Source organism: Nycticebus coucang, chromosome 1 (genome assembly GCF_027406575.1).
Source record: "Nycticebus coucang isolate mNycCou1 chromosome 1, mNycCou1.pri, whole genome shotgun sequence".
Classification (NCBI taxonomy): Eukaryota; Metazoa; Chordata; class Mammalia; order Primates; family Lorisidae; genus Nycticebus; species Nycticebus coucang.
In genome coordinates, this window is record NC_069780.1 from 135,011,054 (window position 1) to 135,587,769 (window position 576,716).

Genomic DNA, 576,716 nt, shown 5'->3' on the forward strand with positions numbered 1-576,716 from the left:
GGTTTGGCTCACCCTAACCTATAACAGATGGGCACTGGCTTTGAGTTCTCATAAAGTCACCCCCTGGAGACTTGTTAAGTAATTTATCCTCAACTTTGGAAGAGCAAAGCAATGAGGTGATTAAGAAAAATGGAAAGCCACATGATAATGTGCCATTGATGGAGTTGGGTTGTCTTTCACCATGGTGTATGGTGAATGTAGTGGTGAACTGACTGGGAAGGAGGGGGGAGGCTTGGGACTGGTAGGGGGACCTCCTGGAGCAGACAGCTCCTGACTTCGTCCCAGCAGCTGCAGCAGAGAAAGCGAGAAAACCTCCATTCTCTACTCAGGGAATGCCCCTAACTTTAAGACACACTGAACACGCTAATTTTAAGGCCTCCCAATATTATTTCATCCAGCTGTGGGGCCTGACTTTTTGCTGGAGAGGAGAGCCAGAGAGAGAGGGCAGGCAGAGCTGGAAAAATAAACCTGACTGCCTTTCAGTACCTGTTCTTGAGTGGGGGTGTGGAAGGAGTATCAAAGTCACGTGGGTGATCTATCATAGACCACCACCTCCTGCTGGCTTTGCATGACCTTCTTTCCTGTTTCCCACTTCCAGCAGCTGGAGAGAGAAAGCCCTTCAAGCTCCAAGCATGAAGCCCTCTCTCCCTTTTTTAATAAGCTCACTCCTCAAATACGAATCCATTAAAACAACTACAGGGAGGTGGGGCTAGTCAGGAGCTGTGGCTGCAAACAACAGAAACTATTTCTAGTTAATTTAAACAAAAAGGAAAGTATTAGAAAGAGATTGGATAACTTGCAAAACTGGTGAGAACGCCAAATGGAGAGCTAGACTTAAGCAATGGGTGGGTGCCACGGGAGTCTGGGTACTGGAAATAGAGCCAAGTTCATGTCACAGAAGGGTCTGGATGTCACTGCCGCTGCCTCTGAAATCCCCGCCATAAGCAACCCTTAGTTCTGGTCCTGTCATAATTAATCCTTAAGTGCCCATTTCTTGAACAAATACAGATTTGTTCTCAATTGTTAAGGTGTGTCTGGTGTGGCAAATGCCCCAGCACCACTCACCTGAGGCTAATTAATTTTGGCATTTCTTCTCACCCGACCAAAGAACCCCATGAGCTAAGATGGTCCTTGTATTATAAGTATGATAAATATGGTCCTGATTTAAAACGGAGATGACAATCCAACAGAAGAAGTGACAAAAAAAGTTCCCTGAAAGCTTCATATGTGGCCAAGTGCAAGATGAAGGTGGGCATCTCTCCTTCCCCACCATCCATTCTGCCTACTGCCACCATCACCACCAAACCTCCCAAAGGTGCGTCGCCTCATTTAGAAACACACCTGGGACTGATGAATGAACATGATTTGGTCATTCGTTACCTCCTTATATTTAGCAAAGACTCCTACATTTATGTAGCATTATGACCAACAGCTGGGTGTTTGATTCAGGTGTTCCATTTGCATGTCCTATGGCCAGACCCAATTTCTCTGAGTCCTTTCCTAACCTTTTTTAAGAAAACAGACTGGCAGAAAACCTTAGCATTTTAACCCTTAATATGCTTTGCAGAACCCGTCCTTTGAGACACTCATGAACACTCATAGCAGAGATCTTCCCCCAGGGCAAAGAAATCAGGATTCTTGTCTGGACTGCTCTGCTGCCTTTGCAGACTGGGTGACCTGAGTGGCTCAGGGAGGCAGGGCCGGGAAGCAGAAGAAACTGGACCTTAGGTGACTCATTCTTGAGATGTGTGATCCCTGTCTACCCTATATCCATGGATCTCTTGCTAGTTTTTATTTTTAATGCTCCAGCCCTTGAAATCATTAAAAAACAAAACAACAACAAAAAAGACCTTGTAGTTATATGATCCTGACTTCTGATTGGAAGAATAGGGGTACAGATCTTTCAGGAGGCCGGCTCCTTTTCTTTTTCTGTTTACACACTAATTATTACTAGATTTTATATGTGGGGGGTTAGTTTCTACGAATAAAATAAATAAAATAAAATAAATTTTATGTATTGAAAATAAAATAAATATTCTAATAAAAATAGTAGTGGGGGGTTAGTTTCTACTAATGTGGCAGACCACATATTCTGAAAAACCCACCTACCGCGAAACCCCTAGAAATGCAGGGAAGAATACAACAAACAAGAAAGTCAGAGAAAGCCCAGGGCACCAAAAATGAAAAGGTGGGGAGAACCCAGAGTAAGAGGCAGGTGTTGAGGCCAGGCTGTCCCGAGGGTATTGTGTAATTTTGGTGCCCTTGGGTTTTAAGGACTATTCTGGGGATGAGGGTCTGTGCCAGGTGGGGAGGTAGAACCGAAACTCCCGTCAAAACCTGGGAATTCTACAGTCAAAGCATAGATTGAAGAGGAAAATGGTACACTGGTAAAGAGAGATGACGAGGAAACATGAATGACTGTATTTGGGCTTTTTTTTTTTTGGCAGTTTTTGGCCAGGGCTGGGTTTAAACCCACCACCTCTGGCACATGGGGCCAGCACTCTACTCCTTTGAGCCACAGGTGCCGCCCTATATTTGGGCTTTGAGCGGTGAAAAAAGGATGTCCTGGAAAATTTGCAGCCTTGTGCTTATCATTCCATGAGTGTGAGTTTGAACTTACATCACCTGTGTGGTTGAGACCACCCTAAGCAGAGAAGAGTTGGGACATTTGGCTAGAACCAAAGCAAATCTTCTTCAAATAATAGAATCACCCCCAGGCCTTAGAACAGTGACTTTCAACCTGTGTGCCATGAGGGATCTTAGGAGCAGCATGAAAATTTTTAAAAGATCATTAATTAAATTATTTTCAAGAAGTTCAATGTATAGTAAGTATATCCTTTTTTTTTACTCTTTTTTTTTTTTGATCAACATAATTTAAGTGTGTTGCAGAAGTTTAACTACAGGTTCAAGTGTGCCGTGAGATAAAAATGGTTGAAAAACGTTGCCTTACCTTACAAGATTCCCACCAAAAATCAGGCACACAGAATTAGTGAAAACAAGAGACACAGATTATCCTTTGGTCTGACCCCCACCCTCCCATACATCTCATATCCTCCCTGGAGTACCCTTGGTGTTTGGTAAATCATCATTTTCTTATAATTCTTTGAGAAAAACAGCTATGAAGTTCCCCTTTATAAGATGCTTCAAACTAGTCCTAGCAAAAATGAAATAATGACAATTATGTCATCCAGTTTACAGCGGGACTGCTAAATCCGACAGATCTCATTTGAATTCTTACCACTCATGACGTTGGGTAGGTCACACAACCGTCTAAGCCTCAGAGTTCTCATGTGTGAAATGAGCATCATAACAGCATCCACCTTATGTGAGCATGAGTCTTAAATAAGATGATGCATGACTCTGTTTAACACAATTCCTAACATACAGTAAGTAAAAACAATATCTATAAAACTTTAAACTTTTGCTTATTATTGTGCTTTTATTCATTTCTGTAATTTTTATCTGAGGTTAGACAGCTAGTATTACAAAGTCTACACCCCAAGTCCACTGACTTGCTACTATGGGATGAATGTCTATAACCTAATCCCCAGTGTGAAACAGGTAGGGCCTCTTGAGAGATGGTTAAGTCATAAGGGCAGAACCCTCACGAATAGAACAAATGTCCTTTTTATAAGAGGCCTGAAGGAGCTTGTTCACTCCTTCTGCTAGGCGAGGACAGATAAGAAGTGCCATCTCTGAGAAATGGGTCCTCATCAGACACCAAAACTTCTGGTGCCTTGATCTTGGACTTCCCAGTCTCCAGAACTGTGAACAATAAAACAATATTTTCTTGTAGCACCCTGAATGCACTAAGAAACCGCTTTACATGGAATGTCCAGTATCAAACTTTCTTTGCTCAAGCTCCATCTGGATAACCATGTCTTCTATGTGACTTGCACTATATAGTCTATAAAGCCCTTTTACGTAATTATCTCCTTTTGCTCCATTATTTCATTAGGAGAATGGGATGGATTGAGCCCATTCTGCTATTGAGAAAACTAAGGTTTAGAGAGGCCGAGGGCCCAACCCTGTTGGTAAATGATTAAGCAAGAATTCCCCTGGTCTTTTAAGTCTTGGTCCCATGACATTTTGAATATGGCAGCCTCTTCATTCATAAACAAGCTATCTTTACTGAGCTCCTTCTGAGAGCAAGGGCCAGGGGCTGGGGACACTGCGCTGCTCAGGATGCCTGCAGGGCTGTGGGAGAGTCATGTAAGAACTGCTGGTGGGATAAGGACTAAAGCTAGAAGGAAGTCCTGTGGGAGGACATAGGAGAAACACCTCGCTGGGGGATTAGGAGAGTCATAAAAGGCTTCTTAAGGCCCCCAGTTCTCACTGTGGCTTCTGACAACTGCACCCAGAATGCATCCTCCAGACCTTTCTCCAAAAGTAGCCCAGACCCCCATAAACTCTTCACCCACCCCCAACAACTTCCAACCCTGCTCATTTCAACCCAGGCACACACATTCTTGTGTTCTTATTACCTTAAGACACAAACGACTCTCCCGAAAGGTGTTTTCGTGCACCAGGATGAGTTGCTGCCTGAATCCGTGGATGCTGAGAGGGCAGGGGGCAATTTTGAAGGGAAGGAAGGATTCAGAGAGGCAGGAAGGCGCCACTTGGCCCCCCGTTCTTCCTCTCGCTCCTGTAGCAGACTCTTTAAGCAGTGTAAGGACCATGGGGTCAGTTGGTAATCTGCTCTCTGATTACAGAAAAAGATATTGACAAGCTTTCAAAATAGAATTTGTCTCGAGTGTCTTATTTCTTCCCTTTCAGGATCCTGATGTCCCAGCACCCAGTCCTACCCAGTATACATCAAGTGCAGCTGTTTTGGAAAGTGGCCCATCCTGGGGAAGTAGAGAGGCCAAGGGCTGGGAAATAGGAGAGTCAAAGAGAAGACTAGAGGGCTCATCCCTCTCCTCACCCACCAAGCTGCCCTCAAGTCCAGCTCCTCTCAGGACCTACCTTCAAGAGAATGAGGGAGGGAGAAGGGAGGGAAAGTCTCATGACTGTATAATTTGTAAGCAAATATTTCTAATAAAGACCTTGAGTCCATTTCAGTGCTCAGATTTAAATCATCTCTTAAAACTGAATTTAGGCAATAAAGTTAGCATAGCACCAAGCCTCCCAGTTTTTCATCAGGCAATGTCTTACAGGGTTTCAGAGTTTTAAGTTACAGGATGTTTTCAGCGCTGCTTGGAGTTGAAACCCAATTTCATTTTATAGCTTGAGAAACATTTCGTGTAGTAACTGCTCTTCAGAGAAGTCTGTGGAGTGAGTGAATGCTACAAACAGCAGGTGCAATGGGCAAGAGAAGAGGGACGTGAAGTCTCTGTAGACCCTTCTGGAACATCCAGAGTGGGGGGAGAGGGACTAAAAGAACAGACCCTGGGAGACTGAGGGGTCACCTGAAGACAGAGACAGTCTTCTAAGGAAAGCCCGTGGGACCTGAGACAAAACCTGGGGCCAATTCTCTGCACAGCATTGAGCTCCTTGCTGAGTCTTGCTCTTAGTGGAGCGTTAAATTCAGTGCCGCAGAACAGGGTGAGCAGGAAGCAATAAGGAGAGAATTTTCTCAGCACGTGCGGTGGCTCAAACCTGTAATCCTAGCACTTGGGAGGCTGAGTGGGGAATCACCTGAGTTGTTTCAGACCAGCCTGAGCAAGAATTACCCGGTGATGTGGTGCACACCTGTCATCCCACCTACTCGGGAGGTTGAGGCAGGAAGACGGCTTAAGCCCAGGGGTGGTGGTTGCTGTGAGCTATGATGATGCCACTGCACTCTAGCCTGCGCAAAAGAGTGAGACTCTGTCTCTACGAAGAAGGTTTTTCTCTTAAATTCTGGAAAATAAAGGGGCTCAGGCAGGCCTGCTGTGAGATCTCTCCAACGGGGTGTGACACAGAATGGGAAGTAAGATGACACGCAGTGCCCTGAGTGTGCCTGTGGTGCCCAAGGTGGGATGTGGCAGAGGAAAATAGCTGTGTCCAGCAGGAGATAGCAGAAGAGTGAAAACACCCAGGGACCCAGGCCAAAATATCGCAGGAGCACAGGACCAAGCCCTTCATGAACAAGGGAGAGCAAGAGGCGGTGGGGTTGGGGTCGTTACTGTTCAAGTGTCCTTAGACTGGGGAGGCCTAGGGGGACACCAGTCACACAGGTGGCTCCAAGCTCCTGCACCAAATGCCCTTTTCCATTCTTCTCCCTCCCCTGGAAAAGAGCTCTCACTCAAGCTGACCTCACTTATCAGCATCTCACACACACAAAGCTTCTGAACACACAGATCATAAATTTATTCCAACCACAAAGAGGGCGTCATATTAACAATGCCCTTAAGACTTGGGCAGATCCCATCCATGCAGGGCTCTGCGGCGTGTTTAAACCCAGTGTTACACACGGCCCATTGGGTCAACATAGCAAGCTGGTGAGGTCCGCACCCAGTGAGGAAGCCTGATATAAAATCAAATGTGAGTACAGCCAGGTACGCTGAAATATCCCTCTACCCGGGGGTCTCAAGCTCCCACTAGCAACCACCAGCTGCTGAGCAGAGCCAGGTCTCACACCTCCTGTGAGCCAGACTGATGTGGTTATTTGAGATCTTATCAGTTCTGGGAGGGGAAGAAGTTAAATTCATGTAGCCTTCTGGACAAGATCAAGTGTTTTGCCTTCTACCTGGAGATTCGATTCTTCTTGACAGGGGGATGAACTCATGAGCTGATGTAAGGAACCAGTTCTTACAGAGTCCGGAGTGTTTTGAATTGCGTTTGCGAGGTTTGTTTTAAGATGTGTCTACCTGCCACGGTGACACATGCCAGCACGTCTGTGCTGAGGCAGCCCCTTTTAAGAACCTTCCCCTAAAAAAGGGCCTGGAACCTAGGTAGTTAACCTTTGGCCTGACGTTTGAAGACACGTCTCACCATGTGCCTGCCTCCAGCCACTGTCTCCTGACCGTGTAATGGGGATGACAAGAAACCACTGGGCAGAATAGCATCCTTTACCTTCAATAACCTCTTACCCCCCTGGGCCTAAATCTCCCCTTTCTGAAGCTTGTGTACAAGGGGTATATTCTACAATCTCTAACATCCCTTCCTCACACGTTCATTCTATAATCCAATGGGGCTGGGCCCTCACTGTGGGACTTGTTGGAAAACGTCCCTTTGGGCAAAGAATGAAATGCCTGAAAATCTCAAGAAGTCCAGAGATTCATTTGCCCCTCTGTGGTGGTCTCAAGAATTTCTCCTCTCCTGCAGTCACATTTAGTACATGTCTTTGTGTGTCTACGGGCCATTGTCAGGGACTCGTTTTGTGGTTTTTGAGCTCTGCTCGTGCGTTTGGTTCACAGGCTTTGCTGCCTGTCTCACCTGCACCAGTCACCACTAATTAAATGCAAATATGTCACGTGTGTTTTTAAGTGGTGACCATTTTACATATGGCATCCCCTCTTCCTCCCCGCAACCTATGAGGTAGTTACTATTCATATCCCCTTTTTATAGGTCAGAACAAAAGAGGCTGAGAGAATGTGAAGGAAATGCTGGCGCAGGGATCCAGCGTCAAGACAGTCTGACTCCAGAGACCAACACCTTGACCATGACGTTATTCTGGCTCTCGGGAAGTCAAATGTGAGTCAAACATGGTCCCTACCTTCATGCTTTAGAAGGGGAGACAGATTGGAAAATAAGCACAGTGAAATACAGGTGTTATCCTAGAGGAATGAGTTCTTAAAATAGTGTGGAAAAAAATAGCATAGGCAGCAGGGACCTCTAGAAAGCCTGTCTGGTGGGGAGAGATGGGGTCAGGAGACCGCCAGTGAGAAAGAAAACTGAGCTTCTGAGCTAAGATACAGATTTCAATGTTGCTCGGACTTTCTCTAATAGAGCCATAATATAAAGTCCGAACCACTGTCTGATGGCAGACTCATGGCCTTTTTAGCACAGGTGAGCCCTCGTTGGTCAGGGAGATACCGGCTTCTCTCCAAGAACCTGGAAACAAAGAATTTATAAATCCTTGCCTTTGGTGAGTTAAAGTATCAGATATAAGAACTCAAATGAAAATACACAATATCCACGTGTCTCTGACTCCTGTAGGGCAAGATGTATCTGAAAGTGTTAACATGGGCTAAATAAGGGACACTCAGACCAGGAGGATTGGCCGGCCATCTTTGATGATCTCAGACTGCAGGCCAGTGCTGCCCCATCCAGCAGTCTTTAGGAGAGGGCAGGCCCTTTTAGGCCAAAGCTAGAATCCCAAGGCATTTGCACATTCTCTGCTGTCACTTCCTGATGACACTGTAGGATAAGCTCCCCTGTTTCTGATCCCATAACTTTGCTTCCTTAGGGGATGGTGTTTGGACCAGCCAATTTGTGTACCTCAAATTTGACAATATTTCTCACAGTATAAAATAATAAATTATTATTATCCATCAGCCAGGTGAGAAAACTGAGGCACAGGGACTATGAATTCTCCAGAATTCTTTTTGTAATGCTTCCTAAACTGTCGTCATCAAACTCATCACCACAGCCAGGCCCCTGTTAGATTTCACAGGGCATTAAATATGCAATGTCCAACTTCAAAACAAAAGTTCAGTTTAAAATCAAAAGTTCAGTTTATTATGTCTCAGACAAGAAGCAGTACAATTAATCAACGTATATGTCTAAACCATCAACACAGTTTTGTCATCTTCAACAGTAGCATGACAACGGTTTATGACAGCAGAGAAGAGACCTAGAAAGTGAGTAGTGATGAAATAGTAAAAGGCATTTTCCACAGCTTGTTGAGAATTGAATCCTTTTTTTGCAAGAAGGGGTCCAAAGCCTGGAAGAAGTTGTAGTCAGCTGGAGTGATGTCTGGTGAATGCTGTGGATGACAGAGTTTCCAAGTCCAGCTTGTGCAGTTTGAATGAGCTGTTTGTGCGATGTTGAGCATTGTCTTACGGGAGGATTGGCCTGTCTCTATGGACCAATCATGGCTGCTTAATCACAAGCATCCTCATCAGTTTGTCCAATTCATTGCAGTTACATCCACTGTAATTGATTGACCAGGTTCCATGAGGCTGCAGCGGATAAGACCCGTGTTGGACCACCATACAGACACCATTAGCTTTTTTTGATGAGTATCCAGGTTTCGACTGGGTTTCCACACTTTGTCTTTATCCAGTCATTGTGCTAAATGCTTATGGTCGGCACAAAGAATTATTCATTATTCGTCACACATAACAATACAGGATAGAAATGGTTCACCTTTTTATGTCGTGACAGCAAAGAAAGGCAAGCTTCTAAACAATGTCTTTTCTCTGCTCATTTAATTCATGCAGAATCCAGCTACCCAGCTCCTTCACTTTGCCAATTTGTTTCAAATGGTCCTATATTTTTGGATTAATAATAGCAAACCTTGCTGCTAATTCACACATAGGTTGAGATGGATTCGCTTCCACTACAGCTTTCATCTCAACATTATCCTCCTTGGTTTCAGGTCACCCACATGGTTCATTTTCAAGATAAAATCAGTGGAATGGAACTTCACAAACCATTGACATACTGTGTATTCCTTAGCCATGTCCTTTCCAAATACTTCATTGATATTTTGAACTGTCTGTGCTATATTGGTTCCACGATGGAACTCATATTAAAAAATAACATGCTTTTTTTTTTTTTGAGAAGAAATCTCATTCGGTCGCCCTGGGTTGAGTTCCATGGCATCAGCCTAACTCACAGCAACCTCAAACTCCTGGGCTCAAGTGATCTTCCTGCCTCAGCCTCCTGGGTAGCTAGGACTATATAAGCACCTGCCACAATGCTTGGCTTGTTTTTTTGTTTGTAGTAGAGATAGGGTCTCACTTTTGATCAGGCTGGTCTCAATCTCCTGAGCTCAAGTGAAAGAAAAAAAACATTTTTAACTTATCTGTGATTGTACAAAAATTGCTCTAAAAAAGGTTTTTTAATGCACATTCTCTCCATAATTTGGTAATGCCACTCTTTTTTTTGTTGTTGTTAAATCCTAGAATGCCACTCTTCTTAATTTTGTCCTTTATTTCATGAAAAACAGTATCTCACTGTGGTCCTTTTTTTTGCATTTCCCACATCAGTGAGACTGGGCCATCTTTTCACATGCTTATCAGCTACCGCACTTTTTAATCCACCCTTGTATTTCTTATCTAACTTCCATTTTCAATAATTTATTAACATCATAATCATTGTCATCTGTATTTCCTCATAAAGGGCACATTCCCTCCAATGATTATAGGTTATTTTACATTTGTCACATCTCTATCTAACAAATTTTTGAAAAGGTAAGTACAAGCCAAAACATGCATTTGAGAGAATGAGTGTGTCCATTCCCCGTAAAACCCAAACAAGAATTAGCAAAGTGAAATGTCAGTGATATCAACTGTCAAACTTAGTAATTGGACATTCCATACTTAATAATCTAATACAAACAATTTTGTTTAAAAATATATTTTAAAACTCATGGGCTCACGTACTATCCCATGATTTATTAGTGTAGTTAGAAATAAGAGAAAAGAGGCCTTCTGCATTTGTTTGTTGTTCAGTAAATGAAGGTGAAAATTCTTTATTGTTCCAGAAACCATCTCTTCCTGTTCAAGTCCAGAAACTGAGCTATCTCCTTGTGTCCTTGATGCCAAATGCACTGTTTCTGGCTAATTTCATATCCGCCACCACAAGAAAACGGTAGCAGTGCTGTTATTACTGACAATGTCATGACCCTCTGCCCCCTGTTTGTATGGAAAGGATAGATCTGCTGGTCTCTGCATTCTCCAGTGCTGCTGATTTAAAGTCAGTTACCTCTTTATTCGTGACACGGCATCATCCACTGAGCTGTTTGTAAATTTTCAGGGATACTCTCAACCTATATCTTCTAAACTAACTAGGTGGCACGCTACTTAAAGAGCTTTTCCTTCTCACTCATTCACCTGCTTCTGTATTTGTTTATTTCAGTATGGAATCGAGATTTTTATGTACTCGCTCAGTTGTAATGTACTTCAATCACTTATTTCGATGCTTGAATTGTCCCAGAATTAAGAAACATGGATTTTAAAAATGTCTGACTCTAAATATACAAGACTTGCCCAGAGTATGCAAGAAATTGTGAACCATAATTCGTTTTCTTATCATGTTAAATTTGTTATTTTACAGGATAATTGCAGAACACATTACAAGAATGTGTTCTCTTGAATTCTTTAGGCCCTAACCACGGCCTTCCTAGAATCTGACCTCTTTCAATGTCGACTACACTATTGCCTTCCACATCCCCCCATCGGTAGAGAGTGTGGGTGAGGGGCCTTGGGCAGCTAGAAGACTGGTTCACTCAAACAAAATGTCCATCCTTTATCTTGTACGGATAAAGATGTGTTAGGGAGGACATGAAATCAACACCTCTCTCCCCATCAAGAGAGGATATTAACTGAAAAGCATTATGAAGGCCTTGCAGGCCTATTGAAACAAGAATGACCACCCCTGGAGGATTACCTAACACACGGCACATGGCACTCTTCCAGGGGTGGTCATTCTTATTTGATGTTGTTAGGATTACCTAACTCATCCCTGTAGCTGGCAGGATGACTGCTCTGGGTGCCAGCGCAACCCACTGCTACCCTTGCCACCTCCAAGTGAAATTCTTTTAGACTATGTAGATACCTTGTTTCATTTTTTTTTCTAAATTGTATTAAGAAATAAGTGTAGCTTAATCGTACCCCATTTATTTTCTAGGTTAATGCACGTGAAAAGGTGATAACTTTTCTTCGGAACTTACAAGTACAATCTGCAAATACGTGATTTTGAGAATAATTTAAGACATTGACTTCAAGATACAACTATATTCTAATGTCACTGTTTTAAGAAATGGGTAAGACCAAAATAACCCACAGGCCACGAGGTTGGTTTTTACTTTTTCCTTCTTTTTTTGTTTAAACAAATGTGTACCACAATATTTCAACAAGTAAGGCAAATGCCACAAATAGCTACAGTTTGCAACTGTTTGCACCATACCAATCTGGAACCTAGGGGAATTACAAGCGGTAGACATTCTAATTAAACTATCAGGTAACATCAGGACAAGTTGGTTTGCAGCATCAAAATTGTCCATTTAGACTCAACTCTGCTGGTGCCTTTCTTCCCCAGTGACCAACAGATTGCTAGCTATAATGAAGAAGAAAGGTTAAACAGAGAAAAATCATGCATAAGTTTAGAAGTTTACCACAGTAGGAGGTGGAGCAAGATAGCAGCTGAGTAACAGCTTCCCTGCAACTGGGCACAGTGAGTCTGGGGAGATAAGACTCCAGGCATCTCTTGCTGGTGCGATCTGCCTATAATCATCCCTTTGAGGATACAGGGAGTCAGCAAGGGACTTCTGGACCCCAAGAGGAGGAAAAAAACAGTGGAAAACTGGCAAGTGGTTGCGTGTGTTTGATCGACCTAATCCCGCCAGCAGCCATAAGTACAGCAGCAGTGAGACTGCAAACCGGAAAGGCCTGACCTGTGAGCTGTTTCGGTGTTTTTGGACTTGGCACTCAGTTGAACTGCCTTGGGGAGAGCTTGAGCAGGGGTGTGGAGAACTTGGGGTATTTTCTAGGGCCCCTGACTGAGCCACTGAGCCAGACGGAGCTAATAGTGTTCGGCTGTGGGCCGCAGGGAGCCATTATGGGAGAACTGCCCCGCCAAGCTCCGCCCTCAGGGTCACAGAGCAAGGATCGGGCAGGAGCTAGTAACCTAATGAATGAGCAGCCTAAAGGCGCGGACTGAGATGCCTTACAGCCTTAACCCTCAGGGTAGAGTGAGACCGGTTTGGGCACACTGGAGCCTCAGGCTATTGCCCTGGGTAGAGTACTCTGGCATCACAGCTCATAGCAACCTCAAACTCCTGGGCTTGGCGCTGCCCGGAACTCCATAAGAGCTGCACCATGAACCCCAACCCGCGATCCACGCCCACTGGGCCTCCGCATGCCCTGACCAGGAACTGCAGGAGCCAAGCAACCATGCGTCCTCCCTCCTGTACCCTCCCTGCTTCCACACTGGCCCACTCGTCTGGCCAGGGACTCTGGTAGCCGTGTGCCCTCGGAGCCCTCCCTGCCTCTGCGCAGAGCCCTTCTCCTGGCCAGAGACTGCTAGAGCCTTCAGCCCTCTGTGGCAAACTCACTGGGTGCCAGGCACTCCCACAACCATGCACACTACCTCCTGCCCTGTTGCTGAATCCGGGTGTGTCACATCCAGTGCTTCCACAATCAGAACTCCCTGGCTTGGGCAGCCTAGAGGAACTACACAGGGTCACTCCCTACGAAGATCCAGCAATAATAGAGTGATCCTGCTGGGGTCTAATCTTGGAGAGACACCTCCCCAATTCTGAGGACGGCCAGAGGCAATGGTGAAAAACAATCATGAGGTGAAATCAACAGAAAAACTCTGGCAATATGAATAATCAGAGTACATCAACTCCCCCAAGGATCAATGGGGCAGACACAGCACAAGATTCCATGCACAAACAAATAGCTGAGATGTCAGAAATCGAATTCAGAATCAGGATAGCAAATAAGATCGAATTAGAATTCCAAGCAGTAACCCAAAAGATATCTCAAGAATTCAATGAATTCAAAGACCAAATGACCAAAGATTTTGACACGTTGAAACAAGAAGTTGCAGGCCTCAAAGATCTGAGAAACACAGTAGAATCCCTCAGTAACAGAATGGAGCAAGCAGAAGAAAGGATTTCTGACATTGAAGACAAAGCTTTCGAACGCTTCCAAACTCTCAAATAGGAAGAGAAATGGAGGGCAAAAACAGATCACTCTCTCAGAGAGCTCTGCGATAATTGGAAGAAAACCAATATTCGTCTCATAGGGATCCCCGGAGGCGACGAAGTGGCTTCACAAGACACAGAGTCTCTTCTCCATGAGATTATGAAGGAGAACTTTCAGACGTGCTAAGAGACTCTGAAATTCAGATAGCAGACAGTTTCAGAACTCCAGCACGACTCAACCCAAATAAGACATCCCCAAACACATCATAATCAATTTCACTAAAGTTAATATGAAGGAGAAAATTCTGAAAGCAGCCAGACGAAAGAAAACCATCACCTACAAGGGCAAGAATATTAGAATAACTGCAAATATCTCTGCTGAAATCTTTCAAGCTGGAAGAGGATGGTCATCAACTTTTAATCTCCTAAAACAAAATAACTTTCAAGCCAGGATCCTGTACCCAGCTAAACCGAGTTTCATTTCTAAACGGAGAAATTAAATACTGCAATGACATTCACATGTTGAAGAAATTTGCCATACCTAAACCAGTTCTCCAGGATATTCTCAGACCTATCCTCCATAAAGACCAGCATAATCCTCCACCACAAAAGTAAACCCACCCAGAAATTTTTGATCAAATTCCAACTTCCACAGTCGCAAAAGGATTAAAAATGTCCACTGGACTCTCCAAAGGCTTATCAATATTCTCAATTAATGTGAATGGTTGAAATTGTCCTCCAAAGAGGCACAGGTTGGCTGACTGGATACAAAAACTCAAGCCAGATATCTGCTGCATACAAGAATCGCATCTTACATTAAAAGACAAATATAGACTCAAGGTGAAGGGATGGTCATCTATATTCCAGGCAAATGGAAAGCAGAAAAAAGCAGGCGTTGCGATCCTGTTCGCAGACGCAATAGGCTTTAAACCAACCGAAATAAGGAAGAATAAGGATGGACACTTCAAATTTGTTAAAGGTAATACTCAATGAGATTTCAATTATTAATATTTATGCACCCAACCAGAACGCACCTCAATTTATAAGAGAAACTCTAACAGACATGAGCAACTTAATCTCCTCCAGTTCCATAGTAGTTGGAGATTTTAACACCCCTTTAGCAGTGCTGGATAAATCCTCCAAAAAGAAGCTAAGCAAAGTAATTTTATATTTAAACTTAACCATTCAACATCTGGACTTAACAGACGTCTACAGAACATTTCATCCCAACAAAACTGAATACACATTTGTCTTATCAGCCCACAGAACATACTCCAAAATCAACCACATCCTAGGCCACAAATCTAACCTTAGCAAATTTTTAAAAATATAAATTATTCCTTGCATCTTCTCGGACCATCATGGAATAAAAGTTGAACTCAATAATAATAGGAACCTGCATACCCATACAAAAACTTGGAAGCTAAACAACCTTATGCTGAAGGATAGATGGGTTATAGACAAGATTAAGAAGGAAGTCATCAAATTTTTGGAACAAAACAACAATTGAGACATGAATTACCAGAACCTCTGGGATACTGCAAAGGCAGTCCTAAGAGGGGAATTTATACCACTGCAAGCCTTCCTCATGAAAATGGAAAGAGAGGAAGTTAATAACTTAATGGGACATCTCAAGCAACTGGAGAAGGAAGAACACTCCAACCCCAAACCCAGCAGAAGAAAAGAAATAACCAAAATCAGAGCAGAATTAAATGAAATTGAAAACAAAAGAATTATACAACAGATCGATAAACCCAAAAGTTGGTTTTTTGAAAAGATCAATAAAATAGATAAACCTTTGGCCAACCTAACCAGGAAAAAAAGAGTAAAATCTCTAATTTCATCAATCAGAAAGGGTAATGATGAAATAACAACAGACCCTCAGAAATTCAAAACATCCTTAACAAATACTACAAGAAACTCTATTCTCAGAAATATGAAAATCTGAAAGAAATCGACCAGTACCTGGAAGTACGCCACCTACCAAGACTTAGCCAGAATGAAGTGGAAATGTTGAACAGGCCTATATCAAGTTCTGAAATAGCATCAGCTAAAAAAATCTCCCTAAAAAGAAAAGCCCAGGACCAGATGGCTTTAATCAGAATTCTATCAAACCTTTAAAGAAGAACTAGTACCTATATTACTAAACCTCTTCCAAAATATAGAAAAAGAAGGAATATTACCCAACACATTCTACGAAGCAAACATCACCTTGATCCACAAACCAGGGAAAGACCCAACAAGAAAAGAAAATTATAGACCAATATCATTACTGAATATTGATACTCAATAAGATCCTAACAAACAGAATCCAACAACACATCAAAAAAATTATACACCATGACCAAGTGGGATTTATCCCAGGGTCTCAAGCCTGGTTCAATATACATAAATCTATAAATGTAATTCAGCACATAAACAAACTAAAAAATAAGGACCACATGATTCTTTTAATTGATGCAGAAAAAGCTTTTGATAACATCCAGCATCCCTTCATGATCAGAACACTTAAGAAAATTGGTATGGAAGGGACATTTCTTAAACTAATAGAGGCCATCTACAGCAAACCCACAGCCAATATCGTATTGAATGGAGTTAAATCGAAATCATTTCCACTTAGATCAGGAAACAGGCATGGTTGCCCATTGTCTCCACTGCTCTTTAACATTGTAATGGAAGTTTTAGTCATTGCAATTATGGAAGAAAAGGCAATCAAGGGTATCCACATAGGGTCAGAAGAGATCAAACTTTCACTCTTTGCAGATGATATGATCATATATCTGGAAAACACAAGGGATTCTACTACAAAACTTTTAGAAGTGATCAAGGAATACAGCAATGTCTCAGGCTACAAAATCAACATAAATCTGTAGCCTTTATATATACCAACAATAACCAAGCCGAAACAACAGTCAAGCACTCGATTCCTTTCACAATAGTGCCAAAGAAGATGAAATATTTGGGAGTATACCTAACAAAGGACATGAAAGATCTCTATAAAGAGAACTATGAAACTTTAAGGAAAGAAATAGCTGAAGATGTTAACAAATGGAAAAACATACCATGCTCATGGCTGGATCAACATTGTTAAAATGTCTATACTACCCAAAGCAATATATACTTTTAATGCAATTCCTATTAAAGCTCCATTGTCATGTCATAGTTTAAGGATCTTGAAAAAATAATACCTGGTTTTATATGGAATCAGAAAAAACCTTGAATAGCCAAAACATTACTCAGCAATAAAAACACAGCAGGAGGAGTTATGCACCAGACTGTGAGACTGTGCTATAAATCAATAGTGATCAAAACAGCATGGTATTCGCACAAAAACAGAGAAGTAGATGTCTGGAACAGAATAGAGAACCAAGAGATAAATCCAGCTACTTACCGTTATTTGATCTTTGACAAGCCAATTAAAAACATTCAATGGGGAAAGGATTCCCTATTTAACAAATGGTACTGGGTAAACTGGTTGGCAACCTGTAGAAGATTGAAACTGGACCCACAGCTTTCACCATTAACTAAGATAGACTCTCACTGGATTAAAGATTTAAACTTAAGACATGAAACTATAAAAATACTTGAAGAAAGTGTAGGGAAAACTCTTGAAGGAATCGGACTGGGTGAATATTTTCTGAGGCGGACTCCCCAGGCAATTGAAGCAGTATCAAAAATACATTACTGGGACCTGATCAAACTAAAAAGCTTCTGCACAGTCAAGAACATAGTAAGTAAAGCAAGCAGACAGCCCTCAGAATGGGAGAAAATATTTGCAGGTTATACCTCCAATAAAGGTCTATTAACCAGAATCCACAGAGAACTATTAGCAAGAAAAGAACACGTGATCCAATCTCAGGGTGGGCAAGGGACTTGAAAAGAAACTTCTCTAAAGAAGACAGACGCACGATCTACAAACACATGAAAAAAAGTTCATCATCCTTAATCATCAGAGAAATGCAAATCAAAACTACTTTGAGATATTACCTAACCCCAGTAAGAGTAGCCCACATAACAAAATCCCAAAACCAGAGATGTTGGCATGGATGTGGAGAAAAGGGCACACTTCTACACTGCTGGTGGGAATGCACACTAATACATTCCTTCTAGAAGGATGTTTGGAGAATACTTAGAGACCTAAAAATAGACCTGCCATTCAATCCTATAATTTCTTTACAAGGTTTATACCCAGAAGACCAAAAATCACAATATAACAAAGACATCTGTACCAGAATGTTTATTGCAGCCCAATTCATAATTGCTAAGTCATGGAAGAAGCCCAAGTGCCCATCGACCCACGAATGGACTAGCAAATTGTGGTACATGTATACCATGGAATATTATGCAGCCTTAAAGAAAGATGGAGACTTTACCTCTTTCATGTTCACATGGATGGAGCTGGAACATATTTTTCTTAGCAAAGTATCTCAGGAATGAAAGAAAAAGTATCCAATGTACTCAGCCCTACTATGAAGCTAAATTATAGCTTTCACATGAATGCTATAACCCAACTATAGCACAAGACTATGAGGAAAGGGCCAAGGAAGGGGAAGGGAGGGAGGACATTAGGTTGGAGAGAGGGTAACGGGTGGGGACACACCTATGGTGCATCTTAAAATGGGTACAGGCGAAACTTACTACAGGCAGAATACAAATGTCTCCATACAATAACTAAGAAAATGCCATGAAGGCTACGTTGAACAGTTTGATGAGAATATTTCAGATTGTATATGAAACCAGCACATTGTACCCCTTGATTGCACTAATGTACACGGCTATGATTTAACAATAAAAAGGAAAAAAAACCCTGTCCATTTAAGTTCCTTTTGTCTTGCCTATCAGAGACCCCACATTGTCTCCAGCCTCTTCATTGTGTTTTGTGGGAGAACCATCACAGAGGGGGATCTTTTTAGATCTCTGACAATGGTAGTATGCTGCTTTATCTTCCAAATCCTCCATGTCGAGCCAAAAGCATGTACTGTCTTAAGGTTGTCTTTCTGGGTATGAAGCTTTATCATCACTTTATTGCAATGATCTTTGACATAAAATCTTCTGTAAGCTAGATAAGCAATTGCAGCTGTTCCAGCAGTGATGGTAACTGCTGGGACCCATTCAACTTGGATGCTGGACGTGGAAATCGGACTCACGGCGTTGTCACTTACAAGGCACGTGCACAGAATACTGAGCACAGCCCATCTCTGAGGACAGTGGGAGCCAAGGTGCGAGAGGCTAATAGCCTGATTCTTATCAAAACTTTCCTTCTCTAGTGTTAGCATCCATTGATAATTTATAAATCTATCATTTCTTCTATACTAATTAGGTGGCAATCTAGTTAAAGACCTTCCCCTTCTCACCAATTTACTTGCTTATTTATTTATTTATATCAGTATGGAATCAGGATTTTTATTTTATTTGCTTGGCTATAATGTACTTCAATCACTTCTTTTGATGCTTAAACCATTCCAGAGTTAAGAAACATGGAGTTAAGGGGATTGGTGGGATTACACCAGCAGTGCATCTTACAAGGGTATATGTGAAACTTGGTAAACGGTCTGTGAAGCTAGTGAATGATGCCCCATGATTATATCAATGTACACAGCTATGATTTAATAAAAAAAAAAAAAAAAGAAAGAAAGAAAGAAACATGGAGTTTAGTAACATTTCTGACTCCAAGAAGCTATGTGGCCTGAGGCAAGTCACGTTTATTTGCGAGTCCCAGTTTCTCATTTTGCATAACAAGGGAGCTATGCTAGAACATCTTTAATTTCTTTTCATAGGCATATTTCTAAAGAACCATATATAACATAATTTTCCCTCTCTTTTTAAAGACCTTTTAAAAATAGCTGTTTTTGTTTTGAACGTATTTTCTTCTACTCAACTTGCATTTAAAACATCATTTGAACAAGCCATAATAGCTATTGGTCGAAAGCGGTAGTTAATTACTCAAAATCAACACATGATTAGTTTTTTCCTTTATTGTTTGACACAAGGAAAAGGGGTAGAGTGTGATCTTTTGTATCAAAAATGATGGAATAATCTGAAGTCCCCTGACCCTCAGCAGGTAATATTTGCTGCCTCCTCTGACAATGACAGCTCTTCTCAGATGGGCCATGCATGGTTCTTAGAACCAATGGCCAGAGAGGAAGCCAATCTCATCTACCTCGTAATCTTCCCTGACTTCCCCCACAATTTCCCCACCCACTGAGATGCTCAAGACCTAAAATCCTAAGGTTGTCTCTTTCCCTTACATAATTTTACCACTTGGATGATTGATTATATTAACGAGAATTGGCAGGGTTATCTGGAGAGGAAGAAGTTACATGTGAGTTCCATTTTGTGTTCCCCATTGATTCTATCATGGGCAAGCAGAACTACATGGTTAGGGCTTATATATATCATGTGGGGGTGCAAACATCCTCATACACATAGTTTGGAAGAAACATTTAATAATGCCAATGTTTCATAAGTGTTTTTCTTAAAAAAAAAAAAAATTAGATACTCCAGAATGTACATTGCTATTTAATTGAGCTATAACTTCACTCTGTCTTTGCAATGCTGAGGAAGCTAATTCAACGTTGTTGAATTAGGGCTAAGGCCAAGGGGACAAAGAGAACAAAAATGAGGAGCATGTCTATGATCTGTTTAAAAACATTTCATTTGGTCATTTACTATCACAGATTTCTTGCAGTTTTCCATTCTCGTTGTTCTAGCTCACAGCCAAGTCAATAACAGAGCAGACCAAATGGAAAAGGTTTATCTTTTGTTTGCTTTAAATATTTCTATCAGCTTCCTGGTGCAATAATAATCTCATTGTCAAAATAGCTCTCACCACATCTTTCCAGAGGTTATGATTTAGGTGGGGAGGGGATTATTTACAGAACCATAAAAATATACCCAGGCAAAATTAAGCCCAGTACAAATTTTTCTTCAAATCCAGATTCCCTGTTGTTTGAAAAATACAGACTTTTTGTATTTGCTAACATCTCTAGACATTCCTTTTTATCAGAAATTTCACAGAAAGAGTCCGTGTTGAACTAAATCAGCTGTATACAAGAGTTTAGACTGACCCGACTACAAATCAGAAACCAAATCATATCTTAAAAGGTTAAGAAAAGGGCAAGCACAGATTTTATTCTATTCACTTGGTGTTTTCCTGCAACAGATCCTCCAGCTTTGCCAGCCGTCTGCAGAGGACTTTCTGAATGGAGAAGTTTCTAGCATCTAATGCCTCTAAGGAAATGAGTTATTCTTGTCACCAATCAGAGACAGTTGCCATTCATGCCGGAGAAGAAAGCGGATCTACTGCAGGGCATGAAATTAAATTTTCCAGGTAGTAGCGAGTAATTGATACCGTGGGGTGACCTTTGCCCGAGGCAGGCAATTTCAATCCGCAGAGAGCAGAGAGAGGGCCAGATACCCCCACTGACCTCCACAAGCTGAGCCTGAAAAATAACATGCCCAGGCCACTTCTATGTCTTTCTCATAAATGAACCTCATTTTCCTTATCTTTGTTCTCTCTGGCTTTGTTCTGATTCAAATGCCCCTGAAGATCTCATACATTTTTTATGAAATTATTAATTCATCCATCTGAGACACTAAGTGGCAATCAGATTTATCAACTTTCTTTGTAGTTCAGATTTCAGTTTTTTATTTTGTTTTTAGGCATACAACATTATTTTTTCTGGATCTTACTTTTAAAAAAAAATTGTTATCAGAATGGTTTTTGGAAAATAGAAAAAGGTAAGCCCAGATATGCAACATCCCTTTTTTCTCACTAGTGCTCATTTATAGAGTCAAATTAATAGATTTATTCTGGATTGAGGCAGAGTAGCTATCACTAAGAATGAGTTTCAGGATGGGTTTTGAATTTATTTAAATAACAGGTTAGGATAGGAAAGGCAACCCATAGGAAAGAAATTGTGTGCCTGTCTTTTGGAAGAATCATTAAATCATTTTGGAAATCCATTTCATAACCTACCACTTGAAATTCTTGACACTGAGAATGCAATAACTTCCAATTTAGGATTATTTGGTTAAAAGCTCTAGCTCTTGCTAAATGCCTTAAGTAAGGAAAATGGACCAAAAATTCTAATATAGCAATTTGGGGCATAAATGACGTAACTACAAAGAGCAGACCAAAAGATCACCATTCTAAGCCAATGTAGATTTTAATCAGTTTCTCCATTCCAACTTTAATGAAAGCGTTTGACTTAGAAAAATGACCATGAGGAAACCTGACTGCCAGTAAAGCAAAAGAGGAAAATTCATTAGAAAAAAATGTACCCTGACTGCTATGAAGATTCATAGCATCTGCCAGGAACGGGTACAGAAAATGTGGTGAACTAGTATTAACATATAGTAGTATTTCTCTTTCTAGGTATAGAGAAACGTGTGTGTGTCATTATTTTTCTCCTCAGATGCCGACGTAAGTGAAAATAACAGACCATTCCTTTTTTTAATTTAAAATCTAACAATAACCTCTAAATAGCAGGCTGTAGTTTATCGTTAACTTTTTCTGCCTTGTCTGGGCAGGCTAATTTCTATAGCTATGAGTCAGTCACCTGGTATTTATTGAATCTGTACTTGCCCAGGCACTAGGATTGTTGAAGAAGTATCAAACATTTTCTGCTCTCAGAGAGCTTGTAGTCTTATTGGGGGTGGGGGAATAATGGGAAAAGCCAAAGATAAGGCGATCTCGAGTCTGAGAAGTTGGGTCGCACATCCTGATGCTGTCAAAGTTGAGCTAAGGGACGATAACTCTGCAAGGGTCTGTGAGGACAGGAGACTGGAAGATGGACAGCGTTTGGATAGGTGCAGGGGCTCTAAGAGTTACTCCAGTGGAACCGACGGTTGAACAAGCTAAGGCAGGAGCCGGGGAGCCAAGCCCCGGCAGAGCACAGAGAGAGTTCCCATCAGGTATTAGGGCACAGTTTGGCTGAGCTGGACCTTGAACCCCAGACAAAGGCACTTGCATCAGATCTGACACATCTAACTTTATTCAGTGTTATTGTGTGTACGCCTTGTGCATTACACTCTTTCTCTACTATACTATCTCTTCTCTACAGGGAGGGTATAATTTTCAGACAACAGCCTGGTGGTTTTATGCCAATTGCATTGTGTAAAGGACACTGGTGGCGGTGAGGATAAGGCCTTTGTCCTCTTCAGGGCGAGAGGGCCTGTCGGGGCTGGGATAGATGCAACAATGATGGACACAAAGGAGAACTCAACCACCCTCATTCAGCAAAAATTATTGAACACCTTCTATGGGTCAGTTCCGGAGATAAAAAGAAGCAGTATGACTTGACAGAGGAGGGGGAAATTCATGCTCAGTTTCCATCCAGCTGATAAGAACCTCATGTCAGGACTCCAGGAAGTGCAGATGGAGGCTCTATTACTCTGTCGGGAGCCGGCATGACCGGGGTGGCAGGTGTGGGCAGATGTGGTAAGAAAGGTTTCACCCAGAAGGTCACATTGAGCTGGGTTTTGAAGGATTAGTTAAGTTCTGCCAGGCAGAAGGGAAAGCAAACATAAAAGCAAAGGATCAAAATTAATTAAAAACTTAGGCCAGCAAATGAAAGACAGAAATTTAAAAGCTGAATTAAAGAGCTACCACCATTTTCTTTAATTCTATGCATCCCATCTCTAGGTTTCCTAAAGCGGAAGAAAATAAAAGGGATCAGATATTTTGGCAAACACAAAAACATTTATAGAGATAAAGAGGAAGAATATTTGGAATTGTCCTGAGATATTTAGAATGGATTGTAGCAGGGGCTTCCTAAAAAGAAGCCCGGGCAAGGTTAAATTCTCTGTTAGGAAGGAAAATTACAGGAAGGTGCAGGTGAGTGAAAGGAAGTAAAGGCAGGATGAGAACAGGAAGGAAAGACAGGTGCTTGTACGGCGGCCCTGAACATGGGGTCACAATAAGCCACAAAGTGACACAGCCAGGTGCTTGCCAGGTACAGGATGTCTCCAGAGGAGAAAGAAAACCACATCTCAGAACAATGCATCAGAGGGAGGAATAGAGGAAAAGCAAGCTGTCTCCGGCTCCTCACCTCATTCTCATTTATCAAAATGTACCCCCAGAAGTTAATCCCCGTGTACTTCTGGGTTGGGTCTCATGGCTGCTTTTGGCAGCAGACCTCTTTGGGAAAGCAGATTCTGTAAGCTCCAGAGTGGCATTTTATGGGATCAGAAGTGGAGGAAGAACTGAAGTCAACACAGAGGAATCACGAGGTGCTACAGGGAGTCTCTCCTGTCCTTCAGCTGCTGGTCCAGGGGCTGGAGCGGCCAGGAGGATCCCAGGAGGTCCGTTAGATGTGTCCTTCACTGGTTGTGTTATGCATATCACCACACTTATGTCTCATAGTTGTGATCAGCCCTTCTCTCAGGCCAAGAAATCTACCATTGCTTCTTTGATTTCACCATTCTCTATCTTGATTGCATCCAATTATTTAGATCTTCTAACAAAGGCAAGAAAGAGCAGAATCCATGTTGGTTAATGCCGTCACTGCCAAGTTCACCGGCAAAACTGGTTTAGCAAGATGGAGATGAATAAGGACAGTTGACATTAAATTGAAGGACAGGAGAAGCAGGTTCCAGATGATGTTTGCTTAAGCTTGGTTTTCAGAAACCTCTTTTTGCTTTTTGATGAAGTGGGTGGGGGTACTGTGCTGAGTATGCCCATGTCTCTGAAACTTGATCCTCTTCTTGGGAATTGACCAAAAAGAAGAGACACATAGGCCGCAGGAAACACAAGTGTTACCCTCGTGTTACTACAGTCCATGTCACTGGGAAACCACACGCAACACTGCCCTGAGATGTACAGACCTGGAATAACAACTGTTTCTATCGCAGCCTGATCTGATAAATTCATAAATTTGAAAACAATTTTGGGATCAACACTTGAAAACAAAAGAGATTTAGAAAAAAACAAAACAAAACAATGTTTTGAGTTTATATACACAATGATCTAGGTGATAACCAGCCCATAAAAGCAATCACAAGGCTCTCCTGGAAGATTGCTCTTAAACTTGAAAATGATGCTATTATCAGCCACTGACGGGAAGCTTCAGGTGCGTTTGAACTGGTTCTGCTGGCTGACTCCCGAATAACCTCCGTTCTGCTGGCTGTATGATTCAACCAGGGTCGGTGGGTGCTGGGCTTTTGTATTAACTGAGCCCATCTGCTCATTCAGGCTAATCCTGACAGTGCCTCAGCAAGAATGAAAAGGAAAAGATCAGCTATACCTGAAGCTACAAATGAGAAAAAAGGCTGGGTGGGTGGAAGAAGAGGAAACATTACTTCCCGTTTTTGTCTGTTTGAGGCCCTTGTGTTTTAAGCTGGCTAACTAATTAGAAGAGAGAATTCTGAATGCACCTTTTCCCCAGGCTTGTGGTCAAGCAACCCATTTTCTTTTCTTTTCTTTCTTTCTTTCTTTTTTTTTGTCTAAACGTATTTGGTATCATGTAAACATTTAATAGTTAGAACTTTTTCCAAAATCCAATTATTTTCACAGCACCTTTATGATTTTTGCTTTGTCTCGGGATCACTTTTAAATTAGACTTACTTGGAAGAAAAAAAAATAGCTACTTTAGCCTTGTCTAAGTAAGGATATTGTGAAATTACAATCTTGATGTGCTATATGTGTACACAGGCACACACATGGGGCACTTTTTAATTGTAGCACTGAAACAAGAAAATGGAAAGAAAAACAGTATCCCAGACCTTTTACACATGGACATCTAAACTGGTTTGTTTGTTTTTAAAAAGGAAACAGTTGCCACCTGTCATGAATCCTTAATGTTTTTGTGTACTAAGAAGCACTTTCTACATAAAGCTATATCTACATTCGTATTTATTTTCCTTTTATAAAAAGTTCTTCTAGGAAGTGGAAGACATTATTCTTAGTAAAGCATCACAAGAATGGAGAAGCATGAATCCTATGTACTCAATCTTGATATGAGGGCAATTAATGACAATTAAGGTTATGGGGGGGAGCAGAAAGAGGGATGGAGGGAGGGGGTGGGGCCTTAGTGTGCGTCACACTTTATGGGGGCAAGACATGATTGCAAGAGGGACTTTACCTAGCAATTGCAATCAGTGTAACTGGCTTATTGTACCCTCAATGAATCCCCAAAAATAAAAAAATAAAAAAAAAGTTCTTCTAGTAAGACTATACTATAAATAGCCAGCCATAAAAGTTATTCCTGTATCATATAAAATCACCCCATGTTCTCTAGTTTGTAACAAAGGGTTCAATTGCATTTGGCTGGTTAATTTGGAAGAAGTTGGGGAGAGATCTTTGATGGGTGACCTCAGTCTAATGGTTTGTGTTGCTGAATTCCCAACCTTTCTGCTCCTCATGTCTTAGAAAGCCAGCCAGTGAGCAGGGCACACTGGGATATTGTGCAGATAAATCAGAACAACCTGGGTAGATGAGGTACAACTAGAACTCGCATATCCCTCCCCTTTCCTCCATCAGGAAGTTGGCCCTGTTTTACTGCCTTGAGACACTGATCTCCAGAAACTCTAGATTCATATCAGGTGGGTAGACAAACTCCTAAACATCAGAGAGTTCATGAAACTAAACTATGGTTTAGTCTCAGGGTAGAAAACAAGAGGAGTTCCATTTTAAGAATGTGGGGTAAGAAGCTATTTGGAGCTATACCCCAGCAAAATAACTATAACCAGTAAAAGGTACTTTTTGAAAGGAACCACTAAAGTCTCTGGAAACTGTCCTAAGACGATGCGTGTCATGGAGCTATAAGCGTCCCTTTTCTCTCAGCTCCAAGTTAAGAGATATAGAATCTCATTGAAAGGGGATGGCCACCAGCATTTCTCCATCCTTTTCAGCTCCAACTTGCAGAGACCAAATTCCCAAGTGCAGCCAAGAGGTCACTCCCTTCCTCCCCATAAGCCCCATTCATAAGGCAGAGGTTCTATTTCACACAGGGCAGTTCAAGAATACTGGAGCTGTGATTGTCCATAGAATGGAGATTCCATGCTAGAAGGGGCATGGCAAGAACATTAGACGTTGCTGCCTCTGCCCAGCACTCTGTTCACAAGGCAAGGGTGTCACCCTCATCCCAGCTCTAGAGTAGTGGCTCAGAGATTTTACCCCCAAGAAAGGGGAGACCACAACAACAGAGAGCACTGATGTTCTCTCCAAAGAAATGGACTTTATTTGAAGCAGAGTATGGGGAAATTCAAGCATAAGGGCACTTTCAAAAACCATGTAGATCTTAGTGGAAATCAATGAAGAGGCAGCTTGTAGCTCCGTGAGAGCAACAAGTTAGAATGCAGGCCAGCAAGTTTACCAGAGTGCCAGGGAAAGAGCTATGAAAAGCCTCCTTAGGGTTAGAACAAACCTCAAAATTGCCCCTGCCAAGGGGACTGATTTAATAGGATCAGCCTGTGGAATAATTTATGCCTTAGGCAGTATTAAAAACAATAGCACAATTGGCCGGGAATTAGAGGAAGCTATCCACTGGTGAGATACCAAGTGAAATAAACACCTTAACAGATAGATTAGGAAAAAAGACAGTAAAAGAGAGCCTTGCTTATGTAACTGTGATCCCAGAGTGACCTCAGGCAGGACCAAGATTCCACCCTCTGAAATGTCATCCTAAGCTTCACATTAAGTGGGAAATAGACTTCACTAAAATGGACCCGCCAAGTAAACAGGCAAACAACATTAAAAAGGAGATCAGTGTCCAGAGTGATCAATGACAATGTTCTACCCAAAGATGTCAAATTTTCTTTTTTTTTAATTTTATTTATTTTTTTATTTTTATTTATTTATTTATTTTTTTTTTTTTGTGGTTTTTGGCCGGGGCTGGGTTTGAACCCACCACCTCCGGCATATGGGACTGGCGCCCTACTCCTTGAGCCCCAGGTGCCGCCCAGATGTCAAATTTTCAACAATAAATTATGAGACACAGAAAGAAACAAGAAAGAGTGACCCAACACAAGGAACAAAGCAAACAACAGAAACTGCTTGTGGGAGGGCACAAATGTTGCATTTAATAGACAAAGACTTCAATGCCCTATAGGAAACCATACTTTAGAAAGTAAAGGAAAGCAGGTGGATAATGTCTTATCAAATAGACAATATTAATGGTGGGGTACAAATTACTTTAAAAGCTGTAAATTATTTGGAAATCTTTGGCAAGGAAAATTTGTCTTTTCTTCTCCATTTATTTATTTACCCATTTATTCATATCAACATGGGCTTATGAATATTTATTGGATATTTGGGTTATCATCCAATACCACTTTATTTCATTGCTCAAATTTTTCCTGCTTTGGCCACTGGGAGCTATTTCAGTTGGTTCCTGGGTCCCTTTGATATGTCCCCAGGAGTGTAGGGCTAGTGAGTTTTGCTTCTTTTTCTCTTGTTGGTGCTGGTTTTGTAAGCCCTGCTTTACTTGCTGGTACTTTACAGTTACAGGCTCATCTTGTATATTTGCTGCCCCGTCCTAAAATCATCCCTTTTCCCAAGGACCCCCTGGATCCTTTTATTGGGGACTATGCTTAGAAGCTAAGATCTAGGCATTAGATTTGCTCAAGGATTTCTTTTTAGAGTAATAAAAATGGTCAGAAATCAATTCTGGTGCTGGTTTGTGTAACTCTACAAATATACTAAAAAATTGAAATCGTATCCTTTAAATAGGTAACCAGGTATGTAAAGCTCAATAATGCTCTTATTTTTAAAAAAGGAGAAAATAAAATTAGTCTTGAGAGAGTACTCTATTTCACAAAACAAAAGGGAAAACTTTGTTTAGGCAAAAACTGTACACACTGACAAATCTCAAGCATGTACCCCTGAGGTGGCATCAGGAAGGGATGCATCTGAAATAGTCATTCACACTAGGGATTACTGCCTACAAATAAGAAAGTCTTAAAACTTGTGAGCACTTTTTAGAGAAAATTAAGCCATCCAAAAATCATTTAAATTATATCTGTCGTAAAGCCTGGGGAATAGTACATGTGGCATTATTTAATTAGAGCTCTGGAACAATTGGCTGGAAAGAACAACAGATCAAAACCTCTACATTCCTGGAAATACTTGGGAGTCTAAACTAGTTTATTCGTCTTTAAAGGGAAACATTGCAATAGTTTCTAGTCAACTGCCGTTAACTTTTAGTGCTTTCTGGCTGGCAAGAAGTCCCTTCCACCCACTCTACTAAAACAAAGACCTATGGCCATCTTGGACCTCTAAAGCTGTCAGAAAGCGTAAGGCTTAACAGGTGTGAGCATTGCTCCTTTCTTTTTCTTTCTTTTTTTTTTTTTTTAAAAAAGGAGACATTTATTGAATGCAGTTGTGCCAGGTGTGCTGTGGCAAAAGCTTTCTCTGTATTATCTCTGAGTCCTGTGAGCTCTATGCAGAAGGCACCACTCTGGTCCATTGTACTGATAAAAACACTATGTTTAGAGAAGCTCAGGTCATACAGTCAGGACCTGGCAGGGTAGAGATTTGAACTCGTGTGTCAACAACTTGGAACAGATTTTGCTGTAACTCGGAGTGAATTTGTACTGTTTTGATTGACTGTGTTGGCAACCCCTGAATGCCATGCCCTAGTGGTTGGGGGGTAGGAAAGCTAAGGGGTTCCCATTTGTCTCCCAGGGTTTTCTCTTAGTTTTTTCTGAAGGCATTTTTTGCAGTCTCTTCAGACAGTGGTTCTGTATGTGTATCCATTCGAATCTTTCTTTTATTTATAAAACTGTTCTCTTTTGAAAATTTCGGTGAACTGGAAGTAGAAGGTGATTTTGCATTTCTTAGTCTTCTTTTCTTCTTCTTTTTTTTTTTTTTATTGTTGGGGATTCATTGAAGGTACAATAAGCCAGGTTACACTGATTGCAATTGTTAGGTAAAGTCCCTCTTGCAATCATGTCTTGCCCCCATAAAGTGTGACACACACCAAGGCCCCACCCCTCTCCCTCCGTCCCTCTTTCTGCTTCCCCCCCCATAACCATAATCGTCATTAAATTGTCCTCATATCAAAATTGAGTACATAGGATTCATGCTTCTCCATTCTTGTGATGCTTTACTAAGAATAATGTCTTCCACGTCCATCCAGGTTAATACGAAGGATGTAAAGTCTCCATTTTTTTTAATGGCTGAATAGTATTCCATGGTATACATGTACCACAGCTTGTTAATCCATTCCTGGGTTGGTGGGCATTTAGGCTGTTTCCACATTTTGGCGATTGTAAATTGAGCTGCAATAAACAGTCTAGTACAAGTGTCCTTATGATAAAAGGATTTCTTTCCTTCTGCGTAGATGCCCAGTAATGGGATTGCAGGATCAAATGGGAGGTCTAGCTTGAGTGCTTTGAGGTTTCTCCATACTTCCTTCCAGAAAGGTTGTACTAGTTTGCAGTCCCACCAGCAGTGTGAAAGTGTACCCTTCTCTCCACATCCACGCCAGCATCTGCGGTTTTGAGATTTTGTGATGTGGGCCATTCTCACTGGGGTTAGATGATATCTCAGGGTTGTTTTGATTTGCATTTCTCTAATATATAGAGATGATGAACATTTTTTCATGTGTTTGTTGCCCATTCGTCTGTTGTCTTTAGAGAAAGTTCTATTCATGTCTCTTGCTCATTGATATAAGGGATTGTCGGCTTTTTTCATGTGGATTAATTTGAGTTCTCTATAGATCCTAGTTATCAAGCTTTTGTCTGATTGAAAATATGCAAATATCCTTTCCCATTGTGTAGGTTGTCTCTTTGCTTTGGTTATTGTCTCCTTAGCTGTACAGAAGCTTTTCAGTTTAATGAAGTCCCATTTGTTTATTTTTGTTGTTGTTGCAATTGCCATGGCAGTCTTCTTCATGAAGTCTTTCCCCAGGCCAATATCTTCCAGTGTTTTTCCTATGCTTTCTTGGAGGATTTTTATTGTTTCATGCCTTAAATTTAAGTCCTTTATCCATCTTGAATCAATTTTTGTGAGTGGGGAAAGGTGTGGGTCCAGTTTCAGTCTTTTACATGTAGACATCCAGTTCTCCCAACACCATTTATTGAATAGGGAGTCTTTCCCCCAAGGTATGTTCTTGTTTGGTTTATCAAAGATTAGGTGGTTGTAAAATGTTAGTTTCATTTCTTGGTTTTCAATTCGATTCCAAGTGTCTATGTCTCTGTTTTTGTGCCAGTACCATGCTGTCTTGAGCACTATGGCTTTGTAGTACAGACTAAAATCTGGTATGCTGATGCCCCCAGCTTTATTTTTGTTACAGAGAACTGCCTTAGCTATACGGGGTTTTTTCCGGTTCCATACAAAACACAGAATCATTTTTTCCAAATCTTGAAAGTATGATGTCGGTATTTTGATAGGAATGGCATTGAATAGGTAGATTGCTTTGGGAAGTATAGACATTTTAACAATGTTGATTCTTCCCATCCATGAGCATGGTATGTTCTTCCATTTGTTAATATCCTCTGCTATTTCCTTTCTGAGGATTTCATAGTTTTCTTTATAGAGGTCCTTCACCTCCTTCATTAGGTATATTCCTAGGTATTTCATTTTCTTTGAAACTATGGTGAAGGGAGTTGTGTCCTTAATTAGCTTCTCATCTTGACTGTTATTGGTGTACACAAAGGCTACTGACTTGTGGACATTGATTTTATATCCTGAAACATTACTGTATTTTTTGATGACTTCTAGGAGTCTTGTGGTTGAGTCCTTAGGGTTCTCTAAGTATAAGATCATGTCATCAGCAAAGAGGGAGAGTTTGACTTCCTCTGCTCCCATTTGGATTCCCTTTATTTCCTTGTCTTGCCTAATTGTATTGGCTAGAACTTCCAGCACTACGTTGAATAGTAAAGGTGACAGAGGACAACCTTGTCTGGTTCCAGTTCTAAGGGGAAAAGCTTTCAGTTTTACTCCATTCAGTAAAATATTGGCTGTGGGTTTGTCATAGATAGCTTCAATCAGTTTTAGAAATGTGCCACCTATGCCTGTACTCTTCAGTGTTCTAATTAGAAAAGGATGCTGGATTTTATCAAATGCTTTTTCTGCATCTATTGAGAGGATCATGTGATCTTTATTTTTACCTCTGTTAATATGGTGGATAACGTTTATAGACGTGCGTATGTTAAACCAGCCTTGCATCCCTGGGATGAAGCCTACTTGATCATGATGAATGACTTTTTTGATGATAAGCTGTAATCTATTGGCTAGCATTTTGTTGAGAATTTTTGCGTCTATGTTCATGAGTGAGATTGGTGTGAAATTCTCCTTTTTGTTTGGGTCTTTTCCTGGTTTTGGTATCAGGGTGATGTTTGCTTCATAGAATGTGTTGGGGAAGATTCCTTCTTCCTCAATTTTTTGGAATAATTTCTGCAGTACAGGAATAAGCTCTTCCTTGAAGGTTTGATAGAATTCTGGAGTGAAGCCATCTGGACCAGGGCATTTTTTGGTTGGAAGATTTTTTATTGTTTCTTTGATCTCAGTGCTTGAAATTGGTCTGTTCAGGAGCTCTATTTCTTCCTGGCTGAGGCTAGGGAGAGGGTGTGATTCCAAATATTGATCCATTTCTTTCACATTGTCAAATTTCTGGGCATAGAGTTTCTGGTAGTATTCAGAGATGATCTCTTGTATCTCTGTGGGATCAGTTGTTATTTCCCCTTTATCGTTTCTGATTGAGGTTACTAGAGATTTTACTTTTCTATTCCTTGTTAGTGTGGCCAATGGTTTATCTATTTTATTTATTTTTTCAAAAAACCAACTCCTTGTTTCATTAATTTTCTGAATGATTCTTTTGTTTTCAATTTCATTGATCTCTGATTTGATTTTGGATATTTCTTTTCTTCTACTGAGTTTAGGCTTAGATTGTTCTTCTTTTTCCAATTCCATAAGATTTCCATTGCTCCTTTCTTGAATGCACTCAGAAGCTCAAGGCCCCCTGACTGCAGGCAAGTGTGAGAAACTATTTATTGGTGTGGAAAAGTGCAGGAGAAAGAAAACATGATGAGAATGCAGATCCAGGTAGTGTGTAGCCCCCTGTGGTATTTATTCTTTTCATTTTTATTTTATTTTTTTCAGTTTTTGGCTGGTGCTGGGATTGAACCCACCACCTCCAGTATATGGGGCTGGTGTCCTACTCCTTGAGCCACAGGCACCGCCCCCCTCTGGTATTTATTACCACAGTTATAAATGCCCTACTGGCCTTCATTCTTGTCCTCACTTTATACTTTGTTCAAGAGACAAAGCATATCCTCGACTGTATGAGCACGTGTGCAGATACAAGCACAAATACGTATAAAGAATTAGCTAAGGACATTTGCACATACATAGGTGTATGTGTGGTGTGCAGCGGGACTAATACGATGATTAAGGGCCTTGCTTACAGTTAGACTTAGATACAAAATCTGGCTCAAACTTACCAGCATGGGACCATGAGTATTCTGTGTCTGTGCCTTAGTTTCCTCATCTACATATGGGGAAGAACATAATGCCTCCTTCTGTAATAATTATAACCATTGAATGAGATGATCAATAAAGTAACATACAGCAAACACACAGTGTTAGCATTATGTGTGTCTACTTATTATTGATCAGTGATAGAATTTGCAGCATCCAATTTCAAGGGTGCACACTATGCCCAGAGAAAAATACTTCCAACTGATAGGATGTCTTAAATATTTCTCAATCTCTGAAATATTTCTCAATCTCTACTTTGGAAAGTATTTTTTTTTTAAAGATTTACTTTACTTTATCCTCAACAATACTTGGAAATAAAAGGATTAAATAGAAACTAAAAATCACCATTATTCTACGAGTAGTAAAAATTCACATTTTTATGTTTTCCTTCTAATATTTTTTCTGTGCCTTTTAACCTGCTTCAAACCACACTGTTTATACACTTTGTATGTCCTCTTTATACTAAGTATTATAGCACTATCTGTGTTTTCAACATTATTGGTAGACTGCTCATCAAATATTACAGGCTGACCACATGTGTTTATATACTCTGCCTTCTAAAACCCATTTAAAGTGAGAGCAAAGGAATTTAAAACATATACAATTACAGGAACAAAGAGAATAAGAGACAGACAAAAGCAAATAAGACACTGCAAAAAAAATGTGGACGTTAACACAAAAGAAGTGTAATGATTTTTTAAGGCAGAGGAGGCTACAGCCCTAGGGTCTGCAGTGCAGATCTACCAAGAAAGACTATTTTATCCTACAGAACTCAGGCAGCCTAGGACTTGATGGCTACAGGTATCGCTGAAGGGAAGTCAGATGAAGACCCGAAAATGGGGGAGCTGAGTGAAGTCTCAACATGGAACTTCTGGATTCTCAACTCCCCAATTTCTAATCTGGACTCAGGGATATAAGAGACAAAACAAGTGAAGGAGAAAGATGCATGGATATAAATTCAGGAGAAATAAATGAAATTCTGGGTATGAATTGGAAGACCCCTCCTAACCCTCTTTTTCCTCTGCTTCAAAACTGCCAACAACCAGGTGTGTACCTCTAAGGAGAAGAGTAGAAGTTTATTCTGTGCAAAAGAACCCTCCATGTACCTGGAGAAAAGAACTTCAGATACTGATATTTGAGGGTCCCCCAACCAAAAAGCCAGCTTGCCACCACATCATTTCAATTAAAGAATGACACATCCGGGCTACACACCCAGAGCTTCTGCCAAGTTTTTTGGTGACTTGCTGTTTTTGACATGAAGATATTTTAACCTTTTTTGCAAGTCAATCTCCAATATTATGTTGGTTTTGATTGCTTTAAAATTCAGCAATCCAGATATTTGGAAAGTATTACTGTGTTTCTTTGTATTCAACATGTATGAGTTGCGTCTCTAAATTTGGCCACCCTTCCCACAATAGACATTCAGTTACTGAGGACCCCTTCCTTCTTCCGTTGACTGGAGATGTCACCTTTATCAAATACTAAATTCCTGAATGTGTAGGGGTCTGTTTCTGGACTATCTCTTGTGGCTCATCGATCTATAGCTGTAGTTTTGTGTCAATGCCGCACTGATTTAACAGCTGTAGCTCCATGATATACGTTTAATCCATTACAAGATAAATATTCCCACACCTTTCATGAGTTTAAAGGAAGAGAGACATTAGGTTTAGAAGACTGAGATCATTTTCTTCCACAGTTCACAGCACACCATTATTGTTCTGTGCAGATCACTCTTGTTGTATTTCTCCACCTTCCCAGACTTATTCTCCTGTCCGCCTCCCCTATAAGCAACAATTTTAACGTATTTGTTATCTATACTTTTACTTATATGTGCCCTTATAATGATATATTCATGCATTTCATATGCTTATTTTTATTTCCTATTATAGAAAATTTAAAAATATACAAAGAAAACAGAATAGCATAATGAATACCCATGTGATGATCACTCAGCTTTAAATAGTATCAACAGTCTGCCATTTGAATGCCATTTCTTCCTCCACTTACTCTCCACCCGAATTGGATTATTATTTTTTGAGTTTTTTGGGTTTTGAGGTAAAATTGATGTACATATAACACACCAACTTCAGCCACACATTTTTGACAAGTCTATACCTTCGTAGAACTCACACCCTCATTATCTTCCACAGAAGTAAAAAATGTTCATACTCTTATTATCTCTTCCCAGTTCATACGCCCAGCCCCTGTCCCCGTCAGAGAAAACCACTGGGGATTGTTTTCTTTTGTTCTGTTTTTCACTTTAATTTTTTTGTTTTAGTGCTCGTTCTGGAATTTCACAGAAATGAAATCTCACAGCACATACTCTTCTTTGCCCGCTTTCCCTCGCTAATGTCTGTGAGATTCGTCCATCTATAATAGTGGTTTATTCTTTCATAGATGTAAAGTATTCCATTTGTGCAATATACTGCAATTTGTTTATCCATTCTTTAGTTCCTAGAACATCTGGGTTGCTTCCAGGCTATTGTGAACAGAGTTGCTGTGTTCATTCTTGCCCAAGCTTTTTGTGGACACGTTTTCATTTCTCTTGGATAAAAACCTAGGAGTAGAATTACTGGGCCAAGGGTAGGCGGGTGCATGTTTAACTTTACAGAAACATTCCAACCTTTTTAAAAGTGATTGTGCCATTTTATATTCTCACTCAATCGTGGTGTATCTAAGTAATTTACACCTGAAGTAGATAATTTTTAGTGATTTTCTCTTCTCTATAACAAAATTATTTTCAGTAATATTCATGTAATAATCAGTACTAATTCTTTTCTTGATGCATTCTTTTGGTTAAATAGCCAGTTCATTAAAAAAGAAAACAAAGTTTAATTTTTTATTTTTTGTTCCTGTTTAGTCAGATACTTCATGCAGGAAATAAAATGTTCACTTATCTAAACAAAAATAGTATACCTCGCAATGTTCACTCTATTTCTGTGTTTTAAATTTCAAAACAGAATGACAGAATCAAGGAGCTAAAGTTTTGTTACTTTGTACAATGACCTTTTTTGGTTTTTTTCAATCTACTGTTTAGCTATCTATCAATCTACTGTTTAAATACACACATATGTAGTACACAGCAGACAAAACTTACGCTCTGAAGGCAGCTGAAAATACTCCGAACCTCAAGAGGCTCACTCTGGCTGAGTCTTAACGATGTAGGCACTGACCACATGACCGGGAGTAATATGCAGGGATTATCAAAGGACAGCTAAGCCAATGCGCTAACCTGGGGTACACATGCACGTTATTAAAACTGAAGAGTAACCCCAACAATAATTGTTTAACACTTAGACCAACACAAAGACATTTAGGGGGGAGAGGTAGGGGGGAGAACATTAATCACTAATGTTGTTTAGAATTGCTGGGATGTGCTGATAATAAACAGCAAACTGACAAACAGATTTGTTATTGTTTTTAAATGCTTTGTAGACAGTGCACCAACCCCCAGCCATGTGTGAAAGGGTCACATGTGTCACATCCTTGTCAACATTTGGCGTTGTCCGTCTTTTAAATTATAGACATTCTATAGGGTGTGTGGTGTGTCACTGTGACCTTCACTTGCATTTCCCCCTGGTTAACGACATTAAACACTCTTCTATGTACTTACTGGTCACGCCCATCATATTCTCGTCTTCTGAGAGTTTGGCTGTGACGGAGGCCTCGTGTAAGTGGAATCACGTAACCTTTGTCCTTCTGTGACTGGCTTAGTTCATTTCCTATGCCGTCCCCTGTTGTGTTGGCACAAATGCAGGCTTGCTTTCTTTTTAAGGCTAAATAACATTCCATTGTATGTAGCACCACTGTCTTCATTCATTCATCCGTCTGTGGACACTGGGGTTGTTTGTGTTTTGACTGTCATGAATACTGCTGCAAGAACATAGGAGTGCAGATACATGTTTCTCTTTGAGATGGTGGTTTCAGTCATTTGGATATGTACCCAGAAGTGGGATTGCTGGATCATATGGTACCACTATTTGAGTTTCTGATGCCAAGCATCCTTGCATTCCTAGTATTAACAGCATTTGATCAAAACATTACTTTTCATACATGACTAGATTTGCCTTTTATTTTGAAGTTTTTGTGTCTATAGTCATAAGTTAGACAGGCCTGTGTCTCTTTCCCCGTGTTGTCTCTATCTGTCCTTGAAACCTAAATGATATTAGGTTTATAAAATAAGATAGAACAAGGAAAATATAAGATAAGACTTTAGTGTCTTGTAGTGTCAGAAAGCAAGAAAGTGCCAGAAAAAGGACAGGAGCATTGTCAAAAAGAGCACAGGAACCCAGCTGAAAGAGCTCCCAGTGGTCAGAGCCAGGACAATTTGTGCATCAAAATACGTGTAGTGTTGGATTATAACCCATAGAATAAAAATAAATGCCTGTGAGTCCAGGCTGGTATTAGTTCATTAATTAATGGAAGAAAAGGGACAGCTTTTTCTCACTTAAGAATTCTAATAAGTATTAGAAGGGAATGATGGAAATAAAATATCACCAATAGAATGCCACAGTAATAATTGCTGCAGCAAGATAGACCAATGAAACTTTAAGGAAAAACAGGGTATGTGCATAACCTCAAAGCATCTTCTCCCAAATCCTTAGTATTGCAAAGGGAAAAATAGTACTTTCACATCTGAAAACACCACCTTTATTGTTGCTGTTGATCAAGGTCAACAGCACCAGTAAGAAGATATATCAACACCATGTCCCCCTTAAGGTAGGACACTGAGAAGCACACGTCACTTTTATATATTCCAGACAAAAATGTACAAGCTCTATCTAAGCATAAGAAAACATCAGACAAACCTCAAAGAAGGATAACATGCAAAATAACTGACCAGTAAATCTTCAAAAGTGTCAAGGTCATGAAAGACAAGAAACTGTCACAGCTTGGAGGAGACAAAGGGGACATGACAATCAAACACAATGTAAAATCCTGGAACAAAAGAAAGATTACCAGTGGGAAACCGGGTATAATCTAAATAAAATATGTAGATTAGTTAGTCCTATTGCACCAATGTTAGCGTCTTTGTTTTTATAATTGTACTATGATTATGGAAGATTTTAACATTTGAGAAGGCTACATGAAGGGTACACAGCAATTCTCCATTCTGTGTCTCAAATTATTTCAAAATAAAAATTCAATTGAAAATTGCAAAATGAAAAAGAAATTCATGAGTAAAGGACACATCATTTGTTTAAACTAGGAAACATTTTTCTTTTTGTACTTTTTAAGTATTTTCTGGAACTTGCACAAAGCAGCAACTAAGTTTTGTTTCTTTTTCTTTTTCTTTTTTTTTTAAGTGTGATGGAAATCAACCGTGTAGCTTTCTGGACTGGGAGTCCTGAAAGGATAGTGCTTGCCTTCCCTTTTTAATACTTACTGCTTTAATATCAAATTCTTTCACACTTACTGGCTCATGCAAGTTTTCTATTTATTATTATACTAACTGTGGCATATTACATTTTCAAATGTATTTCACAAAGTTCAAATTTAGTATTGTTTACCTTAAAGAAAAGAATGGTGTTTTCTGTAGTAATTTCTCCCCTTTCATTCTGTACTTGGTTTGCCTGCATATTTTTCCTTGATTATTCAATCTAGAAGTCTAACTATGAATATATTTAAGATATAACCGTGGTCATGGCTAACCTCTACTTCTCATTTGCATGTGTGTGGGTGGACACATGCACAATTGGGCTCATTTCTGCATTTATCTTTATTATTTCTTTCCTTCTTGTTTCTTTCACCGTTCTATTATCCTTTCTCCAACTTGGGAATTTCTTTAGCTAATTTTCCCTTTTAATCATTCTTATTTCCTGATAAATACATTAAAAGCTATGTCTCGAAGATCTGCTTCCTTTGTGACCTTTTAAACTCTTTACAAGTAGAATTATTAGAAGACAATTTAAAAAATATGGAAATTCAACAAATTTTGAGATAGGAAGGGAGGGGGGAGAAAAAAATATCCCTTCCCCCACTATTCATTAGGGTTTTTGCTGCCCTGATATGACCAGGACATCAGTACCCTGAGCTGTAAACCCTATTTCTATGGCCATAGGGTAGGTAAGAATTTTTTTAATGTTGAAAAAATTGGAGGGTACAAGTGATTTTTGTTCCATGGATGAATTGCATTACACTGAAGGCAGAGCTTTCATTGTACCCGTCACCAGAATAGTGATTATGTCCCTACAGGTGGATTTCTGTCCCTCACTCCCCTCTCACCCTCCCTGCTTCTTTCCTGCTTTTTCTCTCCTGTCCATTACTCCTCCTTATGACCATCTATAGACACCTCATTTAACTCCCTCTTGTAAGTAAGAATATGTAGTATTTGTTTTTCCATTCCTGAGACATATCACTTAGTATCAAGGTCTCTAATTTCATCCGAATTGTTGCAAAATGCATTATTTCATACCTTTTTGTGTCTAGAATACACACACACAGATACACACAGTACATTTTCTTTATCCACTCATTAGTTGATGGACATTTAGGTTGGATCCATTTTCTTTGCAATTGTGAAGGCCACATAGGAAAGCAGAACTTTGTTTCCCCAGCCTGTCCGGTCTCAACTCCCGCGGATTGCTCTGTTGTCCTGTCTGCAACCACTATCACTTCCCCCAGCCTTTCATGCTCCCCACACACAAAAAATACAGACACACACACAGACATATAGATGCAGGCTTCAGTCCTCACAAGGGTTCCTCACTGGTTTTTATGTTTGTTTGTTTTTCTAGTTTAAAGCTTTCTTCTTACTTTAATAGTTTCTCCAGGGTTGACATTGCAGCCAGGGGGCCATGGCAATCCCCCATCTTGACAGGAGCCAGAGATGTTTTTCGTTTTCAATATTTTTAGCTATTCTTTACTCTTCATACCTGCAGATCATTTTAAAAATAATTTTGTCAGTTTCTTCCAAAAAAATTCCACTGGGATGTTAATCACACTTGCCTTGCAACTATAAGTTAATGTGTGAATAACTGACAAAATTTTGACAGGTGATATCACCCTTCACTCATGTGAAGGCATGTGATTTGGGATATTCAATTATTATTTTATATCTCTTAATAAAGTTTTACCATTTTATTTATATAGGTCTCATGCATTTTACACTAAGGCTTTCTAGTTATTAATTTTGTGTCTTTTACTGTTATTGTTGGGGGATGATTTTCCATTTTATTTTGTAACTGGTTATTGCTGACCTACAGAAAAGTTTCTTGACATCTGTAGACATGTTTGCTATTCAATGGCTCTACCGTCCTTTCCCTTAAATTCTAATAATAAAAGAAAATGAATTTTAAAATATTCTTTCAAAACCAAATAAAAATTCTTATAATTCACTTTCATTGCATAGTAAAGAGAAGAAAGATATATTTGTACTAATTTGGAACTTTGTGATTTTCTTTGAGAGGATACAGATATTATATTTAATACCTTTTTCTCATCACAAATGTAATATATGGTGGGAACTTTAGAGGGAAATTTCAAAAGTTAATTATAATTGATAGAGAAGGGTCAGAGTACCAAGGTTTATATTTTTGTGTAAACACATGTACACAGACACAAAGACACACACATAAGTAAGTTTTAGTCTCCACAGCATTTCTCACTTTATTCCCCCTAGTGTTATGCTTTCTTCTTACTTCAATTGTTTCTCCAGGGTTGATATTGCAGGAGGTAGCCAGGGGGCCATGGCAATCCACCATCTTGACAGGAGCCAGAAAAGTTCTTCATTTTCAACATTTTTAGCTATCCTTTATTCTTCATACCTGCAGATCATTTAAAAATAATTTTGTCAGTTTCTTCCAAAAAAAATTTCACTGGGATATTAGTCACACTTGTCTTGTATCTATAAGTCAATTTGTGAATAACCGACAACACTTTGACAGGCGATATCACCATTTAGCCATCTAGTATGTGATTTGGGATATTCAATTATTATTTTATATCTCTCAATAAAGTTTTATCATTTTATTTATATAGGTCTCATACATTTCTTATAAAGGCCTTCTTGTTGTTTTGGGTCTTTTACTGCTACTGTGTGGGGTATGATTTTCTATTTTATTCCGTAACTAGATATTACCGGTTGGCAGAAAAGTTTATTGACATCTGTAGACATGTTTACTATTCCACATTTCTACCATTCTCTCCTATAAATTCTAATAATAAGGGGAAATGGATTTTAAAATAGTCTCTCAAAAACAAGTAAAAATTATTATAATTCACTTTCTTTTCATAGTAAGGAGAAGTAAACTACATTTGTATTAATTTGGAACTTTGCAATTTTCTTTGAGAGCATACAGTCATGATACTTAATACATTTTTCTCATCACAAATATAATATAGGGTGGAAACTGCAGAGGGAAATTTAAGAAGTTGATTAGACAGAGGATCATAGTACCAATGTTTACATTTTTTTGTAAACACCCGCGCACACACCCCTTAACATGTTAAGAGACTAGCTTATGTCTGGAGAGTTCTTACGACTAAGTTTCACACACAAGCACATATGTCCAGTAGACTTATAAACAGCCAAAATGTGAAATTTGTGTTTGTCTCTTGGGGCAGTTTGAAAGACGAGACTTGAGCTTGAATCTTAAGGGCTATCTTTTAGGGCCAAAAAAGCAGGATGTGATGAACCTTAGTGAGAAAGGACCTGAGTGATGCTGAGTCCAGAATCATGTCCGTCACCCAAATCTGTCCCTGTCCCTGGCCCAGCACCGTGGGTGCATCTTTAGTCCGTATGAAGAGGCAGAGCTATATATTTTCCAACGTCTCAATAGGATGTGGGCACCAGAAATGCTGCTCAGAAGGCAACAATCCCAGGGGAGCGTGGTGTTCTCCCTTGCCTGCCACATATGACTGCACAGGACACCAGTGTCCTCTGGAGACTCTGTAGGAACACGTGTGGGACACACTTCAGGGACCCCAAGTGACATGTAGGACAATACTGGAGGAACTTGGATATTCTAGGTGAGCCGTAGGGGGAAAATGCCATTGAAATTTTTAGTATTAGTGTTAGGCCTGAGCAGTCTTGGGTAATTTACGTGTATTTTTTTACCCTGGAATTTGGATCATACTTTACATTTTGATGCATTAATCCCTACTTTTGAATATTCTGTAAATACATAAGAACGATGACATAACACTTTCCTATTTCAAATACTTAGACCACTTCACTGGTTGTCCAAAGAATTTTGAAACCACTTCAATTTGTAATAAAAGGTACTCCAAAATATTATTGATAAAAGTTTGACCATGGGGCCCTTTTAAGTAAAAATTGAAGTCAAGATCTCTAATTTCTATTTCATATCTTGTGGATTTTAAACTATTTTAAAATGGGAATAGCCCCAATTTTACTGTCTTACCAAAAAGAGGGACTCGGATCTGAGGAAGCTCACTTTAATCTGCAACTGATGATGGAGGAGGAAGTTCCAGTTTCAGCCATCAAATGTGTTTGCCCTCAACCTGTGAGGCTGACAACAACTTCAGTTTGAAAATGATAAGGTCTTCACGATAAGTACTATAGCTAGACTTCAAATAGTTGGTTCCCTCCAGTACAAACACACATTTCTATCTGTACACAACTATAGATAATAAACTCACATGAGTATATGTGTATATACCATTATATAGAGAGGAGGGAGGGAGAGAAAGAGAGAGAGAGACAGAGACGGGAATACTGTGAAGCAGAAATAAAACTCTGGATTATCCACCATTTAACCCAGGAACCAAACCTTTGTTTCAGCACAGATTTATGTGCAGTTGATCCTCCTTATTCGCAGCGTCTGTATTTACAAAGTCATCTACTAGCTAAAATGTATTTGTTCCCTAAAATCAATACTGAAAGCCCTTTCACGGTCATTTGCAGCCCTGAGAAGAGCAGCAGGAAAGTTTCTGTCACTAGTCTCCAGTGAGGCTCCCACTCCCCACAGGGGCTCAAACAAGGTGATGCTCATTCTCGTTTCAGGTCTTACATGGAGAGGACCAGAGCATAGAGACCAGGGCGCAGCACAGAGCAGCACAGTAAGCTTGGGCCCTGGGGGCACATGCATGGTGCCACACCTATTAGAGCGGGCCTCAGGTAAGTCACTTTCTTCTGAACCTCATTTTCTCTTTTGTAAGATAAAGAAAGTAGAATCTATGTACTCAGCCCTACTATGAAACTAATTTTTGGCTTTCATATGAAAGCTATGAAACTAATTTACAGCTTTCTTTATTTTATTTTATTTTATTTTTTATTGTTGGGGATTCATTGAGGGTACAATAAGCCAGGTTACACTGATTGCATTTGTTGGGTAAAGTCCCTCTTGCAATCATGTCTTGCCCCCAGAAGGTGTGGCACACACCAAGGCCCCACCCCTCTCCCTCCTTCCCTCTCTCTGCTTTTCCTTCCCTCCCCCCACCCCATGGCCTTATGAAAGCTATAACCCAATTATAACCTAAGAATATGGGGAAAGGGGAAAGGGAGGGGAGCTGAGGGGGAGGACTGACTGAGGTGAAGGGGAGGAGCAGGGTTTTGGGATGATTCAAGCATATTGCATTTATTGTACACTTTATTTCTATTATTATTACATTGTAATATATAATGAAATAATCATACAACTCACCATAATGCAGAATCACTGGGAGCTCTGAGCTTGCTTTCCTACAACTAGATGGTCCTAGCGCTAGCATCACGGCCTCAGCTCCACCTTGGATCAGGCATTTGAGTCTCAGAAGGAGCCACGACCTAGATCCCTGGCACGTGCTCCTGCGAGACTCTAATGCTGCAGGCTTAGCGTGGCAGGCTGGTACTGATCCAGTTCCTACCAGGATGTACACCAGTCCCAGCCTGCCCCTCGGGATTGGGGACTACAGACTTAAGGGATATGTCCAGAAATAGAATTACTGGGTTAGTCAATAATACCAACTCATCTCCCAGTGGTGTGAACCAGCGCACACAGTCCAGAACACATAAGAAACACCTTTGCCTGCCCTCCTTCACCATTGGGATCGTCAGGCTTCTCACCTATTGGCCAGTGTAGCAGGTGTAAAATGGGGTCTCCTTTGGGTTTTAATTTGCATTTCCCGCCTACTGATAAAGTTGTATATACACATTTTTATGTATATATTAGTGGTGTGTGTCTACTTTCTCAAAAGATGTCTCTTTCTGTCATTTACCCACATTTTCTCTTGGGTTATTTATTTTTCACTTGCGGATTTCATACCTTAATCCATTATCTATTCTTGATATCAGTTAATTGGTTTATGGGTTGGAAATCACTTTTCCAAGTTTGATGTTTATTCTTTTTCTGGTCCAGCACTTGAATAGCTATTCCCACCCTGCCTCTTCTGTGTAATTACAGCACAGAGATGGCAACACAGGCCGAGACGTCCCCCTCCCAGGCACTGTCCAGCGGCAAACTTGAAGACAGCCCTCTGGAGGTCAACACAGTCTCTCTGCTCAAGAGGGAAGAAAAACCTACTTGACCCAAGTTACAAGAATAACAACAGAAAAATATATTTCACATCAAAAAATCCCATTAAATCAGATTACCTACCCCCCAGGAGTCCAGCTGCCTTTAATGCCCCCAGACCATCCTGTGTGACCGGCCTGCCTCAGCTCCCCGGACCGGCTTCTTGTTCAGTGTCAACCCCACTGCTCTTTTTCGTCTTTGTGACCCACCCCATCGAGTCATCTCCTTAGGACTTTTCTGATGAGGAATAAATTGGTGAATTTAGCTCTTTCTACTTTTTAAAAAGTTTCTTATCATTATTATACCCAGAAGTTTGTCACCAGTAAGCTTCCCAGTCCTGAGGGGGAAAAAAACAACATTCTTTTTCACACTTATGTAATCCTCATTTCCAGTAATTCTTCATATGTATGTGTTAAAAAAAAAAAAAAAAAAAAGATTATTTTAGCACCTACTCGAGTTAAGGGTTTCCTAAAATTTATGTGCAAGCTGCCCTAAAAGAGAGTTAAAAGGAGCTGGGAATTTGGGAGACCAGAGGGATGGATTCCTCAAAAAAAACAAACAGAAAGCCCTGTGTTTATTATATGCCTCTTACCTTTCACATGTGACTTGCTGAGGCAAGTGGGACGCCTGGGGTGAGACCAGCCCCATGTGGGGTTCCCCGGTACTCCCATCTGCAGAGTGTCACCTTAGCCGGACAGAGTCTGTCAGGATTTCCAGGCTTCGTGAGTTTAAAAACAGCTTACCAGGTAGTGTAACAGCTGCTGAGAAAGGGGAGAAGGGGCTCAAAGAACCGGTTAGGACAGAAGACCCACCACGCGGGAGGCTGCGCCTCTTCTGCTGTGCTGGGAGGTGGTGCTCCTAGAGGCACAGCTCTTGTTTTCCAGAAGAACAGACGATCCCTAATCTCTGACATCCAAACTCTCACTTACGCTCTGATGTGTTGAAACAATAACTATGGGAGTGTGGGGGTGGGTGGGGTCGAGGACAGGAAAGGGGTTTCCCAGCTTTGTGAGAGAAGTGAAAAGGAGGTGGCAGCTTTCGCAGACCCATCCCAGCCCTTTTCTTCCTGCCAGAGCGCAAGTGCCAGCTGAGGCCCGACACCTCGTTTTATTGTGTGAAGACAGGAAAGAGATCTCTCAATTATCTTCAAATTAACTGCCTCTTGCCATTAGCTACTCCCTGAGGACCAATCAGAGCTGTGTGTTTGAAAAAGCTGGGCGTCGGCCTACCACTTCATGCACTCTCTGGGACCCTTCCCACCTACCCCCTCCACACACACGCCCAGCCAAAATCATCTGTGGCTGCCATTTCTCATGACAAACTTTAATGCTTTAATTAGGAGGCATCTGTGTGTCCACTCTTCCCAAACACCATATGGTGCTCAGCATGAAATATGTTTCATTTTCATGAAGGCAAAGCCTTAGGAAAGGCCAGTGTTTTGAATATCAATTGTTGTTCCCACATCGGGTGAAGAATAAATTCACTGCGCTTCAAAAGAGACCACGGGGTTGAAAAGAATGAAGGGCATTTGTTCTCTACCTGGCAAAACTCAGAAGAAAAGCTGCCCTGTTGTCAGAGCAGAATTTTACATTTAAGACTCAGAAATTCAGAACCCTTTAGAAGTGTATTCCAAAAATCCTCTAAACATTCTAAAGATTTAAGATAAGAGATGCCCTGTATTAATGTCTCAGATTTTAAACAGAATAGTAAAATAGCTAGCTCTTTCAAGAAGAATCTTTAGAAAATCTGGAAAGTGGTCTTGGAATGTTGAAAAGGCACTCACTGAAGACTTTCTGCTTAGCCTTGCTCAGGAGAGTGGCTTTTCAATGGCATACTTTATGTAGAAAATTAACTACTTTGCTTCTTTGTCAGCGATAGACTGACTTAGGAAATATCGCCTGATGGGAGACAGCCTTTGGGTTTGTTTTCTTTTCAAATATTGTGTCCTTGAAAAAACAAATCTAAGTTTCCCAAAGTTCACATTTCTCTGAAAAATCAAGGGCTTAAGGGAGGCCAAATTTCGGGATCTTTTCTCCACCGAGGAGCAAGGAGATAGCAGCCGAATTCCAACATGGGCCTTTTCCTGCTTTTATGCAAATCACTCAACATGCAAATGATTAAATAATTAAACCATTATGGTGTTTAAATAAGCCATTTCTATTTTCTCCATTGCTCAGGTCAGCTACCACTCTTGTTGGAGGCAATAAGGATGGGTTAGGGACAGTCCCTATGGAGGGTAAGGGATTGGACCAGAAAGAGCTGTAATTAGTCATTTTTTTAATATAAATAAAGCAGTTGATGTTATGAAGTGAACACCAGCCCCCCTGTTCCCAAATGAGGGGACTGGTTTCTTTCTTTCTTGTCACTGGGGCCCCTGTTCTTCACTCCAGCCCGGGTGTCAGTCACCTCAGTTTTCTTGTAGAGATTCGACTACATAATTATGGGCTACCACGTGTGACTTTTGAGACACAACTTTAATTATCCAAACTCTAGCACACAACAGACTCTGAATTGAGTGAACAAAAGCCTATTAGAAGGTGATCCCCTGTGGTCACATTGTAATTATTGTCCGGGGCCATGGTGGCTATGGAATTATCTCTGTAATATCTCACTAACCTTCTACGCTAGAGTCACGTGAATGATGATTTGTGCCATAATCTCATTTCCTTTAATGGTGTGACACTGAAAATAAAGGGGCGGAGGGGGGGAGTTGCCTGGCTTTGGCCTGAAACTCAATTCAGAAGGCCACCGCAGATGTGCAAACACAGCACACCCAGCAATTACTGCTATCAGAGCCTCCATCCATACAGCCAGCAAGCAAGGAGCCAGGAACACAGGGGCGTTACCACTCACAAAGTTGGCAAATGAGGCTCTGAGCAAGAGCAGCTGAAGGCCCCTGTAAGAGAGATAAACAGGAACCAACCAGTGGGGTGGCTTGGCATATCTTTTCCAAAGAAGATTTTCATAAAAGGTTATTCCACGGCAACAGAAAGTCTTCAAATAAAGGACCCCAATGTGATGCTCAAGTGCCTTTTGTTTGCTCTAACTCAGATTGCTTCCTCCCCCTAAGCTGCCCAGGTTTCATCCTTTGGACTCCTTGAATAGTACAAAATGAATGAAAAGTACATCTCATTACAGATGTCTCACTTCTTTACAAGAAGAAGAAGAAGCCTCCTGATTGTCTTCTATTCAGAACCCTCAGGTCACTTTGAGCAAATAACCTTTAATGTAACACAGAGAAAAAGCACTAGGTTCGAAAGCTACTGCCATATTAGTTTCTTATTTAATATAACCGCTTTAATAGCTTTCTTGGGATTTTATTGGCTGGGCAGGTAATAATGATTTAATCACAGCAGAGCCTCCTACATCACAAAAATAGGAAAACTCATTTGTCATCATAGACAAATCATCCATTGTCATCAAGGACAAATCATATCATATAATCACAAATTCTTTTTTCTTTCTTGCAATTTTAAAATTTTTCTATTAATGTTTTTGGAAGACATGCTTTACCTACCCCCACCCCAAGCCAGCTTCTCCTCATGATTTATCTGGGTCTGTTGTCACTTCCCAATCAGTACACAGAGGCGTTCAAGGACCTGTGCAATGTGGACCCAGTGTATGAGTCTTGTTTATTTTCCCCTGCTCATTCCCACATCCATAGAAGCTACCCATGCTAATGTCTTCAAAATGTTCATTATTTCCCACGTGGCTTTGTTCGTTCACTGTGTTTCCTCGGACTGGAACGTCCTTATTTATTTCCCAGCCCAGCCCTGATTACGACATTCTATGTCTCCTTCCTGGACCAGCCCGGTACTACCTACTCTGCTTATTTTCCCAGGAGTCATGGTTCTTACTTTCCTCGAACCTGAACTGGGTTTTCTTCAGCACATTCCCAACAGTTCTCATGTCTCTGTTCTACCACATATTACAATCACCTATGTGCTTCTCTGAGTGTCATCTCCTAAAGTCAGTAAACAGAAATGCCCCATCACTTATGCATTCATTGCACCATCCAATCATTCAATCCTTATCTGACCATTATTAGTCTAAGAACATTTATTGAGTACTCATGAAATGTGAGGGATAGTTTCAGGCATTGAGGAATAAGACAGATTCCTCACAGTCTCTACCATCAAGGAACTCAGAGTTCAGTGGAGAGAAACACCCTTACCATCAGCATTTCCTCCAAGCCAACCCAGCACAGTGCCAGAGATGTGGCTGTTTTTCATATTTGTTGAATTTATTCAGAAGTCAAATGATTGAGCCCAACCCTCCCCAAACCCATTTTGAGTATGAATGGCTTTACCTAAATGTGCTGTGTAATCTGTGACAGTTCCTAACCTGAACACTTTAAGAGCTACATACCTCCCTTCTTATAATTCAAAAGGAAAACAACCCAACACAAGCTCTTCATGCATTAAACCCTCAGAGGTGCTTTCTGAAAGCACTTTAGGTAACATGTGGGAGGTGTCAAGCGTGGGAGACACAAAGCTATAATAGCTGCTCCTTGAGAACGCTGTGGTCCCTTCTTTCTTTGGGCTGGCATTTGAGTATCTATTAAGTGCCAAGCAACCCAAGGCAGAAAGTGTTACAGAGTTTCGTTCTCCAGTGTGAGCACCACTGGTACGAAGTTGGGGAAGGCTTCCCAGAACAAGGGTTTTTTGATCTGAGTCTTAATGATCACAGTTTGTCTAAGTGTCCACATGGCAAAAATAAGTTCCCAGGCTGATAACACCAATTCGTCCCTTGCTATCTTTCATTCATCTTTACCCCCACCCTCTACGAGGTAAGGTTCATTCATATCTTTCAACTAAAATCAATAGGTACTTTGATAATGTGGGGTTTTTTACACAATTCTTCCCACTGAAATTCAAAGCCCTAAATTCTACAATATGGAATTTGGTGAATAGTAATGTTACCAGCGTTGATTTACTGGTTTTGACAAATGTATCATACTTACTCATACTTAAGGGAAAATTGGGTAAAAGGTACACGAGATACTCTATTATCTTTACAATTTTTTTGCAAATCTAAAATTATCCTGAAGTAAAAATGTTTTTAAGCAATAAATAAGCACATGTATCTCCCCTAAGGAGTCCAGAAAGAATAGGAATACTATTTGGAAGCAGAAAACAAATGTTTCACCCTTGCCCATCTCAATCTCAATCTCTACTTACGAGTTTGTACATACTTTTCTCAAGCTGATCTGATGAAACAAAGAATGGACCCACTCCCCTCCTCTGTAACCTCTTGAGTTCTCAAACCCTACAGCTGCAATTATAGGTCAAAGTCTTCTGGACTGGATTGGAGGCAGCAGCCTAAGTGACATTTTGCCTCGAGCGTTAATGGTGACACAGGCCATCCCTGGGGTTCTGACCACAGCTCTGTCATTAGCCAGCTACCATTGTTTTGTTAATCTAATGAATGGTTCCATAGGAAATAAAAGAGTAAAGGCTTATTAAAGGTGAAGGCTTCATCCATTAAAATGTTCTTTGTACTTAATGAAGGTCAGTGGAAGACTGATTGTAGGAAGAAATCTTGCTTTATGCTCACCCATATGTCTTAATTAATCACCTTGTCAAGCAAATCCTCACACTGGATTTGTGTTTGCCCTTTTTCTTTAAAAGTTGTTGGAGAGGGGATTATGGAAACAACCTCAGTATGCTCTGTCAGCAGAGACCTCTGTATGACATACAGCACCCTCCAAAATACTTATTTGAGTTTTTCTTCTAAAATAAAGTATTTTCAAACGAATGTTTTCCTTTGAATCTCTAATCTCACTAAAATCTTTTAGATTTGCACTGTGGTAGCCACTAGTTATATACCGTTATTGATAGACGGTAGTGTAAATGTGGCTAGTGTTGCTTGAGATGTGTTGTAAATGTAAAGCTTCCATGCTAGATTTCAAAGACTCAGTACAAAAAAAAAAAAAATAGGTAAAATATCTCATTGATAACTTCATGTTGATTACACGTTAAAATTATATGTTTAATGTGTTGGGTTAAATAAAATGCATTATTAAATTTTATGGTACCTGCTTCTTGTCAGTTAATGCTGACTTGGAGGCTCCAGAGAAATATGTTTAGTGACTGCCTCCTGCACCTGCCTTCCCCACAAACCTATTTTAGACCGACTTCCGGCCAATGAGGACATGATGAAAGTATATTCCCTTTATCCTCCATGATATAATAATTTAATCTTATTAGGCCTAACTGCTCCATTTTACTTACACACACACACACAAAAATACATGCAATTGGGAATCTTCCTGTCACTCAGCTTTCCAAGGAAGGAACTGGCGGCCTCAGGCAACGGAGTTGTAGGCAAGATACCATCTTTGTTCTGCGGGCAATTTGTCCCTTTCCCTGCTTATCCTTTCTTTCCTCCTGCCTTCACTGTTATTCACCACCTACTTGGACAGCTTCTTCCTCTGTCTTCCCAGAGCATCTTTATCATCTAAAAACACAGAGGCTCTGCAGCTTGCCTGGGAATTTCTGAAGGACAAAGCTCCTATCTTAGTAAATGCCCTGTCTTGCTCCTACCAAGGAACTAGGCACATGTGAGCTATGTATCAAAAGGAATAATAATAACAGCATCATTTGTTGGACACTAGCAACGTGTCTGATATTTTTTTCTTGATACTTTTCCTGTACTGTCTCCTGGATCCCACTCAGAAACCCTGTGGAGTAACGTAAGAAACTGAGGCACAGAGAGGCTATAAAACTGACCAGTTCTTACACAGGTAGTGAATAAAGAAGCTATATTTTAATCCAGACAATCTCCCTACACAATCAGTGTGCTGTGGGGGTGGGCAGAGGGACAGGGATGTGACCAAGCTGGGTATACTGTGCTCAGTCTGAGGCGACATTATAAACAGGGTGACCCTGGCTCTGGACTCTCCTTCCAACAAGAGCACTGGTCCTTGGAAACAAAAAGCCACATTCCAGCCTTTCCATCTGTTACTCTGATTCTGGAAAGATGGTTGGATGAGCACTAATTTATTTTAATTTAGGTAACAATCTGTCCCACACATCTACACACCAGGAAACACACGTTGCTGGCACAATGTGTGAAACTGCTGAACACGGCGGCCTGTGCTCTGTGGTGAGAACAGGCTGAGGCCCCCGCTCATACTGGTACCCAGAGTGCTAATTGGCTGGGTCAGCCAGGCAAGCTGACTGCACAGAATCATGCCATTGTTCTCAGAAAGCATTATGACTCGGGCTGTTACTGACAGCAATGAGTTGATTCTTCTACAATCCACGTGATGAGCTCAAAATGAACATTTGGGAAAAGCCAATGATTACAGGCACATGGCATTATAGAAACCCTCACCCTTTCCTACCGTAAAGGGTTATGGGGGAAGGGTGTATAGTGCTGGAGAAAGGAGGAGAGATGGAGGGAGGGTCAGTGTGAGGGGCTGCCTAGGAGCATCTGGGTGAAATGGTAAAACGCCCACTGAGGGTCACAGGTGACAGTGATTCTCATTCCAACTCAGATGTTAATTAGCTTTCTGATCTTAAACAAATCACCATACCTTAGGGTCTCAGTTTATTCATTATTAAACAAATGAGGTGATTTGTGTCCCTGGAGTTCATTAAACAAAATACATTGGCACACTAGATAGTATTGTAAACATATTTCCATTTTTTTAAAAAAGGGCAAGTGCCTAAATTGAATTCACCTCTGCCCACTTTCTTGCATATAAATGGTACATGGTGCAAGTTACTACCAGGGAACTCACTGGAAGTACAGAACAAGCAGGTGTACACACTTAGACTTCAGCCAACCGACATATGGCATGGACAGAAAAGCTAGTTCAGCTTTTCAATCTGTGGAAAGGATTTTCGGGTTGCTTTTGAGGAAGTAACTGTCTCCTAAATGATTCCAGATCTCTGAGAACTTGGTTTGTCATTCTTAGCACCAGCTTTTGAAAATTTCTTCCTCCATTAGCAATAACATTTTACATTGTGCACCGTTTATAAGACATGTTCTTTGCGTAGCTGAATCCTATTAACCACAGAACACAAAAAGACCTTGTCTGCCACAAGATCTAAAATAAGCACCCAATGCAGCTGTCCTAGACATTTTTTAAATTGCATGGAAGTGGCATTTATACATTATTTCTTTCCTGTGTACATAAAACTTCATTATGTACTTTCTAGAGAGCATACATTGCTAGTCTTATGGGAGTAAAGATGAGTTTCCAGACTGCGCAATGTACATACAGCACTTCATCTGACCTGTCTGGGATGGGCAGTTCTTCCAGAAAAGCATTGCTATTCAGTGATGTTAGCATCTGTCTAATTTTGGACATGGCTGTCTAATTTTAAATATAATCGTAGCACTTTAGGCATCAACCATGACTAATTGTATGTTTTGGGGAGTACTTAGCGCGTGGTTGGTGCTCAATAAGTGTTAAATAATTGAAAATGTTAACAATAATCATACTTGTAAGCACATGGTGCAGGGACTGTTCCTAAATATGTTTCGGTGGCCAGCTCAGGGAGGTATTGGCAGGTAAACAACTCAGAATGATAATAACACCAAATGGTACTCTCATATTCTCCAGAAATAAAAGGAGAATTTAGTGTTACTCAAGCTGATTTTAGAGTCTGTAGTAGGCAGATAGTGGCCTCCCAAAGATGTCTGTATCTGAATCCCCAGAACCTCTAAGGCAGAGGAGAATTAAGGTTGGTAATCAGCTGGCTTTGCTATAGGGAGGTTATCCTGGACTATGCAGGTGGGATTAAAGCAATTGCCAGCACCCTTAGAAATGGGAGATGGGATAAAAGAGTTGGAGCCAAAGAGATCTGAGGATGCTCCACTGCTGGCTCTGAAGATGGCGGAGGGACGGTGCACCAAGGAATGCAGGTGGTTTCAAGAAGCTGCAAAATGATTCTAAGAGCCTCCAGAAGGAATGCAGTCCTGCTAACATCTTGATTTGAGGACTTCCTACCTCCAGAACTATAGGATAAGTTTGTGGGTAGAATTATGATGGAGCTTTATTCACTTCTAAGATTTTGTAAGTACAAATTAATACACACCCAGGCCTGAGAGCCAGGTACCATATATGGTAGCGCCTTTCTTCTCTTCCATCTCAAATCACATATTTTTTTTTTTACAGAAGCTTTTTTTCTTTTCAGGTTAATACGAGGGTACAAACGATTAGGTTGCATTGTTTGCATTTGCTAGGGAAGATCTAAGTTGTAGTTGAGCTCTCATCTAGGAGGTGTGCCACATTGGTAAGAGCCATCACACCTCCCTGTCTTGTGCCTATATTGGTAAGAGCCATCACACCTCCCTGTCTTGTGCCTATACTGGTAAGAGCCATCACACCTCCCTGTCTTGTGCCTATACTGGTAAGAGCCATCACACCTCCCTGTCTTGTGCCTATATTGGTAAGAGCCATCACACCTCCCTGTCTTGTGCCTATATTGGTAAGAGCCATCACACCTCCCTGTCTTGTGCCTATATTGGTAAGAGCCATCACACCTCCCTGTCTTGTGCCTATATTGGTAAGAGCCATCACACCTCCCTGTCTTGTGCCTATATTGGTAAGAGCCATCACACCTCCCTGTCTTGTGCCTATATTGGTAAGAGCCATCACACCTCCCTGTCTTGTGCCTATATTGGTAAGAGCCATCACACCTCCCTGTCTTGTGCCTATATTGGTAAGAGCCATCACACCTCCCACCCCCCAAGTTTGGGTTTTTTAAGTTGCTAATTTTGTGATAATTTGTTATAGCAGCAATACAAAATTAACATAAGTTCTTATTAGCATAGCCATGTGGGCGGACCATTGGTGATATGGTGGTTTGTATGTGCTCAGGTATAACCTGGGGTATTACTTGGCATTACCTCTAAAAGATAATGGAAAAAATCGGAACACAGAATCTCTGGGTTTACTAAGACAATCATTATGCAGAAGCATGTGTACAAATGATAAAAGTTTAGGAAGGAATATGAACAGTTGTTTGTAATAGTCAGTAAAGTTGTAAATTTGTTTTCCTTTTTTTTAAAATTCCCTTTAATGCCATCCTAATAGTTTTAACAAACCCATTTTTTAAAAACTAACATATTTTTTACAAAACAAGGCATACCTATACCTATGCAGACAGGTACACATTCTTTCTGAGAGCTATGAGATAATATGTAGTTCTTAAAGAATGTTCTCCCCAAACCTTCAGTTTCTACCTGTACTTTCTTCTAAAATTAACCTGGCCCAAGAACGAAAACATGCCTGCTCCAGTCAGTGTACAAGAAAGGGACACTTACTCACCCGACTCCGGTAACAGCAATGGTAGGACTTTTCAGGGCCCCCAAAAAAGGAGCCACATTCTTTGGGTACCAGAAACTCCTAAGGTTGCAGTGTCCCCCAGATGCAGAGGAGTCACTGGGCTCAAGTCTGGATGCTCTGAATGCACGTCTGGGTGGAACAGGTTGATGAAGTGACAAGTGAGTGTTTTTATCACCTCTCTTCTTCCTTCTGCTAGCTGTTGTGTCACTCCCAAGGCACCAAACCAAAGAGAGCAGAGAAATACTGACTCCTGAGAACAAGGTTCTTCCCACTTATCTAAATAAAAGTTATACTGTTTAGATAATCTCCAGGTCTTCCTGGAATGTGTTACTCCCTGGAAAGAAAAGGATAAATGGTCAAAATAGTATAGACTTCTAATGTTTATTCTTTCAAATGTAACTGAAGTATTTTCTGGGGTTTCTATAATTTTTCAAACACACTAGGAAAAAACTCTTGAATAAAATTTGTAAATAGTCTTTTTTTCATCTGATATACATTACTAAGATATCTAAAATCTATTTGATCAGATTATGGTATGAGCTCTCTATCCCAACTATGGTCAGGTCTATTTTATCCAATAAAATGTTAAAATTTTTCCATGGCCTGTTTTCAAAACATTAATTATAAGCTAGCTGCCAAATAATTAACTTTTATTGGTATATACTTTTCCTTTAAATACAAGGGAGAATGCCTAATGAAATTAATAATGAAGTTATTTTAATTTTTTACATGATTCTACCTTGTCTCCTAAGTCAAAGACCAGAGTTTAGTAAACACACAAGCACACATGCTTACCAAAAAAAACTTCGCTAATTACCAATAAATTTTACTATTTACTTTGTGTATAACTTATTATCTTACCTACACATCACCTTTCATTATTATAATTTAGAACACCATATTCCTTTATCATTCTGTGTTTACAGCATTATAAAGATGAACTAATTATCTTTATTTGTCATTTTAATCTTTACCTGACTTGTCTTACAAGATGCATTTGATAATTTATTTCTCTTTAGGTCTTATTTCTCAAAACATATATTAACATGTTTATTTCAATTGTGGCTCAGTGGGTAGGGCGCCGGCCCCATATACCGAGGGTGGCGGGTTCAAACCCGGCCCCGGCCAAACTGCAACCAAAAAATAGCCGGGCGTTGTGGCGGGCGCCTGTAGTCCCAGCTACTCAGGAGGCTGAGGCAAGAGAATCGCTTAAGCCCAGGAGTTGGAGGTTGCTGTGAGCTGTGTGAGGCCACGGCACTCTACCGAGGGCCATAAAGTGAGACTCTGTCTCTACAAAAAAAAAAAAAAAATTGAAGTCATAGTATTTTCTGACAGGAAGTAGTTCTAATTTGGCTGATTGGTTTGAAAATTAATCTAGGCTTTGCCAATTAAGGTTTATGGCTGGGCGGCACCTGTGGCTCAGTCGGTAGGGCGCCGGCCCCATATACCGAGGGCGGCGGGTTCAAACCCGGCCCCGGCCAAACTGCAACCAAAAAATAGCCGGGCGTTGTGGCGGGCGCCTGTAGTCCCAGCTACTCGGGAGGCTGAGGCAAGAGAATCGCTTAAGCCCAGGAGTTGGAGGTTGCTGTGAGCTGTGTGAGGCCACGGCACTCTACCCCGAGGGCCATAAAGTGAGACTCTGTCTCTACAAAAAAAAAAAAAAAAAGGTTTATTGCCAATATTTCTCACAATTAAATGAGTTATATCTACAACTTCTGAAAAAAATATGTATTTAAACGATATTATAAGAAAAGAGCATTCAGCAAAAAATATTGGCAAAGGTACAGTAAAATGATCTATATATTCCTATCTTTAAAAAATATATATCAGGTTAAAAAAATATCTATACATGAAAGAGAAAAAGTTTAACTGATAATCATCTAATAAGTTTTAGTACATTTTTGTTATGCAGTACTTCCCAGAAATTGAGAAAGAAAATGACCATAATGTCCAAATTATTTTGCAAGCCAATTTGATTTAAACAGAATTGAACGTGTGGCTAACAAAAGAATCAGTTAAATTGTCCTTAAATATAAGTTTTCATAATAGATCATTATCTGATGTTTTTTTTTTTATCTCAGAGGAAGTTCAAAGAATTAAGTGAAATTCTGTAACATTCTCCATTATCTCCTTATTTGTATGAAGACAACATCTGAATGCTTCCAGCTACAAAATTGAAAAACAGGAATAGAATTGACGTTGACCCCTATCTCAACCTAGAAATAAGGCATGGAACACATGAAACTCTTTAAATGCACATACAAAAAAACACTGCTTCATTGATTTAATTAGAAGACACAAATGCTTAAAATATTTTTTCTTTGTGCTTAATAATTATTTGTAAAATATTTTCTATGTTGAGGTTGTTTTGATAAATGGATTACTTAATGGTAAGTATGATAATAAATGAATCCAGAAGACATTTCGGACTCTTAGAGCAGCCCTATCATCATTGACAGAGCAGCCCTCGACTACCCACTATGGCCATCTGGCACTGGGAATAAAATGATGGGGGACTGAATTCTTAATTTTACTTAGGGTTTTAGTTAATTTAAATTGAAATATCCGCAGGTGTTCATGGCTACCATATTGGAGCGTGCAGACTTAGAACCTTATGAATACAGAGAATGAATCAGATTTCCACTTCATACTTCTTGTATGTATACAAGAAAAGTATGGTAGGGTAATCAATAAAAGACTTCAAATACTTTGCTATATTACTACATAAAAATATATTACATTTAGACAAAGTTCCATGTAGGTAACAGGATGGAAATATAGCTCCAAGGGGGAGGGGAAGATATAAAATTCCAGCTATTATAGTAGATTTTGCTCATCTATATTTTTCTAACCAGACCATAGTGGATATTAAACACTTATAATATTTAGAATTTTTGGATACATTCAAAAGAAGAATGTAGTAGTATATTTTTATGCCAGTATTTACAATATGTAAAGAATTACATCCTTGATACTGTCCCCAATTCAGTAAGAGACAGTTTTCTTCACATTTGAATATTTCTTAATTTGGGGGATCTCTTACAGGGATGGTGGGTCACAGTTTAATTGGCAGCATTTATTCTTTCTTAGATATATATAATGTAATTAAATTAATATGATGCATAATATCTTGCCATCATGGAGTCTTTGATTCTATGTGCTACTTAAAGTTAAGATAAAAAAGTGTAAGTGTCAACTTTAAAATGTATAGGACTACATAGTTTTTCAAAATTCTGCAACTATATGACCAAAATTGTTTGTAGATTTTCTGCCAAAGTTCAGTGTCTTAATTGCAGCTTCTTTGCATGCATGGAGCAGAGAGGATTGGGAGTTAAAAAGGGGCTAGGGATTAGAGGGTGAGGGTGAGAATCAGAGTGCTCAATCCAGGCTGGTCTCAGGAACAGGAAAATTTCTTCTTCCAGGTGAACCAGAGTGGAAATGGTGCAGAATTGAGAAAATAAGTCACTCCAGGGACATAGAGCACATAAAAACTAAAGAGATGGGATGGGAAGGTCTGACGCAGCTGACCACTGCAGCCAGCACTGAACCAAGTGAACTGCTTTATTTATATAGTACCTAAACAAGGTTGTTCATATTAACAATGTTGCAAATCAGTAAGGAAAGCTAGTGAGAATGTTTTCATCTTATAAGGTTGAGGGGAAGTAACATCCTGGATAGGTAAAAAGAGTTTTATCATACACAATATTCTTAAGACATGAATCTTTGTACATGGGGTAAAGATTAACTTTAGGGAAAGAAGGCTATGTGCTTTTAGGCAAAAGATAGGGAATTATTCAGAAGCGATGGGACTTCTGGCAGAGGGAGCAAGGAGAAAGAACTATTGCTTTAAGAAGGGAGGAGAAGCAGTTTGAGGGTCATTCCTTGAACATACCTTCTGGGCTGTGGGGGTCTGGCGCCTCACGTCCTCACTCCACACTTATAAGCCATATAGTTTCTCCTCTCTGGTTTTCTCTCCTATCTGTCTCTTAGGGATAAAGCTGTCTCCATTCACCAATCCAGATGCTGCGAGTAGGCAGGCAGCCACATACCCATCAGCAGACACGGCAGTTATAATAGGGCATGCTGACATAATTCTTATAGGCACCACACTGTTGGTTTCAAATATATTAACTCATGTAATCATCAGCACAGCTTTAGGAAGGAGGTATTAACAACCACATTTTACAGATGGGGAAACTAAGGCACAAAGTGCTTCAGTAAATTGTCCAAGGTCACCCATTTGATAAATGCAAGGCCTTGGTTCAAACACATTGAGCTAAACTGCCTCAGCAATTTTATCGCTTTGGATTTTTGAATTTGTTTTAATCTTTTATTTTAAAAAAAGGATAAAGGTACAGTTTTCTTATGGAGGAGAGAAGTGACTTCTCCCCTGTAGAGGTAGAGAAGTGATTTTCTGATGTCCCTATGCAGGCCACAAAATGATGGGTTTGGAAAATGCTCAAAATATATTACTTTTAGACAAAGTTGCTCAGTAGGTGTTGTTCATGGGATGAGAAAATAAATTCTCTAGGCTGAGATCAGAATATAAAAGTATGAGTTTTCTTTATAGTAGAGAAAGAGAGGGAAGAAAGTGGGAAGAAGAGATGAGAGAGAAGGAAGCAGAGAGCAGGGAGAGAGAGGAAAGATGGGGACGGGGGAGAAAAGGAGCAGAGAATGGCGTGGCATCCCAAAGAAAGGAAGAATGCTAGCCAATTTCATCTCTTTGTACTTCAACTTGGTTATGGCAGCAGCACTAAGTATGGAATGTTTCTGTGTTAGGAAATGACAACTAATAGGAAAGTGGTAGCAACCAATATGTATCACGTGTCTAAAACCCATTGGCTATTTTGGGAATTAGAAGGCAAGAAGAGAGAAACCATAGTGTTTTTAATACTTTGTTATTGCATGCATTTGTGTATAATATGGTAATATACACACTGTAATGGAAAGAAGTAAGTATTAAAATCCCATCTTTACTTACTCGAAAAAAGAAACTGTAGTTCAGAGGCATAACTTGTCCAAGGTCCCAGAGCTTATGAGGTAGCAGAGGCAGAGTCCTGACTCAGGGCTGACACCTGGACCCGTGGACTTTCCTCCATATTCCCCTGCCAGATTAGTGTCAAAACAAATAAGGTGACGTGAGAGGTAGAGAATAATTCAGTCAATCATGAAACAAACCAAAACAAGAGTCAACTTCCTCAACGCAAAGTGGTTTTTCTAAATTCACTTCCAGATGCGTGTTTGATTAGTCTGATTAAATGTATTGACTCTCTTTTCCTTTTGTCCTTTACAAATATTAATCGAGCTGTCTTTTAACTCTCTGTTGTGTGTTTTGAAGTTTCTACTGAAACAAGGAAGAGCTCTGGGCAATTCTTTGCTTAAGATACAACTACATGATAATGTTTATTTTTGCCCCATCCTTCCTTGTAGTTAATTCTTTTGCTGTCGATTTCAAATGAATTCTTAGAGCCTCACAGAATAAGAAGAATTTTAACTCTAAATTCTAAAGGCAAGATCAAATCTTTTTAAAATGTCTCATTTAATGTTGGTATCCTGCAGGGGGTTAACAAACGGCAAGTAGATCCAGTTAGGCCATTATGTTGCTAAGAAACACTCCCTTCTGTCTCTGCATCTATCGAGACAAAAATCAAACCCATCTTGCCATGTTCAAACCAGTATTCATAACCGATAGAGCGTATCCTCCTTGAATGAAATAAGCACAAAGCTCAGGGTACTCCAAAAGCATTTCTTAATTTACTTACACATTTTTCTTATTTGTTCGATTTTGCATTCACTCAGCTTGTGATACACCTGCTCAGCTGCAATTGAGAAGGAGAGGTCGCACCAGTAAAGGCAGGACAGGCATTTGGACACTGGGTTTAAATGTAATATCATTTGTGAGGAGGCGGCAGAGAAGAGGTGGCTTCTGGCCAGCCGGGCTCTCTCTGAACCAACTGCTTCAAAGCAATTGCCCCAAAGCAGGGAAAGAGCTTGTGTGCACCAGGGCTTACCATGGGCCAGATGCTGTGCCCACCTTCACTCATGCCACCTCACCCTTTAAGGAAGGGCTTGGTAAGCCACATGTTGCAAATGAGGAAAATGAAGTTAAGATAAGGAAGTAAACTGAGCTGGTTAAATAGCTAGCAAGCAGCTGGGCTATATAGGTCAGCACCAATCTGAACAACTCCAAAAACCACATTCCTCTGTTTTACCATGAACTCCCCAAAACAGGCTGCCCAGGCAGGCAACTGAGAATTATTAATCTGAACTACTTAGGGGAACCTGCTTATGGTGTGTTAAATCGTATTTCATTAGCAGAGCTCATTCCTGGTCTCCCCATAAGGCCATCAGCATTGTGTGACACCCCCCCCCCATGCAGACCCTTTTGCCAATATGATAATATTCTAGGGCCTTACCCTGCACAGAAGAGGAAGGAGACTGACAGGCTTGAGAGAACAAGGTTCTACAGAAGACCAAGAAGATTCAAGTCAAAGTCACAGGAGGGAAATGAACCTGAGAAAGGGCAGGTAACCTCCTTCCTCTGAGATAATGAAGGAGTGGAAAGAATGAATTTAATGTTGGACTCTCGGAAGTGGAGAGTTCTTAGAAGGGAATCCCATTCTAGAGATAATATATGTGAAAACCTTTCACAAAGATCCTCCACAGACTCTTTGGGGAACTGCCAAGAGTCATAAAAGAAAATCTGGCTCAAGAGATGAAAGTAACGTTCTGTAGTAATGAGAACACATGCCCCGCTGAGCTCCTGTACTACCAAAACATTCATTCTGAGGCAATGTTCATGTGGAGGACACTGAAGAACCACCCAGATCTCCCTGAAATGGGAACCTGTTGCCCCAGCTGCTGGCAGTCTGTCAGTACACCAGCTTTCAGCTGCCAGCCTTTCCGGGAGCTGTCGTGCCCAAGGTCACACCCCGCCTGGGCAGCCCTTGTGTAGTGACTGAGCCATCACGGAGCCATCTGGCTCATCTGCGGAAGGGCTATTGTAGCTTAAAAGCTCTCTAGGAGGTTGGCGAAGCTCTCACTGGAACTTCATCACCTCAATTTCTTCCTCTACCCAGTCCTGCTTCAGCCCCCTCCCTTCCTTGGGTGTGGAACCCAAGGACCCTCCTTAATAAATATTCTGCCCACTACATACTAGCTTAGAGCCTGCTTCTGCAGCAATCCAACCTGCAAGCAGCACTTCTTAGGAACAAGGAGCCAGGCGCAAAACAGAAAACTGGTGTCCCCTTTGCCATGGCCTAAGCCTATTAAAACGATCATAAGACGGTACAAAATTGCTTGTTCTGGAGCGTAAGTAACTGCTTAAGCAGATCTGTCAGTTAGCTGAGTTATTACCGAGATAGCCTCTCCTAGTGCAATATTTTTATTTTCAAAGAGCTCACGATGATTTATTCTTATTCATAAAACTTTGTGGGGCCAGGCAATTTCACCTTTATGCATATTCACTCAACAAAAGACTTACTAAACACCTACCAGGCACTGTACTTGGGGTTAGGGATACAGAAATGAACAGTCCCCACCCTGGAGGTACAACCCTAAGAACTCATGGAGAGTGCTGCAATGGCGGCGTGGACACCACCTGTTATGAGTCCATGTGACAGCATAATTGGTGTTTCAAGATGGCAGAAGGACAAGTGGCCACGTGGAAACTGCCGCCTTCACTGCAGGCGTTTGACCATAGCAGTGAGGAAAGTAGACCCCGGCGCTGGACTGTGTGGGTTTGAATCCTGCCTTATTTATCACTTTCTACTTCTCACTAGGTGGGCTACTTCACCTCTCCAAGTCATGATTTCCTTTTCTGTAAGATGGTGGTTAAGACTGAGCGGTTTAAACTACGAACGTGTGTTGCTCACAGTTCTGGAGGGAAGTTTAAAATGAAGGTGCCCTGGTGGGGGGAGCAAAAGGAGGGGCAGCGAGCTCTCTGGGGTCTTTTCTTATCAAGCACCTAATCCCACCAGCGGGGCACCGCCCTGATGGCTTCATCTAAACCTGATCATCTCCCAAAGCCCCCATCTCCAAATACGACCGCCTTAGGGCATCAACATATAAATTTGGAGTGGAGGTGGGCACCATTCCGTCCATAGCAGCAGTACAAATAGTGTTTCCTCCTAAGATTGTTGTGAGACTGAAGCGAGCCAGAATATGTAAGGTACCTAGCCCAGTGGCTGCCCTATGTTAAATGTGCTGTTGTAAGCTCTAGCTGCTATCATTATTAAAGTCACACAAGCGGAATCAAAAACTGGGTAAGGTCAAGTGTTTCATAGGCCTCCCCTTGCTGGAGGTCATACTGTTTCTCAAAGGAAGGGGAAAAATGAGCTTATTCTTGGGAATTAGGAACAGGCCTATTTTCATGCAAATCCCAGCTTGACCAGCCCTTTAGCAATCACTTATCACTAAGGTGGAAATCTTGAACCTCTCTCCTGCCTTCACTTTCGTACCTTCTCTCTGCTTTCTCGTCTTTCATTTGTGATCAAATGCCTGACAATCTCCAAAACATGTCCACTTAGGGGATTACTCTTGCTAAAGAGTGTTTAGCTTTTAATCCCACAGGGCAGAAGCAGTTTGAAATATAAGACATCATAGAAAAAGAAGAATTCAGCAGGGTTAATCTAGAGGTGAGAGGTGAAAAGGGGCGAAATGCAATCCAAAGAAAACCCATCTCAGTGAAAATATGAGTTAGTTTTAAGAGAGGCAGGCAATGGTTAAAATTTTTCAGCCTATCAGTAGCTCTGGAATTGTGTACAAAAATAACACATTCTTTTCAGCTTTCACATCTTTTTTACCTGTGCTGGGCTTCAGTATATTTTCCACGTGAGGCGGGCTGTTAGATTCTGCGTGCAGATGTAGCCTTAAAGTCCTTGGCTAAGCAAACAAAAGGACATTTAAAAATCCTTTAGGCCGGAAAAAATGGGTCCTTCATCCCTTTTCGGAATTCTTCAGTCTTTTTCCTCATTTGTTTAATTTCGGCTGCGGAATTCACTCACAATTGTTGACAACTCGACTATTTTGGTTGTTGCCAGTATATACATTTCCATTGTTGTTAGACTGGAAAGTTGACAGCCCAAATCCTAAAATCCCTGGGTGTCCCTTTTAAATCTATTTCCTGCTTTGTCCTCCTCCTTTAAGAAGAATGGAAAATGAGGTTGTGATTAGAATACTGATGATGACCAAGTGTGAACCTGCACTGTCAATGCAGACAAGAGGGGACAGCTGTGCTCATACATTTGTTCTTAAATAACAGCTTTATGGAGGTAGTATTCAGATATCAAAATTCATGATTTCAAGGTATATAATTCAGTGGAGTTTAGCATATTTATAGTTGTGCAGGCATCGCCACTATCTCCACGCGGAACATTTTCATCACACCGCAATGAAACCCTGTACCTATTGGTAGTCATCTCCTCTCCCTCCCTGCTCCCTGCCCTGGCAACCATTCATCTATTTTTGTATGGATTGGCTAGGCTAGATATTTCATTATACAGGAATCACATATAAAGTGGCCTGCTGTTTTCACCTAACATAATACTCTCAAGGTCTCCTACATTCTTGGTGAGGTATGAGTAGGCTCAATATTTACAAGAAAATGTGTGTCAATCAGAACTTAAAATGTGTGTACTCTGACTCAGAAACTTTACATCCAGGAATTAATCTGCCAGAAATATTCACACATACATAAAGATAGTGCTCCAAGCACATGAATTGCAGCATTGACAAAGATTGGAAAATATCTACAGTCCATCAGTTAGAGGGCCTGGTTGACTAGTTACAGTTTCACCCTACAGTGGAGTGCTGTGTGGTAATTCACAGAGTGAGTCAGTACTGCATGGAATGGTGTGGAATGGTCTGCAGAATCTATTGATAAGTGAATATGGGGGAACATAGCAAGGTGCAGAATAGTATATAAATTTGACCTCCCTCTGTGTAAAAAAAGGTGTATGTACATATGTGGGTATGTATATATATATATATATATACGTACATATATACATGGATGGGTATCCATCTTTTGGTATAGTTTAAATGTTACCTGAAAAAATGCAATGGAGATAATGTTGATTAAGCATCAGTGAGGGCCTATTAGGGTCTGGGGACTACACAGGGAATCCCACAGCCTCTACCCTGCAGGGTTTTGGGGTCAGTCACAGGACTGTCACCCTAGGTAGAGAAGATCTATTTCAGTGAGGCATAAAGACTTGGGATTTGAAGCTCAATGATTCGGGAGAACACACACACTTTGATGTCAGAGACCAACTGGAAAGGTAACTACAGAGACGCTCGCCTCCCCTCCCCGTGCCCTGGCTGCTGAGTGCTGCTGACCTCATCTGTGCCTTTTGGGAGCCATTCTGAGTCTGCATGTCCAGCACTGACTTTCCAGATGACCTTCAGCATTCAGTCTGAGATGCAGACCATTATCTGAAGGCATCCTTGACCTCTGGGGGAAGAGCTGCCATCTCCTGTCCTGGTTCCTCAGCTTCTCTCTGCATCTACCTAAACACTGACCCCAAGTGGGAGAGAAGACACGGTCAAATTCTCTGCCCTGACACTGTGGTTCTCTGTACTCTGTCACTTTCGATTTTGATTCCAACCAGAGTTCATTTCCTTCCAGTAGAAAATCAAAGCTGAAGTGAAATGCAGACTGCGTAACTTTTATTTTTAAAGGGATGTTTAATTATGAAGGTATGATTAATATTTCAAGATGACTTATAATGGCTTCATTTATTTTTTTTCAGCTAGTGAGAGGTGAGAAATCCTGTCTCCGTAGCCAAAATCTGGTATAGTTCCTCCCCAGCTATACAAAAGCCTCTCTGTTGTTATCTGGAATAAAAATGGCAATGTACCTCGTGTGTTATGATAAAATTCACCTGTGTTTACCTGATACCTTTTAAAATATCTCTCCAAATTGCTTCAGTAACCTCTGGCATCAAAGACTGGTGGGAATATGTGGAGTTCTTCTTCCTGTTGGAGTAACATCTATTAAGAAGATAGCAATTAAAAGCAAATCATAGTTTTTAAACCTTAAGGGAAGCTATTGCAGCATTGCTGAGACTATTCAGTTATTGGAGTGTTAGCTAATACCTACACATACTGTTTTTTAGAAATGAAACTGTGAACTCCAGTGAGCCTTAAAACTATACCTCTCTTTAAAAAAAAAGTCACTCTGTAAGTAGCAATTCCATTCACAGAAGTGTATGAAATGTCATCCTGTCTCTGCATTGCTATAGCTCTCGGCCTTGCCAGTATTGCCGAGCACACACAGGATGTTTGGACGGTGGTAATTTGCTCCTGCAGCATCCTTGCCCTCCAGATGTGCTGAGAATGGAAGCAGCCTCCAACGCTGCAATGCCAGCTGCAGCTTGGAACAGAGAGATCAACAGAACCCATTGTCCATTCCTCAGTCACACACGTGACCTTGAGAGCTATGTGTAATGAAAGGAAATCCACTAAAGCTAACTGCATGGATGTCTTAAGATTAATATCCCTTTCAGAGATCCCCTGAAACATAACTCAGATCCAAATCCTCTTCTTTCCCACAGCAATTGCCCTAGAAAACAGTGGACTTCCCTCTGGCTGCACATTCTAGAGCAGGGGTCCTCAAACTATGGCCCGCGGGCCACATGCGGCCCGCCCAGGACATTGATCCGGTCCTCAGGGTGTTTTTGCCACCGCTGCCTGTCCTGCTACAGTGCGCATGTGTGGAATGTGTGGGGCACTCTCCAACTCCCTCCTTCTCTCTGTCTCTTGACTCCTCCTCTCAGTCTCGGGACTAACTGACGCACACTTGCATCACTTGTTATGACTAGCAGTGACAAATATGGAATCAGACATTGACCATCTCATTAGCCAAAAGCAGGCCCATAGTTCCCATTGAAACACTGGTAAGTTTGTTGATTTAACTTTAGTTGTTCTTCATTTTAAATATTGTATTTGTTCCCTTTTTTTTTAATTCAAAATAATATATGTGCAATTTGCATAGGAATTTGTTCCTAGTTTTTCTTTTTTTTAAACTATAATCCGGCCCTCCAACAGTCTGAGGAACAGTGAACTGGCCCCCTGTTTAAAAAGTTTGAGGACCCCTGTTCTAGAGTCACCTGGGGCAGGGAAAACATACCTGAGTCAAGGCCCCATCCCAGAGCCTTTAAGTTAATTAGTCTGTGTTGTGCCTGGACTTAATACTTTTTAATACCCCCCTAGCTGTTTCTAAAGTATCACCAGAGCTGAAAGCCACCAGAGGCCAGCACAAACATTACTCATTTCTTACCTGAATTATGGCAAATGTCTCCTAAACACCCTTCATCTTTGGAGCCTGAAGCTAATCATCTTAATGTATTACAATAATTGGTTTATTTCTTCTAGTAATCCATGTTTGATACAGAACAATAAGGAAATATAAGTGGGATAAATAAAAAAAATACTATCTACAAATAAGGACATAAGATTTTGTTGTTTTTCCTCCCAGGTTCTATAGGCATATAAAATATGTATTTGCAGATATGAGATTCTGCTATGATAGTTCTCCATAACTTCCATTTTCCTTTAGCAATATATAGTGAGCGTCAGTAAATATAGATCTGTATCCTTCTTAATGTCTGCATAGCATTTGAGTGGGTGGCTGTGCCCTTGTGTTTTTAACCTAGCCTTTATTTTAGGGTTGGGCAATTGACATTGTTTCCTTGTGGGTTTTTTGTTGTTGTTATTGTTATTTCAGGTTTTCTGTTTGCTTTTGTTTTGTTTTGCCTTGCTTTGCTATTATAAACAACATCGGAATGAACTATTTGGAAAAAAACATGTGCGTGAGTTGACCTATTGCCTTAGGATAGATTCCTAAAAATCAATTTGCTGAGTCAGTGTATCCATTCATTTTAAAGAATTCTGGAACATGTTGCATATATAGACCACAAGTATACGGGTAGTGCTTAAAAGAACCTGCAGCCTTTAGGTAACTTGCAGCCTTCTAGCTCCTTTTGGACTGAATCCAAATTTTGCAGAACAAATCCTTTTATTAAAAGGGGTGGAGCAGAGAAAGATGAAGATTTTCTCGCCTCCTTTGGTGCTTAAAAAAGAACAATTTTGAAATTAGAAAGCTCAGGTTCCCCACTCCTGCACACTGGTATTATAATTTTTTAAAAAGAAAAATCTTTGTTCTATCTGGTAGATGAAAATGGTATCTGCCTGTTTAAATTTGTTTAGATTACCCTGATTTTTAATATTTTTCATATGGTTTTTATTGATATTTGAATATCTCCTTTTGAAATGTCTTATGTTCTTTGTCCATTTTCTAGACATTTTCTAGACAGTATTCTTCTTTTTCCTATTTATGTATACAAGGTTCTTAAATATCCTCTAATTTGTCCTATTTATTGAAAAGGCTTTTTTTTTTTTTTTCCAACTTTTGTCTTTGTACCTTTAAGTAGAGATTTTATGGTAGACTTTCAAATTTTTACAAATTCAAATCTATCAATCTTTTTCTGTGTGGTTTTAATTTCTGATGTTTTACATTGAATGTTTTTCCCCAAGTTAAAATTACATGTCTACCTTTTTTTCTAGTACTTTTATGGTTTCATTTTTTTATATAATTAAATCTTTGTGGCTAATTAACTTTTAGAGTACAAATATGATCATGCCACTCTCTTCCTTAAATCCTCCCTGTCTTCTCTACCTATGTGATTAAGTTCAAGTTTCTTCATGTTCCTCACACTATCTGGTTACCCTTTCATCTTGGCTCATGGGGTCCCCACCCCTGGAATACACTATACAAGTCAACTACTCCTCTTTTGAGAGCCTATCACTTCAAGCTTCAGGAGAATAGAGACCAAGGCTGCTTTGATAATTCCAGCACCCAACACAGTGTCTGGAAGAAAACACACACCCAGTATTTGTTGAAAAAATAAATAAAACATTATCTGCCTAGGAGCCCTCTTCCCATGCCTCTGGGCAAAATCTGCTCTTCTACTAGTGAGTTCCTCGAGCACGTCATTCTGACCAGAGTTACAGAGTACTGTGTTGTTATATTTTACTGTTAGTCATTGGACCCATGTCTGTCTATTAATCAGACTCAACTCACATTTGAGTTCTGCTTCTCAGTCCCAGCGAGACGGGCAGCAGATCCTCAGTACGTGCTGTCAAATTAAGATGAATGAATTCTAATGGAGTTTCCCTGGCTTGCAGTTCTGCCTTGGGTGTGCCCTGGCATGTCCTGGTATTTAGAAGTAAAGACCCTGACGGTCTCCAGAAAGACAATTAAATTATTAGGTGATAATGTACATGCCCGGGTAAAACTGACAGTCATTAATACGAGGTCAAAATAGTGCACTGTGGAAATAGTGTCTGACCCATGTTCTGTGGGTGGAACATGGTAGTAATAGCTTCTGGAGCCCCCTCCAGGGCACTATCATATTGTTATAATTCAAAGCATTATTTCTGGCCACAGACCCCTTTCCCTGGGTAAATCAAAAACTAAACAAAACAAACAACAAAACAAACAAACAAACAAAAACCCACTGGAATCGATGGGGAGTAATAGTAAGCTAGCCAGCTAACTTTCCTCCAGGAATGTTGTACCTAGAATTAATATGCTTCCTTTAACAGATAATGAGAATTGAGTTACTTATTTTGTTATTCTTGATTGCTTTTAGCTTAGGAGTTTTAGGATTTTTATATGAGATTTTCCCCTTGACATTTTTTCCCTTTTTAAAATATTTTTAACAGATTTATTTATACGTCTTATTTTCATTACAAGTCACCTCAAATCCCCCTAGCCAGTGGAGTGTCTATTATAAATAATAATAAAAACATTTCCTCTGCCTTAATTCTCCCTGCCCACAGAGCTCAATGCATGAATAACAAGACTGAGGCTTTGACTAAGAAATAGGATTGAAGCCCTTTGAAAAAGCTGTATTACAAATAGGTTACACTTAATAGCTTGGGACAGAACTGGAGTTTTCTTTGCATGACATCACTGATTATAATCTCTGACATTTAACTGACCTTGGGCATGTCACTTGACTACTTCAAGGTTCAGTTTGCTTATCCACAAAGGGACGATGTGGGTGGGTCTATATGATCTCGAAGTTTCCTTCCCACCCCAGAACTGTATCTAATCATCTTGCCAGGAAGATAGAAACAAAGAGACCACCCAGGCATCACAGGCCAGGAATCTCTCTTTCTGCCTGGCCCTGTAACCCTACCTTCTGTCAGTCACTCTGCCACAGATAAGGGGTAGGGAGTCAATGCCTGGCCCAGCCACACAAGCACCAGGCCTGCTGAGGACCCCGAGTGCTGCCATTCACTCCAGCTCCCCCCACAGAAAAGCTAGACTAGGAGCCAACCTAGGGTCTCTTAACTGGACTGTGGTTTAATACATCACGCTTTCACTTGTACACCCAAGAGCCTACTAACAGTGGGTTAATTTAGTGCCCCTTCAATGGAAAGCCTTTGCTTTTTTTTCTACTGTCATATATAGGGCTTTAAAGCAGAAGTGTTCAGGACCTGGGAGCCTGTTTACCCTCACCTTACTTAAGGGGCTCTGCAGACCCAGGCTAGACGCTGCCAAAGACAATTTTCTCTACCTAAGGGACAAAGCATACATACCCTCTTCACAAGTTCCTGGTTACCCCACACCCACCAAAGAGCCTGCAGCGAGTGTGCTGCAGGACTGGGACCTTGCATCTCCTGGCTCTCCTCAGCAAGCAGGCACATGCTTCTCCTTCCACTGAGGTCCAAGCCTGGACAAGGAGATGGGCCTGCTTCTCTCCCTTCCACATCTGGCCAAGAAAAGCAGCCAAGGTGAGGAAAGAATGGGAGTAAGCATGTTGTGGTTGGTCAGCTCATCTTACACCTTCTGAATAAGTAGTGATTTGTGCCACAGGGCTCATATCCTCCACCCCAGGCCCTCACATAGCTCCAGCAGCCAACCTACCCCACCAGGCCATACTCAGGATGTAGCCTACCAGGTTCATCAGCAGACAAAGCAGTTAGCTTCATGGTTAAGAGCACAGCTGTGGTCCTGGACTATCCTGTTACGTGAACTTGAACAAACTGTTTAACCTCTTCCTACCTCAGTTTCCTCATGAGAGAAAAGTTGCTGTTGTAATAATTAAATGAGCACACACAGTGTAGGGAACAGTTCCTGGCACAGAATGAGCCCTGTAAAGGTTAACCACTTTATTGTACATCAAATAAGATCATCACAGCACCACTGCCACCTCCGTCCTCTTAGGCAAAGCTTACAGATTGATTCATGTTGATGTTTATGTTCAACACTTAATTTTTGTTCTTCTTCTAAGACTTCCCTTGGTGGTATACATTTTGATGGTATCTGCTGTAACAAGAATGCTGGCAGGTAGCAGGGTTAAGGAGGTGAGTAGAGAGGAAGGGAGAGATAACACCCATCAACTACTTATGAAATATCTCTGAAAGAACACATAAATCTTGACGAATGGTTCATTTTTATCAACAAAACATATAATACTGTCTCTTTGCATCAAGGTTGACTTAAATCACCAAGGCTTGAGAGTGAACTCATAATCCAAAAATAATAACCAACTACTGAGTTGTGTGTGTGCCCTTGTTTTTGTATAACTCTAGCCCAAATCGTGCAAAATCTGCAAATGTTTGCAAATTGAATAATATCAATATGCAAAACTGATTTTTTTTTCCCTAGAGAAAACATAATCTCCTAAAACAGGTCCATTGATGATGTTGATTCAATCGTTTTTTTTTTTTTAATCAAGAAATTTGGGTAAATTTAAGTGACTCATAAGGGTTGATAACTACTACATATAACCCCCTTATGCTTAACTGGGTCTTGAACTGTGAATGCATGAACTTGAATTTGTAAGCCTATTTCTGCATAGGTAACCATGTTTAGGAACATTTTGAAGGAAGGACAAATAAAATCCCACATTAATTAGAAGCCTTTTATAAGAGGCTGTTGCTTAGCTGATTAACTACTGTAGTCTTCATCATATTCAGTCTAAGAGATTTAGATCATTCACACAGGCACCTAGCACTTTCCACATCCCAGAGGTGCACCATAAAATGGGTATACATAGGTATGGAGCACTAGAAATGTGGTATGTGCTCCCGAACACTTGAAATTTTAATTTGATTTAATTTGAAGTAGTTTAAAGCTTTTTTTTTTTTTTTTTTTTTGTGGTTTTTGGCCGGGGCTGGGTTTGAACCCACCACCTCCGGCATAAGGGACCAGTGCCCTACTCCTTGAGCCACAGGCACCGCCCTAATTTGAAGTAGTTTAAATTCAAATAGCACATGTGGCTAGTGGCTACCATTTTACCCAGGGCATACATGAATGCATTTCCATTCAAATCTCCATGATGATATAAAGGGCTGCAACTAATCCTTAATGATATAAAAGACAAAAATTGCACATAACTGCAGGTTGATATATTCTCTTCACAAATCTTTATCGGATTTTTTTTATCAGATTTTTTTTTAAGGACAGTGAGCGCACCACCCAAAATATGTTTGAGTTAGCCTTCATCCTTTTTCATTTTCAAGGTCACAAAACTGTTGAAGCTCTGGCGAGATAAGCACAGGAGAGAATTTTTTCTTTGTTTTCAATTTCCTACATTTGTCAGATGTTAGACTGACTTCCAATGACTGATTTCTAGATCAAAGCATCCAAAAATGAATATGCAAATACATTGTCAACGATTTCAACTCAGGAAGAAGCTGCTACAGGATCTCATTACTCTGAATGACACGGAAGAATCGTGTACACATTGCCCATTTCCTCTCTTTTTTCTGCTGTAAAAACTGCGAATCCCATTAGCAGATTCCCTTCGGTCCCCTGAACAATCTGTGAGTGACTCATGCTTTTGAACATCTTTGCTGCTGAACTACTTTGAAGGGCAGAAGATGGGATGGTGTTGAGGATGGGCTGAAGATAAGAGGAATAACTAATACGTGCCTCGTTTGCAACTTTTCATTTCAGTAGTTTAAAAACCAATTAAGGAAAGGAAAGAGGATCCTGACTAGATAGAATTCAATGCCTCCCTTTTAATGGATTCAGAAGAGGAGGAAACATAAAGGTAATTCATCATTGCATTACAGCCATCACTGGAGTTGTCTGTATTTCAAAGAGCATTTCTTTCACCAAAAGGACATAGACCTCTGTGTGCTGAAATGAGAGTCAAAAAATACAGCGATGATGAAAAGTAGAGAATTGGAAGCAGCAACTCTCTAGATGAGAGCTAAAAATGTCTGCATCCCGTAGGTCTTCACATCTCGTGAGTCCAGACACCTGTCACAAAACTATGTGGCTGTGGGTGGCCCTATCTGTAGGATTTCCAGGCCCATCCGACCTTAGATAAACTTTGGTGCTTTCAAAGAGCCAGCTTAGGTGCTGGACCAAATACCGAAAAATGGCTTCTGGCTAATGGATGAGCCAGGGTCCTTTGATGTTACAAGTGTGGTTGGAGCTTAATGCAGCTGGATCAGAAGGAACTTTGTATCATCAACGAGAGTGACAAACCACCCCTCGTCAAACCATCAACAAGGAGATGGTTCGGAAGCTAAGGTTATGATTCATTAATAGAGATGCCAGGTAGAGGCTGGCACTGGGCCCTCAGTGACACAGACACAGAAAGCATCTCATAAGCATGTGTTTTAGGATAATCCTGTAAAATAACAGCAACCATTTATTTATTCAGCACTGAGTATGCTTTCCACGTGTTATTTCTAATCCTCACTACAACCACTTTGGAGGGGTTCAAATTTTTTTCTTATTTCCCAAAGAGCTGAGGATCAGAGAGATTAAAAACCCCACCCAAGATCACACAAGTGACAGAGCCAAGGTTAAAACTCTGGCAATTCTGCCCCTGTACTTTCTCTGTTTCACTCTTCTGGTGGGTTGTAGAGAGATAGATGCCTCAGCTCTGTTTTCTGGTATAACATCATATCCAAAGGGTCAGAGGAAGATTTCAAGAATATAGTCCAGCTTCCCTGCCTTCTAGCCTTTACAGAAAGAGATCATAACTAAAGGTCAAAGGTAAGAGCCCTTATCAGAGTTTCTGATGACTATCCACAAAAATTACAAATGTGTATATTTTTCCTTAGCAATTCTACTTTCAGAAATTTAACCAACAGATATCCTTGTATACCTATATGCTAAAGGATGAATATACAAGGTTATTCCTTGGAGCATTTGTGATAGTAAAAAATAAGAAATAATCCAGATTTTTATCAGTAGGGGATGGTTGCAACAAACGGCAGGATATCTGCATGATGGAATATTATACAACCCTAAAAAGGATGATGGCACTTCCTGTAAAATGAGATCAAAAGATCTTAAATGTATAGTTAAAAAAAAGAGGAAGGTATTAAATGATTTTATAATATGGTAACTTTTTGGTTAAAAGCAAGAAGATTAAAGGAATCTCATATTTCCTTATAGAACATAAAGAGACTATGGAAAAAACTAAGAACTGTGGTTATCTGTGGGTCTGGGGGAAAAGAACATGGCAGACGTGAGAAGGGTGGTATGGAGAGTTTTATCCTTCTGGGGATTTCACACTTGTAAATGCAATAGTATTCAAGAGATAAATCAAAACTAAAAATGGCTTGTCTTATGGTAAAAGACACATTGTCTCAGGTGATATTTATAGGAGGGCTGTGCTTTTCTCCTCTAATGAAGAATGCCAGACTCTCAAGAAAATGGTCTGGGTCCAAATGCTGACTTTTCTACTCCTTCGTTGTGTTAAATTTTCTGAACCTCAGCTTTCTCACTCAAAATTTAAAAGGGAGGAAATAAAATCATTGTGTTGAGGGTTGACCAAGATAATGTGTACAATGCATGACTAACCTTCGAATGTCCCAGATACCTGGTGGTTATCATCTCAATGCAGGGAACTCGAAGGCTTGGGGAGACGAGGCCTGCTAATCATCAGGAGCCAGAGCTCCTGAGAATGCGCTTTCGGCTTGGACTTCTACTAAGTAGCTTTGCCAGAATGGACTCGCAACCCTTGGAAGGCCTCCTCCATCCCCCATCCCAGTGACAGAGCCAGCTTTACCATCCGACATCCAGATGAGCTCATCTTTACTCATGGCCATTGTTTTCACCTTATCAGGTAAGTGAGTATGGTAGTCAAGCAAATCCATGTCTAGTTCTAAGTCCCCAGAGACCAGATTTTTGCCTGTATACAGGCATCTCCAACCTATGATGGTTCATCTTCCAGGAGATAAAGGCATAGTTGGCTATTGATCCAATCGATGTTATAGAACTGCAAATTGACGCCTGGTGGCTCTGATGTCCCAATCATGAGATAGCAAATAGTAAAGAACTTCTTCAAGATTACATTTAGATTTTTGAATATAAAATTCCCAGGACCAGCCGCCTGTTTTAGTGGTCACCTCTGGCATGCACTGCCACCCAAGGATTTGGCCCCAGTTCCTTTGGGGGGGCTATGCTCTTGCAACTTGGCTCCCCTAGCTTTTTGCAATGGCTTTTCTCCCCAGTAGTAACCATTCCAAGAGGACATATTTCCTGCTTCATTAGCACAGATGATTTAACACTGTGATTCAATCACAGATGACTGAGCAGTTAAACTTTACTCAGAATTCTCTATGTTCACAAACTGAAATCCAGATAATTCCCTTCTTCCCCTGCTATGTAGAAAGAGTCTGCACTTTCTGACAGCTGAAGTTCCCATCCTCTCCTTCCTTCCTTGCCTTTTCCCTTTTCCTTCCTACTATTCAGAGAAATTTCCCATGCCCTAATGATTTGAACAAAACAAAGACCTCAGACCTGGTTACTCCAAGTAACTGAGCCCCAGATCCAAACCTATTTCTTGTCTCTCAACAAATGAGCAAGAACTGAACCATTTCTCCTTCCAAGCCCTCTCCTTTCCCTCTTTTGCTGTGTCTCTCAAACCCTGAAATCTTGAGGACTTCCTTGCTCATCAGCTGTGCAATCGGGCCTTGCACCCCCAGCTGTGCAGCACGCCCTCAGTTCTTGGGCCAACCACTCCCTGGAAACTCAGAGATTCATCTTCTGTAGGCACTCAAGCACGGATGTGAGAAGAACATTTAAGAGGACAAGCTGATCGTGGAAGCAGTTACTTTTCAGCTCTGGTGACAAATTGGGACATCACTCAGTTCTAAACAATAGTCTCCAATTTATACACCTTAGACAAAAAAAATTAAGTTTTTACAACTTAATTATGTTAAGCAATTACATATTGCTTTACAATTGCTAACATTTTTGAATGAGTACTAAGCACCAAGCACTATTGGAAGTGCTGCTCTCAGGCCAAGTCTCCCAGCAGAGCCTGACACAGGGATTCCTATGCAAGTGAGGGAGTGATTTCATTGAAGAGAAATCAAGAAAGGAGAGAAGCAGGGCAGGGCCAGGAAAGGAGCCAGGCTTAGTGTGGCTTCAGAAGCCTAGCCTCAGACTGACTCCGTGGGAGCTCTGGGCAGTCAATGGTACCACGGTGTTTATTCCTCACCAAAGCAAAAGTGCAGGCTCTTATAACCCTGAATGGGTAAGTCGTTGGCTATGTGCCACCTCCAGGAGGGTGGGATTAGTAGAGCATATAGCAAGTGTCCCCAGCAAGACAGCACCTGCCAGCTAAGGGCAAGCCCCTTGGGAAAGGCGCAGACAAGAGCATTTAGGATCCCAGCCCTGCAGCAGATGGGGTGGGGGATAGGTGCCCTGCAAAAGGGATCTGCGTGCAGTACCCACAGCATCTATTGCAATACTCTGCTATGTTAAATTATTCATTGCCATGTTGTTCAGGGTAGGTTACTACTACTCTAATTCCTACTTACAGAAGAGGAAACCAACACAGGGAGAGTAGGTGAATTGATGACAGACTTACAGAACCGTGATCTAAACCAGTCCAACCCTGACACCTGTGCCTTGTCTCCCGGTGAACCTGCTCTTGCCATTGGAAGATTTGAAACAGCATAAAGGGGACAGTTCTTTCCCTTACGTCTTTGCTGAATCATTTTAGTGAATGACCACGTCCACCCAGACAAAATGACTACTGCATCTCATGAGCAGATATGAAGTATTGTTCATCACTGCAACAGGAAGATTGGCCAAGACCAACACTTTTGAAAATAGAAGAATCAAGACTTGATACCAATGTTATTACACCAAAAACCATAATTGAAAGTGTACAAAATACATGTTGGCTACTCCATTTCTAATGTTAAAGCTCAATCTCTTTTATTAAATCTATGTTTCTCATGCTTTTCATGAATATCTTATTTTTAAAGCTCACATAAAACTTGAAGACAGTAGGAAATAAACTCCTCATATTTGGGTTATAATAAAATTTCAGAGCTATGACTTAGAGCAGACGTTCATGCCCCCCTTGCCATCTCCCTAATCATGTTTGGCCATTTTCTTTCTCCTGATATCTTCAATTTAACATGAAAGATGACACAGATTTACAACTTCCAGGGCTCTGGTTGTGGAAATGGTATGGAACAGAATTTGATGTCTAAGAAAATGTTTTAAGAACAGAGAGATTAATGAACTTCTATGAAGGATACAGAACATGTTTCTGTCGTTCAAACTAATGACATCTCCTTAAAAAAGCATTAGCATGTGGACCAGTGCCAAGGTGAGATTAATAATGCCATAATACTACCTGAAAAAAAAAAAACAACACAAAATCTAAGAAGCAAACACATTTTATTCATTACTCATGCTTAGTCACAGAGCTACTCCCTCCCGAAGAAATTTTTAGAAAACAAAAGAACTCTTGAAATAAAGCCCGAAAGCCTTCTATTCCAGACAGCTTTGTACTCTGTCTGTTTAGCATTATTCTTTGAGATATAGACAACCTCTCTGGGACCCCAGACCATGTGTTTCCGGTGGTGTCCTGGCTGAGCTCAGCAAAGTGTAGGACTTGTCTAGGTGTTAGGCAGTAAGATCTACTGTGACAGGGTGGACTTCCCCTTAAGGGACCTATTAGTAGATCAGAATCCCTAGCAAACCTTCCTGCGAGGGGTTCCGGAGGAGCCAGAGAAGGTTAACCCAGAGTCAGGGGGCTACGAGGGACCAGCTGAAGCTTCCCATAGGTCCCTTACCTTAGATAAGCAAAAGCTAGGAAGGGAAGGAGAGAAATAAGGTCTGTGTTCTGACTCTCAGAAGGAAAGGAGGAAGTTGGCTAATTAAATTTGGGCATCCAGGTGAAGGAAAAGACTCCTTGATTTGCCGAACCCAGATGGAGATAAATTTGTTGGAAAATTGGAATACTGAGATTGTAATTTAACCTTCAATTCTTTTTGAATGACTGAAAGTGGAGAGATTGGTCTTGGGAAACAGCAGACACCACCTCTGCATCTGAGGATGCCGGGGCTATGTGAGGGTCACCAGGCTGTCTGCTTTAGTAAAAGGAGAGCCTTGCTTGGACCCCATCCAAGGCAGTCTCGTTGCCAGATCACCCAGAGGACGTCAATCTAAAGTGGTCCTTCTGTCCCAGAGCTTTCCATCCCACACTCTGCTCGCCCCAGACCTGCAGCATCAATCACCTCTCTCTCTTACCTCTTTAATCTTTCCCTCTCCACTGGCTCCTTCCACTTGGCCTCCACACACGCTCAGTCCCCAGATCCCCAAAAGACAACAAACCCCTCCCGTGACCTTGTCTCCCTCTCCAGTGACTGTCCCATTTTCTTCCTGTCACCACTCAACACTCGCTTCTTCCACTTCCTCACCCCTGTTCATTCCTTGACTCCCTGCAGCCTGGATCCTGCCCCACTTTTTGGAAAGCGCACACAGTGGCTTCTCCCTCCTCCCTCTCGGCTTTTGTAACAGTTGTTACCTCTGTAAACCTCTAACTACCAAAAGTCTCCCCTTCATCCTAGTTCTGGATGCAGCATCCAACCACCTCTCCACAGCGTCATCTCCCAGACCACTCTTTGTTGGCTCCTCCTCCACTAACCAGCTACACGTCGACACTCCCCAAGATTCGGTTGCTTACATCCTTCTCCCTCACTTCGTGTGTTCTGGCTGATGATGTCATCTACTTTCCAGTCTCCACCATTTCTATATGACACATTCAGATACAAATGCCCACCACCAGCCTCTCTGCTGAAGCTGGGCTTGCAATGCAAGCTACTACATTACATGTAGGCACTTCAGATTCAGTAGGTACAAAATCAAGGTCTTGATCTTCCTTGTTAAATCTTCCCTCCCCCTGAAGCCCCTTTCTCTTCTACCGGCATCAGTTCTCAGGCTCCGTTCCCTAGTTTCCCCTTTAACTTGTTCCCCTCTCTCTTCTACCACATACAATTTAATTTAAAAATCATAATGATATTCAATGCACTTGCCTTTCTTGTCTGAAGCCTACTCTGTTCTTCCACTGGCCAAGGTTGGGCTTCCAGAGGACCTCTTTTCCTCTTAAAGAATTGAACAAATCTGTGGGCCACCGGTCGTCATTACTTCCTCTAACCCGTCTCACACTGAGACGGGAGTCCTTGGGTCATTAAATTGATGAGCATTTTCCATACTCAAAAACACTTGGTGACTCCTGTCATTTACAGCATTGGTCCCCAACCCCATAGCCATGGTCCCTGGCCTGTTAGGGACTGGGTCACACAACAGGCTAGCAAGCAAAGCTTCATCCATATTTACAGCTTCTCCCCATCTCTTGCATCAACCCCTGAGCTCCGCCTCTCATCAGATCACCGGCAGCATGAGATTCTCAGAGGTGCTGGAACCCTACTGTAAATTGCACAGGCAAGGGATCTAGGTGGCGTGCTCCTTATGAGAACCTAATGCCTGGTGATCTGAGGTGGAGCTGAGGCAGTGATGCTAGCACCGGGAAGCAGCAACAAATACAGATTATGATTAGCAAAGAGCTTTGACTGCAGAGACCATACTCGATTGCTTGCGGACTCATCAAACCTGTATCAGGGAGCAGCAAGTGACAATTAAGCTACATCTAGTGACAGGCTTTATAGTGGCCAGTGAGTTGATGTAATGTGCTTAAATCATCTCCAAACCCCTCCTCCCTCCCCTGCTCCAGTCCATGGAAAAATTGTCTTCCATGAAATGAGTCCTGGTGCCAAAAAGATTGGGGATGGTTGATGCACAAAATAAGCTCAACCTTTTCAGCCTGAGAACCCAGGTCTTCCGGAAACCAATGCCCAGCTTTGCTTCCTATCACCCTCCCTTCCCCAACACATGCACCCTGGTATTCCTCAGCTTGCTGAATATATTCTGCATTTTTTCTGACTTTTTAGTATTTTCTCTCTGTGAAAACACTTCCTGTAGTTGTTGCCTGCTGAAATTCTACCCATACTACTAGGCTTTGCTTAAGTACTACTTCCTCCACGAAGTCACTCCAGATAGAACCCTTCCCCCACACAAAAAATTACCCTCTCCTTAACTTTTGACTTCTATTATGACAGTGCTCCTCAAACAGCTAGAGAATAACAGAGCAGCATCCCTGGAAGTTTGTTAGAAATCTAAGTTCAGGGTTGGGCCCAATCCTGACCCAGGATCAGGGGAGACAGAGTACAGAATTTGTGTTTTAACAAGTTTTCCAGATGACTCTGAGACAGGAGGATTTAAGCACAACTTCATTCACGCCTTCATCCTAGTGCCAACCTTATATGTTTGAATGTCTTTCCACCTAGACTGTGAACTTCTCGAGGGCAGGACTTGTCATGTTGCTAGGCCATGTTGAATCCCACCTAGGAGCTCAGTGGAAGCTTGTTGAGTGGCTGCCAGTGGTATCTTACTATGGGCCTGGGGTACTCCTTAAGCACTGTGGTTCTGCAAAGAATTTGCTACACATTGGTAAAACAATCAACCCTCCAGTTGCGGTTTATGTATTTTCTTAGTCTGTCTTTGTTTATTAATTTCAGGGGTGAGAAAAGAAGAAAATGTTTTATTTAAAATAAGTGCTCAGGAAGAGTTTTTTGACCAACCATGGCTCACCTTGGCTTCCCACTGAGTGCTGAGGAAGTAAGTGAGTGTTATCAGACATTTACTACCTACTAGGCACTATGCTGTTTTGTTTAATCTTCAGAACGACCTATGAAGTACATACCATGATTATCTTCATTTTGAGGATGAGTTCATTGAAAGTCAGAAAAGCTAGGACCTTGCCCATGACTATACAAACAGAAGTAGAAGTTTGAGGCTATAGGTCCTGCTTTGTACTATCACACTAAATCCCCTCCGTGGTTTCACGCTTACTAACTAGGTCTGGACTTTTTGTGGAAGCCTGAGGATTCTCTGCTGGGTCTCATGAGACCATTCAATTTCCCAGCCCCAGTTGTTAAGTCAGGTTTTACTGCATCTCTAAGAGCCCTAGCTTTCCATCCTCTCTTCTCAAGCACTGAAAACTCCCTGACTGCAATAGCATTTTCTTGCCAGTTTTCAGTAGACTCAAGTTCAAGTCCATTATCACCTGGGCAGAGCCTCCCTTCTGTGGTAGTGAGAGGCAGTGAGACAGTAGTGAGAGGAGATGCTCCCAAAACCTCTTAAAATGTGCTTGGAGTCACGATCCCTATGAGTCAAGGAGCCTCTGAGTTGGAGGAGGCCTCAAGGTCATTGGTTTTCATGGCTCTGTACCCAGTGCTGGTTGGGTTATGTTAATCAGCCTTTTAAGGGCCACCATTTTGGCATGGGAATGGTTATTATTCACAATTGTCCCCCAGATAGAAGGAGACAGATTTCTGGAAGGCTCTTCCTGGGAGAGCACATGCCCAAAGCTCTTAGGACACACCCCTGTCTGTATCTCTGGGCCAGGTTTTATAGCCTTGGACAGGAGAGCTGAATAACAAAACAAGGCACACTCAGTCCTCTGGGGGCTCTTCTCAGGCACAGGGCTCCAGGGAATAGACACGTGATTGGAACTGGGAGCTCAGAATGCTGGCTGGGGCCCCAAACAGTCCCAGGTTACCTTTTATTGTGGGAGGTGAAGTTGTAAAGGGGTTGAGGACAGGGAGACTTATCATGCTTTGGCACATTCTCCTACCAGTACCTAGAAAGAAAAACTCTACCTGCTGAACAGGCCAGCACGTGAGCACCTTTACCACAGTGTTTAAAGAGAAATTTAAAGCAATATCTTCTGCTTTCACTCTTCATTCATTCATTCACCTGGCCACTGTTCATTTAGCACCTCCTGAGCATCAGGTGTTGCTCTAGGGGCTGAATTACTGAGATGACACAAAGCCTTCCAGGCACTCTCAGTCTGGCAGGGCACCTGATACACACATGCAATGGTTCCCTGGTCCCTTGGAGTCATTCCATGCCCGCAGCCCGTGACTCACAATCCCCAAAAGTAGGAAGGAAATGTTTTCACAGCCCCAGGCCCAAGAGGCTTCGGGCCACTCTCCTGCACAGGCAGGCTCAGGCACAGGACCCAATGCCTGGCCCCTCTTCTCCTGCAGGGGTCCCCCTCATGTCCTCTCCAGCAGACACAGCCTCACCCACTCCGGTTTCTTGGCTCTTTCTGAATTCCTCTCTGAATCTTAGCCAAGAGGATTCTTTGCTTTTCCCTAGCTCTACTGAGAGCCTGGCTCTAACTCTATGAGAACCTCTCATTCTTTCTAGAAAACTGAAGAGAAAAACACTGTCTCCTTGACAGATGTGGTTCTCCGTTCCAGATCCTAGTCTTAACCACAAGCTTAAGAGACTATATAAGTCAAAAGTGATGAGGGCCAGTCACATTTTTATTCTGACTCTCTCCCCTACAGACTTTAAGAACCAGAGGAACAAAAAGGGTTCCATCTACCTGCACCTTATGTTGTCACCTCCCATACGTGGAGAAACCACAGTGAGAGGAGCAGAGGGGACTAGGGGTGGGCAGCCAAACTAGGGGGAAACGGACCCAGGCAACAGAAAGCCCAGGACTCCCTATGTACAGAAGGCAGGTGAGTAAGGTGAGCAAGAACTGACAGAGGGCCTGTAAACTGGGCAGATGGAGTGAGAAGCGGCTGTGAGGAGGGCGCCCCTCCTGGCCTCCTCCAGCACTGCAGGCACCTGGTGCTCCTCAGTGCCTGAGGCTTAGACAGTCCTCCTCGAGCCCAGCCTTCCTGTGGTGCCCAGAGCCTGCAGCAGTGTTCCCTCCCCCTTCCAGGGGCATGGTGGTGTTCCAGGCTGAGTAGGAGACTATGGACCCCAATTTGACGGTCCATGGGAGTAGCAGCCATGCATAGGACCAGAGGTGTAAGCCATGTCCAGGCAGACCAGTTCTGGTCCTTACTCTGGGGAGGGGAATCGCTTAGAACTCTCTGATGTGACTGGGAGGTGGTGGGGGGAAGAAACCAGTGCCAAGAGCTGTGGGACCTTGGGGTGAGGAATAAGATTTCAGTAGAAATGAGTAATTACATCTCAGAAATGAGGGGAGGAGCAGGAAGGTGGAAGCCAACACTGCTGCATAGCAGCTGACCACACGGAAAGCTTTGTGCTCTCTCTCCTTAGTTTTAGCTTGTTATAATCTGCCCCAATTTTGATACTTTTTTCCCCTTTGAATAAGAAGTTCAGCAGAACTATTTTAAACTACATCTTCTTGTTGTAAATATAGACGACATCCAATTATTTCCTCCTTCCTCACAACATGACATCACCCAGTTCATTGTGCCGGTCTTCCAGTATAATCTTCCATCCCCAGATTCATTCTCCTCCTCTTATACACACCTAACTCGGAGTTAGTGGCTGGGGATCTGACCCTATGTCCAGGATCCCTGGGCCCATTCCTCTAGCTTTCAGCTGGTTGGCGATATGGGAGTGACCAGCAGGACTCCGGAAGGCAAATGTCCTCCCCTTAGGCTATCTTCAGAATCTTAGCGGAGCCTGGCCTTGGCTTCTTACTAGGACCCTGTCTGATACACCCATACGCTGTGACAAAATTCTCCCACCCCAGCAGCAATGCCACCAAATGGTTTATGTAGGTTTTTGTTAGATATTTGGTAGGGAGTTAAATGCTTATATTTGTAAACAAGGAGATTCTGCCTGGATTTCAAGGGTGGTACATTTATTGGTTATTGAAAGAAAAACCCTGAAAATATAATGTTAAGAAGGAAGGTACAGAAAGCCTACTGTATACAAATAATAATACTTCATAATTTCTGTCATATTTTTCATGAAGGCTCATGGTCTGGGTAGGTCATGCTAGGTTCTTAGGCTGCCAAGACATCTAAGGAATTTACAGTTTAGTAGGGGAGGAAGAAGTGTAAAGAAAGAGTTGTAATAGAGTGTGGCAAGAGCCCTGTCAGAGACATGCGTGGGTCTGAGACACAGGCCAAAGAGAACAGCTAAGTAGAGAATTAGGGAGGGCTTCCTGGAGGAGGTGATCTCCAAGGCCCGTCTCGGTGGTGAGTGGGATTTAGGAGGGAGATGTACAGAGGGGAGATTTTCAGACAAGAGCCTTCCAAGCAGGGCTGTAATGGGTTACCATATGCTTTCACGCTCAGCATCTGGGTACTAACTTTAGGATTCAAAATCTTCCCCAGAGAGCCGCACGCTGGAATTGTGCATGTTGGAATCACGTGAGGGAATTTTATAATATATTGATGCTTGAGGACCCCTAGATTTACTTTGAAGCAATAACGTTAACCTTCGGGGACAGGTATTTGCATAGACTCTTCCCAAGGCTCTGGGATGGGAGGGACCCCAGCAATGTGTTCCCAAAGTCACGCTTTCCCAGCATTTGGAAGAGTAAGGTACTAACTTGTTCTTCTTAACAAAGGCCCTCATACCACATGTTTTTCAGGGCCCACAAATTCGGATCTGCCCCTGGGCCTCAGTCCTACCCCAGCCCAATTCAGTAAGAATCTCTGGGGAGGAGGTGGCCTGGGCATCTGCATGTCTGGAAAGCTGCCCCACTGAGTTTAATGTGTGCCCACAGTTAAAAAACATTGCACATTTTAAGAGCTGGATGAGATCTCAGAGCCCTCGTAAAATTCTCTCACTTTAAAGCTGAAGTAACCAGAGCCCAGAAAGCAAAAGGGGTGGGTTGACGGTCCTACCGCTCACCACTGAGGAGCCAGGTTTCAAACCTAGTTCCCCGGGCTCCGAGTCCATGCCCCTCCTGCTCGGACAGCTGCCTGTTTCCGGGAACGAGTGCCAGGTACCAAAACAGATTTGCCAGGGCTTGCAATATCTACTTCCCTTCAAAAGCTGGGTCTCACAGCCCTGACTCTGTGAGCAGCCCATGGGGCTTTGCTGGACCAAGGAGCCCAGCCAACTGCGGGGCAAGAGGACCCTCCAAGGCTGGAATCGCCAGAGGGTGCCTCTGGCAAATTCAGTTGGAAGCCCCCCAGGTCAGAGAAAAAGGCACAAAATTAGAGCTGTTCTAGCCAGAGTATCCCAGAGGAGGCCTTTCCAGAGCTGGTTTTTACCACACTCGTAGTCTATGTAATTATCACCTGGGCTGCTCCTCCCCTTTTCAGACAACCCTGTATTGTGAGAAGCCAGAGAAACCCACTGAAATACGCCCAGGGGCCCCCTGAGTCACGAGAACGTTTTACCCTAGGTCTATAAGGCCATTCATTTCATAATAGTGTACTTCCCAATGTATTCATAATTAGCCTTTAAAGACTTCAAAATGCCTTTTAAAACAGTACTCTTGTATTAAATAAAAATCACTAGGGAAAATGAAAATGATGAGGTGATGTGGGGAAACTAGAATAACACCATTTTGCCTGTGAACTAAAGTAGCCCCTGGGCGTTTTAGACCCAGAGAGCCAGAACTCCAGGCCTGTGCGGTAGAAGAGGTGGCAAATAGGGCTAGTACCCTTACAAGCAGGCTGTGTTTAAAAATCCTATCTGTTCATGCAGGAGGTAGAGAAACTTTTGAGTCACAAATGAAGGAGCTAAGGAAATGTTGCCCCAAGATATGACTCTGGTATAAAGAATATTTTGAATTACAGGCCATTCGTGATCAGGAAGCATTGAAGGAGGCCTTTCCTCTATCTCTATAAAACCTGAGTAACCTGACGGGGAATCAGAATGGGCTGCTGACTTCCTTATTACATGCTAATAGACCTGGCCCCAAGGTCATGTGAAGCACTATCCCTGTAACTCAAGTTAATCTCTAAATCAATCTGTTTCCACTCATCTGCACACACCTCCCATAGCAACCACTAGCTGCACTTACACTTTCCACATTCTCCCCCCACCTCCCTTCCAAAAGGCATCGATAAAGGTCTCTGACCATCACTGAGACTTTGGGTAATAGTTCTTGGGGTTCCCCCTATGCACCTGGTATTTGGAAATAAACCTTTCTCTTATTACTCTACCATAATTATGAGTTGATCTTTCAGCCAACCAACCAAGGAAAAAGGGCAGAGAGGTGGCGTGAGGAGCAGGAATGAATACACCAAGACGCAAAATGAAAAGGGTCTCCCTCCTGCTTCTGAGATGGGGGGAGGAAAATGGCAGGATGTGGGGCAAAATCTCTTGGATGCTAATTTACTCTTTAAAAGATATAATTCTGGGGCAGCGCCTATGGCTCAAAGGAGTAGGGCCCCGGCCCCATATGCTGGAGGCATCAGGTTCAAACCCATCCCCAGCCAAAAACTGCAAAAAACAAGATATAATTGTTATTATTACTACGATGTTGACAAGCCATGGACATGAGTACCTGTGCACTTACACACCTGGGATTTCTGCTTCTGCCTCCCCACCACCACCACCACCACCACATCCAGATGCCTGGTCCTGGCAGGCCTGTGAGTGGTTTGAGCCAGTGCCAGGTTGCTCGAGCCAGGCACAGTCTGCACATCATGGATCCAACTTTATATCTCTCGGTCCCATAGCTTTAGACTCGTGTCCAGGAGAACAGATGCTTGCTCTGTACACGCAGAAAGAGGAAGAGAATGTGCTTCCCTCAAGAGCCGTGTTATAGAGATCTTCTACTCAATGAAAAGTCCACATTTAAGAAGAGAATCTTGGCCACCGACTATTATCTAGCCTCCTACCACAGATGACTGATTTGATACGTATTTATTGAATTATGGAGCCAAATGTTGGAATGCAAACAGGATAGATTTGGGAAGAAATCTGGTAACCTGAGCTTTGGAAAATTATGGTCAGCTGCACTCCTTGGTGCAAGACTAAATCAGTCTCGAGGGTGTCTAAATGACCTGTTTACTTTGTTACACCCTAACTGACAACATGCAAGTCCACACTTCAGGCTAGGAGCTACCATAAGAAGATTAAGACACAGTTTCTGTTCTTAAGAAACATCCACCTAGACAGGGGGAAAAATATACTTATGGGTAACAACCAGGGAAACCCCACAAACAGCGTCTACTCAGACAAACCTCCCTAGGACAGGTAAGCTCAGACAATATGAAGATGCCTACTCTTCCTTTCAGTGATTGAAAAAGGAAGGGAATGAAATGAATTTGGGGAAGCATTACCTTCATAAATTTTTTCTCACTTTTAAGTTAGTCATCGTGATGTCTTCACTGCCATCATATTTCAAAAATTATTCACAACAATCTCTTATTTCTCTTTCTCCTACAATAACTAAGGTCAATTAATGTAAACTGTGTCACATAGAATCAATGTTTGCATTTTTAGTTCCTGTATAAAGAAAACACAATTTGGCAAAAAATGTTTTAAGTAAAGGATTTCAGCCATTCAATATAAAACATTCAGATTTTAAAAGTGCACGTCTTTTGAATAATGACTAAGATTACTGTGTGCCAAGCACTCTAACAAGTATTATTTCTTTTAATCTTCTGCACACTCTGCCACACACACACACACACACACACACACACACTTTATGGATGAGGAAAGAGAGGCATGGAGAAATCAGGTAATCTACCTTTGTCAGAGGCAAGCTTTGAACTAAGGCTGTCTGATCCCCCCAAAGGATCAGATTAACTTTTACACTGATGGCAGTGATGTAGATACATCAGCTTGAGGAGTACAGCCCAGCTCCCTCTGAGCACTCCCAGGTGCTGCCTCAGTTGCCCCAAGCCCCTCACCTGAGGTCAGGTCCTTCCCATGGGTGTATGAAGGACAACTCTGATGTGCACTGCTTAACCCAGACTGACCAAGACTTTGTCAGGTCCGATCAGAGATGCCTTTTCCTCCTCTCATTCCTGCTCCCTCTCCTGTCCTTTCACAGCTGTCAATTCCCGAGGAACATCTTGCAAACACCATGTTTGCACTGAAAGAATCCAAACTGCATGCTCCTTCCCCAAGACTTGAGCGTAAGTTGTACATACTCAAAAGTCTATGTGTATATACATGGTATCTGGTCTCTCAGGTCATTAACTTCCCCATCAAATCTCCACACAAGCGTTCAGCTCAATTTATCTAGCTCTTTAAAGAGGGCAACAGAGATTAAGGTTCAAGAACATTCTTTTGGGGTCAAACTTGGTTTGAAATCAAGCTCTGTTCTCATTTCTGAAGGTCTAATGTACTAATTTGCATAAAGATCTTCAACAATGTCAGCCCTTAGTAAGCCTTCAATAATTGCTGGGTACTTTAACCTCTATCCAAAGTACCCAAGACTACAATCCAGACCAAATATACGTTCACGAACTATTTCTCCCTCTCACAGTGGGATAATCTCTACCAGCTTCTCCCTCTCCACTTTCTGCTAATCTACAAGGAATAATCAACACTGCCACCCAACAAAATCTTAGGTCAAACTTCCATTGTCTTTCCCTTGGACTATTGCAATAGCTCCCATACTGCATAGAGCATACTCTTGGATTTGACACTGTGTTTCCAATTCGTTCTCCACTTGCCCCGAGAATGATGTTTCTTAAATGCAGATGTGCTTTCTACTTGAAAACCTTGAATAACTTTCATTTCTTGCAAAGAAAATGATTATGTAAGATATAAGCTACTGAACATGGTCCCTGCCTTCTTTCTGACTGTTCTCTTGTCCTAAACTTCAAAAATTACAAAAACTACTCACAGTTTTCTAAACTTGCCATGCTGTATGCTGTTTTATGGCTCCTTGTATTTGAATACTAATCTTTCTGCCTTCACTCTCCACCCTGAATCCCCACTACTTCTGGGAAAATCACATTCATTCTTCAAATTCCTTCCTATAAACCAAATATTTTTGTTCCCCACAAATTCATGTGTTGAAGACCTAAATCCCAATGTGATGGTGTTTGGAGGTAGGGCCTTATGAAAATAATTAGATTTAGATGAGGTCATGAGAGTGGGGCCCCCATGATGAAATTAGTGCCCTTATAAAAAGAGGTAATATATCTATTTATCCATCTCTCGCTCTCTCTCTGCCAGCAGATGGTCATCTGTGAACCAAGAATAGGGCACCAGACATTGAATATGCCAGCACCTCAATTTTAGACTTTCCACCCTCCAGAACTATGAGAAATAAATATTTGTTGTTTAATTCATCTAGGCTATGTTATTTTGTTATAGCAGTCCATAGTAAGTCACGCCTCGTAAGAAATACCTTCTCAATGCTTTTCATCCTTCAATTATTCATTTTTTCATTATACTTCAACTGAGCACCAAGCAGGTAGCTGAGTTTTGCTACATTCTAGGAATATAAAATCTATCTCTGTTCTCAGGATGCATTTAGACTACATAGACAAACAAATAAGACTACAGTTACAATAGGGTGCCATCAGAGCACAGAGGAGGCACACCCAAGCCAGGCTAATGATTCAGAGAAGGCTTCTCACAGGGGGCAATGTTGATGCTTGAATACAGGCACCTATAGTCCCAGCTACTTGGGAGGCTGAGGCAAGAGAATTACTTAAGCCTAAGAGTTTGAGGTTGCTGTGAGGTGTGACACCACAGCACTCTACCCAGGGCAACAGCTTGAAGCTCTGTCTCAAAAAACAAAAAACAAACAAAAAACTCTATGACCTTATATATGATCTCACTGTCATTTCCTCTCTAGTTGTACTGCAATTTAATTATTCATCTCTCTTCATGCTAGATAGAACATTTAATGGCAAGAACGTTGTTTTATTCATCTCTGTATTCCCAAAGAATACTAATATCTAATATATAATGTTTGATAAATAAATGAACGATGGTGAATGGGTGGATGGAAGCTCAATAAACACTTTAAATTTCTTATTATCTGAACGTCATTGGAACTTAGGAAAGGATACCTTAAGAAAACTCACTTAAAATTTACATAATAAAAATTAACTTGAACTTTATGTTGAAATGAAACTAAAATTATTAAAATTAGTTCTTTTATTTTACAATAACTCAGGTCATATATATATATAATAAAGCACTTAAAAAAATTGTTGGGGTGAAAAGTTTTCAAAATAATTATCTGATAGCATCAATGAAGATGTAATTTTAGGGTACTATTGTGCCATAAATAAGATGATTTGAAGAAAATATTTCAGGGTTTGTCACTTTTTCACTAAGGCCTCTCTTCACAGTTTGATGTGTAACTCATTGCATTTAAGTATGCATTTGGCTAATTTCCCCATAACTGACCAAACTCTCTCACGTCTTTGTCAATGATCATGTGTGTTTGAACAGTCGCCCAACATCACTTTCATCAATGTCATAAAATCTTGCATCTTTTGCAAGATATGACGTTTCACTCTGCCTTTTGTTTAAAACTAATTTTATATTCTTTTAGGTATTTTCAACAATAGGCAATAAATAGTCCAGCAATGATATTAACCCAATGGACATAAATAGATACAGCAATTGGTTGGTAAATTTTTAACAAGTTCTCAGAAAAAACAAAAAGCTCTGATTATAGTGTTGGCTAAATGCCATAGTATAAATATTCCATTGTGGTTGATTGTAGGCTACTAATGTGATGTTACTGAATTGGGAATTAGAAAGAGATGTACACATTGACTCTGAGAGCCCCTGTGAGCCAGCATCAGCATGCCACTGGATAGATGTTAGTGTTCAGCAGGAAATATTGTTTAAGTGGTCATTAATTTTCTAACTGGTTAGTTTTTGATGAATATGTCTATCTATGATGACTTTTATTTTCTTAAACATTGTGACCTACAGGATTCAAAAATTAGGGAACCCATATACATCATTTAAGTCTCCCTAGAGTTGCCTTAAAGAAGTAAATAAAACCACAATAAGATTCCATGATATCTCTAGAGGTAGACTCTAGATTCATTGATGTTTCCTGTGCTTGATGAATTCTCTTGTTCCCGAAGATAATACTCCTCCCAGACCCACCACTATGCCTATAGTCAGGGACTAAAATATCAAGACTCTCATATTTCCTTAGTAATATTCTTTCTAGAAACATCAGGAGACCTCAAACAATTTAACTTCATTTGGCAGATGAAGTTTTGTTCCTCTACCTTCTTAAAAGTACAAGAAATCCCTTACAAATTGCTATGGACTAAATTGTTTTCCTCCCTCCCTCAACAAATTCATATGTTGTAGCTCTAATCCTTAATGTGACTATATTGAGTTAGGGCCTTTTAAGAGGCAATTACGATTAAATGAGTCTAACAGATAAGACCTAATCCAACAGAACTGGTGTCCTTAGAAAAGGAAGAGACACCAGTGTGCTGTACACGCAGAGAAAAGGCCACGTGAAGACGCAGCAAAGAAGCTGGCCTGGGAGAGGGGCCTCAGGAAAAATCCACTCTACCAGTACTTTGGCCTTGGACTTCTAGGCTCTGTAACCATAAGAAAATAAATTTCTGTTGCTTAAGTCACTCAATCTGTGGCATTTTGTTCTGGCAGCATGAACAGTCTAATACACAAATCAATCACTGGAATTGCCTTGACCATCTCCTAGTTCTTCATGGTAAATGCACAAACTAATAACGGCCCTGGAAGATGCATGAATATGTGTGGATACATATGTATTTCTGTATTACTCTAACCTTGTAATTTGTCGTACAGATTTCTTGTTTAAAGATGGTTGAGAAGTTTGATATTGGAGAGTCGACAGATAATTATAACTTCATCTGCCAAATGAAGTATAACTGTCAGTTTCATTGAAAAATATTTGTTCACTTCGGGAATTGCCATCATGGGAATATAAAACACTCTTGCCCATACTGTTTTAGATTCAGTATAATCAAAGAGCATGGAGGCTATTAAAAAGAACTTGGAAAGTTTGTTGAAGTGACCCTGTCAGACAACCCATTTTCTACTTGTCTTTGTCTGCTCCTTGAGGCAGGGTGATACGGCAAACCAGCTAAATTGTATAGTATCTTTCCCAATGAAATGGGCAGAGTATGAGCAGAACTTTATTTTAAATACAAAGTTTTATTTTTCTCAGGCAGACACTAATCTGAGTAATCTCAGACCTGAGCAACACAGTTCCATTTCCAAACCCCCCGCAGCACTTCCACAAGGTCGCCAGGAAATCCACATCACTTGTTACCACCTGCAAACACACACAGGCAGTCCACTGATGGAAAGAACTGTGAATACAGTTTGGCTCTTAGACCTTAATTATACCTCTGCTGTTAACAAAAGCTAGTTAATTTATACTCTGCATTAGATAACAGACTCCCTCTGGCTTTCAAAGCACCTTGGCTTCACACCTCCACTGTACCTCACCCCCTCCTTGTTCCATAGCCCCTCTGCACAGAGAGCAGGAACAGGGATCCAAAGTGCTTGGCCTCTCTGCCCTTGGTGCTGACTCAAGAGTCGTTAGCACTCCTCAAAACTAACAAAACTACTCTGAAGGCTGTGAACAGTCAATACCACCAAAGAGCAAATACAGATGTCAGATAAAAAGTTGAAAGTACGTTATGTAGCATTGGTGATTAAAAGAATGGCATATCAAAAAATGATATTTGCCACTTATCAAATAGACACATTTGAATAAAATTATAGCCATTGAAGATAAATAACCTTGGGTTCAACAGCTCTGTCATTTATTAACTGATATTACTGAAGAACAATTTGGTAATATGCATCAAAAAGTTTTTAAGTGTGAACGTGCCTCAGCTTTCAGCCAAGATGAAGTGAAGGTACTAGGTTTACTCTCCTGCCTAAAATTACTAAAAGGAGAAAGAAAAAGAAAAAAAAAATTAAATAATGAGTGTCCAGATACTAGACCACAGCAATGAAAGATAACTGCCCCTTAAAAGATAGGAAACAAATGAGGTGAGCCTTTTAATTGCCTAGCATTTTGCCTTCGGAGTTGCAGGCCATGATGCAGGAAAGAGGAACCCAAGTGGAGCCCAGAGCTCTCCCAGAATTGAGGAGATAAAGCTAACAGTATTAGGAAATCACAGCAGCTAGAGTGCTCAGAACTAAGTACTGCAGAAGGTCTTCCCTGAACACTCAGCTGAGAAGTGATCAGCAAATGCATGTGAGGAAAACTACCAAAGGCTGCGGAAAGAACCCCCTAATAGGATTAGAGGTCTAAATGCCTGCCACTGCACAGGGCTGGCAATAGGGCATGTGCCCACAAGAAAGATTAGAAAACTTCACAATTTGATACACAGAAGGATTTTGCCTCAGAAATGGAAAATAAAAAGATCTAGACTAATAATGTTCTAGTCTTGTCTAACAAATCTCAAAAACAAGACCAAAAAGGACCAGATTGCTTCCAACTAACTTAACCACATCCTAGACCGCAATTTATGAATGTTGATAGGAATACAAAAACATTCCCTACTCAGCAAGGTAAAAATTACAGTATCTAGAATACCATAAAAAGTTAACAGTCATGCAAAAAAAAAAAAAAGCAAGAAAATATGACCCATGATGAAGAGGATAAGTAATCCATCAAAACTGGCATAGATGTTAGAATTATCACAAAAAGTGATGAAAACAGTTATTATAACTGTATGTCATATGTTTGAATGACATGTAGAGACAGAGAATATTTTTTGAAAATCCAGATCATACTTTTAAAAACAAAACTAGAATTTTTTTTGTGTCTTAGATTTAAATCTTTCATCCATCACGAGTCAATTTTTGTTAGTAGTGAGAGGTGCACAATATAGGGGTGTATGGTACACCTTCTGAGTGAACGGCTCAACTAGAATTTGGGCTTTACCCAGCAGGTGCAAACAATGTAACCTAATTGTACCCTTATATTACTCTGAAATAAAAATACAATGAAATCTACAATATCTGAAATGGAAAAAATTCCAGGTGGTATTAGGATAGATTTGATATTGCACAAAAGAAAATTAGTGAATTTGAAGATATAGCAGAAAAACTACTGAAAAAAAATAATTTTTGAAAGAATTAACAAAGCATCAATAAGCTGTGTGACAACTTCAAGTAACCTAATATATGTATAATCAGAGTGTAAAAATGCATAGAAAAAAATGTTTGAAGAAGTAATAGCTAAAATTACTAAATTTAATGAATACTATAACCCCCCAATTCTAATAAGCCCAACAAACCCTAAGCACAAGAATCAGATAAGCACAAATAACCAAAACAATGATAAAGAGAGAAAACGTCAATCCAGTAAGAATAAAAGGACACATTTCATACGGAACAACAAAATAAGGATAACACCAGACTTGTTGCAAGAAAACAGGACAGTGGAGTTCTGTCTTTCAAGTACTGAAAGAAAACACCTGCCAACTTAGAATTCTATAACCAGGGATAATATCTTTGAAAAGACAAATTAAAACAAATAGTTTTTCAGACATACAAAAGCCAAAATGATTCACCACCATCAAACCCCAAAAATATTAAGGGATGTTAGTCTGGTAGAAGGACAATGATACCAGATAAGGATCTTCACAAATCATATGGGTACCTATATGGGTAAATAGATACAATGTTTTTATTAATAATTAAGCATCTTTAAGTGATAATTCACTGTTTAAAATAATAACAATGAAATATTATGTTTATACTAAAATTTTATAAACATTTTATGTTTATATAACAAACATAAAAGTAAAGCATATGCCAATAATATCACAAAGGTTGAAAGAGAAGAACTGGACATACATTATTGACATTCTTATACTATATGTGAAGTCATACATCACTTGAAAGTAGAGTGTGGCAAATTAAAGACGTAGGCTGTACATCTTAAAGCAGTCACTTAAAAACAAATAGTTTTAACCACCAAGCCAACAAAAGGGATAAAGTAAAGTTGAAAATAATAAATTAATGCAAAGTAAGACATAATAATGAAGAAAGGGGGAAACAAAGATTGGACAAATGGAAAACAATATCATTATGATAGATTTTTAAAATAATCAATCACTTGATTATTATAAATAATCACTTTAAATAAGTGGCCTAAATCCTCCAATTAAAAGGCAGAGATTGTCAGTTTATATTAAAAAAAAAGCAAACAAAAAAATCCCCAGCTCTGCATTGCCTATAGGAAACACACTTCAAATACAAAAGCACAAATAGGTTAAGAGGGAAAAGAAAGAGACCTGTTCTACCAACACCAATTAAAAGAAAGCTATCATGGATACATTATATGTAAAAAGTAGATTTCAGAGTAAAAACCATTGTTAAGCCTCAATAAAGACATTGCCTTATTACCTAGAGGTTCAGGAAGAGAAATTAACAATCCTCCAAAATTTATGCAACTAATAATGGAACTTTAAACTACATGAAATAAAAACTTATAAAACCACAGAAGAACTAAACGAGTCCCAGAATTATAGTCAGATATTTTAATATCCCATTTTCAATAACTGATGGAGTAAGTGCACCAGAAATTAGTAAGAATACAGAATATTTGAACATTACTGTCAACCAACATGACAATGACATTTATGGAACACTTCATCTAATAGCACCTCAACGGGTTGTACATAGAACATTTATTAATAATAAATAACATTTCTTTTTTTTTTCCTGTAGGCAAATTAATAGAAGAAAAGCACCATAACTCGGCGCCTGTGGCTTAAGTGTCTAAGGCGTCAGCCACATACACCTGAGCTGGTGAGTTCGAATCCAGCCGGGGCCCACCAAACAACATGACGGTTGCAACCAAAAAATAACCGGGCATTGCGGCAGGTGCCTGTGGTCCCAGCTACTTGAGAGGCAGAGGCAGGAGACTCCTTCAGCCCAGGAGTTGGAGGTTGCTGTGAGCTGTGATGCCACAGCACTCCACCCAGGGCAACAGCTTGAGGCTCTGTCTCAAAAAAAAAAAAAAAAAGAAAGAAGGAAGGAAAAAAGTAGAAGGAAGGCAAATTCACTCCCTCTTTTGAAGTTTCTTCTGACTTGAACATTACAACTCCACGTACTCCAGTCTTCAGGTTCTAAGACTTGTACCATGGACCTCCCCCCCTACCCATCCTAGTTTTTCAGCCCTTCAGCCTAGACTGAGAAGTATAAGCTCCCTGGCTCCCAGGCCTTTGAACTTGGACTGAGCTATACCACCAGCTTACCTGGGTCTCTGGGCTTGTAGATGGCCTAGAGCAGGGGTTCTCAACCTTCCTAATGCCGCAACCCTTTAATACAGTTCCTGTGGGTCACAACCTATAGGTTGAGAACCGCTGGCCTAGAGGGAACTTCTCAGCTTCCATAATTGCATGAGCCAATTCTCATAATAAATCTCCTTTCATATGTCTATACGTATGTATTCTATTGGTTCTGTTTCTCTGGAGAACCCTAATATATGATATTAATGAGCTAAAAAATAATTTGATTATCTCAATAAATACATTAAAAGCATTTGATAAAATCCAACATCCATTCCTAATAAAAACTCTCAGCAAAGCAGAAATGAAAGGAAACTTCCTCACCCTAATAAATATGATAAACATCATATTTAATAACTTAAGAAAGAAATGGAGCTCCTAGCCAGAGCAATAAATCAAATTAAAAAAAAGTAAAAAAAGAAGGGGTAAAGCTATATTTATTCACAGATGATGTAGAATACCAATGGAATCTATAAAAGAACTACTAGAACCAGTGAGTGTCCTTACCAAGTTTGAGAAGTATAAGTTCAATATACAAAAGAGTGTTTGTATTTCCATATATTAACACTGAAAACATGTGTATTGAAATTTTAAAACTTCATCATTTACAATAGCATCAAAAATATGAAATATTTAGAAATAAGTCCAACAGAAGATAGGAGTGACCTAGACACCAAAAACTACAAAGCATCGCTCAGGTACATTTAAAAAGACCTAAGTAAATGGAGAGCTTTATCATGCTCAAGAGTCGTTGAGGCATGTCACAACTCCCCAAATTGGTCTGTAGATTCAGCACAATCCCAATCAAAATCCCAGCCCTATTTTTTTCTAAAAATTAAAAAACTGATTCTCAAATTTTCATAGAAACACAAAGGACTTAAAATAAACAACTTTGAAAAGAACAAAGTTAGAGGATTAATGCAACTTGAATTTAAGACTTATTAACTTATTATAAAGTTACACTAATAACGCAAAGTGGTAATCTAGGGGGCAGAAGAGAGAGTTTGGAAATAGACACTCACATAGCAGACAAAGGTGGGAAAAAGTGAAAAAAGATTGCATTTTCAGTAAACATACCAGAACAATCAGATATACATACACAAAAAACTAAACCTCTAAGCACATACAAAAATTTACTCAAAATATCCAAAAATTAACTCAAAATGGATCCCAGGGGGAGCCAAAGTTATTATGGTACGGGCAGGTAACTTCTCAGTTATTAATTTGCCTGCAGTGATTTGCTTGGGTCAGGAGGGCTGGGAGATGCTGTTCTGAAGTATGCTGGCTCTCTAAAAGATGGGAATCTACAAAGGCATGGGAGGGAGGGGAGGCATCAAGTTCACTTCTGAGCAGGCCATATGGAGGCCATGGGAGGTGGCGGCACTTGAGATCCCCGTCTTCACCTACGAAGAAGGTAAGAAAATGTATTAATTTCTCAGAAACACCTTTTGATCCTACAAGTTGGTGAGACAGACTTTTGGGTTCCCAGGGTACCATAGGAAAAAACTTTGGAAGACAATAAATATTATCAGTCATTATCTTTGGATGGTGGTGGAGTTCCAGATCAGTTTTATTTTCTTCTTTATAATTTCCATATTGTATGAATGTTTTATAATAAACATATTTTAACTTTTGTAGTCATAAAAAGCCATGTTTAATTTATTTTTAAAAATCTGTAAAGCAAAATCAGAATTAAAAACCTTTATAGTATGATCGTGTTATTTTGAAATACAAAGTCATCATAAATGTACAGAAAAGGAGGATGGGAGGAAATGCACCAAAATACAATACGTACTAATAGAAGGAGGGTTGGAGTGTTAGAATTATGAGTGATTTTTTTTCCATTTTCTGTTCTGATTTTTTTTTCTCATTTTGCTCCAATGAATGTCATTTTTATAATCAGAAAGATTATAAAGTTATTGTAAATATTATTTTTTAAATCTTGTAAATAGAAATGAAGGCTTAGGCCAGCATGGTGGCTCACACCCGTAATCCTAGCACTCTGGGAAGCCAAGGTGTGCGGATTGCTTGAGCTCAGAAGTTCAAGACCAGCCTGAACAAGAACAAGATCCCATCTCTACTAAAAATAGGAAAACTAGCTGGGCATAGTGGTGCACTCCTGTAGTTCCTGCTACTCAGGAGGCTGAGCAAGAGGATCAAGGAAGCCCAGAAATTTGAGGTTGCTTTGAGCTATGATGACACCACAGCACTCTACCCAGGATAATGGAGTGAGACTGTCGAAAGAAAGGGAAGGGAAGGGAAGGGAAAGAGAGGGGAGGGGAGGGGAGGAGAGGGGAGGGGAAAACAGGCTTGATGAACATATACATTTATGTAAATCTATTTGGCTCTCTGGGGTCTCACTTCATTTATCTTATAAAATGAGAAGATTAGATACATTTTAAAGCCGTTTTTAATGTAAGATTTATTTTCACTTAAAATTTTCAGAGATTATATATGGAAAATGTTGGCATTCTTATGTTAAAAATAAAAATGCTTTTATAAAAACTTAAAAATACTACTAGAGAGGTTTTATTTCTCCAAAAACTTTCCCCTTCCTCGGCTTCTCTGCTGCGGTAGGCATTTCACCCTAGATTTTCTTCTTTGAAACTGAGTCCCTTATTAGTTCAAATGAAATTAATTCCAACGTTCCTGATTGCTAGGCCTTCATGTTTATTTATAAGCTCCTTATTGAAGCCCATAACTCGTACTTGCTCAAAAACTAATGCAGCCTTTTCCATGCCTACTGCCCATAAATTATCCAAATACCAAGTTTCCAGCTTGATTTTTTTTCCTTCCCCCATCCTTAACTCATCATATTAATCACTCCAAGATTTTCCTTCATTGAGGATGTTGATGAATGGGAAGTAAATTAGCTGTCAATTGCATATTCACCAAAACATGTAAAATTATTCCAAATTTCTTAAAAAGTAGCTGTCCATGACTGCTTACTAGAAACACCAGGAGTCTGATTTCTTTTGAGTTACAATAGCAGATGTGCTAGACTTTTCCTGGAAAGCCTAACCCTCAAGTCATCACATTGGTGCACATGAACTGGGTTTTATTAGTTGCCATTATTATTTACGGTTTGCTGAGGAACAGTGATGCATAGCTCTTTGTGGGTTCACGTCATAGCTCACTCACCGTGGCAGTCCTGGGCCCAAGATATATTTTTCCTCAACACATATCTACTCCTTTAAGGCACCGGTTCACAAACTCAAAACTGAAAAAAACAAATCTGGAACGACTCCTTGGATAAGTTGTGATGCACTCTTGTCCCTCTTCTAGCTGATAATCTCTTTTGTGAGGAGAGCCACACGTTTATTACCTTTTCAATGCAGGTACCCTAAAGGCTATGAATGTGTCCCGTGCATTCACCTGGGGGACACTGTGGAATCCTGATGACGCATGTGAGCTTTAGAGTCACATGGATCTGAATTAAATTCTGGCTCTGCCACTTTTTGGCTATCATCTTCAGAAAGTTACTCAACTTTTCCAGGTTTTTCTTGCTCAACTGTAAAATAGAAATATTACTATCTATTCCTTGGGTTGTTATTAATCAGGATCAAAAGATATACTGTAGACCCCTTAGGAGAGTGCTTAGAGCACAAATAATACCCAATAAAATTTCACAAGTACGATTAAGATAATAAAGACAGGGGCTGCTACAGAGAGATGACCTCACTTCCAGGCAGCTGCTTCAATATTTTGTGTCCACTGGGTTACTTTTTCCCTAGGCAGGCCATGTTCATCACTTTTGTTTGGACAAAGATCTCCTAAGTTCCTTCGTGTTGTGTTCTGACCACCTGCTTAGTGTTCCTCTATGTTGACACCTTTCTGGACACACATTGTGGTGGTGACATAAAGGCAGGATGACCAAACTTCACACAATAAGTTCTAAAAGCAACTCTTTCCCTTCCAAACTTTTTACAGCTCAGATGTTTAAAGAAAAGGAGAAAAAAATAGTCTATGTTGCCTGTGTTGATAGCAGGAAAAAAGTCTGAACACGTTCATGTCTGAGAAGAAAACCACAGCGATGAGACCTTGCACTTTTCTTTCTAGAATGTTTCACAAAAATGATTTCACTTTATTTTTATAGAAAACCAGGAAGAAAGGCTCAAGTATACATATTTTAAACATGTTTTATCAACTAGGAGGCTAATGCAAAAAGATGGTGAAAGAATGAGTTTTCTGTTGTAGCTGTCCAGCTGTTCAGAAACCAATAGTTCATGGTACCATGAATCACCTCCACATTCCATATCCTTTGCTCCTTTGGGGCAACCAGAGGCTTCCATTTGCAGTTTACTGGAGCGACTCTAATCATCATCATCATGATACAATAATAATAATAATAATAATGGCTAACATTAATTTAGACACTGTTCTGAGTTTTTCATTCGATACTTCAACAACCCTATGAGATAAGTACAATAATTATTCTCATTGTTGATTAAGAGGAAGATATGGTATTTGTCAGAGGGCACGCCCTGGACAGCAGGATAGTACAGTGGTCAAGAGCCTGGGATTGACAGCGAGAACCCCAACGAGCAGCTCTCTGGACCCTCTGCTTCTCATTTTATTTTTCCATCTTTCCATCCACACTTCCCTGCCACCATGAACTCTGAGCATAGGACTGTTTGTCCAAAGACAACTGTTTCTAAGTCCACAACTTGACTAATTTGCTTTAAATGAAAGAAACTTTAAAAGGAAGGAAAGTATGGGACATGGGCCCAACTCCAGTTTCCTTTCCCTAACTTCTTATCCATAATCAAGGGAGTCAGAGAACAGGGAGGAAGGAACATGAATAAGGCTAAAGACAACTGGAATCATAAAAGAAACAATGTTGGGGGACTGACTATTCAATCCAATATAAACTGCTCATTGAATACCATCCCCCATAAACCAGACTTCATAGCACATCAAATACTAAAATTTCCTCCATCCCTGTTATCAAATGGGCATGTCAGCTATCTTAGAGTTAAACTCTCTTGCCATCCCATTACTAACCAGCAGTCAGCCTTCAATAAATGCATGCCAAGGCAGAGAGAATGGAGAGAATGGCCATTAAGAGTCACAGGCTGGGAGCTGATTCAAATCATGCATCATTATCAAAAGCAAAGCCTGACATATATTTGTTAGAAGAGACTACTCCAAGAAGGGCTCCTTTAAGCCTCTTAAGGCAGAAAACATCACATTTTTACTTGCGAAAATCAACATAAAGGATTTGCTTTGGAATGAGCCTCCACCTAATGATGAACTGGGTAATACTGGGAGCCAAGGCAGAAAGAACCTGGGCAGCTTCTTTGTAGACCCACCAGGGAGCTTGCTAGGACCCCAAATCATTTTCAAGCAGAAGGAAAAAATAGGCTGGTGGGAGAAGGTCCAAGTCAGTGAAAATTACATTCACCACTAAGGCGGCGGCTCTTCACCCAGATCTTCCCCAGAGTATACATCAGGTAGGATGTAAAGGAGGGGAAAGCCAGGAATAGTAGCTCACTTCTGTAATCCCAGTGACTCAGGAGGCTGAGGCAGGTGTTCAAGACCAGGCTGGGCAACATAGTAAGATCCTATTTCTTTAAAAAATATATATATTATATATATTTAATATATAATAATATATTAATATTATATGTTTAATATTTAATGTATATAATTATATATTTAATATATATTTAATATATTTAATATATGTATATATCATAAACATGGGCATGGGAAGGATAAAATGATGCCAATGGCTTGATTTCAAAATTTGGGTTTCCTGGGGGAGTCATCATGCATGAGCTCCTGCTCTGTCAAACAGATGGGCTATTTACATGGCTCCTCTCCCCGGAGGATTCTCAATCATGTGAAGACTGAGGGAGAACACTCAACTAAGTACAAAAATTCATTAACACCCAAATAAAGTTGCTGTGTAACAGATATACCCCACCCCTACAGACACAGAGTATTTTGTTCTATAAGAGTCCTGCACCCCAATGCTGTTAGGGAAGCCAGGCACTCTGAGAGGCTGAGAACGGCTTCCCGAGGTGGTCAATGTCACAGCTGGTGCAGTGGCCGGGCAGAAGGAAGACCAGGGGCTAGGCCTAGAGCAGAGGATGGGGCCCATAGTGTTGTTCATTGCTATGCTCATGGACCATTAGGTCTTCTCTGGGTATTTATTTATTTTTTCAAAACATACTAAGATCCTAATATATAAATGGAAAAATTATAAAAGAAAATATAAGTTGATAAAATGTCAGTGTCAGAATTTCAAATTAAAACCACAGAAAAATAGCATTTTCACTTCCAAAATTAGCAAAGATAGAATTTATAATGTAATACTCATTTCTTTTTTTAACAGTTGATTTTACTTCTTAGGAAACATAGTTTATGGTTAACAATGCATAAGAAAATTTTGTCTAGGTATACAGAAAGTTTTTTCACTTTATTTCAAAATATTGAAAATATTTTTAAAATATTCAAATACTCAAAATATTCAAAATATTTTTGTCATCAACTAAATATTGTTCATTGTGCCCATTAAGAAGGTTTTTACCCCTCCCCTTCTGCTGCTTCTTGATTTTCAATGACTTTTACTTCTCCATGCCCATGGGTGCCCATTGATTAGTTCCAAATTATTAGAGAGTACACGCAGTGTTAGTTTTTCCATTCTTGAGCTACTTTACTTAGGATAATGGACTCCAGTTCCACCCACATTGCCGCAAAAGATATTAATTTGTTTCTTTGTAATGCTGAGTAATACTCCACATTTTGTTTATCCACTCATGAATCGACAGACACCATTTCTTGTAAGAATGCATTAAAAGGAAACTGTGCATGTGATGAGGAAGAGGAGAAGGGCGGGGATGTTCAGGAAGATGGAGGTGCTAGACACCTGGGGCCTATTTTGTGCTCAATAAAGACTTGAATAAATAAATGAGAAGCCCAGGACATTTTGTCTTCATTTTACCTTGGACTTAGCCTGTCTCTCCCATGCTTGTGATGATTTTTTTCCCTGCAGGATGGCAAAGACCACGCAACTCTCCAACAGACAGCTATTTCATCAGGTCCTATTTGCTCTAGAAGAGTTCCTTTATCATTCCAATAAATGGCCGCAGGGAAAATGACTGAGACTTCCTTCACAGGGGTGCTGGTAGGAAATGTGATGAGTTTTTCCGTGTACTTGGAATTCAAAGTGTGATTCACGTTCTTTGATAGTAATCTGTCAGGAGAATATTCAATGGTATAAACTGTTCTTTCCAGGAAGGTTTGGCTAGTGGTATGATGGTTAAAAATAAAACCACTTGGTTCTTACTGTCAACACAGAGGTGAGCCACAGGAATGAGAGTGGGTTATTATTTGTTCATCTTGGGCAGGTCATGCACTGGTGTTGGCTTGACTCCCTCAAAGCAATCCTCAGAACACGGTTTGAGATGAAGGCGAGGAAACAGTTACACAAGAATCCCAGGATTCTACAATCATTTGGGCCAACTTGCTCTTATTGTAGATGAGAACACTGAGGCCCAGAGAGGTCAAACAAATGCCCATAAATTAAGCAGCCAAACTGTAACACTGACAAACTAATTCTCAGTCCTCGGCTTTTTCCTCTTAAATACGGAGGGCCATACTATTTCATAGAACATGGCGTTCTAAAAGGTTCTCCAGAAAAGGGGAGCGGAAGGAGAGTTCATGGTGAGAGTGACTGTGAACAGAGCATGTCTGTACTCTATCCATCCAAGTCCCACTCAGCCTCACTGCCACGTGGAGACTCACAAGGGAAGTCTCAGAGAAGACGGGCAGCAAGGAACGCTTCTGACCTTGTTTAACGCAGTGCTGCCAAGTTCATACGATCACAGAATCTCTATTACATTCCATGGCATTTGATAGAATGTGCATTCTTCAGAACACACTCTCAGAGATGCTGCACTATTACCTGTACAAGTCTTTCCTTGCCTGAAACCAACCTCAAACAGATGATGACAATTACTGCAGGACCAAAGATACAAATAAACATCTCAGAAATAAACATCTATTGCTCCCCTAGGGAATCTCCTCATCTACAACCCTGGGAGGGACCAGCACACTTCCCCTCGAACCCCCATTTATCTCTAGGCCCCAAATGCTTCAGAGATACTGCAAACCTGTCTCTTTATTGTCCCCCTGAAATCTCAATTTGACCAGCCATCTCCGGTGATCCCCATATGCTCCACTCACCAGCCTGGGTGTTATGTCTGCTTCCATAATCCCTGCCCAGAAAGGGGGACCAGCTTAGTAAATTACTATTTGATTGTTTTAAAAAATGCTTCCTTTTCAAATAGTCAGAACAAGTTTTTGGATTGTTCTCTTTGTGGAAATTTCCCCTAACTTTATGAACAATTAAATAACTTTCCAAGCTCATTTCATCGGCTATCATGAGAAAGATGTTAAAACTTCCAAAATGCTGTCTGCCAATAGTAGAGCCTCAAAGGGCTCTCTCTAGGTAACCCATTTCAGAGTGTAAAGGTACCTGCTAAAATACTGGTTCTCCTAGACCTTACCTCTCAATGCTTCTTTAAGATTTCTGAAAGCATTTTAACTCTTTGTCTTATTAAGAAACACTGGATCAGGTATGGCTCATTCATTATCATCAGCATAATTACTGCCCACTTTGGAAAATCCCCTGATAGCTCCTTGTCAGGCTAGCATCAGGGTCATGATAGCGGTTCCTGGTCTTGCCTGGTTTGACAGTCCCTGAACCACTCTGAAAGGGATACTTACCCAGGCCTGAGCAGGATCACAGATGGAGACATGGCATTTGAGGGCTTCTTCCTTGCCTCAGGGAAGCACACCCAGGGTGTGGCTTATACACCTGCAAAGAATGCTGGGAAGTTAGGGCAGGTGCTGCTTGCACACCTGAAAGGGCTTAGGACCTCCTGTCAAGGAAACTGAACGGGAAAATTAGGAAGAAGCTTCTGGGAGGTAGAAAGGAGATAGGGGTAAAGGGGAGCAAGTGATTTCTGTCCCAAGCACATTCTCTAAAAGTGGTATGCTCTCATAAAGATTTTAAGGTATATTCAGACATGCAGTTTATAAGATGTGAACCTTCATGAAATACAAGATTAAATCACCAGTGGACAGACCCTGGGAGAGAAACTGAACAATGCAGGGCCTTTGTCACATGCTCTCTCTCACCCACTCACCAGAGTGCAGAGTCCCCCGACTCCAGCCCACCGCAGGCAGACAAGTTCCCCAACTCCCAGTGAAGCTTCTGTTTGGAAAACCCCAAGGATATTTTCTTTGCTTTTTGACCATTCAGAACGGACGTGTTGTCTATTTTGAGTTAAAAAGGCACTTGATGTGTCTATAGTAGCAGGAGGAAGTCTTCTACTGCTAAAGCTTCAGCTCCACATCTAAGTTAAACTAAACTACGTGAGACCCAGACAGAATCCGGGGGCAGAACAGGCCCCTGAGCACCTGAGAAACAAGAAAGAGGATAATAGATTACAGTGAAAAGGACAAAGGAATAGAATGATTCATGAGGAAAAATTAAAGCAATTGAAAGACAGTTTGGGGCGGCGCCTGTGGCTCAACGTGTAGGGCGCCGGTCCCATATGCCGGAGGTGGCGGGTTCAAGCCCAGGCCCGGCCAAAAAAAAAAAAAAAAAAGAAAGACAGTTTGACCAAGGCATGACTAATATTAAGACAAAGGTTAAAAAGTTCATAAATATTTGTGTTTTTTTTTATTAAATCATAGCTGTGTACATTGATATGATCATGGGGGTTCATAAATATTTGAATCAAGAAAAATTTTCAGACACACATACACAAAATTTCGGACACACACACAGACTCCCCAGAGATAGGGTTAATTGTCTTTCCTCTAAGGGCTTTAAAATGCACTGGTGGAAGATTTACTGCATACCTGGAAAGGTCTATAGGCTCCTCTCAGGAGGACTGAACCACAGTCTTTACAATGAAGTTTAGCTTGAGGAAGACAAAGGGGACCTAGTGGTGAGAGGAGAGTGATTTCAGGCCCAAGCGCTCTCCCAAAGTGTCATGGGCAGGGCACACAGCCACAGCAAGGTGTGCAGCATGAAAATCATCTCTCATGACTATGACTTGGTGCTTTGGGCGCCACAAGGCATGGAAAAAGTCACAAGAGGAAAGACCTGGAGATAAATTGTTGTCCCTGCCGTGTTCCTTGAGATAATGATGAATTGGCTTCCATGTTACTGGCCATCTGCAGCCTGAAGGTTTGGTGTGGACTTGATTGCTTCCCTTGTAATTTAAAAAACAGGATAAAAAGGCTTCTGGTAACTGCCTGCCTTCGGTTTCTGCCCTTTTTAGAATAGTGACTGACAGCCATTCTTGCTCATAGTTTTATATTCCTTGGAAAATTACGTGGCATTGCAAGTCATTCCCTCAAAGTACACGAACTCTCCCCACTCAAGGGGGGTTTAGTAAAAGAAGACGAGGCATGCAAGATTCCCCAAATCAGAAGACAAGTTCTTCTCATGAGTGTCCTAAGGACACTGGTGGAAAACCTGATGGGCAGTTTGAGAAGAGGGGCGATCCAAAAAGCCAGGAAGTGCACTTTTGAGCCAAACCAGGGTATGAAGCAAAGCAACTTAGCTCCCAACTCTTTGTTCTATTACTCATCTTTCTGAGGAAACACACATTAAATAATAAGATTTTTTTATTTCAAAAGTAATATATATTCATAGTGCAGTAAGTTAGGAAACACATTTTAGTTGTGCTAGATTGACTACAGTTCTCAACTTCACCACCTCCTATATCCGTACCTTTTGCCATATGACTTTGCAGACCCTTCCCTAGAGGTGAAGTCTACTTCCCTCCTCACTGGTCTAGGCTTGACCATGTGGGCAGAAATGACAGCGATGCCAACTTCAAATCCAAACCTTAAGAGAGAGGAAGGGTTCCCACTTACCCCTGTGCACTTGTGTCATCACCACAGGAAGAGCTTTCCCTGGATAGCCCACTGGTCCGCGGCAGATGGGATACGTAGAGTGGACCTGGGCCCTGCCTGCAGTCTGCAGGTGCCTGGCTGAGCTGCCTACAGGGTAGACAGGGTGACCCATGGCACAAGATTATGAGTGAGAAAAAAATGACTTGTTTTAAGGCACTAAGCATTGGAGTGGTTTGTTACACAGCACTGTTGTGGCAAAAGTTAACTGCTGCAAATATAAAGAGGAAAATGAAAAACACTCATAACACCACTATTCAGAGATAACCACCATTTGGTGTGTGATTTTTTTTCTATATGCGTACGTGTATTTGTGCTATGTATGTGATAATTTTTATAAAGCAATATATATATATATACACATTATTTATACTGCTCTGAAACTTGGTGGGTTTTTTTTCCCTCTTAAAACAAAAACTTTCCCAAATCAAAAATTGTCTTATGACATATTTTAACATATTTAATGATCATATAGTGTTTTACACAATTGATATAGCATTGTTTATAAATTTTAGTTACTGAATTTGAGTAGTAGCTGAATAATTTTCTTTTTTTGGATATATTTAAAGTGTATAATCTAAATGTTTTGACACACATATACATTTGTGAAATCACCACAATTGTCTTCGTAAACGTTACAAACATATTTAGACCAAAATGTAAATCCTCCTTCAGCCCTCGCCCCACCACCCACAAGTCCCTCCCTCCCCTGAGATAACAACTGTGCAAAGTTTGGTTTGTCTCCTTCCAGATGTTTTTTTTTTTTTTTTTTCCAGATGTTTTTTAGTGCATTAATATGCCTACCACATATACAAAGATTACTATCCTCATGTATGGGATTTTAAAAGTTAATGGTATTATCATCATCTTATGATCTGTAATTTTTCTTTTCACCAAACAGCTCATTTTGGAGTGTGTTCCGTGTCAGTCATCCAGATTTGCCTCATTACATTAAAGTGCTGAGTAACATACCGCAATGGGGATGTGCAAATACTTAGAGTATTTAAGTACTCTGTCATTAGCAGACATGCGAGATACACCCGACTGTTGGGGATGCTCAGTAAATATCCATCTTCGACAAGTATTTCCCCAGAATCAGTACCTTGAAGTAAAATGAACAATTTTAATTAATACTGTCAAAATGCTCTCCAAAAAGCTGGTGCCAATTTATTGTCTACCACAGCATATGAGAGGACCCATCCTCACCATCACCAACCAAGGCCTCTGTAGTTGTTTCTAACTGAATTTTGCAGCTAATCTCAGAACTTTAGCATCCTGTTCTTTAAAATGATAATGCCTGCCTTATTGTGTAGTTAAAGGAAAGAACGTACCACTATCATTCACTATCATTGGTAGTAGCATTGCTTTCATTTTTCTCATCCCTATCTGCTAGGATTTCTCCATGAGAACCTTCTGTTTCATCCATGGCAGCCCATCCTCTTTTCCTAAGCGTGGCTCATCTATCTCCCTAGACTTCCTCCCCTTCCTACTTCTCAAAACCCAAATTCACACTATCTTTCAAGGTTCTTCCTTCCTCACGTGACTCAACAGCCATGCTTTTGAACTCCCACACACCTCCTTGCTATGCCATTTTTTACTTCATCTAGAATTACCAGCCATTTAATAATAATGTTAAAATAGGTTTTTATTATTTCTCAAGTCTGTATGAGGCTCTGGATGAAATGCTTTTATATACATTATCTCACTTGTCATCCCTACACTATTACAATTCTCCTTTCACAAAAGGAGATCCAAGGGCTCAAAAAGTTTAAATAATCTGCTCTAGGCCACACATAAGTGGCAGAGCAGGGATTCATATCTCCACAGTCTTGCTGCAAATCCTGTGCCATCTCCCACTCCCACATATGGAACTTACCCTTCAATGGGGATTATGTTCTGAATGCTTATTTCACACACACTCCATTCATATGCTGAAGCCAATTCCCGATACAATAGTAATAATAGGTGGAGCCTTTAGGAGGTGATATGGTCATGAGGGTGGAGCCCTCATGAGTGGGATTAATGCCCTCATCTTATATGGCCATTTATAGGCCCAAAGGAGCTTAATTGTTCTTTCCACCATGTGAAGATATAGCAAGAAGATGCTGTCTATGAGGAACAGGCCTTCACCAAACACCGAATCTGCTGGTGCCTTGATCTTAGACTTCCCAGCTTTCAGAAGGGTGAGCAATAAATTTGTTGTTTATAAGCCACCGGTCATGGCATTTTATTATAGCAGCCCAAATGGATGAAGCCAATAGGACTGGAAATTCCTGAAGGCAGAGAGGCAGAATCCTGTCTTTCTTTGCACCCTCATCATCTCACAACACAATGTCCCACGTATGGTGGATATTCAATTCTTGTATTGATTGGCTGAGTCACTTCCTTTCCAGGCCCACATTCTAGGCATGAATAATCAATTGTTCCTGTGTGACATACCGTCATCTATATCACAGGAAGCGATCTAAGACTTTGTTGAGTACACACTATGTATGCCTCCCACCCTGATGCAAGAGCTAGTTGAGCTACACAAGAAATAAATTACGCAGCCCCTTTGCTTAAGGAACCGTCCTATATTTGAGAGATAAAACATAAACAAAAAATTGTTACAAATCAAAATGTCCAAAACACCTTCCTAGAAGAGACATATGGCGTGCAACAAGTGTTGGGAAGAAAAATTCTCCATAAAGTGGAGGGCCATGAAGTGGACTTGAAGAGGGGGTGAAATGGCAGGACATGGGAGAAGGGCACTGCCAAAGTGAGGAGTAGCCTGAACAAGGACAGAGGTCCAAACTCCCAACTCCTCCTTCTTTCCCAGGCTTCAGGGCTTCCCAGCTTGTCTCCCTCTATAAAGTGGGAGTAATAATACAGTACATCACTCATACTTAACAAAATAATAAAAATGATCTAATTAAGTTATAAAGCTGTAACTATAGAGCACTTTGAACTTCATTACAGAAGGGAAGTGACTATAGACAGGAAAGTGATTATTAGTGTGTATGTAGGATAACCCCTTTTGAAACCACAGCAAATATCCTCTCATAACTAATTTCAGCTCTAGAAATCAGTGACCTTAAAGATTCCTGCTGAGAGTACCTTTTCTATTGCTAGGTTTCAGACAAGGACATTAGACTGGAAATAAAAATTCCACCCTGAAAATGGGAATAGTCAAGATATTAAGTAAAACATTCCATATATAGGAAACAAAACAAACAAGCCAGGTGATAAAGGTGATTATAAACGAGTGATTCAATTGTAAGCCTGAAACCTGGCCAGTCTGGCCTTGGGCTGAAATGACCAAATCTTAGACTTATGCCCATTAGAACATGTTTGCACAAAACGGTTAAGCAATGCTGACTGTTTGTGTCCAAAAGAACAGTCCGCACAGTAAGTGCATTGTTCCCAGCATAACATTAAGACATGTCTTCCAACATTGGAGCATTTTTGCCCAGAAAAAACATTCTGAAAAGGAATACATTGCCAATTACCTAAATGATATACTTAGGTGATATCTCCCTCTTGTGGGAGAGGGTGGGGTGGTGCTCCATGTTGCCCAGGAGGCAGGACTAGGGTCAATTTATAGATGTTATTAGAGGGTGGCAGATTTCAGCTTAACCTAGAAAAAGAATCTGTAACGCTTAGAGCTACTGGAGAGTAACACAGAACTTCAGCTTGAGACAGTGAGTGCTCCAGAATTGGAGGTATTCAAATACCAGAAGACAGACTAGAGAAGGGATTCCTGAAACAGGGGAAATAGATGATGGCTTGGGGTTGCCTGTCTAAACCAACATGTTACTTTATAATCTAAGGTGGTTCTGCTAACATAAACCTAGACTCAAGAAAGGGATAAAAATGTTTTTCAGCTGTAAATTATTCAGTTGAGCATTGAATACAACCCTGGCTTCAAATATCTCGAATGAGGATCAGCAGAGTTTGGAGCTTGGAGATCTTTAGGAAAACAAGTATGCCATGATCTGACAGGAAACATGGCTGACACAGGTCTGGATTATCTGTTTCCAGAATCCTCTTCATCCTGGTTTTGCCATGGCCCACAGAGCTCAAGGTATGTCCTCAATGAAGACACATAAGAAAGCCATAATGATAAAAATAGGAAGGATAAATACAATAAAAATCTGAACAACAAAATGACCATGTATCCTTACCTAGTTTAATACTGTTCTAATTATATTAATTCATGGAAACTTATTTTGAAGACAAGTGGAACCAAAATGTAGAAGCAATTCTTTTTCTATCTCACTGCTTTGTTCATTTTTTTAAATTGCTGTATGGATCAGAGGATCAGTGTTATTTGTTTTAGGTGCCATGTTTCCAGCACCTTCTCTCTGCCCTTTTTAGGGTACATGCTCCTGAAGTCCATAGTAGTAGCCCTGGTGATGGACAGATTGGACCCCATCATGTCTCATCTCTGTAACTTACCAGCTGGGTAACCCCCTTATTCTCATCAAGCTTCCTCATGTAGATCACTATCTACTTCAACTATCTGCCTCTCACGTTGATGGTGAGGATGAAGGGCAGCATGTCTGTGCCGGCTCTCACACGGTGGCACAGAGGGAGCCCTCACTTCATGGGACGTCTCACCAGAGGGCACCCTGGAATTCCTGTGTCATGTGTTTCCAAATGTGGAATTTTTCACAGGGCATCACGTTGATGACCAGAGAGGCCATTCCAGTCTGTAACTGCAGGTCACTTGCCAACATTCAGGCTTTCGGGATACCAGCCCAGTCTGGGCAGGCAGGGCCCACCAGAAACCTGTAGTCTGATTGATTCAACACCTGAGACATGTCAGAGCAGAGGCCAGACTCCTTGGTATTTACTGCTAAAGCTGTCAGACATGCTTGGTGAGCAGGAATGACGGCTTCCCTCTTTCCACGGCTGGATTCAGGAGCCCGTGGGAAGTCAGCATCAAATGAGATTCCATGCAATCTAGTTGAGATGCTTGGAAGGGGTAGGGTACTCTTAAAAGTTATGTGTTAATTTGAGTAAATTTGGATTTATCTCATGTCCCTTATAAGTTGAATGGAATTGGAATCACAGCACACTTCAAAGAACCCTGATAATCTTCAGGTGTTGGGAATTATTTAAAAGGAAAAGACAATGTTCCCAGCTAAGTCTTTTTTCAAATAACAGTGACATAGTAGAAATCCACAGCTCCAGATTGGTGCTTGAATCAAGGAGGCTTCTCTTTAGGACAAGTACTCAGGATGCTGAGGCTAGAGGATGACTTGAGCCCACGAATTTGATGTTGCTATGAACTATAACCACAGCACTCTACCCAGGGTGACAGAGTAAGACTCTGTCTAAAGAAAGAAAAAAGCTTTTCTTTACCTAACACCTGGAAGTATATTAGGAGGATCAACCATCCTAGTTTGCCAAGGACTGAGGGGGTTTCCCAAAATATACAATTTTCAGTTTTCAAACCAGCAATCACTAGCAATCTAGATACCGTGCTTCCTAACCCTTTAACTGATGGCCCTGTCTTCCCCACCTCTCCTCCTTTCCTTACCAATCTAAAGCAGTCGTCCTTAAGCCTGGCTGCATGTTTGGACCATGCAGGGAGCTTTCAAAACTGGTAAGGCCCAGGCCACACCTTCAGGTCCATAACATCACAGCCCCGTGGGCTGGGGGACCCAGGCAGCAGGCCACAGGACATGGTATCACTGCTCTAAGTTAATTGCACCAAGTTAACAATTGATGGAGGAGAGACGGGGCTAATGCCCAGTGCTACTTAAAGGAAATTCTTTTATAAACCAAAACACTTCATGATAAAAATAATCTTATACTAATTGGTTAATAAATTTGTCTTTTTTACTCAATGTCTTCTCAAAACAAAGCCCAGCTGTCAATGCTCGTGTACAGGCACTGATCATTTTTAGCTTATATTTTGGAAAATAACTGACATTAATAGATTTTACAATCAAATCAGATTGAACAACAGCAACACAAACTGAACTTGGATGTGACCACAAAGCTCTTGTCATTGAGAATGCCAGCAATCTTTACAGCTCTTCGAATCTTTTTCTTAACCTGATCCAGTGTTTGTTTTTCAAGGCTCAGAGGACCAAGGCAGTGTGGGCATCAAAGGCTGACTGACAAGGGTTCAAAGCTTTCCTTTGCTCTCTACAGGAAGTTCAAATCACTTTACCATCCTGAACCTCAGTATGCTGATCTAAAAAATGGAGCTATGCCAATGTCTTCTTCAGCGTGCTGGGCCTAATAAGAGAAAGAATGTACCGAGTTATTCCCAATGCCTGGTGATCAATCAGCAAGTGGCAGTACCCTCCCTCACCCATCTAGAAAGAAAATGAAGTAGGTGCATACCTACCTGGTAAATGATTGTTGACTGTGGAAAAATCAGTATTTGTGGGGAAAAATGGCTTTGGAAATGGGGGTTCCCCTTCTGAGACAACAGAATCTTTCATCCAGAGCAAGAGGCAATTGAAATCCTTCCCAGACCATTTATATATGTTTCCTCCTGCTTTCCAGAATATACTTGATTATAATTTGAGCCACAGGCTTTGGTCAGCACCTCCCTGAGCTACTGCTTTTGATGTGGACTTAATCTCGGTTGCCCGGGAACAAAGCTTCTATCACCAGCATAGACAAGAAGGAGAGGAGCATATGCTCTGGGCACGGGATCAGCCCAGAGTTTAACTCCATCTGTACCAGAGAAGTGGAGGAGGAGGAAGAGGAGCATCGGGTGGGGCTTAATGCACCAAATAACCAAGTGAAGCGTCAGTACTTGGCTTGTAGGGGAAGCCTTAAAGAAAGAAGGATGGATGCCATCTGCTCTAAGGTGGAAACTAAGCTGCAGCTGTGTGGCCCCCTGAGCGCTCGCTCACTCCCTGAGTCTCTACCCGTCGGAGGGTGTCCGAGTGAGTCCTCCCTTCTCATTTCTCTGATTCTAACAGAAGGGAAGACCTCTGCCCCACAGCTTCTCATCTATTCACAGGTCCATACATTGAGTTTCTACAGCCTGGTGGCCTCCTACACAAGGATAAAGGCTGTTTCTCTAGTCCCCAGATACTATCACCTTGCAGGACGGTGTGTGCACACCACTGGCTCATTTCACTTCAATCTCCTTCATTCCAGGAAGGGTAAGGGGATCAGATGTTCTAATGAAGGCGATGTTCGCCTATTCACTGTCTACAGGATTAATGCTCATTTAGTTTCTTGGGAAAGCAGATATTCCTATGTAGACCAGTATTTCTGGGCTGCATCCAGGTCTACTAACTGAATCTCAGGGATATATGGCCAGGGAATCTCCTATTGAGAATAGATTCCAAGCTCAGAGCCCGTTGCTCAGTGGTTAGGGCTCTGGCTACATACACCGAAGCAGGTGGGTTCGAACCCAATACAGGCCTGCTAAACAACAATGAAAACTGCAACAAAAAAATAGCTGGGCATTGTGGTAGGCACTTGTAGTCCCAGCTACTTGGGAGGCAAAGGCAACAGAATCACTTAAGCCCAAGAGTTAGAGGTTGCTGTGAGCTGTGATGCCATGGCACTCTACCAAGGGCAACATAGTGAGACTCTGTCTCAAAATAATAATAATAATAAAGAGAGAATAGATTCCACACTGCCTTTTGTGCTGAACATCACTGATTAAGTCCAATAGCTAGTTTTCTCTCCCTTGTCACCATTTTTCCAGCTTCTTGTGACTAAGGAAAGCCAGGGGACTTAATGCTGGTCTGTGAGACATCAACAGAGCTCTGGTAGTTTGGGGAAAGTTTTGCTGTGCTGACAACAGGGCCTGGTATCTCCCTGTCCCCTTCCCATTTCTTTGTGCCTCAAAAACAGACTTGATCTCTACTTCTACAGCAGCACCATATGATCTGGAGGTGTCAAAGCATGCTGGAAAAGCCAAGAGCATTACAAAACCTCAGCCTCTGACCAGAGGCAGGAGATAGCTCTTTCCAAACTTAGTACATTGTACAAAAAATGAGCCCCTATTTGTTTAAGCAACAATCAGGGAAGCTTTCGGTTACAGCTGAATACATTTCTAACCGATAGACCTTTTCTTCTTTCCTTTTCTTTTTTCCTTCATTCTTGCAGCAGGGTTGGGCAGAATTCAAGCCAGGGATCAAAGGAGCAGAAGGGACCCGAGGCCTTGTTAGCTGCTTCTGGTAGAGGGGCCATGGCTGCCACTCTGGTCAGTTGCAGGTGCCTGTGGTGTGAGCTGCCCCACCCTGGGAAGGTGTCTTTTGCAGACCTGGCCAGGCCCCTTCGTGCCACATGCTAGTTCCTCATGAGGGTCCTTCCCAGTCCCTCTTGTGGGTCCTTTTGTGTTCTATACCCTCTCTACCTTTCCACTTTTTTCCTAAATGGGAGGTTTCTTAGGGAATCCTATTGCTTTAAATTTTAAGAAAAAAGAAATAGAGCAATTGAGTATCAGTAGAAGCAGCATTAACAGTCCAACAATATCACTCCTAGGTGACTTTGTTCTTGAACTATTTTTGAAGGCAGGTGGAACTACGGCCTTAACCCCCTGAGGGAGCAGCCTGCCAACATAGACATCCTTTGGCTTGTTTTTCCTATAAGAAAATTCTCTGATGAGGGTAGAGTTTAGGCAGACCCAAGCTGACCCACTGGGAATGTGGATATTCAGGGGCAAAGAGACATAGCGCTTATTGGAGAGTTTGACTAGAAATCAGAAACTTGGTGGTCCCTGGTGAGTTTTTGCAGCCTTGATGTCACTTTTTGTAGGCAACCCTGTGCCTGCTTTAATTGTGTGTGGTGTGGGGTGTGGTGGGGAGGCAGAGTGACATGGAGAAGGGGTAGTTCCCCGACTCATGCCCGATCAACTGACTTTGGTGCACTCAGCTGAAACCATCAACTAACTTCGTTGCACTCAGCTGAAAGCCAGGGACAACGATGCCTGTCTCTCTCTCTAGCTGATAAGCTCCAGCTGCCTGCAGTCTCCAGCAGACTTATCTCAAGCCATGAGCTGACCTGCCTTTTGGCTTTTCCTTCCCACCCCTGCAAAAACCAGCTTTCTGTGAAAGGCCAACTTTTCACAACTGAAATGCTTTTTCCAGACGGATGAAATCAACTCATTTTTTTCAGAATACACTTGTTTCTTCTGATATCAGCTTTTGAACTTAGTTTTCAGCTATACATCATATTTCAAACATTTCGGGGTCTAGAGAAATCAGAAACTAATAATTTTCAGCTCTGGGGAATGTGCTTTGTGTACTGTGATTCCTGTTTGTTCAGATGGGGCCTTTTCATATAATCGTGATCTTGAAAGGCAAGACTTTTAACAGTTAGTCCTAAATTCCCCCTAACATCAGGCAAAACCTTTTTGCTCCCCAGAGATGGAAAATGTGGGCGGGCACTTTAAAGACACCGTTTTTTGGACTTTTATGATAATATGTGTTTCCATAACAGTATGGATAGATACACAGGACTGAACGTGGAAAGAATTTTAATTCCTAGAAGAACAGAAGGTGGAATCACAAATCTGGAAGCAGATTTACTACCTTTTAATTTTGTATTTGTCTGATAGTTTTGGTTGGCTGAATCTGTTTCCTCTGAACAACAGGGATAGCTAACAACAGTTAATATTTTTAGGACTCGCTGTGTCACTAGCGTTGCTAAGGCCTTCATGTGTGTGCTGTGCGGGGCGCACTGTTAAAACCCTCTCCTCCCATTTTACAGATGAGAAAGTCAAGGCAAGGAGTGGCTAAATGGATTACCTGAGGCCATATGGACCAAAACTGCCTCCCTGATATGTACCTCAACCCCTGCGTTCACTGTCCAGTCCTCTGTCAGGGCTGTTGACATATGTGTGGGGAAGGACACCCCCACCGCCATCTCCACCCCACTTCCATGACTGATGTCATTGTTGCTGACTTCCACCGCCTGCCTGAGAGATGGCACCTAAACTCTCTCCTAAGGCCGTTAGAATTGTCTTTTCACACCATGCTGTTTCCAGTGCCAGAGGTCTGGACAAAACATCTGGGACATGGTGCCAGTTCTCCTGAGTCTCCTGCGTCCTAGAATCCAAGGGTGAGGAGGCCCAAATCAGAAGAACTTCTGTACGCAGTATTTACACTAACGTGGCCGTGCTGTCTCCAGGCTTCATTCTTCTTTTAATGGTGATGATACAGCAGAGTAGTAGAAACAGCAGCACCAGGTACCCCTGACAAGTGATATACAGCAGCCATACGCTGTGCTGATTCAATCACTGCCTGTCTTAGTTCATTTTCCGATGCTGACTATAACAGAATACCTGAAGCCAGGTAATTTATAAAGAAAAGGGATTTATTTCTTGCCATTAAGGAGGCTGAGAAGTCCAAGGTCTAAGGGCCTCATCTGGTGAGAGCCTTCCTGTTGGTGAAGACTCTCCTAGAGTCTGGAGGTGGTACAGGGCGTCACACGGCCAGGGGGCCCCCCTCCTCTTCTTATACACAGAAAGCAGCTAGTCCCCTCCTATGGTAACCTGCTAAACCAATAACTCATGAATGGATTGATCCGCAAATGAGGCAGAGCTCTCATAGCCCAATCACCTCCTAAAGGCCCCACCTGTCAGTACTGCCACATTGAGGAGTACGTCTGAACGTGGTTTGGGAGGAAACAAGCATTAAAATTGTAGCAGCGCCTAAGTCAGTCATTGCAAACACCCTAGAGGTTGATGTTACTATGTCCATCTCAGAACTGAGAAATCAGAGGCTCACGGAGATTTTACCCAATTTTAAGGCTAAGTTGTTGAGGCAAAAATTGAACCAGGCATATGAGATTCCAAATCCATTCTGTTATCTTTTTCTCTTTGAAACTAGCAATGGCAGGAAGCCTTTTCCTGCCTCCCTGCCCAATGCCGATCACCAGGCTGTGCTTCTCATTTCTCCATCATGTGTTTGAAATACTTCTGTTTATATGGAAGTTTCCTTTTGACCCACTTATTGCCTAAGTTCTCAGAGTGAACTGAGAAAACATGATGGCAGTACTCCTGAGTGACACCCGGGGCCCCAGGATTGGACTGTGTTCTTATCCAAAGACACAGGACTCTCTCACAGACAGCGCTTGCCTCTCCCCTCTGCCTGCAGCTGAAATGAAAAGCAAAAATGTTACTGCATCTTCCCAGGACTGTCAAAAGTTATCTCACCTTATCCTTCAAAGGAGCAAGTTTTATTTTAAAAAGTGGAGACGCTGATGCTGAAGGTGTTTGAGTGATGTGCCTGCGCTACAGCGGAGGCGCCTGGCAGAATCAGGCTTCGCAATGCCCTTTGACGTCAAGCCCAACAGAAATGCAACCAAGCTGGGCAGGGCTAATGGGGCCCCTGCTGCCTGTCCCAATAATTTGTGCCCTGTTAGACCCTTTCCCTTCCACTGCTCACCATTCAGACAACATTGTGCAGTGGAAGCAGTGCAGGCTTCAGGGCCTGACCTCAGTTTCTCCTTAGTGACATTTGAGCCTCAATGTCTTTATTTGCAAAAGGATGGTCATAGTAGCCCTCCACAGTAGGTTTTTTGGAGTTGTTTGTTTGGTTTTGGTTTTGGATTTTTGGTGGAAGTGGTGGAAGTGGTGGTGGATTAAATGAAAGAATAGTGAGCAACGTTGCACAGGGCCCAATGCCCAGCAGGTGCTCATCTGGTCCACATCTCTCCGGAATCATCTCTCTCCTCCTGCAATTACAATCCCCACCCATGGAAGCAATCAAACAAGAGCCTGCAGTTTCTTTCTCCTTTCGTGTCATTCATATTAGCATTTTTAAAACTGTAATATCTCAACATGTAAGTTGAAAGATGAGTTTCCAGCAATAAAATGGGAAAATGGTGCAGAATGGATAAAAAGAAGGGGGTCCTAGAGACCAGCTGCTTTAGCTCCTTCCTACTCGGACCTCACCACTGCCCAGCTGGGTTAAGCAAATGACTTCTAAGGCTCAAGCTCCTTCTCTATAAAAGGAAGACCACAGTACCCGCTCTACGAGGTGCTGTGAAGACAAAAAGAGGGGCTCAGGTCACACCACTCAGTAGATGGCCCAGAATACAGTAAATACTGTATTCACTGTATGACCAGTGAATTTCAGTGGTCATTATTACTATTACTACTTAGGGAAACTGAAATTTATAGATAATTTAATTTTAAAAAATTAGTCCTCATTCAAACTTGCCCCTACAATCATGTTACTTGTCCTTTCATTCTGGAACACTTCCCTGAGAGAATGAGAAAGGAGCAGAGCCATAACTACCAGCCAAAAAGTGCCCCGAATCCTAACCAGGCCCGTGGGAGTGTCACGCACATGAATGGCGCGTGACGTCTGCTGTCCTAACCTGAGTAATAGCGAACACTAAGTGTTGATGAGATGCCAGGCGTTATTCTAAGTGCTTCGCACATATTAACTAACTTCATCCTTATCCCCACTCCATGAGGTAAGTGCTATGATTACCGCCATATATAAATGAGGAAAGTGGGCACGGAGATGCTTTCTGGCTGGCCCAAGACTGCACAGTTAGTGTCCCAGTTAGGATCTGAGCCCAGGCAGGCTGGCTCCAAAGTCTATCTTCTACACTCGCCTGCCTAGAAACAAAGGGTAGAAAACCACTGATTTTAACACTGTGTCCTTCATTCCTTCATTAAAGAACTTAAATTCCAACAACTGACTGCCTAATTGAGCTTTAGAGCACAGTGGCATATAAAACCAAGGTCATTCACACTTTCTGTACTCCATTTGGAATTTCATTTCTGTGCTTATTTCATCAGATAAATCCCAAATAAAGCATAAACTTTTGATCCAGCCCTCCCTGGCAGCTGGGTCTTGGGGAAGAGCAGTGCAGCCCCTTCCCTCCCCCACTGTGGCAGGCAGGACTCCAGGACCCCAGTGAGCCACACCCACATCTAATCCCCTCTTCTTTGGGGTGGGCAGAACCTGTGATGGGCTTCCAGCCAAAAAGAGAGTAGCAGAAGGTGATGGATGCCACTGCCGTGATCATATTGCAGGGCGAGAGCTCCTGCTGGCTTGACAAAGTGAGCTGCCAGGTTGTGAGAGGGTCTGAGGGCCACAGGAGGCTTGTGGATGCTGACAGTAGCCCCCAGGTGACAGCCAGTGACAGAGGGGCCCTCAGGCCTACAGCTAAAAGGAAGTGAAGTCTTCTGACAATTAGGTGAGTTTGGAAGAGGATTGAAACTCCGGAAAGTAACACAGGCCTCTGACACTCTGACAGCAGCCTAGTGAGACCCTGAGTTCAGGACCTGGTTAAGTGGCACCCCAACTTCGGACCTATGAACCCTATGAGAACCCAAACTTCTGACCTATGAACCCTATGAGATAATAAGCATGCCCTGTTGTAGGCTGTTCCGTTTGTGATCACTGGGTATGTAACAACAGAAAACAAATACCCTCTTTCCCTGAAAATAAGACAGTGTCTTATTTTAAAGTGTGCTCCCAAAGATGTGCTAGGTCTTATCTTTCCTGTAAGTAGGTCTTATTTTCGGAGGATGTCTTATTTTTGGGAAAACAGGTTATGCAGAGCTTTGTCCTCTCATAGGTGAGTAAATGGGACTAGATAATACCAGAGGGATTAAGAAACCTACCTAATGTCACTCCTTAGCTTTGTACAAGGGAGTGTTGTCTAGGCGGTCCATTAAAATATAACAGAAGTATTGGCAGATTTCCTAAGATCACAAATGTATCAAGAGAGGGGCATTTCTCCTGCTTGAGTTAATTTTCTTAAGTGGGCATTGTTCCTTTTTTGTGAGTTTGTAGACTCGAAAAGCACAGAGCATCTCCAAAGTCTATCTCCTTTTGCCTGGCTTCAGGAAGGGCCCCATCTAAATCAAATTTAATAAAGAGGTGTCTCCTCTTCCTTGAACATCTCCCTTGACATTCCAGTGACGTAAACCCTTCAACCTCAAAAATTCTTTCTGTCCACTCAGAGTTCTCCTTCCTAAGCCAGGCTTCCTGTGGGCTACTCTCAGAGGGGATGGAAAGAAAACTGTCTGCATCTCAAGCACAGCAACACTTCATATATTTGAAGGCAGATAAATCCCTCTTAATGCTTGTCTTCCGGAAGCCAAAATTCCCTCGCTCCTACTCCATCTCTCCAGCTCCCCGATGGCTCTAGCAATGGCTTCCTGCTACCTGCTTCTTCCCTTCACTAGAGTGCATGAAATCCACCCACATGGAGTAACAATTCTCTGTCAGGATGAGGGATCAAAGGTCCTATTCTCCCATAAGATAGGTAAAGAGAGCCCCCATGGATTATATAGGGGTAAAAAAGATCAGGAACAAGAATCAGGGAAGTATTAAGAAACCAGGAGCTAGTGAAAATTCTTCTTAGGGAATTAAGCAGGTGCTGGCAGATGCAAGTGGGAATTATTCCAGAAAGAAAATTTATCATGGACATTATAAAGAGAAATAGGAGTTGAGAAAGAAGAGGATGATCTAATTAATTTTGATCAGTGGCTCTCAAAGTGCAGTGCCAGGACCTCCAATATCAGCATCTCAGTTTATTATTTATTTCCTGGGGCTGCCATAACAAATTATTAGTGGCTTAAAACAACAGAAATGCATTCTCTCACAATCCTGGAGGCTAGAAGTCCAAAATCAAAGTGTCAGCAATGGCATCCTCTCTCTGAAGACATGAGGGAAGGATCTGTCCCATGCCTTGGTCTTAGTTTTGGTGTTGCCAGAAATCACTGGCACCCTTGATTTGCAGACATCTCATTTCCATTTCTACCTCTATTATCACAAAGCTTTCTCTCCTGTGCCTCTGTCTGGGTCTCTGCAGATAAACAGAATTGGCTTAAGAACCCACCTGTTGTACTCATTTGCCACCTGGAAGAAAAACTCGGACCCCACTTCAGGTGTAAATCAGATGGTGATTTATTACACCTGCGCAGGCAGGTTGCTGCCCCAAATGGCACAAATGGCCCCAAAGAGAAAAGCAGGCTGTCTTTTATACCATTTTTGTGCTGTGTTGGCAGGCAAGCTGGAAAACACAGAAGCAGGACGTGGCTGGTTAGCTCAGGGACGGGGTTACAGTCAGGGGGACTACAACATGGCGGGGTTACAGTGAGTTGGCTCAGGGGGTTCCATGGTGGCAATTGGCACCAGGACAAACTTGGCTCGGGAAATTTTGCTTGAGTAAACTTTCCTCCATTGTTTAGCCATTGCTAGGGGATTGGGGTAAGTTCTACCATTGTTTTACCTGTGGCTAGGAGTTTTTTGGGAACTCCGGGAACCTCCTTGTTCTGAAACCTGTTCTCAGAATTAACCCAAGGCGGGGGGTTGAGACGTGTGGGGACTCAGGCTAAGATAGTTAAGGGCCTTTAGATGGTATCCAACCCAGTACATCCAGCACCTGGTTGGGCCTCACCTAAGACTTATACAAGGGGAAGCTCAGGAGGAGCTTTAGGGGTCCTTTTGCTGGGTATGACACACCCTATTCCAGAAGGGCCTCGTCTTAACTAATTATGCCTGCAACAATCCTATTCTCAAGTAAGTTTTCATTATAAGGTCCCAGGAAGGACGTGAAGTTGGAGAGTGCTACAGTCTGAATATTTGCATCACCTCAAAATTTATACACTGAAATCAAAGATGCCAAGGTGATGGCATTAAAAGATGGGGGCTTTGGAAAGTTGTGAGGGTGAAGCCCTTGTGAATGGGATTAGTGCCCTTATAAAAGAGATCTCTCTGAGATCTCCCTTCTTCCATGTGGGATTACAGTAAAAAGGTCTATGAGGAAGGAGGCCATCACCACACAACAGATCTGCTGGTGGGTGACTTGATCTGAGACTCCCAGGCCTCCAAGATTGTGAGACAAAAATTTCTGTTGCCTACATATCATTCAGTCTATCCTATTTCGTTATGGTAGCCCAAAGGGATTAAACAGGAGGAGATGGTATCCAACCCAGTACATCCAGCACCTGGTTGAGCCTCACCTAAGACTTACACAAGGGGAAGCTCAGGAGGAAGCCCAGCCAGCCATTTGTAACAATCCCTCCAGGCGATTCTGATGCTGGAGGTTTTGAGAACCATTGATATGGATGCAACTGAGGCATTTTCCAAAATGTACCAAAATGATCCTGACTCAAGAGTTTAGAAATTCCTAGAAATAGGGGCAAATACCCAGCAGTATGCAAGGTTTCATAGAGTAAACCTCTGGGCCACTTCATCTGAGATCAGGCCCGTGGGTATACTTTGGTGGGAAAACCTGTTATTTTACTGTGAGTTCATTTAGAGCCACCTTTCTTAACCTTTTTTACAGCATGCTTGAACCTATAGTTAAAATTCCATGCCACACTTAAATTATGTTGATCAAAAAAAAAAAAAAAAGAGAGTAAAAGAAAGAATATACTGCCTGTGCTTTGAACTTCCTTTGAAAATAATTCAATTAATAATCTTTATAACTTTTTGCAGCACACCAGATGAAAATCACTGATTCAGAGGGTGCCACCTGACATTTACAGAGCAGGGGCCGACTATGACTGTCTCCTGTCACTATGTCCTGAGGACTTTTTGAGAAAAGTTCGGGGTAGCCCAAGATTCTGATTGTAGAGTACAGTTCATCAAGTTCCTAAGTCCCTGCTGAGGGAACTCATCCTGAGCCCGGCACAGTACCAAAAGTCCTGACGACAGTAGCTCCAGAACCCAAACAAAGCCCCAGAAACCAGTCTGAGGTCCAGAAGTGGCAAAGTCAGAGATCAAGGCAGCAAGGAGGAAAATCCACCGATGCTCAGCCCACAGGAAGAAGAGAAGCCAGCCTCAAAGGAAACATTTCCAGCTTCCCCTTCAATGAATAAACACACCTGCCTGGGATGCTAGATGAAGCTCCTGAATTTTACTATCGTCAGCAGAACTTCCTGGCCGTCTGGGAAGCCTCATGCTGTATGTATCCTTCAGACTTGCTGAGTTTTTATTACAGAGTGCGGCCAGGAGATTTGGACTGTCTCTTGGGGTGCAGTAAATGAAGGGACATGAAAAGGAAAGGAAGATAGCATTCAAAAACAGCCCTTGCACGGTGTGTAATGGAAAATAATCACACCGCAAATAAATGTCAATGTGTCCTTTGGGGACTCTGCGCTGTTGCCTTGAGCCTGGGGCTCTGTTCCTCTGGAAGGAATTATGCAGTGATGGTGGCTCCTGCACAGGCTGCAGGCTCAGGTTTCCTAGACAATATCCTGACTTTGGACGCATGTGTCTCAGCAAGATATATGTCCACTGGCTTGGGAGAGTAAATAGCTATTTGGTGGCTTGTTAGAAGAGTGAATATATTAAGCAAGACAGCATTTTTTATTTTTAAAATCCAGGCTCTTTTGACTCAAATGCATGCCTGGAGGGATAATACTGCCCTCTGCCTTGATTTGTATGTAACCTTATTTCTCCTCAAAGCTCCTCAGGAGAGAAATTAAGTCATTTAGATAGTCAAGTAGTGCTCAGATTCTGTGTTTATTCTCTAATGTTTTTTGAGATTTGGGGAATTTGCAAACCTTCTGGGCTCTGTATCTAAATAGTACAGATGCCACCAGTTAGCTGCCACACGTGCAGGCACATGTGGGGGGACGTGTTGGGACCCTGCAGCAGTTAGAAGTAGGAGATGAGACAAGATATCATGGCTTGGAGACCTGTCACCCCCACCCCACCCCCGTGTGCCATTCTGGGTCCAACTTGCTTGCCCCTGTCCACAAAGGAAGCTTCCACATACCCACCCCTTCCCCAGCACCAACCTACTCGCCCTTCCTCATTCCCACTCCCTGCCAAACCCCAAGCTACCCGAGGAGGGGGTAAGCTTTGTACTCTGCCTTCCCCATAGCCACTGCTCCTGAGCAACATTTAAAGTGAACAGAGACACAATTTCCCTTTCCAGCAGGTGGCTTTCCAGAGTGCAAGAGAGACCCCTCTCCCCCTCATCCACCCTTGACCCTCACAGGAGGGAAAGAGACCTGGTATTACTCCTTGAGCCAAAGAAGGGAGAAATGTCTACTGGAAAGTAAATGAGCCCTTCTGATGAAAGGCTCGGGTGGCTGCACGCTGGTATGCCAAGTGTTTACACCTAGTCCCGCCAACTCTAGGGTGAATCCTTCAGCAGCTGTATGTTAAAATACAGGAGGTGTTTATCCTATGAAAAATCCTAAATCCAAGAGTCCAGAAATACCTGTAGGGCATATTCAGAGATTACCTATCAATGACCCATGTCAAAGCCAAGCAGAACTGAAAAAAGTTCCCTAAAATAGAGCTTAATGCTTGCTGTTCCCTTTAATCTCAGCAGAATATTCAGCCCAGCTGGGGGTGGAGGGCGGCAGTGGTAGATAGTTTGGAAATGCTGCCATATTAGAGGGTGTCTATTTTCTAATCAGCTTCCTTAATGAGCAGCTGTATTTAAACGCCATTAAATTATGGTATAATATAACAAGTATTATGCACACGGAATGTGAAGCTCCTGACATCTTTCTGGTAGCGCTGTCAAATGCCCTCATAATACTGTCAACAGTACAAAAAGCAGGACCGTTCATATAATCTTAAAGATAGAGAATTCCCCCCCAGCTATGCTACACAGCTTGATTGATCTTTTTAATTAGAAAACTTGAAATATAATGCATAATATCTCTAAGAAGGCCCCCACCTGAGGCAATATTATGTTTTTTTTTAAAGATCCTTTTGAGCCTCATACCATTTTTTTTTTTTTTTTGCTTCTCTTGCAATAATTATTTAACATCTCTTTGTTTCTGTCCTTTTGCAAACTTTTTTTTTTAGTGCTTTTTTTATGGGCTTGTCTCTCTTTCTCGAATTTCCTGTCACGGAGTAGGAGGATACATTTTTATTTTATAATAAGGTTGCTTAAATCGCTTCCTCAGTCTCTCCCTGGAGAACAGAGTTTCAATAAAAGCATTTCGTGGGCTCTTAGAATGTCTTTCCTTTGTTGCTCACTGCTGGGGAGATGAGGAGCAATTGTCATAGATGGGCCTGGCCAGGAAGGAACATACAAACTGGGGGCTGAGGGTGCTCGGCACTTCTCAATTGCAGCCACCTCTCTCCTTCCCTCCCTCCCCCTCCCTGAAGCAGGCAGGAAAGCTAAGTGGCTGTCCCTGTCTTCCCACACTCTCTCCTGGCCCCTGTCTCTGCTCCCAGGGCCCATCGGTGTGCAGGGGGGTTAGTGTTAAGAGTAACTGCTTTGATCCCTCTTGAAAATATTTATGGCTAAACACTTGAAATCGCTCTGGGAAGCCCTATAAATTTCCTTGTGACCCCTACCTTTTCCTATCTTGAAATTCAAGATGAATCAATCCTAGAGTGAAAAAAGGGAAAAAGAATTTCCAGGGTGAAATTTGATAGCAATTTCTTATCTTATTGGCAACTCTCAGAGGCCACTTTGTTTGGGTGACTGATCACTGGCTGAGAAAACACAGTTCCTGCAGGGAGGTTCAAAGCCTCCCCAACAGAACTGGAGATGGCTCAAAGACACACCAGCCTGTTTCAGAGATAGTGACACCTTGTTCTGTAGGATGACAGTATGCAAGCCCAGCAGGAAAAGGGGTCACCCTCTCCAAAACCACTCTGTGGCAAGATGTGAACTTTTAGAAACCCAGAAGCACCAGGCCCACGGGGGCTTCGAGATCTCCTTTGCCCTGTGAATGAATTTTAGGCAACTCCCTCTCCTCTGACCTAAGCTGGGTATTAAATGTCACATGGGGCAAAGAATCCAATGTGGCATTCGGACAGGACTTAGCATCAGAGGCTTCCAAAGCTCAAGGTACCCCTAAGACTTCTTGCCCAGCCTGGTGCAGAGTGAGTTGTAGGGTCAGTTGTAGAGTGACATTGGCTGTAGGGTCACACAGATCTCCGTCTGGCTTTTGGTTCTGCCTCTAATCAATTGAGTGAGGCTGGAAAGTTTATTCAACTGAGCCTCCTTTTCTTCATCTGAAAAAGAGAAGTACTCGTGTCTACTTCATAAGGTAGCCGTGAGAATTAAGTCAGACAGCATGCATAAGTCTCCCTGTACACTACCAGGCACAACTTAAGCCCTGATGAAAAGCTAGTTGTCATTGTCATTGGTATGACGGTTTCCTGGCCACCTCTGGACTTCAGCAATTTCTGTCTTCACAGGTGGAAGGAGTCAGTGTTTACTGCAGAGCCCACTTCTGGTGCCTGACCCAGGCCCAGGAATGGTCCAAATGCCTTGTTAGGAAATTGAACCCACCTTGATATGTAAAGTGCTAATGTCTCCCATCAATGTTTCTTGAAAGAATTTATATTACAGACAGAATTTATATTTCTGAGACGTTCCTGACATCTGAGTAACACATGTTGAATGCATGAATATCATTTTTGACTGGAATCAAGTAATGCACAGTTAGTCCCACAGCATTCCCAGCCCTCATCGTGCAGCTCAGACACGAGACCTGAGTGGTGAATGGCTCACATAAAGCCCTGGAAGCAGAAATTTCACGACAAGGTGAAAGTCGGACAGTGCTCTCAAAATTTCTGAGACACCCTGCTATCTTCAAGCCCAGACAGGTGGGACTTCCTTGGCTCCATTCCTTGTGTCTTCTCACACAGCCTGCTGAATTTCTTCTTACCTTCAAGAGCTTCCCTTGAAGTTCATTTTTGCCTGACTGCCTATAAAAACTTCTGTGTGCGTTGTGTCTTGGAGCAATGGACCTGCACCCCCCAAGGAGGAGCCCAAACATTATCTCCTCTCCTCCATACTCACCTCCAGGCTGTTCCTCTGCAGCTAGAAGGCCCAGGGCCCCACACTGCTGGGCAACTTAGAGGATCTGGAACCTTCTCTAAATGCCAGCTGCCACGGCCACCAGCTGCCACCGCCACCAGACACTATGCCTGGGGGTTTCCACCTGCTCCCCAGTCCATTCTTGACCAGCTCACTCACTTATTCCCCTCCATATCTGCAAGTGGTGACAATGTCCACCTCTTGCAACCTCACTGCAGTCCTAGGAGGAAATTTCTAAAGGGTGAACAGACAGGAAAGCCAGTTTAGTCTCCTGAAGTGAGACATAGATGCTGCCCACTGCATAGGAAAGAATCCTGTCTTAAGGACTATGTGTGTGTGTGTGTTGGGGGGGGGGGTGTCCAGCTGCAAAGTGAGAATGGAAACCATCTCGAGGGGCTCAGCTCTTTTCCCCCCTCAGCTTAAACCCTCAGCCTGCTACGCTCTGATTGGTTGTAAATTAATTGAAGTCAATAAATTCCAGGAGATCGTTTCCCCTAATTTCCCATCCCCACCCATGACCAGAAATAAAATCTCTCTCTGGGAACCGGTCCCATTTTGAATGGCATGTGGTTTCTGACACCCTTGCAGTGGAATAACATTGAAAGGCTTCCCTTCATAATCTGAGGACCTTGAGCCTATAATTAAATCACTTATGATCAAAGAACATTCTCATATTACCACTGAAATATATAATCTTTATTTTTCTAGACAGAGCAATCATCGGTTACCACCAAAGTAAGGCCCTTAAGCAATTGGGACAATCATTTCCAACTTAGAATTTGGCTTTGGCTTCCTTTAGCTCACGTAAAGGCCCTGCCCAGGGTGTGCTCTGTGCTGTGAAACATGCTAACTCATGGCCGCCAGGGATTTCTGTACAAAATCAGTATTCTGTTAGGAAGAAATAGGGAGGACAGGATGGATATTGGGTAGCCAACCAACAATTCTACCTTTTATGGGGTAACCAGAGTACTGATGTTATCCTCACTAATCCTCATTGCATCCCCATAAATTGAAGGAAAATGTAGGTGGCTGTTAATTCCATACAGAAATATATTACATAGAAATGACCCACCATAAATTCCAAGGTGAGAACATAACAGAGACCAGAATACTGCCTTCTGCCCCACCCCCTTCCTGCCTTTCCTGAATAAGCCGTATTTAAAAAAAATTGTTTTTTGTTGCTTAAATTTTGAATGAAATTAAGGGTACATACTTTGGGTTACTTTGTTTGCATTTGTTAGGAAAAGTCCAAGTTGTATTTGAGTCCTTCAGCCAGGAAGTGTGCCATGTACCCCTCCATTGTATCCATTAAGTAGGAACTAACTGAGCCCCTTCCCCTATTCCCCTCACCCCTCTTCTTAAAGTTAATTGTGTTTTTCCTCTTGAGTGGGTCTATAGTTATTCACCCACTAGATTCCACTCAATTAGTATTGAGTATATGGGATGCTGTTTTTTCATTCTTGAGATACTTTACTAAGGAGAATGTTCTTCAACTTCAAGCAGGTAAATACAAAAGATGTAAAGTCTTCATTCTTTTTATGACTGAATAGTATTCCAGGGGATACATATACCACAGTTTATTAATTCACCTTTCATGGTGAATGGCCAACAAATCCGTGAGAAAATGCTTGCCATCCCTAAGCATCAGAGAAATGCAAATCAAAACCACTTTGAGCTATCACCTAACCTCAGTGAGAATAGTCTACATCACAAATCCCAAAGCTGCAGATGCTGGGGAGAGTATGGAGAAAAGGGAACACTTGCACACTGTTGGTGGGATTGCAAACGAATATAGCCTTTTCGGAAAGAAGTATGGAGAATTCTCAAAGAGCTAAAAGAGCTTCCATTTGATCCTGCAATCCCATTCCTAGGTATCTACCCAGAAGAAAAAGAATCATTTTACCCTAAAGACATTTGCACTAGATTGTTTTCAGCAGCTCAATTCACATTCACAAGGATGTGAACAAGCCCTTTTTGAATGTAAAACTTCGGTGTCCACTGTCCGACCTAACCTTCCAGCTCTTTTGCCTACACCTCCTCCATCTCACGTTAGAGGAGACCTGACTCCAGTAAAAAGGCACGCGTCAGTTCTCTGTGCTCCCTTGACATGCAGTTGCTTCTTCAGAGACGTAAGAGATGAAGTTGAAAGGACTGCAGGTAAAAAGGGAAAGTAGGTTGTGTAACAAAGACAGGCTGGTCCCAGCACTGTGTGGGCTGAAGAGTCACAGGACAGGGATGTAAAAGGTCATTGTATATTTCTTCCTTGCCTGTCACTCCTATCAGTTGCAAACTTCAAATCCCCTTTTGTCTCTCTCCACTCAAGATCGGCTGATCTGTGACTGAGAATAAGGAAAAACCCAACTTAATTGCCCTAAACCAAAAAAAAAGGTCAATTGACTCATCTAAATGAAAATGTAAGGAGACCAGTAACCAGGTGTGGTTCATCCTGGCTTAATGCCTGTGATTCTCTTGGCTCTGGATAGGTATGGAAATTCCATGTATAGGTTTCTTTCTTTTTTTTTTTTTTTTTTGCAATTTTTGGCCAGGGCTGTGTTTGAACCCGCCACCTCTGGTATATGGGACCAGCACCCTACTTCTTGAGTCACAGGAGCTGCCCTATAGATTTTGTTTTTAAGCTATCCTCAGTATAGCTTAAAACTCTGGGAGTTCTAGACCTTCTACCTTATGTATGACAACTTCCATTCTAATATTCCAGCTGAGTGTCCTGAGATTCATCCTGAGTGGGACTTCTTTGGTCACATAGGGTCTTTCCCAACAGATGACTATGACCAGGGAAATAGAATGCTTATTATGACCAGGGAAATAGAATGCTGATTGTCCTAATTAAGTTAATTAAGTAGGTAGAACAGCTGGACAATGGACTATTAGCTTGATCCATAAGAAATTGCTGATAATCAATGATTTTTGACCTTGAATAGAGTAATTTCATATGGTTCAGCCTAAGGGGATCCATAAGATGCGTATGGGAAAGGACACAAGCCAAATAAAAACCCAGGTGGTCAAAAAAGCAGAAGGAAACCAGTGTGTCCAATGTGTCAGCATCATGGGGCTGGGAGTTCTTTCCTGGCTGGCTTCACTGTGTTCTAGCTGTGCGAACTAGGATAAGTTTTTCAATCTCTCTGTGATTGGCTTCCACGTTTACAACAGCACCTGCTTCACAGGGTTGTTGTAAAGACACAATGAGTTCATGTACACAAATTTTAGAACAGTACCTGGCTCTTGGAATATATAAGCCATTATTATTGTTGTTGTTGTTTGGTTGTCATTGCTGGGAAAAGGCCATGGCCTCCATTTGTCATCACCATGGTGCTTCACTCATACTTAGGTGATATTTGAGCTTATAACTACTATCAGTAGATGTGCTCCCTGATTGCTAATGCTCTGGGGGTTGTTAAAAATTGGAGCCACCTTGCAATTACATCTCATCATAAAAGGCCGTGTGCCTTTGTGTGCTTGCTTACCCACAGGCTCCGCGGTCACCACACTCTCAAAGCCAACTAGAGCCAGTGAATTACTCAAAAACATAAAATTAAAGAAATTTTTGGCATAATTGTTTTCCATGAAGCAGAGGGTAGCCAGAGAGACTCCGGCTGAAGATGATGGGTTTCACATGCTTCTCAATCCCAAGGGAAATGCCAAGTTTGCTTGTTCTCCTCAATGATCTTAAAGAACATTTTCTTTGTTTTCGCGGGCATGTGTGTGTGTACATGCACGTGTGTTTAAGATCCTGGGCCTCCAGATTACCAGCAGCATCCTAGGAAAGTCATCTCTTCCATCCCTCCACCTCTAGGCAGAAGTGTATCATAAGCCTCCAGCTAGATGGACAGAAATACTTCCTCAAGGGAACAGCTCAATCCCTGCGAGAAGCTCACCCTCTACTAAATCCTGTGCTCTGCCTTCAGACAATGGAAGAACTTTTCTGAAAGACAAGTGACTCAAGCCAACCCCTCCCTAGGCACACTCCTGCTGGCAATCTGAGCAGCATGAGTTAAGGCAAGCAGATTTCTTCTTCCATAAAATGAGCTGTTTAGACTGAATGACTTTTATGATCATGTTCAGCTCCAAACCATTTAGGATGTGGACTTGGGGGCTCTGGTCATGTCCCTCCTATTCAGTTCCATTCTAAACTCCTCCAAAAGGCATTAGTTAACACATTTTCCAGGGACAGACATGGCACTAGGCTCCCAGAATACAAAACACATCAGACCATACCCTATTTTGTACACACCAGAGACTCTCCATCGGAAATGCTCTCACAACACAATAAAAGGGAATGATTTGGGCCAGATATTGTGATTTATGAGGATAATAAAGCCATAGTGTGGGCACCACCTGTAATTCAGTCTTTTCTGTAGTGCCAGTTGTCATCACGACAAAATACTAGTCAACATTTAACGTCTGGAAACTCTGTACCATGCAACTCTACTAAGTTCTTTGGCTTGTGTTGTCTCATCGAATTCTGCAGTAACCCTTTGGTTATGATGTTGAAGCACCATCCTGTGTGTGAGAACACTGAGGGTCAAAGAAGTTAAGTACCATGCCCAGTGTCATATATGATGAGACCGGATTAGAACCTGAAACAGAGTGTCTGCTTCCACAGTGACTCCTCTTAATTTTTAAAGTGCCCATGCAGGCACACACAGACCCCTAGATTTCTCTGGGCCCATCACAGCACCCAACATGCAGCTGTGCTCCTACTAGAACCTCACTTGCCTTTTCCCATCTTTCCATCATTAGAGCAGGAGCCTACGAGATCAGCTAAATTCCTCTTTTGACTTCCAACAGCTGCCCTACCCATTTCTGGCTTTCCCCCCACCTTCTTATTCTTGTCATAATATCATCCGTGACTACTGTGTAGCAAACAAAAACAAACACTATTAGTTTTGGAAGCTGTCACAGGTATGAAATGAATTCAGAAAATTTGGCTCCCAGCCTGCTGAAACTTGAGGAATCAAGCAAGCACATGTTGTTGGTCAAGTTTGGGGATTTTTCTAAAGATGTGTGGCTCCCTTAGCTTTCGTTCCACATTCTTTAGGTGCTTGGCTGGATGTTCGATGTACAGAATTAAATTTAAATTCCAGCCCTGATAACATCCCAGTGTTGTTAAATGCACCAAGGTACTTGGTAATTCATCTTACTCAAAATTTTCACAGCTCAGTAAGCATGCATTCATTATCATAGAAATCACTTTAATGTTTAACAAACATATCTGGCAGATTCTCAGCATTTCCATTTTCCATTTTCACCTAACCTGTCACGAAACATGCTATGTGTATACAAATAAACAATTCACGTAGGGGTGACTTTTTCGTATGTATAAGAAAAGACAGTTTTTGGGGAGACAAGATGGCGGACTGAAGCCAGCTTTCAACAAAGGCTCCCGTCCAGAAGGAGAGTTAAGGGACAGGAATTTAGTAAGTATCCTGGTGGACTTGAGCCTCACCAAGAGAGAAGGCTGAAGAACGCACATCAACACCGCTGAGGCAAGTTGTGATCACAAGGACGCAAACAAAAGGTACAAAATCCACCACCAAGCGGACGGGAGTCCCCCTCCCCCATGAGACCGGCTCTGGAGCCCCACAATTGAACAAGCGGGCAGAAATTAAAGCCCCTCCCACTACACTCCACGGGAGAGACCTTCTAAAAACTGGACCTACCTCCCCTACTGGGGTGCCGTGGCGTTCTCCTGCCGGACATAGGGCTGAATAAAACTTTGGGAATCCTTTGCCGGCAACCCTGAATCCCTGGCGCTCCCCTCCCGCCCACTGAGGTCTGGAGGCCTGTCCCCCAGGACTTCGGATCCTTGAGTGATTTCTCGAGGGGAGTGGACAGTCCCCGAGTTGCGACTGGTCAGCATTGACTCTGGGGCGCGCCGAGTGAGGAGAGGGCACCGGGCTGAGGGGGAGTCACGCCTCGCGGCACTTCCCTGCAGTGCAGTGCACCAACCCTCCCCGGGCATAGGGGACCCAAGACTGAATCAGACTCTGGCCTCCCCGCTGAGAGCTGAGAACTCCCTACTCTCACTCGGGGTCTGAGGGCCTATCCCCCAGGAGTTCGGCTCCTTGGGTGATTTCTCGAGGGGAGTGCACAGTGCCTGAGCTGCGTCAGGTCAGTGCTGACTCTGGGACACGTGAGCGAGGAGAGGGCACTCTACTGAGGGGAAATCAAGCCTTGGCGACACTTCCCTGCGGTGCAGTGCACCAACCCTCCCTGGGCATACGGGGCCCAAGACTGAATTAGACTCTAGCTTCCCCGCTGAGAGCTGAGAGCCCCTACTCTCACTCGGGGTCTGAGGGCCTATCCCCCAGGAGTTCGGCTCCTTGGGTGATTTCTCAAGGGGAGTGCACAGTGCCTGAGCTGCGTCAGGTCAGCGCTGACTCTGAGACACGTGAGCGAGGAGAGGGCACTCCGCTGAGGGGAAATCAAGCCTTGGCGGCACTTCCCTGCGGTGCAGTGCAGGAGCCCTCCCCGGACCGTAGTATTGCGTGAAACTGAATGAAACTCTAGCTTCCCCCCGCCCCACTCCCAATCCGGGTCTGGGGGCCCATCCCCCAAGAGTTCTGATTCTTGGGGGATCTCTTAAGGGGTGTGGACCCAGCACAAACTGCGGCCGCTCAGTGCTGACTCTGGGGCGCGGGACAGAGGAGAAAAGGGTCGCCTGAGTGCCCACACCAGAGCAGCAGTTCCCTGGAGGTAGATCAACAGCCGTTTTTTCTTTAACGGCAGAACGCTCACTTCTGGATATTCTGAGGCCACACCCCCTGTCTCCCTGGGCAACCAGAGGAGGCCACCGGTGACACGGCTCACAAACCCAGAAGCCTCCAGGGCGGGGCCGACCCAGAGAGGTGTTCAGACGCAATTCTCCAGCAGCAAAGACGTTTGAACTCAAAACAGCCCGTCTCCTGTAGGCGACGACAGGAACAGAGACAGAACCTCACAAAGTTGTCTATTCTGTTCTGTTCTGTTAGCAGCATGCATCAGGGACGGGGCTAAGCCTGAGTGAACACCTCCTTCCCATCACCTGCATCAAACACTCAAAGATGTCAGGCCCCATCTCCTCCTGCTAGATAGCGGCAGTCTGCGGGGGCCTGGCAGACTTCCTCGCGATTCAGGCAGGTGCAAACCCCTGGAGTGTCTGTTCACTGCAGGCAACTGGGTTAGCCATCTGCAGAGATACCAGTGACTGGGTCCGACGGAGGGGCAAAGTGGGGAAGGAGACGTCAACCTTCCCAGACTGCTCTGTTTGCGGGGTGGCTCCTCCTGACTCCACGCTGCACTGGGGTGAGCTGTCTCAGAGGAGTCACCAGGCCCCTGTGATCCAGTTCCCAGAGACCTCTTGAACCCTTCCACCTGAGACAAGTGCCGATTGAGACAGTTGATTCGGACCTTTTGAACTGGGCTAATAGACTGAGGACTTTTCAGGTGGTGCCCTGGGTGTGCGATTGTAGGAAGGTTTGATTCTCCTTTTCCAACTGGGGCCAGAGGTGGGCAGGCGGGGTGACTTAATTGCTGATTTTTCCACACAGCTGAGACTTCAAGCCAGAGTAGAAGTTGCAATAGGATCGAACAGAAACCAGCTGAAAACAAGACAGAACCACTTTGCTCCACCACACCAGACAGGGCCCCAGTTTCTCAGGCCACAACACTGTACGGGCCCTCGATAAAACCCCAGGGGAAAAACCAAAGGGAGTAAACCATGGGGCGGAATCAGCGGAAAAACTCTGGTAACATGAATAACCAGAATAGATCAACCCCCCCAAGAAAAGATACGGCAGATGTGATTGAAGATCCCATTCATAAACAACTGGCTGAGATGTCAGAAGTCGAATTCAGAATTTGGTTTGCAGACAAGATTAATAAAATGGAATTAGGAATTCGAGGAGAAATTCAAAAACTGTCTCAAGAATTTAACGAATTTAAAGACAAAACCACCAAAGACTTAGACACACTGAAACAAGAACTTACAGCCCTCAAAGATATGAAAAATACAGTAGAATCCCTCAGTAACAGAATGGAGCAAGCAGAAGAAAGGATTTCTGACATTGAAGATAAAGTCTTCGAACGCTCCCAATCTCTCAAAGAGGAAGAGAAATGGAGAGCAAAAACGGATCACTCACTCAGAGAGCTCTCAGATAATTCGAAAAAAAATAACATAAGGGTTATAGGAATTTCGGAGACTGATGAAGTTGCAGCCAAGGGCACAGAGGCCCTTCTACATGAAATTATGAAAGAAAATTTTCCAGACATGCCTAGAGAATCTGAAATTCAGATAGCAGACAGCTTCAGAACCCCAGTACGATTCAACCCCAATAAGCCATCTCCCAGACATATCATAATTAGCTTCACTAAAGTTAACATGAAAGAGAAGATTCTCAAAGCAGCCCGGCGAAAGAAAACTATAACGTACAAAGGTAAGAATATTAGAATAACTGCAGATCTCTCTGCTGAAACTTTTCAAGCAAGAAGAGGCTGGTCATCAACTTTTAATCTCCTAAAGCAAAAAAACTTTCAACCCAGGATCTTGTATCCAGCTAAACTGAGTTTCATCTATGATGGAGAAATTAAATACTTCAATGACATTCATATGTTGAAAAAATTTGCCATAAGTAAACCAGCTCTTCAGGATGTTCTCAGACCTATCCTCCACAATGACCAACCCAATCCTATACCACAAAAGTAAACTCACTCAGAAACTTCGGATCAAACTCCAACTTCCACACTGGCGAAAGGATTAAAAATGTCCACTGGACCTTTGAAAAACTCGATACCCAAAATTCCACCAGACTTATCCTTACTCTCCATCAATGTGAATGGCTTAAACTGTCCTCTAAAGAGGCATAGGTTAGCTGACTGGATACAAAAACTTAAGCCAGATATTTGTTGCATACAAGAGTCACATCTCAACTTAAAAGACAAATACAGACTCAGGGTGAAAGGATGGTCATCCATATTTCAGGCAAATGGTAATCATAAAAAAGCAGGTGTTGCAATTTTATTTGCAGATACAGTAGGCTTTAAACCATCAAAAGTAAGGAAGGACAAGAATGGTCACTTCATATTTGTTAAGGGTAATACTCAATATGACGAGATCTCAATTATTAATATCTATGCACCCAACCAGAATGCACCTCAATTTATAAGAGAAACTCTAACAGACATGAGTAACTTGATTTCCTCCAGCTCCATAATCGTTGGAGATTTCAACACTCCCTTGGCAGTGTTGGATCGATCCTCCAGAAAGAAGCTGAGCAAAGAAATCTTAGATTTAAACCTAACCATCCAATATTTAGATTTAGCAGACATCTACAGAACATTTCATCCCAACAAAACTGAATACACATACTTCTCATCAGCCCACGGAACTTACTCCAAAATTGATCACATTTTAGGTCACAAGTCTAACCTCAGTAAATTTAAAGGAATAGAAATTATTCCATGCATCTTCTCGGACCATCATGGAATAAAACTTGAATTGAGTAACAACAGGAATCTGCATACCCATACAAAAACATGGAAGTTAAATAACCTTATGCTGAATGATAGCTGGGTCAGAGATGAGATTAAGAAAGAAATCACCAATTTTTTGGAACAAAATGACAATGAAGACACAAGCTATCAGAACCTCTGGGACACTGCAAAGGCAGTTCTAAGAGGGAAATTTATAGCACTGCAAGCCTTCCTCAAGAGAACGGAAAGAGAGGAAGTTAACAACTTAATGGGACATCTCACGCAACTGGAAAAGGAAGAACATTCCAACCCCAAACCCAGTAGAAGAAAAGAAATAACCAAAATTAGAGCAGAATTAAATGAAATTGAAAACAAAAGAATAATACAACAGATCAATAAATCAAAAAGCTGGTTTTTTGAAAAGGTCAATAAAATAGATAAACCTCTGGCCAACCTAATCAGGAAAAAAAGAGTAAAATCTCTAATATCATCAATCAGAAACAACAAAGACAAAATAACCACAGACTCATCAGAAATCCAAAAAATCCTTAATGAATATTACAAGAAACTTTATTCTCAGAAATATGAAAATCTGAAGGAAATAGACCAATACTTGGAAGCACGCCACCTTCCAAGACTTAACCAGAATCAAGTGGAAATGTTGAACAGACCCATATCAAGTTCAGAAATAGCATCAACTATACAAAACCTCCCTAAAAAGAAAAGCCCGGGACCAGATGGTTTCACGTCAGAATTCTACCAAACCTTTAAAGAGGAATTAGTACCTATATTACTCAACCTGTTCCAAAATGTAGAAAAAGAAGGAAGACTACCCAACACGTTCTATGAAGCAAATATCACCCTGATCCCCAAACCAGGAAAAGACCCAACAAGAAAAGAAAATTATAGACCAATATCACTAATGAATATAGATGCAAAAATATTCAACAAGATCCTAACAAACAGAATCCAACAACACATCAAACAAATTATACATCATGACCAAGTTGGTTTTATCCCAGGGTCTCAAGGCTGGTTCAATATACGTAAATCTATAAATGTAATTCAGCACATAAACAAATTAAAAAACAAAGACCATATGATTCTCTCAATTGATGCAGAAAAAGCTTTTGATAATATCCAGCATCCCTTCATGATCAGAACACTCAAGAAAATTGGTCTAGAAGGGACTTTTCTTAAACTGATAGAGGCTATCTACAGCAAACCCACAGCCAATATCATATTGAATGGAGTTAAATTGGAATCATTTCCACTCAGATCAGGAACCAGACAAGGCTGCCCATTGTCTCCATTGCTTTTCAACATTGTAATGGAAGTTTTAGCCACCGCAATTAGGGAAGAAAAGGCGATCAAGGGTATCCATATAGGGTCAGAAGAGATCAAACTCTCGCTCTTCGCAGATGATATGATTGTGTATCTGGAAAACACTAGGGACTCTACTACAAAACTCCTAGAAGTGATCAAGGAATACAGCAGCGTCTCAGGTTACAAAATCAACATTCATAAATCGGTAGCCTTTATATACACCAACAACAGTCAAATTGAAAAAGCAGTTAAGGACTCTATCCCATTCACAGTAGTGCCAAAGAAGATGAAATATTTGGGAATTTACCTAACAAAAGACGTGAAAGATCTCTATAAAGAGAACTATGAAACTCTAAGAAAAGAAATAGCTGAAAATGTTAACAAATGGAAAAACATACCATGCTCATGGCTAGGAAGAATCAACATTATCAAAATGTCCATACTACCCAAAGCAATATATAATTTCAACGCACTCCCTATTAAAGCTCCACTGTCATATTTTAAAGATCTTGAAAAAACATTAATTCGTTTTATATGGAATCAGAAAAAACCTCGAATAGCCAAGACATTACTCAGAAATAAAAACAAAACAGGAGGAATCACACTACCAGACCTCAGACTTTACTACAAATCGATAGTGATCAAAACAGCATGGTATTGGCACAAAAACAGAGAAGTAGATATGTGGAATAGAATAGAGAACCAAGAGATGAATCCAGCTACTTACCGCTATTTGATTTTTGACAAGCCAATTAAAAACATTCAGTGGGGAAAAGATTCCCTATTTAACAAATGGTGCTGGGTGAACTGGCTGGCAACCTGCAGAAGACTGAAATTGGACCCACACCTTTCACCATTAACTAAGATAGACTCTCATTGGATTAAAGATTTAAACTTAAGACATGAAACTATAAAAATACTAGAGGAGAATGCAGGGAAAACCCTTGAAGAAATTGGTCTGGGTGAGTATTTCATGAGGAGAACCCCCCGGGCAATTGAAGCAGCTTCAAAAATACACTACTGGGACTTGATCAAACTAAAAAGCTTCTGCACAGCTAAGAACACAGTAAGCAGAGCAAGCAGACAGCCCTCAGAATGGGAGAAGATATTTGCAGGGTATAACTCTGACAAAGGTTTAATAACCAGAATCCACAGAGAACTCAAACGCATCAGCAAGAAAAAAACAAGGGATCCCATCGCAGGCTGGGCAAGGGATTTGAAGAGAAACTTCTCTGAAGAAGACAGGCGCACGGCCTTCAGACATATGAAAAAATGCTCATCATCTTTAATCATCAGAGAAATGCAAATCAAAACTACTTTGAGATATCATCTAACTCCAATGAGACTAGCCTATATCACAAAATCTCAAGACCAGAGATGTTGGCGTGGATGCGGAGAAAAGGGAACACTTCTGCACTGCTGGTGGGAATGCAAATTAATACATTCCTTTTGGAAAGATATATGGAGAACACTCAGAGATCTAAAAATAGATCTGCCATTCAATCCTGTAATTCCTCTGCTGGGCATATACCCAGAAGACCAAAAATCACAACATAACAAAGATATTTGTACCAGAATGTTCATTGCAGCCCAATTCATAATTGCTAAGTCATGGAAAAAGCCCAAGTGCCCATCGATCCACGAATGGATTAATAAATTGTGGTATATGTATACCATGGAATACTATGCAGCCTTAAAGAAAGATGGAGACTTTACCTCTTTCATGTTTACATGGATGGAGCTGGAACATATTCTTCTTAGTAAAGTATCCCAAGAATGGAAGAAAAAATACCCAATGTACACAGCCCTACTATGAAACTAATTTGGGACTCTCACATGAAAGCTATAACCCAGCTACAACTTAACAATAGGGGGAAGTGGGAAAGGGGGGGGTGGGTAGAGGGAGGGGAATCGGTGGGATCACACCTGTGGTGCATATTACAGGGGTATTTGCGAAACTTGGTAAATGTAGAATATAAATGTTTTGGCACAGTAACTGAGATAACGCCGGAAAGGCTATGTTAACCACTGTGATAAAAATGTGTCAAATGGTTTATGAAGTGAGTGTATGATGCCCCATAATCATATCATTGTATACAGTTATGATTTAATAAAAAAATTAAAAAAAAAAAAAAAAAAAAAAGAAAAGACAGTCAAGTTTCAGACTCTCTTAGGAAAGCAGTTTCTCATTCTATTCCCCCAGCTTGGTGGACTCTCCTTTCATTTAAGATTATTTAAGATTCACACCCTTCGGCTCAGTGCCTATAGCTCAGCAGCCAGGGCACCAGCCACATGCACCAGGGCTGGCGGGTTTGAACCCAGCCTGGGCCTGCCAAACAACAATGACAACTGCAACAACAACAAAATAGCTGGGCATTGTTACGGGTGCTTGTAGTCCCAGATACTTGGGAGGCTGAGGCAAGAGAATCGCTTAAGCCCAAGAGTTTGAGGTTGCTGTGAGCTGTGACGCCATGGTACTCTACCAAGGGTGACATAGTGAGACTCTATCTCAAAAAAAAAAAAGAGAGATTCACACCCTTCATGAAGGTCTCCCTGAGTGATAACATATCTTCTCATTCCCCTGAGATGTGTGTATACAATTTGTGCAACACTCTCTTTCTGGTGTTTATTGTCCATGGTTGGTCTTTCCCCCGGGTCTCTGGGTCACGTGAGTGTGGTGCCTTCCAATAGACTGAAGGGATTTGCTACAATTTCTTCTCTTTTGTTTCTCCTACACTCTTTTGTGTTTCTCACAGTGCTGTGTCCTCTGTTAACATTCCACAAATGGGTGTCAGCAGTTGGTACCAGAATATTATGTTTCCTTGGAAGTCTACCAAAACCCAACAGACATGGCAAGGAAGGAATCCTAAGGAATCCCAAGGACCTGTTGTCAGAGGGTAGCCTAAGGAATGGGAAAAGCCCACTTCTTCCTTTCAGGTTGCCTACAATTGGCTTGGAGGGTTAATATTTCGCAGATGAAGTCATAACAATGTAAATTGGTATGGGAGATCCTTGGTTTTCCAATGTACAATTTCAGTGAGTTTTCCCAAGGATTGTGATAGAAGATACAAACTCGCAACCAGCCAAATCCTCCAAGCATACCTGTACAGCTCATCCTACATATTGTTGGCTCACAGAGTGTTTAAAATGTATTGGTTGTCAAAAAATTTGTAAAAATAGGGCATGTCTCTAATGTCCATATGTCTGGCTTCTCATGAAAACTCTCAGAGTGTAACCTATGGTGTACACCTCAAAGCTGGACTTTGCTTCCTTTTGTCAAGTCCTGTGAAATTTTATTTCTTTGTAAGAAATGGCCCTCAAAAAGAAAGTCAACCAGCTTCATAAGTAACTTAAATCTTATTTTTATAGAGTCATTAAGCGTCTGAAGAAGTACTTAAATTTTTCTACCATGCTTTATTGCATCGCATGGAGGATACTATTATGTTGTAATAATATTTGTGACTGGGGGGATTTGCTAAGGGTTTAGAATGTATCTCTGGTGAATTTCAGGGGTCCACTGTGTATAATAAGCTATTAACTGTGTGGTAGAGATCAAAGTGCTGCCTTAAGGAATCAGGGGAGGGACTAAAGTGGGCTACACTGATTGGCTAATAAAGACACAAGCAAACTGCGTTAAAATGATAGAGTAATTTTTCAAGATCAAAGCAACATTGTAATTACCCAAAATCCAGATATCTTATAAATTCCCTTTCCTAGAACACTTCGGGGAAACACCAAAGGACACCAGAATATACAAAACAGATCATATATCGAGATGCACAAATTTTTTTCCTAATTAAAGCTCATTCAGAGACTATTTACTTTTGACTTATTTGAAAGTCGACTAAGGTAGGTATTGGTCTCTTTGTCTAAAATTAAGCAGGAATGACTAGTTTAAGGAGAAATAATAGAGGCAGGCCTACTGATAGCAGCAAGAAGTTATACCAAGGCTCAGCGCCTGTAGCTCAGTGGTTAGGGTGCCAGCCCCATACACTGGGGCTGGAGGGTCTGAACCCAGCCCGGGCCTGCTAAACAACAAGGACAACTACTACAAAAAAATAGCCGGGTGTTATGGCGGGCCCTGTAGTCCCAGCTACTTAGGAGGCTGAGGCAAGAGAATCTATTAAGCTCAGGAGTTTGAGTTGCTGTGAGCTGTGATGCCACAGCACTCTACCAAGGGTGACAAAGTGAGACTCTGTCTCAAAAAAAGAAGTTATACCAAGAGAATGACAACAAGGAAGGATACAAAAAAACATTCTATCAATCAGAAGCAAGGATTCCAAAGCTGTTGCTACCCAGAGCCATCTAGTGACGGAACCTTGGTAACACTCAGGCAAGTCTTGGACCAGTGCAATGATGATGGTTTTTAACAGTCACCCAACTTATCAAGAAAAGGGTAACTTGTGTTAAGGGTCACTGTTTTGGAAGTCAGAGCAATAGGTTATACATTGTAGAAAAAGATTTTCATTTAAATTATTAAAATTCATATATATTCACTTCTAAATGATATAAATTATCTTTCAGTTGTCTGAAAATCTCACTGTGGGGTACTTAACTTCCCTAACAATGCTGGAGAGAAGTGGCTATATTATATCTACACAGATGAAATGTATATATATTCAGCTTGTAAAGCATCAGAAAACAATTACTGTTCAGAGAGATAACCATTCTTTTTTAATTATAATCCATTTGAGTCAAACTGTAAATATTGCCATACTTGAACACAGAATGAAATAAACATGCTCAAGGATATTTATTGGCCAACACTAACTCCATAAGTCAATTTGATTCCAATACGAATTGTCTCCAAAGTACTCCCAACCCCTTTCCTCCAATACACAACACAACACAGGCAGGACTGGACATTACAAGACAGAAAACAGAACAACCAAAGTAAAATGCTCATAAACTACAAGCATATGGAACACTCGAGCTTGTTTTAACCAGTGTGGTCCAACTGACCCGTGATACTGAGATGTACCAGTGCCAGTAAATGGACACTAAGTATTTTCCAAGAAAGAAGTATCAAGTAACAGCCTCAAAATCAGGCCTTTCTAAATTACTCTTGGTTCAATAGTCTGTCATCTAAAAGGTTATGCATTATATGGTGTTTGATACCCCAACAGGAAGTAACACGGATTTACTTTGCAGCCAGTTCTTCTCACGTCACTTTGATTAGAGAGAATGCTTACCCAACTCAAATGGAAAAAGTGTTTGGCCTTGGTGAGTGCCTTCTCTCAGGGGGTCTTGGTTAGGTTGGGCAACATTATCTGGCCCAGACGTGGGATGGATAGCAAGGAAAAGAACACTGCTCTGGAGGCCATGTGAAAAAAGAGGACCTGAGCATATTTTCTGCAGCTATGAGTCCACTCTTAGGCCCAGTGTCTACAGGAAAACTCGTTTTTGGAGAGCATCTGTGGAGCAAAATTTAAACATAAAGAAAAAACAAAGAAAGTTTCTGAAGTTGAAAACTAAAGCATCTTTTTTCATTATCCAGCCTGATTCTAAAACCATAAGTCAGCATCTTTGTTGTCATCATCATGACCTAACTTTTTCAGTTGCCTCGTCTCAGAGCTGCCAGGTATTAAATGAACCCTAGGTGAGTTTACACACCACTTTGTGGTTTCCCCTTAGTCACCTGCCAATCTTCCCAAATATGTCTACCATGATCCTTTTTATTTTCCCATAAAGTTGACTAGTTTCTCTCAAACTAAAATCTTTCAATATCACCTTCTGTTGGTTCCTCGTTCCCAGATCTTCCTTATAAATTTCCATCCCTTCAATTAGTTGGCCTGCAGAGATTAAGCCAAATGCTCGGGCTGGCCAGCAGGACAAAATGTTCCATGAGGAAAGAGGTGACAAAACAGTTTGATCTCCCTTTCTGCATGCCATCTGTGCCATCCCTAGTCGCCACTGTGGTTTAGAGAAAGTGGAAGACCTAATACATTTTCCTTTTCAGTCAAACAATGAGAATCAGCTTCCTCCGCTTCTCTCAGTGGGTGCATTACCCACTTATTTATTTTTGCCTGGTTGATGGTTTCCTCTAGAAACTGAAAATTGTCAGAATCAAAATCAAATCACTAATGTTGGGGAAGAAAGAAAAAACAAGACAAATAGATCCTGGAAAGGCCATGGCAAGAAGGTTCTTATGCTTATATGCCTGGTAGCAACTATCACAAAAGACCACAAAGACCATGAAGGCCATCTCAATCTTAAGTGAAAATATTTCTGTAAGGATGTGTGCCCAACAGCTGCCTGTACAACCTCAGACTAGCATCACCCTTGACATTGACCTTTGTAGTCAAGGATAATTATCTAAAAACAATACACAATTCTCCTCATTTTTTTCCTTTAAAAATCTTGGTCTTCCTTTACCTCCCTGAATACACACATAGTTTACTGTGTGTATTTATACCTCACATGTTCCCAATGCAGTGCTCTCTCCCAAATATTAAGTAAGTAGAGCGTCTTTCTGTTATTTAGGTTGACAGAACGAAGCTGTTGAGTGATTTGGATACATGAGTAGCAACAATACTTAGTCCTTTTATTTTTTTCTCCTTCTCTTCCTCATCCACTATCTTTTATCATATCTCTACTTTCCCAGAAACCGTAAATAGCCATCAGCTTCTCATGGCCATTGCCAGAGTGGCCCACTCTGTGAAGAACTCCTTCCTGCTCGTAGGAACCACGCCGAGCTAGCTAACTTTCCCACCTCCTCAGACTTATCACCAAAACCTTCAAAGCCGGTTGTGTCCCAGCCCACACAGTGAGTTGTGGGGGGAAGGAAGAAAGTTGGATCAGCTGGAGTTTGCAAGAACAAAGTGGTTGATGTGGAAACGGGGGGGAGGGGGGGGCGGGAGGCAGCTTTTATCCAAAAAGGATTTGCTCCATAAAATTTGGATTCAGTCAAAAAGCCACACTCAAGGACCCAGAAGGCCACATGGGACCCCAAGGCCTCAGGTTCCCCACCCGGAGCGGTGGGAACCAGAAGAGGGCATGAGTCACACAGAGCAACATAAAGCCCGGGGCCAATCCAAAGTAGGAGCCACCTGGGAACAAGTCCGGACAGGAGAGGCACGAGAGTGAGGTGAAGCCCAGGGCAGGAGCCAGGGAGGGCTGAAGGCACAGGGGCAGAGAGCTCAAGGCGAGCAGAGGAGCAGCATGGAAAGCATGCAGACGCTGGGCCGGGGTGTATAGTGTGATAACCACGGCCTGGGTCTGACTTCCCCAGCTTAGCCTCCCAGCCGTCTTCTGGGTCTGCTCATTCCAGAAGCATATGTCGGGCCACATGCTGAAAGCCACTGGGGGTGGTTTCTGGTAGTTTATTTCTTCTCTGATCGGAGGCATTGTTTTCATTAAGGACAATTGAGTGCAACTGAGTTCAATTTTGTACATAGACTATTCCTCTGCTAACTAGTTAGGTGGCAGACTTGGATCCGGGTCCAGTTTTGCTAGGTAATAGGAAGTTGAATGTATTGGGTTGGTTTTGACCCCCCAAAAGGCAATGTGTTATGGTTCAGCCTAATATCACATGATTTTGGACAGGTTACATTACTTTTCTGAGCCTCAGTTTTCTTCCCGGTAAAATGGAGATGATAAACCTACGATTCAGTGGTGATTAAATGAAGTCATGTATTTTAAGATGCTTCATGTAATGTCTTACACCTGGTAAATGCTCAATAAATATTAGATATTATTGTCCCTAATTTGTAGGACTAATAAGCATTTTAGAACCACATTTGGCAGTTAAACACCATGAATGCTTCCTGAGCAGATAGCTTTAGACATACATGACATACTTGGTGTTCGTAGTACAAGACCGTAAGCTGTTTTCTCTACCTCTAAGCACCATGGCGCAGCTGCTTAAAACCATGCCTGGGCTTTAGAGTCAGTGGGATGTTGGCTCGATCCTGGCTTCAGCACTGAATGACCTTGAGCAACTTATTCAACCTCTCTGAGTCTTAGCTACTCATCCATAAACTGGGGGATAATAACAGCCCCGTGAGAATACTTCCTGTGACGTGTGACCACCATGAACCGCACATGGAGTGTGTGCTTGGTGAACAGTGGTCCTTCTGTGCTGATCAGATCTCGGTTCTGACCAGCCTTGTCCACAAAGGCCAGCCGCGGTGTGAAGCCACAACAGCGCCGTGTGGGAAGGAGAACGTTGAGCACTCTCTGCCAAGCCGCTTCCATTTGCTCATCTCCCACCTCCCTGCCAGGACTTGCCCTGCCCGGAGGCCCTGGATTTACCACGCTGCCTGCCATTGGCTAGTGTTGTTGGGCGGCTGATTGATTCATGTCAGGTAAATCTGGGAGGCCATTCGGCATGGCCTTGGAACAACTCTTACTTGGCTTGTGGTTTTTCAGTTTCAGGATGGAAAAGAATTCTTGGCAGCAAGAAACTTTCTCATTCAAAATAAAACAGCTTGTTCTTAAAAAAAAAAAAGGCTCCTGACATAAAAGGGACATAAAATGGCTCTTATGAAGCAAAATATTAATTGGTTTCAGAAGAAGAGTCACACAGAAGCAGAGAGAGGACGTTTTCTTCTATGGGCAGATGGCGCTCAGAACTTTGTGCAAGGAGCCGGCAAGGCGCATGCTGAGTGCAGTTAGGGCCAAAATATCTGGAGGCGTTTGGCTGAGCCTGGTCCGCCTGCCGCTTTTCCCAGTGGGAAGCTGAGCCGTACCAACAGCACTGCAGCCAGATTGCATGTTGCTACCGGGAAACATGTTATGTCATCTCATAGAAAAATCTGCACAAACACGCCAACTTTCTTTGGTTAAAATCAAAGGCCCGTTCCTCTCTTTCATCCTCCAGGCTCTACGCCTCCCAGGCTCCCACCCCAAGTTGCCACATGTGGCTCACTCGTTTCATTGGGATCAACAGAATTTATCAGCTCCACTAGAGACGGGTGAGTAACCCAGGCTGCATAAACACACCGCAGTGGTAACATGGAAGGTGCTAAAGTCGCTAGGTCTGCACCATCCCAGCGGGGGAGACCGTGGGGAGAGGAAACAAGGGCTATGGGGCAACTTCACTGTGGTCCAAGAGAACGAGACACTGGGACTCTGTAGCATAAAGGGACGATTCCATTGGAATTATTAGCTTAAGAAAAGATACTAGGTTCAACTAATGGGTCAATCAAATTTCTGGTGTCTTCTTTTCTTTTGATATTATGTCATCTATGGATTCAAAGTGGTCTTTATGGAGTCTATGGGAACAAGGCCAATCCTGGGAATAAAATTAGAGGTGGACATAGTCTCTGAGCCATCTGAAGAGATTCAAGGAATCTTTCTGTCCCTTTCAGCAACACATCACACCAGGCCCAACAAATTGTAGATGATAATCCACCAGCTCAGAAGACAGATCAATAGGAATTCCCATGATACCCAAATAGAGACAGCCAGAAGCCCCCAGACCTGGGAAATGACTTTTATCTCCAAGTCTAGGCTGAGATGTATTAATCTTGGCCCGGCGAAATGGATGGAAGCCAAATTAGTCTCATGTCTTAAACTAAAAGCCAGCGTCTCACCCCTCTTGGTTATGTGTAATACTCTGGAACAATAAGATCCTATTCCTCCTAAAATTAGCATCTTGCCTGGGAAGCAGATTTTACCAAAGCAATAGCAGATTCCATCCCCTTTTGCTCTGTGGGTTTTTATGGTGACTCTAACAGAAGTTCCTGAGGGGAAAGCCAAAAAACATCGTACTTGAGCATCCCACAAATGACAATAAGTTGAGGTCCGCTTTGTTCCTTTGTCATCTCTTCCTGAGGGGTGATGAATTAGCCATCAGCACTTCCCAGGTGAAGCCACTAAGGTCATGATATCATGTTGAAAAGAAAGAAACAGCAAAGCCAGAGAGCCAGCCGGTAGGGATAATGTAGGAACATGCTACGCCATTGTCCCATCTTTGACAATGACCCCATTAGGAAAACCTCTTTCTTTTTCCACTGTGGGAGAGTGGGTTATGCTAGTTCTCTTATGTACTTCTTAATGACATTGTGAGAATTAATGATGAGTCTGAAGTCCACTTCTAACTTCTCAAAGAACCTCTGTGAATAAGCCATATGGAGGGGGTGGGAGAGATGGTGGATGTCATTATACAAATGAAGTTCTGTAGCCCAGGTAACAGCTAGTAATATACTCAGGAAGGGCTGAGGATTTGCCCTGCCTTCTCTAAGAGCTTTGCATCTGACTCAAAATAACCCTATGAGGTTGTCTTAGCTTACTTGGGCTATTATAACAAAATACCATAGACTGGGTGGCTTATAAACACAGACAATTTCTCATAGTTCTGGAGCCTGGTAGTCTGAGATCAGCGTGCCAGGATAGTGGGATGCTGGTGAGGGCTTTGTCCCTGGTTGTGGATGGCCAACTTCATGTTGCATCCTCATGGGAATAGAGCATGCCTCCTTTTTTAAAAAGGACATTCATTAATCCCACCACAAGGCACCCACCCTCATGACTTCATTTAACCTAATTACCTCCCAAAGGTCCTACCTCCAAATACCACCATATTGGGAGTTAGGATTTGACATGTGAATTTTGAGGGGAGGAAAACACTCAGTTCATAACAAAAGTAGATAATACCATTATCCTTAGCAGATAGATAAAAAAATAGAGGCACGGGAAGGTTAAGTACTAACTCAAAGTCACGTAAGTGTAACCGGTAGCACTGGGCTTCAAATACAGGGAGTGTGACTCAAGAACCTGGGCTCATGACCTCTGCTTGGTACAGCCTTTTACGTTTACTTTAGGCCTGCTAAGGCCCCTGGTTCTACTGTGAGGGTGGCAGTCGGCCCTCGGTTCTTGGTGTGCTCTTGGCCAAAGAATGACCAGACACACCAAAGTGTCAAGTCCAGCCTCCCTGTTGTATTATTCTGGTCCTCAGGCTCCTTAGGAGGGAAAAATCACCAGCAAGGCCACTATGGGAGAGTGACCACAGAAACAATCTCACATAGGCAGCTCTTTATTGTAAAACAGAACAAGTCTATCTCTGGAAGTGGTGAGGGAGAGACAGACTGACCGATTCACTCCCCTCCTCACTGACTCTCAGGCTGTTTTCTTTTACTGGCCCAGTCTGGGGGAAGGCTCTCAGGAGGTGTAGGGAGTTACTAAATGATCAACAAGTGTCCTCCATTCTATCTGCATATATGCACTCCCTCTCCAAAAGCCCCTCTGGAGGGGCGAGGGAAGTCCCCGGAGTGTTCCCTCCTTGCCGGAGCACGGCAGTTGTTAAGGATGGGATTAAGGGTTGGGGTGACACCAAAATTGAGTGGCTGCTCTTTTCCTTCTTCCCAGATGGAGCCATTACTCTGGACTAGTATTTTTTCAACCTTTTTTTTTTTCAATCTCATAGCACACTTGAACCTATAGTTAAACTTCCATGGCACACTTAAATTGTGTCAATCAAAGAAAAAAAGGAGTAGAAAAAAAGAATATACTTACTGTGCTTTGAACATCTCTCACAAATAATTTAATTAATGATCTTTACAAATTTCCACAACACACCTGAGATCCTCTCCTGGCACATCAGGGTGCTGTGGCACACGGGTTTTGAAAATCACTGCTCTAGACAGCAGTTTCAAAGCGGGGAACCCTGGTTCCTAGAAGAGCTGGAGGTCCTCTCTACCTAACACAGCTGCATCCTATTGAACCATTTCTATGGAGTAGAGAAAACGATGTGGATAAATTTCTTTTTCAGAGGCTAGGATTCTCTCTGGCACATTCCAGCCAATGAACTCCTATCAACCAAATTCTGGATGACTTAACCTTAAATCACTTCTGCCCCACTCCCCCCAACTCTTTCCCCTACCAGCCCAGATGTCTGGTGGGCATCTTCAGGCTGCTTCCCCTCGAGGAGGGAACTCAATATAAATTCTGTTGAATGGATTGGAGGAAAAATGTCTACGCTGGCCACATAAACCCTAACCCTGTACCTAATAAGCAGGGCCAGCAGTGAAGCTCCGCTTGCTGGAATTATGCCAGTCATTTCTAGATGCTAATTTGTAATGTGATGTTGCCCAGATGAGTCCACCAGCAGGCTTGTCACTGGCAGTTGTTAGAATTCCGCAGTCCCTCAAAGCCCTGTCTTCCTTTGCAGTCAGGGATGGAGCAAAGGGTAGGACAGTTGTGCCCAGTGGGCCGCACGAGGCTGCCAGCCAGCGTGCAGAGCCTCTGGCAATTAGCACAGCTCCCACAGTTCTTTAAACAATGTTGACGGACCCTTGTCTTTCATTAAGCTGCTTGAAAGTCAATCTCTTGATGGATCCCAGAGGGAAAATCAAGGAGGAGAGAGTTTATTTTCAGACACAGTTTAACAGCAACTAACTTAAGAAGCACCTAAAAAATGATAACTAAATATTTCTCCAAGGAGCAAATTAAGATAAATGCCCTAAGAGTTAGTCTGCATAGATCTGTTTAGAAAATGTCCAATTAGGATAATATATACCACATTTCAAGGGCCAAAGGGACTGTTTTGCTTCACTCCTTTTTTGCCATTGTTGATATTCCTAGGGAATTTTTTTTTTTTTAAATAAATGTTCATAGTTCGCCCTCTCAGGGGAAGGACCAGGATGTAATTCAGCAGCACAAGATCTTGTTCCAACCCTGATTTTGTGGGTCAATGGCTTTTTTTTTTTTTGCAGTTTTTGGCCAGGGCTGGGCTTGAACCCAACACCTCCGGCATATGGGGCCAGCGCCCTACTCCTTTGAGCCACAGGCACCGCCCACGGATCAATGGCTTCTTAACAAGAGTCCAAACAGAAGTTAACTTAGACCAATAAACAGAACCTGATTAAAAGGGCAAACCTCATGTCAACCAAATTCGTGCCTATTGATGTGACTCGCAGCACAGCCTTGTCCTTTTACCTGCCTTTAACAAATAAAAGGAGCATCTACTTTTTCTGGAAGGAAACTACGAGTTCTCTTATCCTTGATTTTGACTGGGCTTTCAGAAGGCCTCTGTCAATCTGGCTCCAGATAAATATCCCCTGGAGTAGTTCCATTCCAAAGGATTTAAAGTACTTGGAGTTGATCCTTGAGTCAAAGTCCTTTACAGGTCTCACTCCATTAATCTTTAGTGAGAAAGTGATCTTTACTACAGACCATTACACGGATGGGGAAGGTGAAGTGCCAGTGTTTATGGCACCAGAGAAGGGCCTCCTCCCACTCATAGACTTTTGGTCATCCTGTGCCTCCCAGCAAACCACACACCAGCACTCCCCCAAAACAGATGGTGAGTTTCCAACGGCGGGTGAGAAGGTTTAGCTTTCTGACCTGAGGTTTGCAAATCTCCCACATTCAGCAGGTCAAGGTTAGATCAACCTATTTCTAGAATCAATTTTCCCTTGGCTGTCTATAAGGCTAGTTAGAGTGCCTAACGCACATGGTTAAATTTAAGAAAACCTCCATCAGTGCCTCTAACACATGAAATGCCTACCGGGGTCTTTTTCCTGTTTCATTATCAAGGTTAATAGGAAAATACTGCTATACTGAGCAGAAGAAACTCAGTATTTGAATGACTTTTTAGTCTCAATGCCATGCAAATTCCTGCAGTTCAAACACAGAAGCTGCCTCATCTTCTTTGCTTTTGGCCAGGAAGAGATCATTTATTACCCATCACCAGGAAGAGCATGAGCCCTCATTATATCAGCCCGCGCTTTCCAAATCAATCAGCAATCCGCCACACTGCTGGGCTTTTTAATGTAAACGTCAGCTAAAGTTAGAATGTGTTTTTTTAAGAATGTCAGAGGCTCATTAACTTTGGCTTTGTGTCGGTCCTATCACTTTTTGGTTGACAATGTTAAGGGAATTATTATTCTAAGGATGCTTGCACTGAGGTTCCTCTTTGAATTTTGATGGATACTCTCCTTGAAAATCTGAACTCCGGTTAAAAAATCTCAACAGGCTCCAAATTCTTGGTATCTATAAATAGCCAATTTTCACAATGTAGAAAAGATTTCTAAATGCCTTCTCACCGTTGAATGTTGAATCCACATTGTTAAAAATATTCTAACGCTGGAATTTGATCAGTATTTCTCAGTGGGATTTGGGGTTTGAGAACTGTTCTGGGAACAAGGCCATCCATTGCGGGACCTTTAGAATCCCTGTTTCTCCTGACCACTAATGCCAGGTGTGGATGAAAAATCCAAGCTCTGAAATAATTTGATGAGATTTATTCTGAGCCAAATTTGAGGACCATGACCCGGAGCCATGCTCAAGAGTCTTGAACAAGTGGACTTGTTATGGTTGGGGTTACAGTTTGGTTTTTAGACATTTTAGGGAGACAGGAATTATAGACTATAAATCTATACATGGATGGCATACATGGGTGTGCTTGAAAAGGTGGGACATCCCAAAGCAGGGGGTGGGAGGGCTTACAAATCATAGGCGGGATCTGGGATTCTTTGTTATGTCTGGAAGAGTTAGGACTTGTCTAAAAGATCAGGAGTTACAGGAGAGGAAGGCCTGAGTCAAGATAAGGGTTTTCTCTCTTTCATGTGATGCTATACCAGAATCAGGGTGGGGAACAAACCGCATTATTTTGAGTTAATACACCCTATTTAGTGAGATTTTATTATTCATAGATGTGATATACCAGGCACCCTTAGAAAGGAATTTTGGAGCTGAAGAAAAAGGTCAAAGTTCAGTCCTCACAGGAATTCTTAGTTACTATGATGTTGGGACTCAGAACATGACACCATTTGGCACCTTGGCATGCTGAGTGGTGTCAAGTGAAGGAGACTGGAAGAGCCCCAGAAGAGAGTTCTCTCAGACTTTCTCCTGTACTCCTATCTCCAGACCTTCTTTTTCTTTCCAAGCAAGTCATAGAAGCTAGAATTCCTCTCCTCCCAAAGCAAGCCAGAAAATCTAGAAAGGTCAGTCTCACCCTTCTCCCTGGCAGACCCTGATTTCAGAGGGACCCTGCCCCATACCCAGGAGGAAGGAATGCTACCAGAGACCAAGAAGAGTTTGAACAAGCAAGCTTTGCTGGGGTTTCCCCCTCGACCTGTTGCTGTTAGATTATACCCTTTTGTCCAATCACATTTCTACACAGCTGTTCATTCTTCATCGAACCTAAACATGAACATGGACAGTTTTTCCTGGGTCTTTAGATCTTCATTTCTGAAGGCTCCCGTGTCACATACAATTTTGAATAAACAATCTATGATGCTCTTTTCTTGTTAACCTGTCTTTTGTTATAGGAGTGACCCTTGCAGTGGATGAAAAAAGGTATCACATCTTTCCACCCTTACTATGAAAACCAAAAATACCTTTCCAAATGCATCCTGAAGGTATTTTTTGAGACAAAATCAAACCAAAAATTTCAAAATCCTAAAGCCAGACAAAAAACAAACTAAAGCACTTGCCAGCCACAAAGTCTCCACATACCTCCCCAGAGCTTCCCATTTGCTTCAACTCCTGAAACTCTGTGTATGCTTGGGCTGCTCGTTCTATTGCTAGGTTCTACTGACTTGTAGTGCTGCTTAAACTACAATGTTCTTTTCTTGCTGATATAGGTCTTGACTGACTCCATAAATGGTGACCTTGGGATGGCAGATCTCTTGGAATAGACATCTTCTTGTGTTCCCATGCCATGCAGAGTCCTGGGCATGGTAGATGTCCATTACCTTTGTGTTGGATGAGTGGGTGATAGACGGATGATAAAGAGGGCCTAATCCTGGACCATTGACCAATGGCTTAGTAAGAAATAGGCTATACACTCTCTATGCTTCTTGTCTTCAAGGTCCTATGGGTGGTATGGTGTTAATGTTTATGTCCTCCCAAATTCATATGTTGAAACCCTTATCACCCATGTGATGATAGTAGGACATGGGATCTTTGGGAAGTGATTAGACATGAGGGTTCTGCCTTTATTTAAAAAAAAAAAAACAACAACAACACAAGACCCAGAGAGTTGCCTTGCCTCTTCCACCATGTGAGCACACAGCTAGAAGCCACCATCAATGAACTAGGAAATGGGAAATGAGCCCTCATCAGACCCTGAATCTGCCATGGCTTTGATCTTGGACTCCCCAGTCTCCAGAACTGTGAACAATAAATTGTGTTGTTTATAAGCTTCCCAGGGTGTGGTATTTTGTTATAGCAACCCTAGGACTAAGACACTGGAATTGTGGCTTGTGTCTAAACCATGGTAGTTGTGTGCTTTTTGTCTCAGATGAGCATATGGAATGACACATGGAAGAAAAATAATAAAGTTTGTTTCTTAGGGTACCAAATATACTGAAGGGACCACAAACAGTGTGTATATATACAGACAGTTGTGCACACATTCATGAGCGTATGCACATCACACACATAAAGAATGCATGCTAACTTCTATTGAGAGTAAAATACTTCTAAAATTTGGTGATTTAGGGGGAAAGTAGATATTTCCTTGAATTTACTCTGTGTACTGTCTCTATTTTCACTCGTCTGTTTCAAGGTTCCCACTGTTGCTCTTCTACTAAAGCATTTGACAGATGTCCCTTCAAAGGCCTTAAACCTTTGTTGTTTTTTCCACCATCCCAATTTCTTTTTGAGTCAACAAATTACCCAGAATATACTTTCTCCTTTCTCTGTGTGTGGTGGGGAGAAAGAAAAGATGGACAGAATTACATTTTACAGGGTCATTTTTCTTACTAATGACCAGAGATGTAAAAACCAATCACAGATGATTCAAAAGGCAAATACTACTCTTTACTCTTTTCTATTTCCATAGCCTCACTAAGGACTTTACCCCATGAGATAAGTGGAGATAATCCCCCAAAAGGAGGAGAAGTGGAAAATCCAACAGAGTTAACAGTCAAGTTGAAGGGTGAATGAGCTTTAGGTCATGTCTGTAAGAGGGTAACACAGAAATGAAGATGGAAACTTGAGCTTTCCCCCAGATGGTGATAAATTCACAGTGATCTAATTTGTCCTCTTTCTCTCTCTTTGTGGCTCTCAAAAGCACAATTGAAAGACTTCTAATCTTTTCTAAGTTGAAAGAGAAGCAACCTGCAGCTTTCACCTAGTAAAAAAAAAAAAAAGAAAGAAACTGTCCCATTTGTCCCATTCATAGTCTGAAGCCCACACAGAGCCAGGCTGCAATTAGTGACATGTAGGGGCATGCATAGCAAGACTGGGGAAAAGTTATGTCTGGGGATGTGTGAGACTCATTAGAGGCATCAGACACAAGCTTTGGTTGAGAATGTGCTTTCTCTTCTCTCTCTTACATGGGCGCACACACACAAACACGCACACACTCTTTCGATTCCCCCAGGCCACTCAATTCTTCATTACATCATCGTATTCATCCTCCATGGACTATGGATGGGGAGAGGCCAAGTTTAGGCCACTAGGACACTGTATCCCAGGAAACAAAGTACCTCTGTGGTGCTTTTTGGTTCCTCATTTTCAGACAACCCCACCTCCACAGCTGCGAGACAAAGAAAAAACGATCATGCTTCAAAAGCTACCAGTTCAAGCAAAATTGCTGCCAACCCAGCAGAATGGTCTTGAGACATGTTCAAACCATTAACTACTTCCTGCCAACCAGGAGGAGGCAACATGGGAACGCTCCTCACTGGGGCCTCTAAGCGGGATTCACATGGAACCCAATTTGCTGAACTCCCAGACCTAAGCCTAATATTAATATTTTACTCAAGGGAAAATAGAATACACTGCATTAAAAATCAAAGATTGACTTGAAACTGAAACAAATATTCTCCAAATTAAACTCAAGCCAGACTGATGTTTCACTCACTATCGAATCTTGAAGGCATTCCCATGACAATTTCGCCACAGAAGTTGGGCAACCATTCTCTCTCCTGGCTACCAATTCACTGATGACAATACTACCAGCAGGTTGGACAACTAATATAGCTCCAGTCTGCAAACTTGGCTTCCCTGCCAGGTAGTTTAAAAACCATTTACCCAGTCCAGTTTGATTTTTGAGCGTTCAGACAGATGAGTCGTTTGAATCCACTGATCCAAGAACATGTTTTTGTATGTTCCTTTGCCTCTTATAAATCAGACTGAAAAAGGAAGAATGGAAGGCTGCTTGGCCATTTCAAGCAATTATTCTGTCTGGCATGGGTGGAGGAGAAAGGGGAGGAGTGTCAGCAGAGCCATCAGCTGTTAGTTTCACGGGGTACGTACGTGTCCAGCGCCAAGCACATCCGTCTGTCTGCTTTGTCTCTGATTGTCTCTAGTTTTTCTCCCCTCTCACGTACACACATACCCTCTTTAATTACTAACAGAATACAGTGCATTCTGCACACTTCAGAACATCTGTTCGGGCCTTAATTAATCCAACTCTCACACAGTCTCCATAGCAACGATGCTTTACAGGCTCAGACTACACATTAGAAAATCTTCCTCTGAGTGAGTGACTTAAAATCTGGCCATTACCAAAATAGGTTTACATTAATTCTCATGTCAGATGTGATGAGACCTTTGCATGGAGGGTGTTTGCCTGGAAATATCAAGTTATATGATCACATTCAGCAGCATCGTAGTAAAAACGACTGCCCCAAACTAAGAAGTGAATACTGATTTTTCAAGCTATGGGGGGAAAAGAGGAAAAAATAATGAGAAAAAAATCCCATTATTACCTTTTTGCTACAAGCAATTCCTGTACTGCACAAGATTAATGATCACAGTTGCCTTGATGGGGTATACAGTTATTGTTTGCAGGGCAGTTAGCAGAAATGGTAGTGTTTAAAAGAAACTCTTCAGGAGGTATTTCCTGAGCTTTGGCTCTACAGACCTTAATTAAAAGCCTATTGTCCTTTGCTGGCACCTGCCAGCATCTTACCCAAATGAGAGCTTGCCAGCAGCAGAGAGGTGGCCCACGGCTTTCCAAGGAGGCAGCGACGCTGCCAAGGGAAATGTGGAGCACGTTTCTGAGAGCTGTTTTAACTCCGTGGCCGATGCAGATGCTCTCCCCGCTGCTGGCTCTGTTTGTGTTTATATTTGAAGCTGTTATGTTAGAAATTGTAACACTAAGCACTGGCAACTACACAGAAAACCTGCTCAGACATACATGGTGGGGGCAAGAAGTGGTACAGAGAGCGTGAAAAATGAAGCCAGGCATTTACTCCCCAGTGGCATTTCAGGCCACAAGGGCTTCCATCATTAAATGTTTGACTTGCAAGAAGTAAAGCACTCATCAGCATTCTAGCTGAGAAGAGAAAGATGAGAACTTGGACAAACTTTTGGGTAAGTAAAAATGCACATAAGCAGACAAATTAGATCCCTTTTATGAAATAAAATGGGGACACCCAATAAAGCCTCTGAACATGAAGGGAGCCCTTCCAAACTTTCTTCAGTGGCCCTGGGGACAATTTAGCCCTGGATTGTGTGGGATTGACTCAGGAGCTTATAGGGGTCAATGGGTCTATGACTAAAAGAGGCATCCCTTGGGGAGTAGAAATTGGGGCTCTCGCAGTAATAAGGGACAGTTCTTTAATGTAACTACAGAATCTAGTGAAATTAGCAAAAATCATCCTATTTTCTAGCCAACTTAATCCTTTATCCTTGGGCAGTTGTTATGAGACCCTTGGCTGCTGGTAGTATCTAAAAGTTCTGACTTTTTTCTTTTCAAAGAGTTTATTGGTAGGCTAAACTAGGATTCAATTAATGGCATGTTGAGATTTCTCAGCCATCAAGCTTCTATAGATCTACTGAACCATGGTTCCCTTTCACATAACTTTGCCCAAAATGAAGTTCAATCATCAAGTTGAAGTGACTGCTTTGAACTTACCGGCCAGAGTCATGGAAAGGTAATAGATCAGGGCTCTACTTCCAGTTCTGTCAACTGTTTGATCTCAGATTTCCAAAGATTCTCATTCATCTCTTCATCCCCTTATTCAGTAAGTATGGTGAAGCTCTTACTCTGAGTAAAGCATACCAGCAGGCTTTGACCTTGGATCTCTCTCAAGACACAGGAAAATGGGCTGTGAGAAACTGAGGCAATGACACCCCATCTATTTTGATTCTCGAACATGTCCAAGAATCTTCTTTCTAGCCCTACCCTGTCATACAACTGCCGTCATTTTTAGAGTGCTTACTGTATGCCACGCACCATGCTGGAATTCATTCATTTTTCTCACACAGCCCCCTAAGCCATCATACCCCTGTTCCATAGGTGAGCAAACTTAGCTCAGAAGGCTAGGTTGCAGGATTGTACAACTCTAGATGTTTTCCACTCACATTGGATTCTACAGCATGGGTGCTCTGGGGCACTATTACCTACAAGATAAATAGTGCTACCCTATGGCCTTGGGAGAGATTCACAGGCAGAGCCCAAGTCTGTTTGGCTTTTCCTCATGTTTTTACTGCCTCTCTAACACTGGTACACGGACATCTGTGCATGAGAGGCAGTTAGGAAAGAATACAGTCAACTCTTTGTGCCAATCATAAGACCATTCTGGAATCTTCCTTCCAGGTGTCCCACATTTTGTTCTTTTCCATTCTCCACAGCCCTAAGTGGTGGGTTCAAGAGGGGAGGTGGAGTCAGAAGAGCAATGTGAGCTTGCCTTTCTCTTTTTCCCTCTCTACTTAGAATCCTGTCCTGTGGGCTCTAGGTTTGTTTATCGTTGCAGGCCTGCTCCTCTTTACTTTGTCCCCAGCAGATAGCTTTGCTTTTAGGAGAAAGTCGATAAATGTTTATTGGACATGAGTTAAGAGATTTAGAGATGCAAATGAGTTGAAAGCTAACCTATGGAACCTTAGCCGAGTCTTGTGTCTAACGATCTCCAGCCAAATTCCCTATTCACTGTTGCTGGTTGTGCAGGAGCAATCTGCCCAAAGACCAGGTCCAGGCAGAGCAATTATTAAAATATTTCTTAATGATATGATAATAGCCAGCATAATTGAGACATTACTATACCCTAGGCTCTGTTCTAAGCATATTGCACATATTAATCACTTAATTATCAGAAAAATTCCATAAGGTGATCATCCTTGTTTTACAGATGAGAAAACTGAGCTAGACAGAGGTGAAGTAACATGCCAAGGACACACAGCCACCAAGTGATATGTCTGGCCCAGGAATCCATACTCTCAACTGCCATGCTTTGCTGCCTCTCACTGGGAAAGGCAGAGGGCTTAGATATTAATAACCTCAGATTGGTTCTGAGTTTGAAAGGTGCTCCTAGGTTACAGGAAGAAATATATATTACATATTCCTTTTTACTTCTCACTCCATGATTTAATTATGCTCATATTCTTCCCCTTACATAACTCACAAACATACCCCTTTGCTGTAAAAACAGCAAGTGTTTTCACCCTTTTCTGAATGAATAGGGCTTCAGCCGTGAGTGGGCTAGGAAGTGTTGCACGATTCCAGCAATTCTGCAGTCCTGATGAAACACAGAGTAGCTGGACTCTAAATGAGATGATGCATAAGTTCACATAGCTTGGAAGGGACAAAGCAAAACTCAGTGCTTTTCTTTCCAGAACAAATCTCTAAAGGGATGGGTTTTTTTTTTAAGTTCTTAACTTGGTGCAAAAAGCAGATCCCTTTCGGAGGAACCTCATTTATGATCATGAAGTAGAGTGGCCTTCTCTTAGGATTTGACAATTGGCACTGGAGTCACAGTGACTCTCTCTTGAGACCTGTCCTAATCTGTCTGGGCTACTACAACAAAATACTAAAAATGAGATGGCTTAGAAACTTACTTCTCTGTCTTGGAGACTGGGAAGTCCAAGATCAAAGTTGCAAGGTGCCAGCAGCTTCGGTGTCTGGTGAGGGCCAACTTCCTGATTCACAGGAGGTGTCTTCTTGCCGTATCCTTCACGTGGTGGAGGGGCAAGGCAGCTCTCTGGGTCTTCTTTCATAAAGGCAGTAATGCAGTTCCTGAGGAATCTTCCCTCATGATCTAATTACCTTGCAAAAGTCTTACCACCTCAAACCAATGCATCGGTGATTATGAACTTGGGGGAATACAAACTCTCAGACCATAGCGGGGTCTGAGCTCATTACATAATGAGGACAAAGCAAAAAGGAAGGACTGAGCAGGAAAGCTTTGCAATGTAGTTATGTTCTATTGAAAAGCCACATTAAATAAGAGAATTACCAAGAGGAATCTATGAATACAGGTATCTCAAAAACGCCCAGGTTTCCCCAGGGAGACTATGGGAGGACCCCAGATTTGTAGGACTTGAAAATTGGCTGAGCACACATATTTTTAAAGAACATCATAAAGATTTTTAACAGCTTTACATATTTTCACTATTTCTATATCCATTGTCATGAAAAAAAGGAGAAGCTAATTTCTACTTATTGGAGCAAAGATTCAGAACAAAATATGTGTACTTGTTTCATTCAAGAAGGAGGAAAGACAGATTTCTCTTTCTATAATAGATATTTTAGGAATAAAAGATGTATCTTACAATTTAGTTCAGCTTGGAGGTGAAATTATTGACTAGAATTTTAATAAGTCACATCTATTCTGTGAAAATAACCTTTTTTTTTTTTGAGATGGAGTCTCAGTCCATGCCCCAGGCTAAAGTGCCCTAGCATCAGTGTAGCTCACAGCAACCTCAAACTCCTTGGTTCAAGTGAGCCTACTGCCTCAGTCTCCTAAGTAGCTGGGACTATAGGCCTCTGCCATAATGCCTGCCTGATTTTCCTATTGTAGGTAGAAATGGATTTTTTTCTCTTGCTCGGGCTGGTCTCAAACTCCTGAGCTCAAGGAATCCTCCCACCTGGGCTTCCCCGAATGCTAGACCAGGCCCAGCTTGAACTTTTTAATGTAATTATGATAAAAGTTGCCAGAAACAGCAAAAGTCAGAAAAACAGTGCCCTAGAAAAGGCTTTAAAAAAAAAAAAAAAAAAAGCTATGGCTTGCGTAAGTGAAAATGTAGATAAAAAACTTGCAACTTTATGGAAAAAAAAATGGGTGAAATTTTTTCCCTATCACATCTCTCTCCTAGTAGGGCTATAATTCTAAATGAATTTTATAGTCCTCCTTTATTTTCACTTTTCAAAGAATGTGCGTGAAATGTTTCATTATGGTCCTACACTTAATATTAAAATGACAAAGTAAAATAATGAGGTAAAAGGTATTTATTGACACCAAAACATATACAAGTTATTCTGAACCAGATGAAACTATTTCCTGGGTTCTCACACAGAGACCGATATTACTCTAAAGGCAAGATGTATCAGCTTTCCTTTGTGGAGTGGAGAAGTACGTCCAGCAGCACTCTTCACCAAGAGTTTTTGTCTTCAAAACCCTGCTGGGAACTGGTGAGCGGTAGCTGTTGGTGCCAGTGCGGCAGGTGCCAGTGGGACAAGCCAGCTGACAGACATGAGGCCGCCAAAGGAGTTTCACTATTTACATCAAAACCGACCTGCAGGGGGCTCTGGGCCTCTGGGCTGTGTTGAAAGGTGATGCTAAACTGTGCCTTGACCCCCTCCACCATCATGAGGACAAAGTATCTGCAAAGCACGTGGTTCGGGTCCTAAGTGTGTCCAGACTGTGTCTCTGGCACAGTGGCCAACCAATCACAACAGATGCCTAGGCAGGACCACCTCTGATGCCCCCAAAAGACATTAGCACATAAAAGCTAGCTGAGAAACAGCCTTTCCCACATCCTCCTCTGCCTTTTGGGGCACTGAGGCTACTCTTGATAAGCAAGGGACTGTGAAAGTTCATCCTTTGGGCATATCACTCTTTAAATCTAAATGGAATCACTGAGATCTTAAAAGACTTGAAGTCCTGATGATATGGTAGAAAATGCAATGTGCAATTTTACTGTAGGGTCCAAAATACTTCTAAAATACTTCCACTTATTCAAGTTAGTTTCTCCCCCAGCAATCTGAAATTAGGTGTGATAAATTAAAGATTCTATAAACAGGGCTGTTTTCAATAACTTAATTATTAGACTCATGCCCCATGAAACAGTAAATATTATTCCTGAAGCAATTTGGACACAGACAATCATACACACATAGGGAATGGAAAACAAAGTTTCTCCCCAAAGTGCCAGTGTTTTGTTTAGTTTGGAAAAATGACAACACAATTAGAGGTAAACAATATTTTCTTCGGCTCCATCTCCAATTTCCCCGTCTTGTCTGGTCGTTGTCTGTAGATTTAGCTTTGCTTCTGTTATGAATGTCTGCAGCTGAGGGTGGTGTGAGTCTGAATCCTGGGGGGCTGGGGGCGCAGTCTGGGAGGTATCCAAATCTGCAAAAGACACACAGCACAGTTAGGGGACCTGTCTCAGGTCTCAGACTCAGAGCTCTCCAAGAGTAGGAAATCAGTGCCCAAATAGCCACAGAGAGAATGGCCAAGCCCGGGGGAGAGGAACATAACCGCTAACTAACGTTTTAGTCAACATCAGTTAAATTGTGTTCAGCTGGGTCCATAAATGTCTCCTGTGGCTAAAAAACACTTTTATAAAATTCTCCTAGAGAAGGGTGAAGTGAATAAAGACTGGTCATCATTCACAAGATTAAATCATTGCTGCTGCTGAGAAGGGGGGGGCCATTAATTTTTTTAAATGGGTGGAGGCCTTAGAAATACAATATGTAGTCCAGCTCCAGTCTATGCTGTGTGTATATATATATATGCACACATACAGTTCCAGTTGTGTAATAAACCATATTTACGTCTGCACAGGACCTTCCCTCAGAATATCTTGTAGTCAAAATTCAAATAGCATTTCAGGGACTTTACTGAGCTAGGCCAGGGGTGGGGAGGAAGAAGACCCTCCAGCCACCATTTGTTAATACGACACAAGTTACTGCGCAAGAGTAGCAGTTCCTGGGGAAAATCATGCCACTATCGACTGTGACTGAATCTGGGTGTTTTTTTTTTTTTTTTCTGGTTACCTAGCAACAGCAGGGCACTGTGGATTCTCCTTTTTCTGGTAAAGCCTTCTAATATTATGGTTTAAAGGAGAAGCAAAGGGGGATCTGACTTAAGGGAAGAAAGATTCTTGCTGCAAACCATATTCTCTGTATTGGTTCCACTGACCACCCTTCCCAAGGCTCGGGCATCTGGAAAAATGACAAATAACCAGCTTCTGTTGGAACAAAAAGCAGAGGAGTCATGGAGGTCCAGATGTCAGGGAGGGCGGGCAGCCCTCAAGCCCACCTGTTCTTTTCTCAGCTATTAAGAAGAGGCCATGATGACCTGCGCCGCATTTTACTCAAGTCTCCCTTATTTACATGGAAACACAAACTGCAGTCTAAGGACAAAACTGCTTGTGAGCTTTGCCCTCCTGACAAGGATCTTTAGTTGCTAGAGAAGGTGGTAAGCATGATTTGGCAGGTGTGAAGGGCAAAATGTCCCCACCAGGCTCCATCTTTGGTGGTGGCCTTTGCTGCACCTCAGGCCCAGGGGAGGGTCATAAGGGCCACAGGAAGTACACAAAAGTCCCCTGAGGGACGGTGTCAAGGGCTGAACTGTGCTCTGCAGCCAAGGAGGAGCCTGGGGGAGAGGAGGGCGGCAGAGCGGAGATGAAGGGTAAAGCCGTACACCAACTCCGCTCAAAGCTTAGGCCATCCCTGACCCTCTAGATGCCAATGGTAACAAAGAAAAACACTCACTTACATGGGGTGTCTTGATTCTACTGACCCTGACTCCAAATCTTGTACCTCAAACTAATGACTGAAAACAGCTCCTGAAGACGCCTTGCACCACCCCATTTCTAGAGTTCCTTGAACTGTCCCAGGTCTCATACTTTCATTATCTCTTTATACCTCAAAACGTTATAACCCCCAGTTCACAGGTTGGGAAATTAAGGCTCAGGCTAGTTAGCGCCTGCACCACACAGCTAGGAAGTAATCTAGATCTGAATTCGGAGGATTGTCACCACACAGAGATCTCTGCTCCTCTGCTCCAGTTTCCCAGGATCCTCATTTCTCATTGTGCTGGAAATGGCTTGACCAACTTTTCTGAATTAAAAGACCCTAGATATTTGGTGGTGCCCCTAGCTCAGTGGGTAGGGCGCCGGCCACATACACTGAGGCTGGCCGGTTCGAACCCAGCCCGGGCCAGCTAAAACTAAAATGACAACCACCACCACAACGACAACAAAAAATAGCCAGGTGCTGTGGCAGGCGCCTGTAGTCCCAGCTACTTGGGAGGCTGAGGCAAGAGAATTGCTTGAGCCCGAGTTTGAGGTTGCTGTGAGCTATGATGCTACAGCACTCTACCAGGGTGACAGCTTGAGACTCTGTCTCAAAAAAAAAAAAAAGAAACAAACAATAAATGGATCCTGGATATTTAATAATACTTTCTCTTCCTTAAATATAAAATTTTGAAGAGTCACCAAAAAGAAAGGAAGGGAGGGAAGGAGGAAGGAAGGAAAAAAAGGGATTTTGAGCCTCTCAAAACTGACATTGCAATTCCTGTAGAACTAGGAATCTCTCACATTTACTCAGACAGACACAGGTGCCCCCAGACAATGATTTCACCGTAAGGGCAACACTACAAATCCAGCTACAATGCTCTCCATCCCATTTTACTACCTGGGGGACAAAGTATGCCTATCTGTACTCCTAACACATTCACAGGCCCAATTTCTTTTCCCAGCCATTGAATGAAGCCACTTCAGTTTTAAATACAAATACTCCCAGATAAACTGCTGGTGTTGAATATTATACAACTGAAAAAAAAAAAAAAAAACCTCAAAATGCCCATTTGTGGATGCTATGGACTGAAGATGTCACCAGTGCCCCTACGGTGCTGCCCCCTTGCCAACACAAGGTCCAGCCTGGCACAAGGATCCCTACATTGAGAATGAAAAATAATTCACGGAATGAGGCAGCTGGGAGGTGACTGCTGACAAATGGGACAATTCCAGGCACACTGGAAGCCCTTAATCCTCATAAGCTTCCTTCCTCTGGGGTGTGAAACATGCAGCAAAACAATTCAAAACACTGGTGAGTATAGGTATCTGGAAAGTCCCCTGAATGACTTCAAAGGAAGCCTTGTTTAAAAAGAGCCAAAGGACCCAACGTGGATGAGAAAGAATTCTTTTAAGTTAAATTGTAGGCTCTCGTTCAGGAAGACAGAGAACCAAGAAAGCATAAGGCTGTGTGAGTGTGTGTGTCGGGAGTGTGCATAGGGGAAATGTAGAGGCTTACTCAGAACTGTTTAAAATGAGAATGAGAGTGGAGGAGAGAAGCATGTCCAGGTGAGAGCCTGTTGGGGCCAAAGGTGAACGGCCCGCATTGTAATTCCAGATGTATTACTGGATATTGTTGTGGTCGTGTGTCACCTGGATGGGAACTCAATTTCCTCCTCCGTGTTCCTTCTTGGTTTCTACCTGAGCTATGTAGCCAAGGTCAGGCTGTCTGACTTTGAAATAAGAAACTGTTCTGTGATTTCTGATTTTATTACTTCATGTCGGCACTGCGAGAACTCCAGCACAACAACGGCACGCTTCTCAAGGCCAGCCACCTTGTCCACACTTTCTACCCTGGAGAGTATGACCATCACGCAGAATGCTGAATTGAAAAATCATCTGTTAAAATTAAGCCTCACTGATTCAGAAAGCAGAATTCCTGGAGAGTAAAATTAATCATCCAATTCCGTGTGTGATCAAAATGCTCATAAAACTGACGGGCATGAAGTGGAATACCTTATTTTTAACAAGAAAAGAAATATCAATACTATCATAATTTGGTCGACTAAAACCCAGGTACTATTATAATAAAACAAAACTTCAAACTACAAAGTACCCTTCAACCAGGTGTCTCAACATAACTTTCACTCTTGACGTAAAAGAAATAACTTGATCTTTACCATATCTCTGGAAACTAAACAGAGTGAGTATTAGTACCCTTAAAATAAGGACAAATAAGCTGAAACACATAAATGACCCAAAGTCTGGCTAAATCAAATGGAAAAGTGGAATCTTGGTTCAGTGATTTTTTTTTTCCTGCTACATAACCAAGCTTTTGTTGACGCACTAAAATATTTTCCTCCACAAGTAATTTCCATATTCACTTATAAGGACCACCATGGGGGTCTAAGTTAGTCTCTTAACACTTCATTAGTTTTTAAACATTACAGGTATCTGCATTTTGGCTGGTACCAGTCTTTTTTCTTATGGGCCCATGGGACAGAAAATACCCCTGCTACCAAGGGACATGGGTGCAGGGAGCACTGAAGCCAGAAAGTCCCCTGAATCTTCCAGTCCTTAACCCCGGGTTGCAACCTGCTGGTCAACATTGTCATTTGTCACTTTTACACTTTACTCGCCCCACACTGAAATTTCTACTAAATAACTAACAATGAAGAGAATCAGCCTTCTCTTCTTTTGAGTCAACTGGATAATTGGCTATTTTCAAGATCAAAACTATATACTCAGCATATAAAATGCATCCTTACGTCCTACATACGTATTTAAAATGAAGGCCCCTGTAGCTCAGGGGGTAGGACACCAGCCCCATGTACCGAGGGTGGCAGGTTAGAGCCCAGCCCTGGCCAAATTGCAACAGAAAATGGCCGGGCATTGTGATGGCGCCTGTGGTCCCAGCTACTCGGAAGGCTGAGGGAAGAGAATTGCCTGGGCCCGGGAGTTGGAGGTTGCTGTGAGCTGTGACACTACAGCACTCTACCAAGGGCGACAAAGTAAAACTCTGTCTCAAAAAAAAAAAAAAAGTGACTCCTAAACTGTGAAGTAAATGAACATCTTTTAAACTGCAAGGTGAAATGTGACCTTGGGCAAGTCTTTTCCCCTCTCTGGGCTTCAGTTTGTGCAGGATTGAACTGAAAAGCCCGTAAAGCCTCTTAAGCTTCTTATAAAGGGTAGACATAAAGTTCGTGTGTAATTTAAAACAGGTTAACATAGTAAATTACACACAAACTTTACATCCACCCTGTATTGTACAGGGTGAATTTCCACATTTGTATTTAGGCCCAGTATCCACCAAATAATATCCTAGAGGTACACAAAAGGATTGCATTCTTTAACAGCTTTATACTCAAGAAACTCACTCAATTTTACCACCTGAAGGTGCATTTAAAATCATGTTTTTAAGGTAACTGTGACACATGTCCCAGCCCTGTAGCTTCATCTTCCCTACAGTACATATTTGAGGTGTGCCCACATACAATCCTCAAAGGACAGAATTTGGGAATTTTACGACTAGAGGGTAATATCTACAGTCAAACTCCACACTTGATCCCTGTCCTATGGGTACCATATTTTAAAGTAGTTTATTATAAATAACAGGTTTGTGACAGGTATAATAGAAAAGGGTTGTCTATAATGTTAAAATGTTTAATTAATCATTGCCTTTTTATGATTTTTTAAATAAAAAGCATTTTAAATCATGATCATTTTTAAGCATAAGTTTTATTTAAATCTAAAAGTACCAGTATAACTTTGATCATAAACATCAACTGTCAAGGTCTGAATTTAGCTCACTAGTGTACCTAACGGCCAGACCCCCAGAGCCCAGGGCTGTGCAAAGCATGTTTAGTCTGCTGTTGCAATCATTCATGACGCATTGTTCCACCCTCACTGTGTCTTATCTCATTCCATCCTCTCCAACAAAGGTCACAAAACATAACTGCGTGTCTTCTGAGCCTTGGCTCTGTTCTTGTTTATTTCAATCAAGTGTTCTGACTTGTAACTCTTATAGCTATATCCCTTGTGCATGTTCCTAAAATTGAAATTCACACTTTCCTAGAATAACTCTTCCTCAAAAAAAAAATGATTGCATCATTAATGTTCCAACTCTGCAAAATAAGTTGTATTCCCTATTTAGTGATTGATTCATGCTTACACTTTGAAACATTTAAAAAATCGTTTCCTGATGGCATTACTGGCAATCACTATTTTTTCTCAGGAGCATTAAGGCACAACATTTTCCTTCTAATGGAAAACATTTATTGTACAGAGCTCAAGGAATCTTCAGAGCAAAGGAAAATTGGTCTCTGTCCCTAATTTTATTCAACTCAATTTTCCATAGTGAGCCACAAACAGGATGTGAGCCTCTGGCATGAGTAGCAGTCTGGGGTTAACATCTGAAGCAAACAACCTAAATTAGTGTTATGATTCCCTTTTCTATTCCTCACATACCGATCCTGCACCTGAAATAAAATAAGTAAAGAATGCTCTTGGGATGTAGGGTATGTGTGTGTGTGTGTGTGTGTGTGTGTGTGTGTGTGTATGGTGTGTATGTATAAATCTGAAAAGTTAAAAAACCTAACTGTGCTAATTTTTTTAAGTATGAGAGTTAAAATTTTTTTAATAAATATTTAATACGTTTAGAATAGTCTAAATTGGGAATATAAGTAATGCTGAGAGGTAGCACAGCAATGAAAGCCATCAATAAAATGAAGGTGAGCTAATATTAACAGGAGACGTGCATGCTATGATGCATCAGCTCTGCTCTCTGAACTTGAATTCATTCTCACAGTCTTGCTTCTCCCAAGAAGCAGTGCACTGCTGTTACAGAGCCATGGCTTGCCTATCAGCAGGCCCCTCAGGGGTCTGGGGATGTCCTTCCTCATTCCCTTCTAACCTAAGATGCATTTCCAAGTGTATTTCTTTCAATAGGATTCTTATAGGTATTAATGACTAAAAAAAAAAAAAAAAAAAAAAAATACACTGGTCCAATAAGTTGAAACTCTGGATGAACCCAGTTTCTTAAATGACAAAACCTTTAAATAGGCTCATGTATATTCTAAATCTCTCAGAGGAAAAAACAAGTGTGTAGCATCCCCCAAACTTGGGGAACCTTTCCTCACAGCATGCCTTACAGCTGTGGTCCCCAACCTCCAGGCTTAAGATCAGTACCTAGTAGTGGCCTCTTAGGAACCAGGCTTTGCAGCAAGGGACAAAGCAAAGCTTCATCTGTATTTACAGCCTGTCCCCAGCCCTCACATCACCACCTGAGCTCTGCCTCCTGTCACATCAGTGTTACAGGAGTTCAAACCCTCCTGTGGACGGCATATGTAAGGGAGCTATGTATGCCTTCCTTATGAGCATGTAACAATAATGCAGATAATGTAATGTAACAATATAATAATAATAGAAATAAAGTACACATAAATGTTATGTATTTGGATCATCTTGAAACCATCTCCCCCTGTCATGGAAAAATTATCTTGCATGAAATCAGATCCTGGTGCCAAATATGCTAGGGACCACTGCCTTGCATTCCATGTAACATACTGTTAGCGAAAATTGAATTAAGAGAATTACAAATCTTTTACAGATTAAGAAAGAGACAATAGATGACCACGACGACAGAACAAATCAGAAGGGAGAAGTTGGAAATAGGTGAGATTTTTTTCCAAATTCAGAAACTTATAACCCTGGATGTAATGTATATCATCAGCAGTTGCTGAAACCATTAGGGAAAAGCTGATGGGAAGCTTTAAAATAAATGGATCAATCTTTTTCATTTCATTTTATTTTTTTATCATTATTATTGTTATTTTTAAGCCTACAGCACCCGGTATTCCCAGGAGGTCTCCCATCCAAGTACTAACCAGACCCAATCCTGCTTAGCTTCTGAGATCAGACAAGATCGGGCGCATTCAGGGTGGTATGGCCGTGGACTAAATGGATTAATCTTAATATCACAAAAAGCATGATGGGGTGCAATATGACATTTACACCACTATCAATGGAGATTTTTTTCACATCAAAAAATAAAGCCTGCATCTAATCAAATGTCTATTCTCAACTACCAGTTTACAAGAAATAGGGGGACAGAAGAACATGTTAAATGACACCATGGGAAAGCAATCAGCAAAATCCAGAATATGGGGAATTATTTTTTTAATATGACCTCATCTTTCCAACAAATAAGCAATCCCATCTTTTTAACCAATAGTGTAAGATTTTTTTTTAAAGGCAAGAGAATTTTAGATGAAAAGAGACTTAAGAGCTATGCCAACCAAGTGCAAGATGTGAAAGTATTTGGAGTTCAACAAACCAAGGGAGGGATGGTTATGAGACAGACAAATTCAAGTATTGACACCATTATTTTAAGTAACAATTGTTAACTGTTTTAGGTGTGATAATGATATTGTGGTTATATTTTTAAAAAGAGTCCTTTTCAATAAAAAGAGTCCTTTTCAAGAAAGGTATTGAAGTATTTTTGGACCAAATGATACGATATCCTGGACTTGCTTCAAGATGACTCAACATGAGAGAGAGAAGAGGAAAAGGGCATTGAACTGTGGGTAGATAAGATGCAATAAACAATTCCCTCTACATTTGTGTATATTTGAAAATTTCCATGGTAACTGTTTTTTAGTCCATCGCTTTCCATATACTTTGACTAGAATATCATAAAGCATTCTCTGTTATTCCAAAAGACTAGCTTCTCTGTATCTGATACAATGGAACACTGTGGCCATAAATCAGAGGCCTTTTCTGGATGACAAATATGTTTAGGTTCATTTTAATGAAACTATGTGACAAGCCATGGGCTATATCTGTCTGGGTTTACCTATCCCATAAAATTGATAAAGTTCTATTCAGTTTACGGATCCATAAAAAAAAAAAAAAGATACTGATTCAGATGTGGTCTTGGTTCTAGCCTAGGAAACCTAATAACATCTCCTAGGTAAATAGAATTCATAAAATATCTCATTTCATCCTCTGGTATATTTGTCCTTAGCAATGAATTGACAAGGTTCTCTTGGAATCTGGATTCCTATTCTTTATTGTTTTACATTTATAGCTAAAATAAACATTTAAAAAATAGGAAATAGTGGGTGGAGCAAGATGGCGGCCGAATAACAGCTTCCCTGCAACTGGACATGGTGAGTCTGGGGAGATAAGATTCCAGGCATCTCTGGCTGGTGGAATCTGCCTATAATCATCCCTTTGAGTCCCAGCAAGGGACTTCTGGACCCCAAGAGGAGGACAAAAACAGTGGAAAACTGACAATTGGTTGCGTGTGTTCGATCGACCTAATCCTGCCGGCAGCTGTACATACAAGCAGCAAAACGGAAAGGCCTTACGTGTGAACTGTTTCAGTGTTTTTGGACTTGGCACTCAGTTGAACTGCCTTGGGGAGAGCTTGAGCAGGAGTGCAGAGAACTTTGGGCATTGTCTAGGGCCCTAGACTGAGCCACTGAGCCGGACGGAGCTAATAGTGTACGGCTGTGGGCTGCAGGGAGCCATTGTGAGAGAACTGCCCTGGCAAGCTCTGGCCTCAGGTCCCAGAGCAAGGATCAGGCAGGAGCTAGTAACCTAGTGACTGAGCAGCCTAAAGGTGGGGAGTGAACTGCCTTACAGCCTTAACCCTCAGGGGCAGAGTGAGACCGGTTTTGGCACACAAGAGCCTCAGGCTGTTGCCCTGGGTAGAGTGCTGTGAATTCACAGTTCAAAGCAACCTCAAACTCCTGGGCTTGGTGCCACCCAGACCTCCATAAGAGCTGCACCACGACCCCCGACCCATGACCCGCACCCGCCGGGCTTCCGCATACCCTGACCAGGAACTGCGGGAGCCACACAACCCTGTGTCCTCCCTCCTGTACCCTCCCTACCTCCACACCGGCCCACCGATCTGGCCAGGGACTCTGGTAGCCGTGTGCCCTCCAGAGCCCTCCCTGCCTCTGCGCAGAGCCGTTCTCCTGGCCAGAGACTGCTGGAGCCTTGGGCTCTCTGTGCCAAAGTCACTGGGCGCCAGGCACTCCCAGAACAATGCATACCACCACCACCCCCTGTTACTGGATATGGGTGTGTCATGCTCCAGAGCAGCTTCCACAACCAGAACTTCCTGGCTGGGGCAGCCCCAGTGGAACTACACAGGGTCACTCCCTACAAAGATCCAGCAACAATAGAGTGATCCTGCTGAGGTCTAATCTTGCAGAGACACCTCCCCAACTCTGAGGACAGCCAGAGGCAACAGTGAACAACAATCATGAGGTGAAATCAACAGAAAAACTCTGGCAATATAAATAATCAGAGTAGATCAACTCCCCCAAGGATCAATGGGGCAAACACAGCACAAGATCCCATGCACAAACAAATAGCTGAGATGTCAGAAATCGAATTCAGAATCAGGATAGCAAATAAGTTTGAATTAGAATTCCAAGCAGTAACCCAAAAGATATCTCAAGAATTCAATGAATTCAAAGACCAAATGACCAAAGATTTTGACACATTGAGACAAGAAGTTGCAGACCTCAAAGATCTGAGAAACACAGTAGAATCCCTCAGTAACAGAATGGAACAAGCAGAAGAAAGGATTTCTGACATTGAAGACAAAGCTTTCAAACGCTTCCAAACTCTCAAATAGGAAGAGAAATGGAGGGCAAAAACAGATCACTCTCTCAGAGAGCTCTGCGATAATTGGAAGAAAACCAATATTCGTCTCATAGGGATCCCCGAAAGCAAGGAAGTGCCTTCACAAGACACAGAGTCTCTTCTCCATGAGATTATGAAGGAGAACTTTCCAGACATGCCAAGAGATTCTGAAATTCAGATAGCACACAGTTTCAGAACTCCAGCACGACTCAACCCAAATAAGACATCTCCCAGACACATCATAATCAATTTTACTAAAGTTAATATGAAGGAGAAAATTCTGAAAGCAGCCAGACGAAAGAAAACCATCACCTACAAAGGCAAGAATATTAGAATAACTGAAGATCTCTCTGCTGAAAACTTTCAAGCTAGAAGAGGATGGTCATCGACTTTTAATCTCCTAAAACAAAATAACTTTCAACCCACGATCCTGTACCCAGCTAAACCGAGTTTCATTTCTAAATGGAGAAATTAAATACTGCAATGACATTCACATGTTGAAGAAATTTGCCATACCTAAACCAGTTCTGCAGGATATTCTCAGACCTATCCTCCATAAAGACCAGCATAATCCTCCACCACAAAAGTAAACCCACCCAGAAATTTTTGATCAAATTCCAACTTCCACAGTCACAAAAGGATTAAAAATGTCCACTGGACTCTCGAAAGGCTTATCAATATTCTCAATTAATGTGAATGGTTAAATTGTCCTCTAAAGAGGAACAGGTTGGCGGACTGGATACAAAAACTCAAGCCAGATATCTGCTGCATACAAGAATCGCATCTTACATTAAAAGACAAATATAGACTCAAGGTGAATGGATGGTCATCTATACTCCAGGCAAATGAAAAGCAGAAAAAACCAGGCGTTGCAATCCTATTTGCAGACACAATAGGCTTTAAACCAACCGAAATAAGGAAGGATAAGGATGGACACTTCATATTTGTTAAAGTAATACTCAATATGATGAGGTTTCAATTATTAATATTTATGCACCCAACCAGAACGCACCTCAATTTATAAGAGAAACTCTAATAGACATGAGCAACTTGATCTCCTCCAGTTCCATAGTAGTTGTAGATTTTAACACCCCTTTAGCAGTGCTGGATAGATCCTCCAAAAAGAAGCTAAGCAAAGTAATTTTATATTTAAACTTAACTATTCAACATCTGGACTTAACAGACATCTACAAAACACTTCATCCCAACAAAAATGAATACACATTCTTCTCATCAGCCCACAGAACATACTCCAAAATTGACCACATCCTAGGCCACAAATCTAACCTCAGCAAATTTTTAAAAAATAGAAATTATTCCTTGCATCTTCTCAGACCATCATGGAATAAAAGTTGAACTCAAAAACAACAGGAACCTGCATACCCATACAAAAACATGGAAGCTAAACAACCTTATGCTGAAGAATAGATGGGTTATAGACGAGATTAAAAAGGAAATCACCAAATTTTTGGAACAAAACAACATCAAGACATGAATTACCAAAACCTCTCGGATACTGCAAAGGCAGTCCTAAGATGAAAATTTATAGCATTGCAAGCCTTCCTCAAGAAAACGGAAAGAGAGGAAGTTAATAACTTAATGGGACATCTCACGCAACTGGAGAAGGAAGAACACTCCATCCCAAAACCCAGCAGAAGAAAAGAAATAACCAAAATCAGAGCAGAATTAAATGAAATTGAAAACAAAAGAATCATACAACAGATCAATAAATCCAAAAGTTGCCTTTTTGAAAAGATCAATAAAATAGATAAATCTTTGGCCAACCTAACCAGGAAAAAAAAAGAGAGTAAAATCTCTAATTTCATCAATCAGAAATGGTAACGATGAAATAACAACAGACCCCTCAGAAATTCAAAAAATTCTTAACGAACACTACAAGAAACTCTACTCTCAGAAATATGAAAATTTGAAAGAAATTGACCAATACCTGGAAGTACGCTACCTACCAAGACTTAGCCAGAATGAAGTGGAAATGTTGAACAGGCCTATATCAAGTTCTCAAATAGCATCAACTATACAAAATCTCCCTAAAAAGAAAAGCCCAGGACCAGATGGCTTTACATCAGAATTCTACCAAACCTTTAAAGAAGAACTAGTACCTATATTACTAAACCTGTTTCAAAATATAGGAAAAGAAGGAATATTACCCAACACATTCTACAAAGCAAACATCACCTTGATCCCCAAACCAGGGAAGGACCCAACAAGAAAAGAAAATTATAGACCAGTATCACTAATGAATATTGATGCTAAAATACTCAATAAGATCCTAACAAACAGAATCCAACAACACATCAAAAAAAATTATACACCACGACCAAGTGGGATTTATCCCAGGGTCTCAAGGGTGATTCAATATACGTAAATCTATAAATATAATTCAGCACATAAACAAACTAAAAAATGAGGATAATATGATTCTTTCAATTGATGCAGAAAAAGCTTTTGATAATATCCAGCATCCCTTCATGATCAGAACACTTAAGAAAATCGGTATAGAAGGGACATTTCTTAAACTAATAGAAGCCATCTACAGCCAACCCACAGCCTATATTGTATTGAATGGAGTTAAATTGAAATCATTTCCACTTAGATCAGGAACCAGGCAAGGTTGCCCATTGTCTCCATTGCTCTTTAACATTGTAATGGAAGTTTTAGCCATTGCAATTAGGGAAGAAAAGGCGATCAAGGGTATCCACATAGGCTCAGAAGAGATCAAACTTTCACTCTTTGCAGATGATCGTATATCTGGAAAACACTAGGGATTCTACTACAAAACTTTTAGAAGTGATCAAGGAATACAGCAATGTCTCAGGCTACAAAATCAATACCCATAAATCTGTAGCCTTTATATATACCAACAATAACCAAGCTGAAAAAACGGTCACGGACTCTATACCTTTCACAGTAGTGCCAAAGAAGATGAAATATTTGGGAGTATACCTAACAAAGGACGTGAAAGATCTCTACAAAGAGAACTATGAAACTTTAAGTAAAGAAATAGCTGAAGATGTTAACAAATGGAAAAACATACCATGCTCATGGCTGGGAAGAATCAACATAGTTTGTGGAGGGGCCTGAAAGATGACGATGGCCCTACATGGCGGAGGAATGTAGAAACCTAACCTGTTGAGAGCTATGCTTCCCAGAGACAGGTGACGCGGTAGCTACCATGTGCCTTGTAGAGTAACCTGATCTTAAGTCCTTTCCCTAGCAACTGCTGAGCTTTTGGCCCCTAAAACGCCCATAGATGGAATGCCTGGAAAGTCCCAGGGTGTATACACCGGATGCGTGGGTAGAGGATGTGGGAAGGATATATAATCAGAGAGCTTGCTGTGCAAAAACGGTTGCTGTGCCGGAAAAGAAAGAGATGTAACACCCCAACAATAAAGCAGCTGCAACTTCTCCATTGGTGTCCTCGTCTCTGCTGGTCAGTGGCCCTGCGACACCGACAAGTGGTGCCGAAACCCGGGAACTTCGGAAGTCTCTCACAATACAGCTCTTCAAACTGGCACAGCGGCTCAGACCAGAGCTCCCCGGTGTGGGTCCCGGAGAGACTCACCCATCCAGTGAACCCCTCGCGCAATGACGCCGCGCCCACGGAGCCACGTGAGCCCCCTTCCCCTCGCCCTTTATCTCCTTCTTCCCCTACCGCTGATGTGTGACCCCCCCCCGATTTTGGGGGATCGCTCGCGCCTGGCCCAAACCCATGCCTCTCAGCAACACGTCTACTCTATTACCTGTGTTCCTCTCTACTAACGCCAGCCTGGGTTTTCCCATTGTCCACATGGATGACCAATCCGCCCCTGTCATTAATCTCACCTTGTCCCTCCCTGGTATATCCCCCCTAACCTGGGCCAACGGAGGAATCCTTTCCTACTCCAATACCACCGGCCCTGTCAACCATATCACCCCCCCTACTCCGGTCTGCGTTACTCCCCCATTTCTTCTTCTATTGGTTTCCCACTCCTCTTTCCCAAACCTTACAACTTTGTACACCCCAATCAGGACTCAATGAGAATATAACGTTGGTAGTTCTTCGCCTTCCTACCTATATGCCCATACCAGTGACCATTGACACAAACAGCTTGCTACTCCTAAGGTCGAAACGCGATTTCGGAGTCACCGCCACCATTGTCGCTGCTGTTGCCACAGCCCTCACTGCCGCCGCTGCCCTTGCCACCGCAGTCCCTACTGCCACCGCCATCAACCGACTGTCCACGCCTGTTGCAGAAGCCCTACACACTCAGACCACCATGGAAGGACACCTTCGTGCTGGACTGTTGCTAGTTAACCAAAGAGTAGACATTTTACAGCAGCAAATAGATGATATGGAGAGATACCTCTCCTTTGGTTGTTTAGTTCCCCTGCCCTCTGTGTGCGTTACACCCACTGTCTTTGAGTCTAATGGTACCCTTCGTAATATTTCTACCCAATTATCCCAATACCTTCTAGGGAGCTGGGATGCAGAGTTTGAAAACGGTACCCACCTTGTGTTAAGTCACGTAGTTAGCATAAGTAGTACCCGGGTGCAAATAGCTACCGCTCGAGACATTCTGAGTATGGTAACAACCTTTATCTCTCATGCCCGCAATTAGGCAGGCACTGCGGCTCTGGGAATTATGTTTCTAGCTGCCGCTGCCATGGGTATCAGGTTTATCCAGGCGCTCCGCCAAAGACAACAGTGAGATCGAGTTATCGTCCAACAGGCCCTCCTCGCCCTCCAAGCGGGAGGTCCCCCCCAGATCTGGGTAAACATGCTGGACCAGTAGCCAATGACGGGTAAGATCCCCCCGACATAGATCAACCTAAGACAGAGAACAGGCCACCGTTGCCTGTACCCTCCATGATGGGTAAGACTATGCTCGAGCAGGGGGATAACCTAAGACAGGCATGGCCCCGATAAATTATAAACAAAAAGGGGGAGATGTGGAGGGGCCTGAAAGATGACGATGGCCCTACATGGCGGAGGAATGTAGAAACCTAACCTGTTGAGAGCTATGCTTCCCAGAGACAGGTGACGCGGTAGCTACCATGTGCCTTGTAGAGTAACCTGATCTTAAGTCCTTTCCCTAGCAACTGCTGAGCTTTTGGCCCCTAAAACGCCCATAGGTGGAATGCCTGGAAAGTCCCGGGGTGTATACACCGGATGCGTGGGTGGAGGATGTGGGAAGGATATATAATCAGAGAGCTTGCTGTGCAAAAACGGTTGCTGTGCCGGAAAAGAAAGAGAGCTGTAACACCCCAACAATAAAGCAGCTGCAACTTCTCCGTTGGTGTCCTCGTCTCTGCTGGTCAGCGGCCCTGCGGCACCGACAATAGTTAAAATGTCTATTCTACCCAAAGCAATATATAATTTTAATGCAATTCCTATTAAAGCTCCATTGCCATATTTTAAAGATCTTGAAAAAATAATACTTCATTTTATACGGAATCAGAAAAAAACCTCGAATAGCCAAAACATTACTCAGCAATAAAAACACAGCAGGAGGAATCACGCTACCAGACCTGAAACTGTATTATAAATCGATAGTGATCAAAACAGCATGGTATTGGCACAAAAACAGAGAAGTAGATGTCTGGAACAGAATAGAGAACCAAGAGATGAATCCAGCTACTTACCATTATTTGATCTTTGACAAGCCAATTAAAAACATTTAGTAGGGAAAAGATTCCCCATTTAACAAATGGTGCTGGGTAAACTGGCTGGCAACCTGTAGAAGATTGAAACTGGACACACACCTTTCACCATTATCTAAGATAGACTCTCACTGGATAAAAGATTTAAACTTAAGACATGAAACTATAAAAATACTTGAAGAAATTGCAGGGAAAACTCTTGAAGGAATCAGACTGGGTGAATATTTTATGAGGAGGACTCCCCAGGCAATTGAAGCAGCATCAAAAATACACTACTGGGACCTGATCAAACTAAAAAGCTTCTGCACAGTCAAGTACATAGTAAGTAAAGCAAGCAGACAGCCCTCAGAATGGGAGAAAACATTTGCAGGTTATACCTCCGATAAAGGTCTAATAACAAGAATTCACAGAGAACTCAAACATATTAGCAAGAAAAGAACACGTGATCCCATCTCAGGGTGGGAAAGGGACTTGAAGAGAAACTTCTCTACAGAAGACAGACACATGATCTACAAACACATGAAAAAAAGCTCATCATCCTTAATCATCAGAGAAATGCAAATCAAAACTACTTTGAGATATCACCTAACCCCAGTAAGAGTAGCCCACATAACAAAACCCCAAAACCAGAGATGTTGGCGTGGATGTGGAGAAAAGGGCACACTTCTACACTGCTGGTGGGAATGCCCACTAATACATTCCTTCTGGAAGGATGTTTGGAGAATACTTAGAGACCTAAAAATAGACCTGCCATTTGATCCTATAATTCCTTTACTAGGTTTATACCCAGAAGACCAAAAGTCACAATATAACAAAGACATCTGTACCAGAATGTTTATTGCAGCCCAATTCATAATTGCTAAGTCATGGAAAAAGCCCAAGTGCCCATCGACCCACAAATGGACTAGCAAATTGTGGTACATGTATACCATGGAATATTATGCAGCCTTAAAGAAAGATGGAGACTTTACCTCTTTCATGTTCACATGGATGGAACTGGAACATATTCTTCTTAGCAAAGTATCTCAGGAATGGAAGAAAAAGTATCCAATGTACTCAGCCCTACTATGAAGCTAAATTATAGCTTTCACATGAAGACTATAACCCAACTATAGCACAAGACTATGAGGAAAGGGCCGAGGAAGGGGAAGGGAGGGGGGAGGTTAGGGTGCAGGGAGGGTGATGAGTGGGGCCACACCTAAGGTGCATATTAGAATGGGTACAGGCGAAACTTACTAAAGGCAGAATACAAATGCCTACAGACAATAACTAAGAAAATGCCATGAAGGTTACTTTGAACAGTTTGATGAGAATATTTCAGATTGTATATGAAACCAGCACATTGTACCCCTTGATTGCACTAATGTACACAGCTATGATTTAACAATAAAAAATAAATAAATAAATAAATAAATAAATAAGTCATTTAAAAAAAATAGGAAATAAAAGTAGTATGGCTAGCCCACAATAGCAAGGTAAATTTCAGGTCATAATCACAGCAGATTCATTTAATATGTACTATCAAATGAACGAATGAATTAGGGAATACCTAATTCAAACAGTCTATCAATTTTAATTACAGTGAGGGAGAATCACTAGTTTCAAATGTGATGTTTCAAAAGGACCTTAAAATTTTACTTAGTTGAACGCTTGTCTTCTTAGCAGAATCAAACTGAAAATGTAGTCAGGGCAGCATTGTATTACAGAGCTTCTGTTAAGCCACTGTCATTGTTTGGCCTTGGATAGTAATCATACCTGGAATTTCTATTTCCTCATTTGCAAATTTAGGCACTTGAACTAGATAGCAGTCAGTCCTTAACTTTTCCCCACCATAACACTCAGGATGACGTTCACTCCCATACATTTACCCAAATTATAGGGCATAATACAGATTAAAGTAGGCTTTAAAGTGTTAGCAACGCCAGGGCTAAAGCAGGAACTTCAATCTTTTCTCTCCATGTAAAAGTATGTCAGAAGGCAAATGAAGGAGATAACTGATACTATGAGAACAAACGTTAATTTTCTCTAATTTATGATACATATGAAACAGTCATTTACAAACTTTAGTAGTTTCTCTATCATTTCTGACATATTACTTGGGCCACTTCTCAAAACTGATCAAAATAGATGAAGGTACAAAATTCTTGCACTGGAAGATTTCTCAGGTTTCTTAGAACACTAACCTTTTGTATTTTTATCAGGTTCTCCTCCAAAAGTTCAGTATTTCCATTTATTTTTATGGTATTTCAAGGTGACCCATAAATATAAATACCCAGGCTGTGAAAAACCTTTAAAATCGCAAAATCAACATAACGTATGGGGTACTTACTAAATGCCAGGCACTGTTCTACATACCGTGTACACACCTGTCATTTAATTCAATTCCTACACCAATTCAAAATGGTAAGTATATATCAAATACGAAAGTGGGAAGCTAAAATAAACACAGGGACAAACCCAACCTGTAGAAAATGGAACACAACTCAGAACACAGAACACTGAGGACACTTTCAAAACTCATAATTACTATCTTCACAGAGATATTTTGGCCACAAAGTAAGATTCCATAAAACAGAAAATATAAGAACAACAACAAAAAAAGTCTTGGAAATTAAGATGCTAGCTACATCAAAAAAAGAACAAAAACTGATGGGATAGTAAGATGTTAAGGACACTGAAAAATCCCAGAAAGTTAAAAAAAAAAAAAAAAAGAAAGAAAGAAAAGAAAAAGGAAATGGAAGAAAGAAAAGAAAAATAAGACAATTCAAGACATCCAATTTCTAACCAGAAGCAGCCCCAGTAGATAAAACTGAAGAGAAACAATTGTTTTTAAAGAAGAAAATAAAAAAAAAAACCCAAAATCCAGAACTGAAGGAAATATATTTCTAGATTGAAAGAAACTAGTAAGTAACCAGTAAAAATAATTTTAACATAAGACCCCACTGAGGCATATTAGAAAATGCAGATGAGAAAAGACAGAAAGGCAAAATTCTAAAACCACCCAGAAATCGAGAACAGGTCACAAACAAAGGATCAGGAATTAGAAAGGCATCAGATTTCTCAACAGCAATTCTGGAGAGTGGAAGAATCAAATCCTTCAAATTCTGAAGGAAAATGATATTTTACTTAGAATTCAAGGCCCAGACAAATTATGAAAACCAAGTGTCAAAGCAGCAAAAATAAATAAAATGTAAAAGATATTTCAGCTAATCTAGAAAAAATTTACTTTTATTATATCTTATCTTCGGGGAATCCTAGAGATACATCCCGTCAAATAAAGGAACTTATCACAAAGGAGGAAGTATGGGGTTGACAGCACAGAGGAGTCAACTGGGGGGAGAGGTGAAGGGATGGCCCTGGGAACAGGAGGGCAAAGGATCCTAAAAGGGAAACTTCCAGGAAAGGAAAAGATGCTGACAGATATCGGCTGTATTGAGAGTGTATAAAATAATATTGATACGTTATTGAAAGAGGTACAGGAGCTTTGGAGGAAAACACAAAGAGAAGTGAGGAAAAAAAGCATGCAAGTGAGAAGTAAGGCAGATGGTTAAAGCCGCAGCAGATTGAACAGTGTGGTCAATAACATTCGGTGTAGTGTCTGCCCTTGCACTTGACTTTTCTCCAGCTTGAAAGAGTCCAGTTCCCACGAATGTCCTTTTCTAATCTTAAAGTTTCCACATGCAATTGTAAATATGATTTCTCTGAAAACTTCTTAAAGTACAAAACCCACTGAGTTTCTTCAAAAAGAATTAATTTGTTTGTATAAAGAGTGGACACTTTTGAAATTCCAAAATCTGCTGAGTTAGAAAAAAACTTTTATGAACAGGGAATTCACAGAATACCTTAAAAGGCAATAAATATGAAATGGCATTAAATCTCATTGGTAATCAGAGAAGTAGGGATTGAAAGAATGAGTTACCATTTCACATAAAAGCCTGACAATACTAAGTATTGGGTAGGATCTGGAGAAACTGGAATTCTCATGTATATTGCTAGTGACAGTGACATAGCATAACAACTTTAGGAAGAAATCGGTCATACAGATACTTGGCAAAACTGAAGACATCTTTATCACTTCTAGGCATTACAAATAAACTCTCATTCAGGTATCTGAGATTTGCCTAATATACTGAATATCATTTATTTTTGCTTTTGTTTTTGTTTTTTTATATATGTATATATTTTTAATTTTGATTAATCTGAGGGTACAAATAACCAACTCACAATACTTGACATTGTTTGGTAGCATCCCTCTTGTATAGGGAAAAATTAGGAACATCCTGAATTAGTAGGGTAGCGACTATATTGGCATTTATCCATGAAATGAAATAAACAATACAGCTGTTTAAAATGAACAATTTGTTCTATGTGTATGCATGTGTATGATGGATGAATAGTTACAAAAATATGTGTATATACATACATTTATATTAAATGGATACTTATGTAAAAATTATGATATATTATTATCGTGGATACATATAAGTAACAATAGCCACACACACACACACATATAGACACATACTGGGAAATGATATATACCACTTTTAGGATGTTGGGCAATTCTGAGTAGGAAAAAAGGAAAAAATAAGGGGGAGGGACTTTAGCTGTATTTATAACAATTTATTTCTTTGAGAAGGCAAAAAGGCAAAGAGATCTAAGGCAAATATGGGAAAATGTTAACATTTGTTAAGTGCGTGGCTATATTTTCTATACTTCTCTGTAAGTCTGAAATTTTTCATAATTAAAACTTTTGTATTAAGATGCATTGAACAGCAACATAATTGTTTTGTGTGGTTTTTATTTAGATGTAAGTTAAAAATAACAAATTGGAAAAAAGAGCACACACCAACAGAGGATATTTATGAAACAAATGGAAATTTAAACATGTGACTATATGTTGATATTATGGAATTATTTGTTCAGATTTTCCTAGGTGTGATGATGGTTTTACAAAGCGAGCTTTGACTTTTAGAGATATATATGCTGAAATGTTTATAGATGAATAAATGTTTTACAGGTGATTTTTAGAATTTGCTTTAAAATCCTACAGGATGTGCTGAGGAGTTAAAGCCCAGATGAAACACAACTAACCATAAAGCTCCTCATTTTTTGAAATTGGGCAATGGTTGCATGAGTGGTTGTTATACTTTGTTAAATTTTGTGTGTGTTTGAAATTGCCCACAATACTTTCAGATAGACAAAAATATATATCAAGTTCAATTTTTAAATAATTAAAACAAATGAACATATTCAAATCTTGAAGTCCTGTTAAGAAGCAGGGACTTTTCAACAGGGTACTGACTTAAATGACACATAGGTTCCAGCTCTAAGGACAAGGTGGTTGGTTTTTCCATGACACTGAATTCCTCTTAAGGATCTAGAAACCAGGGACTTTTGAGAACCATGGCAAAAAAGCCGACTTTCTGGGAACTGCCTGCCCCATGACCCTACCCACACCAAAAGAGTTATGCCTCTCATTTTGCTGAGAGAAGGATAATCAAATTCATTTCTCTGCCAGCTGAATAAGGCTAGAAATCACCTAGGAATTTCAATGCTGCATTTACTTTTTACTGGTTCAGTAGAGGGAGAAACAGCTGTTAAAATTCTTAGGCATGCAAGATGTAGTGTTTTTCTTTAAGCCAGAAGAAGGCAAGCAATTAAACATAATACACCCAAGCTAATTAGTTCTACCTGCTTAACAATTATGCTATTACCAGACTTTTTAAAAACTGGCATCCAATTCTTTAGTTTAAAGGTCTACAAATGAGTGTTTTTTCTTCTTGATCAAATACAAAATTATGAGATGTCAAAGAATTTACAGGCCTATTCTGTTTTGAGAAATTGGTATTTGCAGTTTTCAGGGCAATATAATTCTTTTTCTTTTTAAAAATGAGAAGCATTACTTTCATAATTCTTATTTGTTTGCAATAACATTTGCTAAGAAACCAAATCGTGAAATATCTTTCCTAACTACAGTTTTAAGTTTTATGTCACACAAAAATGATGAGAATTTTTAAAGTATGACATAATATACAGAAACTATGTTTTGTTCAATGCGGAATTTCATGCTTTTAGGTGTTCTTTTCACATTTATGTTTGTTATCATAGTAAAGACCACTCCATTACATTTCTGGAAAGTAAATTTTAAGTGTTTTGGGAACTTGTACAATTATATAAGTAGACAGTTTGCAGACCAGAGGCAAAATTAGGACTTTCAACTACCAAGACAGCAATCAAAAGAGAATAGACAGCCAGGCACGGTGTGTCCCATGGGACAAAGGGAGGCTGAGATGGAAGGAAGACTTGAGCCCAGGAGTTGGAGGCCAGCCTGGGCAACATAGCAAGACCTCAATCTCAAAACAAAACAAAACAAGTATGTCACAGATCAACTGTTCTACTCCTTGGAGCCATCTCTCCCTGTAGGAAATGATCTACATTTGTCTTGTGTGTGCAAATGGTGCATGAAGCTCCTCTAGCTGTCACTCTGTGTTCTTCCTGGTGACGTGTGACCTGTGACTAAAGAAAGCTAACTTCCTTTATGTGCCCATCAGGTAACATGAAGCCCCACATTTGTACTACAGCTTCCTCTTTGCAAACACATCTTTTTCTGTAAACAACTTGTCTCAAGAAGGAACCATGGCCTTCCCATGTAATTTAACTTCTCTTTAGTGGAATCAGCCACCAAGAGCAAGGATCATGATGAGCAGCCTTGGCTACTCTCTTAGTGACCTGCAGCCCGAGTTCCCACCAGAGTGCCAAGGTCCACTAAGCATGTTGCCCTGAACAAGCCTATTACCTTACAGAGTGAGAACATGTAGACACAGTTCAATAAAAGCTGGATGGCTGAGGAATTCTGTTCCCTGGTGGACACCAATTCAAAGAGCCTCCAAAGAAGAATAATTTCCAGCTATGGTGGCTGAGACAGGCTTCGGAGAGGACAAAGCATCTGAACTGAGCCTGGAAGGCTAATCAGAAAGAGGTCGCCATGTGGGGGGTCTCTTCCAGGTGAAGTCTGTGACCCCTGCAATGGTGAGAAAACGCTAAACATCATGAAGCAAGACAGTTGTCACGTTTGGCTGAAGTCGGGTTTGTGTAGGGAAACTGAGAGGTGGGGACTGGAAAAATAGGTCTGGGAGGGTCTTGAATGGGAGTTTTGGGAGTTTTAACTTTCAGAGGTGAGCATGGCTACTGCTGCTGCTCAGGACCCTTCCAAGGCTCGTGTCAACCTGCACATGCACACAGTCACCTGAAACCGGAGAGGCAGGCCCAGAGCAGGTGGGAGGGAGCCGCATTCTCCCTGTTTTTTGCCTGCCTTTAATGAACTCACATTTAGCCAATAAAAGTTCCATCTCCCTGAAGGACAAAACATTCATTATTTTTTTTTTTGTCCGTGATTAGTGAGGACATTAGAATGAAAACTGGTGTAAGCCTGTTTCCCATATATTTTTAATAAGCACCGACTGTCTAGCGTCTGCCCTGCACTGAGCTGGACACTGGGGAAACTGAGCCAGGGACGTTTACAGTCAGGACAATGACTCTGAAGGCTGCTTCACAGTTCTCAAAATCCAAGCAGACAGCTCTTCCTGCAGCAGCGCTACTCCTAGTTATTTATCCAAGAGAAATAAAAATGTAGTTCACAAAAAGCCTGTATAAAAATGTTCAAGACAGCTTTATTCTTTTTTTTTTTTTTTTGTAGAGACAGAGTCTCACTTTATCACCCTCAGTAGAGTGCCGTGGCCTCACCCAGCTCACAGCAACCTCCAACTCCTGGGCTTAAGCTATTCTCTTGCCTCAGCCTGCCGAGTAGCTGGGACTACAGGCGCCCGACACAACGCCCGGCTATTTTTTTGGTTGCAGTTTGGCCGGGGCTGGGCTTGAACCCGCCACCCTCGGTATATGGGGCCAGCGCCTTACCGACTGAGCCACAGGCGCCGCCCAAGACAGCTTTATTCTTAATAGCCAAAATTAGAAATGAGCCAGGTGTCCATTGACAGAAGGGATAAGTAGACTGTGTAGATTCCTCAACGGGACATGACTCAGTAATACGAGGGAACCAAATTAGGATTCATGTGACAACATGGCTGTGTCTCAAAAATAGTATGCTGAGTGAGAGAAGCTGGACACGCAGAAAGGTCCAGAGTGTCCGATTCCACTCCATTCCATTTTAGAGGAAGAGAAATGGTTCTGCGGTGATGGAAAGCGGATGAGTAGCTGCTTTCGGGTTGATTGGAAAGGGATATAAAGGAGCTTTCAGTGGTGACAGAATGTTCTGTGTCTTAATACTTTTTTCATAATGCTGACTGGATGGGCTGCAGGCAGGCTGCTAGTCTCTGCTCCCAGCCAAGGGCAAGGACGCTCAGCGCTTCACTGCCCTTGCCTCGGGTCAGCTCAAGGCCCTTCCTTATCCCGGTCCTGGGGTCCATGGTCTACTTATTCTTGCCCAGCTCACCCTCAACACAGATACTGTCCTGTGGGGCAGCCTCCTTCCCTCCCCTTCCTTGCCCGGTACTCCCTTGTCCTGGTTTATTTATTTGGCAGGGGGAGGAGTGAGGTCACAGGCAAGAAAAGATTCACAGTGCTCTGGGGTAAGAGTCGCAGTAGGTATGGTCTACCGCCCTTGCCCTGGATGGGGCATAGACCAAATAAAAGAGCGAAACTAAAAACAAACAACAAAACAAAACAAACAATAAAAAACCAACAACAACACTGACTGGACAGCAGACAGAGCAATAAATAAACTGTATAAAACATTTTAGAGTCTAGGGAGAAAAACAAGTGAGATAAGATTGGGGAAAATAACAAAAGCCTCCACTGAGCCTCCACAGGACAGGCTCCTCACTCAGAATTTCTCTGTCTGGAAGCAAAGGATTCCGGAGCTCAGACTTGAGAGATGGGTAAGAGGTAACCAGGTTGGGAGGAAGGGTGCGGGAGAGAATCGTCCCAACAGAAGAAACAGAGTGGGAGAGGAAAGGGGCTGGGAGGGAAACCTCGGGCACACCCGGAGAGAAAGTCACCGGGCAGGGCCACAGGGGGAGAAAGGAAGGGAGAGCTTGAGATGAAGCTGCGAGATTAGAGGCCAGAGCAGACCTCAAGGCACAAGCACATAACTTCCTGTGCCTCCTCGGGGACACAGACTTCCAGCACTTGGGGGCTTGAATAAACCCTAGAAAGCTAACCCAGAAAAGCCCTAAGAGGTCTGGACACCAACCCCTGTCCGAGGCCCAAATGCTGCCCTGGGGCCTAAACAAGGCTCTATCTGAAATGTATTGTTTTAGATTTAGGTTTCAAAATACAACCCATGTGGTAAATCACACTGGGACATGTCACTTGGATTTCAGCTGTTTCCAAGGGAGGAAAAATGCATTTGAAGGGTGTGCCACATGCAATAAGTATATTTCAACGTCCCCTGAAATCAGTGTTTTCCTGTGTGTGTGTTTTTTATGTGTGTGTTTCGAGGAATAGTGGTCCTGCAAGATGCTGGGCTGGGGAGGAGGATGCTGTGGTTACACAGGCTAGGAAGTGCCATTGCTGGAGGTTTACAGTGCTCAGGAGCACAATTCAAGTTTGGAAAAGTCATGTCATCTCCAAATTGTTTAATTATGGAATTTTTTTATCACATAATACCTAATACAACCAGGCAAACTGTGGAACATTTTTTGAGACATGGTGACTTAGATAACACCCAACTGAGGCATCACAAGTATTTCTGGTCACCATAGCAACCATTTTAGAAGCAGTCCAGAGACTCTCGTGACTGAATACACTTCTTAATAATTTATTCCTTTCCCACCACGAGATACACTGGTAACAGTGATAACAACAATCATGTGTTTACTGAGTACTCACAAAGGCCTAGGAATTGTACACATATCACCCTATGTAATCCTCACACCACCTATAAAGTACGTACTATCAGAAGCCCAATATTATAGATGGGGAAACTGAGACTCACAAAATTTAAACATCTGCTTAAAATTTCACAGATAATAAATGACAGAGTTAGAACCTGAACCCGGGTGGAATACCCAGGCCCTCTGTCTGAACTATCATGCCAGTCTGCCATCTCTGGTATCCTGTTCATCAAGCTTATCCCTCTGTGCATTCGTTTGTTCACCCACTCATTCATTCATTCATTTGTAGTACCCAGCCAAAGACCCCTACGGGCCCCCAACTGTCTCAGCCTGAGTCCCCACACATCTCATCTCATACCCCCGGCCTTGGGTTAATTCTGAGAATAGGTTTCAGAACAAGGAAGTTCCCTGAGTTCCAAAAAAACTCCTAGCCACAGGTAAAATAATGGTAAAACTGACCCCAACCCCTTAGCAATGGCTAAACAATGGTGGAAAGCTTACTCAAGCAAAATTTCCCAAGCCAAGTTTGTCCCCATGCCAGCTGCCACGATGTAACCCACTGAGCCAACCAGCCCCCCTGACTGTAACCCTGCCCCGAGCTACCCCCTGAGCTAACCAACTGCCACGTTCTGCTTCTGTGCTCGCCAGCTTGCCTGCCAACACAGCACAAAAAGGTATACAAGGCAGCCTGCTTTTCTCTTCGGGGCTGTTTGCCCTTTGGGGTAGAAATCACCATCTGATTTATACCTAAAATGGGGTCCGAGTCTTTCTTCAGGTGGCAATGAGTACAACACATTCAAATCCCTTGCTTAAAAGTGAAGTACCAATAAATGAACATCAGGTCCATTATACTGAGAAAGTGTCTTTTTAGTCTATTTTTGCAGAAACATAATTGCAGAGGTTGGGGGGAGGGTTCTTCACTTTCTCATTTTTCATTGGCAGGGAAAAATCACATCACCTGCTTTCCTCACAGGAACGTATCTGGTCTAATTCAGTTCTTGGCCAACTGGTCACACATAATATTGCCAAGCAGGTTTCAGACCGATACTATTTCTGGGTCTGTGTTGACGCAACCATTTAATGAAGCATGCTCTCTGGAATTTTCCTGAACCATACAGTCTCAAAATTCTCAAAGTAGACCAATAGTCTCTCTCAAAAAGAAAAAAAATCCTGACAATAACCATCACTTGAAGTACCGTAAGTTTTATCAAGAAAATAAGTTTTACTTCTAAACATATCTTGATTTGCAGAAAGAAGAATTTAAATGTGCTCCTGTTCTATGTCGGGGGCAGGGACGGGATATCTTAGTAAGCAGGAGATTGAATCTGACACATATATGTGTCTTATCTACAGAAGGTGCCCTAAAAATGTATACTCATTTTAAGAAAGGAAAAAACTGCACTAAATGACAATACTCAATATGTACATTTGTTATCCTATATATTTCACCTTATATCTCTTGTAATTGCGTAAATCAAACAGGACTTGAGTATTTCTATTTGAATACAGTTTTTCCTTTCTTAACACGTGTATACACCTTTAGTCCTTCTGTGTATATCACTTACCTGACAACTACAAAAAGGAAATATTTTAATTTACTGGCAGCGGCATTTGAAAAAATCCTCTATTCTTACCAGGATGAATGATAACTCCTATGAGTAGGACACTTTTAAGGTGGTTTTTCCCAGTCCTTTCCTCCCAGCTCACACAGTTCAGCTTTAGGCATTTCACGCTGTGAAACAAAACTATGGCCTTCCTTCCAAAGAACCAATAATTCCCATGGTCTCTAAACAATCAAAGTCTAAATGAAAGGAGGCTAAACTTAAAGATGCCTATGCTGTCATTAAGGTAACCAACTCATGGCCAGCTCAGAGCAGGCGAGGGGCTTGAAAAGAAACTCAGCATCTGGCTTTTCATAATGCCTTGCCTCAGAATGTGTGTTCAGCATAAAATAACTAAATTAAAAAAAAAAATCAGCTTAAGCTACGTAGGTAGTTTAGTGGAGTACACTAAAAGAAGGCTGGACACCATCCCCCTCCCCCTTTCAGTATTACCCTTCAAGGTGGATATGGCTTCAGTCCACAGTCCCAAGAGAGACTTCAAGGTACAACTGCACTTTCTCATACTGAAGGCTGCAGGCAAAGACGGCCTCACTACCAGATGCTGACTAACAGACCATCACATTTTGGACAAAACGTTCATTGTGTTTATTTCCTCCAATCTACATGCTATAAAAAGTAGTTTGCATTTTAGTGAGAATATTTTGGGGCTTATCTGGAACAGAAGCACCAAGCACCTAAAAATATAGACTGAGCTCTGCTTGTGTCAAACATGCCAATCTGGATAAATTAACAAGTCATCCAAAATAGTACAACTTTTTGATAGGAATAAATTCGTCAAGAGCCAGAAGTTTAACCTACTCATTGGAAGGAAAACAGCTTTGAAAACCTTTTCGTTTCTTTAAAGAGGGTTAAATTTTCGTGAGATGGAATATGCATTAAGCTTCCACGTTCTTGTTATAAGAACATTCCAAAAACAGAACTATAAGAAAATGAATAAAGACAACACAATATACATACATCCCAGGGCTTAGGCTTATATAATTTTAAGAATATTTAACAGCTCTACATTTACTATACTAAAATTAGGAGAAAAATTCCATCCTAGCTAAACAGTTAACTGCAAGGGCACATCTGAAATGACAAGAATACAAGCGAAGGATTCGGAACACGCAGATTCCAGAAGCTTTTGGCAAAACCGAGTATGTGAAGTCTCCTTGATTTCTGATGTCATGCTATCCCATCTTCTGCCATCTGCCTCTAGCAAATGTCAGTGTATTTTCAGGATGAAACATGCTTCTTTTCTGAATCATTCCTGCAAAGACTCGCCAAAATATGGCTTTTTGTAGTTGAGCAAGATTGCCCTAAATTTAGGAGAAAACAAAGCCATGGCCTTCCTTCCAAAGGACCAATAATTCCCATGGTCTCTAAACAATCAAAGTCTAAATGAAATGAGGCTAAACTTAAAGATGCCTATGCTGACAACCCAGTAAAGGTTCAACATTGTCTTTCAGAAATGGGAACTTTAAAACTCAGAATCCATAAGAAAATACTAACACTTCCTTATATATATTAGGAAAGAGAACATAAAACTCCCCTCTCATTTTGGGGTTTTGCACGAAGCGGTCTTTGAGTATGTACTCCCCCCACCTCCTTTTTTTTTTTGTTTTGTTTTGTTTTTGGTTGATTTATGAGACTCTTAGAAAGCAATGTCCTTATTGCAGCACTACAACATTCTGCATGATTAATTGATTGCAAATCACTGCATAGGGTGCCAGGATCACTGGTAGGAAGCCGGTCATTAAATAAAATTAAAACTCTGCCAATGTTTTGCTTATAAATGTTTCTTTCAAAGCCGTACAGCACCATTCCTAAAAGAATGGCCTCAATTCACCAGAGAAACATAGTCTCCTGTATTTCTCGTGGATGATCCAAATAGTCTACATTTAATACAAACATCCAACATGCTATGTTTTAGGAAGAAAAAGCCGTAGTGTAATAAAATTTGTACAAAGACAGCTATGGAAAAGAGTCACCATGAAAATAATTCCATTTTGCACAGGCTTACTATGAAATTGTTCAGTGAAAGGCTCGAAATCCTATCCTGCCTAACTAGATCCTTTGGAAGCGTACATTTTTTCTGAGTCAAATCTTCAAACCAAGCATTAACATTTCAAATTAAATCGAATTAATATCTTATCCGGAAAGAGAATGAATACCCTGGCCCCTTATCCAAGGAAACTCACCAGTGATTTATCGTGGCAAATTAACATCTCCACAGATCAAAACTAAGGCCTGAGCTTAATTATTATCCAGCCTAACATGTGAGCAGAACAATGCCTCCTCCTCAGCCAGCCCTGGGTCTAAGAAGTGATCCTCTGAGAACACAAGCGTGCTTCAGTCAGTCTGGGCTAAAGCAAAGGAATATCCTTCTTAAGATGCCAGTACGTTTCATTTTAAGTTTGCTATAATAAATATGTGACATTTCAGGCAATATTTTAAGGCTGACATGTAGAAGGCCATGCCAGGGAAAAATGGTTGTATTAAACTACACAAATACTAATTGTTTTTGCCTAAGGAGATACACTAGACTGTTAAATAGGATTTAGCAGAAGAAAAGGGGTTTAAGAAAGTGTTTCATTGATGTTGAGCTATCCACCCATGCTTAATTTACTGGTATTCAAGCCACTTTGTGGTTGAAAAAGAAATTTCCTGGTGAACAGATAAGCTGACTAATTGTTATCGATATCACAATTACAAGGTCAATGTTGCCATCCTCCTAAAATGACAGCAATGCATTCATTTCTACAAGATTCGGCTACTTAAAAGTCCTTTTTTGGGAAAGATAATTTAACTTTCCCATATGGGGGCTGCATGTACAATGTCCTAAATGGATACATAACTCCTACGAAGAGATGAGTTTCCACACCAGAACAAGGAGTTCCCACACCAAACTGATGAGCAGTGCTGTACATTGGTAAGCACATTGATTTTAGTGTTAATGGAGGAAGAAAAGTTCATCATTTTTAAAGTCTGTTACCAAGAATGCAGTAAGATATTAAAGGCAAACAATCTTGCAGTTACCTTGACATTTTAGGAATTACCATCTAACATATACTCATATACACAAAAGGTTTTGAAACACTCCATCCAGTTAGCCAGCCTGAGGAACCCGTCAATCCTGCCTTTGTTAAACACCAGCACACCCAGAGCTCTGCTATCTTTTTACAACTTCTTTCAATGCCTCAGGAAAGAGTCAGCTGTGTGGTGTAAGCTCGCAGTTGCTTTCATTTCTGTTAAAGAGTGTGGACCTTGGCTACTTCATTCATTTCATGAATGTCTATCAAATGTTCCTCATACGCCAAACACCATGCTTGGTGCTTGTGACAGAGCAATTAGCAAAGGAGACCCACGTAAGACTTACTCTCTAGTGAGCAGAAGGACACCACATAAACTATTACACACATATTTAATTCAAGTGTTAGGTACTAATAAGGGGTGTTCCCTGTCAATTCTGAACCTTGATTTTTTTTTTTAAATCAGCTTATCCAGGACTAACAGGGCCAACTTGACTTAGGATAACCAAACTCTAAAAGAGATTAAGGTCAGAAATCAGAACAGAATTCTAAAATTTAAAATAAATGATTTACACCAGAATATTCCTGTTGCCTGCTTTCAACATGTTCTTCCTAAGACAAGAGCCCACTTAGGGAACCAAAGTATAATTAGAAGTCTTGCTGGTGGGGTATTTAAATAATGCAAACAAGAAACATTGGGTGGTCTGCAGACGGGGAAGTTCTCCATCCCAAACTGAGGTGTTCTGTTTTGTTGTGAGAATATTTTACATTTGGGTGCTCATGTTTGGTTCTAAAAACATGATTGCCTGATATAACTTGGAGGGAGGAACAAAGAAAAGCGAAATGCTGTGCTCTTGGGGCATCCTCCCCAGGACAATTCTGGTGACAGACTAATAAACACCTGCTTTGAGACGAATGCAGAAAGATAGTGACCCTTCTATATATTGCCATCCTGAGCAAAAAATTCCCCAGCTCACAGCTAACTTTTTTAAGTTACATTTTAAACTACTGGCTTTCTGATGACATTTAGGAAACACTTTCATTTTATTAGCAGGCTGCCCTGAATCACAATTAGAATAAATGATTTCCAGAATGTAAAAAGGAAGCTGATGTTCATTGGCCTCCCAGGACATGCTACACAACTTTTTTTTAAATTCTGTTAACACTTCCTTCATCTTTGGTCCCGATGAGGAAATTAAGATTTAGGGGTCATGTGTCCATAGGAGCCAGTCAGAATTTGAACTAAGGTCCCCCAATGTCAAGTCCAGCACTCTGCGCCAACACTGCAGGCATGCATGTCAGGCTGGCTGCTCAAAGTCACCCAAGGAGAATGTTAGATGCACAAGTTTGCAGATCCCAATGAAGCCCTGATTCAAATCAGAATCTCTGAACAGAGGAATATATATTTTTCTTGCATACTGCAGGAAACTCTGATGCAGCGGTTCTCAACCTGTGGGTCGCCACCCACAGGAACTGTATTAAAGAGCTGCGGCATCAGGAAGGTTGAGAACCACTGCTCTGATGCATAGCCAGCTATGATAATCATGGTTCTAGCAACAAATCCCACCTGTGTATTTTCTAATTACCTCCATAGTTAGAGTGTGGCCTTCCCCCCACCATCACAGGACCTTGGGATTTGGAGAGAAGAGATTCTCCAAGTTTTAAATCTCCGCTCCTAAATTCTATCCTGTACTGTATCTTCCTAAATTTATTTTATAGAGACAGAACAAAAACTAACAGAGAAAAGTTACTGCTTTTGAAAAGGAGACAGTAACCATCATCTTACAGAACTTGTTGTAAAAGAGACAATGGGATCACAAATTCAAATGTGCCTCTGAATAATACGAAGTGCCGGGCAATGTTACATTACCAATTCACTCAAAGGTGAATTAATTTGGGTGAATATTCCAAACAAGGAGGAACGTAATCTTCATCCCTCCCCAAATTAAGTATAGGGGAAAAAAGTTTGGTGATACCAACTGCTGGGGAAGGTGAACTATAGCCACCTGTTTTTATAAATAAATTTTTGTGGGAACACTGCTAAGCTCATTCTTTGCATATTGTCTATGGCTGTGTTTAAGCTACAACAGTAGAGTTGAATAGTTGTAGCAAAGATCTGATGGCCTGCAAAAACTAAAATATTTACTATATGGCCCTTTAAGTAAGAGTTTGCCATCCCCTGAAACAGATGGTCGTATTCTTTGTAAGCAAATATAAAGCAATGGTATTCAGCTGAGCACACTACATTTAAAGCAAACCTTAAAAAAGAATCTACAAGGTTAAGGATGGTGGTGGGGTAAGGGAGGAGATATTCCCCAGATTCTGACACATGGGGAGGGTGATGCCGCCTTCACTGGAGCTGCCCATGATTCACTGCGACTGATGGGAACAAGCCCTATCCTTCAGGTATGTTTGGCACATAAGTAGTTACAATTTTCCTTCCAACCCCTTGATCATGTTGAGAATAAAGCCACGCCATACTTCAGAGGTCAAACATGCATCCCACAGACCACGTGTGGGCATGTGTGTATGTACGTGTCTATATACACACATATTCCTCTAGAACTGTAAGGAATGTGTATGTATACACAGATACATATGTGTGTGTGTGTGTGTGTGTACTTTTTTTGTTTTTCATTTCTTAAGCTAAGGATGTCCTAAGGCCAGACCTAACCTTTGGAGCCATTCATACTAAGGAGACTCCTACTTTCGTAGCTTGTCCAAACCGCACGGCTGGCTGGCTGCCTCGGAATCCACCCACCTGCTGGTTTTGCTGTCCTGCTGGGTACTGGGCTCTGCAGGCTATGGCCGCGGGATGGCCCTGGCCCAGTTGGCTCACACAGCCAAACTGCCTGCAGAGAAATATGCAGTCAGGAAGTTGGCAGGCGCGCTCGTGGCTCTCCAGGCCCTACAAGCTTATGTCATGTTTCCTCTTCCTGGTATGAAATCTGTGAAAGGCTGAAGTCTGTCATCTACACTTGTCGATGAGAAAGATTAAAATTAAGCCTTTGAGCTCAATACTTTTTTTTTCTTTTTTGAAACAGAGTCTCACTATGTTGCCCTGGGTAGAATGCTATGGTGTCACAGCTCACAGCAACCTCCAATTCTTGGGCTTAAGCGAGTCTCTTGCCTCAGCCTCCCAAGTAGCTGGGACTACAGGGCGCCTGCCACAATGCCTGGCTATTTTTTTGTTGCAGTTGTTTAGCTGACCCTGGACAGGTTCGAACCTGCCGGTCTTGGTGTATATGGGTGGCACCGTAACCACTGTGCTATGGGTGCCGAGCCTGAGCTCAATACTTTATACCTTTGTCATGATGTAGATTGCCAAGAATAAGCAATATTGTGGTTTCCTTTAAAATATCACCTAAAGTGATAGGACTCTAGAAGAAAGATAAAGAGTTGTACAGTGATTTCCTAATTTTGACTTCTTAAAACGCCTGTAGATGTATGTGGATAATAATTTGATGCCATAATGAATGTTCTTATAACACTTCAGCTTTAGTTTCATTTAAGCAATCCAAAACACAGCCATCTAATACCCCTCCCAATCACAGAGAGAACTCAAAATTCCCAAAGCCCCTTAATAAGGCATTGGCTTAGAAAGGTGGCCTAACTTTGCTATTTAGGTAATATGAGTAGGAAATGAACTGATAGACTCGCTGTTTTCTGCCTTAATTTCAATAAATAGGTCACGAACCCATAGATTTAATATATGAATATTTTCTGCCTTAATTTCTATGTGTTGATGTAGGCTTGGTAAGACAGATAACTATATCAATAAATATACAGAGAAAGATATTTATCACAACTTTACTGTTAGGTAATTATTATTATTTTTTTTTTTACAAAGTTTAATTTGCTTCTCTAACCAAGTTAAAACACTTAACAATGATGTTAAACTATAGTACAACTGTGGCATACTTTCTTAAAGATTAAGGCTTTTATAATACCTAAAACTATTGCAGGGAGAAAAATAATCATTTTATCCCCTGTTAAAGGCTAAACTGTATCTCTCCAAAATTCACACCTTGAATTCCTAACCCCTAGTACTTGACCTCAGACTTCCAGCTTCCATAACTGTAAGGAAACAGATTTTTGTTGTATAAGTCCCCTGGTCTGTGGCACTTTGTTATGGTGGCTGTAACTAATACATCCCTCCTCTTCAAATGTACTTTTGTTGTAGAAGTTCAAGGTATCTAATGCCAATTTCAGTTTTATGGGAAATTGCCTGAAGGTCTTTTGGCAAAGCTTCTTTCCATACAGATTACACAAATAAGGTATCAACTTCTGAATTATGGAATATTTTTAAAACATAAGAAATTACCACTTCTTAAAACATAAAAAATTCTCACTTCTTGAAAGACTGTTATTTAAATACTAACTGGCATAGATTTTTATTTGGAAATTTTCTATTTTCTCGCCTTACGTAAAAATTTGTCATTGAAAGTTTAACACAGTTGTCTGTATTAAAAAAAAAAATTATATCGAGATACTCTAAATACAATGCTTTGAATTTTGAAAATAGTTTGCTGGGCACAAAATTCTAACGTAGTAAAAGAAAACACTCTTTTGGAACCCAAACTTAAGTTGGTACTATTTTTTATTTAATATCTACATGATTAACATAAAATTTAGCACTTAGTTAAAATTTTATCTGCATGACAAAATCATAATGCTTTAACTAAAGAGAACTTTTTAGGTAACCTGCAAATATTGAGGTGTAGAAAAAATATAATGGAAAGGCGAGGCTAAGAGACTTCATATTTTTAGCATAAAATCTTTTCTCTGTTGATTAATGAATAAGGCAAATAACATAAAAAATATGCGTTCAATATATAGTCCATGAATTTTTAAAGTTAAAGGAAAAAAAGTAACAGGAATAAAACAGTTTTCCTTTTAGGTTTCTTTCTTCTTTGGACCTTTTGAGTAATCTCGTGTAGTATCTCATAGAGCCAATTTCATAGCAATTGTCCCATAGAGACTTTATTGTTTAAAGAAACTCAAATTTTCCGTGTCTCTCAAAGGAATGAAGATAAAGTTCTTAAACCCATCATCTCTTCCATTGTAAATAAAATCAAATATCAATTTGGATTTAGTGCTCAAACATCCAAGAATTTTGTTCATGAAATAACTTCCAAAACTGTATAGTTCTTTAAAGTGCTACCTTAAAAAATATTTACAGATACCTGGGGTTATTATTAGGTGACATTAGAGAAACCTGGAAAAAAAGGAAAAAAGTGAAGCTAAACAGTATTTATGGTATTTGAAGATGCTCAGGCCCCATGGAAGAGTTGGCCACAGCAATCCAAAGCATTTTAAAATACTCTCCGAATGCTAACGTTAAAAAGGTACAGAAGGGTGGAGAAAGGTCCAGTTTCAGTCTTCTACATGCGGAAATCCAGTTCTCACAGTACCATTTATTGAATAGGGATTTCTTGCCCCCACTGTATGTTCTTGTTTGGTTGATCAAAGATTAGCTGGCTGTAAGATGTTTGTTTCATTTCCTGGTTTTCTGTTCCAAAAGTCTATGTCTCTATTTTTGTGCCAATACCATGCTGTTTTGATCACTATGGCCTTATAGTATAGCCTAAAGTCTGGTAGGCTGATGCTCCCGGCTTTGTTTTTGTTACTAAAACCTTTTATTACTAAAGCCTTGGCTATATGGGTTTTTTCTGGTTGGATACAAAATGAAGAATTATTTTTTCCAAGTCTTGAAAGTATGATGTTGGTATTTTAAGAGGGATAGGATTGAATCTGTAGATTGCTTTGGGAAGTATAGACATTTTAACAATGTTATTCTTCCCAGCCATGAGCATGGTATGTTCTTCCATTTGTTAATATCCTCTACTACTTCTTTTCTTAGGGTTTCATAGTTTTCTTTATAAAGGTCCTTCACTTCTTTTGTGAGGTGTATTCCTAGGTATTTCATTTTCTTTGAAGCTACTGAGAAGGGTATTGTGTCCTTGATTTCCTTCTCATCTTGGCTGTTATTGATGTATACAAAGGCTACTGATTTGTAGATGTTGATTTTATATCCTGACATGTTACTGTATTTTTTGGTCACTTCCAGGAGTCTTGTGGTTGAGTCTTTGGGGTTCTCTAAGTATAAGATCATATTGGGGTTCTCTAAGTATAAGATCATATCATGGGCAAAGAGGGAGAGTTTCACTTCCTCTGTCCCCATTTGGATGCCTTTGATTTCCTTCTCTTGCCTGATGGTATTGGCTAGAACTTCCAGCACTATTTTGAATAGTAGTGACGATAGACGACACCCTTGTCTTATTCCAGTCCTGAGTGGAAAAGCTTTCAGTTTTACTCCATTCAGTATAATATTAGCTGTTGATTTGTCATAGATGGCTTCAATCAGTTTAAGAAATGTGCCGCCAGTGCCTATATTCTTCAGCATTCTAATTAGGAAAGGATGTTGAATTTTATCGAATGCTTTTTCTGCATCTATTGAGAGGATCATATGGTCTCTGTTTTTGTTCCGTTGATATGATGAATTGTTTATGGATTTGTGTATGTTAAACTAGCCTCACATCCCTGAGATGAATCCTACTTGCTCATGATGTATGACTTTTTTAATGATAAGCAGTAATCTACTGGCTAGGATTTTATTGAGAATTTTTGCATCTATATTCATTAGTGAAATTGGTCTGTAGTTGTCCTTTTTAGTTGGGTCTTTTCCTGGTTTCGGTATCAGGGTCATGTTTGCTTCATAGAACGTGTTGGGGAAGATTCCTTCTTCCTCATTTTTTGGAATAATTTCTGCAGTGTGGGTATAAGTTCATTGAAGGTTTGATAGAACTCTGGTGTGAAGCCTTCTGGACCAGAGCATTGTTTTGTTGGGGGATTTTTTTATTATTATTTCAAGACCAGTGCTTGAAATTGGTCTGTTCAGAAGGCCTATTTCATCTTGATTAAGTCTAAGGAGGGGATGCAATTCCAAGTATTGATCCATTTCCTCTACATTGTCAAACTTTGGGCGGTGCCTATGGCTCAAAGGAGTAGTGCACGGCCCCATATACCAGAGGTGTGGGTTTAAACCCAGCCCCAGCCAAAAACTGCAACAATAACAACAACAAAAATACATTGTCAAATTTCTGGGCATAGAGTTTCTTGTAGTATTCAGAGATAATCTCTAAGGCACAAAACAATTAAAATCCTCAAAGAAAGTGTGGGGGAAACACTGGAAGCTATCGGCCTGGGGAAGGACTTTATGAGGAAGACTTTTGAGGCAATTGCAACAACAAAAATAAACAAATGGGACTTAATGAAACTGAAAAGCTTCTGTACAGCTAAGATGACAACAACCAAAGCAAATATACAACCTACCCAATGGGAGAGGATACTTGCATATTTTGAATCAGATCAAAGCTTGATAACTAGGATCTACAGAGAATTCAAATTAATAAACATAAAAAGCACCAACAGGGCGGCGCCTGTGGCTCAGTCGGTAAGGAGCCGGCCCCATATACTGAGGGTGGCAGGTTCAAACCCGGCCCCGGCCTAACTGCAATCAAAAAATAGCTGGGCGTTGTGGCGGGCGCCTGTAGTCCCAGCTACTCGGGAGGCTGAGGCAAGAGAATCACTTAAGCCCAGGAGTTGGAGGTTGCTGTGAGCTGTGTGAGGCCATGGCACTCTACCGAGGGCCATAAAGTGAGACCCTGTCTCTACAAAAAAAAGGCACCAACAATCCCTTATATGACTGGGCAAGAAAGATAAATAGAACCTTCTATAAAGAAGACAGACGAATGGCTAACAGAACAGATAAAAATGCTCATCATCCCTAATCATTAGAGAAATGCAAATCAAAACCACCCTGAGATATAATCTAACTCCAGTGAGAATGGCCCACATCACAAAATCTCAAAACTGCAAATGCTGGCATGGATGTGGAAAGAAGGGAACACTTTTCCACTGCCGGTGGGACTGCAAACTAATACCACCTTTTTGGAAGGCAGTCTGGAGAACCCTCAAAGAACTCAAGCTAGACCTCCCATTTGACCCTACAATCCCATTGCTGGGCATTTACCCAGAAGAAAAAAATCCTTTTACCACAGGGACACTTGCATTAGACTGTTTACTGTAGCTCAATTTACAATTGTCAAAATGTGGAAATGGCCTAAATGCCCACCAACCCAGGAATGGATTAACAAGCTGTGGTATATGTATACCACGGAATACTATTCAGCCACTAAAAAAGATGGAGACTTTACATCTTTTGTATTAACCTGGATGGACGTGGAACGCATTATTCTTAGTAAAGCATCACAAGAATGGAGAAACAAGAATCCCATGTACTCAATTCTGATATGAGGACAATTAATGTCCTAGTACATGGTGGGAGGCAAGGGGTAGACAGAGGTGAGAAAGGGAAGGAGGGAGGGGTGAAGGGACAAGAGGTGTGGTGCACCTTTTGGGGATGGGACACAATTATAAGAGGGTCCTTATCTAACAAAAGCAATCAATGTAACCCGGTTCTGTGTACCCTCAATGAATCCCCAGCAATTAAAAATAAATAAATAAATAAAAGTACAGAAAGGAAGGAGAAAAATAAAACCAATTAACAAAAAAAACCACCCTGGCCCTTAATCATGAACATCGTAATGGACATTACAAAAGGATTAATTCTATATCTACACTAATTTCTTTATAAAGTACAAGTCAAACGAACTTTCTATAAATTAACATTATAGTATGATGACCAACAGCATGAACTCCAGAGCCAGTCTTCCCCAGAGTCAATTCCTGGCTCTGCCATTTACTAGCTGCGTGACTTTGGACAAGACACACCACCTTTTTGTGTCCCAGCATATCCTCTCATATGCAAATAATAACAGAACCATCTCAGTGGGTTGTCGTATTAAATGAGTTTCTTTATGTAAAACCCTTGGTACAGTGCCGGAATATGAGAAGTGTCATAATGACTGGTGGCAAGCGTGAGATAGAACAATTCAAAAACTAATCACAATAAGAGCACAAAAAGCATTACAATGTCTGGTGAGGCTAGAATGAACAAACTAACAAAAACTCCAGTCTAGGTGACCTCTAAACACATTTGTGAATGTTATGTACATGCAATCTTTTCCCATCAGCCTTACTCTTCCAGAAATTTGCACGCCCACTGATTTGAGCTGGTCATATATACACATTCCATACTGGACCAGGCAAAAGAGCACACCATTCTTTAAGGTGCTCCACCTGACCTATGGCCTAACAATGAAATAGCACAGCCTTGATTAAATCATGGTTAAATAAGTATTTCACTAAGACACCAGCCCAGAACATTATGAGCAAATTGTGTTAGCCAGGATACTGTGTTAGCAGTGATTTTCAACTGGTGCGCTGCAAAAATTTTTAAAGATCATTCATTAAATTACTTTTGAAGGAAGTTCAAAGCACAGTAAGTATATTCCTTTCTTTACCTTTTTTTTTTTTTTTTTGATCAACATAATTTAAGTGTGCACAAAGTTTAACTATAGGTTCAAGTGTGTGGTGAGATAAAAACGGTTGAAAAACACGGGCCTACAGGGATCTCCGTAGTGGTCACTGAAGACCACTCACCCAAAGATTGAACAGCAAAACTTGAAAGAAGGGACAATATATTGTCCTAGGTCCTGGCACACTGGCACATCAACTGTCTTCCTCACCACCCAGCACACCCTGGAGCCTCTGTCCAGCCCATCCCCCTCAGTCACAGCTCTGTAAGGGCACCTGTGGAGAACACCCACTGAGCCTAGCTAAGACCACCACCAGCAGCTGGCCTTGCGCTACTTTCAATAATAAGAGCTATGAAAGCTCTGGAATGGTTTGAACAATTTTATCTGGCCCTGACCACCCTCTGAAAAATATATCTAATTTTCATCCCATTTCCCTATCATCTCCTATTTTCTTTCTTTTCTCTCCCCCTGAAATTGCTTATCTTACTTAAATAAACAAACACAGTTTTTTGACTAGTTGCAAAACTCCAGTGGTTAACAGTGCACACAGCGTTTCTGATCTAATCCCTGCTTACACACACCAGGACGTTCCTGAGAGATTGAGGCCATGGTTGATTTTCCTCACTCCTGTCAATGTCCTGAGTGTCCTTGGCCCACTATGGACATACAATTTCCTAAGCATAAGTACATGTTCTCAGCATTTCCCTTGGCTATATCTAATTCCTTCCATGTGGATACACTGGTTTTGTCTATAATCACTGTTTATTTCCCTAGTACATTTTCTATCTACTGCAAGTCTGCTGCCAAATGCCTAAAAGCTTTCTACTTTGAAGCACAAATCAGTAGAAAAAGATGGGAGATACACAAAAAAGTAAAAGACAAATACTTCTTTTAAACAAAAGCTGAATGTGGTTTAACTCAAACTGAGTTTTTGAATTATACCAAAGCCAGTATGCAAAACCACCCTGCCAAAAAACAGACAAAGCACTGTAAATAGCAAGTTAGTGCGGAATCAACACAGCAAAGCAACGTGGGTCTAGAAAAAGCATCCTGCAGTATGGTCTCCATAGTGCTGATGTTGTGAGATAATGTATTAAAGGGGTGACATTTTCTAAATTTTGCCTTGCTTTTTTATTTTTTTAATCCAAATTATTCCAATGTAACTTTTTCTTTAAAGAAAAATTGAAATGATACTTTGAAGAACTACTTCATTCTCTCTTACATGCTGACAAGAACCAAGACTGTTCCCACCGTGACTAAGTGATATAAAGAATTAGCCACTACTAAGAACCAACATCTTTTGGATTAGTAATAAATCAACTTGCAGGCAGTCAGAATATTATGCTCGAATTGAAAGAAGTGGAATACCTCCAAACCATTTTGTTGCTGAAAAATTATCCTCCCAACTGAGAAACTCGGAATATATATTAAGCATGGAAACAAATCTGCGTCCAGTTCTGAAGGCCTCTCTACTACTGCTTGTTTTATGTTTCTGAAACATTTTGCTGTCGGTGATTGATTTCACATCCATGTGGCCAGCCATCCTTGTTTATTCTATTGCATACCATCTGTTTTTCAGTAGAGAGGTTTCAAGTTCTTCTCATTCCCTACTTCATATCCCACAGAAAACAATTTATAATAGATATGGATTTAAATCTTTTGGATTCGCGTGGAGTTGGCAATGTGAGCTGCCTTTCATTTATATTTGGCAAATGCTTTAATGGGATTACCAAATTGTGTTATTACGAGGTACTTATGGAGAGACAACACCTTTTTTTTTTTTTTATAATGACAAATGATGTTAACAGTTTGATTTTGGGTGTTGAGTAGCAGTACAGAAGATTTCACTCACATTACAGGAAATTGCCCTGATTGATACCACAAACCCTGCCCATCTTTTATTTCTGATAGTCAATAGGTATATATATCAGGAGGTGGTGGGATCTATATTTGTGGGGAATAAATCTATAATTTTCAGGAGATGTTATCATTTAATCCACAGACAGAGAGCTCTGTCTTGTTCTAACATGTTCATGTTATTACCTAAGCCCAACGATCATGGCCTTGGCTGTCTAGGTACTCACAAGTGAACGCAGTCCCCAGACTTCCCCAAAGAACAGTTAATGCCACAAATTTCAGCTCTTTAGCACCCACTTATTCTCATTCTATGGCTTGCTTTGATTTGCTCTAGTCAAGAGATAACCATTCAGAGAGACAACTTTCTGCTGAAACCACACAGATTTGTTTGAAGAGTGTTAATTACCATTTTCATAAGAATCCTTTCTGCTTGCATAGAGAGGAGGTATCTGATGACAGGGCCCAGTGGCTGTCCACAGTTCATGGTTGACATCTGAGGGCTGAGAAATGTCTGTCTTGAGGTCTACTTGGTTTTCACTAGTCCTTTCCAGATCAGAATAAGACATATTTGGGGGTGAAACGGCATCCTGATGGATACCTGCTGGATTCGGTTTGTTGAAAGTGTTAAGTGACATTTGTACTAAAGCTTCATTGATGAAGAAGGAATTTTCATGACATAAACTCTCAGATCGATTAAGTTCCAGTACCTGTGTGAAGAAATACAGAAAAAGTGCAATAAATTTTCTGACAACTTAACAAAAGTCTCACAAAGTATTTATTACTAATAGAGTCTAGCAATCAAGATTTTAGTTAAGAGCAATGTCAGAAAGAATATTATCATTTACTCTCTCCTCCCACACCTTTTAATGAGCTAGTACCAAAAACTTCAATTTGTTATGCATGGCCTATCTTAAAAAGACAAAACAAAACAAGAAGTAATGTTCTATCATATTAAAGTGGCATTTTCACTTTTTCTAAATACAAAAGTCAAAAACGTAGCCTTGTATGCATGAGGAATCTAGTCAACTCGAAGGGAAAAAGAGAGACAACAGATTTGTCTTATAAATTAATCAACCTTTACAACCTTATGAATTATCAATAAAAAGCATACATGCATATACCCTAGAAAAATAAGACCAATGGCATGGTTGAACAAATAAGTAAATGACTCTTAATAGTAAAATGGATTTTGAATTTCCTGTACCAAATTTACAAAGAGAGAATAAGCTCAGTGTAACAGAATAATATCGGTTATGTCTGCTATATTTGCTAAATACAATACCTGTAACATACAGTAATAGCTAGTCGACCTACTAAAAGGTATGTCTACACAGAACTGTTAAGAATGTATGATATGTGTAGAAAGAAGGTTCTTTTTTTTTCTTTTTTTTGAGACAGTCTCACTCTGTCACCCTGGGTAGAGTACCATGATGCCATAGCTCACAGCACCATCAGACTCCTGGGCTCAAACAATCCTCTTGCTTTAGCCTCCCAAGTAGCTGGGGCTACAGGCGTCCCCCGCAACCAGGCTATTTTTAGAGACCAGGAGGAGGGTCTCACTCTTGTTCTGGCTGGTCTTCAACTCCTGAGCTCAAGCAATGCACCTGCCTCAGCCCCCCAGAGTGCTAGGATTATAGGCCTGAGCCACCGTGCCTGGCCTGACAGGGTTCTTAAAACCCTGGAAAACAGCCTGCCCTAGCCTTTCTGGCACAACTTCCTTCTGTGTTTCTTCCTTAGGTAAGAGCGTTTTAGAGCAATGGTCTCCAACCTTTTTGGCACCAGGGAGCAGTTTCACAGAAGACAGTTTTTCCACAGATGGGGTGAGGGGCAGGTGTCAGGATGATTCAAGCGCGTGACCTCAGACCATCAGGCATTACATTCTCATAAGGAGTGGCACCTAGATCCCTCCCCTGTGCAGTTTACGGAAGGCTTCCCGCTGTTACGAGAATCTAATGCCTCTGCTGGTGTGATCCGAGGCGGAGCTCAGGCGGTGACATGAGCCACGGGGAACAGCTGCAAATACAGAAGCAGCTTCCGGCTGCAGTTCACCTCCTGCTGTGCAGCTGGTTCCTAACAGGCCAGGCACCTTACACGGCCCGGGATGTGGAGTCTTAGAGTACAAAACTCCAACCATCCCATAAGGCCTAGGCCTTTAACCGTCTCACAATTGAAGATGAGCCCCACATGCACAGTCTCTGGAAAGTTCCCAGCTCTGGCTACCTCCAAATTGAGGAACCCGAAAAAGACAGATAATTTGGTGAACACCTGGGGCCGACCAGGGCCAGGCCCCTTCTGGAGGACGCGTACCTCCTCGGCGTGCAGAGGAAAGGCTGCGGGGAGGCTCCGCTGGCGGCTGTGCCTCCAGGGGCCCAGCAGGCCCTGCTGGCCGCGCACACTGGCCCGCTCGCTCTCCACCAGCCGCTGGCCCTCCCTCAGCCGCTCCAGGCTGTGCTGGTGCTCCTGGCGCTGGTGCTCCAGCTCGCCGCGGCCCCGCAGCAGCCGCTCCTCCCGCGCCCGGCACTGGCGCTCGCGCTCCCGCAGCCCGCGCTCCCGGGCCGCCTGCGCGCGCTGCTGCTGCTCCCACCCGCGCTGCCAGCGCAGCTGCTCCTGCTGCAGCCGCCGCTGCAGCTGCCCCGCGTCGGCCGGCTCCCCGCGCGGCCTGTCGGCGTCCTGCGAGGGGCAGCCTCGGAGGAGAGGGTGGCAGAGGGCCCGGCTCTCCTGCTGCCGGAGGACCAGCTTGTGGATCTCAATGTGGCTGTCCTGAATGGTCAGGGCGGCCTGTGGGGCGGACGAGAAGGAGGATCAGGAAAGGCGGGCTGCCAGACTGTCTGCCCCGTGGGATGGAACTACCTCGAAACGCAAAACTCATGCCTAAAGTTCTCCCGGTATTTCCGACCTTTTCCCAAGTTACCTCCAAAGACAGCCTTTGGCGTTTTCAATAGGTTTATCTACATCTCCCAGTGGAATGACCCAGAAATTTGTAGAGAAAAGAAACAAAGCACAAAAGCAACTTCCATCCCCTCTTGTGGGAACTGGTCTGTCGCCGGCTGTTGGGCAATATTTAAGCAGTTCTCTGAGTCCGAACTCAGTACACAAACTCCCAAAGCCCTGCACTCCCGTTCGACATCCCATTCCCTTTCTGAGGTCTTCCCAGTCCATGATTCGTGAGACTTTAAGAATCCATATAAACCTAGTAAGCATCCTTTGAGTCCCAAATCAGAAATTTCTTGAGCTATCCTGTTTTTATAAAGACATAAAAATAAAAGTCAACTATTTGGAGACTTTTTATAACACAATGCCCAAGAATGGCAGTTAATACAATTTTTAGGAGCTACGTAAGTGCCTCAAGCTAGTCTCATTACTGTTTTATCTTTACATTATAGCAGGAAGGTCATCCATAAAAGATTAAGCTGAAATTTATTTTTTTAATAGACCACTCACAGGAGGCTAGAATGATGAAGGGGAAATAGACAGTCTAAAGCTCACAGGACACTACCAACTAGATTAAAAAAAACATTTTGAGTTACCATATCTGCCTATGAAAAGTTTGGCAGGATCACAGGAAATAATTACCAAGATTTGGAAGGATTCCACACAACCAAAAAAAAATCTCTGTGAATGCCCTTGGAAGCTTTTAATTTTAAAAGTTCCCCCCCTTAAAGTGCAAAGAAGTACAGAAGGAACAAATTGAAAATGGACACATACTGGGTGTGTGTGTATGTTTTGACTCAGTACGAGAAATCATTACTCTCCAAGGGATAAATTCACATTATTCTTTCCTAAGAATTTTTTAAACTATCCATGTTACAGATGTTGAGAAGATGGGGGATCTGATTATTAGTTCTTTGTTAGATCAGCAGTTTCCTGTATTTTTGAAAGTTAAAGAACTAAGGTATCTTTTAAATTCATACCTATCTTAAAGTAAGACTCAGAAATGGATTCACAAGGGCTTTTTGAAATAAAATTCATATTGCTAAATTTGAAAATTAATTTTTAAAAGTTCAAATATTCAAGTTCAACCTGAATATTTGATTAATGGTTTTTGGCAGTTGTTATAAAGGAAACAATGATTATCATTGAAAACAAGTACTAATTACAGGGATCATTAAATATGAAATAATTAGCACATAATAATAAACCATTCAGACTCTGCTGACCTGGCTAGAGAAAATTATAGACTGTACATCACCACTTAATTCTAAAAAAGCCTAAGGCCATTAGTGTGGCAAAAACAAAAATCCAACATTTTACATGTCAAAACTACCACAGGCAATAACTCTCATGTAACAATTCCAATTGGTATGACTGAATGCTGCCATGAAGTATTCCTCATGTCTACCTAATGTCTGGGATAACATCATCCTGTTCCCTGGCATAGAAGTTGAAATTGAAGTTCATTTAAAGTTAAATGAATATCCAGTCTTCACACTTAAAGTTTACATCTATATTTAGTACAGAGAACTGCACTTGTTTTTCAAGTTTAAGGAAATTTCCAACTCGTTCTCTCTTAACTTTGCTAGAATATCTGTGTCCTTTCCTTTTGCTTTGCCTATGCCTCCTTTTTAACTCTATTCTCCTAATACAGGAATCAAATTTCATTTTCATCTGATTCAAAAATGCTTATATAAAAACTCCAATCATGCATAAGAGATTCAGCTTCAAAAGAGATAATTGTGCCATGAACAGAAATCTTTCAGAGCCTATGGCCTTGGACCAGCTCAAAAGCTTTGGTTAAGAGAAGCCACTGTAGACTTCGCTATTTCCCATGACGCTTCAACCCAAGGTGTTGCAAAAATTAGGTCATTTAGGTCACCAGGCTTTTCTAAACTTTGAATCCTCACAGGGCTGTATTTAGGGTTGAAAAGAAAAAAGATGACCTTGTGAGTATTTCATCAGGCAACACAAGCCAGGATGCTCCATGTTTTCATCCCTCAAGAGTTAAAAGATTATACTCAAACTGTATTCTTTTCTCAGTTGACATTGAGAAGAAAGAATATTTGTTTTACATGATAAACTGATCTCTGAGATCAGCATATTTAATGTAAGACTCTGAAGGCATTCTTACTAATTTTTTTTTTTTCTTTTTGAGACAGAGTCTCACTATTTTGCCCTCGGTAGAGTGCCATGGCGTCACACAGCTCACAGCAACCTCAAACTCTTGGGCTCAAGTGATTCTCTTGCCTCAGCCTCCTGAGTAGCTGGGACTACAGGCGCCCACCACAACGACCGGCTTTTTTTTTTAAGAAACGAGGTCTCACTCTGGCTCAAGTTGGTCTTGAACCTTTGAGCTCAGGCAATCCACCCGCCTGGACCTCCAAGTGCTAGGATTACAGGCATGAGCCACCGTGCCCGGCTCTTACTAAATACTGAATAAAGCAAGGAACTTCCTATCACCATTCTTCAGCACATTTTCCAAAGTTCTAGCAAAGCAGTAAGCTAAGAAAGTGAATTTGGTATAATTATGGAAGAATATTTTTATCTTCTACCTGGAATACTCCAATGAATCAATGGAAAAACTATTAAAACAAAAAATAAAGTTTAATGAGTTGGCCAGTTGTAATATAAATACATAAAACTCAGTATCTTCATCTATATCTGCAACCACCATTAAGGGAACATAATTTTTAAAAATTTCATTCCCAATAGCAAAAAAGTTAAACTTAGTAAGAAAAAAATACGTAATAGTACTTACGTGAGGACAACTACAAAGCTTTCTAGCAGAACATAAAATAAGAGATGACTAATCCATGTTCTTAGACAAGAGGACTAATTATGGCAAAAGTGCCAATTCTCTCCCATTTAATTATAAATATGATGAAATTTTAACTTAATGGTATTGGTAAAAGCTAAGAAACTTGACAGATTCAAAAGCTCTTGAAAATACATACATATGCATAGAAAAATTAATAAGACATGTAACCCAAAGCTTTCCCAGTTAAGATAGGAATACTAGAAAAAGAATAACAGAACATAGGTGACGCCTATGGCTCAGTGTGTAGGGCGCCGGCCCCGGCTGGTGGGTTCAAACCTGGCCCCAGCCAAACTGCAACAAAAAATAGCCAGGCATTGTGGCAGACTCCTGTAGTCCCAACTACTTGGGAGGCTGAAGCAAGAGAATTGCCTAAGCTGGAGGTTGCTGTGAGCTGTGATGCCACAGCACTCTACTGAGGGCAACAAAGTGAGACTCTATCTCTAAAAAAAAAACGAATAACAGAACATGAGAGAAATAAATCAGGATATAGTCAAAGTATAAATAAGAACATCAATGGTAGCGTGACTTTACATTTTCTGGTGAAAACCTGGGCTTAATTTTATTTCCTTTTAACATTCAACAAGATATAAAGTATAAATTAATAATAAATCAGTATGGAAAAAAATGTTTTCTTGCACCAGTCATCAGAGAAGTGCAAATTAAAATGATCAGGTACCTCTATCCATTTTCAAATTGAGGAGAAAAGGAAAGAGGATGAATTGATTTGATTATTTTGACAATGCCTATTAAAAACCTGGAGAAGATAATTCTAATAATTTATCCTAAGGAAATACTCAGATATATTTGAAGAGATTAATGTCCAAAAATATCTACTACAGTGTTGTTAATAATATAAAAATATAAACAATAAGGAAGTGAAGACATGAATTCCACAAACTGGAATATTTTATAGTCATAAAAACCATGCTACAGAAAAACAATTGATGACAGAGAAAGTTATATGTTGCAAAAGAACATATGCAAAATGATTCTAAAATCTGGAGGGACATACGCCAACATGATAGCTGTTTGTTCTCGAGAAGTCATTTTCTTTCATTGTATTCTCAACTTTTTTTACAAACTTTCAAGAATTCTAACATTGCATTTACATAATTCTAAAGTTTTTTTTTTTTTTTGAGACAGTCTCATTATGTCGCCCTCGGTAGAGTGCTGCGACATCACAGCTCACAGCAACCTCAAACTCTTAGGCTTAAGCAATTCTCTTGCCTCAGTCTCCCAGGTAGCTGGGACTACAGGTGCCCACCACAACGCCGGGCTATTTTTTGCTGCAGTTGTCATTGTTTTAGCTGACCCAGGCCAGGTTCGAACCTGCCAGCATTGGTGTATGTGGCTGGCGCTATTGCTACGGGCACTCAGCTTCTAAAGTATTTTTTAATCAGTAAATTAAACAATTGAATGCATTGAGATTATCCAGCCCTCTAATCCTAACAGTAAGCATGATTTTTATGCCTATTTTTCCCTTGATAGACAGTAAGCCATCTGACGGTGGGCTTCATGTGCCAGCCCTCAGCATGGGGTCCAGCACAGAGATTCACAAATACTGAGTGAATGGACAAGCTCAGGAGTGAAGCAGCCTGTGAGCTCTTTAACTGCTCTCAAGGCCTGCAGCCACATGCGGAAGTGAAAAAAGTTTAGGTGTGAATTTTAAGTTTTCACCAGAAAATGTGAAGTCAAGCTGTACTTGCCTAGGAGTTTCACTGAAAACATCAAGTCACGTCACACTCGTCAATATTTTTTAAAGATAGGATGTGTTTTATGATTTCAGAGAAGACTCATAGGGAAGGCAGTGGTGGTATTACCTGGTGATTACAAAAGCAGGTGGAGTTCAACATGTTAACTTAGAAGGGTGGAATTCTTTTAAGACTGTCTGCTTCCCCTCAAGTGTTCCTAATTTTTAAAGTCTGGGAATCATCAAAGTAGACTGCATTAAGAGAAACATTCTCAAGGTCAACGATTAAAGGAAGGTAGTTACCTGAAGGCTATATAAGAGACGGGTTAAATTCTGTATAGCTTGTATAATCTGAAAGACAAGATCAAACATCAAATTCTTGAAAAAGCTTTCATTATCCATAAATTAAGAGAAGCTAGTGATATATTTGACATGTGTAGCTCACCTCAGACTGTGAAGAACCTGCAAAACTTCTATATTCCACCTAAAATACATAAAAACATAAGAAAATGAATAACACTTTACTTTTGAAAAGCCACACTGTAGTGTTCCAAAATGTATGACCTTAGGAAAAGCACTCTACACTTGATTACCTCGTCTATCTTGACTCAGTTTCCTCCCAGAAATAAAAGCCTGTAGAATTAACCAACCACTTGACAATGACAGCCCCCTTCATGCAAACTTGGTGTTTGAGATGCATGACAATGTTTACCCAACCATCCCTTAAAACAGCAAAGAATGACAGTATGGAAGTCTGCAAACTCTAAGCGACAATATTTACCTTGTACAAACCATATTGTAAACTGAGCTCTCTGTGCTCAAGTTGAAGGGTGTCCTGGACGGGCCAGATTCAGAAGTCAGAGAACACCATGCCTGGCCTCTGTCTGTCTAAATGTGTGAAACTCACAATGCCAAAATAGCCAGTGTGTGGGAAAGGGAACCCAGACCCAGAGACAGCCCGAAGGGGAGCGCTTAGCTGGGCTGCTCCAGACCCTTCCACGGCTAGAGTTTCCTGGAGCAGTGATGCCTTGCAGAAGAACCATCAGCAGAAGCCACGAATGAGGTTGCAGGGGATCACCTGCTCCTCGGGGAAGAGGCCTATGCCTCATCCCTTGTCTCTCTCATAGCACTTATTAAGGACTCCTGTGGATCGTGAAGGTATCCAGTCTCTGGAATTGAACTGCATGTCTGTTTATTTTTATTCCTTCACTGTCTGCCTTCTCTCCCTAGGAGGGAAGCCAGTGAGTGGTAGGATCTTATCTGTGTGCTCTGTATATTCAAACCTAAGAATGATGCCTAGCATGTAATAGGCGCTCAATAAATGAACTGGATGGCACTCCATTCAATAAATAAATATTAATCACCCACAATAAACTTCACATGTTATGCTATGGAACATAATCAAATTCCCCCCTGCCCCAAGGACCTACAATCTCCTGTATGCTGCTTTCTTATGTCTCAGAAGATCTAATTTTAAGTAGTCCAAAAAAAAGTTCATTAGAAGTATTTGTTCTGTAAAATTGGGATTCAGTCAAAAGGCTGCACTCAAAGACCCCCAAAGGACGCAGGTTCCCCACCTCTGACTCATTCTCCTTGCCTATCCAGACTCCACTGCTTTTGTAATAAGACCATATGGTATAGAGTTTTCATGCTCTATAAAAATTAGAACCACAGAAATGAGTTGGACCGTGCTACCTGTGGTTGCTTACACCACCAGGTTGGATATGAGACAGGAAAGTGCACACCATCTTTTTAAATGGAGTCTGTGCGCCACCTCGTGGTGAGTGTGCATAGCTGCAGTTGATGATTCGCAACACTTATTTCTTGCTTTCGGGTTACAAATGTAATTTTTTAATTTTCAGAAATTTGTTTTAGCCTTACCTTGTTAAGGAAGGTAATGAAAAAATATCCATTACATACTTTTTTTTGCAGTTTTGGCCAGGGCCGGGCTTGAACCTGCCACCCCTGGCATATGGGGCCAGTGCCTACTCCTTGAGCCACAGGCACTGCCCCATTACATACTTTTAAAAAAATTTTATTTCAAGTGATCCTTCCCTATATCTCAGCTCATTTAGTTTCTCAAAATGCCTTGTTAAGGGCGAATTTTGCAAATAGGTTAATTCAACAAAGAACCTGGTCACTTAATCTCATTTACCTGTCTTACTCTCGTGTAACTAGAGAAATATTTAAAGGTAGAGCCACCCCAACTTCCTACACAACATTAAACTACCACTGACCAACTTTTTCTTTCTTTTCTAATAATACAAAAGCAGTTGGAAACTACAGACTTCAGACTTAAAGGTGACGGAAAGCAGCAACATTTTAAGAAGAAGGAAGTTAGAAAGCTTACAATTATAGAAAGCTTACAATATATAGCTACTTTTATTACAATTATAATAAAAGTAGGGTAAAATATCGTATTTCAATAATCATTTTGACTTGGGAAGTTTAAAAAAAGAGTACGTAGTCACAGTTGTTTTTTCTAAAGATTTGTAAAAATCCTTGGACGTGGTTATGATACATAAAATACATTAAATGTATGAGAAGATTTGACATTTGTCATTTTTCCTCACGGACAGATACTGGTTGCTCTAATGTATCTAAAACCTCCTGAACCCCAGAAAGGCCCAAAGAGGCCAACTAGACATCTCCCAGAATCATATTTTTATTCTTTCCCCCTTTCTGACATCTCAATTTCATTTGAAGTTAATGGAAAGTTTTATGCATTTAAATTTTAAAGAGAGGGTTACCACCTCTGTATATAGAAGTTTAGTCAAATACAAAGCATTAGCAACTGCTTTGCTCCAGCAAAAAAACTGGTAAGGTTAATTTAAAAACTAGGTGAAGTGCGGGTGGTGACAGGAAATCAACTTTGAAAGGAGAGGAAGTTCGAGGAAAATGACAGCAGCAAGAATATTAAAAACAAAACAAAAAAAGTGTTTCAATTGCTTTGGCACCACCTGGTTGCCGAGGGGCCCCAGATGCCCAGGACCGCCTCACGGCCAGAGGCGCCCAATGTGGTGGGTGAGGTGAGAAGCAAAGGTTTGCAGGGCAGAAAGCAAGACCAGAAGTCAGGCAGCGCAGACACACAGGTACACACAGGAGTTTTCAATCTGCTTTAATAACTTTTCAGTCATTTCTTTGTTTACACCTACATGACATAAGAAGAACAAGCACATTTGGAGAAGGAATAAGTTAGAAAGTTTGTGAGCATTGCAATCAGTTGCGAACAATCCAGAAAAGCACTCTCATCCCCGTCCTTCCCGCTGACAGAGCAGGCCCTGCAGCTATTTCATTACACATAGTAACCCGTGCTCTTTACTAACAAATCAGTGCACAATACCTTCTCCCCTGCATCAGAGACTGCCAAGTCGGTTACCACACCCTGCATCCCGGGATCCACATCCCAACAGCCTCTTCCTTCTCTCCCTTCTGGGACTAGTGCTGGAAGCACACCATTGAGACAGAGACAAAAGGACAGTATCAAACAGCAGCCAGCCGACGGGTTCTGCACACAGCTGACACACATTTTGAAATAAAAAACATCACAATACATATTGAACCTTCTTTTCTGAGGTGCTGAGACAGCACAGACAAAGCATCCGTCCCTGCCCACATGGAGCTTACACGCTAAGAGACACCAGACTGGCCAAAGCATGAAGGATCGCTCATCTTTGACTTCTTTCTTGCGCTGCTGGGATCGTGCGCTGTTTGTGGACCAGAGGGCAGGTTCTACATCTCACTTTCCTTAATAGGAAAAAGCCTCCTGGGGAGGGTGAAATTTCAAACAGGTGCTGTAGAACAAAAACAAGGTCTCTTGGCAGACCAGAGTCTGTAGAGAGGCTCACCTGTGGCCACTAGGAGGCCAGCAGGTGGTAAACAAGGTTTGGAAGAAGAAAGAGTCCAAAGCCAGGAGGGAGAAGCCATCTCGCTAAGGCGGCTGAAGATGGCTAATATCTTAGGGTCTCGTAGACGCACACACGGAAAACCTATCCCGATCTCTGCGTAATTTACTTTGTAACCATTTCCAAATGTGTTTTATTCTTGCATTTCTCCCTTATGCCTTCAATTCACAAATACTATAAAATTCTGTACGTTAAACCTGTAAAGATACAGAAACTAGTCCGGAAATATTTTTAAGTACCAAATACAGATTTCACTTCATCCGTGAACTCTCCATTGGAGGATTTTATTTATGTCTTTAGCCAGGTGAGCTGGGTTAAAAGTTCTATCATACCTACCTGGCACTGATTAAAACATCTTTGAAAAGCCCTTTCACACGCAGTCTTGCATTGGAACCATGTCTACTAGGGACCCCGTGAAATAGATGTTTACTCTGTAACACTGTTTATAAAATTTGAAATTTTATTTCAGATAAAGGAAATTCTTTTTTTTATTATTCCTTTAAATTCATGAAAATACGTATGTCTTTGGAAAATGGAAGTCCTCTCAGATTCCAAAGACCTCTTCAAATACAAATAGGTTTTTGTCTAAATGGAAACTGCTTCAAATGATACATATCAGTTAAAAACCAAGTTTATTCTAACCTGGTCAACCTGATTCATTTATAATGGAGAAACATTTTGTCCCGATTTTTCTGTCATTCAAAAAATGGTTATACTACCGGTGCTGTTCTTAACTCTTAGGAAGATTCCAAAGGCATTACCCAAGGAATCGGCCAGTCTCCTTCTGCCAAACGAAAGCAGAAAAATGGAACATAGACCTGCCCTGTGTTCAATTCCACAGTGGGTGAGAGGGTCTGCAGTGGGCAGAACTTCACAGCAAGTACATTCTACTCACCCATCAGATTAGTCTATTGAGGACTGAAAATAGAGGGCTTCTCTTAGCTGATGGCCACACACTGGCACAAGCCTGACTGCAAAGGACCCAGGCCTCAAAGTTAAGCACAGAGCTGACCGACCCAGTTACAGACCTTCCTTTCTAGAGGATCTTTTGCCCTTAACAACTTTATAAAGAGAATCAAACTCTTGTAGCACCGTGTTACAATCCAACCCAGAAGTGAGGTGACTTTGGGGCACAGTGGACCCCACCACCCTGCCCGTGCACCTCTCCTCTACCTGAATCTCCGTATCAGACCAGTCTGTAAAGAGCCCTCCACAGTTCTAGCAAATGCTATGAGTGTCGCTTTGGAATTCTCCCAAGACACAGGCGATGTGGATACAGATGGGGACAGCCTTCATCACCAGGCCTGAAGGCAGGCAAGGTCAGCGACATGCTCCGGGCAGCTGTAGGAGTGGAGTGGGGCCTCCCCGGCTGTCCTTGGGCGAGGCCAAGAGCAGCAGATCCCTACATGTATTTTTAGACAGAGCTTCCTCAATGGCATAATGAGCTTCTTCTTTTAAAAAGAAATCACCCAGGGCAGTACAACTCCCCTGATGAATCTGGGCTGTGCCAAAATGAAAAACATATGTGCTCATTCTGAAAATAGAAACCTAGGATTAGATAAAGCAGAACTTGAGAGGGGAAATAATTATTGGTGCTGGTAAAAAAAAAAAAAAAAAAAAGTATAGAATTAAAAAGCCATACTGCTCCTATACATCTTAATTAACCAAGGAATGTTGTTAAAGATGTTCTAAGACAATTTAATCTTCTTATCTCTACTTACTAAGGACACTTTACGTCCTGCACATACGGAGTTGTGGAAGTAAGGTTTTACCACCCATGCACAATGAAAAATATACTTTTTATGTTCTTCTATTAAAAACCTTTGCAACTAACCATTTAGCTTACAACCACAAACGTAACAGTATTAAGGGAGGTCTGAAAAATTACCTAAACCAAGTCTCTACAGTCTCTTTTTCTGTATTTAAAATATATTGAAATAGTGTTTTAATAAATGACTTCTGACCTGAAATAAAATGTATGATGATTAAGAAATTTTCTACCTTTAATCTTCTGCCTTTAACCGTACCACTCAACCTTGTGTGTGTGTGTCAGAGAGAGAGAGAGGGAGAGGAGAGAGAATGGGGAAGTATTTGTGTATATTTCTATTTTTCAAGTTTTTTCTCGGTTGATGTGTATGACATTAAGTTTTAAAAGCTTACTCTCTAATAGACTGCACATTTTTTTAAAAAAAGTTAAAAGTTCTTTCAAAACTGTATTCAATAGCTCACATCAAAAATGAGGCAGGGTAGAGTTTGGAGAAGGTATAACACTTGCTGGGAAATGCAGCAATATAACCCACCCACCACTCTTGAGGTTCTCATCCTTAGAACACCAGTGCCATTATTATATACATAGATAATACTTATTTATGACTAGCATATGTATTCTCAAGTTTTTTTTCTAATTAAAAAAAATACATTAAGTCCCCTCCAAATAGGGACAGAATCATTACCCTTATTGTACGTGACCACTCTAAGCTCCAGGCCTGGTGTTCAGGTTCATGGCCAAGGCCTGCACTTTCACTTACAAGCAGTAGGCGATCCTGGGACATCGTGAGAACTGGATGTGTCCGTCAAGACAGATTCTCCACAACTGTCCTCGGATGACTGACTTACATCGCTTGTCTGTGAGGCCTTCACTGCAACTTGTAGGCTCTCAGCTAAGAGGGAAAAATAAAACTAAGTTTAAAAAACAAGTATATGTATATAGTTTAATCTAGACCAGGGTTTGGAAAAGTGCATTTGCCTATGTCTGTTTTTTTTATATGGCCCAGGAGCTAAAAATTGTTTTTACACTGTTAAAGGACTGTTAAAACACACACACACACACACACACCCTAGATAGTGCATGACCTGCAAATCCTAAAGGATTTACTACCTGGCCCACGACAGAAAAAATGTACAGACCTGAAATGTAGACTAAAACTTTTAGCATCATGTTATGATAGAGTATGAACTCCATAAAAGCGTATAAACTTACTATATAAAATACCTCAAATGTAACTTTCATTACATTAGTATGCTGAAAAACCTTCCAATAATCCAAATTAATTCAGATACAATATCAGCATTAGGATTTTAAAACCTGTTATCAGAAATATTAGCTATTGTTCAAGGAAGTATTTCCCCAAAATTGCCTTTACAAATACGATCCCCAATCTTCCCTCTAGAGGGGGGAAAAAAAAGAAGACAGATATTTTAAACAAGCACCAGAGGCTACTCTGAGGATTTCAACTTTAGCTTAGGTCAGCTTAAGAAACATCATACCCAAAAGGAGATTTTGTTTATAATAAAAGACGTTCAACTAGCATATAGAACAGCATAATTTTGAAGACCCTACAAGTATTTCTAAGTAGTGTTCAATGATTCAATTCTGAAAATACTCATTGAAAATTAACTCTGTTCTAGGGGCTACTGGGCATTTGGTAACTAGAAGGGCGAGTTCACAGCAGGAGGTGGTCAGTTCTCAGGTCTATCGTCCAGGAACCAGAGCATTATAAGTGCCACAGCAGCACAGAAGAGCAGGGCTGTTACTCCAGCTAGCAAGATTAGGAACACAATTTTAAAGTAGGTAAAAACTGGGCAGGATCTGGGAGGATACAGAGAGATAAAGAAGCAGAGACAGAAGAGAAAGGAGGGCAGAAAACGGTCCAGCAGAGTGAAAACGAGGGAGACCATTCGAGGTGCCCTGCCAAACTGCCTTTTTATCAGCAATGATTACCTCACCCTGCTAAGAGTCTGTCTGTCCCTCAGCTGCGCCTGGGTGCTGATGGCCGGTGACTAACGGTAGATCAGACTGTGCACCTCGTTGTTCTGGGTCCACTGTGGCACCCAGGCTCCCCTATTACAAGGGCCAAAGGAATGGAGGCAGGTGGACTTACAGTTTGGTATCAGTGGAAGTTTTGTGGGGGCGGGGGGGAGTTAAAGCCAGTGGCTAAACTGGAGAGTAAATATCTTATCTGATCTAAGTTTCATTAAGGATAACGAGGAGGTCACTGGTTCTTGTCCACCTGCCTGAAAGTCCTTTTGGCTTTATTTCTAAAATATGTCTTGAATCTGCCCACTTGTCTCTATTTCCATTACCAATATCCCTGATCTAGACCAACATCTGTCATCCCAACTTCCGTGACTGCTTCCTAACAGGTCTTCAGCCAGACTCTGCTCCTTCCAGCCTCATCTCCATTCAGCAGCAGTGTTCTTTTTTAAGACACAAATAAAATCATACCACACCTGTGCTTAAAAGCTTCTAGTGACTTTCCATCACATTTGGAATAACATCCTTTTTTAAAAAAAATGTTGTAGGGGTGGCACCTGTGGCTCAAAGGAGTAGGGAGCCAGCCCCATATATCGGAGGTGGCGGGTTCAAATCCAGCCCCAGCCAAAAACTGCAAAAAAAATAAAATGTTGTAAACCATGGCCTACAACAACCTGGCCCCAACCCTCCCATCTCATCTCACAGCAGCCTCCCCTGACTTCTGCCAGCCTGGTCTTCTTCCTTTTCTTGAACGTGTCAAGTTCACTGCAGATTCAGGGGCTTAGCACTTACCACTATCTTCCCAGGAATATTCAGCCCCAGACCTGGAGACAGCTGGCTTCTTCTCATCTCTCAATCTTCACGTCAAAAAACACCCTCCTCAGAGACGTCTTCTCTGACCTCCCAAAAGCAAAGCCTTCATCTCATCCCAACCCCATTACTTATTTTTGTATGACTGCTCCTTTCCTTGAGTCAGTCTCCCCTCTTTAGAAGTTTCATGATAACACTGCTGATTCCTTAGCACCACTGACAACACACAGGGCCAAGATCAGTGAGTGTCTAACAGGTGGATGAGTGAAAGATTCTATCAGGGAACCCCTGTGCCCTCTGCAGACCTCCCCAGGTCAGACAACCTCTGTGCCCAGCCCCAGACCTCACCTTCCTCAACTGGGTCATAGAATGATAGATCCCACGATTGCTACAGTCTCTTTCACAGTTAATATTCTGAGATTCTAAACCAGAGCTTGGCAAACATATTCTGCAAAGGACCAGAGTGTTACTATTTTAGGCTTTGTGGGCTACACAGCCTTTGTCAAAACTGTTCATTTCTGTCACTGTTGGAAAAAGTAGCCACAGATGACACATAAACAAGTAAAACCATATTTACAAAACAGTGGTGGGATGCATACAGTCGGTGCCCTGTGATTGACTGACCCTTCTCCCTGACACTCTCTCAGATGGTGGCTGTCCTATCTGCCAAATTCTTGTCCCTATTATCACTTCCAGACCATTATCCCCATCACTTCCTTGAAGCTCCTGCCTGCAGACTGTACCCTCACCAACCCCTCCCCGCTGTCTTTCCTCTGCAGGCCCCAGCCCTTCGCCTGCATTCCTTAAACGAGTTAGCACCTGGCATACGTTTCCCCCCTTCCCTCTGGTGCTAATCCTGTCAAAATCCTCGGTAATTGCAGTCCTATGAACTCAGTCCTTCCTCTCCCCTGGCCGCTCTCATCTCCAGTGATCTTGCCCTCCACCCACCCTCAGCCACCACCTGCAACCCTTCCTCCCTAGACCTTGTTATTACCAACATGTGCACTTTCCCCCATCCCCACCAAAGTCTCTCCTCCACACAGAAGTCAGAGGGTTCCTTTCAAGCCACAGTCAAGTCACTACTCCACTCGGAATTCTGTCATGCCTCCTGCTCACTCAGGATGAAATGCCAAGTCCACACCTGGGTCCACGTGACCTGAGCCCTTGTGACCTGTGGATCCATCTCCTGCTACCGCCCACCCCAACACTCACACGCTCTCCCCACATTGTCCTCCTTCCTGTTCCTCAAACAACTGCTCCATACGTCTGGAACACTCTTCCCCTCGCCCCCGACATCACTTGGCCAACGTCTCTCTTTCTTCATGTCTGCTTAGATGCCATGGTATCCGAGAGGCCTTCCCTGGCCACTCTACCTGAAATAGAGCCGCCCTGACTCCATCACCCGCTAGCCTCCTTTACCTGGTTTATTTTTCTTCGTAGCACTTGATACAACTTGCCATATGTGTTTCTATATATTTCATTGTTTCTAGAACGTAAGTTCTAGGACAGTGAGGACTTTGTCTTGTTCTGCTGGACCCTCAGCACCAAGACCACAGGGCACGGCCCACAGGAGGAGGTGTGCAACAGACATGTTTTGAAATTGTCAACCCGAATCCTTTGCCAGGCACCTTACCTTCTCTCAGTGCTGCCGTCAGTAACGAGGCTGCCTGGGGGGGCTCTCCTGGGTCAGGCTTAACGAGGAGGTGGGGCTCTAGATGGGCATCCTCAAATCCACTCAGCTCTCCAAGCTCAGCATAGATCCGCAGCTTCTCCTCCAAATATGTGCAAATTTGTTGGTCTTGATTAGTGAGTATCTCTATGAAATAGTATTTACCACATGAGGTTATCACTAAGATGAATACAACAACAAGCATGAAAACCCAAGTTACGAGATAAAGGTGCTGCTAATTAGCAAGCAGTATGGTCTAAAGGTCAGGCCGGGTTGCTCAGTGGGAAAGCTCCAGGTTCAAATCCTAACCATCCACTTAGCAACTGTGGCCTCCAGTGAGCAACTTAACAACTCTCTCGGCTTCTGCCATCTTTTCTGTAAAGAAGGTTTCTTTCCCATTCTCCTAATTCCAGAAAAACTTACAAAGCTATTCTTTGTTTACTCAGACTGGTTTCCATTAAGACTAAACATTAAACTCAGGAATGAAAACTAAGGCGGCCCTGTCCGCGATGAGTGAATACCCACAGGAGGAACCATGCAGAGGCCTGTAACCACTCAGGCTTCAATCAGTTTGGGTTAAAACCAAACATGCCAGTTTATGTTTTTGTTTCTAAACATCCAATTTGTTTGACCAATTTTTGCGTGCGCCATTCTCCTCCGATTTCAACATGTTACAGAATTCTTAAAGCTCAAAGGGACTTTCACTAGCATCTCATCCAGGAATTCTCAGTCCTTTTTGAACCTCAGAATCACCTGGGGGAAGAGTTGAAAATACCGAAGTCTACGGCCAACCTCCCACACATTCTGACTCCATTGGTTCAGGGCAGGGCTCAGGCATCAGTATTTGTAAAGTCCTCCCTAATGAGTCAAAGTCAAGTCCTAGTTGAAAATCACCAAGCTAATTTCCTTACTTCATGGATTTGGAAATAAAGAATGGGATCTACTGAATTCCTTGTCTAAAGACATGCAAATATGACATGGCAGTGGTGGGACCTCAGAGTAAGCCACTAACAGTTCCAAGGCCTAGCTGTACCACACTGCCCACTGGTGTTTCTTACGTGTCACGTGTATTATATAAATATTTTAACACACTTAACTGCCATGTGAGTTGTATTTAACTTACACTAGTTTTGAGCTTGAGGTCTCATGAAGCATATGTAGCTGACAGGTCTCTTGACCTATTTTGACCCAAGGAAAAAAAGCTTTTTCTAGTGTGGAAGTCAACGTGTTAATCACGAAGGTGGAGGGAGCAAGAAAGTCATCTTATTTGAGTATTTCTAGTGCAAATACTTTTGTGGAAGGAGGACGGTTGTACTTTCAAGTGTGCAGAATTAATCACTTAGTCATAACCTTCTGCTCATGACACTTGGGCTTTCCCCAAACCCAAGCAGGACCCTCCGCCGGGGAGCCAGATGTCTGAGTGTACCTTGACATTGCTGAATCCTGGCCACTCTGGCTTCAGCTTTCCTCCTCTCTTCATCGGATTCACTTGTCCTTCCCCCTTCTTCTTCGGGGCAACTTTAAAAGACAAAAGTTAAAAGACATAACTGAAGCTAAAGCCAAGTATCTGTAGGTTCATTAGAAAAACATGGGCACTTGGCATTAGAATTATTCATAAAGGAGAAAAATTCAGCATAGAGAGAAGTCATCATGCTCCCTGGCCAAGAGACTTGGTTTCCTGAAGTATGTAAATGACCTTGCATAATAGAAATTGGCTCTCAAAGTCAGCAGTACAGGGTGACTCAAATATTCTAACAAACACAAACATAGATTGTCTCACACTCAATACCAACACTGGCATTAGGTATAATTAAAATAAACAGTTCTGCTTTTTACTGTATTTTGGCATTGCTGTTGTTAATGGGGATTGGGCAGAAGAGTTATAGGGAATACTCATAGGTGCCAGGTCGGACAGGGTGCAGTGGAGGCAGAGGAATTTCATATAACTTCAAGATCTAATCAAATTACTGTTAAGAATGATCACGGCCATCCTTGAGCTCTCAATTCTAAAAAATTCTGAATTCCTTGCAGAAGCAATGAGGAACAAATTAACTTAGAATACTTAGATCCACCAATTTAGCAACATTTATTGGATGATTCTTCAGTAGTAGCAACATGGAGAAACTTAAGACATGGTCCCGGCCCTCGAGGGGCTTCCAATCTAATTAAATAAACACACATCTATAGATGCATAAAAGAGATAACAGCAGCAGGGCAGAAAATGACAAGCAGGAAGGACCTGCTTTAGAGAGCCGGTGTTAAAGGACTTCAGGTAAAGGAAGGATCTCTCCACAACAGAAGAGGTCCTCACGAAGGAGGGGCGACTCGAGCTGCGGCAAAGCCAGGTGGGGCCCGCACAGGCAGGGGGAGGCAAGGGTGTCACATGCAGGGAGGTGCGGACGACGGGGCTGCAGATGGGGGGGCGATCGCACGTGGGGGACGGGGGCAGAGAACAGACAACTCTGGCCGAGGTGGTTCACACAGGGGGAGACATGGTTAGAAGACCTTTCCCAACTGAACAAATCTGTTGCACAGATTACAGACAGAACTGTTACCTTTCCACTGCCTGCTGGATCCGTCTCATCCAATTGTTTCGTTCCTCCTTGGAATTGGTGTGAATTTCATACATCTCAGGCCCAGCAGATGAAGCGCTGATCAGAAACATTCCTCTCTCCTCATTAGCAACTTCTCTAGCAATGAGCTTTTGAAGAGAAATAACGGACGGCTTCTGATCCTATGAAAAGTAGGAACATGTGGAGATGAAGCAGCATCCCATCTACAGCAAGGCTCTCACAAAACAGGAGCTAGAGAAAGCAAGGGCACGTCTTTCTTTTTTCACTTTCAACCTTTTCAAAAGGGCTGCAGAAGTTGGTAACATCTCCAATGGTGGTAAGATCTCCAATGGAGAGGGCACGGAGGAGAGAAGAGGGGAAAAGAGGGTTTAGGCTGGGAAACGTTTGTCTTTAAAGCGGAGGGGAGGGGGGAGGTTAGGGTGGAGGGAGGGTATTGGGTGGGGCCGCACCTATGGTGCATCTTAGAATGGGTACAGGTGAAACTTACTAAATGCGGAATACAAATGCCTACATACAGTAACTAAGAAAATGCCATGAAGGCTACGTTGAACAGTTTGATGAGAATATTTCAGATTGTATATGAAACCAGCACATTGTATCCCTTGATTGCACTAATGTACACAGCTATGATTTAACAATAAAATAAAAAGAATTAGTGGTTTAAAAGGGCAACTTTTAAAGACAGAATGAGAGAAGGAAAAAATATATATATGTATATATATATCTCAAAATGCTGTAGGTAAGGGAGGAAGAATTTTTTCAGCAGGGATGGGATAGGAAATACTTTCTCAAAAATCACAAAGAGATTGAGAAAGATGGAGGGCCTGAAGAGTCCATTAGAGTTTGCAGTTTACAGCAACATGATTTCAATAAGGTGATGGGAACAGGAGTCCAAAAACTAAAAAGATGGCTATAAAAGTGGAAGGTAAGAACGAGTAGGCCACAGCCAATGTCTTCTGTTGTACAGATCACAGCAACAGAGCTAGAGTTTCACCTGTAAATGCCTCTTCTCACCAAGGAGCTGAGCCCTTCGTGGTCAGGAATTGGTCAAAGCCATCTTCATATGCCTCACACACACATTGGCACAGAGTAGGCACTCAGAATATGCCAGGAGGCAGAATTAGTTTTACACAATTCTAGAAGAGGGGAACAGGAAGAAAGTCTACAGTTTGGCAGCTGACCCACAATGGAAGCTTCTTTTCCACTGGCATTTGCTACGATCCTTCTGTGTCCACTTTCTGGGGATTCAAAGATGAGCACAACACCAATAATACTGACTTGCTAGGCAGCTGCAGTTGAAGGAACGGCCAAAAGAATGCCCCCAGGATGAAGCGCTTTGGGGGTAATCTGCAGAATCTTCTTCGGTTTGTGGCTTCCACCACTGTTTACAGAGGTGGCTGCAGTGTGTGGTTTGGAGTCTCCCTCACGGGCTGAGTGATGCCTTGACTCAGAACATGCCACTCTGTCCACACTGCTGACTCCTTGGTGCTGGCCTGTCAGCTTCCCCAGCATTACACAGCTTGGGCGCATCTGCCATTGTGTGCTGGGGAGAACCGGAGCCCCCCGAAGACACCCCACAAGAAAAAAACATATGATGGGACTAGATCAGTGCTGTCTCTGAAAATGGAAACAATAGAAATTTTGTGGCAGAACTGTTTAAATGCTGCCCTGTCTCATTAGGGAGATCTTGTCAGCATTGTCAATATTCCTTATTCTATTGTGAAACTGCTTCTAAGACCTTATTTCTTTTCCCTGATTCAACGTACAGTTTTACCTGCCTCAGCTTACAAGGTTAGTGGTCTCTGCATTTAAAGAGGCCGAGTCGTGAGCAAGACGTCAGCATGGTCAGTGTTTTGGGGGGAGGGGAAATGGTAGGATAAGATCTTTTAAAAGTGAAGAATAGGTAAGTGGTAGAAAGTAGCACTCATTCAATCACCGTCAGCCCAGGAGGCATCGGAGCTGTTCACACTAATCACACACAAATACTAGAAATGCACAAAAGTTCAAATTAAATCCCCAGGAATGTAAGTCACACGTCTGTTTGCTTTGGAGACAGCAGCCTGCAGAGACGTTCTGTTTGTGCATGGCATTTAAAACACAGATTTTGAAAACAAATTCTTGGCACTTAAATATTGGGAGATTCAACTTTGAAAAAAAAAACTCTAGATTTCTGGGTTCTTGGGAAAAGCAGAAGATGGCAATCCTGGCCCCATCGTCTCATTTAAAAACACTGGCTATCGCTGAGTAGGCCCTGCAGTCATTGAAACGAGGCATATACGCACTGTCTACTACAATCTCTACCTCTCTGCTGTTTCCTTGATTCCAACCCTGTGTGAATCGCTCGCTACGTTTCCTGCCCAATCCCTACCGGCGCATGGAGCTGAAGACCTCATTGTAGGGGCAGGGGGAAAGGAACTGCAATCCCTAGCCCTGTTATCCGTCCTGTGCTGATTCCACTTATTATTAGCAAGTGACTCCACTGTGATAAAAGAACCTGAAGGCTGCGTCAGAGTTTGAACTTGAACTCGCAGACCTCCGTGTTCAGTATGTCTGCTTTGGAAATTACTTTCTTTGATGTTCAGCAGATTCCTTCCAGACTCAGTGTTCCAAAACTTAGTGAACACATTTATTTTCTCCTATAAATTTTAAAAGTTTGGGTCTTAAACCGATTTCCTACTAAGTCCTCTATAAAAATAAAAATAAAATCAAACTTTCCTAGAGGGATGTTACTCCATCTTCCTGCTACTTTCAGCGGCTTATCTTCTATTTCCAAACATACCGTGTTTTCTGTAACAACACAGAGTGAGACAAGCAACTGCTAAAGAAGCTTTATCTAAAGGCCACGAGAAGTGGAGAAATCTCTCCTTTGTGTGCCAGGGTGAGAATAATGTTCGGAAATACTAGGGGAGGTACTAGAACAAGCAAACTCAAACTTTTTAAACAGGGGGCCAATTCGCTCAGACCGTTGGAGGGCTGGACTATAGTTTAAAAAAAAAAAACAAAAAACTATGAACAAATTCCTATGCACACTGCACATATCTTATTTTGAAGTACAAAACAAAACGGGAACAAATACAATTCACACCGCTTCATGTGGCCCGCGGGCTGCAGTTTGAGGACGCCTGCACTAGAAAATCCAGATATATGTACACCCTTAACTAATGCTTCCATTCCCCACAATAGTAACTAAAAAATATTCATGATACATGGGCTTTTGTCAGAGTAACTCAAAAGTATATGAACAGTAGGGTACACTTAATTCATCAGGGATAAGATAATTCTTTTCCTTTTGCTTCCTGATACCACCAAGGGCTTGGCTGGCCTTTATGAGCGGAGCTAAATGTCAGAGGACATTTTAAGAAATGGCAACAGCAGTTGTCTTACTGTAGTACAGAGTTAACCACATTCCATCAAGAAAAGCCACACTGTGACAGCCTTCAGGAATTGGTCAAAGCCATCTTCATATGCCTCGCACATAAACTTGCACAGAGTGGGCATTCAGTGCACTGCAATCCTGGAGCCCCACTTAATAGCAAATGTGATCTATGGGTGGCATAAAAAATGCTTGAAGCCATCATATGAGACAAGAGGAACAGGTCCATATTAAAAGTCACATAGTAAAGTTGAGCGCCACAGTCTGGTCTGAATTCATGTGCTATGCTGTCCTGGAAGACAAGACAATTGTCTTTATGCTGTGTCTAATGCATGACCAATCAGCAGGACAAACCACCCAAGACGCAGAATTTGCTCCTCCTTCAGGTCTCTGGTTTTGAAGAAACATTGGTTTCTATGAAGATGTGATGTAAACTTGTTTTCTTTACCAGCACGGCCCTCACCACCCCACGGGGTAAGCAAAATGGTAGGCACTTCCCACTTACTTTCTCTATGTGACACCAGGTAACAGCACACAGAGGCTGCTGGGCACATGAGTAGATTTTCATGAAATTACAATAGATATGGTTCAAATGGATTGAGGACACAGGACTTGTTTAAGGCTTCTTATTATCCTCCAGCATAGCTCTTGAAAGGTCTTTGACCGTTACACAACTCGGCGTCATTGTGCCAGTGAGAGGCAACGTGCCCCCCAGGATGACGAAGGCTCTCGAGCCAGCCTGCCAAGCCCAGAAAAGCAGCTGCAGCCCTGCCCCAGCCTCTTCCCCCCAGAATCCCACCAGTGGCCAGGCATGCTTGTTTTCTCTGAACAATATGACAAAAACTTCATTAAGCTTTGAATTAGCAAAGCCAGTTGGAAATGATGACATCTGCTAATGGCACCGAGGCGTCCTATCCTCTAGTGGCTGATAAACACCAGCACTGTGAGAGCCAGCATTACCCTGGCCTCATGGCTGTGGTGTCCTGATGCTCCATGATGCTCACAAGGAATTCATCGCTGGCATCTTCCTTCTGTAAGCCATTTTGGACCACACAGATTCTGGGTAAGAAAGGCTGTAAACACTGGTTTCATTGCTAGTCTATGTGCTGGCCATGAGATTAATCTAACACACTACAAAGACAAATGTTCCATGAACACCCTTAGCGATTAGTAGCCATTTTAGTAAAAATAAGAAAGAATCTCCTGTAAGCTTTAGGCAGCAGGATGGCATTTTCTTCTTTGGCAGAAGGAACACCATGGTGGTTATGAACAGGGCTAACAAGCCACACAGCAAGGTGCGAGGGGAGTGGAGAGTGCCCGGTGCCAGCATTAACGCATTAGTTGCTAATGTGACAGAAGGGAGTTTGGGGTCCAGGGGAGGGTGGTTCTGGGGGAAAGAACCTAGATAGCCAGATGACTAGTGGGTACTTGGCGATCAGGGAAGTGCCTATTTACCAACTGGTACCGAAGTACTGCAATACCTTCACAATCGGTAAACTGCTGGACCAGATGACTCCCCAGCACTGGCTGTTGATCAATCAATACTTACCACACTAATTCAACCCAGTTAGAGGCTTGTTACTAAATACTGCAATCACAAATAATATTGGGAATATAGCAGGAGCATATACTCACTTGTAACCATTTTATTTTACTAGGAATTCTGGGCATTTTCCAAAAATATGTGTGATTAAACCTATTTTTAAAAATGCATCATGTGTATCATACTCACAACAGCTGCAAAGATGTATTTCTGGTCTTTCTCTTGTAAAAAGAGCAGCACATCAGTTAGAAGTAGAGCTAGGATATCTTGAAAAAAAAAAAACAAAACATTACCAGTATTAAGGAAGCAAATTACAATTCAAATGCCTTTATTAAAGCTCCTGATGGCATACTGGAAATTTAAATAAATGTAATAAAAATAAAAAGCCTAAGTTTTAGTCTATATATGAAACCTTTTTATAAACATACCTGCATTGTGATAGCCAAAGATACATGTTATAGGTAACTTCGTAGACAGCTGTGTTTAAGTGTGTGTGTTTGTGTGTGTAAATGTAGGTATAGCTAAATCCCCAGCAAAATTTAATATAGTACCTTTCAAAACAGAAGATAAATATTTTTTAAAAAGGAAGTTCTAATAGAATGGAGTAAGCCCTCACATATGGGGGGAAAGTGCTTACTTAAAAACGTAAGAGGGCAGCTGCTGCCTCAAATGATACACGCAAAGCTGGTATTTTGCATCATCTAGACCTGAATGAGGTTTACAATTCCATGGTTCCCTTACAAATTGTACACAAGAACTCATCCTCACTACAGAGCCTAACACAAGATTATCAAACTGGTTCTACTAAATGGATAAGAAGCAAATGACTTGGAGGAATAGATGTACAGATAATAGTTAATATTTTTTAATACAATATTGTAAATGGCTGATTAACAAATCCCCTTTCAGATATTAGGTGCAACCCCCATCAAAACCTGATTATCCTGCCAAAGATAATAACCTCTGAGCAGCTAGAATTTAACCACCTCTTCCTCTCATTGCTCGCCTATGGAAGGTATTAAGATGAAGTGCTAAAAACAGTGGTTCTGTCCCTGGCTACACAGTAGACTTGCCTGAGAAGCTTTGCAACATCCCTTGGGCTAGGGCGTCACAGCTATGTCAAAAATAATCAGAACCAAAAAAAATAAAAAAAAATAAAAAAAAATAATAATCAGAACCTCTGAGAGGAGATTTGCACATTAGTCATTTTTGTAAGCTCCAGGGGGTGAATCTAGTGTGTGACCAGGGCGAGAAAGCTTGCCTGGAGCAATGTGCTACATGATCAGACCTTAGGAACTGCAGTCAACTGCTCCAGATTCTAACCAGATTAACGGAGTCAAGGTCATGTCCATTAGCAAACAGTGGCACTGAGAAAGAGCTTACACCAGTGTCAGCATGTATGCGGATGAATCCTGCTACTCAGTAACAAAGATGACATTCAGACTTCTTTCCATTTCACCCCTCCCTGGTCTGACAGTGCCAGGCTGGTTTGGCACACACCAGGCCCTAAGTGTGCAGGTACACTGCCTTGCTTTCAACACACCACATTTGCCAGAATGGTGCATTTGTGGCAAAGATTAGCAGAACTCTCAGTTCCTTTGATTTTAGACATCATAAACTTGCAAATTTATAAAACTATATAAAAGCTTTTGCTTGGGGCAGCAAACTCTCACCAAGGATTTGTGTCATCGCCCATGTTTGACTATTGAAATTCACAACTGATCCAGGGTTTGTGTAGCGTATGCCTGCACTTCTGAAGCATTTTTCTTATAAAAATATAACCCTTGTTGAATGAATAACATGTACAAAAGGAGAAATTGCTCTGGTAGAGCCGTGGTACCTTTGAAACGACCCGTGGCAGTTTTCCAGTAAACAAGGCCGTCATATAACAGAGTCCTTTCTTTACTTAGCAGAGCCTGCTTCCTAAACACGTGGCCATTTTTGAGCTTTGTGTAGGTTTTGTTTTCAATCTTATTTAAGATCTCAAGCCATTTTTGGTTTTTCTCATACTCGTTGACTTTTAAGTCCACTGTTGCAATCATGTCTTTAATTAAGCCAAGAGCTTTGCACAAGTCTTTATGTTCTTCAGTTCTTTCTGCATGAAAAATAGAAACAAGAACACGCTAAGCAGGGTGAAGAAATAATTCAGGTAAGGAAGCAAGTAAGGAAGGAAATAAGCAGCTAAGGAATAAAAAATAACGTTTTTTAGTCTTTAAATATACTTAAACGTATCATCCAAATGACAAAATTCCTGTAAGAAAAATGCTGGAATAAATTCAATTACAATACTGATACCTTCTCCCTCTCACCCCCCACCAAAAAAAAACCTCCATTAAAATATTTGGTTCTAAAAGATTTGGCACTCTCTCTCCTTCTAAGAAGATAAAGTAAACCTTTTTACCTAAAAAAAAGTGCATTATTAAATGTACTTCAGCTAACAATAAGATGTGTGAGTACAATTTGTCTGACCTTCCCCATGGAGCAGAGAACGTGTTATATACTAACTTACACCCTCCTTCCATCTTCCCAGATACTGGTAATCAAGTCATCCCCACACCAGGTTTCTTAGAACTTAACTCTGCTGTGGGGCCACATCATGTTCTCTCTGGAGAAATGGAGCCTCCGTGTGACTCTGAATGGCCACAGGCTCATCTGCCTTCCCGGATCCCTTCCTCCACAAATACGATACTCAAAATTGCATTTTATAGCTTCATTAGCATAAAAAATGAATATATTACTTTTATAATTAGACAATTTTCTTTGACCTAAACTTTTTTTTTCTTCTAAGTATCAAAGACATTAAAATGTGTTCTAGGCACTGTGCCTAATGGGTAAGTCAGCCACTCTCGTGCCAGAGCAAATAATCATTGGTTTCAAATGTTATTCTTTACTGCACTGGCCACCTGTTCTTATCTGTAGATTATCTTAAGAAAATACTCTGGAGGAGTTTCTGGAACACATGAAAGTTGAATTTAGCTATTTTCTCTCTTGGATGATAAAGACCACCTAGTTGATGTTTACCGAGGGGACTGGAAACGAAAAGTGAAGTTTCAGGAGGTCAGAGGCGCTAGGAGAGGAAAAAAAGAAAAACTGGCTAATAAACCAAGAGCCCAGAGCAGCCGGAAAAAAACACTCAAACACAGCAGTGAAGTGGAAAGGGGATGAGTTCGCCAAAGGGTCTGAACATTTCCACATTCTAAATATCTTAAACGGATAGGAGAGGGTTTTATCAGAAGATCTCAAGGAGCACATCTTTAACATGGAACACTCTTTCTCACTGCCTTTCACTGTCAAAGAAAATACCTGCCCACTCTACTATCCCTTACCTCCACTAAGCCCCTCTCCTCCAAGAAAAGGTAAGGTATACTATGTTTATAGTCTCTTTTTGCAATACCTCAAGGACTAGAATCTGTTACTCCAAGGGTCATCCTGTGTAAAATTCCTGATAGAACAATTAACAATTATGGGCCAGATTATTGCAACAATTATTGTAGTTTCTGTGTGTCAGAAACTGCAAGTGTGACTTATGGTTCCATGGGCACAGTTGGCATGTAGCTGAATGGCCACCTCCTCCTTTGGTCAGTACCAATGGCCAGTCAACTCCCTGGGCTTCTGGGGACATGGCCTTATTGGCCTTGCCCTTCATCTGGGGATCTTGTTTATATCAGATTCTGATTCAGCAGGTCCTAGGTGAAGTCCAGAGGAACACTTCTGACAAGACTCCCAGGTGAGGTCACTGTTGCTACTCTTTGAGGAGCAAGGCCTAATAAGATAGGAATTTGTCTCTAGAGGTCAAAGACCTTGTGCCCTTTCTTGGCCTTAGCCCAAGTCATGTGAAACTCAACTTTAATACTTTCTTTACTCAGTTTTCCTATTTGTGACTGATAATAATAAAGGCAATAAAAACGGCTCCCTCTTACTGAGCACCTTGCTTATACCAGGCTCTGCACTGGGCATCTTGCTGAGACCATCTCACTCAGTCTTTACAAAGATTCCATAACATTAGGATTATTATCCCCATTGTGTAGTGGAGAAAACTGAGGCTCATTTAATTAACTTGCCCAACTAATGAGTGCAGAGCCAATTGCAAAAAACAGCAATCCAAGTACACACAACTCCAAACCAATCCCCTGTTAACACAGCATAACTACCACCCTAATAAGCAATACTCTAGCTGGAGGATTAGACATTTTTATTTATTCATTCACTGCACTTACATTTTTGTTTATTGAGAGTCTTTTGCACCAGCCATTGCACTAGACATTAAAGACCCAGAATGCAGGCCTTATAGATCCCACAAGGAGCTTACAGTCCAGCCAGGTGCATTAATAGCTTCTTAAGAGATGGCCAGATACTACTCCCTAGAACTTGATGAAGGGACAGGATCAAAGTAGCTCTTCCATGTAATACTTCTCAATCTAATCATGTATTGCTTGGAGAGTTAAAATGTAGTGATAGGATCAATAGCAACATGTTTCATGAGACTGCTGTGAAAGTAACAGGAAGACAAGGATGAGGAGATACTAAGAAGCCCAGGAAGGGGGAAAATAAAGAGAGGAAAGGCAGGGTCAAGGGCTGAGGAAGCTGCTCATAGAGATTCAGATGATTAGCCACGCTGCATTATAAAAGATAACTTCTTAAAATGATCTCAAATTCTAAAGCTTTAACAGTTTACCCATAATGAAAGTCTTTATGAGTCAGAGGCCACAAACATGTATAGCTGCTTAGGACACCTCAGCTATGGGTAAAACTAACAAGAGAGGCAAACATTTGTCCAGAAATCAAAACTCACCCTTTGTGTACTGCAATATCCTTTCCACCAACACAGGGTATTTAGTGATGCGCTGAGTGACCAGCAGAATGCACTCTGGAATTCCTCGGCGTCGAGCCAAAAGATTACTATTTCGGAGCTTGAAAAAAATAAAATAAGAAATAATATGTATATATATATATACACACGCACACACATTTTTATGTACATAAATTCTACCCATATTTATTTTGTATGTGTAAATTTAAAAATATAAAGAATCTATAACAGTTCAATTCAATTCTATTCAGACTTAACATAATATTCATTATCATTAATTAAAATAATATTGTTGGGCAGCGCCTGTGGCTCAGTGAATAGGGCACCAGCCCCATATACCGAGGGTGGCGAGTTCATGCCCGGCCCCGGCCAAACTGCAACGAAAAAAAATAGCCGGGCGTTGTGGCGGGTGCCTGTAGTCCCAGCTACTCGGGAGGCTGAGGCAAGAGAATTGCCTAAGCCCAAGAGCTGAAGGTTGCTGTGAGCTGTGATGCCACGGCACTCTACCGAGGGCAACACAGTGAGCCTCTGTCTCTAAAAAAAAAAAATAATAAAAATAAAAATAAAATAATACATTGTCATTAACTTAAAATGAATACTTTGTCATTAATTTTAATACAATAACTGTCCAAGATTTCAAAAAGTTTCAAGTTCCTCTGATGTATTTGTAGTTAATTCCAAATGTGAACAAGTTCTAATACTTCCGAGTACCAGAATTCATGAATAGCAAAAGTTTCTGAAAAATAATCAGGAATCAAAGTCAGATTTTGAACATGAGATTGCAGTGTACTGGTTGTTTCTCCAACAGGTTGTTCCCTGCATTTGTTACTATTCATTATTATATTTAAAGTTCCCTCTAAGCAGGGGATTTTTTCCCCTAAAAATATCAAAGTATTACTTAATTTTTCTAGTCCTCAACACACATTTATGTGGGAAGAAAAGTGAGGAACATATGTAACATTCTTAAAATGGCAGATAAAAATTTAGAATCCAGGAAACATGATAGGACAAATTTCATCAACAAATTGGAAAGGGGGGAAGCATTCAAACTGAAAGAGAGTTAAGAGGTCTAACCACTGTATATGATATGTGAACCTTGGTCACTTCTCTATTTAGGCAACCTAATTTTATGAGATAATCAGTAAAATGGGAAGATACCGAAAATAGAAGACACAAAAGGAATGAGATGGGAGAAAAACTTTACTAACAGAAAAAGAGACTTTCTGTCTTTGCCACAAACCTACCACCTACCACTTCCTTCACCTTCCCTTAAGAAATAGCACCTAGGGCAGTGCCTGTGGCTCAGTGAGTAGGGCACCGGCCCCATATACTGAGGGTGGCAAGTTCAAACCCGGCCCCAGCCAAACTGCAACAAAAAAATAGCCGGACGTTGGGCGTTGGGGCGGGCGCCTGTAGTCCCAGCTACTCAGGAGGCTGAAGCAAGAGAATCGCCTAAGCCCAGGAGCTGGAGGTTGCTGTGAGCTGTGACACCACAGCACTCTACCAAGGCCGACAAAGTGAGACTCTGTCTCTTAAAAAAAAAAAAAGAAAAGAAAGAAACAGCACCTAGATAAGAAACTTGTTTAAGTCATATTAAGAAACAACCATGAACTATTTCACCATGCTGGTTTATTACTTTGTAAGAAAGATTATTTATTTACTTATTTACTTTTTGAGACAGAGTCTCAAGCTGTTGCCCAGGCTAGGGTGCTGTAGTATCAGCCTAGCTCACAACCACCTCAAACTCCTGGGTTCAAGCGCTCCTCTTGCTTCAGCCTCCCAAGTAGCTGGGACTAGTACCTGTCACAATGCTTGGCTAATTTTTCCATTTTTAGTAGTGATGAGTTCTCACTCGTGCTCAGGATGGTCTCAAACTCCTGAGGGATTCTCCTACCTTGACCTCCCAGAGTGCTAGGATTAACAGGTGTGAGCCACTGTACCCAGCCATCTAGCTTGAAAATAGCTTACCTTAATAAAATTCTGAAATTTTTTATTCTGCTGGAGTTCTTTAAAGAGGTTAACGGCTTCTTTGTGATGGCTACAGAATTCTCCATATATTTTCTTCATTTTACTTGCATTTTCTTCTGAAAACTGAGAAGAATAACATTTTAATAATGGTTTGTAAATTTAGTACGTTCTAAACACAGATCATGCAATTTTCATATATTTCAAAATATCCTTCACAAATACAGAATACGCATCATGGAATTTCAGCACACAATCACTTCTTTCCCCCCTAAACACTTTTTAAATTAAAATAAAAACAGTTGAGTGATAAGGGTCCACCAAACATGATTATATTATATTGAACTAATACAACTATCAAGTAGCCACATGAAAAACACTTGATGTCTTCTAATCTCTCACTTTTCTTTTTTAGCTTCAGTGCAACTTCAACATCTCAATTTGTATTTTTAATACTTCTATAGATTGAAGAAAGAATGTTGACGATATTTGGAGCCCTCAGGAAAGTCTGGCTTCCCCCCAAATCAACATGTATAGTTGGCATTCACATTGGTACAGACCATGTCCATGGACTCAATCCTCAGTAGGGAATGTGATTACAAGTGGATCACAATGTAGGCTATCATTAGCTAAGAAGCAAGACAATCGTGACTAACCAGAATGTCAATTTATTAACTAATGAGAAGAAGTAGAGATGTGAGCTGGGTGTTTCAATAAGCCTGACTTATAGAAAAATATCCTTAGAAAAACCTACATAGGAACCAACTTAGAATCATAAAGTGGAATGGAGAGAACTAGCTGAATTATTTGAATGCCAATGTTTTAGACCCTGATAGCCTTATGTGTACAAGTCCATGTTGAAGGTCATTGCAAAAGAAACCAGAACACACTCACCCCTACCCTCAAAAAGTATTTAACAATTTATATTACCATCTCTGGTCTTTTCATTTTTGCTTATAGTTTTTTATCTATGCTTAGGGTCAATATGTCTCTAAAGATGATTTTTTTTTGAGACAGAGTCTCACTATGTCACCCTCAGTAGAGTGCCGTAGTGTCACGGATCACAGCAACCTCTAACTCTTGGGCTTAAGTGATTCTCTTGCCTCGGCCTCCCAAGTAGCTGGGACTACAGGCTCCTGCCACACTGTCCAACTATTTTTTTGTTGCAGTTATTATTGTTTAGCTGGCCCGGGCTGGATTTGAACTCACCAGCCTAGGTGTATGTGGCTGGCGCCCTACTGACTGAGCTACAGGTGCCACCTCCAAAGATGATTCTTAACACCACTTACGATCAACTCAAAAAAATTAGGCATGAGTCTAAAACATATATGCAGGACTTATATGCTGAAACGTACACAATTCAGGTGAAGGAAATCAAAGTTCTGAATAAATGGAGAGTTATACCATGTTCACGGATTGGAAGACTCAAGATAGTAAAGATGTTAATTCTTTCCAAATTAACATACAGGTTTAATTCAGTTCTTCTCAAAATCTCAGTAAGCTTTTGGTAAATATATACAAAACCATTTCGACTATTCTTAAATTTATATGAAGAGGCAAAGAAACTAGAACAGCTAGTTCTGTTGCTACATAAGACAAGATGAAACTGCTTCACAAATGAATACTTTTGGAGAAGGTGGCATTTTGGCATCTACCCAGGGAAAGCCATTTTTAAAGCAATTACCATCAGATGGATCTCTTTGCTTTTTCCCAAGTGCTATAGGCCACTGTTAAACATGGCATTCAAAAGAATTCCTCATTGCTTTTTCCTAAGTGGCTCATCCATTCAATAAATAGAGTACCAAGCACTGTTCTGGGTATTAACGTACGGTAGTAATGGATCCCTGGCTTACTGGGACTTTCAGTCTCGCGATGGTAAATGCTTCCCTAAAACTTATGAACATCTCAAGTTACCACTTTCTTCACTTGTGTTGATGAAAGAGCAAATTTTAAGTCCGATCTGTGTCATTCCTGAGACACATGAATTTGAGAAAGTCATTGCCTTCTTTATGCCTCAGTTTTTGTATCTGTGTGATAGGAAAATAACATCTACCTCACCGTGCTGTTAAGGTTAAATGAAGTCAGACATTAAAGTAGTAAGTAAAAGTGCCTGCCACGTGAGAGTCACTGAATACGTGTTATCCACGTTTTTAATGGCGAGTCCCTTCAGAGAGACTGGGAACCAATGGACCCTGGCAAAGGTAGGGGATTGCTGTTTTATTAGGAGGATGACACAGCAAATACTCGTTCATGCTTCAAACACCCCGAGTCTTTAAAAAGTGCATTCTCTTAGTGAGATGTGCTTGTTTTGTCCCCCAGGCATGAACTCAAAGGCTATAACAATAATAGATCAGCCTCACCCTTCCTAAGAGGAGCCAACATTTGTCTTGGAGACACTAGTGAGACCACCATGGGCCTGCCAGGGAAGCCACATTCTTAGAGAGCCCATCACATCAAAAAGTCTAAGTAGACTTCTCATAAGGGCATTGCTTTACAGCCCTGACTCCTGGTGGAGCAGCAATAGGGCCCAGGGATGGTCCAGCCAAGTAACACACAGGAGAGCCAGGCATTGAATTGTTAAAAGCTCTCAGGCACCAAGTCTGCAGACCAACCTCAAATAAAACCGGCCACATGAATCTGGAAGTAATCACCATGAAATCAATTCCATTTCTCCGTAGGTTTTTAACACTGTTAGAGAGTCTGCCAACCTTTATAGGTTTCTGAGGTCAGGGCCTTTAAAATCTCCCTCACCTGTTGTACCAGAATGTCTCCAATTCGGTCGATTACAAAATTCCTGTCGTTGCCAGCAGAGGATTCCTGCCTTCGCTCCTTCATACTGCAAAAGAAATGCCTGTGGATTTCGAGCAACTCGTCTAGACAGGGGAAGATTTTATCCACGGTGCCGTGGTCCAGCTGCAGCTCCTCCTTCATGCCCTTCCTGAAGATCTCAGCCATGATGAGCAGGGTCTGGATGTGATGCATCTCCGTCTGCATCAGCTCTGAAACGTGTGAGCAGAAACACGCAAGGCTCTACTTGTTTGTTTTGTTTTTTCTTCTGAGACAGTCTCACTCCATAGCCCAGGCTAGAGGGCCACAGCAACCTCAACCTCCTGGGTTCAAGTGATCCTCCTTCCTCAGCCTCCTGAGGAGCTGGAACTACAAGTACCCACCAAAAAGCCTGGCTAATTTTTCTATTGTTAGTAGAGATGGGGATTTCACTCTTGCTCAGACTAGTCTGGAACTCCTGACCTCAAGCCTTCCAGAATGCAACACACCCGTCCCAGAAACATGTTTTAAGCAAACTATAAAAACAAGCCTCCTAAGGCTGGGTGTGGTGGCTCACGCCTATAATCGCAGCATTTGGGAGGCCGAGGTGGGTGGATTGTCCGAGCTTACAGGTTCAAGACCAGCCTGAGCCAGAGCAAGACCCTGCCTCTAAAGTCAGCCAGGCATTGTGGCAGGTGCCTGTAGTCCCAGCTACTTGGAAGGCTGAGGCAAGAGGATCACTTGAACACAAGAGTTTGAGGTAGCTGTGAGCTAATATGCTGCAGCACTCTATCAAGTGAGACTCTGTCTCAAAAAAACAAACAAACAAAAAGAACCAAGCCTCCTTTAACCTAAATTAGTAGCTCAACATTACAGGTTACACAAATAAAAGAGAAGGAATGTTTAGGTATAATAAGAATATTTCTTCCAATACAAAAGCCAGCCTTGACTAAACATTTAAGTTTAAAATAGTAAACCATTTTCCTTTTTCCAGATATTAAAAGAGGATTTATGTATATCAAATCCAATATGTAAGAATCTCATAAATATAATTAGCTAGCCTCTCTAGATACATTCAGCTAGCAAATGGGTCTTGTGCCTCCCTGAATGCTCTATGAAATACAGCTTAGTTTTCTAGTTTTCTTTCTTTCTGTGGTTTTTTGCATTGAGTAGGAACACAATTAATTAGGTGAATTAAACTGACCTAAAATTCCTCAATGCAGACAACCATAGGTCCCTTATAGTGCAGAATCTGTCTCCAAAATCCCACTGTCTCCAGGGGAAACAATGTATCACAATCAAAGGACACTATCAAGAAAGTGAAAATACAACCTACAGAAAGGGAGAAAATACTTTCAAATCATGTATCTGATAAGATAAGGAACTTGTATCTAGAGAACATATTTTAAAAACTCTTATAACTCAACAGTTAAAGAAAACAAAGAAGCCAGTTCAAAAATTAGCAGAAGATTTGAACAGCTGTTTCTCCAAAGAGATACACCTATGGCCCATGAGCACATGAAAAGATGCTCAGCCACTAGGTAAATGCGAGTCAAAACCAAAACAAGAAGCCTCATACGCGTACAATAAGAAAAAGATGGACGTAAAGACGTGTGGTGAGGAGGAGAAACAAGGACCCCAGACGGCACTGGTGGGGATGGAAAATGGCACGTGTATAGCTGCTCTGGAAAACAGCCTGCCAGTTTCTTAAATGATTAAACTTAAAGTTGCCATATGATCCAAAAAGGGAAAAACCCAGAACATCCATCCACGGACACGTAGATAAACAAAATGGACTATTAGCTATAAAAAGGAACAGACTAAACAAAATGGAATATTAGCTATAAAAAGGAACGGACTGTTTCTCTCTATTTTACAATTAGGATAAACACTGTGCCAGTCAGCAGAAGGCAGGCACAGAAGACCACATAGTGTGCCATTCACGGGAAATGTCCTGAACAGACGAATCTGTAGGAACTGAAAGTAGATTAGTGGTTGCCAGGGGCTGGTGGGAGGGGAAATGGGAGTGCCCTATAGCGGCGACAGGATTTCTGTTTGAAGTGGGGCAAATGTTCTGAAATTAGACAGTACTTGCCAGTTGCACAACCTTGTGAACATACCAGGAACCACTGGGTTGTATGCCGTAAAGGGGTAAGTTTTATGGTGTGTAAATTACATCTCAATTTTAAAAGCGTGTCATGAGAGAACGTGACGCTCAAAATTTATAGGCGTACCAGAAGTACTAGTCCTACATTAATGGGTATTTGCAAACATACTGCGTGTTTTGGGAAAGAATCTAAATATCAGCCATGGGGAGTAAGTCTAAACATAGTTTTGTTTATTTTATCATAAATAAAAACCTCTTTAGTTCAGAATCCACTAATTTTGAAATATCATTATTTCCTACCGCAGCAGGTTTTAGTGCCTACTGTGTGCTAAGCCCTTACCCATATGTCTCATTTAATCCTTTAATGCATTTATCCATGATGACCCCCCTCCTCCAAATAGGAATGACTTTCCTCATCTTTAAAAGCGGAACAGTGAGGAAGAGACAGTGAAGGATTTGCCCTGGAACACACCTCCTTCTGACAACAAAGACCATATTGTGTGTGATAATTCATCCCCAATGGGTGAGATTATATTGTTAATAACACATGAAATTGAGGGGGAAATGAAGAAAAGTAACAGTATAATATAAATTGCTTGAGAAATGCTGAAAGGGACAGTATCTTCCTTTCCAAAGTAACTCCCAGCTACACAGCCCTTGGCAGATTTCAAAGGCACTCCCAGGCCATCTTGCCTGAGAGGCAGGTGATGAGAAGGTATCCACCTTGCCCAAGGACTTTCTGGCCCACACTTGCGTACACAGGATTAGTGAAAACTTAAAGTCAAGCTTATCTTAAAAGTTGGGGATTTTCTTGGAACTCCTTTTCAGCAACTACTTTGTACTTGAAATTTTTTTAAACTTCTTTATGTTTCCCTAATTGGTCTGTAATTTAACTTTCCCTAATCCAGACTGCCTCCACCCTAAATAGCATGAGATAGTGAAATGGAACCACGGTAGACTTCTGTACTCAGGACTTCACACGACTGAACACCGTCCTCACCAGGTGCGGCTGCTTGCATGGCATCCCTAGTACCCGTGGCCACACTGGAAGGCCAGATGCAGGAACCCTGTCTACCCTGCATTAAAACGTGTGAAAGTTCACCGTGATTCTGATATAGAAGAGGTAAAAACATGTAAGTCAAACATAAGTAAACTTGAAAGGGGTATGAGAAATACATTGTTCTGTGCCAGGCACACATGATGCCTCATTTAAGCCTCACAACCTTTTAAACTTGACTACTATTGCCCCCATTTTACCAGTGGAGAAACTGAGGCACCAGTGAGTTAAATAACTTGTCTGATATCAGGTAAACAGGAAATGGTCAAACTGGGGTTTAAAGCAGGTCTATGCGGTTTCCAATTCCACGCTCTTTTCTCCACACCACACTGTCTCAGCCCAAAGAGCGTATTTGAAATGCTCACCGAAAATGACATCCTGTCTTTTGATGACGTCCTTTTCCTGCTTACTACAAAATGAAGGATCCACAACAAGACTCCAAGATTCTGCTTCGAATTCCTGGGCATCACTGCTGAGGTCACTCCACAGAGAAGAGTCCACGACATCTGATGCGTGTTTGGAAAAGAAAAGCCAGAAGCCCAGTGACACAGAGCCCAGACTTCCCCACGTGCCCAGCCTAGGGGCTCCTCACACGAAATAAGCCTGTCATGGACACAGAAGCAACCAGGCCAAAACTGTGTGCGTGTGGAGCTGAAAAACCTGAAAACTAGACTGATAATATGGTCTGAATCACGACAGCTTTCATGAAAGCAAAGAAGAACCAGATTTGAAAATGCTGATTGTGTACACAGGGGGCACTGGAAGATTCTTTTGCTTGTTTGTTTTGGCTTGCTCTGTTGTAGTTTTATTTCTGGTAACCTTCGGAGTCTACAGTGTGTCTATGGAAGCTTGAAGGAATGGTGTCTTCTGCCCCAGGTCATTTCGCACTGTTCATTCAAATCTGAATTTTGTCCTCATCCACTTGATTTGCTCTCAGTTTAGCAAAACTTGAAGATGTGAGCTGGAAGCGAGTGCACACACACACCTTTTAGGAAAACTAACTCTATTTACCCAAATGGCACTCGTTACAAAGAGTCTCACTCAGGACAGTAAAGATGAGCTGACAACGAATTTAAAAGCTCGGGGTTAAAATTTAAAAAGTGTGTTCCTGGGGCAGAGTCCACTCCTCGGTCCTGGAGCTGCTCTCCTTCTATTTGGTTCCCCTTCACTTACTGATGCAACTTGGATCCAAAGACCAATTCCCTTGATTAGGTCCTGGCATGTAAAATATGCTTTTAAAAGGGTTTTTATTCCCCTGGAACAGTGATTTTTCTATCATTGTGCTGTGAAAAATTTTAAAGATCATTAAGTTCCTTTCCAAAGAAGTTCAAAGCACAGTACGTATATTCTTTTATTTTACTCTTTTTGGGGATCAACGTAATTTAAGTGTGCCCGGGAAGTTTAACTATAGGTTTAAGAGTGCTGTAAGATTAAAAAAGGTTGAAAAACACTGCCTTAGAAGTAGGAGGCAAAAGATGGGAATAAGTAACTCCTAGATGCAGGCAACACTAGTCTTAACTAACTGAAGTCCACAGTCTATAATTTTAACATGGGACTCTATTCCAGTTCCTCAATGGGCATAAAGCATTTTTTAATGATAAACACACAAGGTACTTCATTCTCTTCTGTTTGTGACATAGTCCTTCAGCAATGCATCCATTTAAAAACTGCATCATATTTCCTTGGTCACTATCTGGTTGTTTTCTCTAGGGCTAAATTTTCATTCTTTTAAAAAGTAGAACCTACACCCAAGGGACATCAGGAAGCAGAATTCTTTTAAAAAGAACAAAAGATCTCCCACAGTTCCTGTTTGAAGAGCACAACCACAATTTGGACTTCAGCCTTACAAAAGCAAACTGTGTAACTGAATCGTATGTACCTCCCCTATCAATCTGAAATTTAAAAAAATAATAACATACAGTCGAGAAAAAAAAAAAACCCAAAGAATATGCTTCAACCTTCTATTGATATCGTTGTAAAATATTCCTTTTGGCAAATGCTCACAGAAATACAAACAGGTGCAAATGCATCCTCTCCTCACCTTCCATTATAAAAGACTCCGTGGAGGGAGATGAGCCCACAGACAGCAGCAGCTCATCCGAATGAGACCTGCTTCTGCCGTTGTTACTGTCACTCTCAGACTCCAAGGATGTTGCCAACCTCCTGAAGCTGGGTGGGAGGGAGGGGAGCAAAGTTAGCCGAGCCGGCCTCTCTGAGCTCTTAAGATGTAAAAGCACGCCAAGCCATACCTTTCCAAGGTGGTGCCTGGAACACTTCTGGACAGCGGATGGACCTGCCCTGCAGTTTCTCTCCTTCCGGTTGGCAGCCCAATAGGCATGGAAGAAGAAGGGTGCAGAGAGAGGCCGGGCTGCGGGCTGTCTCTAAGTGAAGAATCTGGAAATCAGAACGGATGCTTCGTAAACACAAGTAAAGGCAGTCACTTAAAAGGCAGAAGCTAACCCCGGGAACAACCCCGTCTCCTGCGCATCATGCCCAGCCTTGAAGCCAGTCTCCCCGTACATCCTGACACCTGCTCTGAGGATCCCTTCCTTTTTACAGCCTCCTGACACTCAGGCTGCAGGTCGGCTTCCGCACCTCCAGTTGGAGACCATGAATGTTTGGGATTGCACAAACAAAGACGAAAATGGAATGGGGAAACCCTGGGCCAACTTTTCCATAAATCACTGCTGTACTCATTGGAGCCAGCTTTAAATCCACGCAAGGTGTTATTAGCACTATTACTAGAATGCACTGCATGTTTATAAATAAGGAACACACACACAGCACGTCAGGCGAATGGAATGATGCTGGAGAGGCTGCTATTTATGGTGCCAGGATGTCAGACAAACAAAACCTGCAAGCCAATCTGGGCTGCTCTCTCTCACCTATGGAAAACTAAAGAGTGCTTCTGCATGTTCCTGGTCAATTCAAAACTGCCTGGGCTTAGATGCATTTACGTCTGATGTGTGCTATAAATGACTCTCAAAAACATTTCTGTCCCACATTATACTTGTAGAGTACATATTCTCAAGCAAAAGGGGGAAAAAGAAACAGAGAGAACCCAAGATATTACAGAGGATTTTACACACGTATTATTTCATTTTATTCTCATGACTCCCATATAATGTGGTGCAATATATGGTATTTTATCTATTCAAAGATGCTTTTTATTTTCACTTCCAAACCTATGAACTTGAGAAGCGCCTTAAAACTGACGTCAAAGAGACCACTGGGGTCAAGGCAGGGGTGTAAGCAATGTGACGGCTGTGATGCCTGCACCCGCTCTACCTACTACAAGGTCACACCCAACAGCATGTGACCATAAATTTGCATACACAATTGTCCCCTGATTAAAGTGGCTTTTAAAATATCAGTCACACTTTGTTAGGGCATTGAAATGAAAAGTTGCCATGTACTTAAAATTCCTGCCACGTGTCAAGCAATTCAACTTGAGCCAAAAGACACTGCAAAAATCTCACCCAGGAAAGTAAAGGATTTTCAAGCTTAGGAGACATTGGTGTGACCGGTTCTTGCATGCAATGGAAAGAAATTTCACATGCCACCAATTATCTTCAAGAGTAATTGCTTAAATTTCAGCAATACGTGATTTAGGAAAAAAACAGAGCCACCAAATTTTAAAAGATGCAAACAAAACCCCAGCATGTCTTGAAATTTCACTGTCATTCTGAAGGTGCTAACGAAATCACAGCCTCCACCCAGCAGAGCCAATGAAAGCACCAGGTCCCTATGGTAATGGATGACAGGGACTAATAAGAACCTACAGACTCTAACATGGAAAATTTTTTTCCACAAGCTTTGTGATTCTTTAGAAGAATATGGCATATATTTGTGTAGATGAACATGTGTTACTGCTAGGAAAACATAAAATTATGTACATTTGATGAGTGTGTCTCTCTCCCCCAAAAGATCATTGATAGATCAACAGAGCATATTCCACCAGACAGGATCTTAAATTGAGGCAACTGGCAACACGTTGTCCTTATAGCTCTCCCTAAGATCACTCCCTATCGTTTTCTACAAAGATCACATGATTCTTACAACGCAAGAGCTCTTAGGCTGGCAGAGAAGTTTATGTCCTTCTTAACCTCTTTATAAAACTAAACATTATGCCAAGCCTATGTTATAAATGAAATAACTGGGCAAATGAGAAAGCAAAAGGAGGTATTTTTACAATGGAAAAATGCATGGTATGTATTAAATTTTAAAGAGTTCTTGTCGTTTTCCACATCACTTACTTCCAAGGATGGTCTGCGGTTTGTTCTTGTTATATTTCTCTTGGAATTTCTGTGAAAAATATTTGAAACACATAAAGTAAGATCAAAGCACCAGTGGACTGCAAGAATGTCCACATAGTTACACAGAACAGGATTCTTATCTACAGCGTTGTTGTTGTTATTTTATTTCGAAGAGGAATTCAAAGCAAAAGACACATCGAATGCAATGAGAAGCAAAATGTGATGACAGGAAGACGTGCAAGTTTTAATGCAGGGGTGCCCAGGAATACGCCTGGCTTCATTAAAAGCCTCCAGGGAAGTAGAACTCTCCAGCTGAAAGCGGGGTTCCTATCTCCTCCTTTCTCCTCCTCCTGCTTTCTGCTCCTCCTGAAACGTCACCAGCTAGAAAAGCCCTCAATTCTGCAATCACACACAGCACGTGTTTCCATTAACACAGAGGTTGGTCAACCCAAGCTTCCCTCAGAGGGATCGTCCCGCTCACCCACAGGTGTCTCTGACACGAGTGGGAAAGAAAGGGAGAGAATCCCAGATGCCTCCATCTGCTCAGCCCCACTGCCAAATACCGAGGCCATTCCTCTCGTGCAGTGGTTCCCAAAGGGAGGCCTCAGGACCGGCCACATGAGCATCACCTGGGAATCTGTTAGAAACGCACATTCCCAGGTTCCACCCTAGACCCTCAGAATCAGAACTCAGAGAGTAGGGCCCAGAAACTTGTTGGAACAGGTCCTGCGGTGATCATGGTGTCTGCGGTTTTCTGCTGTGACCTTCATTTACCTGCATTCAGCATTTGCGCTGGTAAACCAAGCAGGGCTCCTCGGGAAGCCTACCCTACCAAACCACGCAGCGCAGAGGGCACAGATGGCCAGGCAGGAGCCTTCCTGCTGTCTGTAAAAGTTACAATTAAGTAACTGCACACCAGGAGCATGTGCTCTCACTGCAATGCTCACTCTAGAAATAAGTCCAGACGCCAACCCAAGGAAAAGCTCTAACAGACAACATGAAGTAACCCCACGGGACATAAACGTGCAATAGTCAGGGACAACGAAGGGATTACCTTGGTGCAGGGAGGTGCGGCGTCTTTACAACCCTTGTGAGCGCTGGCATTACAGTCTGAAACACAGGGAGAGAGGCAGAGGCATCCTGCTTAGCTTAAGTTAGTGTGAAACGAGCAATAGCACATCCTGCTTCTACTGGTCACTACAAAAATGACATATAAATATGACAAATACTCAGAAAACATAACAAGAAGGAAAGAAAAATATTTAAATCACACATAGCCCCATCACTCAAGCATAAGCACAGGGTTGATACTTTAATTTCCTTGGTGATTTTTCCCCCTTCTGCACAGGGTCTTATCAATGATAAGACCTGGAACTATGCATGAGATATATGTCTGTGTCTGCCTGAGAACCCATTCCCGGTTGGGTGTGAGCTTTCTGACACCGGGCTGGTATCACCTCTCCACTCCCACACCGGGTAAAATGCCTGTGATGATGAAAAGCAATGCCAGGGAAAAGAAAGCACTGCCAGGCTCCAGCAGGAATTTCTCCTAACTACAAGTTTGACGTAGCCAAATTGCCTGAGAAAAATTAGCCCTATGCTCATGCTTTGTATCATAAAATGAGGAGCTCATCTTGCTGGAAGAAGGTCAGAGAATATGTTCCCTGTCCTTTCTGCCCACAGGCACGGAGACGCAGGCTGTCCTCGCTGAAAGCTGTAGGATGTGGGGCTTGCTTTCTGCCAGGGGGTCATCCTCCTGCCCTCTCTCCCCTCCCACCTCCCTACCCTAAACCCCCACACTCTGTATCACAGATAAAGGGGCCTGGATGTCTCAGAAACTTCTGCAGAAGGAATTCTCCTGCAAAGGAAGAAGATCCCATTTAGGTCCAACAAAGCCACGCAGGGTAAGGACCAATAACACACTGGGGACTGGGAGGAAACTGAGCCCTAGAGCTGCCCTGGGGCTGCAGGTGAGAGGAGGCTTTTTAGCCAACACCTCACTGGCCAGTGAACAGAACCTGAGGCCAAACTGCGTACTGGCCCTGCTGGTAAACCGGGGAGTTCAATGGCTTTCTCCTCATTCCAGACCCAACAAATAAAAGGAAAGGGGGAAAGGAAGAAGCTATGAGATACCCCAGAGCAAGTTACACTGAAAACTGGCTGGGAGAGCAAGCCACTGGATACTGTACCCAGATGCAGAAAATTTAGATATTGCAAAAGGGTTCTCAGTCAGAGACAGAAGACAGAGCTTCAGTAAGATAAACCAAAGGCCGTGAAGGGAGAATAGGATGTGAAATTAGGCCAATGGGATGAGAGGGAAACAGAGTTCTGTGAGACCAGGAAGGGCTTCAAGGAAGCTGAGGGGCAGGAACAGAATCCCGACCAAATTGAGAAGCATCCGTGTGACCAAGACACTACAGCACGGCCACGGAGTTAAGCTTGAAAGATCCCCTCCAGAGTGTGGGGAAGGGTAAAAATATAAAATAGAAGATGCCACACAAAGAAGGCAGCAGAAATCAGAAAAATTAGATCAGAAGCAGTAACAGGCAAGAATTTTATAAAGACTCAAAAAGGAAAATCAAAAGGTCTCACTGATTTTTTTTTTTTTTTTTTGTAGAGACAGAGTCTCACTGTACTGCCCTCGGGTAGAGTGCCGTGGCGTCACACGGCTCACAGCAACCTCTAACTCTTGGGCTTAAGCCATTCTCTTGCCTCAGCCTCCCAAGCAGCTGGGACTACAGGCGCCCGCCACAACGCCCGGCTATTTTTTGGTCTCACTGATTTTTAAGAAAAATAATTCAATGACATAGATATATCTATAGACATATCCTGACAATATCCATATGATTAAAAAACCAAAAGTCCTCAAGGATCTAAGCAGAAAAAAGGGGTTACCCACGGAAGAGTAAGTCAAGCAGGCCCTAGATTCATCCATAATAGTAAATGCTCAAATGTATCAGATCAATGTTAACAGAGTAGCTCAGGGAAAAGACCTTGGCCCAAGAATTTATTTAGCTAGGTAAGTTGTTCTTCTTGTGTGAAAGAAGCAACAATCTATCCTTAGATACATAAGGCTTCACATCAACAGATCAATTCTATTGTAGGCTACGGAGACTAGAATCAAAATTAAGGGCTCAAAAATAGATGAGTTAGAGTTTTTTTTTTAAAAAAGGAGTTAAAGTGAACAGTAAAACAAGTAAACAAAGAATCATTTTAAAAATGTATTGTACTTAGAAATACGGAATTGAATAAAAATATTAAATTTTTCTTTCTTTTTTTTTCTTCCAGTTTTTAACCAAGGCTGGTTTGAACCCGCCACCTCCAGTATATGGGGCCAGCACACTGCTCCTTTGAGCCACAGGCACCACCCAATGTTAAATTTTTCTTGAAATAGAAATTTATCCTTGAGAGATTTATCTTTGAAAGATACAACGTAAAAAGAATAGCTTAATAATTAATTCAGTATATTAACAGAAGCTGGGGGTAAGGGTAAACCTAAGGGAAAGAAAAGAACATTAAATAATGAGCCTTATGTATCCTTAAAGCAATCATTAGTTCATACTAAAAAAGCACATCTTGCCAAATCCCTGGAGAAAATAAAAGCAACAAACACGTGGTCTAAATAGCTAATCTAAACCAGACATCAAGATAAACAGTGAGGAACTATAAAAGACAGTTTGCAGCAATAAAGTTAAATATAAATTTTTTAAAAAATCTTGTTATAAGAAAAGGTCTTTCAGTTACATTACAGACTTCCTTTAGCTAAATAAAAGACACACATCCCAAATCAAAAACACAGAAATAGTTAAGGGAAACACAATTAAAAAGACAGCAAGAAGAACATTAAGTTTGGACAAAACGAAATTCAAGGCTAAAGGCCTCTAATGGCATTAAAAGGGTAATTTTATTTTAATGAAACAAATCCACAATGACAGGATGGTTTGTAAACTTCTGTGTACCAGATAATGTAACCTCAAAATATAAGCAATGAAATCTATTTATAAACAAGTAGAAATTGGTAAAAAATAGAATTTTGTGGACAATTAGCAACTCAGGCTTTAACGGAGAAAAAAATGACACCAGGATTTTGAATACTTATACAGTATTATGTGTTGTTTTACATCAAATCTTGTTTTTAAAATTAGAAATATTAACCTTTACAGTTAAAAACAAAAATACAGGTGAAGGGAGGGTCATTGGTGAGACCACACCTACGGTGCATCTTATAAGGGTACATGTGAAACTTAGTAAATGTAGAATATAAATGTCTTAACACAATAACTAAGAAAATGCCAGGAAGGCTATGTTAATCAGTTTGATGAAAATATTTCAAATTGTATATAAAACCAGTGCATGGTGCCCCATGATTGCATAAATGTACACAGCTATGATTGAATACAAAAAATAGATATACCCTTGGAATAGGATTACTTACCTAAAACAGCAGAGATTACACATATCAGATGTTATTATTCCATATAAAAAACTTAATAAGTAAAGTTTCAACCACAAACATCTCCCCCAAAAGAACCTTAAATCTTAAAGTCACTTGTATTAAAAATGTGGGTTAAAAGGAAATCAAATGTACACTTTGACCCACTCATACCCATTCAAGAATTTAATCTGTCCAGGTGCATTGTGGCTCACAATTGTAATCTTAGCACTTTGGGAGGCTAAGGTGGGAGGACTAGTTGAGGCCAGGAGTTGGAGAACAGTCTCAGCAAGAGTGAGACTTCATTTCTACAAAAAATAGAAAAACTAGCCAGGCATGGTGGCTTGCACTTGTAGTCCCAGCTACTTGGGAGACTGAGGCAGAAGGATTGCTTGAGTTCAGGAGTTTGAGCTTATGATGAGCTGTGATATCCCCACTGCACTCTAGCCAGGGAGATAGAGTGAGACCCTGTCTCAAAAAAAAAAAAGAATTAAAAAGAATTTAACCTAAGGCAATTATCAAAGACATATGTGCAAAAGAATGTTCATTGCTACATTACTTACGTTGTGGAAAAACTTAAATGTACAATAAGAAATATATTAATTTTAGCATCAGGGACTCCACCAAAATATCAATAGCAATTTCCTCTAGGTGGTAAAATTATGAAGTTTTTCCTTAAGCTTTCTGTCTTCTATGAATACTATTCCATTTTTTAAAAAGTAGTCATTATTTTAAAGCTAAATATATCCAAGGTACTTTCAGCAATTCCCGTCTTTCACTACAACGTCCATCACAATCTACCTAATCATCTCAATATGAACCAGGATATTCTTTACTACGGAAGATCACAGACGAGGGACCTGAAGACCCACAGAAAGAGCTCAAGGTTAGCCCAGCGAACTCAGAGAGAGAAACCCTTACATTTATGTGGGCTGATGCCCACCACACGCCTCCCCCATCTCCTCCTCTCTCCTGCCTCTCCCTTCCCTCTTACTAGACTATTTAAAGACCTGGTATTCTTATTGCAAATTATTTCTATATGTTCATTGACAAAAGGCCTGAAGAACATTTTTGGAGGGGATAACTTTTCAAAGTTTTACAAAGATTAACATAGTCAAAGTACTGTGCATTAATTGTGGGCGAAAACACCTGGGGGGGAGGACAATGAGCACCGTGCACTCTCAGCTGTTCAGGAGGTGGGGCTGAGACTCTCCCAGAGGGGTAACAGTGAGAAGGAGAAAAGGGAAAGGAGAGCGAGCAAAGGACCCTGGTGTGGCGTGGGGATGAGGGGTAGAGGAGCAAAGCAAAGTTGACACAGCATGACCAAGGTTGAAGGTAATGGTGCCTTTGACACGAGCAGGAAGGTAGCCTTTTGCAAGCCTTTTGCAAGGTAGTCTTCAGTAGTAAGTTTAGGTGTCAGTACTGGGAGACAGTGAAATGTCTGCGTGACAATATCCACACACAGGTCACCCTGGGAGCCCCTGCACCCACCCCAGACATGGTTCATACCTACTGTTCTACCTTAATTCTCGCAAGGGGCCATAAGTTATAAGGTTCTCAGCCTCAGGCGACTTGGGAATGCAGACGTATAAAGTGAGGGACAAAGACATTAATCTGGGAACAGGGCTGCCTGTGGGACTTTAGAATAGTAGACTAGATGAGCACACTTAGAGATAATAAAGGGAAAATGGATAAATGCCCATGAACTGAGTTTGGAGGGCACCCAGAGTCAGGAAAAAGGAGGGAATGCAGGTGGTAAAACAGAAGAGCAGCGCGTCAGGGAAAAGAGGGAAGCAGGTGCCTAAGAGAAGGGGGTGTCAACATGAAAACAGGGCAGAGACCAGTGGAAGAGGAGGGAAGACCCCCAAACTTGACCAGAAAGCGACCCCGCGTGTCTGGCAAAAGCAGGACTTGTGTTCAGCAGTGTGGGCAGAGGCCAGAATGCAAATGGTGAATGCGAAGTGGCAGGGACGGGCATTAAAGCAGGGAGGGGGGCCACCCCACTCTAGGAGCCCATCTTCAAACAGAGGAGAGAACGGTCTTAGATGTGGCTGGGGGCACAGCTGAAGGGATCGTGTCCCATAAACAAGGGTGGAGCAACAACTTAGGAGACGTGAGCCGATGGCACAGATGATGGGAGCATCTTCTGTGCTGAAACACGAGCCCATCACGCAGATTGGTTGAGGGGTGGGTAGCCAGAGACGAGCCATCCACAACACCGAGAGCAAATCTCTAAAAACTGGCAAGTGGAAACACCTCTGAGCAGCTTGATCCTATTTCAGATCCAGCAAAAGAAGGAAGTCAAGTCCTCCAGGAAAGCAAAATTCAAGCAGGCGACAAAGTTGGCATAATTAAAGACAGTGTCGACTATAAGGAGAAAACTCTCATCTGCCTTTATTACCATACACAGATTGTATTCGCATCAGATGTACAACTGTAGATGCAGCATTTAAAAGCTTTAATTCTGTCCCGCTCTAGGAATTTAACGAGGGCCTTCACATGTAACCTTCCCCTGCTCTTCCCTTCTGCTTGCGCTCCCATGCCACCTCCCAAGTAGTCCCCCAATTCTGGCTACCAATAAATACCGTGAAATGGATTGCACCTGCCTGGGCCTGAATTCTTTTTCTCTGAATTGTTCTTTCATTCACTAAGTATTTGCTAAGCAGCCACTACACACAAGGCATAGTTCTAGTCACTGTGGCTATAGCAGAGAACAAATTTAACAGCAAATAATCCAGCCTCTATAGAATTTACAGACCATAGAATCAGTATGCAAGATGTATAGTGAGTCAGGTGGCGGTAAGGCAGAACAGCAAAGATGCCAGGGTGGCTGGAGCAAAGGGGAGAAGCGGAAGGGGGGTCACATCACGTGGGGACACATCATGTGGGGCCTTGTAGCCATTGTAAGGGCTCTGGCCTCTACTCAGGGAGAGGAGAGCCCCTGAAAGATTTTGAATGCAGGTGTGAAAGCTTTAACAAGCTCACTGTGCCTAATGCTTTGAGAACAGACTTTAGGGGGTAATAGCACAAGGGGGCCAGTTGGAACACTGTGCAAATGAGGGTTTTAGACCAGAGTGATAGCAGTGGCCGTGGTGGCAAGGGGTTGGATTTTACAGGTATTTTGAAAACAGAGCCAAGAGGATTGCTGATGTGTGTAGGGTATAAGGGAAAGGGAGGTATAAAGATGTACTCCAAAATTTTTGGTACGAGCATCCAGTTGGAACGATCGAGTTGCCATTAACTGAGAGGACCAGCTTTCCTGTGAGCCCAGGAAGGAGATCAGGAGCTGGGGTGCAGACACGCAGAGATGTTTGAGATGCTCCTGAGACATCCAAGCAGAGACATCAGAAAGGTCTGCAAGTCCCCAGGGCTCTAGGGGGCACAATGTATTAACAAGTATCAGTCATAGCTGGGTAAACGGTTCAATCACATGTGTGGCACTAGAAAGAAAGTTCACGTACGTATCTTAAGCAGCGACCTCATTTGCAGGAAGCTTGCTATTGGGAGGACAAAATGCAAAGACCACACACACCAGACCTGAGAACTTACTGGAACACTGGAACGACTCTTTCCCCAGGAGCGTCTTATCACAAACCGAGCACTGCAGCACCCCGGAGAACGTTCCCAGGACGAACTGATGTCGAGTCAGTTTTTCTTTGTCTTTGGCATCCTTGCTTTTTGTCTTCAGATCAGCAGCAGGAAGTGGGGGAACAAAGATAAAAGGGAAATGCCGTGAGCCAACCTTCTTACAGAAGCCAAACCAGCAAACTCCAAACGTTTTCTATCAGAATATAAGGACCGTACACGGGATATACCATTAACACCAAATGTAATACTCCCCCGGATGTGGTTGTCCTAAACTCTAATGACTTCAACAATATTCCGTAAGAAATGTGTGCGTGATATCTAAAGTAAGTAATTTTAATGGGGAAGTGGAAAGGATGCTTACTGCTGAGAAACTAAGCCATCTGTGATTTACAGAACATAAGCGCAGAACCTAAATTACCTTAGATTTATTCCGAGGACTGGTCATCCTATTCATGAGGAAACTGAACGTTCTGCTCACTTTATATTTTTCAGACTCTGATTTTGCAGGAATGATGTATTTATCCCATTCTTCTTCCTGAATTCTACAAAAAAGAAATCTGTTATTGTGGCTTATAGGACTTAAAAGGAAGCAAAGAACAGCCAACACGTATATACATTTGTATGTACATGTATACATTTTTTAATGGCTGCTCTAAAGAGAAAGAAATTCTGTTAAAAATATACCTTCTAGATGGATGGATAGGTGAACAGATGTGAGAACCCTATCTCATAATGTTATCAGTTGTAGAATCTAGATGGTAGAAATGAGTATTCAGTCTTTCAACTTTTCTTAAACCTGAAAATTTTCATAGTAAAATACTGGGGAGGGATGGTAATAGACTTGCTCATGTAAACAGTGACAGTAAAATAACTGACTCATGCCATATAATCTTTAAGAAATGGGAATAGAGAGAGTGTCTGCTTCAATGAGTCTATAAGGTCTGGAGCGAGCCCCCTTTTACCTGGATGTAGCCTTTCTAGAAACTCAATGATTCATATATATAAGAAAATTTCAAAGAAGGTAATTCCTCAGGTAACTATCCTCAACATGGCCCGAGGGAAGTGTTAGGTATAGCTGGGGATCTCATTGGCACACCCAACAAAACATCAGGAATACAGTAAGTGAGATGAAAGATCTACTGTACTGGACATACCGAGGGGTGTGACAGAGAGATCAGATGCTCTTGGATGTACGTTAAGAAATATTAAAGAACAGAAAAAAAAAACAAAAACAGGAGTGACAGAAAATGAAGAATCAGAGAGAAACAGACTCCAGACACTTCCCATCCAAGTTAAAATATTTTATAGGCTACTGTTTAAGTATGACGTTGGCCCCTCCAGTCCTAAATCTTTCTCCCATTTTTTCCAGTTGTTCCTACTCCAAGTGATAAAAAGATGACAGGGAGAAGACTGCTAATCAAAATGATGACCAAGATAATGACCAAATTCCAGAATTAGGAAGGAAACTGCTTAAATGAGGTAATGAATATAAGCTGCTTAAAACAGTACAAGCTGCATACGAAACACCCAATAACTGTTGGTTATTACTACTTCTGGTCTCATTATCATCATCATTGACACAATGTCCTCTTCAGCATCACCATACCTTCCAAGGGCATTCTTAGTCTCCTTCTGCTTACAGTATTTCAAAGTTTCTATTTTGGTTTCAAAAAAAGTAGAAATGAACCAAAAGGAGGCTTTTTCTTATTCATACTTTTATTCTGGGATTTAAAACACAAGGTCCACCTTGATCCATATATTAAAACGTTTCAGAGATTTAGCATCAGTATCAACAAAATTAAACTTCACTTTACTCTTTTTCAGATGGTCTCTTAAAACCAAACATTTATGCCATTTCTGGCACTTGTGTTGCACATACCCCAAGGGCTGTTTCGCAGTGTGAAGCATGAGCAGTTAGTTATTCATTCAAGACCAAAAGAACCCAACAATCAGGCTTGTACACTATTCTGCTTCCCAAGCTTTCCTCTGGCAACAATTTTACTTTGTAGGGAAAAAAAGAAACTTGGGTGCTTTTAAATTTGCATATCAACCAAAAAACTAATCTTGCTTAAAAGGATTCCGCATTGTTCTTTGTTTCAAATTGAACACTGCTAAGCAAACATTTATAAAGAGAGACTCAGGGGCCTGTTGCTGGATGAAGCCCTCTTGTCTCGGCAGAATAGACCTAGAGAAAGCCTGTTGCTTTTCTAAAGCACGTGATGCTCGCAGGACTCCCACTGATCCTGTACCCTGGAGGTGTTTGGCTTTGCAAATAGCCCAGAACAGACCATCCTGTCCTCAGTTCCAAGGTCTGCACACCTGAGGACTGAAAAAAGAGGGCTGCCGGGTCTGCACTGATACAGATCACAGAAGGAGCAAAGGGTCTCTGGCAAACTTGTTCCATAGAAACCACTCACAAACCATTAAACAGATACCAAAAATGACGTGCAGACATATCTAAAATTAAAATTAGAATCAAGTACCTTTTTTCTCTTGGTGGCTCTGGTAAGCTGTAAGCTCTTTGCTCTACAAGACACAGAACAACAAAATGAAAATTAAGGCAAACTAGCCATCGTGTGTTAGTCTGAAATGCACACATCCGACCTTTATCATTACGCATGCTACCAGTTAGAAAATAATAAGAAAACAAGTGTCTTACTTAAGTAGGGCATTGCTCTGGATATTTTATCACTTTCCCTAGTTGAGAAAGGATAAGGAGAAAGCCAAAACATGGCAACATTGAATGACTTGAAGGACTAAGTTAGCATCAGCCAGGGACAGCAAATATTTTCAAAAAGGGAAGAAAATTAGTTCTGTTTTTTGAATACTTGTCACCAGAGCTTCATCCCTTATTCAGCACACTAATCCCCAACATACAGAATCAGTAAATATCTTAAAGGCTTTTCAGCAAAGCTCAAAGAAAGAGTCTTGAAGGCCAGCATAAGAGAGTCTAATATAGCTGCAGTGCCTCTACAAAATCCTAGTAGCAGCCAGTTTGGAGATGTGCTCTGTGGCTCACGGGAAAGGGAGTCCAACCTTCCCAGTTGGACTTGTGCAGGTAGGAGGGCAGGCTCATGCAAGCAGCTTAGTGCCACCTTGTTTCCCAAATTGGGTACTTACTACAGGGATGGAGCAGAGACACTGATCTAGACAGTGAGAGAGACTGAAGGAGGGAACGGCCACAGTGGAGCACACCATCTACAGAGCAGGGATAAATCCTTTACCATTACAGTCTACAACAGTGAAGAGGAAAACTGGGTTGCAAAGGGAAATGGACCAGACATCTCAGGAGGAGAAGAGACGACATGCCCCGAAATGTGTAAATGTCATCTCTACAACTGCCTACAACTATCTTGTTGTAATAGAAAATGCACTTTGAGGAATTTGAAGGCTTTATTGTATAGCCATTATTAAATGTCCCTCAAACTAAGTCAAGGGCAGAAATCATCGTTGTTACTGTGAATAGGCTGAGGTACCAAGAATAAGCCACGTAACCAGGACAATCACGCTATGAATAGAATAGACTGAAGCAAGTGATCAAAATCCAACCCAATTCTATCCATCAGTTTTCATAGTAACTTTCAAAAGCATGTTCACTTCACTCCACAAATCCTAAATGTAGAACATTTTTGAGCATCTTAGTGAGGTTGTAATTATCATTTTAATATCGTCAATGTTCTTTTCTATCTAAATCTACAATGTACATAAAACTGGATTTTGTTTAATGTATGCAAGCATTAAATAATAAAGTTGCCACTACTGTACTCTTGGCTCAAAAAAAAAAAAAAGGCATGAGAAATATTAATAGTGAGTAACCTTTTGGAAGGGACAAAGGAGAGAGAACTTCACGAATAAAAAGGACTGAAAAAGCATACTTTTTTTTTTGCAGTTTTTGGCAGGGGCTGGGTTTGAACCCACCACCTCTGGTATATGGGGCTAGTGCCCTTGAGCCACAGGCGCCACCCAGCACACCTGTTTGTAACTTGGCATTACAGCTCATCTGTGAGAGCTTCCCACTGAGGCAAAAGGAAACTTGCACTCTGTTCAAATAGTGAAAATTTTTAGGAGTATTGAAAACTAATCAAGAAAGGACATACAGCAAAGCCACTGTCAATTTACTTTTTATTAATCTAATCAAACAATGGGACCTATTAGAATATATCTTTGAACTAGGCAAGTTTTCATACCTGTACTTTGATTACATAAAACACAGTTTAAATTGTTCCTTCTTCATCAGGAGTTATTCTTCACAGCCCTGTGGTTTTGACTGACCTACATGTTATCAGTTCAAATGTTTGGAACCGCACAGTTTTATATCCATTGGAATTTTTGTATAGTTAGTGTGTAGCCTCAACCTAAATTGGTTGTAACTCTTAACTCCTGGACAGTATTAAACTTCATTAAAATAGCTCCGTCTTGATATATACACTCTAAAGGCAAGGTTTTATTGACTGAAAAACCAAAGGAATTGATGTCAGCTTTTTATTCTTTTTATCCCAAATGCAAAGATTTAAGGTTTATATATAAGACAAAGATACCCTTCCTTGTTCATTAAAGAATAAATAAATTAGAGCTCTTTTCCCTCATACACAATCAATTTCCTCTCAGTGATCTGGTCAATAATTTCAAACGTCAGCACCAACTGGCTCCACAAATCACGGATATACCACAGTCATAGAGGCAAGGCCATTATTTTGCACACTACACAAGAAACTCAAACTTGGTTTCCAAATAGTAACAGTGTAGAAAGTTAAAGAGGGAGGGGGGCGGGGCGTTGGTGCGTGCCACACCTTCTGGGGGCAAGACATGATTGCAAGAGGGACTTGACCTAACAAATGCAATCAGTGTAACCTGGCTTATTGTACCCTCAATGAATCCCCAACAATAAAAAGAAAAAAAAAAGAAAGAAAGTTAATTCCCCAGCTAGGACTATCAATGAAAGATAACAAGCTTTTATTAAAAGGAATCTCAACCTAGGGTGGGGAGACCTGGAAAACCCAGAAAGCCTCATGAAAATGAAAAACAAAGATCTAGAACAAATTCAATTTCTCTTCCTTATTCTTTCCTCTCAAGGTGTTTATCTCCTATCTCACCTTCTCTTAGAACAGCTCTCCATCTCCTCACTCCAAAAATAAAAACTGACACTATTATCAGTCCTGTTCTCTCCTTCTCTAATAATATATCCCAGAAAAGGGGAAAAAACACAGAGTCACATTCCTTTGTATTTTATATATCTTTTCTATCATATTCACGCAACAAATATTCATTGAACGTATACGTATTTAAGACTTTGCTTTAGGATGGACAAGTATGTTTTCAGCATTATTCTATAAAGCATATAATATAAAATATCAAACAATAACAACAATGTAATGAAGCAAGAATAAGAAAAAAGGAGAAGAAAAAGGAATAAAATACAGCTTGTTTTAAACACTGCATATTGGGAAAGTGAGGATAGCTAAGCCTATCTCTTGCTTTCTGAACCTTTTAAGACTGTTAAGGGTATTATCTAATACAGTGACAAAAATTTTATTATAATGCTATGTATTATACATCAGCATGAATACTTTCAAATATGCCCTCATATATAATTATTATATAATATATTACTTCCAAAAAGTATGAAATAATTACATTTTAAAATATAGTTAAAAATGAGGGCAAGGGCTGAAAATAGCTATAGAGAGAGCTCTAAGTGTGACATTATTATTCTATTTATAGAATTCACTTGAAAATTCATCAAGCTATAGTCTTATGATATGCACCCTTTTGTATATACACCGTATTTCAATTAAACATTTATTGTATAAGTGTTATATTTTTAATTGCTTACATTGCCAAAAAAATGTCGACCTACATTTACAAAAATGTTGACCAATATGTTATTTCCACTCTCCAAGGGCCCTTGATAAATAAGAAAGAAGAAAATCCAAATACTTTGGCTCTGAGGAACTGAATTATTATACCAATTTATTTATAGGGCAATAGTAATTATTTTTTTTTTTTAACAGAGACAGAGTCTCACTTAATTGCCCTCAGTGGAGTGCCGTGGCGTCACACAGCTCACAGCAACCTCCAACTCCTGGGCTTAGGCGATTCTCTTGCCTCAACCTCCGAAGAAGGTGGGACTACAGGCGCCCGCCACAACGCCCGGCTATTTTTTTGTTGCAGTTTGGCCGGGGCGGGGTTTGAACCTGCCACCCTTGGTATATGGGGCCGGCACACTATCCACTGAGCCATAGGTGCTGCCCGGCAATAGTAATTTTTATAATTTACTTAACATAAAATCCTCTAAAGCCCTCATGATAATATGCCTGACATCAATTCTAGCTTATGAAATCCTAGAGGAAAACATTTTATTTCTATATTCGCAATATTTCATCAAACGCAAATCTGTAACTTGACTGACATCCAATGAGAAAATAATTTTCCTAAGCTTAAAAAAATCAATTGTGAGAATACAACTGAAAATTTTTGCCACCTGTTCCTATATATTTAATGTACTTAAGCTAACCCAAAACCTGTTCTGGAACAGAATGTTTTCAAAGCAAACGCTAAATGATGCTCACCTTCGCTTGAATTGCACACTGTAAGGTCACGCACCAACTGAGTTTTGCCCAAAGAAATTTTGGGTGATGAGCAAGAGTAAGACCGTGAGCGGACTCCAGAAAGCAACAATTCCTAAGGGAGATCAAAAGAAAGTTTAAGAAATACTGCAAGAGACTGGAAAGTCTGTGTTCACCAGGAATGTTATCAAGTTGGCATCTTTTAAAGAAGATTCAACTCGAACATTTCTGACATGATTTTATTACTTATTGGTTTTTTTTTGTTGTTGTTGTTTTTGAGACACAGCCTCAAGCTGTCACCCTGGGTAGAGTGCTGTGGCATCACAGCTCACAGCAACCTCCAACTCCTCAGCTCAAGCGATTCTCCTGCCTCCGCCTCCCAAGTAGCTGGGACTACAGGCACCCACCACAACGCTCAGCTATTTTTTTGGTTGCAGCCATCGTTGTTTGGCGGGCCAGGCTGGATTCGAACCCGCCAACTCAGGTGTATGTGGCTGGCGCCTTAGCTGCCTTAGCCGCCTTAGCCGCTTGAGCCGCTTGAGCCACAGGCACCAAGACTACTTATTGGTTTCTGTTTGCCTCTGATAACTCTAAAACTGTTACTGTCTTTTTAATACTTTAGTTAACTTGAGTTTTGGGGACTAGTTCCCATATATACATTAGGATACATTATGATAGTCTAATCAACTTGGTTAAAAATGAAAAATTATATCAAATGACTCTTTCTCTGCACATGCAACAATAAATTTGACTTATTTTTACTAAGTTGTTAGTATTCTGTTATCTTATACTGCAGCATTCGAACCAATTTCTATATTAACTGGATCTCTATATTTAAGGGTTATGAAAAGGTAGAGAAATAGCCACTTGCAATTATAGAGTTTTTTAAACTTCCAACTACCTACTTAAACTTACAGTGTTAGCTTCAGACTCTGGGGGAAAATACACCCAATCACTATACAAATCTTTCTGGTCTGTGCTCATTTTTTGATAAAACTTCCATATGGCATTTCCTGGGATGATGACTGAGTATCACTGATTTACATGTCTTAAATACTATACCTTTTAAATGGCCTGACATTTTTGTTCCTGGTTCCCCAATTACATATTATTTCTATCATATTGGCTGCAAATGTGAGAATGCAATATGGCAAGGTCATTAAAACATGGTTTTCTTACATGTTTCAGTGAATTTTAATGAATATACAATAGAACTCCATCAACACCGTTATGGTGCCCAACTTCTATGCCAAAAGGTCTTAGGATTGATCCTGGCCATGCATTTGCAAGATACCACTTAAGATTTGGGCTAAAAATAATGTAAAATTATTTACTAAAATCAAGCCATTAGAAACTGCCCTTCATTAACACTGTCCTCATCTGTTCCTCCTAAAATAAAAAGACATCGTATCCTAAGTTCATTGATTTAGTCAAAGAGTCTAAATGAAAGTAGAACATAGAAACTTGACCTTGCTTCAGGGGCCCTTGGGCTGTGGTTGTCTTATCAAGGAGTACCCACAGGACCTGCCTAGGCTGTCCTATTATCCTAACAGTGAGCTGGCCACAAAAGGCTCTGGCCAAATGCCATCCTCTCCAATTAAATCATTTGAGGGAATCATATTTTCATGACAATGGAACATTGAAAATTGTCCAAAATCCTTTGGCAAAAAGTTATACTAGGTAATTACAGAGGCAAGGCAAGATATATTTATAGGACAGAATCTTCTTAAAAGTGAGCAACATGAAACTGTTTCAAAAGAACTAAATTATTTTTCATTCCAAGTAATGAGTGTTTTACAATTCCATTCAAAATGAAAAACTACCAAGTGTCCACATTAACAACCGTACACATTTCTCATTATCCAGCAATGTCACATGACCCTTAGATTGGAAAGACTATGACAGCTCTAAAGGCTGAGGGGAAAAGACGCAGAATCTGTGGTCGGAAGACCTAAATTTGAGTTCTAACTCTATCACCAGCTCCAAAACTCTAACCTTTCCAGAACCTCATCTGCCCAAAAAATAAATAAAAGCACTACTTATGTCCTAAGTGAGTTATGAGCAAATAACGGATTTTGCACATTTATAAAACACATTTTGTATAGTGTAGAGCATGCTACACTACAATAAGGCCTTATCATAACAACTGCGTGTTCATGGTAAGAGAAGTTTTGCCATCGCACACTCTGTTTTACAGTCGTAAACTTAATCAAATAAACTTAAAAAGAAAACAAGTGGACAAAAACAGAAATAAAAGGAAAATGTAAATTCAAACATAAAAGGGCTTTTCTTTGAAGATTTGAAGAATGTATTTAATTTTATACAAAAAGTACAATTTTTTACAAAAAGTACAATAAAGTGAAACTCCAACGTGAAAGTGTCAACAGGAGAAAATCTGACTCTCATGGAAAAGTTGTCAAAGTTTATGAAGTTCCAGATTAGTTCATGCAGCTAGGAATACTGAATGAACATCTCCTCTGCCTTACTGACATCTACCCCATTACCTGGACCAAGTAAAAATGTATATGAGCAAAATAACTTTGATCACTTAAATTCATTTAATACTACCCATTTTCCTCCCATCGCTTGAGCGATAATGGTAGAAATCATTGTATAAAATGGTAAAAAATTCTGAGCCTGTAAAAGATAGTATGTACCCATGGTGAATTAATAAAAACATAAATCAGCCACTGTAAGGACTATAAAAATTATGGGAGAGATTGGAAAAACATAGCCTCAATAGGTACCAATGCAAGTCCCAAAAAAGTAATTTGCATGTGAGTAAAATACAATTTGTCTTTTAGAGAAGGATAGATTTAAGCAACATATTCTCCACCCTGAATAATAAACCAAACTAATTCCAGTAAGAATACCTTTGACTGCAGATTACTTGATAGAGAAAGGGATTCAGCCCTGGAGATGTTAAAATCCGGTTCCATGTTGGTCTCAAAAGAATCCAATTCATCCCCACTGGGAATCCCAGTTCTGGAAGAACTCTGAGACTCCGGAGTGTAGCAAGTGTGTGACTGCTCAGAACGCCCTTCTCCTTCACTGTCAGCATCCAAACCATCAAGGCTGGAACTAAAGTGCAAAGCAAGGAAGTAAATAAGTAAATGACCAACCCAGTAAGCGGACAGTCGTTGGTTTCTGATGCTCTGAATTCTGATCCTCTCTTTGCTGTGAGGTACAAAGGGTATTTATCCCATTTCCAAATAATGTTTAATTAGTTTTTATTATTTTTTCCTCCCTCCAAACCTCTTTTTAAAGGAAATGTATGATCCCCAAATAAACATTTTTACCTAGCAAATCCATTTCAGTTACCTTAAGAAACAAAAGCTGGTTGGAGTTAGGACTAACATCGCCATTTCTATTTTGTAAATGTAATCATGGAAAGTCCCCAATAGTACCCTTTCAAATATTTAAAATGCAGAACAAACACAGCCAGGAGGCTGCTGAAGGGACCCCCCCCGCCATGTGAGGAAAACCCTGTGGCATTCTCTCCTGTGTCCCCAGCTAGGAAGCTCTGAGGACAGAGGGATACTGTGGAGAGACCTGTGAAGATCTCACCTCAAAGATGAGTCACATATAGTTCAGAAACGAGTTTCATGCACAGTCCCAAACATGTCCCAGTAAATTATCACTTTTCGATATAAAGAAAAATCATTCCCATGAAAAATCCACCTCAAATCCAGGTAGTAATTCTGTTTGACAACAACATTTCCTTTCTCATTTAACTTCCATAGCCATAAAATTAAAAGGAAAGAATTTGACCTTCTACATTCCAGAAGGTCAAATTCTTTCACAACATTACATTTTAAACCACTCCAACCAACAGCTCCATAGGCATGTTAAATGCATTTTTAAATGTATTTTGTGTTGCTTGGTAACAGTTCTGGAGTTAAAATTTAACAACAACACGCGGAAACTATCTTAAATTTGAAATACAAAGAACCAGAAAATGAAATTTTGAATTAACTCATGCAGGTTATTTTTCTTAAAAAGCCGTAAGTTACTTAATGGTCATGGAGTATCGATTTAATAAGTCACAGGACTCTTAGAGGTCTTACTATACTTCCCTCTACTGCAAACGCTCAGATCTGTTTCTGATCCGTGAACTGTTTGATGAGCGCTGCTGGGCATCAGAAAACCCTGCAGTACCTAAGAAGTGGCACTGCTAAGGAAGTGGGCTTCACACTTCACCTCAATTGACCACCCAACTATCTTCATCGGATTATTTTGCATAAAAAATAGAAGCTTATTGTCAAGAAAACCTTCCTGTTACATGTTGGTGCTTTGAATGTTACTATAACATAATTACAGACATTTCAAGATGCTACCTGGTTTCCTAATACAGCAAAAGTCTGACGGCAGAAGGACACTTTAAGGGAGGCAAAGCTTGCTGATGACTTGTGCCTCTCCCTTCGCCTTCCAACTAGGGGTCTCTGCACTAACACCAATTAGTTCTTTAAACACTGGTGGCCTGCAGTAATATCCTATTCTAGCTCAAGCCTTTGCCGCTACAGATAGCTTTTCTCCATCTCTGTGAATATAACCCAGGGGGGGAGCGTGTAGAACAACTGATCATGAACTCCAGGTGAAGTGTACCTAATTCGTTAATAAGTGAAGGAGAATTTGGGGGTACACAATAGAAACGGGGCTTAATATATTGTATTTTGCTTAGTACAACATGCTTTTTTTTCCTATTAACTCAAATTGGGCTACTGCTTTTCTTTGTTAAAGCGAGTAGCCTAAGATATTGGCAGCACACGCGATATTCTTCAGGATTCTCTCTAGGTTCTCATTTTACCATAGTGTTTTCCTAAATCCCCTTAAGGGATATGAAATCAATTCATTAGACTTCAAAATAATAAAGAATAGAAAATATCAGAATACATTCTACGTTTTATTTCGTAAAACTTTGGTTAAGTTTCATGGGAGTCGGGGGAGAGGTTCACGGCGTAACACGCATCTTTCCCTGTAGACGGTGGCAAAACTAAGAATTGACACACACAAGTTTTTGAAGAAAACAAATATTTGTCTTCTATCACCCCCATTTTGTTGTATAGCATTTCTAAATAGATGTTTTCTTGCTTATTTTCCCATCGTGGCTTCTCTAAACAGTTATTAAGTTTAAATAATATGTTTTGTGCATATTTTAGTTTTACCAAAATATTATTCTAAACCTTAGAAAAGTTAGGACTTATGAGGGACGGAGGGAAGGGGGTGGGGCCCTGGTGTGTGTCACACTTTATGGGGGCAAGACATGATTGCAAGAGGGACTTTACCTAACAATTGCAATCAGTGTAACCTGGCTTATTGTACCCTCAATGAATCCCCAACAAAAAAAAAAAGAAAAGTTAGGACTTAGGCCCAAGTCAGCCTTATCTTTATAGTAAGCCCCGTTTCTATTGTGTACCCCCGAATTCCTCCTTCACTTATTAACAAATTAGGTACCCTTCACCTGGAGTTCATGATCAGTTGTTCTACACGCTCCCCCCCCGACCCGTGGCATCCACTGAGGGGAGGGCCCACGGCCACGGCAGAGCCCACTGGGGCTTTCTGGGGATCACCTCTCCTCCCCTCGTTCCTACATTCTGCAGTGCACAGGAGATGAAAGCAGCCTGTGGGGCCAGCCACAGAGTTTTTCTGGAGAAATGTGTCCCCTTCCTCTCCTGGTTTCCTCCCTTCCACCTGTGCTGTGATATCTTCACAGAGCCCTAAACATCTCTACTCAGAGTAGACCTTTTTTTTATATTCTGAAGAAGAAAATTCTGTCTGCAGCAATGATGTGTTTAAACTTCCCAAAGCAAGACCACAATCCGGAAGTATAATTCGCACCCTGGGCAAAAAAACATCTGCGTAAGTAGCACCGAGAGACATTTGTGCTTTCTCCGCCCCAGACTCCTAGAGGGCCTCCTCTAAAAAACTTACTTACTTCTCAAGACTGGGTTAGGAGGGTTGTCATATATTTGACAGATCTTAAAGATCTTGGCTGGCAGCCTCTTGTCCCAAGCAGACATGTGGACAATTCAAAACAGCCTACCAATTCAATTTCTAGTAATGACCATACAGCATCTACAAAACTGTCATTCACAAAATATAAACCTAAAGTAAGTCTTTTATTATTTAAGTATGCAACATAACCCTTGGTACCAATACCTATTACTTAAAGTTTTACAACCGGGGCTCATATGTTAGTGCTAACTACTATTTCCTTTTTTAAAAAATACAAAATCAAACAATATATGATTATGGGGCACACACACACATGCATAGGCTTCACTCCTATCAACTCCTCCTCAAAGCAAATAGACAACCAAGTGAATTACGAATTCAGATACGCAAACATGGACGCACACATTTGTGCACACATATAAATATTAACATATGCAATCATATCAAATATAATTAAACTATTGTTTTAAGGATTTTTTTTTTTTTTTTTTTTGTAGAGACAGAGTCTCACTGTACCGCCCTAGGGTAGAGTGCCGTGGCGTCACACGGCTCACAGCAACCTCTAACTTTGGGCTTACACGATTCTCTTGCCTCAGCCTCCCGAGCAGCTGGGACTACAGGCACCCGCCACAACGCCCAACTATTTTTTTGTTGCAGTTTGGCCGGGGCTGGGTTTGAACCCGCCACCCTCGGCATATGGGGCCGGCGCCCTACTCACTGAGCCACAGGAGCCGCCCAGGATATTTTTAATATATACAAAAATATATGTATGGTAAAACAGCAAAATAAATGATACAAATTTTATAATATAAAATAAATATATAAATAAAACAATTACTCAGAAGCCCACCCAACTTGAAACTTAAACCTTGGCCAGGCTGGGTGCCCAAGCAGCTAAGGCGCCAGCCACATACACCTGAGCTGGCAGGTTCGAATCCAGCCCGGGCCTGCCAAACAACAATGACAGCTGCAACCAAAAAATTGCCGGGCATTGTGGCGGGTGCCTGTAGTCCCAGCTACTTGGGAGGCAGAAGCAGGAGAATCGCTTGAGCCCAGGAGTTGGAGATTGCTGTGAGCTGTGACGCCATAGCACTCTACCCAGGGTGACAGCTTGAGGCTCTGTCTCAAAAAAAAAAAAAAAAAAACCCTTGGCCATACCATGGGAACTCTTTTGTGGCTCATTCCATTCCCAGCCCCTTACTTCCCTCCCTAGATGTGACAACTATCTTGAATTCAGGGATTTTTTTCCTCTTCATTTTCTTTTTTTTCTTGATAGCCCATGCACATATGTATGTGACCCATAATAATATATTGTTTGACTTTGTATTTAAAAACGATAAAATCGAAGTATTTTGTGGCTTACTTTTCCCCCAAACTTTATGCTTCTGAGACCCATGTTATTACGCATGTAAATGTAGTTGTGTACTTGTGTTAAATTTATTTTCGTTACTGTATAGTATTCCATTGTGTAACTATACATAATTAATTTATTCCACATTTGGGTTATTTCTTGCTGCTATAAATACCCATGTATACATCTCCTACTACACAGGAGGACAAATGCATATTCAAGTTCACAAGATAATGTCAAATTATTTTCCAACATTGTTATACAAACTTCGCTCCTATCAAGTGTACATAATGGTTTCCATTATATGCATTCTCACCAAAACATAATGTTGGTAGACTTTATAATTTTTGTCAATCTACTAAGTCTAAACCTGTATCTCAGTGTGGTTTTCCTCTATTACATTTTAGTCAGTTTTAAGTGTCTTACTTTCAAATTAGTGAATACAGGACCCTAAAGGGGGGGCAATTTTTTGATATAGAGATAAGAGTGATGGGGGTGATGAAAAGTTAAAAAATAGAATTGTCCATGTCTAGTTATGAGGTTCTTGGATTTTCTACAGTTATTCTCTAAAACACAGCACCTTACCTTCTGTTCTTTAGATGACTTTGTTCCTTTTCGAACCCATGCAGACCAAAAGAAAGATTCAGGTTGGAAGTGCATGAGCTAGACAGTGACCCACAGGACTGCTGGGCTTCAGTCTTGGCTGGCCTTTCGCTGTCCTCCCCTAGTGGGGACACACCGGGGCTGGTTTCAGTAGGAAGGATGTGCTCACAGCTCTGAGGCCCCAAGGTGGAACCCATGGATTCAGGGCTGCTGTCAGCAGTGAATCCCTCTATATTAATATAGTTGATATCCAAATCATCAACCTGGAAGTGGAAGGAAAAATATTTCCTGAGTAAATGCAGGAACGATTGGCTTAGCTAAGAATTAATAAAATCTTTCCAGTTTAAAAGCCTTCTACTTTTAGATAGAACAAACTATCTTCTTTTGTTTGTTCTTGTTTTGCTTTATGGAAACAGGTAACTCTTTCATGAGTGGTTTTTGTTCACATGGCTGCTATCCTATAATTCAAAAAAAGGAAGAGCAACTGAGTATTTTATAAAGTTGCTCTTTATTACAAAATCAGAAACGGATAAAGCTTTTAACATTTTATGAACCACTGACTCAAAATGAGGAGGAAATATTTTTCAGAAGAAAATAGCTAAAAAGAGAAAAAAGCTAAAAAGTATACAGCATTATTCAAAAAGAAGCTCATAATTATCTGGGCAACCAAGATAATAGTGATCACATACATCTGATTCTCCAAAAAAGCCATCACCAAACGAAAACAAATAGAACGACAAAAGGCATTTACATAGCATAATTAGAAGACAGAAAATGCTCCAAACTTCAAATTACCTGTAAATAATAAAATAAACATCAAACCCAGCAACCCTTCATGTTCCTGCCATAGACTCTACAAAGAAAAAGGACAATCTGGGAAAGTATGAGTGGCAGACAGAGGAGGGAGCAAGTGGAGAGCCTAAGACTCATCTAAAAATCATTGCCAGAAAGAAAAAACCCAGCCTAAAAAGAGTCCTGGTTGATCAAAGCACTTGCTCAAAAAAAAGGTATTTACCAGTGCTTGTGATTTGAGGCGGTTGTCATTGTAAGCATCGCTTCCAGGGAAGAAGAGGGTAGAAAAGAAGAGAGTGACACAGTTAGAGATAGGGTAATGAAGGGGAAAGAAACAAAAGGGGAAATTTTAGGATTCTAAATCATTAAGCATCACCACAGTAATTTACTATGGCAAAATCCATCAAGGAATGCTCAAAACAGTGGGTAAAAGTCTAGGTGTAAAATGGTGTTTACAGAGACTCAAAATATCTCCCAACAAGATACTTAATAATTGAAAAACAAACAACATTAAATTTACTAAGAGAAACTCGGCAGATCAAAGGTAAAATCACCGATAACAGGACAGGCTGATGTCATCTGCCTCCTGATACAGTGCTCTGAGAAGAACACATCATCGCTTCTGCAATATTCTTGCAAAAAAAAATGCGTAACTTGAATCCAGTTCTGAGGAAATATCAGACAAACCAAAATTTCAGAACACTCTGCCAAAAACAAAAAAAAACTGGTCTGTATTATTCAAAAATATTAATCTTGGGGGCTAAAGACAGGTTGATGAAGGGTACAAACATTCAGTCTGATGGAACAAATAAGGTCTACTGTTTGATTAACAACAGGATGACTATAATTTACAGTAATCTAGTGCTTACAAAATAACTGCAAGAGAATAATTCCAATGTTTCTAGTGTAAAGACAAATATTTAAGGAGATGGATATCCAAATTACACTGATTCAATCTTTACAAATTATATGAATATATTAAATGACATTAAATGATGAAAGTCCCTGAAAATATGTACATCTATTATAAAACAATAAAAAATTACAAAAAAAGACAAAGACTGAGATGCCATTTCAGGTTAAAAAAGACTAAAGAGACGTGACAATTAAAAGCAATGCGTGTAACGGAATGTTCTTAGGTTGCAAAGCACATGATTGACACCACCGACTGAAGTTGAATAAGGTCTGCAGATAGCTAACAATACTGTTACCAATGTTAATGTCCTGAGTTGGGAAACTATACTATGTTTATATAAAAGAATGTCCATGTTTTTAGGAAAATACTTGAAAGATTAAGAGGTAAAGGGGCACTGTAAGTATCCTCACCACACACACACACACACACAAATGGTAACTGGGTGAGGTGACATACATGTTAAATGACCTTGACCGTCATCATTCCCCCATGCATACATACGTCAAACTTCACACTGAACCCCTTAAATATATATAATTTTTGTCAATCATACCTCAATCATGCTGAAAAGTAAAAATAAATATCACAACATAGCCACAGCACACCAATTATTACCCTGTATCTTGAAAGAATATTCCCAGAACTCCCACTTTGTCCTGAACTCCTCACCCTATCCTAGATTTCTATAAATAGAAATGACATTCCACTGGTTTATACCAAAACAACTATCCCAGTTATTTACAGCTCATGTCCATTCCGATTTATTGGTTTCTGTCATCGTCAATACCATCCCAATTCATGCCATGTAATAACGCTTTATAACAAACGGAAAAAGCAGAGATATTTGACTAAAGGGCTGAAAATGAGAATTGCCAGACAGAAAAAAAGTACATATCACAAAAAAACATCTATAAGTAACAGGGTAAAATTTGTGTGTACTAACAACAACAACAGGTAAGATGCCTTGTTGCTGAATGAGCCGTCATATGGAGGGTCTTATATGATGATTACGTTTTAAAGTCAGAAGGATAAGGCAGAAATTGTCTATTGTCAAAGTAAGTCTTGAAAGTCTCTTAAATCTCCCATAAATTAGAGTGTATAGAAATCTTCAGATCCATAACTATATTTTAATTTTTAGAAATACTCAAATTTGAGGTTCACAGAGCTAAAGGACAGAACAAAAGATGAGGAGATGTTGATACATTCAAACCCTCTGCTTTTTTTTGAGACAGAGCCTCAAGCTGTCACCCTGGGTAGAGTGCCCTGGCATCACAGCTCACAGCTCAAGTGATTCTTCTGCCTCTGCCTCCCAAGTAGCTGGGACTACAGGCACCTGCCACAATGCCCAGCTATTTTTTGGTTGCAGCCATCATTGTTGTTTGGCGGGCCCGGGTTGGATTCGAACCCACCAGCTCAGGTATATGTGGCTGGCGCCTTAGCCACTTGAGCCACAGGCACTGAGCCCAAACCCTCTGCTTTTATCAGATTTACATCACAAGTCTCTACCAGGGAATGGGTGGGAAGTCCTCAAATGCTCCAGCTTTCAGGTAACATGACACTATTCTGTTTTAAAGTTAAAGCTCTCACCTTAGTACATGTTAATGGATGTGTTGTAAGGACTAACCAAGCAATTTGTGTGACAGCATCCGATTGAGCTAGGACCAAGCATTTGATCATTACCATTTTCTGGATTTAAATAAAAATATTGCTTACTCAGATCATATACACACTTTTCTGAAATGCCGTAGAGAAGCTCCTGGTCGCACAGGTGTCATTTTCTACTTTTGCCCACCTGAACAGATCTTACATGTCTTAAGGGCTCCTCCCTGATGGTGCCTCTTGGTTGGGTAAGGTGTGTTGTGCTCTGAAATCAGGACCTACATTCAATGCCCCTATGATGAGATTCCCCAGCAGTACCCACTGTGCTGCTCTTAGGCTGATGTTTTCAAAGGCACACAGCAATGCTAAACGTACTTCTCGCAAGCTCAGATTTTGGACAGAGGTACCAGTCCCCTTGTCGCGTCAGCCGTGTCTCACCTGGTCGATCACCATGCAGTTAGCATACACTTCGTCACCTCCATTCAGCATGTCTGAGAGCCGGCCTGCAGCAAGTGATGCTGGGAGATGCTTGGATTTTTTGAGGACATCAAAGGAGCGATCTAGAAGAAAAACAAAAACAGGACAAATAAAGAAGAAGGGATGTATTTATTGTCAAGCTTTACCTTCTTAGTCAAACCCTAAGAAAAGAAATGAAGAGTGCATTTTTTAAGATGACATTTTTCTGTCTTTATGTTTTAAGCTGGACGTGCAAGTGTTTTCTTTAAATCTTCTCACATACCTAGAACATTCATGTAGAATGAAGACTTACAGACAGATAAATATTGTCCTACTTAAAGCACCATTTTCCCCATTATTAGAGGTCTTTGTAAAACGAATTAGATATTTGCCTTCGATTTCTAAGATTAAGTTAAACTCCATTTCCCTTTACCAAGAACTTGGAAACATTACTGACTGTGCTATGGCCCTCAGGTTCCACTGACATGTTCAGACTCATGACCCTTTGCTAAAGGATCTGAGAGCACCAAGCCCAGAGATTCTGGTTCTGTACTGCCCTCTGCACAAGGGAGTGCATGGGAACAGGGGGCTTGTGTGAGTTACAGAAATGTCTGTGCTTGCCTCCATCATCTCGGCTTTGTTCCCAAGAAGAGGTTGCTCAAAGCAGACTCCCAGAGAGTTGAGATGTCACTGCATTAGTAGGGAAGAACGAGTTGAAGGTAATCAAAAGTATTCAAGCTAGAATGCTCGATTATTATTATGCTTTTTTCCTCATGCGGTTATGAGGATTAAATGAGTTCAGCCATGTAAAGCACTTTTCATGTGCCTGGCACTAGTGCTCAGTAACAACTGTTGTTATTATTATTTTTGTTGTTGTTGTTATTATTGTTATAATATAAGTAGTGATTTCTAACCAGGTGAGATTATTAATAACAATCATAATGTGTTACAAAAGATTATCAGTATCTCTAAATGATTTGGGGCAGGGTAGACTCCATGTTACATCCATAGCAAATGCCATCCTCACTAACATCTCAGTAAGTTTCTTCAAGTAGGTACAAAACAGAAAGCCTGGGCGGTGCCTGTGGCTCAAGGAGTAGGGCACCAGCCGCATATACCGAAGGTGGCAGGTTCAAACCTGGCCCCGGCCAAAAACTGCAAAAAAAAACAGAAAGCATTTGCCACTATTCCAAGAGAAACAGCACATGTTCCACTACCTGTCTTATCTTGATGAAGCATAAAATCTGGGAAAGGAAAAAAGATTAAATCATGAACAAAAAATTTCATTCTTTCACAGAAAGTCCTAGACAACATTATAAAAGCTCTGAATTATATAAGCCAAATAGCTCTGGTTTCAGAGACTGCATCTAAACCTCTTACCCACAGAACCCTCACTTGAGATTTTATCAAACTTCTGGAGGACATATACAAAGTAAAAGGAAAACAGTTTTTTCTTGGATCCTCGGTGTATGTCTTTATCAACTTGTTAAATAGCTAACGACAGAATAGACAAAGCCCGACCAAGTTCACAAGTATAACCTTTATGATCAATTACTATACACTTTCAGCTAACTACACAAAAGAAAGGCAAGGTTCCAAAGGTTATAAATCAAAAAGCTGGCTAAACACTTTCAATGAATTCTGAAGAAAATACTTGCTCACTTGTCATTTTACATAATGGCTTAAAAACAATCATAAATAACTCAACATGGTCCTCTGCGGTGTAATTAATCCAGCGTAAGTGCTCTGCAGAGTCACAGGTTCACAGACTATAAAACACCTGGCATTTCTGCCACCAATTTGGGGGGTTCTTCATGCTCCTTTTTAATCACTGCCAAATTAAAACTTCATTGATAATTAGGCTGACCTAAGAACTACTAAGATACTCAGCAAGACAATTGCGAATAATTGATGGATTTCATTGTAAAAATATAGAAGCAAGTGAAGTAATACACAAAATTGCACAGTGCCAGTGAATGTATTACCCAGTCACCGACAGCCGTGATCTTTTTTTTTTTTTTGCACAGAGTTTCACTTTATTGCCCTCAGTAGAGTGTCACACAGCTCACAGCAACCTCCAACTCCTGGGCTTAGGCGATTCTCTTGCCTCAGCCTCCCTAGTAGCTGGGACTACAGGTACCTGCCCCAACGCCCAGCTTTTTTTTTTTTTTTGGTCGCAGTTTTTGGCCGGGGCCAGGTTTGAACCCACCACCCTTGGCATATGAGGCCGGCGCCCTACCCACTGAGCCACAGGCACCTCCCCAACAGCTGTGATCTTAACGATCACAGAGAACGGACCAGAGAACTCTCTGGTCAAGACTGACCATTTGCCTCAAGGATGAGCAGGACCAGAAACTACTGCAATCTTCATATACATAGTTAAAGGCACTTGGATTTAACTTTCATGAACAAATCTGCAAAGCCCCACATGCAGTTATGATTCTACATCAAGATCATATCCCTGCCCAAGCCGGGGTCTACTTTGTTTTCTGCATGATTAATTTGATTAGGGTTTTTAAAACATAATGAAATTTAGTTACAAAGACAGGTCTACAATATCTCAGCTATAATTCTGAAAGTAGAAAGCTCTGAAAATCAAACTTTTTTCTGTAATTTTGGTTCGAAATGTATTTGGTGGCAAAAATCTGACCTGAGTCCACATTAGATCATGGATAGTCTTTTTTTTGACTGCACTTGGTGTGACTGTTCATGTATTTCACTGCAGAAAATACTAACATGCCTGGTGATGGCACGGTCTCAGCATCTCCTACAGGAGTCATCATAGCCAGCATTAAGGACCGTACCAAAATGGTCTGAAAATTCTTAATTCCATAACGAATCTGGTCCCAAAGGTTTCAAAGAAGAGACGATAGATTTCTACAAAATCTACCATATCAGATATTTGACCAAAACTTCCCAAGTTTTGCCATTCCTTTACCAAATTCAGTTTTGTCCTATCTACACATCGTCCACATTACACATGTGTTCTCTAGTGCCAGTCTTCAGATTGACTCACCACTTTTTCTTTAAAAAAAGTCTTGCTTAAAAAATACTCTTGTTTTTTTTATTTTTTTCTCTTCCTTTATCTTAGTTTCCTATTTCCCTTTACTCTATTCCTCTGACTTTCCCATTTCACTGTTTCCTATCTCTGCTCTTTATGGGTACCATTGTGAAGTCCAGAAATTCTATACCAGAGTATGAGACCACGTGATTCTTGAGTTGACAATGGACAACTCTAGCAGATATAGATATAGAGATATATTTTATAAAATGATGGTAAGTTAGGACCTTGAAAAGTCCACCTGAAAACTCATTACATGTCCCCTAGTCTGGATCACAGAAAGTACTCTGTAGAATAAGCAGGTGAGAATAAGGGCTATGTCTTATTACTTCCTCTGCAGTGTAACACCTGACAGCCTGACGAAGCAGACCCATTTTATGAGCCAATTCACAGCAACTGAGTCCTGCATCATGTTAGGAGCTAGGGGAGACCATGAGATAATCAGACATCAGTTGTCCTCCTTGAAACAGCTGTAGGAAAAATCACCAGTAAACTCAATCCCCTCATTTTACAGTTTAAAATGTTGGCATGCAGAAAGCTTGTTATTTGCTCAAAGTTTGTAATCAAGCAAGTGTGAAGGAAAGAGTAAAAAGGAAAGGAAGAGCTGGGGAGGGAGTCCTCACTGCTGACGTACAAGGATTTTGCATCCTTCCCCAAGTTGGGGGGAAGCAGAAGAAGAAAATATTTCTAAGACAAAAAAAGTACAGGGGTCAATGGAACACTTCCTCTCACCCTTTGAAAGTTTGCTGAAAACCAAGTGACACAAGGCAGATTAACAGGAGAAAAGCCATACATGGCACAAGGGAATCACAGGAGAAAGGTTATCCCGGAAATACCTCATTTATTAAGAATGAACTATGCTGAGCTGGTGCAGTGGCTCACGCCTGTAATCCTAGCACTCTGGGAGGCCAAGGCGAGTGGCTCGCCTGAGTTCAGGAGTTCAAGACCAGCCTGAGCAAGAGTGAGACCTCCATCTCTACCCAAAAATAGAAAAATTAACCAGAAGTTGTGATGGGCTCCCGTAGTCCCAGCTACATGGGAGGCTGAAGCAAGAGGATCGCTGAAGCCCAAGAGTTTGAGGTTGCTGTGAGCTGTGACGCCACAGAACTCTACCCAGGGTGATGAAGTGAGAGACTGCCTCAAAAAAAATAAAAAGAATTACCTATGCCCACTGTACCCGGAAAATCATTCCCTGTAAAAGCGGAAGAAAACTATACATACAAAACCATGAAACTGAATTCTGACTAAATACAGTTGCCTATCAAAGCTGAGAGCCTGAGAGACCTGTTCTCCATTTCTACAAAGGGGGATTCTGAAGGTTTTAAGAAGTATTAAAACTGCAAAGATACCACACCACAACTTTCTCCTTCAGTCAACAGAAAGATCAATAGAGAACTGAAAAGGAAGGCCCTGCCTCACTCTATTACTCACTGTCATCAGTGTTAGGTTGGCCACCTCCCAAACGGACTGTTCCCAGAGGACTTCACCCTACACTCGGGGAAAGTGGCCCAGCCATGCGCATCACCCTGTCATTCAGGTAATGACTCCACTGAGACAAGGTCTTGTTGCGGGGCATGACTGTAAGAGCATGCCACAGCAGTGACAAGGGGAAGTCTCCATCTCCACTCTAGTTCTGTCACCCAGAACCCGCCACGTAAACTTAGTTGGCCACTTGCTGCTACTGTGGATAAAATTGGCAGAAATCCTTTTGAGCAGTTCTCTGGAGCATCCACAGAGCCTCCACTCATCAAAGGACACCTTAAGATAATAGGAACCAGCAGCACAGACGGACAATCCAGAAAAGGACACAGACTAACAGGACATCACTCCATTATTCACTTCACATTGCAAATTCTGGGCGTCAAGCCAGCAGAACAGGACTGACGATGAAAAGAAAATAAGCCTTAAGAGTATGTTCAAATAAGCATCAACTACATATATTTAAGTGACTAATTGCTCTACTGTGTTTCAGCTCATTCAAAGAAAAAGCAATGAAGATTTCATTTAAAAAAAATTAAACTTCTCAAGATTTTCAATTACTTCCATATGTAACTATTTTAGAAGTAAATTAAGTGAAAAATTATCCCCTCCAAAAATGTTCTTCAGGTCCCTTTTTCAATGAACATGTAGAAATAATTTACAGTAAGAATACCAGGTCTTTGTCTTAAATTAATATTCTTACAAAAGGCTTTTTCTCTGCAAAAAGTCAACTTTGTAATTTTGCTGATAGCATTAATTGTTAATATTTAGTATTCTATATTTCAAAGACACTATAAAAGTAACCAAAGCTCAGTTCCCATAAAAATGGTTGGAGATTTTAAATGAATGAAGTGTAGTATATTGCAGTGGTTAAAAGCACAGGCCCTGGGGATAGACTGCCTGGGGTTTAAAACTCTACTCCACCGTGTATTAGCTGTGTGGCCTTAGGTAAGTTACTTAACCTCTCTGTTCCTCCATTTCCTGATCTGTAAAGTGAGTACAATAACATCTCTCATAGGATTGTTAAGACAATTAAATGTGTTAATACTTGAAGTGATTAGAGTAGAATCAGACACATCGTAAGCACTAAGTAAATGCTTATTATTATTATGAAAATAAATGAGATTGTATAGTTTTGATACTTTCATGTGGTTCTGATTCTTTAAAAAAAAAAATCACTTCAACCTTGGCTATAACTTTACATGTTTAAAAACAACCCAAGGCCACTGGCACACACAAAACATTCCATTTGCCTCACAAAAGAGCATATAAAATGTTGTAACTTTTATTTCAGACTTAGCTCATTACAAGAAATGTTGAAGTCTATCCTGGACTTGGTAACTGAAAACATAAAATGCAAAAAGAAGAGAAAAGCTGTAAAACTGCCCATAGGATTTACCTCCAACGACTCAAGGAGGAGATCTCATGAAATGAGAGGGATTATAACCACAGAACAAACAAAGAATAAAGTCAGACAATCAGAGACAGCGTTTCTCGAGAACAAAGGGAGGATTTCAGGGACTAAGACGCCCTAACATGATGAAGTGGACGGGGGCCAGCTTCTCACTGCAGAGCGCCCAGAGGATAAACAGTCACTCCCAGGGGTTCCCCAGCTCTCCCCTGGCCCATTATTCTCATGGCTTTGTAACGTGATCTAGGTGACTCTACAAGGGCTCCCTGAAGCCAAAATTTTCATCAGCATGTCCTTGCTAGATGCTCTAGTTGGGTGACACAGGAGACAACTGAAAGTAAATATATTTCACCTACAGAAAGCAGGGGAATTGGGACTAGTGAGGGAGAAGGGGACGGCCCTGCTGATACCTTCCCTCTGTCATTCACAACAACCTCAAATCCAGCAGGAAACAGACCAGCCTAGGACCTCTGCCACCTGACTTCTAATGAAATCCACTCTCCCTGAAGAAGCCGTGGGCCTTGTAGCCAAAGGAAAATGCGGCCTACTTGACTGGTTATGTAAGAGACTCACACCCAGACGTAAACAAAGCCGGCTAAGGCAGTTTTTTGCACATGTGCTGCTGACCTGGTTTGGCCCCTCTGTGTGCCAAACTCTCGCCCGCAAAAGTCAGGTGAGGGCCTTGCAGTCCAGAAATCTCTTAAACGTGGCTGGGCAGACTGGTTTCCTTCATTCCTCCATCATATTTTGTTTTAAATCTAGAACTTTGTGAAAACAGCAGAAGGGTTTATTGAGAAGGACTAACTACAACAAAACGGGAAAGACTTCTTTTAGGGTTCAGTTCCCATCATCCATTGAAACGGTGCTCCGGGGATCAACAACGACCCCACCCCCACCCCCCACCATAGCAGAACGTACTTTCAGTTCTCAGTCTCAACTTCTGTGAGCCACTGCAGCAGTTCAGACGGTTCCCGGCTCTCCTCCTGCCCTCAGCCTCCAGGACAACATTGCTCCCAGGTCTCTTCCCACCTTGCCGGCCTTTCCTTCCCTGTGCCCATGATGGTTCCTCCTCATCTGGATTTGGGCAGGTGGCTTTGCTCCAGGCTCCATCCCTTCTCCACTCATTCATTGCACCACATGGCATCACACACCATCACCTCATGGTGACTCAAATTTTCACCTCCAGTTCAGACCTCTTCCCTGAGTCACAACTATCTCCTCGACATCTCCACTCACTTGGATCCCCCTCAAGATTCAGAATCTGACCTTTTCTCATCACCTGCACTGCCACCCACTCATAATGGAGTCTTCTTCCTCCACTATGACAACAGTCTCCCAACTGGTCTCCCTGCTTCCACTCTGGGTCCTCCACAGCTTATTCTTCCCAACACAGCCAAAGCCATCCTTGAACAGAAGAAATCGAATCATGTCAAGGTATTCTCCAATACCTTCCCATCTCATCCTGAGTAAAAGTCAAACTTCACCACAACCTACAGGGCCTCCCATCCCCCTGTAGGTTCTCAGTCCCTCTTCCACCCTCACCCAGCCTCTCTGAAGCCCAGCCGGCTATTGCACTCCAGCCACTATGGCCGTCTTGCTGTTCTCCACCAGGGCTCTTTCCCCTGCATATCCGGATGCCTTGTTTCCTCACTGTCTTAACGCCTCCGGTCAAATGTTATCTTATCAAAGAGGCTGTCCCTGGCTATGACATAAAATGTCAACCTCCAGCCCTGTTTTATTTTCCCTTATGCTATTTATCATCACTGAGCATATTATAGATTTGCTGAGTGTAGATGTCCACTTCCATCTACTAGAACGTAAGCTCTGTGAGAATAGCAACTCTGAATGTTTTTGTTCACTAGGCCTCCATTCTCAGAGCCACGCCAGGCACAGACAGTTAGTAGATCCTCAACAGAAATTCACTGAAGAATAAATAATTTTGCATTAAGAACAGAAACCGTGCACCAGGTACAACTAGAAGAATATTCTTTTCCGGTCTGGTGAACCTTTCTCTGATTCTGGAGATTTCCTGTGACACTCCAAGCTGTGACAGGAGTGTCACTTTCTCATTCATTCATTCACTCATCCATTCATGTATTTATTCTTTTTTATTCCAACATTTACTCAGTGTCTGCTAATTGCAGGCCCTGTGTGACCTGCTGGACCAGCAGAGGGCCTTCAGCTGCCATCAGTGACTCTGAAAAACATCCTCAAAGCACGATCATTACTCTCTATTCCCCAGGAGGTACCCAGCTACAGACAAGAGCCTTTCCTTCTGCTCTGATCTCTTCCTGCCATTTTCCTCTGCGTTCTGTCCTATGACATCTACCACCGTGTGATGACAAGGAAGTTTTATTTTGCTCCTCATGGGAGGATAAATAACTTCCTGGAATCTAAGCTGCAAACGGATTTTGTAGACGCCAAACACAATGCCATGCAGTTCCTGTGCCCTCTGGCAGCAGTAGCCCAAGAATATTTGTGTTTAAGCCCTTCATTTAAAACATCAGGTAGGATCCCTTTCGCTAAAGGAATTACAGGGAGTTCAGACAGATGCATAAGAGTCAGCATCTATTGAACACCTGCCATCCCTTGAGTAACTATACTGAATGCTCCCACTAAGATAGCTAACATAAATACGGTGCTTAGCATGAGCCAGACACCATACGATTACTACATATTAACTCCTTTCATCTCCCAAACGACCCTTTGACCTGTTATTATTTATTATTTCCATTTTATTTTTATTTTATAGATGAGGAAACTGTGGCGCTATTTAAGTATCTTCCCAAGGTCACACAACTAATAAAATGGCAGTTCTAAGCAGGCACTCTGGCAGAGCAGGTCAAAGTACCTTCTTTAACAATTGGGGTTACCAAGTATCCTATTTTGAAGCAAGGAAAATGGTATTTGAGCAATGTCTGGTATTTTTCCATTAAGAAGTCTCATTAATGTGTTACAGTGTGACTCGTACCGAGGTATGTTTGCCTACATTCTGCGCCTGTGTTATTCACCCCGGGCAATTTGCTGCTGGGATATGACAGGGTTGAGTTTTGCTGAGAAAACATTCACAAAAGAACAAATACATCATTTCATTTTGTTTAATAACACAACATTCAAGATACCGAAGAGAAAAGACTGAAAAGACAAGCTAAAATGTCAACTGCTATCTCTAGGTGACACAGTACAGGCAGATTTTATTTTCAACTCTTGTTACTGTCTATAATTCTTAGATTTTTAATAATAACCATCTTCACACATAAAATAAGAGGAGAAAAGTCGTATTTTTCAAATGGACCTCCCACCTAAAAGAACAGCTGCGTGATTTTGTGCAAAATTGGTTATCAGTAAGTCGACGGTATTAGATAATACACCAGGGCTGTCTGGAAAGTATCCAGCCATGGTCAACATGCTTTTTCATAGTACCTGGCTGGATACTTTCTGGACAGCCCTCTTATGTATAAATGTATTAGCTGGAAATGTTTTACCCAGGAGTCAACAGAATTGGGTTTTTTTTAGCCATCTGCCAACTCTATTCTCCATAATCACGTGGTATTATCATATTCATTTTGTAGACAAGAAAGCTAACCAGAGAAACTGATGAACCTATCCAGGCGGTGAAGACGGTTTCCCTTCATCACTGCACTACATTATCTCCCAATTCTCAAATTCAAACAGACCTTTGCCGAGTTCTGGAAAGCCTTTTTTACTGATGGTCTTAGAGTAACTCCGAAGAAGAAAAAAAATCTACCCTTGTAATGCAAGTGAACATTTTCAGAGGTAAACCATCACCCATCTTCTCGCCTGTTCCTCCTCTATGGTTCTCTTAGAATTTTCCTGATTAAATGTTCTTAGCTTGGAAATTCTCTAGGCCTTATTCTGCTGAGTTGGACCTGAGGTTACAACGAAGATTCATCCAAACTCCAAAATTATCCTCAGCTCAGGAATTTCCTGTGGATCATTTATAAGCTAAAGTAACGCCATAGATTTTATTCTATACTAAGATGTGTCTGAAAGAACCCAAAAAACCTTTGGTCACCAAATTAGAGAGTCACTAAAACAATCCAAATACCCAACTCAGCCTCAGAACGTATCTTACCTTTCTGGAATCCTTTAAAAGGAACAGTGAGATCAGGGGCAGCACCTGTGGCTCAGTGAATAGGGTGCGGGCCCCATATACTGAGGGTGGTGGGTTCAAACCCAGCCCCGCCAAAAAAAAAAAAAAAAAAACCCACAACAACAACAACAAAAAAAAAACAGCCAGGAGTTGTGGTGGGCGCCTGTAGTCCCAGCTACTTGGGAGGCTCAGGCAAGAGAATTGCCTAAGCTCAAGAGCTGAAGGTTGCTGTGAGCTGTGGTGCCACCACACTCTACCGAGGGTGACAAAGTGAGACTCTGTCTCTTAAAACAAAAAAATAGTGAGATCAGGGCTCAGGCCAGTCTTGTTAACCACAGTAACTGCAGGGCACAGAGACCAGTGGATTCCAGAGATGCTGGGAGTGAGGGTTGTGGTTCTAGCCCTTTCCCTTGGAAGAGCACAGTTTAAATCCCCTTCCAAATATCAAGTACAACTGGCTTCCCTAAAACCAGATCCCCCCCAAAAAAGTCCTATTCTTCTGTTTTAAGAGATTTAATTGTCAAAATCATTGATGAAGAAAACAAGCCTTTTCCCTCAGAATACACAAGAGACACACAAGGAAGTAAGGGCAGAGGAGAAAATAGAGTCCTGTGAGGACAAAAACAACAATTCCCCCCAAATCTTTCCAACTCCCCATTCTTAACTATAGTATAGCACAAAGTAGCCTTCACAAGTATGTTATGTTTATGTTTGGAAAAGTACTCTCAATGTGTAAATAACTTTTTTATGCCCCTGCTTCCTTCAAGCCATCAAGCAGATACTCATCTGTGTGGTGTGTGGACTTTCGTGTGATTAGATTTCATCGACAATTCCTTCGTTCCTTTTCTCTTGTTTTAAATGCATTTCTCCAAGGCCTAAAGCAAATTAGTACACATAAGGGAAAAATTGGCAACCTGAGGTGGGGGGAATCTAACACCTTATGCAAACACCAGTGTAGAACTAGAAGACCTTAAATAAAGTGTCAGGACATTGACGAGACCACTTCAAGTGACTCTAAAAATATAAACCAACTGATGAAGAAGATCCCTCCGTATGTGATCATCACAAAGAACTCTATGAATAATTCAAATTCTGCATAATCTTATGGAAAGACATTGGCACACAAAAATGATTTTGTTCATTTCAAAACTCATGAGGACCTCCAATTCTCCAGGGCCCATATATAGAACTTTGTGTTTACGCACCCCCCCCCAATATATTCTCAAAAGAGTTTTCTATAAACAAATAACTATCCCAGCAAAATAGAGAATTCTCCGTGGAAATGTAAGTTCTTTCACTTATTTTTTATATGTCCTCAACAAAAATATTTTGAATGAATGAAAGGGTGGATGAACGAATGATGAAAGCCCAGTCCTCTGGCATTCCTCCAAATTATGCTGGGTTTCCTCTGGTTCAGAAATTCTACTTAATTCCTGAATCCTGTTCCATTACCCTAGGTGATTGTGAGATACCTCTGATGGGTGGGGATGGGTGGGGATGGATGGGCTGGATGCGAAATGGATGTGGGATTAGTTAAAATTCATAACTGGGACTTTCCATTGTCAGGGATACTGAAGATCAAATGGATGAGAAAAGTGTTTTCCCTGCCCGTGGGTACCAGTGTAAGATAAGTTGGGGGCTCTGTAGATCACCTTACCGGGTCCCACCAAGTACACTGGGCAAGATGGAAAGGTCAGACAACAGGGTCATGTCTGGTCTTCCAGGGCTGGTATAAGTTGCCTGTGATGAGAATGGGATCTTTAAAACCCCAAGGTCTCTGAGAAGAAACAGGAGTAGCTGAGTTGAACATTCATGGCCTGCTACAGAAACACACCCTGCAAAGAAACACACCCTCTGGCAGATGTTTCGAGGGGAAGCATCTAGGCTAGTGGCCAAGGTTTCTGTAATGTAAGAGCCAAGGTGAGGCCAAGTCAGGAGAGCCAGAAGGAGAATCGCCAGGTCTTGACCAACACCAGGATCCCAGCCTTGGTTACAGATGCCAGAACACCTAGTAGTAAAGCAGGCATGCCTCAGGGAAGCACCCAGGTCAGTCCAACTACAACAGAGCCCAGGAGGACCAGGATTCAAGGAGCACAGCTTCCCCCACTTCCAAGAGCTCTCCACCCTCACCAGGAAATCACACTCAATACCAGCTCAGCAAGGAAGAGAAGTATCTGGATCTAGATTGGGCAAATTTGTGCCACAATACACTTTCACTATTTACTGCCTACTTTCTGTGACCAGGACACAGGAGATGTAACAACAGGTCAGCCAGCGTCCATCTTAAAGGAATTCATTTTCTTAGGGTGCAGATGTTAGCTGTGATGAAGCAATAAAAGGGGCTATCATAAAAATGTACATGAGACAAATGGCACAGTGCTAAACTATGAGGGAATTCAGGGAAGGCCTCCTGAAATTAGGGACCCTCAAGCTGCATCTTGAAGGACAAGTTGGAGATTTCTGATTGGAAGTGGAAGAACTATTCACCTGAATTTGCTAAAACAAAAATAAGAGAGAGGGAGGGGATTTGTTAAAGGCATCCAAGCCTTGACAGGCAGGGACCTAGGCAGGACCTTGTACTTGTTTTCTTCTCTTTACATGTTTGTAGTTTTTCTTCCTACTATAGATTGGTTTCTTCCAATTAATGGTTTCCACTCCAGTCTTTCCAGCACTGCCACCCAAGAAGGAAGACATCTCCTTTCAATCCCCTGTTTGAAACATCACAAAGAAGGATTCTGATTGGCCATGGTTGGATCGTGAGCCTATCCTGGACCAATCATTGTAGCCAAGAAGGAGGAGTGCTGTGATTGGCCCAGTCTAGGTAGGATGGCCATCTGACTGCACCCAGGAAGGCAAGGACACATGGGAAGTGAGCAGCATGATTTGGACCCATGACCAGAGCAATGGAAGAGCCACCCCTTGAAGAACACAAGTGCTATTCAGCAAACAGAATAAACAGGTTAAGCAGACAAAACTAACCATCCAGACCTATGCAACATTGGCACCACTCTACATTTCTGTATCCCATTAATCAACGGTCCACAAGACAAGGCCATTTTCTATCACATATATTCTATGTACACCTGATTCTGCCCATTTGTTTAGAGGGCACATCTTGCCTATTAAAACCCCACCAGCTCATCACAGGCAATTAAAATGATATCCCTTTCATGATGTCCCTATCTTGAATGGGTGTCTTTGCCTTGAACTTTGATAGTAATTTGTCTTGATCTCTTGGGATTTAAATCACTTTCTATCTTACTTAGTTATCAACCATTAGTCCCTTCCTAAAACTGGAAGTGGTGAGGAGGAGTCCTTCAAACAAGAAGATAATAAATTATAATACCATCTTCCATCTACAGAGATTAGGAGAGAAAGATAACTTGCCCAAGAATTTGAACTAGCCAAAAATGAAGAAAAAAATCACTTTAAAAAATTTGGCAAAGTATTTGTTTAACTAAAGGGAGTCATGAGAGGTGTAAAAATGTGTTGTTTGGGGCGGCGCCTGTGGCTCAGCAGAGTAGAGAGCCAGCCCCATATGCCAGAGGTGGCGGGTTCAAACCCAGCCCCAGCCAAAAAAAAAACTGCAAAAAACAAATGTGTTGTTTGGCAAAAAAATTGCATGTGGCCAGGCCTCCTTTCTGCTGACACAGGTAAGACTCTAAGAAGAGTCTGGATTCAAAGCTGCTCTGTATAAAGTTAAACACTTACCTTCACTGACAACCAAAAAAATCTCAGCAGGATACATGACCTTTAGGAAAATGTTTCTCTTCCTTTATAAGGATTTCTGTAGTGAATGATTCCCCTTACAGTATTCAGGCACTCTTGAGGGAGTCTCTAGACTGAATACACACACGCATGCCATGTGCACGTGTATATACAATGAAACTTCATAAAAGGGAGGAAGGCAAAGAGGGAAAGAACAAGGAAGCCCATGAGATAAAAGTAACTCACCTTTAAAAATTATCATTAAAACTTCAGAAATGTCATCATACCTCTCAATACTTACTGTGTCAAGGATTATTTTTCAGATTAGGAACCTGACCTCCAAACATGAAATGAGCCCATGACAAAGGCCAAAACAGTGGTTCCACAATGCTCACTTCCATTCCCAGCACTCCCAGTCTCTCTCACTGTACCTTCTCTGTCTGGAACAAACCTGTGAACTTTTCAGGACACACTGAAAACTCTCTGACTCTGTCCTTTTCTCTGTTTGTCCTGCCTCTTCCTCTCCTAAGCCAACTAACCGTGCTTCAGGCATCTGTGCATCCGTTCCCAAGCCTAGCACAATGACGTGTGTAAGTTCTCTATCTGTGCACAGGGGGGAGGTACCAAGACATAAAAACAGCCCTCCCATCTTGCTCCTCCAGAGTCTCCCCTGTCACTTCTCTTCCTAGTAGAGATTCGGAAAAGAGAGAGAGAAGCTAAGATGATGAGGCACAATGACCTTTTTTGAAGCCAACGTAGCTACCATGATGTTCACCATCCCTTACCTTTACTAAGAGGAGGTAAAACATACCAGGAAGAGCAAAACCTCTCAAATCCAGCGTCCTGGTCTTGGCCTGGCTCTGACAGATATTGGCTTTGATCTTGGGCAGCTCATTTGTCCTCACTGAGCCTCAAAGATTACAATCACATCGAATACAGGTCTTTAACAGACAACACATGTGAAAAGCACTTTGCTCATACACCATCCTCCTTCCTTAGTCTACCAAGGTTGCCATTCTCTGCATTTCCTGGTATGGCCTTGGGAATAAACTGAAAACTCTCTAAGCCTCTGTGTCTTCACCTATAAAGCAGAAGTAATATCCGATCACAGAGTTATTTGAGAATCAGGTATCATGTATGTAAAGCACCTACTATAGCTTAGTTAACAGTAGTTAATAAAGTACCACATACAAGGTAGATACATTTGCCATTTTGACTACGACAACAGAACGTGTGTTGCTAAGCTCTCCAAGGTTGTCAAGCCTTCAGATATGCATTGCCTCACTTGGCAACTGTAGACTGGTTTTGGACCAACAAAAAGAACAAAGTTGGGGGGAAGTAGTTCTTCACTCTGTGTGTCATTAGAGAGGCGTATGACATGAGTATGACATGAGCCGGGGCAGACGACAGTGAGTGACACTGCATAAGTGGATAAAGGCAGAAAGAAAAGAACATTTTAACATTTCCTGGGGCCTGATGATTTTGTACTAAAGTATGCATTTTAAAGATTGAATAACTCATGAGAACCTTAGGTAAAGGCTAGTCCCTATATTTTTTAAATCTTTGATTAATAAACATTAAATTTTTTAGTTGAATCTCCTACTGAAAACAAGAAAACAAAAATCCAGGCATTCCTGGAGCCCTTGAAGCAGAACAGAGCAGATTCTGGCCCACTCCAATCATTAACCACTGGACTCCCAGGACAGCCTGTCCTGGGGCTGCCTATGAAATGACCAAGCCAATTTTCCAGAACCCAGGAGTACATTTTGGGCAGCTTGGTTTTAACTGCTTTCATCACACTCCCCTCTAGAAACTGATCATTTGCAAACTCACTGCTTTAAGTTACATGCTCTTCTCTTCCTTCTGAAGGCATGAAAATAAGAACATGCTAGAGATACTTTTAGTGGAAATATGGTAGTGGTGGGTTTCTGCTATGACAGTTTTCCTCTTAGATGTTTCATTAAATCCTCTAAATTTTCACATCCCTCCCTAAACAAGCCAGTTGTGTGTTTATGTCTGGGTGTTCATCAAAGAATAGTGAAAACCAAAACAGTAGGGAATAGTACAACAAAGGGAATACTGGGGGAGGAGGCGGACAGGCGAAAAATAGGAGAGAATAAAAGAGAATAGTTCTCATCAAATACAGAGAGGTTTGCCAATAAGCCGGAAATTCCAAGCCCTCCAAACGTCCCTCACGATTTCCCAGGTGACTTGAGCCTCTATCTGAGAAGGGTGTTGCTGACGATTGGGAGGAAAGAGAGAGTGAGGAAGAACTCAAGCCACCTTAGTTTACAAGACTGACTGAAATATTTATATCGTCCTCTAAGAAACAAAAGACCATAATTCTTCACAAATTGGCCATCAAGCTGAAAACTCAGGTTACTGGGTATATCTTCCACCATATGGAGGTGGCAAGAGTGCGTCCTGGGAGATCTGTCCCAGTGCCAAGATCCCTGTAAGCAGGGACAGCTTCTGTTAGCACTTCATCCACCCTCCAGGGCAGTGCCTAGTATCCTGAAAAGGCTTGTCAAACATGGAAATAATTCTCCATCACAGATGAGCTCCATCGTCCTCACCTGTAAAATGAGGTGGTTGGACCACGTCATTCTGATGGCCCTTTTGGCTCTAAGGGTCTATGGTTCTGAGATTCTGTCCAGCTAACACGACAGCGCAACCGAACCTGCTTGTCACAAATAATGTTGCCCTGATTTAATATAGAAGGAAGGCAGGGAACACGGTCTAATGATCCCCAGCTCTCTGCTACCAACCTTATTTTCACTAGTCTTTGGTTTATTAGCGTCAAATAGTTAATCATTTTCATATTTCAGGTACCTGCTTTCACTTGAGTCAGGTTTAATTTATACATAGCTATGCTATGACTTTCTGTTGTAGCTCATACTGGCCATGCTCCAACTTTGGATATAAAATGAGAGTGTGATTAATGCCTTCCCTACAACTGCAGTGGACTCCCAAGGTTCTCCACTGATCTCCTAATCATTAATCCCACATCTCTCCAGGTTGTTAAGCTGTCTGGGCCCCTTACAACGCAGGCACCCAGTCAGTCAGGTGGACAATACAAACACAAAAATAAATAAAGCAGATTATTCCCCCAATTTAGAATAAGGTTAGAATTAGAACTAGCACAGAGATTTGATAGCCTTACAGAATGATACTTGTCTTCCAGAAGCTCTCAGTGGGCTCGGTGCCTGTAGCTCAGTGCCACATACATCGGAGCTGGCAGGTTCAAATCCAGCCTGGGCCCACCACACAACGACAACTACAACAACAAGCCAGGCATTGTGGCAGGTGCCTGTAGTCCCAGGAACTTGGGAGGCTGAGGCAAGAGAATCACTTAAGCCCAAGAGTTTGAGGTTGCTGTGAGCTATGACACCACAGCACCCTAGTGAGGGGGATGTAGTGAGATTCTGTCTCAAAAAAAAAAAACAAGAAGCTCTCAGTGTACCAGAACTAATAATACTCACTAAAGTATTAGTGAATTGGAAGTGATCAAAATTTTTTCTTTTAATTTACAACTGGGAGATAATTTCAAACTCATAGAAAAGCTGAAAGAGTAAGAATAGCCCAGAGAACACTGGTATACACCCTTTCTTCAGATTTACATATTTTTAACACTTTCTTCTACTTTCTATTTGTGCACAAGTTTGCTTTCTTAAGCACACGCTGGTGCTGTCTCACACGCATGTTCTTCCCCAGAACCATTTAGGAGTAAGTCACATATATCATCACCCCATAGCCCATGACTATCTCTCCTGCAGACACACAGGCTTTCATGCTGAAACTTTTTAAATCCCCGACATTATAAGATTGATAAAATAGAAAAAAAAAAATTTCTTGGGCACAAAATAAAAAGAAATTTAATTTCTAAAACAGAATAACAGATGAATAGCATGCTGAATGCAAACGATTGAAGTCCCCAGGGGCAGAATTTGAAGGACGGTAGCTGAACAACATGAGAAATGTGTTCTGGGTGAGATTTTCTTCTAGCCCTACATGGTTAGCCCCTCTTATTCCTAGGGTTGGCCTTGATCCCAGCCAAACAGCAAACAAGCAAGCACACACTTCTACTTCATTGAGGAGGAAGGAAGAAGATCCTCAAAGCTAACCAGGTATGTTGATGACGACCAGAGTCCGTCCTTCCCTACAAAAAGCACTGGGTGACAGGGTAAGTCCTTCTACACAACAGGTGTGCTCCCCAAGGACAATGCTGCAGAGATAACACGCTGTCAGGGACAACTTTTCTGCTTGTAAGCTCATGAAAATATTCCTTTTCTCCTAGAATTAAAAGCATTACCAGACAAATTCCTACGTGAGACAAGAGATAGGAAAGGTGACTCGGGTGGTGCCTGTGGCTCAAGGAGTAGGGTGCCAGTCCCATATGCTGGAGGTGGTGGGTTCAAACCCAGCCCGGGCCAAAAACCACAAAAAAAAAAAAAAAAAAAGGAAAGGTGACTCACTACTTTTCTTGTTTTTTTTAAACCTCAGAAGGCAACAATCACCACTTGCTAAGTCCAGCCAAAGATGGTACAGCAGGTACTCAGGACACTTCCACTGTGTCCCCACACCTGCTGGCCCCTTGGTTTCCATGGCCCACACCACAACAGCGGTGGGTGGCAAGTAAGAGGGAATTAGCAACATAAACCCACTCCACTACTCAGCCTGCTGCAGAGAAATAGCTCTTCTTCCTTTGGCAATAAATGATTTTTTGCATACTTAATAATTTTTTCAGTAAACTTTATTAACATGACTGTATTCCCTGAAAAATACTGGCTTTCAGGTTGAAGTTATTTTTTCTTAAATCCTTTTCTTGTAATAGCCATAAATCAAGAAAATGGTATAAAATAGAAATAGCAATTGTCTTAGGTACAAATTATTTTTTTTAATTTAAGACACACTTAAAACTAAAACAGAAGCAGAAACTGGGTGTTAACCACACATGTAGTTCTCTGCAAATCCCACGAAGACTGGACGTGTTTAAATCAACAGAACTCTTTATTGTCAAGGTAACTCCAAGGTAACTCTGATTAAGTGAATCCAAAACATTTACCTTGTACTCAACTCCCTTTAAAAAAAAAAAGAAAGGAGCACTGCATTCAGTACACAGTAACACAAAGGTAGATTCAAAGGGAAAGAAACTTAAGAACGAGTAGGTTTCCTTCTGAAATCTAGGCCTGAGGTGTCTATGTACTTTATAAAGACGTGTATAAACATGCACTTCATCAGAAAACAGTCTGGCAAAAACATGAGGGGAAAAAAGCAAAGTAAAAACCTGAAAACATCTAGTTTGGCTCTAGGGGAAAGAAAAGATACTGCCATCTACCTTGTCTAGATGTCCTTCTCCGAATCTTCATTTTGGGAAAGGAAGGCCACGAGTAATTAAAAGGTGAGTCTGAGTCAGAATCCATCTTTTTGTTTTGGCGAAATCAACCGATTAAACAGCAGAGACTCAGGAAGCACTCCGGGGCGTCCCCAGCCAGGAGGCAACTCTCCCCGTGTGATGTCAAAAGGAGGAATGAGGCTGGATGAAACAGATCTGAACACCGGGGAGGGACAGGAATAAATGTTTTGCTTCCTCTAGGCGTTCAGGCATGTAGACGGACCAGGAGCTGTAAATATTAAAGCCAAACTGGGGAAGTAAGAGAGAGGGGCGGGGGAGCCAAGAGTCTCTCTGAAACAGCACAGTCCACTTATTCAAAAGGGCACCAGGAGCAAATGAATCATTAACTCTCCTTTCTCTGTTACTGGAAATGGAAATGAAGGAGGAAAGCAACTGGGAACTGAATGAGAACTGCCTGGGACTCGAGAAAAGCCTCCCAAAGCAGCGCTTGTTTTGCTCTGGAGCCAGCGTATCCTTTCTCAGAAAAGCCACCCTGTGCAGCGTTAGATAAAGGTTGAGGTTTATGTGTGTGGACAGCCAGAAAGCTTGATCCACGGGCAAATGAAAGCCATCAGACTCAGGGTCGGGCTCTTTCCCGAGCAATTTCTTCTTTCATACTTCTGGCAGCTTGGGCAGATTTTTGGATCTAAGCACCAAAACAGCTCTGATCGTGCATTTAACCAGGCTCACTGTCGCTTCAATCCTAAAGGGGCTGGAAGCTTTGGCATTGTACCTATCTCATATTTTCATGCAAAGTCATCTACTACTGTTTAATACAATTGGAGTATTTTCCTAAATTGTCTCCACATTTGGCCGTCAATCATGATTTTGGCGCCCTTCTAGCTCTGATCTAAACGTTCAGTCCATCTCAATAGAGCTAGGGGCTGATTTACCACAAACCAACAGTTCTCCGTGCAGTCTCCCTGAACAACTCTCCAGTAATTAGCATTCAGTAGAGGCTCATTACTGCCTCCCCATAAATCTTGGCCCTGCTCAAACTCCCTTCTCTATTTCCTATAGGCACACAGATGGGCATGTCCCCAATAAGCTCAAGCACAGCAGTCAAGATCTGTGGTGGGAGAAAGTTTATCCCACAGAGACGTCTCCTTAAAGCATTTCTTTCACTAGGAACCATAACAAGAAATAAGGTGTTTTGTTTTATGAATCATCTGATACCCAAAGAAACTAAAGGAAATCAGAAATAATATGAGAATCCATTCAGCTTCACAGATTTGGAGCCTGACAGTATGTGTCTTAATTAACATTCATCTCTTTACTTTTATTATTCCCCTAAGTGGAGGCACTATTATACCACCCTGTGTAAGAAAATAGCTGCAGAGCCTGCTCTGCGACAGCTAATCCTGTCTGATTAGGTAGGGGTTGAATGAGGGGCATAGACAGAAGAGGAGAAAGGAAAGAGAACACTTAATTTCAAATTTAAGTAAATCAGAATTAAATAAATCACTACTGTGTTTTTATATAGCTTGTCACATAAACACACAACAAGAGCAAAATACAGCTGCAGTATAGTTGCAAGCATTGCAAAGGAAGGGAAGAGAAAGACGAATATGTGTTCTACTTTGTGGCTTTTTATTTGAGGAATGATTGCATATTCTTCCTAATCAGCTGGGCACAATCATAAGCATTAATAACTCTCAGCCCTAACATCAGACAGAAGAGTTTTAGTCCATGTGGATCTTTAATAAAAATATATCCCAAATCTTGTGAAAGGATGTTTACATTCAGTCTCCCATTTTTGAGCACAGTGCCTGGGACATTGAAGGGATTTGCTGAATGAATGAATGATTTACACACAGGTGGCCACCAGGTAGAGAATATTTGGTAACATTTTTAATGAACATTTTGTAAATCAAGCTACATTTAGCTACACTTTCCCTATGTATGGTGACTCTGGGGACACCCCACAGTTGGTCTCCGGTGTAACTGATCTTTACCCCATGGATGAAGAATGTTTACGTGGCAACCGTAGTTATTTTCAGTATCTACTGATTAAAAACATATCTTAACAAGAAAGCCACAAGAATTTTTTGTTTTGTTTTGTTTTGTTTTTTGTTGCAGTTGTTTAGCTGGCCTGGGCCGGGTTCGAACTTGCCACCCTCAGTGTATGTGGTGCCATAACCACTGTGCTATGGGCACCGAGCCGCCACAAGAATTTTTATAAAGTATTTAAAAATACATTAGTATTTTATTTATCACAACAGTATCTACATTCATGAAAAGCAAGAATTCTGGGCAAAGAAAACCCACCATACTAAGGCTCCAGCCAATACCAGGAATGTGCACAGGTCCACGGGCCCTTGGCCGCCTCACAATGTCTGCAGACCAAAGAAAGCTCTCCACTGGTGGGGACAATTACCACACTGACATGAAACTGTTGGATCAGGAAATGCTGTTATCTTTGTTCAACTGTGTTACCTACTGTTAAAGAATCCTTTGACATGCAAAATTTCCAAGGTTAGAAATACTGAAGTCCTCATCCTGTATTGGTGGGGGCCAGTTTTGTAGCTTCTTGTTCCACTAAAGATATGCGTATTACATTTTGGGAAAGAGCGAGGCATGTTTTTTGTTAAATTACAAACAGAACAAAAGTAATAAGCTCCATGCAGGCTCCCTGACTGGTTTTACTAAGTAGGTCAGAAATGGGACAAAGTGTTCAGGAGGCTACAATACAGAGACAGAAGAGCCTGGGGCAAAATTTCTCAGCTGGTATCAGAACGAACGGGGACCTGGGGGCAATTGTCTATTTAAAATTCAGGTTATAAGGTTCCCATGCTAGACCAGTTGAATCAGTCTGAGGGTAGTCTAGGAACCTGCACTTAGAACAAGAACCCCCACCCCAATCCCAGGCAATTCTCCTGCCCCTTGGAGCTACTTAACTAGGAGACAGATAAACTCTAGGTCAACACATTACTGGAGCAGGCATCTCTCTTGACCAACAGTGACAAATCAGAAGAGCTTGGCAGATCAAAAGAGCAGGGCAATGCGGGCAGAGAGATGAAAACACTTTGTTAAAAGCATGTCAATTAGTTAAGATACCAGGGAGATTCATCTAAATCTAATTTTTCCAAAAGCATAGTTCTTGTTGACCAATTACATATCAAATTATTATTGATATAGAAATTATTCTGATAAAATTAGAACTACCCAACCGATACAAGTGAGATAACCAGTCTGAGTATTTGACATACCTCAGATCTGAAGAGACTTCCCAATGTCCACATTTACTTTACTGCGTATCAATACTTTTTAAAGAATAAAATGACCTCTACCAACTAGCCATGCGTGGTTAACAAACAAAGTGAAGTTGAAAACACTGGTTGGACAGCCCTTTTTATTTTTAGGCCAGCTCACATTTCTGCTCACCAAAGAATTTCTTCTGAATTTAGGTCACTTATTCTCCTTGTTTTCTAGAGTAATTGTTTGTTTTTAAACAATTTTGTCAATATAACTGCATTTAAATTAATTCAAGATATTACATCTCACTCACATTCAAAGGACAAGTAAGACTGGCTAATGGCAACTGCAGTTGGCAATATGGTCCAGGCCACCTTTTCACAAAGATACCACACAACTATAACAGTGCAAATGATTTCATGGGAGATTCCTTCACCTTAGTGGGCCTGTTTCAGTTAGAAAATAACCTTCACGGGGTTACAATCAGCCCAAGCAGATGCTGCTGCCTTGAAGCTTCAGCTTTCTAAAGACCTACACAGAAAAGAAACTTTGCTTGGTCCTCCTCACTGAGACATGTAACCTGCCTTTCAACCTTGATAATATTAAGTCTATTCAAAGGAATATTTATGTTTTGACTTAAATTACAGTATTTGCACAATTTTCCTATCCTCCAATGGGCCCCCAAATTCCCTGAGGGCAGGAGCTGTATTTTACTCTTATTTTTAAGGAGTCACAAGCTAAAAAGAAAAATCATTGGTTTTGGAAATATATCTGGGCTCAAACAGTCGTCTATGGACTTCCTTAACCAAGTCACTCATACTTCCTGAGCCCCGTTGCCTCATTATAACCTGGGATCATCACATCACACTTCAGAGGGTTACTGAGAGAATCAGTGAGATTATAACAGTGAAAATCTTAATACAAGTAGACTTTAACCTTTTTTTTTTTTTTTGAGACAGAGTCTTACTCTGTCACACCACGTAAAGTGACTGCCATGACGTCATCATAGCTCAAAGCAACCCTGAACTCCTGGGCTCAATAGATCCTCTTGCCTCAATTTTACAGAGTTTTAGCAGTTTTACAGTTTCAGCAGACACTGGGTCTCATTCTTACTCAGGATGGTCTCCAAGTTCTGAGCTCAAGAAATCCACCTGCCTTGGCCTCCCAGAATGCTAGGATGACAGGTGTGAGCCACCACACCCAGCCACAAGTAGATTTTCAACAATCCTTAAATATTAAATGTAAATAAAACTTTCCTTTCATTATATTTCACTTTTATACTATAGACATTATAGTATTCTTTTTTTTTTTTTTTTGTGGTTTTTGGCCGGGGCTAGGTTTGAAACCGCCACCTCCGGCATATGGGACCCGGCGCCCTACTCCTTGAGCCACAGGCACCGCCTGACATTATAGTATTCTTATCTTGATCTCAGGAGCAAAAGTTTGATTTTCAAAACTGAGTCATGGTGATGTGCAAGGAAATTCCAAGAAAATCATACCAAGACAGAAAGAAGAGGAGGAGGATTAGCATCGCCAGAATCATTACCAGGAAGTTACCCAAAAAAAGTCCAGGCAAAAGGAGGTGAAGCCGCTGAAACCAGGACAAGCCTATTCTGGATGACTTGAGCCAGTGCGGTAACAATTTAAATACTGCACCTCCTTCCCCATATGTGCCCTTAACGTCTAGCATGGGGTAAAAATCAAGGATGGGCAGACTTTCTTCAAAACCCGTGGAAGCCACCAGGTCATATCTCAGCAAGTTTAAAACAAGCAGACAAGCAGATCTTCTGTTGGAGCTAATTATCGTCAGCATGGTTGGGCACCGGGTGAAATGGCTGGACTTCACTGAGGCCGTGTCACAGAGAAAATGAGGACCTTCACCAGCGTGGCTCTCACCTGTATGCCAAGACGCTCCCACTACGTGAGGAATGGTGGGAACAGCTTATTCACATCTGCAATGTCACACCCACTCCTAGACACTGTACTGACAGAATAGAATGGTAGGTGGAGCCACCCTGAAGCGAAATTATTATATTTCTCCCTTCCTCCTCTCCTCCCCCTTGTTTTTTACAGAGTCCATAAAATTGAATTCACATGAAATAGACACAAATTGGGAGCACAGTCCTGTTGTCATTGATTTGAATCCAATGTTGCCGCCATCCACAATGGACGCTTACCTAAAAAATAGGAATGTTTTACTTTCTTTTCTACCTTTATTATTTTCATTGATTTAAACAAAAAATCTACATGCACCTGCAGAGATTCTGATATACCCCTTTACATCACCCTATTCCCCAAGGGAAAATACAACAATGACTACAACCTAGAAGCCCAACAAGAAGAAATGGGTTGCATCATAATATGTCCACATGTAAGAAGAAATAAAGAAAATACTCAAAACACTTAGGGCAGAAAAATAGTAGATTTCCTGACTGATGCAACATGTTAAAGAATTTATATTGTCAACGCTTCCACCAGCATTTAATATTGCTACAGATATAAGTTCTACTTAGATGATCCACTTAAGAAAAAAAAGTGTTATCCATCCACAATTAAAGTATCACCAGCTTAAAGAAAAATAAATGTACAATGATGAGGATATGTAAGAAGATGCAAGAGCCAATTAAAATAGTGTCCAAGGCTTGGCGTCCATACCACAGTGGCTAGGGCACCAGCCACATACACCTAGGCTAGGGGTTCCAACCCAGCCCGAGCCTGCTAAACAATAACAACTACAACAAAAAATAGCCGGGCATTGTGGCAGGTGCCTGTAGTCCCAGCTACTTGGGAGGCTAAGGCAAGAGAATCACTTAAGCCCAAGAGTTTGAGGTTGCTGTGAGCTGTGACGCCACAGCGCTCTAAAGAGGGTGACATAGTGAGAGTCTGTCTAACATAAAATAAAATAGTTCCCAAATACCAAAGCTGAAACACTTTAACAAATAAAGTAGTTTATTCACAGTGTAAAATAAATACCCATGACTCTATACAGAGATAAATAAATGATTGAATAAATAATCTGGGAAGAGGGAGATACAAATCTCCCATGTAAAAGCATTCCAGGTAATTTATGTCAATATTCCACCTACAAAAAATACACAGACAACTCCTTATGCCTTAAGTGTAAGGGTTATCTGTGCGTGGTAACTTCCTTCCAAAGAACACAATATAGAAAGGGGAGTGAGTGAGGAAGAGTAATTCTTCAGCAGAGAAACTGAACACTACCTCAGCCAGGTCATCAAGGTCAGTATTAACAGTGATAATTAATGTTGATAGTATGTACTTTTAATAAGGTGTGATGAAATGATACTTTACTTTGTGGTATTCCTCCCCAAACCCATAATCTTAGTTTAATGATGGACAAAACATCAAAAAAATACCAACTAAGGAACATTCTACAAAATATCTGACCAATACTTACAGGATCTTGAATGGGATGCTGACGATAAAAGGGAAATAAGGCAAAAAGTAAAGACATCTAAATAAAGTTTGTAAATCTAAAACTAGTATAATAAAATTTATTGTAAAAAATTTGAAGAATGGGAACAAAGGGTACAGAATCTATGTTCATTAAATGTTCATGGGACTGACGCTAACAGAATGTTTGCCTCCCTTTTCAGTTACATAGAATTCAAGTCAAACGTTAGACTTCATTTACTTTTGCCTAAGTCTTTATTATGCAAAGTTCTATGTAACTCAGGGGGAACTAATCAGACATTAAAATATTATGTACTAGAAATAATTCTAACTTATTAGGAGCACATAATATCTCTTTGGGGTTAATATGGTCCTAAGAGTTAAGCCTCTAAGAAGTTCCCATTCAGCGCCTGTAGAGTGCATGAATCTATCTTAGTCAGATCAGCTGAAATTTTTCTGGCAGACAAATCTCAAGAACGTGGCTGAAGCCACCTAAGTTCACTCAGAGTTTTCTTCTCAAGTTCTAGACACCTTCAACTTCACTCCTTGTTCTCATTTTTTTTTTCTTATTTTAATTACTATGAAGAATCGACAGGCTGTCTCCCGCTGGGTCTCCTGGATGGCCTCTGATTGTACCCCTTCTTTCTGTACTTTAGCTAAGTTTCTTCTTCGCAGAATCTCAAAACATGAAGAACAGATTCTGAGAGAAACAGCGGGGGCCTGTGGAATCCCCAGGATTCTCCAGAGGTTCTCCAGGCTCTTCCCTGGCATTCTGTCACGGCAGTCTCGGTCCATCGGCAGAGGAACACTGGTGTGACAGCAGTGGCATTTCATAAGAAACTTGATCCTTTACAGAAACTCTCCACGGACAAGATCAGAGAAAACAGATCTAAGCAACAAGTATCTGAAGGACCTGTTGCTACTGGCCCAGAGTATCAGCAAGAGCCAGACAGGGAGCTTTGTAAGCTTAAGCAAATGTATAGTACAGCGGACACGGATAAGTTCCCTAACTTCAAAATTGAAGATCTTGAGTTTAAAACTATCAAAAAACCTGGTACTAAAGAAATAAAGTAAAATTAACCTGGGAAACTCCCATGGATTAATTACACAACTAATCAGAAGTATCAGAATAAGTATTTCACAACTGTCGAATGTTCTTTTAATTCTGATTCCAAATAAATTATTTGGTGATGCTTAAAAAAAAAATAAATTCTGTGAGCTTTCTTGCCCATGCCTGAAGGAAGAAGCCATCTTTCATAAAAACGTCTTCCAAATTAGCCACTCTAACAGTTAAAGCAAATTGTCCTAATAAATTGTTAGGGCTTGTACTGCCTGGCATGAAAACTAACCAGAATCTTAACTGCCCTAAAGACCTTTCAGGGATTAGCCATTAGATAGTTTAAAAGAAAAAAAACAAGCCTAAACTCACACAAATACATTTGCACTGCAATCAAGCCTGCTATCCCTCTGCAAGGGTAATTCTTTTGTTAAGTACCTAAACACACAGGTATTCTGAAGTGTTTCAACACAAGAAAAGGGCAGGAAATCCCTAGGTGTCGTTTTAGCTTTCCATAAAACAAATAATATAAATACCATTTTCATAAAATAGTTCATATTTATCACTTGTTTCATATTTTGTAAGTAAGTTGTAGTTTCCTTAAGAGTTTATGCTTATTTGAAAGGCATAATCTAGGTGGCGCCTGTGGCTCAGTGAGTAGGGCGCCGGCCCCATATACCAAGGGTGGTGGGTTTGAGCCTGGCCCCAGCCAAACTGCAACAAAAAGTAGCCGGGCCTTGTGGTGGGCACCTGTGGTCCCAGCTGCTTGGGAGGCTGAGGCAGGAGAATCACCTACGCTCAGGAGCTAGAGGTTGCTGTGAGCTGTGACACCATAGCCCTTTACCAAGGGCGACAAAGTGAGACTCTGCCTCTTAAAAAAAAGAAAGAAGGGCGGCGCCCGTGGCTCAGTCAGTAAGGCGCCAGCCCCATATACCGAGGGTGGCGGGTTCAAACCCGGCCCCGGCCAAACTGCAACCAAAAAATAGCTGGGCGTTGTGGCGGGCGCCTGTAGTCCCAGCTACTCAGGAGGCTGAGGCAAGAGAATTGCTTAAGCCCAGGAGTTTGAGGTTGCTGTGAGCTGTGTGATGCCATGGCACTCTACGGAGGGCCATAAAGTGAAACTCTGTCTCTACAAAAAAAAAAAAAAAAGAAAGATAGGCATAATCTAATTATTTGATTTAAACATCAAAATAAAGGGATCTTTAGGGATATAAACTGTAGAATTTACTTATTCACTAAGCTGCTTTATTTGGGGCATGAGGATCTTATCTTGAAGAAGGAAAAACAGAGTTCAGAGAAAATACAGCTCTATTTTTCCTCCCTTAATTACATTTCAGAAATTAAGTTGGCTTGTAAGATGAAAGAAAAAGGCAATTTAGAACATAATAAGGGTAGGTTAATACTAATGCCCTCACAACATTAGTGTAAATATCACTCCCATTCTGTGTAATGCCCTCAGGACATTAGTGTAAATATCACCCCCACTTCCTTCATCCTATTCTGTGTGCCCCAAAGTCCAATAAATGACTGTGACAGTACGTTATGGTCACTTGATTCTAAATATTCAAGAATCATCTAATTTAAGTTCAGGTGGTTGGAGAATTTTTCAATACTTTTTTAAAGTTTGCACATTTCCCACCGATCCATGATACCAATAGTGATAATCATTGAAAATCTGTGAACCTAACACGAAACGGGATTCCATTCGTTCCTTTTGAAATCAGTTGTAATCAATTGAGATAAAAGTGGAACCTCATTCTCCAATTCCGAAAATACTGAAAACCTAGTAAAGTTGGGGTAATTTCAGCATTGCTGAGCTCCCTCACGGATCTCTGAGTGTGGTTCTCAAACCTGGCTGCATCTGGGAATTGCTCAGCTTACATTCCAAACCAACTAAATCAGCCTCCTCTGGGGGTGGGACTGAACGTCAGTTTTCTTAAAGCACCATGACAATTCCAATGTGCAGGGAGAGTTTAGAACCCCGGATAACAGAGTGCTTGGATTAGCAACTCCTAATCTGAACTGATTCTCATGTGGCTCTTTTTTATGTTACATAGGCAGAACCTTAGCCCATTACTACCACCAGACAGCATCCTAGACTTGGAACTTATAATTTAACATAATCTTTTCGTTAGAAGCAAAGATAAGAAGATGACTATACACCTTCATGCTTTAGTTTCTTCCTGTTTCCTAGTCTACATGACATATAAACCTCTTCTCTTTGTTTTATACTTAATTGAATTGAATAATTGTCACGGATGAAACACTGCCCTTTACCAAATATTCTCCTTAATTTATAGGATAAAAGTCTGTCAATAAATACTCCAATGTCTCATTTAGAGAAAAATACTTCATTTACATTCCACTGGGAGAATTTTACCCAAACCATGAAGCCACAAATATTGAAGGCTGAACACACTCGATAAGAGAACCAAATTGAGCTCCTAACAGTCAGCAGCATTCCAATAAGTCAGCAATTTTTTTCTACCAAAAGGAATTTTTAAAACCTCAACAACCACGAGAAGAAAATTTCATTGAAGTGAATATAAAGAATAAAATTCGAGACAGAACTTACACAAATAACTTAGCATGCCTGATGGGCTTCTTGGGACACTACACCATCTCTGACCCCCTTACTTCAAAACCAAATCACTGCTAAGCTTTAGTTTGTGATAGAGAGATGACCTCCGCCTCCAACCCCCAAAAAAAAGAAAAAGAAAAAGAAAAGAAAAGGGATTGTAATACAAGCTTCTGTAGCCTGGGACACAGAGAGAGAAATATGCCAAAATTAGGTTTGAAAATGTATTTTTCAGAAGGGTAAGAGCTCTATTAAGGATCTCCCTCCCGCCCCCCATTTTCCATCACATTCCACGAAACATTCTTGAGGTTTCCATGTAGATATGCCTGTGTTGAGTAACAGCCCATAGAGGGTCACCTTCCACCCACATGGGCTCCAGCTCTTAAGATTCCATGCTTAAGCTCCTCTTTGAAACCATTTCACAACTGTATTTTCACAGGTGACTTTGCAAAATGCTGTTTTCTAAGTATTTACAGCTTAGTAACATTAATTCCATTTCTAAACTTTTCGTTAATATAAGAAGAAAGAGAAACCAACTTCGTTAGTTCCACTTATTTGGTTGTCTGCGTAACCAGCAGTGTTGACTGCACTGACTCCATCCAGCTCACAACAGAATCCATGTGCCTGTACCTCGCCCAGACATGCCCTCAAGTGGAGATCTTGAAAACCTGTTTAGGAACTGCCTACCATTTTATTCCGGAGGGGCTCTTCCTTTGGACCTCTAGTCACTTACTACCAGTTTCCTTTACAGATTTTTTTCCTGCTCTTCCTGTGGAAGCCCAGGGAACTTTGTTTTTCCCCCTGGGTCTTGTCTGTAGTCATGAAAGGTCTGCATCTTCCAGGCTGAAAAATCCGAACCTCAGATCCTACTGTTTGTTTCTGTCTGTTTCTGTTTCCTTTTCTTCCCAATTAGTTTGCTTTTCTTTGTTGTTGTTGTTTTTGTTTTTCTGTTTTTTTCTGACAGAGTCTCACTTTATAGCCCCCGGTAGAGTGTTGTGGCATCACACAGCTCACAGCAACCTCCAACTCCTGGCCTTACGCGATTCTCTTGCCTCAGCCTCCCGAGCAGCTGGGACTACAGGCGCCCGCCACAACGCACGGCTATTTTTTGTTGCAGTTTGGCCGGGGCTGGGTTCAAACCCGCCACCCTTGGTATATTGGGCCGGTGCCCTACTCACTGAGCCACAGGCCCTGCCCTTCTTTGTTGTTGTTTTTCCTTTCTTTTCTTTTCTGTTTGTTTCTTCCCTTTTCTTTTCGGTATTAAATAAAGTTTCCTTCCACATCCAGTTTTGGTTCATCTGTCCTAGGGACAACCCTTCTGGTCCCAACACCTACCAACAGGTTTTCTTTTCTAATGTTACGTATCACTAGTAAGTGATAGTATCAAGGAGGTGGCCCAAAGCATTAAAGCACAGCTGTTTTTGGACTCCTGCATACACTGATCAGGCTGCTCTATAAAATCAACAATATATATTATAAAAGGGGGCTTGTGGGGTAATAAAGACTTACGGGGAGGGTAGATGCTATTTTCCTTTTCTTTTTACTAAAGTAACCCATGTCCTTTAGATAAAAATATACAGCATGATTTTAAGCCATTTTCTAAAACTTCCTGATAGTCTATAATGTTAAATGAAAACACAGGACAAAAATTCTCTTGTTTTCATGATCATAACTATGTAAAAACAATGAATGCAAAGGAAAAGTGCTAGGAGGAGACATGTACAACTTTGACAGTCACTGCCTCGAGGTGGGCAAATTATAAGAATTCGCTTTTTGTAGTCTTTCTAAAATTCCCAATTTTTCTACTGTGAAACATTTATTACTTCTATAATTGTAAGATTAATTTTTTTCCATGAGGTTTATTTAGCAAGGTATGTTTAAATTCTTCTCTGGCACTTGTGCCGAGCCCATGCTCTGACAGCCAGACCCCAAGCAGCAGAGGTGGCCCTGCTGCGCACCCAGAGCATCAAGGCACCTGGAGTTCCCAGGCATAGAGGAGGATGCCAAGCAAGTCCATCCTCACCTCCCCTGGTGTCTCTCTCTGTCTCCCTGCCACCTTCCCCCCAGAGAAAGGTAAGACAAGGTTACACAGTTCTTGCTTTTTTTTTTTTTTTTGCAGTTTTTTTTTTTGGCCAGGGCTGGGTTTGAACCCTCCACCTCTGGCATATGGGGCCGGCACCCTACTCCTTTGAGCCACAGGCATCACCCCACACGGTTCTTGTTTTGACATGTCAGTTTCACCTATCCCTCCTTTTTTCCATCCAAATAATCACACGATATCCAGCTTGGGTTCCTCTGTCTCCCTAGAGCCCATTCTTCCAGTCCCAACACCCACCTCTTATGACACATAAGTAATAAGCAATAATAGCAATGAAGTGGCCCAAAATGTTAAAGAATATCTCTGATCAGATACAATCTTTAGTCCAATGTAAACCGTGGGTGATAAATTATTGGAGGAAAATCAGCTTTGGTATAAGCATCACTACATCCAGCCCGTCACCCACAACCTTGTCACACTATGGAATGTCACCTGCTGAGGGAGAAGATGCGTCACCTATAACTCCCCTGAGACACTGGTTCTGGCTTCACCATCTTCAAGCAGGAGCTTAACTTTTAGCTGAACATCTTAATTTCTAACCCAAGCTGCCCAGTTTTATTATTTCAGATTCAACTCCTTAAAAGTTGAGTTTCCAAGACAGTGAGCAGTCAAGCCATTCACAGCTTTGCTGCTTCAGGGATGATTTGTGCATCTCTGTTTGTGGCTGGGATTCTAGCACAGCACCCACCCCGCTGCATTTCCCATGGGTGGTCCCTTGTTCCCTCTAGAGTTCACCCTCCTTCTCAGCACGGCAGTCTCTCCCGCCCACTGTTGATTTTACTTCCACTTATCGTTTTGATATTATTTGTCAATCACATTTAGTCCCATCTACTTGAACTAAGTCTTTCTTCCTTCTTATTTTCTGAATTGGCCCATTTCATTTCATCTACCAACGTCCTCCAAATTCTTTGCCTTCTCCCCCCATCTGGCCTGCCTAGACTAGGAAGGAGTTCCGCCCTCCACCATAACAGCAACAGAATCAGAACTCTCCACCCTTCAGCTGATGACTCTTCCCTTTGAGCAACAGCCAAGTCCTTATAACATCCACAGAGAGCAGGGCCATCACTCCTGGACTCCACATAAATGTAATCTTTACATCAGCGTCTCCCTGAGGCCGTGCTGGGGCACTGGTTTGGATGCACTGACCAGCTGCTACCCACCCACGACATTATTCCTCAAGCCAATAGAAGTTTTTGGCATGTGAACTAAAGGCCAGTATGATTCTTGCTGCTCTGAGGGGTCAATAAGCACAACAGAAACACTGGTGTGCTCTAACCAAAGCCAGAAAATTAAACAACACTGAAAATTCAATTCCTCAGTCCCATGTCACATGCTCAGCAGACATAGGTGGATGCTGGTTACCGTCCTGGGTGCCACAGCTTGAGAATACGTCCATCGCCACAGAAAGTCCTACTGCAAAAGCACTGACGTAGTGTGGGAGGCCAGACTAAACTCACACTGCACAGTTCTGAACAGTGCAAGTCAGTAAAGACTCACACATCACAGATCAGCATCTCCTCAGAGTGGGCGCAATGCAAGCGTGTGTAAAAAACGTAGAGTTCTGAAGTTGAAGAGCCATTTCCTATTCCAGACTCCAGTTTACCACCTGACTATTGCTCATCTCTTGATGCCCCCTTGAAAATCCATCATCAACTAGCCAGGCATGGTGGTGGGTGCCTGCAGTCCAAGCTACTTGGGAGGCAAAGGCAGGACGATCACTCGAGCCCAAGGTTTGATGTTGCTGTGAGCTATGATGATGGCATGGCCCTCTAGCCTGAGCAACGGAGTGAGACTACGTCTCAGAAAATAAATAAATAAAATTCATGATCATTTTCTTTGCATAAATCAGGGCAGCTTTACTAATCCAAAAAGTTTAAATGGACAGAAAAGTCAGCGCAAGAAACACTCATCCATGATCTTTTCATCAATCACTGGATTAAAGTTGCTATACACGTTTGTCTCTCTCATGTCCCTCCTAGCAAATCTCTTCAGACACGACCATGTTACTGACAAAATGCTCAGATTAGGTCAAGCTACTGTTGATACAATTTCCATAGCACTTCTTCTCACCAAGCAAATATGCCAGTTTGATTTTAGAGTGAGTTTTTAAAGCCTAAAATGAAATCATCCTTCTATTTAATAGCCAATCACCCTCCCCCCCCCCAAAAAAAAAAAACAACAACAACAGCAGCAGCAATTTGTCAGGTAAACATTGTTCAAAGCCCACGTTCCTGGGAGCGTGAGGCAGGCATCCTGTGTGTGTGAGGAACAGCGTGCGCCTGGCTTCAGTGGCTCACAACAGTACCTATATGGAGATGTTTGCTTTCCTTTTGTCTTCCTCTTCCCTGCTTCTGGAAGTAAAGTATTACTGTTACCTTATATAGGAAAAATATTAAGGGCATGCACCTTGCTTAGTGTGGCTCTAAGTTTCTGTTCCAGTTTCACTAGGACCTCATGCACGGAGACCCAGCAAGCCCCCTCTGGCTCATGGCCAGGCTACTAGCTACCCGTCAACCGCCGCCGCGGGTGCTTCCTCTTGGCTGTGCTCTGCACTGAGTGATTTCCCAACTGTCCTAACTGCTGTTGCATGTCTGCTCTACATACCAGCCACATGCCCCTGGCCTCCAGTGACTCCACGGATTATTTGCCTTTGCAATTAAACTCATCCTGGGCACTGACTTTGTCTTCCCTGATGTCACATCAGCTTGAGCACTCAGTCGTCACCACTACCACCACCTTCCCCAGGGACTCCTAGGGCTGCACGGCGCATGTGTGCGTTCCTGGTGTGTTCACCTTCACTGCACCTGCAGGAACCCACGGGGACGTGTGTACTCTCCTGCTTCCCAACTGTCAGCCCCACAGGGCTTCACAGACCACCCAGGTACCCAAACAAGGTGCCTGCTGAGAGCCCAGCCTGTATCCTCAAAATCCCATCAGCTTCACTTCACTCTGCTCATCTCTAAATAGCTCACGAGATGAGTCCGGGGTCCAAATTAGCCGTGAAGAAATACAAAATGCATGGAAAGGAGATTTTGGGAGATGTCCTCAGAAAGGTCTGAACTAGAATATGTGTGGGCAGATGAAAAGGCCCAGGTCCACGGGAAGAAATATCTCCACCTTGCTCAGGGAGCTCCTGACACCTCCATGTCAGACCCAAATCCCAGAACAAGCTCTTTCATGAGCTAAGGCGGCCACACAGGCTCAGCTCCAAGGAGTCCCTACTTAGCATCAAAATAGGGTAAGTTTAGGTGTTCTGGGGCCAGGCAGAATAAAGTTAGAGGAGTTTCACTTCCACCATCTCTCCATCTGTGGCTCAGGTGTTCCCCAGAAACTGCCTTCTTCATAGGAATAACAAGGGAGGGCCTGGCATGTCCCATAAACCCACCCAGGAAAAGCTCTGATAGCTTTTAGGTTTTTAGATTGCAAATGGAGTCTCAACCCCTGAAGTCATAGTATTATAATTGATGTTGTAAAGAAAATTTATCTGGTTTCAGAAAATAGGCAAGGTTTTCAGGAAGGAATTATTTCATACTAAAATATGTATTTTTGTGCCATTCACTGTATACCTGGATCTGTAATACTCCTATGAGTGCAGGAAAAAAGAATATTTCAGACATACCAAAACCAGCACTGTCCTGGTCTTCACGTTCATTCCGTTGAACCACCAAGCTTTTGTCACACTGTGAAAGATAAAGTCAGGTGGATTTTTAAAATTACATATATGCTAAACTAATATTTATTTATTTATGAACTAGAAAAACAACCTGGCAAAACATCAGTAAAAACACATCGCATGTCTCACCAAATGTAAACAGAAAATTAGTCTTGTACTTAATTAATAGCATTTCAAAGCTAAAAATAAAGGGTCTGGCCCAAGCTAAAACATGCCTGAAAGCTGTGCATAGGTTATTTTACTCTCAGAAACTCTCTCTCAGATTTATTCTTGCAATCCTATTGTTGTTAAACATCCCTAGAGATCCCACTTCAAGTACAAATTTGTTTTGGAAAGTGTATTCAATCATCTTGCATGTACAAATCCAACTCAAAAGATAGCTAGGTTTAGCAATAAAAAGTAGAGATTAAAAATTTGAAAAAAGGGGCTTGGCACCTGTGGCTCAGCGGCTAGGGCACCAGCTACATACACTGGGGCTGGCGGTTCATACCCGGCCAGGGCCTGCCAAACAACAAGGACAACTATAACAACAACAAAAATAGCTGGGGGTTGTGGCAGGGGCCTATAGTCCCAACTACTTGGGAGGCTGAGGCAAGAGAATCGCTTAAGCCCAAGAGTTTGAGGTTGCTGTGAGCTGTGATGCCACAGAACTCTATAGAGGGTGACATAGTGAGACTCTGTCTCAAAAAATAAAAAATAAATAAAAGTTTGATAAAGGAAGCTGAATTTTAAGCTATTCTCAATGGGCCTTAACGCTCACCTAATTTTGTTTCATTTTTATTTTCCTATTTTTATTATTACTAAATCTTCATTTTTACTGTAACTCTGGAGAGAAGTACAAAGAAGAAAACAGGCAGGGAGTCATTACCTTTACGTCCTCCTTTTCAGGTGAAGAACGGCTGGACACCAAATTCATAATCTCTACAAAAGGAATAATTCTCATCAGGATCTGCTGATTGGAACTTTCGTAGAAAGAAGAAGGAGAAGAAAACCAGATGACCGGTATGAATAAGTGGCCCAAGAGCTGTCTGCACAGAGCTGGGTTTTTAGATTAGGCTTCTTAAAAATCAGCTCTCCACAGACCAGAGTATCTGATAAACTGCCTGCCCATGCATGGGTATTATTTGTGTGAACCAAGCTGTAAACAAGCCCAGGAGTTCTCACAGGAAATCCTGAGAGGAAAAAAAGATCATGAAATAAATAAATGCCCTTGATTCCAAAGGAAGGCAGCTCACTACCAAAGGCTCTTCAAAATAACACAGACTGTAAGGACGTGACTCGGAGCCACCTGAGAAAATCCCACGTGTCTATTTCCTGAAATACTACATATTTCAGTAAGTTTCAAAAGACCGTGATTAATTGTAGAAAAGGTCTGGCTTCTCCTTGTGCACCACTGAAAATCAAGAACACTGGTGCAGCCCTCAGCCCTGACTTTAGCCAGGCTAAGTGGGAAGCGGCCTTGGGCTTGCCGGGTGTCCTCTTCCTGAATAAAGTTTTCCTGGAAATAGTAGTGGCCTGGACGTTCTGGGATGAACAAGAAGGTTCACTGAAGGGAGCATTTTTCTCTGTGGTTTTACTGATTTTTTTTCTCTTTCTAAATAGAGTTGCCCATAAAAAAGAGCCACTGTTGTCAAAATAACCACTGCTAGCAAGATAGAGCCTAGGAAAATTAAAGTGATGGACATCCCTAGCAAGGGCAGATAACTAAAACTCTTTACCCCAAATTTGTGTTAATGTCCAACATTTTGAGGTTCTAGGCTCTCTTCTGGACCCTCACCTCCCCCGCCCGCCCCGCCGTGATCCCCCTTCCCTGTCGTTCTGCTTGGCGCTGACCCTGGGGACCCCCCAAGTTGTCTCAGCAGGTTCATTAACTAGACATTCCCTCCTCCACTTTGCTGCCCCCTGTTAATTTAAGTTATATGCCTCCAGCCTCCAAGTTAGGTTTACCAGGGCCTTCTTACTACCAGGCAACAATGCCAGGAGTTTTCATCCACGTTTCTGCTTAGAAACAGTTTGAGGTATTCCTTTGTATGGCTCTCCACGAGGAATTGTAACAGAGATGACGAAGGCCAAGGGTGGAGCAGAGAAGCCAACAATCCCGCTTGTCATGTGTTTTTAAACATCTGTGTAACAATAACTTTGAATTTGCTTTAGATGAAGTAATACTACATATGTGCTCTATAATAGTATATTGCTTTTGAATGTTTTACAGTAAAGTATAAAAAGGTAATACATTTAATTTTGTCAGCTTATGTCAACTACTCTCAACCAAGAATAAAGACATAAAGTCCTAGCTAACAGTCCCAGAAACCAGTATCTGTCTGCCTTCGGATGCACATCCTGCACAAGGCCCCCAGGTGGCAGCAGAGTAACATCTGCTCGAACAATGTGGTCATGGAACCTCAAATAAACCAATTTGGTCCTTCAAGGGCCTGCTTTTAAATGGCAAAATGTAAGACACATGGTTTTTAAATTTTCCTTCCCATTGCATAAATGCATAAAAATTTATGCAAAACACCTACTATGGTATTTACCATCCTGTGGGTGAAGAGTAGGGGTTTTGCTTTGAAATTCATGTACTCGAAACCTAAAAATTGGGATCAGTAGAGAAGATACCACTAAAGTGTTAAAAGTTAAAAGAAAAAGAAAAAAAAGGAAGGAAAGAGATCCAGAACGAAGGAATAGGCATATCTGCATAAATGTCAAGTGTTAAATTCCTGGCAGGCCAAGGCAGGTGGATAGCCTGAGCTCAGGAGTTGGAGACCAGCCTGAGCTAGAGCAAGACCCTGTCTGTAAAAAAAAAAATAAATAAATAAAAATAGCTGGGCATTGTGATGGCTGCCTGTAGTCCCTGCTACTTGGAAGGCTGAGGCAAAAGGATTTCTTGAGCCCGAGAGTTTGAGGTTGCTGTGAGTTATGATGCCAGGGCACTCTACCTAAGGCAACAAAGTAAGACTGTGTCTCAAAAAAAAAAAAAAAAAGTTACATTCCTTTAAAGCCATCTGTGACCAGAAACTCTTAAATAATTATACTGCATTTCTAAAGAATTCTATACACATTGTATTTATCCAGAAGAACAGAACCCATTTCAGATCACTCATGAAAAAGGCAGGATCACTTGGTAATCCAGTGTGCAATCACAAAAGATACGTTCACACCTGCTAGTGGGGTCAGGTTCCAGCTTCCTTCCCCCTCTTGAAAGACCCAGGAGCTAGTCTTTGCACATTGCCATATGTACATTTTTCCTTATAATGACTTTTTTTAAAAAGTCTCACAAATTGTATTAAAATGCACAAGTCTTCATAAAAAATTATAATTTTTCATTTCAAAACCTTCAAATTTATCATCTTTATCCTAAAATTATTAAAACATGAATATTTGTGACAGTATGCAGATTCAGGACAATAACACATGTTTAATTCATCTAGTATTAAACAGAACTATATCTTAGCACTTTCAAGGAATGTGGCACTCACTCTATCAGAATTTAATTAAATTGCTCTGGGAGAGTTTCTGCTACATCCCCAGTAGGATCCTTTTACACTCGCCTGCTGTACCACCAATTGCACTGTGCAATCAAACCATTCATTGCCATAGCAACCTTCAACAGATAATGATATCAGTAACTCCACCTATTCTGTTTGAAAGGCCTATTAATCTTGCCTCCAAGGCCCACCCAGAAATAAGGATTACCCCTCTAAATCAGACTTACCAAACTTGACAAACATGTTTATTTCCCAGCTGTAATGGAACAAGAGATAATCTCTAATACTTAGGTTCACTAGAGACGCTGCACCAACAAACAGGGTTTGTAAAACAGGTTTAAGTATCTGTAAGTTAACACCAGTGTCTCATTAAGATGCCGATTCACCTAAAAGATTTCAACTTTGTGGACAAGTCTTACTGTCTTCTTTTGCAAAGAGATCACAGAGCCCAGGTGTAAGCAAAGAAAAAGCTTTACACCAAAAATACAGAATCATAACTATTTTCCTTTAATTACCCCTTGGCTGTGCCAGAAGAATCATGACCAGAGCCAGCCAAGTCCACCACTGGCTTGTCCCTGCCCTCAGGTTTAACTGTCCACACCAAGTCCACCACTGGCTTGTCCCTGCCCTCAGGTTTAACTGTCCACCCCAAGTCCACCACTGGCTTGGATCTGAGGGCAGCAAAAGCATAGCTGGAAAATGAGAGTCATGCTCCCACTTTGCTCTGCCTTTCCCCACAAAGGCCAAAAGACACCCTGATAGTAGGCATCTATAGAAGCCCCATGTGCCCTGGGGGCATAGTGCCTCTCTTTTTCTCCCTATAGGCTATAAATTCTGGGAGAGCTGGTGCCAAATAGATTTTAACCCAACACTAATATGCCCAGTGCCCAGCAAGGTGCATGGCACATAATAGTTGCTGGATGAGGGCTTCTTGCCTCCTCCTACTACATCTGATAGACCAAAAATGTGGTGGATTGCAAGACAAGCTGATCAGGACAGGGAAGGAAGAATCATTTACTATCAAAACACTTCCAATACTAGTGCTATTATCACAACTTCTGAACTGCCAGATTGATGGATAGGTGAATGCTTTTCTCCTTGGTTCCCCTCACCCTTCAGGCTCTGTAAGTCCAGAAGCCACCCCCTTTCCCCTCCAGTTACATATGTTATGGTGTTTCACACTAACCACTCTGCCTCCATGTGTTGCTACAATGCTTTATCCTAGTGTACAAATCCAATTCTCAACTGCCCGAGAACTGAAGTGGCAAAGGGAACAAACTGGAGAAACTACCTGTCACTCTCAATTCAGAGTCTATTACAACACTTTGAACTTTTGTTTCAATATTTCAAATACTCTTTTTCTCTAAAAGTGGCAATACTAGTAAGAACATTCATTGTGCCTGTCCAGTGTAAACATGGACTGGGAAAAACAATGACACACTTATCTACAGAAATGTCAAAAGGAGACTTGTTAGTCCCAGAGCCCCAACATTCCATTCAGTTGAACAAACTCGAATGGTCTCTACTGAACAGCAGCTTGGGAAAAGACACCAAGATCAGAAAAAAAAAAAAAAAAAATCTTGCCCTCAAATAACTCCAAAATGTGCTCTTTTAGAATATCATTGTTGTATTTATAGTTTACGTTATTTCAGAAAGAATTGAAAACAGTTTTTCATTCAAATTACTTACAACACTTTTTTCAAGCCACAAAAGGTTGATTATTTAAGAAAAATTAGAAAGGATTAAGAAAAAATATCAATATGACTACCATTAAATTTTGATATAGACTCCTTTCTGTATAATTTTATAACAGCTTTATTGATATGTAATTGATGCATTGAACCATTTAAAGCATACAATTCCATGGGTTTCAATATACTCTGAGCTATACAACAATCACTATAACTTTTTTCTTAAGGATAGGGTCTTGCTATGGTGCCCAGGCTGGGTCTTCAACCCTTGCGCTCACGAGATCTTTCCACCTCAGTCTCTCAAGTAGAGAGGATTGCAGGTGCATACTACCATACCAAGCACAATCACTTTTAGAACATTTTCATCACCCCAACAAGAAACCCCCACATCATTTAGGAATCACTCCCATGTCTCCCCAAGCACCCTATCACCCACCTCCCACATCCTGGCTCTAGCCAAGCACTAATTGGTTTTTTTTTGGGTTTTTTTTTTGTCTTGATGAATTTGTCTGTTCTGGATATTACATATAAATGGAATCACATAATATGTGGTCTTTTGTAATGGGCAACTTTCATGTAATACAATATTTCCAAAGTTCATCCACAGTATACCATGTATTAGTACTTCATTCCTCTTCACTGCCAAGTAATATTCCATTATACGTGTGTGTGTGTGTGTGTGTGTGTGTGTGTGTGTGTAAAATATGTATGGATATGGATATGTATTCCTCCTCAGCTGATGAGAAACAGATCTATGGATTGGTTCTACCTTTTGTCTATTATATATAACACTGCCACATTCATTCATATACAGGTTTTTCTGTTAATATATGTTTTTTGGGTTTTTTTGGGCGGGGGGTTCTCTTAAGTATACACCTAGGAGTGTAATTGTTGATAATTGTTTACATATGATAATACTATGTTCAGTATATTTTTATAATACAGATTTTTATGTGTCCTCTATATCATCCCCCACCAAAAAATCTCAAAAATAAAGAATTAAAAAAAAAGATTCAGTCATGGTTAAAAAATATATCCTCAGCCCCCAAATTTGGTTGCACTTATCAATTACACAGAAGCTCTAAACTTTCATATGTTTGACCCTTGAACAACACGGGTTTGAACAGTGTAGGCCCACACGTACATGGATTGTTTTCAATGAACATATAGAAAAAATTCTCGGAGATTTTTAACAATATGGAAAAACTCCGAGATGAACCACCAGCCCTGAGACAGTAAGACCAAACCCCCCCCCAATGTAAAAACAACAAGGACGAGACCTTTGTGATGATCCGCTTCCACTTAACAAATAGTAAGTATATTTTATCTTCCTTATGATTTTCTTAATGACATTTTCTTTTTCTCTAGCTTACCTTTATAAGAACATAATATATAAAACATAGAACACAGTATATATATATACACACAGTATGTATGTGTAAAAACCACAAAATATGTGTTAATCTACTGTTTATGTTATAGGATAGACTTTTGGTCAACTAGGATATCAGTAGTGAAGTTTCGGGGGAGTCCAGGTTTTATACTGATTATCCACTCCATAGGGGTGTTGTACCCCAACCCCTGTGTTGTTCAAGGGTCAACTTTATTTCAAATTGAAGTCAGGGCATCATTATCCTAATTTAATCAATTGCTTGGCTAAGATGAAGCAAGTTATATGTCAAATATATAAACAAAATTTCATTTTATTTTAGGACCACTTTTATGTCCCTAAAACTTCAAACGTAGATTCTACTTCAGGAAAGAAACTAGTTCTTTAGTTATACTCATATGTTCAAGTTAACTGCATTTCAACTCTCTTAGAATCCTTAGCTGAGTTTAATGCTCATCCTTCCTCCCTAGCTTGCTCCTCTGAACCAGCTGAAACAAAGCGTCCAAAGCCAATGTGAGCCCAATGGGCCGCATCTGGTGGACTCAGAGGTCCTCTGAGTTTCGACTTCAAACATGAAGTGGGTTTGAACAGAGGATTCTAATGTTCTTTCCAGCTCAACCTATGAGTCTTTAATTCTATGATAAACTAGGAGGTGGGGAGGAGAATTTTTATTTACGTGTGAAAAAATACATTATCATTATATACAAAATAAGCATCATATCAGCTTGACAGCCTGTCTTTATCTTTGGCCTTTTAATGATGGAAGTTGTTCTTTTCTGTGAAAAGGAGAAGAAAGACAGTCTCTGAAGGAAATACAGAAGCTCTCCGTAAAATGAAAGAAGCAATTACAAATCATGTCCTAGAGCTGGGATGTACATGCTGTGTATGTGATTTTTAATTAAAATGCCAAAATACCCTACTTCTAGGAGAACAATGGATAACGTTCCCGGATGGATATTCCCTACTGGGGTTAAGACAGAGCTGTGTAACCAGCTGAGTAATCACCCCTGCACAGCAGCCTTCCTAACTGCTGTTCTAAATCCCTAACAACTCAGGTCCCACCTGTCCTGGCTTAAAGGGTCTGTATCTTGATAAGACACTTGAACGAAATGCAATGGTTCTCAAAAAACGTCCTTAAGTTAAAATATTTAAAATGAACAATCTTGAATGAGGACACTCGTTTGGAAAATAAACAAACAGGATGAAAACTCTTGGAAGCAAAATTTTATCTCAATAAAACCCTTCTCAGGGCAGTGCCTGTGGCTCAACGAAGTAGGGCACCGGCCCCATATGCTGAAGGTGGCAGGTTCAAACCCAGCCCCGGCCAAAAGCTGCAAAAAAAAAAAAAAAAAAAAAAAAAAAAAAAATAGCCAGGAGTTGTGGCGGGTGCCTGTAATCCCAGCTACTCAGGAGGCTGAGGCAAGAGAATCACCTAAGCCCAGGAGTTGGAGGTTGCTGTGAGCTGTGTGAGGCCACAGCACTTTCCCGAGAGTGATAAAGTGAAACTCTGTCTCTACAAAATAAATAAATAAATATAAAACCCTTCTCATTTTCTGAATAATATCTCACAGAAGACATTCAACTAAGGCGAATCTACCACCCAGAGTGCTCTTCATTTCACAAACCCAAACAAGCACGCAGGGAGGCGGTACACCTTCATCTACAAAATGTTGGAGTACAAAATTTGCACACCTCTAGTCACTAGGCCATGAATGGTTATGTCTTAGTATTTCGAAACACATCTTCACCATCATACCCACTATACACATGTGTTCTATAACTTGTACTCGTAACCAGGCATCATTTGCTAAGCATCCTGGGTTAGACCTAGGTAAGGTGCTTCATCTGTATTTTCTCATTTAAGTTTTACTACAAAGTAAGTATTACATGACTCCCTACTCAGCCATTTTCCACAAAAGCAAACACAGCCAAGTAACCTACACAGTTCTCGAAAGAAAGCCAGCTCCCGGCGGAGCTGAGGTTCTCACCTAGGTCTGCTTGCTGCTGAGTGTGTCGAGACATGTCTGGGCATGCAGGCCACAAATCTCTCGGTCACAGGACTTGAGACAGAGTAATCAATTGGAAGAGAGGTCATTTTAAGGCAATCATTCCAGTGTTTGCGCTTTTTCCATCACACAAATGCTGGAGAGAACTCCAGATCAGCAGTCGACACACCAGGTAGACAGCACCTCTGTTATATTGGGGTACTTTCTGAAGCATGGCTGGGAAAGAGGGCTGACCGTGAGGAGTTCTGACAGCTGGGCAAGCTGTGTCGCCTCAGGTGAGTTACATAACCTTTCTGTGCTGCTGCTTCCTCATGCCTGAAATGAGGGAAGTTGATTCTTAACTCCCAGCAATGTCCCTCCATGTGACCATGGGTCTGAACGCTACGTGAGTATACACACTTCACTCAGCTTGCAGCAGCCTGCCCGGTGTCTAGAACGGTGCCTGGCACAGAGCAGCATGAACAACGTCAATGAAAGTAAATTCCTTGAGGGCAGGCTTTTTCTTTTTGATTCCTTTTTCCTGCTGCTATATCACCAGTGCTGAGAACAGCACCTGGTATAAAGGGGGCACTCCATAGTACTTAGTGAATGGATAAGAAAATGAGCCGACAGGACTCGTGTCCACCTGCTCAGCCTGGGCCTCGTGTCTGGGCCTGGGCCCTGTCCTGCCTTCCATGCAGAAACACAAGAGGGAAGCACCCCGTGAGCCTGGCAGCTGCTGCCTCTGCCCTAAACGGAATGATTTTGCCCTCCCTGCTTTGTAATTAGAACTCACGTTACAGTCTCAACTCCTTATTTCCTTGTTAATGAAAATGTGGAAGATAATTTATGGAAAGAACCAAACAAAGCAACAAACCAGAGACACAAAAGTTGAGAACGTTAAGTTGGCAAACCACGTGGAGGTGTTTTATTTATTTTTTAAACTAACTAAATAAATGGTATTAGAGTAGTTTTCAATTTGTTTATGGCCCAACAAAGTGCAGGCAGGCAACAGTCTTCCAAATGATATCAAGAATTGAAGTGGGATGTTGGGGGAGGCATGGCTGATCCGGAATACGCAGGACGACCAGGAGTGGTTTGAAAAGCACCGCCCCTGCCCCTCCCCCCTGTGACCATCACTATACTAATGAGGACTGAGAACCCAGGAGACAGTGAAAACAGGGGAAATCACATACAGAGAGGGGAGCCTCAGTAGAACTGAGGAAGAGCAACATTTTCAAAAATACCTGCCACAGAGCACTTCCATGAAATGCTGAGAACTGTGACCAGGGAGGCTTCTGTGATCAGTCAGAGAACTGCTGGCTCACCCAAGGTTACACAGCTTTCTGAACTTCTTGACTTACTAGACCCCATCAGACATTAACTGCACTCTGAATCTCCAACCTGGGGGTTTCATAGGCAGTGGTATCCCCTTATCCACAATTTCATGTTCTGCAGTTTCAGTTACCTGTGGTCAACTATGGTCCAAATACATTAAATGGAAAATTCCAGAAATAAATAATTGATACATTTTAAATGTACATGAAATTACATGACACCTTGCTCAGTCCCATCCAGAAAGGAAACCATCCCTTTGTCCATCATCTTCACACAGCTACTAAATAAGCATTTTCTATTTATTTAGCCAAAAAGTCCTTATTTTTCAGAACATCTTCCAAAATTGGTATTCTGTACAATGCTCTTTAGAAAATCCCGGACTACAGGTGCCCTACCACAATGCCTGGCTAATTTTTTTCTATTTTTAATAGAGACAGGGTCTCACTTTTGCTCAGGCTGATCTCGAACTCCTGAGCTCAGTCAGTCCATCCACCTCAGCCTCCCAGACTCCTAGGATTACAGGCGTGAGCCACCATGCCCAGCCTAATCTGATTTATTCTAAACAGCTCCAAGAACGGTCAGGGCAGATTTCCAGCAACTTGCCTCATGTACATCCTTGCCAATCTTCCTATCTTTGAAGCCTGTGTTCCTGGCATCACACCAACTCATATATACACACACACACACACACACATCCCGCCTATTCTCCAATATTGCAGAATAACCTGCATTTCCCCCAATGCATCACCTGGTCCAGGACCATGTCCTGCATTTATTTCTACTGTCTAGAATTCCCTTCCCTCCTTGAGAGCACAGGTCAGGGTCACCTCTTCCAGGGAGCTCTCCCTGACCACCCCACTACCACATACAAAGGGCTATTTGCAAATGACTCCCGTAAGTCTTATCATATTGCGCTGTGGGAGCTTGTTTTTCTGCCCCAACCCCAACCTATAAGCCCCTTAAGGACAAGTACTTGGAATTTAAGCACTCATTTAGACGTCTTAGACTTCATTTTGATCTAAATTGGTTTGAAGGTAGAATATGGAGGGGACAAAATATACAACATGATTTTAAATGCTAGAATTTAGTTTTAATAAAGGGTAGAGGCTTATATAAGAAATAAAGGCAATGCAAAAAATGCAGTCAGCTGTGCCCCAGGCATTTGCAGTCAGCAGCCCAGAAACATAGCCAAGTTTTTTATCAGCCAACTAGAAGTGAGAAACCTGATCAGTTACAGTAACAGCAGTAAAGAGAGTAAAGAGAGCAAAGTGCTCAGAAGCTAGCATCCCCAACACAAGACCAGAAAGAGGTTTCTCCTCCGGGTCATCAGGGGGAAACCAAGAAGTAACCCACCACCTCCTCGGGCAGGCAGGGTCAAGTGTAGCCCCCTCAACACAGCCCAGCTCTGCGGGGCCCCACGCAGGTGTATTAACAGTCTGCGCAGGAAGCTCCACAGCTCAGGTTCCACACAGGGACAGGTGCAGTGGGGGTGGTAAGCCACACAGACTGCAGCCACTCGCTTGAGTACTCCTTCTCCAAGACTACTTTTCAACAAACACGGGGTAAAGAGTTTATGATCACAGTACCTGAAAAATACCTGGAATCTAGCTATCCTGTGTTGCCAGTGAAAAGTAGAATCAAAGGTATTAACCTGCTGTTAACACGGGTGGGTCAGAAACCAGGATTTTGTTCTATTTTTCATCCCTAGACCTAGCACTTCGCATGGTGGTTCTCAGACCTATCAGGACAATGTCCCTTCACCTTGATAGACATGTCATAATGCTCCCTTCATTCATTCTTCTGAAATTAATAAATAACATACAACTCTATCCCCAACACTATAACCTTATCTCTACATACAATTTCAAAAAAAAATCAAAAGAATAGCCTCACTAACATATAAAGCAAATGGAAAGTAATTGATAATTGATATGATTTCAATGCATAAAACCTTTGTCCCAAATACCCTCCCTGGGTATTTCTCACAAAGACACAGTGAGAAGGCAGATATTGCAAGTGCTAGGTTTTGTAATAAACAAAATCAAAATCCATTCCAGACAAGCAGTACAGGAATATGCAAAAGCATAGGTAAGAATGCTTCCTCGACTAAAAACTCATATCTGTTACTAGGACTTAGACAACAGACCAGACTTATTTACAAATGAGAAAGGGAAGATGATCTGAATGGAAGTCAGGACTACACGCCCTGGAAAACCGCCAAGTTGGAGGAAATGAAGAATTACGATGTTACGTCCAAGTGTGGCATCAGGCTGATTCCATGTGTTACGGCACAGCATAGAGTGGGGCACTATTTTATAAAAACATATCTCCATTAAGAACACCCACCATGGCGGGGCACGGTGCCTCACACCTGTAATCCTAGCACTCTGGGAGGCCCGCAAGTGTGGATTGCCTAAGCTCAGGAGTTTGAAACCAGCCTGAGCAAGAGTGAGACCCCATCTCTAATAAAAACAGAAAAGTAACCTGGGCATTGTGGTGGGAGCCTGTAGTCCCAGCTACTCTAGGGGCTGATGAGGATCGCTTGAACCCAAGAGTGTGAACTGTGATGACACCAGTGTGAGCCTCTGTCTCAAAAATGCAAAGAAGGAAGGGAGGGAGAGAGAGAGAAAGAGAGAAAGAAAGAAAAGAGGAAGGGAGGGAGGTAGGGAAGGAGGAAGGAAAGGAAGGAAGGAGGGAGGTCCTACCATGAATAGAATGGCACATTCAGTCCTGAATCACCTTTAGGACTGTGAACAGCTGTGTAGGACAACTCTAAGCCCTCACCTCTAAGCCCCGGTGACAGTCCCCAACCCTCATGCCATGATTTCCAGGGTCTGGCCATGGCACAGAGGAGCTCCACAAAGGCTGATGACAGAAGGCTGAAGGACAGAACCAATGAACAAACTGAACTCTGGAAAGAAGAAAACAATCTCTGGGTGTCAGGGGAGTGCGCTAAAGATCAGAAGTGTGACAGCCCCTGGTCCAGGGCCTGGTAAGCAGCTCTCAGTAAATGCTAATTGAATGAAAAGTAGAGACAAACAGTACACTTCACCCCACACTCAGCACCCGGGGCTGTGTGGAATCCCACCTCCACCGCAGTCTTGCCTCTGAGCTCCTTGGTTGTGGCTCAGCTTCACCTGGGTAACTAGTTAATTCTGAGCACTTTGGAGGCTCCCCAAGTGGGGAAGGAGCACGTACCTTCTTCAGTTTCTGTTGGACCCAAGGGCAGAGCAGTTCCCTCCTCTGGCCTGGCTTCTCGCTCAAGGGCCTAAGAGACAAAAGAAAAAGGAACCACTGAAAACCATTTAAGGCTTCAAACATGCACCAGAGATGAAAATCACTATCAAAGGTCCCAGGGCTGGGGAAGGCGACAAAGAAAGAAGTGGGTGAAAACCATTGGGAGAGCACACAGCCAGCACTCCAGGGTCACCGGGAGAGAAATCAGGAGGAATCCCGAGGCCAAAATTGTCCCTGCTACTAATCCTTTGCTGCTTCAGCAGGTCACAACAACCAGAAGGTTCTCAGGAATGTGATGCTGATTCATGCACCTGCCCCGGGAAGCAGCCCCGCCCATGCCCTGAGACACAGGGTCTCAAAGGACTAGGTGAGGGCTGGGACCACAACCCACAAGGAGGGTCCAAAATGACCGTGGCCTTGAGCTGCAACTGGCACACGCTGGGTGCAGGCTGTCCTTGGCTGAAGCTAAGTCGGTAAGTCTTTCAAAGGCCTCAGAGAAAAGCTGCCCTCTTGGAACTGCCTGGATTTTCTTTTCAGACAGATTCCCCAAAGCCAGTGAAAATGTGAAGAAACACAGAATTATGTGTTCATGTGCCAAACAGAAACCAGCCCAAAACTGAATCAGCACACATTCCAAAATAAATCATCAGTATACTTGGGCAGGCAACCACACCACTGACATAGATCCTAGATCCCACTGGTAAGCCCAGTGCGTTGAGTGCTGCACTCTTTGACTATTTCAGAACATCCTGAGCAAAAAAGACCATGAAAATATACACAATTTACTAAACCACGGTGGGGGCAGGGAACAATAGGTGCCCAGTCACCCACCCTCCATGGGTTGCTAACTCTCCAGGCCCACTATCACGTTCGCTCTTTCAGGGCCCACCATGGAACGAGCAGGTGGACCAGCACAGTTCTGCGTGGGGAGGTATTGAGGAGATGGCCATGTGAACAGCTGTGGTTAGAGGAGGGGTTACCACATGCCCTCAAGGCCTACACCATCCACCTGCCCCACGTGTCTACCTGGGCCAGCCTTAACCCCATGCTTCTATTGTCCTTTATTGTGGGGAATTGTCAAGCCTATGTGAGATTAGGACAGCAGGCAATGCTGGTCTCTGATTACAACAAAACTTGAAATAAGAAAATAACTATTTTCTTTTGTAAACAGGATGTCTTAAAACTTAATTTTTATCCTTATGAGTAGCTGTGTATGCAACTTTAAAAAACCTAAATTTCCTAGTTGCCTCATTAATTTTAGCCAAGTCGAAGAACAAAATTATAAGCATTCTGATTAACAAAAAAACTTCATTTATGCGGAGATAATGACTAAAAAAATGATTAAAAGATACAACTAATGATTTTCCTATTATTTAATTTCTAATATCCGTCTTTACAGTTTGAATATTTACCACTAACTTCTATTTTAATATGTAATGTTTGTTACAAATCGTCACGCCACATTTAATATTTGTTACAAATTGTTGTGACACCATCGTCCATAGCAATACAGTGTGAAAACGTAAAACCTTTACAACCTTGAACAAATATGGCTTCGGAATGGGATCGCCTGAAAAGCTGTCATGTCTGGCATAGCAAATGCAGGTTTCTGCAGCAAAGTTTGACTGGGGTTGTCCTAGAGGGCTGCAGATAACTGAGCAATGCCAAACTCTGAGACTGATGGTATCTCTCCGGAGAAGACTGGGTATGGGCTATGGTTCAGTCCACAGTCTCTTAGATCTAAGTCACTGTCCATTGCTATCATATAAAAATGGAAGAAGAAAGCCCAGGAGTAGATAATTATACATGTCAGATAGTCCTAAATGCAACTGCTTTAGATAATAACAAGAATGAACAAATTAAGAGAAAATATCCACTCTTAAAATACTAAAACCTACCCATGTATAGGGCTGGCTCAAAAAGGAAACAAGAATATTATAGAAACTTCAATTTTTCTACTGCCAAAATATATAATGATAATAACAATCTTCCTCCCACTGCTCTAACACAGTTTCTAATTTAATACCCCCCAAAGATTCATTAATAAAAAAGCGTGACCCCCAAAATCCACTGTTTCCGTAACAGTGAACTGAGGCCTGCACTTTCTCAAGAAGTGTGCATGATTATATGCTGAAATAATGGGGCACAAACCTTGTTAAGAAAGGCTCTATCCCAAAAGTATTTCCGGAAGAGTTTAATATCTGCCTCCAAAAGATGCTCGGCTGTGTGGTTAAGGGTTAAGGTCAGCGTTTCTGACGAGTGGACATAATGCAGGGAGGCGTCTTCACTGAGCTGCACTCGGGAGAAGCCTGGGGACCTCCTGCCCTGAAAACTGAAACACCACAAATCAAAACCCCGCACAAGCTTCAAAGACACCGACCCCGAGACCCCAATGCCACACTACCCCTGATATCAGAAACCCAACTAGCAAAATGATCCTTGAAAGTCACCTACAGGCAATAAACACACAAGATTATGTAAATAGATACTTAGAAAGCCATCTTTGTTTTCCTACCTAGAGACTGTATCTATTGAAAAGCCATGATAAATACTATATACTTTAAATGTTTATGTGAATAATGAAACACTACTGCCTTTTAAACATGGTACTTTACCTCAATATTCATTCTCCCTTTAGTCTGAAAATATGCCTCTTACTTTCATGGGGCCATATGCAGAAGAACAAATCAGGTGGCGCCGATAGTGTATTAGGTGATTACAGTGGAAAACAGATGTGATCTCCAGGGAGCACGAGGAGGTTTGAAGGGGAGGTTTGAATGTTACAAACAAGCGAGATACTCACAACATGTTGGTGCCACTGCTGTAATCACTTTCCCTTGCAAATTAATACATGCGTAGTTGATACATTTATGAGTACATTTATGAGTATATTTTGGGGTACAGTTATAAACAAAGGAACAATATTCCCAAACTAAATTCTTGAGTATAAGCTTATTGTCTGTTCTGTCTTGCCTAAGAACAACTGCATATTTATAAGCTATATGTAGGTTTCATGGTTAGTATTAAAATACATACATATTCTAGGTGGCTTATAAGGGTATGTAATAGCAGCCATCAAGCAGCCTCTGGAGAAAAATATTTATGCTTCCAGATTACAAACCACCCCAGCATGCTGTAACGTCCAAACAGATTGTCTCCAGATTTCTCACTTCACAGAACCACCTCTTTGCCCCTTTCTCCTTCTAACATGACCTCCTCTTGTTAACAAATGTTTGCTTTACAAAAATAGACTATTGTAAGTTGTACACTAACTTTATGGACACCCTGTATATTTCCAATGAAATACATGTTGTCTTCACTAGGGGGAGTGGCTAAAAGAGACCCACAAAGAGTAGATTTGGGGAACCTCCCCAAACTCCTGTCACGAATTAGCTGCAAGGACTCCAGAATCTTTCAGAAAATAGTTTCCTGTAACAGAAGGGGAATGGTCTCTGAGCCCGAGCAATTAGGTTGCTGTTACTAATTTAGAATATGGAAGCTCCATCATTTGGTTAGAGTTCATCTCATCTAAGAATGGATTTATCAGACCTGTAAGCTCTTAAAACACATACTATCTTCTGATCTTGACCATAGTAAAAAGATACAAAATTATCAACCGATGAGGAACTCAACCTCCAGACCTCAAGGGAACAGTGAACTATCTACACTAACTCAAAGGAAGCATTCTTTTTTTTAAAGGAAGCATTTTTGCCTTGCCCTTTTTAGCCAAGAAAGTGGGGCCATGTTAAAACTAAAGAAAAGTAGGGCAGTGCCTGTGGCTCAGTGAGTAGGGCGCCGGCCCCATATGCCGAGGGTGGCGGGTTCAAATCCAGCCCCGGCCAAACTGCAACAAAAAATAGCCGGGCATTGTGGTGGGCGCCTGTAGTCCTAGCTGCTTGGGAGGCTGAGGCAAGAGAATCGCTTAAGCCCAAGAGTTAGAGGTTTGCTGTGAGCCGTGTGACGCCACGGCCCTCTACCCGAGGGTGGTACAGTGAGACTCTGTCTCTACAAAAAAAAAAAAAAAAAGAAAAGTAAAATTCCCTTTGGATGGATTTATCCCTTGGTTGATACTCATTTAACCACATGAGAAAAAAAATAAACAGAAACCTCTAATTTCTACTCTAACATCCAGTTATGAGCCACATAACCGTAAGTGAATTACATGGAGTTCTATGCGCCAACCAAGAAAAACCAGCCCAGTAAGACATGCTATGTATTAATACTCTTACAGTATTTAAAATTTATATAGAGCTGTGTAATTTTCATTGTGCTTTCCTACTTATATTTTGTTTTTTACATATTAAGAAAATCACTATACATGTAAATGAATCTTTCTTTCATCAGATAAGAATAATGAAATAGCTGAATCATTCTAAGTAACAAACAATGCACTCTGTAATTACTGAAGCATTGATACCATCATCAATATAGAGAACTTTATACTTTACAAATTATTTCTTTTATATTCTTTCACTAGACCCTAATGACATGACATTGGCTAACACCATTAGTCATTGATTCAACAAAATGTATGTTCTTTCAATGAATATTGAGCTAGATGCTATACTAGAAATACTACATTGGGTAAAACAGAAATAGTCCCAGCCTGCCAATGATTTAGTAGGGTTATATATATAAATAAAATAAACAATCACATATATAATTATAAAATTACTAATATTGCCACTACCCATGTTAATCTACTTAATATTGTGAATTAATCATCATCATAAAAGAGAACAACACAGAAAGCCTTTCTGAGGAAGTGACATTTAAGCTAAAACCTGATCACTAGGGGCTAGCGATTCCTCCCATTTTTTTTTTTTCATTATTGCCCCCATGGAGCCTTTTCAGACTTTCTTCCCTGTCTTTCCCCCATGAAATGTTTATAGTAAGTATATCTGTTTATGTACATACGTACAGCTGCACTGTATACATGAGAATTAACAGTAAAACACAAACCAACTCTATCTTATGGTTTGGTTACTTCCATTTTTTGCATAATTCTTGGCAGACTTTATAGAAATAGATGAAGAGAGAAACTACCAAGTAGCCAAACTTACTTCATGATGTCCTCCACCAACTTGGAGTGTCCTTCACGTAAAGCTAAGTCTATTGGGGTGGCACCCTCTTCATTGGGTAAAGCCAAGGCCTGGACTCCCCCAGGGAGACACAAAAGGAACTGGGAAAGCTTAGCCAGGCCCCATCTCATAGCCAGGTGTAGAAGAGACTCTCTGTGCAGAGATACTGAAGAGAAAGAAAAATGTGCATTAGTTCCTCTACTTACAAAGCTAGATTCATACATTTTGTTGTTGAACAGACAATGTATTTAGACATAATAAGAAATGTCACAGCTGGAAGGAACCCTGGAAAACATCTAATACAAGCACTTCATTTTACAAATTTGGAGAGGTTAAGTGACACGTCCAAGGTCAGGTAGCCAGAGTGCTGAAGCCAGACCCATTCTACACTGGAGCAGTGGTCTTTCCACTGTGGCGTAGTATATTAGAATCTTTCACTGAATCAGTGAGTATCCCATGAGATCTAGGTGTGCTGGGAAAATTATTTAAGATCATTAATTAAATTATTCTCTAGCTGGGTGTTGTGGTGGGCATGTGTGGTCCCAGCTACTCGGAAGGCTGAGGCAAGAGAATTGCCTAAGCCCAGGAGTTGGAGGTTGCTGTGATCTGTGACACCACAGCACCCTACTGAGGGCAATAAAGTAAGACTCTGTCTCAGAAGAAAATTAAAAATAAATTATTTTCTTTTTTTCTTTCTTTTCTTTTCTTTCTTCTTTCTTTTTTTTTTGTAGAGACAAAGTCTCACTTTACTGCCCTCAGTAGATTGCCGTGGCGTCACACAGCTCACAGCAACCTCCAACTCCTGGGCTTAGGCAATTCTCTTGCCTCAGCCTTCTATGTAGCTGGGACTCAGGTGCCCACCACAACACACAGCTATTTTTTTGTTGCAGTTTGGCCGGGGCCAGGTTTGAACCCGCCACCCTCGATACATGGGGCCAGCGCCCTACCCACTGAGCCACAGGAGGTGCCAAAATAAATTATTTTCAAAAGACGTTCAAAGCACAGTAAGTATATTCCTTCTTTTACTCTTTATTTTTAATCAGCATAATTTAAGTGTGCCGCAGAAATTTAACTATAGGTTCAAGTGTGCTGTGAAATACAAAAGGTTGAAAAACACAGCACTAAATGTACAGAAAGGCCTAGTGAGGAAAACAGTTTCTAGGAAAAGATGAGTGTCTGTTTGGAAACAGACATTTGTTCATTTCCAAAGCTTCCTTTAAGGAGGCCCTGCTACTTGGGCAGGGGATGTTCTCAGAGGCCCAGATTGTTGAGGAGCCTGTTTCCACCCTTCATCCTGAGAGCTGCTCCTTCCCTGGTAAGAAGCTACAACAGAAATGGGCTTCATTCACATTTCCAGAAAACATGAGACTGAGGTCATTGTCTTCCTAAGCTTTGCGGTGGTGCTTTTGACCATCTATTTGATCTCTAATATCACTGTCATTCCTGGTGCTACCCCAACACTTTGCTTGGAAAGCCAGCCCTGTGCCTTTCCACAGAGTCGGCCCCAGGCAGAGGGCTTTTCTGTGTGTCTTGGCTCTATGTCATGATTGTCTCCTGACTGCATCATCTTATAGGCTGAGGGGTCCTTTGAGTATTTTATTCCTAACACCTAGGATAGTAGCTGGCCAACTAAAGTCATTTGTGGAGTTGAATGGCAATTGGCTTTTAAAATATCACTTATTTTTATGTATTTAAATTGCCTAATTTGTATAGAGTTTATATGCTTGTATTCCTACCATAATGGCCCAGAGTCTGGAAGACGGCTGGTCTTTGATAAACATTATGTTATAAATATGTAAAAGAATAAATGTGCCTACATTAAAAAGTTAGGTCTGTGAACTCCATAAAGCATCCAGAGATACCTTAAAATAAGCCTATTTTAACAACCTAAATATGAAAATCCCAGCACTCAAGATCTATTGCAATGAGCAAGCAGTAAGAATTTGAACTATATATAACCCCCAGGTAAGTAATGTTACTGTGTTTGTAACCTGGAGGAGACCCAGACACTGCTCTATCACACTGGAATCAAAGGCGCAAGAAAGCAGAGACCTTGCTTTTGATCCAGTGGTATTCCTATGGTATGTGCTCTGTCAATATTTGCTTATTGAATGAATGAAACAATGGCCAATAGTCCTTTCTCTGGTGAGTACCTAGGAAAACCGGCTTTTAATGAATCAGCTGCTGTGCAGAATGTGTATAGTTCTGCCACAGATAGCACTTGTCCAAAATCTAAGAACAGAAATTATGTACTCCCCTGCACACTGAGGACAAAATGAGTTACTTCCCCACACTGCTCACTGTCCACTTAACATGATTTTACTATTCTATTGTCTTCATAAGCACAATTTTACCATCTCAGACTAATGACTGATTGTTTATTATAAGAATTTTCCTCAAGATTCATCAAAACTTGGCCAGGCATGGTGGCTCACGTCAATAATCCTAGCATTCAAAAAAAAATAATAATAATCCTAGCATTCTGGGAGGCTGAGGCAGGTGGATCACTTGAGCTCAGGAGTTTGAGACGAGCCTGAGCAACCGCGAGATCTCATCTCTACTAAAAATCATTGGGTGCAGTGCAGGCACCTATAGTCCCAGCTATAGGGAGGCTGAGGCAAAAGAATTGCTCAAGCCTAAGAGTTTGAGGTTGCTGTGAGCTATAATGCCACAGCACTCTACCTATAGCAACAGAGCGGCCTCGGTCTCAAAAAAAAAAAATCATCAAAACTCTTCAATAGGAGCCATCCATAGTTTAAACCCTAAGAGCAAAATCCTAATCCTAAACTATATCACATATTATGACCCTCATCCAATCCTAGTCAAGCTCCCTCCCTGCCCACCATCCTTCCCATCATCTCCATCAATTAAAAGACCATCATTAAACCAAACTCTAATTTCTCAATAAATTCCAACTTTGCCATGCCCCCTTCATGACACTGCTAGGGCTCTGGGGAGGTGGTGTTCTCTCTTACCATAGTAGGGAAAAACTCAGCTTTGTCTTGCCAGCAGGCTGTGCTGGAGATGATATCTGAGGAACCAACATACAACAAAGGCCCAATTCGAAACAACAGGATGGAAATGCCCTCCTGCATGTGAACTTGAAGGAAAACCACTACCCTGTTTCCCCGAAAATAAGACAGTGTCTTATTTTAAGGTGTGCTCCCAAAGATGCGCTAGGTCTTATTTTCAGGGGACGTCTTATCTTTCCTGTAAGTAGGTCTTATTTTCGGAGGATGTCTTATTTTCGGGGAAACAGGGTAGCTTACATTTTAATTGGTTTATACTACTATTTCTGCATCTAGATCAATGAATGGAAGCCTTTATACTTAAAATACATAAATGAGCTCTTATCAGGGTGAAATGCCAACTTCTCTGTATATTTGCTCCATCACCCATTTGTGTGGCAACAGCACAGATCCCCACCCCCCCAGAAAAGTAATACCCCAAATCCCAAAACATCTAAAAACAGACAAGGTGGTACATCCCTGCCAGACTTGTGTTTAATAGGCTTGGTACCTTCAGCCGTATGGAAATCAAAAGAGCTATTCTGGCTATTAAAGGACTTATAGTTGGCTATTTGGCACTTCATGTTTTGAACCATTACACTCGTTTGATTAGAAAGTAGGGTTTTTACTCTTAACAGATTCCTAGCTGGGTATGTTTGATAATATTTGCATTTTTCTTCCTTTTTAAATAATAACCAGGAAGAGACTTTGTTAAGATCAGGTAACAAAACAAACACATACACACACGCACACGTGCGCTCCCCAGCACAGGAAAACTTGTTGGCATATTAAGCAGCCATGCTAGGATAGATTTTCTAATTCGTAGATCCCCGTCTGAATATGGTGAGAAATGTCCTGTGGTCATACAGATTGCAATTTTTTTCCAAGAAAAATATGATCACAAGGGAATATCCAAATCCTCTGTGTTCCCTTTTAAAATTATACCACTGGTAAAGTTGAGCCTGGTGTCATCCATTTAAACGAGACATCCTACAGTGCTTGGTGCAATGTCCTAAAAGCACTGTTAAAAATGAACTGTTTTCAACCCAACCAGTGGTGTGAGCGTGGGGAGATGCTCTTTCCTTTACCAGGAGAGTCTTCTAAGCCTGTTCTAGTCCAGCTCTTTGTTCTCTTTCCTGGCTCCATGCTCATATCTTGTTCAACAGGAGAGAACAGTAAACAGGCAGAACTGAAAGGCTTGCCGTTGACACTCTCTGTCACTCTCTTTCTGAGAATCTGAGAATCTATGCACTTCCAGGAAGGAGAGAAGACAGGGAAAGAGAAGAGCTGAGGTTTAAAGAAAACAAATTAGAGAATGAGACCTTTCTCCTTTAGTATGGAAGTTCAGAGCATAGTGTGAGGCAAACAGCTTGAAATAGGAAGCATCATGACATATATAAATAATTCCACTTGTTTTAGGGTTTCAGATTTCTTCATAGCAGCCAGGAAAATAAACTGTGGAAAGAGGTTATATGATTTGACAGAAGTGAGAGTGTCGACTTAATTTTTTTTACCAAATAAATATGTCTCTTCCTGTTTGGTTGGTAACTGGAGTTACCTGAACTAATGTAACTAAAAGAGAATTACTCATAATTGCTTCTAATGGCAAACATTAAATTGCATTACTTGTAACATCCTGGGAGCATAATTACAAAAATGAACTGCACAGGCTGTGCCATTCAATAAACCATTCCCAGCACAGCGTAAGAGGCATTCCCACAGGGTCCACGTTCCTCTCTCTATCAAGTATCTTTGCCCATAAGATGAGGCTGCCACAATAAAGATCCAAGAGTCCTAAGAATATTCAAACCTGTCCTCACTGTATGGTAAGTAAGGATCTCTGTGAAATGTCACATACACCAAGAGAACTTCCAGAGCATCTGAAGAGCAAGAGCAGGGATAGCCAGGGTGGATGTTAGTGGAGGAAAGTGGTTTTGTTTACTGGTCCATCAGAATTCTGAACCATTATCACACCTACACAAGGCCTGAATAAACCTTTCAATTAGCAGAAAATTCAGCTTGAAAGACTGTAAAAGGAATTAACTTATCGATGTAAGTTCATCAGTTCTAAGAAATGTACCCCCCTATGGGGAATGTCAATGATGGGGAAGGTGTTGCATGTGCGGAGGCAGGGAGAATATGGGAAAACGCTACACCTTCCATCAATTTTGCCAGAACCTAAAACTGCTCTCAAAAAGAAAGTCTATTAAAAAGGCTGAGCAAGTCTGAGTTTCTATTTCTAAAAATAGGGAAAGTAGCCTGGTGTTGTGGCGGGCACCTGTAGCCCCAGCTTCATGGGAGGCTGAGGCAAAAGGATTGCTTGAACACAAGAGTTTGAGGTTGCTGTGAGCTGTGACAACACAGCTTTCTACTCAGGGGTGACAGAATGAAACTCTGTCTCAAAAGGAAAAAAAAGGAAAACAGGCGGCGCCCGTAGCTCAGTGGGTAGGGTGCTGGCCACATGCACTGAGGCTGGCGGGTTTGAACCAGGCCTGGGCCAGCTAAAACAACAACTGCAACTACAACAACCCAAAAAATGGCTGGGTGTTGTGGTGAGCACCTGTAGTCCCAGCTACTTGGGAAGCTGAGGCAAGAGCATTGCTTACACCCAGGAGTTGGAGGTTGCTGTGAGCTGTGATGCCACAGTTCTCTACCCAGGGCGACAGCTTGAGACTCTGTCTCAAAAAAAAGAAGAAAGAAAAAAAGAAAGAAAAAGAAAAACAAAGTTCAAAAAGAATAAAAACGAAACATATGATTTAGGGATATATACATAGAAAGTAAAACTATACAGAAAATTAGGAAATGATTACTATAAACGTCTACATAACACCTCATAGAAGACAGAGGACAATGAGTGGAAAGGACTGGGGGTGTTCATACTCTGGAGTCCACTAGTCTCCATCTGTCACCCTCTCCCTCTTTCTCTCTCATATTCATACACATACACACATAGAAGAAAAATGTTTTAAAAATAGACTGGTGTTCAAAGTCCTCCCCAGAACATCTGAATCAGAATTTTATTTTCTAAAGATTCTTCCCTGTTAGTAGAGTGGTGAGTTAAAAAAAAAAAAAAATCCTCAAGAGATTCTAATGCAAAGCCAGAGTGAGATGTGTAAATGTAAATAAGTAAGTGGACAAGAAACAGTTTTGTTTGTTGGCCCTTCATCTGTCTTCAGAGAAGGTTCTGTTCCCGCATCTTGCCCAGTGATAAATGGGACTGTTTGCTCTTTTCCTGTTGATTACTTTGAATTCTCTGTCAATTCCGGTTATTAGCCCTTTGTCAGATTCCTAACATGCAAATATCTTCTCCCATTCTGAAGGCTGTTTGCTTTAGTTGCTGGGCCCTTAGCTGTGCAGAAGCTTTTTAGCTTGATCAGGTTCCATTTATTTACTTTTGTTGTTGCTGCAGGTCTCTTTCATAAACTCTTCCCCCAAGCCAATATCCTCAAGAGTTTTTCCCACTTGGGTGGCGCCTGTGGCTCAGTGAGTAGGGCGCCGGCCCCATATGCCGAAGGTGGTGGGTTCGAGCCCGGCCCCGGCCAAACTGCAACCAAAAAAATAGCCGGGCGTTGTAGCGGGCGCCTGTAGTCCCAGCTACTCAGGAGGCTGAGGCAAGAGAATCGCCTAAACCCAGGAGTTGGAGGTTGCTGTGAGCTGTGTGAGGCCACGGCACTCTACCGAGGGCCATAAAGTGAGACTCTGTCTCTACAAAAAAAAAAAAAAAAGAGTTTTTCCCACTCTTTCTTCTAGAGTTTTTGTTTCTCCTCTTAGATTTAAATCTTTTATCCATTGTGAGTCAATTTTTGTAAGTGGTGAGAGATGTGGTCCAGTTTCAGACTTTTACATGTGGCTGACCACCTCTCCCAGCACTACTGTTAAGTAGGAATTCTTTTCCCCAGTGTTTGGTTTATTGAAGACCAGATGGAGATAGGAGACTAGTTTCATCTCTTGGTTTTCTATTCTGTTCCATAGATCTATGTCTCTATTTTATGCTGTTTTGATCACTATAGACTTGTAGCATAACCTGAAATCTGGTAAAGTGCTGCCTCCAGATTTGTTTTTATTTCTAACAATTGTGTTGGCTATTGGGGTTGTTCTGGTTTCACATGAAATGAAGAACTATTTTTTCAAGTTTTTCAAAGTATGATGTTGGGGATTGCAAAAAATTTTCATGGGGATTGCAAATCTATAGGTTGCTTTGAGAAAGTATAGACATGAGGGAAGAAAAAGAAGGAGGGAAGAGAGCAGAGGGAGGGGTTTGGTAAGTTCTCACATAACAGGCTCAATGTAGGGATATATGGCACAACTCCTGGGTGAAGGATTCAACTACAACTTGGACTTTAACAAACACAAACAATGTAAGCTAATCTTTTGTACCCTTATGTTAATCTGAAATAAAAAGATTTAAAAAATAATAAAATCATATAGTCAACTGAAATAAATAAATAAATGGCGGGCAAAGTATGTATCCCTTTTATAACACTGTCTGCCCACCAGGCATGGTGGCTCATGCCTGTAATCCTAGCACTCTGGGAAGCCGAGGCAGGTGGATCGCCTGAGCTCAGGGGTTCAAAACCAGCCTGAGCAAGACCCAATCTCTAAAACATAGCCAGGCGTGGTGACAGGGGCCTGTAATGTCAGCTACTTGGGAGGCTGAGGCAAGAGGATAACTTGAGCCCAAGAGTTTGAGGTTGTTGTGAGCTATGAAGCCACTGCACTCTACCAAGGGCAACAAAGTAAAACTCTGTCTCAAAAAAAGAAAAGAAAAGAAAGAAAGAAGGAAATTATCCAGCTTACAAGAAAACCGACCTGAATGCAAGTTAAACTTATTTAACCTAAACCACGTACCACGACTGGAAAATTTACAGATATTTATAAAATGCCAAGAAGAAACAAAATGGAAGGATAATGAAAGAAAAGAATTACTAAAATTTATGTGGGAAGTGGAAGGGAGATCTGGCCTGGGTATCCCACAGTCCCTGAGATGTTTTCAGGACTCTCAGGGAGAGAATGGGAAGAGGACTCATGTCTTACAGCATCTGCCATTTATGCGTCTACTCAGGGCTCTGGTATGTAGATAAACAAATCAGCCTTCCACACAGGAGCTGGGAGGCTGGTGAGTCCAAAGGAGGAATTGCAAATATAAATACACTCATGAGAAAGATATGGAAACAGGACATTCCACAGAGCACCAGACCAACAGGGCAAGCATGGCTGGGCCATAAAACCAAATGGTAGAAGAGGACTGAGATTTGTTTTCTGCATCTGAGGCATGGGAGACACTCCGATGACAACCACTCCAGCCTGAAAATAAACATCCATCACACTTTCATTCCAGAAAACTTGTACTGTGGCATATAACCCTCGAATGTACGGTATAGATTTTGCATCTCATAAAGGCTAATTATACTTTATTTTAGCCCGTGAAGCTAGTACTAAAGCAGTTGTAACCTTAAAAAAAATCTTTATCAGAACTCCAAGATGGCAACCCAATGTTTGACATTCATGTTCGAGTGACACTTCCAGACTAAATTATGCTGTATGGGCATCAGTTTAAGATACTAAAAAACCACATACCACATTGTCTAGTGCAAAGAGGGACAGAGAAAAGTGTTGAGAGATCTGAATTTGAACACACAGCCAGCTATAACTTTGGGGAGACGATTTGATTCTGGAGTTTCAAGATGCTTGCTTTGTAACAAAGAAGTGATATTTGCCTAGCCAGGATGGTCAGAGGGCTGTAATGAAAACAACAGGGCAGGGATCTCGAGAACTATGAGCCACTACTGGGGGGACCTTGTAGATGAATAAATTTGTCTGATCTTTTTAATACAAAATATACAATGAACAGTCACTAAATATGTCGTATGTTTGAAAACAGTTTTGTTCTGGGTATAATTTAAAAGCTCAATTGAAGGGAATAAGCCACCTTCTTATGAGACCCTGTAATTGCATCAATGTAGCATACTAAATGTGCCATTAAGACAAATGTGTTATAATTCTGGGTTCTGGCAGCAGCAGGTCATAAAGTGTTCTAAGTACCAATTATGTTACACCTCCTTCCAGTTTGTGTAGTAAATTTCTCTATTATTTGTTCATATTCCTTCAAGGCCATGAGTCAAGTCCACCATCCATTCACTCAATAGACATTTGCCAACTGTGCACAGGGCGTTCTTTTGCTCTCCCCTCATACTGCAGGCAAGCTGGAATTCTCAAACATCCTCCCTTTGGGGACCCTGTTCTGTTTGGGAGACAAATGAAAATATATTACAGTCTAATTTTATTATTGACAAGTAGAAAGAGTGTGGCCATACCATGCAAATGGCCCTTGGAAGGTTGCATGGGTAAGTCTGAATTCAAGCAGAGTCAAGAAACAGGCCACTCCTGGATGCCAGAGCCTCATGTCCAAAGTCCCAGACGGGGACATATGAAGCTCTATAACTGTGGTTCTCAACCTTCCTAATGCTGCAGCCCTTTAATACAGTTCCTGTGGGTCGCAACCCACAGGTTGAGAACTGCTGCTCTATAGATAAACTATGGCTTCAGTGGGTGATTTTATCCTCTACTTCAGCACTGAGGCACAATCAGCATGGGATTCTGGTAAGAATAGAGGAAAAAGGTAAACGGGATAAACCAAAAAGGAAGTCAGTAGAAAAGATGCTGGTTACCTGGTATGGGGGTGGAGAGGTTGAAAAAAAAGTTAAACAGAAATCCAGATGGCTAAGTACGATGCATGAATGAAAGCAAAGAACTGAACCACCATCCCACATATATTTCATTTTTCCTGGGTGTCAGTGAGAATGATAAGGATTTTACACTTCTTGCTTCTATAGGAAGCTAACATTTATTCAGTACTTTATTTAGCATCATCTCATTTAACCCTAACAGCCATTCTGTGATGTATGTTATATGATGATCCTCATTTCATAGGGGCAAAAACTGAGGCTTAACACAGTCTTCCCCAGCTCACTTGGGTAATAAGTGCAGCCTCAAGGATTTGCACCTAGACATTTCCATCTCCAAAACTCAAATCTTTAACTATTATGCCTTTCATTAAGCAAGGGATGGCTTGAATGACTCTCAACTACAGTGACGTATCTCATGTAATTTTCAAAAATATATATATTAAAGCCAACATCAACAAAAAAATGAAGACTATCAAAATTAAATGTTTTGAAAGGAAACAGTGTGTTGTCGTCTGTAAGAATTGGGGACTATTTTTAAATCAGAGATTGAGTCATGTAATACTATATATACAAATTATATCTTCTACTATAAATTGCAGATGGGAAGATGGAGTTGTAAACAAGAATCTATACAAAACAAAAAACACAAAATGGATTTTTTTAAAAAGGACAAGAAAAGGTAAAATTTTAATCCACTAATTGAGAGCGAGGGAGGAAAGAGCAGAAGGTAACTGAGCTGGGCAATTCTAAGGACCCCGGCTCTGCCCCATGCTCAGGCCTCTCCTCCAGATGTTGGCCTGATGTCTTGCCACACACATGCATGTATGCAGGCACACACACGTGCTCTGGCGTCAAACCTGCAAAATAAAAACAACTACAGTTGCAGGTGACAGCATGTGAAAACACAGGGTATTACAGAAGATTTTTTAAAGATTTCTATCTACATACAGTTTCATACCAATTTGAGAGCATTGAGATGAGGTCTTAAAAACTCTACTGGACCTTACAACAGGACACAGAGATGGCCATTCCCCTAAGAAACACACCATCTCTCTGGCTCCCTGCTCCACCCTCCTCCCCAGCCCTCTCCTATCCATCTCCTTCAATCCAGGCTTTTTCATCTCCAAACAAAGGTAGTTTAAAACCCACCTTTCATTTGGTTTAAAAATAAAATAGTAAAGGACAGCTGCTGGCATTCAGATCTTATTAAGAAATGTACAGAAACAGCAAGATTTTATTTTTCTTCAAGATTATTAAGAGATCCCTTGGTTACCGTCATTTTCAAATTCAGTTCTAATCCCCTGTGTGCAAATTCAACTTGCTATGTGCATCCTGCAGGGTTTGGAGGGGAGAGAAGCCCCAGACAGGACTCCAGAACCTTCTACAGTCTGAATCCTTTGGGAAGTGCAGAAGGGTAGGGTGTTTGAAAATAAATGCTTCCATTTACATTTTTTTCCTCTTGAAAGTTACATTTGAGGGAGAGAAAGTGACCTGAATACAACCCTCTGTTCTGTTTCCCAGATGTGAGAGTCAGTGTGTAATTCTCTATTCCAGTCTAAGGGCCATTGTTGCCAAACAAAAGTAGGAAGCTAATTTTCTAAGGAAGAGTTTAAGCTGCTATTTTTTATTTAAAACACAGCACCTTAAACAAAGAATGTGCTTAGTAGGTCGTTACTGACTTAGAAGGGAAAATCCAAATGAGTTGGAAGGGGGTGGAGGGCAACTTTTCCTTAGTTCAAGTCTATCTTAAATTCTTCACTGCCAGAAAACTTATTCCTTAAAAGTGAAAGCTAAAAGGGGGATGGAAGAGAAAATGTTTTGAAATTAAGGATTTAAATCTACACAAATTATATCCACATGTATAGCTAAGTACTGTGAAACAATTTTATTGATTTTCTGTAAGATCTATTCTAAAGAACATTCTGTCCACCACTAGGTATTTATCTGGTGAGTTACCTTAGTAACAGAAGGAAAATAATTCCAGGTTAAAATGTCAGAAAAGGTGTGTAGGTGTTTGTCCCATTAGATACTATCAGAAGTGACAGAAGCTAGAAAGCACTTTTGAATGTGTACAGCATTCCTTGAAAAACATCAAGATTTCCAAGAGAAATGCACAAAACCCCAGCATCGGTTGTACCCATAATGTACTAATTTCAAAACTATTTTTTGTCCTCATCATCCAATTTTTTTATTATTTTTTTTAAGTTCAATATACAAATATCCATTGTATACCATTAACAATTAGAGAATTAAAGTTAATGTGACGACACAAAATATGAAATACATAGAAAGAATGCTTCAGAAATATATAGTATTTCTACATGGAAAATTCTAATTATTACTGAAAATATAAAAAGATGCATGTCTGTATATATTGCAAAATTGTTATTAATGATTTTTTTTATTTGTTTAGGTACTCCTTCTGTTATAACTCGAGTTATTGTCTTTCTAGGGATATCAATATACCACATAGCAAATTCAGTTTGCTCTGGGAGTTCAGAAGAATTGTAGCAAACAGCTGGCCCACTGGGGGGGCACACATATCTGATGTTGGGTGTTATTATATATGCAAGTACGTTCAGGCTTTCCTGTATAGTCACAACAAAAGTAAATCAATAACACAATTTTGACAGTCAAAACTATTTTTTTTTAAAAACTGGACACTTGCATTTTGTAATAAATCTGTCCTCTATAGGTTCCTACCCACTAGTACTTCAGCTAATGTTATTTCAAACTTGCCGTCCCGTGTGTGGCGTTGGGGTGGAAGAACAACACTGACATCTGCAGACCAGCAAGCAAGTCTTAATAATTCAACGTGCCCTTTCCTAGTTGGTAAGAACTGGATTGCAGTGCAGTCAGGCCAGCCAAGGATGCCATGCTTCTTAGCCTGGCCCTATTTTCTCTATAGCTACAGCCGCAGATAGTATTCAAGGATAAAAATACAAGCCAAGCTGCATTTCAAGTGTTAAACAAATCTTGCTTCCTAATGGATATGGATCTCTTTTCTCTATTCAAAGAGAAAGGTATTTGCCTCTGTCAAACACTGCTGGCCCACACATTCCCTTCTCTCGTTGCCTAGAGATACGGTGATGGTGCTGGCCTTGTGGCTTGAAGCAAGATGTAGATGTCCCATAAAACAGGTAGTTGCCACTGAGTCTTTCATAAAGAACTATATGTTCTCACTGCAGATAAGAACCAATATTAAAACTGAACACTCAATAATCAAGACATGTTTTAACAGGGGGCAGTGCCTGTGGCTCAGTGGGCAGGGCACTGGCCCCATATACCGAGGGTGGCAGGTTCAAACTTGGCCTCAGCCAAACTGCAACAACAATAGCAAAAAAACAGCCAGGTGTTGTGGCAGGCACCTGTAATCCCAGCTACATGAAAGGCTGAAGCAAGAGAATCACCTAAGCCCAAGGGCTGGAGGTTGCTGTGAGCTATGACGCCACAGCACTCTACTGGGGGCAACAAAGTAAGACTCTGTCTCAAAAAAAAAAAAAAAGACATGTTTTAACAGTTACCAAATAAAACCTCTACTCTTAGAAACTTTCTTCTAAAGTGCTTTTGGCCTCTGCACTTCTTTTCCTGATCCTCGGTTATTTGTAAAGCATAGAAAACCAATCATTCTTCTCCAAAATGTACTAATATATGAAGGCCCTATTTCAATGGAGCAAAATCATCCTAACCACCCTTCTTAGTGATAGCATCACATTACATCACCTATACACCTGTGCATATTACACCTGGGGTCCTTTAACTCACTGTTTATTATGTCATAACCTATACAAACAGATTCTAACTAAAGAGTTGCCCTTATAGCATATATTCTACAACTAATGAATCATTTCTCTAACTTCCAGGTTCGAGTTTACACTTGTTATGGTTATTATAACTCTATTACTATTATTTGCAAGTTAAGGAATAAACTCTTAATCTCGTTTTTGGAATAAACAATTAAAATATCAAATTGTCTAAGCCAACTTCAGTGAGTCCTACCAGTTCCACCAATTACTCCTCTTTGATGGAAACAATCATTTCTCCACAGACTGGGAAGCTGCTCCTCTAACTGCACTAGCTGTGTTTAAATTTAACTCTAACACAGCCCTGCAGAAAAGTTGCAAAAGCTCAAGTGGCTTACCCTAAAACTTTCTTTCACTCAAACCCATTAGGAAGGCAAGAGAAAAGTTTAATTCTTTAAATTTGAAAAAGCAATCTAACAGGTAAAACTCTGCTTCACTGCATGTTTTAATATTTTCACCCTGCAGATTCAATTCATGGTATCACCTTTACAAAACCAGATTGTTATGTTTTTACAACTGGTATAACAAAGAATCCCAGCTCTTCCACAACCAACAGAAATTCTGCCTGCAAGGAGACCTTTGATCATATGGACTACTTTTGCCTACAGAACTGCAGAAAAGTCCAAATTCACTTTTCAAAATAATAGTCATTTACTCTGGCAAAAAAAAAAAAAAAAAAAAAAACTTGAAACTGCCAAATTGCTCTCTATTGGTTTGCAAGTGTAAGCATGTGAGTCTTTATATGACTTCTTCTTAAGGAAGTGGGCCATTTTCTCTTCAGTCAGAAAGTATAAACCTTGACTAGCTCTACCTCCCCAACAGGTTGGGAGAGAGGCTACCATGTTGACAGGAACAAGGCCATTGGTCCTCTTTACCCAAATGGCAGCCTCCCGCCTAGTGTCAGCAGGCTTGGCGTTTGCCTGCCATATCAGGCTACTGGGAACACAAGTGAAGGACAATAGTGTGACTGAGCAGGCAGGTGAGGCTTTTGAATCAGAAGTCATCTGAGCATCAACATATAAAATATTAAAATATTTTATCCACGTTAACCTAATTATCAAAACTATGCCAGTCTCTAAGTGATTTCTGTCACAACACACAGGCAAACAACCCAAACAAACAAACAAACAAAAGATAAATTGTGAAATTTTATTGGATAATTATATTACTATTTAACGTTTTACTCTACATTTGGGGTTCGGAGACCCTGCAAAAGCTTCTATCATGAAAGCTATTTCACAGGGGGAATGGGCTTAATTTTATAAAATAGAAATCCAATTTTATTTATGGCCTAAAATTAAATAAAACCTGGGATATTTCCTTCCCTTGTATACACAACAAAGATGCATGTGACTAGTGATGGGTAAGACACAGGACCAAAAGAAGGCTCTGCTTTCCTTTACAAGACACATGCTCTACTCAGACTCTGGCCCTTCTCCAGGATCTCATGTTTTCCCAGTCACTCTTAATGATTGACAAGGAACAAAAACCAGGGAGATGTATTATAAAATGCAAGGAAATGCAGTAAGCTTTCACAGCAAGGTTTCAATCAGACTAGTCCAAGACAAAATCATTAGAGACATCAATTAATGCTTATCCTGTGAAATCTATTAATATCCAAAGAAATCATAAATAAAAAGGAAAACACAAAGAATTTTTAATAAGAGTCAATGGCAAAGCTTTAAAATAGTTTTTACATAAGGAAATAAGAAACAGTTACTAGGAAAGAAACTGTTTTCCACTTGTGACGCCACTATCAGGACTGATCACATGATAAACCCCACTGGGCCCCAGGCCTCAGTTCCTTTCTTACATTATTATTATAATTTGTCTGCCTCAAAGACAAGCAACACTAATCAGATATATATACTAGAAAAAAGATGTGTGAGCACTCTAAGTGATTTTAAACTACTTAAAAATCTACTAAATTAAGAGTTCAGTACAAAGAACAAATCCAAAATAGGTCAAGTTTAGCAGAACCCCACCAAATGGATATGAGTAGACAATGAATCCAAATACATCCGCTGAAGTATACATGTGCATTATAGAATCTAACATAACCCAGTTGATCTAAGCAAGGCATCAATGTTAGTCCTTCACCAAATGTGCTTGTTTATTCCCAACTACATAATGATGACATTTATGCCCAATTACTTGGTTTAGTAAATATAATAAAAATTCTAGCTTTCCCTCCTACTCAGTATGTAATCCATATCTCTCTCTAATTTAAAAAAAATTTTTTTTGAGACAGAGTCTCACTCCGTCACCCTGGGTATAGTGCCGTGGTATCATTACAGCTCACAGCAATCTCAGTCTCTTGGGCTTCAGCAATCCTCCTGCTTCAGCCTCCTCAGTAGCTGGGACTCCAGGCACCCACCACAACACCCAGCTAGTAGAGATGGGATCTCGCTGCTCAGGCTGGCCTCAAACACGTGAGCTCTAGCAATCCAACCACTTGGGCCTCCCAGAGTGCGTACATGCATCAGCCACAGCTTGCCGCCTCTAATACAATTTCTAAAGTACAAAATTAAAACTGACATAGAAGAATTTACATTTGAATCTATTCTCTAAATGCCCAATTTGAATTTTTTTAAACTGGTGAATAATTCTGATAAAATTATTCTTACAAAAACATCTGGTAAGGCCTACCAATCTAAAATGAGCCATTCTACCCTGTTTCCCTGAAAATAAGACATCCTCCGAAAATAAGACCTACTTACAGGAAAGATAAGATGTCCCCTGAAAATAAGACCTAGCGCATCTTTGGGAGCACACCTTAAAATAAGACACTATCTTATTTTTGGGGAAACAGGGTAACAACATGGGTATTAGCCCTGTCCCTTGACACTGATGCTGTACAGAAGCTCCCTTACAAGTACAAGCTGCAGGCAATGTTACTTCAAATACTAGAGACTGTTATTAGAGAAAGTCTCAAAAAGTTCCTAGAAATTTTCAAGGAATTGTTTACAATTCCAGGATTTTATCCTTTGCCTATGTAATTTCATTTGTCCAAAGACACTGTAATTTGCTTTCTATACATGTACATAAAAGGACATGACGTATACTCTCTATATATGAGAATACATTCACAAAAAGTCGACTTGTACAGAGAATTTAGTATGTGCAGACACTGTTCTAGAAGCTTTACTATGCATTACCTAATTTAATCACCACAAGCCAGTGAGGTGGATATCACTACGCCTCATTTTAGAAATCAAAATTTTGTAGCATTGGAACTGACATAATTGGCCCAATTCTCATAGTCAGGAAGCAACGTGGTCAGAATTTGAATCTGACTCCAGAGCACATTTTTTTTTTATTTCAAATTATTAAGAGGGTACAAATGTTATTGGTACATGGATAGCTTTTATAATGCTTACGTCAGGGCTATTAGTGTGCCCATCTCCCAAATAGTGTTCATGCTAACTGTTAGGTAGGTTTCACCCCTTCCCTCTTTCTCCCCCCTTTCCCCTCCCCCTTCTGGATTTCCAATGGCTTATACTTCTCTGCATGCCCATGGGTGCCCACTGATGAGCTCCAGATCATCAGACAGTACGTGTGGTATCTGTTCTTCCATTCCTGAGATACTTCACTTAGGACAATGGTCTCCAGTTCCATCCAAATTGCTATGAAAGGCATAAACTCATTCCTTTTGATGGCTGAGTAGTTTTCCACGAGATACACACACACACACACACACATTTTGTTAACTACTCATAAATTGATAGGCACTTAGGTTGATTCCACATCTTTGCTATTATGAATCGTCCTGCAGTAAATACTCAAGTGCAGGTGTCCTTTTGATAAAATGACTTCTTTTCCTTTAGGTAGATACCCAGTAGTGAGATTGTGAATCAAATGATAAGTCCACATTTAGTTCTTTGGGGAATCTCCATACCGTTTTCCAAAGAGGTTGTAATAATTTGCAGTCCCACCAACAGTATATAAACCTTCCTTTCTCTCTGCATCCAAACCAACATCTATTGTTTTGTTTTGTTTTGTTTTTTACTTTTTAATAGCAGCCATTCTGCCATGGCTAAGGTGATATCTCATTGTGGTTTTAATTTGCATTTCCCTGATGACTAGCAATGTTGGGGATTTTTTTCGTATGTTTACTGGCCATTTGTCTATTTTCTTTTGAAAAGCTTCTGTTCATATTTTCGCCCACTCTCTAATATGGTGGTTTGCTTTTTCTTGCCGATTAATTGAGTTCTTTGTAGATTCTGCATATTAGCCCTTTCTTGGATGCACAGCTTGCAAATATTTGCTTCCATTGTAGCAGTTATCTATTTGCTCTGTTGATTATTTCCTCTACTGTTCAGAATCTTTTTAATTTAATCAAGTCCTATTTATTTGTTTTTGCTACTGCTGCAATTCCCAGAGCACATATATTTAACAACACTGGAATTGTTTTCTATAGAAAAGAGTATTATTATGAAGAGGAACTTTTCCAGTTTTTCTCTCATGAAAATATGTATGTCATATACAAATACTGGCAGAAGGGTCAGAAAAGATCTCTAGCCTCTTGGCGATATAAATCCGCCTGTTATAAGGACAGAGATAAATCAAAGATAAATCAATTATCTCTCATGACAGCTACAGGCTCGGTGAACAAAAATGCATCTTCAAATACTATAGCAACGAAAATGCCAATAAGAGATCCCTGACAACTTGGAGTTTAACCCAGTTCTCCACATTTTTGTTGTTTTTGAAACAGGGTGTCTTTCTGTCACCTGGGCTAGACTGCAGTAGCATCATCATAGTTCACTGTAACCTCAAACTCCTGGGCTCAAGTGATTCTCCTGCCTCAGCCTCCTGAGTAGCTGAGATTACAGGTACATACCACCATGCCTGGATAATTTTTCTATTTTTGGTAGAGGTGGGGTCTCGCTCTTGCTCAGGCTGGCCTCAGACTCCTGCCTTCAAGCAATCCTCCCACCTTATCCTCCTGAAGTGCTAGGATTATAGGCGTGAGCCACTATAACTGGCTCCACATTTATTTGACATGTATTTCTATCAGCAAAAATCATCTTGAGCATGCATGCTCAACACGGAAAATTGTATGCACACATTACTGTCAATTCACAGATTAAACATTAGGAAATATTAATTTATTTCTAATTTTTGGTGTAAAAAAGAAATCTAGCATGTGGGTAACATGAATTCCATCTTGGAAGCCCTTAGCTTAAGCCATTCATTTATAGTAATCAAGTTCCATGACCTTTAACAATTTACAATATGATAGGGGCATAACTTCAACTACTGCAGGCAGAAATCTGCTATGCCGAGCAGATTGCCAGGCCAGAGAAAGAGCCTCCTGTCTGGCCCCCACCTGCCTCTCCATGAGGCTTTAAGCTCTGTACTCAGAGGCTTGAGTATACTGACTGGTGAAAATTCATAAAAGCTTTGTGTCTTTGTCAAAATGGAACCACCTTCCCCAAAATAAACACTTTCCAATATTATAGTTAGAAACTTTTAAAAAAATCCAAGGGGCTTAAGAAATGAATTTCCTTAGCCAGAAAACATTGTAGATAAGATATACACAGATATATACAATATATATCATATATAGGGAGCTCTATATGCTATAATACATGATACATGTATATAATAACATATCATATATCATAGACGAGTATACATGAGATAGGAAGGGTATTTTCTGGGACCTTCAAGTATCACTATTGGAATTCCTCACACATGAGCAAAGGGCTCAGCACACAGCAGATACTCAAGAAGTATTTGTTAAATGAATGAAGGGCATTACCTAAGGTCTTTCAAGTTTCACTCTTATAACTATCCCATGTTCCCATATGCCTTTGCTGGGTCTTTGGGATTCGGAGTGAACAAAAAAACACAACCCCCATCCTCAGGGAGGCCCCTCCTTTATAGGCAGCACTCAGTTCCACACAGCAGAGCACAGTGTGCAGGACGCAGGCCTAGCTCCGTGCTAGACTGGACTTGCGACTTCCCTCATCCAAAGTCTTACAAAACAAGAACCATCTCTAAGTGCCCAGGAGACTTTTAGTATAACCTGGAGTGACAGAAAGAAATGGAGAACCATTCTGACTATGATTTACTTATGGCCCTATAATTCTATTTACAAAAATCATACCCCTTCACCTCGATGAGTAAAGGGGCATGATTTCACTTAATCTTGACTTAATCTTATCCATGATCAAATTTCAGCCAATCTATTACTTGTAAGTAGAATTTATCAGGAAGCAGAAACTCTTAAAAATAGCATCACCCGCCTGTAGTCCCAGCTACTTGGGAGGCTGAGGCAAGAGAATCGCTTAAGCCCAGGAGTTGGAGGTTGCTGTGAGCTATGCAATGCCATGGCACTCTACCTAGGGCCATAAAGTGAAACTCTGTCTCTACAAAAAAAAAAAAAAAAAAATAGCATCACCCAACCACAAAACTAAGGTCATGAGAAGGATACAGAAAAACAGTAATAACATATGTTGTGTTCATCGATTAGAAAAAGCAACATCTCTGTATTTCCAATACAATTATATAATTTTGTAATCACCATTAAAAGCATCCAGTGAGCAATTTAGCTTTGTGCGTAGTATGGCCTTAAAAAAAGCATCTATAGGTCTGTTCACAAACAGATTCATAATAATTGGTATTAAGTGTCCATTCAGCCTTTAGTAACTCTAAAAGTTAGTTCAGGTATAATACGAATGCTCCCAGTGACACTAACATTTTTAAGATGTCAATATGTTGGTTACATTTCCCACGTGGTCACATTTCTTCTAAGTGTTTTATAGAGCTGGCAATGTGATCTTCCTTTTCCAGTGACCCTACCTATTTGGAAACAGAGCAGCAACGTCCCCTTCTCACAGCAAGAAAATTTGCCAAGGGAAGAGGAGCCACAGCCCGAAGCGGCTGGATCAACAGTCTGCCATAAAGAAACAGTCCTCCTCTCCTTGGGGCAGAGCTCTTCTTCCATCTGCCCCGCACCCGCTGGGACAGGGTAGCATCAACCAGCCCACAGTTGAGTGACTCTACACTTCAGGGAGCCCGACCACATCAGAGTGAGGCTCAGGTGAGAGGTGGGCAGGAAAATCTACCCAGGGAAAGAGAGTAAAGCGTAAGGCCCATTCTGAACTCAACGTAGAGAAGAGAATCTGAACTGTCTGGGGAATACCCACCTTCCAATTGAGAACTGCCCAAGACAGTCCACCCTAGAGGCAACTCCAGATGGGTCAGAGCCAGCACGAGCTCCTCGTCCAACGCAGGCAGGGCTCCCACCGTCAGGGCAAAGGGGGTCAGCAGAGTCTGATGGCTGCAGGCTGTGAGGCGGTCAGCCTGGGTCACCAGCAAACGGGCCAGCCTGCACGCCATGTTGTCCACATAGGTCACCGAGCCAGAGCCCATGGTCACTGGGGAGTAGCCTTCTGAGCAGAGGCACACGGACACTGTCACCATCTCCTGAAGCCCACGGCCTGACAAGAAGACAGTGAACAGTTCACCCCAGGTCTGCAGGAGGTGCTCCCCCAGGGGCCCAAGGTGCCAGCTCAGCCACACTGCTGAAGCAGACAGCACGCCCAGGAGGACAGGCCAGAGAGGAAGCTGCCCATTATCTTCACACACTATACCTGACCCCCAAGTTCTTTCAGCAACTCCCAGTTTTAAGTGTGTTTGTAAGTTTAAGTTTTAAGTGTTTGTAAGTGTAGAGCACTTGGGTGTCTCTTCTCCTGTCCTCACCAAACCCTGTTATCTGCCATACCTTCACCTTTCACTTCTACTCCCACCCCGAATTCACGTTTGTCATCTTAAAGGGCTTTGCTCTTTTCTGCTCTGCCATTTCCTCCTGAGTCACGCATCTTTATGTATTTGTCTAGGTGACAGGTTTACAAGATAGCATCACAAAATTATACAGGTTACTCTAATTCCACAGAGTTTTTTTAAGTGTGAGTTAGAGTGGGTGAAGTCTCCTCAACAGAAAAGAAAAAAATATACGTATTTTTTTTTATGAATATATATATATATATATATACACACAGTAGAACCTCCATAGTTGACCACTTCCCTCCATTGCCCACCTCCTTAAGGTGACCTACTTTTCATAGACCGGACATGCACCACAGGTACACATGAGTACAGCAGGCCTAGTTCCTTATGCTGATCACCTCTGTATGTTGACCAGTTTTTTATAGTCCCTTGGGTGGTCAACATGCAGAGGTTCTACTGTGTGAGTGTGTATACACACACACACACACACACACACACACACACACGTATGTATATGTTGTTTAGTGCACCCCTCCTTCCCACACCAGCCTCTCTGTCTTTAGGTGTTCTTAATACTGCTGAGCGTGGTCACCCAAGCCCGCTATCTATTCCTCCCTCCACTCCTTCCTTCTCATTGCCCCAGTCTCCCATTTTGCTAAGGTTGATTCACACCTACTCACATATATTTTTGTCCTGCCCTTGGCAGAATTTCCAAGAATTAGTGGTACCAAACCACTACAATGATGATAACCATGGCTGGTCAAAGAAGAGTTACTCAGCTACTACCAGTCCACAGCTCTCTCTTGCCCCCAAGCAAATGGCTAACGGGTACAAGTCATTCCCACTCTGTTTTATTCTTCCTAAATGCTGCGTTGTAGACCTTCAAGGAATAAGAGCATCCAAAGTTTACTAAAAGAGAAATTCTGCCATTTTGACATTGACTCCTTTAAGAGTAGCCCAATGGTACAAGCACAGAATGCAGCCACCTCCTACTAAACTAAACATGCCTAATGCATACGACATAAATCTGTTATATAAATTTCTGAAAGGTTTCCCTGGTAAACCTATAACCAGAGAAATTTAAGGTTTAGGAATAGAGACCATTCCCTGCCTCTAGGGCAGGGATTTTCAACCAGAGTGCTAGGAGAGGATCTTAGAGGTGCTGCAAAAACTTTTAAAGATCATTAATTAAATTATTTTTGAAAGAAGTTCAAGGCACAGTAATATATTCTTTGTTTCACTTTTTTTTTCTTTTTTACCAACATAATTTAAGTGTGCTGTGGAAATTTAACTATAGGTTCGAGTGTGCCATGAGATTTAAAAAAAAAAAAAGTTGAAAAACACTGATCCAGGGACTCTGTTAAAATAAAGGTAAGAAACTTCACTTTTAAGTAGGTCACCCCACGACATATAATCTAAAAGATTTAACATAAGGAGTATCTACAAGTAAAGAAAAAATGTAATGAAAAGTTTTGAAATTAGAAGTGGCACAGTCGTTATTATTTTTATCCTTTCACTATAAGAGACTAGATAAAAGAGAAAATCAAGAAAACAGGGGAACACTTAAGGCAGTTAAGTTTAGGAGCACTCAGCCTTCCAGAGTGCTAGGATTACAGGCGTGGGCCACCGCGCCCAGCCTCTTAGATCTTTTAAATGCACAGCCTATCCCCCAACACTCTGAGAAGGGTTGCTACTTCACAATGACACATTAACAGGCCACACGGATGTGTCCTCTGTCACCATGGTATTTCAGGAAGACAACAGAGAGAATGACAGTTTTCAAAATGTGACTATTTTGAAGCTGGGGAAAAGAAAGTTCTGGAGTCTGGGATCCCACAAGGCAGATTCTGGACGGAGGACCAAGGAAAGAGTTGCAGCAACCAAAGGGAGCAAGCAGAGGAAAGGCTGACCCGAGGCTGCCAGGCTGCCCGCGGGGGAAGGAGGAAGGGAGAATGGAGACAACCTTTGTCAATGTCAGTTCTTCCTGAAGCAGCCCTGGCAATGGGCCTGAGATGACAGGAGGTGACACTTAGTATACAGTGTTTCCTCCACTTGACTACATCCAAAGCACACCCAACCCTAAGAACTGGGTGTAGCCCACAGGATGGGCCTGCTGGGGCAAGTCACAGCTCCCAGTGAAGCTGCAGACACAGCTGGAAGGACCTCGAGTGTGCAATAATGCAGTGTGAGTGTTCTCCTGACACGCACACACCCAGAGGCACACAGACATGGACACCTACACACCCCTGGCCCTGAAGCACTGTTTTCCTTTTGCTCCTAGTTCTCCTCCTGGCCCATCTCCCTGGAGGGAAGATACTTGCCGACAGAGGACACTGTACCTGGAATGCTGGATTGGAGAACATTATCCTTGACACGTTCTGCAATCACAATGTGTCGCTGATGAGATCCATCGTAAATAAAGTAAAACTCAGCATCTTCAGGAAGATAAACATTTTTGTCAAACTTCGCATAGACCGTCATCTGTCCCTGAAAAATGAATGAGTAGAGGCATTGTCACACTTCCTTGTCCTCATTTTAAGAAACCTCAATGAAAAGGGCTCGAGCCCCAGACAGGGTCATTTGCAGTATTCACTTCATGTTGAGCTCAAATGGCACGAATCCTTCTTTCCAACAATAACACTTTTGACATTAGGGAAGATGCTTCCTGATACAGTGAAGTATGAGTATCAAAGCTGGTTTGTTCTGTTTTTAGAGTTGAAAAAGTTCAGGGCACAGGGAAGAATTTTGTTTTAATTTACTAGATGTGTGAGTGCGATACTTCATTGCCTTTTACTTTATTTGACTCCTAGCAGCCAAGTACCATTGCTTGTATTAATTCCTATCCTATCCTGTACCTGAAATACCACTGTTATACCACAAAGGTTCGAGATAATTATTGTCAGCTCTGGCCTCACCCGGTACTAGATCACAGTCGGTTGTAAAATCTTAAATATTCACAAACCTTGCCAAATAAATCAAACTACTTCTTCCCACGCTTTCTGGGACACTGCCATTTGCAATTTGTCTTCTTGAGGGGTTTCCAGGTTCTCTTTCTTACCTGGGCTGGCCTCACACTTTCTGTTAAGAGCTTCTCTTTGGCACAAAGCCCTACAAAGTGCCCTAGTCCCAAGGTACATTCTGAGGACACATGTCAAAGGAAGCAGGGCAGCAGGCTGGGGCTCTAGAGCATATTATTACCCAGGGTTTTGTGGAAGGGCTGCCTCAGGAGTGTCACACCCCAGGGAGCCACAGCCAAGGTCCAGCCTGCCAGATCCAGGTTGTCTCGGGACCCTGGAGGCTTCCAGGGATTCAGGATCCTCCCTAACACACACACAAAAAAACAGTACAACGTGGGGCCTCCCAGGAGAGGGTGCATTCCACCCAGCCTGTGGGAGCGGCAGGGAAATGGAAACCAGGGGCTGGAAAGGGTCACCCACTTTGGAGAGCCTCCAGAGCTCGGCCCAGCGTGGAGAAGCATCTGGGCTCTGCATGCTCAACAAAAAAACAGACCTGCTCTCTGAGATATCTCCCCCCTGACAGGGGTGGAAAGTGAACAGAGGGACGTCTACACAGGCTCCTGAACATCTGTTTGCATTTCATGACTATCATCCCAGAAGACACTAAGAATTAGGCCAGTCGGGGTCAAAATCAACGCAGGGCTCCTTTTACCAACAGGTACACAGTCATTGAATCTAAACTTTTTTTTAATAAAAAACAAACAAACTGTTTTCCTAGTGGTTTGCAATTCATCACACACATATAAAGTTATCTGAAATTATGAATTGATATAAATGCAAATGGTGGAGTTCTGAAAAATCACCAGTTTACAATTTTGAACTGTCCAGAGTATGGGATTATTCCCGTGTGCACACACTCTCATACACACACACACATGTAATCAATAGAATGTAACATGCCAAGAAAAATCTACCATACAATAGCTTCCAAAACAGTTCAGGAAGGAGATATGAAAAGCAAAAAACAATAACAAATGTCTGACATGACTGAGAGAGGAAACTCAGACGAAATTCCATTTCCTAAAAAAGGAAGAACAGCTTGCTTTCCTCAAGTTCCTGGTTACTAAAAGGACTGTTAAGTATCCACAGATAGAATCTGACCTGACCTGCTGGTGATTTTCTTTTTAAATAAAAAACCAAATTATATAAACAAAGCCAAGATTTTCACAGATCACAAGGATATCTAATCTGCATCTATTCAAAACAACGATCACATTACTATTTTATTTGGTTGGGTGAATAAGGACTACAGCTAAGGAAAGAGTTTAATTGCAACCCCTTTCCAGAGCAATACAACCCCAAACAGTACAGTCTCACCACGCATTCCGCCTCCCTTTCAAACCATGCCACGCCTTCCACTGGTAAAGTAGATAACACTCAGGTGAGAAATAAGACCCGCCCACCTGCTAAAGAGAGCCGCCCAGAAGTCCTAACACTGCAGAATAGAATCCAGCAATAAATAGAGACACAAGAAAGACATGGTTATGAAATGTTATGGGAGAGGAAGGGAAGGGGTGATATGGAACCCAACAGAGAGACCTGATTAGACAGAAAGGGGTGCAAGACAGGGAAAGAAAATACAAAGATGGTAAAACAAGCACGTTTTCATTCAGGAGAGCTAAAGCTCACAGGAGATATTCAGACAAAGCTACTGAGGAGATGGGGGAAGAATAGGCTTCCAAAAGATTTGCGTTGAGGAGCAAGCACAGCATAAATAATCAGCCCACAGGTGGCAATTCTGGAGGTAAGCTAAGGGTTTTTCTTTTGTGTGTGTGTGTGATTTTTGGCCGGGGCTAGGTTTGAACCCGCCACCTCCGGCATATGGGACCGGCGCCCTACTCCTTGAGCCACAGGCGCCGCCCGCTAAGGGTTTTTCTAATCACAGGGGCCACTGAAAATCTGCTCCTCTTCGTAAAAGGCCACTAATTTCATATGCAGCGAAGAGAAACTCCTATTACAGAATTCTAGAGTGCTTGTTCACTTCCCCATCTGGAGTCAACTGGATGCTGTGGGCAACTGAAAACTGCAAACGTCCCTAAATGAAGGTGTTGGCATGAATATCAGAGTCACAGAATAGGGGTGTGTTATGACCTTTCTATCAACTCACGGTATCCCAAGTAAAAAGCACTCGAGTTATTTCACTATAACTTCTAGAAACAGTCAGAGGCATGCTGGGCAAAATTATCTCCCTGAATTGATCTCTGCATATAATATACACCAATCAAAATCCAAATTAAACTTTTTCAAGTGAAATTCAACAAGCTCATTCTAAAGTTCACTCAGAGGAGTAAATTCCCAGGACTAGAAACAAAGTTTCTAGAGAGAATAATGTTTGTGCTGTGGGGGAAGGGTTAGAGCTTCCCCTCCACCAAGCAAAACGTAAAATAAAGCCAGGATCACTTAAACATGTGATAGCAGCATAAAGACCCACCACAAAAGGACAGAGTCTGAGACAGACACATGTATCCATGGAAATAATGTAATAAAGACGGTATTTCAGATCAGCAGGAACAGAATGGTCTACTCAAAACTGGCTTTAGAACAACAGCTATTAGGGATAAGACATGCTCCTATCAAATAATTAAATTTGCAATTAATTCAATATGTAACATAAATATCCATCAAGAGCACAAAATTAGAAGACTGCTTTAAAGTTTTCATTTACTAAACAAAGAGCCATTAAAAGACATCTAGATTTCATCAACATTCCCTAAAGTATTAACCTTTTTAAAACTTTTTTTTTTTCTTGTTTGCGACAGACTCTCAGTTTGCCGCCTCGGTAGAGTGCTGTGGCATCACAGCTCACAGTAACCTCAAACTCTTGGACTCAAGCAAACCTCCTGCCTCAGCCTCCGGAGTAGTTGGGACTATAGGCACCCACCACAACACCCGGCTATTTTTTAGAGACAGGGTCTCATTCTTGTTCAGGCTGGTCTCGAATTCCTGAGCTCAAGGAAATCCACCCAACTCAGCCTCCCAAAGTGCTAGGATTACAGGCATGAGTCATGGTGCCCTGCCTTAAAATTTTTCCTATGTTTTGTTCATATGCCCAAGTAATCATTGCACAGGTATACTGTGACATAAATACACACAGTAGCTAGTTTTTCCACATTGTTATTAATAAAATCTTTGGCACCCTTTTTAACTGCATCCCATCAAGTGGTTAACGTTCCATAATTCCATGATTACCAGTACTTAAATATTCTTCTATTTTTGTACATTAAGTATAACTCTAACTTTATAACATTAGAAACAATGCAATAATAAACATTCTCATGTACACTTTTCATGCTGTTACTATTTTAGAATAAAATTCCAGAAATGAGCCCATGAACGTAAACTAATTGTCACAAACTAACAAACTGCTTTCCAAAAATGTTGTATCAACTTTTATTACCACCTGTGCTGGTCAAGTGCATCCTTTTCATCCCATCCTTACCAAAACTATCTTTGGAATTATTTCCTGTGTTAGTAGATAATAAATAGCTCCTCACTGATTCAATTCATATTTTTTCCATTGCCACTGAAATTACTGCTCTCTTTTATAAAAACCTATTACTAAATGGTGCTGCTTTGTTAGTGACCAAATCAAATTTCAATTTAAAGAATTCTACTCTTTCCTCTTCTTTCAATATTTTAACATCTGCTTTAACTTACAAGCTTTGCCTTTGGCAGGTCAAAATTTTCACTTTCCTAAGTGAGCCAGTTGGAATCTATCAATATTGTTCCCTTTCTCCTTTGGTGAAGTGTTATCGCCTCTTACCTACTCCTGCCCAAATTAAAAAAAAAAAGAAGATATCTTCAACACTCCAATAAAACTTCCACAAGTAACATGGAAAACAGGAATAGCAAATGTAGAACAGAAAAGCTGAACTGGCCAGGTGCAGCAGCAGCTCACACCTGTAATCCTAGCACTCTAGGAGGCCAAGGTGGGAGGATCACTTGAGCTTAGGAATTCAAGAGCAGCCTGAACAAGAGTGAAACCCTGACTCTACTAAAAATAGAAAACATAGCAGGGCATTGAGGCAGGATGGTCCCAGCTACTCAGGAGGATTAGGCAGGGGGATCCCTTAAACCCAGGAGTCTGAGCTTGCTGTGAGCTAGGCTGAGGCCACAGCACTCTAGCTTAGGCAACAGAATGAGACTCTGTCTGGAAAAAAAAAAAAAAAATTAATAAATTAAATTAAATTTAAATTTAAAAGAAAAAAGCTAACTATTAATACTAAATAGATTTCAATATATGCCAGCACAAAAATAAATTAAACCATTTTTTTTTTTTTTTTTTTTACCATCAAGCATCCCTCTATCTAGGAAAATTCTACTTGTAAAAAAACTCATCAATAATCAATAATTCTCAAAGACCAAGACTTCTGCTGAAATGCTGTGACATCTATGGATGTCTTCCCCCAAATTCAAGAAAGTATTAAATGTTTTCATCACCTAAACTATCTCACCGAACTCTCTTACTCCAGTGAGACGATTAAAGTAAAAATGGTTGCCAACACTAATTTGCATGTTCTAAAGATTTTTCATTGATCTAGGTCTCCAATACCTGAGTAACTGAATAGCTGTATTAGCCTAACCACTGGGCATTCTTATACTAGCGTATTCGGCTCCTTCCTTCCTTTCTTCCCTCTCACCCTCTATAAACAATACATCTGCATGTGATTATATTTTGTTAATAACAATGCTATTTCCTGAACAATAACTTTACCTGGTTTCTAAAATATCTAGCATGAGTGGGCAATAAACAAGTATCGTATTTTCAAATTATCACAATGAGAATCAAGTGGTACATCTTTTTATAGTAGGGTTTCTTAATCTAGGGCCATGGGAAGAGTCTGGAAGTAAATTTCAGATAATCTGAGAACCTCTCAAAATTATTAGCAAAACTGTTTTTGTGTGTGTGTATGTATGTCCATTTTCTGAGAAAAAGTTTATAGCTTTTCGTTTATAAACTCTAGTTGTTACAGTAACAGGCAAAAATGAGAACTCAATAAGTGCTTTTTAATAGTAGTGATCACGTTTTATATGACAGTAAGATATGTTCTAATCTTTTCCAAGGTATTCTAGTATTATACACAGCCTTTAAATGGACACAATTCAGGGATAAAAGCATCATAAAAGTAAATATGAGTTGATGTTAAATACTATAAAGAAAGTTTAATATGTGTCATGAAAACCATCATGCTACTATAAATACAGTGCTCTAAGTGAGCTATTGAATCTGATTCTTTATTTTCAATATTTGAAACTTGTCTTCTTTATAATAACAAAAATTCCAAAGGATATAAAAGATCTGAATTACACAATTAAAATCATTTACCAAAAGAAATTATTACCATAAATTAAATGTATATATTAATATTTATAAAAGGTACTCGTTATTCAAACTTGTGCATTAAACCTAGGAATTCAAAAACCATAAACACGCAAATCAAAATACCTTGATGACTTTCACAAAATAAAACTGAAATGGCTTTTGTTTCTGTAACACAGAGAATAAAGTAAAAAACAGTTTATGACGGAAGTCAGTAAATGCCTGCAGATTCCTCCAAAGACAAGAAGCAGGCTTTCACCAGGTGCAGTGGCTCACATCTGTAATCCCAACTACTTGAGTCGTGAGGCAGGAGGTTTGCTGGAAACCAGGATTTCAAGAGTAGCCCAGGGTGATAGAGCAAGACCTTGCCCCAAAACAAACAAACAAAACAAAGCAAAACAAAACAAAAATACATAGGGGCGGGCTTTTTAAAGTTCCTTATTGTGTTTCTTTTTCAAATCCCTAACTAACAAACTGCATAAAAACTTAGAACTTCGAAGGCTATGTTAACCAGTGTGATGAAAATATTTCACATGGTATATAAAACCAGCACATTGTACCCCATAATTGCATGAATGTACATAGCTATGATTTAATAATAATAAGAAGAAAAGAAAACTTAGAACTCCTAGAAGTTGAAAATCAATAGCTGACACTTTAAGCAGATATTAGTGGGAAATGTACTCGGTTTGGTATAAGAAAACTTAAATTATAAACTCTACTCTTCCATTATCCTGATCATCCTTAAGGAATAAAGGCCCTGCACTTGGTCCCCAAATAATCAACTACATAAAGAATGAAGCAACATGCAGCTTAATAGTTGGACACAGGTTGGAGTTTTAGTCAATAATCAACTAGCATCATGGGGACAGCAACCCACCCAGCCCTGTGTTGATGACAATCTAGCACAGCGGTTCTCAACCTGTGAGTCGTCACCCCTTTGTATACATTGCGGCATTAGGAAGGCTGAGAACCACTGATCTAGGAACTCCCTAAGGAAAGAGTCTAGCCCAGTTCTGCTCTATACCTGTAAGACATACCTGAGCCGGGGAATACTGTCACATAAACACAAAGCAAGCTGACAATGCATTCAGAGGAAAAGGACGAGGATGCCGGAGGGATACCAAAACCGTGTTGTCATATACGGAACAATTGAAGGAACTAGGACTATTTTGTCAAAGAAAAGAAAATGCATGGGTAAATAGTCACCACTGCAAATGTCTGAGGGTCTGTCATGCAGACCAGGGATTAGACATGTTCTGCAAGCCCCAGGGGAAGAGCCCAGAACAATACAGGGAAAGACAGGGCACAGAGTTCAGCTCCACAGGGAGAGCCCTTTAAAGATCAGAGATGTCCAAAGATGACAGGGATACCAGCTCAGGAGAATAACCACTAGAGTGGTTAGTGTTCATTTGTTTTCTATCTTCTTATTTGTTCTGGGGTGGGAGGCCAAAATAACTTAAAGACCTATCTAGTCTCCAGAGTCCAGAATCTATATCTGGTATAGAATTCTAGATTAACTACTTCCACGTTTTAAAAATGAGTGCATCTAGATGTGCTTTATTTTTAAATTAATTTCTCCTTTATACTTTTGCTATGGCTCATTGTTCTAATTCCTTGGGTCGATGCTTATTTTTATTCTCTGTATTAATGGTTTTCAAACTGAGATCAGGGGAGCCCCAAGTTATAACGGAAGGATGTTGGAATTCACAAACGTTCCATTTAAATTTCATTTTGGGCCACATGTGGTGGTGCGGCATGCCTACAGACCAGCACTTTGGGAGGCCAAAGTGGGAGGATCACATGAGGCCAGGAGTTCAAGACCAGCCGGGGCAATATAGTGAGACCCATCTCTATAAACAAACAAAAAAATTAACCAGGCATGTGGCACACGATTGTGCCCAACTACTCAGAAGGCAAAGCCAGGAGATCACTTGCACCCAGGAGCATGAGATGAAGTGAGTGATGATCACACCAGTACACTCTAGCCCAGGTGACAGAGCCAGACCCTGTCTCTAAAAAAAAAAAAAAAACTAACAAACTTCATTTTGGAAATAAGTTTCCAATTAGTTCAAAATCTGAAAAGATTGTCACTCACTCAAACATACTATTTACTAAATTTTCAGACACTGGAGAGGACCTGAACGGCCAGGCTAAGTCAATGTCCCCCTCAACAGAGAGATGCAGTAAGTGCAGAAAACACATTTATAAATGAGTTTAAATACTAAAGTCTCCCGTAAGACTTATTTGGGAAAAAAAGGTTTCTCCTACAAGTAAAGGGCTCCACGTCATCTGCTTTGGATCTCTGTAGCTCTAAGATCCTCTCTGCTGTCCCATGGAAAGACAACAAAGTCCTATTAGTCACCAAAGTCATTAATGGTCTAAAAAAATTCCTTGAAGGTCTTTTTATCATTCTCATGTCCTAAACAAGCTTTACAATTGCAACACAGTACCAACAATTCATCAACTTCATGCTCAGGTTGAACCCATGCAGACAGTAACCTCCCACGGTTATTATTTAACACTAGAGGTCTACAAATTTATGTCAAACCAAGTACTGTCTGAAGGTCGGTGTGGGTCAGCTGACAGTATTGAACATGCCAAACCAGCCAAGACTATCAGGAATATAAAGAACTCAAAAACAAAAAAAAAAGGAATACAAAGAACTCCAACTCTCCATGAACTGATCATTCCTGGGCAAAGAACAGTGGCACAGCCACCGATTCTTACTTCAAGGTAGATCACTGAGCCCCGAGTTCCCAGGGCGTCCGTCCTCCTCGTACAGGGCATAAAAGGGCAGGGCAGTGGCCTCTGCCCCTCTCATCTGACAGCATCTGCCAGACACTCCTTCTACCTCCATACGCGCGCGCACGCGCACACACACACACACACACACACACACACACACCCCAGCCATGGAAGAATTGTCTTCCATGAAACCAGTCCCTGGTGCCAGAAAAGTTGGGGATGGCTCTGTTACAATGAATCAAGATTGAAAACTGAACAGGGCCAATGTTAACAGGATGAATTTTACCGACTATCAATGAAGTGAAAGAAAACCCAGCAGCACAAAAGAAGATGGAAGATGATCTTGAACACAGAGAGGACCTAGAGATTTTAGATGGTAATAAGTTCAGGAAGGCTGCCGACGATGAGCTCGCACTGCCTGAGGCTGCAGGGCAGGGCACAGAAAGGGGAAGGTCATTGGTGCGTTGTTTCCTGCCTTAGGCAGAGCCTGCTGGGGGATTCTGTTCAATCAGGGGCACTGTGTTTTAGCGGGATGTTGAGAGCAACCCCACATGGTGTGAAGAAAGGCTGTTGAAAATTAGGGTTTATTCTAACAAAGAAAATACTTAGGGAGGGGATATGAAAGCTGTTCTCAAACGTCTGAAGGATTATGTCCGAGGGAGCAGAGTTACTATTTAACATTTCAGAGCACAGAAATAGAATCAATAGAGGGAGTTACCCTCTATTGATTTTAGGCCATAATTAAAAATTATTTTATAATAAAGTAGAGCTGGACTCTCTTCCTCTTGGCATAAAGAGGGTCCTCTCCACTAATAGAAGTGGCTCCAGATGGCCACCTGTTCCTGCAGTCAAAGGGAATTCCTAAACCAAAGACTCCACAATGAAAACGGTTGTTCAAACTCATACACACTTGACTACAACGGCACAAAGTAAAAGTGAACACAAAAGATTATTTCATGTGTGCCTCGCTATGTCTGGGCAAAGAAGCAAACTTCCCATAAAGATCACTTTAAAAAAATTTTTTTTTTTTTTTTTGAGACAGAGCCTCAAGCTGTCTCCCTGGGTAGAGTGCCGTGGCATCACAGCTCACAGCAACCTCCAACTCCTGGGCTCAAGCAATTCTCCTGCCTCTGCCTCCCAAGTAGCTGGGACTACAGGTGCCTGCCACAATACCCGGCTGTATTTTGGTTGCAGCCGTCATTGTTTGGCGGGGGCTGGATTTGAACCTGCCAGCTCAGGTGTATGTGGCTGGAACATTTTTTTCTTTATATGTTTTCAAGAGATTTTTCTACCTTCTTAGTATCGCCATACTCCTGGCTTCTCAGGAAGAACTTCCTGATCTCTAATCCAAATCCCTCCTGCTCCAATTATGCCAATTCACATGGATACCAAAATGGGCTCTGTAATGATCACGAAGGGGGAAAGATGACATGAGAACATATAATTAATAAAGAAAAATATTGGCAGGGGAAAATAATAAGCAATGAATTTTTAAAAGCTTCCAACTTCTAAAGCCAAATATCATTCAGAATAGTTACAAAAACCTGTGGAAGACACGTTTACCTATTTTCATTTCTGAGCGCAAACAACGACCTCCATGTGTAAGAGCTCTGCTTTTATTTTCAGACCCAGCTTTCTATCTCTGCAGAAAGAGCAAGACAGAAACTTAACGCATTTAGATTAAAACCACTCAGAACTACAGTTGGGTAGCAGGAATAGGAGACAGTTTTAAAAGGCCAGTGACAACATTAAGTGTTTAAAAATGCCTAGTTCATTTTAAAACTAGCAAGATATAAAACTAAAACATGCTGTTCTCACATTTCTTTAGGAACTAAATATGTTGCCACAGTACAAAACCACCTTGAAACACTGCTGAGCAGAGCATTCTGCCTGGCCGTATCCCTAGCAACTCACACTATGCTTAGTAAATTGATCTCTGATTGGATATACCCCTGCACCAAACCGATTTGCCTACCAGTGGACCGTTCAATATTTCATTCAGACTCCTGATCTGCCAGTAACCTAATAGCATATTCTAGATTCTCTTTAAATGCCTCCCTAACAAATACAAAACCAAAGCCAAATACCAAATTAATTCCTTTAAAAGAAACTAGTATCTATATAACTGGAATTTAGTTTGCAGCTTTGCTAGTCATACATCAAAGGCCAGAGGTTTCAAATCACTTCTTTTTCATTCTCAAGACCGAACCTGACTAGAAAAATTCCAAAGAATCAAAAATTAAGAAAAAAAAAGACTGAACCATAGGTAACTCTGTTCTGGGCCAGCAGCAAGTTTTTCACTGAGAGGTGTGTGCGCACACACACGCAGACACACAAATACGCATACACACTTTCCCCCCAATTTGGTCTTGGAGGGATTTAGTCTTTGCAGTCAATCTCAGGTCATAGGGGAAATGGCTGGTACCGTGCAGGTCAGTCGCCTTAATTACTAGCTTAACAATTGACTCTGAGAGGCATTTTACTTTTAATGCTTCCTTAATTGAGAAACATATGCCTTGAAGTTGACTCCTGAATGAAGAAAAGGTTGGTGCTTAGAGAAAGAAAGGGTTGCCGGACATCCAGAATTGTAGCCAAGTCTTTAAACTCTTCTCAGATTCTTTTTCTACTCTTCTTCCTTGCTCAGCCAAATGCTGTTAGCCTGTTCTTAAGAGAATCAGGAAAACAGACCTGACTCGTTTGGGCTTTGCAAATCAGGCGTGTGAATGAACACACCACACCCCAACAGACATGCTAGGTTTCCCCAATGCCAACAAAAATATCAAACTCTCTGACTCACCTGTAATCCTAACATTTTGGGAGGTGAGGTAGGTGGACTACTTGAGCTCTTGAACTCACCTAAGCAAGAGCGAGATCCTGTCTCTATTAAAAATAGAAAAACTAGCTGGGCATTGTGACAGGCACCTGTAGCCCCAGCTACTCAAGAGGCTGAGGCAGGAGGATCGCCTAAGCCCAGGAGTGTGAGGTTGCTGTGAGCTATGATACCATGGCATTCAACCCCAGAGTGACAGAGTAAGAGTCTATCTCAAAAAAGAAAAAAACAAAACAAAACAAACGAACAAAAACAAACTCTCTGACTCTCTCCATACAGAAACCTTACTTGAATCAGTAATGCAGACGGCATATTAAAAAGAACAAAAAATGTCTTGGGAGAGCAGAGAGAGAAAGAAGGAGGGAGGGGTGGGGAAAGGAAGAGCAGAGAGAGGGAAGGGGGGAGTGGGGTGGGGCCTTGGTGTGTGCCACACCTTTTGGGGGCAAGACACGATTGTAAGAGGGACTTCACCTAACAAATGCAATCAGTGTAACCTGGTTTCTTGTACCCTCAATGAATCCCCAACAATAAAAAAAAAAATGTCTTTAGTTATTAGCTGGTTATTTAAAATATGATAGTCTCTACCCTTCATTTCACTTAAGAAGATGAGTACAAATTTTTTTATGAACGTGCATAACAATAATATTCTTACAGTCACCATTTAAAGAACTGTTGAGAGCTACTAGTAAGGGAAAAAATAATGAGCTTATCCAAGGGAAAAAATAATGCCTAGAGACCAAAATTCTACTCATACCATAAAGGCCTCAAACCTGAAAGGCAGATCTGCACAAGGAAATTGGCCACATTACTTCCAATTGTTGTTCCTAAATGAATTCACATAATAGAAGATGGTGTAAATATAATTAGGCCTGTACAAACAGCAACAGCCAAGGAACTTCTGAGTTCCTCTGTAGAAAAATACCTCCTATATCAGTCTTCCACGGTTTATGACACTCCTATCATTGAATTTACTTCTTAGATATTACAAAGCCATTAGAAGTTATGATAAATCATATTTTAAAATACAGAAAAATACTTGTGAGGTACAAAATAGGTCATAGAACAGCAGGTAAATAAATATCTACTTGTCTACCACTTTTGTTAAAGTTAAGTACATACAAGCCCAGATGAAAATGAAAGATATAAAGGGTTAGGGTATTTTTTTAACCTTCTTGATATTTTTCAAGATTTTTCAAGTTTTCTACAAAAGATACGCATCACTTTTATAGTTAGAAAAAAATAATAAAATCTAAAATAAATTTAACAATCATCTTTTATAAACATTAACTTACCAGAAAACCTGGCAATTCCACTCGTAGGTATTTATTACCTAGGTATTATGTAAACTTATAACCACACAAAACCTGTATATAAATGCTTATAGAAGCTCTATTCGTCATCAACAAAAGCTGGAGATATTTCAAATATCCTCCAGTGAGTAAACTGGGGGTACCTCCATACAAGGCAACTCTACTCAGCAATATATAAGAACAAAGCGTTGAAACATGCAGCAAATGGATCTCAAATGGATTATGCTGAATGACAAAAGCCAGACTCAAATGGTTGCGTAATATATAATTCCACTTATATGGCATTCTGGAGAAGTTACCTTTCACAGTGACAGGGAAGAAAACAGCAGTTGCCAGAGGCTGGGGTGAGAGGGGATGTTGGCTACAACAAAGGGGCAGCACAGGGAATTTGGGGAGTGATGGGAAGGTGGAAATGTGCTATATTTAGACTGCAGTGCTGGTCACCAGACCACATATGTTTATCAACACTCACAGAACTGTACCCGAGAAAGGGGAAATCTTACTATATGCACATTGTACCTTAATAAATTTTCCCTTTAAAAAAGTTACCCTTATAGAACTGAAAATCTCTTCATGTCTGGATCAGGTTCTGTGCAATTCTTTCCCCCAAATACATCTACATTTCTGAAAGGGAGAGAAAACGGGGTAGATTTGTAAGATTACATAGTCATTACCTAGTAGGCAAAGAATTCTGGAGGAATGAGAAGTTTTAATAGGGGTGTGTGGATTGAAACAAGGTTGGGAACACTCAGACCTGCCTGTGATGCCCCAGCAAACCCAGCAGGGACACCTCTGTAGCCCACTGGACAACTACCAAGGGATGCCACAGAGCTGGAGAGAAGGTACTAGAAAGGGAACCGGGGAGAAATTAACAGGTTCTAGCCTGATACTTTCCGATTTGCCCTCAAACACAAACCCCAGAATTCATTCCAGAGAGCCAGGGTTTTAGTTGTACTAAAACGCTTCTGCCATGCCCAAGCCAGACAGTTTCTAGATCAGTTAGTTAATGTATGACTAAGTAATCACCAGGCCAATTTGGTTCGCTCAATTTAGGGCTTAAAATGCCCTCCACACTTTATGATGTTAGAAAAATATGTCTGAGAGGTAATGAAGGAGATTTAGAATGGCTTATCCTCCTAAAAGGATTTGAGAATAGGGAACTTCCTCTTGAGCTTAATGAAGGAAGTACTTTTTTTTCTTCATTTAGAAGTCCACATAAAGAAACTTTCATGGTCCTTTTTAAAAATTAAAAGGGCATAATTAGACCAGAGATATGAAAACTTATTTTGATAAAGAAATGTGTGTGTGTGTATATATATATATATATATATATATTTTTTTTTTTTTTTTCCCCCTGCTCATAGCAACCTCAAACTCTTGGGTTTAAGCAATTCTCTTGCCTCATCCTCCCAAATAGCTGGGACTACAGCACTCCCCACAATGCCCAGTTATTTTGTTGTTGTTGTTGTTGCAGTTATCATTGTTATTTTTAGCAGGCCCTGCCTGCCTCAGTGTATGTAGCCGGCACCCTACCCACTGAGCTACTACAGGTACCAAGCCAAGAAATTTATATATTTTTTCTTTTTTTTTTTAAGAAATTTATACTCTTAAGAAACATTCTTTTTCTCCAAATGGAAGAAAGTGATGCCAATTTCCTACAAAGAAGATAAGAAAGGAGAGCATCCTAGAACAAGGACAGGAATAATCACTGGACAATAATTACATTAATCTAATCTTGCTCCTAGACACTTTGAAAATGATGTAAAACTTTCTTGAATTAGAATGGGAACTAAAATATTTCTTCATACTGTCTAAGAAAGGGTTAATAACCAATGAATAATCTTGAAAGAAAATGCTTTGGCTAATTAAGATATAAAATTATTTTTAAGGCCTTGATATGACTGTCTAAAATTTTTTAAAGGTACAGTAATACACTAATCTGTCCATTAAATCAGATGGCTGATTAAATGGCTATTTTAAAACTTGGACATCCTTATTTATTAATATATATGTATATGGAGCTATATATATATATATGTAGGTATATACACCCATTCATCTTTTTTACCTTCATGGCCTCTAAAATTCTGAAAAAGGATTTATCATAAGATAGACATCCATCTGATTATTTCTCATCAGAGCCTTCCTAGAGATCAAACTTAGATGAAGAGCAGTATTTCAAAGTTTAGATCAGCAACCAAATGTCAAAACATAAATAGGAGCAAGAATATATACATCCATTATTTTCAAGTCCTATTCAAACAAAAGTGGGTCTTCCTAAAATTTAAGGAAAAAATTATACATTTTAAAACATATATGATGAGATGAGAGACCAATAAGAATGTGGAAATTCTAATGTGTAGGGATCCCATCGCAGGCTGGGCAAAGGATTTGAAGAGAAACTTCTCTGAAGAAGACAGGCGCGCGGCCTTCAGACATATGAAAAAATGTTCATCATCTTTAATCATCAGAGAAATGCAAATCAAAACTACTTTGAGATATCATCTAACTCCAGTGAGACTAGCCTATATCACAAAATCCCAAGACCAGAGATGTTGGCATGGATGTGGAGAAAAGGGAACACTTTTGTACTGCTGGTGGGAATGCAAATTAATACATTCCTTTTAGAAAGAGATATGGAGAACACTTAGAGATCTAAAAATAGATCTGCCATTCAATCCTGTAATCCCTCTACTGGGCATATACCTGGAAGACCAAAAATCACATCATAACAAAGATATTTGTACCAGAATGTTTATTGCAGCCCTATTCATAATTGCTAAGTCATGGAAAAAGCCCAAGTGCCCATCGATCCACGAATGGATTAATAAATTGTGGTATATGTACACCATGGAATATTATGCAGCCTTAAAGAAAGATGGAGACTTTACCTCTTTCATGTTTACATGGATGGAGCTGATACATATTCTTCTTAGTAAAGTATCTCAAGAATGGAAGTAAAAGTACCCAATGTACTCAGCCCTACTATGAAACTAATTTAGGGTTTTCACATGAAAGCTATAACCCAGTTATAACCTAACAATAGGGTGAAGGGGGAAAGGGAGGGGAGGGTGGGGGGAGGTGGGTAGAGGGAAGGGGATTGGTGGGATTACACCAGCAGTGCATTTTACAAGGGTACATGTGAAACTTGGTAAATGTGGAATGTAAGTGTCTTGGCACAGTAACTGAGAGAATGCCAGGAAGGCTATGTTAACCAGTGTGATGAAAGTGTGTCAAACGGTCTGTGAAGCTAGTGAATGATGCCCCATGATCATATCAATGTACACAGCTATGATTTAATAAAAAATAAATAAATATAAAGAATGTGGAAATTCGCTTGAGCTGCAGGCCATTTCATTCTATTCTATTCTATTCAGCCATCCCAGGAACATGCATTTTATTCTTACACTTCATTAGTTCCAAGGTATCTACTAAATAGCTGTGCCTCTTTAGACACGTCACTTAGAATCTGAGCCTTACCCTGAGTCACACACTGGGTAAGTCGTGGTAATTAGATAAAAGGTTTATAAAACAGCCAGTATGGTGTCTGGTATGTCATGGATGTTCAAGAATTTTAATTATCTGACTGGGCACAGTGGCTCACACCCTGGGAGGCCAAGGTGGGTGGATTGCCTGAACTCAGGAATTTGAGATCAGCCAGAGCAAGAGCGAGACCTTGTCTTTACTAAAAAATAGATAGGCACTGTGGTGTGTGCCTGTAATCCCAGCTACTTGGGAGGCTGAGGCAAGAGGGTCACTTGAGCCCATGAGTTTGAGACTGCTGTGAGCTATGATAACATCATGGCACTTTACCCAAGGCAACAGAGTGAGATTCTGTCTAAAAAAAAAAGAATATTAATTATTAATTTTCTCCTTCTCTCTCTTCCTTCCTTCTGAAAAGCTATTGCTGCATATTCACACTGAATCTTTTTGCTTAGTCTCCTTAGCAGCTTAGCACAGAAGCAAGCTTTTCTATCCCTAGGCCCATGTGTCATATATATCTAAGTGCCTCTGCTTATTTATTTTTCAATAATCAGTGAATGGCAGAAAAAAACATAATGGACAGGCTCCCAGGTATACTTATTAGCCTCTGACCATGTCCCTAAGTCTGCAGAGAAATTTCCAGATTAGGGTGGAGCCAACACCCAGCTCAGGACAGAACTAACTGTTGCTAAGCCCTGTATACCAAGAACATCTCCTACAAAGGGAATACAGCCAGATGGGAGCAAAGTTCCTAAACAGTTTCAATGTCAAGGGCACGGGACTGCCAACTATTAGCTACTAGATCAAAAAAAAAAAAAGCAAGGACATTAGTAATTTAAAAAGAAATAAAACTTCTAAGTAAAGGTGATTTTCAATCAAAAGCAGATAGCCTGATAAGCTAAATTCAAGTTCATTTTATACAAAGGCCCCAATAGAGCTCAAACCAGAAGCAGCTTCTGGAGGCTAAATTCATGGACCAGTGGGTCAAACCCTAGGCACTGTGAAAAGTCTGGATTGTTCCCTCTCTGTGCAGCCAGGATCTAAGAAATGCTCCTACTTTACTTCTTAAGGGTTTCTCTAGAGCAGAGGTTCTCAACCTGTGGGTCACGACCCCTTTGGGGGTCTCCTGCATATCAGATATTTACAATTCCTAACAGTAGCATAATTACAGTTATGAAGTAGCAACAAAAATATTGTGGTTGGGGTTCACCACAACACGAGGAACTGTATTAAAGGGTCGCGGCATCAGGAAGGTTGAAAACCACTGCTCTAGAGCAGGCATCCTCAAACTTTTTAAACAGGGGGCCAATTCACTGTCCCTCAGACCGTTGGAGGGCCGGACTATAGTTTAAAACAAAAAACTATGAACAAATTCCTATGCACACTGCACATATCTTATTTTGAAGTAAAAAACAAAACGGGAACAAATACAATCACACTGCCTCATGTGGCCCACGGGCTGCAGTTTGAGGACGCCTGCTCTAGAGGGTTCATGTAGATCAGGGGTCCTCAAACTACGGCCCACGGGCCACATGTGGCCCGCTGAGGACATTTATCCGGCCCGCCATGTTTTTGCCACCGCTGCCTATCCTGCTTAGCAGCAGACTGCTCCCAGGCCTGCAGTGCGCATGTGTGGAATGTGTGCACACTCTCCAACTCCCTCCTTCTCTCTGTCTCTCGACTCCTCCTCTCAGTCTCGGGACTAACTGACGCACACTTGCATCACTTGTTACGACTAGCAGTGACAAATGTGGAACCGGACATTCACCATCTCATTAGCCAAAAGCAGGCCCATAGTTCCCAGTGAAATACTGGTAAGTTTGTTGATTTAACTTTACTTGTTCTTCATTTTAAATACTGTATTTGTTCCTGTTTTGTTTTTTTACTTCAAAATAAGATATGTGCAGTGTGCATAGAAATTTGTTCATAGTTGGTTTTTTTTTAAACTATAGTCCGGCCCTCCAACGGTCTGAGGGACAGTGAACTGGCCCCCTGTTTAAAAAGTTTGAGGACCCCTGATGTAGACTGTAGTGACTCAACAGGAGAACAAAAGTAGTAAGGTTGGAGATGGAAACTAACAGGTGTCCATAAAATCCTAAAGAAGTTCCTACTATTGAGTCCCCATGGGCACCAGGGCGGGGCAGGGCTCCCCACCCTCCCACTCCAGGGCCCCCATCCTCCCTCACCACATGGTAGGGAAAAGCCTTGGTGGCTGCCCCTGCTCTTTCAGGCCTAAGGGGGGCAGAAAAAGAAAAAAAAGAAAGGAAAAAGAAGTCCAGGTTCAAGAGTTTCCTCCTCTCCAGATCCTCAAAATAAAGACCATAGTAAGAATTAAAAATAACAAATTTTTCTGATCTCTATTTTAAAACTAATGATGAATTGAATGAGCTTGGAACCTCTCTTGTTATAAAGAAAATTTGAAAAGTAGCACATTGTATATAAAGCCACTTTATTTTTGTGAAACAGCGTCTTGCCCTGTCTGTCACCCAGGCTGGAGTATAGTGGTATGATCACAGCTCACTGCAACCTTGAACTCCTGGGCTCAAGCGATCCCCTGCCACCTCAGCCTCCCAGAGTGCTGGAATTACAGGCATGAGCCATTGTGCCCAGCCTAAAGCTGCTATTTTGAAGAAGCATAGACCTTTAAAATTCTCCTGAAAGTTCTTCAGATTCTAATGTAGTCAGCAAAATAAGTGTATGTTCTTTTGATTTTGTTATAGGTGGCATTTTAGAATTGTTTTTTGTTTGTTTGTTTGTTTTGATGTCAACCTTGAGCTGCACATATTACGTGCTACTAGTGAGGAACAGTTGGTCAGCAGGAACAACAATGAACAGGGCTGGAAGACCTGCGTCTATAGCCTGGTCCTTCCAGGCTCTGGTACCCCTTCCCGCCTTTCAAGGTGTAGTAGGTCACACCCTGTCTGGTTTTTATCATCCCAACTATCAGTTTTTGGCCGGGGCTGGGTTTGAACCCACCACCTCTGGTATATGGTATACGGCGCCCTACTCCTTTGAGCCACAGGCGCTGCCCATCATCCCAACTATCATTCCCCTCTCTCCTCTAGCATTTTGTCCATCTTCCTTTCTAACCCACCCACTCTGGCTGACATTCACCTCTGCAACCTCTTGATCAAAGCCACCAGAGGTCTGAAAGGCTGAATGCCACCACCCCTCAGCTCTGGGTCTGCTAATTTTGAGGATTATTCCCTTCATGAAATTCTCCCCTGCCCTGCTGTCCAACCACTACTTTTTCTTTCTCCTTTCTCTTTTCAACTGTCTCTTAGTTTTCCACGTCTCTGTCATTCATTCATTCAAGGAGAAAGATAGGCTGCCTCCAGGGACCACTTTCATGGCAATTTACCCTTCTGAACTGTAAAATATAATGATCCTTCAACGATCTCCACAATCTAGTGACACAGCTAGAAATACATACCTATATTACTGTAAATAGTCATATCTAAAATTTCATAAGACAACTGCCATATTCAAAGCACCTTAATATATTAACTCATTTGTATTTTATAACTTGTTTTCATTTTAAACATTTGCCTGTGAGGCAAATGATGGTCCCACAGGCAGGATTAACACTAGAGTCTCCACCTGCCCACTCTCCATCCTGCTGTTTTTCCCCATCGCATGGTGTTCTGTAACTGTCCTTTAATGACACCTGGCAGCTAGTCATATCCAGTACTTAGTCAGGAACATAATCCCCAGGAATATTTTGTCCCTATGTAAGAGTATAATCTGTCTTATCTTGATAATGCAGTTTCCATTACAGGGGCACACTAGAGGGCCTGCGGCTAGGAACTTGTGTCTGCTGGGCAACAGGCAACATTCACCTTGGATGTATTTATATACCTCACTATACAGGTGCCTGGCTCTGCACCTGTAGCTCAAGCGGCTAAGGCCCAGCCACATAACACTGGAGCTTGCAGGTTCGAATCCAGCCCAGGCCTGCCAAACAACAATGACAATTACAACCAAAAAATAGCCAGGCGTTGTGGTGGGCACCTGTAGTCCCAGCTACTTGAGAAGCTGAGGCAAGAGAATCGCTTAACCCCATGAGTTAGAGGTTGCTGTGAGCTGTGATGCCACAGCACTCTACCCAGGGCGACAGCTTAAGGCTCTGTCTCAAAGGAAAAAAAAAAAAAAAAAAATATATATATATATATATATACACGTGCCTTACATCACAGTGGTATACACATATTTTAAAAGTTACACAGAAGAAATTATTTATAAATTACTGATAACCTACTATAATAATTTTTGAAAATATATATTTGAATTATAACTATTTAAAAAATAGTGATGTACAGTTTTTTTCTTCTTATTTTAGGTATGAGATCTTCCCCTTATCAGCCTGAAGAATCCACCTGCCTTGGGGTTCTTGGAGATGGAAGTAAGAAGTGGGGGTATTTTTGCACTGTTACAGCAAAAAGGAAAAGAGAAACATCAGTTTCTGATATCTAGCAAGACAACAGGCTGGAAATGCAGGCTATATCAAGAACAGAATTTGAAAAACCCAATCACGATCTCTTTTACAGAAGACCAAGCTTCTTTCTTATTAAGGCCGGGGATGAAGCATGCTGCCTTAGAAGAGAAGCAGGAAAGAACCCACAGGGGGAAGCCCAGCATTCCCTCCTTCCTAGGACCAAGGAAGTGGAAGGACAGCCAGGAGGTAAAACATCTGAGTCCTGATCTCCCTTCTCCTGGTCTTGGCCCCAGCGGTGGAAGAGGTTGCCGGGTAAGTTATGGCACCCTCCATGAGTGAGTGGCATCTGACCTGCTGTGATCTGGGGAGGCTGCTCTTGCATCTGCATTAGCCCAGGTGATGAGCAGAGCACAGTAAACACAGCAACATGGAATGGCTGGGCTGGGGGAAGGACAGTGTTTAGCATTTATCTTTCTCTGGCCAATTCAGTTCCGGTGTGGTGCGGTGTGGATGGCACCGGAAGTTCCTGTGCACCCTGAGGAGTATGAAGATGGTAGTGAGATGGAAAGGAGCAGGCCTAGCCTATGAGACGATGTCCCCCAGAACCACAGAGATTACAGGGGTGACGTCCTAGGCTGTGGGCTAGATGGAGAATGTAACAGCAATGCAGAAGGGTCCAGAACGGCATCAGTAAGAACTGAGAGAAGCAGAGTCAAGGCCAGTTCAGGAACATAGCTGGGCCCTGTATGGCTGAAACACCAAACTGCACAGCTGAGGCGTGTGCAAGGCAGACACCCTCAGGTGGGTGAGTCCACTGAGAACAGGCAGGAAGCCAGGGAACCCGCAGACCCCAACAATCCCTTCCCCATGTATGCAGAAACCACCTGAAAAGGAACAGAGGAGGATACTGAATGTCTGAGAGACTGAGTATTTTATCTAAATCAATGAACACGCAAAACCTAAAGGAAGTGTTTATATCATGGCCACAGACTACACAGCTGGAGTGGACTCATTCTATCCTCCCCTATATACCCGTCAGGAGGGTCAAATCATTCTTGGAAAGAAGTGAAGAAACTACATTTCTTCCGTATACCTGAGTGTAGCTTTAGAATGGTAATCCTGCTCATAGTATCCAGAAGACAAGTTCTATTAATAAATACTGTTTTCAGCATAACAGCATTATTTCCATGACCAACAGCAACAGTTCTTTACTATTGTGATTGATACAACAATGAACTGCACAAGACCCTTTCAAAGGCTTATACACTGTAATTACCATTTATCTTTTTACTACCCCATTTTTATCAGCTCCCTTCTTTTTGTGTTTCTAGCACCTAGGACAACGCCTGACATGCAGTTGGTACTCAATAAACTTTCATGGAATAAATTAAGTAGTAACAAATGAACATTCAATAATAAAAACACAATTACTTCCTACCTTATTATTGAGAGTGTGTTATATTACATACAACCCAAGTTATTGTCATCATTCCAGTTTTCCAAAATATCAAAGAGATTTCCCAGAAAGGACTAGTTACAGGGTAGAGAGCTGGGAGATTAGCCACAATGTGAACAGGACAGGTTGAAGACAAGAGAAAAGTAATAATCCAAATGACATGAACAGTTTAATAGGCACAGACCCAGGAAGACAGTCACATAGCCAAGAAAAGAGGGGAGAAGGAAGGGCAAATTAGGCCTCGGGCTGAGTTTTACAACGGGAACAAACCAAACATAGCAAACAATTTGTGAGTACAGCAACAGGCTTGCTTTACAAAGTTGAGTATAGCTGCAAACTATCACTATGGGATTATGGAGTCCCATCATGTTAATTAACATGAAGTTCATAAGCATCTGTTTGGGCGGATTTTTTAAGATTTTTATAATTTATTCTGGATCCTCTGTCTCAAAGAATGCTCAAAGTTCACCAACTAGGCAAATAAGGAACACACTTGAAGTACGTAAACAGGTCACTCCTAAGAACAGCAGTGTCCTTTGTTATAGTAAGAAACCAGTGGAAATTCTGAGCACAGAAAACGTATGGCATCTTTTAGTCATGAGATTCACAAGCTAAACATGAGTTTTATAACATTCACGAAGCATTAGAATTCAGTTTTTCTTTCCCACTATTTAGTTTAATTAAATAGTTTTAAACCACATTTATTTGACTGAAACAGACATTTTCTCCAAGTCACCAAATAGTCCTCCAAATTACCTTCATCACGGAGCACACACAGAACTAAAGACAATGCTGGACTCTGAAAAAAGTCTGACAAAGGTAACTCAGAACCAGCAGTAGCTGGGGTTGGCCGGGTAAGACAGAAGTGGTGTTTCCATAACAAAACAAACTGAAACACACAGGCCCGGCTCAGGCGCCCTGATGCCCACCACACTGACATGCACCTGGGCCCCGGAGCTGTCCAACAAGCACTGGTTGACTGGAACACCGCTGCTCTGAGTAGAACAACTCATTACACCAGCAATAAGCATTATCTTCCCCCGAATTTACTAATGTCAAAACACACAGGCTGGATAACAAGGGATATACAGTCCTACCCCAAACAAGAAGAGTAAAAAGAATACAATGTCTCAAAAACAGTCTCTCAGCATTCAAAATACTGCATACTGATAGCCATGCTGTGTTGAGTTTTTATCTACTTCTATCAAATACACTACTTGCCATCAAAACACAGAAAGCTGGGATGGATGCCCACATTCTCCACACACACAACAAACACCAACAAATTCAGAAAGCAATAATTCTTAGCTAATAGAGTCCTGGCTACTCAGGTGACAACACTAATTTAGAAAATAAAGATGCCTGGTGCACTAAAGCTTACCTTTAAAAAAAAAAAGTCTTGGCCATATGCAGTGGTTCATGCCTGTCATCCCAGCATTCTGGGAGGCCAAGGCAGGTGGATTGCTTGAGGTCAGGAGTTCAAGACCAGCCTGAGCAAGAGCAAGACCCCACTCCTCTACTAAAAATAGAAAAACTAGCCGGGTATGCATGCCTGTAGTCCCAGCTACTCAGGAGGCTGAGGCAGGAGGATCGCTTGAGCCAAGAGTTCGAGGTTTCTGTGAGCTATGACACCACAGCATTCTACCCAGGGCAATGGAGTGAGATTCTGTCTCCGAAAAAAAAAAAGAAAGAAAGAAAAAATCAGTCTCCCCTGTATGGTAATTTTTACCTTAAGGACAAGTGAATCAAATTGATTGGTCTTCATTACAAAATAAGCTTAAATCAAAAGAGATTATCCTCCTCCACACTGTAATAAATTAAAGGGATATTACCACACAAGAGCATGAAGTGACTGATAGGCGTGTACCACTTGTCAGTGACAGCACAATTCAGACTCTGCAATGACAGCATATTGTACAAAAGAGATTCACAGAAATGAAACTTAAATAATTCTCTTTGAGAACTGCAGGCTCTCCTCCTAAGAGATGACTGTCAGGAATTCCATGGGCTCAACGTGCAAGTCAGTAATAGCACAATAGGACAGCGGCTCTTTGTCCCACAGGTATGTGACTCTGCTGCCCAACACAGATTCCACTTTGGATGGGCTATGACCTGTACACAAAATCTATTTTTGCAGCAAATAATGGCTTTGAAAGAACATTAAAATAGCCATAATAAAATAACGTGGACAACAGAAGAAATTTTATAGTTGCTGTGGACATTTGCCTTTTAGGTTGTTTTGTTTTTATTTCTTTTCTAGCCTGAATAGCATCCAGACCTCTTTCCTATTTTTAGGGAATCACCCATTGTGTGGCAAGAGAGACCCTGTCTTACAATACGGAAGTGGACATTTCCTCTCCTAGTCCTTAGAAGTCATATGACTAAGGGTCAGCTCTTAGGTCCCCTCCCAGGCTTTGAATTTGCCAGGAGTGAAAGAAAGACCCAGAGTCCGTAGAGATTATTCACGGTAACAGCAGGAGCAAAAGTGGGTCAGTAGTGTAATTCAGCCAAAGCAACAGCCAGAGCCAGATTTCACTTGGGATGGGACAAGACTTTGACTGTTGTTTAGGCCTCTTTACTGAGCTTGGGTTTCCAGCCATCTCCCAATTACTTTATTTTATTTATTTATTTATGCCTAAGTCCGTGTTCTGTTGCTTGAAAATAAGAGCTCTGACTCACACAAGGGAAGAAGTGTTTTCACATGAGCAGTAAAAAATGAATAAACCTCATGAATTAGCATTCATTTTGTATTAAGGAGTAATAATAGATTTGTTGGTAAAGATCATGTAATCTGAAATCTCACTTTCTTATTTGTTTTCTAAGCTAAACATTTTTTGCCTTGCCAAAGTTTTACTTTTCAATACTAACGTGTTAGAGAAAAAACTGTCCTGTTCTAATCTTTTACATGCAGGGAACTGATGACAGAAGGTGAAACAGGGTTTCCCCTTGGGAAGGATAATGTCTAGGAAAGGGCAGGAGGCAGTCTTGGGGTGCTGGAAATGTTTTGTGTTTTGATCTGGGTGATGAGTGACATGGGCGTACATATTTACAAAATTTTATTCTGTGTACTCTTAAGATTTGTGCATGTGACTGCATAGAAGTTTAAATAAATAAATATACATGTGTACACACCTACAGCGATACACCTGCGGACACAGAGATATACGGCCCAGACATAAATACAGTATGATAAGCCAAACTCACAGGATATCCTCAAGTAATATTCATTTGTATATCCTGCCTCACTTGACCTTGAGCTTTGCTGGACATTCTATTCCGAAGATAGACAATTTACCACCCAACACACGTCAAAACCAGTGAGAGTCTTCAGTGCCCCCTGGGGATGGACACGTGATCAGTTCTAGTTCCATCTTCTTTACACCTTCACCTTTTACTCAAAAAACTCAGCAGAATGCCAGCAGAGAGCTTCAGTCCTGCATTCCCCACCTCAATGCACCTTCATCCTCAGTCCTAGAGACTGATTTCTTTGTTCCTTAAAATCCTGCCCTCATACTTCCTTTTTCAAATGATCTTGATCTTCCCCTCCCCATCTGGTCCCACAGATGACAATAATGGCAATTAACTGTTTGCCAGTGACTGATCCAGGGACTTTACATGCCCAAGTGCAACTTACTACCACCCTTACTCTGCAAATGAGAAAACAGATTACGCAGAGAGGCCAAACCAAGTCCCCAAGGATAAAGTGCTAACACAGGAGAGCCAGCTTGGCCTGTATCTCCTAGCTCAGGCCTCTTACGTAGGTCTAAAATCCAAGGTATTCTCTGCCTCCTTCCCCCCTCCTTTTCTCTAAGGATGAACTACTGATTTCTGTTTAAAGATATCAATTTGCTATTTTTAATTTTGCCCTGGCGCCCCATTTCTTCTTTCTCTGGCTCTCTGAAAAATACAATAATGCCAAATATAAGAGCGAAATGGATACTTCCTATTGATATCTATATATATAATTGATCCATAATTCATCCTTCAAGATGAAAATGAAAAATATTTAACTTGCCATGCAAAACTCTATGGTCATTTCCAAGTTTGAAAAGTTCACTTTACAAACAAGTATTCAGAATGACGAACGTTTGCCTAACCATCCCCTTTCCCCACAAAAACATCATGTTTTCCTATCTGCAGACTTCTGAGGGGTGGTGATACTAACAAACACATCAAGGTCATATCTCAAATATTTCTGCTAGAAACTTCTGTTTGTTCAGAACTGAAGTCAACAGGCCCAAAAATATGCTGATGGCCCGATCCCCTCTTCCCATTCTCTTACTTTGCCGCTCTCCCCACCAAGTCAACCCCTCACCTATCCAAGGAGGAAAAAAGTGAATTGTGTCAGCAAGAACAATGCATCATCTTGAATTTAATACGTAGCCCTGAATTCTCAGAATCAGCTCAAAACCCAGGGAAGGGAGAGAAGGAGAGAAAGGGAGTGAGGGAGGCATAATAAAAAGAAAGAACAATCAAAGAACAATGTCTCAAAAGAATTGTGGAGAAAACAAGGTGGAGAGAGGTCTTGGGAGAATGACTGGATTATTTGAAGATGTATGTTGCTGAAGTTGATCCTCAGAATTTGCTTCAGCAATGCATTTCACCATTTTGGCCCAAGGCAAGTAGGTTTTCCATACTGACCTAAAGAAAGCCTTTGTGGGGAGGTTAAGAACTTTTTTCACGATTACAATAACTGCCTCATCAAACATTGAATTTTTATAAAAATTTAGTCTTCAAACAGTAATTTTATTTCATTTCTTTAGAGCTTGTTGCATTTTCCCCATCTGCACGTGAATAAAAAAGGAAATGTATTTGGGGAAACCAGTAAATAGTAAATAAAGAAATAGCTCTTAACAATGCTCACTGTATTTATATTTAAATAATTACATTTAGTAGAGTGACAAGCTAATGATCTCCAATACCAGGACAGTTACATTATCACAAAACTTACTTATTTCCTTTCTCCAAAAGACATTGAAAGAAAGGCAATTCCAGAACTAGGTTAAGAGCCTGGAATGCAAGTAGAAGGAATATGCCTCTGTTCCGTTAGTTTAATGAGGATGTTTCTATTGTTCTGTGTATAATAGAAGCAAGCTGATAATTTCAAGAGGAAAGTTCAGTGAACTTTGTGCTGTTTCCAAATTCTTACTCCCCCACACACCATCATTGGTTAACATGCAATGCAAAATTCTATGCAAATTGCATCCTGTTTGCTGAAATCTGTAAACACTGCCCTTTGGAAAAGCTGAGCACATCTTTATCAGCAAGATACACACCTGCCCTGGTGTGGGCATTGTAAGTACCTGGTTCCTTATGAAGAAGAAAGCATCTATCACATCAAGACCTAGGGAAGGGTAAACAAAGATCAAGAGAGCTACATTTTCACCTAAATCAAAAAGGCAGCCTCCCTCCTAACCACATTCAGGTTTTTTTAAAAAAAAAAAAAGGTAGCCTATCTGTAATATCAAAGTATTTTTTTTATCATTTTTTATTCCCTCACATTTCACAAGCATGAAGAGTACCTATTTATGTGGAATCTATTTCTTCAAATGAAAATGGAATTACACTAATAATAAAACCTGACAAAGATTTTACAAAAACAGAAAACTACAGACCATATTTCTCCGGAACATAAATACAAAATTCCTTAACAAAATATTATTAACAAAATATTCACAAGTTAAATGTAGCAATACATTAAAAAGATCATCACAACCTTTCAAATAGTGATCAATGTCATTCACCATATCAACAGACCAAAGCAGAAAAACCATACCATCTCAATAGATGCAGAAAAAGCATTTTACAAAATTCTACATACATTCATGATTAAAATTTAAACTCAGCTAGGTACAGTGGCTCACGCCTGTAATCTCAGAACTTTGGAAGCTGAGGCAGGAGGACTGCTTTGAGGCCAGGAGTTCAAGACCAGCCTGCACAACATAGCAAGACCCCGTCTCTACAAAAAATGGGAAAATTAGCTGGGTGTCCTTGCAGGCACCTGTAGAACCAGCTACTTGGGAGGCTAAGGCAGAAGGACCCCTTGAACCCAGGAGTTTGAGGTTGTAGTGAGCTGTTATGACACCACAGCAATCTAGCCAAAAAGACTGAGTGAAATTCTATTTAAAAAAAAAAAAAATTTTTTTTCCAAATAAAAACATTAGTAGAAATCTGGAATCTCGCCTCTACACAACTAGTCACAGACAGTTAAATTAAACTGAGCATATGGGCTCGGAGCCTGTGCTCAGTGGCTAGGGCATCAGCTACATACACCGGAGCTGGCAGGTTTGAATCCAGCCCAGACCTGTCAAACGACAATGACAATTACAACAACAAAAAATAGCCAGGCATTGTGGTGAGCGCCTGTAGTCCCAGCTACCTGGGAGGCTGAGACAAGAGAACCACTTGAGCTCAAGAGTTTGAGGTTGCTGTGAGCTGTGATGCCACAGAACTCTACCAAGGGTGACATAGCAAGACTTTGTCTCAAAAAATAAAAAATAAAATAAACTGAGCATATGGCTGTACTCAAGAATACATGTGCATATCTGGGAATTCCCCAATTTCTGCTCAGATTCAATACTAAAAGATCATTTATAAGACTATTCATTGGCAATCCCCAACCAGTTCACTCTGTCAAACTCTTCTCCTATTTTAAGACTGAAGCAGAAATGCCATTTCCTGGACAGAGGCACGTATTAATCCCCACCAAACTTTGAGTGGCCAAACCACAGCCACCACTTATTACCAACTACTGTAACTTACACAACATTACATACATACACCATCACTGTTGTCTCAAAGCAAAAGCACTCTCCAAATATTTTAAACTTCCACATTTGCCTCTCTGTTCCGGTCATAGGCAGAAACAAGAAGAGACCAGCCTGGAAGGGCCAGGACCACGAGGGACCTTGACTATAAGGTCCAACTCCACCAGCTGCTCATATAGGATAGAGCAGTGATGCTGCCCCTCTGGGGGCAAGGTGAGCAACCACATGCTCCAAGGAGAGGACCTGGGCTTGCAGGGAGGTCAGACTCAGATGGTGCAGAAGGCAGTGAGTCTCACGTGGCCAGGCCAGGGTCCTATTCTAGCACTCCCGGCTCTACAGAACCCAAGCCATGCAGGGCCAGGGCTGCTGATCTGCGGACAACAAGGAGCACCCTGTTCATGTACTGGAGTTAAGAGCTCCAGTAATGCGTTGCTCACACACGTCCCCAGATAACCATCCTTGTGGTACTAAGGCAGGGGTAGAAAGGGCAGAGAGAGGACAGGGAGAAGGTGGAAAGAGGAAACAGATTTGTCTCCCTGGCAGCTTCTTGACTTCCACTAAGTCATCACTTCTGGTCTTATCCAATGGACATACTGGGATTTTTTTCCCCCAATTTTCTTAGTAGACCTAGATCTTCCTTAAAAATCAGGATTTATAAGTATCAGACTAAAAGTCATTTCCCTTTATGCATTAAATTAATAAATATTTACTGAGCACTTACTCTGTGCAAGGTATGGTACACAAGACTCAGCAGGGAAAATCAGAAGCAAATGTTCTGCTCTCACAGAGTTCACAATCAAGTGAGAAAACAAACTGTGATTCCAGAACTTTAATGGACTCATTTTTTAAAATATTGTGTTTATCCATGGGAAACGTGGCCTTCACGTGAATAGTCTACCACAGAGACTAAGGACAACAAACTAGATTTCATCTGTTTCCTCTCCCAGCTATTTCTGTCCTCTGGCCAAGGAGCCCTTCTGAGGGAGTGTGGCCCAGGGGCAAGAAAATATAAGCCCCTTCTCCCATCCCCTCCATTCAAAGTTCGGTGGCTACTGGACCTTCTGCCCAGGCATCCTGAGTAAACAGTTTATTCCACCTGACTTAAGCTAAGTTCATCACCATGATGAAGAAGTTGTTGCCAAACAATGTCACACGTCCAGCAGTTCTCAACCTGGATCTAAGCAGACAATGGACAGGCACTCACTGGTCTGCAGTCACCTCTGTACCAATAAGCCACTTCATGTACTGCCAGGGTCATTCCTATCACTGGAGGTCAACATTTGAGATGACAACATGGTCTATAAAAACACACCCTTCAAACACCTAAAGGAGTAGAGAAAATCACAATTTATGGAAATTCTGGCCAAAGACTGGATTTCCCCTGGCACCCAGCAAGTGCTCTAAAACTAAGACTCCTTCCGTGGGCTGCCCTAATCCCCACTTTCCTCCCCATCCCCTCAAATTAAAACATAAAGCCAAATGGCCAGCTCTTCTTTCTGGGGGCATGCACACAGTGGCCCCCAGGTGGTTTTAATTTGTGGAAAAACTGAGGTGGAGGATGCTAATCACAATATTTATGATTAGTCCTATTGACAGACATTCACTGAGTGCTTGCTATGTGTGAGGTGCTGCTCGGTGCTCACGTCAAATGTTTTATGGTTTCAGTTTTTAAAAGCTGTAAGAAGAGAGATGTCAGGCAGAAGGTGTAAAGCTGTTAGGTTGTTAGGTGGCAACAGAGAAGGTGAGAGCAGTGGTTTAGTAAAGTTGTAATCTGGTGCATTTTACAAGGGTACATGTCAAATCTACTAAGTGTAGAGTATAAATGTCTTAACACAATAATTAAGAAAGTACTGTGAAGGCTATGTTCACCAGTTGTTGGAAGTATTTCAAATTGTATATAAAACCAGTACATTGTACCCCGTAAATGCATTAATGTACACAGCTATGATTTAATTTAAAAAAAAAAAAGAAAAGAAAAGAAAGAAAGTTGTAATTGAGCCAAAACAGAGGGAGGGAGGGTGTAACCCGAAGAGGTGGCAGGGGAATGTGTATCTGTAAAGTGTTTTTTTAAGCCTGGCTCAGTGGTTGTTCACTTTGGTTGCTTTTTCCTCCCCATGTGTAAATAGCTTCCATTAAATAAGAGATCCTTCACTTCTATTTTAAATGGTTTATGCAAACAGAGCAATGCATGGGTTAACTGCTGCCCATAGGAAAAAAAGATCACAGACTATGGGGAGAAATATCTCAGTTCTGAAATATCTAAGAACTTCAGCTCTTGAAATGTTAAATTCTTCACCACACCCGTGAAAGTGTTCCATCTACCCTCCCAAAATGAACAGAGTAGCGACTGCCCAGGGTAGGGATGGTGGGGGAAGGAGAATGGGCCTATGCAAGGACCCTAGTTTATCTACTTGATGGAAGCTGAAGACCGTGGCCATTTTCCACCATCAAAAACACTTCAGGTGGCGCGTGTAGTTCAAGGAGTAGGGCGCCAGTCCCATATGCCACAGGCGGCGGGTTCAAACCCAGCCCTGGCCTAAAACCACAAAAAAACAAACAAACAACAAAAAAAAACACTTCAAAAATTATTCTGCACACCAATTTTTAACCAAGGACTACAAGCAATTTAATGGCTAACTGCCCCTTCTTGTCATTCCAACTAACACTGAAAAAACACAATGGCAGCTACCAATAGAAATTCCACTGGCAAATTGTCCTGCATTAACTTACAACCACCACCACTTGGCCTAATTTCTTCCCTGTTTGACCAGTAGAAAACTTCCTTTTGAGTTCATTCAGACGTTTTGACACAGTCTCATCTATTTTCACATTTAATTCTTACCATCTATGCATAAATGCCTTTTAAAATTCAAAAACAAAAACATGCATAAGAGGCTCCCACATCAGACAAATCTAGAATATAAAATTATGAATTCAAACATACAATTTAGTGTGCTTATCAAACATGCTCACCACTGAGTTTTATTAAAGATGGCACTCTTCTGCTAAAACATAATTTTATTTATAGATAATTTTTCTAAAACACCTCTATTAGTTAATGAAGAATTCAGTAAAGATGTAAAGAACCATAAAAGTCACAATTCAAAACAAACAAAAACAGACAACTTATTACGTAGAACATTGTTGAACTTCTCACCCCCAAAAAAGTCCTTTAACTCATTTTGTTCCACTGGCCCTCAGGATATTTTACGTGAAATGTTTTCAGTTCCTTACCAAATATGCACTACTCCTTTCACACATTTTATGATAAGTATTTTTTAAATTAATTTACTTCCAAATGGCATGTAATTGTACATGTTTTTGTGACACAACTTCGTGTTTTGATACCTGTATGTTGTATCATGATCCAGAGTAGTGTATTTAATTACCTCACCCATTTATCATTTCCTTGTGGTGAGAACATTGAAAAACTCTCTTCTAGCCACTTTGTAATATGCAATACTTTACAATTAAGCTTAGTCATCCTACTGTACAACAACAGGACACTCGAATTTATTCCTTCTATCCGATTTTTTTCTTTGGCCAACCTCTTTCCATCCACCCTTCTCGCACTTACGATGACTTTTAATGGCAGAAACTGTGAGTCCTCCTTGACCCACAGATTTCCTTCATCTAATTTGAGTGGCCAAGTATATTTGAATGTTTTATTTATGCTACATTATTAAATAATCTGCTGTAAATTAATACTTCAGAATTACTTCCTTTTTCACTGTTTTCCTGGTTATCTGTTTTCAAGGAAATACAAGAAACTATGGTTCCTCAAAGGATTCCCACATCAGTGCCACCTTCCAAGAGCATAACCATCAAAGGTTATTCAGAAAGCGCTCCCCTCCCCCACCCGCACACAGACAAGCTGAGCCCTAGGGGAGGAAGTGGGACTGGCCGCTCCCGCCCCCAGTAATTCCACAATATCAGGTAAGCTTGATGTTCTTCTTTACACTCAAGAGAGAAGAGTATGCAAAATTGAGAACGTGGAGAATGCATGAAACATCATATAATATGGAACAGCAAAGTATAAACCCCAAGACCGGGATCCGGGTGCTCGCCTGGCGGGTACTGGAAGTGGGACCCACCTCCAGCCTGTTCTTTCCCACAGCAACCCATTCCTCCAATCAGACGGCGCCAGCCGCGCCACGCTCTCAGGCCACGCCCACTCCTTGGGCCATCAGTTTCCTGCCTGCACCTGGCTAATTCCTCTGCTGTTCCAAATCCCACTACCCCGAAAGCTTTCCACGAACCTCTCCTGTGGTTTCAGGAGCGTTATCCTCAGCATGTCTTTATCTAACCATTTATCACAATTATCACATAATCACGTTCTGTGCTGATGTGATTACCTCCCAGCTAGTGCATTCTCAAGGGTAAGGCAGCCCGTTTGCTCCATATCTGGGAAAAAACCCAGAGCCCAGAGATGGATTTATCATACCATGCTAATGAAGGTTCAGGACTCCTGGTTCATAAAGCCTTACCAGGCCCTGGAAGAACCCTAAGCAATATGTTCCACACAATCATTTTTTTTTTCTAATCTGTAATAACAAGATACTTTTCAAAATAGGATTGAGTTTGACCTGTGCAAGTCTGGCATGGTCACCAGATGGCCACTGGAGGAAAACAGCAATAACAACCTGAAATATCAGGAAATTACCTTGTAGTCTGGTGTTTACCCAAAGTGTTTTGGGCAAATTCTATTTCAGTGGGGAATAAAAATCAGTAAAATCCTTCTAAAAGGGAGCAAGAAGAGTTTGGTTTTTTGTTTTTTGAGACAGAGCCTCAAGCTGTTGCCCTGAGTAGAGTGCTGTGGCATAACACCTCACAGCAACTTCCAACTCCTGGGCTCAAACGATTCTCTTGCCTCAGCTTGCCTCAGCTTTCCAAGTAGGTAGGACTACAGGCGCCCACCACACTGCCCGGCTATTTTGTTGTCGTGGTTGTGGTTGTCACTGTTGTTTGGTGGGCCTGGGCTGGATTCGAACCTGCCAGCTCTGGTGTATGTGGCTGGTGCCTTAGCTGCTTGAGCTACAGGTGCCCAGCCACAAGAGGAGATATTTAAGCGCAATTAGTTAAGCTTGCTATCTCTTTCCACTCAGTTTCCCCTCAGACACACTCATCTTCCTGGGTGGCTCCAGGCTGAGGGAATTTTCAGGACCTTCTGAATAAGAGGAAACTAAACTGGGAAATTTTTTTTGTTTGTATATGGAATCTGCTAATGTTTTTAAGTTTGTAATTCCTCATTATAAATACTTTCCATCTAATGTTGTTTTTATAATTTTGTATTCTTTTTCTGAAAGAGAACTCTTCAAATGGCACAAGGTTCAGACCCCACAAAACCTGCTTCTGCCCCTGCCTATACCTCACTTAGTACCTAGCACATAAAATTTGTGTGAATTAATGTATCATGAATGCACATAGGGCAAGTCACTTAACATTCCCAAGTTCACCTCTACTGCTAAATCCTAATCTGTGCTTCTAAGAAATAGCTAATGTGTAAATACATTTAGAGCACTACAAGATGCTCTAAACTTGTAAAATAGTTGCTCAATGGCTGCTATAGTTTGAATGTCCTCTCCAAAAACTGTCGTTGAAACTTAATTCCCAGTGTGGCAATATTGAGAGGTGGTGCCTTTAATAGATGATGGGGCCATAAGAGCTCTACTCTCATGAATGGGTTAACCCATTCATTCATGGATTAATGGATTCCATCACCAGATGCAACCCCTTGACTGTGGCTTCTTGGCTTCCCAAACTGCAGGGAATAAATTTCGTTTCTTATAAATTACCCAGTTTTAGCCATTCTGTTATAAGCAGCAGCAACAAAAAAGAATTAATAGAATGGGGTTTTTTTGTTTTTTTTTTTAGACAGAGTTTCATTCTGTCACCCTCTGTAGAGTGCTGTGGTGTCACAGCTCACAGCAACCTCCAGCTCCTGGGCTGAGGCGATTCTCCTGCCTCAGCCTCCCAGTAGCTGGGACTACAGGCACCTGCCACAGCACCCGGCTATTTTTTGTTGCAGTTTGCCTGGGGCTGGGTCTGAACGTGCCACCCTCAGCATATGGGACTGGCGCCCTACTCACTGAGCCACAGGCACCACCCTACAATGTTTTTTTCAAAGACTTGGCTTATAATAATGATGGGTACTGGGAGATACTAATAAAGAATGCTAAAGGAAGGAGCAAAAAGACAGCAGGGTGTTTTCATTTAAAATGGCTCATAAATAATCACTCCTGAATTATGAAATTCTTCAGGAATCTTCTACTGGAAAAGGTAAGCTTTTTATTCCCTATAATATTAACAGACTGTCCTCACTGCTAAATTCTGGTTCTCAGCTAGGAATTATCTACCGCACAAAAATCTCTCTCTCTTTTTTTTTTTGCTAACGAATGCTTTTTTTTTTTTTATTAAATCATAAACACATAGATCATGTATACATTAATGCATTTATGGGGTAAATGTACGGATTTCATATAGATTTAGGAATGCTTGCATCACAGTGGTTAATATATACCTCATCTCATTTACTTAATTGTGTTAAGACATTTATACTCTATCCTAATAGATCCAACATATACCCTTGCATTATGCACCACAAAAATTTAGTTAAGTCTCAAACTCTGGGACCTGCTGTTCCTCAAACCCCCTGAATTTACTGACTGTTATAATAGCCTGATCCTGCTTGAACTTCTGTCTCTTTGTGCACCTAGCGTACAAACATCAAAATGACAATCCCAATCCCAAAATAGTGATGGCCACATACCTGCCAAGAAAACTCACAGCACAGAAATAAGCAAAGAACAAGATTAAAGAGTGCCCCAGGAGGAACCTCAACCACTGTTTATTAAATGTAACTAAATTAGAACTATGTATTCATTCAAATATTTATAGAGGATGTCATATGTGCCAGGCACTGAACTAGTATTAGAAAATCAGTGGGGCAAAGAATTTTTTTTATCTCTGCCATCTCAAACCTTACAAGTTTGTAAAATGTAAAGTGGAAGGTCCATAGGACAATATTGAGGGTGTGACATGTAAACTGAAACCTGCAGAGTAAGAATTTAATTATGCAGAGGAGGAGGAAGCCAGCAGGAGTGTGGCAGGTAGGGAGGACAGCACGCACAAAGGTCTAGTGTAAGGAGAGATGTGGCATTCATGAGAAAAGAAGAGGAGGAGAGTTTGCTAGAGCTTATGGTGTTAAAGGTTTTTATAACCCCACATCTGTGACCAAAAATCACCTTTCATTATCATCAACCATTTCGTTAATTGGACCATCCCCAATGACCATGCCGCTGCCTAAAACACTCCTATAAAGGGTCAGAGAGCAAGCACTGAGGCTCCTCAACGACTGTCTGGGAATTTATCCACAGGCACTGCTGAAAGGCTGGAGCACGCTGGATACTGCACAGGTGCAGTGATATCATGAAAGGTAACATTCTGTGCTCTGTGTGCCACTGAGAACACGAACTGACACTCAAGAGAACTAGGGTTCAAACGCAGGTTCCATAGTAATTCAGCTCGGTGGCCATACATCACTCAGCTCCTGTGCCCATCCCAGTTCCTGGACGAGAGTAAATAAATGCTGATGAAGCCACCCAGCTCCACTGAGCCTCAGTTTCCTTATCTACAAATGGAGAATAATTCCTACCTCATAGGTGGGTTGTGAAAATTAAATGAGAACCCATTAAACAGTACCCTGTACAGTGTTTGACACATAACAGGTATATTTAAAATGTTGATTTTTTAAAAACTATTTCACTAGACTTGAGTTTCTATTTTGCTCCAAATAATGTGCCCTATGAAAATGTGGATATTAGTAGTACTGGTAGTTTAATTTTTTAATTTTTCTAATTCATTTTTGAAAGCAGGAAGCTGTTATTCTCTTTAAATTGGCCTTGCCTTTGGAAATCCCAGCCTTTCAGGTCATGGGCTACATCCAAGGTACTATGGGTGACAACACATCCTGATTGCTGCTAAAGTATCTGAGAGGTAGGAAGCAGCTTCCAAATGGAAAACTGCCAGGAAGACAGCAAATGTATAACTGTCCACGTTCGTACCTAGATACAAAACATTTTATCCCTTTCCTACCCTGGGGATATTCTTGGATATAGAATGAGAACAGTCTGGGCAAAGTTCTAGAGATAAGGGAGTAAAGAAAGCCCTCTAGAGTAGAAAGGACTTGTCTGAATAGAACAGAGAAATGATATGGCTACAAATTGAGAAATGAACACAGGGAAATAATATTTAAGGAGAATGATAAAGTATTCACAAAGTCTAAGAAAATGGCCACTCCAAAACAGCTAAAAGCCACAGTCCAAAGGTGAAATAGGACAGTGGCAGAGGAGAAAAGACCCACAGCCAGGGGCAGCACCCGTGGCTCAAGGAGTAGGGCGCCAGCCCCATATACCGGGGGTGGTGGGTTCCAGCCAGCCCTGGCCAACACTGCGGGGGGATGGGGGGGAAGAGCCACACCCAGGGTCATCAGGTGGTCTTGATGAGTGACCAATGACAGGGGAACTATGTAAGCTCAGACTTCAAGTGGGATGTCTGGGAGAATGGTATGGAAATCAGGAAGTTGGAAAGAGGCTTGAAGAACTTGAAAAGTTTTCTTAAAGAATATAACTGTCTGAATTTGAAGTCAAGGCTGGATAATTGAGTGGTAATAGCAAACAGGCCAGCAGGAAATAAAAGATAAAAACTGAGCAGAGGTCAGGACAAGTGGGCCCACACGTGGGAGTCTTCCAGGAGGAATTGTGGTTTAAATACCAAGAAAAGATGACCTTGTCCAGAAAGGAGAAAGGAGCAGCCTTGGGAAAACCCCACCTAACAGAGGGTTTGCTTTCTGAGACGAAAGCAAAGTGGACAGAGAAGTAACTTGAAGGAGAACCACCAGAGTTCACAGACACAGAAAGCACACTCTTCAAGTTTAAATCAAATCACACAACTCCCTTGCTGACTTCTCATAGCAGAACCCAGCCCCCCGCACCTCCCACCTACCTCCTCTCCTCTCCCTCACAGTGCACCAGCCACACTGGCCTTTTGTTGTCCCTCAAATATATGAAGTTCATTTCCACTGGGGGGCCTTTGTGCTCTCTGATCCCTTACTAAAGGGATCCCTCCAAGATTCCCTGGAGAGGCTAATATCTCTCGCTCTCCCTCTTTCACACGCACACACACACACACACCATTCTCTACTAAATCACAGTGCTGTATTGTCCTAGGACCCTGTTTTTCATTCTCTATTTCAGTGCATGACAGTAAATGGGAATTTAAAAATAAAAAACCCTTAGAGTAAGTACGAGCAAAATTAGTGTGACCCTCACAAGATGAGTTTTGATAAAAGTCACAGGTTTAAAGGTAGACTGCATCAAGTTATGGAGAGAAAAAGGAGGCAGAAGCTAGAGACATTTATTTAAACCTCGTGAAGGGGAGGACTTGCTAACAGGTAACAGGGATACAATCACACCCTCTATAAAGGCTGCCTTTCTAGAAGATATAAATAAAACATTCTATCTGAATCACATCTTATTTTTTCCTACTGAGGATTCTCCCAGAGAAAACCCTGACCCACATTTGTCATGCCTAAAATCCTTGCTTAGATGGTTACACATTTTTAAAAACGAAACAGAACAAAAATATCAATTATTTCAAGTTCTTCATTAAAAATGTAAGGCTGCACCTTACTCAAAATTGTGACAGTTGCCACTGAAATATAGGAAGTAAGACAATATCAGACTTTAAGAAGAGTCGGTACTCATTCGCCCACGGCCCTCAAGCCCATACCTGCAAGGAAATTTGTTCTAAGGCAGGTGCTGGGGTTAACTTTTCCTGCAGTTTTTAGTAATATGCACCTTACCTTAGGGCCCCTCCCCCCAGTGGTGACAGCAGAGCAGAGTGCCATAAAGTGCCACTGTCCTGAGAGGAAAGGATGTTGGTTCTTTTAGAATCTGGGCAGGGATGAAGCTAATGGAGGATTTATAGAACGTTTCTAAGTCAGGGGGTTTCCTCCAGTCTGAGCAGTGGGGTCCCGCTGGACCGATCAACAATCTCTTACAGCAGTGAAGGAGCTCAGGCTTTTCCAGGAATTGGCCGGACAAGGAAGAAAAGTTACCAGGGTCCTCTTCCTCATGGCTAGAAAATGCTGCTTTGGAATTTGTTTGCCCCCTCAGAAGGAAAGCGGGAGAAAAGGCAGAGATAAAAGCAAGGCCAAGCCAAGAGGGCAGGAAAAGGGCAAGTCCGTAGAAAACAAGAGCCACCAAGGCCACAGAACCCACCTCCGTGAGCACTGCTTGAACAAAACAGCAGAAACTACCCAAAAGGCGCAACTGAGATGCACCTGCTGGTGTGTTTAATTCAAGACACGGGTGATGGTAATTTGCTAAAAAAATCGCATAAAGTAAATGTGTGATCTATGAGTAGAAGTTGATTTCAGGCAAAAGCCTTTCCTGATTTCATTTGCTAACCTGAAGTATACTGATATTTTTTATTTTTTTTATTTTTTTATTATTAAATCATAGCTGTGTATATTAATGCAATCATGGGGCACCATACACTGGTTTTATAGACCGTCTGACACATTTTCATCACACTGGTTAACATAGCCTTCCTGGCATTTTCTTAATTATTGCGTTAAGACATTTATATTCTACATTTACTAAGTTTCACATGTATCCTTGTAAGATGCACCGCAGGTGTAATCCCACCAATCGCCCTCCCTCCGCCCATCCTCCCCCCTCCCTCCCCTCCTTCTCCCCCTTCCCCATTGACACCCTCACCTATATTCTCTACTATCTGAGTTAATGAAATTTCTATTAACTTGAGCTGGGGAGTTTAACGGAACAAAAGACCATTCATTAGTAGGCCTGGCTTTTGTAAATAAATGAGCTTTAGTAGATCAGAGCTTGACTAGACCTAGTTACTTGCAGCATCCTCTGGGACCAAAAAAAAAAAAAAAAAAGGGAAAAGTGAGAGACTTTGAGGTCTAGGAAGTGGCACCATTCTTCATGTGAGATGCTCAAGGGTAACTGCAGGGCAAAAAAGAACAAAATGTGATCCTTGAGTATCTGGATGATACTCCCCTGAGTTTCTCTTCCATGATTCTCTCCCATGACAGAATCGAGCTGTGGTGACAGTAGCAAGGAAGTCATTTTCATTAACCAGTAAAGGTAGAGAAACCCCAGCCTTAACTGTAGGATCTACTACTCACAAACTTTCTGAGCAGAATAATTATTTTATTATTTCTAACATAGCATTTAAAACTCCAGAGTGTCAAACCAGCTGAAGATAACTCAGCCAAGTAAGTCACTCTCCCTCCCAGAGGGTGGCTTTATAGATTAATGTTTTTCAAGTTGAGGGGCGAGAGAAGCCAATCACAGGTGGCCCTTGGGAGCTGCACAGCCACCAACAGAGAGGGGCAGCATCTGGAGGACAGGATTTCCTTCTACAACAGGAACCAGAAGCCAGAGGGAATCAGTGGGAATCCGGAAGGAGACGTCTGCCAGATGAGCACAGAACAAAGCCACCAAGTCACTTACAGCCTCAATAGGAAGCTGCTTCCCTGGGGCTAGGAAGCAGCCCTGGGACTCAAACAGACACCCAGACAACTTGGGACCTGTCCTCCAGGTAGACCCCTCTGGAAGGCTGGAACCCAGAGGAGTATGCTCCAACAGGTGTTCAGGGATGACAGCCAAGACCCAGGAATTAGAAAAGGCTAAAGGGGAGAGAGGTCAGCTCAGCTACCCAAAGCATGAATCAGACCTCTAAACTTCAGATTACACCTTCAGCTCACACACAGTGGGCCCAGCCGCAACCAACAAACTTGGAACCAAACACAGCAGGAGACTGTGACTCAGAATAAAGGAATAATATACACATAAAATGCTAAGGAACTTGGGAAGCAGAGTAGATCCAGCTGGCAACAAGGTACTGAAGCAAAAACTTCACTACTCATTGCAGCCTCGGGAGAAAGAAATGATGATTCTTAGTCAATTGCTACGATGAACATGTCTGCACCACGTGTCACAGGGGTGAGAGAGAGAGCAAGAGCCCACAGGCAAGGCTCACACACACACCCTCTGCGGATGAACATCTCCGTGGATTAGATGGTCATATTAGATTCGGAGAAATGGCAAAATGAAGCACCATGGCAAGAAAGTAAGATTAAAACAAGCAAGTGAATTTTTTAACCTTTTATAAACTTAATCAGCATTCAAACTTCAACACACTATTTTTCTTTGCACAATGAAAATGAGAACATAATCTCTAATTTCAAAAATGATCAGTTATTAAAGCTAAATAACTAGACATTAAATATTTCTGAAAGTTGCTGAATAATATGTAAACTATTACAACTCAGTTGCAAAGCAATCCATTAAATTTTTATTTTATTTATTTATTTATTTATTTATTGAGACAGAGTCTCACTCTGTCTCCTTGGGTAGAGTGCCATGGTGTCACAGCTCACAGCAACCTCAAACTCCTGGGTTCAAGTGATCCTCCTACCTCAACTTCCCAAGTAGCTGGGACTTTAGGAACCCACCAAGACACTTGGCTAGTTTCTCTATTTTTAGTAGAGATGGGGTCTCACTCTTGCTCAGGCTGGTCTTAAATCCTGAGCTCAGGGTAATCCACCTGCCTCTGCCTCCCAGAGTGCTAGGATTACAGGCGTGAGCCACTACACCCAGTCAACAATCCATTAAAATTTCAAATGTGAACACCCTTCATCCAGCAATTTCACTCCTAAGAATCTATCCCACAAAGATGGAAGTATTGACATATAAGGACACATGGATAAGGATGTCTGGTGAATAACTGCTCATGGTTACCAAAAACTAAAACAAAGCAAATGCCCTTCATGAGGGAAGGGCTTTATCCACACTCATTCATTACAAAGAATGAATTAGACTCATGCCTGGTGACTTGCAGTTGTTTCTGGAAGGGTTTTGCTAAATTGGAAAAGATAAAGAAGTTTATATAATATGATCCAGGCTTGGGCGGCGCCTGTGGCTCAGTGAGCAGGGCGCCGGCCCCATATACCGAGGGTGGCGGGTTCAAACCCAGCCCCGGCCAAACTGCAACAAAAAAATAGCTGGGCGTTGTGGCAGGCGCCTGTAGTCCCAGCTGCTCGGGAGGCTGAGGCAGGAGAATCGCCTAAGCCCAGGAGTTGGAGGTTGCTGTGAGCTGTGTGACGCCATGGCACTCTACCAAGGGCAATAAAGTGAAACTCTGTCTCTACAAAAAAAAAAATATATATATATATATGATCCAGGCTTTTAAAAACTATTCTATCAAAGTTTTTTATATGTATATATGAGTTTAAAAAAAAACCATAGAAATGTTTGCACCAAGTCAGTGGTTCTCAAACATTAACACACATCAGGATCACCTGGGTTTTGTTACAACACAGATTGCAGGACCCCACCTGCGGTAGGTCTGGGTGAGAATCTGCATTTCTACCAAGTCCCCAGCAACACAAATGCTGCTGAGAACCACTGCAGAGGTAAAGTGGGTAACTCTGCGAGTTACCTTGGAATCTAAGAAGCGAGTGGTACAAAATGGGGGTTCCATCTATAGAACATTGTGTTCATGTACATCTGCTAAAACAAATCTCTGAAAGGACTGTCACCAGAATACTAGTGAAATTCTTTCAGAAGTAGCATTTCAAATGATCTTCACTTTCTTCTTTTTATTATTATATTCCTTATCATAAGCAAATGTTATTTAAAGAATCACTTAAAGCTGTTTTTATTAAGAGAAAAGGGAAAAACCTTTGGAACCAACAAGTTCTCGTAGTCATGGTGCTAAACTGATAGTTTAGAAAGACTAACATTAATTATATCTTATGTGTAAAAATAAAATGCTAATTATGTAAATAAGGAAGTTCTTGCATAAATAAATAAGTGGAATATGTATTTGGGTTTTTTTAATTAATACTAAATCATAGCTGTGTACATTAATGCGATCATGGGACACCATATACTGGTTTTATAAACAGTTTGACACATTTTCATCACATTGGTTAATATAGCCTTCCTGGCATTTTCTTAGTTATTGTGTTAAGACAATTATATTCTACATTTACTAAGTTTCACATGTACCCTTGTAAGATGCACCGCAGGTGTAATCCCACCAATCACCCTCCCTCTGCCCACCTCCCCCCTCCCTCCCCTCCCTTTCCCCCATGTATTTGTTTTATAACCCTCTTTGATTCATACAAATTAGAAAAAAAGGTAATCAAAAAATATTTCATCAGCAAAAAGACACAGTTGAATTGTGAATATCTCTTACCTCTCAAAATTCAATTGAATCCCCAGTAAGCAAAAGCTCTTCTTTTAAGCTGTCCTTACATTGCTCCCTATCTCTTTTTATGTTCAAACTAGAAAATAATAAAAATAGGATTGAAAGCGATAAGGTGAAAACAAACAAAAATAACTTTATGATTTTGAGAACAGGACTTACTCCAAAATGGTGTCGATTAAGGGGCTTTGAGCCAGAAAATAAACATCTTAAACTGGTTACACTGATTCTAATTTACACTTTTCCAGGCTTTCACACTTCTCATCACCTTCACCACTACAACTCTTAGCTAGCTTAAAATACCTCCTAATACCATTTTACCATTCAGTCTACAAATTAAGCCTAGACCTCATGCCAGACTGTAAGCCCAGTTATTTTTTTCTCCTGGGCACATACAGCTTGCTCCTCCAGAGCTATTCCTTCAGGGTCCCTTCACGCATGAATGCAGGAAGCTGCTCAGAGCTGAAAATTGGATTTGCAATGTTCATATCCCTAAGTTCTGCAAATCAATACTATAAAGCTGTTTGCTAGTCTTGCCAACTCCTGCTTCTTCTGATCTTATTATAGGGCACTGTTTCTCTTTTCCTGCAGTAGCAACTCAGTGGACTGCCATGGTTTATTTTAAAAATTATACTGAGTCTTTGGCTGAGTTCAGGAATATCCCCACTTCCCCAAGATGAAGAGTCTTCTTCTTACAAGTAAGCAAACAGAAGGGAGCCAGAAAATCCTCCAGCACAGAATCAGAGACGGTACTTCCTTCTGAGATAGATTCCTGGGAGGTATGGAAAACATTCATACTTTGGGCTCATAATAAAATATAGAAGATTATCTTTATAAAATGATGTGGGCACAAGAAGGCCAAGATTTGGAAATGCTATAGAGAACCTATAAGTAATAGAATCTAAAACTGTGCTGGTAAGAGGAAAAACAAAAACAAAAGCTTGACGCTACAAAAAACTGAATAAAAATAAAAGCACACACCTGCGGTGCATCTTACAAGGGTACATGTGAAATTTAGTAAATGTAGGATATAAATGTCTTAACGCAATAACTAAGAAAATGCCAGGAAGGCTATGTTAACCAGTGTGATGAAAATGTGTCAAACAGTCTATAAAACCAGTGTATGGTGCCCCATGATCACATTAATGTACACAGCTATGATTTAATCATAAAAAATAAAAATAAAAATAAAGCACGCTTCTAGAATTCAACCCCTTCTCTCCCCATAAAAAAAAGACAAAATAGTCCAATCCTTGAATATTAATTCTTTGAAGAAGGGGAAAAGAATAGTAGAAGACGCAAAAGAAAAATAAAATCTTTAAAAATAAAATTGAAGGGCGGTACCTGTGGCTAAGTGGGTAGGGCGCCAGCCCCATATACCGAGGGCTATAAAAAAATAGCCAGGCGTTGTGGCGGGCGCCTATAGTTCCAGGTACTTGGGAGGCTGAGGCAAGAGAATCGCTCAAGCACAGGAGTTGGAGGTAGCTGTGAGCTGTGATGCCACGGCACTCTACCGAGGGGGATAAAGTGAGACTCTGTCTCTAAAAAAAATAATGATAAAATAATAAAATAAAATTGAAAATTTTCTTCATAGATCCAAATAAAATGCATAGAAAATAAAAAAAGATTTACAAACGTTGACTTTCCTATAGATGTAAAGATGCCTCTATCATTAGGAAGCATTCTCAATAATGACCAAAAAAATTAAGACACAGAAGCATTTTAACTATAAGAATGCTGTAAGAATTCAGTCAAGGGTGGCACCTGTGGCTCAAAGGAGTAGGGTGCCGGCCCCATATACCGGAGGTGGCGGGTTCAAACCCGGCCCCTGGCCAAAAAAAACCACAAGAATTCAGTCAAAACAGGTAATAATCAAAGGACTAAACTATTTACATATAAGATCTCTATGAATGAGGAGTCCTTTTTTGTTGAGAAGGTGGATAGAAGTTGGGGAATAATTTCAATTAATATTTTTCCTCCCTGATTATTGTTCCAATTATGTAATCTAATTCTCTTTGAGATAAACCTTGTGAATATATATATATTTAAAAGCCTGTTGTGGTACAATTTTGTCTAGACCATTAGCATACAATGATGCATAATATTATTTTATAATTTTTTTTCTTGAGACAGAGCCTCAGTCTGTATCCGTGGGTAGAGAGTGCCATGATGTCATAGCTCTCAGCAACCTGAAACTACTGGGCTGGAGTGATCCTCTTGTCTCAGCCACCCAAGTAGCTGGGACTACTGGTACCCACCACAACACCCAGCTAAATTTTTTTGTAGTAGAGATGAGGTCTCACTCTTGCTCAGGCTGGCCCTGAATTCCTGAGCTGAAGCGATCCACCTGCCTCAGCCTCCCAGAGCACTAAGGATCTCAGGCATGCACCACTGAGCCTGGCCTTATTGGATAATTTTAATACTGCATCCCAGTGTGCTATGAACTCTTCACAAACCTTAATTATACACTTTGCTAGAATTATTTTACTTTATTTTTTCCAAAAGACTCCGTCATAACAACTAAGAAATAAATACATAACAAGTGCCAAAAGTAAGAGACCTAATACAATCAGTCAAATGAGAAAACACAGTGTCATCTGAATAAATGCCAAAGGGGTCCTTGATAAAATTTAACACAGACACAGATAAAACTCTGGAAGACTATATATTAAAATGCCAATAGTGCTTCTTAATTCCAGAACAGTTTCAATTTTCTCTTTGCATATTTCTAATTTTTATAATAAAAATGCACACAAAATAGAATACATATATGAATGAGAAAAATTACTAAAGGTTTATAAACCCAAATATAGTAAGCTAGGAGAAACTAGAAGTAAGTATCAAATCTCTAGTGAAAGTAGGCTCTGCCACAAGACAAACAATCAAGATATAATATGGTTTTTGTGTCTGCTCTATAAGCACATCACTCATTTGGTAGAATTCGGTTTAAGAGTTGTTTTCATTGTAATTCAGCCTTACTGACTTCTTACTGGATGAGGCCGAAAGGCCACACTGGCATTAAGTCAGTTTGCAATATCCACACAAAAAAATTAAGTGAAAAAAACCCATATATAGTAAGAGTTAATTACATTAAATATATTTACTGTATTTTGCCTAATCTAAGATTTCATCATTTATAACATATACTTTATATTCTACTAAAAAAGAAGAAAATGCCGATTATGATATAGTTTATTTACCTAGAATTTTATTTTATACTTATCAAAACACTTCTTCTAAATCAATTTGCACATATTTTTATTTCAGGTGAATATGAGGGTACAAACAATCTAGATTTTTTTAAAGATAAGATCTTGCTCTGTCATTCAGGCTGGAGGGCAGGGGCATGACTGCATCCTTGAACTCCTGGGGTCAAGGGATCCTCCCACCTCAGTCTCCCACATAGTTGGGACTATAGCCACACAGCACCACACCTGGCTAATTTTCTTTAATCTTTGTAGAGATAGGGTCTCACCATGTTGCCCAAGCAGGTACTGAACTCCTGCCTCAGCCTCCCAGAGTGCTGAAATTACAGGCGTGAGCTACAAGGCCCAGAACTATATATAGATTTTTTTTCATGTATCATGCTGCTGTTTTCATGACTTTCTTTGAACGTGGTAACCTTGCCTTTTAATGCCAAATAACAGTGAAATAATTCTGAAAGCAATTAATTTATGTAGTACTATGAAAGCACAAAAGTAAACTGATATAACAAAAATAGGAACCACTGTGAACCAGGTCACACATGTATAAGTAATGACGACTGCCAGGGTGTACAGTCAGAGCACATCAATTTCAGAGATGCTAAAATGAGAAAAAATTATACCTCTGAATTAATAACACATTAATATTTAAATATAATATCATCTTTGGGTTTGTGACTTATTTTTCTTAACACTTTTATGTACTTTCTATTTTACTCCAAGCAGTGTATTTTTTAATAATTAGAAAAACATTTTTGCTTTTATTTGGTTCATTTAAATCTCTTCTCTCCTCAGGCAGTATACATTGGATCTTCCCCTAACTTAGCCATCATCCAGGAGGTCTTTGTTCAAAATAGCTACAACCAGGATACTGTCAACTACAGGCTTTTTCTATCATGATTGTGTTTGTGGATTTGTCTGTCTGGAGACAGGGGAACAGGTTGGAAGGGGTATAGCTAAGGAGGAGAAAGGCCTGGAGGAAACAACAGTAAGACTTGGGAGTACTTTACAACTTAGCCTCAAACCAGTCTTTTTTTAACTTTAATTATGGCTGTACTGAGCCCAACTGTCTACAGACATATTTTATGGCCTGAAAATCACAACCTAAAGAGAACACTCTAGACCATTGGGTAACCCAAGAGGCAGCTATTTTATTATTCTGAAATCCATTTATTTTACGATTTTGTCTTCCTCCAGAGAATAGAGAGGTATGGGTACTGTGTGGGAGGGAGGGAAGGGTGGGCACCCATAGCTAGGTAGTGAAGCGTAGGAAGTGGATGAATCTATTTTCATCAATTGAGGATTCTGATTAAATTTGTTCCAGTTCATTAATATTTCCATTCCAAACCACTTTCCCTCACACATCCATGCCCACCTGCCCAGGCCCACCCCCCATTAACATAGTTCCCTCCCAAGGAAGGAAGTTTTGCCTGAAATCAGAAGGCAAGAGGAAAGATGAAGCCATTTGCCATTTTATATGTGCAGTTACAACTAGGAACTGTTCTGAAAAACAGAATCCTTCCCCCTAGAAGGCCTATCTGATTAGGAAGCTCTTTGGGCATTTCTGTCCCCCAACCTCTCCCCACTTCATGTATGTCGCAGAACTTTCTCCTTTGAATTCCTATGTCATAGTTTCAGCCACCACTATTACTGCCAAGCCTTCCTCCCCAAAAGAAAATCATGCAAAAATTCTTGGCTATTATCAGGATATTATCATCAAATATTGTGTTTAAAAATAAGTCTTGAAGGAAAGGAGTGTTTCTGAGTCCAGGAATCAAAGAGTTAAACAAATTGCTGAGGGAAATGTAATTAAAACCCAGACTTTGAAAACAGGAGCCAACCAGTTTCCAAAGGCTCCATGCAAATACTTGAACTAGACAGTTATGCTCACTGTGTTATCTTTAAAAAGCCTTCACTCAATAGCAAAGCATTTCTCCCCAGTCACATGGTTCTGAGTTAAGAAAAGGCCACTTGGACCTGAAGCCCAACGCTTAGCCACTCACATAAAGAGGTACTTCGCTGCAGCTCAACTCCATGGCTTCCGCATCTGCAATGAAAACAATAAACAAGAGCAGTTATTACAGGAGGCCAGAGCAACCCACCAGCAGCGTTCTGTGTCCTGCCCGTCAGTCATGAGGACTGAGGAGGAAGGGCTCAAGGAGTGAACTCTAATTAGATAGGAAAACTGCAGAGACAGAATTATAAAGGAATGAGATGGTGTCTACATAAAATACTCTCCCCCAAAAAACAGTGTGCTAGTCCCTTAAAAAATTAAACATAGAATTACCATATGATTCAGCAATTCTACTTCCAAGTTTATACCCCAAAGAATTGAAAACAGGCACTCAAACAGATATTTGTGCACACATGTTCATAGCAGCATTATTCACAACAGCCAAAAGGTGCCAACAACCCAAATGTTCATCAGTAGATGAATGGATAATCAAAATATGGTATACACATTCAATGGAATATTATTCAGCCTTGAAAATGAATAAAAGGAATTAAATGCCACATCATAGATGATCCTTAAAGACACTATGCTAAGTGAAATCAGAACATCAAGCTATACCGTTCTACTTATATGCAATACCTGTTGGTCACGTTCATGGAAAGAGAAAGTAGAACAGAGAGCTAGTATTTTTTTTTTTTTTTTTAGAGAGTTAGTATTTAATGGGTACAGAGTTTCACTTTGGGAACATAAAAACATTCTGAAAGTGGATGATGGTGACAACTGTACAACAATGTAAATGTACTTAATACCACTGAGTTGTGCACTCAGAAAATGCTGCAAATAGTAAACCATATATATGTATATGTATCAACAGTAAAAATAAAAACCTAATTATATAATAATACATGCATCTATATGAGGCAAAATAAAAATCTGAATGTGAAAAAAAATCCCTTCCACTTTTATTCTTTCACATTAGTTTACATGCACAGAAAACATAATACCCCTAATGTTACCCCAGAATAGAAGTAATTCAGAAATCCAACAAAGTCAACATAAGCATGTTGAAAGTTTCACCTTAATTGCTTGGCCCATAGGCTCTTCAAAAGCCAGAATCCATTTGGCCAGATGAGGCAGAGGGGCACAGTGACAAGGTAGTTCTGTTGCCTCTCTTACACAGAGTTGGAGATTGCGGCTGCAGGACCATGTGGGGGATGCAGTCCACTGTCCAGCTGACCAAGCTCTCTGCCAGGTGCAGGCAGCCTGATCTGCCTCTGGGTGTGCCTGCCCCTTTAAAAACAGCACTCAGAAGTATCCATCAACAGATGGGTGGATAAATAAAATGTGGCATATGCATATAGAGGAATATAACTCAGCCTTAAACAGAAATAAAACTCTGGCACATGCTCCAAGACGGATAAGCCTTGACAACGTTACCCTAAGTGAAATAAACCAGACAGACAGGACAAATACTCTACGACTCCAAGTGCGTTTGGGACCCAGAGCAGCCAAACCCCACTAGTCATCTTGGGAGATGACCAAGGGTCCTACACGTCAGAGGTTTGACAGCTTGGCCCTTCTCAGTCCTTGTTTTCAAAATATTATGCCCTGTGGCACTTTATGTGGGCCCACTTAAATAATCATCAATATTTAATGAAATTGACTTTACGAACTGGACCAATGGCTTAAAGAGTCTGGGAAAGAAACTTCAGAAGATACTGACAAAAAGAACATCACAGAACCAAGACTCCCACTCCTTCCATGAATTGTCCCCAAGCCACACTATGAAATGGAAATAAGGACCAACCAAGCTGATACTCTCACAATTCTAAATTATCAAGAGAACGTTTAAAATATAAATTTCTATCCACTAGCATATACCATGACCTGAGGATATTAGCAATTTGTCATCTATGTTTATAGGCATGCCATACACAATGCCAGTCTTTTACAACATTTCCTTAACTTGATGATAACATTAGAAGGCTCTTGCAAGATGTCCACTAAATAGTAAAAGAAAGGTATTACTACAGACAAAGCAGTGGTTAAAAAAAAAAAAATAGTTGAAATAATACAGAGAAACAAAGCAACAAGCTCAAATGCACTCCTTTATGAGTAAAACTGTTGAAAACTTGAATATTTTAAGAAGCAAGTCTATTAGAATAAATTGTGCAGGAAGTTTGCTGTATACACATATAAAAGTACGGATGCTTTTCACAAAGTCAGCTTGTGGTGTTTGCTAGATTTTGTCTGACAATAAAATACACAAAACCCACCATTTTTGATGAGAATATGGAGACATACTCTGAAGAATGAATTACTACTTTAACTAAAATAAACAATGCCCTATAGGTAAAATCTCCAAGTACAACTAATGATAAGGCATTTGCTCTGATAAGGAGTTTAAAAAGCCCTACACAATAGATTCATTCACTTCATCATTTGTGGGCAAGTTACAGCAACGAGGAACTTGAAACCCAAAGCACACCGAGTTCTACAGGACGTTAATCAATCCACATGGTTAATTTTATAGAAATAGAAACTTAGGTATGGTCAAATCTTTACAATGTCAGTAATGCGATAGAAAATAACTATACAAATCTTTGCCACGGCTGGGCGCGGGTGGCTCAAGCCTATAATCCTAGCACTCTGGGAGGCGGAGGCGGGTGGATCACTTGAGTTCAGGAGTTCAAGACCAGCCTGAGCAAGAGTGAGACCCTGTCTCTATTAAAATTAGAAAAAGTAGCTGGGCGTTGTTTGGCAGGTGTCTGCAGTTTCAGCTACTCGGGAGGCTGAGGCAAAAGGATCTCTTGAGCCCAGGAGTTTGAGATTACTGTGAGCTAGGCTGATGCCACAGCTCTCTAACCTGGACGACAGAGTGAGATTCTGTCTCAAAAAAAAAAAAAAAAAAAAATCTTTGCCACATTAAGGGGTGGTGGTTATATGTACTATGGCAAATAACATAAAAAACTTGTCAAACTTAAACATACACCATATAATTTTCTCTTACAAAAATAGAAAGGATTACAAACTTGCTGGGCTTTCTGAGATGAAAAGTGGTTGTTTATAGATATATTAAAATAATACATATATATTTTTTCAAGTAAGTAGCCTGTTTCTTCAAGAAAGGAGTGATATTTAATTAATTTATTTATTTTTGAGACACAGTCTCACTTTTTCGCCCTCTGAAGAGTGCTGAAGCATCATGGCCTATAGCAACTTCAAACTCTTGGGCTCAAGCAATTCTCTTGCCTCAGCTTCCCTAGTAGGTAGGACTACAGGCGCCCACCACAATACCCAGCTATTTTGTTGTTGTTTGTTTGTTTAGCAGGCCCAGGCCGGGTTCGAATCCACCAGCCCTGGTGTATGTGGCCAGCACCCTAACCACTGAGTACAGGCGCAGAGCCAAGGAGTAATTTTTTAATAGGTGTAAAAGAAAATGCATTTCAAAAGAAACAGCTAACAGAAAAAAAATTGGTTATAGAGTTTTAATTAGAGGGGAAAGTCGACTAGTGTATTCACTAGGAAAGTGAATACACTAGTCGACTTTCCCCCCCTGCCTTGGGACAGCCTGCTTTGTCACCCTGGGTAGAGTGCCATGGCATCATCACAGCTCACAGCAACCTCAAACTCCTGGGCTCAAGTGATCCTCTTGCCTCAGCCTCTCAAATAGCTGGGACTACAGGCGCCTGCCACAACACCTGGCTATTTTTTGTTGCAGTTTGGCCAGAGCCTGGTTTGAACCCGCCACCCTCAGTACATGGGGCCGGTGCCCTACTCACTGAGCCACAGGCGCCACCCAAATTAGAAATCTTTTTAAAAGCATACGAATTTTCACGTAGTTAAAAGTTTCACTAGAGAACTGCTAAATTGCATATTATGCTTTGGGTCATTGAGAAGTGGCACAGACCCATTCACTAGTGAAAAAGAAAAATCATGACAAGACAGTAGCTTCAAAGATGATAGCTTCAATATTAAGGGGATAAGGGCACCTCCCCACTCCCATGAGAAAATGCAAGTTCTTAGATTTTTCTAATAAAATGACCCTCCTAATCATGCTCTGAAAAGTAAATGTGGGGCAGCGCCTATGGCTCAGTGAGTAGGGCGCCGGCCCCATATACCGAGGGTGGCGGGTTCATACCCGGCCCCGGCCAAACTGCAACAAAAAAATAGCCGGGCGTTGTGGCGGGCGCCTGTGGTCCCAGCTACTCGGGAGGCTGAGGCAGGAGAATCGCCTAAGCCCAGGAGTTGGAGGTTGCTGTGAGCTGTGTGACGCCACGGCACTCTACCGAGGGCAATAAAGTGAAACTCTGTCTCTACAAAAAAATATATAAAAAAAAAAAGAAAAGTAAATGTGATAGCATAGCTGTTAGATGTGTAGTCAATCAATTTTGTCAGAAAATTTTATCCCCCCCCATTAATGTGTCTATCACACATACACGAGACATGATTCACTTTTTGTTCATTCTTAGAGTTAGTACAAAACTGAAAATTATAATTTATATAAGATCACATAGAGGGCAGAGCTGATATTGAAACACATTCTGCTCCAGAGCCTATGATCCTATGCTCCTTTTTAGCCAAGGAAACAAAATATAAACTTTATAAATATATTTTCATACTTTTAATTTCATTTTCAAAATAGAAACCCCGGCAAATCTTTTTTCCACCACTATTTCTTGTGAAGTTTTTGTCCCCCTTTTAAGGAGATTCACTTTAAGGAACTCTCCCTGAGACCCCCCTGAGAAGAACAGTTTCTCCTATACTCCCGCAATGCTTCTGACACCAGATGTGCCCCCACCCCCAACACCACGCAAGCAATCGACTCTGCGTGGACACAAACTGGCCTATAGCAATCATGTGTCCACTCTGCGTGGACACAAACTGGCCTATAGCAATCATGACCTATAGCAACTTCAAACTCTTGGGCTCAAGCAATTCTCTTGCCTCAGCTTCCCTAGTAGGTAGGACTACAGTTTGTGGACACAAACTGCTCCAACCCATTTCAATTCCCACACTATCTGCATGGGTTGAGGGCTCAGCCCCACAAAACTGTCCCCCACTTCTGATGTCAGTTAAAAGCTCCAGGTTGTTCACCTGTGCCCTGACCTAGCGTGAGTCAGAGTTACCATGCCCTCTTAGTTGGGTTCATTAGTTTGCTAGTCGGATCCTAGAAATGAAGCAAACACATGTACTGGTTTGTTAGAGGATGTTACCGAGGATGCAGTGAAGAGACGCCCGGAGCCAGGAAGGTGGGAAGGGGGCGGAGCTTCCACGCCCTCACTGAATGTGCCACCCTGCATGAACGCCCCAGTGCAGCTATCTGGATACGCTGCAGCCCAGTCCAATGGGTTTTAATGGAAGCTTCATTATGTAGGCATGATTTGATTACATCATTGGCCATAGGTTATCAATTCAACTTTCGATATTTCTCTCCTCCCTGGAGGTTGACAGTGGAACTGAAAGTCCCAATGCCCTAATTCTGCCTTGATCTTTTCTGTGACCAGCCCCCATTCTGAGCTATCTAGGGGCCCCCAGCCACCAGTCACCCATTAGCATACCAAAAGACATCACTTGGGAGATCCCATGGATTTTAGGAATTATATGGCAGGAAACAGGAAAACTAAAAACTGCATATATTTCACAATATCATGCCCCTACCCTCAGGTAAGAGGACCTCTCATGCTCTTTGTTCCCTTACATATGAGGAAAGAAAAGCTCACAAGTTTGTACTATTTGACTGAGGTTGAGCAGCTAGAAGTGGCTGAGCAGGATGTAAAGGCAACCTGTCTGACCCCTGCCCCATGCCCTCTGTAGCCTCAGTATAAAGTCCTTTTGTAACATGCATATGTCTGAAAGACAGCGACTTGCCTGGCTAAAGGGCAGTGAATTCCTCATGGTCAGGAGTATAGGCCTGGGAACCGGCTACCCTGAACATCAGCTGTGCTGTGTTTTAACTGATGCCCTGTATTTCACTGCCCAGGCCAGTTTCTCATCTGCCAAGTGGAACCAGCCATGGTACCTACCTTGAAACACTGTTGTAAGGATTAAGAGATTTGAAAGAGTAAAAACAGAAAATACTTAGTGCCGCTCAGAAGCAATCTAGAAATGCTGGCTGCAATCATTATTATTATATCTTAAGCATATACAAAGGGTTTTATAAGGCATTTGAATACTTATTTCAAATGAAAGCACTCAGAATCTCTCAATATTAGATCAAAATGATTGGGTAACTGGGTCCTGAAGTGGGCCTACCCAGCTCAGCCTCACCCAGAGAGCCTGGAGGAAATGTACAGGGATTGAGAATTCTGAAATACATTGTACCAAAGAAATAGAAGACCATAAAAGCTCCATAGAATTTTATGTGATTTTTATAAAGCTGAATGTTACCCCTTAAGTCTGAAAATTCAAAGGGTAGAGTAACAACCATAAGACAATTCTGTAGTCGACTCAGTTCAAAACCTTAATTTAGAAGGAACTGTTGATCCAGAGCCCTTCAAACTAACCCAGGAATGTAGAATTATAATGGTGTTTAATAACAGTTACACTGGGTGGTGCCTGTGGCTCAGTGAGTAGGGCACCGGCCCCATATACCGAGGGTGGCAGGTTTGAACCCGGCCCCGGCCAAACTGCAACAAAAACAAACAAACAAACAAAATAGCCGGGTGTTGTGGCGGGCGCCTGTAGTCCCAGCTACTCGGGAGGCTGAGGCAAGAGAATCGCCTAAGCCCAAGAGCTGGAGGTTGCTGTGAGCTATGATGCCACAGCACTCTACTGAGGGTGACAAAATGAGACTCTGTCTCAAAAAAAAAATAATAATAAATAACGGTTACACTAACTAGAGAAAAGGAAAGAACAACAAACAATTGGGAGGTAAGGCCAAGCCTGAGTAAAAACCTTCAATGCCAGCACCGTAGAAATGGGTAAGGAGAGAGCATCTCAGAAATGAACCTATTACTGAAGACACAACAGTGTCCACAGACCTGTTTCAAGCTGAAGTCATGCAGGTCTAAGCGGCTTTAAGGGAAAGAGTTGAATTATTGGGTAAACTCAGTAGGGAGATGTCTGAAGATTTAGAAAGGAAACCACAAGGTCACTATTCAATAGAATCTCATTAATTCAAACTAATGGCGGTGGTGGGGGTGGGGAGGAAGGAGGCGAGCCAGGCAGTGTGAAATGGTGCAGCCGAAATTAGAGGCTGTTTATAAAGGACAAAAAGGAGCAGGAGCTAGCTGCTAACAAAATGTTCCGCCAAGCCTGTCACACTCACTTGTATTTCACAGGATATATTTGCACACAGAGTGATTAAGCCCTTAGGAAGCTTTTTCCAGATCTATTGAACATCCCCTTTATCATCTTCCTGATGCTGTTCATCTGTTAGTTTGCGTTCATTGTCAGCTCAAAGCTCACTCAACACTCAAGCATCGTGGGCGACACACAACCTACCAAGGCATCGATTTCCTCATTAGCAATAGATCTCAAAGTCCCTCTTTCCTGTCCAGAGGCCAATTTATTGTTACTTACTATGTGAAAAGCACCATTCAGGCTGTCTTGGGAGGGATATATACAGGGTATCCCAACAGTTGCCTGAAAAATAGGAAATTGTACCTAAATGTACAATTTGTTTACAAAATATTCCCTACATGTTGGCCACCTCTATCCACACACGCACAAAGTCTTCTTTCCCACCCACACTTCAAGGTATCTGTTGTTATGAAACTTTTCCTCGGTACGTAGACTTTGGGGACACCCCTAGGATGCTGCCCCTCACAGCACTGGGATGACACCTCCACCCACAAGAAGCTGGTAGAGAGAAGCAGGAAGACCACTGGACGGGCAGAACCTGACAGTGCAAGGCAAACATGAAGGGGAAAAGGTGTTCTCCACGTGGAACAAGGGAGCACAGCACGCAGACAGACACAGACACACGTTACTTTTTAGGAAACACAAGGAAGTTGGATAAGTTGCAGCAACAGGTTTGTGAGCCAGAGGGAGTAAACATCACTGGTCTCCTAGATTTATATATCATCCATCCTTAAAACACACACACTGTGTGAACAAAAGTGTACGGACTTGTAGGGACAGAGGGCCTTGTGTCAGAGACCTAACAATACCGCACGGCACATTCCCCTTTAGCCGAAATGTTGAACATCTATTCCACCATTTCCTACACATGCTTTACTTTTGTTTTCCCCTCATCATGAAATACATGGTCACATTTGATGAATGCCCAGCTTATCACGATTCTCTGCATGGGCACAGCTAATAATTGAATCAGATTGATCAGACTCATGCTTCTTCATCACCACCTCATTTCTATTTTCCATTCGTTTTTATGAAGTTGGAGCATGAAAAATAATGCATCACACAGACGAGAGAGCCGTGCCTTTAAAACTGACCTGACAGGTCTGAAAGCCCAGAAGTTCACTCATTTGCTGATGCCTCAGTTTAAGAAAGATTATTTTTTGTGCTGTAGCTGTTTAAGCTAAAAGTGTTTTAAAAAGGAATTGGACAATGTCTCTCAGACAAGTCAAGGAGTGATTTACTGAGAAAAGAACACTTGAGTTAAGCCCTAGGCAAAGCCTGGCTGAGAAGCTTGCTCTTACTTTGTAAGCTATAGAGTTTCCCACTTTTTACATTGATAAGGGAAAGGCACTCTCCCTGGAGTCTTATGTGGGATTGCTGGAAATTAATGCAACATTAACTAAACCATGAGTCTATAAAATACGATCCATCAATGGACTTTAGAGCCCATAAACCAACTGCATAAAATCAGATGCAAATTTTTGTATGCATGCACATTTTTCATATTGCACTAACAGACATTTCCCCCGTGAAGAAATAAAGATTTATGTTCACATAAAAACCTGTATCCGATTGTTCATAGCAGTCTCTATTTTTTTTTTTTTTTTTTTTTGAGAGACAGAGTCTCACTTTGTCACCCTGGGTAGAGTGCTATGGCGTCATAGCTCACAGCAACCTCAAACTCTTGGGCTCCAGCAATTCCCTTGCCTCAGCCTCCTGAGCAGCTGGGACTACAGGTGCCCACCATGGCACCCAGCTATTTTTTTTTTTTTTTCGTTTTTGGCCAGGGCCAGGTTTGAACCTGCCACCTTTGGTATATGGGGCCAGTGCCCTACTCCTTGAGCCACAGGTGCCACCCGTCAGCTATTTTTCTTTTAGAGACAGGGTCTCGCTCTTGCCCAGGCTGGTCTCAAACTCCTGAGCTAAAGCAATCCACCCACCTTGGCCTCCCAGAATGCTGGGATTACAGGCGTGAGCCATTGCACTTGACCTGTTCATAGCAGTCTTATTTGTAATAGCCAAAAACCAGAATCAGCCCAAATGTCTATCCACAGCTTAACGGTTAAATAAAACTCTAGTACATATGACAGACAGACAAACCACAGCAGTGTATACTATGTATCAATAAAAAGGAGCAAACAATTGATACATGGGATGAAGCCTCAGGAAATTATGCTAAGTAACCAAAGCCAATTCCAAAAGGTTACAGAGTGTATAATTCCATCTATATAACATATTTGAAATGACAAAGTTACAGGAATGGAGGACAGATTCCTGGTTGCCAGGTGTTAGAAGCAGCCCTGGGGGAGTGGAAGGTGGTTGTGATTATAAAAGGGCAACACACACACCAGGGGCCTCTGTGCTTTGAGAACTGTTCAATATCTTGGCTGTGGCCGTGGATAAATGAACCTACACAGGTGATGCAATAGTATAAAAAATTTTAAAACACAATTTGACACATACTGGCATACATGTAAAATTGGGGAAACATGATTAAAATGGAGAAAATGTATTGGTGTCTATACGGATTATGATATTAAGACTATACTTCTGTAAAATGTTACAAAACATTTATAGAACTGGGCAGAGTACACAAAGTATCTCTATCTTGTTCCTTCCAACAATGTGTGGATATATAATTAGGTTAACAAATATTTCAGTTTTTTAAATCATGCTAGAATTTATGTATTCTAATTAGTTTTCCCTCTTTTATGGCAACGAACATAGGTGGGTTTTTGTTTTCTTTTATATTTTCCAATGATGTTGCCGTTACTTGAAACATTTTGAGAATATCTTTCACAGCATGTGGCATGTTGTTTTGAATAGTTTGTATGGCAGGAGGACTTTATCTTTTATGAATGAATTTGGAATTTTTTTTAAATCAAAAGAAATTCAGACCCACCCTAGTGAAGTGAGTAAGAACATGGTAAGAAATAGAATTTATGGGCAAAAACAAAGTGACTGCTAAATCATGAGGCTGGTTTTCTCTTGTGGCTCAATTTTTTAAGGTTTTGAGATCCAGGAGAAAAATCATATTCTTCTGCTACAAAATCCTATGGCTCAAAGGAATAGGGTGCCAGCCCCATATACCAGAGCTGGCAGGTTCAAACCCGGCCCCGGCCAAAAAAAAAAAAAAAATCCCCTTCTAGAGGCAGCAAGAAGTCACTGAAGGGTTTAAAGTGGGGCAATAACTTAACCTGAGGCTGTATTTTCATAAGACTGACCCAAAGACTGCTGAGTAGAGTAAACAGAGAAAAAGAAGAGGCGGCAAGAGCAGCTGTGAGAGACACAGACCCACGGAAAATCCTCTTGCTGCTCGGAAGAGTTTCTAGTCAGAGAGGGGTCCTCAGAAGTTAACAAATCTAACCACTGAGGGGAGAAAACCACCACCTCCCCATGCCTTTAATCTGTATTTCAGGCAGCAAATCACGGCTGTGCGTGACAATCCTCCTGCCTGCCCATCCCCACCCAGGCCTTTGTAGAAAAGCACTTACCCCTCCCCACAATGATTAAGGAATTCTTAAACTAGACAGGTGATTACTATACCCAATTCTAGACTATAAAACTAGTGGACAAAAGTGTAAACCCTGAAGAAAAACCCTAGAATAGTGCTTTAACATTTAGAGACATGATCTTTAAGCAAAGATTAGAATGGAGATTTAGGCTTACAAATATGACTGTCTCTAACTGTTTAGTTCAATTCAACACCTTTACCTCGTACAACCTATATGCTTTGTACTAGGTAATAAGCAACAGGTGTATGTCTCTTCCTTCAAGTACCTTTCAGCCTAGTTGAGAAGAAAGGGTATAGACAGGTAAAACAGGCAAATTACAGCCTAAAAGAATAGACAAATACCAAATGAAAAATAATACAAACATTCACTTATTCTATAAATATTTACAGACTATTGACTTATATTAGGGGATATAAAGATGAATCCTGTCCTAGAGAAACTGCCAGCCCAGTAAGAGAGAGGAAAATAATGACAGTACAAATGTGCATGGATTAATGAGAACAAAGAGGCAGAAACAGTTGTCAGTCAGCAGTGAGGTCCAAGCATGGCTTCCCAAGCAGATGGGCATAAGCTCAGTTTTAAAGAATCGTAGTAGTTTGTAATTAGGGCCGTTCCTACCCAGAAAGGCTTTGGAAATGAGGGTGGGCAGTTTTTGTGGTTAGCATAATGACTGAGATTGTAGGGGTCGGGTGGGAGGAAAGAGGAGGAAGGAGCCACTCCTGGCATCCAACACCCAGAAACCACGGATGCCAGATCAATCCTACACGAAGAATTGTCCCCAAGAGCAATTCCTGTTGAGAATCATTGATGTAAATAGATTTTAAAGAAATGGATCGTGGAGTGAGAGGCCATTTCAGGCAGAATAAATAATAGACACAACCTCACAGAAGTATAAAGGAAAGGCCTGTTTGTGGAGACACAAACCTCCAGGGCTGTTGAAAAAGATGTGTTATGAGTGTTTGCTATAGTTTGAATGTGTTCCACAGAAAGCATGTGCTGGGAACTTAATCTCCAAAGCAATAGTGTTAACAGGTGAAAGCTTTAGGAGGTAATTAGATCACGAGATCTCTGCTCTGCACTCATGAATGGATTAATGTCATTATTGCAGGAGAGTGTTTGTTATAAAAGCAAACTAGGCCTGACTTGTTCCCTCATGCTTTCTTGCCCTTCCACCTTCCAGTACAGACGCCATGGCAGGAAGGCCCTCACCAGATGCAGCACCATGATCTTGGACTTCTCAGCCTCCAGAACCGTGAGCCAAATAAAGTTCTTTTCTTCATAAATTACCCAATCTCTTGTATTCTGTTACAGTAGCACAAAATAGAGTAGGGAAACTGGTGCTGAGAAGTGAGGCTGTTGCTATAACAAATAGCTTTGAAACTACGTAAGGGATGGAGGCTGGAAGAATTTGGAAGAGCAGGCTAGAAAAAGTCTGGAGTGCTATGAATGGAACATTAAAGGTAATTCTGGTGAGGGCACAAATAAGACTAGAGCTATAGGGTGAGCCTAAATCTTCCCATGGATTCCTCAATTGGTTATGATCAGAATATTGGTAGAAATACGAATAGTAAAGGCTATTCTGATGAGGTCGCAGGCAGAAACGAGGAACCAGGTATTGGAAACTAGAGTATAAAGCCATCCTTGTTATAACTGCAAAGAACTTGGCAAAATTGTATTTGTGACCTAAGACTTAGTTGGAAGGTAGAATTTAAGAGCAATGAACTAGAATATCAGGTAAAAGAAATACCTAACGGCAAAGTATTCAAGATGCTACACAGCTTCCTTTAGCTACTTACAGGAAAATGAGAGAAGAGAGAAATTAAAGATGAAATTTATAATTAAAAGGGATGCACAACAGAAAGGTCTGGAAAACCCTCAGCCTGGCATGTAAAGAATAAAAAAGCCTGTTGGGAGGGAATACTAAGGGTGCGGCCAATCCACCGTTTGCTAAAGAGATTAGTATGTACAGGAGGAAGCCAGGTTCTGTTAATCCAGACAACAGGAGAATGACCCAGAGGACATTTCAGAGATTACTGGTGCACCCCTCCCGTCATGGGCCCATAATGCCAAGGCCTGGGGAAGGGAAATGTCAAAAGAGAGGCCAGGGCACACTTGGAATTTCAGGGCATGCTGCCCAGGGCTGGCCTCAGTGTCTACTTGGTTACCCCACATGTGGCCCGTGGGGGCTAACGTGTGGGGACTTTGGGAAGTGTAAGTAGCAGGTCTTGGGTGTCATCCACATGGTGTTAATTCTGCAGTACACAGAATGCAAGAGCCGGGGGGCCGTGGGAGCTCCCAGATAGATTTCAAAGGACATCACAGATATCCCGGGGGGTAAGGCAGACACTTGTCACAGGAGAAAAGCCACCATAGAGTGTCCTCACTGGAATAATACCTAGTGGAGCCATGAAAATGGGGCAGGCCCTGAGACCCAGAACTGGACGGCCAGCAAAGTGCAACATCCACCTGGGAAAGCCACAGGCAGGAGACTCCAACCTTGAGAGCCGCTGGGTGGGCTGAATGTAGGGACAGAGCTGCCTGAGGCCTGGTGGCCCAACCCCCATCCCAATGTGTCCAAGACGTGGGACGTGAAGTCAAAGGAGATTATTTCCCAGCTTTAGGTCTTAATATTATTTTCTCTGTTGAGTTCTGGACTTGCTCAGAGCATTACCCCTCTTTTCTTGCCTATTTCTACCTTTTGGAATGGGAATGTCTATCCTTTGCTCATCGCACCATTGTACAAGTTGAAAGTATATAACTTGTTTTTATTTATTTCTTATAACTTGTTTTGATTTCACAGGCTCACAGCTGAAAAGAATTAGCCTCAGGATGAATATACCTTGAGTCCCACTCGTATGTAATTTAGATGCAATTCTAAGCTTATTGAGTTGATGATGAAACAAGACTTTCAAGGCTATTAAGATAGAATAAACTATTTTGCCTTGATAAGGATGGAAATTTGCGAGCTCAGAGACAGAATGCTATGGTTTAAATGTGTCTTCCACAAAGCACGTGTTGGAAACTTCCTCCCCATTGCAATAGTGTTGAGAAGTGAAACCTTTAAAGGGCTCTACCCTCATGACCCGATTAATGCCATTATTGTGGGAGCTGGCTCATTATCACCAGAGCAGGTTTGTTATCAAAGCAAGTTCAGCCCCCTCTTGGCTCTCACTGGTGCCCCTACCCTTCCACCTCTCACCTTCTGCAGTGGGAGGGGGCAGCACAAGGGCTCTCCGCAGATGTGGCCCCCCAGCCTCCAGAACTATAGGCCAAATAAATTTCTTTTCTTTGTAAATTACCCAGGCTGTGCTATTTTGTTAGACCAGCACAAAACAGACTGAGACAGTAGTGGAAGGAGAGAAGATCTGAAACTTTTCCAGTACCTCAATGATATGTCACACTAAATAATTGTGGACTCTGAACCAGGGAGTGGCCTTATGTTTTAAAGGTATCATCTTGGCAGCAGGTGGAGGACAGGTTGGGGAGAGACCAAAGGCAGGGAATCCAGCTGAGAGACCATAGCTGTCCTTCAGGCAAAACATCTGGAAAGCCCGAATGAAAACAATACCATAGAGAAGGCAAAAAAAAAAAAAACCAAACAAGGGATAGTTAATGGACCAAATGAACAGGTCTTAGAGCTAAAATAGATGTGTATTGGGAGAAGAACTCAGTATAAAATGAGGGGCTGCCTAATGTATAAAAAATTCCCACAGTCCCACAGAAAAATTGGGAGGGGCTATGAACCAGGAGGAGTCTAACGTGACTCCTTGTTTCCCACCACGGAAAACTAGGTGGATGGTGCCATTGACCAAGGCAGGGATACGGGAAGGAGAGGAGAGGAGGGAGCCGGGTGAGAGGTGGTCACTGGTGTCCAAGGCGAACCGAAAACACAGATCTGGAGATCCCAAAAGAGAGGTCTGGGCTGGAGAGGAAGATGTTTGTAATGTGTTCCATTAGGAACAGGTGAGATGATCAAGGGAGTGAGGACTTGCAAAGGCAAAGAGGCTCATCGTAGAACAGAAACTTGGAGGACTCCAAAAGAAAACTGGAGCCTCATGAAACACATTAAGAAAGAACAGTCAGAGAAATAACAGAGCTGACATTTCTTAAGGACTAATAATTTATTGCACTAGGCAGTGTTCTGAGTTCTCTTTAGCTAATCTTCACAACCATAGAGTACCTATTGTTACCATCCCCACTCTACAGACAAGGAAAGTGAGGCACAGAGAAGCCAAGCACTGTTCCCAAGTTCACACAACTGGTAAGTGGCAGAAGCAGGATTCCAACCCAGACAGGTTGGCTCCACATCCCTCACTCCCAATCATCTCACTCTACTGCTACCGTAGAAATTTAGAAGGGGTGTAAGTAACATGACAAAATCCAAGAGAACCAGGAGTTTCAAAGAAGAGATGGATAAGAAAGCAAATGTTGTAGAGCAAATGAAGCAAACCAAGATAAGAACTGAAAAGAGCCCACTGGCTCCATGATTTTGGAGGCTGCCGGCCCCACTGGCCATAGCCGTGTCAGTATTGGTGGAAGGAACAGGGGGATGTGGGCAGGTGAACAGCAGGAGTGGAGATAACCAGGTTAACCAGTAAGTGCTGACTGAAGTCAGAAAAGCTTACACTGAGAAAATGAATCATGAGTGGTATCTTAAGAAAGGAGGAATAAGGACCTCCCAGGCAACTGAAGCAGCTTCAAAAATATACTACTGGGACCCGATCAAACTAAAAAGCTTCTGCACAGCCAAGAACACAGTAAGTAAAGCAAGCAGACAGCCCTCAGAATGGGAGAAGATATTTGCAGGTTATGTCTCTGACAAAGGTTTAATAACCAGAATCCACAGATAACTCAAACATATAAGCAAGAAAAAAGAACAAGTGATCCCACCCCAGGCTGGGCAAGGGAATTAAAGAGAAACTTCTCTGAAGAAGACAGGCGCATGACATATCAAAAAATGCTTATCATCCTTAATCATCAGAGAAATGCAAATCAAAACTACTTTAAGATATCATTTACAGACATATCAAAAAATGCTTATCATCCTTAATCATCAGAGAAATGCAAATCAAAACTACTTTAAGATATCATTTAACTCCAGTAAGGTTAGCCCATATAACAAAATCCCAAGACCAGAGATGTTGGCGTGGATGTGGAGAAAAGGAAACACTTCTACACTGCTGGTGGGAATGCAAATTCATACATTCCTTTTGGAAAGATATTTGGAGAACACTTAGGAGATCTAAAAATAGATCTGCCATTCAATCCTATAATTCCTCTATTAGGTATATACCCAGAAGACCCCAAATCACATTATAACAAAGATATTTGTATCAGAATGTTTACTGCAGCCCAATTTATAACTGCTAAGTCATGGAAAAAGCCCAAGTTCCCATCGATCCACGAATGGATTAATAAATTGTGGTATATGTATACCATGGAATATTATGCAGCCTAAAAGAAAGATGGAGACTTTACCTCTTTCACGTTTACGTGGGTGGAGCTGGAACATATTCTTCTTAGTAAAGTATCTCAAGAATGGAAGAAAAAGTATCCAGTGTACTCAGCCCTACTATGAAATTAATTTATGGCTTTCACATGAAAGCTATAACCCGTTATAACCTAAGAATACGGGGAAGAGGGAGGGATGGGGGAGGATAGGCAGAGGGAGGGTGAGTGGTGGGATTACACCTGTGGTGCATCTTACAAGGGTACATGTGAAACTTAGTAAATGTAGAATATAAATGTCTTAACACAATAACTAAGAAAATGCCAGAAAATGCCAGGAAATGCCAGAAAATGTTAACCAGTGTGATGAGAATATATCAAATGGTCTATAAAACCAGTGTATGGTGCCCCATGATCGCAATAATGTACACAGCTATGATTTAATACTTAAAAAAAAAATAATAAACGTTAAAAAAAAAAAAAGGAGGAATAGAACAAGAGCGATGATCAGTGAAATAGTGAAAGCCAAATCAAACAACTGTTGTGATTTATATCCACCTTTACCCCTGGGCTCCTGTGACCTGCACAAACATTAACTACCTATATAAAGAATAATCAATACAAATTTCTATCACATATAAAACAGACTGTGAGCATCAGCATCTGGAATTCAAGATCAAAACAGCAAAGAACTTTCATACAGATTAAATAAACACCAATAAATTACAAAGAAACCTTTAACAATATTTATTTGTTTAAAAATCATCCTAAATGTTACAAAGGGCATACAGAAATATATAAGGCCCTGCCCTTAAGCTTAAGGGCAGGGCCTTATATATTTCTGTAGTCCAAACACATGAACAAACACATGAACAGTTTGGCAACAACCAAGAACTAAACAAATAGTTCAATAATAATACACAATGCTTAGACCTTGCACAGGACTTTAGTGAGGCCCAGAAGAATAAGGACTCAAAAAGGGCCATAGTGCTTGGAAAATAGAAAGTGACTAGTTACTGGTTCAAGTACCAGTGGAGATAGAAATGAAGGGGGCTTTTGGTTTTAGTCAGTTTTTATGGTAGTGGGGATATGTACATATTTGCAAGGACAGACAGCAGAAATGAGGTCATCAAAAGTGCTGGAGAGGGGCGGCACCTGTCCCTAAAAGGACTAGGGTGCCAGCCCCATATGCCGGAGGTGGCAGGTTCAAACCCAGCCCCAGCCAAAAAAAAAAAAGATAGGCAGTTTGGCTCACATTAAAAAAAAAAAGTGCTGGAGAGAACAGATCCCCTCATGGCCAGAGATGCTAAATATCCTATAATGGGGACGGCCCTACACACTAAAGAACTCTTCTATGTCCTTTGAAAATTAGATTTAAAATTTGCCTCTGATATCTTTGGTCTACCTTTTTCTTAATGCAAAAAGAAAACATTAGCGACATCAAAAATCCTCCTCCAGAAAGGGGATTTCTCACGGGCAGGTTCCTACCTTTTGGGAAAGTCACACCAATTAATAATATCCTTGGTGTAATCTCCTAGGAGAGTAACATATAAATTCTTGGTTTTAAAGATGTCTACCAGATAAAATTCTTAAATATACTTGTTTGCATTATAATTTATTTGATAACATACTTAATATATATTAAAATTTATTTTAAGTAAAATATGAAGACAATATTAGCTGTATTTCAGTATTTCAAAACTATTGTGAAAAAACAGATTCTATTGGTGTGAAGGGCTCTATTTTATGGTATACTACGTGTAAGTTTCTTCATTGTGTACACCAAAATAAACAAGAGAATAAGGCCCTGTGTTCCCAGCAATCTTAACTGGGACAAGTAGGTGACTCTTATTATTTGATATGCTCAAAAAAATGCAATGCCTGCTTGGAGAAGGCAGAACTGGGGCCTTTTCCCTCTTCACGGTATTAACTTACACTCAGATCCGCAGGAAAACCACAAGTCCCCTCCTCAGATCATGTTTCCTATGGCATTTAGATGTCAATGTGTTTCCTAAAGCAACACTAAGTTCTATATTTTGGCCAATGCACTATTACGAAGACACTAGCAACTAAATGCTATGCTTTACAGAACTAAGTCAGTAAACGCCAAATCAAGGCAGATTTTCATACGTGATGAACTAAATGACTCTCTACCTGTCCAGGAAAAAAAATGCAACCCCAAACCCTACTGTTAGGAGTAAGTGGGGGCTCACAGGTGCATGCATGCCACACGGAGGCATGGCTTGTGTTGTTGTCTTTCACATTACTGCTTTTCCCTTACTGGAAACAGATAGTGCGTTTTCGTACAAATTGTCGTTTGTGTCACTCCTGCATTGAGCAAGTCGATCAGTGCCATTTCCCCACCAGCACGTGCTCACTGTGTGTTTCTGTGTCAGGTTCACAATATTTTCAAGTTCTTCATGATTATTACATGTGTTATGATGATCTATGACCAGTGATCTTGGACGTTACTATTGTCATTGTTGGGGGGCACAAAAATCATACCCATTGAAAGATGCAACCTTAACCAATAAATATTGCGTGTGTTCTGACGGTGCTACCTTCTGTCTGTCCTCATGTCTCTGTGGGCCTCCCTTACTCCCTGAGACACAGTAATATTGATACTGAATTAACAACCCTCCACTGGCCTCTAAGTGTCTAAGTAAAAAGAATCGCACTTCTCTCATTTTAAATCAAAAGCTCGAAATAAGAAAGCTTAGGAAGGCATGTCAAAAGCTGAGATAGGCCAAAAGTTAGGCCTCTTGCACCCGTTAGCCAAGTTGGGAATGCAAAGAAAACTTCTTGAAGGAAATTTAAAAAGTGCTATCCCAGTGAACACGCAAGTGATGAGAAAGCAAAACACCCTTATTGCTGATGTGGAGAAAGTTTTAGTGGTCTGGGTAGAAGATCAAACCAGCTACAACATTCCCTTAAACCAAAACCTAATTCGGAGTAAAGCTCTAACCTAACTCTTCTTCAGTTCTACAAAGGCTGAGAGAAGGGAAGAAGCTGAAGATGAAGGGTCTGAAGCTTGCTGAGGTGAGACCATGAGACTTCAGGAAGGACGCCATCTTTCTAACATAAAAGTGCACAGGGAAGCCCCAGCGTTGGTGAGGAAGCAGCAAGAAGTTACCCAGAAGATCTAGCTAATGTCACTGATGAAGGTGCCACCCTAGACAACAGATTTTCATTGAAAACAAAACATGCTTATATTCTAAGATGACGTGTAGGACTTCCATAGCTGGAGAGAAGAATCAATGCCTGGTTCAAAGTTTCAAAAGACAGACTGACGCTCTTGTCAGGGGCTAATACAGCTGGTGACTTTAAGCAGAAGCCAATGTTCATTTACTATTCCAAAAATCCTAAGACCCTTAAGAATTATGCTAAATCTTTTCTGTGCTCTATAAAGGAAAAACAAAGCCTGAATGACAGCACATGTGTTACAGCATGGTTTGCTGAATATTTTAAGCCCAGTATTGAGATCTGCTGCTCAGAAAAAAAGATTCCTCTCAAAATACTACTGCTGATTAACAACATAGCTGGCTGCCCAAGAGCCCTGAGGGAGATTTATAAGGAGATTAATGTAGTTTTCATGTCTACTAACACATTCTGCTATAGATCAAGAGGTCATTTCAACATTCAAGTCTTATTATTTAAGAAATACATTTCATAAGTCTATAGTTGCTATAATGATTCCTTATCTGGGCAAAATAAATTGAAAATCTTATGGAAAAGATTCACTATTCTAGATGTCATAAGGAGTATTCACGATTCATGGCAGAAGGTCAAACCATCAACATTAACAGGAATTCAGAAAAAGTTGATTCTAGCTATCATGGATGATTTTGAGAGATTCAAGACTTCAGGGGAGGAACCAACTAAAGATGTGGTGGAAACTGCAAAAGAATGAGAAGTGGAGCCTAAAGGAGTGGAGACTGAATTGTTGCAATCGTGATAAAATTTGAGATAAGGAGTTGCTTCCTATAGATGAGCAAATCTAACCCTAGTGAAGATGTTGTAAGCATTGCTGGCATGACAATAAAACATGTAGAGTATCTAATAAACTTAGTTAATAAACCATTGGCAACGTTTGAGAGGATTAATTCCAATTTTTAAAGCAGTTCTGTGGGCAAAATACATCAAACAGCATTGCATACTACAGAAAATCTTTCCTGAAGAATCAATCAACCCAACACACTTCATTGTCTGATTTTTAAAAATTGCTACAGAAACCCTCAACCTTCAACAACTACCATCCCGACACACCAACAGCTGTCAACGTCAAGACAACATCATCCTTGTAAGATGCAAGTAAATGTAGAATGTAAGTGTCTTAGCCCAATAACTGAAAAACGCCAGGAAGGCTATGTCAACCAGTGTGATGAAAATGTGTCAAACGGTTTATGAAGCTAGTGCGTGATGCCCCATGATCATATCAATGTACACAGCTATGATTTAATAAAAAAAAAAAAGACAACATCATCAGCCTTCCACCAATAACAAGATTATGCCTTGCTAAAGACTCAGATGATAACCAGCATTTTTTAGCAATAAAATATTTAAGGTATGTTAACATTGTTTTCTAAACATACTGCTATGGAAAACTTAACAGACTACAGTATAATCCAAACATAACTTTTATATGCACTGTAAAACCAAAAAATTCATGTGACTCACCTTATTGCAAAACAGAACCACAGTCTCTCCAAGGCATGCCTCTATATGGTCAGTTCCTAATCAGTACTTCTCATCACATTAATTGAACTTTTAGTGCATCTCAACTCTACTCCTAATAAGCACACAAACACACAAACTTTTGCTCATCTCATCTCATCTCCTAGTTCTTTAAGTCCCTATTCTCTACTAGATGACAGTTAAGTCACATAGCCCAGGAGGATATAACAATGGGTAGTAATGAGCATAAAGTTTTGATCTTCCCTACCAGAGGACTATATCTTGATTCAACACACTGACTCAAAAAGGAACACAGAAGGCGGCAAAGCAGACCTAGTAGCCAAATTACAGAAAATTCACAGTTCCTTACCAGGTCTATGTGTGCATACACAGGCACCTGTACCCACCACAGACCTCTGTAGCTGTGTGTCCTGTACATTTAGATTACATGTTTGTGGGGAAAACCTCATTTCAGATGAGAGTACACAGAGCATTTAATAAAACACACATACTATGCAAAATTCCCTACGTGTGGAATGTGTCCAGCAACACTCACTTACAATGAATGACTTATCGCTGGTGGTGCAGAACACCCATGCCGGACTCTGTCCATTGCACACATCTCTGTCATGAGCTCATGCCAGGCCATTTTCTACCAATTCAGTTTTACCTTCATAACTACATCAATTTTTTTTTTTTTTAAAAACCACAGTCATTCTTTCAGTTTTCTCCATCCTTAAGATGCCACTTCACTCTGAACAGAAGATGTCATTTCTTACTTTGAAATCAGTATCTGCCAACAACTGGTCATAGATTAGGTCCTGGGAACTCTTTCTTTCTGGCTGGGCTTCTCCTCCCACAGCCCCCTCTCCTCCTTCATTAAGGTAAGCTCTTCTCCTTTGTTCCTACCAGCCGAGAGACTCTGGACCCACAGTAGTCCCTCCTTCTCTGGTGTGCTCAAACCGTCCCTTTCTGGTGCTCGCATGCCCTTGGCCCTGTGCTCAGCACTGGAAATTCTAAGGTGAATAAGCCAGGGCCCTGCCCTCAGGAATTCTTTGTCTGTTGGAAGAAGCACATGATTAAACCACGGGGTCAAGTAATGAACATTCAAGTGAAGAGAAGCGCTGGGCAGTAAGAGAGGTCAGGAAAGGCACTGATGTCCCTGGGAGTGGGCGCGGTACGCTTGCGGGATGCCTTGCTAAGTGTTTTGTTTGTTTGTTTGTTTTTAATTATTGTTAAATCATAGCTGTGTAGTGCAATCAAGGGGTACAATGTGCTGGTTTCATATATAATCTGAAATATTCTCATCAAACTGTTCAACATAGCCTTCATGGCATTTTCTTAGTTGTTGTATGAAGACAGTTGTATTCTGCCTTTAGTAAGTTTCGCCTGTACCCATTCTAAGATGCACCATAGGTGTGGCTCCACCCATTACCCTCCCTCCACCTTAACCTCCCCACCCGTCTCCCCTCCCTTGGCCCTTTCCCCATATTCTTGTGCTATAGTTGGGTTATAGCCTTCATATGAAAGCTATAAATTAGCTTCATAGTAGGGCTGAGTACATTGGATACTTTTTCTTCCACTCTTGAGATACTTTGCTAAGAAGAATAGCCAAGTTTTTTTAAAGTGGACTTCCCTTCTGTCCAAATGACAGACTGGATATCCTGAGAACACTATTGCTCAAAGCATTAGCTAGATGATGTTTAAGAATTATTAATACTTAAAGGCATAGCTGAACTCTCCCAACAAAATAGGGAGCTCTCTAAAGTCACAAAATAAAGACTCACTGAAAAGCAGATTGAAGACCTAAGAACCTATGCCCTGGAGAGCTTTGCTGGTCTCAGCAGCCCCAAAAATTGCGTTTAATGGCCACTGAGAGCAAGAGTCGACATCTTGGCCCAGTGTGGTAGGGAGTGGGAACTGAAGTCCCTGAATGAGGCCGTACTCCGAAGGGCTATGCCTCTATTCAAATACTAATCACAGAAAAACATGACAGACCACTAACAAAAGGGAAAGGCAAGGAATTTTTCTGTCCCAGACTAAGTCTGATGGGGATGCGGGTGGGGGCGTTCTCTGAAGCCCTTTAACTGAAAAATTAACAAAGTAGTCCCAGGCTGGTAACATATTTGCAGTTAACTCAGAATTACAAGACTCTGTGGTTAAAGTCTCACTGGACATTGGTTCACAGTGTAATGTTATAAAACACTTGACAAAATTATTAATCAGTACAAACAGCAAAGTTAGACCATTAGGGACTTTAAATAATAGACTAACCAAATATTTAGTAACAAACTGTGTTTAAATAAAGATGTAAAAAAAAACCTAAAAACATAAGGAGCAGGATACTATCCAAAAAGACCAGGCCAACTTGGCAAAGAACCAAACAGAATGTCTGAAATAAAAGCCATAGGGTTTGAAATTTCACTGGATAAGTTAAATAGTAAAGAAGAAAAGTGAAAAGAGAATTAGTATCCTGGAATTCGCATCTTGAAAAAATTACCCAGAATATGTTACAGAGCTGCAGAAGGTCAAAAATATGAAAGAGATGTTAAGAAACATGAAATATGAAAGTAAAGGTTCGATGTATTTTTATAGGAGCAGCAAGGAGGGCAGTGTGTCTGCAGCAGAATGAGTGAGGAGAGTAAAAAAGACAAGGACATAAAGGAAAACAAAGGACCCGATCACCTAAGGCCCTATTGGTCATCACACACAGGACTTGGATTTGTCTTCTGAGTTTGAAGACAATCCATCTGTGGGCTGTGAGCTAAGGCGTGGCATAACATTCGACGGCAGATGGAGAGGGACCAAGGGCAGATGCAGGGAACTTGTCTGGATGCTCCTGCAATAACCCAGGCAAGAGGTGACGGTGGCTGAGACCAGTGGATAGCAAAAGAGCTGGCGAGGAGTTGTCGGCTTCTGAATATATTCTAAAGGGAGCGTCGACAGCACGTCCTGACAAATGAGGCACATGAGACAGATGATTCCCAAGTTTGAAGTCTGAGGAAAGGATGATATTATTACCATTAGCAGACATGCGGTAAGGAGATGGTTGTACAGATTTGGGAAAGGTAACGGGAATCCAGCTCTGGATATGGTAGGTTTGTGATGTTCACACGTGGTGAGCTGTCCCCTAGACACTGAGATCTGCAAGTCTGGGCTTTACCTTGCCCACCTCAATGCTTTCACTGCTTCACTCTTTCATCAAAGCACCAGTGTGAAAGTGGAAAGAGGCTAAAGGAGAAGGAATAGAGACTGTTCCTGCCCTCGAGGGCGTTGACATGTAATGGGGAAGGAAGGCTTTTCTGTCACCTGCCGCAGAGCCTGGGCAGGAGCAGCAGAAGCTGCCTTAATCTTCTAACACCTGGGAAGGGATCAACAGTGAAGCGAAAAGAAACATTCAAAAAGTGTTTTTTAGAAACTGAACCATGCCGTCATGCTGGCTATCAGGCTTGTGGCTACAGCAGACCATACGCACAAGGACAACACAAGAAAACGAAACCACATCAACCATTTTATGAGAAAAAACACCCCCGAACTTTTCCCTAGTACAGTTAGTTCTCTGGGTAGAACTTGGCCTACAGAGCTATTTTCCTTGGAAATCATTATTTTTTTTTTCAAAGAAAAATGAGTTCAGGTTTTCTAATGATCAAGAAAGAAGACAACCCAAGATGTGGGCAGTCCAAGCTGTCCTGGCTCCCCGTCAACAGCCCCCTCCTCTCCTCTGTGACTTAGTTTCTCAATGTGTAAATAATGCAAAAGGGAAAAAATATTTTCCACTGCCTACGCACAGTACTTTTTTGAGGATTAATGAATTAATGTGTATGAAACACTATGAACTACTCAAATGAAGAGACAATGAAACTCCTATTTGTAAGTTTTTGAGGTCAAGACAGAGCGATTTAACTTTCTTCTTACAAACCCCACTGAAAACTAGACTAAGTTTTCAGGAGTTACCGTGTATAGACCTACAGAAACAAAATGAGATGCTATGATCAAGCTCTCCGTGCAGAATCATTCCAGCCTAAGGTTTTCTAGAAATAATCTCTCAAGATAAAAATACAATATTAAATAGGTCCAAAATTATTAAAAACAAACTAACAAAAACCTGCTGCTCTACTAAGGCTCAACACGGGAGTTAAACATGTTGAACCATAAACCACAGTTAGGCCAAGTTTCTCGTTGTTGTACAAGCAAGAAGCATGACAAAAATATGGACTTTCGTCCAAGAGCCATCCATGAAAAGAGCTTTGTTGAAAGCATTACCCCTCATTTTCTAAATGCTGTCCAACTCCACTCAAACACTGACAATTAACATGGATGTGAATAGGCCACTGTACAGATTCTTTTCATAATCCAAATGGATGTGTTTCCTTGCTCAATCTGATTTTACATTACTACTCAAACAACCTTTCACTTTGTCTAATTCCTGGCTCAGAACATGCCACGGACCAGATGAACACAGCATCTGGAGGGGAAGTGTCTCCCTGACACACCAAGGATGTGGTTGGATTACTGTCAACACAGGTTTTCACTCACATACCTCAACTTTTCATTTCAGAAAAAAAAAAAAGGAGTGGTGGCTGGCTGGAAAATGATCAAACACATAAAATGTTGAAATAAGCAGCAACCTAAAAATGACACCAGAACAAACCCGAATCTGGACCAAAGATTTTAGTGAGTTAATACTTTCCAGCAGCATTCCACGGGGTGGCCAGCTTCATTATCCTGCAGTGGACACCAAGGCAAGAAAAGCCTATAAACTTCCCCAAGGTCAGTGCATTCTAATCCCTTATCTATTAATGACTCATGGTAAATTCCAGATTTCCAGGTCTGTGTTTACTGCACATGGTCACTAACCTTCCAACAGGTCTCTAATTTCAGTCCCAGCTCTTTCCAATGCATGCAGCTCATGGCTAAAATCTAAACTTACTGCTCTGGGCAGCTATCCGCTTCCTCTCCTCTAGATGCCTCACTGTCCCTCTCTGCCTAGAGAGCAAAGGGCAAAGGCCTGGCTCTGCACCTGCCATTAGAAGCTGCTAAGTGAGAGCCCTCTGCCTCCAAGAGCCTAAAGCCAGGCTTCCTTCCTTTCTTCTCTAGAACAGACATTTCTGGGGTTCTGGTCATTTGGCACTTTCCCTTTGTTTTGTTAACACCTGGATCTCCCTTCTACAGAATCCCATATTGTGGACAGCTTTGATAGGAAGTAGGATCCCATTGTTCCTACAGAAGCCAACGGGATTTCATTGACCTTCTCCCTGCCCCAGTGCAGCCTAAGGCTGGCTACATGACTAAGACGCTTACGCAGGGGTCCACTCTTAAGCAGAGCATAGCTTTGGGGCAGTAGCTTCATACTTATGCACCAAAGTCTATATCTGTTGTTTGTACCCAAGAACTACAGCTGAGGCACTCCGCATCTAACTTCTTTCAACTCTCCTGTGCAAACCAGTCATTCTACCCTAGGTAGCCAATTCCACATATTCCCCTGAATACCACAGATACCACCTTCCTGGAGAAGACAGGGCAAAGTTCCCTGACAGGTGTAAGCAGAGGGCGTGAACATCAAACCCCGTCCAGAGACTGGGCCTAAGCAGGGCGGCCAATTCCAGAGAAGACTAGTGAGTCTTGAAGGATGAACACGAGTTAGCCAGATTAAAGAGCAGGCACATTCCAGCATATGCACTGGGGACAGAAAGCACACCCAACTCTGATGGATTTGAAATTCCTTCCCCATACCTGTGTGCAAGAGACAAGGCGGCAATGGCTGAGACCCAATATGTGAGCAAGGTCGGCTCACTCAGTGCCTCGCATGCTGGGCTAAGGATGTGAGTCTCTAGCCTGAAGTTAGCAAGGGCTGAGAAGTACAAGGATAGATCTCAAATCCTAAGAGATCAAAATTCTGTTTTCCCTGATTAGCTCTTTGAAGTTTCTGACATTCACTCTTCATACAAATATACACTCTCACCTCCGCAAAACACAACATAATATTAAGCCAATTTGCTATAGTTAAACTCGTTCCACAGTAATTTAATTTTGTATATTTAGCAGCAGATAATCGATCCCACCACATGCCCGAGCAAGGCAGGAAGCAGAAGGAGCCGCAATCTGTCCAAGTGTCAGGCTGTGGAAGGAATTGAGGCAAGAAAGAGTCACGTGTCCTTGGATCAGGATCTCCAGCTCTGCTCTGACCGGGTTGTGATTTGGGGAAGGTATTTAGCCTCTTCCAGCCTCAGTTTTTTTATCTGTAAAGTAGAGCTTTCAATGAGAACAGCTACAAGACCACTGCGATGATAATTCCTGCAGGCTGACACCATCCCTTTCTTTCTAAGAAGCAGTTCCCCTAATGGCTCCTTGCACCCCGGGGCATCGCTAAAAAGCCAACAAGCCAGCAACTGAGTTCCTGCATCTGCCCGTTTCCTATGTGATGCTAAAGGGTCACTCAACCACTTGGGAGGTCAATTTCTCCATCTGTAAAATGGGGATAATAATCATTATCCACTCCTGGACATGTAAGGATTACATGAGATTCACAGAAGCTTTAATGGTCTCCAGATACGTAAAATATTATTACTATCAAGTATTTGCCCACTTATACAACAAATGACCTTCTCAAAGAGATATTTCTGACACCACCTTTGAATTTCCAGTTCAACCACTTTCCTCCTGTCACTCATAAACCTACAAAGGCTCTTTATGGCTTATTGTGCCTCTCAAATTGTTTGGCTTCCAGCCCTCTTAAATGTGGTCCCACCCTGCCTGGCCACCTACTGCTATTTCCTTCTGCCCCCAGATGTGCACACTGCCCCTCTCCCAGTCCACACTCATCCCCACTCATGCGTTCTCGACCTTCCCAGTGTTCCTGCCTAAAATCTCTCTAGATGGGTAAATTCTAAAACCCACCTCACTTCACCTCCTCCACAAAGCCCCCCCCACATACACCCCCCCCCCATGACTCCAGCAGTAAGAATTTTCTCCTAGGCTCAGCACCTGTGGCTCAAGCGGCTAAGGCGCCAACCACGTACACCTGAGCTGGTGGGTTCAAATCCAGCCCGGGCTCACCAAACAACAATGAAGGCTGCAACCAAAAAATAGCCGGGCATTGGGGTGGGCGCCTGTAGTCCCAGCTACTTGGGAGGCAGAGGCAGGAAAATCACTTGAGCCCAGGAGTTGGAGGTTGCTGTGAGATGTGATGCCACTGCTCTCTACCCAGGGCGACAGCTTGAGGCTCTGTCTCAAAAAAAAAAGAATTCTCTCCTAGTTCTGAACTCTCAACTAGACTTTCAGTTGGTATTATATGACTTGGTGAAATTCTCTAATTATTGTCTTTCTGCTAGTGCTACCTCCTCAACTGGATACTAAATTTCATGAGGGAAAAGATCCTATCACCCTTTATATCCCCTCTCCATAGCATTTCAGAGTAGTTAATACAACAGAGGAGGAAAACAAGAACTAGAGGTTCTCAAACCTTTTTATTAAATCATAGCTGTGTACATCAATGCAACCATGGGGTACAATGTGCTGGCTCTACATACATTTGAAATACTTTCATCAAACTGGCCAATACGGTCCTCAACACATTTTCTTAGTAATTGTGTTGAGACATTTATACTCTACACTTAGTACATTTAACATGTACCCTTGTAAAATGCACCACATGCAACCCCAAATTTTTTTTTTTTTTTTTGTGGTTTTTGGCCGGGGATGGGTTTGAACCTGCCACCTCCGGCACATGGGACCGGCGCCCTACTCCTTGAGCCACAGGTGCCGCCCGCAACCCCAAATTTTTACCCTCAATTTCTCTCTATAAACCTTTAACAAGCACTTACTCCACACTCCAAAAAGAGCCAAAGAGAGTTGGGCCAGTTCCTCGTCTCGCAGGCTTGAGAGATAAACAGAGCGGGGTATCTGAGCTGTGATGGTCACGGCGCCGTGTTCTCATTCTGACTTTCCATTTACAGCCATAGTAGAAATATAAAATTGCCTCTTTCCTTTCAGAAATTGAACCATAAATTCAGACAAAGATCCACTTCACAAGTTGAGATGAGAAAAATGCTAGAAATAACCTAAAAGTTCCACATTGAGAATAGTACCATAATAGAGACTTTTATATAGAAACTAAAAGTGATCATTTTGTGGTTGTTTTGTTTTTCCTTTTTTTGAGACAGGCTCTCATTCTGTTTCCCTGGGTAGAGTGCCATGGTGTCCTAGGTCACAGCAACCTCAAACTCTTGGGCTCATGTGATCCTCCTGCCTCAGCCTCCTGAGTAGCTGGGACTACAGGTGCCTACCACAATGCCCAGCTATTTTTAGAGACAAGATCTTGCTCTTGCTCAAGCAGGTCTCAAACTCCTGAGTTCAAGCAATCCACCAGCCTCAGCCTCCCAGAGCTGAGGCATGAGCCACTGCGCCCAGCCAAACAAGTGTTCATTTTTGGATATTAAATAGCATAAAAACATTAGTAATATAAAATGTGAAAAAGATGTTGAGGGTATACAGTAGGTGATCTCAATTGTGTTAACATGAAATAACAAGTTGTCACTGACTGCAGGTTTGTTATACACCAGGCCCTGTATGCTCACTTTTAAAAGTGACAGCAACAAGGGTAGCTTTGGCGAGACCATTAACATGTTTGGTTTCAAGCCAAAACCTCCTGCAGGGGTCCTCAAACTGTTTAAACAGGGGGCCAGTTCACTGTCCCTCAGACCGTTGGAGGACCGGACTATAGTTTAAAAAAAAAAAAACTATGAACAAATTCCTGTGCACACCGCACATATCTTATTTTGAAGTAAAAAAACAAAACAGGAACAAATAGAATCACAACGCTGCCTGTGGCCCGCGGGCCGCAGTGTGAGGACCCCTGGAGCTAGTGCAATAGCTTTCCCTCCAATGATTGCTATGTAGAAAATCTGTTACTATTACTAAAATGGGAAATGTTACTATTCCCATTTTATTAAGGATGAGAAAACACACTGAGTCCAAAGTCACCAGCTAAAACGGGGCAAAGCAGGGAATTAAATCCAAGTCTATCTCATTCCAGAGCCCACTACCTGGACCAAACCACCAAGGACATTTTCCATCCCCTTCCTCTTAGGCCTGAACAAACTCACTGACTGTTAAAGCCCCACACATGTAAACAGGCCATGAGGTTGCACTCTCATGAATTAAGGCCCTCATTTTCTGTCTCCTAAATGTCTTAAAACTAATTGTAGCATCTGTCTTTTGAAAATATTTTGGTCTCTGCTATTAATTCTTCTAAGTGCTAGTTGTCAAGACACGTTTACATAGAAAAGCTTTCATTTGGATATACCAGAAGCCTAGGTAAACAGGTAACTGCTATCATGAAAACACATTATTAAGGGGCCAGATCCCAACATTTAGAAGTGGATTATTTGCAGCTCCAAATCAATTCTATATACTATGGGAAACTGGTTTATAAAAGCCATTTTAACGCACATACCGTTCTGTGTATTACCCTATGCATCGTGTTTAGCCATGTATCACGGAGAATCAGAGTCCTGTTTAGAATCCCAAGAACTTGCTCCCTCCTGATACAACCCTGGTGGCGGGAGTGCACCACTCTTCCTCTCCCCCCAAACAAGAGCCATGGAAACCAGGACACTCGAAATGAGAAACAGGGCTGGGATACAGTTTGGGGCAGGAAGGGTCCAGGGGCTCACCCACCAGCCCCCTGCCTCTGAGTCTCTCTCCTTGGGCAGCAGAGCAACAGATCATTCCCTGCTATTCTTCCTCAAGCAAACACGTACTCCCTTTTCCCTAGGCACTTTTTCTACTAATACAAGTAGAAACATAATAGAAATAACCAGAGTTGTTTACGAAGTTCTAAAAGGTCACACTAAAGCAGTATAGCTACATAAAATTAACCTGGAACCAAAGAGCAGCTCGAGGACGCGGTCCCCACTTTATTTTACTCGAGGACGCGGTCCCCACTTTATTTCACTCGAGGACGCGGTCCCCACTTTATTTTACTCGAGGACGCGGTCCCCACTTTATTTCACTCGAGGACGCGGTCCCTACTTTATTTTACTCGAGGACGCAGTCCTCACTTTATTTTACTCACTAGGGATATGCCTTCAGGCATGTAAGGTCATGTATCTGAGCTCCAGTTTCCAGACCAAAGGAACAAGAAGGCTGAACTACCTATGGCTACAGTTCCTTCATCTTAAGGAGGGCCACATGGAAGTTCCCCCAGTACTCACAATATAAACGCCATCTGTTATCTGGCTCCTCCTTCCTCCACCAACAAATCATCTCTGCTCCAAAAAGCCTCTTCCTAGCCCTCCTTGACTCTTTCTATTCTGAGTCAGGTGTTCCAGAGTCTCCCTGTCCCTCTCTGCCCACTGCCCTGCCCCTTTCCCAATTCCACTACCACCACATCCACATCTATATAGAGAAACATATTTTAAAGGCATTGAAGTAATATTTAGTGAACAGAACTATATAATGGTTTCAAAGCCCAAGATTTAGATTCAGACATGGGTGTCAATCCAGTTTAGCAACTCATTAGCTGTGACTCTAGGCCACCTTCTTTTTCTTCTTCTTCTTTTTTTTGAGAGAGAGAGCGAGCCTCACTCTGTCTCCCTGGGTAGAATGCCCAGGTGCCATAGCTCACAGTAACCTCAATCTCTTGGGCCTCCAGTGATGGTCTTGCCTCAGCCTCCCGAATAGCTGGGACTACAGGCACCTGTCACTACGCCCAGCTAGTTTTTCTATTTTCAGTAGAGACAGGGGTCTCGCTCTTGCTCAGGCTGGTGTCAAACTCCTGAGCTCAATCAATCCACTTGCCTCAGCCTCCCAGCGTGCCAGGATTATAGGCGTGAGCCACCATGCCTGGCCTTAGTTTCTGTTTCTTCATGTAGACAATAGGGATTATAATAACACCTATTTCATAGGACAGTTGTAAGCACAGATGAGTAACACACATAAAGCCCTTAGCGAAAAGGCCAGCACATGCATGCATTATAACATCATTACCATGGTGGTGGTGGAGGTGGTGGTGACTGCTACAAATTTTATTTTCCTGAAGGATGCCACAGTCTGACTGAAGAGAGATTCTTCCCCAGAATACGGCCAACCAAGGAAACTCGCCCCAAGAGCTATTCATGGGAGGGAGAAAAGAAGCTTCTGTTTGCGGGGGGCATGAGAGATGGGATGAGTGGTGAGGAAGCTGTTGATGACAAGGAGGTGGCAGCAGGCTGGTCCTGTGCACCTGTCCTTCCTCTCACCCCTCATCCCTCGTCTCGCTACTCCCCGTTCTCCAGAGAGAGAGAAGGACCATGACATCTCGGGGACCTGAGAGAGGCATTCCTTTAGCCACCTGACTGCAAGGATGTGAGACAGACTCGTGAGAGCTAGGAATGGCCTGTCACTTGCAGAATTTAACTAGTTTAGGGAACATCCAGCCCTCTGTTTCATTTAATGAGAAGCTGCATTCATGTGTCATTTAATTCCAAGAATCATTGATAAGTTTTGCTGAGTAGCTGACTTCTGGTATACTGTGTTTCATATGTAAAATAGTATCCTCTGCCTCTGTCTTCTGAAAGTAATAGATGTATAATCATATTTCCTAGAAATGGCGTATTTCTGAAGGACAGAATAGGAACTCTCAAGGTAACAGCTCCATCCTGTTCTTTCATAGTGCAGAGGTCCACTCCACAGAAGCAAAATTCAATATTTCAGGGAAAATATGAATATTCTGGACACTGAACACATTATTTTCCAAAACGTGATTTGTGGAACCAGAGACTTTCTATCATCTTAGAAGGTGAATGTCAACCAAAGCATCTCTGAATGTGAGTTAATGGCAGGTATACCAAATACGATCAGAGTAACCCATCCCCCTACAAACAGCATTACAACTTTAGATGCATAACATCTAAGAACAAAAAAAACAGTTGAGCAATTTTATGAAATCCCCATTCAATTGCTTCATTCATTCACTCAGCTAATACTTGTCAGATAATTAAATGTGCCATGTACTAGACAAAGATCTTAAGATGACTCAATATTTGCCCTTAAGATGGCTAATCTCATGAGAATGAGAGACTAAAACAGCTATTTATATGCCCAACATGTCACAGGCAACACCAAGGGTAGGATCAAATTGGGGTATATTGGAACCGAGACTGGTTAAGAAGAGATATGTCAGAGACTACCAGTTGACCTTCAATATCATTCTCTCTCCATGATAGTGGTAGAATCCTTCAACTTTAGATGGGCACATGGCCAACCAGTGAAAGCTGTACTGACCAACATGGTAGCCACTGGTCACATGCAGCCCCAGCCCTTGAAATGTGGCTAGTGCTACTCATTGAAATGGTAGTTTAGATACACTGGGTTCAATATACTGGTTTCATTTTTTCTATCACTTTTTACTTTATAATATGGTTATTAGAAAATTTTAAATTACATATGTGGCTCACCCAATATCTAGCCTTCCCTGAAGTAAGGTGTAGCCATAGGATGTTTTAGCTAATGAGATATGAGTAGGGCCAATACGGGTTGAGCACCCCTTATCCAAAATGCTTAGGGCCAGAAGTGGTTCAGATTTAGGATTTTTTTTTTCAGATTTTGGAATATTCACATATACATAATGAGATCTTGAGGAGGTGACCCAAGTCTAAACACAAAATTCACTTATATTTCATATATACCTTATATACATCTGCTGAAGATAATTCTATATGGTATTTTTAATGATTTTGTACGTGACACAAAGTTTTGGTGGTGACTCATCACAAGAGGTCAGGTGTGGAATTTTCCACTTGTGGTGTCATGTCAGCACTCAGAAAGTTTCTCATTGTGGAGCATTTCAGATTTCAGATCTGTGCATTAGGAACGCTCAGCCTACATATACGGGGTCTGAGTTGGGCTCTTCAAAGGAAGCAGCGTGCCCGCCACACCTCCCTTCCCTATTCTCACTGGCTGGATGTGGATGAGTGGTGGTGAGCCAGCTGCAACCCTGCCAATAAGGATAATGCCCTAGGGATGGGAACGACAGACAGAAGGAGCGTGGTCTTTGGATGACCTCACAGAGTGAGCCACTCTGCTCTCCAGACCAGCAGGTGTGCTGGCCAACTTCTACATAAGAGAGATGCTCTTGTCTTACTTAGGCTTCTGTTTAAATCTCTTTAAGGTCATGTAAACTATATTCTAGCTAATACAAGAATGTATAAAAGAAAGGTTCCTACAGGAGTTGGTCCCTTTAAAGATATACTGAAGAACAGGGATAGCCAAGGGAAGAACAGTGTATTCGTCATAAGGGCCGGGAGCAAGAAGAAGGGTGTTTGGGGTGTAGGAGAGAAAACGCAAAGGCAGAAAGGCAGGACAGGCAGCGCTTAACAGGGGAATAAGCGTGGAGCCGGGAAGCACAGAAAGACGAGAGAGGGAGAAAGAAAGAGAGAGAGACAAGGAATGAAGCTGTATCACTTTACAGCCTTTTGGCTAAGATGAAATACAGGATGGGGGTGCAAAGGCAGGTCACATCCTGGAAAACCCTGGGTGACAGCTTGAGAACCTTGAACTGTTTTCCTTTAGGAAGGGGAACTACTGAATAGCCTGCTCAAGGAAGAAACAATCAATTCTGTTCTCTGAAGGATCATTCTGTGCAGGTGAAGAAAATGGATTTTCAGGAGGCCAAATCGAACTCAGGGAGAACGGTAACTCCAGATAAGATATAATCAGGGTCTTAGCAGCAGCAATATGGAAAGAATGTGGCAGAATTAAGATGTAGTCAGAAGGTGAAATCATCCCTGGGAGTAAAGAAGATGGGGAAGTAAAAACAGACTGTCAGGCATCTGGCCGAGTGGAGGCAGGACGCGGAGCCAGGGGGGCACAGCAGAGAAGGGAGGGTTCATGATGTCGCATTTGTGCTCAGTCGCATCATTAACAACTTGCCCTTGCTCAGTGTTCCAATACTTACCAGAAGCAAATCCCAGATGGAGATTTCAGGCGAGCATTTACACAGCCACTCAGAATCCACAGACATCAACAGGGGGAGGCGTGTGCTGGGAGGAAGGCGAGGAAAGGGAAGGGAGGGGAAATTGATCAAAATCACACAGGAATGTAAAACCCTCCTGAAATTCTCCAGGCTCTGCTCAGAACAGAAAAAAAAAAAAAAAGTGGGAAAATCAAAATGTACAAGACCTTTAGGGAGAAATGGAGAATAAAATAGAGTCAAAGCTATTATAAGAATTGTAAACTTTTGTTCAAAATGGCTCTTTCTTAACCTCTACATTAATTTTATTAGTAAAAGCACATCCCAAATGGCTTAGAACACTTCATTTTCTCTAGTTCATTATGTTTTCTGAGGAAGGAGCACACATACCAAGATACAATTCCATTTAAGTTCTATTCAAAATCAAGATTAGTCAAATGAGATTGAATTCATGGTATAATGTCTTTTCACTACGCTGCAATATGCTGTTCTCACAGAATTTGCATATTCATTTTGCCTATTTTTTAGGAAACAATCTGAGAAGAAATTTCATCACTTCTTAATTTTGAAAAATGCTTGGGAACCTTAAACACCTACTTATGTAAATACCTTTTAAAAACATGACCCTGAGAAGCTGGGAACTGTGAGGCACGCTTATAGTCCTACATACTCAGGAGGCCGAGGCAAGAGGATCCTTGAGCTCAGGAGTTCAAGACCAGTAAGACACAGTGAGATACCATCTCTAAAACATTAAACAAACAAACAAAAAAATTAAATATGACCCTGAGCAAGTTGCTCAAATGCTCTGAAATCTTGTGTCTATATCTTCAAAATGAGGAGAAAATCTGACCCACCTTCCTACCTCCCAGAATTACTGAGAATTAAATAAGATGTTAATAGGAACTTTCTATAAACTACAAAAGGATACACAAATTTTATTTTCTTACACAGAAGAAACTCTGCAAGACTACAAAATCTCTTCCTTGCATGAAGCAGCCAGCTAAGGGATAGCACTTACAAACAATGACAATAATCAAGCACAATTTTCCTAGGCAAAAAATATACCCGTGGAGTTCAATACCGATTTCTGGTTCCACCCCCCAGAAATTCTAATTCAGGGGGTCTCAGTGCCCAGAAATTTGTAATTAAAAGATATCTCCAGGCAATTCTAATGACTTGCTACTTTGGGGACCCACTACTCTGCCTAACTTCGAAAACACCATCCCAGATCACAGACCCTTGCAGAACACACTGTCACTTAGATGGCCAAGATCTCTGGCTGTTTGTCCATTAACATAGCATTTCTTTTTCATTTTTTTTTTTTGTTTGTTTGTTCGTTTTAGCAGGCCCAGACTGGGTTCAAACCCACCACCCCTGGTGTACAGGGCCAGCATTCTAACCATTGAGCTACGAGCACCCAGCCTAACACGGCATTTATTGAGAAGACTCCGTTGCCTGCACAGGACACTGAGTGGGGAGGAGATATGAGGCAACACAGTGCAGTCAGTGCCATGATGGAAGCGGGCTGGTGGTGCCCATGGTAGCACTTGCAGAGTTCATGCGACAGGCAGCAGGTGGTCGCTGACTCAGGCCCCAGGAGTCCTGAAGAACAGGACCTGGCCAGGTTTGTGCAGGGAAAGGGGAGTGAAAAAAAAAAAAAAAAAGGAATGGTGAGCGAGGAAAAAGCAAGTGCAAAGGCAGAAGAGCAAGCAGCAGGTGTGTTCAAGGAGCTCCTGGGAGATCTTCTGGGCAAGAGGCACCACCAGATAGGAACACCCTTCATGGTCTGGGTTTTGAGACCCGGAGACTAGGAGAAGCTGGTGAAGGATTCTAAGAAGAAAACAGACATGCTCAGGTATTTGAGGGTACAAACAACCAGGTTACAATATGTGAATTGGTTAGATAGAGTCTCTCTTGTAGTTGTGTCCCGTGCCCAACAGGTGTGCCATCCACCCCTACTTTGTACCCATTAACCTTGTATTTTAGAAACTTTACGCTGACAGCAAAGTATGGAAGTGCTGGGGGAAAAGGTGAAGGGATTCGAACAGACAGGGGAGAGCCTGAAACAGGGAGTGCAATTAGGAAGTCATGACAGCGACCTGGAGAAATGACATCTGAACCACAGGTCAACAGCTGAAGAACTCCACAGAAATGAACTCCGTACCTGCTAGTTTAAATGCTTAACTGTGACCTAGATTTTCACTCACTTTGCAGGTAATACACCCTGGGAAGATACGAGAGCTACATTTAGAGTGACCCTAGCCGAGTGGCCCACCTAGTGCATCTGATACTCAAATAGGTAGGCCATTAATACGTAGTATTCCCTCCTCTAGAAGACAAAGTTATTTTCAGTAACAATCTTACAATGAAATGTATAATAATAATGGCTAGAAATTACATATAATAATCATGCCAGAAAAAAATGATAAAGCAAAATAAAACTCTTGAAGATACAAGGAAGGCAACCACTTAATTGTGCTAGTCATATAACATTTTATCTTCATGTAACTTTTAGTTTTAAAGTGATTTTAAAGATTCGATTTTATGGGTGGTGCCTGTGGCTCAAGGAGTAGGGCACAGACCCCATATACCAGGGGTGGCGGGTTCAAGCCCAGCCCAGGCCAAAACTGAAAAAAAAAAGAAAAAAAAAGATTCAATTTAAGATTGAAATTTAGTAAAATATTTCAAGAATAAAATTTTCACTTATGAAACAAAAATACTCAAATTCACAGCTCTCATTCTGTTTCCTTGCTTTAGATTCCAAACACAAAACTCCTAGTAGTCACACAGAATGACAGATTTTAAAGTAACTTAAGCTTTGTTTGTGGTCTCTTTTTTTGTTTGTTTTTTTGAGATCATCTCACTCTGTCACCCTAGGTAGAGGGCCCTGGTGCCATAGCTCATAGCAACCTCAGACTCTCGGGCTCAGGTGATCCCATTGCCTCTGTCTCCTGAGTACCTTGGACTACAGGCACCTGCCACAATGCCTAGGTAGTTTTTCTAATTTTAGTAGAGATGGGGTCTCATGCTTGTTCAGGCTAGTCTCCAACTCCTGAACTCAAGCAATCTGTCTGCCTTGGCCTCCCAGAGTGCTAGAATTACAGGCATGACCCACTGTGCCCAGCCTTTTTCTTGAAGAAAAAAAATATTAATAATATTCCATAGTATACATATACCACAATTTGTTAATCCATTATGGGTTGATGGGCACTTGGGCTTCTTCCATGACTTGGCAATTATGAATTGGGCTACAATAAACATCATGCAGCCATAAAAAAATATGGAGACTTTACCTCTTTTATGTTTACGTGGATGGAGCTGGAACATATTCTTCTTAGTAAAGTATCTCAAGAATAGAAGAAAAAGTATCCAATGTACTCAGTATTATTATGAGAACCAATATATAATCACCCACACTTTCACACAAATGACAAAACACAACTATAGCCCTGAATGAAGGAGAGAAGAGGAGGGTCAGGGGAAGGGAGGGAGGAGGCCCCGTGAAGGGAGAGCTATCGGCGGGACCTCACCTGTAGTGCATCTTGCAAGGGTACATGTCAAATCTATGAATAGTAGAATATAAATATCTTAACACAACAATTAAGTAAACAAAGTGAAGGCTATGTTTGATGTAAGCATTCCAAATTGTATATAAACTCAGCACATTGTACCCCACAATGCATTAATGTACACAGTTATGATTTAATTAAAAAATAAATAAATAAAATAAAATTTTAAAAAAGAGAGATACAGGGCGGCGCCTGTGGCTCAGTGAGTAGGGCGCCAGCCCCATATGCCGAGGGTGGTGGGTTCAAGCCCAGCCCCGGCCAAACTGCAACAAAAAAAAAATAGCTGGGCATTGTGGCGGGCGCCTGTAGTCCCAGCTGCTTGGGAGGCTGAGGCAGGAGAATTGCGTAAGCCCAAGAGTTAGAGGCTGCTGTGAGCCGTGTGACGCCACGGCACTCTACCCGAGGGTGGTACAAAGAGACTCTGTCTCTACAAAAAAAAAAAAAAAAGAGAGAGAGAGATACAGTCTCCCTCTGCTGCCAGGACTGGTCTCGAATCGTGGCCTCAAGCAGTCCTTCCGCCTGAGTCACTGGGATTACAAGCATGAAGCACCAGGCCTGACTCTGTTTATTATCTTTACTGTCACTTTACTTTCACTGCTTATTTCAAACCTACCATTTAAATGTACTATTAAATAATACTACAGAGGTAAGACACACAAAGTGGGCTCAAGGCGAGCATGAACTACACCAAACCTTCGTGAATTTCCTCTCAGGACAAATTGACTCTCAGCATGTGTGGGGCCCAGCTATGTAACTGGAAGTTGTCAGACTTAAATTCCATGTCGGATACAATGTGTATTAAAGGGTAAGTCATTAATATGCACGAATTTGAAGTTTACATAGACATTAGTAAGAGGCAACAGTAACTGCAGTAATTGTTTAAAACTTAAACCAACAGAAATTTTTTTCTGAGGAGCAGTAACATAAACAGATATTATTTGAATTCCTGGAGCATGCTGATAATAAAAACCAATTGACTGAAATCAGTTTTAAAGGAGTTTTCTTGGTAGAAAATGTACCCCTTTCTGTCTGCACCCATGGGGCTGGAAGGAGGGAACATGCCCACTGTCCTTGGGATGCCATTGGACTCTAAAAAGACCTGAGGGCACAGAATCAAGGCCATTTTAAAACAAGAGCAGAGTGGTGGAGAGTGGAATAAAACAAACAGGGTAAGTCCTTGGGAGTGACTAAGTGAGAAGTCACCCTCAAGTTCAACACAACATGTTAAATGCAAACAGACTCTGGGAATGCATTAAAAATGCTGGGAATAGAGCACAGGTATTGAGAGGTCAGAATTCTGGGCCTAGGATATTGAGTCTAATCTGAAGCTTTTCCTCTAACAAATATATAGGAACTTGGAGAAGTCATAATTGACCAAATTGCCAATGAGACTCTAGGAAGAAAGTTAAAACTTAACCTCTCAGCTCCCTGGTTCCCTCCTGTGTAAACAGGAATACTGAGGATGTTGTACAAGGTAAAGATGAGCAGGCAGGAGGCTCCAAGCATAGCACCTCTCAAAGGGAAAGTAATTGACAAATGGTCATAATCATCTTCATTGTTAATAACAAACCCCAGAACTCCAAATGCCATTTATAAAGTGCACTTTCTATAGCTAATGAAAATGTCACCAGATACTCCCTGTAACAAAGGCCTTCCAATGCTGCAGGGACTGCTGGGATGGTTGTCTAAACCCCGCAAGAGTCATTTTTACAACTGCACACATAATGTTCACAGGCCAGGCTAATTGTTAGGCACATCCTACACCCCCATCTTCTGCAATAGGAATACCATGAGCTTCCAGAAGACAAGATCCAGATGGGAAAATTTTTTTGCTAAAATGTATGAAAGAGCCAGTCAAAGTGTACTTAAACCCTAAATAATTCATCTATGGAGAAGCAACTAACTTTTTAATAAGTGTGTTAGTGTTACAATTAAGCATGACTCCAAACTCGTATGAAATAAGCAAAAAAAAAATTTTTTTCTTTACCCTGCCATCATCGTTTCCTTATACCCACTAATCCAAGAGAGAAGAATCTTATAGTCAACCTATAATCTTATAGGTTTGAAGGATTAGAAAAGACTAACACTTAGGAACCCTGAAACTATTTCTAAATGCAAGAGAGAAGCAAGTATTACAAACCATTTAAATGCTACATTCTGACCAATACAGGAGAGACCAATATACTCACAAAAATCTCTTTGATGGTAACTTACTTTCCCTAAAAGGGAAACTCAGAGTCTACTAAAGAGCCTCTCTAGTATGTTGTTAAAAATACTCTCGCTTAACAATGGAAGAAAATAAGAAAAGTGCCTTCCTGACCGTGAGTACAGAATAATGGATCCCTACCAAAACATGACCACTCCTTAGTCCCTTTTCTTACCCAACAAGCCTCTGAGACTTTCTTCCCCTAATTTGAATTGGCTCCACATTTTTCTTACATGTTACTAAATGCAGAAGTGCTAAATTAACAAAGAGACTCAGGAACTGGCACAGTACCGGCTGATTACAGTCACTGTTTTTCCACATGTATATTTACAGCAATAGTAAACTGATGCCATAAATAACTTTCTGCAAATGGAGCTATAGTTGGGGGTTTTATACTTATAAATCACTTAAACTTTCCAAAGTATTTCCAAAGCCCAGTTCTATAACTTCATTTGATTGGAAGTTTTATCAAAAGGGCTAGTATTATTCCCATTTTGTAGATGAGGAAACATTCATTAAAATTTAAACTAGGTTTCACCCCCAATCTCAAGTTTAATTTTGAGACTCTAGAGAATAACTGCATCTTAAGCAAAAGTGACCTGTTAATAAATCCTCAGCTGGTTGACCTGTAGAGAGAATAATTTCTTCTTTTTTCCTTTAATTTTTCTTTTTTTTTTTGCTTTTGTTAACATTGCTAATAGAGAAGAAAGTTCTGCTTAAACAGAGTAAGCATCATTTGACCTCCACTGAAATTTTCTTTGGCACTATAAACATCAAAGTTCTGCCAAACTAGTAGTTAAATGGCATTCTGATGCAAGACTCATGAAATAGACTTGATAAGACTGTTGGCCAGGTGAGGAGGCTCACGCCTGTAATCCTAGCAGTCTGGGAAGCTGAGGCAGGTAGATTGCTTGGGCTCAGGAGTTTGAGACCAGCTTAAGCAAGAGTGAGACCCTATTCTACCAAAAATAGAAAAATTAGCCAGGCACTGTAGCTGGCACCTGTCCTCCTAGCTACTCAGGAGGCTGAGGCAAGAAGATCACTTGAGCCCATAAGTTTGAGGTTACTGTGAGCTATGATGCCATGGTATTCTACTCGGGGCAAAAAAAAAAAAGACTTTAACTTTCTTAGAGCTTTTCACATTGTACATACAACTATTTGCATATTACTCATAGAATCACCGAAGGTGGCAAATGAGGAAACTGAGGATTAGTGTACCAGCACTTGTGGGCTTATAGCAGGTACCTATCTGATCCCTTCAAGAGTAAGGCAGAGAAGAATTCAAGGAAGAGAAATGGGATAAGGGGCAAGAGGCTAGAATGGAAGTGTCCATGCCAGGCCAAGCTCACTGCCCTCTACTCTCTTCTCCTGGCCACATACTGTAGCACTAATGTCCCAGACGTGCCACCTTTGAGAACTCCTGTTTCCTGTAGGTGTCTCACTTTACCATATTCTGGTTTTGGCATTCCTCTCTTTAAGAATATAATACAAAAAGAAAAACTCACTTCAGTGTTGATATTTATTGAGGTATTGATTTACTTGGCGATATGTAGTATTCTTTTTTATGCAATTTGTTATTCCTACATAAGAAAATGAAAAAGCACATATGTGAAAAACATATTGTCAAAAGCTAATTTCTTAAGCACAATGAAAAGCTTACACTGGGCCGGGCACAGTGGCTCCCACCTATACTCCAAGCATTCTGGGAGGCTGAGGCACATGGATAGCGATCCATGTTTGAGCTCATGAGTTCGAGACCGGAGTGAGCAAAAAGCAAGACTCTGTCTCTACTAAAAATAGAAAAATTGAGACAAGAGGATCGTTTGAGCCCAAGAGTTGGGGGTTGCTGTGAGCTATGACGCCACAGCACTCTACCCAGGACAACAGTTTGAGACTCTGTCTCAAAAAATAAACAAACAAACAAAAGCTTACACTGATGTGAATAGCAGGACTGCTTCTAATTGCATAAATGTCAACCCCTACAAACATGTCTACTTAAAATGTAATTCTAGTCTTCAGTGTTACATGGTACATGCTATAACGTTATATGCCTTTAAATTTCTAGCAATGCAAGGCTCACTAACTGTACTATATCATCTTACACTACAAAAAAGGAAGACTTCTGGCAGAAGAAGCCTCTGTCATTTTTCATTAGAAGAATTATCTACTGAGTATTTGTACTTAAAATGCAGTAATTCTATATTCAATAAAGAAATTTAGGGGATACCAATCATAAGCTTATTCTATTAAAGAAGGAAAGTTGTCAGAAAATCACTAATTTAAGTTAATGTAAAAATATAAGACAAACTATAAAATAAAAGGCTATGGCTGGTAATTCACAGATAAAATCAATAGAACTTACAAAGTGTTTTTATAAATTTACAGTTATGGAGTATATATACATAGAGATATACTTTTGTACTTTTTGACCAATCAAAAAATATACTGAGTCAGAGGCCAGGCTCAGTGGCTCATGTCTGTAATCCCAGCACTCTGGGAGGCGGGGCGGGTGGATTACCTGAGCTCAGGAGTTCAAGACCAGCCTGAGTAAGAGTGAAATCCCCATCTATGCTAAAAATAGAAAATTAGCCTGGCATTGTGGTGGGCACCTGTAGTCCCAGCTACTTAGGAGACTGAGGCAAGAGGATCACTTGAGCCCTAGCATTTGAGGTTGCTATGAGCTATGATGCCACAGCATTCTCCCCAGGGTGACAAAGTGAGATTCTGTCTCAAACAAAAAAATACATATATGTACTGACCCAAATATCCAAAATAAACACCTGAATTTTCCCAACATAAGTTACTGAGTTACTTACAAATGCCTCTTTGCACACATATCCATGTAATTTCTTAATTTAGAAAATGGTGATTTCTAATTTGTTTTATTTCAAGGTAGCTTATGCCCATGTAAACAAACAATGTGTTTAATTATATGTACATAAATAATAGAGAATTTAAATCCTCCCTAATCTCTCCAGAGGTGATTGAATGAACAACACTTCAGGTAGGGCTGGTCTTAGATGTGGTCTGTCTGTAGGCACATTTCACTTCGTAAAATCCTACGTGCTGGAGCCATGATCTGCTTACCAAAGACATCCTGGCTGGACATCATCAGTCTCCAAAATAGCTGCTCATTCTTTCTTCCCTATTTTAAGCCACAGATTCTCATACAAACAAACATAGAAATGTGCTCTAGAGAAGGGAAAAAGAATTGTGAAAGTGTATCAGAGGGGAAAACAACCACATATTTGGAATTCCATAGGAATAAGTTAACAATAAGAAAACAGGCACCTGGCAGGAAAGAATTTTAAGAAAATTATTGAGACGTGATACACTTCCTGTCAAAACAACACATGAGGTGGTGATTCATTCAATTAATATCTTCTAAATACCGTGTAACTTTAAATTCTCCATTTAAGTTTAGTGGTAGTCAATTGTGACACAAGAGAATTTTATTTTTTTAATTTTTTTAGTTCTAAGCCATTCAAATCACCCTGTGCCCCGAAATAAAAATCAGCAAGTACTTACTATTTTCACAACAATACTTTTTAAGTTCACTAAGGCAAAACAATATACTATAATGTAGCTGCTTCTGTAGTTTAGTTTTGGCTTAAGCTATGGCCTTCAATGTAATGCAATTGCAGGATGTGTAGTCCGAGACTGGAGAGCTGTCCCCCAACAATAGGTACATTACTAGTCAGTTTGCTGTTTACACATCAAGAACACCAAGACCTTTATCAAACATTTCCAGAATACTGTAAAGTTGTTTCAGTTCTCAAGCATCTATATTCTAAAATATATTTACGTATATGAAACTAAGTTTCTCCATACAAATTTAAGATGTAAAGTCTTTATAAACAGATTCCAAAAATAGAATTCCCTCTCCCATCCCAAATAGGTATTGTAAATGTTTGATTTATTTGTAAGCCCAACTTTACCAAGGCTTTTAATTATTAGTTACAAGTATGTATGTCATAAAAAAATAAAAATTTTAAAGCAAGTGCAAGAGTTTGTGGTTGAGTTCTAACATCTGAAAGATAGTCACTCCAATCATATTTATGAACTAAGACAAAGTACAGGATTTTCATTAAAATATCTCAAATTCACTTGTTTTTATACCATCACTGAAGCAGATGCATATTTACAATATAGATCACATTTAGAACATCATAACAGGAAAAAATAAACCTGAACAATACTACAATCCTTGTTATACCAGGCAGGGCCTCCAGAAAAATGCCTTGGCTCAGGCTCCTGAGAGTACCCTGGCCCACACCATCTTCAATAATATATTTATTGAATTTCATGGTGCTTGATTTGGTAGCACTAAAAGCCCCTCAAGAGCTACTTCTAAGCCTCTTATCTCTGAAGCCCCAAACATCCACATCTGTCCACATCCTCATAGTACTGATTATTAGTTAAACTCAACTCAATGGAGGCTCCAAAATCAAATACAACTCCTAAAACTCCCTGGAGTAGAAAAGCTTTGCAAAGAACTCCTGGATGATAACAGGGTTAGAACCCCTACACCCAGCAAGTAAAATCCAAAATAAAATAATGCCAAAAAACCAAATCACTAATATGATACAGTATCTTTATCCTGAGGCTCTATGAGAGGTGGAAGGATATCTTGCCTTAAAACACCACCTTCTAATAAGCACAAACGTGTTTTCTTTAATATTACTAGTCAGAAGCTATATGAAATACTAAAGAGTTTAGAGATTTGCTATACTTTATTGAAAAAAAAATTGTGAGATCAAACAGAAGGAAAATCATTAAATTTCTTGAGAACATGGAGGAGACAGGGAAAGAGAAGAGAGGGAAGAAGGAAGGAAGGGAATGAACCATTATGCATATTCTTATTTTAGCTGAAAATTGACATTTATCAAAAATGCCATACATTTCAGGGTGTGTTTTTGTCCACCCAGCCCGAATAGAGTTAGGTACATTAAGCTCCAGCTGCTAAAATGAAATTAATACACATTTTCAGTCACCCTAGAATTCAATTAAGAATAATTATTACTGGCTGATTCCACCTCACTGCTCATGAAGTATTCTCACAACAATAACATGAGCTGCCATGACAGGGTGATCTCAAAGCAGCTGCAAATCCTTCCTCCCTGCAAAGCGCAGGGAAGTACCATCCTCAAGCCCAAAGCCCTGAACAATCTGTCAGTCAAGTAAGTGTCTGAAAGCACTCAGGGAGCCACACTTTATGCTTGTAATCCAGGAAAGGCTTAAGATCCCATCCGCACCTCCACAGAAACACAGTAATTGAGAGAAGGAAACTTGTAGAGGACGTCAAGAGCCAGATGACCTCTGAGCAAGATGCAGCTGGGGGGCGGACCCTTGGGCAATTCCACCCCTGGTGTTCATTACAGAGAAAGAGCGAGCCCATGGTGATTCTTAGGCACATAGGCCTTGTCTAATACTCCCCTCACCTGTCTTGAGCTGTCTCAATAAAAGGCTACTGAGGAGGTTAGTCGGGGCTACCCTGCAATCAAGGTTAGCTCGCCTCCTGCAAGCTTGTACTTCCAATGCACATCACACCTGGTTCCTTCCTGCAACAATGGAGACCAGGGCCATCGGGGCTGCGTCAGGAACACGCCGTGAAGGTGGGCTGCCGTGACTCCTTGGGTTTCAGATGAAATAACCATGGCTCACAGAGGTGGCATTAACCCACCCAATATTTCAGTGGCAATGCTAAGATTTCAACCCAAATTCCAACCTCAGCTACACGCAATGAACAGCACAAGTTACCAGCAACGGAGCACAACTCATGTTAAAAAGACGTCTTTTAAATTCATTAAAATCCAGGCATCCCAGGCAGCACCTGTGGCTCAGTGGGTAGGGCGCTGGCCCCATATACGGAGGGTGGTGGATTCAAACCCAGCCCCAGCCAAACTGCAACAAAAAATAGCCAGGCGCTGTAGTGAGTGCCTGTAGTCCCAGTTACTCGGGAGGCTGAGGCAAAGAAAATCGCTTAAGCCCAGGAGCTGGAGGTTGCTATGAGCTGTGACACCACAGCACTCTACCGAGGGCAATAAAGTAAGACTGTGTCTCTACAAAAAAATAAAAATAAAATAAAAATCCGGGCATCCCCTCTACCTCTACTAATTTCTGTCCCTGTCTGTCCACAAGGGCACAATAACAACTGATGAAGATATAGCTTCCTACCACGAATGTGAAAGGAGAAAACAATTAATTTAGGCCGGTGCCTGTGGCTCAAAGGAGTAGGGCGCCAGCTCCATAAGCCGGAGGTGGCAGGTTCAAACCCAGCCCTGGCCAAAAACTGCAAAAAAAAAAAATTACTCTTTAATACAAAAAGAATCCTTTCTAATAAGTCAATATCCAAAGTACACTTAGCATTCCTATTGAAGATGAGATTCTCCTTAAACTCCTCATGGTAAAGTTGAGTTTTTCCTAGCTTTAGCTCTGTCGTTGAGAAAGGTTAAGCAAAGTGAAAAGTTAATTTGGGGTTCTCTGTAGATATGAAGAAGATAATCTAGAGAGTTCATTTTTACTGTAAAACAGCCTAAGATATCTATAGGTGAAATCGTAAGCACCTTGTTACATAAGATTTTAAAACGTTTTTATAACAATGCTAAAAATCAAAGGCTATGAGACCTATGTCTCATAATAAACAAATTTCTGTCCAAATTGGATCCTTTCTAACTGAACATGAAGAGTTTTTTGACACTGTTTTATTGTCAAAGAACATGACAATATTGTCAATGAACAATCAATATTTCTGGTGATCAAATGGGAGAAGAAATAATAATACACTTATCTCACATTAATGTACACAGCTATGATTTAATAAAAAAATAAAAAAAATAAATAAAATAAAAAAAAAACACCTATCTTATATAGTAACTTAGTAATGACAAGAAATATACAACGTAAGAGAAATACTTCTATTTTACTCCCCTTAAGAATCCATCAGTTAAAAACTTATTAAGGCACTGGTAATAGGTTTTGTACATTGTTCTTTATCTCCAAGTATAGGGAGTGACCAGCAGGAAACCTGCCAAGTTTCCAGGGCTGTGATAAAAGCAACTTCCAGAAATCCATCCCTAAGAACTTTTGACAAGTTGCAAAGCTGGCAACTCTATGAAACACAAAACTTAAGTTAGATAAGCTACTTCTTCTACATAACAGTGGCTTTCTGATAATAGGGAGACATTATATTCTTTCATAGAATGATAAGCCTAGATCTTTTTTTTTTTTTGTAGAGACAGAGTCTCACTTTATGGCCCTCGGTAGAGTGCCGTGGCCTCACACAGCTCACAGCAACCTCCAACTCCTGGGCTTAAGCGATTCCCTTGCCTCAGCCTCCCGAGTAGCTGGGACTACAGGCGCCCGCCACAACACCCGGCTATTTTTTGGTTGCAGTTTGGCCGGGGCTGGGTTTGAACCCGCCACCCTCGGTATATGGGGCTGGCACCTTACCGACTGAGCCACTGGCGCCGCCCGGTAAGCCTAGATCTTAATTCCTCCACCATGCCACCCTGTCCAAATTCTACCTCCACCAAACTTTATTAACAATGAAGTCACTAAAACAATCATCACAGTTCATAGAAATGACCACAGACCTCCCATTTGGAAAGGATATGGATTCTGCAGAGATATGGAGGGATTGGTACAATGACCTCGAGACGAAAGCCAGGCCTCGGGATTCCCAGGTGTGCCGTTTTCCACTCAAATGATAAAAATGACTTTTTTTTTACCCTCCCTCTGTCCATTTTCGAGAATGAATATGAGAGCATCCTACTCTTAAGAATTGTATAAGACAGACTAACACAAATAACCTGAGGTTTCAAAAAAAACTAAGGATAATAAGATTTGTATTTTAACTTATTTTTTAAGTCAAAATGTCAAGGAAGGGATAGAGAAGTCCACAGGTCTGTGTGGGGCTGATGACAGAGTGTAGAAGATGGGTAAAGAAGTGAGGAGAACCCCTCTACATCTGCTTGAATTTTGTCTCCTCTTAGAAGAGAATGATCTTCCAGTTACGGAACAGAGAAAGAACATCTCTAAGTGGGAAAATCAATTGTAAGGGAGCAGCAGCTGCTCTGGATAAATTCCAGGCTGCTGGTGGACATGCCAGGCTAGGAAATAATCCAATGAGATTTCCTAACACGATCCATCAGGACCTGTGGAGAATGAGAGGGATTCAACACAGGAGACAGGCGCATGTCATTAGAATTTTTAATTTTCAAAAAGACAAATTCTACAAATTATAGACAGAAAGTGTTTCATGGCCTTCTTCAAGGCCAGTACCTTGAAGAAGCAGCAGTGGCTTCTCTGAGCCCGTGTGAGTTCTCCAAGATAAGTGACATGAGAATAACCCCTCTTCATTATGTGGTGATGAGTTACTAGACTGGGAGATAAAGAGATATAATACACACAGTGTACCTTCTTATGAGACGGAGGATTAAGAATCAAATGCTGGGCCAGGAATGGTGGCTCACAGCTGTAATCCCAGCATTTGGGGAGGCTGCGCTGGGAGGATCATTTGATGCCAAGAGTTCGAGACCAGCCTGGCAAGACAGCAAGACTCCATCTCTACAAAAAAATTTAAAAAAAAAATTAGCTGGACCTGCTGGTAGGTGCCTTTAGTCCCATCTTCTTAGGAAGCCGAAACAGGAAGATCACTTGAGCCCAGGAATTTGAAATTACAGTGAGATATGATCAGAGCACTACACGCCAGTCTGACAGTGTGATGTTCCACACTGTCAGATACCTGGGAGACTACACTTTAACAGGAAAATAGCCAATTGGAACATGCTTCGTATTTAGAGTGGTGAAAGGATTCAAAATCACATCACTGAACAAGGGCAAAAGAAACAGATTTTTCTCTTCCAACTTCAATTTAAAAAGGCTCGAAGATAGGATATGTAATCAACTTCCAAAAATAGAAGGGGCAGAAATTGTTCAGGATGTCTTTAAAGTAGCAGACCCAAGTTAGGATAAGACAGAATTGTTTATAAAAACCTAAGTTTTCAGCTGGGCATGGTGGCTCACACCTGTAATCCTAACACTCTGGGACGCCAAGGCAGGTAGATTGCTTGAGGTCACGAGTTCGAGACCAACCTGAGCAAGAGCGAGACCCATATCTACTAAAACTATAAACACTAGCAGGGCATGGAGGTGGGTGCCTGTAGTCTCAGCTACTCAGGAAAACTAAGGCCTGAGAATCACTTGAGCCCAGGAATTTGAGGTTGCTGTGAGCTATGACACTACCACACTCAACCCAGGGTGACAGAGTGAGATACTGTCTCCAAAAAAAAACTAAGCTTTCCAAAGAAGTACCAGACATGGGGTGAGAAAAGTTCAGAAGGGAAAGTTGCTCAGTTGCTACTAAGCTGTCGAAGGTTTTAGAGAGAAAGTGGTTGGAGCTGGGCTCTGAGCATTGCAATAGAGCTTAGCTAGGGAGGAAAAGGGCCTACACAAACAAAGTCAAAGAAGTTAGAAATGCACAGTATGTTCCACAGGCAGTTATTAGTCCTAGCCATCTATATTTTAGAATTACCTCATTATAAAATGATGCCAGCTCAGAGCCTATAGCTCCGTGGTTAGGGCACCAGCCACATACACTGGGGCTGGCAGGTTCTTACCTGGCCCGAGCCTGCTAAACAACAATGACAAATGCAACAAAAAAAGTAGCCGGGCATTGTGGTGGGCGCCTGTAGTCCCAGCTACTTGGGAGGCTGAGGCAAGAGAATTGCTAAAGCCCAAGAGTTTGAGGTTGCTGTGAGCTGTGATGCCGCGGCACTCTACTGATGGTGACATAGTGAGACTCTGTCTCAAAAAAAAAAAAGAAAGAAAGAAAATGATGCCAGTTCCACCTGAGAAATTCTAAACCCAGGTGGGGTTTGCCTCATTTCCAGTGAACAAGGCTTGAAATCCTGGGTTAGAGACTCAAGTAAATACCCAATAGTTTCATGAATCATGGAATGCCTCCTACCTTCTGAAATTCTAACACTTGTTCATACCAGGAGGCTACTGAAGCAAGCAAAGGAGAATTCTAGCAACTCAGGAGGCGGAGGCAGGTGGATTGCCTGAGCTCTGGAGTTCCAGACCAGCCTGAGCAAGAGTGAGACCCCGTCTCTAAAAATAGCCAGGCATTGTGGCGGGCACCTGTAGTCCCAGCTACTCGGGAGGCTGAGGCAAGAGAATCACTTAAGCCCAAGAGTTTGAGGTTGCTGTGAGCCATGATGCCACAGCACTCTACCAAGGGTGACAAAGTAAGACTCTGTCTCAAAAAAAAAAAAAAAAGAAAAGGAGGAAAACAATTGATGATGAACTAGGTAACAATGCATGGAAAATAAACAAGATCAATGGGGGGAAAGACAGAAATTTGCCCCAGAAGGATTTTGCCTAAACCATCTAGCCCAATGAAAGAAAACTGCTTGATCTTCACCATATTAGAAGTCCTTAATAAAATTTCTTTGCCCCATGGAAATTATTTTTATCATGAAATTAAGAAATAATCATTTATGCTTTCTGCTTTCCAGAGCTACATCACTCACTCCTCTTCCACATAGGGGCTCTTTAGAAGAAAAGGACCAGGGTCACCATATAACCCACACATGTGGGATCTAAACTTTCATGTCTGAAATCTCTCCAGACCAAGCCCAGAGAGATAACTCCAAGTCATTTCAACCTGGTGATGTCTGGCAATCAAGGAGAGATACGGTAATAAGAGTGACAGCTTCGGGTAGTGCCTGTGGTTCAGTGAGTAGGGTGCTGGTCCCATATACTGAGGGTGGTGAGTTCAAACCCAACCCTGGCCAAACTGCAACAATAAAAAAAAAATAATAAAATAAAATAAAATAAAAAATTTAAAAAAAAAAAAGAGTGACAGCTTCATCATCTATTGACATGTCTGCTGCAGACACAATACTGACCAGGTGGACAGTTCATTCCTGGCAGTGTTGACCAAGACAAGAAAGGTACACGGACAAACACCTTCTTCTCTTTCAAATCTCATGACCATTTAGAATGTGAGACCTGGTAGGTTCTTAGAGATGACCAAGTCTAATCCTTTCTATCTTACTAGACAAGGAAATTAGAACCAGAAAGGGTTCAAATTCACCCAAGGTCACGCACCTGGGAAATCATAGGAGACGCCATCCCTGCCTCCTACTCACAGCCTCGGATGATTTCCACCCAGGTCACACCGACATCTCACTGCCTTCTGAACGTTGGAAGACCTGCTATCTCTACCACTTTATAAATACTTATTTTTCCATTTGCTATAAAGGTAACCACCAACATTTTCTGGCACTTACTCACTGCCAGGCACAACTAGGAGGGCTCTCAGTAAATTAAATCACTGAATCTTCACAACAATCTGACAAAGCAAGTTACTTTATTATCCCCACTTTACAAAGAGCAAACCTGGTATAGAGAGGTCACACAGCCAGGACAAGGTCAGGGATGTCTAACCCAGACAGTCTGGCTCCAACATCCACTACTTTGTTAGAGTTTATGAAATACAATTTCTTTAAATTATAAAATGATGGAAAGGAGTAAGCCTTAAGCACAAAGGGCCTGGTCACCAGTGTTCGTAATGAATGTAAGAACTAACCCATAAATGTCATTAATATATGCAATATATCTCTTGATCATCTGTTTATTAAGTTAAGGGACTGTCTATGTATATATTTGAAGCATATTAGCATTTTAACCACATATTTATAAAACAAAGTGATCACATGCACAGCAGTCAAACAAAGCTTGCCACTTGAAAAAGACAAAATGTTATTTGCATGCCAAGGTCTCTTCTGGACACACTATGTAAAGCAAAGGTACCATTACTGATCTCTGACTGTGCTGCCCTCACTCAGAGACGTTTTCCTCTGCTCTTAAAGAAACACATTTATGTTAACTTTCTATAGAAGTGAATCCTTGAAATATTAATAATTGAGGAAAAATTAAATAAGAGAAAAACGCGTATGAAGATTAAAATACATTGATGGAAGTGTTCAGAACCAACATCACTGGAACAAATGCTCAGGATTTAATTATATACTTGTGTTGCTTTTCCTTGTTTAAAAGGATGTCAAATCTCATTATCTTTGTTACCTAGGAGAAGAAGTCCAGGAGCAATAATAGTACAAATAAGCAAATTACAATTGTGCCTGAGATCAAATTTCAAGGGAAAAATTGAAGCCTATTATATAGATGCACTATCACACTACCACATAAAGTTACATGACTTATTCTGCCAGCCAAATGTCTTAATGTGGAGAGTGCAAAAGTCCACTCTGAAAATGCAACAGATACGAAAATCTCTAAAGTCCCAACAAGGTCACTTTAGATCTGAAATCCACAACCCAGAGAAATAAAGCAAAGAACAGAGCTCGACACATAGTAGGCCCTGGGCAAATATGTGTTGATTGGATGTAAATGAAGAACATGTTCACGGAAAGAGAAGTGCATGATAGAGACTGTTAAAATGCCAAAACAGCAGAGTGGTGCTGGCTTTAAGCTTTTAGCAAAAGCACTGAGGATTATAGAAACCGGGACAAAATGACAGCACGCCATCAAGTCAAGGCAGAATGCTCGAGCAAGAAAAACACCTCTTATGCCCAGTTTTGCCTAAGAAAAATCTGGACTCAGGCCCAACAGGGTGGCATAATATTTACCATACAACTCTAGCATGGCAAAAGTCGCTGAATTTGGAGCATCTCAAATGTGACACTGTTTTTAATTTAGCGCCCTCAGCAGCAGTTGCCCAGCTTGACCCACACTTCTTCACAACAAATCTTATTTAAGGTCACGGTGGGAAAAATCTTACAGCTACTCTGCTCCACTAAGAGCAACATAAATACAAATGCAATTAGATAAAACCTACATAAACCAGATCTGTCATATCTGATCAGTAAACTAAAGCATAATAAAATTACAGTTAGCCTGGGAGTTTTGAGAGTAATTTAGGCTCTATTTAGTACCATCCCGGCCATGTCCTAGTAATAAAGAATTTCCAACCTTTATATCATGACTCGTTCGTTCTTAGGAGTCTGAATCTGGCCATAAACTCTAGCAAGACTTGAAATTAGAGCTTAAGTACCAACATAGTAGGGACCAATTTTGTCAGCATGTTTAATATAAAAGTAATAGTATATCCTGCTATTTGTTTCAATACCCACTTAGAACACATTTCCTTTTCTCATGCAGCAAACTATAAAAGAGGTCAGGTATCAGAGCTCACCTGAAATAGCCGTCCAATTTAAGTTTTAGCCACAAGAGTAGTTTCTTATAAGAACACAAGAAAATATTCCAAACTCTTCTTTAGTACTCAAATGATTTCTTTTTCTTTTTTTAATGTGAAACCCAAGTAGGGCCCCTGATAAAATTTCATAGAACCTTAGTTACCAGCTACTGTTCTCTTCTTCACCTTTAAGTGTAAAGGTGCCTCTAAACTGCTTAAAGGACAGATGAGTGCTTCAGAGGAACGGCTAACAACACACCTGTTACATAACCTGTTCTTGGCCAGACTGTACGGTTTTTGATAAGGAAGAAAACAGTCAAAAGCAGCACACACACTGATCCTCTGTTCACCATTCTCCCATTAGCCAGGACATGCCTCTGAGTCATATATTTCCATAGCTAGCTCTCTGCCTCAGTTTCCTTAACCATTAAACACAAGGTCTGATACAAATTCCTGTTTGATCAAAGTTAATCAGCACAACAATTACACTGAAATACTATATTAAAAATTACGGAAGCTTTTACAGTATTCATCTCTTTTTCTCCAAATACTCCAAAAGGGTTACTTTGGCCACTAATTGAGATTAGGCAAATTCCTAATGTGCTTTAAGAACATGTGTATCAAAACCTAGGACAGACATTGACAAATCTTTCCAGGTGAAGTTATCACTCTGCTTGGATTGTCCTGTACAAAGTGGATGCCACAAAACCCAACAAAGGCAGGTCTCTGGTTTTTACTGTGAAAACAGGACTTTGCTTTTACCCTGACAGCTTCAGGGCCTAGCAACACAGGAGGACACGCCTTCAGAAAACCAGGGGCCCCAGGGAACTCCACGCTGGTGTGGGTCTGGGGAGATGCGTGGAGACCCAGGCCGGGGTCAGAGAGGTTGAAGTTGTGCAAACACAGATGTTGCCGCCATCCCTCGACCCAACCAGCTGTGACCAGTAAGGGGGCTCTGTGGGCTCCTAAAGCCGGATTCTCTCTTGGAAACCTAACTGGTGTCTGGGAAACCAGAGCTGGGTTTCCAGGGCGGCCTGAGCCCCGGTTTCCGTACAGCCCTGGACAGGCGAGGTTGCCTTCTTGTGGTCTGTCATTACGACCCTTTGGAAACACAGAGCAAAAGGTTAGGGTACCACCAGACACACCCAGATATTCAACAGGGAAACCAATCCATACATTAAGCTTAAGGAGTCGCAAAGAACTCAGACCGCCTTCCTCAGCCGAGGTAACTACAAATGCCTTTCAAAACAGCAAATGTTTCCACACGAAATAAATGTTAGTGCGTGTGTCCTGAGCTTGAACTTGGTCTGTGCTCTAGGATCCTGGCCCTGCCAAGCATTCTCCCTGGAGCATGGATGGGAATGGGGCACCTCAGCTCTCGAGGCTCTCCCTTCTCGCCGGGAGAATTGCCATTTTTTCCTCGGCTCCCCAAGGACACTGGCCTGGCTTCACCCGCCCATCCCCCGTCCCCGGAGCGCAGCGGGCGGGCGCCTCCACCGTCTCAGTGCGCTCCCGGCCGCGCCGCCCGAGAACCCCGCGCGCCGCAGCTGCTGCCATCGCGCCGGGCGCCGCAGCCCTCTCCGCTTGTCGCCGTTCCCGAGGGACCGGGAGGCGGCGCCCATTCCTCTCGCCGCCGAGCGCGCAGCAGCTCCCCTTTCCCACGTCCCCTGACCCCCGCATCCTGGGGACCTTGGAGAAAGCGACCCGCGGATGCGAACTCAGGTGGACAAACTTTTCCGCCCAGGGGTCTGGGAAAATGCGGAGGACGTAACCTCAAAAAGCATTACCTGGAGCTGTGGCCCCGCAGCTTGCAGAGCCCAGGCGAGCCGCTGCCCCTCCGCGCCCTGCCCTTGGGCGCCCCGGAACGCGCCCGGCCAGCAGCCACCCGGAGCCCGGAAGGCTCTCCCGGGAGATGCCCGAGCCTGGCAGCGGCACCGCGGGCGGAGGGGCGGAGAGGCGGAGCCACGGCCGCGCTCCCGGGCCCGGCTGGCTGCGCCCGCCGCTGGTGCCGCCCCCGTGCCCCCGCGCCTCCCGGCTGCCACTGGACGCCCCGCCTGCCCACCGCCGGGCTCGACTCGCAGCGGCCGCATCACAAGGCGAGGCCCGGCCGCGCCCGACACCGGCTCCAGCAGGAAACCTGAAGCTGCCCCGGCTGCGCTGTCTCCGCCAGCCCCCTCCCGCCGCGGGCCGGCGGCCAGTCGCCTGGACTCCCTACCCGGACACCCAGCGGCGAGACGCGCGGAGGCTGGCGTGGACCTGCCGGGCCAGAGCAGCGCTGGGCTGCGCCCCAGGTACTTCATGCCCTGGCGCCTCCCGAGGAAGGAGCTGTTCTCCCGCGAAATTTTTTGTGCCGGGTCCGAAGGAGGCTCAGACTGTCCTAGCTAAAACCCACCACACCCGTGACATGATAGGGCCCAGGTCTATCACAATAGGAAGTATTATTTAAAACCCCGCAGACACCCTCTGATTTGATGAAGCTCATGCTTCTCTGGCCCACAGCTTTGCATTTATGCATGCAAGTAGCTAGTCATAAGTCCAAAACCATGAAAACCACAACCACTTTTATAATGAACACGAATGTGAAGAGAACTCCCTTCCCCTCCCGAGCACTTTTCCACTTAGCACTGATCACACTCCCAGCTGCAGAAGCCTTTCCAGCAGCCCGGTCTTCCTAGAACATCGCAGCTTGAGAGATAAAATTGCCATCTGATATTTTTGTACTCACCTTGAGTCTCTGCTTTGCTTTTCCTGGCAAGACGGGCTGCCCAAAGAATCAAAAGGGGTGTGGCCCGAAGAAGCTAACCATCACCTCCACCAAGCCAGAAAGGAGCATGCCCCCCTGGCTGCCACCATCACTTCTCCAGGGCCACGGCCATTTATGCCTCCCTTCCAGCTCCTGCCGTCCCCAGCCAACCTTACTGATATGGATTCTGAGGAAAAAGGACTAAGGTTAGCAAGAAAAGAACATTCTGAGTCTGGAGTCCTTAGTCCTGTTTTAAGGCAAAGGTCGCCATTGGCCTTGATAAGGGGGCCCCAACAAAGGCACTGACCTGGGCTGTTATCCGAGCTGGTGCTTCCCCACCTACCCTAGCCTGGCCTCAGGTACTGTCATGAAGAAAAAGAAATTGCTGTCCATTGCCAGGATGTCAAGGTATGCCAGATTAAAAACAAAAGCAATATTATTTTCAAAAGTAAATAATATGCCAATTCTAAAATATCTGCTGGAGGCTATAATCCCAGCACTTTGGGAGGTTGAGGCGGGAGATCACTTGAGCCCAGGAGTTTGAGACTAGACTGGACAACATAGAAAGACCCAATTCTAAAAAAGAAAAAATTGCTGGACATGGTCATAGATGCCTGCGGTCCTGTTTACTTGGGAGGCTGAGAAGGAGGTTCCCTTGAGTCCAGGAGTTAGTTTGCGGTGAGCTGTGATTGAACCACCACACTCTAGCCTTGGTGACAGCAAGAACCTATCTCTAAAAAAAGTAAAAAATAAATCAAATAAATAAAAATATCTGCTGGAAATTAGTCAAGTTAACACACCAGACAAAAAATGGTTTCCAAATTCTGGTGAGTACAATTGTTGATATGTTATTGTTATTGTACTTTTGCATACACTAATGTTGAATCTACTTTTCTTTTTTTTTCCTTCTTTTTTCCATTAATTCTGTCAGTTATGTAGATAGAAAAAAATGTGAGAACAAATATTATAAGAAACTACCCCCAAACCCCTTCCCAACTAAAAAGAAACAAACTGGCAAAACTAGTAATTGAGAAACTCTCACCCAAGAGGACATATAATCATGCTAGTTGTTTTCTTGCCTTCGCCTAAGCCCTGAACTTGATCAATATTTAAATAAGTACTTGGCTTTCAACTTCTGTAGGTTCAAATATTAAGCCAAGTGTGCTCCAGCAACCTTAAAAGAAGCCATGAATGTCTGAGGCAGGAAGCTATCAGTGGTGTAAACAACCTGTTGCATCTGATTGATTTCACTTCTCCAGATATAGGTCACTCAGGACATTGATAGCACTAAGCTTGGCTGGAACAGCGTTTCTTTAGAATTCAGACAAAGAGCACACTTTCTCTGTCCACAGACAAGGGACTTTCACTCAGCAAAAAAAACAGGCTGGCAATTTAGCTGGGGAAATTCTAACTTCCTAGTGACCATTACGCAGGTTTCCCAGCTCAGCTCTGTCTTTTCTAGAGATTCAGTTTCCATTTATCCCAATGGACTTCACTCCAGACAGACCTCCTCCGTAAGATCCTTTCTTCATTGCCCTGGTTTATGCTACCCATTGAACTTCGACAAAACATAAAGGCCTTACCTGTGTAGCACCAGACTCTATTCACTGTCATGCTAGACAATTACAGGTTTTTATCTTGTCTTTAATTTGCCATCTCACTGGGATAAAAAGGACTCCTAAAGTAATACAAATATTGCCTAGAGAAATCATCCCATGATTTAGGCTGCCACTCTGTTTTAAATTTGACAATGGGCTAGCCTTCATAACATAACTAGTGCAAATAATAAGCTAAAACTTTGAATAATTTATAGGCCTCAAAGCTTAGGGTAAAGTGCATAAGCAGGACCATAAGAGCAGAAATTGGTAAACTCTGCCAGGAAGCAAAGCTTAACTGGATGCAGGCCTTGCCACTGGTGTTGTTCAAAGAGGCCTCTGTCAATTCTCTGCAATTTAGCAGGAACTCCTAAAAGAACTGGAAAAGACTGAACTGAATAGACAAAAACCCTAGAAAGACTAACAAGGAAAATCTCCACTGGGGTAATTAACTGTGTTCTGTTTAGTCTTTTGTGTCTGTACATCTTTTCTCTCTCTGGAAGATCAAGGGGACCAAGTCTAGGTCTGGAATCAGAACCTGGTCCCCCTAAAACTAAGGTAGAAAAGACTTTACACCATCATTCTGACCACACGCACAGTAGTGAAGATGGAAAGAATCCTCACCTGGAGTCATCACAGCTGGCTGAATAGGGCTTCACTGCCCCTTGGAAAGTAAAGGTAACTTTTAAGACAATCAACATGCCCTGCTCCAGCCACATACTGGGAGCTGGCTGGTCAACGCATGGCTGAAGCCTAAGGAAACTCCTCGAGGGACTTGTCTTAACTGGACTTTGAACTTTAGGAAAAGGGGGGAAATGTCACAGGAAAAAGTAAAATCTCATTTGTATATTAGCCCACCACCATGGTACTATTAAGGCCTGAGTGGAGAACCCAAGAAGAGTCACAGTCCCTAAAACCTCAGTGCTGAAAAGTAATTAATATTGGCACCTGCAGAAACAAGCTGATATTGAGACCCCAAATTAAAATATATTGGAGTCTCAAAAGTGGGTAATGAGAAAGGATAGCTGAGAAGGGTGAGGTCTAGAAGAACAGGTCTTCTCGAGGAGACCACCAGGATACACCTGCAGGGTCCTCTCCACGCTGACTCAGCTCTTGGGAATTTGTAAACTTAACTTCCTGAAACTTGAAAATTTCCAAGTTCTGTGAAATCCTGTAGTTCTGTAGGGGCGGGAATAGCATCTCCCGCTTGATTCAAACTATCCAATGAAAAGGGTACCTGTGGGGTGGAACTTTTTGACTGTCAATAAAAAGGGAAAGACCAAGGCAGTCGGGGAGCAGGGCCATTTGGAATTCTTCTATGCCGTAAGCTCCCGGCTGGATAAAGCCCTTCCTCTCATAAAAAAAAAAAAAAATTTGCCATCTCAAGGAAAAAGACTATTCCTTATCTCTTTAATCTCAACAGTCCTTTTTTTTTTTTTGTGGTTTTTGGCCGGGGCTAGGTTTGAACCCACCACCTCCGGCATATGGGACTGGTGCCCTACTCCTTGAGCCACAGGCGCCACCCAATCTCAACAGTCCTAACACAGAGCTCCGCTAAAGTAGTTAATATCTGTTTATCGATTGAACTATCACATCAGTTATGCAGCAAGGAAATGCATGTCACAATTTTTAAACTTCTCTTTAATAGGTTATAATCACTCCAAATTTTATTATCTATTTACTTCTTTCCTGTCCTTCATTCTATTTCCTTTGTCAATAATTCTCAAAAATTGAATCATTATAAATCTGTGTTTGGCTATATGAGTTAGGAAATTACTAGTGTTTCTTTTCTTTCTTTCTTTTTTTTTTTTTTTTTGACACAGAGTCTCTGTTACCCTGGATAGAGTGCTGTAACGTTATCATAGCTCATGGCAACCACAAATTCCCAGGCTCAAGCAATCCTCCTGCTTCAGCATCCCAGGTAGCTGGGACTACAGGCACCCACCACAATGCCCAACTAATTTTTCTATTTTTAGAAGAGACAGGGTCTTGCTGTTGCTCGGGCTGGTCTGGAACTCCTGAGATCAAGGGATCCTCCTGTCTTGGCCTCCCAGAGTGCTAGGATTTCAGGCATGAGCTACTGCAAGGACCTGGCCGGGAAATTACTCGTGTTTTTTAAGTGAAAGCACGATAGTAGAAGATGATAGATTTAGTACACAGTAGAGCAAACTTTTAGAAAAGGCATGACCTTGGGAAAATGCAACCCTTCTAAGCCTACATTTCTTCTTCTATGATATGGGCATAAGAATAGTATCTACTATCATTGTGAGAATTAAATAACTGAAAGTGATTACGGGACACACAGGGGTGCAGAAAATGATAACAGTTAAGACATGTATTTTAGAATATGAGGGCATTAGGAAAACATGTCAGAGCATGTCAGACTCCAAGGCAATAAGCTAATTCTGGATTGTACACTTGGTTTCTCAGCCAAAAAAGGTTGTGGAACACACAGAAAAGAGCCCAACATGAAAAAAACAGGGGAAAAGATCTCCTGAGAAAAGGCCTATGGTAGTTCTCAGTCTGGTTATATATAGCATCACCTGGGAAGCTTTAAAAAAAAACACAAAAATTTAATTCTCAGAAGCTCTCACCACATCCATCATTTCAGAATCTCTAGGAAATGGGGCCCAGCCATTGGTAGTGTTTAAAGTTTCCCAGGTGATTCCAATGTTCAGCCAAAGTTGGGAACGACTGAACTACAGAAACTGAATTTATTGCCACTGGATAAAAGTAAGAACTGTCCTCAAGTATATGAGGTTAAAGGACTCTGCTCTTCCATTTCTGCCAATGTTGAACCATCAGGTGTAAACTGTAGGTGAGCAGGGCGTCAGTGTACTGTCTGTATAAATCACCTGGGAATCTCATTAAAACGCAGATTCTGATGTAGTAGCAGATGGAACCTGGTACTCTGCATTCCTGACAAGCTGCCGGTGCTGCAGAGCCTGCTAGTCTGTGAACCATACTCTTAATAGCAAAATAATAGAGAAAGTCACAGAGAAATATTCATGTTTGTCCTAAGAGGAGTCTTCACATCTCTGAATATTTTTAATCAATTGATATTTAGTGAGCACAAACCTTGCAAAAAATATATGTTTTTTTAGATTCTGAAAAAAAAAAAGAATAGGCCATTTTTAACCAGTTGTCCGTATGAAGTCTTCCCTAAAGAGCCAACTTACCCATTAGGGATGACAGGCTTAGTGCCTAGGGCCCATCATACTTATAGGTACCCACAAAAATGTTCTAATTTCTTTGAAAATCAAAAGATAAAAATGAACTTTTAGGTCAAAAAAAATGTTTTAGTATATAATATTAATATATTTGTCTTTAGAACAATGCAATAGTAAAATGTAATTTTTATTTTCTATTTAATTTTTATTTTTCTGGAGGAAGAGCTTATGAAGGCCAAAGTGCCCCTAAGTCCACAGAAGTCCTCACACAGCTGTGTTCTCAAAATCCATGTTAGTTCCTGGTATTTTAGGCTTACCCTACTGTGGCTGATATTTTAACATTGATATTTACGTGAAGAGCAGGAAGACAATGGGGAAATTACAAATATGCTTCTTGAGCAGAGTCAGCTCTGTAATAAAGAGTTTGATGCTTCCCACCTGTACAATTTGAGGAATACAGGGAATGCTCCATTGGCAAAAAGTTGCTACTCTTTAGCTGATCCCTGAGGGTCTAAAATTCTGTCATTAAAGATTAATTCCACTTCCAGAGCCACTCTTTAGAGATTCACGCTATCAAGAAACCCTTTTTTAGGCTCGGCGCCCATAGTACAGTGGTTAGGGCGCCAGCCACATACACTGAGGCTGGTGGGTTCGAACCCAGCCCAGGCCAGCCAAACACGACAACTGCAACAACAACAAAAAAAAAATAGCTGGGCATTGTGGTGGGCACCTGTAGTCCCAGCTACTTGGGAGGCTGAGGCAAGAGAATCGCTTAAGCCCAAGAGTTTGAGTTGCTGTGAGCTGTGAGCTGTGATGTTGTGGCACTCTACTGAGGGTGACATAGTGAGACTCTGTCTCAAAAAAAAAAAAAGAAACCCTTTTTTGTAATGTTGACCTTCCTTTTATACTCAAGAAGTTCCCAAGAACTTCTCAGGGGATTCATTCTGAAAAGAAGACAATATAATGATGAAATTCTATTTTGTAGGAAACCCCAATTCTGTTCAGTTCCTGAAAAATGACCATGAGATATGGTCATTTATAGATAAAGAAGATTGCCATCATCACTGCACAATATAGAAACCCCAACAAAAATTACTGATTACTATCCACTACAATGTTAGCCATGTGTGGTTATTTAAATTAATTAAAATTAAATAAAATTTAAAATTCAGTTCCTCATTGCAGAAGTCTCATGTTGAGTGCTCAAGAGCCACATGGTCCTGTTTGGACAGTGCAGAGAGATAACATTCTCATCATCACAGAACGTTCCATACTGCAGTGCTATTTCAAAGGGCTTTGAGTGAGAGGGGCCCACCTTTCCTTGAGAAATGCAAGCATGATTTGGGAAGTGTTGAAACTTCAGCTCAGGCACATTTTTTCCTACTTGTTAACATTATAGAATGGTATTGTAGATTTCAGAATATTATCTATGTCTATAATAACATAGACAATCAGTTACTGTGTTCTTTTCTAAACTTTTCTAATCAAAATTTCTACAAAACCAACTTTAAAAAAAATTATTATGAGTACGTAATAGTTATATATTTTTATAGGGTACATGTTTTTTCAGACAAAGTCTCACTCTGTTGCCCAGGCTAGAGCATCAAGGCATTAGCCTAGCTCACTATAACTTCAAGCAATCCTCCTGCATCACGAGTCGCTGGGACTACAGACACCTGCCACAATGCCCGGTGAATTGTTTCTGTTTTTAACAGAAATGGGAGTCTTGTCCTTGCTCAGGTGGTCTCAAACTCTTGAACTCAAGGGATTCTCCTACCTTGACCTCCCAGAGTGCTGGGATTACAAGCATGAACCACCACACCCAGCCACACGTGATGGATTAATTTGATGAATTAATCAAATCAGGATAATGGAGGTGTCCATCACCTCAGGCATTTACCACTTCTTCATGTTAGGAAAATTCCAATTCCACTCTTTTAGTTATTTTAAATCATACCCTAACTTATTATGGATAATAGTCACTTTGTGGTGCTATGCAAATACTGTTCATTCTATCTACCTAACTATATCTTGGTAGTTAACCATTAACCATCCCCACTTTATCCTTCCTACCTCTACCTTCCCACTCCCTGATAACCATCATTCTACTCTCTGTCTCCATGAGATCAATTGCTTTTAATATTTAATGAGGAAAACCAACTTTTGGTTGACATCTCCCCCTTTCCCACCCTTTAAGAGAGGCAGATTTTTTGATTTACCAAAATGGCTCCAGGTACCTAGGTTGTAGCCAAATCTTTACATTTTAAACCAACTCAAATTCTCCTTTTTGATCTCCAAAGCATACTGTACAAGACAGAGAAGCTGGATAATGCCCCAGTGCATAATGTGTCTAAATCTTCCATCGCTCAATAGTTTTATTTCTAAGAGCCCCACTAGAATGCTCAGGTGTGGTGTCTGAGCAGAACAACTCAACATCTAACACTTCTTCAATCCCCTAACACCTGCTGAGCATTGACATGTACGTGTTAAATCCAGCCCAGAGCAAGTTTTTATGGTTATATAAAAAGAGGTCTAAAGAAACAGAGTGATAATTGCGATACTAACACCATTTTAATTAGGGTGGTGCAACTAGTCTCTGCTAATACATGTGGGAAATAATGGGTGTGCAACTGTCATGTGGGCTGTCATTCTATTTAAGACTTCTGGGGACATGACAGATGGTGAGAATGAAGCTCCAGTGTTCTGTACATGATGTCATCTGGAAGCTACAAAATGCATGTAAAGGTTTGGGCAGCTATTACTCATTAAAGAGGATCAAGATCCTGTTTTCTCAGTTACAAAGGACAGGCAGAGGAAGGGAAAAGACAGGAAAATCTATAAATAAAATTGTTATGAATCAGTTTCCCTCCCCCACCAAATAACTATATACAAATATTTTAACTAAGTTTTTAAACCTTCATTCAGATACGTTAGGTTGCTCATAATGTACAACCCAAGAACAAAGTCTGGAATCTTGTCACTGAAGGGTCCAATAATCTTTTAATAAACTAAGTTCAAAGCCCTGAAAATTCTAAAATCCAACTCAAAAGATCTAGATAGTCAATGCTAAATGCAATCCCTGGGCACTGTTTTGTTGCTGCTGTTCTGAATTCTGAAAAGACCCTATTTCCCACTCTCTCCTAAAAGCTGGATATTTGGTAAAGCTTTTTTTTTTTTTTGTAGAGACAGAGTCTCACTTTATCCCCCTTGATAGAGTGCCATGTCATCACAGCTCACCTCCGGCTCCTGGGATAAGGTGATTCTCTTGTCTCAGCCTCCCGAGTAGCTGGGACTACAGGCGCCGGCCACAACACTATTTTTGGTTCTTGTTGCAGTTTGGCCACGTCTGGGTTCGAACTTGCCACCCTCAGTATATGGGCCCCGCACCCTACCCACTGAGCCATAGGCTCCGCCCGGGGTAGAGCTTGTTCTTCACTACTCTAAGGAGGCAGGTAGGCCAGCTAAGCTAACAGAGACCCTGCTACTCCAACTCAGCTGAAGAAACTTAATCATCCTTAACATAGAGAAGACAATTGAAAAACATGGAGAGTTTTTAAACAATACGCTTTCTTGTTTTTAAAAGAAAAGTGTCCTACCCAGAGCCCTGCCATAAAAGGGAATGAATTCTCTTCAATCAAAGAAAATCTGTTTAAATGTTCACACTCTGATATTATTTCATAGTGCAAAAATTCATTTTTTTAATATTGAAAAATAATTTCAACCATGTGGAATAAATGAGCAGGGAAGCAGCCGGACAGAAGTGGTGGACAAACCCAGGGAGCTAGCATGGCCTTCACCTCCTCCCATACACCAGGGGGCGCCACACTTCCCTGCCGAGGCCCAGGTAGTAAATATCTGGCCTTTACGGACTGTGAGATTTTGGTCATAGTCATTGAGTTCTGCTGTTGGTAGTACAAGGACAGCTACAAACTGTATGTATACAAATGAACATGTCTGTGTTCCAGAAAGTTCTATTTACAGAGATAGGCAGCGGGCTGGATTTGACCCACAGGCCATTCTTTACCTACTCCCTGCTCCAGGGGTCCTCAAACTACGGCGGCAGGCCACATGTGGTGGTGTGATTGTATTTGTTCCCGTTTTGTTTTTTTACTTCAAAATAAGATATGTGCAGTGTGCATAGAAATTTGTTCATAGTTTTTTTTTTAACTATAGTCTGGCCCTCCAACAGTCTGAGGGACAGTGAACTGGCCCCCTGTTTAAAAAATTTGAGGACCCCTGACCCAGGGAACTTTAAAAACCACTGATGCCTGGATGCTGCCTCAAAGATAGACAAGTCATGTGGAAGGCCACAACATAGCAGGAAAAGTCCAAAATTAAGTTATCAAATTAAGCCATGGAAAAAGGAAAACAGTACAGGGGGGAAAAGAGAACTTTGCAGAAAATTTTATTAATATTTTCCAGAGGCATACAAGAAAATAATGAGCTGGTGGTGACTGATGCCTGTAATCCTAGCATCCTGGAAGGCTGAGGCAGGAGGATAACTTGGGCTCAGGAGTTCAAAACCAGCCTGAGCAACAGCTAGAGACCTTCTCTACTAAAAATAGAAAAACTAGTGGGACGATGTGGCTGACACCTGTAGTCCCAGCTACTCAGGAGGCTGAAACAGGAGGATCACTTGAGCCCAGGAATTTGAGGTTGCTGTGAGCTAGGCTAACAGCATGGCACTGTAGCCTGAGCAACAGAGACTCTGAGAAAGGAGAGGAGAGGGGAGGGAGGGGGAGAGAGAGAGACAAAGAAAGAAAAAGAAAAAGAAAGAGAGAGAAAGAGAAAGAGAAAAGGGAAGGGAAGGGGAGGGGAGGGGAGGGAAGGGAAGGGAAGGGCCTATGAAACAAGAACAAGGTACTGTGAAAAGGGAACAATCAGGGGTCAAGAAAATATACATGGATATTAACAATGTGGGACATTTTAAAATTTCAACAGAGAGTTGATTATAAAATTAAGGAAATATCCTAGGAAGGTTTTTAAAAAGACATATGCATAGACAACGTGAAATCAAAAATGGAAATTTTCAAGATTAATCTCAATATCCAACATCCCACTAAAAGGAGTTCCAACAGAGTGAAAGATAGAATTTTTTTTGAACTCAAAATTCAGGGAAACATCAGTCTGCTTCTAAGAATTTATCAGAAAGCTATATGTAAGGCCATGAAGATACCTACACAACTATGCTCAATGCAACATTTTTGTAATAGTGAAAATTGAAAACAACCCAATTGTTTATATGGTTATTTGGTTAGGTAAACTAAGGAATACCTATACTTTTAATTTGTCTACGAAGTAATAATAATATGGTTCTGGATGTACTAACATGGAAAGAAGTCCAGGATAGACTACTAAATAAGAAAAGCAAGTTGCAGAACAGAACTGGGACTCCGTTTTATGTAAAAAAATAAAATAAAATAAAATGTAGATCAATATATGTTTGCAAATGCATTTTAGTAGGTCTAGGAATCTACTCAAGAAGCTGTTAATCAAGGTTATTTCAAAAGAGTAGAATGGTGGGGTTAACTGAACAGTCCTTTAACTTTAAATTGCCATGTATCTGTATTATTGTTTTAAACAATGTGCACATATTCCCTCTGTAATTTTTAAAAATTAAAGGCAATAAAGAAATTATGTACAATATTATGGGGTGGGGAAAAAAACTGTTTCTCTTCACACTGTCTCTGGGAAATAGCAGCAGAACATTATCAAGCATCAGCATGCAAAGAAAATGAAATTCCTGAATAGAGAAAGACGGTGAAGCCAGATGACGAACACAAGCAGCAAAAGACATTGCCCTGCCCTTTGGAAGCTTACGGTGGAGTTGGAAAGACAGACTCATACAGACAGCCACTAGTGACCAGTGGTATAGCCTTCTGCCAAATTGTGTTGTATGTGAGGGCTGCGAGTTCAGAGGAGAGAAACCAATGAAGACTGGAGTAGCCAAAAATGCTTCATGGAGGAAGTGGGCCTGGAAAGATGTTAAGTCTTTACCAAGGCAGAGAAGAGAACAGTATAAGCCAGACAACCAGCAAGAGTGAAGGCATTGATTCTAATGAGCATGCAATATTCATGCAAAGATGAGAGAAGCCCATCTGGATTAGAGAAGTCATGTTTGTTAGGTTCAAGTTTGGCTGCATACAACAGAAAATTCACCTAGCAGTGGCTTAAATAAGATAGAGGTTTAATTTTCTTTCATGGCAAAGGAGTCCAGAGGTAGGCAGTCCTGGGTTATGTCCATGGCTTAGTTATCATTAAAGCCTCAAGTTCCTTCTACCTTCCTGCTTCACCATCTTTAACACTGGCTTTCATCTTCAAGTCAGCTTCTTAATTACAAGATAGCTGCTATAGCACCAGCCATCATATCTATGCTCTATACAGCAGGAAGGAGGAAAGAGCAATGAAAAAGAGGCATGCCTCCCTGTTCAGTAGGCCTCCTTTAAAGAGTTTCCCTATAAGGTTTTCCTACCAACTTCTACTTACATCTTGTTGGCTACCCCTATCCAATACAGGGAGCAGGAAATGTGTAGATTCTTAAGCAGGGTGCATTGCTGCACCTATGAATACAAGGTTTCTGAGAGTAAAGAAAGGGACTGTTCACCATCGCTGCCTAGTAATTAGGTTAGAAAATGGAGGTTTTCGAAAACAAGGCAGATAAAAGATTTTATGTTTAAAAGAAGAGAAAGAAATTAGAAAATTACTTATCATTCATAAAGAATAGAGAAATGAATCAATTATAAACTTCAAGTTTAAAAAGCATAGAAGAAGCAAGATTGAAAAATAAGAGCTACTTACTTCTAAAAGTGGCTACTTGATTGGCCCCTGCTCCATTCACCCACTTTCAACCTTCTACAATTTTCTAGAGATTTATTAGCACTCACCTATGTACCAACTGTGTGCCAAGACAGGGCAAACTTCCAGTCTGTATGTAGCAGCAGAAGTGGCCTTTTGCCCGTTTCTCATCCATATCCCCATAGAGCTTTGAAGATATTATTATAATAAAAGCACAGGGTGCTTTAGCGAGTCCATCATTTGCTGGTTAAGAGGCAAAGTAATTGAGCAGAGTGGGCAACACGGACTTTGTCATCAACAGACCTGACTTTCTACCTGCTGACTTGACTATGTTTCTTTGGCAAGTTACCTTAACACTCCCAGCAAGTGATTCTCAACCTTCCTAATGCCGCGACCCTTTAATACAGTTCCTCATTTTGTGGTGACCCCCAACCATTAAATTATTTTTGTTGCTACTTCATAACTGTAATTTTGCTACTGTTATGAATCGTAACGTAAATATCTGATACACAGGATATATTTAGGCGACCCCTGAAAGGGTCGTTCAATCCCCAAAGGGGTCGCGACCCACAGGTAGAGAACGGCTGCTCTAAGATCTACTTTCCTCACCCTTAAAATGAAAAACATCATCTGCATCTCACCAGCATTTCCAAGGTGGTGCTGAGGACCAGAGCCCAGCAGTCCACAGTAGCTCAGTAAGTGTTAAGCTTCCTTATTATTTTATCTTCCTGCTGGACTGTAAGGTCATGACAGTCTTCATATGACCCCCAGTGTCTAACACAATACTGAAAGCCCTGGCAGGAGTCACTTTAGCCAACAGAAGGGTCATCTAGCAGGCCTCATCTGAAGACCTCTAAAAGAGCAGCATGCAACTTGCACTGGTGGAATAAATATCACTGGCTGACAGTATTACCCCAGAGCGAGGTGGGAAGCTACAACAAACCACCTCCTGCCCTGTCTCAGGGGTGGCAAGTGACATTGTAGAATTCTCTTTGTGGGACATTTGAAATTCTGAGACTCTAGAAAGCAGCTCTCTCATCTCCTGGTCAGCCACATACATTCTGTAAACAAAATTGCAGATCTCACTGTTTGGGGGGTTTTTGTTTGTTTTTGTTTTTTTGAGAAAAAGTCTCACTTTATAGCTCTTGGTAGAGTGCCATGGCATCATAGCTCACCGCAACCTCAGACTCTTGAGCTCAAGCCATTCTCTTGCCTTAGTCTTCCAAGTAGTTGGGACTACAGGCACCAGCCACAACACCCAGCTATTTTTAGACACAGGGTCTCACTCTGGCTCAGCCTGGTCTTGAACTCATGAGCTCAAGCAATCCATCCACCTCGGCCTCCCAAAGTGCTAGGATTACAGGCATGAGCCACTGTGCCCGGACTCACTGTTTCTCTGCTGATCCCTTAAGCCTTTGGTCAAGCTTTCCTTCTGAAAAACTTTCCCCAGCACCCCCATATCCATACCAAGCTGGGTCAGGTGTCTGTATCAATACTCCCCTCCTATTCTGTGCATTTCTTGGTTATAAAACTTAGCATGCGGCATTCTGACAGTCTGCTTCTATGTCTCTCTCCCTCGACTGAGGGTTCACCAATGTTGGGAATGTATCTCAGTCACGTCTGATTCCCCGATGCCTAGAACAAGATCTTGCAGAAGGAAAGGATAAAATGTGATAAAATGTCGAGTAAACAGTGTTGGTTTTGATGATGCTTCTACCCCTTACCGGAAAGGCTACTTAATTCATCTCTGGGGTCTGGAGCAAGAAGGGACATCTCCCAGCAGTCCCCTATTAACACTTTATCTCTAGAAACTCTCATAATCTTTACGTCTTTTCCTATTTTTTCTTCCAACCCTTTCCCCAAACATACTTATATTCTTTTTCTACAGTTGAAGAGCCAGGGACACAACAGTGTTACTTCATATAGAAAAGGTACACTCCCATTCAAACTCTAACTTTTCTGATGGGAAAGCCCTTTTTATTGTCTTTAAATTTCTCCTTTTTTCCCACCTTACCTAGACTCATTGGTAGGAGACTGAATGTAACAGGTAAAATAGGGTCCCTGGGAGTTCTGGATGGAGACGGACATATGGAAACTCTTCAAAGCTGTCTTCAACACAAAAGTTGCAGATATAAACTTTCTTGTCTTGATATTTTAAAATTTAAGGTCTTCAGAATGGGTTGCACTTTGTGGATGGCAGGGAGATACAGAAAGAATGAAGTGAGCAAAAACTGCCAATGGAATCACAAGTGGCCTGGGGGATTAATAAGCCAAGTGAGAAGTAACACAAATAGTATTTGCCCTTGACAGTTTCTCTGTAAGACTTTGTATTAAGTGTTAACAGATATTCTCTTCAAATTAATTTTTTTTTCATTTTTAATTTATTCATTTTTTATTTTTTGAGACAGAGTCTCAATGTCGTCCTGGGTGGAGTGTCGTGGCGTCACAGCTCACAGCAACCTCAAACTCCTAGGCTTAAGTGATTCTCTTGCCTTAGCCTCCCAAGTAGCTGGGACTACAGGTGCCCGCCACAACACCCAGCTATTTTTTTGTTGCAGTTGTCATTGTTGTTTAGCAGGCCCAGGCCGGGTTCGAACCCACCAGCCTGGATTTATTTATGTGGCCGGCACCCTACCCTCTGAGCTACGAGCGCCACCCCTCCTCGAATTTCTATTAAGAATTTTATAAGGAATTTCTATTAATCTCCCAAAACACTCCTGATATACTCCAAGATTACTAAGTATATTACAATCTAATCTCACTCTCGCACTTCAGCACACTTACGTAGCTCAGTAGCTATTTGTTTTGTCATTCATTTTGTTACTGTGATAGTAAAAATGCCACTCAACTGACCTAGACAATAAATAGGAGATAAAGTAAAAATATTCCTTTAAAACATTGCATTCCTCTTGCATACAATGTAAGCTGCATTAAGAAACTGGCTGAAAGTGTTTCAGAAAGAATGGAAAGGGTCTTCTATAAAGCCTTTCACAGACTGCAGTTTGACTTTCACCTCTGATACTGACCACATGACAGATTGTATAAACCGAAATAACTAAACATCACACCTCGAGATTAAAGCCACAAGTGCAAAAAGTATCTTTAATCATACAAAACAGGTATTTGCTTTTCTGTTGGCATCAAAATGTAATTGTTTCTCCTTAAGTTAAATAGACCCCATGGTACAATGCTCATCCAAATCTGTGCACTTGGCCACAGAAAAGGGAAACTTGCTGCCTTTTATCCATTGTATGGGCATTATTATTCCATCTAAAATAATCAACTTGAATGGAAGTTTATACTGTTCTCCTCTGTAAGTGCTGCCAAGCCCAGCACTTCACTTGAGTAAGTAAAAAAGAATGATCTGTTTGTTCACTTGGCTCCGTTAAAGTATTAAGGGGTCAGCGGGGAAGGAGGAGGGCAGTCACAAACCCATTTGGGAATCTTAAGAAAGCTTAGCCCTTCACCCCAAAATCATGTACATCCACTCATATTCACCAAATTGAGGGTTTGCTTTTGGGGGGGTTCTTGGTCACCCCAAAGCCAATCACTTGTATTTAGTGAGAACAACAGCATTTACAAGTAGAGTGGCCATTCAATTCTTATTATGAATTGAATAATTTCTCTTCTTTATTCAATTAGCATCACATGACATAAGACTAAAAGATGATGTTTTGAAGTAGGAATCAGTAATAAATCAATGTTTTTAGAAAGGAGCTTTGCTGATTCCTGCCCCACCTGACCCATCATGTCCATAGCGCCCCCTGTCAGACATTTCTGTGGACATTGGCTTACACCTGTGTCTTGATCACAATAGGTACTTAAATTGGCTATTTGTTGTGTTTTTTTCTTTGCCTATCCTCTTTTGGGTTTGTTATTGTTGATGTGTCAAAAAACAACATGGAGTGGTATCAGCCTAGCTCACACCAACCTCAACTCCTGGACTCAAATGGTCCTCCTGCCCCACCTGCCCAAGTAGCTGGCACTACAGGCACCTGCCACCATCCTTGGCAAATTTTCTCATTTTTTGTAGAGATGGGGTCTTGCTACGTTGCACAGGCTGGTCTTGAACTCCTAGCCTCAATTAATCCTCCTGACTTGGCCTTCAAAGTGCTGCAATTACAGGTGTGAGCCACTGCACCAGCACCTCCAATCCCCTTTTGGACAAGCTTCCTATGTTTGGAAATTTCCCACCTTTGAGTCCCACTTTCTCAGTGGAAATAAAAGCCAGAAACTCAGGCTCAGCACCCGTAGCACAGTGGTTACGGTGCCAGCCATATGCACCAAAGGTGGCAGGTTCAAACCTAGCCAGGGCCAGCTAAACAACGATGACAAATGCAACCAAAAAATAACCGGGCGTAGTGGCAGGCACCTGTAGTCCCAGCTACTTGGGAGGTTGAGGCAAGAGAATCACTTAACCCCAAGAGTTTTAGGCTCTGGGAACTCAAAACAGCTTCTCTTCTGCAGGGGAATTTAGCAGGGAGAGAAACAAATTCCCGCAAAGTTGTTCTGTTCTGTTCTGTTCTGTCAGTAACATCAATGAGGGATGGGGCTAGAACTGAATGAACACCCCCCAGCCTCCATCAAGCACCCGAGGTTGTCAGGCCTCACCTTCCCCTGCTGGATAAAGGCAGAGCACAGCGGCCTGGCTGAGCAGATATAGATTTCCTTGTGATTCAGGCAGGTGCAAACCCCAGGAGAACCTGTTCACTAGAGCCAACTGTGTCACAGCCCTGTGAGGCTCTCAGTGACTGGGTGCGACAGAGAGGCAAGGGGGGGAAGGAGGCAACAACATTCCCAGACTAATCTATTTGCTGGGTGGGTCCTTCTGACTTCACAGAGCACCAGAGCAAGTCATATCTGAGTTGTCACCAGACCCCTGCTATCCAGTTGCCAAAGACCTTTGAAACTCTCCCACCTGAGACAGGTGCTGACTGAGACAATTGATTTGGACCTTTTGAACTGAGCCAATCGCCCGAGGACTATTCAGGTGGTGCCCTGGGTGTGTGGTTGTAGGAAGGTTTGATTTTCCTTTTCCAATTGTTGCCTGTGGGGGGTGGGGTGACTTAATTGCTGGTATTTCTCCACAGCTGAGACTTTAACCCAGAGTAACTGTTTCACTAGGGTCAAACAGAGACCAGCTGAAAACAAGACAGAACCACTTAGCCCCACCACACCAAACAGGTTCCCGGTTTCTCAGGCCATAGCACGGTACGGGTCCTCGACAAAGCTCCAGGGGAAAAATAAAACAGTGTAAAATAATCATGGGGCAGAATCAGTGGAAAAACTCTGGTAACATGAATAACCAGAATAGATCAACCCCACCAAGGAAAGATATGGCAGATGTAACTGAAGATCCCATTCATAAACAGCTGACCAAGATGTCAGAAATCGAATTCAGAATTTGGATTGCAAACGAGATTAATAGAATGGAGGAAAATTTGGAATTAGAAATTCAAGGAGTAATTCAAAAGTCGGAATTAGAAATTCGAGGAGAAATTCAAAAGTTGTCTCAAGAATTTAATGAATTTGAAGACAAAACCACCAAAGATTTTCACGCACTGAAACAAGAATTTGCAGCCCTCAAAGATCTGAAAAATACAGTAGAATCTCTCAGTAACAGAGTGGAGCAAGCAGAAGAAAGGATTTCAGACATTGAAGACAAAGCCTTTGAACGCTTCCAAACTCTCAAAGAGGAAGAGAAATGGAGAGCAAAAATGGATCATTCTCTCAGAGAGCTCTGGGATAATTCAAAGAAGGCTAATATCTGCCTCATTGGAATCCCTGAAAGTGATGAAGTGGCCTCACAAGGCACAGAGGCCCTTCTCCATGAAATTATGAAAGAGAATTTTCCAGACATGCCAAGAGATTCTGAAATTCAGATAGCAGACAGTTTCAGAACCCCAGCATGACTCAATCCAAATAAGACAACCCCCAGGCATATCATAATTAACTTCACTAAAGTTAATATGAAGGAGAAAATTCTGAAAGCAGCCAGACATAAGAAATCCATTACCTACAAAGGGAAGAATATTAGAATGACTGCAGATCTCTCTGCTGAAACTTCTCAAACCAGAAGCGGGTGGTCATCAACTTTTAATCTCCTAAAGCAAAATAACTTTCAACCCTGGATCCCATATCCAGCTAAACTGAGTTTCATTTATGATGGAGACATTAAATACTTTAATGACATTCATATGTTAAAGAAATTTGCCATAACCAAACCAGCTCTTCAGGATATTCTCAGACCTATCCTCCATAATGACCAGCCCAATCTTCTACCAAAAAAGTAAAATCACTCAGAAACTTTTGATCAAACTCCAACTTCCACAGGGGTGAAAGGATTAAAAATGTCCACTGGACTTTTGAAAAACTTGATACCCAAAATTTTACCAGACTTATCAATATTCTCCAGTAATGTGAATGGCTTAAACTGTCCTCTAAAGAGGCACAGGTTAGCTGACTGGATACAAAAACTCAGGCCAGATATTTGCTGCATACAAGAGTTATATCTTACCTTAAAAGATAAATATAGACTTAGAGTGAAAGGATGGTTGTCCATATTTCAGGCAAATGGTAATCAGAAAAAAAGCAGGTGTTGCAATTCTATTTGCAGACACAATAGGCTTTAAACCAGGCATCCTCAAACTCGGCCTGCAGGCCACATGAAGCAGTGTGAATTGTATTTGTTCCCATTTTGTTTTTTACTTCAAAATAAGACATGTGCAGTGTGCATAGGAATTTCTTCATAGTTTTTTTGTTTAAACTATAGCCCGCCTTCCAACAGTCTGAGGGACAGTGAACTGGCCCCCTGTTTAAAAAGTTTGAGGATGCCTGCTTTAAACCAACAAAAGGAAGGATAAGAATGGTCACTTCATATTTGTTAAGGGTAATACTCAATATGATGAGATTTCAATTATTAATATTTATGCACCCAACCAGAATGCACCTCAATTTATAAGAGAAACTCTAATAGACATGAGCAACTTGATTTCCTCCAGCTCCATAACAGTCGGAGATTTCAACACTCCTTTGGCAGTGTTGGATAGATCCTCCAATAAGTAGATGAGCAAAGAAATTTTAGATTTATACCAAACCATCCAACATTTGGATTTAGCAGACATCTACAGAACATTTCATCCCAACAAAACTGAATACACATACTTCTCATCAGCCCACGGAACATACTCCAAAATCAATCACATCTTAGGTCACAAGTCTAACCTCAGTAAATTTAAAGGAATAGAAATTATTCCTTGCATCTTCTCAGACCACCATGGAATAAAAGTTGAACTCAGTAACAACAGGAATCTGCATACTCATACAAAACATGGAAGTTAAATAACCTTATGCTGAATGATAGCTGGGTCAGAGATGAGATTAAGAAGAAAACTGCCAAATTTTTGGAACAAAATGACAATGAAGACACAAATTATCAGAACCTCTGGGATACCACAAAGGCAGTCCTAAGAGGGAAATTTATAGCACTGCAAGCCTTCCTCAAGAGAACAGAAAGAAAGGAAGTTAAACTTAATGGGACATCTCAAGCAACTGGAAAAGGAAGAACATTCCAACGCCAAACCCAGTAGAAGAAAAGAAATAACCAAAATTAGAGCAGAATTAAATGAAATTGAAAACAAAAGAATTATACAACAGATCAATAAATCAAAAAGTTAGTTTTTTGAGAAGGTCAATAAAATAGATAAAGATTTGGCTAACCTAACCAGGAAAATAAGAGTAAAATCTCTAATCTCATCAATCAGAAACGACAAAGATGAAATAACAACAGACTCCTCAGAAATTCAAAAAATCCTTAATGAATATTATAAGAAACTTTATTCTCAGAAATATGAAAATCTGAAGGAAATTGACCAATACTTGGAAACACGTTGCCTTCCAAGACTTGGCCAGAATCAAGTGGAAATGTTGAACAGTCCAATATCAAGTTCTGAAATAGCATCAACCATACAAAATCTCCCTAAAAAGAAAAGCCTGGTACCAGATGGCTTCACGTCAGAATTCTACCAAACCTTTAAAGAGGAACTAGTGCCTACATTAGTCAATCTGTTCCGAAATGTAGAAAAAGAAGGATGACTACCCAACACGTTCTATGAAACAAACATCACCCTGATCCCCAAACCAGGAAAAGATCCAACGAGAAAAGAAAATTATAGACCAATATCACTAATGAATATAGATGCAAAAATATTCAACAAGATCCTAACAAACAGAATCCAGCAACACATCAAACAAATTATATACCATGACCAAGTTGGTTTTATCCCAGGGTCTCAAGGCTGGTTCAATCTGTGTAAATCTACAAGTATAATTCAGCTCATAAACAAATTAAAAAACAAAGACCATATGATTCTCTCAATTGATGCAGAAAAAGCTTTTGATAATATCCAGCATCCCTTCATGATCAGAACACTTAAGAAAATTGGGATAGAAGGGACATTTCTTAAACTGGTAGAGACCATCTACAGCAAACCCACAGCCAATATTGTATTGAATGAAGTTAAATTGAAATCATTTCCACTCAGATCAGGGACCAGACAAGGCTGCCCATTGTCTCCACTGCTCTTTTAACATTGTAATGGAAGTTTTAGCCTTTGCAATTAGGGAAGAAAAGGCGATCAAGGGTATCCATATAGGGTCAGAAGAGATTAAACTTTCGCTCTTCGCAAATGATATGATTGTATACCTGGAAAACACCAGAGATTCTACTAGAAAACTCTTAGAAGTGATCAAGGAATACAGCAGCGTCTCAGGTTACAAAATCAACATTCATAAATCGGTAGCCTTTATATATACCAACAATAGTCAAGTTGAAAAAACAGTTAAGGACTCTATCCATTCACAGTAGTGCCAAAGAAGATGAAATATTTGGGAGTTAATCTAACAAAGGACGTGAAAGATCTCTATAAAGCGAACTATGAAACTCTAAGAAAAGAAATAGCTGAAAATGTTAACAAATGGAAAAACATATCATGCTCATGGCTGGGAAGAATCAACATTGTTAAAATGTCCATACTACCTAAAGCAATATACAATTTTAATGCAATCCCTATTAAAGCTCCACTGTCTACTTTAAAGATCTTGAAAAAAAAATACTTCATTTTATATGGAATCAGATAAAACCTCGAATAGCCAAGATATTACTCAGAAATAAAAACAAAACAGGAGGAATCACGCTACCAGACCTGATACTATACTATAAATCAATAGTGATCAAAACAGCATGGTACTGGCACAAAAACAGAGAAGTAGATGTCTGGAACAGAATAGAGAACCAAGAGATGAATCCAGCTACTTACCGTTATTTGATCTTTGACAAGCCAATTAAAAACATTCAGTGGCGAAAAGATTCCCTATTTAGCAAATGGTGCTGGGTGAACTGGCTGGCAACCTGTAGAAGACTGAAACTGGACCTACACCTTTTACCATTAACTAAGATAGACTCTCACTGGATTAAAGATTTAAACTTAAGACATGAAACTATAAAAATACTAGAAGAGAGTGCAGGGAAAATCCTTGAAGAAATCAGTCTGGGCAAATATTTTATGAGGAGGTCCCCCTGGGCAATTGAAGCAGCTTCAAAAATACACTACTGGGACCTGATCAAACTAAAAAGCTTCTGCACAGCCAAGAACACAGTAAGTAAAGCAAGCAGACAGCCCTCAGAATGGGAGAAGATGAATCCACAGAGAATTCAAACGTATAAGCAAGGAAAGAACAAGTGATCCCATCCCCGGCTGGGCAAGGGACTTGAAGAGAAACTTCTCTGAAGAAGACAGGCGCACGGCCTACAGACATATGAAAAAATGCTCATCATCTTTAATCATCAGAGAAATGCAAATCAAAACTACCTTGAGATATCATCTAACTCCTGGAAGATTAGCCCATATCACAAAATCCCAAGACCAGAGATGTTGGCGTGCATGTGGAGAAAAGGGAACACTTGTACACTGCTAGTGGGAATGCAAATTAATACATTCCTTTTGGAAAGATGTTTGGAGACCACTTAGAGATCTAAAAATAGATCTACCATTCAATCCTATAATTCCTCTACTAGGTATATTCCCACAAGACCAAAAAACACATCATAACAAAGATATTTGTACCAGAATGTTTATTGCAGCCCAATTCATAATTGCTAAGTCATGGAAAAAGCCCAAGTGCTCATCGATCCACGAATGGATTAATAAATTGTGGTATATGTACACCATGGAATATTATGCAGCCTTAAAGAAAGATGGAGACTTTACCTCTTTCATGTTTACATGGATGGAGCTGGAACATACTCTTCTTAGCGAAGTATCTCAAGAATGGAAGAAAAAGTATCCAATGTACTCAGCCCTACTATGAAACTAATTTATGGCTTTCACATGAAAGCTATAACTCATTATAACCTAAGAATAGGGGAAAGGGGAAGAGGGTGAGGAGGGAGGGGGGAGGATGGGCAGAGGGAGGGTGATTGGTGGGATTACACCTGCAGTGCATCTTACAAGGGTACATGTGCGACTTAGTAAATGTAGAATGTAAATGTCTCAACTTAATAACTAAGAAAATGCTATGTTAACCAGTGTGATGAAAATGTGTCAAACGGTCTATAAAACCAGTGTATGGTGCCCCATGATTGCATGAATGTACACAGCTAGGATTTAATAGTAAAAATAAATAAATTAAAAAAAAAAGAACAGAACATAAATATGTATGTGTGTTCATCTATGTTTGTATAGATTTCCTGTCTCTGTCCACTAAAGGAGCCTGAGAGGAAGGACATGCTAGAAGCAATGAGCTCTCCCTGGGCTCAGAACCTGGATTCTACACTCTCTGAAACAAAGAACTTCTTGGAGAGGTGTTTGATTCCAAGGCTGGAGCCGGGCAAACACCAGCTGAGCCTGGAACATGATGGGACATCCGAAAATAGGGACGTGCTCAAAGAAGGATAAGGAATGTCTAAAGCACACAGATGCCATCCTGAAGGAACTCCCAATAACTCAAACTGGAATGACTTGAACAACAAAAGTTATAACAGTATTGGATTATAACCCTTAGAATAAAATAAAGTCCTGAGTCCATACACATAGATGAATGGGGGAGAAGGGACAACTCCTCCTTACTAAAGAATCCGTGATCATGGAAGAAGATGACTTTCATTTGAACCCCACAGGATTATAATAATCGCTGACCCACCAGTAGGTGCTAAAATTAGTGGGTGAAAGTTGAAGCAGAAATAGGATGTTTGCCTAGGCTCAAGTATCTCCCCCAAGATATTTCTTAATTTCAAAGTGAAAAATAATAACTTAACAGTGGAGTTAAGTGGACACTATCTAAACGAAGTGATCAAAGTTAACTTCAGAAATAATAAGACATGCAGACATCAAGTAGTCCTGGGATAATATTCTGAGAAAGACACAATATCACTTCTGCAGGTTTCTTGACAGAAACATGTAGCCTGAAAACATTAGACAAATGCAAATTGACAGACATTCAACAAAATAACTGACCAGTATCTATCATAAGCGGCAAGGTCCTAAAAAAAGGAAGAATAACTAAAGGACTGTCACAGATGGCCGGAGATAGAGACAGAATGATTAAATGCTGTGTAGGATCCTGGGTTGGGCCCCTAGAAAATGAAAGGAACATGAGGTTGGAGGCAGAGGACTTGTGAAACCAGTATGTTTTAGTTAATAGCACTGCCCTGTTGTTAATTTCCTGGTTTTGATCCTTGTACCATGGTTTTATGTAAGTTGTTAACATGAGAGGAGGCTGGTAAACCTCACTATTCTCGGAACTTTTCTGTAAGTGATGTATGATTTCAAAATAAAGATAAAATAAAATTCTAAGCTTCTAAGGCGTTCTGTCCTTGAAGCTTCCATTTATGCCTAATTTTCGAGAAACCAAGGACTCACATCCTTGTTTAGTCTAGACCAGGCGTCCTCAAACTGCGGCCCATGGGCCACATGAGGCGATGTGATTGCATTTGTTCCCGTTTTGTTTTTTTACTTCAAAATAAGTATGTGCAGTGTGCATAGGAATTTGTTCATCGTTTTTTGTTTTAAACTACAGTCCGGCCCTCCAACGGTCTGAGGGACAGTGAACTGGCCCCCTGTTTAAAAAGTTTGAGGACGCCTGATCTAGACAGTGCAACCCACTTCCCTCTGGTCACCCTGCTTACCCCTCTCAAGTCTGACGTTTGCCTCCCCTGAATCAACGTTGAAGCGGCAAACGTTTGTTTGTGTTCTGTGCCACGTCCTGGACGTGAAGCTGATACTGTCCCTGTCTCCTCTCAGTTTACTTCTCCTACTGATTCAACATATGTCAGTCAGTAAGTCACCACTCCAATCATGGTGCCCTCACTCCTATTTTTCCAAGATGGGTCCAGGAGATCCATATTCTTATCTCTTCTACTGCTGAGAAAGAAACCCAGAGATGAACCGACCCATGTTACTATCTCAACTAGTGATACAAAAGTTTATATTGGTTGAGCTGAAAATTAAATGAGTTATTCCTCTGACTGTCAAATGACCTCCATGTCCTGTTTTCTAGGAAAATGTCTAAGTGCTCGCCTGGCTTGCTTGTAGCAATAAGAGACACAGTGTTTTATTTAATGAGACAACCAGTTATCTGGGGTTTCCTTGCAAGAGCTTGATGGATTCATTTCTTAATGATTTAGAAATCAAAAGATCATTATAACTGAACGACAGAAAGCCTATAGCAAACAATACAGTATTGTTGTTAAAACCCCACTGACTTAGGCAATGGTAGATCTGTTTTAACAAAACAAGAAAAGGTCACGAAGGTGACTGCATTAGGAGTTGCCAATTTAAATCCAAATCAGAGTGTCCCTGCTAACTACAGGTGACCTTTGAACAACTTGGGGGTTACGGGAACCGACCCCCATGCAGTCAAAAAGCTAAGTGTAACTTTTAACTCCCCCAACGCTGAACTACTTCTAGCCTACTAATAACCTTAACAATAACAAAAATAGTTGTTTTAACACATATTTTGCACATTATTTGTATTACATACTGTATTTTTTTTTATTTTATATTTTTATTTTTTTTCTAAGAGACAGGGTCTAGCTATGTTGCCCAGGCTGGAGTGCAGTGGCTATTCACAGACGTGATCCCACTACTGATCAGCACAGGAGTTTTGACCTGTTCTGTTTCTGACCTGGGCCAGTTCACCCCTCTTTACGCAACGTGGCGGCCCCCTACTCCCAGAAGGTCACCATATTGATGCCGAACTTAATGCAGACACCCGATTGGCATAGTGCACTACAGCCCAGAACTCCTGGACTCAAGCGATCCTCCTGTCTCAGCCTCCCGAGTAGCTAGGACTACAGGTATAATAACATAAGCTGTACAAAAGAAAATGTTATGAAAAAATCATAAGGAAGAGAAAATATATTTGTAGTACTGTACTGTATTCCTTGATAATGATACATTACAGCATCTGTTTATAAGAAGAACTGTCTGTCTGAACTGGTGGTCAATCACAGCTGCAAACCTCAATCTATGGCATGTAGCAAGCAATTCAGACGGTTCCTGTAATGTCATGACTCACGACTGTGCTTCTTGGAAGCACTTCCAGCATCACTACTGGCACTTCAATTGGGCTCCATGGTGTTATTTAGGGGTTAACAGTACTGCACTAAACATCTTGAAAAATGTTTGTGAACCACAAGAGATCACTTTTTACTGTGATATGTGATTTACTGGAGAGATGAACTGCTGACCCAGAGATGATTAGTGTCACAGGCATTTTAAACCAATACTCACAACACTTGAGCTCAGTACAATAGCAACAGGAGGTGGCCATGAAATCATTCCAGTATTCAAGGGTGGACTATAGTTAATTTTATGCATCATAATTTAATACCGCATCTTTATGTCTGTTTACATTTCTCTTGACATTGAAGGGCACCATATACAGTTTGTATTTGTGTATATAAGTTTTGACAGTTTAACTTTTTATAATATATTTTGTGTATATTTTTATGGTAGTAAATGATAAAATAGAGGCCTATTGCTCTGCTTTGATTGCAAAGCAATAGGCCAGAACAGAATTAAAACACATTACAATTACATGGGAAGAGCAAAAACAATGTCTATTTCCAAATGGCATGCCTTTGTATATAGAAATTCTGTATATGTTTGCAAAAACAGGGATTTTGATAGGGATAGTAATAGCACCTACTCCCAAAGTTATTGTGAAGATTAAATAAGTTAACATATGTACATTAGTGAGAACACATTATTAATTTTAGCCATCATCATCTATAATTTTCTCATTCTGATCACCCTTATACATGCATACTTATTGCTAAAGTAGAATTATATATCTCTTAAAGAGTTGACCATAGTCTCCTATGATTAATGATTGCTGACTTATACTATCATAAATTAAGTAAATAAAATCACTGAATTATGTCTAAGTTTATGGGTGGGCCTGGTGGCTCACACCTTTTATCCCAGCACTTTGAGAGGGCGAAGTAAGAGGACTACTTGAGACCAAGAGTTTAAGACCAGTCTGGGCAATATAGTAAGAACCCCATTTCTACAAAAATAAGTTTATAGTTAATGATTCTGTAGTAAAAAAAAAAAAAATCATGTGTAGACTCAGCGCCCATAGCTCAGTGGTTACAGCTCCAGCCACATTCACTGAGGCTGGCAGGTTCAAGCCCAGCCCAGGCCAGGTAAACAACAATGACAACTACAGTTAAAAAAAAAAAATATCCGGGCGTCGTGGCAGGTGCCTGTAGTCCCAGCTGTTCAGGAGGCTGAGGCAAGAGAATCACTTAAGCCCAAGAGTTTGAGGTTGCTGTGAGCTGTGATGCCACGGCACTCTACCAAGGGTGACATAGTGAGACTCTGTCTCACAAAAATTTTAAAAAGAAAATCATATATATAAACCCATATTCTTACCTTAGAAATTCTATAATAAGGAAATTCACTATGCTACTATCAATAAATTTCACCTTGCACTGTCTATTTTTTTTTTTTTTTGTAGAGACAGAGTCTCACTTTATCACCCTCGGTAGAGTGCCGTGGCCTCACACAGCTCACAGCAACCTCCAACTCCTGGGCTTAAGCGATTCTCTTGCCTCAGCCTCCCGAGTAGCTGGGACTACAGGCGCCGGCCACAACGCCCGGCTATTTTTTGGTTGCAGTTTGGCCGGGGCCGGGTTTGAACCCACCACCCTTGGTATATGGGGCCGGCGCCTTACCGACTGAGCCACAGGTGTCACCTTGCACTGTCTATTTTGTTTTTTCCCAATTCTCTGTTATTATCTAGATCTATTCTCACTGGCAGATAAGGATAGGTTTGGCAGGTGGGCCACAGAATCTTTCATTTGAAGTGAGCAACAATAAAAGAAAAAGACTGGCCACTGCTTCCTACTTGTTTCCTATGAAAAGTTACTTTTAACTCATGTATTAATAAATAAAAAAAAAACACCTTTGAATCACTTTGTCAAGAAACTATCTCTCATATATGAGTCCAAAACCTCATAATACTACTTACTATGGCCAGCTCTCCTTACATTAACACAGCTTATGTTTTTAACCCTTTGATTATTGTTTTAAAAATGTCATCACACAGTCTCATCTAATGTCGTTGATTTGCATAAAGAAAAGCCTGCATTAATCAATACATTTCAAGACATAAATAATGCTATTTAAAATTTCTAACATAACTAATGACCCAGTGGAAACTAGCATCTTACCTTCACAAGCAAGTGGCTAATATGTCATTTATAGGTACTGAAAATCATACCATTTACTTTCAAAACTTATTTTGTAAGCAGTCTCAAGTCAGTTACAACTCCCCATCACATTACTTTATGTCAATAATTTATTTAGAAAATAATTCTTTATAATAATATAAAAAGAAAACTTTTACTTAACCCTTATTTAAATGATTCAAATGGTGTTACTAATTAGTTAAGCTAAGAAAAAGCTTCCAATTCGTGCAGAAGAAGTAGACTTTCCATAATCACAAATATGTGAAAAACACAGTAAAGTAGGTAGGATAATTTTCATACATCATTGCTTTTATCCTCACAACAACCCTGCAAAGGAAAGATGGAGAAGATGAGGCCCAGATGCCGAGGCCCAGAATAGCTGAGGCCTATTCTTTTATTCTACTCATGTTCTTTTATTCTACTCTTCTCTCACCATATACGACAATCAACTGAAGATAGACTATAAAGACCTAAACAAAAGACTCAAAACTAGGCTGGGCGCCCGTAGTTCAGTGGTTAGGTGCCAGCCACATACACCGAGGCAGGCAGGTTCGAACCTGGTCCAGGCCTGCTAAACAACGACAACTGCAACAACAATAACAAAAATAGCCGGGTGATGTGGCGGGCTCCTGTAGTCCCAACTACTTGGAAGGCTGAGGCAAGAGAATCACTTAAGCCTGAGGGTTAGAGGTTGCTGTGAGCTGTGACACCAGGGCACTCCGCCAAGGGCAACATAGTGAGACTCTGTCCCAAAATAAACAAACAACAAAAAAAAGACTCAAAACTACTAGAAGGAAACACAGGAAAAACACTTTAGGATATTGGTCTAGGCAAAGATTTTATGGCTAAGATCTCAAAAGCACAGGCAATAAAAATAGACAAAATGGGATTATATTAAACTGAAAACCTTCTGCACAGCAAAGGAAATGATCAACAGAGTAAGGAGACAATCTGTTCAATGGGAGAAAATGTTTGCAAACTATTCATTTGACAGTGACTTTACCTAGAATTTGTAAGAAACTTCAAACAATTCTACAGTAAAAAAACAAATAATACCATTAAAAAGTGGGCAAAGGACATGAATAAATATTTCTCAAAAGAAGACATACGAATGGCCAGCAGATAAATGAAAAAATGCTCAACATCACTAATCATCAGGGAAATGCAAATTAAAATCACAGTGAGATATTATCTTACCTAGTCAGTATAGAACATCTATTCTTAAACTAGATGCTGTTGAGGCTATGGAGAAAGGAATGTAAATTAATACAGCTACCATGGAAAACAGTATGGAGAGTCCTCAAAAAACTAAAAATAGAACTACCATAAGATCCAGCAATACTGCTGCTGGCCATTTATCCAAAGGAAAAGAAATTCATATACAGAGGGACATCTGTTTTCCCATGTTAATTGCAGCACTATTCACAGTAGCAAAGATATGCAATCAATCTAAGTACCCATCAACAGATGAATGGATAAAGAAAATGTGCTGTATGTACAGAATACTATTTAGCCATGAAAAAGAAGGAAATTATGTCATTTGCAGCAACACAGATAAAACCGAAGGTCATTAGTTAAGTGAAATAACCCAGGCACAGAGAGGAAGACGTCACATGTTTTCACTTACGTGTAGGAGTTCAAAAACTTGATCTCATGGAGTAGAGAATAGAACGCTAGGTACCAGGGGATGCAGTGGGCATGTGGGAAAGGGAGGATGAAGTAAAGTTGATTGATGGGTACAAGGATACAGTTAAAAAAAGGAAGAAATTCAAATGTTTGACAGCAGAATAAGGTGACTCCAGTGTGGGTGTTCTCTATTTGAGAACAATGTATTGTGGCCAGGCAAGGTAGTTCATGCCTGTAATCCTGGCACTTAGAGAGGTCAAGGCAGGAGCATTCCTTGAGCTCAGGAGTTCAAGACCAGCCCAGAATCACTTGAGCCCAAGAGTTTGAGGTTGCTGTGAGACATGACGCCACAGCACTCTATTGAGGGTGGCAAAGTGAAACTCTGTCTCAATAAAAAAAAAAAAAAAAGTCCAATCTGAGCAAGAGTGAGAATGACCCCATCTTTACTTAAAAAAGAAAGAAAGAAAGAAAAACTATCCAGGCGTGGCGTGGTGGTGTGCGCCTGTAAGTCCCAGCTACTTGGGAGGCTGAGGCAAGAGAATTGCGTGAGCCCAAGAGTTTGAGGTTGTTGTGAGCTGTGATGACTCCAGGTACTCTGACCAGGGTGATGGGGTGAGACTCTGTTTCAAAACAAAACAAAACCCCAATGTATTGTATATTTCAAAACAGCTAGAAGAGAGGACCTGAAATGGTCCCAACATACACGTGGTAGAAATAATAAATACTTTAGATGATGTACTACCCTGACTTGACCATCAAATATTCTATAGTTGTAACAAAACATCATGTGTATCCCATAAAAATGTACAAATAAATTTTTTAAAAGGATATAGAACCTTGGTTAGATTTTATTTCTATATTTCTGGTTAGTATTTATTAATAATTACAGCTGACTTCTGAACTTACTTTGTCAATATAGCAACAATTAAATATCTTTTTTTTTTTCTTAAAGAACTCTTATCACTCCCTGGAAATACCAATTCAATTCAGGGAAAGGGTGAAGGGTGCGGAAAGAGCAGGTTTTTCGGTTTTCAAAGCAATACTGCCACCTTGTGGGGTAATGGTAAATTGAGGTAGGTTGTCCTAATGCACAATTTCAACTTCGCCAAATTAAAATTCTCAATGGGCAATAAACGCAGCTTCCAGAATCATTTTAGATTTGAGTTCAGGGAAACATGATATAACAATTTCATCGGGTCCATAGTAACCAAATTGCTGTTTTCATATTAATTGCCAAGCTGGATCCAATAAGAAATCTTTTTTTTTTTTTTTTTTGGTTTTCAGCAGGGGCTAGGTTTGAACCCGCCACCTCCGGCATATGGGACCGGCGCCCTACTCCTTGAGCCACAGGCGCCGCCCATAAGAATTCATTCATTCATTCATTCATTCAGTACATATTTACTAAGTACCAGCTATGTATTACGGATAAAGCCAAGGACATAAAGGTGAATAAGGGTGTACTCCATGTGTATAGACTATAATGTGCTATTCCTATAATGACTGAGAATATGTACTCTTGAAACTGATGGCCTGAATTCAAATCTCAGATCTGCCACTAACCAACTATGTGATTTTGGGCAAGTCACCTAAACATTCTGTGTCCCCTCAGTCTCATCATGTGCAGAATCAGAATAATGGCAACAACAGCTTCCTATAGTTATCAGACACTCTTTAAAGCGTTAAGTACTCTATATGTACAGAAAGATCTTCAGGGTGGGCAACATCCCTTAGATCAGTGGTTCTCAACCTTCCTAATGCCACAACCCTTTAATACAGTTCCTCATGTTGTGGTGACCCCCCCAACCATAAAATTATTTTCATTGCTACTTCATAACTGTAATTTTGCTACTGTTATGAATCATAATGTAAATATCTGATATGCAAGATGGTCTTAGGCAACCCCGGTGAAAGGGTCATTCAACCCCAAAGGGGTCACAACCCAGTTTGAGAACCGCTGCCTTAGATGAAGATGAGCTGCGGAGATGAGGCGTTACCACGCTAAGATTTAGAAGTAGGAAAACAAAGACTCTCCAGGATCAGAGTAATCAATATTGGTTTATCCTAGTGTATATGTCTGGAACTTGCTCAGTGCAGCATTGCTTTTAACTCAAAGGACTGCAGTTACCTACATGCAATGAATAGGGAGCTGGTTAAATTGATTGTGGCACGGCTGTACAAGTAATACAGGAAGCAGGCATGAGGCAGAGCTATCTGTGCTGAGGTGAAGCAATCTCCAATACACAAAAGTGGGGGGGAAATGAAATGCAGGGCAGCAAGGGTTGTGTGGTGTGCCCCTGTGTGTTCACAAATGAGGTTAGGATTCATGTGCACTTTAAGATGTGCAGAATATCTGGAGAAGGATGTCATGTGGATTTGCTCCCTCAGCCTCTGGGATTTGCTTCCCCCCATCCCTAGAAGCCACTGAGAATGGTCCTTCCATAGTCCCAACTGCACTGGTCCCTATTCAGCCTCCCCTAAATTTAAGATCCCTCTTAGGAAAAGCCTCAAGCTTTTCATCCCAAACTCCTTTCCACCTTCTCTCCCTGTCAAGACAAAGGAAATTATCAAAAACAGGTTGCATTTAGGGCAGCGCCTGTGGCTCAACGGAGTAGGGCGCCAGCCCCATATGCCGGAGGTGGCGGGTTCAAACCCAGCCCTGGCCAAAAACTGCAAAAAAAAAAAAAAAAGAAAGAAAGAAAGAAAAGAAAAACAGGTTGTATTCAGTGCTGGGCTTTTGAATAAACATTGTTGAGTTTCAAAAGCAGAAGCCCTGTTCCCACCTCCCAACTCCCTCACCTGTTCTTGTCAAGGCAAAGTCCACCATTAGTCACAGCACTTAAATTGCAAATGTGCTAAAACATAGACACAATAATGAAAGTGACTCTGAGGATTTCCTCTTTTGATTAGTGAAAGATAGGGAAGGGAGAAAGGGCTTGAGGGGGCACCGGCCCCATATACCAAGGGTGGCGGGTTCAAACCCGACCCCGGTCCAGCCAAACTGCAACAAAAAGATAGCCGGGAGTCATAGTGGGCGCCTGTAGTCCCAGCTACTCAAAAAGGCTGAGGCAAGAGAATTGCCTAAGCCCAGGAGTTGGAGGCTGCTGTGAGCTGTGACGCTGGCACCCTACCAAGGGCAATAAAGCCAAACTCTGTCTCTAAAAAAAAGGGCTTGAGGATTCTGAAACCATTAGGTACTCCTAAAAGGAGAGGATGGCAGCCATGGTGGTAAGCGGGTATCAGCAAGGAGGCTGAGAAAAACAGAAAGTGAGCAAAGGCCTGAGTTTGCCTAGAACTTCTTTGTTGTTTCATTGTATCTTGTTGACAGACTCAATCTCCATGGGAAGCTGCCTGTACTCTATTCAGAGAGGATGTGACCCTAAGTATTTCCACTTAAGGAAGAGAGGGTAATAGAGATGGGTTTGGCTGTCTTCAACATGAGAACCCTCAAGAGCCCAGAGGGGCCAGGCATGGTAGCTCATACCTATAATGCTAGCTAGCACCGTGGGTGGCTGAGGCAGGAGGATCGCTTGAGCCCACGAGTTTGAGGTTGCTGTGAACTAGGTTGATGCCCACTCTAGCCTGGGTGATAGGGTGAGACTGCCTTAAAGAGTCCAGAACGCCGCCCCATGCACTAACGTTATCACAGTCCAAAGACCTCGGAAATCTAGAAATATTGGTTAAATGAATAAACAGAAGAATGTCAATGTGTGTAAATGAAGGTAAAAATGCTGCCTGAACATCACCCGAGGCTCTGCCAAGATGGGTATGAATCCTGTAGCCTGGCCACAGCGGCAGAGCATGGACTGAGAGTCCTAGGGGACCTCTCCTCAAGCCTGAAGGCCCATGAGCTGCTGGAGAAAATACCTGGAAAGCTGGTGCCAAGCGGCAGGGCTGGAACAATCAAGCCATGGAAAGCATTTCTGAGCAAGCATCAATGAGAAGAAGAAAATCCAAGGGCAGATCTGGAACATGCAGGGCCAGGGAACTTCAAGGAGCAGGCAGGTTACAGCCAGGAAGGACCATGGCAGGCGCTGGTTTGGTGGATGAAGCAAATGCTTCAGACCAAGTCTAGGGAGTAGACTTGGCCACCAGAGAGGAAGGGCCCAAGGCTACCTGATAGAAACTTCTGCTATGATGGAAATATTCTATACCTATGTTGTCTATTGTGGCTATTAAGCATTCAAAATGTGGCAAGTGGCATTTTAATTAAATCTAAAAGTCACCAGTGTCTAGTGGCTACTGTATAGGACAGCACAAGTAGCAGCTAGAAAATATCTGGTCCCAGGTACAGAGGACCCGAGAAAGCCCTTAGGAGGTACCACTCACGACTTGAATGCAGCTGAGCTAAGTGCCCCGTCAGACACCGCTGGTGTGCCCCAGAGGGGGTCCCAGTGCCCAGCTCCCATGGACTTGCTGTCTCTCTCTCACACTACTGCTGTCATAATGCTTGGTTGTCTGGCTGACACCTTTCATGTCTTCAGCTCCTACCTCTAACATTCGAACCAACCCTTCAGCTACACAGACTGACCAACCACCGATTCAGCTGCTATCACTGTCCTTGCTCCCTTGTGACCTCATTTCCTTACTTACCCAGCTTAGATTTAATTCTCTTTCAAACAGCACTTCAAATGCTTAACCCAACAAACAAAACCTTCCCAAGTGCTTAACTCTTACGAATAAAATAAATACATATATAGTGACCTTCCAAGTTCTCTGCAACATTTCAATATTTTTGCAGGCTTAGTAATACCTTTCGACCAAAGTCACAAGTCTAAAAATCTGTCAGGTATTTTTTTTTTATTAGAATTTTAAGGCTGATGTCACATACTGTACTATGCCCATTATGCTTAAATACTTAAAATAGCAATACCACAAAATGAATATAAAAACTACTCCTGAACTTAACACAGGAGTATTAATGACCAAGGGGATCTTTTTGAAAATTGTAATCATCATGTTTCATTTGAGAACTGCAGCACTCAGTGAAGTTTTGTTAAAGAAAAGATTAGTAGCCTAGGGCCCAGGAGGCAAACGGGCTCACAATGCTGGGATGATGAGAAACTTAAACTTGGGAGACTTCAAGAGTGAATTACACCTATAATCCTAGCATTCTGAGAGGCCGAGATGAGAGGGATCACTTCAGCTCAGGAGTTCAAGACCAGCCTGGGCAAGAATGAGACCCTCATCTCCACTAAAAATGGAAAATTGGCCAGGCATTGTGGTGGAATCTTGTAGTCCTAGCTAGTCACGGGGTTGAGACAGGAGGATCACTTGAACCCAGAAGTTTGAGGTTGCTGTGAGCCATGACATTAAGGCATTCTAACCTGGGCAACAGAGTGAGACTCTGCCTCAAAAAGATAAAAAAAAGTGAAATTAACTATTTCAGTTAATTCAATCTTAAGTAAGAATACCATCACCCTTGCATGGTTGTGGTGAGAACCAAGCAAAATATCATGGGACAACCCTTGTCATGTTACAAAATTGATGGCAACTATAGATTTAGGTAAAATTTCAACTTGTTCATACTACTTTGCAAATTATCAGAATACTTATGAAATTAACTTTCTAAAAAAAGCTTTGAAATGGAAATTTTATTTAAATAAATTAACCCATCTCAACCCGAAAACACAGCTTCTGATCTTGACTAATAACCTGATTACTTTGGGATGCAAACTTCTGGTTTCTTATAAGCTATTGGGCTGTATGATTGCTTAACTCAATTCATGAAAGGGAAATTAGACCATATTTTTGAACATATACCCTTACTAGAGAACATATTCAGTATCCCACTTTTTTCCACTTTAAAAGACAATCTGGGGGCTGGGTGCAGTGGCTCAAACCTATAATCCTAGCATTTTGGGAGGCCGAGGTGAAAAAATCACTTGAGACCCTGTTTCTACAAAAAAATATATATATATATAAAAATTAGCTAGGGGTGGTCATCTTATGCCTATAGTCCCAGCCACTCAGGAGGCTGAGGCAGAAGGATCACTTGAAACCAGAAGTTCAAGACTACAGTGAGCTATCATCACTCCACTGTACTCCATCACAGGAAACAAGAGTGAGAACCTGTCTCAAACAAAAAACAAAAAACTGAATTTACAGAATTGAAATTGTAAGAAAAGATTCCCACTACAAAATATTCCTCTAACGCAGCAGTTCTCAACCTGTGGGTTGCAACCCCTTTGTAACAATGAAAATACATCCTGCATATCAGATATTTACATTATGATTCATAACAGTAGCAAAATTACAGTTATGAAGTAACAACGAAAATAATTTTATGGTTGGAGGTCACCACAACATGAGGAACTGTATTAAAGGGTCACGGCCTTAGGAGGCATTAGGAAGGTTGAGAACCACTGCTTGAAGGGTTCTTCTAGCTAAAAACATTTTTCCCAGCAGATTATTCCCTAAAGTTGGGGTGAGACTGGGGGAAGGTGGAGAGGTAGCAATTGTGAAATCAGGGTACTAGCTAGCAATCACTAGCTATCCATAATCCATCAAGAATAGATACATCTCAGAAAGCCAAAAAGAAAATAAAAATCTTTTCATAAAAAAATGTGATTTATACTATTTTTCAAAGCAAACTGCTCTGGTATGGGTTTCTGAAAACACAAGATGACTGTGGAAAATAGAGAAAAAAATCTAAATGCAAATAAACAGTTTTCAGAGAGTAAGGTAGTTACACGATAACCTCCAAACACAGTACACTGAAAGGCTATTTATTATAAGAAAAATGACAAATTTTATCATTCCCCTGATCTAGAAAAGGTAAAAATGTCATAGAAAGGCTGCACGTTGAAGGGGCAAAAAAAAAAGGTGATCCAATATGGTCTATCTGTAGTCAAGATTAAAGTAATAAAAGGAACCTGGGGGATAGAGAGCACAATTCCCAGGGATCAAATCTGCCTTAGCACACTCTGAACACACGTGTAGCTAGAGCTAGTGTCAACTACTCAGAGCAGACTACTGATTTGCCACACTGGAAAAGTCATAGTTCTATTACTAGTGGAAGCAGAAGGTGTGATCTAAGACAAGGGACGGTATCAATGAGAAGGGAGCCAAGCTAAGCAAGGGCCTGGAAGTCCCAAAGGCACTGATCACAGTGAACAAAGAGTTTTTTGTTGTTGTTTTCCAGGATAGAAGCAAAGAAAAACAAGGCTCTGTTCCTTTGGCAGGATTCTCAGTTGAAACCCTCTCCTGAGAGATTTCATATTTGAACTCTTGAGTGCCCACCCAAATGTTGATACAGAACTTGCTGTATAAAATTAACATTAACTCATCCAAGGTAGACAAGTGAGATCTTCTAGCTGAAGATGCCATAAAATAATTCAAAATATTACATGGAAAACCATGTCTTAAAACAAGTACTTATTTTCCAGTCATAATTATTTCAGTCTCTTCCATAGAACTGCTTCTATAAATTGTTTTTAAATGTATCAAAAGGATTCTTTTTCCAATAGTTAATAAAGTCAGATCTATTCCAAGTTAGAAATTCTTGTATGTCCTATAAGCAAGCACTATGATTCCATCTTCTTGCTCTCTAGAAATCCATCAGATGTATGTTCCAACACAGAAGTGCTTTCTTTCCTTCTCATGGTAGCAAAAAGCATATCCATCATCCCCAAGGTTTCTAGTAGTTCTCTTTGGTAATCAATCTCTTTTTCTACAAGTCCTTGAAGTACCAAAAACTTTTTATCCACTACAGGGGACTGACCAATCACAGGAAGATATATATCTAAAAAGAGAGAAACACGTTAACTAGAAACATCTTTCTATATAGTAAGTGAAAAGCAATAATGTAAAAAAGTATAAAATATTAAATATCAGCTGGGCTTGGAGGCTCACACCTATAATCCCAGCACTTTGGGAGGTTGTGGGAGGACTGCTTGAGGCAGGAGTTCAATACTAGCCTGAGCAATAAAATAAAATATTTTTTAAATTAGCCAGGCGTGATGGTGTGCACCTGTTGTTTCAGCTACTTAGGAGGTTGACTGAGGCTGGAGGATTGCTCGAGCCCAGGAATTCAAGGTTATAGTGAGCTATGATTAGGCCTTGGTGACAGAGCAAGACCCTATCTCTAAAAAAAGAAAATAGTAAAAAATTAAATATAAAAACATTTTTAAAATCCATTTTTATTTTACGTTATGATTTATATAAGTGTAACAACCCCTCTGAGGGAATTTATTTCAAAAAGAAATAATTACAGAAAGTACAGGGTAGAGGGCCTGACTTATTTTCATTTTCCTTAAAAAAAAAAGTTACATCCTTAGAGATAAGAAAAAAAATTTTTTTTTGAGGGCGGCGCCTGTGGCTCAAGGAGTAGGGTGCTGGTCCCATATGCCGGAGGTGGCGGGTTCAAACCCAGCCCTGGCCAAAAAACCACAAAAAAAAAAAAAAAATTTTTTTTTTGAGACAGAGCCTCAAGCTGTCACCCTGAGTAGAGTGCCATGGCATCACAGCTCACAGCAACCTCCAACTCTTGGGCTTAAGCGCTTCTCCTGCCTCCGCCTCCCAAGTAGCTGGGATCACAGGTGCCTGCCACAACGCCCAGCTATTTTTTGTTATTGTTGTTGTTGCAGCCATCATTGTTGTTTGGAGGGCCGGGGCTGGATTCGGACCCACCAGCAAGGGTGTATGTGCTGGAGCCTTAGCCGCTTGAGCCACAGGCACCAAGCCAAAAAATGTTTAATGATAATAAGCCTAGGTCCATCAATTCAAACTCATACCAGTAAACATTTAACTACATTTTAAACTGTATTGATTTATTGTAGCTGTTTGTTTTCTCCCTGAAAATTCTTACTGGAGAGTTGATAAAAACAAGATATTTGGGCCTGGTGGCTCAAGCCAATAATCCTAGCACTCCGGGAGACAGAAGCAGGAGGATCACTTGAGGCCAGAAGTTTGATACTACCCTGAGCACAAGCCACACCCTGTCTCTGCAAAAAAATAGAAAAATTAGCTAGGCATGGTGGTATGCACCTGTAGTCCCAGCTACTTTGGGAGGCAGAGGCAAGAGGATCTCTTGAGCCCAGGAGTTTGACACTGTAGTGACCTATGATGACCCCCACTACACTCTAACCCCAGCAATAGAGACCCTGTCTCAAAACAAACAAAAAGATACTTTGGTCTACTCGATCTCCAAATCTGATTCTATTATTTGACATTTCTACTTGCGTAAGCATGTTAGGATTTTCAAGTTTTAACAACTACTTACCAATAATTATTTCAGCAGCATTGATCAAAACAGGGGCAAATCTCGGCTGAGAAAGATTCCTACAAAGTAAAAATCCTATGTAATAAAACTTGCAAACTTTTTAAAAATTAAAACAGAATTAAATTGCTCCACCAGTTCTCTAAAGGTCAAACAAAATGTCTCTTATTTGGACACAATAACGAATTTCAAACCCAAAATACAAGTGCTTCACACACATCATACATACCTTATCAAAAAATTAAGAACGTGGCTGATTTCCTTTTCATCCCGACCTGCAAGGGCATTGGCAAGGACTCCTCGTCGATTCAGCTCTTTTATTATGGAAACTGTAACCTCAGGTGTCTTTATTGTACAAGTGGGCTAGAAAAATTTTTGAGTCAACACAAGCAGACAAAGCAGCAGAAGAAAGAAAAAAAATCACTGTTTGGCACTAAATTACCAAAATGAATAGGTTTTTACCTTCACAGTTCCAAGTCATGGTAATATGTAAAGCAAGTAATAAAATGACCTTTTAAAAATGCTCCTCACTCACCTCAAGGACTCTGTCGAGGGCCTTAGAAATCCGAAAATGTTTCAGATCTCTGTCATATAATTCTAGGTATTTCTTTGTTGGCCTGTTGATCAAAATGTCATCCTGTATTGAAAAATAAATGTATAGAGGGAAAAAATCATTCTCTGTACAAAGACACAGAATCAATTACTCATGATGAAGTAGTACCCTTGAACTGTTCTTACTCTTATAATTTTACCCTACAACACATACAATCACCTCAATTCTGGGCAAAAATTATTCATTTCAATTCTGTTTACATGCCAGGCGGTGTGATGTAGTAGGAAAAGAAAGAAAACAAAATTGGAGATATTGAGATCTCAGAAATTCCAAATTCCAGTAATGAAATCCTGCATCAATCATAATTTCTTTGTATCTCAATTTTCTCAAATCCCAAATGGGAACACTACTACTTTTCAGGGTTACTTAGCAGATCAAATCAGATAGTATGTGAAAGACATTATTTTGAATGAGATGAAATACACAGAACATAACATTATGTTATAATTTAGAGTACTAAATGAAGTAGCCCTGGTTCCCGATTGCTCATCACTAATCTTCCCAATCTAGCAATCTAGAGATACTTCTGATGTTTAAAAAAAAAAAAAAAAAAATAGGGACCGAGACCCCACTCCACCTCCTTCTCTCTCTATTCTCCCCTTCCCCCACTGTGTACTAGGTCATTAATTGTCCTCATATCAAAATTGAATTCTAAGAGGGACTTCACCTAACAAATGCAATCAAGTGTAACCTGGTTTCTCAATGAATCACCAACAATAAAAAAAAAAAAGCAAAATACAATTAAATGTCACATAATTTGCTTTTCAGTAAAGTACAGGAACAAAGTTGGCTACTCCAACAGATTTCACCTTTTAAACAAATAATCAAAAATGCACAAATACCCGCTGCTTCATGTAATTTTTCCCTTTAATAAAGGTTCGATATGCAGGCCTTCTTCTCCTGGAAAGAGAATCCTTCTTCACTTCAGATTTTCGATGTTTAACACTCACTATTCCATTGGTCATCCCAACAACTATTGTTTCATCTTCATGCTAATAACAATTAGAAAAGTAAGTTAATCTATTTCTAACTCATAATTGATATTACTTTTACCTCAAAAAACTTAACGTGTTTACCACCTATCCATACATTTACCAATAGTTCTATTCAGACACAGATACTCCACCTAACAATGATCTATGCAAAACAAAACAAAATCACTTCTCCCCATCGGTTAATAATACATTGACAGAATGTATACTTGTAAAATATCATGCAAAATTTGTATAATAATACATAGTTAACAGCATTAAGCATCACATAGGGGCATGACTTTCTATAATCTTGCCCCCAAAAGCCATTTTTAATAAGCTTTTCCTCTCCCAATTCAGAGTTCTATATATTTAAATGCCTTCCTACCCAAATGTATCTCCTCATGAAACTTGACAATGTTCATTTCAGAAAGAGTAGGCAACAAAGAAAAAGATATTTCATATGGTTGTACTCTTTTCCTCCACCTTTTTTCTGCTAGGAGAGCCAACTTACCTTTCTATAGAATTATAGTACTCTTGAGTTATATGAGTTGAAGAGAGACTTATCTACTTCCCAGGTCCTGTCCTCAGTGCTAACAATGCCTCTAGCACAGTATAGTTTGAAGCCATGCAATGAGCAGGACCTAAATTTGAACTCATCCTAAGTTACTTGGACAAGTCATATACAGGTTGGACAATTCAGTACTCAAACTCATTTTTTAAAAAGTGCTACCTTCCTCACTGCAGAATATCACTACAGTCACCTTTGAAGTACTCCCCTTGGGAAGCTAGGTAACAATGGCAACATCCAGTCTACCCTTCAAAGCACTTTTTCTAGGATGAGTTCGCCAACTTAATTCTCAGATCCCACATGGTAACAGCTCTGATGACCATTCCAAAAAGAGTTCCAAAATGCTTTCAAGGGTAAACTAGTCATTGGCATAGCTTCCCAAAGGGAACACTTCGAAGGTGACCCTAACACTGATGCTCAGCAATGAGGTATGTAGCACTTTTTCTAGGATGAGCTCATGTTAACTGTCTAACAATGTTCTTAAATCAAATATCTAATGTGGTGAGAAGACTTATTCAAATCCACTTAACAGAAAGGGCTAGTGATGGCTTTAAAAAGAGGTAAAAGTACTTACTGCAAGGGCAAGGCTCAAAATTGAAGCTGCATAATCAAAACTGTGGACTACTTTGTAGGAAGCTGTGCTATATACTTTCACTTTCCTAACAAAAAAGAAAAGTTTGTCATAAATCACCTCAGAAATGAGCATAAAATGCACATTTTCTATTTTTTGAAAACTAAGAATGTTACAATTTTTGCAACAGTGAAGAACAGTGTTTAGTAATGTTAATTACAAACTAATTTCTCACCGAATCCCTTAAAAATTGAACTTTATATCAGCACTAATCATAATGTTTATACAAAGACTTAAAAAAGACCTGAAGATAAAACTTGGGAGCCAAGAAAAAGTATTAGTGAAACAACATTTGAAGTCGAGAGAGCAGGGTTTCTCAACCTCAGCCTAATTGCCATTTCGGATGATCATCATCATCGTTGTAGGGGCTGCTCTGTGCATGGCAGGGTGCTCAGCAGCCTCCTTTGCCTCTGTCCCTGTGTGGCAATTAGCACCAGGACCTGAAGTATTTCTCCAGGTATTGTCAAAAATTTTCTGGGGAATAAAAATCACTCTGAAGAGCCAGTTTACACCAAGTCTCTAAATTCAAGTCCCAAATTGCCTTTTGACACTATATTAAAGAACTTGTCATATAATTATGTAACTAATATCTTTGTATCAAAAATATTTTCTAGCTTTCATAATATAGCCAACTCTCTGTATTGGAGGTTCCACGTTTTCAGATTCAATCAAACATAGTTTGAAAATATCCACAATAAATAAATAAAAATTAACAATAAAGGGGTGGCACCTGTGGCTCAAGGAGTAGGACGCTGGTCCCATATGCCGGAGGTGGCGGGTTCAAACCTAGCCCTGGCCAAAAACCAAAAAAAAAAAAAAAAACACAATAAAAAAATTATAAATTTAGGGAGGCGTCCATAGCCAGGTGGGTAGGGTGCCAGCCACATACACCAAGGCTGTCATGTTCGAGCCCAACCCTGGGCCAGCTAAAATCAACAATGACAACTGCAACAACAAAAAAAAAATAGCCGGGCGTTGTGGTGGGTGCCTGTAGTCCCAGCTACTTGGGAGGCTGAGGCAAGAGAATCGCTTAAGCCCAAGAGCTGGGGGTTGCTGTGAGCTGTGACACCACAGCACTCTAGTAAAGGCGACATAGTGAGACTCCGTCTCAAAAAAAAAAAAAATTATAAATTTAAAAAGCAGTACTGTGTAACAATGACTTACAAAGCATTTACATTGTATTAGGTATTGTAAGTAACCTGCAGATGATTTAGAATACACAGGAGAGCATGCATAGATGAAATGCAACTGCCATGCCATTTTATAAAAGTGCCCTGAGCACTCACAACCAATCTCCCACAGATACCAAGGGATAACTGTACATTTTTTAATAAATGTAGTGAAAACTCAAGACTTTCTATAACAACAGAAAAACAGAAATATGGAAATAAAATGACCAACAGATGAAAAGTAAATTCTAAAACCGTACCATAGTTCTAGTGGGGCTACTGACCATTAAAAATGCGGCTAGTGAAAATAAAAAACTGAATTTTTATTTATTTTAAATTTAAATTTTAAAACTGAGACAGTGATTGTTATAAAATTTATTATTGTATGTTTATGATAGTGCTTATATTTAGATGCTTATTTCTATATTGCAATAATTTTTACACTGATTACAAAATTATATTTTATAGAGGCTATATATTTTTTATTTTTACATTAGATATTGGACTTAATAAGATACACCATTAAATTTTATCTAATGTTTTTTTTTTTTTGAGACAGAGTCTCACTATGTCACCCTCAGTAGAGTGCAGTGACATCACAGCTCACAGCAACCTCAAACTCTTGGGCTTAAGCAATTCTCTTGCCTCAGTCTCCCAAGTAGCTAGGACTACAGGTGCCCGCCACAAGGCCTGACTATTTTTTTTTGCAGTTGTCATTGTTGATTAGCTGGCCGTGTCTATCGCCGTAACCACTGTGCCATGGGCGCCGAGCTGAAATTTTATCTAATTTAAAAAACTTTTTTTAAACGTGGCTACTGAATATTTAAAATTACATAATGTTCACATCTGAACATTAACTAAGGGACTATTAAATATCTGCTCAAAACAGTATTATTTGGACCACATTAATGTTGTAGAAATGTCCATGTGAAACCTTACATTTTAATGAATATAAACTAGAATATGTAAGTTTATTCATTATGAAAATTTCAAAGTATATGAATGTACAATAATGGTTTTAAAAGATGGTTTACAAAATAACATTTAAAGGCTATGGTTCAAATATTGCTTAAAGTTAAAACAAATTGCATCAAGAAAGAAAATAAGTAGCTATGTGTAAATAAAAAGTCAAAATTATTTTCAAATTTATAAACTTTTTTTCACAGAAATCATATCAGAATACTTATCACATACACTGCTCAAATTTCCTCTAGTGGTAAACACCTGTATACTAACAATAATTAACAAAGAAAATTAAAATGCCAACCTATCCAGTGAGCCAGAAAGTAACCTCTGTCCAGAGCTGCTTAGACATAAACACGTTACAGTTTTGTGATGATTTTTCAAAGACACTAGCAACTGTCCTCCTTTTAACATGTCCCAGACTTTAACATAACGACCTCCTATAAAAAGAAATAAGCACAACAATCATTAGTTTGCTATTCTGCCCATACAGTCAAAATGTTAAAGATCTGAAAAGCATTCTTCAGTGGACATGGCACATAGCACAGAGGTTGCTGAGGGATTCTGGAGCCAGACCACCTGGTTTAAGTCCTGGGTCTGCCACTTACTAGATGTGATTAATAACAACAGTTCCTACCTCACAGAATTGTTACAACAATTAAATAATTTCATATTTGTGAAGTATAGGAACTGCCTGGAAAAATAAAAAGTATAATTGAAACAGAATTCATTTTAAGAAAATTATAATATAATCACTATTTAAAGAAATTCTGTATAACCATGGAAGTGAATAATGTAGATTTTCAACAAAATTTGTATAAAGCTGTAGTTCTCAACCTGTGGGTCGCGACCCACAGGAACTGTATTAAAGGGGCGCAGCATTAGGAAGATTGAGAACCACTGCTATAAAGCAAAAGTCTAATATAGAAAACAGAAAAAGTGGTAGGAGAGCAGATTGAAGTACTTATCTATTTTAATGGGGGAATGACTGGAACCCAACTCACAGTCCCACCACCCCATAGGCATGTGGCACCTCACAAGAGGGTTCACAGTTTGAAACTACTGATCTAGTCCAACCTCTCATTTTCAAGTTCCAGGGCTCTGATGGGTTTGCCCAAGGTCACACAAATAGCTAGTGACACAGTGGAGATTAGCATATAGGTTTCCATTCTCCTTGCTCAACTTTCCATTTCTCAAAATAACAACAAGAAAAGTAGATAAATCTGACAACATTATCAACTTATTTTTAAACCAACTAGGTTACTGGAGATAATTTCTCCCTGAATTAGAGAAGTTAAAAAAAAAAAAAGCGGGAGGTGGGGGAGCCACACGCATCTGCATAAATGCTGCCCAGTATACATACTATGTATGTATGCCTACACATTCATCTAATGTCAATACATTCATTTTTGCTTTATTGACAAATGAAAAAAGCCAATTTACTTCTTTCATTGTAACTATGAAAACAATATGCTCAACAAGACAAAAAAGCCCTCAGTTTTAACTTGGCCCTTCTGACACCACATTATCTCTTCTGGCATTATTAACTACTTTCTGGGTAAGAACATTTTTCAACCAAAACAGTTGCATAAAAAGAAATAAGCTTGATTCTACATCTAAAAGCACCTGTTTTCAAAAGCTGCCACATATCACAAGTGTGACCTAGATTTCTGGGGTCAACGGTCACAGGGTTAAATACATAATGTAGGCTCTCAAGTGCTGTGATTTCTTATCTGCTACAAATCACTTTGCTTTGGAAAAATTACTTAGAAGTTTTATTACATATTTAGTTGTAAAATAGGGGAAAACTATGCCTTGTAATGTCTAGGGCTTTTGAGATAATGTAACTGCACAGTGTCTGCCTCATGTTAGTCACACAATAAATGACTACTGCTTGCCTGTCCCACTTATCAACAGGCTGAGCAAAAACTTACATATGCAATTCAAGCATACATTGATAAATTATAAATAAGGATTGATATTAAATAATCTGAAGACCAACAATATTGGCAAAAGCTATTTTTAAAAGAAATACCTGCGGACACCAGCAGACCTCCAGAGGGGAAAAGCAGGACACTCTCCACTGGCTGCCCATGCTCAACAGAGAGAACACTCTTATTTGTTCGTGCATCAAACATCTTCACAGTATGATCATATGATCCTAAGATTTCAATTTTTACATTATGTAAATTTTACTGTTTAAAACAATAAAAACTATACATGTATGTGTTTATCCGGACATAAATTTTAAAAGGGAAAAAAACTTAGATGGAATGTTAAAAGGACAAAGGCATACATTCATGAAGACACAGTACTTCAAACCCTCTATCACTGATTGTTTCTTTTTTTTTTTTTTTTCCAGTTTTTGGCCAGGGCTGGGTTTGAACCCGCCACCTCTAGCATATGGGGCCGGCGCCCTACTCCTTTGAGCCACAGGCGCTGCCCACACTGATTGCTTCTGAAGAAGCACTTCACAGTACTACACAGAATCTAACTTGCTCTGATCTTAAACTACTCCTGTCTTCAGACTACTGTCACTGCAGAATCACCTGGCAATCTTGCTAAAGGCATCCACAAAGGCTAACCTGCAACTGTCTTTGTTTCTTGGTTGCTGGAGGCTCTCTGAAAACCAGGAGACTTGAGCAGCCTACTGTTTCCAAACACATTTGAGAGACAAGAACAACCACGAAAAGGACAAAAGAAAACAAATGAAGAATGAATCAGGAATATATTCCTTTATGAAAAAGTTTGGGTTTTTTTCTTGAGACAGAGTCTCTGTCACCCTGGGTAGGTGACGTGGTATCATAGCTCATAGCAACCTCAAACTCTTGGACTCCAGAGAGCCTCTTGCCTCAGCCTCCCAAGTAGCTGGGACGACAGGCAGCCAACACAACACCCAGCTAGTTATACTTTTTAGTAGAGACAGGGTCTCACTCTTGCTCAGGCTGGTCTTTAACTCCTGAGCTCAAGCAGTCCCCCTGACTCAGCCTGCTAGGATTACAGGCATCAGACACCACACCCAGCCTATGAAAAAGTTTTAAACCCTTCTATCTCAACAGTCCCATAGCAACACAGTAAAGTATATCCCAGTGAGATTATTTACTTCAGGAAGGAAAAGAGTTTACCAACCTGTTATAAAGAGATCCGAGTTAAGTTTGCTAGCACATCCACACCTCACATAATCAGAATGTTCTTTAAATGTTAAAATTTCTTTGGAGTTGGGAATATCCCATAATTTAACTGTGTAGTCATCAGCCCCAGAGACCACATGGTATTTGTCAGCCGTAAAATCTACTGTATGAACTGCTCTGAAAGATCAAAGATCAGTATTAAAAAACAAGAAAAAAATTATTTTTCTGGCAATTTCCAACATGTAATCCTCCTTTTTTCCAGATGACAAAAAAAGCAACTCAGTTTCAGGAAGTATTTTTATACAGGGAAATAATGAGGAAAGAAACCTTTAAAACATGTGCTTGCCCCCAAGATAATTAAAAAATGTAAAAATCCATACACTATGAAGTTAATAAAAATATTAGACAATGGCTTAAAAAATTTTTTTCTAATATACATTATATTTTGAGACTCTGTTGTCCAGGCTAGAGTGCCATGGTGTCAGCTTAACCCACAACAACCTCAAACTCTTGGTCTTGAGCGATCCTCCTCCCTCTGCTTACAGGTACCTGCCACAATGCCCAACTAATTTTTCTATTTGTAGTAGAAACAGGGTCTTACTCTTGCTCAGACTAGTCTGGAACTCCTGAGTTCAAACAACCCTCTCACTGTGGCCTTCCAGAGTGCTAGGATTATAGGCAAGAGCCACCACGCCTGGCCTATATTTTCAAATATGTTAACAATTCTACTTAGCTGTCTAATGTAAATTTTTCTAAATGCTGGGACAAAGACATTTTAATCTTAAAAAATTCAAAAAGTTCTCTAAAAAACAAGAGACTTGGGCGGCTCCTGTGGCTCAAAGGAATAGGGCGCCGGCCCTATATGCCAGAGGTGGCGGGTTCAAACCCAGCCCCAGCCAAAAATAGCAAAAAAAAAAAGACTTGTCAGTTAAGCAGCATCATTTTAAGCAAATTTCTGTTATATTTTAAACATTTCATTGATGGGCCAAGACCATCTCGATAATACACAATAAGAAACACTTGAGATTTAAAATCGATGGCAAATTTCAGCAATGACACTGGCAATGCTGAAAACAGAGTTATAATATACTATTGTGATGGCTATTCAATTTATCAAGAGGCAAAACACTACACATCAAAGAAAAAAAGAAAAGCAAAGAAAAGAAAACCTTCTAATGTGACTTCACCATGACAGCATTTAAGATAATACAGGCCTGTACTGTAAGGCTGCTTTTAGGTTTGTAATTCATAATCTCAACTGGGTCACAGACTCCAGTGAGAAGTTAATGAAATTTATAGACTATCTCCCTAGATAAACATATATTTCTTATTATGTCATACACAAGTCTAGGGAATATATGAGCCCCATGAAACTGAACCATGGAACCAAAGTTAAACATTCTGTCTTAGAACAACCAGGAAATATATTACATACAGATACATAATCTTCATTGAACTGGTCATAGAGACCAGTTTTTAACCAAAACCCAGAGAAAGAATAGAGCTTACAATAAAATAAAAGAACACACAAAACCAACTGTCTCTTACTTTGTATGGCCCTCAAACTGCCTGAGGGGAGCCCTCCCACTTATATCAAAAAGCTGAACTCCACCATCTTCACTGCCAGCCACAAGCAATTTACCATCCTGTCGAAATGTGGCACAGTATGCTGTGTCTTTAAATCGAGAAAAGGTTTTTATAGGTTCTTGGGAATATCGACCATAAATGTGAATCTACAAGATAAAAATCAGTATTTCAACAAATGACTCCAAATCAGTAGTAAACTATACAAAAGATAACTAAAAATGTTATATTATACTTACCCTTGAGGAAGCTGTGACCGCATAATTATATGGAGGCTGAGGAGAAAAATCTACTTTTGACACTGCACCAAACTCCTTAATCTGGACAGGGGTCTTAATGAAAAATAACAGAGTATTAACAGAGTTACAACACGTAAGACCTATTTAAACATTATGTAATTTCTGAAGGCCACTTATTTTTGTTCTAAGTAACATTAGGTTGTATGTAACAGAATTATGAGGAAAGCAAAAAGCATTCAAATCTTATCATCTAGACCAGAGGTCTCAACGTGTGGGTCGTGACCCCTTTTTAACAATGAAAATACACTGCGGCATTAGGAAGGTTGAGAACCACTGATCTAGACTATCCTTGTTGCCACTGAAATAAACATATGGTTAGAAAGATACACCCCACTGTCTCTTTAATCATTGAGTTTACTGTAATTCCGGCCAGAAAAAAAAGGGGGTGGGAGGTGTGCCTATACCAGCATACATTTAACCATGTATTTTTAAAATGACACAAAGATGATTATACTATGCAAGTTGTTCCACACCTTGCTTTTCACTTAATAATACCACTTAGCTCACTTTTTCTATGAGCAATCCATTATAAGGACATACCATAATTTACTATACCAGTTCATTACTAATGAATATATGCTTTTCAAGATTTCTCCTATTAAAAATAACACTTCAGGCTCGGTGCCTGTGGCTCAAGTGGCTAAGTTGCCAGCCACAATACACCTCAGCTGGCAGGTTCGAATCCAGCCCTGGCCCGCCAAACAATGATGGCTGCAACCAAAAAACTAGCCCGGTGTTGTGGCAGGCGCCTGTAATCCCAGCTACTTGGGAAGCAGAGGCAGGAGAATCGCTTGTGCCCAGGTGTTGGAGGTTGCTGTGAGCTGTGATACCACTGCACTCTACTCAGGATGACAGCTTGAGGCTCTGTCTCAAAAAAAAAAAAAAAAAAAACTTCTGGGGCGGCACCTATGGCTCAGTCGGTAAGGTGCCGGCCCCATATACTGAGGGTGGCGGGTTCAAACCCGGCCCCGGCAGAACTACAACAAAAAAATAGCCGGGTGTTGTGGCGGGCGCCTGTAGTCCCAGCTACTTGGGAGGCTGAGGCAAGAGAATCGCTTAAGCCCAGGAGTTGGAGGTTGCTGTGAGCTATGCGATGCCATGGCACTCTACTGAGGGCCATAAAGTGAAACTCTGTCTCTACAAAAAAAAAAAAAAAAAAAACTTCAACTAGTATCTTTATACATGTATCTTAGCAAAATGTGTATCTTAGCAAACTTTTGGGATTATGTCCACTGAGTACTTTCCAAGTTGTGAGAGATAAGGTCAAAAAGTATGTGTATCTAAAAAAATCATGACAAAAAATAATAAAATCAAATAAAATCAAATTGTGGTAGGTCAGGAGTGATGCCTCACACCTGTAATCCTAGCACTCTGGGAAGCCACAGCAGGAGGATTGCTTTAAGTCAGCAATTTGAGACCAACCTGAACAAAATCAAGACCTCCCCTCTATATTAAAAATAGAAAAATGAAAAACAAAATAAACAGAAAATTAGCTAGCTATGACGGTGTGTGCCTATAGTCCCAACTACTAAAGAGGCTGAGGCAGGAGGATTACTTGAACCCAGGAGTTTGAAGTTGCTGGGAGCTAAGCTGAGGCCATAGAACTCTAGCTTGGGCAAGAGAGCCAGACTCTGTCTCAAATAAATAAATAAATAAATAAATATTGTCAAACAGCCCTCCAGAAAAGTATTACTAACTTCCCTCCCTCAAGTAACGATGATCAAAATTTTTCATCTGTGTTAACATAACAGATGAAAAATACGTTCTGAAGTACTGTCTTAGCTCTTTTAATATATTTATTGGCCATTTTATAGTTCTTTTTCCACAAACTTCCCAAGCTTTGTCCATTTTTCTATTTTGTAACTCAATTCTATTTTTTTAACCATCTGTAAGCCTTTTCAGATGGCATAGAAGAACTCATTTCACATCACTTCTTCCACTTCGCATCACTTCTTCCACAGATTAAGAAAGGCTAGAAGGCCAGGCACAGTAGTTTATGCCTAGAATCCTAGTACTTTGGGAGGCTGAGGTGGGAGGATTGTTTGAGGCCAGAAGTTGGTGACCAGCCTTAGCAACAAATAGAAAAATCAGCAGTGGTATGGTGGTACACACTACTCTGGAGGGTGAGGCAGAAGGATCACTTGAGCAAAGAAGTTGAGGTTGTAGTGAACTACAACTGATGATGCCACTGCACTCTAGCCTAGGCAACAGAGCGAAACCCTGCCTCAAAAAAAAAAAAGGCAAGAAAATATGTTCTTGCATATGAGATTACAAAACTTAATTCATTTGGCATTGACTGATTATCTATTCTGCTAAGTACTTGTATAGTTAAACTGATTAGGCAATATGGATTTTTACATAAAATTCCAAGAAAAAATTGGTATCATATTAGCTACCCAAACAATAAGCTGCTGATAGATTTTTTTAGTTAAGGGGTCTTTGTCAGAGTAGCTAAAGTATAACACGTGCTGGAGAATTGGCATAAACACAAAACCCTCCTTCTTCATTGTCTCTCATACTCACCTTATAGTTGTTCCAGTATATTGTATCTTGGGTGATTTTTTCTCCAAGTATAGGATATGCCTGAATAGCTACAGGCTTATAACCAGACATGATTTCATATAATTGTACTGTTGTCCACGGACCAATAATTTGGAATGATAATAGAAATAATTACAGTGATTCTGCCCTAAGTCTGAAAAAGAAAATATTTTATATTCATATCATTCATAAATATAAACTTGTACATGTAATTTTCATTCTGCCTTTTGTAAAAAGGTTGTGTAGAAGTTTATTGACTAGTGACCAATAAGCTATTTAATTGCAATCCAAAAGAGACAATCTAAAAGAAACAGGAATAATACAAATAAGAACTACCAAACTGTGCCATCTACTCAGTATATATAGAGCCTGTACCCTGGTTCGCAAACCTAACCAGTCATTTTACAACACTTAGGAATAAATCTGGCTCAACCTTCCAGGAGCCAAACCAAAAAATAAGCACACTGGTTTAGTATTCATTCTTGACAACAAAAAATATCAACATAAAACTACAAATACAAAAGTTTCCTGAAACTAAGTTTAAAGCGACATTTAAGAACACAGCTTAGGTATTTCACTTCCTGACAGCCTAAAAAATGCCAATAAAAAAAGAAAAACAAACCTATTATTCCAATGTGGAAGCTTAAAGTTAATTTTAAAACTTCAGAGTAATTTTCTAATATTGAAGCTCAAAATTGGATTAAATGCAAAAAATATAAATAGAAAAAATGTAATAAAGCAATTCTGAAATTAAATTTTAAATTGAAGTGACAGAATAGGATAAAAATAAAGCTTTTAAATAACACATAATTACGCCAAAACACCTTTCCAGAACTATGTGATAGCAAAAGAGATTCAATGTTATCAAGTGAATGATTCCTGGCACCACTATAAACAAGTATGCCTGCCAGGTACTGTGGCTTATCCCTGTAATCTCAACACTTTGGGAGGCAGAGGGGGAGGGAAATTCTTGAGGCTAAGAGTTCAAGGATAGCCTGGGAAACATAGTGAGACACCCTCTCCCCTGCAAAATAGTAAAAGATGAGTCAGGTGTGCTGGTGTGTCCCTGCAGTCCCAGCTACTGGGGAGGCTGAGGAAGGCTGGGGCAGAAGGATCGCTCAAGCCCAAGAGTCTGAGGTTGCAGTGAGCTATGTATGTTCCAGTCACTGCTCTCTAGCTAGAACGACAGAGCAAGACTCGGTCTCAAAAAAAAAAAAGTGGGAGCGGGTGTGCCGTTTTTAAAGGCTTTTTTGATGAAACACAGCAGTCAATGATTGAAGGGAGAACATTCTTTCTGTTCATTTAAGTACCTTCCAACGTTCAAGGAACTATTTTAGGCACTGGGGATGCAACAGTGAATGAAACAGACATGGTATGTGCGCTCGCTCCTAATGTTCTCCCTTTTGACTCGTGATTGGCACCAGCTATTAATCTAGACTCAACTTGACATGTCCTTCTTCCTCACTCCTAAAAGCCAAATCAGTTAACAAGGCCTGGTTTAATTCCTAAATCCTTCTAAATTTTATTATGTTCTCTTCACCCCTCAGAAAATCTTACGAGCAAAGGCAGATATTGGAAATCTGCCCACTGCCTTGGAAAGGTGCTGATTACTTTGAGAACTAATAACGGTGGATGGGAGAGACCGTGATCATACAGGAGGAAAATCTAGGTCAAAGCTAAACTGAAGAGAACCTAAGAGGCCGGTTAAAGAATTTAACGGAGCTGGGAAGCCCCAGAAGAGCATGCCAGAGACAAGAAACCTGGAGCGACCCTCAATGCACGCCGCCGTCACCTACCTTCGCTGGGCCCCAACGGTCCGCGAGACACCCCGGCTCCACTGACAATTAATTCGACTCCGCCAGCTTCCAAACCCGGACGGTTCTGGATACCCTGCGCAAAATCACGCGGACCCTGAAGCAGAAGACCACACACGGCGAACGGAAGGTCGCGCGAAGATGACGCAAACAGCGCGTACTCCCGAGACTCACCCGGAAGACGCCGGGCGGGTCAGGGGGCTGGGCGAACAGGAGGCGGCGTGGCCGAGGGAAGAGATTTGGGCCTTGGTTCTAGTGAGCAAGGGAGCGGTTAACTGCGGTGACCCAGTGTCTGTAGTACTCAGTCCGGATGGACCAAGAGGCGTAAAGGCAGTGGGGGGAAAATAAGAAAAAAAAGAAAACCCGGAAGTGCCCTCAGCTGCGCTGATAAGAAACGTTTTTGGCCAGAAAGCGAAAGAAGATATCGGAAGTGACGTCGCGGCCAAAACAAGCCTGGGCTTGGGAGTCTGCCCTGAATCTGTAACCACAGATGAAAAAAACCGACTCGCTTTCTGCTGTCGAAGGTGGTCGCAAAGCCCTGCGATCCCACCCGGTGGGCCTCTCGCCTCTGTCCCCGGGATCCGCTCGCCGCGGATGAGCGAGTTTCCGCCGGGGACTTTTCGGGCACAGTTGGCTGTTGGCGACAGAGCGGACTTTCTTCCCTACCAGTCTCCTATCCAGAGGGCTCCTGTCCTGGGACGCCGGGACACCTGTCGCCTGTGAGGCATCATTCATTTTCATGACACCTTCCTCTCCTTTCAGAGCAGTGCCAGGATTAGGAAGAACCATGGGGACGCTTGTTATTAGCACCCACGAGGGACTAGCACAGTGGCCCAGTCTATCGCGTTAGACTGTGTCTCCCTTCATCCCTGGACTTTGACTGATTGAAGGGATCCTAACTATCCATGCCTTACCTCTTTTTTTCACTGTCTTCTTCTCTCGGTCATATATTTTTTCCCCTCTATCTCCTATTCAAAAATCTTGGCCTACCGGTCAACTTTGCAGCTTCTCCCTAATGCTGAGATAAGCGTTCTGTTCCGACACACACATCCCCACTCCAGCAAAAGTACATTTGCTATTCTCTCTTCAATGTCTGATAACGCCCATCTGTAAACCTTGATTTATAACGTGGAGGCTGTTTAGAGCTGGAGAGAACAGTAGAGATGTCTATTTCAATGCTTTTATTTTATAGATGAGTGAATATCAGAAAATATATGATTTATTAGTCCAGGATTTCAAAGCTAGTTTTAGCGACGTTGGAATGGAAACCTAAATCTAATCAGCAAATGTTAGAAAAGGACATCAAAATTTGTTAAAGTTCAGATCAGAAAACATTTATAGAGCACCTGGTAGAATCAAGTACTGCTTTGTGTGCGAAGATTAATAAAAGTAGTCCTTATCCTAGTGGAGTTTTCGATTTAGTTTAAGTTGAAATGGAAATTTTGAAAAGAATGGTAAATACAAAAATAGGTATATGCAGCGTGTTCACCGAGCTCTGGGGAGCAGCATTTAGCCCACCCTGTGAGTAGGAAAGTGAGAGAAATATTTCTTCCCTTAAGAAACACAGTTCATTCTGTGCAATCCCCTTTGGACTTGAGGACTTAACGTTTTATATGTCCATCTCCATTTGAATCACTAATCTAATTTTTCTGTTCTGGTTTCCTTCTAAAGTATATTAACTTTTTACTTACTGCTTTTTTCTTTATTTTTTTTTTTTTTTTAATTTGGCCGGGGCTGGGTTTGAACTCGCCACCTCCGGCATATGGGACCGGCGCCCTACCCGCTGAGCCACAGGCGCCGCCCTCTCTTTTTTTTTTTTTTTTAACTAGTTATTTATTCAGTTCTCTCCTGTAGAAATTTTGGGTTCGTTTAATGCTGCTGCTTATTTTTATGGTCAGGGTAATGGAGTCTGAAAAGCTGGATAAGTCCCTCATAATTTATGAGTTTTTTTCCCTACCAAGATGGACATAATAATGACCTGTATGCCCACTCAAAAGATTGTTATAAGGACCATTCTTTGAAAATATTTTTAAAACTGTAAAAAGTGGTTGTCTGTAAATGTATGGTTTGCCAGCCTTGCTCCTCTGTAAACCCAATGTCTTTTTTTTCTCTTTTAATTTAAAACACCATGCACTCTCAAAATTTTTAAGAGGCAATAAATCTTAACATGAAAAAATTAACTGAATGCTACTAATTTTTTCCTATCTCAAGTGACAGTATACCTGGAACAACTACATGTCTTGAAAAGTCAATGCATAATTGACATGTTTTATTTTCAAAAGACCTATATTAAGTTGAAAGCACTTGATCTGAACAAAAACTGATTAATATACCTTCAGTTCATCAAAGCCAAAGTTTGTAAAGCTTTTTATAGTTTAAGAATAACACGTGTTATAGATAACAATGCCAACGAATTTAGGTACGACGTGAGTTCTGTCTTTTCTTAGATTCTGACAGCTACGGTTATAAACATAGCATATTAAAAAAGTGAAATTGAGGCTCAGTGCCCATAGCACTGTGGTTATGGTGCTGGCCACATGCACCGAAGCCAGCGGGTTCGAACCTGGCCCAGGCCAGCTAAACAACAATGACAACTGCAACAAATAATAACTGTGGCAGGCGCCTGTAGTTCCAGCTACTTGGGAGGCTGAGGCAAGAGAATTGCTTAAGCCCAAGAGTTTAAGGTTGCTATAAGCTGTGACCCCATGGCACTCCACTGAGGGTGACATAGTGAGACTCTGTCTTAAAAAAAAAAAGTGAACTTGAGGTAAGAGGTTAAAGTTTTAATTTGAAAATTTCTTTTCTTTTCTTTTTTCTTTTTTTTTTTTTTTTTGCGACAGAGCCTCAACCTGTTGCCCTGGGTAGAGTGCTGTGGCATCACAGCTCACAGCAACCTCCAACTTCTGGGCTTAAGTGATTCTCTTGCCTCAGCCTCCAAGTAGCTGGGACTATAGGCGCCCACCACAATGCCTATGGTTGTAGTTGTCATTGTAGTTGTCATTGTTGTTTGGCAGGCCCGGGCTAGATTCGAACCTGCCAGCTCTGGTATATGTGGCTGGCACCTTAGCCACTTGAGCTACAGGTGCCGAACCAAAAGTTTATTTTCATTAACCTGATCTTTTATCCATTTTACAATACTCAGGTAGAGGAAAAGGGAGAAACAGTAACTAAAATTCGTTGGAATGTAGTTTACCAGGATCCCGTAAGGTTAATAGTGGTATCCATATTTTACAAATGAGCCAGGCTCAGAGAAGTTGAGTAACTTACACAGGTCACACAGCTAATAAATGGTGAAGCTTGGATTCATACCCAGGTTTCTCTACCTCTGAGTACTGTATATTTTCTATTATGTGCTTAAAAGAGCATTGTTTGGATACTTGATTGAAAATGACTATATTTTTACCTGAGTTAATACCTAAGTTTACCTAAATTGATAGAATTTTCTAATTTTTCTTTCAGATTTTTTAATATTCAAATTCTAAGAATACATTGGAAACCACTCATATAAAGCCAAAAGGAAATAATGAAGAAATGTTTTAATTATTGAAACTATAAGTAAAGTCATGGCTACATCGGCAAATCTGGACATTGGCGCCCCGCTGATTGTAGAAGAATGTCCCAGCAGTTATAGTCTAACTGGCATGCCAGATATTAAAATCGAACATCCACTGGACCCAAATTCAGAAGAAGGATCAGCTCAGGGTGTTGCCATGGGAATGAAATTCATATTGCCTAACCGATTTGATATGAATGTGTGTTCTCGATTTGTGAAGTCATTGAATGAAGAGGATAGTAAAAATATTCAAGATCAAGTTAACTCTGACCTGGAGGTGGCATCTGTCCTATTTAAAGGTTGAGAGTTATGGTATAAATATCTGCATTTGTTTTTGTTTATTTGGGTTTTTTCCCCTGGTCATGAAATTTTGAGTTTAGAAGCCATTTTTTTCTTTCTTTCTTTTTTTTTTTTTTCTTTGCATTGTCTTAGTTTGAATCTGGATTGGAAGCCATTTTTTAATATGATGTTATAGAATCTCACAGAAACCAAAATTAAATAATTTCACATTATATAATGTCTGTTTTAATGGAAGCACATGTTTTAAAACATTTCTTGCCTGATCTTTATTTATAAATTTAACTAATGAAGTTTCCTATTATTTCTTTTAAAATCGTAGGGAAAAAAATTCTTTGTGCCTTTTAAAAATGAATTGGCTTAATATTCTCTGTATCCTGGATAGTTAATTTGTATTAGCTTCCTATGCTTTAATGTAGTAAAATCTGTCTTCGTGATCTAGGTTTAATTTTATAATGATCTATTGAATAATAAAACTAATCTCTTAGGATAAAATTGCTGAAACTTTCACTGTGGTAGTATAGACTTTTTATGACAAGCAATTTAATATTACTTGATAAACAGTTGAGTTAAAGCTGCTATACCTCACGTATTTCTTTTTGATGCAGACGTTGACATAGAACTCTTTTTTTTTTATTTTCCCAGTTTTTGGCCGGGGCCAGGTTTGAACCCACCTCCTCTGGCATATGGGGCTGGCGCCATACTCCTTTGAGCCACAGGCGCCTCCTGACATAGAACTCTTATTGAAATACTTTGTCATTATTAATGTGTTTAAATTTATTTTTTACTTAGCTGAATGCAATATTCATACATCGCCTTCTCCGGGAATTCAAGTACGGCATGTCTACACTCCCTCTACAACAAAGCATTTCTCACCCATAAAACAGTCAACTACTTTAACCAACAAACACAGAGGAAATGAGGTCTCTACTACACCTCTGTTAGCAAATTGTAAGTATTTGCTACTGATGTATTAAAATATTCTTGTTACTAATATAGTAGTTTGAAGCATTTGACTTTAGAACATTATTTCCATTAAGTGCATATTCTCTGGATAAGGAAAATGTGTATCTACACAATGGAATATTATTCACCCTTTAAAAAGAAGGAATTTCTGTCATTTGCCACAGCAGAGATAAACCTGAAAGACATTATGCTAAGTGAAAGCCAGGCATAGAAAGATTATTATGCCACATAATCTCACTTACATGTGGAATCTAAAAAAATAGAACTCAGAGGTAGTTACTAGGTGTAGAGGAGAAAGGGGAGATGTTGAGCAAAGGGTACAAAGTTTCAGCTAGGCAGGCAGGAGGAACAAGCTATCATGACCTATCACACAAAATGGACTATGGAACTGTAACAAATAATAATGTATTATATATTTCAAAATTACTAAATGAATAGATTGTACATGTTTTTACACAAAAAATGATAAGCCATAGGAGGTGATAGATTTTTGTTAATTAGCTTGATTTTATTATTCCACAATGTAAACATATATCAAAACATCACATATACCATAAATATATATAATTATTGTCAGTTAAAAATAAAATTAAATGCATATACCCTTTATAAAAGCTTAAGTTACATCCTAATAGTTTTAGTAATGAAACTTTTTACATGTTGTTGTATTTTTAAATATTTCCTGTATTGTTTCTCTATTGAGAGCAAATACAGTTTTAAATATTAATGATTAAAACCTTTATAGTTTTATGGTAAAATTAATGAATTATTCTGAACTCTGTGAAGTCAATATATCAGTACTTTCATGTCCTTAGAGTGTGAGGCTTCACATTTTAGTTTTAAACTAGATCACTAATTAACAAACTATTTTGTGATAAAAACTGAGTGATTTGTGATATAATTTTGAATGTGAAATCACATTTTTTAAAACTTTGAATCCACTTTTTCTTTTTTTTGACATGGATCGCACTGTGTTGCCCAGTCTGAACTCCTGGGTGTAAACAATCCTCCTGTCTCAGTCTTCTAAGTAGCCACAATTTTTTTTTTTTTTTTGCAGTTTTTAGCCAGGGCTGGGTTTGAACCCGCCACCTCCCGTATATGGGGTCAGCATCCTACTGCTTTGAGCCACAGGCACCTCCTGCCACAATTTTTTTAAAATGTAGAATCACTCTAGAGGAAATAAAATGAATTAAAGTTTTTCTATTTAAACTCGAAAATACTCCGTACAGTAAGAGTATGTTAATGATAGAAAACTAGTTAGGAACTATATATGTTAGTAACTGCATTTATGTTAGTATTTATCTGTATTTATGTTAGTAACTATGTTTTAGAATATAAGGTAAATGCATTTATACTCTAAAGCATGATGAAAATTCTGTCCTTACTTTGGAAATACTAAGTCCCTCCTGATTTCTAAGTCACACGTTGTAGCAGTCGAACCAGGAAGTCTTCATCTAGGACTCTTACCCCACCTATTGGCCATTTATGGTTTACTTATAAAAATTTGCAAATGTCTCCCAGTTGCTATCCTTTCTGTCTTAAGTCCATCCATTCGTATCACTGAACTCAATCGTCAGGTGCTTCTTATTTTTAAGGAGAACTCACATAGAATAATACCTGTTTCGTGTTGTTTTAAAACAATATAACATTAAAATAGTCCAAATACAAAATTTTTGAGCTGAAAATAAATATTTAGACATCATCTGGTTCAAATCCCTTATGTTACAGATAAAAATGTTTAATTGATTATCCAACATGACAGCTAATTAGCTACATCTAGACCCAGACTCGGGAATTTACTCTCAAGGCCAATTTTCCTCTTATGACCTGTTTCTAATGTTAAGAAAAACACTTGGGGCGGTGCCTGTGGCTCAGTGAGTAGGGCGCCGGCCCCATATGCCAAGGGTGGTGGGTTCAAACCCAGCCCCGGCCAAACTGCAACAACAAAAAAATAGCCGGGCGTTGTGGCAGGCACCTGTAGTCCCAGCTGCTTGGGAGGCTGAGGCAAGAGAATCACATAAGCCCAGGAGTTGGAGGTTGCTGTGAGCCGTGTGACGCCACGGCACTCTACCGAGGGCAGTAAAGTGAGACTCTGTCTCTACAAAAAAAAAAAAAAACACATGGAGTCTTGAAATAAAAATATTTAGGAATTCATTGTAGTCAATAAAAAGACAAGGTGTGTCTTTGTGTCTTTTCAAACTGACTTCTTCATAAATTTGTATACAGAAATACGTTTTAAAAATTAAGTACCTCAATTATTTCTTCAGAATAAGTTTTATCGATAATAATAATTTACAGGTATCAATATTACCTTAAACATGTATGGAATTCTCAGATACAGAATAGGTACTTGTAATGTTAGGAACTATTTTAAGGTAGATTTTTAAGCAATAAAATGATAGTTTTTGTTTTAGAAGGGAAAATGGTGGCAAACATGGGATGATAAAAGCATATATATACACACACACACACACACACACAGATACAAAGAATATACAGAAACATTTATGGTATTGTTTCAGCTTTGTCTGTTCACCAGTTGGCTGCTCAAGGAGAGATGCTGTATCTGGCTACTCGTATTGAACAAGGTAATAACCTATTTTAAGACATATATTGAGAACAAATTCAGTAGAGACTCAGTGCCTGTAGCTCAGCAGCTAGGGTGTCAGCCACATACACCTAAGCTGGCAGCTTCAAATCCAGCCCGGGCCTGCCAAACAACAATGACAACTGCAACCAAAAAACAGCCGGGCATTGTGGTGGACGCCTGTAGTCCCAGCTACTTGGGAGGCTGAGACAAGAGAATCGCTTAAGCCCAAGAGTTTGAGGTTGCTGTGAGCTGGGACGCTACAGTACTCTACCCAGGGCAACATAGTGAGACTCTGTCTCGAAAAGAAAAAAATATTCAGTAGCATTTATTAGATTCCTTATTTTGTTCTATATTAATGTAGGAAACTGTAGAGACAAAAACAAATAGCTGTGTAATTTCACCAGGCAGATAACCACACAAATAGTTGTGTAATCTTACCAGGTAGATAATCCAATGAATAACAACCATAAAAGTAATATAAAGTATAAAAATTTCTTTATCACTCTAGCCTTTTATCCAAAAGAAAACATTATAAGTTTCGGCGGCACCTGTGGCTCAGTGGGTAGGGTGCCAGCCCAATATACCGAGGGTGGCGGGTTCAAACACGACCCCGGCCAAATTGCAACAAAAAAATAGCCGGGCGTTGTGGCGGGCGCCTGTGGTCCCAGCTACTCGGGAGGCTGAGGCAAGAGAATCACCTAAGCCCAGGAGTTGAGGTTGCTGTGAGCTGTGTGACGCTCTGGCACTCTACCGAGGGTGACAAAATAAGACTTTGTCTCTACAAAAAAAAAAAAAAAGAAAAAAAAAACATTATAAGTTTCTTATATTTTTAGAAAATTTTTCCAGAAAACATTTCTATTTTGAGTTATGTGTGAGAACATATACATATGTATTTGTTATTTACCCTCAAGGGAAAAGATTATGCATACTACATTGCATCTTACTTTTTTGACTTAATATTTTGGAGAGCTTTCCATATAAGCTTTCCATATTTTATTCTTTTAATAGGTCCATAATTTTGCATTGTATTACAGTACATATCCTATGTTTTTTATTCTTTAACTGTCCCCTCAGTGTTGGTTAATTCCAGTTGGTTGCTATTAAATGACAGTATTGTTATCATTCTTTTAATGTATATCCATATTCCCGCAAGTAGATTTGCTGGCTCAACGAGTAAATGCATTTTTATTTTGATATATACTGCCAAATGTTTATCTTCACACCAGAGCTTGAGTTTCTATTTCCTCATATCCTCACTAACACAGGATACTATTAGACTCTAATTTTTGCTACTCTAATATATGAAAAATGGTATCTCATAGTTTTGTTCATTTTTTAAATTAGGGTCTGTTTATTTATGTTGCATATAGTTTTCCCCAGCTGGTCATTTTTTCTTTGACTTCCTTTATGATGTTATCAAACAAAGGCTTCACATTTTTAAGTGTTAAATTAATTTTTTTTCTTTTTGACTTTCTGGGTCTTATATCCTGGCTTAGAAAGGATTTCCCATTCTGAGATTATAAATAAATGCACCCCCTTCCTTTTTCTAGAACTTCTGTGGTTTCCTTTTTTATATTTCAATCTTTGACTCATATAGAACATGTTTTGGTATAAAGAGGTAAAGATTGAGCTTTACTCTTATTTTCATTTTTTAGAAAATTAGCCAATTGCCTCAGTGTTGGGTATTGAACACAGAAGCCATGGTCAAAGAGTTTTGTTTTTCTTAAACAAGTCACTTATAAGAAAAACTTATTCAAACAGTCTGTCAATCCACTAAATAAATTTAGGGGAAAGGCTGCAGACTTTATAACTAGTAGACTAAATCTAGAGGATAAAATGGGTTTCAGGGTGGGATGGAATGGTACTATATTTCAGATTATTTACTCTTCACTTGCATTATATTGTGTTAGCAAACCACAAAATGAGATAAATTCACAGGCAGCAGTGTTATCTGTAGGATAATAGCTTTAATAAGATGTTAGAGTTTTTATACACGAATAGCACATGTTTATGTAATGCTAAGTGGTATCATAAGTTCATTTTTATTGTGATCCTTCCAACTTCACATTGAGGTAAGCAAGGTATTATTTTGTGCATTGGAGAGATTAAACGACTTGCCCAGGGTCACACTGCAAGTAAGAGAGGCAGGATTCAAACTCTGGTCTCCTGATTCTGAGACCGATATTCTGTTTACTGCCTTGTGCCTAGCATTTTGTCATGTCTTGTAGTTTATACTTCAGTTTAAATAATATGGTAAATGATCTCAGCTATGTCCCTTGAGGCTCATTTTAATACATTGAGACTGCAGATTACAACATATGACTTCAGTGAACAAAAGTCCACACAAACTGAACTTCATTAAGTAATATAATCAACTCTTTGGAATGCCAGTATTTTCATGGTAATATTAATATGTGGTTGTTAAATTAGATCACAAAAATTGCTTTTCTTTTAAATAGAAAATGTTATCAATCACACGGATGAAGAAGGATTTACTCCTCTGATGTGGGCTGCAGCACACGGGCAAATAGCTGTGGTAGAGTTTCTACTTCAGAATGTAAGGAAAATGCCTCAGAAAATGTATATGTACAGTTACCTAAGTTCAGTTAAGTCTTCAGTAAAGTTTTTGTATCTCCAGTCAGCTAGATACAATGGTAGAGGATACAAAACCATGTTTAATGCTGTTCATATTTTTGTGGCATGTCAGTCTAGTTGTAAAGGCAAGACTAATCATACTTGAAACGGTGAGGAATAGTTTAATGCCCAGCCCCTGTAAATGCAGTAAGAGCAAGAGTACTGTCAGCTTTGTAGAAGCCTTCATGGAGGAGCTGTGACTTGATTCCTGAGTGAAAGTATAGTTAGGATTCAGACAGACAGAGGAGGGGGCGCCTGTAGCTCAGTGGGTAGGGTGCCAGCCACATACACCGACGCTGGCGGGTTCAAACCCAGCCTGAGCCAGCTAAAATCAACAATGACAACTGTAACAATAACAACAAAAATAGCCAGGCGTTGTGGCGGGCGCCTGTAGTCCCAGCTACTTGGGAGGCTGAGGCAAGAGAATCGCTTAAGCCCAAGAGTTTGAGGTTGCTGTGAGCAGTGACAGCACAGTGCTCTACCGAGGGCGACATAATGAGACTCTGTCTCAAAAAAAAAAACATTGGAAGGAAGGCATCCAAACAATCTTGATAACAAGACCATCCATGAATCAAAGTTTCCATTGTTTCTTTATTAACCCCAGAACATTATCTTAGTGTGGAAGAGTAGTTGTTATTGACAGAAATAAAAATGCTCTTGTTTAAATTAATTGAAAAGTCTTTTGTCTCTACTTCCTACTCCAGGGTGCTGACCCCCAGCTTTTAGGGAAAGGTCGGGAAAGTGCACTGTCATTGGCCTGCAGTAAAGGATACACAGATATTGTCAAAATGCTGCTTGATTGTGGAGTGGACGTAAATGAGTATGATTGGGTGAGTCTATGATACTGAATTTTAAATTATTACAACAAAATACAGAATTTATTTCATTTGGGGAGATAATGCATTTTATTAAAAAATAAAAATAAATACAGAAGAAGAATTGACAAACATAACATACCAAAGTTATGTCATAACTTTATACTAATAGCATAACTAATAACAATTATTGGTTCTGATTTAAGTATTCTTCACAAAAGTCTCAATTTTTTGTAAACTGTTTCATTCCTAATTCTTAGCAAAACTTATCACAGCAGCATACTTGAATCTTGCTCACCCTGAAATACTCTCAATTACATTTTCCTTTTGCAGAATGGAGGAACACCTTTGCTTTATGCAGTACATGGAAATCATGTGAAATGTGTGAAGATGCTCTTAGGTAAGCAGATAAAAATGGAAATTATTTAGCAAATGCCATGTGAGGACTTTTATCTTTCAACCTAGTCTCCCTGGTGGTACTCAGAAGCATTCATCTTGTTGGTGTTCACTCCTGGAGAGTGAGTGTAAAGGCAAGGCTGGAGAGCTGCCACTGTAGAGCTGGCTGTGCAAGGGCAGCTCCATCGCCCACCACATCTGCAGGTGGACCTTTTGTCCTTGTTGCTTTCATGTGGAGGTCCCATCTGAATCCACTGTTATTTTGTCTGCAGTGTCTTTATTCACAAGCTTTGTCTTTCTTTGTTTGAGTTTCAGCCGTTCTGGAGGGCACTTGTTTGTTTGAAATGTCTTCCCTCCAATATACCAAAGTAAATTGTGTTCCCTGTGTAGTCCCTACTTGTCAGACCCATCCTGAAAATATTCTCCAGGTTTGCTGAAAATCTGTCCAGCTATTTGCACATGAGCCAGTAATAGACAAAGATAATGAAACACAGGCATTTTCATTTTATTCATGTAGATTTTTCTATTTTGGTATAGAAAATGGAGCTGACCCAACAACAGAAACCGACTCTGGGTATAACTGTATGGATTTAGCTGTAGCCCTGGGCTACAGAAGTGGTAAGCATTTGAAAACTCTTGGGTTTTATCTCTATAAATAGTACAAGCCAGTGTTCCAAACCATTTTCATCACTTGGAGTCATAAAACATGTTATCCTAACTCCTGAAATGTACTTTTAACTATGAGAAAAGTCATCACATTCCTACAAAGTCTATAAATGAGAGTGTTGTTATACCTAGACCCACTTTAGACCAACCTTGTACTATTCACTGTCCTTTAGTTCCAGAAATAGAGAAAGCAAGACACAGAAAATCCGGTAATTTGGACAATTACTAAGGCAGTGACAGACCAAGTTTTAAGTTTTTAAGGTATTGTGTTACATGATTGCCCTCAGATTCTGAGTATATCCTACTTGGAAACAACTTCATTTTAGAAAAATTAAGGATGTGGTTTGGTGCCCGCAGCTCAGTGGTTAGGGTATCCACCACGTGCACTGGGGCTGGTGGGTTCAAACCCAACCCAGGCCTGCTAACAAAAAAAAAAAAAGTAGCCGGACATTGTGGCAGGCACCTGTAGTCCTAGCTACTGAGGCAAGAGATTGAGGCAAGACTGAGGCAAGAGAATTGCTTGAGCCCAAGAGTTTGAGGTTGCTGTGAGCTGTGATGCCATGGCACTCTACCAAGAGCAACATAGTGAGACTCTGTCTCAAAAAAAAAAAAAAATTGGGAATGTTAAGTTGAATTTGATAGTTTTGATAAAAATTTGGAATTAATATCCTGTGATCTTGATTACCTATGTGTTCTAGTTCAACAGGTTATTGAATCACATTTGTTGAAGCTGCTTCAAAATATCAAGGAGTAGACAGAGTCATCAGAAAATGTTGTCTCCCCTTTGGTTTACCTTTTGGTCCTTATAAATAATAGTTTACTTATAAATTTTTACCTCAGTTGCAATATTTACTGATCTTTATTAAGTTTTAATATTTCTCTGAGTAATTCACTGGTTTATAATAAATGTAATGTTAATACTTTTTTATAAATGTGTTTTACTGTATATTTAAAATTATAAATTAATATTTCATGGCATGTACATTTTTATGGTACAGATAGTTATCTGTCTTTGTATCAAGTGCTGTAATTTGACATTTTCAGATCATTCTGCCCTATTCATCTTTACTCTTATATTAACTCATTTGACTTTATATAGGATTTGATATATATAAATTACTAGAAAAAAATTTTGTTATTCACAGTGTGATTGTTTACAAAACAATGTTATAAATAAAGTACTTTTCTGTCAGTTTGCATGATAGTTTTTTAAATTATGTAAGATTATTAGAGATTTCTTTTTTTTTTTTTTGTAGAGACAGAGTCTTACTTTATCGCCCTCGGTAGAGTGCCATGGCATCACACAGCTCACAGCAACCTCCAACTCCTGGGCTTAAGTGATTCTCTTGCCTCAGCCTCCCGAGTAGCTGGGACTACAGGTGCCCGCCACAATACCCGGCTATAGAGATTTCTTTAGGATTTTTAATCTAACCCTTCTGTACTGCCTTAGCACTTCATTAGATCAAATAACATACATAATTCAAATAAATTGAATGTAAGTCAATCAACAAAGACTTATTGTCCTTTTCAGAAGCATATTTAGAATATTTTTCTCTTGTAAATAAGTTTTTCTGTAGGAAAAGTCCTCTGTGAAAGAGAAGTCAGTTTTTCAGTACAAGTGGACTGCTGTTTACTGCCACTATAAACTCAGGTTTATAGTGAGAGAAGAGAGCCATGTACTGAAAGTTAATTTGAGAATGATGGGGAGGTTGAGGCAAGAGGATCTCTTGAGCCCAAGAGTTCAAGTTTGCTGTAAGCTATGATGATGCCATGGCACTCTACTCAGGGCAACAAGGGTTTGATATTTGGACTTTGATCTTAGAGCAGAACTTCAGGAAAGCATCCAATAAAAGCAGAAATGGCAATGAGACTAAATGACCATGATTAGTTTATTTCTTTCTTTCTTTTTTTTGGCAGTTTTTGGCCAGGGCTGGGTTTGAACCCGCCACCCGCCACCTACTCCTCTGAGCCACAGATGCCGCCCATAGTTTCTTATAACAGTAACATCGAAAGGAGAAAGTAAAACTCTCTATTGTGGCACTCTACATAATTATTTGATTAAAAAATTGATCAGGGCGCCGGCCCCATATGCTGGAAGTGGCGGGTTAAAACCCAGCCCGGCCAAAAACTGCAAAAAAAAAAAAATTGATCAATTTACTTACCCTCCATGTAGTAAGAGTACTGAGAAATCTCCAAGGCCTTTTCATAAAATGTATAATATCTGAAATACTTACATCAATAGCATTTTACCTATACAAACTTAACCTTGGGGAGGCTGGGCATTGTTTCTGATTTAATAATTCTTTCTATGCTGCTCGTACTGTAATATTGAGCTAAATAAGATATATGGAGAACACAAAACAACCTCATCATTTCCAGCATTCCTCTTTTTACAAAGTGAAATAAATCTTTATAGTCTTCCAAGGACCTGTGGGAAATCTTTTTTCTTTTATAAAATCATAGCTGTGTACATTAATGCGATCATGGGGCATCATACACTGGTTTTATAGACCGTTTGACACATTTTCATCATACTGGTTAACATAGCCTTCCTGGCATTTTCTACTTAGTTATTGTGTTAAGACATTTACATTCTACATTTACTAAGTTTCACATATACCCTTGTAAGATGCACCGCAGGTGTAATCCCACCAATCACCCTCCCTTTGCACCTCCTCCCTCCCTCCCCTCCCTTTCCCCCTTCCCCCTATTCTTGAGTTATAACTGGGTTATAGCTTTCATGTGAAAGCCATAAATTAGTTTCATAGTAGGGCTGAGTACACTGGATACTTTTTCTTTCATTCTTTACTAAGAAGAATATGTTCCAGCTCCATCCATGTAAACATGAAAGAGGTAAAGTCTCCATCTTTCTTTAAGGCTGCATAATATTCCATGGTGTACATATACCACAATTTATTAATCCATTTGTGGATCAATGAGCACTTGAGCTTTTTCCATGACTTAGCAATTATGAATTGGGCTGCAATAAACATTCTGGTACAAATATCTTTGTTATGATGTGATTTTTGGTCTTCTGGATATATGTCTAGTAGAGGAATTACAGGATTGAATGGCAGATCTATTTTTAGATCTCTAAGTGTTCTCCAAACATCTTTCCAAAAGGAATGTATTAATTTGCATTCACCTGTGGGAGATCTTAAAAGGTAGTTGGAGATATGTAAGACATCCTGGAAATATTTCTTTGCTTAATTTAGAATGTGGTCTTGTGAGGCAAAAATCAAAAAACATTATCAGAGAAGATTAAACACTATTTAAATAGTAGCATGGGTACTAAGAAACAAGTTTGTTACCTATTTAATCAAAATGGCAAAATACTTACATATAAACATAGAAGACAACATGTTTCCTCTTTATAGCTGAGGGAACTTCACTTTTTGGGTTTTTTGATTTTTTTTTTTAATAATCAAGGACATGATAAAGTCAACACAAAGTAGAGAAATTATTCTGGAGAAACGTGGAATTTCTGCTATCTGTATCACCTGAGGACTGTCGGGAACAAACCAGCAGAGGAAGGGGCATTTTCGCTCCTGCCTTTTCTCTCTGCCTTCTGGAGCAGGAGGCTTTTTCTCTTCCTGCCCTCAGACATCAGACTCCACGTTCTTCAGCCTTTGGACTCTGGGACTTGAACCGGTGGCCTCTCAGGGGCTCTGGGGCTTGACTGGGGGCCGTGCTGTCAGCTTCCCTGGTTCTGAGCCTTTGGTGGTGGACTGAACAAGGCTGCCGGCTTCTCTGGTGCCCACCTTGCAGACTTTGGTGGGATTTACTGCTTCTGTGAGGGTGTGAGCAAATTCCCCCTAAAAACTCCCTTTCCATATAGCCTACTGCTTCTGTCTCTCTGGAGAAGCCTGACTGAAGAGCATGTAATTTTAATTGCTTTGAGGTTGCATACAGACGAATAGACCAAAATAACAAAACAAAAACAGATGAATAAATCATCTCTCGCCTGAGAGAGAGCTGGTCTCCATTATTCACCCAACAGAGATCTCCACATAGGCCATTAAAGCAAATCCCTAATCATGGGTGCTACTAATAGAAAATAAATTTCTGAAAGTGTGCAAAACAACAAAAACAAATAAATAAAATCAGTAGAAAGGAGCGTTCTGTTGCCACCCAGAATTCACTCAGAGGCTGAGAGAAGAGGCACAGGCGAGTCATTTGACCTGGTTCCCTGGGGCTGATTCCCTCAGACGCCTCAGTGCATGACCTTCAAGTCTGATCAAATGAAGAGGGTAGCAGACATGCCTCTCTCCTACAAATAAACATGTGACAAAGATTTTATTTAACTCAATGAATGATGAGACCAGTAAGAGATGACAACTGGCTCCAAGAGCCTTTGAGAAGCTGGGTAATTTTTGGCAGCAGTAAGTTTACCACTTTATTGTTTTGTATTTGTTATCAGCAATAAAATCCAAAAAAGTAGCAGTAACTTTTTGTTATATTGGGTTGTGCAACAACCCAGATACTGTTACTGGGTTGTACACAAACCCGATACTGTTCAACAGGGACATAAATTGCCATTTAGGGGATCTTTTCCACAAAGCAAAAATTATTTGCTTCTTTGCCAGACAAAAATCTCTAGATTAAGAAATAATGTCTCTATGTCTGGGACTTTTAATAAATTAGAGTTAAGGCTGAATCAAATTACATTTCTCAAGATAGTTCTTGGGTGGCCTTTGTCCCTTAGGATATTGAAAGGACGTGTCACCATGACCTTCTAGCACTTCAGTGAAAGCCAGGCTGGGGTTAAGGTCATCTCCCTTGCAACTAATCTCCCTTCTTTCATCACCTGGGAGGTAAACTAATATATGAGTGCTGAGGTGTTGATGACAACCCTTTTCTGGCATCTTCTCACTGACTAGACAACACAATTTGCTCCAGAATTACCCACAGTGACAGGAGCTGCAAACTGGAGATCTGAGTGGAAAAGGTTAATATTTTGAATATTCTTGATCTTTGCACAGACATTGCCAATAGCTTAGATAAATGTTTTTAAGGAAAATGTAATAGATGATTTTAACTGTGAAACTATACAGATTTTTAAAGTTTGTAGTTTTGGGTGTGCGGTCGGTCTGCTTGGTTCTTCCAGGGAGTTGGAGGTAAAGCTGAGACGCGCGTCGTGAGCTTCGGCAGCTGCCCGCGAGTCAGAGGGCCCATCAGCGTACAAAGTACTAGACGCAGCCAAAGAGTAGTAACTTCTGAAGATCAAGGCCAAGAAAAGACAGAAATTCTGAATCCTAAAGCAAAAATGGCTAATAAAGAAAATGTAAATCGACTTCCAGGGAGCAAAAATAATACAATTGTGGGGAAAAAGTATATTTCTTTAAAAGCTTCTAATGAATTAACCAATTCAACTGTAATAATTGACACACATAAATGTGAGGATAATAATAAAATTCTGCGGTTGTTACCAAATGATGATAATCTCCAAAGTCAACGTATGACACTGAGCCAGGTATTTCACCTTAAAAACAATAGTAAAAAGAAACAGATAACAGAAAAACCAAAGCAAGATGCTAATATGCCCAAGAAACTTGTACTCGGATCTTATCGTGGCCAAATTGTTCAGTCTAAGGTTAGTTCATTTAGAAAACCTCTACAAGTCAAAGATGAGAGTTCTGCAGCAACAAAGAAACTTTCAAGTATTCCTAAAGCCATAAAGCCTCAGCCTACAAACAGCAGTGTAACAGTGAAAAGTGATAGAGGCTCAAATATTACTGCTCCCACTAAGTCTGTGAGCACTACGTCTCAGAACACACAACTTGTGTCACCATGACAATACCCAGGACGCCAGGAAACAAGCCTTCAGCAGAACCTCTGGCAACATTACAACCCGGAAAGGACCTTGCGGAAAAGAATTATTACAGTCCAAACCAATTTTGTCTAATATCAAAACCAGTTCTTCTCAGGACATTAAAAGAAACGGGGCACTATCAAGAAACACAGCATCTGAAACTATAGACAGACCTGCTTTCTCTTCTAATTCCAAACTGATAGAAAAGCCAAAATCCACTCACCAGCGAAGATACACTACAGCAAACGCAACTGTGGATAACAGATCATCTCGACCCAAAGAAACATCAGAAGAGAGAAAAGCTCGTCTGAGTGAGTGGAAAGCTGGCAAAGGAAGAGTGCTGAAAAGGCCCCTAATGCAATGGTTACTCACCACTGCGAGCCTGAAGGACAAAATGAAAAGCCAGTTGGATCTTTCTGGACCACCATGGTAGAAGAAGATGAACAAAGATTATTTACTGATAAAGTAAACAGCACATTTTCTGAATGCCTCAACCTGATTGATAAGGGATGTCCAAAAGAAGAAATACTGGTCACACTGAATGACCTGATTACAAAAATTCCAGATGCCACAAAACTTGTTAAATATTGGATATGTCTTGCACGCATTGAACCAATCACAAGTCCTATTGAAAATATTATTGCAATCTATGAGAAGGCCGTTCTGGCAGGGGCTCAGCCTATTGAAGAGCTGCAACCCATAATTGTAGATATTCTAACAATGAAGAGTCAAGAAAAAGTTAAACTCGGAGAAAATATTGAGGCTTGTGCAACCAAGCAACAAATCCAAGAAATCAGCCGTGGAGATACAGAGCCAGGACCACCAGAGACAGAGAAAGAACATCATAGAAATGTGATGTTTCGAGATTGTCAAGAAGGGCAAGATGACAATACAAAAGAGCCAGCTGATAATGTTAAAACCCCCAGTGCAGAAGCTAGGGCAAGTTGCTTAATTAAATATATTGTATCTAATACACCAAACTTACAAAGTGGGAAAAAGGTGCAATTTGACAAAACAGATTTAATATTTAAAGAGCTGAAATTTTTAACACCAGTGAGACGTTCTCGGCGTCTTCAAGAAAAGGCTTCTAAATTGCCAGATATGTTAAAAGACTGTTATCCTTGTGTATCTTCGTTGGAACAGTTAACAGCGTTGGAAAGTGAAACTGATGCTTTTGTTTGCCTCCCTAACGTAGCACTGTGTGGGATGTACTCCGAGACTGAAACAACAGAAAAAAAATAAAGGTCTGATAAGGAATAGGGTTTTATTATTCCTAGGGTGTTTTGTTTTGTGTAGCTTTGTGTATCTGTAATATCAGGAGTTGACCAAGTACCTATGTATCCTAAGCATTCTGGCAGTGAGCTCCCTTACCAACAGTCACGTTATAGGAGTTTTTACAACCCAGACTGCTGTGCCTTTGTATCATGAATGATATGAGTCTGTGTCTGTGGTCTCTCGACCTCCTTAGATTGTACCTGCGGCCACGAAGAAGGATGGTTTACTATGGATCCCATTTCTAGGAGAAGCTACTTTGTATAAGAAGGAAAAGATGCTAAGTTTAGTGGATATTCAAAATATTAATCCAAGTTGGTTTTTTGTAACTTGACTTAGATAAAATGCTAAAATTTTAACTTTAGAGAAAACATCACTGTTAAATTGTGTCCCCTAAAACGAGATAGTTATATAGTAACACTTTTCTTCTCCCCATTCACAAATACCACCAAGTAATACTGCTTTTTAATTAATACTAATACTTAATGGCATATTTCCCCTATCAACTCTATAATTAATGGCAGATTTCCCCTATCAACTCTATAATTTCAAATAAGTGAATTTTTAATCATAGGAGATTATTTTAGAAACTAGGTATATAATATGCATGTGATTGAACATCACATATTTGGTCTCATTTAGGTTTATTCCATGTGCATAAAATCTCTGCACTGTTGTCTTATGTTCTAGACAGTAGGATTGTTACTCTTATTACCTGTGTGCCTAACATGCATACAATAAAAATATCTGATTTTTATAAGTGATTTCCCAAAGATGTGATATTTACTTCAATAAATATTTTATGAAATGCAGCTGAACCACAGTGAATGAATTTGAGCTTTGCTTTTGAAATACATTGTAGTGAGATTTGATTTGGGGGTTTTGACGCATGAATTAAGTATGTGCAACTTAACTTTTTTTCACTTTAACAGAAACAACAACTATGTTCTTTAGTTTGTTTTTCATACTTTGTGTGATGAATGACCCAAAAGATGTTGTTTTCAAATAAAGTTCAAGATGTCATGCAAAAAAAAAAAAAAAAAAAGTTTGTAGTTTTGGATTTTTCTTTCAGATGTCTGTTAACCTCCTGATTTTTAGAAAGCACTCTAAGATTTAATTACCATACCTTTATATTAATATGTACAAAAAATTAAAACTTGAAATTCTTTTGTTAGAACTGGCTATATTCATACATTATAGGGAGAGATTTTTGTGCAGGTTATATCACCAAATATATTTTAAGTCACTAGCATTGAATGTATACATAGCTAAGTGATTTGCTGTATAATGAATAAAATGTTTAAAAATCTGAGAGTTGTAAACTGAATAAAAGGCCTAGCGAGGTGACTCATGCCTGTAATCCTAGCACTCTGTCTGGATGGCTGACATGGGTGGATTGCCTGAGCTCAGGAATTCGGGACCAGCCTGAACAAGAGTGAGACCTCATCTCTAAGAAAGGAAAATAGCCGAGTGTGGAAGCCAGTGCCTGTAGTCCCAACAACTTGGGAGACTGAGGGAAGAGGATCTCTCTTTTTTTTTTTTTTTTGCATTTTTGGCCTGGGCTGGGTTTGAACCCGCCACCTCCAGCATATGGGGCCGGTGCCCTACTCTGTTGAGACACAGGCACCGCCCGGAACAGGATCTCTTGAGGTCAAGAGTTTGAGATTACTGTGAGCTATGACACCAGGGCATTCTCAAAGTGAGAGAGACGAAGCAAAACTCTGTCTCAAAAAAAAAAAAAAGAAACTGAATGAAAATAGAATGAAAGGCAAGAACAACTCTATTATAAAATTCTTTGTTCTTCCACTTTGATTTTGTTCTGTGACAGAACTTTTCATATTTACATACCTATGGAGAGATACAAAGGTTTACCACTTTATTGTTTTGTATTTGATACCACCAAGAAAATCCAAAAAAGTAGCAGTAACTTTTTGTTTTTATTGTTTAGAACTTTTACGATGTGTATATGTTTTATAGTAAAAAAAAAAAATCAAGATATGAAAAAGGGCTATAATATGATTAAAACATTTTTAGGTGTGCATTTAGACAGGAAGTATAACTGTTTAAGAAAAGAGATACAATCCAAAGAGAATTGTGTAAATATTCTTTGATTAAAGTAAACCTCAAAGGTTTATTCTATCTTATGTACACGTTTTCCTCTTTGGCTGATAAAGCCCACTGTGTTAGAATTAGACACCAACTGTGTGCACAGGGACACAGGCCACCTGCACCATCACCATGGCAGTGCCTAGAAGTGAGAATTTTAGTTTTGGTGATTTTATGTTCTATGGAGCTGAAATTAGAAAAGGATACACAGTCACTACCCTGGGACTAGACTATTTCACACCGACTGCCTGCTGAGTTCTTTCTGTGAAACAGAGTCCAGGCCCCTGCGTAATATATTTGTTCCACTTTGCATTAAAGTGAAATTGTTCTCCCTTTGACAGATTTCAAATGTCAATGGTTCTCCAAAGTGCCAGATGCACTTGTGTTTATTTATAAGCCAGGGAAGTATCTAAAGTCTTTAGGTGTTTCTGTTCCCTCTTTACAGCCACTGAGGCTGGGTTCTGGCCAGGATGGATTTGTGGGAAGCATCATATATACCTTCTTGGTGTTCAGTTGATCTTCTGCTCAGCACCTTTTCTACAAAGGTTGAATGTTGGAAACGAGAAATTTCCCATAACAGTCATACAAGCCTTCAACACACGTGTATGGAGAACATGTTCAATGCTAGAGACTAGGCTGGGGGTTACCGTGTGGCTCCCTGCCCTCCCCAGAATGACCTTTCCTCAACTCATACATCTTGAGGACAAGTTAAAAATGTCATGTGTTGGGCGGCACTTGTGGCTCAAGGAGTAGGGTGCTGGTCCCATATATCAGCGCTGGCAGGTTCAAACCTGGCCCCAGCCAAAAACTGCAAAAAAAACAACAAAAAAAATCATGTGTTAATGAAGGTATGCTTGTAGCTCAAATATGCTTGTTACTGGGTTTCTCATATGTTACTCGTCATCAACATCTTCATTGACCCCACAGAAGCCTCCATCTCCTGAGAATGAGACGACTGAAGAGCTCACCGTGGCAGAATAAAGTTCCACTCCAAGGGCAATTGGTTTTCAGCCTACAGTGCACAGTGGAATCAACTGGAGAGGTTTCGTTAGGGTGGGACCAGATGTCAGGTTCCCTTGTTCCCAGGTTCTTGGTTCCCAGTACTGAAGAATGGTTACTGGTACCAAGTTGATGGCGTATATGAGCAGAGCAAGCAGGCAAAGTGCCAAAGTGTTATTAAAGATGAAAGCACAGTCGAATAGCCGGGCATTGTGGTGGGCGCCTGTAGTCCCAGCTACTTGGGAGGTCGAGGCAGGAGAATCACTTGAGCCCAGGAGTTGGAGGTTGCTGTGAGCTGTGATGCTACGGCCCTCTACCTAGGGTGACAGCTTGGGGCTCTGTCTCAAAAAAAATAAATAAATAAGATGACAGCATAGTCCATTCCAAAGAAGAAGGGGCCAGCCCCTGTGCAGAGAGGAGACCCAGAGGTTGGCAAGATTTCTCCTTTTATGCTCACTCCCTAATTTTTTGTTAAGTGAGGAGTGGAATATTCTTAGTTTTTCTTGGAAAAGAAGGGAGAATTCCTGGAATTTGGAACCCTCCCCTTTTCTATCCTTGTAATTTCCAGGGGTAGCCATGGTATTTGTAAACTGTCATGGCACTGGTGGGTGTAATTTTTACTGGGTTAAGGAGGGTAGTTTATTTAAGGATATGTTACCTAAACTGTGTGCATGCTCCAAAGACCCTCTGTCGAGGCCCTGACGGTATCTCCACTTTGTGGTTTTTCTACCTCTGTCTGATCAGTCGGTCCTTGGAGACCCTCTATTGGAGACCAAACATCTGGTCCGTCCTTGGGGACCCCTTTGACATGTCATCTGTTCCTACTTGGAATACCCCTCTCTAGCCCCCTCCCTAGGGTCCTAATCAGGCTGTTCCCAAAACAACAGTATGACCACATCTGTCAGTCAATGTCAGAAAGTCCCTGCAACATTGATTAGCCCCTATCTCAAGTCAACCCACCTGCAAGGTCCCGCACCTGCACGGCCTCAATTGGCTCTATTCCCATGACAGCTCAGGCCTACCTGACTCCAGCCATTCCAAAGCAGCACCCACCCTCCACCTGCTCCTGTCAGTCTGCCTAACAGGGTGCAGATGCTGGGGCTGGGTCTCACCCCAGGGGCTCTGACTTAATTAATCTGGGCTCCTTCGAGGGACTTACAATAGCTTCCCAGGTGATTCTAATGTAGTCAAGGCTGGGAACCACTGCTCCAGGAGCAATTAGCTCCAGGCAGGTGGAACCAGTATCATCCAAAACACATTGTAACGTTTGCCTCTTGAATTGCAGGTCTGCAAAAGAACCTTAGGAAAGGCTTTTTCTCTGGCCTGCTAGTACCTGCTAGGATTATTTTATAAAGATGAACAGGTTCCCTTTTAAGCCTATGTGACAAAGAATTTGAAAATGTTAATCTTACCTTTTGTGAGTGAATAATTCACCTTTTGTTGCGCAAGCAACAAAATTGTTTGTGGTGACTGAGCATCCTTTATTAATCTGCGTCTGCAAGAGAGGCCACTTCCGATGCCTCATGTCTGTCTGTTTCCTTTGCTTACCCTTTGGATAAAAAGGAGTCCTGAACATCCAGTACAGCAACTGGTACCAACAAACCCTTCAGAGTCTGTCTTGTTATTCCTTTGTTCTAGGGTTTCCTAGAACACGGGACACAGTGTTGACGGAAGCTCCGGGCCCCATGCCAGCTCACAGGGTTTATCCACAAGGCCAGGTAACCTCCTCCATCACACACGTCTCTCATGGAATCTTCTCTCTCTTAACTTAGACATCCGAGGAGACTGTCAGCAGTGAGATCCATTCTTCTGCACCTTCTCAGTGACCCCCTCCTCAGATGTCCCTCAGCTCCTCCAGGAACAGGCTGTCAGTGTTTAGGCAAGAGTCTGCCCACACAATTGAACCAGAGTTTGGCCTCACTGCCCTCTAAAAAGAATAAGCCACTCTCTGTGTGCCATTCTAGATTCTTCTTTGAAAGTTAGTGTTGCCTTGCCTATGCTGATGAGATACTGAGGGCCCTCCCAGAGAGAGCACCATGCACTTGGTCAGCTTCCAGACAGCCTCCTGCTTGGGGAAAAACTCAGTGCCCCAATAAGCCTCGCATGTGAAAAGTTAGTCCAGGTGTGGTTGCATCCCTCAGCCTTTTCTTCAATAGATAGTAAGATTTCCGGAGGGAAATGGGAGGTGATTGTGCTCTTTGGTGGGTCCAGTCTTAGAGTAGATAAGGGGGGTATTAGAGTAGAGCCTCTTCCAGTATCAGTTGACCTTCAAGAGCTTTTAATTTAAAATATCAGCATAGGCTCGGCGCCTGTGGCTCAAGCCGCTAAGGCGCCAGCCACATACACCTGAGCTGGCGGGTTTGAATCCAGCCCAGGCCCGCCAAACAACAATGACGGCTGCAACCGAAAAATAGCCAGGCGTTGTGGCAGGCGTCTGTAGTCCCAGATAGTTGGGAGGTGGAGGCAGGAGAATTGCTTGAGCCCAGGAGTTGGAGGTCGCTGTGAGCTGTGATGCCACAGCCCTCCACCCAGGGTGACAGCTTGACGTTCTGTCTCTAAAAAAATAAATAAATAAATAAATAAAATAAAATATCAGCATAGCAGGGTGCCATAGTTGGGGCTCCTTTACTGAATTTTACTACTCCGTGTCTTGTGATAAGGAACTCTCAAGCACATATGTTTGTGTACTTGTGGAAATTTAATCTGTAGCACAAATTTCTAGAAGTGGAATTGCCTGATCAAAGGATGTGTTGACCTAACATCTTGATAGACTATGACAATTGCCCTCCAGTTTGTCACCCCAGCCCCTAGCCCCAGCACTCACGAGTACATGTTACCCACTGTTCATCGACACCGTGTGGGTTCTTCCCTCCTGATTTTCATCATTCTCATTATTAGCAGTGGTAGCTCATTTCCATTTTAATATATAATTCCTTAATCTCAAACAAAATCTAACACCTTTTCAACTTAGAAGCCATTTCTTTTTAAGTGTTTATTATATTCCTGCACACTTTTCTATCAGGTTATTGCTTTTTTTCTCAATTTAAAAAACTTCATATACCAAGGAAACTGTGTACTAAGAAATATTCTTTGTACTAAGGCATACTTTAGTACCTTATACACTAGGATACTAAGGAAAAGGGTGGTGCCTGTGGCTCAAAGGAGTAGGGCGCCAGCCCCATATGCTGGAGGTGGCAGGTTTAAACCCAGCACTGGCCAAAAACTGAAAAAAAAAAGAAAAGATACTAAGGAATACTGTGTAGCAAGTATTTTAGTCTTTTGATTAGAAATTATTCTGTTCCTGGGTGGCACCTGTGGCTCAGTCGGTAAGGTGTCGGCCCCATATACCAAGGGTGGCAGGTTCAAACCCAACCCCGGCTGAACTGCAACCAAAAAAAAAAAAAAAAAAAGAAAGAAAGAAATTATTCTGTTCTAAGAGCTAGAACTCAACTCATTTAAATAGCAAAGGATGTTAATAAAGAATATTTATTGGGCGGCGCCTGTGGTTCAGTCGGTAAGGCGCCGGCCCCATATACCGAGGGTGGCGGGTTCAAACTCGGCCCCGGCTGAACTGCAACCAAAAAAAAAAAAAAAAAGAAGAATATTTATTGGCTTACATAATTGAAAAGTTCACTTTTTTTATTTCCCTTTTCCCCGTTCTTCTGCTTCATTGTTGTTTCTTCGTAAATCTTTGGATATTCATTCTCTCTCTCCCACAGATTTTGACTTGATCATACGTCCATCTCTGATCCAATCAGTTTGTGACGAGGCTGGTCTTGAACTCCTGGTCTCAAGAGATTCTCCACTTATATGATGCCCTTTAGCCATAAAAAAAATCCAAAAATCAGCGTGTATGAATGACTTCAGGAGACAGGGGTTACGGGTATCCATTATATAGGATCAGAAGAGCATAACCTCTGAATCCCTGATTAATTTATCAGATCACACATTTCTTAAGCCCTAGCTGAACTTTGGACTCAGTTCTAGCAAATGGAATTTTATGGCTCCAAAAAACAAGCCCTACTATTTGTAGCCAATAGAGAAAAGAACCACTAATGTCAGTGTAAAAGATGTAATGCTAGCAATTATTCTTACAATGTTCAATAAATTTGGAGAATGAAATCTTTACAAGAATGCAATCCTGTTTTATATTAGTAACCGTAAACGTTTCCTTGCCAGGTCGTCTGTAGAAAGTCCTCTTCTGAACTATCTGGCATTCAAAATTTGAGATAATTCCTGCAAAATACAACTTTTCATCTCTAAAAACTTTCAATGCTGACTGGTAGTCATGGATAACTGGGTTCACACTAGGCTTTGTAATTCTAGAAGGTTGTGCCATTCTTCATTGTTAAAAAACAACTGTCTAAGAACTTCTTTTTTCTCTCTTCTCCTTTTGTACAGAAAGGTTAGTAAACAGATGATTGGTTGATTCATCTTAGAACAATGTGTTTCAGGAAGTTTATTTTGACAGCTCATTTGTCTTGGCTTTATGGTAACTTTTTCCAGAGCCCACATTCTTTACTGTTTGTGTCACTAAATTTACCAGTTCCCAGGTGCTCCCAATAACAATGTCTCAAACTGCCAAAGCTATGTGGATTTCCTTCAGAAAACCACTGGGTTCTAAGCCAGAAAAGAGTGGATATTTGCTGGTCTGTTTGATTCTTCATCTCTCTTTAGCAAAAAAGTTCAGAGGCTTCCTCCCAAACATGTGATCTAGTTTTAATCAGTCAGATGTGCCAGCCTCAGATTTTTGAACTGGTAGCTACTTACTGAAAGCAGTAAGAACAGCAGGATCCCTAGTGGTGACTATAGCAACATTCAGTTTCTGGGAGCAGCAGATGCCACACAAATTATGACAGCTCCATCCTCACTGGCAAGATTTTGGCTGCCTGATCTCCTTGGCCCTGGCCCTTCTTCAGTCTGCTTCTCAAGACATCTTCTGTTGTTGTGAACCAGGAGCTCTTCAGTCAGTTCCTTTTCTGTTGGGCCAGAATTGGCTTCAGATGCTAAAGATTTTGACAGTTCCGAGGAAATTCAGAGAACATGGCTCTCCGAGACTCTGGGTCCCACTTTGCCACCTTAGTACCAGGAGTCCTTTATGAAAACAGTTCTCTCGTCCTGGTCGTCTTGCTGTCTCATCCCCCCTCTCTGAGGGGCCAGCACCAAAGGCATTCACCATATGCTCTGGCCATCCCTCACCAGCGAGGCTTCTCTGCAAACCCTCCCTGAGACGAGCCTCCACGCCGTACAACACCATTTCTGTAATATAAATACAAGGGCCCCCATTTCACCAGCTCAGCTATCCTGCCTAGGCCAGTCTGATTACAGGCTAGCACACAGCTGTGCCTAGCTTAGAGCCCTATAAATACTGAGAAGTGGGTGACTTTGGGAAATGCTTTGCACACTTTCTCAAAAGGTGCTTCCAGACTGTCTTTGGCAGGGCTAAATGATTCCAGCAGGGCCTGACATCTGCTTCCTGACACCTGCAGTCCTGAGAATGAGACAAGATGATAGAGTCTCAGCTCCATTCTCTGTCGCAGAAATCTCACTCTAGGAGGGCACGCTCATTCTGGCACCTTCTGTAGCTCACAATGCATCCCTGTCAAGGTTGTTCCTTGTCTTGTAGGTGACAGAATTCTCTTCTCTTTCCACTGCAAAGGAAACGTCTTCAGATCTGAATCATAAAAGAGGTAGCATTTCTACTTTTGTCAAAAATAAATAAAAAGGCCCTGCCATGCAGGACCTCTCTAGTCATGGCCCAGGAGCCATCCAATAACAAGTTCTCTCTGCAGGAGCTGATGGCCGAAAGGCACCTAGAGCCTCAGTAAGCTTTTCCCAGACCCTGACTCCTGGGAAGCTTTACTTGGGGGGACTGTTTCAGGTAGTGACCAAGCTAGTAGAGGTAAAACCTGGGTCGCACTTAGTCCTTTGGGGTTCCCAAGGTCAAGTTTACGCAGCAGAAGAGCAGTCTTATTACCACCATCACTTCCAATAACGAACTTTCCATGAAGTCTGTATGTTCATGGCAACATCAGCATTACACACACCCCACACACATCTTTACCAGGGCTTCATTACAAAGACATATTTTAGCAAAGTTATGGGCATAAACAGACGCTACCTCCAAAAAAAATAAATATATAAACTTATTCATTTTTGCCTCATAAGTTATAAATAAGGTAACATTTCTATTTTTTTATTTTCACAAAATAATAAAATCCAAGAGTCATCTTCATTTCTGCTGAACACCACTTCCGGTGATCTTTACCTAAGCCAATTTTTCACAGGGCTCAGGACTGGAGGGTCAGATTTCCTGCCTCTTTAGGTGCAGGGTCACACCAGTTTATAATCCTTCTGGCAGAGATTTAGTTGGGACCTGGGAAGGATGAATCCAAACTGAGTTCACCAAAAGGAAAAGTGGAGAGGAATTCCCAGGTGAAACTGTTGTGTGGTGTGAGGGAGCCTCTGTCTTCACCTGCTTTGCACAGATCTGAGTTTGCTGTCTCTAAGACCCGAGCTTCCCTTCAACCTCTGGAAACTATGGAGAGCTTTGAGGTTTGGCTGTCTGAAGTTCTGAGAGGGATGCCAGCTCCAGCTCAGGAAGTTCCGTACCTGCGGGAAAGTTGAGGCTGCTCTTGGGTCCCCCGGTATTGACTTCCCAGCAGCCCCTGAGCCCACTCACTGAGCAGGACTTTAAAGTCCTCACCAGTGGTCTGATGGCAGTCCTTTAGGATAACAATCTGTCATTAACTTTGAACATGAAAAATAGACTAAATTCTTCACAGTAGGAAGATTGAAATCTACCTTTTTAGGCTGGGTGTGGTGGCTTACACCTGTAATCTCAGCACTTTGGGAAGCTGAGGCAGGAGGATCACTTGAGCCCAGGATTTCAAGGTACAGTGAGCTAGGATCATGCCATGCACTCCAGCTTGGGTGATGGAGTAAGACCTGTGTCTCTGAAAATAAGAAAAAGAGAAAAGGAAAATACCACCTTTTTGTTTTGTTTCAAGTATTAATAAAAGTAAAAAAAAGTTAACGGAAAAGATTTGCTTTAATTACCATAGGCACTTGGCAGAACACTCTCCAAGTATTACTTCAATGATTCTCGTCATTCATTTGCCTTTAATAGTTACCAAAATGCTCCCACCCATGGCCTCAACTGGATTCACCCAGAAGTCCCTCAAGGTTGGCAAGACTTGGTAGGATGGATTTGACAAGAAAGAAAACCAAAACCCAATGGGTCATAAGACTTGCACAGCTAGTGAATACCAGGAAAGGACCAAGGCCTCCCCAAATGCGCTCCCTTTTAATGCTCAAAATAGAAACAAATAAAAGACAATTATCTTGGCATATGCCAAGCTGAAATCATAAAGCACAGAAGAAAAAAACCCGTAAGGCTATTTTATGAGATCTTCTTTATTTTTTTGAACTTCTTTATTTTTACTTGAAAGAGAAGATTCTAACTGTAAATAACTTTTTATTTTCTACATTTTATAAAAGAAAAGAAAAAAAGAATAACAAGACTAAATTTATGTCCTGGCATATGAGCCTTCTCACTTAGTAGGTTAAAAACAGGCAGCCTGTGCTGCTCCTACGGGCCGAGCCACACAACTGTGTGGTCTTTGGACAACAGTGACATTCCATCAACATTGTGTCTCGACCAGAACTCAGTAGGTTAAAAATATAATTTGGGATTATTATCAAAGGGCCTACTATGAAAAGTTTATGTACCATAAAGGGTCCCTAAATTTTCTTTTATGAAAATATACCCTATTTCAAAAATTGCCAAGTGCACCTTTTTCCTCATTTTACTTTATTTTTTATTTATTTATTTTTTTTTTTATTTTATATCACCCTTGGTAGAGTGCTGTGGCATCACAGCTCAGAGCAATCTCCAACTCCTGGGCTTAAGCGATTCTCTTGACTCAGCCGCCCAAGTAGCTGGGACCACAGGCGCCCGCCACAATGCCCGGCTGTTTTTTATATGGGGCTGGCGCCCCACACCTTAAGTCACAGGCACGGCCCAGCCCGGCTGTTTTTTGTTGCAGGCCCGGGCTGGGTTGGAACGCGCCAATCTTGGTATATGTGGCCGGCGCCCTACCCACTGAGATACAGGTGTCGCCCTTTTCCCCTCATTTTAAACCTCCTGAAATCACGTTGCATCTCTGAAAACAGGGTGCGATCAATGCTGTCATACAATAACTGTCCACCAGGTGGCAGTGCCTATGTAGGATGTACTGCGAAAATCATCCACACACCTGCTAGGATCAAGGAATCGTCAACTTCAAAGCACCTTAGATTTTATGAAATGCATAACAACTTGCTTGAAGCAAAATACAACTAAAACAAGAGTTGATTTTAAGTGAGGATTAGATAATACCTGGCCTAGTTATTTTTTAATCCTACTTTTCAGGAGCCCTGTTGAATATCATTTAATAATGAAGTCAGGCCTTCACACATCTTTTCTTTTCTTTCTTTCTTTCTTTCTTTCTTTCTTTCTTTCTTTCTTTCTTTCTTTCTTTCTTTCTTTCTTTCTTTCTTTCTTTCTTTCTTTCTTTCTTTCTTCCTTCCTTCCTTCCTTCCTTCCTTCCTTCCTTCCTTCCTTCCTTCCTTCCTTCCTTCCTTCCTTCCTTCCTTCCTTCCTTCCTTCCTTCCTTCCTTCCTTCCTTCCTTCCTTCCTTCCTTCCTTCCTTCCTTCCTTTCCTTACCTTTTATTTTCTTTCTTTCTTTTTTTTTTTTTTTTTTGCAGTTTTTGGCCAGGTCCAGGTTTGAACCAGCCACCTCCGGTATATGGGGCCAGCACCCTACTTCTTGAGCCACAGGCACCACCCTCATATTTTTTTCAAGCCCTGATGAAAGCAAAAGTGAGGGGAAGAAAGATTATAAACAAATCATTAAACAATGCACAGACCCTGGGGTTCCCTCTTATCAATGTCAATGTCAATTATAAGCCAAACATTTTAGCTCTTAGCTCCTGGGATGAATCTCTGTCCAGGTGGGGAGAGGCATAAGACTTACAAATTTATCACCTCTGCATTACCAATCTTTGCATTAGATCCTTATTCAATGCCTTTACAGACGACCTCTAAAACACACAGATTTACTTTCTTACAATTCTATAGGTTAGAAGTCCAACTGGGGTCTCTTTGGGCTAAGATCAAAAAATGTGTTGACAGGGATGGCCAGTGAAAGGTAGGGTAGGAAGTAGGGTAGCACCCACTTCCTTGCCTTGTGTCCAGCATCTATGGGCTGCCACAGTCACTGGCTTGTGGCCTTTTCTCCATCTTTAAAGCCAGCAGTGCTGTCTCACTCTGACCCCCTTCTGTCTTGGCAGCTCCCTCTGTCTCTCTCTTCTGCCTCCCTCTTCAACTTGTACAAGTCATTGCGATTACACTGGGCCCATCCACAGGATCCGAGATAAACTCTTCTTATTCTAAGGTCAACTCATTCGCAGCCTTAATTCCTCTCTTCCATGTAACCTGACAAACTCACAGGTCCTGAGAATTAGGATGTAGACATGTTTGGGGACCATATTCTGCCTACTGATGTCTCTCTCTGCTGTCCTTCATACTTAAAATGAATCTCAAAGCCCAGGTTTGTTTGTTTTTTTAAAGGTGGTCCTTTCTCCTTCCTTTTAATCCATGGCGTAGCCCTCCTTGAACAGCTGCCACAGCCATTAAGGAGAGGCTCAGAGATGATCCTCTCTCTGCACCTACACCTCTGAGCAGGCACTTCCATTTGTTTGCAGGTTGAGCAAGTCATTTTATTTTATATTTATTTATTTATTTACTTATTTATTTATTTTAGAGACAGAGTCTTACTTTGTCACCCTTGGTAGAGTGCTGTGGCATCACAGCTCACAGCGACCTCTAGCTCTTGGGTTTAGGCCATTCTCTTGCATGAGCTTCCCGAGTAGCTGGGACTACAGGCACCCGCCACAACGCCCAGCTATTTTTCCTGGCAGTTGTCATTGTTGGTTAGCTGGCCTGGGCTGGGTTTGAACCTGCCACCCTCGGTGTATGTGGCTGGTGCCGTAACTACTGTGCTGCAGGCCCCGGGCCTGCTTCTTCATTTCTCATCTTTATTTTCCCTTTGTTGTGATTTCCTGACTTGCTTTTAATTTATTTTATGTTGCTGTGTTGTATATGTTATTTTGATCTGCCTAAGAGCCTATGTGGAGTAATGTAGTCATATGTAAAGAAACACATTTGACATAGGGGAATCACAGCTACAACGTGGATCTGGGTAACTCTTCAACTTGCCGAATGGCTAGGAGAGACATATTTACCTCCTACCTGGAATTATCCTTGGGGAGAATGTTGTAATTCTGACACTTTGTCCACAGAATGAATGCCGTAATGCCCTTGGGCTGTGTCTAGGAATGTCTTAGTCAATGCAATGATCATGCCAGTGGACTATCAGAAACAGCCAACCCCATTTCCTATGCTTACACCACGGTGTTTTAGCTGGAGGAAGTGTGGTAGAGGGGAAAAAAACTCAACAAGTCCTCCTGAAAGTGTTTTGAATGTTCACTTTTCAAGAACCAAATTTTGGTAAAGGAAAGTAAAAAGTTCATTGAGAAACAATCAGAGTTTAATGAGGCCTAGTGCCTCATCTCACACTGAGACCCAAAGCCAAACTCTGCTAGAAGGGAAAGACAAAAGACCAAGGGAGTGGAAACAAAATTGGTTTTTAATCAAAATGATGTACACAAAGCTTTAAAAGTCAAATTAAGCAAAGCTTAAAACAAAAAATAATAGCCTTCTTCCCCTTTCTCATCTCACCATCCCGCTTCATATAGGCAACAACTTTCAAGTCTACTTTTTTTTTTTTGAGACAGAGCCTCGAGCTGTCACTCTGGGTAGAGTGCTGTCGCATCACAGCTCACAGCAACCTCCAAGTCTTGGACTCAAGTGATTCTCCTGCCTCCTCCTCCCAAGTAGCTGAGACCACAGGCACCTGCCACAATGCCTGGCTATTTTTTGGTTGCATCCGTCATTGTTGTTTGGTGGGCCTGGGCTGGATTCGAACCTGCCAGCTCAGGTGTATGTGGCTGGTGCCTTAGCCACTTGAGCCACAGGCGCCAAGCCTAAGTCTACTTTTTGTGATGTGTTCCTCTACATTTTAAAAGAGCATACTTAAAGTGCTATTTTTATTTATCAATTTTAGACATAATCCATGGACTTCTTTTTTTTTTTTTTTTAGAGACAGAGTCTCACTTTATCGCCCTCTGTAGAGTATGGTAGCATCACAGCTCACAGCAACCTCCGGCTCTCGGGATTAGGCGATTCTCTTGCCTCAGCCTCCTGAGTAGCTGGGACTACAGGTGTCCGCCACAATGCCCGGCTATTTTTTGTTGCGGTTTGGCCAGGGCCAGGTTGGAAACTGCCACCCTCAGTTTATGGGGCCAGTGCCCTACCCACTGAGCCATAGGTGCCACCCATTTCTTTTTTTTTTTTTTTAATTGAGACAGAGTCTTACTTTGTCACCCTCTGTAGATTACTGCGGCATCTTAGCTCACAGCAATCTCAAACTCTTGAGCTCAAGCAATTCTCTTGCCTCAGCCTCCCCTAGTAGCCTGGACTATAAGGCACCTGCCACAATGCCTGGCTATTTTTGTTGTTGTTGTTTAGTAGGCCCAGGATGCGTTCAAACCCACCAGTCCTGGAGCATGTGGCTGGCGCCCTAACCACATCCAGCCAATCCATGGACTTCTTATGACAGATAAAATTTCTTAGCTCTTCTGCGTACTAGCACAGTTTACTTCCTGCCAACTTTCCTAATCATTTTGGTTCATCAACATTTCCTGCTTACGTTATTACAACTGTGCAAATATTATTTCCTAAAGGCCCATGGAGTGAACTTAATTACATTGATTTTCTTAAAGTTAGTTTTTGCTTATACTAAATTTAATAATTGCCTATTTTTTTAAATTTGCTTAGCCAAATGCTGTCCCTAAATCTTCTTAGCCCTTTTCACCATCTTTCAATACAATCTCCCTATAGTCGAGCCAAAGCAATAATCAGTTTCATTTTTCCTGGAGCCCTCCCTCCCAGAGCACAGTCCCCTCTTTTTCCGATACAGGTGTTTATACCGTTCAGCTGTCACCATGAGAATCCCTTTTGTATTTTTCTTGCAGCTCCTCTGAACTGTCTGCAGTGTATTTTTCTTGGCTCCCCCACTTAGGGTGCCCTGAGAAAGGTGCGGAGAGATGTTGCATGGCTGAAAATGTCTTTATTCTACTTTTACGCTTAATTTGTAGGCTGCTTCGGTATAAATTCTAGGTTGGAAGTCATCTTCCTTCATCATGTTGAAGATATTTTCCATTGTCTTTTCACTTAGAGTTTTGCTCTTGAGAAATCAGCTGGATGGCTCCTCTGATTGTTGCCTGTGACCTTTTCTTACCCCACTCGACCCCATTACAGAAAGACTTGGTATCTCCTCTTTATCCTTAATGTTATGAAATTTTGTGGGTCTCTGCTTGTTATTCATTGGTTTGGTTCTTAGTGGGCCATTTTAATCTGGAAATGTAAGCCCCCCAGTTCCGGGAAATGTCCCTATACTACTTCTTTGGTATTTTCTTTTCCACCATTTTCTCTTTCCCCCTTTTCTCATTTTTACCTATTATTCAGAAGATAGATATTGAATTAATTTCCTAATTTCCTTGTGATTTTGCCCATAAGGTTTATCTTTCTGTTCCCTTGTTCTACTCACTAAGATAATTCCTCAACTTTATTTGCCCATAATTTGACTTTTTAATTTCAACTTTCATATTTCACTTTCCAGGAACTCATTCTTATTCTTTAAGAGTTCCTTTTATGATAGTCATACTTCAGAGCCACGTCTCTTTTCATGTCTCTCAGAAAACATTAAATTATAATTTATTTTACCTTTTGTCCTGCTACCTGGATTGACTTTTTCCTCCTCTGAGTCCGTTGTCCTCTTGATCTGTCTTTCACATTGGTTTGTCCCCCACATGCCTGGTGATCCTTGGGTTATAATTCATATTTAAGAATGAGGTGCTAAAAAAAAGCTAGGAAGCTCTATCTGCAGAAGTGGAGCTTGGGGACCTGCGACTATCAGACTACACGGTCAGCTCGTTTTCTACAAGAAGGATTTCCTAACATCCTAAGGGGGGGGGGTTCTCGTTTTCCGCTTTCTCCCTTACCCCATATTCCAAAGTGCCCGGTACCTTCGAGCCCAGGGCCTCTCAGATACAGTTTCTCAGAAAATAGGCCTCTCCTTTGGGAGGCAGAGAAGAACCCATCACCGGACTACCTGGGTTGGGGTGAGGCCCTGAAGTCTCACTGCTTTTCACAGAGACTTTCAACCAATGCCCCCGGTGGGCCTCACTCCTCCCCTGCCTTCTGCACTACCTAGCACCTCTGATTCTCAAGGCTTCCCCAAATCCTGAAGTTGCTCTGCTTCATTTTTTTTTTTTGAGACAGAGTCTGAAGCTGTTGTCCTGGGTAGAGTGTCATGGCGTTATAGCTCACAGCAACCTCCTACAAGGGCTCAAGCGATCCTCTTGCCTCAGTTTTTAATAGAGACAGGGGTCTTGCTTTTGCTTAGGCTGCTCTCAAACTTGTGAGCTCAAGCAATCCACCCGCCTCAGCCTCCCAGAGTGCTAGCCCTGCTTCTCATCGTATCCCTACTGCTGAAGATCCTTAGCCTTCCCTTGTACTCCACTCCCCGAGGTCTGTTCTCACTTCTTCATCCATTTTCCATCTTCATATTTTGTGACTGGGGTTTGTGCATGCCACCCACTTCATTAGAGACGAAATCACATTTTTGCATCTCTTTTTCCTTATTATTGTTCAGGCTATTATCTAAAAAACAGGGAACAGAAAAGTCTTTACTTGGCCTTCTTCAAATCAGATCTGATCCACTTTTCTGAAGTCAATTGTCAAAACAAACAAATGTGGAACCACTTAAATTTATCTGCTGCATTCCCTGAGTTCACACTATTGTTCCTTGATCTTTCATAGTCTGCAGCATACCTAGAAACTCGCAAGTACAAACTTTGCACTAGGCAGATAATTATTTCCTTCTCCCCCAGGCCGGCCTTCTGTCCATCTGTCCTCACTGCATATTTATAAGCATACAAATCAGCATGATAAAAAATGTTCCTTAAAAAGGCAGCCAATCTTCAAAGAGGTGATTAGGACATGCCCTATTTCATGGAGAAAGAAGGAGGGTGGGTGGGTGGGGGGGGAGCAGTTCTAAAGCAACCGAAATGTCAACATGCTTTGAAAGAGTCTGATTAGCCAAACAGATATAACGATGTTGTACTGGTGATAAGCTTGATTAAGAGAACAATGAAGTCTATTAGAAATAGTTTAATAAAGCATTCTGGTGTTGAAAGCTGATCCTTGATGGGCTAGAAAAGCAAGAAAAATAATCCTGAGCCATTTCCCAGTTTAGAAAAATTTTGTTTATCCTTCTTTGCCAGGGTTGGAGCCAGCATTTCTGATGGTTTAGATTAGCTCCTAATATTTCTAGCCATTTGGGTGTTCAAATCAACAGTGCATTTCTGGGAACAGGCTGTACCTCCTCAGACGGCAGGCTGAGGGAGGAAGGCCTCCACCGTGGGGCACAAGCGTGCTCTCTCCCTTCAGCACCTGGACCAGTGGCCCTCAGTCAGTCAGTAACCCCAGGATGTCAGCACACGGAGGAGCTCTGTTAGACAAACCCTTGGCCCTTCTTGGTCCCCAGAGTTTCTAAGTTTCCAACTGCCCACTGAGTTAAATGCCTTTCTTTGATGAAATAAGCACTTAGAGCCAAGCAACCTTCCTCTTAACCTTTCAGTCATATTTTTTAAACATCTACAGTATTGAGATTGAGGCAGTGAAACAATGGCAGAGGGTGAGGGGACTCTAATGTGGGTAAGAGACTCCTAATTCTTAAGAACTGTTGGAGACAAAAAGAGTCCTTTCATCTGGAAACCTATTTTAGACTTGAAATAGAGTTCATGGGTTCATTTATTCATTCATTTTACAAATTCATTGACCAACTGCTGTAGGTAAGACTTACATCATAGTGAAAAGAATTGGAGTTTTAATATAGAATCATGCAGATGTGGATTTAATTCCTGATTGTGACAAAGTTTTTTTCTGAGCCACTGTTTCCTCACCTATAAATTGAAAATGATAACATCATCATTGCGGGATTGTTCTAAAGCGTTTGAAATAATGTATATAAAATTACTGGAATGGCCAAGGCGAGAGCTCAGGAGTTCAAGACCAGCCTGAACAAGAGTGAGACCCTCTTTCTCTACTAAAAGTAGAAAATATTAGCCCACTGGTGGGCGCCTGTTGTCTCAGCTGCTCGGGAGGCTAGGGCAGGATTGTTTGAGCCCAGGAGTTTGAGGTTGCTGTGGGCTAAGCTGAGACCATGGCACTCTAGACTGGGCAACAGAACAAGACCATCTCAGAAAAACTTGTACTTGCAAGTTTCTATTACTGGCATATGATAAATACTTAATAAATGAGAGGTATAATTGTTGCTATTTTATTATTATTATATTACCTCCATCAAGCAACCCAAGTCCTCAATGCACTCCTCCATATTTATCTAAGGCTAATTCTTCCTGTCAGCCGGCATTTTAGTTTGACAGAAAGAAACCCCCATTACTGCCAGCTTTTTATTAACTCCTCTTGACAAAGACTTCCTTTTTGACCACTCTTTGGTCAGGTGTCCCTGGCCATCTGTGCCTCTTAGGCCTAGCAAAGAATCCTGCCAAGCTAGTTTATCGAGAATACGCCCACCCTTAATATTTAATCAAATTCTTCTTACTAATTTTCCATTCACTGACCCCCTCATTCTGTTCCTTAACTATAAATCCACAGCTATGTTTACTGTATTCAAGGTTGAGTTCAGTCTCCCTTCCTTACTGCAACAGTCTCTCCCCTGTGCAGTAGTCTTGAATGAAGTCTTCCTTATAACAGGTGTCACAGTGATTTTTCTTTATCACTCCTCATCTCTATGTCATGTTTATTTAGGACTGGATGGTGTCACTACCCAGGAAGACACGGAGAGCCTGGCCTCCCATAGAGTTAGGATGTGCCACCAGGAGAGCCCAACTCATTTCCCTAAGTTTTTAATAAACACTCCAAGGGTGGCGCCTGTGGCTCAAGGAGGAGGGTGCCGGCCCCATATGCCGGAGGTGGCGGGTTCGGGTTCAAACCTAGCCCAGGCCAAAAACCAAAATAAATAAATAAATAAATAAATAAACACTCCAAGAGATTTTTATCTTCTAGGAAGACTGGGAAGTTCTGAAATTCCACTGTAATACTGGTCATTTTACAGCACAGGAAATGAAAGTCTGAAGAGAAGCAGTGGTATGCTCAAGCCCACCTAGCTCCTCCTCCCAGTCCAGTGTAAGGTTTGCTGACCCCCAGTGCAGTGACTGCCCTTCATTATGCAGCCTCTGCTAGGAAAGAGGAAGGCTCTGACGCTGGATGTGTCAGCCCGTGATGTCGAGGAATCCATCCCACCAGCAGTTACACTGTTGCAGTGCCTTGCAGCCATGTCTGCAGTCCCATCTTCTTCCCATTTTTGGAAGAAGAAATTAACAGGCCTGAGGCAAACAAGGAAAGCCTCTTCCCTGTACTCTTGCTGTGCATCTGTGCACCAGGCTTTGGACCAGGAGAGCCAGCTGCAAGTTCCAGTGACCTTGATCTTGACTCACTTTATCCATCTGGGCCCCAATTCCTTCATGTGTAAAATATGGTAATTGAATTTGATTAAGGTCTCAAAACATTTCTCAAGAAGGAGAATCCCCTGAGGTACCAGGGAGCTGAGCCTGGAGTCACATTTACAGAATTGGAGCTGATACTGCCGAGAGGAAAGAGGAGGGAAAGGAAACTGTGATAGCTCTCCCGGGAGACGCCCTGGAGTGCTGGGAGATAGGCAAGGTCTTCTGGTTTCCATTCCTCCAACTCAAGTAATGAATGGACCCCTGTGGATTCTTGAAAGTTTCTTACAGGCCCCTGGTTCTCACCATCCTGCTATCTGTAATGTTAGTTCAGTATGTACAACCATGAAATGAGGCATAAACTCCATTATTATGGATTCTGTCTCAGTCCAGTCAGGCTATAAGAAAATACCACAGATTGGGTCATTTGTAAGTAACAGTAATTTATTTCTAACAGTTCTGGAAGGTGGGAAGCCCAAGATCAAGGCACCGTTACATTCAGTGTCTGGTAATGGCTTGCTCTCTGCTGTCAAGGTACCTTCTCGCCATGTCCTTACATGCAGGAAGAGTGGGAGAGCAAGGCAGGTCTCTGAAGCCTCTTTCATAAGGACATTAGTCCTGTCACAGGATAAAGCTCTCCTGACCTAATCACCTCTCAGACGCCCCACCTTGTAAACCATTGCCTTGATAATTAGATTTCAACAAATGAATTTTGGAGGAACTTATACTACATACATCCAAACCACAGCAATTGCTATATGATTGCAGAGCAAAACTAAAGCAAATACCATATAACAAATAACATTCAAAATTTCAACGTTCATTTAATGTGATAGGTGGATGATAATTGTTTTGCAGAAACTAAATTGCCACTTTGGGGGTTAAAGAAAGATGTTAGTTCAGTCCTGGTTTTATCTTTCTTTAGTCTGTTTCTACACTGTGAATTTCAAAATACAGCTGTTGAGAATGGTTGCTTCCATTCAAAACAGAAGTTCACATACATCTCAGCCTCTGTCTATAGTTCAGAAAACCAAACCTTCTACTTAACCAACAATGCAGGTGCCACTTGATAACTCCAACCACCTCTTTTTTTATTTGAAGATATTTAGTCTGTGTTACAGATAATTAGAGTTATAATGATGAAAACCAAAATTTTAATTCTTACAATCTGCAAATCCTTGAAAGAAATGCCCAAGGACTCCGTTTGAGGTATGTTGTTTCACAGGAAAACGTAAACTGAATTTTCTTTATGCGTATTAGGAAATCTGTGTTCCAGTCTGGTTCTATCACTAACTAGCTATTTAAGTCTGGGGAATTGTTCACATCGTTGGGCATCTATTTCCTCATCTGTAAAATGTTCCTGCAAATTCCAGGCTCACTCTGAAAGTAAACAAGCTGGGATGTTGAAAGTGCTTAAACAACCCTCATAGTGCTTACAAATGTAAAACACGATCACAACGGCCAGGCCATTTGGCTGAAAATTTCTCTCTAAAAGCTGTAAAATGCAGTCAACCTGAGCAGCATGGGACAGACCCGAGTATTTCCTGGCCCTTGCAGTCCTCTGCCTCGTGGCTCCTAGCAAGAGGCCAGTGACTGCAAGGATGGCGGTTGACTCCGGGTCTGTTCATTGCTCTTTGCTGCCCTCTTGAGGACAGATATTGACCTTGCATCGGCTGGGCTCTCTGCTGCAAGGGAGAAAACACAGAGCAGATCCAAGGCCTGAAGTCCTTCTGGGCACCTCAGCTCGACATCTCACCAACCCTTGTTCTGTGCACGTGTGCATGTGCGTGTGCGTCTGCTCTACCGAAAGACTGGTGAGTGCGAATGGCACTGTGCGTGCTCCCGTTTCCCAGCCCCAGTCCCGCCTCAGGGGCTTGCTATCCCAGCAGGCTTTGAACGATTTCTCCACCACTTGGAAGGGGCTTTCTGCACAACTCCTTCTCCGGCCCTCGTGGTTGTTCGCGGCTTAGTAAAGACAGCTTTGACAGACCTCAGAGACCCCACGACGTTCTCCCATGGCTGCTGGCTTGCACCGGAGTGGTTTCCAATTACACGTTTGCCACTGTGCAATAGTTTGGATGCATCCTCAGACTTCATGTGTTGAAACTTAATTCCAAATTCATTCGTTGATGGGATTTGGAGGTGGAGCCTTCAGGAGGTAATTAGGATTAGGTAAGATCGTCAGAGTGGAGCCCCCATGATGGGACTATGGCTTTAAAAGAGGAGGGACCTGAGCTGATGCGTCTTGCCCTCTCTCCATGAGATGCTCTTCACCACCTTATGATGCAGCAGCCAGACTCTCCCCAGACCTTGGCATCTTGATGTTGGACTTCCCAGCCCCCAGAACTGAGAAATAAAAATTTCCTCACTCTTTTCATTAACCAGTTTGTGATAGTCTATATTAGCAGCAGAAAATTGACTAAGACAGCATACTTTGTACTAATTTTATTTTAATCTCACGGGTCTATTTTAATGTCTAATTCTTATTTTAGGGTTGAATTCTGTCTTAATTTTTAGTATTTTTATAGATTTTGAATACCCTCGAGGGCTGTGGTGCTAAGTAAGCAATAACTTTGTAGAAGTAGCTTCCTTCTAACAAAATTGTGCCACTCACAATTTTGTTATCCTTTTTAAAAATTATTTTCTTTTTCCCCTCCCTCCTCATCCCCCCAAGTATCTTTTTTTTATTCTAGAAGTGAGGTCTTGATCCATCACTCAGGCTAGGGTGCAGTGGAGCAATCATAGTTCACAGCAACCTCAAACTCAGGCTCAAACATTCTTCTTGCTTCAGCTTCCTAAGTAGCTGAGACTACAGGCATGTGCCACCATACCCAGCTAATTTTCTTTTTTTTCTTTTTATTTTTTTATTGTTAAATCATAGCTGTGTACGTTAGTGCAATCAGGGGGTACAATGTGCTGGTTTCATATGCAATCTGAAATATTCTCATCAAACTGTTCAATGTAGCCTTCATGGCATTTTCTTAGTCATTGTATGTAGACATTTGTATTCTGCCTTTAGTAAGTTTCACCTGTACCCATTCTAGGATGCACCATAGATGTGGCCCCACCCATTATCCTCCCTTCCCCTTCCTTGGCCCTTTCCCCATAGTCTTGTGCTGTAATTGGGTTATAGCCTTCATGTAAAAGCTATATATAATTTAGCTTCATAGTAGGGCTGAGTACATTGGATACTTTTTCTTCCATTCCTGAGATACTTTGCTAAGAAGAATATGTTCCAGCTCCATCCATGTAAACATAAAAGAGGTAAAGTCTCCATCTTTCTTTAAGGCTGCATAATATTCCATGGTATACATGTACCACAATTTGCTAGTCCATTCGTGGGTTGATGGGCACTTGGGCTTCTTCCATGACTTAGCAATTATGACTTGGGCTGCAATAAATATTCTGGTACAGATGTCTTTGTTATATTGTGACTTTTGGTCTTCTGGGTATAAACCTAGTAAAGGAATTATAGGATCGAATGGCAGGTCTATTTTTAGGTCTCTAAGTATTCTCCAAACATCATTCCAGAAGGAACATAATAGTGTGCATTCCCACCAGCAGTGTAGAAGTGTGCCCTTTTCTCCACGTCCACGCCAACATCTCTGGTTTTAGGATTTTGTTATGCGGGCTACTCTTACTGGGGTTAGGTGATATCTCAAAGTAGTTTTGATTTGCATTTCTCTGATGATTAAGGATGATGAGCTTTTTTTCATGTGTTTGTAGATCGTGCATCTGTCTTCTCTAGAGAAGTTTCTCTTCAAGTCCCTTGCCCACCCTGAGATGGGATCATCTGTTCTTTTCTTGCTAATACGTTTGAGTTCTTTGTGGATTCTGGTTATTATACCTTTATTGGAGGCATAACCTGCAAAAATTTTCTCCCATTCTGAGGGCTGTCTGCTTGCTTTACTTACTATGTTCTTGGCTGTGCAGAAGCTTTTTAGTTTGATCAAGTCCCAGTAGTGTATTTTTGATGCTGCTCCAATTGCCTGGGGAGTCCTCATAAAATATTCACCCAGGCCGATTCCTTCAAGAGTTTTCCCTGCACTCTCTTCTAGTATTTTTATAGTTTCATGTCTTAAGTTTAAATCTTTAATCCAGTGAGAGTCTATCTTAGTTAATGGTGAAAGGTGTGGGTCCATTTTCAGTCTTCTGCAGGTTGCCAGCCAGTTTACCCAGCACCATTTGTTAAATAGGGAATCTTTTCCCCACTGAATGTTTTTAATTGGCTTGTCAAAGATTAAATAACGGTAAGTAGCTGGATTCATCTCCTGGTTCTCTATTCTGTTCCAGACATCTACTTCTCTGTTTTTGTGCCAATACCAGGCTGTTTTGATCACTATTGATTTATAGTACAGTCTCAGGTCTGGTAGCGTGATTCCTCCTGCTGTTTTTTATTGCTGTGTAATGTTTTGGCTATTCGAGTTTTTTTCTGATTCCATATAAAACGAAGTATTATTTTTTCAAGATCTTTAAAATATGACAATGGAGCTTTAATAGGAATTGCATTCAAATTAGCTAATTTTCTTTTAATTTGTAAAGAAAGGAGGTTTATCTGGCCCATAGTTCTGCAAACTGTGCAAGAAGTGTTGTGCCCATCCCTGTTTCTGGTGAGGGCTTCCCCAGATAATTAAAAAAAAAAAAATTTTTTTTTTTTTTGATAGATAACGGGGGTTTTGGTATGTTTCCCAAGTTGATCTCAAACTCCTGGATTCAAAGCATCCTCCACCTTAGCCTCCCAAAATGCTAAGATTACAGATATGAGTCATGCACCTAGCCCATCATCCTTTAGAAGAGAGAAGTAACTTCCAAATGAATCACACAGGGTCCACAAGATGACCCAGTAGGGTTGGGGAAGAAAATAATAGAATCTTTATTTTTACATAATATGGTTGATCTCACAACCTTTTACATTTCAATTTTGGACAAAGTTTTACAATGTACATAACAAGTTAGTGGAGTAGTATAGGTATATACAATAATTTATAATATTCATATATTGTGGGGAATGCTAATTTTACTTCATTTAGTTATTTTGTTACTGAAGGGGTATAGAATCATATCTCTTCAAGTTGGAGGCTTCTATTCTAGAAGACTAGCTGTCATCCTGGCTGTATTTCAATGATAGGCTTTACTCCATACTGCACTCAGTGAAGCCCAATCTTTAGGATTAAGGCGCGAGATGCAAGTATTTTTTAAAAGCGCCCTCTGGTGATTCTGACACAACCCTCCTCCCCATCCAGCTGAAAACCAGATTGTTTTGTAGACTGTAAATTCACCAAGGAAAATGGCAGTCTCTCTCTCATTCACCATCCTATCTATAGAGCAGTGTTTTCAACCTTTTTTATCTCATGGCACACTTGAACCTCTAGTTAACTTCCATGGCACACTTAAATTACGTCTATTAAAAGAAAGTAAAATAAAGAATATACTTACAGTCTTTGAACTTCTTTCGAAAATAATTTAATTAATGGTCTTTAAATTTTTTTCTCAACACACCTAAGATCCTCTCAAGACACACCAGTTGAAAATCCCTGCTATAGAGCCCATCACCATGCCTGGCACAGGGTAGATGCTCCACAATTATGAGCTAAAGGAGTGAACAATGAACAGATGAGCTACAATCCACAGACAGCCACTGCCAATTCCCCCAGTCTTTGTTTTAATGCTTAGCGCTTTTGTGTGATTGTTCAACATGGTTGAGAATCTTATTTATGACATTATTTAATCACTTTTAGCAAGACGGTGTTCAGTATGTAATTTAGCTTTCTTTAACATCTAACATTTCCTACTATGAATTACACTATGTAAATGTTTTTATAACCCAAGCTTCCTTCTGTGTATCTAATTAAATGCTTAGGATAGAACCTCAGAAATTGGATTTCGAAGTCAAGGCATAAGAGCATTCTGCTCTGGAAGGAGCAGCATCTTTTCGGGTGACGGGGTATGGGATGGTCCCAGCAGCTGCTGGCCATGTTTTAGCTCCAGGGAATGCCTGTCTCTATCTCCCTGTAGTAGATGCAGCTCCCCACAACCTGAACTGAGTTGGGGAGGAGGATTTGGAAAGGCTCTGGATGGATGCCAGGCCTTTTTGTTGGGTGAGTTCCCTGGGGTGCACCCCGAGACCCTCCATTTCGCCCATTTGGGAGGTTTTCAGACCTTGTTCTGTGGCAGGAAATTTTGCTTGAATTTGTTTGGAGGTATCATCTGGGGTGAAAGCCACAGGTCCACCATTTGGGAAGGGTTTACCTTCCAGCCCTATAGGACATCGAGGGCACACAGTCCGAGGTGCCATTTGGGGTGCGTTTTGTCCTCTTTGGGTTCCCATTTGTTTGATTGGCCCTGACATTTTGTTGTGAGAATTCTCTGTAGTGTTTTTTATTTGTGGGTTCTGCTGCAACATCAAAAAGTCCCATCTAAAACTCCCTTAGGAAGAACATTGTCTAAATGGTCAGCTTATAGCTGCAAACCTATTCTAAGGAGAATGGCTTTATTATGATCTCCAAAATATGTGCTAGAGGGTGAAGAAAAGTGGCTACTAAATGAAAACTTGAAGTGTGACTTGAACATGTAGACTATTTCATGGCTAGAGTCCTAAGGTAAAATCTATTGAAATTTTGAAAGAGGCGTGTTCCTGTAATCCTAGCATTCTGGGAGACTGAGGCAGGTGGACCACCTGAGCTCAGGAGTTCGAGACCAGCCTGAGCAAGAGCAAGACCCCTATAAAAATAGAAAAACTAGCCAGGTGTGGTTGGCACCTTTAGTCCCAGTTATTTGGGAGACTGAAATAAGAGAATCGCTTGAGCTCAAGAGAATGAGGTTGCTGTGAGGTATGACGCCACAGCATTCTACCCAGAGTGACAGAGTGGGACTGTCTCAAAAAAAAAAAGAATAGAAATTTTGAAAGAAAAGAACATTTTAAAGGCTATAGCCTCTGTGGGAAGAATAAATGAACACTGGCCCCGGAGAAGAGGCTCTGGTCTAAGGAGTGGGGACTTGCAGATCTGGTGGGGTTGGGGGTGGGAATCTTCAGCAGAGCTTTGTGACGGGATGTGGCAAAGAACTTGAAGTGTCTGATCCCCTTCTTGTCCCTGTGTGTCTACCACTTACTGGCTGTGACACTTCAATTCTTTAAGCCTAAGTTTCTTCACCAATATTTATATTCACAACTACACAACAGGGCTACTAATTCTGAAGCTTTATTAGGTGGTAGAGATAAAAGCATTAATGTTTATATTTGATACTGTTCCCAAGTGACAAAAGATTAGAGTTTAGCATGAAAAACACCACCCCATCTCTATTCTTTTAAAATATGCTGTTTATCCATAAGGAGGTTTGAATGCTACTTCCTCAGGTGGGGGGCCCCAAAAGATTCCACAAGTTCAGACTCCAGTCCCTGAGGAAGGTTTAGATGTGTTTAAGAATTCTGGCCAGTGGGTCACCTCAGAAATATCAAAGGTGGGTATCATTGTTTGCAAAAGGTGCAGCTGTTGTAACTATAGCTCTGACCAGAAATGCTCACAAGCAGTCTGAGTACTATTTTTTCTCTTCATGGTGTGCCAGGAAAACTAGTCAGGCACATCCTCCTGGTGCCATGCCACTCTAAGGGAAGCTCCCCCTCTCCCTTTTCTTCAATAGCTGCTTACTCCAGAAACCACTGAGCAAATGTTTGATTGCAACTTGGAATGTCTCATTGGATCCCAAGACCATGGTCTGCATTTCTTCTCTGGTGGTCACAGTTTGATGTGTTTAAGAATGACCTGAGGTGCTCATAAAATGTGCAGACCCCCGCCTAGCCCCTAGAGCAGTGGTTCTCAACCTTTCTAATGCTGCAACCCTTTAATACAGTTAAAATGGGTCACGACCCACAGGTTGCGAACTGCTGCCCTAGAGGGTCTGGTTCAGTAAGTCGGGACTGGGACCTGGGGATCTCTATTTCCTTTAGTGAGTGTGATGTAGACAAAACTAGGTTTGGGGCAACACTGGCACAGTAGAATTAACAGTGCCCAGATAAGAACCGGAAGGCTGGGGTTTGAGGTGAAGTATTTCCAATTATATTAGCGTAAACCCAAGGAATAACTTCACTTCAGCAGGCCCTGTTTCTTCATGGTAAAGCTTCATTTTCATAGTTAGGGGAAAATACTCAGCACGAGGCTAGTTGCCCAGAAGATTGAATTAGAATCTGTAGACCAGAAAACACCACTGTTCCTGAAAGCACACATTTAAGGTCCTATCATTTTGGCTTGGCCTTTCACTCTGAGAAAGCTGGGACACCTGGTTAGGTAACGCGGCGTTCCCAGCACGAGCCTCTGCCCTGTGATGAAGACTGTTCTCTTTTGTGTGTTTTGCGGTGACAGGTCACAGCTGGCCTCCCAGCAGGCCATGTCTTCTGATTTCCTGCGTGGCCTTCCTTGTGCTTGGAGTTACTGCTGCTGTGATTGGTGTTGGGATTGCCTTTGGAATACCTGGAAAACCTGCAAGTATGTGGTACCCCGTGGTGACCAGTCTGTCAGTAATTCACTCAACCAAAAACGAGAGTATATTTGTGCTGCATTTATTTCCAAAATGCGAGAGTCCACTGATAATGGGTGGTTGGCACGAGGTGTGTACAGGCCTTTGATTGCTCTGGACATTGATTTTACACACTCATCTTTATTTCATTCTTCTTAACAAACTCTCAAGATGTTATCACCATTATGACAGGGATTCAGGTCATATGAATTAAGCAATTTGGCCAAGATCATGTAGCTACTAAGTTAAAAGCCAGGTTTCTGGCCCAGGTCAGCTTGACTCTGAAGCTTACTTGGAATATGGTTTCCACTTTCCAGGAATGTCCCCTGTGATTAGGGAGATTGATGAAAGCGTGGGGAATTATATAGAATAGCATTCAATTAGGAATTAGCTTAGGTTGAATGAGATGATAAATATTTTCACCAATTTGAGAGAAGTCAGCCAGGACTGGTACTGATGGGATATGGCAATGAAGGAGCTGGGACTGGAGCTCTAAACCTTGTGGGGAGTTCAGATACAGATTGAGGTTTGGGAAGGGATTTGCCAGAGGTGGAAACTGCCTTTTCTCTGGTGGGACATAAGGACTTTGCCCAGCATCAAAATTGAGGTATGTGAGGAACAGAATGAAAGTAACACTGAATAGTTAAGGGATGGGGGTCACCTAAAAAAAAATGAGAGAGGATTGTGACGAGCAGCACTGAATTGTGAGCAATGGCTCACAGGCACGCACCATAGTTAGACCATGCTCCCTCTCGCCATGCCCCGGCACCGGCTCTTCCCTCTCCCATGATGCCTCTCCCATCACTCGTCTGGCTGACTCAGAAAGGTTTAAGGCTAATCTCAGGTGTACCCAGACCAAGTAAGGTGTGTCACCTCTGGGCTTCCACAAACCCTACATAAACCTCAATCCAATTTTTAATCATACTGTGTGGTGATTTTTTTTTCCTGAAACATGTCTTGAAGGCAAGTACCAATTCCTCAAACATCAGCCCTAGTATGTGTGTGTTGGATAAAGAACTGAGGCTTAATGCTGCTAGAAATGGAGGCATAGAAGGCTTTTGAGAAGGGAGATGATAAATCCAAGCAATGCTTGTGGGGTTTCACTGAAGGAAATGGGGTGGAGAGGAAGTGACAGATTTGAGGAGTGGGAAACAAACTGACTCACAGAAGTGTCATGGAAGAAATGAGACTTGGGGGTGCTGGTCTCCCGAGTAGACCATTTCTGGACGCTACCCTCGTCAGCCCTGGGAGTTAGCATTCGAAGAAGTGGGATGCTGGAAACAAAAGGACATAGGGTTCTCATTTTATGTTTTTCTTATATAACCTGAGACAAACCTCTTTTAACCTCAATACTTCAAAACTGTGTATGGCGATGATTTCAGAGTCTTGTGATATATTAGTGCAAGAGTGGAAGGGCATAACTTCCATGCGTCCTACATTTTTGTAGCATTAAGAGCCAAAGTATGGAAATGATCTAATGTCAGTAAGGACAGTGGTTAAATAAATTAGGGCATCTTCATACAATGAAACAATAGAAGAATATTCTACAGCAGTATAAAGTAGCTCTTTAAGTACTGATATGGAATGATTCCCAAACTTTCAGAACAGTGAGTAAACAATATACTACTATTTGGGGGTATATATGTGCAACAGACTATCTCTGGAAGGAAATATACACACATACCCTGTTGAAGTTGAAAATGGGTTCCCAGGTAGCAGATTTGTGTTCAGGAAGCTTACTGGGTTTTCCTGGGGTCAACTACTATGAAGTTTACTGGGTTTTCCTCAGTCATTCCACAGGGCGTACTCAAGGTGGGCTGAGCCTGCAGAGTTGGACCCTCATAATTAGTCACTGACTAATGCGGCCTGATCTTCGGTAGGTGCCTCCCTTTAGCGAAGGGTTATTCCTCCTTGGGCTCTATGTGGCCCATTGCTTTCTAAATGGTGCCACCCTTTAAATGGGCTATACGTGATTTTGCTTCTCAGTCTGGAACTAGCACACTAATTTGCTAAAATGGTCAGTAAACATGGTGGTGTCTTTGGCTCAGTGAGTAGGGCACAGGCCCCATATACCGAGGGTGGCAGGTTCGAACCCGGCCCCAGCCAAACTGCAACAGAAAATAGCAAGGTGTTGTGGCAGGCAGCTGTAGTCCCAGCTACTCAGGAGGCCGAGGCAAGAGAATCACCTGAACCCAGGAGTTGGAGGTTGCTGTGAGCTGTGATGCCACAGCACACTACCAAGGGCGATTGAGACTCTTTCTCTAAAAAAATAAATAAAATGGTCAGTAAATGACTAAAATCAATATTTTAGGCAACTACTATATTGATATTAAGGATCCTTCTAACCTATTGTTTCCTTTAAAAAAAGTCCAGAAGAATCACATTGTCATCACCCTGTTCCTATTTTCAATTACTTTGTTTATAGAATCTTCTTTCCTATGATAACAATAGGCTTTTCACTGCTATCTTTATTTTCTGTGGATGTGAATTAAGGCATAAAAATGTGTTTACCTTTTGAACACTCATTCAAATAAACATTTATTGAGCACACTTTTTTGAGACACTCTGTTGCCCAGGCTGAAGTGCCATGGTGTCACCCTACCCACATAGCAACCTCAAACTCCTGGTGTTAAGTGATCTTCCTGCCATAGCCCCCTAAATAGCTGGGATTACCAGTGCCCACCACAACACCCCACTATTTTAGTAGAGACGGGGTCTCACTCTTGCTCAGGCTTGTATCCTCATGAGGTTGGTGTAAGGAGTTAACTATTTCCATTTCTAGGTGAGAAAATAATGGAGGGGGCTGCATAACCAATCCATTGCAGAGCTCAAACCAGAGCCTGGGCCTGTTGACTCTCCCAGGAGCCTCTTACTGCTTCTCAGGCAGAAGTTAAGTGTATACTTGTTTGCCCAAATGCCAGAGGTATTATAAAGAAGGAGAGAGAATAAGAAAAAATGTAAGAGGGGAAATAATGGGGAAAAGAATGGCAAGAAACAGAAAGGAGAAGAGGAGGCATATTTGTATATCGTGAGAGTTGATGTTCATGGTCATGGAGGCATGTGTCAACATCTACTACTTGTCTTATAAATCTTCCAGATTCACCACATCGACAATGTAGAACAGCCTCACACCAACTGGGCTTCTTGTGTGAGGACCTCAGTACGTGGCTGCCACCCTCCCTGCTTTGTAATGGCAAGCTGGACTGCAGCCATGGAGAAGATGAATTTGCTTCCTATTGTGATGAGTTGGACAAATAATCAAAAATTTAAAATAGTCACCAGTAGCTAATAATTGCTATTGAGAATTGTAATTAAACCATTATCACGCATGAATGTTTTATATTAGAAATAATGCCTTTGGCTCACACCTGTAATCCTAGCACTCTAGCAGGTGGAAGGCTCAGTTGAAACCAGGAGTTCAAAACCAGTCTGAGGAAAACCCTATCTCTACTAAAAAAAAAAAAAAAAAATTAGCCAGGCTTGCTGGTGAGTGCCTTTAGTCCTGGCTACTTGGGAAGCTGAGGCAGGAGGATAAGCCCAGGAATTTGAACTTGCAGTGAACTATGGTGAAGCCACTGCACTTTACACCTACAGCAATGGAGTAAAACTCTTAAAAAAAAAAAAAAAACCTTTGTCTAATACAGATCAGATACCCAACAACTTCCCACAAAACTTAATATTCAAGTGTCCCAACCAGAAGACTTGGACATATGTGGACAAGGTGTGTGACACAATAAATGACTGTGGTGACTGCTCAGATGAATCAGGTAAAAATGAAAATATGTAATTGTTTATCAGCTTCTTGGAGTTCCTACTCTTCTACTTCAGTTACATAAATTAATTCATACTTAGAAACTTACCTTAGGGATATTACATCCATGATCAAGGAGTAAATTCTGCTAGTAATTTCTGCATATTTAGATGAGATCTCTAGCTAAGAAGTAAATAATGTCAGGTTTGCAAGGATTAAGAAAGGAAATAATCTTGAAAGCTCTTGTCAACTATCAAATTCCTTTTAGATTTAAGAATTTTGGTGACAACCAAAGGAAAGTCTGTTGAATACCTTGGTTCTCAAAAAATACTTTGCTAAACTTTGGCATTTCCTTGCTCTTTCCCTCTTTCCTCGTTGCCCCCTACTCTGCTGCCTATGGTGGTTTAAAACTGAGCATCACTCCCCATCACCCTATAATCTGTAAGGCTAGATTATTCTAAAACCATGGCAGTAGATATAATTCCAATACCTCATGGCCCCAATCAGTATATAAAAGACTTACCAGAAATACAACAGATAACTTCCATTTGTCTAGTTGTCATGGAGAGTACAAATAGAAATGCTTCCTAGAAGTTAGATAAATGAAGTCTACAAGTATAAAGAGGCCCTTTCAAAAAACAAACAAAAAAATACCAATTCATGAGCTAAACATGACTAAAAAAGACAAAAAAATAAAGGGGCCCATTCATTCTTGCTATCAATTAGAAAATACTGGTTCTTGGGCACCGGCCCCATGTGCCGAGGGTGGTGGGTTCAGACCCAGCCTCGGCCAAACTGCAACAGAAAAATAGCTGGGCGTTGTGGCGGGCGCCTGTAGTCCCAGCTGCTCGGGAGGCTGAGGCAAGAGAATCGCGGAAGCCCAAGAGTTAGAGGTTGCTGTGAGCTGTGTGACACCACGGCACTCTACCCGAGGGCGGTACAGTGAGACTCTGTCTCTACCAAAAAAAAAAATAAAGAAAAAGAAAATACTGGTTCTTTCCTTGCTTATTGAACATACAAACCCACATGGAGCCTTCCTTATTTTTAGGCTGATGAGGAGAGGGATACTCACCTTGGATTTTCAAAGTACAAATTCTTTCACCCCAAAATGCAGAATCTTTAATAAACATAACAATTTTCCTGCTAGGTGGTTTTAATATTTTTAAGATCCAAGGGACTCTTTTCCAAGAGCACCTTTTCTGGTTCATCTTGACATTTTAACAGTTACGGTTTTAAAAATAAATAAAATTGTCTAGTTTTACAGTGCCCAAAGTGTTCAGGCTGGAGATGTGATACTGTTTTCTTTGCTGACTGTGCCTGCATTCCCAGAACTCGCTGCAAAATGGCATTCAAGACTGTGCTGATTGGAGTGATGAAAACTTATGTGAATAGCAAACGTTTCTAATCATTATTTTGGAAGAGCTGAAAACTTATTAGTTGCTTTAAAAGTTCTCTCAAAAAAGTAACATATGTATACATGTATCTCACTTGAGGGGCAAAGGGAGAGAACTACTAGCAAACATGAATAGTGTTTACAGAGGCTCAGCGCCTGTACTTAGTTGTTAGGGCCCTGGTCACATACACCGGGGCTGGCAGGTTTGATCCCAGCCTGGGCCTGCTAAACAATGACAACTACAACAAGGAAAAAAATAGCCAGGCATTGTGGCGGGTGCCTGTAGTTCCAACTACTTGGGAAGCTGAGGTAAGAGAATCACTTAAGCCCAAGAGTTTGAGGTTGCTGTGAGCTGTGACACCATAGGACTCTACCGAGGGTAACACAGTGAGACTGTCTCAAAAAAAAAAAAAGTGTTAATAGAGAAATATGATTAGTAGCTCTACTTACCTTCTAGTCATTTCTGAATGTTTCCAAATTTTATAGTTTTCTGTCCTGTGAACACATGGTTATATTACAGAAGTATACTCTAGGTCAATTATTTGAATAAAAGGTATTAATACTAATAGCTCTCAGATCAGAATGATGTCTATCTCTTCATTAGTGTAGCTTTGGTTCAGATCCAGCTGAAAATTCATTTGATCCAGAGCTAGTCTTAACAGTACCAAACAACAGACAAAAGAATCCATCAGATCAGAATCATGTCAGTCAGCCAGGACCTAAAATTCTTTCTAGTAGGTATTGAGCTCAAAAGAGCAGTGGCTTGAATATCGTCCTTCCACTTAAAAGAGCTGTGTGACCTGACACAAGTAATTTCACCTCCTTTCATCTCTGTACAATAAAGCTCTTGGGGATTATGATAAATAGGAGAATAAAACTAGTGGCATGCTTTTAAAATGTAGTAGCAGTGTTAGGGATTGAGGACAGTAAAAAAAAAATTGTAAGGACATGATAGATTGTGTTACTGAGCAAGGATTATGCTTCCCCAATCCCACAGTCATCAGACTTGACTACGTATGCAACTTGTTCTAGTGGATGAAATTTGATGATAATGATGTACATCACTTCCCAGCATACATTTGAAGAGTTGGTTGTGTTCACAATTTTTTCACTGGCATGAGACTGGCAATCTTCCAATTACAGGCTGCTCCTGGAGTAAAGTGGAGCCCAGCCACAGGCATAGACACCAAGTATGACAATCTTTTTGCCACAACTAAAATTTTGGGTCATTTGTAAATGTAGCATAGCCCTAATCTTGATATTTAAAAGATTACAAATACCTTTCCTGTTAATCCATAACCACCAAGACAAACAATGTAATGGAAGAGCAATTTTACAATGTTGGGGGTGGTCCCTGTGTTAACAGACTTAGCCTGCATTTGTACAATAAACACGTTGCACTGTACAGGCCTATCAGGAAATCTACTGTGCTTCTCTAGCTTCTTCCTACAGATCTAGGTCAAAGAATTAGAAAGATATTCAGGATAGCTGACACTCTTCACAAACTTATCAGCCTGTTACTGTCACACCAAGAGCTGTTAGGATGAAAAGGCTTCTAAGCATGCTACTCAAAGAACAGCCAGTGGCCCAGCAACATCAGCACCATTGGGAGCTTATCAGTAATAACAAATCCTCAGCCATTCCATTTGCTTCAGTCAGTCATGTTTATAGCAGTCTATTAGGCAGCACATGACCCCCCGTCTTTTCTGCCAAGAACCTGGGAGTATGGAAGATGGGTGTTGCCCATCATTGTGGGATCTGTAGTGAATATGTAGCATAGCTGCCCCCACCTCTACCCCCCACCTGACCCACAAGAGTCTGGAAATGTGCACTTAAGTTTTTTAATGGTTAACCATTGAGACTTCAGGATCCTTGTTACTGTAGCCACTGTACCTCAACGGGGTGGACATTTTCTTTCCTTTGAAGAAAATAATACAATGTAAACATGTGCAAATACTGTTTACCCAACACTTCATTTTTGGTACAGTTAATTAAGTGACTTTAGATACATTTGTGTAATACCTTAAAAAGGTACTTGGCAAATTGCAATGAAAACTTAAATTCTTGTTACAAACAAAAAATTTTCTGCCTCAATGGCCTTGGTGCAGATTACACAATTACAATTTGCTAATTTTTTTTAAAGTAACCCTATGGCAAGAGAGTTTTCTGGGGGTGACAAGACTTTAGTAATCTGTTGAAGGTGGCAGTTACATGTTAAAATTTTTACCACTGTATACATATACATGCACTCAGTTTTACTGTAGAGTAACCCTACTTGTGTTACCATTTAAGAAAAAAAAGTGATTTGGGAGCCATTCCGACTACAAACTATTCTTTTCCAAGACACCTCAAAGAATATCCTAAAAGAAAAGGATCTGGAGATTAACTACTTTCACTTTTTTGAAGTTCTAAAGCTCAGATTATATCCACAAAATGGAGCTGCTAATTCCTATCTCAAAATTGAGGAATAAATGAGATAAACTGTGCAATACACATAAGGCACTTAAATATCTGCTTACAAAATAGACAATAGCAAGAGAAAACCCTTCTGTTCACCCGCTAATACTCTATTCTCATCATGTATTTATACCCACTATGAAACCACGTAAGTCCAAGGGATTCCTGGAAAGAAGTTTTCAAACATGAGAACTTTATGCCACCTAATGTTATACTATACTGAGATTTTAAATATTTAATCCAATTTCAGCCATGTTACATACCATGAATAGCTTTCTATAAACAACTTTACAGATCAGTTATAATGAAATAAAAAATAAAACCATATACTAGGCAAAGAACTTTATTAACCTTTCTTTCAAACTTTATTCCCAGGCTTCTTCAGCTTAATTAGCTGCAAAGAATGAATTATGTATAAGCAAAAACTGAAAAGAGCTGCAATGTCCAAGGGCTTGGGCTTAAAAATATTAGAGATCTAGATTTTATTAGATCCATAAACAAAAACAATTTTAAAAAGCAGTCATAATATAAAATAGCAGCTCCCAGTAACTTCTTCAAGTTTCATCTTCAGAAGTGGACTCAATTCAGTTTGCCTCATTCTTGGAAGCCTCGTCAAAATTCTCCACAAGATCTAGAAAATAAAGTAGAAATTCTACAAAAAGAGGCCAAATCTACAAATGAGTATCAGATCTTAAAAGGAGATGAAGGAAAGACAATGATTTGCCAATGACATAAGAACACTGTGCCCAAAGCATATGTATACATCACTATTTCCACCCCACTGCAAGAATTAAACAATGTAACACACTGGTCAACATGGGGGAACAGAACCAAAGAACACTATGACCATGAGACACAATACTGACATTTTCCTGGGGTCCTAAGGATAGGTGCTGTGCAAAATAGAAATACAGCAAAACCTCTTTAAGTTGACCACCGAAGGAATTATAACTGGTCAACATAAGGACATAGGCCTACTGCATTGATAGGTACATATGGTACATGTCTAGTCTATGAAAATTAGGTCAACTTTAAGGAGGTAGTCAACTATGGACGGCCTAGTGTATTTGCTTTTTTTTCTTTTTTTTTTTTTTTTTTTACTAAATCATAGCTGTGTACATTGATATGATCATGGGGCATCATTCACTAGCTTCACAGATCGTTTACCAAGTTTCACATATACCCTTGTAAGCCTAGTGTATTTGAGTCTAGTGATTCTCCTACCCAATATTTGTTTTACCACAAAATAAATAATCTAATAATAGAGATAATTGAAAGATGCCTCATGATTGCCAAAGGAGTTATTCTGCTACAGATTTTAGAATGGTTATATCCCAAGATATTCAAACGACTTCTCCACACCTTCTCATAAATTCATGAATTTCATAATAGAAAAGCAGGGTCACCAGTGATCTGTAAGTAGTTATATTTAGGCTGCAAAATACTTGTTTATAATTTAAGGTGAGATATCTACACATCCTTGGCATCCCAAACAGAAACAAGTCTATAAACATAACTCCCAGTTTAATAACACTCCACTATCTTTCTAAGCAAGGTCCAAGTCCCCATTTACCTTATACTCAACCTCTCCCCCCACTTCCCCAGTAGTTTTTCCTGTAAAGATTCTTTATTCTGTCTTGCTAAGATTTTTTAGGCTCATGAAGGTTCACAAGTGAAGTTTCCTACCTGGAACTTCATCATCATCATCCTCTCCAGTAGCAAGTGGTGCTTTTCCATCCACAGCTAAGAGGGAAATGTAAATGTCACTCACATATTTGGTTTTCAATAAACACCAAACAAAAGAACAGATGAGATGCCCAGTATCGTTACAACCTATATTCATGACAGGTGGAATTTTATCTACAGTACTATTAATAACATGATACTCTGTTGCCTACAAATGGATTAAAATACTTGGAATAGCCAACACACCAAATTCTACTCCCATCCCTTCAATTCCTTTAAGCCCATCAGAGGCTCTGGGATAGTGAGCATAAGAGCAGCAGGAGCCCTTAGAGTGCAGGTAAAACTTATATGCTAAATTATGGTTAAAACTCATTTGGAGAGACAAATGAAGAGGCCATTTTCTCAACTGCTCCTGTTTGTGAGTGGCACAAAGGAGATACTCAGTATTTACTGAAATGAAAATAAAATGTTCAAAAAATTAAGTGCCTTTGAGTGGTAAGCATCTACTTTATTACACTAGAACATGAACTACACATGAAAATATGTACTAGCCTCATACAGGTTATCAGTGGAATATTTCAAAAGCCTACTTCAGCTCTGAAAGCCTAAGACAGTCTAGAACAGTGGTTCTCAAACTGTGGGTCGTGACCCACAGGAACTGTATTAAAGGGCTGCAGCATTAGGAAGGTTGAGAACCACTGGTCTAGAATCTGGTATGTACCTTGGCATGACAATAAGAATATTAACTGAGGCAGAGTGACTCAATACCCAGAAAAAGACTAAATAATGAGCCATATAGTAAGCCTCTGACTTGCTCCCGTATTCCCATCTTTAAAAATTTTAAGCAATAGACCTTAGCATAAGATACCACACCCACAAATGTACACCTATTCGACCGCACTGTTTTCTGCCCTGAACAAAATCTTTATCATGTTGTAATTCAAAACAACAATATTGGCAGGTCATTTCTTAATTATTGGTAATACTAATTATATAGATACAACTGAAAAATTCTGGTAATTTACACTAATTATTTTTTAATCAATTCAGCAAAGTCCAAAATTAACATTTTAATCATTTGTATATAGCTAATGAAGTAAAAAAATTTTAAGTCTCTGATCCAAAGTAAGAAGAAAAACAAAATTCCACTACATGAAGTATAAGGAACAGTGAAAACTAGGTTATTATTATAAATATCAAGAATAAATGCTTAAAATCAGTTAAAAATGTTATTTTTTATAAGTATTTCCAGACAGGAAAAAAATAAGAAGAAAAGTTTGTATTTCCAAATGTAAAGACATTCATATCCACTATGAGCCCTTTGACTACAGAAATTGGCTGCTAAATGAGCAATCCCCAGCAAGCCCACTCCCAGGAAACTCACATTGTTTAGGCAGAGCTTCAGCCAGCCTCCTCAAGCTTGTCAGACTGTCTGCACCAAGCTGGTTTAAGATGCTGGGTAGCATTTCTGTCAGCTGCTTTGTCTCAGCATGGCCTGTAATGGTGAAAGTGTTTGCTGCCAGAGATGCCTGAACTTTAGGGTTGTTAAAGTGGATCACTGTTCCTTGGTTTGTAAACATATTCACCTATAAAGAAAAAATTTTTAAATAAGCAACACTGACCAAAGTGTCTTTAAAACCAAATATGCTGGGCGGCACCCGTGGCTCAAGGAGTAGGGCGCCAGTCCCATATACTGGGGGTGGTGGGTTCAAGCCCAGCCCTGGCCAAAATTGAAAAAAAAAGAAAGAAAAACCAAACCAAATATGCTTTATTAAACAAAAATTGAAGTCTAACTAAATTTTTTCTGGACTAGAACATGCAATCTAACAGCTTTTAGACTTGCTAATCTCCCCAGTATTTGTTAATAGGGTAGAAACATGTCTCAGGGACTTTAAAAATCTAGTGGGATATCAAACAATGTTGGAAGCAGAGTCAAATCAGTTAATGCATGAACATCAAAACTTGTTATAGCCAAATCTTATTTTTTTTTTTTTAAGAAATAAGACTTGGGGCAGTGCCTGTGGCTCAGTTGGTAAGGCGCCGGCCCCATATACCGAGGGTGGCGGGTTCAAACGCGGCCCCGGCTGAACTGCAACCAAAAAATAGCTGGGCGTTGTGGCGGGCGCCTGTAGTCCCAGCTACTCGGGAGGCTGAGGCAAGAGAATCGCAGCAGCCCAGGAGTTGGAGGTTGCTGTGAGCTGTGTGAGGCCACGGCACTCTACCGAGGGCCATAAAGTGAGACTCTGTCTCTGCAAAAAAAAAAAAAAAAGAAATAAGACTTGACACTTACCTCTTCAATACCAGAGATATTGTTTACCCCTAACTTCTTTAAGGAGAATTGAAGTTTTTTATCATCTGCTGTAGCTGTTCTATGAACCACCTTCTTCTTTCTGCGAGCAGTTCCCTTGAAGTGAAGAAAAGGAACAAAACCAGCAAATTTATACCATTTCAAATGCGAACAGTTTCTAATTCATTTCTCACCTTTGACACTGTATAAGAACAGTATCAACACAAAATTTTTATGCGGTGAGGGCAAAGATAGAAGCAAAAGAGGAAAAGGAGATAACTGTCTACAAATCCGTAACTATTTCTAGTTTTGTCAGATATAAAATAAAAGAATGACCTTCTGGAAGTCCTACTTTTTACAATATTTCTGCTAAAAGTGATCAAAGAGGTGGCATGTGTTAACCTAAACTCAGGCTCATTTAGAAGAACTTTATGTCTAGAATTAACATTTTCTACTTTTACATTAAAGAGAAGTCAACACCCAAATTAATACAGCTAAGATAATATATGAAGCATTCCAACGAGTCTGTTGTATACAGCACCCAATAGTAAAATCTCAAGCTCTCTTAATTTACAAGGCCTCTCTAATATATCACTCTTGACTACTGTCTCCCACCACACACACTCATCTTCAGCCAGATAAACCTCTTCGCTGGTCTTGGAACAGGCCAAGCCGGCTATGACTTTAGGGCCTCTGCACATGCTGTTCCTGTCTTCCCCAAGCATTTGCATGGTTTCTTCTCTCACTGAAGATCTCTACTCTTATAGAGAGTACTATATTAGAATGGGTTTTCTCCAACAAAAAAATAGCCGGGGGTTGTGGTGGGCGCCTGTAGTCCCAGCTGCTCTGGAGGCTGAGGCGAGAGAATCGCGTAAGCCCAAGAGCTGGAGGCTGCTGTGAGCTGTGTGACGCCACAGCACTCTACCGAGGGCAGTACAGTGAGACTCTGTCTCTACAAAAGAAAAAAAAAAAAAAAAAAAGGTTTTCTCAACCATCCAGTGTACAATAGCAACTCCCTTACTCATTACCTTTTTATCCTGTTTTAGTTTTCTTCATAACACTTAAGACAGTGGTTCTCAACCTTCCTAATGCCACAGCCCTTTAATACAGTTCTTATGGGTCGCAACCCACAGGTTGAGAACCGCTGCTATAAGAGATAAAATACATTTTATTATCTGTCTCCTCTCACTGTAAGAATATAAGCTACTGGAGGACTACACCTATTCTGTTTACTGCTATAAAACCACTAAACAATACATGGCTCAATGAAAGCACTCAGGGAAAGGATATCCCAACTACCTCACCTCCTTCCCTAATCCATGTATTCATCGTTTAAAGATCCTGTTCAAGCCATTACCTCTTCTGTATCTTCCCATAACTCTGCAACTATCCCCTCCATGCCAAATCATTCCCATTTCCATATTTTGAAAACATTCCTATTGCATTACATATATTATAACCAAGAAAATTGTTTAAGATACTTATCTCCTCTGATAGACTTAAAGCTCCTCCAGAGACTTTAAACTTATTAAATTTTATATTCTCAGGAGTCAACACGGTAAAGGCCAATATAAATGTTTAAAGAGAATATTAACAGCTACAAAAAAAAAAAATACTAGTTATCACCTCCCCCTCAAAAAAACTTATGAACAAAAATCACCTTGAAGTGGTCATGTACAGTTTCCAAAGAATCCTAATAAATTCTAAGGAAGTCTTAAGATTCTAAAAACAAACCCGGCCTATCTTCTATAGGTTCTATACACTTCACATATATAGTGACATTTTTACTTAATCAATTCTGTTTAGATACTGAAATAAAGGCCTTTTATAACTTTATCTAAAAGTACTTAACACTGTTTTCTCTAAGGCAAAACTACCTAATTTCACATTCCAAGTAGGTTTCTTAAATGGTGCTGAAAATATTTCCATGTTACAATGACTACAGAAATACTTCCTGTACTAGGTAAGTATTAAGATGTTAGGACACAAAGTTTAATCCTGTATCAACTTTAAATACTCTAGAAAACCTCAAGGTTTTCCTTTACTCTTGTCTCTCTGAAAAACAGAGTAACAGAAAAGCACATTATTCAAATTATTCCTTCTAAAAGTGCACTGAAAAGAGCAGTAGTTAAAACCAGCGATAGAAAAACATCCAAACACTGACCCACAAAGAAAATTTTGAGTTTTTCTGGCACTGGAAAGGCACAGTCTGGTAATTGTTAAAAAGGTCAATAAACATCTAATGTTATTAATACATAGGTATGAGTCTTCAAGACTACCATCATCGGCCCACCCACCACCCCCAAAAGATCATGGTATTCACTGCTGGCAAAGTTTAGTAATGTAACAAAGCTGCATCTTATTTACGATGAAGAACAACGTTCGGCTAACTCGCAGCAGATGTTGCTTGAAGATACTGGTAAATGCTTACAGCTGGAGAAAACTAATAGGTAATAAACACGTACTATGGAAGCTCTACACGTTTTACTAAGTAAAAACATGATCTGTTTCAACAAGCTACCACACCCTGTTAAATACTAGGAATGTGCCAACAATACAACTAGGTAAACTGCCTGAGGGATTTAAGTAAAATACTTAGCAATCTTAAACCAGCTCAAAAAAAGAATCCTCTAGAAGAGAATCTGAATCCACAAGGAAAAAAACCAATTAACCAAACACCCATCATTTAAAAATCAGTGGGTCGCTTTCTTTCTCTCAGTTTTATCATAATATAAAGTTAGAACAGAAAAGATGGCTCTTAGGTAATATTTTCAAATCTAATAGCCACTGCTCTTAAAACTCTAAAATACATCTATAAGGAAGATATCATCAAATATCCTTGAAAACATACAACTGCCCTAAATGTAATTTTAGTTCAGAAAGCATTACAGAAAAGGTCTTAATTTATGAGAGACAAACGCCTAACAGGAGAAAATTACCAACAAATTGTTAGATTAAAAACAAAACAAAAAACAGGCACCAACTTTACACAACTTAAGCTACAAGTCAAGGTTATAATGTGCACAACAGTCTAGCTGAAACGACACATTTTTCTTACTAATTAAACTAGGAAACAGTGTTCTACTTATACACTGTAACAACGAAAAACATTTACATAAAAGCAATTGTTTTCAGTTCATGTGTTATCCGATCACTCGCTTCCCTTTCCCTTTTAATAAACAGCTTGCAGGTCTCCTGCTCTAGAGTATCGAAGCCCCCCCGCCCCCTCCCCGGGATTTGCCAGCCCTGTCAATTTCCCTCGGTAGGCAGAGTGACAAACCAACATCAGAAACGGAAAATAAATGCTTTTTTAAAACCCTTAATCTTAAAAGCCCCAAACTATTAAAACTTACTTTCCCACCAATGCGCACTTGTGCCTGTAGTTTGGCAAGTTTCTCTTGGTTCATGATAGTTTCTTTCATCTATAAAGAGAGGAAATCCTCAGCAAGGAAAGGTCTAGCTCACTCTAGCATTACACTCTCGTTATTTCCCAAGACACCAGCAAGAGAATAAATGTCCTACACAGGCCGAAACCTGGATCCCAAACCCACCACGCAAAGCTCCGAGTTTCAGTTTTGGGGGAGCCCAAAGAGCACCCACTTCCCCACAGCTCCCCGCTCTTTGCAGGCCCCAAACAAGGGCTCTAACCCACTCCCGGCCAGCACCCCCCACCCCTGGCCCTGGCCTAGTCTCGGCCTAGCCAGGGCCTGCCCGGCCCGGCCACTCTCCGCAAGCCTCGCGGTACCTGAGGCTCCTGTCCTCGGGTTCCGCCGGGAGATGGAGGAAGAGACATCGTCGCCTCGCCCCCAGAGCAGCCGCCCCTGGCTCGACCTCGCCCCCGAGAGTCAGCCTGAGCGGGTGCGCCCGTCCGTCGCATCGCCTTCCTCTCCTCAGCCCTGTCCCTCCCTGTCTCGCTCCTTCCGGGAACTTCCCGCCCCCGTTCCCGTCCTCCTCCCACGCCGGCGTCCAGAGCCTTTTTGTACCTTGTCGGAGCGTAAAGGGGGCCGCGCGGGGGACTAGGGTTGGTGCCCAGGGGGTCTTGGGTGGACCAGCTGAGTTTAAGCGCACACACGCGGAGACGCAAGATGGCAGCTAGAGGAAGGCCGGAAGTGACACAACGCCACTTCCTCCAAAAGTCAGGAAACGGTCTTAGCGGCGAGCTCGGTGCCTTGCTGCGCACGCGCTGCGGCGTTTGTGACGGACAGACGGCCCCTCCTCTGCTTGTCCGGCGGCCTCCGGCCAGGTGACCCGCAAAGTGCTGTGGGTTGAGGCTGCCTGCTGGAGCCCCGGGGAAGCCCAGAGAAGGGTGAGAGAGCGTGGTCTTTGCACAGTTCGGTTGAGTTAGTCTGTCCAGTGTCCGCTGGGCCCTGCTGCTGAAGTTCTCTACCCTCAGAAGAAAGGGCCCGTTCGCCTTTCCTGGAAAGCCTCGTGGCGCCTCTTTGGCTGCTCTGCCCTCACTGGATGGTATAGATTGGAGAATTGGAAAAATTTTCCCTCGGCCCGAATTAGCTTTTACCAAAAAAAAATTTTTTTTAGAGACAGCCTCACTTTATCGCCATCGGTAGAGTGTTGTGGAGTCCCAGCTCACAGCAACCTCCAACTCCTGGGTTTAGGCGATTCTCTTGCCTCAGCCTCCCGAGTAGTTGAGACTACGGGCACCTGCCACAACGCCCGGCTATTCTTTTTGTTACAGTTTGGCCGGGGCTGGGTTCGAACCTGCCACCCTCAGTATATGGGGCCAGCGCCCTACCCACTGAGCCACAGGTGCCACTCTACCAAAATATTTTGTTGAAAACAAGCTAAAAATATCCCCCCCAAAGTTAAGTGGTATATTAGATTGTTCCGGCGTCCTGGTTCAGAATTTCTGGGGAGCGTGTTCAGATACATCTCCGAGCTCCGCCCCTCAAAATGCAATTTTGTAGGAGTAGTATGCGGTAATCTGCATTTTAGCAAATTAGTAGATGATGATGATGATGATGATGATTTTTGCAGGTTTTTTTTTTTGGCCGGGGCTGGGTTTGAACCCTCCACCTCCGGTATATGGGGCCGGCGCCCTACCCCTTTGAGCCACAGGCGCCGCCCTACGTGATTAATATCATCATCATCATTATTATTACTATTTTGAGACAGAGCCTCAAGCTGTCGCCCTGGGTAGAGTGCTGTAGCATCACAGCTCACAGCAACCTCCAATTCCTGGCCTCAAGCGAATCTCCTGCCTACGCCTCCCAACTAGCTGGGACTACAGGCGCCTGGCTGTTTTTTGGTTGCAGCCGTCATTGTTGTTTGGCGGCCCGGGCTGGATTCGAACCTGCCAGCTCAGGTGTATGTGGCTGGCACCCCAGACGCTTGAGCCACAGGCGCTGAGCCTTTTGTTTGTTTTTTTAACAGGCAAAAATTTGACTCCTTGGTAACTAGTTGGTATGAATTTGACATTTAGCGATTCACAATTGAACAAACTTTGCTTTTCATAACTTGTTCTAGGAACAATTCAATTCAAATTGTACCCAGTGTGTTGGGAGAGAAGAACATGGGAGTGAGATAAAATTTGCTAAAGCTAAATGCTTTGAGGCAATCTTAAAACCACTGATGTTAAAAATGGCAATTTAAAAGATGCTATCTGATCAGCCTTTTTGTGTTCTTATCTGTTTTTTGCATATTCAAAAGTGAGTTCACAATCTTAGCTAAGAATGCTCCTATAGCAAGAAAACTTGTTTAAGTGCATACTCCTCCAATTAAGATTAATTATGTTTGGCTTTTGAATAGTTTTTATGTGTAAGTAGACCCCTAACAAGTTTGTTAAAATAATCAGTGAGGACAGTTGTATTACTTTTTAGACGTTTGTAACAGTCGCCATCTTAAAGAAACAAAGTTGCTTTATTAAATATGAGTCAAGTTTAGTACAGAAAAGTGTTTATTTTACAGTGTTAGGCCAAGTTAGTCACTGTCCTAATGATAAAGGTGAAAACGACTGTGCCGACAGTATTTTGTACTATGGAAATATTACAATATGTAGAAACTATATATAGTTATAGTTCGTGACTATACTTCATTTAGCTCCTTTTTGGAAGGATTGTGTATCTTTTGTTTTCCCTTCATGTTATACTGAGGGCATTTGAAACTTTCTAGTCATGTGATGTATTCTTAGATAAATAAGATTTACACATACAACCTGCCACCTGACTCACTTTTTATATACATATTTTCAGGAAATCTTGAGGGTTACTTTTTATTTTATTTTTTTATAATTTTAAAGATTTGTACCATTTTGAAAATCATCAAAGATTCTTTAGTAAGAAAAGAAAAATTGATTTTTTTTTTTGAGGCAGCACCTCAAGCTGTCACCTGGGTAGAGAGAGTGCCATGGTGTCACAGCTCACAGCAACCTCCAACTCCTAGGCTTAAGCGATTCTCTTGCCTCAGCCTCCCAAGTAGCTGGGACTACAGGCGCCTGCCATAATGCCCGGCTGTTTTTTTGGTTGTAGTTGTCATTGTTGTTTGGCAGGCCCCAGACTGGACTCGAACCTGCCAGCTCTTGTGTATGTGGCTGGCACCTTAGCCGCTTGAGCTATAGGTGCCGAGCCGAAAAATTGATTTTTATTCCAGCTGGTTCTGCTTGTTTTGTAAGTGATCAGGAAATTCTTCTGCTAATATTTATATGCCAGTCTTTTAAAAAAATAACTGAAGAGGGCATGCATGGTGGCTCACACCTGTAATCCTAGCACTCTGGGAGGCTGAGGCAGGAGGATCCTTTCAGCTCAGGAGTTTGAGACCAGCCTAAGCAACTTAGTGAGAACCTGTGTCTACTAAAAACAGAAAAATTAGCCTGGAGTTGTTGGCATCTGTAATCCCAGCTACTTGAGAGGCTGAGGCAGGAGGATCACTTGAACCTAGGAGTTTTAGGTTGCAGTGAGAGCTAGGCTGATGACATGGTGGGTGATCTTAACTCAGGAATTGCAAGAGTAACTCATGTGCTGGTGGGACCCATATCCTAAGTGCTCTCAATGTCTATGGCAGTGATTTTCAACCTGTGTGTCATGAGAGGATTTTTTAAGTGTGCCACAAAAAATCGTAAAAGATTAAATTATTTTTGAAAGAAATTCAAAGCATAGTAAGTATATTCTTTTATTTTACTTTTTTGGGTTTTTTGGTGAACATAATTTAAATGTGCCACGGAAGTTTAACGATAGGTTCAAGTGTGCTGTAAGATTAAAAAGGTTGAAAAACACTGGTCTATGACAAATGTGGACAATTGGCACCAAATACTTTACTCCTGAGCTTGAGCAGCCTGAGAATCATTTACTCAGCACTGAAGCGTATGTTACTAGAGAAGGTAATGAAGGTGAAACCTGTTTACCCTCCTTAGTTTATAGTTTGTGGTCTAATCAAAGTCCATGAGTTGTTTTCATGTCTCAGCTGGACTTGAGTCGGCTTCAGCACAAGGCAAGGGCATTCAACACACCCCTTGGGTGAAGGGCTCTTCTACAACTTGAACTTTACCTTGGAAGTGAGAACAATGGAACCTAAAAATTTGTACCCTCATATTAATTTGAAATAATAAAATGTTAGATAATGAGCACGGGGAGAAAAAAGAGGACATATCCACTTTAGATAATGTTTATGTCATAAGGCCCAATGAGCCCTATTCTGACCCACAAGAGGTTTTAGGAAATCGCTTAGGATGAATGTTCCCACACCTAAATTAGTTCTTTCATGATCTGGCCCTTGCCTAGTGGTCATAGTGGATTTTTTTTTTTTTTTAAGTTTCTAAACTTCCTTGAACTCTTCTTCTAACACCCCCATTTTTGTCAAGTTAGTGACTATACTTCATTTAGCTCTCAGTTTTAAGTGATGGAGGAAACCCTGCTCAACGATTATGATAGATGTAACCTCATGTTGCTACTATAGTTATTTTTAATTGTGTTTTATTAAATGCAAAATAAGAGATGGATAAATTGGAGAATTAAAGTAGGAGTCTAAATAGTTTCCCATTAGTTTACATTTTTTCCTTTCCTTTCTTTTATTTCTTTCCCTTCCCTCCCTCCCCTACCTTCTTTTCCCCTTCCTTCCTTCTTCTCTTCCTCTCTTATTCTTTCTCAAGATCCCACTCTATTGCTTGAGGTAGAGTGCAGTCGTATCATTGTAGCTCACTGCAACCTCAAACTGCTGTGCCTAAGCAATCCTCCTACCTCAGCCTCCTAAGTAGCTGGGACCACAAGCATGTGCCACCATGCCTGGCTAATTTTTCAAATTTTTTTTTTTTTTTTTGATAGAGATAGGGTCTTGCTCTTGCTCAGTTGATTTCAAATTCCTGGCTTTAAGCCATCCTCCAGCCTCAGCCTCCCAACGTGCTAGGATTACGGCCAGCCCCATTAGGTTAAAATTGACACAGGTCTTATGAGGTAGATATTTCCTATTTTACTGGCAGAGAAACTGAGACTTAGAGATTAAAAGTATGAAAATAGATACAACCTCATTTTCCCTCCACCAAATCCATCTATATGTATCTGAACCTATAATATTGTCTTCACTCCTGACATGCATGGAGGAATATTCCCTCTAGCCATATTTTTGCTTACTGTATTTAGGACCTTGATTCTGTTAGTGTATCTGTTTTATATGTTTACCTACACCAGTCTACCAGTATACTAATAGACTAACAACCGTAGTAGCACGTATCTTCAAAGAGGACAAAACAAAAAAGTGTTTTTCACCTGTGTTCTCCTCCATCCACTATATTTGTGCTCCTCTCTATAGCAAAATTTCTTCAAAGAATTGTCTGAAGTTGCAACCTGACAAATCCAAAAGATCAGTTCTCATATTTGCCTTTGAGCAGTATTTGACACACTTGAAACATTCTCTTCTCCAAGCCTCTAAAACTAAAACAACTCATTTTCTTGATTCTCCTTTTCCCTGCTGGCCTTAGTCTACTTCAGTTTATTTTACCCCTCTGACTTGTACATATTAAGAGTTGTAACTTTGGGCGGTGCCTGTGGCTCAGTGAGTAGGGCAAAGGCCTCACATACCAAGGGTGGCAGGTTCGAACCCGCCCCGGCCCAACTGCAACAAAAAATATAGCTGGGTGTTGCGACAAGCACCTGTAGTCCCAGCTACTCGGGAGGCTGAGACAAGAGAATGGCCTAAGACCAAGATCTGGAGGTTGCTGTGAGCTGTGACGCCATGGCACCCTACCGAGGGTAACAAAGTGAGACTCTGTCTCTAAAAAAAAAGGAGTTGCTAACTTTTTAATCCCTGTCTTCTTTTTCCTCTGTATCACCCAATCCCATGGCTTTAAATATTTTGATGGCTTCCAAAATTCTAACACTGACTTCTTTTGAGCTTTAGAGTGAATATTCTTACATTATTAAGGAAAACTTCAGGTACATGAAGGAATAATAATGAACTCCCAATAGGCCCCTCATCAACCATCAAAAATTTAGGTTTTGTTTGGTTTTAAATTTGATTTGGACTGATTGTGTAGATTAATTTGGGAAGCTATTATATCTTTACAAATTATTGTATGAGTCTGCATTCAGTTTCAGGAAATAGATCTGGCTATTTTTATTATGTAGGGATTTAATATAGGGAAATGGTGCTTAAAAAATTGAAGGGCTGGGGCGGTGCCTGTGGCTCAGTGAGTAGGGCACCGGCCCCATATGCCGAGGGTGGCAGGTTCAAACCCAGCCCCGGCCCAAACTGCAACAACAACAAAAAAAATAGCTGGGCGTTGTGGTGGGCACCTGTAGTCCCAGCTGCTTGGGAGGCTGAGAAAAAAAAAAAAAAATTGAAGGGCTGGAGGAGTGGGCTTTAGCTTGGGCTTACAGAAATGAATCGTAGAATAATTAGGTTGAGTATCCCTAATCTGAAAATTTGAAATCCAAAATGCACCAAATCCAATATGAAACTATTATATATTCATAATAATTAACTTTTTTAAGAACCCAAAATATTCCAAAAGCTAAAACTTCTTGAATGGCAACAGAACAGTCAAAATGTTCATTGGATCATTTTGGATTTGGGATTTTTGGATTAGAGGGGCTCAGTGGGTAAGTATCTGATGCAGATATTTCAAAATCTAAGAAGAATCCCAAACATTCTGGTGCCATGCATTTCAGATAAGGGATGTTCAAGCTGTAGCCCAGAACTGGGCTGTCAAAGGAGCTGCTGCCACTGTCACGACTCACTAGGAGGGTGGAGAATCAGAACCTCACAGCTGGAATTACTGATGTTAAGAATGTACCACTGTAGCTACAACTCAGGAATCAAAAAGATACTGTAGCATGTAATATTCATCACCCAGAAAGCTAAATTGAGCTCTGGAAAGCCACTGCAGAAAATACTACTATCTTCATGAGCATGCTTGCCAGCAAAAACAGCAGCAGGAAGAAGCCTTTCTCCCATCTTCCAGCTTTTACTTAAATGTGCCTAATTGTCAGACATAATTCACCTTTAGAATCCTAACTGCAAGGAAGTCTGAAATACGTGGTTTTCTACTTTCTAGGTTGAGACTACAATGAGGCAAGAAATGAGTGGATGCTGAATACCAACCTTATCCACCAAATTTTCAACCTCCATGAACATAGTGCATCTAGTTTTTCAAATTTTTTATGTATTTTAGTAGTTTTAGTTCTAAAGACTTTCTGAAGGTCTGTGCATTCTTTAAGAGATGGATTCCCAGATGT

At 41.1% G+C, this 576,716-nt stretch overlaps 5 protein-coding genes, 1 non-coding gene and 1 pseudogene across 11 annotated transcripts; 2 read left to right on the top strand and 5 right to left on the bottom strand.

Annotated features, from left to right (window-relative positions):
* Positions 1 to 18,559: 18,559 nt before the first annotated feature.
* On the bottom strand, positions 18,560 to 19,020 carry LOC128591209 (CDGSH iron-sulfur domain-containing protein 1-like; annotated as a pseudogene).
* Positions 19,021 to 161,691: 142,671 nt separating this feature from the next.
* On the bottom strand, positions 161,692 to 453,892 carry ARHGEF28 (Rho guanine nucleotide exchange factor 28). 2 transcript variants are annotated; one of them, XM_053588797.1, is made up of 36 exons: positions 453,751 to 453,892; positions 398,123 to 398,166; positions 349,589 to 349,736; positions 346,667 to 346,960; positions 325,995 to 326,178; positions 323,083 to 323,263; positions 320,893 to 320,962; positions 308,674 to 308,726; positions 307,752 to 307,812; positions 272,605 to 272,726; positions 268,842 to 269,122; positions 263,824 to 264,031; positions 260,954 to 261,065; positions 256,868 to 256,910; positions 254,803 to 254,926; positions 254,346 to 254,478; positions 247,419 to 247,474; positions 246,365 to 246,413; positions 244,358 to 244,502; positions 244,150 to 244,277; positions 242,474 to 242,614; positions 238,930 to 239,177; positions 236,182 to 236,304; positions 234,196 to 234,313; positions 231,244 to 231,498; positions 229,593 to 229,669; positions 224,470 to 224,648; positions 223,341 to 223,432; positions 221,879 to 222,061; positions 218,210 to 218,341; positions 215,120 to 215,220; positions 212,222 to 212,260; positions 212,080 to 212,127; positions 206,642 to 207,112; positions 204,741 to 205,041; positions 161,692 to 162,832 (listed from the first exon to the last, which is right to left on the bottom strand). In XM_053588797.1, exons 2-36 carry the CDS (start codon positions 398,153 to 398,155, stop codon positions 162,669 to 162,671), a joined length of 5,097 nt encoding a protein of 1,698 aa, XP_053444772.1. In that variant the 5' UTR covers positions 398,156 to 398,166; positions 453,751 to 453,892; the 3' UTR covers positions 161,692 to 162,668. The 2 variants fall into 2 exon arrangements, with proteins under 2 accessions (XP_053444772.1, XP_053444781.1); XM_053588806.1 differs by lacking the exons at positions 307,752 to 307,812; positions 308,674 to 308,726; positions 320,893 to 320,962; ... (4 more) ...; positions 398,123 to 398,166; positions 453,751 to 453,892 and adding an exon at positions 291,734 to 291,951.
* Positions 170,059 to 170,177, bottom strand: LOC128592346 (5S ribosomal RNA). The gene has a single exon (XR_008381846.1). It is a non-coding gene; the product is annotated as a 5S ribosomal RNA (ribosomal RNA).
* Positions 453,893 to 491,061: 37,169 nt separating the features above from the next.
* On the bottom strand, positions 491,062 to 507,297 carry UTP15 (UTP15 small subunit processome component). Its single transcript, XM_053588820.1, has 13 exons — positions 507,133 to 507,297; positions 505,319 to 505,490; positions 502,736 to 502,828; positions 502,461 to 502,645; positions 500,911 to 501,089; positions 499,817 to 499,942; positions 498,086 to 498,221; positions 495,593 to 495,677; positions 494,319 to 494,468; positions 493,399 to 493,500; positions 493,093 to 493,226; positions 492,867 to 492,925; positions 491,062 to 491,387 (listed from the first exon to the last, which is right to left on the bottom strand). Exons 2-13 carry the CDS (start codon positions 505,406 to 505,408, stop codon positions 491,170 to 491,172), a joined length of 1,557 nt encoding a protein of 518 aa, XP_053444795.1. The 5' UTR covers positions 505,409 to 505,490; positions 507,133 to 507,297; the 3' UTR covers positions 491,062 to 491,169.
* A 55-nt stretch (positions 507,298 to 507,352) lies between these two features.
* On the top strand, positions 507,353 to 520,259 carry ANKRA2 (ankyrin repeat family A member 2). 2 transcript variants are annotated; one of them, XM_053588857.1, is made up of 9 exons: positions 507,353 to 507,869; positions 510,610 to 511,015; positions 511,793 to 511,951; positions 514,489 to 514,554; positions 517,016 to 517,113; positions 517,895 to 518,020; positions 518,339 to 518,405; positions 518,939 to 519,019; positions 519,766 to 520,259. In XM_053588857.1, the coding sequence occupies exons 2-9, from the start codon at positions 510,931 to 510,933 to the stop codon at positions 519,819 to 519,821; spliced, it is 738 nt and encodes a 245-aa protein (XP_053444832.1). In that variant the 5' UTR covers positions 507,353 to 507,869; positions 510,610 to 510,930; the 3' UTR covers positions 519,822 to 520,259. The 2 variants fall into 2 exon arrangements, with proteins under 2 accessions (XP_053444832.1, XP_053444822.1); XM_053588847.1 differs by having other exon boundaries at positions 510,610 to 511,002.
* A 3,123-nt stretch (positions 520,260 to 523,382) lies between these two features.
* Positions 523,383 to 526,128, top strand: LOC128591217 (cytoskeleton-associated protein 2-like). The gene is given in 4 exon segments (XM_053598609.1): positions 523,383 to 523,433; positions 524,175 to 524,851; positions 524,853 to 525,226; positions 525,229 to 526,128. Coding segments are annotated over 4 exon segments (1,995 nt in total). The 3' UTR covers positions 526,122 to 526,128.
* Positions 526,129 to 562,391: 36,263 nt separating this feature from the next.
* BTF3 (basic transcription factor 3) lies at positions 562,392 to 570,168 on the bottom strand. 4 transcript variants are annotated; one of them, XM_053588895.1, is made up of 6 exons: positions 570,021 to 570,168; positions 569,391 to 569,459; positions 566,041 to 566,154; positions 565,135 to 565,336; positions 563,751 to 563,807; positions 562,392 to 562,695 (listed from the first exon to the last, which is right to left on the bottom strand). In XM_053588895.1, exons 2-6 carry the CDS (start codon positions 569,457 to 569,459, stop codon positions 562,649 to 562,651), a joined length of 489 nt encoding a protein of 162 aa, XP_053444870.1. In that variant the 5' UTR covers positions 570,021 to 570,168; the 3' UTR covers positions 562,392 to 562,648. The 4 variants fall into 4 exon arrangements, with proteins under 4 accessions (XP_053444870.1, XP_053444861.1, XP_053444846.1 ...); XM_053588886.1 differs by having other exon boundaries at positions 562,392 to 562,716; XM_053588871.1 differs by having other exon boundaries at positions 562,392 to 562,716; positions 569,783 to 570,142.
* Positions 570,169 to 576,716: the final 6,548 nt, after the last annotated feature.

Excerpts from the sequence above, each read along its gene's own strand:
- ARHGEF28 (XM_053588797.1), bottom strand. The coding sequence starts at position 398,155 with ATGGAGTTGAGCTGCAGCGAAGTACCTCTTTAT. Across the intron at positions 242,615-244,149 it reads GGAGTCTTTTATAATGGAAG|ATGTCGTGGACTCTTCTCTG; the intron begins GTGAGGAGAGGA and ends AACACGCATCAG. Across the intron at positions 215,221-218,209 it reads CCCAGGATCGCCTACTGCTT|CACTAGTCCCAGAAGGGAGA; the intron begins GTAAGTGAAAGT and ends GTGTGCTTCCAG.
- UTP15 (XM_053588820.1), bottom strand. The coding sequence starts at position 505,408 with ATGTCTGGTTATAAGCCTGTAGCTATTCAGGCATATCCTATACTTGGA. Across the intron at positions 498,222-499,816 it reads AGGTCTGCTGGTGTCCGCAG|GAGGTCGTTATGTTAAAGTC; the intron begins GTATTTCTTTTA and ends TTCTTTTTATAG. Across the intron at positions 493,501-494,318 it reads AAAATTACATGAAGCAGCGG|GATGACATTTTGATCAACAG; the intron begins GTATTTGTGCAT and ends TTTTCAATACAG.
- ANKRA2 (XM_053588847.1), top strand. The coding sequence starts at position 510,714 with ATGGCTACATCGGCAAATCTGGACATTGGCGCCCCGCTGATTGTAGAA. Across the intron at positions 514,555-517,015 it reads GGCTACTCGTATTGAACAAG|AAAATGTTATCAATCACACG; the intron begins GTAATAACCTAT and ends TCTTTTAAATAG. Across the intron at positions 519,020-519,765 it reads AGCCCTGGGCTACAGAAGTG|TTCAACAGGTTATTGAATCA; the intron begins GTAAGCATTTGA and ends TATGTGTTCTAG.
- BTF3 (XM_053588871.1), bottom strand. The coding sequence starts at position 569,914 with ATGCGACGGACGGGCGCACCCGCTCAGGCTGACTCTCGGGGGCGAGGT. Across the intron at positions 563,808-565,134 it reads TGAAGCTCTGCCTAAACAAT|CTGTGGATGGAAAAGCACCA; the intron begins GTGAGTTTCCTG and ends TTTCCCTCTTAG. Across the intron at positions 562,717-563,750 it reads TGATGATGATGAAGTTCCAG|AATTTCTACTTTATTTTCTA; the intron begins GTAGGAAACTTC and ends CTCTTTTTGTAG.